Below are 576,716 nucleotides of genomic sequence, written 5' to 3' on the forward strand. Positions count from 1 at the left end.
CAGTCACTAATTCTTCTGGGATTCCTTCTCTACAAAAAACCTCATCTAAGAACTCTACTACATTTCTAGTTGTTATCTCCCTAACCATTTTTACCTCTGGCCATTTTGAGAAATAATCTATCAAAACCATGCCAAATTTCTCATGTTCAGGTAAGACAGAAAATGGGCCAATGAAGTCAAGACCTAACTTCCGCCAAGGACCGAAAGGACATTCCACAGGACAAGGTTCAGGACGTAAAGGGACAGCAGACTTATCACTGTTGGCGCATTCTGAAGATTTTTGGACATAGTGTTCCACACAACCGTCCACTCCTGGCCACTAAAAGAAATCTTTTATACGTCTCCTAGTAAACGAGATTCCTAAATGCCCCTCGTGGGCAATACCAATGATAGTATCTCTCAAGGAAAAGGGAGGAATAAATTTATCACCTCTCATGAGAACCCCATTTTCGATTGCTAACTCATCCTGAACTTTGGCATAACTCATCATCTCGCCTGAAAACTTCCTTTGTTCTGGCCATCCTTGTAAAATGTAATTTTTAACTTGAGTTAATTCAATACTCTTCTCCATTTCTCTTACCCTGGACTCCTTACTCAAATCAAACTTCTCCCCATACACTAACATAATGTCTTGCGAAGTGAAAGCTACTTCACACTCATCATCATCACAAGGGACATCACAAGAAGTGTGCAACCTGGACATGCAATCAGCATGAATGTTAGTTTTCCCTTTTACATACACCATCTCAAAATGAAAGGATTGTAGTCTAGATGCCAATCTGGCAAGGCGAGCCGATAAGGTTCGACCTCCACCTGGTGCCATCATGTAAATAAGAGGCTTATGGTCAGTCTTAATAGTGAATTTTGTTCCCCACAAGAAGGTTTTAAAATGTTCAGCCGCCCAAACTGACGCTAATAACTCTCTTTCAATAACTGAATAATGTTTTTCAGCATCCCTCAACGCCCTTGAAGCATAGGCAATTATCCACTCTTTTCCGCAGTCATTTTGCATGAGCACAGCTCCTAACCCTGTGCTACTTGCGTCAACCATGATGGTACATTTTTTTCCAACAACAAAAGGTCTTAAACAGGGTGCATTCACAACAAAAGCTTTCAGATTCTGAAATGCCTCCGTCATTACATCAGACCATAGAAACCTTGCATTTTTCTTTAAGAGTGGCCTAAAGGAATAAACTTTAGAAGAGAAATTTGGAATAAATTTGGCATAGAATTCCATTAATCCTAAGAAGGCTACCAATTGTTCTTTTGAAACTGGAACCGGGGCTTTAATAATGCTCTCAATGTGTTTTTGCTTAGGTCTAATTCCAGCACCACTTATGGAATGTCCCAGGTATTCCACTTCTTTTTCTCTAATTTTACATTTTTCAAGACGAAGAGTAAGACCTTTAGAGGATAATGCGGATATAACTTTCCTTAAATTATCATCGTGCTCCTCTACATTTTTTCCAAATACAAGAATATCATCTTGAAAGGCGATTGCCCCTGTCAACCCTTCAAGTGTCTCTTTCATTAGCCTTTGAAAAACAGAAGCGGCACTAGCCAATCCAAAAGGCATGCGTTTATATCTGAAGAGACCTTCTAGCGTAATAAAGGCTGTCAGATTTTTGGAATCATCATCCAAAACAACTTGATGATAGGCACTTGCCAAATCTATGCACGAGAAAATCTCAGCACCTCCTAATGTTGAAACCATCTCATGAAGATTTGGCAAGGGATGAGCATCCACCCAAATTGAATTATTTAAACTGCGAAGATCTACACAGAGTCTCAATTCGCCATTGGATTTAACCGAAATCACGATCGGGGAAACCCACGGCGAGGACTCAATGGGTTCAATAATGTCTTTGTCACACAAGTCTTTGAGTAGGACTTTAAGTTTATCCCTGTAGGTAAGAGGGACATTCCTGACTCTGTGCCGAACAGGAATAACACCATCATTGAGTTTAATAGTGTGTTTAAAACCCAAATACTGACCAAGTTTCCCACTAAAAACATTTGAAAATTCAGATTTCAATTTATCAAGCATGAGATTACGATCAGGATCATTGGTGTTAGCAACGGAGTAAACAGGAGGATTGGCTCTTGGATCTATCTTAATGCCCAATTGATCTTGGTGTGGCCATCCTAACAAAGGTTGGCCAGACTTAGCGACATAGATCTTACCATATGTAGATTTTCTGGCAAAAGTGATTTTCCCCCAAAAGTAACCTACCAATTCAATCCTATGTCCAGTATAACCCCCTGGGGAGATGTCAGATTCAAGTAAAATTTTGTTTGGCCAATTTTTTTTTACAACATCTAAACCCAATAATGTATACCATGCACAGGTGTCAACAAAAAATGTTAATTGTCTTTCCATCTATAATCACATCGCAAGACGGAAATTTACTTACACCTTCACTACCACAAATATTGATAACAGTATTGATATCATTTTCATTTGAATCATAGTCATCAAAATCTTGAACAATATTAACTTTCTTGGTAGTGGATTTACAAAACTTTGTTAGATGCCCTTTCTTATTGCATTTCAAACACATTTTATCAAGGGCAGGACAAACTTTAGAGTTTGCTAAATGATTTGAACTTCCGCATCTGAAACAAATCCACTGAGTGTTGCTCTTCTTATCACTTTTAGTGTACTTAAATTTTGAGTCATTCTTATTGTTAGCAAAGTCATTTTTAAAGGTAAACGGTTTCTTAAATTTCTCTCCTTCTTTGGAAACGCTAAAGACATCTCCTTTTTCACTTCCTCTTATTTCCTTTACAAACTTTTCGGAATGTTCAATTGACCTTGCAATGTCAATGGCTGCATTTAGAGACATATCCGAAGTTGTCCAAAGTCTTTCCTGGACCTTTTTGTTATTTGTTCTCATGAGTATTTGATCTCTTAATACCTGTTCATAGGTTATATGTTCAAAATCACAAGTTACGGCAAGAGATCTGAGAGACGATACAAAATCATCAATTGGTTCATCTGCAGATTGTTTGCGGGAATAGAAAATAAATCTCTCCATGACAATGTTCTTTTTCTTTCCGAATCTAATTTTTAATTTTTCTGCTGCACATTCATACACATCTTTTTCACCAGGATTGGTTAAAGCTGGAAGAGTGACGAATTCTTTTAATCCAATCCCCCCAAGACAATGTTTTAAAAGGGATAATTTCCTCTCAGGTTCGCATTCAGTGCCTTCCATCACCTCAATATAGGCTAAGAAAACAGGTTCCCATATTTCCCATTCCATGGGAGGTTCACCTTTATTGGCCAAAAACGAAGGAGGAGGAACAATTCCACTCATGTCAAAATGTTTAATGTTAAAAGATTACTTTGATGTGTAAGAAAATAAATATTCAAAACAATACCTTTAAACAGAATTGGATTGATGAACAATTGTGTAGAATCCAAAATAATACCTTTAAATGAGGTCGAGTTGAGAAGCAATCGTGTAGAATAGATTCAGGAAGAAAAACGGACTTCAAAAGAAAAAAAAACGATGAAAAGAAACGCCACTCGATTGAAGTTTACCAATCAAAGATGGCCGCCATGGAAATTGTTTTTTTTTTAGAGGAGATGGCCTTGTTTTGAAAGCGTATGACGTAGTGTTCAATTCCACGTAGTTCGCGCGTGCGCACGTGCAGGCTGAAGCTCGAGCAGGCAGGGACTCGCGCTGAAGACAAACCCTTCGAAAACTTCGAGGTAATTGAAAATTGATTTAAATACCTCAGAAAACGGGAGCGAGTGTCGCTGGAGTCGCTGTAGGAATCCGCCTGAGTCGCTGTGGAAATCAGCTGGTACCAGTAGGTCAGAAATAAATTTGAAGTCAAAATTATCTTTTTCTTTAAAAAAAAATAATTGATGAAATCTTCTTAGAACAAAAGATAAAGTCTTTTTCCCTCGTCGCCAGTGTAGGAAAGACTGGAGGACACAGGAAGCTTGATGAAGTGAGAGTTTAATAGAAACACGTCTGGAGTAAGTCCAGTCTAACAGTTAATGCCACATCATTCTAAACTCATGCAAAGCATACATATTTGAAAGATGCAGTAGCATGTGCATGTGCACAACAGAAAGCGACTGACACGAGATGTCACGGGTAAAGCCACGTGCCATCTCGTGTCGGAGATAATATACAGTATACAACACCCGCGATCACAACGCCGACGACAGACGAGGAGCCACAGACAACGCCTATCGACGCGCAGGGGTACTACTGACAAAAAACTTTCCAGATCCAGTCTGATGCCTGGGGGTTATTCTACGGTAAGGAATCTAACTAACGTGTTTCTTTCAGATGTATACAATAATCTGTGTATCTTCAGCATATGAAAGGGCTTGGAAGCAAACAAGAATATCAATTGGGTGAGAGGGGCAACATTCAGGTTAAAGAGAGTGGGACAAAGAGATGAGCCCTTGGGGACTTCTCATTGAAGACTAAATGCCTCAGCTTTAAAGCCAACACAGCTAACAATGTGTACCCTGTTGGTGAGAAAGGAATGACAAAGGTTGGGGTCTTCCTGCCCACTGCAGCCTAATGGAGGCACTGCACAAAGCACGAGGGTGAGACGGTGTCAAAAGCTGCTGACAGATCCAACAGCCCCAGGACAGCCACCCCAGCATGATCAACCTGGCGCATGATGCTATCAGTAGCGACACTAAGTGCCATATCTGTGCTATGGCCACTTCTAAATCCATTCTGTGAAAAGTAAAGAATGTTGCAAGTGTCAATCAGCTTCACTAATTCTTGATTGAGATATTTCTTTAAAATATTTTCAGGTGTAGGCAAAAGTGAAATAAGCCGAACGTTTTTCAAGTCATCAGGGTCAACATTGTTTGTTTTTAAGGGGAATAACTATAGCTTTCTTCCAAGGCTGCTGAAAAATCCTGTGTCTAGGATATGGTTGAGCAGTCCCTCTAGAATCTCAGCAAGGCAATCATGGCCTAACTGTAGGATTTTATGTGGACTAAAGATTCATAAGGAGCTCCTTAGCTTTCTGCACCAAAATATGAGGAAAAAGATAGAGCCAAGGGTGAAAAGAGGAGATGACCATTACTTCCACCGGTAGATTGTGTTCAGCAGAGGGAGCCAGGCTTTTCCTCTTTCAATCTGTGCTGTAGAATGCAGCACGCATTGAAAGAGGAACAAACAAGGAGAAATGAAAACATTTCTTCTTGTTGCGCCTCGCTACGCCACCTCTAGGGTGGCGAAGCATTCACACGCATCTCCAGATTTATGATTTCTAGTAAATCTGGAGATGTGCTTGTTCCATGGGTGTTGCGTGGGAACCCCCAGAGCAACACCCATGGAACGCCCCTTCCACGCACAGTGCTGCATGTGAAGGGGCCATATTTACAAGGAGAGGAAAAGTCACGCAGGGTGGCTTTTCCTCTCCTTGTAAATATGGAGGAGCCCCCTGCGCCACCAGTACATCACGAAAAGTGATGTAGTGGTGGCGCAGGGGGCTTGTAAATTTGCCCCTTAATATTTGCTCTAAATTTCCTCCCTCTGCTGAACACAATCTACCGGTGAAAGTAATGTACCTTCCTGCACAAAAACAATCTCCCCACGACGCAGGCATCCTTGCACCATAGTGCAAGGGTGCCTGCGCCGGCGCATGGCTGCAGTTTGTGCGCCAGCGCAGGGGAGAGCACAGAGATGCAACATATTCTTGTAAATATGTTGCATCTCTGTGCTTCCCAAAGTAAGCAGCAGGGCGCAGCAAAATGACTTGCTACATCGTGCTGCGTTACTTTGTTGTAAATCTGCCCCTACGGATTTTGTCTCTGAAGTAGATGTCTAATCTATTGAATAACTCTTGTGAGGAATCAATCAGGCCAAGAATTAAGGGCTGAAATAGATTTTTAACTACTTTGAAGAGTTCCTTAGAGACATTTCCAACCAGTCTTGTTTTTTCTGTGTAAAAAGTCGATTTAGCTGGGCCATAGCAAGTTTGTATTGCTGTTACAGAGCTTTATGACCCGCTTTATCAGTGGGATTGCGGTGCAATTGCCATTTCTACTCTTGTCTATGACAAATCTGGCAAAGATTTTTAAGATCAGCTGTGAACCAGGGTGGGAAATATTTGATCTGGTGCAGGGCTTGGGTGTCAACAGTGCCACAATATGAAGGGCTCCTCCAATCCAATTCTGGAAGCCTTCCGTGTGATCAGGCGGTGTTAGGTGCCTGTTCAAAGCCTCTTGAAGTGATTTTGCTCCAATTCCTACCAAGAATGTCCTTAGGTTTAGATGGTACCCTTAAGGGGCAGCTAACTTTGAAAATCACATGGTGATCCACCCAACTAAGTGAGTGGCTTCATTAAACATAAGGGAGAGTGAATTGGAAAAGGTGCCATCAAGGGTGAGCCCCGCTATATGAGTGGGGGCTTTCACCACTTCGTTAAAGCCCAAGTTCAACATAGATTCTATTAAGGAAGAGGAATTCCTATTGGAGAAGTCTTCTAAATGAAAATTTAAATCGCCAAGAACGGCGAAGTTTTGATGGACCAAGAACGATTCTAGAACTGGGAACCCAGCTTCAAGAAAGTTAGAGCACGGGCCAGGTGGGCAATAGACTAAAAATCAGGTGAATACAGGATTAGTCACGAGTTTCAGTCTATAAAAGGTCGCCTCAGTAGCCTCTAAAATGTGCAACATAACTGATTCTAATGTGCAAATGAATGAATCTTTAAAAATAATCGCCAGGCAACCAAGACTGTTGTGCCACAAAATGACATAGCCCGGGGGGATTACTGCTACCGGGTTAGAGCCTGAATTGTCCGATGCCCAGGTTTCAGTGACAAAGAGGCAGCCAATTCAATTGAATAATTCTTTATTCAGCCAATATAGACCATAAAAGCACATTAATATTATTTAAAAAATTAATAAATAGTTCCCCAAGAGAGCCATTAATACAAGTTTATCTCCATTTAGCGTAAATAGCAACAATCTCTAAAACTGCTTGTGCATGCTACAAATTAATACGTAGGGACGTAGGGTAGGCTAGACCATATACAATTTTTTGGAAAACAAATGCCACCCCCACCAATTTTCAATGCTCTTTACTACGAGCAAACAAATCAAAAAATGAACTACAGATTTGTTTGGTATATTTATTTTTACCTTTTACTTTAGAATTTGCGATACAGACAGCACGCGGGATGGGTTCTTCGTGCATCAAGGTAAAGCGGGTTAGGGTAAAGCCACACTTTTTCCCATGCCTCGGCCTGCAGCCTGTCAAACAAAGGCGAAAGACTCATGAGTTGTCGTCTCCGTAACAGTGCCCAAACTGGATTGAACAGTATGTCTGAAGTATCGAGGCTTTAATCCTGTTACTTCGTAATCTGTGCAACTTTCTTCAAACTACATGTCCCAGAATTCCATGCGCCAAATAAAGGTTTAAATCTCCGCCCCAAACATGGCAGTACTGTTTCTGAATCGAACCTGGGAGTTTGACGACGGAGCGCCTACCGAACTGGTGAGTGCTCCGCATAATAATCAGCGGCTACCTTCATATGCGCAAACGGAGACGACAACTCATGAGTCTTTCGCCTTTGTTTGACAGTGCGGCTTTACCCTAACCCGCTTTACCTTGATGCACGAAGGATCAGTAATCTTATCGCGATCCCAAGACGCGCAAGTTAAGGTAAATTTGAACATGAACCCATCCCGCGTGCTGTCTGTATCGCAAATAGTATGACTTGCAGCAGGCTCTTAAACAATGCTACGCTCTCTCGCCCCCTTACCAGAACGATCAGCACGCCTGAATACCTGAGACCATTGAGAAAACGCTGTGTCTCCAGGTAGGCGGTTTAAAATCTAAAACCTTGGGTGTTGAATATCTTTGCGCATTTTAAGTGTGTGAGTCGGTGCAACAGTCTAATGCGGCGACTTTGGTTCGCACTTTACAGGTATAAAGAAGGAACGACAGGACAATGAAATGAGAAAGGGACAGGGAGAAAACTTGGTACTGTCCTAGGTATGAATCTGATTTCTTCTTTGATGTTTCGCGGGCTCGCCCGCGTGTGTACTAACTGAATATGCATTGCTTGACAGCATTCTAAGCTTGATGTTATCTTACAGATAACAAGGTCCCGCTACAAGTATTGGTGCTAACAGATCCCCGAGATCAGGCCTCCGGAGTCACTTTCAGGTACTAAAAGGGCCTAGAGGGGCATTGGGGGCAGTCACCCTGGTAATGAAAACATTTGGTGACATGTCGCTCTCTTTTTTGTTTTTGTTTTTAACACACACCTTTAGAACTACATTGAATGAGCCCTGATGAGAGTCCGTCAACCTGTCTTACGGTCTCGAAACGCGTCGGCATCATTGGAGGAATTTGTAAAGGATACAGAATTTATTTCTGAGTCTCACTGACTATTGATTAATTTGTCTATATTCTTCCAATGTTTTTCCAGAACGTGTCTCTTTCACTGAGTTGATATATTGTTTTTGGTTGAGTAAATGTTCCAATCAATTTAATGAATGTTTCAACACGACCATTCACTATGAAAGGTGTATCATATTAATTGTGTGTTTTTTTGAAACTTTTTTTGAAACTTGGTTTGTGATGTATATTCCTTTTTGTTGCATTATTGTCTAGTAGTTGTCACATGTTGAGTGTCTTTCTCAGACAACTCGTCTGAGTATATATGTTGAAATTTCTAAAGTAAAAGGTAAAAATAAATATACCAAACAAATCTGTAATTCATTTTTTGATTTGTTTGCTCGTAGTAAAGAGCATTGAAAATTGGTGGGGGTGGCATTTGTTTTCCAAAAAAAAAAAAAAAATTAATACTAAGCATTGAGAAGACTTTATCAAATTACATAGGAGCAAACATCTCAGCGCGGGGATCACAACAGTTCATCGGATTCAATCCTTCACTAAAATATCACAGTTTGATGTGAGCAGCTGAAGACCCATATGCACAGTCTCAATGGGTAGCCCTCTATTCCTTAAAGATTTTTTCCCGAGTCTGAGGGCGCCTGTGAGAAAACTTGTGACTCCAAAACAAACCATGGGAAAGGGTAACATTTGCAAAGACAACAGCACTGGCCTTGCTTGTACAAATTGATTGTTTTTTTTTACCAACGGAATAATACTTTTTTTTGCCTCAAAATACGAAAAAAGTCCCCCAAAAATATAAAGTGCATGGTATCTTGCTCTGAAAAGTTATCACAGGAACAGGGCCTTAAAACTCTTGACTTTGAGAATCCTTTAGGGACAGCTAAAAATCAAAGTATAAGATTGAGTATGAATCCATTCAATAAAAATCGATGGTGAGCATTGTTAAAATAGAACAAATAAGGCTCCCCCTATGGACATGTTCTCAATGTTATATATTGTCTCACGGTGAGCTTGGTAAGTTCTGTATCTTCCCTTGCCCCAGACCATCTGCCCAAAATCATGTTTTTAGTATCCCTCAGATGGCTGGGGCTTAAAGGCCTTGAATGGCTAAACAGGGACAGACAGCATATCCTGTTTAGCTGTCCTTAACATACCGCAGCCACTGGATAGGAGAATCCCCCTCTAGAGCAATGCAATCATCTAGTATGAGTTGATTCAGAATGGAGACAGAGCTTGACCAAATTTTCAGCCAGCGCATTAAGGGCTCTACTGCAAGAGGTCCGATATGTAGCCATTCCAAGTTCTTTGTGAATCATAAGAAAGGGGGTGCTAGTGGGAACAGCAAGAAGTCGACGCAAAAATGTCTTCTCGACCACATGCAGTTCGCTTACATCTATGTACCCCCACACATCACACCCATAGTGGCCATAGAAATGCATTTTTCCTTGAAGAGCATAGTAGGACAGGGACGGGTTTGGACCCCAATCTCTTTGTGAAATCCATGGTAGCGCATGCAGCCCTCGCAAGAATGTTCTCTTTGAGGAGTCTTTATGCAACCCATGATCCTCTATCGTCAAATAACACCCCCAAAAAGGGTAAAGTAGAAACTCTGGGGCGTTCGGCCCCTTACAAAAGAGCTTGCGTGCAGTAGTCCTCCGACTAGACAATTATCATTGTATGAGATTTACTAAAATTTGTAGTAAGATCTCAAAAATCCATGAAACTAATAAAAGCATTTAAAAGATTTTTAAGTCCCACAGTGGTCTGTGCTAACACCGCGTCAGCTGCATATATTAAGGTAGGAATGAGTCTAGTACCCACCCTTGGTATGTCTTTGCTGATAATATATCCCCCAAACTAATTAACATAGAGGGTAAACAGCAGGGGGGCCATAACACATCCCTCCCTTACCCCTCTCTCAACCCCCCATGAGGCGGACAAACTGCCGTCATTGTTATACCTTGCCGAAGCTGTGAGGTTAAAAGGAGAGCTATGCAAAAAAGCCACTGGATCGGCATCCATGCCCAAATCCAAGAGGATGGGCCAGAGCTTTGATCTGCTAACACTGTCAAACGCAGAGGTTAGATCAATAAAAGCCACGTAAAGGCATCCCCTCTTAGCTAGGGTGTATTTCCCCACTATTAAATGCATATTAATACATTGGTCCACTGTCCCTCTGCCATGCCTAAGGCAGAATTGGAGTTCAGAAAGACGTTGGATTTGTCAAGCCAAGAAGTAAGGCTCTTCAATACAACCTTTCCCATGATCTTAGCAGCAGAGTCTAAAAGAGAGATAGGGCAACAGCATGCTGGATAGTCCATCGCCCTTTTTTAAAAAAATTGGCAAAATGACAGACTTGGACCTAGAAAGGGAGAAACCACACGTACAGAGAGACAATCAAGATGGAGAGAAGGATCAACTTGTGAATTTCAATATTGTGTTGACTGAGGGAGCGCGCATTTACTTATGCACATGAAATTTAAGAACGAATGGTGGAGTTAATGTCCATGCCTTGGATGACCCCATTGTAAGAAAGGGGGTGTAGGCAACTACCAGCTGATTCAACTTGAAATTGCAGCAGGGGCAGTGAAAGTGTATTTTATTAGTTAGGTCAGACTTAGTGCATCCCATATCCTTACCTCTATGGTGGAGTGTGAGAAGCTGCGACTGAGAGTAACACGGTATAGTGAAGGTGGCATGTTTTGTGTGAGAACCAGTAACCTCCCTGGCCCATGGCGTCATCCAGGCGTGGACGGGTGCAGACAGGCTTGCCTTAGGTGTGCCAGCAGCAAGGACGCCCCGGCATGTGAACTATAAAGGCCAGCCTCAGAAGGCGCGTGGCAGAGGTGGTAGCACAGCAAAAGGGAGGCAACAGAAATATGGAACTGGATTCCAGGCACTGCTACCTTCGCGTGTAGGCCCCCCTTCACCACAGGAATAATGGAAAATAAAAACAAAATAATAGAGTGAAAAACAAAACATAAAATGATGTTCTGCCCAAGAGAGGCCCTTGCAGGTAAGAGCGGTGGGGCGGGGTGGGGGAGGGGGACTCCACAGACAACGAGAGGGAAAAATACATAAATATGACAGTTTTCCCTCCTCATCGTCTGTCGAGTCCCCTGCCCTCCCCACTCCGCCCACCGCTCTTACCTGCACGGGCCGCTCCAAGACTTTCTGCCAGCTTTACTTCAGTAAAAGATTTTTTAATAAAAGTATTCAGAAGTGGGTTAATATGAGAGTACAGGGGTTACGGTTCTTAACCCCTTCGCTGCGGCGGCAATTCCGCTGTATCGCTAGGGGGTAGGGGAGGCCGCGCGGCGCTCTCCTGGTGGTGACGGAACCGCTCCATCATCAGCCTCGGTAGTGCTGTGCTTATGACGGAGCGGTTCCGTCATGGCCCCGCCCGCTCAATAGAACGCCCAGCGCAGGTGCGGAATCCGTGCCGCGCAGGCGCGGCGAGCGGGCCATGACGGAACTGCTCCGTCAGCAGCACAGCACTACAGAGGCTGATGACGGAGCGGTTCCGTCATCAGCGCAGAACGGGTTAACCAGTTTCCGGAAGTGTTCAGATGAAAGAAGGATGGCAGCTGGGTGGGCAGGGAATTGCGATACATTTCTCAACATATTTGTCCACCTATCCTCAGGGGCCCCACTGTCAACTAGATCGTTTTAATAAATAGAAAAAGTTCAGATTAACGTGACTACCCCAGGGTCAGTTCAAGGGTAAACTACATTAAGTTAAACTTAGTCTCATATTCACAGTTTAGCCGCATACAGGCTAGCATTCAAATTAAGTCATCTGGTGGTACCACAATTTCAAAGGCCCATATGTCAAAGATGGCCAGTCGTGTTCAAAATTTGATTTGGAAGGGGCACATACTGGACCACAGGCTGACAAGGTGAAACTAGACAACTGGGATATATGATTATAGTCCAACCACAACTTGTGGCTAACAAGTGTTATCCTCTCTGGAAATGAAAGGCCTGGAAAGGGAGTTCCAACCATTCCAACTAGCCTAAGGCCTCGGAAGAAGAGGAAAACCTGTGGCATCCTCGAATGATGCAGAGGCTTACAAGATGTGCAACATAGAATGGTTTAGGAAACTCTTTAGTCACACAGATGTTTCTTGGATATATTCTGGTTGGCTGAGCTACAAGGTCGTCGTGATTGCTGAACGCTCACTAAAATGACGTACATGAACTCTTCAGTCACCTACACCATGTACTGAGTGCTCCCGTGAATGGCATTCTCCTCACCACACCCCAGGCAGTAAAACTCTCTGTTCCAGATTGCAGCAGCAGGGCTTCTACAATTCTTATGTCTGGTCCTGGACTTGAGGGGGAAAGACAAAAAAAAGAATTCTGTGCCTTTTACATATCTCTTTGGTTTGATCCATAGGGGGCTCTTCAGTTCAGATGAAATACAAATACTGTTTGGTTGGTGTAAGAAGCTGGCTCTCTGTATAATGTACCAAAACGAGATACACTGTGCAGAAAGTCTAGGCAACCCCTATTAGTTTACAGAGGCAAAAATAACACTAAATGCTCTCTTTTGTGGTAGTGTGGGCAAGCAGTTTAGGTTGATCAGACGGTAGTGCTAAGCATTTGTTGTACTCATAGAGGCAATAAATGAGACACACACTCAAAGAATAAACCTGAGACCGATTTAGAAAAATTAAACAGACTTTTATATCAATTTTGATACCAAGAACTTGGTAAGCAAGTAGGTACTTTTTAAAATATCGACTTTCAGAGGTAAGTAAAATATTCACTTAAATGCGTCTTTATGTGCAACGCTTTCCGATGAGATAAAGGCATAAACGGTACATAGGTACTTGCAGTAGGTTTCCGGGGGTCCCTTTCAGAACTTAAGTTAGTAGAGGCGTAAGGTCCAAAGTACTAGAAGCAGTTAGAGTTTACCTGCCCTGGGATGTCCAGGTGCAGAGATCCCTGTTAGTAGCCTTAGGCAATACACCAAATGAGAGAGGGGGTCCACCTACACACAAGCTGCAGAGGAGGACTTGGGGACAATTCCGGGAGCTCCCAACAGAGGGCTTGGTTCCCAAGGGTCCTGGGAGCAAGCATCTAAGTCAGTTCTCAAGGACCCAGGCCGGGGCACTTGGGTACTGAGTGGTTAGGTGGACTGGGCTTCAGTGTCGCAAGTCCTTGAGGTTGTCAGTCTCACCGGTTGAGGGTGGAAAAATCAGGACAGCTGGGTCACTCTGGAAGTGGGTCTCTGCTGAGTGGGTGTCCCTCGATGGCTGCTTGGTGTCGTTGGAGTCCAGATTGGAATCAAGTAGGCTTTGGGTGCTGCAAAGGGTTCAGTCCCCTAGATATTGGTGCTCTGCAGTTCCGGTTGGTCCTGGAATCTTCTCACTTGGTGGAGAGACCGATCTGACCTTTAAGAGCATGGTGAACTCTTTCTGGGCAGCTGCTACGTTAGTACAACTAGGTAGAGACAGCATGGTAAACTGAATTCTGTTTTATTGGTGCCTGCAGACTGCAGGGGAGTAGCTCCTCTACTCCAAGGGAGAGAACTGCCAATTTGCAAAGGGATCGCAGTCTACCAGGGTTCTCAGCAGCGGTTCAGCTGCAGGATAAGTCCGTTTCTTCACAATTGTCGAGACTGGTGTAGACAGACGGGGATTGCTGCCAAATAGTCTTCTTTGTCTGCAATCTGCCCCGCACTCCGCTTTACTAACAAAAGAGCACAGTAAGTTTAAGAACACAGCGTGTACTTTCAGAAGGTACACGCTGGGTTTTTTAACTTGCTGTGATCTTGTTAGTAAAGCGTGGCTGCGAGAGAGAGAGATTGTATGTTTTTGTTAAAGTGTTCATGTTAATCACAGCTCGTGAAGGGGCATGAATACTTAAACAAAAGCCCACAATCTACCCCGCATTGGAGAGATAGCCAGGTCCGGCTCTAGGGCGGGGGTAGGGGGCGTCATTTTAGAATGTATTTTGCTTTTTTAAAAGCTCCTGCTGCGGCGGAATTCCTGGCCTCCAGCAATTATCAGGGATCAATTCAAATGGCAAGATAACTCCGGTGATTAATGTCTTCCTGGAAAGAGACAGAGTTTTGACTCATCCAAAGGTAGCGCAAGGGGTTAAAATGACTGCTGCAAAGATTTGAGCCAGTAACTGTCAAATAGCTGCGTTTAAACTGAAAGTATTATGTTAGAGCTATATGTTTTTTTTCATCATCCTAATCTTGCCAAAAGGGCAATTTTGGTAGAAAACAGTTCTTGTTATTAAAGAGAACCCCTAACACTGGTGTTACATTTTAAATTCTGAATTTATATAAGGACTCAAACTATGTTGCCTACCAGTATCGATGACGTTACTCCTGCACTACACCTTGTAGTCCTGTCTAATGTAACATTTCCCATACACTGATTTACATACCTATGATTGTCTCTGTCCAATGTGTGTGTGTGATGTAAAGTGCTCTGACACCTTACAATGGTATGAGTGGCGCTACTAAACTAAATGAATCAGAGAGACAGTAATTCTGGAGACTTGAGGGGCACTTTTAAAGGGTGGTGGTGAGGGAATCTGTGGCAGAGGTGGTCATTGGGGGGGGGGGTCCTTAACAAACATTGTTGCAAGGGCGCCACCAGTGGTAAAGCCGGCCCTGGAAATAGCTGACCTGTTATTCCTCTTTTTGGTCTCTCTCTTCAACTCTTTACTGACTTCGGTCCTCTTTTTAGGTTTTGCCTGGCGAAAGCTGCGCTTTCTGCGCAGCTTTTTCGCGCAGGCGAAAACCTGATGAGAACAGTAGTGTGCTTTGGTTCGGCCCTCGTCATTCATTGGCTGGCTCCGTAAATGGAGCCTTGCCATTGGACGAGGGGCCTGTCCGTCAATGCCGGACCAGACACGGGGGCGTTCCCGACATTCTTTGGCTTTTGCTGACGTCACGCGACGCCGGGAACACCCCCGAGTCTGGTCCGGCATTGCCGGCACTTCTGCGTCTCTCCTGCCCCGTGACTGGCCGGCCGGCCAATCCTAGCGCGGCCGGCCGGAAGTGCCCGCCCCCGGCAGCCCGGGGGAAGAAGGAAGACGGCAAAAAGTATGGCGGCGCCCGCGGGGCTCCCGTGGCCTGGAGGGAACCCCGGGAGATGCGGAGGACGTTGCCTCAGATCCCTCTGATGTGCCGTTCCAGTCTTTCTGTTCTACACTGGTGGGGGCTGCTCTTTACTCCTTGTCTTTTGTATGTATGCACACTAGTGAAAACGTGCGTGTTAAAGAAAAACATAAGGCAGACCGGTGCTAGGTGAACTTGGCTCTTTCTCGAGTTTCTTATAAGTAGTGGCGCCCATGAAAGTGACGCTTGCAAGTAAGTTTGTGTTAAAGCAGAAATAAACGAATAAAGGCCGGGCCTCGTGCGAACGTGGTCCTTTCTCGATTTCCTCGTATGTACGCAGGCATATGAAGTTACACTGTGAAATCTTGTGTGTGAAAAAGAACAGGGTGTAGGCGCCGCGTGAACGTGGCCTATTTCCCGAGCGCGTGTGTGTGTGTGTGCGTGCTAAGGATCTGTATGCACACTGCTGCCTGACGCACCTCCGTGTCCCATCCTGTCTGCGGAGCGCACAGGGTGGCTTCTAATCTCCTGATAGTATGTTTATGTCCATATGTAAATTCATACACACATGCCTTGGGTCCCTGTGCGCAGCATGCACCTGCTGCAGACCCACCCCAATAGTTGCTGCATACTTCTGAGTTCCTAAATAAGCATTGGGCAATCTCTGTCCAAAATGTACACGTCAGTCACGTGCTCATCCCTCTGTACAACGTGTCCGCGTGACCCTTATATACATGCACGTGAATTCTAGAATGGCGCGGCGTGCACAAGGTACATGTGGCCCTCTGTACAATTAGTATACGCGCATTACCGAACAAGTACCAGGTGACCCCCTGTGCAATGTATGCATGTGTATTCATGTGCGTTGTTTGGTGGCCCACGTACGATGCTTGCTTGTGCATTCATGAACACGGCCCAGGTAAACCCATGTGGAAGGCGTGCGACCAGGGCGGTCTCTCTGTATCACTTGCCCGAGCGGCCCATGTACATATATACATATTCGTATATGGAGCGCGCATTATGCGCACACGTAGATTTCTGCACACGCCTGGGCGAACAATGTGTGCACGTGAATTCCTACACAGGGCCCCTGCAAGCCTCTAAACACCTCCTGAGGGTGCAGCCCGGGTGGTTCCGGGGCCGCTGCCGGCTCCGCAGGCCTCGCGCTAATGACTCCTGAGTGTATATGGTGCAGGGCGTCCAAATTGACACCATATGTTCCCCTATTAGGGAGCAGCAACAGAGCACACTGCGCATAATCACCGCGCGGATAGAGCCGGCCCCTCTCCGGGGACCGCGGCCATGATTGAGGCTTAACCTCCTAAGTGAAACTTCCAGGCGGGGCCCGGCCTGTCGCTTTTATGTTGACAAATGTGCTTGTAAAGCGGGGCCTCGCCTCACTGCGCTCTATAGGTATGCGGGAGGTGATTGGTGGAAAGGGAGAGAGTAGGAAACGGAAAGAGAGACACGCGGGGTAGGGGGGGCTGGAGGATTGGGGGGGGGGGGTGAAGAGAGTACTATCATTGAGGCATGAAGGTAAATGGGCACCGAGAAGGGACAAACAGGGCGCGATGGAAGGAGGGAGGGGGCGAGAGGCAGGTAGGGGGGGGGGGGGGTAGAGAGGAATGTGGAAGCAGAAAGACCCAGGTAGATAATCAGAGCAGGCGCCAGAACATACAAGGAAGGGAAAGAGAACAGGTGAGGGGGGGGGGGGGGCGTTTACACGGGCAAACATGAAATTAGTGAGTGTTGTGTAAATGTGTGGAGGCAGGAGGAGAAAGGGGCGAGAGGAGAAGACAGGCCTTGGGTGGAGGGCTGGAAGCGGAAGAATTCACAGAGAACTTAAAACCAAGTGAGTGTGGAGAACGCAGCAGACTGGGGCCGCACAGAAGGAAGAGAAGGTGGGAGAGGTAAAGAAAACGAGAGGGTGCGCAGGAGAGAACGACAGACAGGGGTGGAAACAGAAAGAACGATAATGGGTTACAGAGGAAGGGATGAAGAAAGAATGAGGAGAGAGCTACAGAGAGAGACAAATGACTAGAGAGCGAAAGCGAAAGAAAGAAATGAGTGAGAGGTGGGGAGAGACAGGGAGAGAGAAGGCAAGGCGTGGAGAAGAAGGACAAATGTGGAATGAAGGTGAGCCACCTGGTGAGGATGAGGGGGAGAAAGAAACAGAGAAATGAGGGGAGGTCGGTATGGAGGGGGCTATTGAGATAGACGCGAGAGACAGCCCATTCTGAGAGGAGGAGAGTGGGGAAAAAAAAGCAGGCGAAAACCTGATGAGAACTGTAGTGTGCTTTGGGTCGGCCCTCCTCATTCATTGGCTGGCTCCGTAAATGGAGCCTTGCCATTGGACGAGGGGCCTGTCCGTCAATGCCGGACCAGACACGGGGGCGTTCCCGACATTCTTTGGCTTTTGCCGACGTCACGCGACGCCGGGAACGCCCCCGAGTCTGGTCCGGCATTGCCGGCACTTCTGCGTCTCTCCTCCCCCGTTTCCCGCCCCGTGACTGGCCGGCCGGCCAATCCTAGCGCGGCCGGCCGGAAGTGCCTGCCCCCGGCAGCCCGGGGGAAGAAGGAAGACGGCAAAAAGTATGGCGGCGCCCGCGGGGCTCCCGTGGCCTGGAGGGAACCCCGGGAGATGCGGAGGACGTTGCCTCAGATCCCTCTGATGTGCCGTTCCAGTCTTTCTGTTCTACACTGGTGGGGGCTGCTCTTTACTCCTTGTCTGTGTCTGGATCAGCCCATGCGACTAGGGCCTAAATGAACCCGAAGCTTATCCACCGCCCTAGGTAAGTACAGAATGGGGGGTGGGGCAGCAGTAGTCTGGCACCCTTCCCAACCCCCAGAGCGATCCGTGACCCCATGGAAGCACTCCCAACCCCCACCTCTCTAGAGCGGGCAGGGCTGAGCTAATAATCCCCAGGCTGTCTCCTGCCTGCAGCCAGCGCACTGTATTTTTCAGCCAGACCTCTCTTGGGCAAATGTCTCCCCTTGAAGCCAGACACATCTGCCCAGCCTCGCCTCCATTTTAATTAGAGACTGGAATGGGGGCGCTGACCCAGCAGGTCTCTTACTGTGCTCAGTCTGTGAATCCTCCCTTTCCATTCCGTGTGCAGAGAGCATCGCCCCTCCCCACCTGCCGTGGAGCCCCGGCTTGGTTACTGTGCAGCTGGAAAGGTGTGTGTGGCTGGCATTCCCTTTGTCTGTGGTCGCTGACATGGCAACTTCCTTAGCACTACCGCAAATGTCTGATAGCTAAATTTAAAATGTAAAATCTGCCAACTCCGCTAGCTGTCTTCTTAGGGTTTTACAGTTTTTGAAAGGTATATATACTGGAAGTTTGTTTTAGATGTAATGTATGACGTGACCTGTGTGCATATCCGACCGAGTTTGCAGTTTGTGCAGACGTGTCTGACTTTTGAAGGAAACGGTATCCCGTTATTCAGTTGTTTTGGGTTACAGAAGATATCACACGTGCAAATACCATTGGGTGTGATGATTATTTTTTTTACTTTCACGATAACGTTCCAATTATTTGTTAGTCTGTGTACGTACTTGTAGATATCTATATGTCTGTGACTCATTACATCCTTTGGATCTGGATTTTTGCTCTGGCGTTTTCTTACGATCCTTCATCATATATATAATTGTACTAAATGGAGTTTGCTCCTTTTGGAGAAGGGCTGTCACCTTACAGCATTTATTTATGTTATGGTCTACCCAGCCCTCTTGTGTTTGGTTTACTAACATTTGCGCTGACATGGCAACTTCCTTAGCACTACCGCAAATGTCTGATAGCTAAATTTAAAATGTAAAATCTGCCAACTCCGCTAGCTGTCTTCTTAGGGTTTTACAGTTTTTGAAAGGCATATATACTGGAAGTTTGTTTTAGATGTAATGTACGACGTGACCTGTGTGCATATCCGACCGAGTTTGCAGTTTGTGCAGACGTGTCTGACTTTTGAAGGAAACGGTATCCCGTTATTCAGTTGTTTTGGGTTACAGAAGATATCACACGTGCAAATACCATTGGGTGTGATGATTATTTTTTTTACTTTCACGATAACGTTCCAATTATTTGTTAGTCTGTGTACGTACTTGTAGATATCTATATGTCTGTGACTCATTACATCCTTTGGATCTGGATTTTTGCTCTGGCGTTTTCTTACGATCCTTCATCATATATATAATTGTACTAAATGGAGTTTGCTCCTTTTGGAGAAGGGCTGTCACCTTACAGCATTTATTTATGTTATGGTCTACCCAGCCCCCTTGTGTTTGGTTTACTAACATTTGTTGAAACCACAAAAACAATTTAAAAGTGATCCCCTTGAATCTGGATTTATGATTATTCTTTGCCCTCTTCTTGTTGCCTGCAATGGGTATTTTGTTAGGGTTACCAAAGTTCCTATTTGCAGAATTCTAATCTTTTATTATATAGGCGTAATCTTGCGTGTTTCCTTATTATATGCCCTTCACATACTAGACAGTTTTCAAATTTACTATGCATGCCACGCATTTGACTGGTTTCAATGTGAAACTGGAAATGCTACCTCATGAGTGCATGTTCTTTGAGAGTACAAGTTGGTGCTGACCATGGGCGTGCTCTTTTCTTGAGTTAATTTTAACTCTGCTTTCCTCTAAAGTTTGCAGTCCAGTTGGGGGATGTTGGCGAGTCCTCCCGCCTCCGAAATTTAAGTCCGACAAAGGTTCAGCTTTCAACATGAAAAATACAGGAAGTTTGCGAGGGAAACTTCGCAGAGTCCTACATTTCAATTGCATTTTTCATAGTTATGTGTAGGAAGCTCTGTTTCCTTCTAAACTTGGTGTGTTGATTTAGATCTTCAGTAGAGGAGATTAGCAGATAAATATGGTGTGCTGATTTAGGTATTCAGTGGTGGGGATTAGCAGAGTCCTTTTTAAAAATTATTTTCTCAAGGAATCGTTAAAGGAGTAAAGTGAACGTGTTTTTATTGAAGTTTAGAAAAGAAGTTACAGGTGCCTCAAGATATAGGACTCACAGATAAGGTTGATGTTAGAAATGCACTTGAACGTTAAGAGCTAATGTACCATGTTATTCAAGCGCAGCTTTTACATGTGTTAAGCACTGGTGAATTGTAGATACATGAAGATGACCTTGCTTTTGCCGACAATTTTAGTAAATAGAGAACAATGTTTAAAGAGTCGTTCTCAAAGCTTCTTGGCATTGTAAATGACAATGCCATTTATTTATGTTAAAAAAAACAAATAAAAATAATGTCAAGAGCAATGCCAATAGCTCTAACTTTAACAAAGGCAAAACCATTGCATTGTAAATGCTTGTTTTCTACCTTCAAATCAGCTGTTCTTCTTCGTTAACATAAGCAGCCTTCTTTAGCTCCTAATGACATCTCTAATTTCCGGCCTATCTGCTTCCTTAAACAATTCAGAAAATCGATTGTGTTTTCTCAACTTCCCTTCTCTTCAAGGTAATGCCCTTCTCTACCCAGTTCAGAAGGGCTTTCATCGTGGTCATTCATAAAAATACACTATACGTTCAGTTTCTAACTCAAAGCTTCGTGCTTGTCATCACAAACACTCTTCGCTTATTATTCTTCCTGACCTTTCTGCTGCTTTGACACAGCGGATCACTCTTTCCTTATCTACATGTCGGGTCTCTAGAACTTCTTTTAACTGGTTTCATACTTCTCCTGCTTAGTTTCCTGGAGAAAAAAACAGCATCCTCAGCAGGCCAGTAGCTCACCCTGTTTTCTGAGTTGTACTTTTTAAAAACGCAATCGTAAAAAAAAAAGATACTCTTATTCCCAGCTTTAGCTGCTATTACCACCCATTGTCCTATCGTTTTATATATATCATTATTCCTTCTTTCTCCTCAGTTAAAAATCATTGTGTTATGTTTAATTATTCTCTGACTTTCTCAGAACAGTTGTGTGCTATGGTCACGTCTTGCTGTTTACATCCCCATAATATCCAGAAAGTCAAGTCTTTTCTCCCCATCCCTCTATCCTCCTCCTGATCCAGTGTCTGGCCCTTTCTCGAATCAACTACTTTCCTTCTTTATATGTTGACGTCCCTTAATCGCTGCTTTCCCTACTCCAAAGCTACTTAAAACATTTGTGTTTGCCTCCTCATTTCTCTTAACTATTTTACTCCAACTTCTTATTTAGCTCAGATTCTTTGTTCACTGCTTTCCTTCCAGCTTAGATTTTGTTATCTTCATGTCATCTTCAAGGGTCTTCACTCTCTTGCCCCAGCTAACTTACTTGATGTCTCGATGTACTCCAATTCTTTCAACTAGTTTTGATTTCACATTTATGTAGTTTCTATTCTAGTGGTTTCTTCACGCTTTCACCTCTTCACATTGCCGCGTCCTAATCTGTTAAATAATCTTCCACTTTCTATTCTCTCTGCTTCTACGTTTTCTGGTTCTAGTGCAGTTTCCAGTCCTTTTAGCTACCGCCTGGCCCTCCAACATTGTAGCTCTGAGCATCTTCAGGACCTGCAGGCTTGCCAGCGTACCCACTCTCTACTGGGCCTTTTCTGGACCCATAGTAAAAGGCAGCTCTCGGTGAACATTTTATGCACATGCAGCAGTGGCGCACAAACCCTCTGATGACAGTCAATGGACGATGCACAGGGGGGCCAGTTAGTGTTCATCATAGCCGACTGGGTCAAAGGAAGTCTTCAAAGTGCTGCATTTTAGTACATGGCTCACAATTGTGTGTTCTTTTCAGATTTATTTTGTTGAGGCAGTATTTTTGGAGCCCAGAGACACATTCACAGTATTTCAGTGTATTCTGGGTAAACAATATATATTATATGTGATCCACTCCTTAATTCCTTTTACCATCTTCTTAAAAAATAGTGTGCATAGCTTTTATTATGGAGCTAAGCCTCATCAGATACCAGGTCTTGGCCTACTCGTCGGTCACAGGAATTCTAATTTTTATAACCTTTACATTTTAGTAAAACTATACACAAAATAATACTTGCTTTAAGATACTTTCAGCCAGCCTTCTTCAACCATTAGTCTCTTGTTGCATCAGTCACATTTTTCTCCCGCCCACAGTAGCATACAACATGAGCCAATGGATCAGCCCCCTGCAGCCATTGGATAACTTCAGTGTGAGTGACAGCATTCTACTCTTTCACATGAGCACATTTACTCCCACAGTAGTAACCTTCAGTACCAGGTACTAGTATAGCAATGTGCGCTTTTTGGGACAAAAAAATTGTCTCTGCTCTTAGCTATTTTTTTTTTTTTTTTAATTTAATCCAGTGCCCAGCAGCTCTACCAACAATTAAGTCATAGCTGCCAAGGTTTTAGATTGCTATGTGTGACATTTTCATAAATTAAGTTTTATTATGAGTAACATTTCAACCACTATAAGTGACACTTGTGAGCTAGTATACTTAGACTGAATGAATGTTACAAATAACCAAGTGTTGACTGCATACAATACCGGTGTGGAGCGCATTTACACCCAGTCTGTACTGTGCAAAGCATGCAAATAGCCTAGAGTTTAGGGTCTCTGTCTGGTGCCTGCACTCAGCAATGCTACATAGTAAAGTGTGCTGATGTCCTATTCAATAAAACTGGGTCTTCGATATGCAAATGACCCATGACTCTACCTGAAAGAATCCACCTCACAATATCAATTTAGGAAAAGTTTGTCTTACCATCATCCGGGTATGCATGTCTAGTGCCTGCTGCTGAGATCCTGGACACCTTCAGATGCAGCATATTGGGCTCATACAACCCTCTTAACTAATTCTGGCATCGCGCTTTTTGCGCTCTATTGTAGGCAGCGACTCTTGTGCTTTTCTAAACCTGAAGTGTACTTGCCTGTGTAGCCAATTCATGTAATGGCTTGTGTATCCAAATTGCAAATCTGCCTTTAGCCCCTTAACATGGGTTGTATGTGTGGAAATGCACCGTCTTTTCCATTTTTTGAAAGCAAAAGATTGGAGTGATATTTGGCACTGCGCACACGCGCGATCTGGTTCCTGGCGCACATAGCCATGGCTGCAGTGTACAGAGAGCCTACACTGCTGCAAACAGAGGAAACAAATTAGAGGGAGCATTGCTACTGAATAGCTAATTTTCCTGCTTGTCCTAGTGCCAAATGGGCCCGGGCAAGGGGGTGTCATTTCCATAGCCTCGAAGAAGCCTGAGTTGCATAGCAAAGGTGGCCGCGGCTTTTGAAGCCTCGTGCCTTGATATGCTGATGATTAGCCATCCTGCTTGGAGGAGGTAAAAACAGCTCTCGCTGGAGCAGGCATTGTTTGTGCCTTCCTAGAGCATGGTCACGTACCTGCAGGAGGGGGGGGGGTTAAGAAATATATCTGTAGTGGCAGGCTGGTTACACCATTCAGCCAGCACACTAGAGGTTGGTAGGTTTTCAGGTTGTACCTCTAAGGTACCCCCTGGGTGCATGTATTATTAAATCAATCACTAGAATCAATATGGACTTATTAATACGAGATGTTTGACACACAACATCTTTGATTTCAGTGAAGCCAGCGTGTGACTGGGGTATTCGTAATCACCAGTGCCTAGTACATACACTCAAGATGACTTCCCTGTTCACTGACAATGTCCAAGAATTGACTTTGAAATTGCAGGGGCATATCTGCTAATGCAGATAGGTCCTCACATGTAATATAATGTACCCTGACTTCAGAGAACATGGCAACTGGATAGGAACGCCGATCGGGAGCTCCCTGCAGACCTGGGTAGACCTTTAATATAATATAAGTCAAGTTATGTGTTAGTGGAAATTGAAAATCTACCTTTGAAGGCTACGCGGCCTGATATGCCCCACACTGTCTTGCTGTCTGAACCGCCGATTCAGCCACTCATTCAGCCGGCGCCTGTGCCTTCCAGGATTCTCCTCGTGACTCGGCGCGGGGTGAGCCTCTAGCGTCTCTGGTGTTCTCGGCATCGTACTTTCCAGGAGAGACGGAGCAGAGTCCTGCTCATGTCCCCGATCGGAGCCCTGCTGTGGCCCCCGTGAAGTTCGGGGACTGACTCAGTGTGGTCAGAGGCGGGGGTGGTACTTCGGCAGAGCAGGAAAGCAGCAGCAAGAGTTTCCTTTCGTTGAAAGGTTGCTCTCAGCCCCAGCAGCAAAAAGGCCGTTGGAGGGGAGAAAGAAGTGGCAGACAAAGGAGAACAAACGAAAGGCAGCAGGGCTGCCAATTTCTCTAAAAAGGGTCAGAGTAAGATCCTTAAAAGAGCAGAGAGAAGTCCAACGGATACCTACGTAAGTGGGAATTTGGATATAAAATCTGTGGGTAAAACAGCAAAAGCTCAGGAATTGGCTTTGAACAAAGGTTTGGGGGAGTTTAAAAGCACAGTTATTGATAGTGTAGATATTGATTGTACAGTCAATGACAAATTACCTAAGAAAGGGATAAGATATTGCCTAAGAAGCAGGATTCTCTCAGAAAACCCACTAAATACTGTGACACTACAAAGTGAAACAGAAAGAAATCAAAGAAAAAATGAAAGTAGTGTCTCCACCACAAATCCTGGAGTCTAATATAGTCTCCATACGGCCCAAGGCTGCAACAAAAAAGGTTAAAATCACCCCCTCTCTTCGTACATACTTTAAGGTAAAATATACCCTCCCCAAAGAACTAAAAGAGCTGAGCCCAGAGAAGGAGGGCACGATTATTTACCCAGAGGAAAGCTCATCACGAATTACAATGGCAGAGAAGAACCTAACAGCAGGTATCCCACATAGCCCCAATCGTTTTAATGAGCTGGCAACCCTAGAGCAGGATAAGGAAGGGGATCATGATGAATGTATACCCCCAGGACTTTAATTGGAAAGGATCCTGGGTACAAAACCAAAAGAGGGGGTTAAAGCAGTGGACCAGTTAATGGAGATGAGATCGAGCGTTGCCACATCCGAAAAGAATCAACTCTATTCAAGGGATCTGTGAGACACTTGAGACGATGATAAATACATTAATGGAAAGAGTCACTACTTAAGAGACCAACATGGGCTTACCTCTAATGAAAAAACCACGGGTCTTGCAATCTAGCGAAAAGGAACTAAGGGAAAATTGAGTCTCTAGAAAATCAGGCTAGACAGAATAATCTAAGACTCCTGAATATTCCAAAAGGTCAAGAGGCAGGTGACATAAAACATTTAGTGATACACCTTCTGAAAGAATTCTTCCCTAGGATCAAAACAGACGACCTCTCTGATGACATACAAAGGGTTCATAGAGATCCTTTTGCGGAAAATAAAAATAGGGTGAACCCCACGAACATCTTACTTAATTTTAAGACTTACGCATTGAAAGAAAGAATTCTAAAAGAGGCGATAAGTGCGAGATCTCATAAAAAGGATGAGTGGTCATTCTGAATAAGGTCAGATATATAAAAGACGACACAAGACTGCCAATGTTAGTTAGGCCAATACATGCAGGAATTAAAATCCTTAGGAGCAAATGTACAAATTAAATTCCCAGCACTGCTGAGGATCATGTGGGATAACATGCGAAAAACAAGGACCCCCTGGGTAGTAACTCCAACAGACTCCTAGGGCAGGGTAGACAAAATGTATGCAAAAAATTCCAAGGCAATCTAAACAGTAGATAAACAAGTAACTAGACCCAAATGCAGAAGGAACAGTCAAGGAGAAAAAACTAATTATTTGTATAAAATAAACATGTTTTTAATACACATAGTAAAAATCATATAGATAACTGAAACTAATCAGGCTATATTACAATTCAAATTAAAAATATATACAATTAATACACATAATAACACAATTTACAACACTTTATATAAAAAGACACCATGAAATACTGAAAAGTGTCCACGAACATTGTGACGATAAAGTACTCGACGCGCGTTTCGGCGAAAACGCTTTCTTCAGGAGGCACAAATAACAATAAAGGGAGACAGGAAAAACACACAGTTGGTATCTTTGTGTAAATAACAGGCAAACGATGTACCTGTGAATTCGGTATGTCGTATCCTTGCTAAAAACTTTATATCAGTCAAACGGTGGAAATAACCAGGTATGCAGTGAAAGTTATGAAGAGTCTTAGGGAATAATGTACCACATATAAAGGCAAACTCTGGTATAATCTGAAGATGTAGATATCGTTATACAGTTATTTCTTAGGCATCGTAACTACCTGAAAATAATAAAACATTCCGCTTGGAGTAAATGGCACAAAACTAGAGAACGCAGCCGGTAGATGCTGACTCGCTGTTTCCCAGCTGGTAGCTTGACTCGTTTTTCTAGAGCCCCAGTGGATAATATTTGAGATGTGTGTTTCACTTAAAAAGTCGCAGGGTCAATGATGTACTTTAAATAATCTGCCTGAGCAAAGGAAAAACCTATACTGCCATTTATCAATGTCACAAAACTTGCCGGCGTGTGGACGGGCGATGTTCTATCTTTGTAATTCACAAAGTAGATAGCTGATAGAGGAAACAGTCTAAGCCGGATAAAGCTCAGGAAGTTACTGCGGTGCGGCGTGCCGTCAGCCGAAATTAGAATCATTCTAGGATAACCACATGTATAAGTTGAAGGAACCGCAGGAGGTAGAGGCACTGTTAAATACGATAAATGCACATAAAGTTTGAATGTAAAATGCCCATAGAGTAGGAATCTCGAATAGGCAGGATAGACCTGCCAATGACTAAAGGGAGGGTTCTCTATGGGAGGGGTGAGACTGGGGGTGGGGGGGGCACGGGTTCTGTATAAAATATTGCACTTATGGTGTTGGGAGCATTACGGGGGGGGGGGGGGGGGGGAACAAACAAAAAACCTGGTCCGAATCACATAAGTTAAAGGAAAAAGTCAATTCACAATTTTAAATTATGGGAAATAAAATTCTCTCATGGAATGTGAACGGCTTGAGAGTCAGAGCAAGAAGGCAAAGGATTCTAGACTATCATAAATGTAAGGACTGGGACATAATAATCCTTCAAGAAACACGTCTCTTTAAACCAAAATGGGAGGATATAATGAAAACCCAATGCTGGGTAGATTTTTATATCTGTACCGAACAAACATGTTGTGTTAAGGGGGTAATTATTACCTTTAAAAATCAGCAATAGTAACTATAGATTCCTACAAAACTGACATAAAAGGGAGATGGGCTGTTGGAAATATCCGCTTAAGTGGCAGATCAGTAGTGATTGCAGGGTATTATGGGCCTAATGACTATGATTCCTCAGCTCTACAGGCACTCTATGCACACCTTTTAGATACGTCAGGGCCCATTATCTTTTGTGGTGATTTTAACATACTACTTGACCCCGTACTAGAGAGGAGCCCTCCTAAAAAATATCCACCCTGCCAAAAATGAGGACTTGGCTTAAGATTTACCTAGAGGACTTCGGTCTAATAGATGTATGGAGAGGTAAGGGTGAAATATTCATTTCTTTTTGTTCTAAAACAAAAAACTGGGACACTCCTCTAGAATCGACTACTTTTTAATTGACAATTCAGTATTAGGGAAAGTAAAGGAGGTCATCTATCGGATCACCTGCAGTATTAATGGAGATTGAAGCTCATAATCACCATATCCAGTCAAGGTGGACTCTAGATAAGACATTACTTCTAGACAATAAAATATTAGAGGATCTTAGAGAGGAAACTACATTGTATTCCCACTTAAATCTGGCACAGACCTCCAGTCAGGTTAGATGGGAGGCATATAAGGCGGTACTTAGGGGAAAGCTGATGAGCTTAGCGGCCTATGGAAACAAACTAAACAAGGAGTAAATAGAGAGTTTAGAGGGTGAAATTCACAAATTGGGATAGAACGTCAGTGAGGAAACATCAGCTGAAAAGGGGGAAACATATAGGAGGGAACTAATTAAGGCAAATAATAACTGAGTAAACATATTAGATACCCGAATCAAGAAGAAATGGGAGGCCAGTAAACTGGTTCATTATCAATATGGGGAAGAGTGTGGTAAGCTTTCAGCTTGGAAAACAAAAACTGACCTAAATAGGAATAAGATCTCATGCATCCAAGAGGTGAATAATAGTCATCCTCTTACAGAAGAAGCTGACATTAAAAAAGCATTTTTTGATTTCTTCTCAGATCTATAGAAAGATGATACGAATAACAGCGAGGCCTTAACCCAAGAATATCTCAATCAATGGGTTAAGCAAATTCTATTAGAAGAGCAAAAGGAAGAAATACATGCAGAAATTTACTGAATTTGAAGTCAACGAGGTAGTTAAAACTCTAAAAAGCGAAAGGCTGCCGGGTCTGATGCTTTGCCTAATTAAATTTATAAGGTCCTGAGAGGAGAACTTGTACCGGAACTTACTAAAATGCTTAATGATATATTTATAAGATTACAAGTACCCCCTAAATCATGGAGTGAGGCTACTATCTGTATTATATTAAAACCAGGGAAAGATCCTAAACACTGTAAATCTTACAGGCCTATCTCTATGTTAACTTGAGATTACAAGATCTTTAAGCAGTTGCTAGCAAATAAGCATGGGCGAATTTTGCGAATCTCGCGTTCGCGAATTTTGCGGATTTGCGAACTCGCAATCCGCAAAATCCGCGAATTCTCGCGAATTTTTTTTTTGTGTTCGCGCGGGTTTCTGGCAGTTCGCGAGGGTTTTGTACAATTTCGCAAACGCGAACTTACCTGTCGGGTCGCAAGTTTTGCGAACTTGTTGTTTCTACGTGTCCAGCCTGTTTGGGACACTCTTCTTCATCACTGCCACTCTCTGTCACCACTGCCACTCTCTGACTACTCATGCCACCCTCTGGCCCACCCATGCCACCCTCTGTTTCATCACAGCACCCTCTGGTTGTCCAGTGTACATTATTGTGGCAAAGCAAAGCACACCTTCCCTGCCTCAAGTGACCTGAATTAATTTGGGGCTGATTAATGTGTCACAGAATATTTTTTTAGCTGGCACCTGCTTCCTTAGTGCTTCCTGAATAGTGATCTTTTGCACTTGCTAAGTGCTTTAATTGTTGCAAAATTAGTTACAACACCTGCCCTGCCCCAACTGACAATAATGAATTAGGGGCTGATTAATGTGTCACTGGATTTGAACTTCCAGCCTGGCTCCTGCTTGTCTGCCTTAGCTGTAATTCAGGACCTTTGTGTAACTATTCTGAGGGTCAGAGCAGGGTCACATAATAGTTGCAAGTAGGCAACTGAACTCTGGAGGGGCCCCTCAGGAAGCACTACAGGAAATGGCTACTAATGATGAGCTTGAACTTTTGAACCTGGTAAGTAGTTTCAGTTTTGCTAAGATCGTATTTCTGCAATTTAGCGCTTATTCGCGGGGCGCGAAGTTGAACTGGGAAGCCGCGAACTCACGCGAACAGTGCGAGCAAGCCATAAAATCCGCTGCTCGCGGATTTGCGGATTTTACGGGAAATTCGCGAATCTCGCGGATTGCGAATTTACCGAAAATCCGCAAAATCCGCGAGCGTAACGGATTTTCCGCCCATGCTTACTAGCAAAGAGACTGGGTCTAATTCATGTAGACCAGAAAGGATTTATAAAGGGTAAACAGATTCAGGAACTCACTCATGAATTGATAGGATCTATAGATCTGGCAAATGAGGAAAATCTTCCCCTATCGGTTATTACTTTTGATACAGCCAAGGCGTTTGATAGGGTTTATTGGAGTTTTTTACATAACACATTGGAGGTATATAAATTAGGCAGCAATTTTACAAGAGCAGTAAGAGCTATATATAGCTCCCCAACCTCATGTGTGTTGATTAATGGCTCCCTGACGGAGAAAATACACATAGAAAGAGGTACCAGACAGGGTTGGTACCTCCTATATTGTTTAACCTTTATATAGAGGCCCTGGCCTGTGCTTCAAGATCCAATCTATCTATACTTCCTTTCAGTTGTAGGAATTGAGGGAAAAAAGTTGCACTCTATGCGGACGATTTAATGATATTTACAAATAATTTGGTAGGTTCCCTCCCTGAAATAACAGCAACACTGCAGCAGTTTGGAAACCTATCAGGTTCCCAAATCAATCAACAAAAGACCGAGATAATGTGCTGGAACGCACAGAGTAAAGACCCCTTGGTAAAACACCAAATACAATACTTAGGGATCCTAATTGTGGGTGAGATCAAGAAGATTGCTTAAATAAGCTTTAATAAAATCCAATCAGAGGCCCACAAAATGCTTAATGCATGGAGATGTCTTCCTTTATCATTTATAGGCCGCTCTAATCTGGTCAAGATGATGATCTTGCCCAAATTCACATACTTGTTTAACTCGATACCATTAGAGTTATAAAAGATTTCATTGCAAAAACCCAAGGTGAAATCAACAGCTTTATTTGGGCCTCCAAGGGAGCCAGCATCTCATGGAAGAAGCCAAGAAGGAACCAGGAACATGGAGGGATAGCCAGCACGGACTTATTCCAGTACTACAGGGCATTCCACTTTAAGAACATTAGAGTACTTTTCAAAACATTTAGCTCTTTCCCAATCTTTATGCAAGCAATGACAGGTCCGGAAGGCGACAGCTTTTATATAAATTTGGCCAAACGAAATTCTTCAAGAAGATTAAATTAAAAATCTTGGGAGCGGCCATTAGATTGTGGGCCCAGAGAAGACATCTGTGGAAGATTCCCTACTATTGTCATTATGCCCCCATTTGGGATTCGCCTGGTATGCCTGAATGTTTAAAGGATGTGGTATCAGTCTCTCTTGGAGAAAACGGAAAAGTGGAATGGGGACAAATATTAATTGGACCTAATATTGTTGACTGGGACCGACTGGTAGAACTAACAAATGGGGGTTTGTCTAAGTTCAAGTACTATTAGTTAATAAGCTGGGCCCAATCCCTAGAAAAATATGGGACGGGAAATACAGAGTTAGAGGCAAAGCTCCTAGGGAAATTTGAGAAGGAAGAAGTAGCTTATTGGTATTGGGCGCTTATCGATGGACGAGAGGAATTCACATTACCCAACGAGATCTGGAGGAAGGCGCTGCAGTCGCTGGATGTATCAACACTATAACAAGTATCTGCAGCTTCATGTGGGGATGTTATCAAATCCGCACCTTTGAACAAGAACTTCTTATTTACTCTGCACAGAGCATATTGGACACCCAAGAGGTTGTCGAAAATGAATAAAGGGAGAGTTAGGAGTTGCTCTAAATGTGGAGAAGAGAGAACTGATTACATCCACAAGTTTTCGCAGTGCCCGCACCTCCAGACCTACTGGAAGAATGTAGGTAAGATCCTTTCAAATGTCCTTGTGGGAGCGCAGGTTTGATATACAAGCGAGGTGGCTGGATGTATGTTTTTTATAATCAGAAGTAACAGGGGTTTGTGTGTCAAGTGCGTGTTCTCCCGTTTCCCTTTATGGCCGGGATGCCCGCCACCCCCTCCCAACACCAATTCCCCAAGGGGAGGAGACAGACACTGGTTTGAGCTTTTGGAAGGCGGGGGGGAGTTACCCCCCCCGGCCGTATTTATTAAAATATGAAACAAAATTTAAAACATTAAATTAAAAACGTTTCATGAATTATGAACAATTTTACTTTCGTTACATTTTTGATGAAGACATGTTCTTTGGCTAACCTTAACAGCTCTCTAATACAAAGGTTTCCTAGCTGAGTCTAGCATCCTGAAAATGTATACATTCTAAATTAAAATTGTACATCCTAGCATTAAGGGCCAACGGCAAGGTCTTAACCAGTGTCAGATCCCTACTACCGAACTCCCGCCCTCACGGTGTGAGTGGCGCATGCGCAGAGGACTTTACCCTCGTTGCCAACTGTAAATTCCATTGTCGTGGGGGCCCCCTCTCACTCGACGCCATCTTAAAGGTCGTCCGAGTCCCCGTGTGAGGTATCTGTAAGAAGGACAGCGTGGACTCCCCCCCTTCCCCACACTCTTCTGCCTTCGCGGATATCCAGCCCCCAGGAAATTCGTAGGAGGGGCATCTAGCCGTCTCCCCCCTGGGAGGGGCCTATGGCCGTCTCCCCCTAGGCGACCCATCCGTAGTGGGTGCCGCCTACCCGTGGGAGGGGCCAATGGCCGCCTCCCCCCGTGCGCTCCCATCCATTCTGGGTGGCGCCCCCACTAGGGACCTTGAAATTACTGCTCACCGATCATGACCTTACCGCCCGACCAAAAAATAAATACGACAGTTGTTTTACCTACTAAGGGAAGAAAATTCACCTAACGTGAAACAGCTTGATGATTCATCAACTTTTCATTTCTACAAAGGGAAAAAAGGTCCTAAAGCACAAGACAATTACCTTACTTGATACATTCCTTTACTTTTCTACAAAGGAAGAAAGGCCTATACACATTTATTCAATGCTGAAACAACTTGACTGCATCTCTTTAATACAATCTGAAATCAACTAATCACTTTATTCAAAAACATTGCAATAGGGGCTGGTGGGTGGGTCAAAATTGCCGCTTGTTCCGTCGAGGGCTCACGAGCAACGAGTGGTGCAGCCTTCAGAGCACTGGAACAAGAGGACGCTTCTTTGGATTCCCGCTCTTTTATCCGTCTGCGGGAGGGCGGGGACCCTCCTCAGGTACGCCCACGGGGCGCGGTCTTCCAGGTGGGTGTCTAGGACAACCCCTTCTGGGTGGGAAGGGCGTGCTCCGGCTACGCCGCTTTGGGCATAGCAGCCGAACCACGCCCCCCGCCCAAAATGGTTTCCCGGGGGGATCGGGGCACCCATCCATACGTTCGGGGGGACCGAGTGGTCTTCCCTTTCCATCTGTTGGGTTCTTTGGTGAGCCAGATGAAGATGACGAGGGCGATGTTCCGTGTTCTTCGTCTTCTGGGTCAAAGGTGTCTCCCCGGAGGCTCATAGGAGAGGGAAAGAAGGAGCCGTCAACATACAAGTATTTTGGGTTACTTCTGTATGGACGACCCGTCACCACACCTCAAAGTGCTCAGACTTGGTTTATGTCAGGGTAAATTTGTGCAGTGGGGAAGACTTTAGGGAGTGCCTAGGGATTGGGGTGATGTGCGTGGGGGGGGGGGGGTTAAACTAGTGAACCGTTCATCTAATGGACCGTTTCGCCAAACAGGCAAAAAATAATACAACTGAAGGAGGCCACACGCCCCAGCTAATGATGCCACACGGTAAAAACGTGTCCGTTCTGTGGCCCACAATCAAAATTGAAAAATACCACACTTATGGATAGTTTCTCCATTCCTGGGGTCTCCTTCGGGCGTGTCTCTGCAGGGTCCGTCCTCTTCAGGCTGTTCCTCCAACGTCCTTCCTCTGATTTCTGTGCCCCCGGTCTGACCGCCTTCCTTCCCGTAATCCTCTTTTCATTGGAAGATCAAAAGAACTTCTGGGGTAACCTCCGCCTGATTCCTGGTTCACGCCGCCGGCTCTCTGTGGAGAGACAGGATAGCGGCATGGATTTCGTCCTTTTGCAGATCCTGCGGGCGTCAATAGGAGAGGGGCACATGTGTCTGAAGGGGAGGTTCCGCCCATGGTGCTACACCGTTAAGTTCTTCCTCACATCCCTCCATCAAGAAATACAGGTAAGCGCCCAATTGATATTTTTTGGGGTAAAACTAGACGATAGTGGGAGACCTAGTCTTATCAAAAAACAAAGGAATCTATTATTCTTGTTGGTATTAGCTGCCAGATGTGAGATTTGCATAAAGTGGGTCAATTCCCTTCACCCTACGGTAGAAGAATGGCTGAACTCAGTCCTTAGAATAAATTTATTGGATAGAGCTGGGCCACATAGCAAAACATTGGAGTTTTGGAATAACTGGGAACAGTACTGGGCAGAGAAATTGTAACAAACCATGGTTCGGTGACCTGTTGAAGTCCAATGATTAAGCGCAGTAATAGTTTTGGGTGTCGGTTACAGAGATTCGCCCTATGAAATGAGTGGGCAAGCCACACAAGGGATGCTTCATAGGCCGTTGGGATACCCATACGTAGGATATAGAATGATTCAAGTGCCGGGGAAGGGCCATGGAAGATACAGACCAACAAGAAAAGCTCTCTTTAAATGGTTACTTTTGCTGTAAACAGTATTTCTCGAAACTCTGCGTGATGAGGACTAAAAAAATATATATATTGTACCCTATCTTATGGCTTCAATCAGCCTGTAAATGCAGTTTACATGAGTGTGGTGAGGAGGTCCCTTAGGGTGGCACAAGACATGCTGCGGTCCTTAGGGACCCTCTTTAGCATCCTGCCCTAGGTATCAGGGGTACCATTTATTAGAGACTTACAGGGGTGCTAAAGGTATTGCCGACTGGGCGAACAATTTTACAGTTTTAGGGAAAGAGATATGACACTGGGAACCTGGATAGCTGGACCCAATGCACTTCTGTCAAAATTGCATCATTTTCTACCCAAGTGTACTGCTCCTCCAGAGGCCTCACCCTTGGAGGACAGAGTTGTAGATGGTCTTCTACCAGAAAAAAACTATCTCCTTAATATACAAGAAATTAATCAACAACATGACAGATCCCCTCCAATTGTTGCGTGAGAAATGGATGCGAGATGGGATTGAGAGGGATGATGAGGACTGGCAGGAGGCAGTGTCCTCCCCCAGAGTGGTCGCTATTCCAGCGCACCTTAGGTTAGTACAGCTTAAAATCCTCCATAGAATATATATCACCAGGCCCCATTTGATACATATGGGGATGTCCGACAGTGGGGAATGCAAACGGCGTTGCGGCCATATGGGGACATTCATACACATCATTTGGGAGTGTAAATATGTCAGCTCCTTCTGGCACAAGGTCCATAATACAATCAACCCGGTGCTGCATGTTGTCTCCACCCAGAGGAGCGTAGGTGACTCCTGAATATATAGGGACCTGAACACTCACCAGACACAGTGGGCTACAGTAGGGTTCATGCTTGCTAAATGAAATATTGTACAATTATGGGGCGCAACTCGCTCACCCACACTAGACGCCTGGGAAAAGGACCTTGATTGGTGCATGTATAGAGAGAAGACGGTGTACTTGGCCAGGGGATGCCCCCAAAAAGTGGTCCTGTATTTGGAGCCCTTGGAATACATACCGTGGAGAGATTTGTGTACCGCCGCGTTGTAATATGACCTCCTCACCCCGTAACATTTTCCTCCTATGTAATGGTATAACACTTTTTCTCCCGTGCGTCTTTACAGTGTATAAACTGGCTGATACCTCTGTATTGTTTATTTGAACCAAAGTATGTTTCATAAAAAGATTTATTTTAAAAAATTACAAAGGCGAGCCCGTCTTCGCCCGTCCGCGCCCGCCCGGGCCCAGGGGCCAGGACCCCTGGCCAACTTATCATCTACTCTGCACCTGCACTCAGGGAACTGCAATTCCCCACCCCTCCGGTCCCACCAGATGCGGCTGAACACACAGCGTTCCTCGGGATTTCTAAACATCCCTCCCGTCCCCACACCCGACCTGACCATAGTACCGGTCACCCCCATCCAGGGCCGGACTGGGAACTGAAAGCAGCCCTGGCAAATTTTCCCAGACCAGCCCCCGTACGGCACGTAGCGAGCGAGCTTAGGGAGCGAGCGCAGCGAGCCCGACCGCTACTAGGGGGGTTTGGGAAAAAGACAGACAAAAATGGTGAATTTTACAGCACATTTTTCGTTACATATTCAATTGTATCAACTTTCAAAGCGCAGTAAATAGTAGATGATGACCTTAAAGAGCACCTGGTTACCCACCCATTCATATGTACCCATAGACATTTTTTACGAGAGCACCAAAAACAGACACAAGTACTGACTTGTATCTTATTTTCTGTTTGCATTTTAATAAATACACTGGGGGTGGCATCTAGTGTCTCACTGAGGAGCACCAGGTAGAACAAGACCACTATCTCCCTAAAATGCAACTGCAAGATATAATAGTATGTTCTGACTGCACTACTTTGGCTATTAAACAAATTTCCTATGAGATGTCCCTGGCTTCTTCACATTCACTCCTGTTCAAGTACTTTCAGTCAGATTCAATAATCTTCATCAAGCTGTTTATTATGCTTTTTTTTTTAAACGTGTTCTTTCCCAGAAAGAAGGGCATTCTCTCAGTTACCTTTCTTTCCCTGGCTACTCTTTTTCCTAATCCTGCCTTATACGCTTTTTACTCAGATATCAAATTCTCCATTCTTAAACCTTTTTTGCCATTTGATTTTCCTCTCTTTTTCCTCTGCTCTCTTATCCTTTCAGTTCTTATCCTCATGCTCTCTCCTTTTTTTATAACCCATGTTCTAAATATAATCTCCCCTCTCATTCCATTGTGTTCCTTTCTTTTCCCTTTCACTCTTCCCTACCACTCTTCCCTACCATCTCTCCATGATCACCAAAGACTCTTTGCTTAATTTCTATCCTGGTTAACTCTCTCTCATTTCTCCATCCCTTACCCTTGTTCCTCCTTCCTTTCATCCCATTACTTTATTCCATTCCTTCTCTCACTTCTTCCTCTTGTCTCTGCCTTCGACTCTCTTTCCCATCCTAGCTTCTCTTTCACTTTCTTCTCCCCTTTGTATCCCTTTCTTTTTTCGCTATTGATTTTTTTTTCTCTTCTTTATTTTCCTTTGAAAGGCACAAGCAAATGACATTAGATATACTGTAGTTGTGTAAGAAGGATGAAGTTGTTGACCATGAGGAGCATGAGAATAATGAGTCTGAGAGAAATGAAAAGACTGGAAAGGGACTGGGTACACTCAATGACCCACTGTTGTAGGGTAGACTGCGGCTCGTGGGTTTGGGATTTGAACCTGCAGCTGGCTGCAGCATGAGTGAAAACGCGTCAGATGAGGAATCGAGCCTGCTGACTGCGGGTTATGCACGCATATGGACAACAGACGCATTTACTTAGTGTACTATGTACATACCGAGTGCTTCAAGTAGGATAAAAACAGCAAGGGTCTCTAGAAGGGATGTGGTAAAAGAAGTAGAATTAGAATTATTTTCCAAGAGTCGTGGTCTACGTAAGGAAGGGCATGGCTGAAAACACAGGAACTAACATTCTGTTCTTCACGTAGTAGCAAAACAGTGTCATCTCTTTCCTCTTCTGCGCCATTCCTTTCACTCTTGCCTTCTGCACATACCTGTTTTTATCTTCTCCACTCTACCCTCCCTGCCACACTCAACGCACACACCTGGAAGCATTTCATTTCTATTCCTTTGGCACGGTCTATATTTTGACAGCTGTGTACTTCCTTCACACACTTCCCAACAGTTATCATTGCAACATATGAGACCATCGCTCTGTGCGCTCTGCGGAGAGGCCAAGGATGGGATGTGCATTCAGTCTGAATACCTGTATAACCTACTGACAGGAACTGAAAGAAACTCACTCTTCTTCAACCTCAGCTGCAGAGTTATCAATCGTGTTCCTTCGTAAACACCCACCAACAACCTGAACTCACTCATAAGCCTAGAGTCAGATCAGTTCACAATATACACTGTACAAGAGTCATACCCTGTATAAAAACTACAGAAACACATATGGAGAAAGCAAACACTCATAAGGAATGCAATAAGTAAAATGTGAAATGTAAGCGGGCTGCACGGGTGACCTAGATCACCCTGATTGAGTATTTTTACAGTCATTCTTGTGAAACTGACCAGTGATTTTGCTTGTAAAGTTAGGGACCTTAGAATCGGAGGGCCAGCTAAGGACTGTCCACTTAAAATCTTTGATATATGCTGACTTAAAGTCTGTTCCCTGCTGGTACTCTGCAGCAGGTGCACTAACCTCTATGCTATTTTACCGGATTGGAACCTGGAGGTTAGTGAGCTTCAAAACAGCTACATTAACCCTCAGAAATGTCTTAATCTGTCCCCCTACATAGCGATCTGCTCACCAGCACATGCATTAACCCACTAAGCCGTGTTTACCACAATGTCCCCTGTGCTCAGCAGCTCAGATGAAAAGCTGTGCAGTCAGTGCTTAAAGGCGTCTGCCAGGATGCAACATGTGCACGGGCTGAGGGGGAAGGGTTGGAACATGTGTAGAGTTCTGCACAGTACACTGGATTGTACACATACGCGCATTACACATGTGCACTGATTTGCAATTGTAGGCACAGAGAGGGAAGGAATTATTTGAACTGCGTCATACGTTTGGTGTTGATTTCAAAGCTCAGCAACTTATCATCTGACCAATGGTCTTCAAACTTTTTAATTCTGTGCCCTACCCCCGTGTCCAATAATTTATTCGAGCACCATTAGCCAAAGTACCAAATACATTTTCTCACAAGTATTATTTAACATTTTAAATATTTCAAGCAAGTGAAACCACATTGGCTGGGTTGAGGGGACCCCTGACCATGTTGGCTGGCTAAAGACTGAATTCAGGCAGAACGTGCAAAGGTTCACAGGCTTGAAGGGCGGCAGCGCAAACTTAGCCATCACCCCTTCCCCCAGCCCAGAGTGTCAGGGTGCGGGCCCTCTGCAGACAGGAGTCCAGTGCAAATGTGCACCCTACTCTCAGCCAAGCCTGTGAGTGACGGGCTCAGCCCTGACTGGGTGAGGTCAGTGAGGGAAAGACAGACAGCCATGGGCACAGACTGCAGCAGCTCGCAGCCACTGAGACCAGGCAGAGGGCATGTGTTGCACTGGCCGTGGGAGGCCGCTAGGGAGACGGGAAGGGGGCCGTAAGGAAGGGTGCCAATGGGCGGGGAGGAAAGACAAGCAGGGCGAAGAAAAGGGAGTCAGAGAAAGGAGGTTCGGAGGAGATGAGCACACACACAGCCAGACAGAGAGGATGAGGAGGAAAGGCGAGGGAGGGGAGAGAGAAAAGGGCAGTGGAGAGAGAGAGAGTGTGATTAGGCAGGGAAGGGGAAGGGAAGGGGTGAGTTAGAGGGAGTGAAACAGGCACAGGAAAATGGAGCGAGAGAAGAGAGGGCAGGTGAGGGGTGAGATGGAAACGAGGCAGGAAGCACCTGTGGGAAAATGGAGTGAGGGATAGGACTGGAAAGGAAGTGAGAGAAGGAATGAGGTATGAAGAAAGGAAGGGGGTGTGGAGTGAAAGAGGGGTGTGAGAGAAATAAGACTAGAGAGGAGATGGACGTAAGGGGTGGGACGAAGGAAATGCACTTATGAGAAAAGAAAGTGTTTACATTGATGGGAGAAGAGATGCGGCGGAGGAGGGAGAAGACGATAACGGTGGAGAGAACCAGAGGGGTGGAGGCGGAGGATAGAGGTGGACGGTACAGGCAAGAAGGAAATGAAGAGTGAAAAAGCAAGACAGAAAGGGATGTGGTGAAAGGGAACGAGAGAATGGAGGAAGAGAAGTAGAGACAGACAGGGACGAAAAGCAACAGTTTACAAGTGGGAGCGAAGGAGAAGCGATGTAGGAAGGAGAGGGAGGAAAAGAAAGGAAGGAAAAGCAAAAACATAATGAGAATGAAGACAAAGAGAGGTGTGTGCGCGAGAGACGAGAAGAGGGTCAATGTAAATTGATGGAGGATGCTGGAGACAAGAGAAGAAGTCCGACACGGAGGCAAAGATGAACTGGACAGAGGTGGGGTTAGGGGTGGTGGATGGAGTAGGCAGTGATGAGGGAAGGCTGTGTGGCTCCTCGGTGACGGATGGAGGGGTCTTTGAGAGTACATAAGTAATCGCAGTCATCAACAACCGTCACTGGATTTACCACTAACCCTGGGTTCCGGGGTACAGTCAGAGGAGCGAATACATGGAGGCGTCGTGTGAGAGCAGTGGCTTCCTCGTCAGAGGAAAGTCATAAATCGTTTCAATAGATTAGAGCGCTTTGAAAATGAAACCTAATACGAATTGCAGTTTGCTCCCACTGATGCTCTTTCAGTTTCCCTGCAATTATTTGAATTGTTTTTCTGTCTAAATTGGGCAATGGTATACTTCCGCTGTGTATTGCCCTGGACTTGTTTTTAAGCATTGCTCGTTAATTGTTGTTTTTTACACATGCAAGAGTTTAAAGGTCTGACCAGGGTAAGGGCCCCTTGTTTTGTTTGCTTGGACAGAATGATCCTTTTCGGTAGCGCCTCTGAAAATAGTCATCAGCACTTCATCCAAGCGCTGGACAGAGCGCTCTCACTCTTTACTGGAACGGGCCTATTTTGAGGAGAGGACAGGGTTAACGACCTTGGGATTTATTTTCACCCATAGCCCTCCCTCCTTGGGCTGTGGGTATCTGCGAGTAGGTAATTGTGTGAAGTGGGGTTTGGCGGGCAGGGGATGTCTTGCATTAGACGAGTGTACGTCACTCGGTGTTGTGGCACTGACTGGGCAGGCGATTCATACACTTTTTGGAGACGGCCGTTTCATTTCAGAACCTGCCTGGTATCAGGCACACGTTTGGATCAGAGGTCCGGGACCGGACCGAGTCCGATTCCGAGGTCTTCCCCTGGTCCAGTCGTAAATAGACTCACCTGTGGCTGCGGGGGGCAGACAGGGGGGTTAAATGATGTGGTCTGTCTGGCCTCTGAGAGCGAGCGATGCCTGCCTCCTCCTTGACCTTGCTTCAGAGTCACGCGCCCTTTTACTTTTAATTGCGCATGAGCATTACCAGGCAGCAGACCCCACCCTAAGGCTGAACTACACTAAAACCGCTGTGCGCAGACGCGGAGGGGGTGACATCAGTGAGCAGCTAGGTCATCATGATCACATGGTCAGGTGGGGTTTAAATTATAACGAACGAGTCGGGCCTAAATGAAATGAAATCGGCTGGCGGGTCAGATCACTGCTCACGTCACAGCACCAGCATTTTATGCAGAGAATCATTATGTTCAGGGCAGGCGGCAGTGAGCAGGAAAGGACGTTATGCTATGTTTGTTTGCAGGGTCGGTTCGACACGGCCAAATCGGCCCCCAGCAACAGAACCGGCCCCCCTGTCACAAAACCGGCCCCCAACCCATCCAGCCTACCGGGGGATTTCCCGGTGCCCGAAATTGCCAGTCCGGGCCTGCCCCCATCCCTCATTGCCCCCACGGGTGCTCAGCTCTAACACCCACCTCCGAGTACTCTATCTAAATACTCGCTCCATGGTGAAACATCAGCTCGACTTATTCCTTCTGCTTACCACGGATAGACCTGATGTATTACTACTCACCGAAACTTGGCTTACCCCAGACTCCCATCCTGACATCTTAGCTGCCCTCCCTCCAGACTACTATATTCTTAACGTCAACCGCCCTTTGAATCGCCCTGGAGGCGGAGTAGCGTCTATTATCCGCAAAGAGTTCAGATTTCTCACTTCTGCATCACTCACTCTACCTGGGACTGACAACATAGTCATTACACTGGAAACCACTGGTGGGGCACTTGCACTAGTACTACTCTATCGTCCCCCTCTGTCGATGCCATCTTTTCCTCTATCTCTGAGTGAACAGGTAGCTGACCTGCTCACGCATAATTCCAGAATCGCCATATTTGGGGATTTTAACTATTGGTACGACAGTGATCTTGCGGGGCCTCATGCTATGGAGCTGTTTGAAACCCTGACCAGCCTGAACCTTACCCAGCACATCACCTCACCGACGCACTCCAAAGGCCATATTCTAGACCATGTATGGACCCATAACCTTACCTTGTCCTGCCCCAACATTTCCCCCTGTCTCTGGTCAGATCACTATCTGATAGAGGTTACCATCACAATCAAAGGGAGCATTAAGGCCCCTACCCTCCCTGGAGGACAATGCCGCAAATGGAATGCCTATGACGCCCAGGGCTTCCTCGACTTTGCATCCAACACCCGCCCTACCATCGACCCAACATCCGGCACAGACTCTATGGAGGGCGTAATCTCCACCTGGTTGCGAGCGGCCAGCGACAAATTCGCCCCTCTCACCAGCTTCGCTCACACGAGGTGTGGCAACTCCCACCGCTGGTTTTCTGAGGAACTAAAAACCCTTAAATCAAAGCTGCGCCTCCTCGAACGCAAATGGAGACGGGGTTACTCCACAGAGAACCGCGCAGAGTATGTGATAGCCCGTAACGAATACAAAAGTGCTATCATAAAAGCTAAGGCCTCACATATCTCCGAAAGAACCAACTCAGCCTCTAACAAATCTAAAGAAATCTTTAAAATCATGAATGACTTCTCCTCTGACCAAAGAATTCTTCCCTCTCAGGCTCCCACCTTAGATACTTGTAATGCGCTTAACACCTATTTCGTTCAGAAAATCGCTGACATTAAGAACGCCATCTCCTCGTCCATCCCCCCTAGTTGCCCCGACCCCTCCCCTCTTAACCCTTCTATCTTCACCCAGTTCCCAGCTATCACTCCCAACACTCTCACTGAGCTCACAACCCGCATCAAATCTGGCTCTCCCGAGGACTGTTGTCCCCCCTCGGTACTCAGGGCAGTCTTCTCAGCTCTACCAGACAGTATCCTCCCTCTCTTAAACACCTCCCTCAGCACTGGCACGGTCCCCTCTGCGTTCAAACAGGCCATATTGGTTCCTCTTCTAAAAAAAGCTGGAGCTGACCCTGCCAACCCAGCCAATTATAGGCCTATCTCCCTTCTACCCTATTCTTCTAAACTACTGGAGGCCCATGTCACAACCTGTCTGTCAGCGTTTATTGAGAGCTCCGGCTTCCTGGAACCTAACCAGGCAGGTTTCAGACCAGCCCATTCTACCGAGGCAGTCATTGTAAAAGTCTTCGATACCCTTCGGGAGAATGCCGATAGAGGGTCCCCCCAGGCATTAATCCTTCTGGACCTCTCGGCCGCGTTCGACACGGTGGATCATGACATCTTACTCCACCGTGTCGGACAAGCAGGCATCCAGGGCCCTGCACAGGATTGGATTAAGTCCTTCCTTTCTGGCAGAGTGCAAACAGTCCACCTAGGCCCCTTCACTGCAACCCAGGTACCCACCACCTGCGGAGTCCCTCAGGGATCCTCCCTTTCACCTCTACTCTTCAATCTGTATCTTCGCCCGCTAATTCAGTCACTAAGCAACTGGAACTGCACTGTCCTCAACTATGCAGATGATATGCAGATCATCTTTCCCCTAGACACCCCGGATGCGACATCCAATTTCCAGGCTGTAATGCTGCACTACAGCGGTGATTGAAGAGACGCCACGAGAATTAGCACCGGGAAAGCCAGCCGTGTGCACACACTAGCCACGTGCATTATTTTACCCGGTTGCTGGACAAGAACCCCATTCAGGGAACGAGACCGACGTATCTCGGCCACGTGTATTATTTTACCCAGTTGCCGGACAAGAACCCCATTCAGGGAACAAGACCTACGTATCTCGGTTAAGAACAGCACCTGAAATAACTGTGAGACCCAAAATTTCAAACAAACATCGCACTGAGCGAGTTATAAGGACCGCTCAAAGCCTACTACCGATGAAAAATACTTTTATTGAAACAGACGAGTGTCGTGATAAAAACATCTTTCCACACATTAAGGTAGGAGAGGAAAGAAAAGCCAGGTGACTGTTACGGATGCGAAACAGAGGATCACTATACATTTGGTGGCCTCTTTACGGAAATAGCAATAATTACGGTTTTCTATCAACTTGTGGAGAATACGTATACAAACTGTCCTGAGGAAGGAAGCCATTATCATTTTTTAAGCTTCCGAAACGCGTCGACGCCAACTTCAAAGTCATATTCGGCATTGCCAACATTCTAACTGAACCAAAGGAATATTTTTCCTCGTAGTGTTGACAAATGAGGGTCCGAAATGACAGACTAAAGACAGATATAAGTGTCTCTTTAGACTAATTTTCTCCACGTCCACATTAGGTGGCTTTTAACTGTGCATTCCATTGTGTTTTTTATGTTTTTTTAACTTTCACTTATTGATCAGTGTTGTATATTTTAGAATAAAGTGTATATTTTTTACAGTACTATTAGACTGGGTGGTTTTCCTTTCTGGCGAGTGTTTCCCCGTTCCACAAAGATGAATGGTATGAATGGTGTTTGATAGTTGAGCCCTGACTTATGAGCAGGAAACAGTATCTCCCATTGGGAAATCTCTTGTTTTACTTTTCAAGTATATTGGTGCTCTATTTCCCTTTGGGTCATTAAGAGCCCCTCTCTTTCCTTTTTACCTGTAATGCTGCACATCCAACAATGGATGATGTCTAATCAGCTTAAACTAAATCCGGAAAAAACAGAACTCCTCCTGCCTTGATCTAGCTCTGCCCACTGGGGACCCCAATTCTGGCCAGCTGAACTGGGCATTGCCCCTACTCCATCGAGTTCAGTAAAAAGTCTGGGTGTCACCATTGATAAAGATCTCTCCTTGAAAACTCATGTTGGAGCCATTATCTCTGCTAGTATGTTCCAGCTACGCAAAATCCGGAAAATTACTCATCTGCTCTCTCACGAGGCCTTGGTGCAAATTGTCATCTCCCTCGTTCTCTCCCGTCTTGACTTTTCCAATGCCCTTTACTGGGGCCTTTCCAGGTCCCTGCTCCACCGTCTCCAGATGGTGCAGAACCAGGCAGCAAGGCTCATATGCAAAGTCCCCAAATGGCAATCTGCTAGACCTCTCCTGGCCAAGCTGCACTGGCTTCCCATTGAGCAAAGGGCCGCCTTCAAAATCGGATGCATAACCTACAAAGCACAGCACACCAACTGCCCGACCTTCCTGAAATCCCTCATCAACCCTCATCGTCCGACCCGCAACCTCCGCTCTGCCCACCTTCATCTTCTCACCTCCCCAGTGTTCAAGTTAAAAAAATTGGGCGGCCGGAGATTCAGCTTCCTGGCACCCAAGCTGTGGAACTCCATCCCCCTACACATTAAAACCTCTGTCACCTTGCTGAGCTTCAGAAAAGGCTTAAAGACCTGGCTCTTCTCAAACTCTCACTTGCCCTTTTCTCCTGCCCCAATTTCAATCTCAGCGCCAGGAAACCTCCGGTGTCAGTGCGCTTTACAAATGCAGCCTAACATTATTAACCAGTGGAAAAGTGGGGGTGACCATGTCAAATAGGGGTACTTTCCTACAGTTGGGGCCATCATCTACTTGCAATGGTAGGAGGTCAGGCTAACTAAATCACAATTTTTCTTAATTCTGGAAACACTTTTGCAATAAGGAGAGAATTCACCTTCTCACACTTTCTGGAAAGTTTTGAATAGGGGCTGGAACAACTGGTCAAGTTATGCAACTTAAATTATGACCAAAATCAGACTGTTTTGCTGTAACAAAATGCTCAAAGTGATGCTAACCTCGCTTCGAATATAAAAGCCAGTTGGGTTATCCAGGTCAGCCAATTATGCAATATTATTATGGATAAGTACTCTTCCAGATCATGGGAAGGAAGTTAGACTTTTAAGGCCACATAAAACTCTTCGCCGCTCCCTAAATTACTACCACCCTCCCCCACCCCAAATATATGAACTCTAATGTATCCTGTTGGATAGGGCCACACCCTACTCTGTATGCACGTTTTAAAATAACTAGGGTTTCATGTTTTCATAGTTAATTGTTTATTAAGTTCTGAACATACTTTCCAGGTCTTTTTTAGTTTAAAAAACTCACTGTTTACAACACATTTCAGTGCAAAAGAAATTAAGGCAGGCAGATGTCTCCAAAATATTTGTGGCAAGGAAATGCATTTTTATGGAAATCTTGTTTACAATTTTAAATCCAAAATTACAAGAAATGAAATGTCATAATGCATCTAAAACCCAATAACAGTCGTCCTCAAGAACTAGTATTAAATGCTAGGCTTGATTCTGCCAGTCACAATGCTTAAGAATGGCTAACTTCTGTTTGTTTGCATAATACGTTCGGTGGCAGCAGGAAGCAGGGAGACAGAACCAACACGGACCACTGATGTATTAGTGCCCCAGTCTAGGGTGAGATTAGGGAGGCAAATCTTTACTGCATCTGTTAAATTAACTTCTGTTCAGGTAGCCTTACCTTCGGTTCATTCAGATAATTGTGTGGTGGCCCAAAAATTGCAGACAACACTGGTCATTGTAAGTGCAGTGGGCAATCCCAATCGGAATGCATTGCTGGTACCAACTACATGGGCGTCGATTAACACAAAATGCCTGGGGTAGCGGAAGGGATTTCACATTCCCTATGGCCTTAATGATATCACAATTAGTGATATCATGTGACCCTTATTTTTTCCAGGAAGGCACGGCGCATGACCCTAACATCACAACACGTGAAATCACTGAACTACCACAATAACTGTATGATTAGTATAATAGATTAGCACAGAAACAAATTTATTTTTCTCGGTATCACCTCTATTATGGTGCTGACTTGACCTTTAAACGATCTGCGGAATAATGCATGCTTTATATTATAGCGAGTAAGCCAGACCTCTTCAAGGGGGACTGTGCCCCTGCAAAAAAAATTGAAAATAGGTGAAATCGTGCATTTTATAGCACAATTTTGACATATATTGGCTAACATGCCATAGACGCTGAAAGGGCCCTCGTTAAATAGTCAAATCCTTTCATGGTATTCCAGGCAATAAAATATGACGTATACCAGGTGTGGACCCCATTTTTTTCAAAATGTATTATAGCTGCACCCATATGTCAAAAATAATCTCCAATGTGTTTGGGCCAGCATTTTGTCATGGGTGCCCCCTTATATCAAACATTACATAAACTAGGCCAGTGCCAGTATTTTGAAATTTATGCCACCCATATACCATGGATGAACTTTTGCCAAAATTAGCTGTTTGTCAGGCCTAGCATTTTGTCATGGTTGTCACCGTTCTATATGGCAGATTGTTAGCCTTCATGCCATAATTGCCTTCATTGTTCTAGTACCAGCATTCTGCCAATGCTCTCCCTATGCTAAGAATGTCCTCAAGTATGCCAGTATTTTCAATAGGTGCCCTATATGTCATGAATTATCTCTAGTATGCCAGTACAAATAATTTACCATTGTAGCCCTTTAATCCAAAAATGACCCCAGTGTGCCAGTATTTCGTCACAAGTGTTTGCCATGCTAAGAATTGCTGCAAGTGTGTCACTATAAGAATAATTACCTTCAGTATGTCAGGGCCAACAACAAACTTGCAAGCATCACATGACATTGTTGCTCTTACTCTCTCATTAATACTCACTCCCTCAATCACACAAAATCATTCTCACTAACACTTACATCCCCTTACACTCATTCTTTTTCATTCTCACTCACTTGCATTCACTCTTAATCTCACTCATTTATACATACTGACACTTAGGGCCAGGTTTACAAAAGTTTTGCTCTGGGATTGTGTCACTTCTGCGATGCACACACAGCGCTAAATGCTGGGGGGATTTACCATCCAACACAAATTGGGATTTGTTTTGGGTAGTATCCCAAAGTTGTGCTGTGTGCTGCTTTGCATTATTTTGCATCAAGGGTGCATTCCCTGGTAGCAAGTATATCATTACCAAAGCTAGGTTTACTCCGCAAACCCCGATCTACAAACATTAGTAGACTGGAATTTGCACCAAAATCGTCTGCTTCCTCGAGGTAGGCATAACAAGGAGAAATATTTAATTTTCCTTATTTTATCACCTTTGCATGTGTGCTGCATTGCACAGCATTAATATAAAGTGGGAACCGTCTTAAAGCATAGTTTTGGTACTGGAAGGGACATGTCCTAGTATAAAACCTATGTTGCAGAGAGCACACACTCTTGTACTATGGCACAAGGGTGTGTGCAGTGGCGCATGCCCGCCAAAAGTGCACCAGCTAAAGTGGAGAAAATGCACCATATCCTAATAGATGTGACACATTTTCTCTCTCTCTCTTGGATGCAAGGCAGTACAGCAACGTTGGTGCAGAGTTGCCTTGTGTCAAAGAATAGTACATCTCAGTCTCACACTATCTCACTTCACTCTTCACTAACCCTTGCTGACCCACATTCATTTTCGCTCACAAACCCATTTACACATGCAGATGTACTTAATCATACATACACATGGTCTCACTCGCAAGCATACACACAACATACATTCAAAGCCATTTTCACTTAACACAGCTGCCACAAAAGCGCCTTAGTGTGCTCCATTTTTTATCTCAAACTATTAGTGAATAACAAAGTATTATTCACTATCAGAATAATGAAAAACGGGCAGGAAATATGGAATGCAAGAATTATTGGGAGTGCCTTTGCCATCTCTGAGGCCAGGGGTCTCAAAGAGAGCACCAGGGGTTGCAAATGGAAAGCCAGCAGTCACAGCTTCAATCCACTTTGATGCTGTGCAGCATGGCTATAAAATATGTTGTACAACATCAAAGCTGCTGTGCAACGTGGCAAAAGAAATTGCAATTTTTAAGTTTTTATTTATCTATTTATAAAGTTTTATATAGCGTGAACTTGATCCAGGGCGAGTACCTCGCCAAAATATTCTTAATAAATGGCTGTGCGGCGGAAAAGTGGCTTCAAAGCCAGCACATGGACAGGAGCTGCCGGATTCTGTTGCACGGCTGTCTCTTTTATGATGACTTTGGCGATGTGCTTGCCTGCCTCCCATGCTTTTGCTGGGGGACCAAAGGATTATTGGCACCTTTATAGCCGCTTTTCTGCCACACAGCCATTTATTAAGATTATTTTGGCAAAGTACTCGCCGACTTACCTGACTTTTGCTGGGAGCTTAGCGAATATTGATCAGCAGCATTTTTGAAGCCATTTAGGGAGCCACATTTCTCCACATCATTGCGGTGACCGCCTACTCACCGTGACTTGTGCACTGTTCTGGTCCATACCCATGTAAATGATCACCCATTCATTGGGAGCTGGGGACTGACCTAGCCTTTTCAGGCATTAACTAATGTTGTCTTTTGAGTGTCCTGATGAAGACCTGCATACGGAGGTTTCTAGTTACCCTCTATGCCTAAATCGGTTGTAAACGTCAACACCCCTTATTTCACGGCCTGGAATACACTGTGCTGGTCCTTCCTGAAATTGTATGGTGCATTCTAAAGCAAGCAGCATCATTCTGTAAAATAGACATTTAATAATATATCGAAACGGTGTTAAAAACAGGCCTAAAACCATTGGTTAGCTTTTCTTAGAATTATTGCAACCAGTGCTGTGTCTGTATAATTATGATACATTGATTTTCAATTGTTTCTTTTCTGACTTTCCTTTGCTGTATTCACCTTTCACATAAGCACTTATTTCTTCACTTTCTATCTAGACAAACGTCTATTGTCATATGTTTTATTGATTATGCTCATTCTTTAATTACTATATAAAGAAGATTTTGTCTTCAGAATTCTGTTATTGTTTGCCTTTCTCTCGTCTAGTGTATTGTTTTACGCCTTTGTTCAGTGATTATGAGAAAATATTTTCGGTGACTCATTGATTTGATAGCAAGGGTCTTTTGCCTCTTTGGGTTCTTAAAGAGGTATGTCAGGACCAATTGTTGTTCTTGGAGTAGTCAGGTCACAGTGCTCGAGTCTAAAAAAAGGAGGCAACACAGGATGCAACTTTTACACAGGTTGTAACCATGATGGAACACATCTGCTAACCATCCTTTAATTATTTGAAAAGCGAAATTTGTTGAAAGACTCCAGGCTGACGTTAACCATGGCGAAGACCTTCGGTGCAGCTAAGATGTTGTGATATCATGGCACATTTATAGAGGAAATAAAACACATAACACACTGTGTGGCAGGGTAGCTCTGTATTGCATATCTGCAAATACTTTGACTAGAGGGATAGACAATTTTTGCAGAGCAGATGTGGCTAATTATAGGGCTAGTATGTTTTCCTGGCAAGTAGGCCATGTTGATTATATGGTAGACAAACAGTCAAAAACCAAACAGCTCTTCCCTTTTTAAGATAAATAAATAAAAATGCACAGATACTTTATTAGGAGTTACTGGGAGCTTTCAGACTTGTTTGCTATCCATAATCACCAAACTCACCCAAGGCGACATAACATTGTTCAATTAAATAAAGCATTTGGTAGAGACAATCAATAGACAATTCTTGAAAAATAAATACAGTAGGTATCGACATCAAGAGCAAGTGACTGGAATAAAAATAAGGATAGTCTATATTTTTTTTAAAAAAAGAACGTTTTGAGAAGTTCGGTTTCAAAGGGCAAAGCAATACATATGATCTTGGTAACAAGTCAACCAATTGGTCAGGCAAGTGAAGACTCCCGACTTGTGCTGAAGATTCAGATTTACCAGGTTCACTTTGTTATAAAGAAAGTAGGTAACGTTAAATGATACAAATATGTTCAGTTTTAAGTTCAAGGCCCAGTCTATATTATCTGGGAAGCACAAATAGTTCCGGCCAGCACCAGTGCCGACTAAAGTGTCTGAATAGGCTTCTGAAAGTAATTTGCGTGCTCTCCGGTGATCACCGGCGCCGGAAAGCGCGGGATATTCTCCAGGCATTGGGCTCCTCATAGCGGTTGTACAGGGGCTCCAGTCTTTGTTGTTTCTTCTGCTTGCTGAGCTTGGTTGGGTCTGAGACTTTAAAAAACGCTGGTGAAAATTCAACCAGCCAGCGGGGATCGATGGTTGTAACCTCTCGCATGTACTCCTTGGTGGTCAGCACCAACTCGTGATACACAACCCTTCGATACAAAGACAATAAAGTCAAGTAAATGAAACACATCCTTTTCAGCAAGTAGAACAGTGGGAATTATATATAATAGGCAGCATTAATCAAGGTATAGGAAATACAAGGATGGAAATATCACCATTGTCCTTTTTTACCGACAGACACAGACCCCTGTGTGAACACATTCAATTGATTCTCACTGATAGTGAATGGTCAGTGCTAGGCTACTATCGAAATTAATGATTCTGGAGACTTGTCAGGCAGTCCCAAAGGGCCTCACAAACACAGCATGGTTTAAGAGTCTCACTGTGCAGGACTGAACGAGCTCTAGAGGGGCAGAACAACGTAATGAGAACTCTACAACTTATAACAAGAATAGCTACATACAAGTGTGAAATATTCACAATGTAACCCACTCCAAACATTGAGAAAGCAAACAAAAAGAATTTCTATGAGCGCAAAAGAGCGGCAGGGACTTTTTACAGTGAGTTTTTAAAAAGAGGAAAAACTAAAGTAAAAGTACAAACTCTTTCCGAACTGATGCCAAACCCGCGTCAGTAGAAATCAATCAAGATTTCAATATTTAGATGAGCAATCACCACATGCCACCACAGACACTCTAGCATAAGAGTTTATAAAAGAGGTGCTGATACTATCTGCGAAGATTGGATTTCCACGAATGCACCTTCAACAGCTGAAGTTGTTTTGCATGGCTTCTTCCACTAGTCTTTGCACACAATTACCATAATGATGATGACATCATGACATGCTTATAGAGTGCAAACCATTAAAGTGTCCCAGCGCTAACTACATCATCACAGCTCGCATAGCACCGGAGGCTAGGCATTACCTTCTCACCCATGACAGGCAGCTTCAGATACTTGCACAGACATCAGAGGCCAGGCATTACCTCTCACCCCGACAGGCAGCTTCAGATACTTGCACAGACACCAGAGGCCAGGCATTACCTTCCCACCCATGACAGGCAGCTTCAGATACTTGAACGGACACCAGAAGTCAGGTATTACCTTTTCCCCCATGGCAGGCAGCTTCAGACACTTGCGGCCAGGCATTACCTTCTCACCCATGACAGGAAGCTTCAGACACTTGCACAGACAGCAGAGGCCAGGCATTACCTCACAACCCCAACAGGCCGCTTCAGACACTTGCACAAACAGCAGAGGCCAGGCAAGTTCAAGTTCAAGTTCTGGAATTTATATAGCGCACTACTCACCCAGAGGGTCTCAAGGCGCTTGAGGAGGCGGGAGTATTTACTTATCGAATATCCAGGTTTTTAGTTGCTTTCTGAAGGAGAGGTGGTTTTGAGTCAGGCGTAGATGGGTGAGGAGAGAATTCCAGGTCTTGGCCGCTAAGTAGGAGAAGGATCTTCCTCCCATGGTGGATTTGTGGATGCGTGGAATGGCGGCGAGGGCTTGGTTGGATGATCGTAGTTGGCGAGTGGGGGTGTAGAAGGACAGTCTCGAGTTGAGGCATTCGGGTCCTAGGTCATAGAGGGCTTTGTATGCGTGGGTGAGGAGACGGAACGTTATTCTCTTGTTGACTGGAAGCCAGTGGAGATCTCTCAGGTGACCGGAAATGTGAGCTTGACGAGGGATGTCCAATATGAGTCTGGCTGATGCGTTTTGGATGCGTTGAAGTTTTTTCTGTAGTTTGGCTGTGGTTCCGGCGTAAAGGGTGTTTCCGTAATCCAGTCGGCTGGTGACAAGTGCGTGGGTGACCGTCTTTCTTGTTTCAGTGGGGATCCATCGGAAGACTTTTTTGAGCATGCGTAGGATGTTTAAGCAGGATGATGAGACGGCATTGGCTTGTCTGGTCATCGAGAGGGAGGAGTCCAGGATGAAGCCCAGGTTCCGTGCGTGATCCGTAGGTATGGGTGCGGTCCCAGGGCTGGTGGCCACCAGGAGTCATCCCAGGCCGAGGGGGATGATCCTAAGATGAGGACATCCGTTTTGTCCGAGTTCAGTTTTAACCGGCTGTTTTTCATCCACTCGGCTACTTCCTTCATTCCTTCGTGGAGGTTTGTTTTGGCAGTGTTCGGGTCTTTGGTGAGGGAGAGGATCAGCTGGGTGTCGTCTGCGTAGGAGATGATGTTAAGGTTGTGTTTGCGTGCGATGGATGCGAGGGGGCTCATGTATACGTTGAAGAGGGTGGGATTGAGTGATGATCCTTGTGGTACGCCGCAAGTGACTTTGTTGGCCTCTGATTTGAAGGGGGGGAGGCGGACTCTCTGGGTTCTTCCGGCGAGGAATGAGATGATCCAGTCCAATGCTTTTCCTTGTATTCCGATGTTGCTGAGGCGTTGTATTAGGGTGTTATGACAGATTGTGTCGAAGGTTGCGGAGAGGTCAAGTAAGATGAGGGCAACTGTTTCTCCGTTGTCCAGTAGTGTTCGGATGTCGTCTGTTGCTGCTATGAGGGCGGTTTTGGTGCTGTGTTTGGCTCGGAAGCCGGATTGTGAAGGGTCGAGGGATTTGTTGGATTCGAGGAAGGCGGCGAGCTGACTATTGACTGCTTTCTCAATTACTTTGGCGGAAAATGGGAGGAGCGAGATGGGGCGGTAGTTCTTAAGTTCGGTGGGGTCTGCTGTGGGTTTCTTCAGAAGGGCGCTGAGTTCGGCATGTTTCCAGGTTTCCGGGAAGGCAGCGGAGTTGAGGGAACAGTTGATGACGTCGCGGAGGTGGGGGGCGATGATGGAGTCTGCTTTGTTGAAGATGTGGAGAGGAAATGGGTCGGTTGGCGATCCTGAGTGGATGGAGTTCATCAGGCGGATGGTGTCTTCGGTGGTGATTGGGTTCCAGGCGTAAAGGATGTTGGAGGGCGGTGTTGGATCGGAAATGGGTGGAGTGGACATGTCTTCGGGCTGGTTGTCAAAGCGGTTATGTATATCGGCGATTTTGTTGTGGAAGAATGAGGATAGAGAGTCGCAGAGGTCTTGGGAGGGAGAGATGCCGTTAGTGCCGGCTTTGACGATGTTGAATAGTTCCTTGCTGTTTTGGGCATTGTTGTCGAGTCTAATCTTGAATGCTGATTTCCTGGTGGATCGGATTAGTTGGTGGTGATTGCGGATGGCGTTCTTGAAGGTGGCTAGGCTATCAGTGGTTGGGTTTTTTCTCCAGGTTTTCTCGAGTACGACAGAGCTTCTTAGATTTCTTGAGGTCCTCGTTGAACCAGGGGGCCTTTTTGCTATGTTGCTTGATTAGATGGTTTTTGAAGGGAGCAAGTTCGTCGGCGCTATGGGTGATCCATTGGGTGAGGTTAGTGGCTGCTTGGTTTGGGTCCGATGATATGGTGGTGGGATTTTGTTGAAGCGATGTGAAGAGTTGTTCGGTGGTGATTTTGTTCCAATTTCTTCGAGGAATAGGTAGTGGAGGCTTGTGGGTCGTGGATTTTTTGTAGTTGAAGTGAACGCAACAGTGGTCCGTCCAATGGAGAGCTGTGGTGTGATCGAAGGAGATGTGCTTGCTGGAGGTGAAGATAGGGTCGAGTGTGCGTCCGGCGTAGTGGGTGGGGGTGTCTACCAGTTGTTTGAGTCCTAGATTGGTCAGGTTATCCAGAAGGGTGGTGGTGTTGTTGTCGTTTTTCTTTTCCAGGTGGAAGTTGAGGTCTCCCAGTAGAATGTAATTTTCGGAGGGGAGGGCATGTGGGCTGATGAAGTCTGCGATGTCTTCGCTAAATTGTGTGAGGGGTCCTGGTGGTCTGTAGATGAGGGTGCCTCGGAGTGTGGTTTTGTGGTCGGTGTGAATATGGAAGTGAAGGTGTTCGGCGGAAGCGAGGTTATCATCGGAACTGGTCGTGATGCGGATGGCGTTCTTGTGGACGATGGCGATGCCTCCTCCTATTTGGTTGGTGCAATCCTTTCGGATGATCTTGTAGGCTTCTGGGATAGCTATGGCGATGTCGGGTGCTGATGAGGCGTTCATCCATGTTTCTGTGAGGAAGGCGACGTCCGGCGATGTAGTGTTGAGTAGATTCCAGAGTTCAATGGAGTGTCTGTGGACTGAGCGGGTGTTGATTAGGATGCACGTTAGGTGGTTAGTGTCGGAGCTTTGTTTGGAGTTTGTGGATTTGGTGTGGGTTCTGATGTAGTCGAACTTGCAGGAGTGGCAGGCGAAGGGTCCATGGGTATGTCCTGGGGCGGCTTGGTAGCAATTTGGGAGTCGGCCGGGGTTGAGAGCGGAGAGGGATGCGGCATCGTACGTTATGCGGGTGGAGAGGAGTTTGTGGGGGCCAGGGGGTCTGGCGCTGGGCGCGGTCCAGGCGCGGACGGGCGTAGACGGGCTTAACTTTTTGGCGCACCTTCGGCGCGTATGGGGCGCGACCGCTGCGCGGAAAGGCATCTGTCATATGTGGATAGTGGGAGGGGCGAGGGAGGATCAGCTGGGAGGCGGGGACCGGGGCAGAGAGCCGTGCTGGGGGTCACAACAACAACAAAAAAATGGCTGCAAGCCAAAAGGCGACCAGGACGAGCTTGGGGCACAGGTAAAGGTAATGGCGGTCAAAAAACCAGTGAAATCGGCACAATCAGGCACGAATCGGCAAGCAGGCACAGACGGCAATGTGAAATGAATAAATAACCAATGAGCAGTCTAGCGGCACAGCGGGGCAATGAAATCGAAGGCAGAGGCAGCAATGTCCAATTAATCAAGAAACAATACGCAGTCTGCAATTAGGCAATGGCAGAGCAGCTTAACCCAAACGAGTGCAGCAGAAGCAGTGCGAGCAGCGCTACGATACCAGGTTAGGGCTGGGAGCAGCGTGGGGAGCAACCGCCTTCGAGGATCTCAGGACGGTCACCTTCCTTCTCACCCATGACAGGCAGCTTCAGACACTTGCACAGAAAGCAGAGGCCAGGCATTACCTTTCTCACCCATGACAGGCAGCCTCAGACACTTGCACAGACAGCAGAGGCCAGGCATTACCTCACAACCCCAACAGGCCGCTTCAGACACTTGCACAAACAGCAGAGGCCAGGCACTACCTTCTCACCCATGACAGGCAGCTTTAGACACTTGCACTGACACCGGAGGCCCAGCATTACCTCACAACCCCAACAGGCAGCTTCAGACACTTGCACAGACAGCAGAGACCAGGCATTACCCCTCACCCATGACAGGATGCCTCAGATACTTGCAAAGACAGCAGAGGCCAGGCATTACCTCTTATCCCAAACAGGCAGCTTCAGACACTTACACAAACAGCAGAGGCCAGGCATTACCTTCTCCTCCATGACAGGCAGCTTCAGATACTTGCACAGACACCAGTGGACAGGCATTACCTTCCCACCCATGGCAGGCAGCTTCAGATACTTGCACGGACACAAGAGGCCAGGCATAACCTTCCCGCCCATGACAGCCAGCCTCAGATACTTGTACAGACACAGGAAGTCAGGCATTACCTTCTCACCCATGACAGGCAGCCACAGACACGTGCATGGACACCAGCGGCCAGGCGTTACCTTCTCACCCATGAGAGGCAGCCCAGGCACGGGCACCAGAGGCCAGACGTTAGCTTCTCACCCATGACAGGCAGCCTCAGACACGTGCACGGGGACCAGAGGCCAGGAGTTACCTTCTCATCCATGACAGGCAGCTATAGACACAAGAGGCCAGGCATTACCTGCTCACCAGTGACAGGTAGCTTCTACCAAATGACTAGCAGTGTTTCAAGTCGCAATGGAAACAATAATATAAATACATGTCTAAGGCCACTTACACTTAATACATTATTTGCTCTTCACCCAAACACCCAAACAATTTAGAAACCTTACATGAAAGATATTCTTGCAGGTCAGAGTTACTTAAAAGATGTGGAATGATGAGCAAGGATATCTGAATAAGTAGTACACCAAAGTTGAACATTATGGACTATATTTTTTGTTTTCATCAGCAGGCTCCTAGTACAGAAGAACAAGTTACTTGCCTTCGGTAACGCTTTTTCTGGTAGATACAGTATCTGCCTGTGGATTCCTCACCTTGTGAATATCCCCCTTGCGTCAGCAACATTCGGAAATTCATTTGTAGCTTCGCGCCAATGTGGACGACGCACGCGACTCCGCTGACGTCACCGACACTACAATAGGCCCATGCCGGCGTGATGACATCAGTTCCGCCCTTATTTCCGTGCCTTTGAGGCACACGGAAGGACCAACGACAGTAGACATATACACAGTATACGCAATACAAATATCAAGGTAACACACACAGTGTGAAGCAAATGCAATAAAACATTTGAAATAAACAACTCCTTGACAATAAAGTAAATGCATTACAGTAACTCTGGTATAGAATAGTGGACAACGGGGAGGCGGGTGGGTCAGTGAGGAATCCACAGGCAGATACTGTATCTACCAGAAAAAGTGTTACCGAAGGTAAGTAACTTGTTCTTCTGATAGATACATCGGTCAGTGGATTCCTCACCTTGTGAATAGAGTCCCACAGCAGTCCCCACTCCCGGAAGAGGGTATCCACTCCTCTACACCAGAAAATCCTGGAGGACAGAGCGCGCAAAGTGGTTGTTCCTTCCTCAACTCAATGTCAAAGCAATATTGCCTTGCGAAAGTGCGGAGGGAGGACCAAGTCGCCGCTCTACAAATGTCCTCAACCGGCACACCTCTTGAAAGTGCAGAAGTCGAAGACTTAGCTCTAGTAGAGTGAGCTCTTAGAACCCTCTGGAGGATCCTTACCGGCCAAAGAGTAGCAGATCCTTATACAGGGGATGATCCATCTTGAAAGAGTCCTTTAATGTACCGCTCTTCCTTTTTTGCAGTCAGTAAACCCAACGAAGAGCTGGTCATCCATTCAATAGTTTTTAGTTCTATCAAGATAAAAACTCACCGCCCTCTTGGGGTCCAGACGGTGTAGTCTCTCCTCCTCCTTGGAAGGGTGAGGGGGAGCACAAAGGTAGGAAGGGTAATAGATTGACCTAGGTGGAAGGGAGACACCACCTTAGGGAGAAAAGAACCATTCGATCAGCATGAATGGTCAAGAACGGGGGCTTGCAACTAAGAGCTTGAAGCTCACTTACCCTCCTTGCCGAGGTGATCGCAACCAGGAAGACAGTCTTAAAAGACAAAAGCCTCACTGGCCACTTGTGCAAGGGTTCGAAGGGAGAACCCATCAAGTAGGTTAAGAAAAGATTTAAATCCCACTGAGGTACAATAAATGGAGTAGGAGGGAACTTATTTGTGAGGCCCTTCAGAAACCTCAAAACCACAGGAGATTTGAAAAGAGACAGCTGGTCCGGCAAACAGAGAAATGCCGAAAGATAACCCTTTACCGTAGTAACAGCAAACCCTTGCTGCGCCAAAGAAAGAGCAAACTGTAGTATATCAGATAAATGGGCTTCCAAAGGGTCAACAGACTTCTCCCTACACCAAGAGACAAATTTAGACCATCTGTAAGAATAAATGGATTTAGTGGAGTTACGCCTAGCTGATAATATAACATCCACCACATCGTGTGGGAGAGAAAAGGAATTCAGGTTGCCTCGTTCAATCTCCAGGCATGAAGGTGTATTGTCTGGAGGTGGGGGTGTAGAACCTGCCCCTACATTTGAGAGAGGAGATCTGCCCCGAACCGGAGACGGAGCGGCGGGCGAGAGGAGAGTTGGAGAAGATCCGTGTACCACACCCTTCTTGACCAATCCGTGGCGACCAATATAACTTGGGCCCGGTCTTGGCGAATCTTCCTCAAAACCAGAGGAATCAAAGGTATGTGAGGAAACGCGAGTCCCAACTCAACTGAAACGCGTCCCCCCCAAGGCTCCCTGCTTCGGAAACTGGAGGCTGCAGGATGACGGGCAGTGAGCATTCTCGCGAGTGGCGAACAGGTCCACCTGAGGTGTGACAAACCACCTCCAGGTGAAGCCTCCACTCATGGTCGGCCGAGAACTGCCGACTGAGACTGTCTGCTCACACGTTCAGAAATCCGGCCAGATGATTTGCCATCAGACAAATCTGGTGGTCCTGAACCCAGGACCAGAGGCGCAGAGCCTCCCTGCAGAGACACTGCGACCCCACTCACAGACGGACCGCAAAGGGAAGGGAGGAAGGCCTTGAGCGCCAAACGTATCGCCCGCAATTCCAGAAGGTTGATGTGAAGCAACCTTTCCTCTGGAGACCAAAGACCCTTGACTTCCAGATCCCCCAGATGAGCACCCCACACAAGAGTGGATGCATCTGTTATCACTTTGGCCACCGGAGGAGGTAGATGAAAAGGCTTTCCCTGAGACAGATTGCCTTCCACACTCCACCAAGACAGATCCCCCGCAGTTTCTCTGGAGATCCTCACCGACTCCCTGAGATCTCCGTTGTGTTGATACCACTGCCTGCGGAGGCACCACTGGAGCGCCCTCATGTGCCAGCGTGCATGGTTGACCAACAGAATGCAGGAAGCCATCAGACCAAGCAGGCGAAGGACCTTCAGGACTGGAACGACCGCTCCATTGTAGAATAAAGGAATCATTTCCTGTATGTCACGAATCCTTTGAGGTGGAGGGAATGCACGACATGCAGTTGTGTCCAGTACAGCACCTATGAACAGGTTGGGCTGGGAGGGCACCAGGTGAGACTTGGGTACATTTATCGAAAAACCCAACCGATACAACAACTGAGTTGTCTCCTGCAGATGCTGGAGCACCTTCTCTGACGACTCTGCCTTGATCAGCCAGTTGTCCAAATAGGGGAATACTGGAATTCCCGACCTTCTGAGATGTGCTGCCACCACCGCCATCACCTTGGTGAAGACTCGAGGCGCAGTAGTAATTCCAAAAGGAAGGACCGCAAACTGATAGTGTTGCGATCCCACCGTAAAACAGAGATACTTCCTGTGCGACTTCAGGATTGGGATGTGGAAATACGCATCCTGCAAGTCGAGCGACACCATCCAGTCTTCTTCCAGCAGTGCTTGAAGAACCTGTGCAAGGGTGAGCATCTTCAATTTCTCTTGTTTCAGATAGAGATTCAAGATCCTGAGATCCAGGATTGGACGAAGCCTGCAATCCTTTTTGGGTATCAGAAAATACCGGGAGTAGCATCCCTGACCCCTTTCCTGCTCTGGGACCACCTCTATCGCACCCTTTCTTAACAGTGTCTCCACTTCCTCCTGTAGAAGTAACAGATGTTCCTCCGTGCAAAAACCTTGGCAAGGAGGTAATTGGGAGGGAATTCCCGAAAGGGAAGGGCATACCCATTTTTTACGAGATTGAGAACCCAAAGATCTGATGTAACCGATTCCCAATCCCGTAGAAATTAGGTAAGCCGACCCCCCACCGCACCCACATGATCCTGAATGGCGGATCTAGGGCTGCTTTTCTGAGGCTGGGGGGTTGGAGGAGGTAGAGGAGATAGAGGCTTGACGACCTCGACGCCGAGCCCTTTGTTTTACCCTATATGGCCTGTACTAGGGATTCTGCTGCTGCTGCTGCCCTTGACGATAGTTGCGAAAGGAAGAGCGTCCAAAACCGCTGAACCTCTTGGCTGTAGAACCTCTGATTTGAAGCCTTAAAGATTTGGCAGTAGCCCTACTGTCATTAAATCTTTCTAAGGCTGTATCAGCCTTTTTGCCAAAGAGACCAGAACCATCGAACTGCAGATCCAGAAAGCAGCTTGAACATCTGCTGGAAAGTCTGAAGTTTTCAGCCAAGCCGATCTCCTTGTGGCAACCGCAGTGCCCATGATACGTGCCACAGGGTCTGCAGTGTCCAGTCCACTTTGTATCACTTGACGTGCCGCTGCCTGTGCGTCTGATAACACCTCCTCAAAATCCTTCCTGCTGTCATCAGGGATCTTAGGAGCCAAAGAACATTTTGTATCCATAAGGGTATGTACATACCTCCCCATAAGGCAAGTGGCATTAGTTGACTTCAACGCCATACTCACAGAGGAGAAGGTCTTTTTAGCCACCTGATCTTGTTTCTTGGCATCCTTATCACCAGGTACCTGAGGAAACGCACACAGTCTTTTTGGAACAGGCTGCTTGTATGACCAGACTCTCAGGAGAAGGATGAGACGGCAGAAAAGCAGGGTCTTCAGGCGCAACCATGTACCTTCTCGCCACACTCTTGGAAACAGCTGGTGCTGTTAGAGGCTTTTTCCATACCTCCATAATAGGCTCCGTTAAGGCCTCATTAAACGGAAGCAATGGTTCCACCACAGAGCTGGGCGAAAGTAAAACTTCTGTAAGAAGATTGGACTTAAACTCCACTGTAGGTAAAGTCAATTGCAGAAGTTCCGCTGCCTTCCTCATCACCACATGATAAGGCAGGAAGTCCTTTGAAGACGCATCAGAACCGGATGGTAACTCCCACTCTGGAGAAAAATCCAGGCTACTAGCATCAGCTAGATCCTCAAAACAGTCATCCTCCAGTTCACCTTTCTCCATATCAGGACCCCATACATCTACGCTCCTCCATAAGGCGCTGTGCCTCCCTCCTGGACCTCTCCTTAACACGCCTCGCCGCCACATCCATCAAAGACTCCGACGGAGCCGGAACCGGCGTCGGTATCGAATCCGATGGTCCAGTGGGTTGCCCTAGAGGTCGATCTGGAGCGGGCAACGCCGGGTATTGCCATGACTGCATCGGAGCCGGCATGAACGGCATGAATGGAGCCGGAACATAGGAGTGAGGGACTCCTAAATTGAAGGCCAGAGTACCCATGGGACCCGAAGGTGCGCCAGAGGGGTACCACGCCCTTGAAAAGACACCATACATAGCGTTTAAAAACGCTGATGGGTCCTGGCCTGGGGCTGGGAAAGGTGGCTGTAGACCCTCAGGCTGGTCTTGTGGAGGGATCGGATTCGGCTCTTCGACAGGCGCAGAATCCTCATCCACATGAACTTCTTCCTCCTCTCGGGCCGGGGACGGCGCCGGAGACGGATTCGAAGCCCGAGTCGGCGACTGAGCTTGCGGCTCTGAAGGCGAAGCCTCACCTTCCTGATCCGAGACATCCAGCGTGACCACCTTGGAACGTACCTTCTTCGGTGACCTCGAGACGGACTCCTTACCGGAATGACGCCGGGACTCATGTCTCTTCTTCTTATGTCTCCTCCTCGACTTCGAGGCATGGTCTCAAGCAGACTTGGAAGACGACTCCTCCCGAGATCTGGATCTTGACTTCGACCTCGACCTCCTCGAACGAGATCTCGAAGATTTTCTTCCCTTGTCACCCTTCAGCTTCGCCACCAGAAGTTTGGTCTCTCTTTCCCGCAGGGCCTTCGGGTTCATCTTCCGACAAGATGAACATCCATCCACATCATGGTCAGACCTTAAACACCATATGCAGTCCTCGTGCGGGTCCGTGATGGACATCATTTTCCTGCATTCCCTGCAGGGCTTGAACGGTCTTCTTTGTCGTCATCATGTTGGAACAAAGAAGCAGAAAAGCGAAGATAAAGGCAACAAAGTCACTAGATAGCTACTGAGATTCCCCGAAACCGTTAGCGTCGACGACGTGGAAAAAAGGGAACTGATGTCATCACGCCGGCGTGGGTCTATTGTAGTGTCGGTGACATCAGCGGAGTTGCGTGCGATGCCGTGCCTCTATGACGTCGTCCACGTCGGCGCGAAGCTACAAAAGAATTACCGAATGTTGCTGACGCAAGGGGGATATTCACAAGGTGAGGAATCCGCTGGCAGATGTAACTATAATAAAGACTGTTCTCTTCTCAACAATGGCTTTAGATGCGAGCAAATTTTCATACCATTCTGGCTGCCTGTTAAACAGTGCACTTGAAGGGTGGATGTACACCACCTGCTGGTCGATAAGAGTGCGATATCCTTCCTGGGGATCCTTCTTGGCTGCATTTCGGAAAAACCCACTGCAGATTGCTTTCTGTACGCGAACTGTTGCCTTTGCACATGATACGACATCCAGCTTATGCCTGCAATAAAAAATGAAAAGGAAGATTTCTTGAGAACAAAATCCTCGCCATCTGGTAACAGCATTATTGGTGCTAATACTAAGATTTTTTTAAATAGCCACCTCATAATAGTGTTCTATATCCTGAGAAAGTTGGAAACCTTCAGCAATGTTCGTATAAGCAGAGCAATGTTCGTATAAGGCAAGCAGTGCTATAGGGACACACCTCAAGAAATAATATGTTAGGCTGCGATTGTAAGCACAATCTCTTGCTTGCACCTCTTACCTGTCCATTATACCCAGCATCTGCTTGCGGATGTCTTGTGCCCTACGCAACGAGCGCGCTTGGATAAAATTCTCATAGCACCAGGGATTTGAAAATTTGTTGTTCTTCCAAGAGTTGTATACTGCAAGCAAAGTGAGGTGATCACCTTCAGTCTGATGGAATTTGGCCTTTTTCTGGTCAGCAAGAGCTTGCTTGTCCTACGGTAAAAATAAAATGTTTACATCAAATACTAAAAATATCAGTTTAGATTTTGAAGAAATCAGAACATCAGTAATAAGCAAGGTATTAATGCAGGGTTCTCCAAACCGGTCCTGGAGGGCCGGATCCATGCCAGATTTTTTGGATATCCCCATTGAGATACATGTAGTAATTTTAAAAATCTGGCATGGATCCGGCCCTCCAGGACCGGTTTGGGGACCCCTGTATTAATGTATACAACCTTCCAACCCTTTTCATACATCAGACAAACTGAAGTATAGGCCAAAGGTCTTCAGCAGATGCAAGTTAGAGTCTTGCCAGCAGACCGTGGATTTTAATACTAAAGGTAGGAGAGATCCAACAAGCGATGAATTAAGGAACAACTCCTTTCCTAATTAGGATTAATGTCAATAGCTTGTGCAGGTCTTTTCAGACACTAAAATCTAGAGCAAACAGATACAAAGCTGCAACACTGCACATTGTGGCAATCTGATTATGAAATGACTGATACAAAGAGAACATTGCCCCATTCCCTTGTGCGGAATACACTGACTGATTATGGTTTACTATACAGAAGGAGATAATGCGTTAAGGGGTGGGTACGGGCAGAAGTCATGTCCCTGACAACCTAGACCTGTCTGTCGCTGGTGAAAAGTGCCCGTCGACCAGGCTCACCTAGACATGAAACCATAAGCGAATTGTTGAGTTCCGGCTAACTCACACAATTTCAGTGAATAGACCTCTACTGTGATCCAGGAGGCTACTCATCAGTATTTGAACCATCTCCTATAGGACAAGGGAGTAGCAGGCCAGCAAGCATGTTGCAATAGAGCAATACAACGGCAAACCTTCACCACAACAAGGGTTTTGTTTTGAGGAAGATACCCAAATCACCAAACTTTCGGGCAAAGCATGGACAGACACAAATTTTGGAAAACTTATCATGCCAATGACACACAGATCACTGTGTCCATCTCAAAAGACACGGAGGCCAACTTCAACAACTGTATGAAGACAGTGGCCACATGGATGGTGAAGAACTTTCAAAAGCTGAACAGCGAGAAGAGTGAGGTGTTGATGTTTGGGAGTCAATCATCGGTATGGAACCAGAACTGGTGGCCAGCCAGCCTGGGGACACTTCTCACCTCAATGAACTCAGCAAAAAAAACTCTAGGACTGGATAGTGATTTGTCTCTGGTCTTCCAGGTCAATCGTACTGTGGTGACCGGTTTCTGGAATTTCAGAACTCTGTGGAAGATTTTTGCAATTTACCCCTTTTCCTGCATGGAAACAGGTAGCCTTAGCACTAATCTATTCCAGGATTGACTACTGCAACACATTCTGTCTTGGTGTTAAAAGACAACTCCTAACAAGCTGCAACTTGTACAAAATGCAGCAGCAAGGTTGACATTAGATAGCCTCAAGCACCTATCAGTCTTGAGAGAATAGTTTGAACTTCACTGGCTTCCTGTATAGAATCATGTCACTTTTAAAGTGATGTGCATTGTTTATAAAGCATTGCACAGTGCCAGCCCAGGTGGAAAAAAAAAAAATTTCCAATGGTATTCCGCTAGTAGACCTCTTCGCTCGGCAGTTCACAATTTAGTTGCTATTCCCAGAGTTTGGAGAAAGAGATAGAGAGGCAGAGCCTTTTCGGTTGCAGCTGCCAGGCTCTGGAATTCCCTCCCTCTCCATTTGACCTTCATGAAGCTGAACACCCCTTTCACAAAAGGCCTAAAAACCTGGCGCTTCTCTCTGTAAGAAAGTTAAATACTTTGCTATAGGCTCTCTCCTTAGGCTGAGTCAGGATCAGCGATTAGCGTCTTGACGCCTTTGAGCATTTGTAGCTCTATATAAATTTACATCATTTCATGTTGACTAGCCACCTGACAATTACCATCTGGGGCAGATTTGGATTTAGACCCCACTGCAAGGATTACAGCTCTATTAAAAGGAGGTGGAGACTAAGAGAAAGATTGCAGCTGAAATATTTCCATCAACATGTTAGCCTTCGCTTCCTTCTATGGATCACAACCATAACAGAAAACACATCCTCAGAGGCAAGGCAATAAGGACAATCCAATTTCACCTCAGAAATACACAACACTAGCATTTTGTAAAAGCAAACAAGGGTTGTCATGACAAATATAAGCAGGAATGACGTTGTTTCACTGTTTCAAGAAGTTCAGGCGGGGGTCGGCTGTGAAATCATTGCAAGACAACCAGTTGGTGACGATTAAGCAGGCCGACAAAGGCGGTGTAGTCGTCCTCAACACATGTGATTACAAAGCTGAGGTGTTGAGACTTCTGGGGGTACGCACCAACTATCATCCGTTGATGCGGGACCCCACGCCTGAACATCTTGACATGATCATGAGGATGGTGGTGGGCGCTGTAGAAAAAAAGTGGATAACATCTAAGGAGGCGGATTTCCATGTCAACAAGAAACCGCGCGTGTCGGCATTTTACAACCTGCCGAAAATCCACAAGTCTCAGCGTCCACCCCCCGGGCGCCCGATTGTCTCGGGCATTTAATCTGTGTTAGAGCCTCTGTCTCGATTCGCAGACTTCTATTTGAGGGAGGCAGTCATTACACAAGACTCTTATGTACAGGATACCACTGACATTTTGAATATTCTTAAGGACCTTGAGTTTGATCCTGAATCCCAGCTGCTGGTGACTATTGACATTGAATCACTTTACACCAGCATTCCCCAGGATGCCACGCTGGTGGCAGCAGCACGGGCACTGGGGGATCTAGAATGGTTTTATAACACCCCTCCGTTCCTTGTCATGCAATGTATCGAACTAGCACTGATAAAAAACTTCTTTGAATATAAAAATCAGTTGTATCTACAAGTGTCTGGAACTTCTATGGGGGCAACATACGCCCCAAGTCTGGCCTGAATTTATGTGGGCCAGTTTGAGGTGAATGTGGTCAACCACTCCGGGAATCCTTTCAGGGAGAATATCTCCCTGTGGCGGAGATATATTGATGATGTCCTCTGTATCTGGACAGGTACAGAGGACTATCTCCTGAGCTTTCTGACATGGCTGAATCAGGCTGATGATTGCCTCCGCTTTACGTGGTCTATTAGCAATACATTGGCCGTATACCTTGATGTGGACATTACGGCAGTGGAATGGAGGTTGGCTACAAATGTCCACCACAAAACAACGGACAGGAAATCCCTACTCCACTATCGGTCGTTCCATCCTAGAGCTTTAAGGGATAACCTCCCCGTGGGCCACTTTTTGCGCTATCGGCGCAACTGCTCCACTACTGAAACTTTTATGGAACAGTCTGAGGAATTGGTGAATAAACTTACAGTTTGGGAATACCCTATGAGAATAGTCAAGCAGGCTCGTAAGCGAGCTTGGAATATCTCACAAGAAGCACTCCTGGAAAGGAATGAAGGAGAAGCAAGAATGTATACCAGTTGTTACGACTTTTGATCCCCTTTCTACCAAGATGAGACAAATTGTGAGGAAACACTGGTCCATTCTTGATACTGCTACTAATAAGATGCCACCTCCATAATTTGCTTTTAAAAGAGCTCCCAATCTTAAGGATAAGCTGGTCCACACCCGCATTCCCACTGCTCCATATGTTAGCTCCCTCCCACACTGGACATTACCCGTGTGGGAGTTGCTCTGTATGTAACCTGACTCAGACAACAAAAGAGGTAACTCTACGTGATGGGAGGACTTGGTTCCTTATGAAATACAGTCAATGCAATACATCTCATGACTAACCTGCGGCTGCAGGCTTCATCATATCGGTTTGACATCACGTAAGGTGAAGGCGTGAATACAGGAACATATCAGCACCATCAAAGCCAAAAAACTGTCTACACGTTTGGTACAACACTTTAGCGAAAAAGGACACACACCCAGGGATCTCAGGTGGATGGTCCTAGAGAGGGTGCTGGGAGAAACACATAACATTGAGAACATACTGGCTAGGAAGGAGGCCAGATGGATCTTTTCAGAACGAGCAGATAGGGAGGGTTTGAATGACTCCATTGAATGGAATAAGATCAGCAAACATTGATTCTGCTAGACAGACAAGTATACCCTGTATGCAAGATGGAAATTATGACAGTACATTTACTTTAGAGTGCATTGGTGAGGTGGTTGAGTATATTCTGGCCGATTTATACCATTCCCCCCTTGCAATGGATAGCATCACCCATCATGGGAGTAATGCATGGGTAGTTTCCCCTTATGGAGCGATGATAAGACAATAGCCTCCCCTTTAATAAAGTTCAGGACGACTAACATGGCCTCTAATGTCTGGTGTCAGTGTTTGTCCCTTTAAGATTGGATGAAAATCATTGATCCAGGTAGCACTTTTCTGAACTAATGGAAGATTGTTTTATAGGCAGCAGTATAACACTGTGACATGCTGCTAAATGTATTGTTTTAATCCAAGGCGGGACGATGTGGAAAGCTGGAGGTGGTTATTTGAATATGGAAAACTTTACACAGTGCACATCCCTCTCTAAGATGGCCGACATGGCGAATCAGTAATAGTGGGGCTTGGAAACCACTAGGCATTCCCGTGGAGTATAGAGGTACACAAGCGCACATGAGTGGCTGGGGATGACGGTATTACCGCTCCTTTGTTGGCTGAAACTCTGATATGAGACTTAGTGGTTGGATGCAATGTTTATCCATATGTGAAAACAGTATACTCTATTCCGCTTTAGTGCCTTGGGATTAAGAATGAGCTCTGAAAGAAATAGGCACGTTTTGTATATGACACTCGCAATACGAAATTCAGCCTGAGTGAACAGCAAAAGTCCCCTTCTGCTACATTTAAAGATGGCCTCCATGATTGTTTCCATTGCCCGTCACGTGGTACTTTAGACACACTGGCTGGGTGGGATCACAGTACGAGTTAAATCACATGGCGTCGGTTGCTCAGAGTCGGAGCTCTAGAAAACGTCGGTGGGACGCGGCACTGGTAGGAGGGTCTGTCCCGGTCGGTGAGATGCCAGTTTATATAAAGCGTGGTAGCCAGTAGTTGCGAGTTTGGGAATTGGTGATGATAGCGCGAGCAACTCGTTTGTTGTTTTCCCTTCCAGCCACGTAAACTGTTGCAAGATGAACTGAGAGCATACCTATTGGGTTGAGACAATTTTTAATGAGAATGGACTAAAAAACTATGATAGGAGTATACAACAAGAGGGTATGGTTTGGGCAATATGTAAACCATGCATTTTTGATATTGTTGCGTGTAAACTGTGTTTACATACAATTACAGAGGACCAGATTGTGGATGGTTTTCTTAGGGACACGTGATCGATTGACACGTTTGACCAGATGAGGAGGGTTGTGGGTATGCTGTAACTTCGCAACCTCCAGGTAATTATGCTCTAAATGATCTAAGTGCCACTATCATTTTTGAAATTCACAATGCCTGTGCAGGAGGCATGTGTTTTTTTTACAACTGGCTCAAGCATTTTATATGTTATCATCTACCATCACAGGTGTCTCTATAAATATGAAGTGAAAGATCGAGATGGTGAACCCCTTTTTAGCCCTAATGAAGTGGCGCAAGAATAAAGCAACAAAACATGTTGGCAATAAAGAATTAGATTTGGTTTGATAGGAACCACTTTTTAATTTAGAGGGCTTGCTGCTTGGAATAAAAGTCGGGTGGCCAGCAAGCCTTACCATTTTTAATGGTGAGAATCACATTTATTTTTCTCACTGGGGTTTCTTTGGACATATGTACAAAATAGTAAGCACTGTCTATTTTGTCTTACAATCACGTGTTTTATCACAATTGCTTGTGGTTCCCGAAAAGGAGAACAAGCACTGTTTTTTACTTTCTTTTCTTCTTTCACTGAAGAGAGAGAGTCACCGATGATGAGAAGTGGGTAAACTGGTGATTGTTAGCCAGCAACCCCGTTTGCGGTTCTACCGGGAGGTACTCTCACTCTCTCTCCTCCCACATATTTTTTCATTGGATGTAAGGTGGGGAGTGTGGATGGTAGTAGACATTATTGTTTTTAGTGAGACTCCGTGATAAACAAGAGTAGTTGGATTGCACACACTCAAGGGAATTGAGAACCCTGACTTTGTCACTTTTGATGGGAATAAGTGTCTGTCGGGTGGTACAATCATTGACGTAGTTGGTCAATATGGTCAGCGTAATATCTAACCTAGGTCCGATGCAGATGTTTAACTTATGTTCAGACAAGGACTGGTCTTTTGTGTAGAACTTGAGATACAGCTCGGAGCCTATCATCTCTTTGACCTAGCGAGTATGGTTGGGGTTGAAGTCCTGATAAGGATTGGTCTTCGACTTCAAGCTGAGTTTCTGTTCAAGGCTGTGTGTGTGGACTTGAGCCTAAACCTCCATACAAGGTTTCTGTAACACTCTTTACAAATAATAGTTCTGAAAAATGTATTTGCCTAGAGGCCAGAGGCATTGATTTGGCTTATGGTTGTACGGCAGACATATCTATGGTGAAGTCATAGGTTTGTGAATCTTTGGTTGGCATCTACGTTCCACTATAGTTTTCCGATAATGCTTTAAAGCTCAAATATCACTCATAACCGCTCCTTTCAATTTCCCCTCAAAACATAATTACACAATTTTTTTTCTCCAAAAAGCTTTCCAGTGCTTGCGTGAAGCAGAAATACTTTAATAATGGCAATAGATGCAGAAATACTTTAATAATGGCAATAGATGCAGAAATACTTTAATAATGGCAATAGATGCAGAAATACTTTAATAATGGCAATAGATGCAGAAGTGTATGCAAACCTTTCACACACCAGTACAGAAGAAGTCACTTTCACTTGATTGTTGTCTACATTTAACAAATGTTACTGTTCCTTATGAGACAGGATATAAATTAGGTAAATGCTAGCGACATAAACAAAAACAGCACAAATAAGCTTAACGTCCTACAATTTAGTTTCGAGTTTCATACCTTTGGTCGGTAAAAAACATTCTGTACAGAAAGCATGGAGACAATGGTTAACATTTCTTCACTGCAAGCCAGGTGCACAGACATGATCAACATTTTACACAGCATGGGCTCCAGGGGAAACTCTGCCATCTGAAGACGATACAAAGGACAAAAAGATTAGCTCGCTACATTAACAATGTTTACTTCTAAATGTCAAAAAGAAAAGACGCATATTGAGCACCCGAATTAAATAAATACATTGTTCTACTGCTTTTCAGCTAAGCAAAAGAAACCATGCTAATTAAACAGAGTCACTGTAAACGGAACACCCTAAAACGCACCCTACGCCCAAGTCGGGTTAGAAGTCCTTCATCGTCCAGAGCTCCAAGTGTGTACAGCTGCTCCATGGCCGTGATGAGGGTTTCCATTGGAGGAGCGTCCATGAAGTCAAAAGACAGCAAATCATTGATTCCCATGGCCTGAAAAAAAAATTAAAAATTGCAGAAACCACAAAAAGAAGATCACAATTTAAATGACTTATTATCAAGCTACTGAAGCATAATTTAGAAAAACACTGTATTCAAATTTCAGAACGCTGAAAATTAAGATGGAGTAGTTTCTGTCCTGTAACTCCAGTTCTGTAGTAGGGGTATCTCTGTTATAGTCATAATCTAGTGAATAGTCCAGCCCATGTGCACGGACCCCGGAGCAATCAAAAATAATCTCAAGTTGTCAAAAAACTGCAGAACTGCACAGACACTTAAGAGAGAATTTAAAGACAGATAATGCAGCCTATATCCACAGGCTACACTGTACAGTACTTCAACTAGAAATTCCACCAAAAATCCACAAACAGCACAGCCTGTCCAGGTTTTTCCACATAGAAAAACTTGCTTTTACCAGCAAAACCCTCAGGAATGATAGAGAGGAAGAAGTGGACAGACAAGCTCCATAGGCTGCCATTATGTGGCTCAGAACAGGATACTGTGCCTTTAAGAGAACCTTCCAGAACTCTTTCAGTATCCCAGAATGCACTGAAGGTCCCTTTTACTTTCAGTTCTTTTTGAAGGCGTAACACGCCAGACCTGTAGCATTCCTCACATGAATATCTCTCTCCACCGGGGAGGAGGGAGGGCGCTTATGACTATAACAGAGATACCCCTACTACAGAACTTGAGTTACAGGACAGAAACTACTCCTTCTGTAGTAGGGTATCTCTGTGTATAGTCATAATCTAGTGAATAGAATGGCAAGCCCATCCCCACACCAAAGCGGCGGTGGAGAAAAGAGAAATAACACCACTACTGTGCGAACAGATTTCGCAGCGAAGCCTGCCCAACCTGAGCGTATGTCCTGGTATCAGTGTCCAGACAGTAATGATTAGCAAAGGTATGAACCGACTTCCAAGTGGCCGCCTTGCAGATCTCTGCAATAGGAACATTACGAAGCAAAGCCTTCGTGGCAGCTTTGCCCCTGGTGGAATGAGCCTTAGGCTTACCCCCCCTAAGGTCTTATTAGCCTTTTTGTAACACAATTGTATACAGGACACGATCCACCTGGAGATGGACTGTTTCGAGGTAGCAAGACCGGTCCTTACTGATCCATAATTGATAAACAATTGGTCTGACCTACGAATAACTTTGGTTTAATCCAGATAAAATTTCAACACCCTCCTAACATCCAGGGAATGCAGAGAGCTTTCCGCTGGAGATGAAGGATTCTGAAAAAACGTAGGCAACGTTATGGTCTGGTTCACATGGAAATCAGAGATAACCTTTGGAAGAAATTTAGGGTGATTACGCATAACAACCTTAGCAGCATGAAATACAGTATAAGGTTCTTGGCAACATAACGCCTGAATTTCACTCACCCTGCGGGCCGATGTAATGGCCACGAGGAACGCCGCCTTCCAGGACAGGTGCTGCAACGAAGCCTTATGAATAGGTTCAAAAGGCTCCTTCATCAATCTGGAAAGCACCACGTTCAATTCCCATGAAGGCGGAAGAAGCCGGACAGGAGGAAACACTTTCTTCAAGCCTTCCAAGAAATCTTTGATCACAGGGATCTGGAAGAAGGAAGTCTTTGAAGGGCACTTCCTGTAGGCAGTCAGCGCAGCGAGATGAACCTTAATGGAATGGACATTAAGGCCAGACTGCGCCAAATGTAGAAGAAACGGAAGGATAACATCTTCCTTACATGTCGTTGGGTCATAGTTCTTGGACTTGCACCAGATGCAAAATCGCTTCCACTTGTAAGCATAGGAAGTCCGAGTGGAAGGTCGCTTAGCCTTCTTCAGTATGTCCATACAATCTTCTGGGAGATTCAAATGGCCATATTGCACTATCTCAGGAGCCATGCAGCCAAACTCAAAGAAGAGAGGTTGGGGTGTACCATCTGCCCCCCGAACTTCGTGAGAAGGTCCGGCCGGCACGGCAGCCGTATGTGAGGAAGGAGAGACCGGTGAAGCAGGTCCGTGAAACACCACTGTCTGGGCCAGTCCGGGGCAATCAGGATCATCCGTGCCCTGGACTGGGACAGCTTGATGAGCAGCGCCGGAATCAGGGGAATGGGTGGAAAAGCGTACAGAAAGCGGTTCGACCAGTTGATCCATAACGCATTCCCCAGTGTCCCCTGCCGGTAGTACCTGGAGGCGAAGTCTCGGCATTTGCTGTTTTCGGCGGTGGCGAACAGATCTACGTCTGGAGTCCCCCACCTTGCGAAGACTTCTCCTAGTACTTTGCCGTTTATGACCCATTCGTGGTTTTCCTGAACCAGTCTGCTCAGTGCGTCTGCCTGAACATTCTGCACACCTGGTAGATGAGTAGCCGTTATCGTCAGTCCTCTGGCAAGAAGCCAGTGCCAGATCGCCTGCGCCTCCTGCGACAGGGTGAGCGATCTTGAGCCCCCCTGCTTATTGAGGTAATAAATTGAGGTCGTATTGTCCGTCTGCACAAGCAGAGAGTTGGTCTGGAAGGACGGATGAAAGGCCTTCAATGCCAAGTGAACAGCTCTGAGTTCCAGGAAATTGATGTGATATGTGGACTCCGTCGGGGACCACGTTCCTTGTATCTGTAAGTCTCCGGAGTGCGCTCCCCAGCCGCGGAGAGACGCATCCGTCACAATAGTCTGTGTGGGAATGTCCTTGTGGAAGGGAATCCCTCTGAGGCGATTCTCCGCCGCACACCACCACTTCAGAGACTGAAGAGCATGCAGAGACAGTCGTATCCTGTCGTCCCAAGATCCTTTCCTCTGATCCCACTGATCCTCCAAGGGCCTCTGGAACTGCTGCTGCTGTTGATGCTGTCCTGAAGTCTGCCCACGCCCTCTGCCCTGCGCCCCAAACCGTTTCTGGAATGTGCGGTAGGTGGTCTTCTCCTTGGGCTTCTCAAACCCGACAGCCGTCAGGGTCTCGGCCTCCGCCTTAATGCAGGCCATTTCGTCACCCGCATGCTTTCCAAACAGGGTTTCCCCTGAGAAAGGCAGATTGGCCACCCTCTGCTGAGCCTCCGGCTTGAGCGATGTAAGTGGAAGCCAAGCGTGGCGCCACTGGTTAACACCATGACAGTACCCAAGTGCCGCCAGAAGAGACACATCAGCAGCCTCGCTGATGAGCTGGTTCGACACCAGCATCCCCTCCTTCAGAATCTCTTGAAAGTCCTCTTTCTTCTCTTGAGGAAGGGACTCAGCGAATTGCTGGAGGGACTCCCATAGGGCACAATCGTATCGCCCTAGCAAAGCCGCAGAACTAGCCGCCTTCATTGCAGTAGATGCCGTCTCACAGACCTTTCTGCCTGTCGAGTCTATCCATCGGCTCTCCTTATCAGGAGGTACGGTAGAAGACGGGGAGGTGGCATGCTGCTTCCTAGCCGCCGTCACTATGACAGAGTCCGGTGTCGGATCCATCAGAAGAAAAGCTGGGTCGGGGCCCGGTACTTCTTAAGGAGCCTGGAAGGAGCAGCCTTCGTCACCGCGGGAGTGAGGAACAACTCCTCGGCGGGCTCTACCAATCCTGGTACTAGAGGCAGTAATGGTCGAGACAGGTGCTTTTTATGAAGCGCCTCGAAAATCACGGACGTCGTGGGAGTAGGCACTGTCACCGTGATGCCCAACTTAGCTGCACCCCTCAGTAGAACATCCTGGAACGGGCAGATGTCGTCCACCGGCGACACCCTCGTCCCAGGGGATTCCGACCAAGTCGGTGAGTAGGTTCTGGTCCCAGAAGTCGTGTGGGACCGTGATCTGCGCCTCCTGTGGCGTCGTCTTGATCTCGTTGACGACCTGTGACGGCTCCGCGATCTCCCCCTCCGACCGGAACGAGAGCGCGGTTTCCTGGACTTCGGACGCTCCACCGGCCTCACTGGAGCAGGCGACCGTGGCCTGACTGGCAGCACATGCGCCGGCTAGAATGACTCCTGCGCCAGAACTCCATCTGCGCCTCTTTGGCGCCGAAGAACGTCGCCCCGACGGCGACCGTCGGTCCCTCGACGTCGACTGCCTCCTTCTCGACGGCGAACACCTCCGTCTCGACGGCGAGCGTCCCTTTCTCGACGGCGAACGCCTTCACCTCGACGGCGATCGCCTTTGGCTCGACGGCAACCGCCTTTGCCTCGGCGGCGACTGCCTTTGCCTCGAAGGCGAACGCCTTCGCCTCGACGACGAACGGCTCTTCGAAGCCGAACATCTGCGAGACTTCGACGTCATCCTCGACGTCATGGATCCCCTTGACGTGCGGTGAACGGTACTATGAAAGGTAGGGTTAGGAGTGTCTATCACAAATGTCCACAGGAGATTTTAATCACGTGTTTATCCTTTCACTAGCCACAGCATCTTCTCGTGAAGACTCAACCTAAGGTAAAACATTTTGAGTCTATATTTGCGCATTACTCCTAACCCCACCTTTCATAGTACCGTTCACCGCACAATCGTTTTCGTTTACACAGGCACTACTGGATTACCGGTTTGTCATAGCAATGCAAATGGGGTAAAACTAAAATACTTTTGGTATAGCATTTATTGAAAGTCTTAATTTTCATTGAAACTCAGTTTTAAATGACACTCACAGTTGTCACAGTTCACAATGTACATAGCTCACAGTGTAAATACACAGGCACCATCTGGTATAGTGCTAGCAAACGTTGGTAAATGGTGGTACTTAACAACATAACAATGTTACATACATGGTTCATGTACAAATCTTGTATTACATATGTGTTTCTTTGCACTGAAACCCTAGAATGATCTCCCTGATGAAGAGCAGCCATTGCTCGAAATGCATTGGAGGATTATAACTTTAAAGGAAGCGTCTTTGATGTAAATTGATGAAATAAAGGATTCAAAGAACTGAAACCTAAGAAAAATGAAAAATGAATAAAATAATTTTCTTTTGAACATAAAAACGTTTGGGATTCACTTATTTTTGTTGGAAATCAATAATGATACCACCATCGGAGTGCCCTAAGGGGGATGCAACTAAGCTCGCTTAGAAGCACACAATACTCATTGATATAGAGACGAATACCTCGGACGGAATCGTCACCCTTACGAGTAACCACAAACTGTAAAACAAATTCACAAATTAGCAAGAAACTGGAGTTTTTTCTATCATTTTCTATCATCTTCTATAAAACAATCAAGGTTGTGCATTAGCCCTATCATTTCAATATTTACCACACATATGCCTTTTTCATTCATTCTTTTACCACAAAATACGTGATAAAGGCATGTGTGCTAAAGGCATGCATGGTAAAGGCATAAGCGTTGTTAAGGCATATGCATGGTAACGGTTACGCGTGGTTATGACCACATTGTAATGGCTGTTTCCCATTTTCTATGCATCTATTTAAATAATTACAAAGGATCAGCTGTCAAATGTTTTTTAAATATGTACTGCTTAAAAGCAGAAGCACTCGGCCATAGTTCAGAGGAACCACCCGAAGCACCCAACCAGAGTTCTTTAAATCATGGATCTGTGGTCTCTCTCAACTGTGAAGAAATTCACACTTGCAAATGTAACACCTCACTACAAATCTTTAAAACAAACATCAGTGGGTCTGGCAAGTCGAGTCATAACCTTACAAGTGACCTGCAATTATAGTCACATGCTAGTTAATTGTAAGCATTTCACATCTAGTTACAACAAAAAATAACACATCGGCTCAAAGAATTACTTCCCAGCCATTTTTGTCATATAAATAGCACCGATTCAGATGGTTAGGAAAATAGACTTGATATTTGCTACAGTGGCAAAACAATAATAATATCATAGGAATTGGGCAAATTCTAATATAGTAACTGCTCTTAAGCCAACAGTTATTGACAATAGATACTATTTAGAGAAGAATCGTCACCAGAATTATTAGTTCTGATTCATACATATCACAAAATCAACATGGGCAAGAGTGAAATGAAACAGTACTTTAGTGTAAAGCATTCGACATGTGTCGGACCTTATTCACGTAATACAGTGGCAGCACTCACTTTCAGAGAAAGCACTGTACTAGCTAAGTTGGTTCTTTGTATTTCAGGCACGTTCGTTGTTAACATTTCATCTCTGTAAGCTCTCTCTGTGTAAAGTCGATAGGTCTTTCCAGGTCCCGTTCTTCCAGCTCTTCCTGCACGCTGCTTTGCCTGGGCCTAAAAGAATAAAGACCATTGTCACAAGTAAAAATACCAAAAGCTCAGAATTAGCAGACATCTTTATCCTGGCATGAGGTAGAATTCGCTCCTTGGCTAGACTGGAATTTAATTTTCTTTTGTGAAACAAGTAATCACCTTACTGAAATTATGAAAACTATGCAAGCAAACTTACAGGTAAGGAAAAGTAACTTGTATTACTCCATCATGAGAAACTTTGGGGTCCGAGGATCTTATAGAAACACAGAATGAGACCAAGAAAGAGACAAAGACAAGCAGGCACTTTTCTCCTAAGAACATAACCAATTCTAAAGTACCTAAGAAAAACTGTTCACATTCTCTTACTGCACAAAACATCAAAGAAAGCGAGCAGATAGACAGCACAACTTCACAGTGAGAAAACCCAGTCCTACCAATATAAACTCAAGCAGGCTTATCTACTGTCAAGCATGCACTGCTGTATCAGTTTAAGTACAGTGCATTGCGAGTTTTAGATTGCTTACTTGGTTTCTATGCACCAGACGTCGATAAAGGCAGATGGGTTGTTTGTGAATTAAAGAGATATACTTGGTGGAGATAGATAAAGTTATCTTTATGGTAGCAGTATTACTTTAAGTCTATATGCTCTCTCCCATTATCTACCTGTGGGTATCCTTGCCAGGTTATAGCAAATGGAAATTAATTTCACAGTGCTTTTTTTTTTTTAACACAATGTATGCATTGTTAGGACTTGCACAGCACATTTTCATCCCTATGTCTTTTCCTGTGTTCGGCAATTTAAGTCTGATTTCTGACAAATGGGAGATGAATCAGAGAAAGGATGTTAACAGTGAGACAAAGCCCAGCCGCGGCAGGCATGACTAGCGGGTGGGGCGGACGAGGTTCACGCAGGGGTGGGGTAGGGTTGGGAGGCGGGGGGATTAAATAATATAAAAAAATTAACTTACATTTACGGATGCCGCAATGTTACGGCTCCTGGCCGGGTACCATTTTCCTGCTCTCCTGCTGAACAGGAAGCAGGCAGCCCCCCTTCCCTCCCCTCCCCATAGCCAATCACAATGCTGTAAAGGCAGCATTGTGATTGGTGGGGACGGCGCCCAGTCGGACGCCTGTGGGGAGAACATTTTCTCCATGTAGGCTGCTAAATGGAGAAAAAGGCAGAAAGCACATGACTAGTTGGGGCCGACCAAACATTCAGGGCCCGCAACACTTGGCAAGCCATTCCTCCCCGACTCACTCACCCGCCTGCCGCCAACCAGGCATGTACTTTTGCTTTCTCGAAGTGCGAGAAACAAAAACATATTAGTAGTTTTACCATTTTATGTTTCTGCTTCTCGCACTGCGAGAAAGCAGTGGGGCAACATGTCTCCGCCCTAATGGAGGAGCAGCCCCCGAAAACGTCTACGGAATAAAAGTAACAGTGTCACCATTAATGTAACTCTATCCTACTCTTAAAATGTCAACACTTTTGCAAGAATTCAAATTGTATTTTTCTAGAAGGAACACAAACAGCATTTTCTGAATGAAGGACGGATGAGTGCAGAGAATTACTCAGTCACAATGGAAGATTGTGGAGAGTTCAGAGGCACAAAGGGCTTAACTGTCACTTATGCACTTGGCGACTTTTGTCGTCACGAAGACCATCTTCCAGTATAGAAGGAAAAATTACTTACCTGTAATCCTAATTCTCTGTCATAGGCCTCCCCTCTGAATCAAACCACAGATTTTAGCCTTTTCAACAACCGAAATGCCTAGGAGGCAACGCTTTCAAGTGTTATATATTTTGTGCTTTAAAAGGCAAATTCCATTATGCAAATTAGAAGTACTAAAGGTTTTTACGAATATACAATTATTCTGAAACCCTTTTAAAAACATAACTAGGGGCAGAGCGAAGAGGACTGGAGAGTAGAACATTTCTGCTGCTTCCTCCTCTCGGCCGAGAAATTACATGCAAATGGAGCAATGGCTGCACCATGCTGGCCACGGGGTCTCACTATAGCGGCATGAAGAGTGCACTGGCCCGAAAAAGAACAGACTGATTTGGATGCGGGCAAACTTGAGGGTCCCAGCAACACTAGATCTCTGCAATTTGATCAAGATGGCGGCGACCAGGATTTGTGAGCAGTGGCAATAACCCTGTGAGGCTGAGCTTGGAAATCCTTTCTGCAAGGCTGCAGGACTGCACCGTTATAACCTTAAGTCGGCACTGTTTGGGGAGGTGTTGCTGCGACGGCGCTTCACTGCAGTGTCAGGTGGAGTAAACTAATTACAAAGACACAGGAGAGGAGGGCTTGTTGCAGCTGATCCTGTCTGCCGCCACGGTGAAGGTAAACGTAGCAGACAAACTGTCGGGAGTGAGCGGGTGCACTAGCAGGGATGTTAGCAGCACCGCACCGCAGAGACGCAGAAGTGCAACGACCAATACAGCATGGCTGGAGGATCAGGCCCGGACTGGTGGTGCCGGGCACCAGGCAATCCCCCGGTAGGCTGGAAGGAATGGGGCCCGGTTTTGTCACAGAGTGCAGATTTTATTTTTAGCAAAATCGGCCCCAGTAACAGCCTCAGAAGGCCACGGTGACAGTCCCTGTAGTGCACTCTGACCTCTATTTAGTATGTGCGGTGCGCGTAATTGCATACCACCTTATTGTATCAGTGCATGCAACACCAAAAGCCATACGGAAGCGCTATCATTGGTTCGATTCGCCCATCGCACCCTAAACTCTCACGTTCATTGCCAATGACAGAGAGAGTTTAGGGCATGATGCGCGAGTCGGACCAATCATCTGCGTTCCCTTTCCAAGTTCGTCCGTCTGCAGCATAGTACACAGCGCCCCGCCCTCTTAGTCAGTTAGGGAGTAACACGCACCGGAGAAACAATCGGCAGACAGCACAGCATTGTGTAGGCCTGAGGCCTCCAGACGTTTAAGTAAGTGTCATTTCTTCTGCTTTACATAAGAATTTAAAAAAGGCGTCTCTCTGCTCTAGATAGAGCAATCTGAGAGTAGAAGTAGAAAATGGCATTACCAATGGTGAGAGTGCTCAGGGAGGTGAATATCTCCTGGACTAGCACTTTATGGCGAGCACTGGGTCACTGATCCAAATCTCGACGTGAAATGAGTGCACTCAAGTTTTTTTATTGTAAGATCCTTCTTCCAATATTACCCAGAAGGTGCTCCTAGAAGTGACAGAAGGAACTGTAACAGTGGGAGAGTCATCTCCATGTCACTCAGATCTTCCAGATAAACAAGTTTCTTCCCTTCAGTGAATATCTTTCTGGTGGGTACTCCATACAGCTGCAGGTTTCTTACTTTTAGAATATTCCAGGAACCAAACTGCATCCAGGGAACTCTTCAGTCATATTGCCTTGTCCCTGGTTGAATTCACCCCAAGGGCTTTGTAGGCTTACCTGTCTTTACTCCAGAGCACCCCGCCAAGAGGTGATCATCCCCCTGAGGGTCTTTTGCGTGATCTATGTAGAAACTGAGTCCTTTTAAAGTCAAGCTTCTCCTCCTCTTTAGAAGGATGAGACTGCCCAAAAAGAAGTAGGAAGGGTAATGGATTGTCTGATGTGGACCTGCACTAGCATCCACTTAATTGACGGACTAAAGGCCTTTAAAGCTAGATGGATCACTCAAGGCTTCAAAGTATTTATGTGAAACTGGCTCTGTGCTGGGGATCCCAGACTTTTGATATCCACCTCTCTCGGGTACCTCGCCACAGTAGCCTCCAGAGGTGCATTTGTCACAATGATCAAATCAGACTGCTGCTCATTAGTCACAACTGAAGATCATAGAGAGACCTGAATAGTTGGTGAGGCTATCCTGAGGCTGTTCCCATTGGAATCTGTGGTTCGACCGCAAGGCTGCATATGCCAGTTGGCATTCAGGTTAAAAAGCCATCAAGAGGCTAAGGGCCCCAGAAGCATGCTCACTGAGACCCATAAAGGTCTAACCCCAAAGACACTGGGGCGGTGTCCAGGATAGCAACCATAAAGGGAATCCTCTGTGTGGCTCTCTGGTAGAACTTCGACTAGTTGATGGCTGTCAAAAATATCAGGTGTTTGACCGTTATCCTGAGGTGGTCCATGACCGGCTCTGGCAAACCTGCCTTGAGCAGTCAGTCCTCAAGGTACGGGAATAGATGCATCCCAGATCTCTTAAAATGGGCAGCAACCACTACCAACAATTTCAAGAACACACAAGTGGCCAACAAAAGGCTGTAGGAGAGCAAGACAAACTTGAAGTGTTCTGACCCTCAGATAGACATACAATGGAAAGAGGTCGAGTATAGGCTTGAGGCTCCAGTCCTCCTCCAGTACGTGAAAATAGCTTGAGTTACACCCCTTTCCTCACTCAGAGAGCTCCACCCACTCAAAGGCACCCTATGGGGTAGAGTCCCACTTGGCTTTCTTGCACTTGTGGTGCATTTTTTACTTCAAAGTCTTTCAGTAGTTCGAACAGGAGTAAGCCCTTGTGTTGAACACTCTAGAGATGGGGTGTACAACTTCCAGACGAACAAGAAATCAGGTGCACTTCTTCAGAAATATCTACCTCAAAATATCTTTTTAACTGATACGGAGGCAATAAGGGTGCAATTATGGTTTCACACTAGGCTTCTGAATGTTGAATAATTGTTTTGTTACTAAGTTATGAAAATGTGAAATTTTTATACATTATTTGTCTCATGAAGTTAGATCAATCGATTACTTCTTCTTGGGGTGGACTAAATGAATATCATAAATATATGTGAATATGAAAACTACGCAATGGTAAGGTGGTGTACTTTCATTTTGCATCGCACTCTGTATTCTTGATGTAATCTGAGTAAATGGAAATAAAACTCCAGAGACTTAGACTTGGATATAACACTTCAATTTTCCATACTGTTAAGCATCTCAACTTCTTGCTCCCGAAGAAAACAGACAAAAACCTATTAAATGTCATCACTGGATTTCTCACATGTATGGTACTCATCTCTCAATTGATTTTAAGATGTGTGCAAAGCTAAAAAATGTCAGTACCTGCGATATAGGTGTCACAACAAGTTGGTCGATCCCAGTTTTTGAGTTGTATACTTTTTGCTTCACAAAGCCAGGGTCCACAACATAATAAATTCCATCAATGGTCAGAGAGGTCTCAGCAATGTTTGTTGCAATGACAACCTGCAAGAAAAGTATTTTTCTATTTACTGTCCTTTAAAATGCATTCCAAGGTCTTAGAAAACAGTAAAATGTTATTCTACCACCAATTAACCACTTTAGATATATTAAGAAAACAGCATAAAGGATAGGAATTCCGCACACAAAGATTATAGATACACTCAGAATCAGTTAAACAAAAGTTTTTATTGACGATCTGAAGACATTTTTCAATTCAGTATAATCTTGTTTTCTTTTGAAAATTATTCTTTATTGAAAAAGACGAATACATCAAGCTGATAAAATCCAAGATTCAAAATCCATTAGCCGACGCGTTTCGTCCCAACAGGGAAGTCCTCAAGGCTCTAATATCAGTTCAGAGTGTACATTCACATTCAAAGTTAGTATGTCAACAATTAGTTGTTGTGACATAAGAGTAACATGTCTGTATAGTCACCCTTTATCGCCCCTGTTTCAAATTCATTCTCCTTTGGGTATCAGTGCAGCACTGCGCTGAACTAATGTCACAAGAACTAATTGTTGAAATACTAACTTTGAATGTGAATGTACACCCTGAACTGATATTAGAGCCTTAAAGAAGTCCCTAATGGGACGAAACACGTCGGCTTATGGATTTTGTATCTTGGATCTTGTCAGCTTGATGTACTCGTTTTTTTTTAATAAAGAATACGTTTCAAAAGAAAACAAGATTATACAGACTTGAAACATTTCTTTAAATCGTCAATAACAACTTTTGTTCAACTGATTCTGTGTGTATCTATAATCTTTGTGTGGGGAATTCCTATCCTTTATGCTGTTTTAACTTTGGGTTTCCCAAATAGGGAGTGGAGAGGGGTGTATTCCCTGGTTATCCTGCACCAACATTACTTGCCTGAATTTCTGTTGACAGGTGCAGTCTCTGTGTTTTTGCCTCAGCCCTCAGTTCACCTTTTTTCATATATTAAGAAAAGGATGATGCACAATATGCTTTTATTATTCTTTGCCTACCTCCACTGAAAGATTCAGAAAGCGAGGAGGGGAATTTCGAAATAGAACTGGCGGTATCACCTGAACCTCTAATTGCAGCAAGGAAATTGCATCTTGGCTATTACATCACAGCTATTTTCCTGCCCTGATAACCCTCCATAGCAATCAATCTGCATCTACCTTCAGAAACACGTTTGAAGAATAAAATACAATTTAAAAAAACAGTCAATAAAATTAAAATTTCATCTACAAATGTTCAAAATAATTGGTTAGGAATAATCTAGGATTTTTTTTATGTTAGCTTTTTTTATGTAGGGCAGACTTAGTTCTCGAAAATAGCAACATGTATTGCAGACAAAATATTTATTGTTCCAGGACATTTTAATCGTGTGGTCCTGTGCATAGGATAGTATGGTGTACAGAGTCCAGTTGAGATAGGATTACAAAAATAAGAGGAGCATTGCAAGAGCAGTTAGGTTGTGCACACTGTACATTTTTTCATATTTAAGATCAACATATGTACACTATAAGGAAGACACAGGGAAATGGAAGATTACTGGAACTGCTCGAAATTAAAAGACTGATGGTGACGTGTGAAAGACAGGATTTGAATCCATTTTTTCTTGATCAAGGTTAGAAACTAAGCCTCCTAGATCACATCACACCTCATCCCAGACATTCCTTAGCTGCTGAAACCTTGACACGTAAGCTTCTGCCCAGAACACGCTACAGAAACTGACTCCATCACGTTCATGGACTAAGGGCCAGATGTATCAAAGGGTTTTACCCATTCTGTGTCTATGGGAAAATGTGTTCATACATATGGCCCTAAGTTTTATGTTGTACTGGATAAGCCAAACTGGTCTAAGTCACACTTGAACCCTTTGCCATCTTTGACATGATGCATCACAGCCTCTTCAATAAAAGTCAAGATGTGTGGACCGAAATAAAAGGCATTTGAGCACAAGTGCCTAATTGATGTGGTTAAAGATAATAAACTCACTCCGGTACTAATACATTAATGACAAAAACAACCTGTTCAAAGGAATCTTCTTTGTACATGAGTAACTTAATTCTATCCCAGCACTATCATCAGAACACAAACTTATACAGGCACTTGGTAGCACAGAGCATTGGGTGTTCTACGTGTAGTATGTCAGTTGCAATACACCTGAAGATCTGTTGCAAGCAGCTACACCACTAGATACTGCGGTACTTCCTAGTGCCTCTCATACTCTAACAGCTGAATGACTAGCAATACCAACAGAACAGTCAGTGCCCAAAAATAGGTTGTGATCTAAAAGACATTTAATTTGCTTCACCTACCTTTCTACTGCCAGGAGGAGCAGGATCAAAAATTCTAGTCTGCATTTCACTGGGCAAAGCAGAATACACAGGCAGGATGATTAACTCAGGCACATCTGGCCCAAGGGACTTCATTCTCTCATACAAGATCTCGCAAGCAGTGTCGATTTCCTCTTGACCAGTCAAGAAGACAAGTATGTCACCTGATCAAATAGAAAATTGAATTTTAAACACAGATTACATGTTTAAAGGCAAAATATTTGTATAGTGAAAATGCAAGGACAATTATATCAATGTGTTTTTAGAAACAAGTTAAAACGACTGCATGATTCTAAATGACTGCTGATTGCACTAAAAAATAATGAAAGACTTGGAATAAAGCATGTAAGTTAAACGTGAGCAAGAGTCAAACATTTTTGGATTACATCAGCTTTGTTTACTATCTGTAGTTACTGCTAGGAGTAAAAAGTGTTAGATTGAAGTATGATGGTAATGAAAATAATTCTGACATCAATTTCCCCATTAAATGTTTAAACAAACCGGCCTCCTAGAGAACTCGTTTGTTCATTCAACAGGCTTTATTAGGTCATAACACTTACCATAAAACACATCTTTAAAAGTACATTTTAACATCATATAGTTTTTCAGGAACAGAATTATGAAAGGACATCACCCATCACTTAGCACAAGTTTAAAAACAGCATAACAATATAAATTATATAGTAAGAGATTATGGCATAACATGGAGAATATGCAGACCCAAATAACATGTTATAGCTATATAGTTTCGATTTTGAAAGTTAGAATTTAGTAACCAGGAAATTATTTATGTTCAAATAAAACAAAAGAAATAAAAACTATTTATCATATGGCATAAAATTGCTTCATAGGCACCAATAAAGGCGAACATTCTTTTACATACAGTTAACAATCCCATCAAGGGTTAAATTAAATGTTCTTGTAAAGCGTACCTCCTCCTCAATTTTATTACAGACGTAAAAAGTGTGCTCTCAGGCTGCTATATAAAGTGCAAAAAAGCATAAAGTGCAATGTTGTTTGTGGCGAGGAATTATTACATGGGCAGCCTGGAAGAGATTCAAACCAAGAGCCAGAATTGGGGAAAGCAACTAAATAGTGAATTGAATGTAACCTGATCCTCTTAAGGTAAAACCTATGTTCTGGTTTGTCCACCCACATTAGATACTGCTCTATCCCAGGCATTGTGGAACTTGGCAAAGAGTTAAGAAATTAGGTTAAATTACTTGATCTTGCAATTCTAATCTCCTTGGTGAGCATGAGGAATTTTCCTTTAACTATAGCCTAAGTTTGGGGCCCAAGACTATCTGGAGAGTTGAAAAAGTTATCAGGTCCATGTCATTAAAGGTTTTCCTAACATATGCTAGCCAAGGGATAGAGCTTGTTCTGTAAATGGTATTACCACTACATGATTATACCGTGCACAGAATACAGGGGTTCCCCAAAAGTGCACAGGGCTCAATGTATAACCCAAGGTGCTCTATTAGCAGTAGTGTGGGATAGCAGCCTTAGGCCTAACCCAAAGGAGCGTAAGACATTTATTGCTAAACAGTGATCGATAACTAACACACGGCTAAAAGAGGAGGTCCAGACCAATTTTTGAAAATTATACTTTGTATTTTATTTTAAGACAAAGATCTTCACAATAAGGTAAGTATGTTTTCAATAAAAAAGTTTCTAACTTTGAAAAATCGACACTTAGAAACTTTTTATCACAGTTCAATGTTATCTTATGAAGAGAATAATATTGTGGTTAAACAGGTAAGTAATGTGTCATGTCTTTTAGGATAGTCCCATCGTGTATACCTAGCTTTACATACATTATTCCATCCACACAACTATAACAATTCTAAACAGGTGACCTTTTACCTAATAGCTTGCTCTTGTCTCTTCGAAACCAGGCTCCTAGTCTTCTGTAAGAATCCCTGCACCTGACGTAAATAAACATGTCCCCAGGCACGGCAGATTTGTTCTGTTAAGGGTTACCACTTTTTTTCATCCTTGGCCAACAGCCAGCTGTGCATGATCACGCTTGATTAGAAAAGCACTGATTGTTTTCAAAACATTTATGATTGTTTTCAAAACATATAGATTCTAGAAAAAACCCTGAAATGACCACTTTAGTATAAAAGACTCTCACTCCCCCCTACAAATTAGAGGAGAATTCCTTTCAAGCTGAGACGGGGGTCCTGCATGCTGAATCTTCGACACGCAGCAGTCCGACATCCCTTGAGGGTTTTCATCCTAGATGCAGAGCTGGGGTCCTTCATTCCCAACCATCAGGTGAGGGGTCTGGTTCATCCCTAGGGATTTCTTGGTCACAGATACTTATTGCTATACCCACATCCACCTTAGGCAAGGTACATTTTAGGCAAATGACTTAGGGCGCGCATTTTAGAAATATATGCAAGTGTTATTGTTTTTATCTGAGCTGCTTATGTTCATCTTATTAGCACTACGGTGGAAATGTATCTACTATTTACTATATTGGCACCAGCAATGTCTTTCGTATGCTTCTGACTCCTAATTGTCTTAGCAGATATGTTTTACACTAGACTGTTGCTCGACCAATAAATTAATATTGAAACGTCCTAATCGCCATCCTGTGTATTTTCTGAGAGAAAGCAAGCACAAGTGTCCCTGAGGAATAAGGGTTGTCATGTTCTGTGGTTGCCACAGACTACCTACACCACTGTGGGAGTGGCACTGTAGAGCTAGCTGGTCTAACCGCTGACGTTTCCTGTGGGGGTGTCCGGAAGCGATTGATACACCTAGCCCTCAGTTCAGTTCATCCAAAATGCGCAGGTCCTGGGGTCCACTAGGAACTACATAGCGCCACCAACGTTTGTTTGATACTTATATTAACAGTTAAATCTGAGTAGTTCAGTCATGCTTTCTCAGAAAGCCCTAATCACACTTTTCAGAGACGTCTGAAGTGGGGAGGGGAATCCGCCTCAGCTGAGCAGATATTCTCTGTGGATTGACTGAAGGTTTAGCAAGCTTGTAAGAATAAAACATTCCTCACATTGCGCAAAATCCTACCTCTTATCTTTAAAAAATAAAAAAAAATGACTGACCCCACGAGTAGCCCGGGGAAGACTAACATGCAGAAGCTCTTAAAATTACAGAAAATTGCAGACATGCAGTAATTATAAAGCTGTTAGAACATGGCGTACCAGCAACAGATGGCTGTGTTAACTTTATGATTGAGGCACACAAGGTGTTCAGATTAGAGGTATTCTATTCTTGGGTTCAGTTCCCACCTGCAGATCCGGTGACTACCGAACGAGTTAAGTACCTTCGTAACGATATATCCGATAGAGACTACGTCTAGCCGAAGATTCCTTAACTTAGAATATTCCCAGGCATCAGACTGGATCCGGAAAACTTTCTACAGCAGCAACTCTGCAAGCCAGGTGGCAGCATTGCACGACTCCGTCCTGACGTCGTCCACGGACATGACGTCAGCGGAGCCATATATGCCCCTCCCGGCGCGCTGACGTCAGTTTTCTTTGGAGAAACCTTTTTTTTTTTTTTTTGAAAAGGTCTTTATTGACAGCAAAGCCATTGACAACACCAGCATTAACACATGTGCATGAATTAACTCCGGGGTCGGCGCCAAGTTCTTAGAAGCTGCTTGATGTAAGTCGTACACAGCCTTAATGCCAGCATCCCGGAGGCCTGGCGGCGAGGTAGCAAAGCAGCAGCACAACATTCCAATCGAGGGCTCCCAACACCGGTATTGTACTGTAGTGGTGTGACAACTGGCAATCAACCTGTCTATATGATAATCAGCGAGCCAACGTCGTGTCTACTATAAGAAATTAAACAATGCCCAACAAACTGCCCCCCCACCCGTTTGTGTGTGTCTGTGTGTCTGCCTAACCCGTCCCGACTATACCACCGCCCAGGTGTCCCTACCTCGTGTCCCCACCCCGTCCCCCCTATAGACCTGCCCTTAGTCTACTATCCTCCAGCAGTCCATCCCCGGGTTCTCACATCCACCCTCAGTCAACCAGAGGCCCCCCCATTCCCGCCTCCCCCGCGCCACCGTGTCCAGTGCCGGCCTCAATCTCTTCTACTCTATCTTGCAGTTCCACCGCCTCAGCGGTGTCAGAGCCGTCCTCCTCACTCCTCTGTGTGTACTCTTTTTAAAGGTCCCAAAAATTCTTGGGCCTGCTTCTGGGCGGGAGAAGGTCACTATACAGTTCTGTCTGGGTACAGCAGTACTGCAGGTCCCTCCTCCATTTAGCTGTTGTGGGGAGGGGCCCCCTCATCCAGCAGGACGCTACCACCCGCCGTGCTAGGAGCAACGCCATGTCCACCAGACGACGCAGTCCGGGGGCTAGTGGTTTCGAATAACCGAGTAGCGCCAAAGCCGGGGCACGCGGTAAAGGCTCCCCCAGTATTTGATCGAGTTCAGCAAAGACCTCCCCCCAGAATGCCTGCACTCCTGGGCACTGCCATGCCAAATGGTAGAAATTAGCCGTCGGAGTCCGGCAGCGTTCGCATTCGGCCGAGGCGCGGAGGCCATAGCGATGGAGGCGAGCAGGGGTGTAATACACTCGTTGTAAATACTTGAAATGCACCAAGCGGTGCCGTCCGTTTAGAGATATCTTGCGCGTGCTTGTGCAGCAGTAGCGCCACATTCCATCATCTATGGGGGATTGTAGGTCTGCCTGCCAGGCCTCTCTGGCCTTCGACGGTTGCAGACGCTGCTGTGTCACACCCAGCTTGTTAAGCTGTGTAATGAGTTTCGCCGCCGAGGTGGACTTCAGTACATACGTTAGTTCCGGGATCTCCTCAGGTTCCTCCAAATCCGGGCCCAGTAGTTCACGAAAGGCCGAGCGGAGCCTGTGGTATTGGAATTTGTGTAACAGAGTGTGGCCTGCCCCGGCTACTATTAGCTGGTCCCAGGTTTTGAGTACACCTCCCTCAAACAGGCCCTCCATTTTCGTCACACTTAGAGAGCTCAGCGCCTTGACCACCCCCTTCTCACCGAGCGGGTCGAGCCATAGAGCCCACTCCACCGGTAACAGCGGGGAGTAAAGCAGAGTGCAGCCCCGAGAGCGCACTAGGCAATTCCAGGCGTGGTTGGTCGCCTTCAGCGAGACCATCCGGCCAGTTGCGCGGTCTGTGGGCAGGCAGACAGTAGCAGGCAGAGGGAGCGGGTCTGCAAACAACCGCTCCAGTATAAGGTGCGGGGTCCGAGGGTCACCGTGCACCCATGAGTGTAAGTGCGACGCCTGTGTGACTCTATAATACCGTTCCAGGTCCGGCGCTCCCAGCCCCCCCATTTCGCAAGGCAGAATCAAAGTCTTCCAACTAACCCTGGGCTGTTTCCCCCCCCAAGCTAGCCTCACCAACACCGAGGTGAGCTGCCTAAAGAAGGTCTTAGATAAAACCACGGGTAGATTCAGGAAGAGGAACAGAAATCGGGGGAGTACCACCATTTTCATTAGCGCGATCCTACCCGAGAGGGAGAGCGGGAGACGGATCCACTTGTCCACGTCGTCCACTAGGTTGTTATAGGCTACTCCGTAGTTATCTCGAACAAGGACTTCCGGGTCCGAGTGGAGTTGAATGCCCAGATAACGAACTGAGTCGGCGGACCAGTGCAATGGGTAGTCCATGTCGAACTGTCGTGTCGCCGGAGTGAGCGGGAACGCAATCGATTTGTCCCAGTTCACTTTCAGGCACGATAACGAGCCGAAGCGGACCACTTCGCGGAGCACCGCAGGCAAATTAACTTCCGGTTCTCTGACGTACAACAGCGTGTCGTCAGCATACGTTGATATCCCTATCTTATATGTAGGGAAGCTAACCCCCTCTAGGCTGTGGTACTCCCGCATGGCGCACGCCAGGGGTTCCGCCACCAGAGCGTAAAGCAACGGCGACAATGGGCAGCCCTGTCGAGTGCCTCTGCTTATGTCAATCGGGTCCGTTACCCTGTCACCCAGGCGGAGCCTGGCGAAGGGTCGATGGTACAGCGCGCCGACCTGTTGAAGGAACTGTTCGCCCAATCCCAACTTGCGCAACACCCGAACCATAAAGGGCCATTCAACCGAGTCGAACGCCTTCTCCATATCAAGGAATATGGCCAATGCGCTATTCTCCTGCTTGATATGTTGCATCGCGCCTAACACTGTTCTGATATTGTAGGTTAAATTCCTGCACGGGACAAACCCGGACTGCTCTGGGGCGACCAGCCCAGGCACTAACAGGGCCAGGCGGGTGGCCAGGACCTTGGCATAGATTTTGGCGTCCACATTAAGTAGGCTAAGGGGTCTATACGAGCCGCAAAGATCTGGGGGTTTACCCGGCTTGGGTATGGTGATGAGTAGCGCCTCCCGCATGGTGGTCGGCATTTCACCGTTCTCGCAGATGGCGTCAAACAGGGTGATTAGGTGTGGCAGCAGCAGGTCCTTGAATGCCTTATAAAAGCCAACCGTGAGGCCATCTGAGCCCGGCGCACTCCCCGAGCGCATGCCCGCCAGTGCCTCTAATATTTCGTCTTGGTGGAAGGGGGCCATTAAGAATTCCCTGTCCGAGTTCTTGAGGAACGGCATGGCTATATGGTCTAAGTAGTCCTCCATCTCGCCCTCCACTCCCTGTGTTTTAGCTCGGTATAGCTCCGCATAATAGTTCCTGAACGTCTGAAGTACCTGCTCCTCGTCCGTCACTGTGTCTCCCTCCGGAGTTCTCAGTTCCACTATGACCAGCGGTCGTCTGGTGTTGCGAGCCATGCGTGCAAGAAGCGCCCCAGGCCTCTCACCCTCCCCATATTGTCTCGCTGTGGCGTACTTGCCCATGTAAAGGACCTCTCTGTCCGCCAGTGCCTGAAACTCGGACAGGAGTTGGGACAGCGCCCCGTCTTCCGCCTCGCCGCCCAGCCGCAGCTGCTCTGCCTCAAGATCCGCCATCTTCGTTTCCAGAGTTGTTAGGTCCCGCCTAATGGATCGTAACACACTAGAATGTTTCGACATCGCCACCCCCCTGATGTACACCTTAAATGCCTCCCACACCGTAAAGAAGTCATCCACTGTGCCCACGTTTGTAGTAAAGAACTGCTCTATTTCCTCTGCCAGTTCCCCCCTGAAGGCCTCGTCAAGCAGTGCAAAAGGCGGAAACCGCCAGGTGAAGGCTGGGATCCCTCTCCTGGGCGCTGCGAGGCGGAGAAGAATGGGGGAGTGATCTGAAAGCGTGCGTGGGAGGACTGTGCATGTGCGAATGTTGTTAAGTACCAGGGGGGGTGCCAACCAGTAGTCTATCCTGGTGTGTACATCGTGAAATGCAGAATAGTGTGTAAACCCACCCGCCCTCGGATGCTTTTCCCTCCAGACATCCAGCAAGTCAGATTTGATCATTTCAGCCGCCATGTACGTGGCCGAGGCCACAGGTCTCCGGGAAGGGCCCGCAGAGCGGTCCATTGACGGGTCAAACACAAAGTTAAAGTCCCCGCCCCACAGCATCCAGGGCTGTGCATGTGTTCGTACAATAGCTGACAGGGTCCTATAGAAATCAGGGTGGTCATAGTTTGGGCCATAGACGTTCACTAGTAGTATGTCCATCCCCTGACCCACACATCTCGCCAGGACATATCTACCGTCTGGGTCTGTGTGCACCGGAATGAGCCGCAACCGTGACTTTGGATTAGCCCAAATTAACACCCCTCTGGCATGAGTGGTGTAACCCGCCGCCACCGTGTTCCCCGACAAACCCCTGGCTTTGAGCATTCTGCTGGAGAGTGGAAGGTGTGTCTCCTGCAGCAGAGCTATGTCTACATTATGTCTGCTAAGATAGTTAAGGACTTTCCTTACTTTGCGGAAGTCGTTCAGGCCCCGCACATTCCAAGTCAGTAACTGCAGCTCATTCCGGGCATGTGCGTGCAAAGTCGGTGTTGTATCAGCCATTTCTAAGTGGGTTCAGAGCTTGGACCGTAAGGTTGGACAGTGCAGGACACAGTAGGACACCCCAACTCATAATCGCCCTCCGGCGCTCGCGAACAGGGACAGCAGAACACTTCAATTCACACACTTCACAGGCAAACCCCACCAACAACCCCAACCAGACACCCCCCCCTCCCCTCCCCGAGCCTAGCTCCCACCCCAAATGCAGCAACCCACCCACAGCCGACCTCCCCCAACCTGGTCAGACAGACCCCACTCTCCCCCCCCATGTACCCCCTACAGGTGTAGCGTCAAATAGTCCGACACCAACCCCTCAGTGAGTAAAAACAACCAAAAGCTCAAGGGCAGAGCGCACCAATGCAGTACACCCCTAACTGTTCCAAGTGATGGCTAGCACCGCTCCCCTCTCAGCTCCATTCAAGAGTCAATTCTCAAGGCATTTTGAAAGTGTTACTCAGACTCACTCTGACTGGCTCCCCGGGCTCAGTATATACTGCCGCGAAGCACACATCCCCTTACCAGCACCATAGTGTCACCAAGTTGTCCATCCCCAACTCGTGGATCAGATGCCATTGCAAGGCTGGGTCGCCCATATTGTCCGTGTCCATGATCCGACCAGTGTGTAGAGGAGCAACCCTTTCTCCAGCCGCCATTTAGTCCTGTTCCTCCATAGAGACCTCCTCCTCGTCCTCCCGGCCACTCCGGTTCTCCTGCCTTTCCCGTGTCCAGGTCTTAAGGGACTTATGCAGTTCTTTCGGGTCCGTGAAGTAGTACGATTTCCCACCTGTATTGATCCGAAGTTTGGCTGGATACAGCATGGCATAGTCCAGGCCTAGTGTTCTAAGCTGCTTCTTATATGGCGCAAACTGCCGCCGTTCCTCCTGCACCTTGGATGTGAAGTCCGGGTAGAGGGAGATGTTCATGCCCTCATGCTGGAGTTTGCCCTTCTCTCTCGCCACTCTCAGGGCAGTGTCCCGGTCGCGATAGTTGAGCAGTTTCGCGATTATGGGGCGAGGTGGCAAGCCAGGCTGGGGCTTCGGGCCCAGCGTGCGGTGGGCGCGTTCCACGATGAACATGGGGGAAAAGACTCCCTCTCCCAGGAGTGTTTGCAGGAGTTTCTCCACATATAGTTCCATTTTCCCCGTTTGCGTGGATTCCGCCACTCCTGTGATGCGGAGGTTGGATCTGCGAGAACGTGCCTCCAGGTCCTCTGTCTTGTCCCTGATGACTGTCAGGAGTCTGTCCAATTGCTTGCGTTCCTTGTCCCACTCCATCTGGGCCTCTTCGGCCTCAGTGAGCCGGCGCTCCGCCATGTCAAGGCGCTCCGCGTGTTTGTCCACACGCTCTGCCATACGGTCCATGCGGTACGACAGAGCGTCTATCTTGGTGCCCACCACCGCAATACTCTCCTGAATGCCTTTTTCCATGGCTGCCAACATGTCCCGGAGCTCCGTCGGAGCCTGGGTCGGCGCCGCTGCCGCTCCCTTCGGCGACGTGTCCGGTGCCGGAACCTCCGATCCTTTCAGACGGCGCCGTTCAAAGGAGATCTTCCCCTGGGTCGCATCGTTCTTCCCCATGGTATTTACGGTGCGTAGCAGCACCGAGCAGAGAGGCTCGCCGCCCCGGCCGATCAGGTGTCCGCTCCGGTCCTCGATACCTCGTCACCAGTGGTCAGGAAGCCGATGCGTATAAAATGGCGGCGGCAACGGCGGGCAGTACCTCTTTGTCCGCAGGTTCCAGAACAACCCAGTGCCAGATAGGGTCCGGTCCTACTCAGCTGTCCCAGATAAGCAGTCCCTCAACAGAATACGGGGAGACGGCAGAGCCTCATGCGAGCTGTGCAAATGAGCCCGGTTGCAACGCCGGGTTCGATGTCGCCCCACCACGTGGCGCGGCTCCTCAGTTTGTGTGCTCCACCGCTCCGCTGCGTCTCCAGTCCCCTGTCCCACCGGGGCTGTGTAGGGTAGGAGGTGTAGGACTTTGCAATCCAGGGTCCGTTCCAAACTCGCCTCGGCTTGCACGGTGTACGGCAGCCGCCGGAGTTGTGGCCGCACGCACAGTGACGTCGCCCGGCCTCTTTTCCAGGATAGCCCGCTGCTTCCGGCCTAGTCCGCCACAGGCGCGCCACCAGGCATAATGCCCCGGAATGTACAGGAATTCACGTCCTGCAGCCGGCCAAACAGATCTTCGATCACTGCCCGGGGTGCCAGCAGATGTTTCCAGGCAAGCTATCGCCAATTCGAGCACTTCAAGGATAGTCAAGCAGGATAATTCTGGAGCTTTGCGAGGAGCCGAGGGCTCACGCGTCCGCCATCGACGCCGGCTAGCTCCGCCCCCCTTCTTTGGAGAAACCTTTCCGCGGCACAACGCGGAGCCACCCCCAAACAATGTGAGAATATGGGAACAGTGTGCAAAAATGATGAAAAAGGAATTGAAAGGTGAAAAAAAACCAGCACCATAAAGGACAGTGCCAGGCACTGGATGTTGAAAGTAGAACAAGCATTTACAATGCAATAGGTCTCGCATTATTAAAGTTTGAGCTATTGGCATTGTAAATGACAATGCCTTTTATTCATTTGTTTTTAAAACCTGCAATCGGTGCATAAACACGCACTTTGAACGTATAGTCCTTGCTTACAATGAGCAAGGCTGGCAGTAAAAGAGACTGCCAGCCTTGCTTCTCATAAGCATGGACTATAAGTACAAAGTGCTTGTTTACGCACTGATGCAAATTAATAAAAGGCATTGTCATTTACAATGCCAATAGCTCACACTTTAATAATGCGGGACCTATTGAATTATAAATGCTTGTTATTTTAGCTTGTGTTTTACGCCACGCCCTGAGAGGACCACCCCCCTGTTTTCATCCCACTTAAAGCGCTGCTTGTAGTGATCGATCAATGCAAGGACCTTCGTATAAAGCAGCATATATCACCTATCCCTCACAACCTCATACTTTGCATACAGGGACCTGGCCTGGCAGTTCCGGCTGCACTGCTACCATCGGGCGCAGGGTCAAGACTGATTTTCCGCCGCCTGGGTCCAAACTGGAATGTCATGGTGAGCATAAAAACGATGGATTTAGGCCCAGATCTCTGTACTGGGGTGAATGTATGACACTGTTCTGCATTCTGTCCATTGTTATTTTTGCATTTGTGCATAAAGTCACTGGCAAATATATGTAAAATAACCCAATTATATATATCATGGTAAAACAGTAATACCCTGTACAGTAGTGCCAGATCCCAACCCTTAAGAGAAACAGGTTTAAGATTATATTCCAATATTCATCCACTCGTCAAGGTGACCTAATATCAATTGTCAAATTAGGACTGCACAAATGTCATAAAATCACTTTTATCCGACTGGAAAGGCTATCTACCACCCAGCCCCTAAATGCCAATTACATTTGCTAAGCCCCTCCACCAAAAGAACAGGGAAAATGTGGAGGCAGGGAGTGCGGAGGCAGGGGCACAGGGGAGTGTGTAGGTATGGGGCACAGGGGGCTTTGGAGGTACGGGCAACACTGGGAAGTGCGGAGCTACGGGGCTGGGAAGAGTGCGGAGGTAGGGGCACAGGGAAGTGCAGAGATACGGGGCACAGAGGAGTGTGGAGGTACGGGGCACAGAGGAGTGCGGGGGTTGGGGTAGTATGGAGGTATGGGTGCAGAGGTATGAGGCAGGGTGCGTAGGTACGGGTGAGCACGGAGGTATGAGGCACAGGGAAAATATGGAGGAACGGGTCACGGAGGATTGCGGATGTAGATACACAGTGAAAATGTAGAGGTACAGGGCACAGAGGAATACGGAGGTATGAGACACAGGGGGATGCGGAGGTATTTGACAGAGGGGCAGGGAGGTATGGGGCACAGGGAAGTGAGGCGGTATAGACACAGGGAAGTGAGGCGGTATAGACACAGGGGAGTGCGGAGGTATGGAGCACATGGGAGTACGGATGCATGGAATACAATGAAGTTCCGAGGTAGGGGTTCAGAGGGTGCATAGGTATGGGGCACAGGGGAATGCGGAGGTATGGGGCAAAGGGAAGTGCAGAGGTATGGGACAGAGGGGAGTGCGGAGGAATTGGGCACAGGGAGGGCGGAGCTACGGGGCACAGGGGGTCCATAGATATGGGGCACAGGGGGTGCATAGATATGGGGCACAGGGGGTGCATAGATATGGGGCACAGGGGGTGCATAGATATGGGGCACAGGGGGTGCATAGATATGGGGCACGGGGAGGGCGCAGGTATAAGATACAGCGGGTCCATAGGTACAAGACACAAGGATGACACACGGGGCACAGGTAGGCGATACAAGGGTGCACGGAGGTATGGGGCACAGGGGGTGCGTGACACGGGCGTGCTGAGGTATGGTTCAAAGCTTGGGGGAGTACGGGGTGCAGAGGTACGGGGATAACTAGGTACACAGGGTGTGCAGGCGGAGTACTGGGCGAGTAAAAGGCAGCGCATGTGAATCGTTACAGACAGAGGCCGTGTATAGGGGTGCTTTCAGGCGAACTGGGGAGAAAAGCGGGGTACAACAGAATGCTGAGAGAGTACTCGGTGCAGGGCGAGTCTTGTGGAAGGAGGTTTTGGGCAGTACGGAGGGGTGGCTGGGAAAGAAAAACCAGGAAGTCAGGGATCTTTGCCAGTGACATGGGCAGGGCCTGTGACGCGGCCGGAAGAGGCCGGTGTGGCTCGTTGATGCGGGGCTCCTATGAGGAAGGGAGAGCCCCGCAGTAGCGATCAAAGTCCCGGGTCACAGGAGGGGGCCCGAGTTAAGTGGAGAGGCGGGGTCTGTTTTGCAGGGAGTCGAATGAGAACCCCGCGGAGAAGAGAGGAATGGAGTCTATGCACAGCAGCCCGGTGAATGGGGCTGCTGGCAGTGTGATAGTGAAAGCGTGAAACACTGTCTGTCTCACTGTTGTCAGGGACCGCGTGTTGTAGTACAGCGGCGTGTGTAATAGTGAAAGCGTGAGGCGCTGTCCGCCTCGCCGTTGTCACGGACCATGTGCATGCTGGCAGTAGCGAGAAGGGAGACAGGAGATGGGCACAGCGCGTAACTGGACGTGGTGAATGCACGCATCCCGATCCGATCCGGCCTGCAGCGTGCCCCTCTCCTGTCTCCCTTTAAGCCCTTAAAAGCATAGCCAACATCTATAGGTCTCGCAGGCGACAACGCTTCGCGCTGCGTTGCAAGGTGAAAAACCTAAAAAGGAAGAGCAGAGCACAGCTCTGAAAAACAATCCCACAAAGTGAAGGCCAAATCGCCTTTGGAGGGAGATGAGGATATGAAAAAACAGTCTGACAGACGACAGAAAGTCCACATCCATAATGTACAACTGTGAAGGACAATAAGTCCGAAACACAGGATTAAGGATAACTCACCAAAAAACATCACCAGTGAGAGACGCAGTAACCCCAATAAGAGACCAATAGAATGTGGAAGAGCCAATAGACTTGAACCAATTGGTTGCCAGGGTGGTAAAAGACCCCAAGGCGTTGGGGAAGGGGAGAGCGGGGTGGAGGGAAAAAACATGAAAGATTTCACACCGCACACCAGGCCAAAGGCTGGAAAGAACACATGACATGAGCATACTGCCCAATCCTGATAATGGGCGGAGTAGCAATGAAAATAGATGAAGCATTCTGTGTCGGAATGAAAATAAAATGTCACCCCGCTGAAGGGCAAGCCATCCAGAGGGAGACTAGTATAGAGAGCCCAACCTGAAAAGGTCCTCGCAGAACGGGGAGGACGGGCAGGCGTTAAGGAATCGGAGGCTAGACTATGTCTTTACCAGATACATTGTTACCGAAGGTAAGTAACTCGTTCATCGGATAGAGAAGTCTAGCCACAGATTCCCTAACTTAGAAAGCCATACCCGTAGAGAAGGCGGGTCTGCGACTGAACCCCACCAAGTTCCAGAGAGAACTTAGCCGCCAATAATGTGACTAAAACAGTGCCGTCAATCATGTGACGAAGCACAGTGGGGACAGTAATGTCAGCACAGCTAACCCCTAGACCATGAAGCTCTGAAGAGAGCGGATAATAATGGAAGGCAAAGGTAGCACAAGCCGACAAGAACAGCACGAAAACCCCTTTTGTGTATATTGGGTTGATGGAGAGAAAGCCCGTGCTGGAGCAAGAGTCCACAACTTCGAAAAAAGGAAGATGAACCAAGCCTAGGGCCTGAGGGATCATTAGGATCTGAGGTGTTGACAGAAAGCAACAAGTGTTTACGGTTGACTATGCAAAACAGTGGAAAAAACACTGTTTAACTTGCACCTGTAAAGATACATGGGGCAACGGAGGTTAGAGGCTGACTCCTGTGCAGGAAGTGCCAGTATGGAACAAGAAAACGCATACTAGATATGCTGGAATTAAAAGGAATCTAATGAAACCGCCAGAAGTGGAACTGGACCTAGGGTTTGAGAGATCCACAAGAGCATCAGCTAGACACATGTGACAACATTGACAGGCGACCAATCCATGGGCAGAAGTCCGGTAGTAAAATACAAGACACGCCAAGACATAGGCGGTCTGTTACAACCAGCGAAAGGGCCAATGCAACACAGCCTAGCGTCAAAGTAGGAGCGGCACTGGAAGATTTCAGAAGCATTCCACTGAGTCAGTCATTACTGCAGTGATGGACACCCTACGGGAGAAAGCTGGCAAGAGCATTCTGCAGGCCCTGGTGTTGTTAGATCTATCTGCAAATTTTGACACAGTCGACCATGGTATTCTGGTGGACCGTGTCAAGGAAGCAGGTATCCAGGGGCCAACCTTAAGCTGGATATGCTCTTTTTGGAGGATCGCTTTAAGGCAGTTCGCCTGGCCACGTTCATGGCCCGAAGCAAAGAACTACGTGTGGGGTGCCACAGGGTTCTTCACTTTCCCTTCTTTTATGTAATCTATACCTCCTCCCATTGATCAGGTCACCAAAGGAAAAAAAAATGGTCGCTTTCAACTACGCTGATGACTTGCAGCTGCTCTTCACCGTCGATAATTCACCTCTCAGTCTCGATTTTTCAGTCAACCATGCGGTTTATCAGTCACTGGATGGACAGAAATCATCTAAAACTAAACCCAGGAAAGACTGAATTTATCCGGAAAGGTGGCAGCCTGAAATTCTGGGGCCCCCACTATTGGCCAGGAGAATTGGGACCCCCTCCTAACCCCTCGCCATCGGCCAAGAGCCTCGGAATTACAATATCTAATGACTTGTCTCTAAAAACACAGGTGGGATTCGTTATCTCTTCTTGTGCCCACCAGCTGCGAAAAATCAGAAAGCTAAGTAGATTGTTAAATCAAGCCGCGCTGATACAGGTGGTAATGGCTATGGTTTTATCACGCCAAGATTACTCCAATGCAATGTACCTTGGACTACCAGCTGGTCTTATGAAACGGCTGCAGATAGTTCAAAAACAGGCAGCTAAGACTGATCTACCGGCAACCTAGGTGGCAGCATGTCTCCCCTCTCCTGAGGGAATTGCACTGGCTCCCCATGCCCCAACGCTGTGTATTTGAGATCGGCTGCTTAGTATTCAAGTCAATGCACGGTCAGGGCCCCGGATTTACAGAAAGTCTTATCTTCAGATATATGGCTTCACTGAACCTTCGCTCGGCCCACCTCCAGCTATTGTCAATACCTACTTTCAAGTTCAAGCTACAAGTAGGAGCCAGGTTTGCAATCCTGGCCCCTAAACAACGGAATTCGATTCCTTTGGAAATCAGGTCCACAACTGATCTACTGAAATTTAAAAATCAAGACTTGGCTGTACATTCAGGCTTACAACTGAACTGTTAAATTCTCCGGCACTCCCGAGATTCAGCGGCAAGAAACCAACCGCTGTACGACTGCTTTACAAAATCAATCAATCAATCAATCATAGCATTTATATAGCGCACTACTCACCCGGAGGGTCTCAAGGCGCTTGGGGAGGGTGGGGGTCCGCTACTGCTCGAACAGCCAGGTCTTGAGCTGCTTCCTGAAGGCGCGGTGGTCTTGGGTCAGGCGGAGGTGGGTCGGGAGGGAGTTCCAAGTCTTGGCGGCCAGGTGGGAGAAGGATCTTCCTCCTGGTGTGGCTCTTCGGATGCGGGGGACGGCGGCGAGGGCGTGGCTGGTCGATCGAAGGTGGCGTGTGGGAGCGTAGAAGTTGAGGCGGCTGTTGAGGTAACTCGGGCCTTGGTTGTGCAGGGCTTTGTGTGCGTGGGTGAGGAGGTGGAAGGTGATTCTCTTGTTGACCGGGAGCCAGTGCAGGTCTCTCAGGTGTCTGGAGATGTGGCTGTGTCTGGGGATGTCGAGGATGAGTCTCCCTGAGGCGTTCTGGATAGGCTGGAGTCTCTTCTGGAGCTTGGCGGTGGCGTTGCCGTAGTCCAGACGGCTGGTGACGAGGGCCTGGGTGACCGTCTTCCTGGTCTCGGTGGGCATCCACCGGAAGATCTTACGTAGCATGCGCAGGATGTTGAAACAGGACGAGGAGACGGCGTTGACTTGCCTGGTCATGGAGAGAGAGGAGTCCAGGATGAAGCCCAGGTTGCGTGCGTGGTCTGTAGGTTTGGGTGCGGCGCCCAGGGCGGGCGGCCACCAGGAGTCGTCCCAGGCGGAGGGCGAGGAGCCCAGGATGAGAACTTCCGTCTTGTCTGAGTTCAGTTTCAGGCGGCTGGTCATCATCCACTCGGCTACGTGTTTCATCCCTTCGTGAAGGTCGGCTCTGGCGGTGGCGGGGTCGTTGGTCAGGGAGAAGATCAGCTGTGTGTCGTCAGCGTAGGAGATGATGTTGAGGTTGTGTTGGCGTGCGATGGCCGCAAGGGGGCTCATGTAGACATTGAAGAGGGTGGGGCTGAGCGAGGAGCCCTGAGGGACGCCGCAGATGACTTCGGTGGCCTCTGACCTGAACGGGGGTAGGCGGACTCTCTGTGTTCTTCCAGCGAGTAAGGAGATGATCCACTCCTAAGCCTTCTCCTGGATTCCGACGTTTCTGAGGCGCTGCACTAGGGTGCGGTGGCAGACAGTGTCGAATGCCGCGGAGAGGTCTAGGAGGATGAGGGCCGCTGTTTCTCCGTTGTCAAGCAGGGCACGGATGTCATCGCTGGCAGCGATGAGGGCGGTCTCGGTGCTGTGGTTGGCCCTGAAGCCCGACTGTGAGGGGTCGAGGGATCCGTTCGTCTCGAGGAAGGCGGCCAGCTGCTTGTTGACTGTCTTCTCGATGACTTTGGCTGGAAACGGGAGGAGCGAGATGGGGCGGTAGTTCTTGAGTTCGGTGGGGTCCGCTGTTGGTTTCTTTAGTAGAGCGCTGAGTTCGGCACTACTAACATAACAAGATATCTAAGCATTCCGAAAGGCACATAAGCACATTGTGTGGACATTGGAACCACAAGAAGAAAGGAAAGACCTCCTGCAGGAGGGAACGGCCTAAAAGGCACAACAGGCAATTAAAAGGGACAACAGGCAGCCAGGCACCACATAGAGGTGGTGGCACAAGCAGACCAGGCCAGTGACCACGGACGCCGCGGGAAGCAAAAAGCCTGCATGCATCCTCTGTGCGTGACAGAGCAGATACAGAAGATAGAGAAACAAAATGGATAAGGTAATGAGCAACATCATCCCCTTGCCCGGAAGGAACAGCGGTCCCCAACAAGCCAGGTGGGAGAGAACCGGGCACAACAGTGGAAACAGTCATGATCAATGTAAGTGCCCCGGATCATGTGGAAAAAACTGCGGTAGGAGAAGCGATCAGAAAAAGAGGCCACATACAGCAGAGATATAAATGCTAATCTAGTACCTTGGAAGACAAGCCCAATAAGGGCTGCATGTCCAAGTCTGTACTAATAGTACTAAGCATTGCCGCACAGCGGCGGCGAAGGCGTGAGATGTAAAAGCAGGGTGAGAAGCACTACAGACAAGCGGGACCAAATGCACCCTAAGTGCGATAGAACGATGCTAACAGTATGATCGCAGGAGAAAAGACCGAGAGGAACTCAACGAAGGATGTCCACGAGGAATACTCCATAGGAGCGTACTAAGTCAAAGGCAGTCGCCACAATACCAGCATATACCACACATAGGGTAAGTGTCAACCCTTGATAAGGGAATCCCCTTTGGCAAAACACACACAGAGGACTGAAAAGAAGATCAAACCAGCCATACGGCAGAATTTTAACAAAACACAGATGGCTTAACAGCTGCGGACATCAACCGGGCAACCTACTTTACCCGTGTGTTATATAGGTTTAGTAAAATAAGGCAGAGAATCATGCCAGATTTATTGCAACCCAGACAGAAGCCGAGAGACTGCAGAATCCGCGTAGTGATCAAAAAGGTCTACACCATTGAACGGTAGATCTCTGAGGGCATCCTGAACATTATGCGGGAAACGACTGTCGCGCAGCCATGCATGGTGGCGCAAAGCCACAGATCGAGCAAGAGCTAGTCCCACAGAGTCAGTGGCATCAAGGGAAGAACGGAGCGAAAAGTGCGCCATTCCCCTGCCATCAAGCAGAAGTCAAAGCAACTGTGACCACGGCTCCTCTGGAACACAAGGGAGAAGGTTCTCGACCAAGTCCCCAAAGGGTCGAGAATGCCCGTGCTAACACACACGCAGTATTCAATGCGCGGATACTAGCACTTGTAGAGGCAAAAAGCTGGCAAGCACACGCGTCCAGCCACCTAGACTCCTTAGTGGGAGGTATTAATGGCAAAGCGGATGAAGACAAAGTCAAAGGCTGCCTGAACAACGAGTCCCTGAGCTGCAGGGTGACTGGACAGGCAGAGTGGACCACCTGGAACAGGACGGTGCCTACGAGCAATAGTCCGATCAACAAGGTCACCAGAAGAGGGCCTTGCCCATGTGCCACACAAAATGTCAAATAAAGAGCCACCAAGTGCAGCAAAGGCTCCAACTCAATAGGCTCCATATGGAGCAGATCCATTGAAGGATCAGAAAAGAGAGGGGACTACAGGAGGCAGAAATCCAAGAATAGCAGCTGCTCTGTGAATAGCACGTGCATAAGCAGCACTAGTTTCAGTTGCCATCCAGTTAGGCGATAATAAACTGTCGGTAGGGAACGGTTAGAGACCAAGCCGTCCACTTAACAACAAAACTGGAGGAGCCGGAGACTGACCCGAAGGCCAGGCAACACATGGCACTTGCACCATGGGCCCTTGACCCAGGGAATTCAGAGAAATGTCAACCTCTTGACAAGAAGGAGGCGTTGTTGCCAGCACCGGCGCCGATCGACACCGTGTGGAGGTCGCAGCAACGTCCGAGGAATCGGGGGAGCAGAAACCTCTTGAGGAAGCTTGGACATTGGCACCGGTGTCGATGGACACTGGGTTGGAGTCGTCTGGACATTGACGACCGCCAGAGGGGACTAGACCTGGATGCCATCCGACGTTGATCCCACCGCAAAATGTGCACGTTTGGGCAAGCCGGACATTGAGCTTGGCGTCGGGGCCGGCGCCGCCTCCGTCAGTACAGGAAGCGGCTCAGGGCTATGCAATGACTGACGGGGTGGGCTGGATGGGTTACTGGGAGGACCCACTGGACCGTGTCCCGTAGGCGTCGTATCGGCTCCGGAACCGGAGTCGATGCACACAGCCGGTGCCGATGAAGAATCCGCCGGCGAGGACCCGACATGAGAGCCTACCACCTCCTTGGGACCAGAAGGCGCTCCAGGGAGAGCAGGTGATCCAAAGTAAGACTGGAGTGCCATAGAATAAGCCTCCATTTGGCACGCATCGCTCCAACCCCCAGAAAGGAAGGGTATGGAGGAAGTGACTGTCGGGCGCCCTTACCTGGCATGGAGAGAGAGTAGTGGGTGCCAGCAGTACGCGCATGGGAGGAAGAATTCTGTGCTTGACGCTTGTGCTTACCTGCCTTTGAACAATGTTTGCGGGAACGATCGCTGGAACAAGCCCGATCCTGAGAGGGAGAACGGCGGCGCGAAGGTGCCGGACCAGACAGCCGTGCAGCCAGCAGTTTCATACAACGCTCTCTCAGGGACTTGGGCTTAATCCTCTGACAGGCATCACCATGCTTGGAGTGGTGGTGCATACCGAGGAACCACATACAGATGAGGTGCGGGTCAGTGCCAGACATCTGCCGCACACAGGCTTCACAAGCATTAAAGCCTGAAGGCATAGCACACTGTTCTGGCGACACCGAAGGTGTAGAGAAGGCCTAAACTCAGGCCAAGGAACTGCTGGTTTTCCAGGATATGCGTTGGGAAGCAGAAAAGGAGAAAACTGACGTCAGCGCACCAGGAAGAGCATATATGGCTCCGCTGACATGTCTGTGGTCGATATCAGGGCGGAGTCATGCGGCGCACCCCACCCTCCCCCCGGCTCGCAGAGGTGCTGCTGCAGAAAGTTTTCCGGTTCCACTCTGACACCTAAGGATATTGTAAGTTAAGGAATCTGCGGCTAGACGTCTCTATCAGATTTGTTCCACACATAGATTATAGTTGAACCACCGGAAGAATACATTCCATACAAAGACATTGAAGTATCGTTAACTTGCCAGCAGTATAAAAACTGGTTTAAAGGCGCCCTCCCACACATAACATCTGTTGTGAGACTCGGTCCACTCAGAATAGGAGGAGCGACCTGAACGGTCTTAGCGACATACACTCCACATCCCAAGATGGATGAAGTTTGTAAGATATACAAAGACATTATCAGGCTATATAGACACATTGTCCAGTTTTCATGCGAACATTAACAGTCCAACCTGCGAGACATGCTCCAGCCGGTCCACAATACCTACAATTAACCCACAGACACTAAAATCAGTGATAGGGACAATCCTTCCAAACGGGAGCAAACTCCATTCTGGATAGCACAAAAAATTACCCAGATGGAAGCAGGGTTTTCCCATACGGGTCCGCAGGAAAAACACAGAATTCAAACCATTTGCTTGCCAATGGGAATGGTTCCCTCGATTGAAAATTGTACCACTCGGGGAACAATCTTAGCTGCTGTTTATGTCAGAGTACACTGTACCCCTTACTTAGCAGTCGTTCCTGATGTTTTGAAACCGGTACGAGTACAGGGCGGGAACTGCCCTGGACTTAGGTATGAAACTGATGGTTAATTTTGCCCAAGTCTCTGCAATCATGCAGAACAATTTTAAGGGGGAGGCAGCAGCAGTCGCCTAAGTGAAACAGCTCCTGTCAAGAGGGAGCAAAAATGAAACATTATTGAAGAAACCTATGGTGCATTATGTGGAGCTAATTTGGGAACCAAACTCGGGAAGACACAAATGGCGGGTGGTCCCGACAAGGACAACTCGAAGCAAGCACCCGCTTCTTCTAAAAAGAAATGGGAAAACAAAAATTCTAATTCAGAAAAGAATTCACGATCAAGGGGTGGGTCTCCCCAACGGGAGGACTCTGAAAAGAGGTACAACATTAGGAATCATGATAACATTAAGAAACCGGATATGTATCAGGACACTGATACATGTTCCTTCCAGGGTTCATCAGAAAATTCGGAGAAGGACGGGTGATCAGAACAAAAGCCTAAAGATCGACCAAAGAGAAAAAGGGAAACGCATCGCTCTTCAGATTATATTATCAAACAGGAAGAGCAACCTTCAAAAAGAAGAAAGTAGCTGGCTTAAAGATTAGACAAGCCCAGGTAACTGAGGACTCAGCTTCTGAAAGGGGAATGGGCTTTGACGATGCAAGACAGAGCGGCAGAAGAAACAATAGCTCGCCAGAACCTGAAGGATTTTCTGGTGACAGCAGTATTGAATGAGAACATCACTGTTGGCTCATTGAAAACTAGAGTTAATGTCCCGCATAGACTATACGAAATTACATCACAAATAGATTGGGGCATCTCAAGAAAGGTTAAAGGTCTCTTTTGGGAGAACTCAACATATGTATAAGACATACTGCTAACAGAAAGAGACTGGGTGCTTAAGGGGGAATGAGTCATTTGAACCTCGTTCCAGAATCTTTAAAACATTTATACATGCAGAAATGGGCGCTAGCGCTAGCTTCGGCATTATTCGCAACCATGTAGGGTGGGACGTGGAGTCTACCCAGCACGAAATCCCATTAAAATCCACTCCAAATCCTCAGAGACAGTACCCTATAAAAAACGATGTAAAAGACAGGTCAAAGAAATCTTAGACCAACTTGAATACCAAGGTGTAATTGAACGGTTTCCAGTAATGAAACCCGACAATTCATATTGTCTTGTTTTAGATTACTGATATTTAAACACATGCACGTGAACATGAACATTTGCCGTACAGAATGCACACAGTGCCGCACTAATGAATAACATTGTGCGGAAGAAATACAAAAAAACATTAAGACCTCTCAAATGGATTCTTCTACCAGAATATAGCTCCGGAAAGCAGATATTTGGCAGCATATCTAGTGCTCAGCACTTAGGGCAATTTTTGTTGTTTGCCTGAAGGGTATAAGAACAGCCCGGGCCTATTCTCTGCAAGAGTGTCAGTATCTTACAAACATGCGATGAGGAGGCTGTGTCCTATGTGGATGATATCTATCTGACGGATGATGAATTACTTGAACACTTGAGCAGGGTGAACAACAATTGTGGGAGTCGCCAACTTGGGCTACAAATGTAATTTCAAGAAATCTAAAATTGCCCATCTCAATGTCCTGTTTTTGGGATATGAACTCTCAAGTGAAGGCGAGAACCTGGCAGACAACTTTTTAGAAAAGTGCGCGCTGCTCCAACTTCCAAAGACTCTAAAAGGTTTGCAATCCATATTAGGATTTCCAAATTTTGGCAGAACATACATTCTAGATCACGCAGAAAAAGTACGACTTAATCAGACCTGATTTCACACTACATCAGTGGATGCAACAACACACAGACAATCTCCGTTCAGTTCAGGCTGACATGATAGAATCCAAAAATTTGCACACACGTGAATATCACAAACTTGGCTATCTGGGTCGTGCCGGGTTTATCAGGGTATACCCACATCACTTTCAACGAAGGGGAAACAGTTCTAATTGCATACAAATCACATTTACACAAATGCTGAAATACGACTTGCGGCCACAGAAAAAATATTGACCGTAGTAGAGACCGCTGCAGTGAGAGAAAGAGCACTAGCACAGGGGAAATGCACTGTCACCGTAACCCCGGTACCAACTTTAGAAGCTGTTACCAAAGCGAGCATTCCGAATGCAAAAGCAGTACATCCGCGATGGATACAATGGGCTAATTCTCTCACTGCAACAGATTTAGATTAAAAATACAATTCTACATTAAAAACACAAGCGTTTCTGCAGTACAAACAAGAATACCTCTCCCAAATGAAATCTTGCCTCTTGAAAAATATGAATACATTATTTACACTGATGGGTCTGCTCAGCCTGCCATAGGAATTAAACAGCAATATAGCGTTGCGTGTGCTATAGTGAAGGGACGTATGCGGTAAATTCCATCCCAGCTATAAGACTACACAATCTCTAAGAGATTGTACTGCGCAGTTGGCAGAGCTGAAAACCCTAATATTGGCACTACAGTATATGGATCAGGAATTCCCCACACGGATAGTGTGCGATTCGTTTTACTTTGTGCAGTCTTACAATGAATATCTTCATTACTGGGGCCAGAATGGGTTCACAGATTCCAAGGGTTGCACACTTAAGCATAAATGGTTATGGGAACAAGTGGCAAAGCTGAAAGCATGCCTGCCACGGGCTCATGTTATTCACACCTTGAGTCACCAGCGTGTTGGCATACACGTTGAAGGGAATCCACTGGCTGATGAAGCCGCCAAGCCGACAGTGCAAATTGCTGCCATTGCTGCAATCACTTGTTCTAGCGCGAGGATAAACAGAGACATACTGATAGCGGTCAATGCCTCAAAGAACGGCTATGCCATTCCAAAGGGCTTTCCACTCAAATATTCCTATAAATTCGATGTGCAAAACACATCATATGTTCAAATTCCAGGAGTGGGGGATAGAGTTATGCCAAACACAGATCGAAGATTAGGTTTAATACTATCTGCACATGAGGGTCTGGGCTCTACACACACAGGAGTCACGGCTACATTTTCCTTACTGAAGTAGCGGTTCTGGTGGCTAAGTTTGTCTAAACAATCTAAGGCTTATGTCTTAAAGTGCGACATCTGCCAGCAGATTAATGGTTCCACCGTAGCACGGCCACAGCAAACACCATTACTCATTTCAGACAGATCTCTCGCATGTGTCTAATTGTATTACTGCAGCCCATTAAGTTCAGACGGGGCTTACAAATACATCTTGGTGGCAGTGGATTCATGCTCTAGATTTCTATGGGTTTGGCCTCAGCGTTCGGCTGACGCTCGAGCGGTTATAAAGGATTTGAAAATCTTTATCAGGACATACGAAATTGGCACTTAACATTCAGACCGTGGCCCTACGTTTAGCTCTCGGGCTTACAAGGAAACCATAGAAAGTATGGGCGTGGCCTTGTGGTACTCCTCCCCCTACCATCCACAGGGAAATTCAGTGGTGGAGAGGAAAAACCGGGATCCAAAACAATCCTTAACAGCAAGGGTATTAGGTGCGTCGTAGTTGGGTCAATCCACAGAGCACTGAATAATATGCCAAGAAAATTCTTGGAAGGACATACCCCCTATAAGATCCTGTTTGAGACAAGAATGTGGGTACCTGACCTCGATTGTGCCATCACTGTGGCGGATATAAAACCATTTGAGCTGAATGATCATTTGGCTGTTCTACAGGAACTCACTGAATTCGGGGCATTACAAAGCAATGTCCAAGTAAAACGCACTGCCACTAGGTAAGTGAAACCGGTTCCGGCAAGACCTGTCTGGGTCCCGAAAGATGGGGACCTGATCAAGAGAAAAGATTGTGGACAAGAAGGACTTTGGGCCATCCTAAAGAACACCTGTACCTGTCCTGGGGTTTCAAGGAACAAGAACTGTACTTCTTTCGCCTCTTGCCGGTCTACGAGAAACAAGATTTGTCTCCATTGATCTGATTAAACAGAACTATGTGTCCGATTCTCAACAGCAGGCCACGTGGAATCCTAAGTAGGCGCAGATTTCCTCTCGCTTCTAAACAGGAAGTTCAGATGGAAAGACTAATATAGTTTCAAGACTCCTCTGCGCAAGATACCAGAGTAGCCAATAAAGGAGTGCAAATCACACTTGTTGAATCAGAACAACATTCAAATGAAACTGAAAAGCAAATTGGAATTCGGCCCAACAATGAAAACACTGCTGAGCCCTCAAAGATAGATCAAACTGAATATTGAATATTGGAGGGACACAATAGACACAAAATCCATCTTGGGGACAAAAGATTGGCAGGTTCAGGGAACTGGGGCTTCATTTACAGCTTGCCTCATACCATTACAGATAATTTCCTGAACAGTGTATCAAACTACCTGCTACAGGTTTGCAAAAATTAAAGACCTGAAAACACCACACATCCCCTTACCTACACCTATTGAACACCTATTGGCCCGCCCCATCACCTACGATATTTCACCTACTAGTTCTCCTAATTCCCCTCAACGCCTGGGGCCTACCACTCTCCTTTGCAGGTGGGCACAAAGGTCTTACCGTGCTCACTGCAGTCTCAGCGCAATACACCACAATCGACAATTCAGCTAAGGATAATACCTGCCCTCTTTCTTGCAAGCTCGTTTACTGCCGATCTGCAGCACTACATGCTACGGAGATCGCTGAAATCATCCTCAGTGAGGATATTGGCATTGCTTTCCTCAAAGAAACCTGGCTCAACACCACTCGATGGCCAGTCTTGACCTACTTACACCGCCCAGGTACTCCATCATTAGACATGATAGAACTGACAGAGCTGGTGGAGATCTAGCCATTATCCACAAACCTGAAATAAAACTCTCCCTTCTAAATAATGCTAAATACTCGACCTTTGAATTCCTTGGTGTTGAACTCAATGTCAAAGGCTCTCCATCTATCAAATTGCACAACATCTACCACCCGCCCAGTGAGCTCCCTCTCTTCGCTGAAGAGCTTTCTGACCTTCTTACTCATTTCTCCCTTTCTGACTCGAAGAATGTATTTTTAGGCGATTATAACATTCATTGGAATAATGCAGAAGATCCCACAATCAGGCGCCTCGAAAATCTTCTTGAGATAAATGACCTAAAACAGCTCTGCAACAAACCTACCCACATCAAAGGCGCTACTCTGGACATCATCAACAATGAACTTGTCTCCCTCAATGAAAACGTTCCCATTGACTGGTCTGACCACTATCTCATTCTTTTCAACATCTTGACCATCGTCAACTCTCTCAGAGTCTTAATTAACAAACCAAAGATTTGGACCAGAAACCTCAAACAAGCAACTCCAATTGAGCTTGACTCCCCAACACCAACGTCTCCCGCACTCTCAAAATGCAAATGAGCTCACTGACCACTTCAACAAGGCAATAACTGAAGTTCTGGACCACGTTCCGCCGCTCAAACTAAAACAACGAAGAGCGATCTAAATCTTGGTTTAACCTTCACCTAAACAATAAAAGACAACTTATACTAGTTGAAAGGACTTGGAGACAAAACCTGTCATCATTAAATTTTGCTCTCCTTAGAACTGCTAGGTTAGCTTAAAAGAAGCACATTTTCTGAGAAAAAGCCTCTTTCTTCCGTACCCAACTTGACCATGCGAAATATACACCCAGAGAACTATTTAACATGGTCATAAGACAACCCTCATATGCCCCTCATGATCTAACTGCCTCCAAAGAAAGATGTGAGGAATTTGCCAGCTTCTTCACAGATACAATTGCTAAAAATTGATCAATCCTTCCTTTAAGTTTTGGCCAGTCCTACTCGGTAAATCTCTCTTAATGTCTCCCCCTCTCCTTGACAAACTGACTGTAAGAAAGTGGCCCTGCATGTACTTGACCAAAGTGAGGTACAGTGTGCCCAGATTCCATAGTCCCCAGAGGTTTGGCAGAGGCTAAAGTTAGATATAACCTTACTCTCTAAAGCGGTAGCTTAGTCCAGTAGTAAGGCAGTATCAGAGGACAGTGTAAAGCATTTGTTGTACACACTCAGTCAGCAAATGGTCTCACACACTTAAGAACTGAACTCTTGGCCAATGGTTTGTATAACAATATATAGTTGTTTTATTTTAGAACCAACAATATGCTTCCTCAGAATAAGTTACTTCAGTTAAATACTTTTCAACTAGGCAATAGACTTTTTAGTGCAATAGTTACAGTTGTTGCAATAGGCAACACAATTTCAAACACATTGTGACATTGAGCTCAGTGGGAATTTCTAGTTAAATGCAATAGATTACTTTATGGATTACTTTTCTAACCACAGGACTGGAGCCTAGATTCAGTCCTGGGACATCTCCTGTAAACAGTTGAGTAAAAGCGTTTTGGTTACAGTAGTGATTTTTAAGGAATATTATTGTACTTTAAAAGTTGAAACTTTTTCACATAGAATCACCAATGTTATCCTATGGGAGGAAATTCATTTGGCAGGTAAGTAGTGTTATCGTTACTTTTTCTTACTCTGTGTTGGATCCTGGATCCAGCACTGGTGCATCTCCTGTAAACAATTGAAAGAATACGTTTATGTTATACAGGTGATTTGTAAACAATATTTGTAAGTTTCAAAAATCGACACTTGGAAACTTTTTCAGCAAAAACCAGGCAATGTTATACTATGGAAGGAAATTCAAGTTACTGGTAAGTACGGTTAGAGTTACTTTCCAGGGTCAGTGCTGGGCACCAAGATCCAGCACTGGGATCTCTCCTGATAACAGGCGAGTATTTTCGTTTTCATGATTTGGTTGATTTTAGATGAAGATTTTAAAGTTTCAAAACTCCACCCTTTGAAGAATTTCCAAGTGTAACCAGTCAATGTTACCCTATGGAAGAAAAGTGAGTTATCGGCTTTTGGGTAAGTAATCGACTGGCAGAGTTAAGGTTCTGGGCATAGACTAAGGGGTCTCCCATGGTCGGGTAGGTACAGTTGTTGCACCCTCAATGGCACAGGGGCAGCCGGGTGCAGAGAGAGAAGGCACAATGTTATCCTATGGAGGATAGGGGGCCTTTGGTTGGTGGCTGCTAGCAGGCAGGCCAAGCGGCTGTGGGAGCTGAGTAGAGTCACAAGGCAGTCAGGTCCTCCGTTTTTGTTTAGGTTGCTGACCACTGAAGGCGCCGTACTTTAGCAGGTTCAAGGATCAACAGGCCGGTAGGGCTGGTGACAAGTCAGTTGGTGATGTCCTCTAGTTAGCCTCTGCAAGGCAGGTCTTCTTGTTTCTTGATCTTCTTGCTTGTTTAAAATCGGGAACTGAGGCAGGAAGGTTCAGGGTGCCCCTAAAAAACTAATTTAGGGGTGTTACAGGTAGGTTAAGGGCAGGGACAAATGGGTGCCTGTCCTGGGGTGAGTAAAGCCCCTATCATGCTCCTCTCCTGTGGGAGGGGGGCAGGAGCTTATCTCTGATTGGGCAGGGCTCCCTATCCTCAAGATGGCCGGAGCCCGGAGTTGTGCTTCACCTCGCCTCTCCCACCCGAGGGGTGGGGTTAGCAAAGGCTGGCCCACCCCTTTTCCTCACTTAGGGTTTCCCGCCTGTCTCCAGCCAGAGTGGGGGTCAGAACCAGTGGGACCAGTTGCTGAATACAGCAATTGACATGGGGAAGCTCACAAAAGGCAGCATGCCTTTGATACCTCCCCTGTCCATCCTGGGGGAGGAGGCTTGGCACCTTGTCCCAGGATGTGCATTGTTTCAGCCCCTGAGAGCGACAAGCTCTTAACCCAGGGGTCCAGAAACATGTCTGGTGGTGGCAGCCTTGGTAGCCACGCAGTCAGGACACTGGGAGTTGGTTAGGCTCGGGGGGCATCTCTAAGATGCCCTCTGTAGTGCATTTGCCATTAAATCCCACACTGATCAGTGTGGGTTTAATATGCTGAGAAGTTTGATACCAAACTTCTCAGTCTTCAGTGTAGCCATTATGGTGCTGTGAAGTTCGTAATGACAACCTCCCAGCACCATGGCATCACTGCACTTACAGTGCCCAGGAATGGCACTGGGTACTGTAGGGGCACAGGGCTCATGCACCTGTGCCCACACCAGTGGCATAGTGCACCCAGCTAGAAGGGTGACTGATGTATGCCAGGGCATTGTGTTTGTAGGCATGGCACACAGGGATGTGTGCCATGTCGACTCTCTGTTTAGTTCTGCACCAAGACACTCAGCCTGCAAAGGCAATGTGTGTGTGTCAGGGTACAGGGCCCCTAAGGGTGGCACAATAAGTGTTGCAGCCCTTAGGGGTCTTCTCTGGTCACAGTGCCATGGGCACCTAGGGTACCATTTAACAGGGGCTGACCTGTGGCCAGAGATGCAAATTGGGTTTAGGTATCAACACAGTTTTAGGGAAGGAACACAGGCCCTGGGTACCTGATTGGCAGGAACCCAGGGTACACTCAGTCCAAGCATCTCAGCAATAAGTGGAGGCATACCATGCAAGAAAGATGGCACTTTCTCGCACCGACCTCCTGATCCTTTTTCAATCAATCAACTCAAATTGAAACCGAAGACAACCGTTTCAATACCCAATTGAAAAATGACACCAATATGCTCAAACTTCAAACCGACGACCGAGCTAGAAGACTTTAATATCTTATCAAAGCCAACCTCACACACCAAAGACCCCTCCCGACAAAAATCGTACACAATCTAAACCGCATCATTACCCCATGTTGGACAAAATCATTAACTCCTCCTTTACCTTTGGATGTGTACCCGATTCCCTTCAACTTGGGCAAATCCCTCCCATACTTAAAAACAACACGGCTGACCCAAACGATCTTAACAACCTCTGTCCCATCCCCAACTTCTGGCTCCTAGCCAAAACCATGGAGAAATGTGTCCTACAACAACTTGACAGACACATAGGCGAATTCAAGCAACTGGACTCCTGCCAATCTGGTTTCAGAAAAGGCTGCAGCACAGAAACCGCCATGCTTGACATTGGCAACGACATACATCGCTCCTTAGAGAACGGAGACGCCTGCCTTCTTATTCTATTGGACCTCTCAGCGGCTTTCGAAACAGTCAACCACTCATCCTGACTAAAATCTAAGAAGTCTGGCTCTGGCCTCAATGGCACAGTCCTTAAATGTTTCACTTCTTACCTCCAACACCGAACACAACAAATTAAAATCAATTCCTGCCTCTCAAATCCTACTCTTGTCTCTCTTGGTGTCCCACAGGGCTCAATAATCTCCCCCTCTCTCTTCAACCTCTTCATGGAACCCCTTACTATCATCCTGAAACAAGCTGGGATCAAGTATCACCTTTATGCTGATGACACGCAACTCTACTATAAAATCAAATCTCAAAGCGACATCCTTCATTTTATTATCACACTAAGCAAGATTCAATCTTGGTTTTATACTCTAACCATCTAAAACTAAACCCTAACAAAACGAAAATCATTCTATTCTCCCCAAAAAGTAACCACATCCCTATCCAAAGCTTGATCACTGACCTCAAAGCCCTCAAATGTCCGCTCACTCTATCCAACACGGCTAAATCCTTAGGTTTCACCCTGGACAAAGATCTGTCTTTTAAGGACCATATCAAAACATCAGCCAAAGGTGCGCTTTTCACACTTAAACACCTCAACAACAACAAAAAAATCAAACCTTTCATCCCTTCTGACGACTTCAAATGGGTTGTTCAATCGCTAGTGCTATCCAACCTTGACTATGGGAACGCCATTCTCACTGGGACCCTGGAAATTCACCTTGCTCCCTTTAGATCAGTACCCAACATGGCTGCTCGTCTCATAACTGACTGCAAATGGTATGAACACATCACACCCGCCCTCAAGTCCCTCAACTGGCTCCCCATCAAAGGGAGGCGCATCTATAAGACTGCCTGTGTCACCCACAAAGCACTTCACTCTCAATCCCCTGACTACTTAAACGACAAGCTCACAAGAGCAGGATGTGCCAGACCAATGAAAACCTCCAAAGGTCTTCTTCTTGTACACCAGTTACTAAAAAATAATCCTACCCAGACTCGCGCTTTCTCAGGCAATGCTCCTTGGATATGGAATGCCCTCCCGAGGGATCTTCGCTGCAACCCTTCCTACCCAGGCATCAAAAGAGACCTGAAACGCCATCTCCTCAATAAATACTGGAGCCCCTGAATCCAACCCCATTTATTTTTGTTCTAACCTCATTTCTGTAATATGTTTGTCCATCGCTCTGTTTCAGCTGACTCTTGCTGAGCCAACACTTTGTCCCCTAAATTGATAATTGTTTGGACCTCATTTTCAGCAACTTCATCCCTCATGTCCCTGCAAACCGTTCTTTTTATAGATTTTATTTGTGTTCCTTCTCGGTTAGACTTCCCTTATTTTTAAGCGTATGTAACCATTGATCTTAAGATTATTGCCTTGCTCCAAAATCTGTGCTGATCTTTCACTTACTTTGGCATTTTGTATGTAACCTGTTCCATTAATGTTTGCCTTGCTCTTAATTATGTAAAGCGCTCTGCTACCCCTGGGTCAAGCTAGCGCTATATAAAAGCTCTAAAATAAAATATTGAAGGTGTATTGAATGACAAATTGAGAAGTGAGGAGATGTTGGGTGCAATGGTACAGAATGGGACATACAATTCCTCAACTTCCAATTGGAAGGGATAGTTGGTTTGGCCTATGGAAAAAAATAAGTGTCAAGCAAGAGTCGAGGGTACCACCAGAGGTTTTAGTATCCATAGGCCTGACCCACGCTACGTGTTGGGAAGTTGTGCCTAGAATGGCTAAAAACCTCAACACTACAACAGGTGAAACAACACTTGTCTCTACTAGCCTTCAACATGGTTCTTAAGGATTTCTAGCTGGGTCCCAAGAAACCGCGTAATAAATGCTTCTTATATGCAATCTATAATGAACTGTGGAAAGTCTCCCAACAGGATGCTGCTGAGAGATTACGTGAAATTGACAGACTTAACTTAGAAAAGGCCCTTGCTGTGGTAGACAATGGTATGACCACACTTTCTTCACATATTTATCCACTGGGCACATTGTGTCCTCTGCAATTGACATAATGGAACAAGATTTGTCGATTCTACAACATGGGCGTTCTCAATTGAGCTCCATTATGCTTTTAAGCTGGACGCTGCAATCACTGTGTTCAGGATACGTGCCATGGCGATAACTTAACAGTACAAGTTTGTTCTCGGTTTACAATCTGACCGACAGAAAGTTGACAATGGCACACAGAGATGCAAAGTACACCATGCTGCTCACTAAAAAATTTCAGAAATTACCTTTCACTGTAGCAGAGTCGAAGTCTACAGAATGGTTAATTCATGGCTATATCACACTGCCAATCACAACATTTCAGTTCCAATACTGCCTTAGATACATCCAAGCAGGCAGGTATGAAGCGTTGGGTGATGGGTACATACAGGAAACCTGGGAGTTCCCGTATAGATATAGGTGCAAGAATAAGAACACTGAAGTGGTAAAGACTGCGGGAAGGCTTTAAGTGCGTCTTTAGTGTGCAAAGAAGCGTTGTTTCATGGAACGTGTAATGCATCAAAAGTGAACTTTTCTTGCTACTTAAAGGGCCCCCCCCAGCTGCTGTGATTCATGCAGTTTTTGAATGACTTTCGAATGGAAGATATTTGGTGCTGAATGATCAAGGCTGTTGTGAAATGGCGCCAGGCATCGCATATCTAGTCACAGTAAAGTTCTGGGCAATTTGCTGTAAGCAAGTATTATTTCCCCAACCTTGCACAGTTAGGGAGGCACCACTGTGGCCTTCATTGAATCTTACCAATATTAAGCTTGACTCGCTGAGCAGACTAAAAGTCATGTTGTTTCAATAAAATGTGGCCTTAACTTCAGCCCGAGAGACTTTTGATCTCCAGGTTGCAAGGTCTTCAGCAGAGATACAGGTCGTGGGCCATACGAATGTCTTCATCCATTTCAGAGAAATGGTTTCTCGTATCTTTAACATGTCTGATACGAGTGGGATTGTACCCCTATTGAAGCGACTTGGACAGGTCTCTTAACCACCTTTCAGACCATCTTTGATCTGGAAGCATTTTTGGGGGGCTTCCTTTGGTCCTGCTTTTGGTAGCCGGCATCATGATTTTAATTTGCTTGCTTCGCAATGGGCGCTGCAATCCCTCAAGAAATAGAGAGAACACTGCTGGAACAACGTTGTCATGAGAGCACGGTGTTCTACCCGACTACGTCTCGGCTTCGAGAGCTGAGTGAGCATTCAGACAGGTCTGGCTAGACTGTGTCCTGCCTGTGTTCCGTTGCCTCGTCTGCGGATTTGGCTGCATGTTGGACCTGTGTCTGACACTTCCTTTGGTTGCGACCCCAGACATAGAAGCACTACCAGTGCCTTTGCAGGCCCACACGTGCAATTGTTCACAGCGTATTCCCATGTTGATGACAGCATTTCTAGAGCATCCAAGGGAAGCTTCCGCTCCTGTTGGAAGGGATATCGGCCCTACTCCGGAGGTACAGGATTCCGTATCAGGGGTGCGAGCATCTAACTCTTACCCGGCGGCTGCATGGGAACCAGAGATGCCCATCTTTGCTCATTGGATATGATACAGGAAGTTCTTGAGGGGCTGCCATCTGCAGATCCGATGTTGATTCTTCAGCGCAGAATTCATAAACGATGTGGCCTCTCCTGTGCTGGGAACTATTTGGCAACTTTTTAACCATTCACTAAATTGAAGGTCAAAACTGACTTTTATTTTTCATTTTCTGCTCTAACTGAGCATAATGGCTTTCTAGGTGCTCAGTTTAATAACAGCATATACAAGTTTAGTGGACATTTGTAAAGCTTTTTAGGAAAAAATTACTTTCTTTCATGGACATTTTTTCAGGCTTTTAAAGTGCTTTTTAGTATGTTTTCTTATAAGTGATGTTATGCCTTTTAATAGTGTTAGCTTTATCATTACTTAGCAGACATTGCTGAAGAGGAGTGGGTGTCATGTCTTCTAGGATAGTCCCATTATGCATATCCCGTTTTACATACATTATCTCATCCACACGACTATAACAATTGTAAACATATGATCTTTTACCTAATAGCTCGGTCCTGTCTCTTCGACACCAGGCTCTTAGTCTTATCAGAATCTGTGTACCTGACACACATAAACATGTCCCCAGGCACAGCAGATTTATTCTGTATAAGGGTCACCACTTTTTTTCATTCTTGGCCAACAGACAGCTGTGCAAGATTGTACTTGATTAGAAAAGCTTGGGTGATTGTTTTCAAAACATCCATGATTGTTTCTTTTTTTTTCTTTTTCCCAAAAAACCTTTATTGTACCTTCAAAGTTACACAGCGGAATGCCTACAACCCCAGGGGCTGGCCGCTATATCAATTTGTTAATCATATTGCAGCATTTGAACTTCTGTGCAGACATAGCCGGCACATGAAATAGAATCGGAACTGCCGCAGTAAAGAGGTACAGTGTACGCATGATAGTCCCAAACTGTACTGGTTTTTGTTTTTCTATTTTTTCAAAAACCAACAACAAAACAAAACAAACCAAACTTCAGGAATCACAATGCAGTCATATACTGATTGGTATCGGTCGAGTACGGCTCCCTCGTGAAATGCAACCCCTCAGCGCCCCCCCCCCCTACGCCTACTGTCCCGCCTAAGGTGAGTGTCCAGGTATGTGAGTATATTCTGCCTGACCGTGTTCCCTTGCACTCTCCCTACCACGCCTCTGCGCAATAACGCCACTTATTAGTTGCTCCCGCGTCCAATGTCCTCCCCCTCAGCACTGTCCGCTAGTAATACTAGCCCTCCTCCTCTTCCTCATCCGACACCTCCTGTTCCTCCTCTGGCAAGGGATCGCAGATCTCCCCTCTGTAAATATTCCACTTAGTCCAGATTTTGTTCCACTTCCCCAGGCAGGCCCGGTTGGAATAGACCGCCCTTTCTGTTATCATCACCCTGTCCATATTCAAGCACCATTGTGTCTTGGTTGGTACTTCTGCCACCCCCCAACGCTGCGCAATATCCCTTTTGGCTACCATCAATCCTGCCGTGACCCAGAGTTGACCGTGTCTAGAGAGATCAGTAGGTTCCCATATATTCAGTTGGCACCGCTTCGGCTCAGGTAGTAATGATATCTCCAGTGTCTGCGAGATTGTGCGTAGTATTTGTTTCCAATATTCCTGAATCTGGGGGCATTCCCATATGGTGTGAAAAAATGTGCCCTCCTCCCCACATCCGCGAAGACAATAAGGGTGTTGTGACCTGTGGATGCGATGTACACCCTGTGTAGTATTTTCAGCTGCACAAGTCGCATCCGTGCCGAGATGCCCACCTCCTTAGGTGACGCTATCGCCTCATTCCACTCATGTTCGTCCAGCTCACAGGTGTCCCCCTCCCATTTCTCCTTTAAAGGTGTCATTGGGTCTGGCAAATTGTTGAGTAGTTTACGGTATGTGAGGGACGTTGCACGTTCAGTCATGTAATCAGTGAGTAGGCGGTCTTCCAGTGGGGAAGATTCCGGTAGATCTGTGTGTGGGGGCAGAACAGCGAGTAATGCATGTTGTATCTGAATGTATCTGTAGAGCTCTCTTTCACTCAGGCTGTACAGTTCTCTCAGTCTTATGAAAGGTATCACCTCTCCCCTCTGCCAAAGGTCTCCCACCGTGGATATCCCTATAGTGTCCCAATGGGAAAATCCCTGGCTATTCCTCATGTTACCTAAGGCTCGAGTATCCCACAGTGGGGTGAGCTTCGTTATTCTCCCCTTCCAGCCCAGAGCCGTTGTCGCTGTATGCCATAGCATCACTGTTAGTCTGGTGAGGCCCACCACTTTGTGCATTCTGCGTTGGTCATACAACGGAGCTAAAATACTGTTAGTACCCAGTTGTGCCCTACCGGCCTGAAAGGCTGGCTCAGTCTGTGGAGTATGGAGTCACTGGTTGATGGGTTTAAGATGTGCAGCCCAATAATACAGTTTCAGATTAGGCAACGCAATACCTCCGTCGTACCATCCTCTATGTAATTTAGGCTGTGCAATGCGTGCCGGTAAATATGGAGATTGGAGATCAATGCTGCAACTTTTTGAAAGAATCTTGGGGCCACCTGGTAAGGTGTGTTCTCAAGAACATACAAAAATCGGGGCAGCGTCATCATTTTATATAATGCGGCCCTTCCCAAAAGCGTTAGTGTTATTCCTGACCAGAACTTGACGTCCTGTTTGAGTCTTTCCAGATGGGGATTCAGATTCTTGTCCATAAATTCTGTGGGGTCTCTAGTTATCTGGATGCCTAAGTATTTAAAAGAGGAACCTGCTACCTTCAGAGGGCAGTCTGCAGCGAGCGCCGGGAACCGTCCCTTCAAAACATACATTTCCGACTTGTTCCAATTTATCGTATATCCAGATATCCTCCCATGATTATTGCAGAGATGTAATAGGGCCGGCACCCCACTTTCTGGCTCCGTGAGATATACCAGTATATCGTCTGCATAGAGCGACAACCGGTCCTCCCAGCCCTCCTTCCAATGTATGCCCTTCAGCAAGGGTGAGGTTCTAATAAGAGTGGCAAGGGGTTCTAAGGAGATCGCAAACAACAACGGCGAGAGGGGACACCCTTGTCTCGTGCCCCTCCCTAATGAGAATGTTCGCGAGATATGCCCATTCGCCACCACCTGGGCAACAGGATCAGTGTATAACAATCTAACCCATGCGATGAAGTGGGGGCCAAATCCCAAACGCGACAGCGCCTCAAACAAGTAGTTCCATTCCACAAGGTCAAATGCCATCTTGGCATCAAGGGCCAATATCACTGCTTGGGTTGCGATCGAGTCCGCCCTGGCCAATACTCCGTGCAATCTACGCAGGTTCAATGCCGTATTTCTGTGGGGCATAAATCCGGACTTTTCCGGATGTATAAGGGACGGCAGATGCAGCAAGAGCCTGGTTGCAAGGAGTTTGGCGAGGATTTTGGCTTCTGCATTAAGCAGTGAGATGGGGCGGTAGGAGGAGCATTCCTCAGGCGGTTTCCCTGGCTTGGAAATGGCCACTATCGTTGCCATCCTCTGGTCTGTCGGAAGAGTACCTTTTTCTAGACAGTCCCTAAACATCCCTAGTAGATGTGTACTGAGGGTTTCAGGTGTTGCTTGGTACCATTCTATAGGTATGCCGTTGGGTCCTAGCGCCTTGCCCGGGTTTAAGGCTTCAATTGCCAGTTGGATTTCGTCAGCGGTAACGTCCGCCTCTAACTCTTCGGACATGTCCGGGGATAACGTTCGGACCTCTATTGGTGCCAATGCTTTTCTGGCCATCTCAGGGGTAATCACATTTTCAGGGGTGTAAACCCCCTCAAAGTGGGTTGCGAGCTGGTCCACTATGTGCGCTGGGTTCGTGTATACCCTCCCTTGACTGTCTCTTAATCGTTGGATTCCCCTGGAACTTCCTTCCCGTTTGTCCAGCCAAGCAAGCATTCTCCCCACCTTGTCGCCCACCTCATAAATCCGATCCTGAGTGTCGGTTATTTGCCCCCTCACTTGGAAGCGCAAATGATCGTTGTACAACCGCTGCTGAATGTCAAGTGCGTGTAAGGTGGCCGGAGTTGGGTGTTGTTCGTGTGCAACCATCAAATTTCTCAACGTTAATTCCAGTTTAACTAACTCCTGAGTTTGTTCCTTTTTGTGTCTCATAATTGAGCTTATGGCTTGCCCCCTCAAGACCGCCTTATAGGCTTCCCAAAGTACCTCGGGGGAGCGCACCGAATTAACATTCTCATTGAAGTAGTGTGTCGTTGCTCTTTTAAGAGCCTTGCGAACTTGGGGAATCTTTAGATAGGTGGCGTGTATAGGGTATATGCGTTTACGGGACCTTTCTTGGGTGGAGAGTGTGAGAGTGATTGGGGAGTGGTCTGAAATTCCCCGGGGGTGTATTTCTACTATGTCTATAAGTTGGAGTGCAACTACCAGGGTCAGGAAGTGGTCGATTCTCGTCATACTGCCGTGTACTGCGGAATGAAATGTGTATTGTTTCAAATTGGGGTGGAGGAGCCTCCACACATGAGTAAGGCCCATGGCTGTCAAGAAACGCTGGAGGAGGGGGATCCCTGTCGTGGGGGCCAGTGTCGGGAACCTATCAAGTTGTGTATCCAAAATAGCATTGAAGTCTCCCCCAAGGATAACCTCTCCCTCAGGATGAGTCAGCAGAAAGTCGCCCAGCTTCGGGAGTTGCACCGAATGTAGTGCCGGTGGGATATATACTGACACTATGTTAAGAAGCCTACCTTCCCATTGCCCCTGTAGAGCAGCGAAGCAGCCCTGATCATCTACCTTGGTCTGTAGAGGGATGAACAGTGAGGCCCTCTGGATCAGAATACCTGTCCCCCTAGATCCTGACGTGAAGCCCGAGTGGACTATCATCTTGTAGCCTCTTCTATCCATGGCTTTGGTAGCCCCCCCCCCCCCGTCAGGTGTGTTTCCTGCAATTGTGCTATGGTGGGTTTCTGTCTCTTGAGGGCGGTCAGTACCAGGCCTTGTTTCACCTTATCCCCCAGTCCCTTTACGTTCCAAGCCAGCAACCGCAGGGATGAACCCTGTGTCTCCGAGTCTATTCCCCCTGCCCCAGGGATCGGGTTCTCAGCCATTTGGGATTATGGGGTCCATGGTGTGATAGGGAGGAGGTGAGTCTTGGGCGTGTGGTACGAACTTGTTCAGTGAAACGCCGAGGGGTCTAACCAAGGAAGTAAACCGTTGTCCTCCCCACCAATCATCTGGAAACTCCAGTGAAAACATAACATTCTTCGTTGACCGCACATGTGTATTCCTAACTGCGTTAAAACAATCCCTTCCCTGTTCCCCCCTCCCTGCATCCCTGCCTAACGGACTTTCAACTGCCCGCCCCCCCAACTGAGCAGAGGGCTTAACCCATCCCACAACCAGAGTACTTGCGTGTGGGGGGAGAGCGTCTCCCCGAGCAGGCGGCATCCCTGCATGCTTCCCGGGCTTGTTCATGCCAGTGTCCATTTGCAGCTATCACACAGTATTACAATGTTCAGCGAGTACAGTCATTTTAGGTCCTGGAGGTCGAGTCATTCTTCTCCACCAGCTCCCGCAGATCCGAGGGGAGGGGAGCCCTCCGCTCCCCCTCGACCTGATGTTTGGGAACCTGCCCTGCTATCTATCTTCTCTGTGACTGTAGTTGGACCTATGTGTTCTCCGCGAGTGATCCGCAGTGCGCCATCCTTCAAGCCAGTCTCGTGCCATTTCCGGGGAGTCAAAAAACCACACTTTTTTGTCTGCTACTACTCGCAGCCGGGCCGGGAAGAGCATCGAATAGGGCAGCTCCTTCTCCCTCAGTGTCTTTTTCACCTCCAGAAACGTCCTTCTTTTCCTTGACACCTCAGCCGTGTAGTCCGGGAAGAAGGCAATCCGTGAGTTCTGAATCTGGATGGCAGGTGCTACTCGTGCCGCTTGTAAGATGGAGTCACGGTCTCTGAAGTTGAATAACCTTGCTAGTATTGGTCTTGGCGGACCTCCTGTCTTAGGTTTTCCCCCCGGCACCCTATGTGCCCGTTCTACCGAGAAGAAATTCGAGAGTCCCTTCGGTTGGAGCCTGGTTTTGATCAGGTCCTCCACATAGAGGTCCATAGCACCTGTGTCTTCCGATTCCGGCACGCCTAAGATTCGGACGTTGTTGCGTCATGAGCGCCCTTCTTGGTCATCCAGTTTGTCCCTGAGTAGTTTGTTATCCGCTTGCAGTCTTTCCACTGCCGTTTGCAGTTCGGACACATCCTCTACCAAGGATTTGGTAACCACCTCAACCTGCTTGACCCTCTCGTTAATCTTCTGGAGGTCCGCCCGTATCAAAGTCACTTCCGTGGCGCCCACCGTCGCCTGTACCTGGGCCAGCGCTGCCAATACGTCCTCAAGTGTGGCCTTCTTTGTTCCCTCCGCTTCCATCGTCTTCCCGGTGGGCTTGCGTTGTTCTTGGGGAGGAGTCTGTCTTTCATAAGCAAATTTGTCTAATTTTGCCTGTGTCGTTCCGTGTTTGGGGCCTCTGTTAGACATGATTCTCTTCTTACCAGCGTTTCTGTCCCCCGCAGTTACTAATATATCAATGCCAATAGAGGGCTAATCATGCGTCCACCTGCAGCTTTCCGCGTGGTGATTGCGACGAGTTCGCCACAACAGCCGGAGCCAGTGTCCCCCAGTGGGTTTTTGTTGTCCGAGCCTGTTTCAGGTGTCAGCAGGGGCTCGTGCAGTAAATTACCCCAGCTGAAGGCAGTCGGGGTGGTCTCCCTTCTCCCGCTCGAGTGCAATGTGCTCCGCACTCTCTGATCTCTGTGCTGGCCAATATGACTACTAAGGCGGCAGGCCGAGTCCCCACAGCTGTAGTGTGCCGTGTTCAGACCATTCAGGGTGCACTGCAGTCTGCTCTGCACCGGGTGGCAATGGCTCTCAGACTCGGCGCCTCCCCTCCCTTTCGTTGCGTTTCACACTCTCCTTGCACGCCGCTATTCGTGTCTCTTCTGTAGAGGGGCGGGGGAGGGGGGGTGTTCCACGACTCACCACTGAGGTCGGCCGCCGCTCGACCGGATGCTTCCGTTACCCCCGCTGCAGCTGCCGCTGACCTCCGTGTACTCTCCGGTGCGTTTCTCCGCCTGCAGCGCGGAAGATGGAACTGCTCCGGCCCTGTACGCTCAGGAACCCAATGGTCGGGACGGGTCCGGCACTCAAGATGGCGGAGCCGTCCCCCTGGATCCGGTCGTCTTGTTTTCCCCTACCGTGCCGAATCTGTTGACGCGCCGACCTCCGCTGAGCACCGCAGGTCACCACCCCGTCTTCCGGGGCTCAGGATAATGGTCCGGTTGCGGACAAGCAGGTCATCCGCGAGGCCGGCACTTCTGGTCGGTCTTGCCCACCAAGGCGCCACTTCCGGTCGGGTCCTAACCGCACGCCACACCGCCGCTTTCTGGGGGACAACAGGCCCCTCCTCTCCCTTGTCCTGCGGGCTGAATCCGGGCTGATTGCTGGCCGCCTCCGCCTCTGAAACGCTCCACTGGGCGCTACAAGGACTCCGGGCACGGTCCGCCCCTTCAGGCACCGATAATTTACGGATGGAGATCACAGATTAATGGGGGAAGCCGCCTTTCTACGGGAGCCTCCCTAAGCTGCGGCCGCCATCGTTGGCTGCTAGCCACGCCCCCCATCCATGATTGTTTTAAAAACATTTTGATTCTAGAAAAAACCCTGTAGTGACCACTTTAGTGTAAAAGGCCCTCACTCCCCCCTACAAATTAGAGGAGAATTCTTTCAAAGCTGAGACGGGGGTCCTGCATGCTGAATCTTCGACACTAGCGGTCTGACATCCCTTGCGGGTTCTCATACTCGACACAGACAGGGTCCTTCATTCCCAACCATCAGGTGAGGGGGCTGGTTCATCCCTAGGGTTTCTTGGCTGAAGATACACACAGCTATAGATACATCCACCTACACATCCAGGTTAGGCTAGGTAGATTTTAGGTAAATGACTTAGGGCGCACATTTTAGGAATATGCAAGTGCTATTTTTACCGGAGCTGCTTATGGTCATCTTATTTGCACTAAGGTAGAAATGTATCTACTATTTAGTATATTGGTACTAGCAATCCCTTTCGTATGCTTCTGTCTCCTAGTTGTGGCAGCACATATGTTTTACACGAGGCTGTCGCTGGACCAATAAATTCTTATTGAAACGTCCTAATCACCATCCTGTGTATTTTCTGACAGAAAGCAAGCACGAGTGCCGGGGCGAAACGTACTGCACTATTTTCCGCGATCCCCAAGGAACATCCAAAATGTGCAGGCCCTGGGGGACTCTTAGGAACTATGCGACCAAATGCACTTACAATCCCGGTCTTCGGAACAAAAGTCAGCCCTGATGGGAAGGGACCCCCATCTTTAGGATGGTGGGGACTGAGAGTTGTGCTTCATCTCGCCTCCCCCACCTTAATGGTGGGGTTGCAAGAAGTGGGCACACATTCAATACTTTTAAGTTTTCCTGTCCTTTTTCCTGCCCAAAGTGGGGGTGTACACCAGGGGCTGCCCTTTGCTGCTAGCAGCAGAAGCTGGGGAGGGGGGGTCGCATTACAAAGCCTCAAGCACTGGCCCATTCTGCGGGAGAGAGTGTGACACCTTTGCCCAGGATGTGCATTGTTTCTGGTCCTAGAGAGCAGGGGCTCTCTACCCAGGTGTCTGGCTGCCTAAAGCCGGTCAGAGACCACACCACGGTTGGAATTTATTGAAAGGAGTTGTTTGGTACAAAACTCTCCTGTTTTCAGTGAAGCAATCATGGTGCTGTGGAACTTGAGAGGTTGAGTTCCCAGCCCATGTACTCTCTATGGCTTCCCCGGCATTTACAGTATTAAGGAATGGACCCCAATAATGTAGGGACTCATCTGCTCATGCAGATATGCCCTCACCTGTGGTATAGTGCACCCTGCCTTAGGTCTGATACTTGCTAGAGCGGAGAATTACCTATGCCTTCAGGCAGTGCTGGCAGGCATGGCACCCAGGCAGGGTGCCATTTCGACTGTCATTTTCTCCCTCACAAGGGCTGCAATGGCAGTGGCATGGTCCCAGTGAGGGGGGTCCCAGTAGACACTCTTCAGTTCCCAGGCCCTAGGTACCCAGGCTAACATTTACTAGGGGCTTACAGAGGGTCGAAGTACGAATTGGGGGTTTATTTTTAGGTAAAGAGCCTTGGCAGAGGGGACTTGGTAGGCAGGAACCCTGTGTTCTGCAATCAAAACCACATCAAAACCAGGCACAAAAGTGCATGCTAACCATACCAAAAGAGGCCATTTCTCACAGTAACTATTGTCAAAATTCAAATAATTACTCAGAATATTTCTCAACAAACCTGCGTGTGGGGTACACCAAGTTTTAACCCAGAGTAAAGAGAGGACCATTATAACTTGATCTTCCAAATAGCCCATGCCCAATTCGCTGTGGGAGATCCGACTTGGGGTCGATTTAAGGATGGACAATATCTGGCAAAGGAACTTATTTTTAAAGACATGTATTCTAGCTGGTGCTTCATAGCCCCCACACCTGCTACATATGTTCCTACGTCCAGACATTTGGATTGATATAACTGGGCCATCTTTTTTTGGAAAATCTAAAAATAGAATAACATACTACTCTTATTTTCTGTATTCTCTGGTTGGTCATGCCACCCCATGACAAATTAGCTTCAAAGAGGATGCCTAAATAATGAAAATGAGAAAACTTAGCGATTGGGGTCTCACCAATGAAAAAGGACCGCAGGTTAGGATAAATGATTTCTGGTGGTTTACTTTTAGCCTTCAACTTATCATAAAATGATTAAAGCCATTTAGAAGTTCTGGAGGCCAACTGCTGTTTGTAAAATAAACACCGGGAGGCATTTCTGGCTGTATCATTACTACATACGCCAAGGGCTTGTTCGAGGGAATTAATATAGAATAAAAACAAGAAAGGTGCCATTATGCAGCCCTGGCTGACCCCTCTGACTCCCTTTGTAGGTTGTGTTCTATCGCTTTGTTGAGTATAGTGGACTTTAGTGGTATCCAAGTGTAAACGCCTACTAAACTTAAACAATGGTAGGAGAAATCATTTTTCCTAATTTGCAATGAGCAAGTGTCCTAGACAACAGATGGTGGCAATTGTGTTGATATTTGCATCCTGGAAGTCAAGGCATCAGATACCCTTTTTTAAATTTTGTAAGTCTATTGATGCACATGATGGCTTCATCCACACTGCACAGATATACCTACACTTTAAGAACCTGGGTAGGCCTTTGGCCATCAAAAATGTTTATTTTTACATAGCTAAAATACCAAAAGAGGCGAATATATTCAACCTATAGTGAACACTAAAAGTAAAGTACCAGCGCCTCAATATAAAAAGCACAGGCCAAGAACAAAGCCAGTTTACCTTTGGACCCAGCTAATGCCTAAATGGGTCGAAGCATCGGATCCTCTGCTCCGCACACACCCTGCAAACTCTTAAGGGTCTAATTCCAGTAGTCCCATGCATAATAGCTATGACACACATCTACCTGCAGTTACATCCCACACCAGACCAATACTATACAACCTCATCTACATCTTTACCACCACCACAAAAAAAACACACCAAGAGCCATCTCAGGAAAACATCATGCAGCTAAGGGTATCACAGAGATTAGGCAGGATTACAAGTTTGATATTTTAATAAAGCACTAATACTTTAGGTGGGTTTCTTGACCTAAAACAAAAGAATAATAAGCTGATCCTTGGCAAATAAGCTGTGCAGGAGCAGCATTAGACATTGTTAAAGACCAATTATGCTTTTCCTAACATAAAGAGGATCATTTATGACTTTTTATATGGAGAGCGAGCATATTCCTCAGTTTAGCGACCAGAAAAAAGAATGACTTTCTTGACAACGCATCACAAATATCCTCATTCTCACTATTAAACTCCTAATTTCAATATAATGGCAAATTATTATATCATAATCAGTGTAGGAGTAACCATTAATGATTCTTTTCCAATAGTTCCTTTTTTTATTCATTCCTCATTTCCTGGCAAATTTTAAGGATGCGGCCAACAGTAGTATGAAAGAAAGACAGCTAGAATTTCCTGTTTCCAGTTGCTATTTGCTGTGAATTTCAGTGGGTGTTTTGTCAGGGTTTTCAAATCTCGTGCAAAAACACAATAGTTAGTAATCTTTATGCCTTTTTGTGCGTATTTTTTCAAGAGTCTAAATAGAATTTAAAATGCATATTACTTTCTCTATGCACCAATAGTGTGTGACAGTGTGTGTGTGGTTGAACATAATTGAGAGATGTCAGCCTTTAGTTCGAAAAGTCACAGCGATGTTGTGTTTACCTCACTATTCTTTGCTTTTGATTTATAAAACAAAGACTAAGGTTTGTCCGTAAGAATTGGTGCCTGATCAATGAGGGGCAGAGAGAGTGTTTGTACTGCACCAAGACTACTTCATCATCAATTTTGTACTGCACTCAATTTATCCCACAAAAATGTGTACTACAGGTCACTCGAAAGGAATCCATCGTGGACATCGCGGCTTATCGTGCATTGTCACGCCGCCGAATACTTGGTCTTAATTTCTGAATCCATAGAATTTTGATTGGAAACCTCTGACTCAACCGATTCATGATTTCAAATTGGTTATTAAGATTCACAATTTGGTTTGTGCACCCCTGGGCTCCTCCATAGTTAGGAATCTGAGGCAATTTCTTACAAATTAGGCTTGCACTATTCATTGTCCTGATGATGATCCTACTATCTCGTTGAAAGGATCGAAACGTCGTCGACCCATATGAAACAGCATGCACATTAATCCACTGTGTAAAAAAGTGCATTGAATGTTCGTACTAAGCTTGATAGAATTCACATTGAACAAGCTACACTTGTCTTGCCTGAAATGTCCTTGTGTGTTTTGTACATGCCATGTTCCTTGTAGGATACAGGACTGTGTCCCACTATATTGTTGTTCACAATTATGTCTTTGGATTTATCACATTATTAAATTGATTGTGCAGCTGGACACTCTGAATATAGTATTGATTCCAGTCTATATTTATCCTGTTGATATCTCACTTGTTTAAGGACCATTGTTTGTATATATAACTTTTACCCAAGGTCCTTAACTGCCTTGAGGGTTCCCTTGTTTTTCTTTAGAACGAAAAAAAACCAAAAAACTGACAGCATGTAAACATACTGCAGTTTTGTTGTCTATACATTTGTAGCAGAAACGCTGTAGGTGGCATTTTTTAAAAACATTAAATGCATATAATTCTTTAGGCTCCCTCAATGCTATAGAGTGCACTGAATAAAGAGATGGCACTATTAGTAGAATAAGCTATAGCATTTTCTTTCTTCAGCGTTTCTCATCAAACTGAATCATTTTGGACTGATTAGGGTTGTTTCCCAGACACTCATTTTGTTTTTAACTTCTTTTGAATAAAAGGTGAATGATGTAGAGTTAAGTATAAGCATGACCCTAGAATCAGGAGTGGGTTGGGGCTTAGCCACATGTAGTAGCATATAGGTATTTCTCAGGCAAATCAAGGCTTTTAGAGCCCACAGTCACCTGTATGTTTACACTGAGGAAATGGGGATGCAATTATAAAAGTCAATCAGTTGCCTTTACTGGGCAATTAAGGTTAGCAGACTACGTAAACGTTAGGCAAAAACATAATAAAAAAAAAAAAAAAAAAAAATATATATATATATACACACACACACACACACACACACACACACACACACACACACACACACTAACATAAACACATACACATACACATACATAAACATATATATATATATATACATGCCCCATACCAATACCGTTGCTTTCTGCCTGCTGTTTTTTACCCAGTGGCTACCAACAACGCATACAGGCTGTTTTTTGCCCCTTCCACCAATAACAAAGGAAGCAAACAGCAAACCAACAGCACCAAACATTTAAGAAGCACAAGAAAAAGTGCCAGACAAAAGAAAACATAGGACAAACGAGAGATCAGCTATGCAATAGAAATAACTTTAGGTAACATCTGTGAGCCCTTCCATGTAGCCATGAAGAAGGTGATAGAAGGCTCATTTTACAGTGGATGCTTTAAGACTGAACAAGCATTGGCAAAGCTAATGGGTTTCGCCTTGGTTATGACGTTGACCGTGTAATCGCACTTTTTTTTTTTACTTGAAGCCATGTTGCACAGTGTTGAGGGAAGCATCCCAAGGGAGGAGGGATGGAGATTCAACCACAGAACGCATTAGGAGAGTGGCGGAGCATGTTAAAGAAACAATGGACAGCTGGAGATTTTAAGAAAGAATCGTGGACAGTGGGAGGAGGGTCAATAAGAAACATAGGTGAGTTATAGATTCCTTACCTTAGAATTACCCCTAGGCTTCAGATTTGATCCGGAAAGTTTTTCGTCAGCAGTACCTCTGTGCGTCAAAAGATGGTGTCGGTCAGTTCACTTTCGTCATTTGCGTCGTGGTCGGCGGGATGACATTGCGGTAGCTAATTGGACGTTGCCCTTACGCGCTGATGTCAGTTCTGTACACGACATTCCACTCCAGAAGCGCAGAGCCATACTAGACACTGACCACTGGTGCACAAAAATAGGACCCTGAAAGGAAGTACTTAACCCTAGAAGTCAGTACGAAGAATGGGAAGGATGGGTGGGGCGGTGTACGTTTCTTACAGATATATTGTTATCGAAGGTAAGTAACTTGTTCATCTGAAAGAAACTGTTAGTTATAGATTCTTTACTTTAGAATAGATACCCCAGCAATACCAACCCCGGAGGGGAGTCTGCAAACCAAGTTCACACCAAGAAGTCCTAGAGAACAGAACGGCAAAAGAAGCGGTCTCTCCGGACTTGCTTGTCCAGGCAGAAGTGTCTTTTGAACGTGTGAAACTCTGTAGCTGCTGGCCTGATTGAACATGAGGAGATATCTAAACAAATGGGCCTACTCTAAGTTGATACCATCTGGGGCTTTTTGTTTTTTGTTTTTGTTTTGTAGACAGCACAGGTTGAGACACACATTTACATGATGCAGTTTGTCAATAGCGGTCACGTAATTTGTACTAACCACCAAATGTGATATCTTAATCTGTACAATGACAGACACCACTGTGCCATACTGTGTTTCATATGTGTGCTGTAAACTTGTTCTTTCCTCCGAAACTTTGGTTCCCACACATGTGAATCTTTCTCTGTATCCGTACAATCTGGCAATCTTTGAATTCTCACATTGATATTATCCTTAGTTTTCGCATACTCATGGCTGCCTTTATAGTCCTCCTGTTGACGCTGCCTCAGTACGGAAGTGGTTAATTTCCTGAACACGCAGGTTGCGTGGCACAGTCATCGCCCGACGCGGTCGCTTAGCAACAAGCGTGCTTAGCGTACACGCGTGTCCATTAACTGCCTTATTCCGCCTCTGCGAAGGCTCGCCTTACACTACTCGCAGTCGCTTTGGACCAAGTGTTATCTGATCGTCTCCACGACGGGTGAGTTCACAGATGGGTGCGTTGCCGTACTCAAGTTGCGTGGCACACAGTTAGCGGGTCCGGATCGTGACGATTTTTAATGGCCACATTTTTTAACGTTACCTTTAGCTTTTTTTTTTAATAAAAGTCAGCACTGGTTTTTAAATGGGCACTTTGATCACCACCACTGACGGTTACCCCATGTTATCTGGCATGGCTCGAGTGACTGCGTGGTCTACCTAATAACACCGTACCCTTAATACACGTTTGTTAATGGGCACCTTCGTACCCAACAAGCCGGGCCCTTTTTTAACTCCTGATCAACACTGCTGACAACTCACCCTTTTCACTGTAAGGCAACCTAACTCCATCAGACCTCCAGTGCATCACTGCATCACGGCATCCCCCAGTCAGCCAGTTCCATCACGGGGTTCACTGAATCTCTAACTAGTATCCAAGTCGCTATTGGAACCATAATTAACCTCCTTCCCCTATCAACAGATATGACCAGCAAATGAGTGGCAGTACATCAGGCAAATCGTTATTCCTGATCCATGTGAGTACCTACTGACTCACCCCTAACTCTGGTGCAATTTCAAACTGCACGATACTCTCTCTGATACTTAGCCTTTACATTGCAGACTGTCACCGACCGCATCTTGTCTTGATAAAGACCCGCAGCAACCACCAACTGGGGCGCACTAGGGTCAAAACGTTGACGCTCAAATTAGGTCCAGGACACTCCATGACTCCTCTACAATGCACCAGGATTCATTGGAGATCAATTAATTGTTGGCCTATCACCCGTGTACATAATTGTATTTATTCATTTTCTCTGTACATATATCTCAGCACTTGAGCACTTTTTTCACCAACTGTCAAAGAACTGTATCTATGTGTGATGGTCGTACTTTGTATTGATTGTTTTGTCACTGAATGAAGTAATTCAGCATAAACAAAATAGAATTCTAAATATAAACACTTTTGAATTCATTTGTTTTGTGTTTTCAGCTTGAGCATTGATTTCTCAGTTGCATATGTGTATCAGAGAGTTCTTATTGTTGTTTCATTTGCATATATTAGCATTTTTCAAAGCAATTTGTCCTCCCCAACAGAACCATTTGTTTAACCACTAATACCCAGGTTCTGAGGGACACAGGGTTACCCCTTTTTTGTTAAGCCACATAGCTGCCTGACATATGTCATTAAGGGAGACCCCACGTCCCAAAGCAGTGGTAGCTGCCGCCGCCCTGGTGGAATGGGTGCGCAACCCCACTGGAGGCTCCTTCTTCTTTGCCAAGGAATAACAAGTTCTGATGCACAAAACGACCCATCTAGAAATGGTCCATTTGTGCACGGCCCAACCTTTTTTGGTGCCAACAAAAAGCTGGTCTTCCACCAGATCCAAGTTAAAGTAAAGCGCACGCTTTGGATCCAGACGATGGTGCCTCTTCTTCTTTGAAAGGATGCGGTGGCAGAAAGGTGGGCAAAGTGATGGTCTGTCCAATATGGATAGGAGTAACTACTTTGGGAAGGAAGGAAGAGTTAGAAGGGCAACCTTGTCCGGATGAACAGTCAGAAAAGGAGGCTTAGAAGAAAGTGCTTGGAGCTCATTCACCCTGCGAGGAGAGGTGATGGCCACCAGAAAGGTCGACTTGAGAATAGAAGGCTGATCAGGAAGCCCAAGAAAGGCTGAAATGGCCGAGAATTAGCCCTTTAGAGTGCCCAGAGCAGAGCCCTGCTGGGCCAAAGAAAGGAAGAACAAGAGAACCTCAGAAAGAGGGACGGAAAGGGGATCCACAGCCTTTGCTGTGCACCATGGCACACATTTGTTCCATCTGCAGACGTATACCGTCTTAGTGGAGGGATGCCTGGCTGCCAAGATAACATCACAGACTTCGGGAGGAAGGTTGAAAGCTGTCAACTGTCGCCGCTCAATCTCCACGCAAGGAGGTGGAGGCTGGACAGGTTCGGATGGAGGACCGTCCCCTGCTGCTGCAACAGAAGATCCTCCCGAAGAGGCAGTCGGATCGGAGAATCAATGGCCATGTGTAATAGCTCGGGTTACCAGACTCTTCGCCCCCAATACGAAGCCACAAGAATGACATGGGTCCGGTCGCGCCTGACCTTCAGCACTCTGGACAGAAGTGGTATAGGCGAAAAGGAGTATAGAAGACCGCAACTCCACTCACGATGAAATGCGCCGCCAAGTGAGTGCTGCCTTGGAAATTCCAACGCGCAGAATTGCTGACATTGCGCGTTCTCTTCGGTGGCTTATAGATCTAACCAAGGCTATTCCCACCGTTGAAAGAGACCTTGCACCACCTCCAAGTGAAGGCGCCATTCGTGATCCGTCATGCACCTGCGGCTGAGTATGTCCGCCCTGGCGTTCAGCGAACCTGCCAGGTGTTGAACCACCAGGGATATGCCCTGATGTTCCTGCCATGTCCAGAGATGTAGAACCTCCTGACATAGGGTCCACAACACCACCCCGCCCTGTTTGTCGCAGTACCACAAGGCGCTGGTATTGTACGTGAACATCTGCACTACTCATCCTCTGACAGAGGGAAGGAATGCTTTGAATGCAAGGTGAATCGTCTGACGCTCCAGAAGGTTGATATGGAGCCCGACTGCACCGGAGACCAGAGGCTTCTGATCTCCACCTCCCCCATATGGTCGCCTCATCCCAGAAGTGAGGCATCGGTCACCACTGTGAACTCTGGTTGGAGGAGGGAGAGGCATCTGCCGTCCACCCAATCCTGGTTCATTAGGTACCAATGCAATTGGTATGCAGTGTCCTGCGAGATCTGGAAGCAAACAGACAGGTTACTTGATGGTATGCCCACTGGAACTTCAGGCCCTACTGCAGAGCCCGCATATGCCATCTGGCATGGTCCACCAGCAGGATGCAGGAGGCCATCAGGCCCAGTAGCCGGAGGGTCATCCTGATCGAAACCCGGGATAAGATTGGAATCATATCCCGCTGTTTGGGAGTAAAGACCCAAAACATGGTCGTGTCCAGACTACAGAAGGGACACGACCGCTCTGATGAATAGGAGCTTTTGAGAGGGAATCAGGTGCGACTTCACCACATTGGAGAACCCCAGCGAATGCAAGAGGTTGGCCGTAGTCTGGAGGTGGGAGACGGCAGCTTGGGGCGAGCTCGCCTTCAACAGCCAGTCGTCGAGATAGGGGAAGACTGGAACCCCTGATCTGGGCAGATGAGCTGCGAACACCGCCACCACTTTCAGAAACACCAGAGGGGCACTTGTAAGGCCAAAGGGAAGCACAGTAAACTGAAAATGCTCGTGGCCTACCGAGAACTGCAAATAGCACCGGTGAGCCGGCAGGACGAGGATGTGAAAATAGGCGTCCTACAAGTCCAACGCTACCATCCAGTCTGCAGGGTCAAGGGCAGACAGGACCTGAGCTAGCGTCAACATTTTGGACTTTTCCTTCCAGAGAAAGAGGTTGATATTCCTGAGATCCAAGATAGGACGCAGGCCTTGGTCCTTCTTGGGCACCAGGAAGTAGTGGGAGTAGCAACTACCACCTACTTCTGGGCCAGGAACTCGCTCAATGGCTCCCTTGGCCAAGAGAGCCATAACTTCCTGTTGGAGAAGGGCCAGATGATCCTCCGTTATGCAATGGCACTGAGGTGGCATGGCTGGAGGAGGGGGGAGGGGTAGTCTTGAAGAGGAGGGAGTAGCCCCCTTGGACTATTTGTAAAACCCACCTGTCCGACGTGATTGTGCGCCAGTGGGGGGAGGTGATGGCAAATCCTGTCGCCCACTAGCGATTGGTGGCCCTTAAAGCTCGGACTTGGAGGGTGTGGAGGCTGCAGCAGAGGGAGAGGTGGTGGACTGGCCTGCTCGCTGGCCCCCAGAACCACAACAGTGGTTCTTACATACCCAGCCGCGCAGGGGCCGAACAGCTTGCGCTGGCCTGTGGCCCTGGGTTGGACGTGGTGGAGCTATCCTTCCATAGCCACGAAAGCAGTGAAAAGCAGACTGCACAGGGCGAGTGGTGGAGAGGCCCAAGGACTTGGCCGTAGCTCGCGAGTCCTTCATGCGCTCTAGTGTGCTGTCTGCCTGGTCGCTGAACAGGCAACGGCCATCAAAGGGCATGTCCATAAGGGTTGCTTGGACATCCCTAGAAAAGCCAGTTGATCTCAGCCAGGAGTAGCGTCAAAGGGCTACCGACGTTGAAATAGTCCTACCTAGCGAGTTACGTAGATCAAAGTTTTTCGTTGATGTTGGCGTCGAAACGCGTCGAAATGTAAATGAAATCGCGTTCGATAACAATACCGGCGAATTGGAAATGGAATACGCGCCGAAAATTCACTTCTTTCCGAAGTTGATCTGGAGTGCTTCAATCCTCATCCGAACCCGATGGCGGAAAAAAACAATCTAAGGATGGAGCCGATGCCCATGCGCACTACCAACCAGAGGAGGAGCCACCAAGCTACAAAAGACTCTCCAAGAGAAAAACAAAGTGCAGTCATCCGAGCCCAACACCAGATGGCGATCTATTCATAATGTACCTTCTGCAGCCCATATGCCTCGAACACTTCGTTGCGTCTGTCCCCTCGGCAACTGCACGGGAGAGTACGGCCCGGGCGTCATCCGGGCACTGTGGCAGCACCTGCGCCACCGTACCCCACACAGAGTGGGTATAACAGCCCAACAGATATACGGTGTTTACCGACTTTAGTACCAAGCTGGAGGAAGAAAATATCTTCTTCCCAGTATGGTCCAGTTTTTTGGATTCCCTATCAGGTGGTGAGTTAGGGAATGTGCCTTTGGATGTGAAGGCTTGGTCCACCAAGCTCTCAGGGGTGGGGTGTTGGGAGAAGAAAGTGGGGTCACCCGGGGCCGGGCAGTGACGTCGGGCAATCATCCTAACCACAGGAGCCCCTGTATCGGGCCTGGACCAGGTGCCCGAAAGGATGTTGGTTAGGGCTTCATTGAACGGCAGCAGGGGCTACGAAGAGCTCGCTGCCGGCTGAAGCATCTCTGTCAGGGGGTTAGTCCTAACTGCCACTGTAGGTAGGTTGAGAGCCTCTGCCGCCCGACACAACACCACTGCGTAAGAAGCTCCTTTCTCCGTAGCCATGGTAGGAGGAGACAACATTCCAAAATCTGGAGAAATATCCAGACCACTGGCTTTTCCCAGTTCCTCTCTCCAGTCTGGGTCATACTCTAACTGGTCTACTAGAGGGTCTCCAGACCACTCCCAGTCCTCCTCACCTTCCTCTGGTTGCCAATCTGGCCTGATTAGAGCACCAAGGTAGAACAAGGGCACGAAGGTACCCATCGGCGCCGGATCCGGCGTTGGTCGACGTCGATCCGGCTCTGTGTCCAAGTCATGGTGGAGGGTCGACGTCGGCTGGGGACACAACTGGTGTCGGGTGCGGACGTAGTGCCAGTGGAATCGGCGCCGGGGGAGGTTTTATAAGGTTGACCGGCACCGATCCGGATCCAGGCCTGGATCCAAGGGGAACCTGCGGTGCCGGGGCCGCCAGCGTTGAAAGCCCAGGGCCCCCAGCCGAGTCCACGGGTCTCAAAGGCACACCAGCGGAGTCGGGCTGTCCAAAGATGGCATGCATCGCTTCGTAAGAGGTGTGAAGCTGGGCAGGGGCCACTCCGGGTCCCGGGAAGGGAGGGAAACTCTGAGGCGACCCTTCGGGCTACACACGCGGAGCCGCGGGAGGTGCACCACCCGTATCCCTCGTCGCATTGGCCGACTGACGAGAAGTCGAAGGTCGATAATGCTTCGTCGACGTCTTCTTTGAGGAAGACTGGTGGTGGCGGTGGCTCTGCGACCGGTCCCTCGACCTCCCATTCTACTTGGAACGGCACAGAGCCGACTGCCAGGCCTCGAGAAACTTTCGGGACTACTGCCGCAAAGACTTTGGATTTATGATTGTGGTCGGGCTCCAAGCAAAACAGGCACAAGCGGTGCGGATTCGTCACCTACATCAGCCAACTACAGAAGCCGCAAGCCTTGAAACAGGGCATCCCCAACGTGCATCAGGATACGAGGACTCAAAAACGATGTCAACAAATGTCATCAAAAAGTCAGTCAAAACATGAGTGGAGGAACCTCTCTCTCCGGATCTGCGCTTCCTGGTGCAGAAAAAGAAAGAACTGACATCAGCATGCGGGGGCGGCGTCTAAGTAGCTACTGCAATGTCATCCCGGCGACCACGACACCAGTGACAAATGCGGAGAGACCAACGCCACCTTTCGACGCCCAGGGATACTGCTAATGAAAAACTTTCCACATCCAGTCTGACTCCTGGTGGTAATTCTAAGGTAAGGAATCTATTACCAACTGTTTCTTTCAGATACAACAGACAGCCGGAGGTAGAAGAAGTAACACACACAAGGGAAGAAACAAAAGATAGCAGGGGGGGTACAAGGGACAGCAGGAGGAAAAGCAACACGAGGAAGAGAGAAACAACAGCAGGAGGGGTTGAGGGAGAGGGACTGCTGACACATACACTCATATGAAAAAGTACCCGAAGTAGAGTGCGGTCAGTGGAAAGACAATGGCCATAGACCAGAAGCTGTACTTCGTCCATGCTCCATGGCAGAAAAGAAAACAAAGCCCCAGGAAGAAGCCAGAGGCTAAAAGGAGGTGCTGATCAGTAAGAAGCAAGAAAATGAGTGACATCAATGCCAACCAATGGTAACTAATAGGGCTGCTACTAAGCCAGTTTTAAGATTTATTTTTAGTTAACAACCTATTTTGCAGACAGCGCATAAAGCTGTAGAGCGAAACCTAAAAACAGCCATTTCAGGTTGGCCAGAACTACAAAAATGGTCTACATGGCATAGTTTGAAGGTTTAGTAAAACATTTTTTGAAAACTAGACATCCCAAAAACAAGCTAGAAAACAAATTAATTTTTAAAAAAAGGGTGGTTTAGTGTGACGTCACAAAAAACGAAAACAGAGAATGTGGAGCTATACAAAAACACAATAGAATGTCAAAGCACAATAATATTACATTTGAAGCTCTGCCAGTTTTCAGGACTGTGACTGAGAGCAAGTTGGAGGTTCTGCTGCCAATAAGTCCTGGATCTGATCTTTGAAATTAGTTGTCAATTGGATGAGGTTTCAGAAAGAAGGGCACAAAACTAACACTATATCACCCTTTGACACCACCACTTAAGCAGTGGTAGGGAAGTCAGCAGGTGCACTTTGTTAGATTACTTTATTAAGGACAGTCTAGTCTGAGCTGCTAGACCAAGTCCCATTTACAAAAAAACACAAACAATCACAGATATGTTGTACATTTTCCATCAGCACCTACAGATGCTATCAATTCAAAATGATTCCCCAGTTATCCTGCCCATTATCTCGAAGACAATCTCAGTAAGCTTATTTCTCTCCACAAACATCATTGGACTCTTAACTATGAGTAGGTAGTGGTTAGGAAAGATTATCATCTATGTCTCCTTAAATAGTCTGTGGGTGAGAATATCAAATGAAACTTTTGCTTTTTGGACTGCCCGATTTATGGACTTCAATAAGATTTGATATTTGCATTCGGAGTGCTTACCACCAGCGTCCCCCTTTTATGAAAAGGCCTTCTACTGCATAGCAATGTTAAACGGCTTTGGGCTGGAGCAGGCAGAACATGTGATACTATCATCTAAATCAGGTCGGATTCAGGACACATTTAGTCCACAGCAGAAAGTATCAGAGTTAGACAAGCATTTGCAATGCAATAGGTTTCGCAAGTTTGAGCTATTGACTTTGCAAATAATTATGCCTTTTATTTTTCTTTTTGTTTTAAAAACATAAATCAAAGGCATTGTTATTTACAATGCCAATAGCTGAAACTTGTGTAACTGCGAGACCTATTGCATTGCAAATGGTTGTTATCAATGTATCTAATCGGACATTGGCTTGGACATAGGGAAAAAAGAACATTCCAGTGTGAGATGGAAATAAATGTGTGGAGGGCGTTGACTCAACCATGGCCACTACATCGGACTTATTTTGCGTCGGAATAACTTAAATCAGAAAGAGTAGTCAACTGATCTGGGCAGACAGAGGTTTGAGCAACGTTTCCTCACCAGTATAAACACCAGACATGAAAGCAGCGAGCCTCTTTCAGACCAGGTGAAAGAAGCACATTCCATTCTGGGCTTCCTCTGGTTTCTTCTGATCCGTGTAGTTCAGGGGTCTCCAAACCGGTCCTGGAGGGCAGGATCCATGCCAGATTTTTGGGATATCCCAATTGAGATACATGTAGTTATTTTAAAAATCTGGCATGGATCCGGCCCTCCAGGACCGGTTTGGAGACCCCTGGTGTTGTTTATACTTGCCAACAATTTGGAACAAGAAAGTGGGAGCTTTTAGAGAAAAAAAATATCGGGGTAAGGATTCACCATTGGCTTCGATTGAAGCTGGAGCTATTTCAGACGGGAGACAGCTAAAATCAAGACATTTTTGACGTAAGAAATTGTGAGTCTCCTGCTGGTATTCAGTCTATTTGTATGTGTGGCAGTTGACAGTTGTCTTTAATCTCACTAATAAACTGTTACTACAAGTACCACAATGCAGCGTTAAGCCATGCCTAGGTGAACTGCTTACACTTACTAATTAATGGGGGATACAGAGCATTACATCTCGTTGGTGCCACGTTCCATGCTGTTCGTGGCATGAAGCCAATTGTCGCAGAGAATAATTGGAACCGATTCATGCGAGTTTAAACTGGAACGCTTCATTCATGCGCCCGAATCACACAGAGCGACGTCCAGAATTCGGTTCAACTTTCACTGTGGAACGTTCCAGAACCAAAATATAGGAACGGGCAGAAGAGAACAGGACCATCTAGTATGCTTAATATAGATAATACAGCACCTGCAGTGGCACGTGTGGACATATACACACAGTGAACTTGTTTAGCTAATAGAAAGTGTCAAAGGTAAAAGTACGAATTTTTGCAGCCTGCTGTTGGCTAAATATCTGAGCTGGCGGTACGGCAGAGGACACTGGGCTGGTCTGGTTCTAAGCCCACAGTCCAACCCCGCATCTTCCTATCTTGCGGAGTTGCTTATGTTTGCACATCGCTCACAAATAAAGACCGCTTCTTTGTGTTTTCTGAAGGAGGTGTGTGTGTCTGTGTGTGTCTACACAGCGAGTAGAAGGGGTTGTGTTCATCCCAGAGATGGAACCCCCTCCTTTCCTCTTGGCTCCTCCTCCCGCTCTCCCTTCCAGGGATGAACAAAGGCTTCCGGGGTTAGAGGGGCTTGAAGGCGCGCGCTGGGGTCGGAGAGAAAGAAGGGGCTTGTAGAGTGTCCACAGCCCTTACAATCTTCCCGAGCCCTCGATATGCGGCTGCCACAGTCTGCACCTTCAGAAAGCACGCTGTGTACCCTTACTGCCCAGCACACCCCAGTGATGACTTCACAGGTAGCAAGGACGCGTCGGCTCTTTTGCACGTTCCGGGGTTGGGGGTCAGACGGGCGGAGGGTTACCTCCTAAAGCAGGCCAATCCAGGCGAGAAGAACACAGGCAGGTCGAGGGTGCATTTGAACACTTATTTATACAGCACTGAAATTACCTCGTATCCATGTGTCACAATAGTGTGTGTGTGTGTGTGTGTGTGTGTGTGTGTGTGTGTGTGTGTGTGTGTGTGTGTGTGTGTGTGTGTGTGTGTGTGTGTGTGTGTGTGTGTGTGTGTGTGTGTGTGTGTGTGTGTGTGTGTGTGTGTGTGTGTGTGTGTGTGTGTGTGTGTGTGTGTGTGTGTGTGTGTGTGTGTGTGTGTGTGTGTGTGTGTGTGTGTGTGTGTGTGTGTGTGTGTGTGTGTGTGTGTGTGTGTGTGTGTGTGTGTGTGTGTGTGTGTGTGTGTGTGTGTGTGTGTGTGTGTGTGTGTATATATATATATATATATATATATATATGTGCACGGCGGCGGGGGGAGGTGGGGGTCTGTCTGTGTGTGCGTGCGTGCGTGCTTCCAAGGAGCCATGGCAGACAGGAAACGCGCATGACCTGATCCGTTTACGGGTGAGTGCACATCACTTGTCTCCTGTCTCCCTTGACTCCTTGAAAGCAGAAACGATTACAATAGAGTTTCGCAGTAACGATCGCTTCGCAGTGCGTAACCTAAACAAACAGGGGGCAGCAGATCTTCACGAAGTGCGCTCACCTTGTTGCTGAAACCCTAACGAACCCACAAAAAGAAAACTGGAGCTACAGCATTCTCAGCGGTCGCTCCCAGGATATGGAACTCTTCACCGCCGGACCTTTGCCTTATCTCCTCTACCTACGTCTTCAAAAGAGAAGCCAAATCATATCTACTGACTAAGTTCTTACCCTAATTCAACATTTAAATGATACTGAATTGATTCAGATAGCATACTTTTATGTAGTCTATCCTGTCTTGGATGTGCCTTATTTTACTCCAATCACTGTTCGCCTATTCTTAATTGTTGATTTGTTTGTATCCCGCATATGTTTGCCTGTTGACCAGACCAAATGCTAATCGTGTTATCCCCAAGTAAAGCGCTCTGATACCTTCGAGGGTCACGGTTACGCTATACAATACTTTCTAAATAAATAAAACATTTAAAAAATCCTTTGTAGAATGATAGGGACCTTTACATGGCCTAAGAGTGGGTATTATTAGTGTGAGTATGTACATATGGGCTTCCTCACTGAAGTATATGCTTACTATATTGTATACTATGGGTTATATCAGCACCAAAATACAGTTTGCCAAAGATGGGCCTAGAGACAAGCGTGACACACTATGCCTGCAGTATATCAGGATACCAAATGCAGATAAGATATTAATTTCCACATATCTGCACTCCTCAGAGTACTTCAAGATTCATCACTTTTCTCTGACTCTGCTCCTAAAGAGGCCTTTAAATCACCATACTGGGCAAGGAAAACTACTTGGCTTGCCAGGTGGAGGATCAAAGGCCTCTCCACACAATAGGGCCATTAGCAAGAAATTCTGCTTGCTCCTCGGATAGAAGGGCAATGAAATACCTGCTCAGGGTAATCACTTTTCAAAGCACACTTGGCCTGGGTAGGCTCAGGCTGACAGAAACAAAGGAAGGTAGCCAGACTTCTGGAGACAGTTACAGGAGGGGATGTCCTTCGAAGATTTGGAGGGAAGGGGACTGGCAGCCAGTGGCAAAGTTTCAGCTCTCAAAAAAGTTCTTTCAAAAGGTCACTTGACTGCGACATCCTAGAAATTTGCACAATGGCTGTGCAGGAGGGTTGGGGCAAGAGTGGATCGATGATGCATCACTCTAGGTTTCGGCAACAGTTCCTAGCTTCTGGGACTTTCCACAGCCACTTAAAAAGTCCTGCACAAAGGAGAGACTTGAGAACAGTTTAGATCTGGGGGAAGCGTTGCTGAAGTAATGTCTAGAAGGCCCAGACCACTGAAGATATGGATTCCAGAGATATGGACTTTACGTCTTCAGCTCATACCCAGGGACTAGGATCGGATTCTCCAGGGCCAGTACTGCTGGTCCTCCTACTCACTCTGTAAGACAGAAGGATGGGCCTGTTGGGGTCGGTGGGGACCCCTGAAGTGTTCCTGTGGATCTTCTGTGGACTGGTCCTGCAGGACTGTGACCTCAAGAAAGAGGAGGGGTGCCCCGAGGTCTGCAGACCTGTGTGCTCTGCAAGTGGCCAAAGGAGGCCGTGGCACCTGGAGGGTGCAGAAGGGAGGACAATCTGCCTTGGGTTCCTGGGTATGATGCTGAGGAAGGCCCGGGCCCAGGAGAAGTGCCACATATCCAGATAGGTCCTTTGTGAGAAGGGAGACCAGTATAGATCATGCTCCCCCAAAAGTGCTAAATTTAATGGCCAAAGAGGCCTGAAGAAACCATTCCTGGTGTCTGGAGTATGTTACCAGGAGAAAAACACAATTTTCCCAGTGAGGAGAATGTTCACAGATATTAATGTCACTGTAGAATGGTAGATCCCATTGTACTGTATTTTGTATATGTGGGGTGTTGGACCTGGGGTTACCAGTCTACATAGGGGAGCTTGGCACAAAGTAGGTAGGCTTATCCCAAAGGTACATGTGTTAAGTTTGCGTCACACCCTTTAGTAACATACCGTCCATCCACTCAAAAATAAGGACACTACACCAGTTTTAGAAAAATACGGGCTGTTTTATAAAAATATTCAGTTGATGGGTTCTCTTTCAATTAGGTTCTCAATTGCTTCTCAAGTCATTAAATTAACATTTTAAGCGTTACTATTGGATCACTTGTAATTATAACAGCATATCATGTCATTTGATTTCCTTACTTAAGCAGACCTCGTTTTGACATAGCATTAATATGTGAGGTAACTTTGAAAATCCATTTCCATCAGAGACTCATTCCCATACAAAAATGAGAGCCATAGTCCGTATAAGCTGTACTGTAACACTTCACACATTAGAAAACCAAGCAGCTATATGCGTTAAATAACAAGCAGAAGAATGCCTAGGAGAATTAGCATGTAGTTATCAGTGCAATACACTCACTAAATGAGGGCAGTTCAAGGATTAACTTGACAGTGTATTATGATTCACACGGTTAGATGAGCCTAGCTCCTCCCTTCCTCAAACCAACCATCATGCCAGTTCTAGACAGCAGCAGTCAGCCAGTGTCAGTTCCTCGGCGCTCAGATCTTGCGTAGCCAGGAAATCTCCACGGTGTACCCCTGTTAGTCTCCTTTCCCTGGGCCCACCATTCACCCCTTCCTTCCGGGGCCAGGGAGTCTGTCCAGTTCGAGTTCGGTCGAGGCTATGAGTGCTATGCCTCCCCTCCCGCTAAGCCCAGCACCCTGCTTACTTTAAGCATGAAGCTCGGTCAGGCTTTGTCAGGCACAGAAGGGATCAGAGCTCCTCGATGTCTGCCGTCACTTGAATCACTGAAGGCAGGTCGCGCTCTGATTTCCGCCTTCCCAGCGGTTTCCGTGCAATTTCCCCACACGCCCACACTGAGGGTCAACTCCCCCCTCGGCTCCTCCGGCCCCGCTTCACACCTTCCGGCGCTCTTCTCTTCAATGCCAGCCGGGCACTCCGCTCAAGCCTCTGCGAACGGAAAGCCAGTCCTGAGGCGGCGCTCCCCCCTCTGTCAACACCGGCCCCGAGAAACCTCACGACAGGGGGACTAGCGCTCACACGGCACCCACGGCATGTCCTCCTCAGAGACTCGACCCGGGCTGGCTGCGATGAGGCTTCGGGGACGCCGAGAGCGCGGGACAGCCCAGGGGCGATGAACCCACACAATGCCCAATACGGAGGTAAGCTCTGGTGAGAGGGGTTAAGACAGATGAGTGGCTGGATGCGCCAGAGCTCAAGGCGTCAACAAGAGTGAGGGGAAATACGGAAGAAGTCCCAGTCGCTGAGGGAACCCCACTGCTCTGCCACTATAGTCTAACTTCTTGGTAATACTCCCCGATATTAGACAGTTCCTGCGACTCTTACTTGTGAGCTTCACTGGGTTCTGGTCCAGCGCTACTTGCTGGAGGATAGGACACCCTTCACAGGTACCTCACGAAGGTTGTAAGGTGTCAGCTCCGCCAGGTCAGATCTATGGTCAAGGGGGGGCGTCAGGCAGTGAAGGAAAAGCAGCCCCCAGAGGCTGTCAGGTCCTCTCTCACGCGCCCACCTCCTCAGACCTCAGCCTGGACTCTAGCATGGTCTCGCCCGGTGTGTTTTCTGACTCCCCTTACTCTGCACAAAATGGCCGCACAACGTTCCAATATTTATAGCCCAGCTCCAGAGGGTCTAGAGTGGACCAGAAAGTTCTGGAACTCCTCATTATACCCAATGGCACCAGGTTCTGAGGTAACAGTTGTGGCAGTTGGAATCCACCATTTTGTGGGTCTTTTAGATTTAGTCAGAAAGGCACCTAGGATAGAAAAAACTATAAGGTCAAGGAGTGCCTAATCCCTAGGTCAACACCCAAAAATTCCAGTGGACATAAAAATAAAAGGATATGAGGGGCAAAAAGGGGACAAAAATTAAATAAATAATTAGGAGGGACCACCCAAAGGGCTGACAGGTCTAACACGCGTCCCCCCAGTTGAAAGTGGGGAGAGCTACCCAACCCCTTGGGAGTCCTCATCACTAAGGCGGAAATACCTAGAGAGACCGTCTGCATTGGCGTGGTCCATTTCAGGCCGATGTTCCACCCGGAAGTCCATTCCCTGTAGGGAGATGGACCATCTCAACAACTTGGGATTCTCCCCCTTCATTTGCATCAGCCAACGAAGGGGACGGTGGTCAGTCTGAACCAGGAAGTGCGAGCCAAACAGGTATGGCCGCAACTTCTTCAGAGCCCATACCACTGCAAAGGCTTCCCGCTCAATTGCACTCCACTTCTGTTCCCGGGGAAGCAGTCTCCTGGACAGGAAGACAACAGGCTGATCCAGACCCTCTTCATTGAGTTGCGATAACACTGCCCCAATGCCATGCTCTGATGCGTCTGTCTGGACAATGAACTCCTTGGAGAAGTCCGGAGCCCTCAGGACCGGTGCTGCACACATTGCTTGTTTCAGCTTCTCAAAGGCTTACTGACAAGCCTCCGTCCAGACTACCCGTCGAGGTTGTTTCTTGGATGTGGATGTGAGCTCAGTGAGGGGCGCTACAATAGTGCCATACCCCTTCACAGAGCGACGGTAGTAACCTGTGAGGCCCAGGAAAGCTCGGACCTCAGTTTGGGTCTTGGGGGGCTCCCAGGCCAGTATTGCCTCAATCTTTGCCTGGAGGGGCTGCACTGTTACCCTACCCACCAAGTGGCCTAGGTACACAACCGACCCCCGCCTGATCTGACATTTACTGGCCTTGATTGTCAAGCCAGCCTGTTTCAGGGCCTGGAGAACAGCTTGCAAGTGACACAAATGGTCCTCCCAACTGCTGCTGAAGACGGCAAAGTCATCCAGATAAGCAGCGGAGAAAGCCTCCATTCCAGAGAGGACCTGGTTCACCAGCCGCTGAAAAGTGGCAAGGGCGTTCTTGAGCCCACAGGGCATCACACAGAACTGGTAGTGGCCCTCAGGCGTGGAGAAGGCTGACCCTTCCTTCGCTCCATCTGCAAGGGAGATCTGCAAGTACCCTGAAGTAAGGTCAAAGGTACTCAGATATTGGGCAGCTCCCGTCCGGTCAATAAGTTCATCTGCCTTAGGGATCGGATGGGCATCAGTCTTGGTCACTGAGTTCAGTCCCCGGTAATACCCACAGAACCTCAGTTCTGGAGTGGTGCCCGGTGGGGCAGCTTTTGGTACTAGAACCACCGGACTGGACCAGGGGCTACTGGAAGGTTCAATGACTCCTAGCTCCAGCATCTTGGTAACCTCACCGTGGATGCTAGCCTTCACCTTGTCTGACAGCCGGTAGGTCTTAGACTTCACTGGTGGGCTGTCTCCTGTGTCCACATCATGGGTACACAGGTGGGTCCTTCCCGGGACAAGGGAGAACAACAAGGAGTACTGCTCCAAGACCTGGCGGTAGTCCTCTCGTTGCTCAGGAGTTAGGGATGGGGAAAGAATCACTCCCTCCACCGACCCATCCTTTTCCTGAGACGAAAAAAGAGCAGGGAGAGGCTCGCTTTCCACTTCCTCTGCACCATCAGTCACCATCATCAAGATGACCTCGGGCCTCTCATGGTGGGGTTTGAGGCGATTGGCATGTAGTACCCGTAGGGGCTGTCGAGGGGTCTTAAGGTCCACTAGATAGGTGGCCTTACCCTTCTTCTCCAACACCTCAAAGGGGCCTGTCCAGCGATCCTGGAGGGCACTTAGCTCCCCAGGTTCCATCACCCATACTTTCTGGCCAGGCTCCAACTCCACCAGGTGAGCGTTGTGGTCATACCACTCTTTCATTACTGCTTGGCTGGCTTCCAAGTTGTCAGAAGCTTGCTTCCACAACTTTGCCATTTGGCTCCGGAAAGCCAGAATGTAGATCACCACATCCTGGGGAAGCTTCCTGGGAGACTTTTCCCATCCGTCCTTCACCAGGCTGAGAGGTCCACATACAGGGTGCCCATACAGAAGCTCGAAGGGGCTGAAGCCCACTCCTTTCTGTGGCACTTCCCTATAGGAAAACAGCAAACAGGGTAGGAGGACGTCCCATTTCCTCCGCAGGCTCTCAGGCAGACTTCTTATCATGCCTTTCAAGGTCTTGTTGAACCTTTCCACCAGACCATTGGTCTGTGGGTGATAAGGAGTGGTAAACTGGTAGGTAACTCCACACTCCATCCACATAGCCCGCATGTACGCTGACAAAGTTGGTCCCCCTTTCGGACACAACTTCCTTGGGGAAACCCACTCGGGTAAAGATCCCCATCAGGGCCCTAGCCACTACAGGTGCAGTGACAGTCCTCAGTGGAATTGCCTCTGGGTACCGCGTGGCGTGATCCACCAGAACCAGGATAAACCTGTGACCAGCTATAGTTGGTGGATCCATGGCCTCACAATGTCGATGCCCACCCTTTCAAAGGGGGTGCTAACGACAGGAAGTGGTTCCAGGGGAGCCTTCCGCTTCACCCCTGTCTTCCCACTGGCTTGACAAGATACACACGTCCGACAGTATGTGTCGGACGCCACTTTCATCTGAGGCCAGTAAAAGTGGGGGACAAGCCGGGCAAAGGTTTTGTCCTGTCCTAAGTGTCCTACCAACAGAATTTCATGAGCCAATTCTAGAAGAAAGGCTCGGTATAGTTGAGGGACTACCAAGGCCCGAGATGAACCGGGCAAAGGTACCTTTGGTTCACTGTAGAGGAGTCCGTCCTCCCAGTAAATATGGTAGTGCCCTGCAACGTTCCCTGCTGCCTGGGCTTCGGCCTGTCACCTCAGTCCCTCAAGGGTAGGGCACTCCTTCTGACCCTTACACAACTCCTCCCTGGTAGGCCCTCCTTCCACATGCCACTCAGCAGGGATAGGTAAGTCCTCCAGGGAGACTACTTCCCCCTCCACGGACTCCTGGCCCACCACCGCAGGTGGCCGATCTGTCTCATGGGGCGTGGAAGCCGAAGCAGGCTTCTCCTGTCTTCGGTTCTTCCCTTTTTTTGCAGCGGGCTGGGCCATTGTTCCAGGCTCCAGCCCAGGCGAACTCCCTCTCCGGGTAGTCGCAGACCTTGTGCTTGCACAGGCCCAGTTCAGGTGTACCCAGCAGCTCCGAACGAATATGCTACTTACCAGTATGCATCTGTTCTTGGCATGTAGGGCTGCTGACATTCATATCTGTGCATAGATCGCCGCCTAGTGTTGGGTCCGGATGATTGCACATTGTTGTCCTGGAAGAGTCTTCGAAGTATCATGAGATAGGTGGCTCCTCCCCTGGACTACAAGGCGCATGGGCATCGACTCCATCCCCAGATTGTTTTTAGCCATTGTGGCCAAGATGGAGTGAAACTCAGTGAATGATGACCATGCTATGAGTATGTATGTGAATACTGCAGCTGCTACAGGCGCCGGGGAGGAGGGCGGGCGATATGAATGTCAGCAGCCCTACATGCCAAGAACAGATGCATACTGGTAAGTAGCATATTCGGTTCGAGGCATGTGGGCTTCTGAATTCATATCTGTGCATAGAATACATAGCAGTCCCTCCATTAGCGGCGGCCGCCCGTGCCAGCTGCAGCAGTTTGGAAAAGTGTCTTGAGAACAGCCTGCCCTACAGCTGCCTGCTGTTTGGAGTGCACATCAACACAGTAATGCTTAGTAAATGTGTGTGTGGTAGACCATGTGGCTGCTCTACATATGTTCTCTAAAGGAATGTTTCCAAGGAATGCCATAGAGGCCCCCAACTTTCTGGTGGAGTGGGCTCTTGGTGGAATGGTAAGAGTGCGTTTTAATAATTATAATAGGGACATTTATAAATCGCTGAGTTACGCGCACCGGCGTGTCCACGCGCTGAAAAGTGGGAGAGGCGGCAAACAGGGAACACAGCTGCCGAGCAGGCAGTTATTTAGCATAGAGGTGGGTTTTTAATTTCGCTCGAAACCTCGCTTCTTCAGGTTCCAGGCGCAAGTCCACTGGGAGTTTATTCCAGTAGTTTGCCGCTAGACACCTAAAGGATCTGCCTCCCATGCGCGCTTTCTTCACCCTGGGGATCCTCAGCAGACCCCCACCAGCGGATCGGAGCGCTCGAGCAGGTTTGTAGACTTCAATCAGTCTCCTCAATGGTCGAGGTGCCCTGCCATTCAGGATCCGGTGACAAGTGCAGAGGGCTTTATATTAGACTCTGCTCCTCACAGGGAGCCAGTGTAACTTCTGCAGGGCCACCTTCGAAGGCGCCCTTTTGGGCAGCCTGAGGATCAGACGAGCTGCCGCATTTTGCAGCACTTGAAGGCGGGCCATGCTTTTCTCTGGTACCCCCAGGTACAGCAGGTTCCCGTAATCCATCCTGGCGGTCACCAAAGCATGTACCAGGGTTTGACGAGCTTCCATCGGCAGTAGGTCCAAGACTTTCCTCAATCTTTTCAATACCCCAAAGCACACTCCGACCACCCGGTTGATCTGGGGCCCGAAAGTAAGACCCGCATCAAACCATACCCCTAGGTTTTTTGCCTTCTGGCAGAGGGTGGGAGTTAGTCCTAAACAGGATGGCCACCATGCCGACGACCAAGCAGACTGGGCTCTCCCTACCACCAACACCTCTGTCTTGTTGCCATTAAGTTTCAAACAATTGATGGCCATCCAATCGGCAAGTTCTTTCATGCACGACCGGAAGCCATCTGCAGCAAGCCAGGGCGCGTGCGACAGGGAGATGACCAGTTGCGTATCATCGGCATACGATACCAATTGGAGGCCATGGCTCTCCACAATGGAGGCTACAGGCGCTACATACAAATTAAAAAGGGTCGGGCTCAGGGACGAGCCCTGAGGCACGCCTTGGCCCAAAAGTACCCCCTTAGAATAGCAGTCGCCTTGCCTCACTTGAAAGCTTCTCCCCGTAAGGAAGGCCTGGATCCACCTCAGCGCAGTGTTAGCGATGCCACCTCTGTTCAGACACTGTAGCAAGGTGGTATGTGCTACAGTGTCGAACGCCGCGCTGAGGTCTAGCAGGATCAGGGCCATAGTTTGCCCTTCATCTACGCCCTGTTTCAGATGTTCTGTTGCCATAAGAAGGGCGGACTCAGTAGAGTGGCGCGGTCTAAAGCCAAACTGCGTGGCGTGGAGCAATCCCGCCTCCTCCACATGTTTCATAATTTGGGTGTTTACCACCTTCTCCGCCACTTTGGACAGAAAAGGCAGGAGTGAGATGGGCCTCAGATTTTCTAACACCTCAAAGCCAATGTGGGATTTCTTCCGGAGAGGGAGCACCACTGCCTGTTTTGCTTTAACATAGCAGATCTGGATACATTTAACGATCCATCGAGCAATACCAGCCTTGGAAATGGGGTTACCTTTGTGGTGTGGCGCAAAGGCGACAAAGAGTTGCTTAGTTTTCCTAAAATCCTTGGTCCTATCAATGTAATACATTAGGGCCCGTTTAACATCAAGGGTGTGGAGCATGCGCTCCGCCAGTGACTCAGGATTTTGGAAGAAAACAGGTAATTTGATTGTTTGGTTGATGTGAAACTGAGACACAACCTTGGGTAGAAACTTAGGGTTAGTGCGGAGCGCCACCCTGTTGGAATGAATTTGGATAAATGGCTCTTGGATTGTGGGGGCCTGCAATTCACTAACCCTCCGTAGCGATGTAATTGCTACGAGGAAAGCCACTTTCCATGCCAAGAACTGAATCTCGCAGGAATGCAGTGGTTCAAAGGGAGGACCCATCAGCCTGGTAAGGACCACATTGAGGTTCCACTCAGGAGCTGGTGGAGTCCGTGGCGGAATGACTCGTTTGAGGCCTTCCAGAAAAGCCTTGATGGCAGGCACCCTGAAGAGGGAGAGGTGCTGCCTATTTTGGAGATAAGCGGCCATTGCAGACAGATGAATACGAATGGAAGCATAGGCTAGATTACACTTGTACAGATGGAAAAGGTAACAGATGATGTTCTGAATAGAAGCATCCAGCGGGTTAATGTTGTGCTCTGCACAATGCATGACAAACCGCTTCCATTTTGCCGCATAGAGGCTCTAGTAGTGGGCTTCCTCGCCTCCCGAATGATGTCCATACAGTCGGGAGGTAAGTGCAGGTAGCCAAACTCTAGGACTTCAGGAGCCAGATCGCCAGGTTGAACTGTTGCGGATCTGGGTGCTGAATGTCGCAATGGCTCTGCGTTAGAAGGCTGGGTGTGAGATGTAGCCTCGGATGCGGTACCACGGACAGTTCTAGAAACGTGGTGTACCATGGTTGGCGAGCCCACGTTGGAGCAACCAGGATGAGAGTCATCGAGTGCTGCCTGAGTTTGCGTGCCACCAGCGGAATCAGAGGTGCTGGGGGAAAAGCGTACGCAAATTTGCCTCACCAGTTCATCCATATCGCATTGCCCTGCGACTGTGGGTGTGGGAACCTGGCGGCGAAGCTTTGGCATTTTGCGTTCTCTTCCGTGGCGAACAGGTCTATCTCTGGATGACCCCACCTTTGGAAGTACGGCCGGAGTACTGATGGATGTATCTCCCATTCATGCATCTGGTGGCTGTGCCAGCTGAGCAGGTCCACCATCTGATTGTCTTTGCCCGGGAGATGCTCTGCCATGAGGAAGATGTTCCTCTGAATGGCCCACTTCCACATGCTCTGAGCCAGATGAGACAGCTGCGGAGAGTGTGTGCCTCCCTGCTTTTGAATGTAGTACATTGCCGTCATGTTGTCCGTCCGAATCAACACGACTTTGTTGCATAGATGTACTTTGAATGCTTTCAATGCCATGAAGATCGCCATCAGTTCTAGAACATTGATGTGCATCTTCCCCTGTTGCTGCGTCGATAGTCCCTGCACAGTGTATTGGCGTACATGCGCTCCCCATCCCTGGAGAGAAGCGTCCGTTGTTAGGATAATCTGTGGCACAGGCTCCTGGAACGGTCGGCCCTTGCAAAGGTTTCGTGGATTCCACCAATGCAGAGAGTTGTATGCCCGACCGCTCACCAACACTAGGTCTTTCAACTGGTTGTGATCCTGAGTCCACTGACGTGCTAAGCAGTCCTGAAGCGGACGCATATGTAGTCTGGCGTGCGGGACAATGGAGATGCAGGAGGCCATCATGCCTATCAACTGCATGAACACTCTTGCTGGAAGCGAGTGTTGAGGTCTGAATTTTTGGATCAGCGACTGAATGCTGCTGACTCTCACTGAATTAGGCTGGGCTGTGGCCGCCAGAGTGTCTATGGTCGCACCCAGATACTGCCGTATATGGGCGGGCTGGAGGTGGGACTTTGGGTAATTCAGTGAGAATCCCAGATCGTGCAGGAGGTGAATGGCGTGGGACACGTGGTCGGCACACTGCTGGGCTGACTTCGCTTGGATGAGCCAGTCGTCCAGATAGGGATAGACGTGGATGTTGTGACGTCGTAGATGTGCCGCCACCGTCGCCAGGCACTTCGTGAATACCCTGGGTGCCGTGGTGACCCCAAAAGGCAAAACCTTGAACTGGTAGTGCTGGTTTTGGATGGTGAACCAGAGGTATTTTCTGTGTGAAGGATGTAGCGGAATGTGGAAGTACGCATCCTTCAGGTCCAAAGTTGCCAGAAAGTCCCCCTGTCGTAGCAGTGGGAGAACTTGCTGCAGTGTTAGCATGTGGAAATGCTCGGACAGGATGTAAAAGTTGAGGGGCCTGAGATCCAGGATGGGCCTGAGGGATCCGTCCTTTTTTGGAATCAGGAAGTAGAGGGAGTAAACTCCCGTGCCTCTTTCCTGCATGGGCACGAGCTCTATTGCCCCCTTTTGCAGCATGACTGTGACCTCCTGCTGCAGTAAGTGCAAGTGCTCGCCTGACATAGGACGGTTCCTTGGGGGTATGTTGGGTGGAGTGGATGTGAGCTCCAGACAATAACCAAATTGGATAAGCTTTCAGACCCACCTGTCCGTGGTGATGGACTTCCACACGGGCAGGAACTGCTGGAGTCTCCCCCCGACCGGTGTTGTGTGGTCGGGGGGCAGTGACAATGCGTCACTGTTTGTTGGCGGTAGAGGACCTGGAGCTGTTGTTGCCACGTCCTCTGCCCTTGGCGCTGTTGCCGGGGTATCCCCCTCGACTCTTGTTGGCATAAGTAGTCTGGGTGTTGCCTTTGTAGAACTGCGCGGACTGCGAAAGTTGACCCCTTGAGGTGCCTCTGGTATTGGAGCGACGAAAGGACCCACTCCGAAACTGCTGGGACTGCAAGGCACCCATGGATTTTGCAGTGTCGGTGTCCTTCTTCATTTTCTCAAGGGTGGTATCAACCTCAGGGCCAAACAGGTGATCTGGGTTGACCGTTTGGTTCAAGATGGTGGTTTGAATGTCCGGCTTGAACCCAGATATTCTTAGCCAGGCATGTCTGCGAAGCATAACACTAGTGTTAATGGCGCGTGCGGCGGTGTCAGCCGCGTCTAGAGCGCACTTTATAGAAGCGTTGGAGATCAGCTTCCCCTCCTGTATTAGCATCTCAGGCCCTTCCTTATATTGATCGGGCAGGTGTTGCAAAAGGGTCTCTAGGGTATCGTAGTGTTATGTTATGTTAATAATTTATTTAGCACAAAACAGCTGCCCCAGCAACGAGGCGTCCCGGCGCTGAACCATAACAGATACCTGAGGGGGGGGGAGTGAAACAGCAGGGAGATTAAGTCAGTGAAAACAGATATGTTTTGCCCTGTCATAGCGCGCCAGGAGCGCCTGTGTGTTTCAGATGCGCCATATGTTGGCTGCCTGCGCTGCTACCCTCTTCCCTGAAGCTTCAAAGACCTTCGATTCTTTGTCTGGGGGAGGAGCATCACCCGCAGTCTGCGAGTTGGCCCTCTCCGGGCATTGGAGACAACCAGGGAGTCCAGAGGCAACTGTCCCCTAATATAAGTTGGATCAGTGGGCGCTGCCTTATACTTCTTGTCGATCCTCGGGTTGATGACTCTCGCCCTGGTGGGTTCTTTGAAGACCTCAGCAGCGTGCTTTAAAACACCCTTCAGCATTGGCAGAGTTTTTACAGTCTTTTCAGAGACAGAAAAGGTGTCAAAGAGGAAGTCGACGTCCACAGGGTCAGCATGCAGCTAGACGTTGTGATTGGCTGCTGCCCGCTCAATGAGGGCATTGAAAGCCGCAGAGTCTTCAGTGGGGGAAGTTTTAGCGGAGAAGAGCTGAGGGTCCTGCCCAGAATGCGGGTCCCCAGGCTCACCACCAGCAGACCAGGGCTCTGCCACATCCTCTGGGTCTGTGTAGACGGGATAGCTATATTCATCCCAGTCATCGCCCTCACCAGCGTCCACATCGGAGTGAGTGGGCGAGACTTCATGAGCTTGTGGTGAAATGGGCTCCACCAAGGCTGGAGTACCAGCAGAGTCCATCTTCCGCTTTAGTGGGATCTTGTACGACTCCAATTGGGGCTCCGGGGTGATTTTCCTCTTCAGGAGGGAAAGCCTGCCCGTTTCGGCGTTGATGAAATGTTCTTGACGCTCCTCCTCTGAAAGTTGTCGAGGCCGTGGGCCAAGGACCACCAACGATGCCTTCGGCGTCGAAGATACCTTCTCGGGCACGCCGGCCCCCGGTTTAGCAGCGAAAGCCTTCGGCGCCGTCTTAGGCGGCAAGGTGAAAAGGATTGGCGTGGGCGCCTTCGCCGGTTTCTCCAGAGGCCTGGCCGGCGGAGGGTCCTTCGGCTCGACTGCTGCGGCGCCGTCCCTTATGCGCTGTAGGGACTCCGTGACTTTCTTCGTGAACGCGGCAGATGGACGTGCCGGTTCGACAGAGTCCTTAGAGGTAGGTTTCAGAGTGGAGTCCTTCGAGGTCCCTCTCTGAGTCAACACACTTGGCGCAGCCCCCTTGGCCTTGTCGTGTGGAAGAGGGGCAGAGAGGGCCTTCGGGTCGTCGGGCCGCTTCTTCGGGTCGGTAAGAGACCTTTTGGGGTCTTCGACCGTCTTCTTGTGATCGAGTCGACCCTTGCCGGCGTCGACTGTCTTCGGCGCCGATGCGGCCATGTCCGACCCCTTCACTTTCGGCTTCGACGCAGTAGCCTTCGGGTCGGCCATTTTGACGTGGCCCTTCGGCTCGACGGCCATCTTAGGTTTCTTCGGCGCCGAGGCCTCCGAAGTCTTTGATCCGACCAATGCGATGCGCACTTTCGGTTTCGATATCTCTGGCGTCGAGACCGTAGATTTCACTTTCGGTTTCTGCGTCACCGGGAGTGAAGCGGTACCAATGTCCGTGGCCGGGCCAGCAGGCGGGGCCGAGGAACTCGTATAAAGGTTTCGGGTAAGGCCCGAAGGCGATCCCTCGACCTGGGCCTTATTGATTGGAACGGCCCCAGAGTCAGTTTGAGGATGCTCTTCGTCCGAGCTATCCTCCATGGCCCCAAAGGCCCCGTCGTCGTCCCCTACCTCCTCGACTACTTCACCGAAATCTTTGGCCTCTGCGTCGTAGTCGTCCTCGACCTCCGATGCGGGGTTAGATTCTGAGATGTCCTGGATATCTTCATCCTCGACCTCCCCTAGCATCGAAAATGTCCGTAGGCGCCGGTGCAGATTGCTGGGCCTCCAGGCGCGCAGCTCGACGGAGCTTGAGTGTCTTCTTGGACCGGAATCTCGAACAGGCCAAACACTTGGCCTCGTCGTGGTCCGGCAACAGGCACTTGTTGCACACCGGGTGGACGTCGATGTGTGGGTACTTCGAGTTACACACCGGACATCTTTTGAATGGACTTCGGTTTTCCATGATGGTCGATGAGTCTGGAGCGTCGACTAGGCCCTCTGCGCCGAAAGCACGCGGAGTACAAAGCTCGGCTTGGAGTCGAGGAAAGTTGCGAAGCCGAACGCAAGACAATACCGACGCAAGTCCTAAAGATCTTTTGGTCTCAAAGTTAAGTTAAGTTAAGTTAATTATCGATTCCGACAAGAGGGAACCAAAGACATCCGAACCCAATGGCGGAAAAAACAATCTGGGGATGGAGTCGATTCCCATGCGCACTGTAGTCCAGGGGAGGAGCCACCTATCTTGTGATACTTCGAAGACTCTTCCAGGACAACAATGTGCAATCATACGGACCCAACACTAGGCGGCGATCTATGCACAGATATGAATTCAGCAGCCCACATGCCTCGAACTGAGTCCGGTATTCCACCTCCTTCCAAGCATTGTGCTCCATGTCATTTCCCGACTGGCACGGCAGGGCTTACGGCAACTCGAAGTGAATCTGCAACCCCTTTCCACTCAAAGGGAACCTCAGCCACAGGGTAGTGGCCCAATCTGCCGTCAGCCATTGCGGGGGGTGGAGTACATGTGGAATCACTTGCTCCGGAGACACCATTTGACTCTTTACCATAGTCATACTGGCTCCTGTGTCTCTTAGAGCCTCCCCTCTCTGGCCATTGATGGTGACCCATTGCCCATACTTTGTGGTATTTGAGGGCACCTGGATCTTAGGAACCATCTCCCAATCTCCCAGGGACACTAAGGTGACACCCGCCCACTCACCCCCCTTATCTAAGGGCAACTCCTCCCAGAGCACTACACTAGCTACTCCTGGGGCTTTTCCTCCAGTGGGAGGGGGTGGTCTCTTTGGGCACTTGACATCTCCCTTATAATGTCCAACACCACCACACTCAAAGCAGTGGACAACCCTTGGCTGATGACTTTAGCCAGGATGAGGGTTTCTGGGCAGGTTAGCCTTAGTGGTGAATCCTGTTCCCTTTCCCTGGAAACTGTTTTGGGGGCCTTTTGAGAACTCCCGCTTTTTATCTCCCCCTCCTTCTTCTGGGGGGCGCCCTGTCCGGCCCTTTGGGAATCCCCTCCAGTCCCCTTTGAGGACACCCGGGTACTTGCCCAGATGTCCGCCTCCTCTGCAAGCTTCCGAGGGTTGGTCAGCTTGCTGTCCACCAGGTGTTGACCCAGCTCGGGAAAACATTTCTCGAGTAGGTGCTACTTGAGTATAAGGTCATACAACCCCTCATAGTCCCCTACCTCGCTGCCTTGCACCCATCCCTCTAATGCCTTCTTTGCGTAGTCCAGGAAATCCACCCAATTCTGTGTGCCTAGTTTGTGACTACCCCTAAACTTTTGACGGTATTTCTCTGGAGTCAATCCAAACTTTCTGATTTGCGCCACTTTCATGGTGGGGTAGTGGGTTTGCTCCCCCTGCTCCAGGGCTAAGAGTGTGTCCCTCCCTGCAGGAGGCATGTACTTATACAAGCCACCCCCCCAGTGTTTCTCCAGAATCCCATGGGCTCTTAAGGAGACCTCATAGGCAGCTAGCCACTTAGCAATATCATCACCTGCGCTGTAGCTAGCGACTACATCCTTGGGTAAATAGGGTCTGGGTTCCCTGGTTATCTCTTTGGTTTAGCTGCCACCATTATTAGGATTGGGAGTCCCTATTTGCAGGGCCTTGAGATCCAGCTCTTTAAGAGTTACTTCATGAGCTAGTCTCCTTTCCTCCTTTTCCAACTCCAATCTAGCTAACTCCCACCTTAGCTTCCTCTCTTCCCTCCTGTCCGTCAGTTCAGCTTCGCTCAGACTCTTCCCCGAGACACTGCTGCCCTCCCTTGAAAGTGTCCTGGGACCTGTCAGTAGGTTCCCCCCTTCAGTTCCCCCCTTCGCCTGGACCGCGCCCAGCGCCAGACCCCCTGGCCCTCGGAAAATCCTCTCCACCCGCATTATTTGCGACTCCGCTACCCTCTCAGCACTTAACCCCGGCCGACTCCCATACTGCTACCAAGCCGCCCCAGGACACACCCATGGACCCTTCACCTGCCACTCCTGCAAGTTCGACTGCATCAGGACCCACACCAAACCCAAAGACTCCAAACAGAGCTCCAACACCAACCACCTGAAGTGCATCCTACTCAACACCCGCTCGGTCCACAGACACGCCATTGAACTCTGGAACCTGCTCGACACCACATCGCCGGACGTCGCCTTTCTTACATAAACGTGGATGAACGCCTCTTCAGCGCCCGACATCGCCATAGCCATCCCGGACGGTTACAAGATCATCCAAAAGGACCGCATCAACCAAACAGGAGGAGGCATCGCCATCGTCCATAAGAACACCATCTGCATCACGACCAGTTCCGATGACAACCTCACATCCGCCTGAGGTAATTGAAATTTTTATGGTCAAGTATGTCCCCTAACGTGTACCCCAACGTCTCCATGTACGTGCTTAAAGTGCATGTAATTTCCCTCCATGACCGAATATGAAGACGCAAATACATTTGCGTCCAACGTTAACATGTCCTCTTTCAGATCCACCATGAATGGATCGATAATTCAGTTCCTAACCATACCATGCCAACGTCTTTACATGGTACACTTTTACGTTTTTCCTGGCTCTGCCGAGCTAGGCCCTGATTTCTGTCTCCGAGCCCTTTCTGCTTTCTGCCTCCTGCCTCTGAAAGCTGCAGCATGGACACGTATCCCTGATCTCTGCCTTACTTCCTGCCAAGCGAAGCGGTGCCTGGCTCAACCTGGCCTGCCTGCCAAAACCGTATTTTGCCTTCAAGTTATCTGTTCAGCCTCCTCGAAAATACATTCCTGTCTAGTGATTTAGGTAAACATCTCCCCGGCTGCAGAGCAAAGAGCAAGCCTTCCTGTCTCCATGCAAGTAATTTACAGTTCCCGTTGCCATAGTAGGCCCATGGCCCTGCACGTACACGTAGACACATATGCACACACTAGCATTCAGTATAGAATAGCCTCTGCCCGAGAGACCTTTTACTCCAGATAATACATCCTCCAAACATAAGATACCAGATATGTTATAGGTCCAGGTCGTTCTGACATCCCAGACTTCTGTCTCCTCTACTAGTGTTAAAGTTCTCCCCAGTTACCACATCTATGTCACGTCATGCAAGCTGCGTGCGCGTCCGCACTTTCTGCTGATTCTGCAACTTTCTCCATGCACCCACCCACGTGACGATTCTTGTGACGTTCCTCTGACATGTATAGTGCACGCCTTCGTATACGCCTATTTTCACGCCTCTTATTATGCACATGTGTTCTTATCTCGCTCTTTTTCACCTGTTACGCCTACTGTATTGGATTCAATTATGTTACTTTACTATATATAATGTGTAATGTTAATAAATCGTTGACCGTCCCTTACCGAACCCTAGTGGTGACGGAACATGATCTCCAACCTCGAGGTTTTCCATTAAAACCCGTAAGACTCAGATACCACGGACTCTGCCTCTCATTTTTATGAGCTGTCTTGTAATGATAATTATACGGAAAAACTGACCAGGTAATTTTATTTACCACATAATTTGGCGCCCGAATAGGGACCCCTCCCCCACCCCACGCGCCGGCGATGAGTTGCAGGCCTTGCCCCCTGCCACAGCCGTGACGGACACCTATGCGCATCTGCAGGTTTTCCTGTATCTCCCTCAGGCCTACGGAGGTGACTGAGACTGCGGTCGACATCCAGACGAGGCGGTGAGGAGTGCGGAGGATCCCGACCAGAGCCCAGCCGAGAGTAGCAGTGTCCGAGGTATCCAGAGGCCCACCTGTTCCGATGTGACGAGGCGCATGCGTAGTAGCAGTACCAGTAGAAGTCCAGTCCAGTCCGAGGCCTTCAAGTTCAAGTATTGCTCCCGGTGAGTACCGTTGCTAGGGACGCATCTAGACGGGTGCATTAGTTTGTGTCCGGTCAAGACAGGTCTGGGTACACAGTCCTGGTCCGTACGTGTTCACGTGTACGTGAGCGCGGTATGACGTGTCTCTTTATGGGACCGGTCTGTACTGTTTAGCAGTGCATCTAGTAATTCAGTGATTCAGTATTCAAGCCTTCTAGCATTATTCTCACGTGATTCTAAGTATTGTGTTTTATGTACTAGACAGTATCTATTCGAGATGTTTTAATGTGTTTTATGTCGTGGTATGAATGACTGTTTGCTTTTCATTGCCGTGTTTATTGTGTTCGAGTCAAAGTAAAAATGCTGTTATTTTCAAAGTTACGTCAGATAGGAACTAGGAAAGGGATACTCGAAGAAGCAGTGCCTGTCCCGCCTAGGGACACTCCAGGATATTTTATGTACCACAAGCAAAGCTTAGACGCTGTGTTGTATTTAGATTTGTGGGTGGACTATACCAAGCATTTAGAAGAGAAGTTTAGATGGCCTGTCTCAGGGACATGGGATGCCGAGTGCATCATGAGAGTAGAAGAAGCATTATGGAAAAAGAAAGCCAGACAGTCTCAGAAAGATGCCATAGAATTGTGGCGTAAAGAATCGCATAGAAGAACAGAAAAAGAATTCAGAAAATCAGAGAGAAGTAGAGAAGAATCCGAGAAAGCCAAAGAAAAAGAGTTACTAGAAGAAGGAGAACAGGTCAGATCAGAACAATTAGACCGTAAAAGAAATGCACTCATTACAGGCATGTATCCAGTTCTTGCCGAGGGCCTGCCTAAGGCCAACCCGGAAGTATCCAGTAACTTGCCACCACCATTGATTCCGACTAAAGTACGTCACCATAAGACCGCAGCAGATATTTTCCTCTCTTCCTATTTAGATGATGTAGCTCCCGCATATACCAACGTACCCGTACAACCTGCTAATAATAATCTGCCACAGCCTATTCCTGCTGATCAATTACCACAAGCCACGACCCCTCCACGTCAGCATTTTCCCGCACCTGGTATCACTTCCCCTACTGTTCCCCCTACTAATCCTTTTACGACAGATGGAGCACAAGATTCAGTCCCGCTACAGCCAGGTTATGCCCATGCTTCCGCCTCAGGAGGTGCCACAGGAGGTCCCTATCACACCCCGCCACAAGTACAGCGACTGACAATGAGAGAATTAGCTACACTGCGTACCCCGAAAGCGACCCCTTCTGAAACGCTTAAACAATATCTTACAGATTGTAGATATGATTCAGTATCTGGCAAGACAGGATCCATGATGTTAGCCTCGTTACGTTTAAGGCGTGTTGCAGATTACCTGATTACACTACCAGGAATGCCCGAACAATTAGACAGGATATATCATTTTATTCAAACAGGAGAAGGCCCTGAATGTGTTCGTGAAGCCATGGCATATCAGAAAGTTGATACACAAGCGTTAATATTACGGTTCTTGATTAATTGTTTGATAAGAGAACGAGATCGACCGGGTTTTGATCAAGAAGAGATGAATGTATTGACTAAATGGAGTCAGAATATTGCAGATTGTAAGCATGACAGAGAGAAATGTATAGATGCCATGTCTAGAAAAATCCGTAAAGAAATAGTAGCCATACATACCCGACAGAATGCCGAAAGGACAGCCGAGTCAGATAAGAATGAATTCTCAGAAGAAGAAGAATTAGAAAGTCCGGAAGTGCAGCAAGATACGATAGCGTATGTAGGTAGAGCGAAACCTCCTAAACAGTACCCTTTAGGTAATCCTTTTGACAGACCCATTCGTCTAGAAAGCAAGAAACGATACCTTTCCCCGATACCAGAGCAATGTTCTCTTGAACATATATTCCAAGTTACTGATAAAATACTGAAAGAAAGAGTAGGTTATCATGAACTCACTACCTTACGTGATCAGGAACTAGCCCGGTCAGCAGTTCAATGGGCCGGGGATGACAATATATATAAAGATGATCTAGTAGTGCAAACGTTTTTAAGTCTTACTCCAGAAGAACAGCGACTAGCTGGTATATACATGACCCAACATCTCATTACCCAGTATGAAAACCAACAGTGTGATCCAGGTCCGCTGTATAATCTATTACAAGACTTACTCCTGAGAAGGTGGAGAGGCCTAGGTACCGATTTAATTGATATCATTTTAGAACAACGTCACAAATATAGTACGTTCCTGACTCCACGTCTTGTTTCAGTTCCACCCCCAGTTAGACAGCCATATCACCTAGATAGACAGAATCCTTTACGAGAAGTACATCCAATCCGGAAGCCAGATAATACGCTTGAACGTGTATTTGTATACACTCCTTTGACTAAAATGGAATTATTGGAAATGAAGAAAATTGTACCTTGTCACGATAAAGACCCTGCAGGATTCCACCGTGAATTGAAAGATATGTTACTTATGGGCAATTACACATATTCAGACATTCTTAAAATGTTAAAAGTATTATTGCCAGCAGGGATTTACGAAAAACTGAAAGAGAAGGATTGGGAGGTGGGAGATAAAAAGATTAATTGGACCGAATTAGAAGATGAAGAAAAAGGACGTACCCCAGGTTTAGGTCTTGGGGACAAAACCAAAGCATTACCAGGATTGTTAGTACAGGTTTTGCCTAGATTATTGACAGTCAAAAAGGAAGATTGGGATGCAATTTCAGCCTGTAAACAGAAACCAGATGAAGACACTAGTGATTTTTATTCTAGATTCGAGAAATGTTTTATTATTAATAGTGGCCTAAAAACAAGTAGCGAGTCATTCCCACATCTTTTCGTAACCAAATTAGTTGAGAATTCCTTACCCCAGGTTAAGAACAGAGTATTGAAAGTCGAAAGTACATGGCAAGCAAATACGCCTTCCCAAATGTTACAAATGTTACAGTACCACCAGAATAGAATCAGAGAGGAACACGATCATGAACAGAGACGCATGAAAGACACTAAAATGAAAGTATTAGTTGCCCAGTCTGTTCCAGCAGATGGCCAGAAGAGGGGTAACATGCAGAACACACAGACTAGTCGTCCTACAGGTCCCGTTAGAGGAAATTGCAATTATTGCAAACAGCCAGGTCATTTTATTAGTGATTGTGCCGTTCTGAAACATAATATTGCTACAGGCAAAACGAAAGAAAGACCACGTCAACCCAGGCCAGACTATGTTCAACAGAATATTCAACAGAATCCGCAACCTGCTCCACAACATGTTCAGCAACAAACCGTAGCGGTACCACAGCCCCAACCCATTGCCGCAACACAACACGTTACACAGCAGATGTACCAGTATGCACAGTCAGAGTATCCAGATTACCAACAGTATTCATGAAACAGCCTAGAGAGGGAAGTGGGTTTGCCTCTCATCGAGATTCCTGTAGATCAAGACGGTCCTTATGTACATAGTCAGGTATTAGGAAAAGACAGAAAATTTTTGATTGACACAGGGGCAAGCAGAACTACCATTAGTCATGACGAGGTTCCAGGGGCACCCCTCTCAGGCTCACAGAATGTTTCCCTTGGATTTTCAGGAAAGCCTATTGTTAATGAAGTATCGAAACCAGTTCCCCTTACAGTTGGTCCATTGTCCCGTACTACAGATTTATTGCTTACGAAGTCATGTCCAGAAAACCTGTTAGGTATTAAAACGCTGAAAGCTCTAGGAGCTGTAACATGTTGTTCTCCGGAAGGAGTGAGATTGTTTTTACGTGACTTCAAGGGTCACTATGTGTTGAGAGATTTTGATCCCCGATTACAGAATGTACCACAGCATTTATGGGCACAAGGTCCGACTGATGTAGGTTGTATGCATATCACACCATATCGTGTCACACTCAAGACAGGTGTTGTTCTGCCCAGAATCCGACAATACAAATTCTAGTTTAGGTAGCGCTTTTTCAGCGGATCTAACCCTTTTAACCTGAATACTTAAAAAAAAAAAAAAAAAAAAGGGGGAACACTTTATAACTGATAACGCTTATTTATTTATTGTTTATTCTGACATCCCTTGTTGCATTATGTCACAGGGAGACTCCTCTGTTAATGACCCCCCCATTACCCAAGCCTCCCTTATAGGTCTCTTTGAGAGCCATTTAAAATCTTCCCTTAATGAAGCTATCGAAGCTGCTCTTAAGAGGAAAAGGGACATTCCTATTGAGCCAACGCTCTTTTCATCGGATGATGATGAGGTGGACCCGCTCCCCTCTAAAGGCGGTAAGGCTGTTAAAAAATCTAAACACATTGAACCTCAAAATCTTCCAGGGGGAACATCTGATAAAGTTTTATCTGTGGGTAGCCTTTGCGCTACAAGTGATACGGGTGTCCCGAGCGGCACAAAAAGATCGAGCGGCCTTAATGGCGCAAAGAGCACAGGTGTCCCTTGCGGCACGCAGAGATTGGGTGTCCATCGCGGCACAATTGACCTCGTCAATGATGATGACGATTATTTATCCCCATTGGATTTGGAAGAGGAGGCTGATGAGTACGTATTTGATCCTCTAGAAAAGCTTGAGGACGACCTCCTTGACGAGGACCTGACTCTAACCTCTACTAATCTCAACACCATTAAAGACCCATCGGGGAATGAAATGTTTAATCCTTCCAAGATCACCCATCCTAGAGGTTCAGATTGGTGGCCTTTGGACCACGTCTCCCAATTTATTAAAACCTGGATTGGCAAACCTCTTGAAAAGGATTCGCGTAACCTTATGAAGTCTGAGTGTCCCAAACCCTTTTTGGATAACAAAGCAGGGTCAACCCCTAATCTTGATCCTGAACTTTTAACCTTTTTATTTAAAACTGGGAGAGATCCCCGCAAAGGCCTGGAACGCTGCCTTAAGCAGTGCCAGGATAAACTTTTGGATACCCTCGGTCCTTTGGCTAGGATCCTTGACATGGCTGAAGAGGCCTCCTTGAATGGCACTCCAGTTGACACTGAACTCCTTAGAGGCTGGAGCCAGCGTGCCATTTGTCTTTTGGGTAACGCTAACGCTAACCTTACCTCGGAGAGAAGGAGAGCTATCCTAATGCGTATGAATCCAAAGTTAGGGGATTTGGCCAATAAAGATGTGCAAGGGGATCCCAATGGTCTTCTATTCGGAGAATCCTTTATTAAGTCCCTTGGCAAATATGTATCCACCTTTGCAGCTTTTAACAAAGCACAGACAAATATGAGACGAATGTTTGGCGGACGATTTTTTGGAAGGGTCGGCAGGGGAGGATCGGCTGTCGGCCGTGGTTACAACAGATCCTACTACCAACAGAATCAGCGTGGCTACTCAAGGAACTACCGGGGATACGGTAACTTCTTTCCCCAAAGAGGCCGAAACTATCGTAACAGAGGTGGTACCGGTCGTGGAAGATTCCAGTCCCAAGGACAAGGACAAGGTAAGACTCCCTCTTCTTGGTTCTTCCCTTCCAAGGGTAGGGGGAAGACTCTCCCTTTTCAGTCACGTTTGGCCTTCCATAACAAACGATGCTTGGATCTTGGAGACGGTAAGGGGATTCAAGATAGATTTCATATCGATTCCCTTTCAGGCCAAACAACCCAGGGAGCTTTCTATAGACCAAGAACAGTCAGTTTTGGTAGATGCAGAAGTGAATCAAATGCTAGAGAAAGGTGCGATACGCACCGTCCAAAATTCTGGTCAGGGTTTCGTGAGCACAATCTTCTTGGTGAAGAAAAAAGAAAAGGGTTGTTGGCGCCCTGTAATAAACCTGAAGGAACTGAATTCTTTTCTGGTCTACCGCCATTTCAAAATGGAGGGTATTCACCTCCTGAGAGATCTCCTTCAAAGAGGAGATTGGCTCATAAAATTGGATCTCAAGGACGCTTACTTTACAATCCCTATGGATCCTTTCTCTCAAAAGTTCCTGAGGTTCGTTTGGAGGAATGTAACTTACCAGTTCCAATGTCTCCCTTTCGGCCTATCTTCCGCCCCTTGGTGTTTCACCAAGGTGCTCAGGCCTGTAGTCGCCTCTTTAAGAAGAAGAGGGGTTCGCCTTATTATCTATCTAGACGACATCTTACTGATGTCCCAGAGCAAAGAAGAACTCCTATCCCATATGGATTGGACAGTAAGTCTCTTGGAGAGTCTTGGCTTTATTATCAATATAGAAAAGTCTATTATGACACCTTCTCAAAATCTGGAATTTTTAGGTTTTCAGGTGGACACAACCTTAACCCAGTTACAACTTCCCAAGAAGAAGCTAACCAAAATAAAGAAGGAAGTTTCTTATGTTTTATCCAAGGACCAAGTGAGTTTGAGAGAATTAGCGAGAATAGTGGGTCTCTTATCTTCTTCCATCCAGGCTATTTCTCCAGGTCCCCTTCACTACAGGGCCTTACAGAGACTCAAAGCTTCAGGTCTGAGGAGGGGTCTTTGGTACTCAGACATAGTTCCCCTCTCCCAAGATGCTCGGGAGGATCTTATATGGTGGCGAAACAACTTAGACAGTTGGAATGGAAAGGCAATTTTCGGAAATTCACAGAATTTTTGTCTTGGAATCCGACGCGAGCAATCTTGGTTGGGGTGCCAGACTTGGAGAGGTGGAAACTGGGGGGAAATGGTCGAGAGAAGAACTAACCCTTCACATAAACTCTCTAGAGATGTTGGCGTGCTTGAATGCCCTGATGAGCTTCAAGTCTATCCTCCAAAACAATGTGGTCCTGGTCAAGCTAGACAATTTCTCAGCCGTTACTTATATCAATCGGCTAGGGGGAGCAAAGTCGAAATCCCTAGCGGATCTTGCGGAAAAGATCTGGTATTTCTGCTGGGATCACAAGATTTCTCTGAGAGCCGAGTTTATTCCGGGTCTCCTAAACACAAGGGCGGACTGGAATTCGAGATTCCTAAAGGATTCCAGCGACTGGAAACTGGCCTCTTCAGTATTCCAGAAAATCTCAATGCTGTGGGGTCCTTTCGAAGTAGACCTTTTTGCAAGCAGACTTACCTTTCAGATAGATCGCTTCTTCAGTTGGAGGCCAGACCCCTTAGCCTTAGCAGTGGACGGTCTTCTCCAACCCTGGAAGTCCCTGCTGTCCTATGCCTTCCCCCCCTTTGCCCTAATCCAAAGAGTTCTTTTGAAAGTTCGAAGAGAGCTTTGCCAAACTGTTCTAATTACTCCCTTTTGGAGTTCTCAGATTTGGTTCCCAGGGGTGATGGAATTAACAATAGACTTCCCTCGCCTTATCCCCGGGAGTTTAGATCTTCTTCGGGGTCCCGACGGAGAATTTCATCCTCTTCTCTTAGAAGACAAAATGGACCTTCTTGTCTGGAAGATTTCAGGGGTTCGGGAAGATACTCGGGCCTTTCAGGAGAGGCTAAAGACCTTTTGGATGAATCATGGGCTCCGGGAACGAGGAGAAGATATATTGGTTCCTGGAAAAAGTGGTGTAGTTGGTGCTTGGAACGGGATTTGGATCCCGTGGCTGCCCCTCCTGTAGAAGTGGCAAATTTCCTTGCAGATCTTTTTAGGTCTGGACTTTCTTACAGAACAGTTAACTGCTACAGATCTGCAATTTCTGCAGGTCACTCTCTATCAAATGATTTCTCTATTGGTACTGACCCTCTAGTTCGTAGAGTTATGAAAGGTATAAGACTCAAACGTCCTCCTAAGGCTAAGTATAATTCTTTATGGAATGTTAATCTTGTTTTTGATCTTTTTACCTCATGGCCTGATAACCTTTCTCTTTCCAGGAAGCAGCTGTCTACTAAGTTAGCTACTCTCCTTTGTCTAATTTCTTTTAGACGTGTTTCTGATGTTAAGGCTTTAGAAATCTGTAATAAAATGTATTCTCCTGATGGTGTACTGTTTGAAATTTGGAAAAGAACTAAAACTATGTCTGAAAATATTTTTTATCCTTACTTTTTGGATTGCCCCAAACTCTGTGTTGTTAATTGTATCAAAGCTTATGAGCAAAAGATGAGTGTTTTAAGACCTTTAAATGAAAATCAGTTACTGATTTCATATGTTAAACCCTTTCGGGCAGTCTCTTCTGCTACAATTTCGAGATGGGTGAGAACTGTTATGCTTGAAGCTGGCATAGATCTATCCAAATTTGGTGCTCACTCTTCTCGAGGTGCTATGGCCAGCAAGGTTTTTTGGAGTGGTGGCTCTATTTCAGATATCCTCAAAGCAGCAGATTGGTCTAATGCCTCCACTTTTGTTAATTTTTATCTTAAACCTGTCGAACATGTGAGTAACGTTGCTTTACAGAGCTTTAAACGTGCATAATGTAGCCTCCGGTCTTGTAATGAAATGTCGATTCTCCAATTATCATGCTGAGAGAATCTTGATTTCATTAAAGACAACGGAGGCTGACATTATCCCCCCCACCACTCCCTGGTGGTTGATTTGTTTATTCTATGTTTTTTAACATTTGCAGGATGTCACATCTTTAATCCTTGCCTGCTTTTTATGTCTCTATTTTTTGTGCGTTTTTTACCATAAATTTCTTTCTTCCTTTTCAGAATCTTCATAATTATAAAAGAATCTATGGAGCATGTTTTTTTGGAAGAAGTTGTTTTATTCGTTTGCAGCTCTAAGAGGAAGATGGCTGGTCGTCATGGTGCTTTGTTGTTGCTATGGAATGTTTCTTTATGATGTTTTGTTACACTTTAAAGGGCTGCATGTCCTGGGAGCAATAAAAGGTTATTGCATAATGTCAGCCTCCGTTGTCTTTAATGAAATCAAGATTCTCTCAGCATGATAATTGGAGAATCGACATTGCCACCCGAGGCTGTAGCAGCCTTATTGAAAATCATTGACGAGCTCATTGCTCAAGGAGTAGTTGTAGAAACTGACTCCAATATTTGTAATTCTCCAATCATTCCGATTCTCAAACGTACTGATCCAAATGAACCTCCTGTATATCGTCTAGTGATTGACCTTAGAGAGCTTAACAAATGTATCATACCCCAGTTCCCAGTGGTCCCAGATATTTCATCCCTATTGACTGCTATTGATTCCGAAGCGGTGTTCTTTACTGTAATCGATCTTAAGAAGGCCTTCTTTAGTGTTTCCATTGATCCGGAAAGCCAGTACCTTTTCGGATTCAGTTTAAATGGGCGAAGCTTTAAATTTGCACGTGCACCTCAAGGGTTCACGGAAAGTCCGAGTATCTATAGCCAAGCACTGAAAAGACAACTTGACAGTATCCACATGCCTGCTAACACTGCCCTACTCCAGTATGTCGATGATCTATTGATCACCGCTCGAAGTGAACAAGAATGTGAACAAGCATCACTGACAGTTTTGTATTTCCTGGCAGACAAGGGACACAAGGTGTCTCCTTCGAAGCTACAATTCTGTGCCCAGCAAGTGGTGTACCTTGGGCACTTGCTGTCCAAGTGGGGTAGACAGTTGACACCTGATCGAATTCAGTTAATTGCACATCTTCCGCAACCCAAGACACAAAAGGAAGTACGGGCCTTTATAGGCCTCACCTCTTACTGTAGACAATGGATCCCTCAGTACGCATATCTAGCCAAGCCCCTTATACAGTTGACAACCCAGGAGGCAGCGACATCGACTGTCCTCCCTTGGACTCAGGAACATACACAAGCTTTTGACGACTTGAAGAAAGCCTTATGTCAAGCACCCGTCTTAGCAACACCATGTTACAGCAAACCTTTTACACTCTTTGTCACAGAGCGCAAAGGTACTGCATTGTCAGTACTCACCCAAGATCAAGCAGGTTCACACAAGCCATGTGCTTATTTTTCTAGTACATTAGACCCAGTAGCCCAGGCTCTGCCTGCGTGCTTGAAATCTGTAGCAGCAACAGCTCTAGCAATTAGACAAAGTGATTCCATAGTATTGGGACACCAATTGACAGTACAGGTTCCACATTCCGTGGAAGTTCTTTTAAACCGAACACAGACTCAGCACTTGACTATAGCACGACTGACAGGTTATGAATTGACGTTATTCCAGCCACACATAGAAATCAGACGCTGCAACACACTGAATCCTGCTACACTTTTACCATTAAGTACAATAGACCCTTTGGCACATGACTGTGTGGAAGTCATTAACACTATGACGAAGCCCAGACAAGATCTGACAGATATCGCATTACCAGATCCGGACCTGACACTTTATGTGGATGGTTCATGTATGAGAACCAGTACAGGAGAGTTGGTGGCCGCATATGCAGTGACCACTGAAACCGAAGTCATAGAAACACATCGTATTGACACCCTGTCTGCCCAAGCAGCAGAGCTCATCGCTCTGACCCAAGCCTGTATTCGAGCCAAGAACAAGAAAGTTAACATATACACAGATTCCCGTTATGCATTCGGAGTTGTACACGACTTCGGAGTCCTGTGGCAAGAGAGAGGTTTTTAACTTCCCACGGTGCCAAGATACAGCACGGTCCCCTCATTCAAGCTCTGTTAGAAGCAATACATTTGCCTACAGCCATAGCCATCATGAAGTGTAAGGCACATACGAAAGTCACAGATACCATTTCCCAGGGTAACGACCTGGCAGACCGAACAGCCAAACATACAGCACAGACTCATACTCATACGACTGATATGACCAAGACAGTAGTTCCAACACATTGCATGACAGTTAGGGATCCCGCACTAGATGTAATTGACATACAGACACATGCTACCCCAGACGAAATCAAGAAATGGACAGAACTAGGAGGGATCCAGACAGAACAGGGATGGATGACGAAGGGAAAAGCCACTTGGTTTCTCCCCGACTCTATGGTTCAAGTTATCATTAACACAGCACATAGTCCTGCACATTTAGGAGAAAAAGCTATGTTAGACAGTATTCAAAACCTTTGGTTCAATAAGCATTTACGAGCAGCAGCAAAACAGAAAGTGCGTACTTGCATGATCTGTTGTCAGTTCAACCCAGGTAAAGGCATTCCCGTAGAGCAAGGTGGATTTCATCCTCCTGATCACCCTTTTGAAGTCCTTCAGATGGATTATATCCAGATGGACCGTTGTCGAGGATTCAAGTATGTCCTCGTAGTTGTATGTGCACTTTCCCGATGGACAGAAGCATATCCAGTTCCAGATTACACTGCCGTGACCACTGCCAAGCAGTTGGTTCGCGAATTTTTCCCGAGGTTTGGTTTGCCTCGTGTCGTGTATTCAGATAACGGACAGCCATTCTCGTCCGAGCTCATGAAGCAGGTTTCCCTTTTGTTAGGATACCAATGGAAGTTCCACTGTGTTCGGCATCCCGAAGCAGCTGGATTAGTTGAGAGACACAATCAGACTCTGAAAACACGTCTTGCCAAGGTCTGTGCAGAAAAAGGAGTAGACTGGATAGTAGCCCTTCCAGTTGCCCTCTTCTATATGCGAATGGTAGCCCATTCTAGGACAGGGCTATCCCCGTATGAGGTGGTTTTTGGCCGGCCACCGAATATGTGGGGGACGCCTCTGCCTCGTAAATTAACCGATGTTGACAGTAATATGCTGACAGATTACCTTGCTTCCTTGATGTCTGCACTACAATCATGTCGTTCACAGGTCGCAGCAGCCTTTCCAGACAACACCGAGGTGAAGCCACACAAGATCGTCCCTGGTGATTATGTATACGTTCGCAACTTTGAAAGGTCAAGCCCTCTGGAGCCCCGTTGGAAGGAACCCAAGATCGTTTTAATGACAACGAGGACTGCTGTAAAACTCGAAGGAAGAAAAAACTGGCTCCACTCGAGCCACGTCAAGAAGTGTTATGGACTTCCGCCAAAAACTGATTCCCAGGACTTTCGCATTCCAGACACTGATACTAAACTCCCCCTGGTAGAGAAAACTCCGTCCCAGGAGTACAAATTAAAGTTGAGGTCTAGTAAGTCAGACAGTTTAATTGTTTAAGTCCCCCCTGGGTGAAGCGGTTAGACAGGTTCCTGACATGTACAAGCTAGACCCACATAGTGAGAGAGATAGACAGGAGATCAAGAAACAGAAATATTGCAAGAATCTCCGAAGCAGATGTATCGTTACTTTACTTATCATGTTCTTTTTGAGTCTTACGATTATATGCCTAAGCTATATGTTACATGTATATTTTCCTATACAAGCACATTCTTCTTTCAATGACACTGCAGACCACACCTTTAGTGATCTGCCCCCGCACGAACTTTCTTACCGACTTGCACTGCGTAACAATTCTTTCATCCGTATGTTACATCATTCTCACCAGACCAGCAATGCTACTAATTGCTGGGTATGTGGCCGACTCCCTCCCTACCAGAAAATGATGGGAGCCTTGCCTCTTTTTCCTTATCCGTTTACACATAATGGTTCATGTGGTGCATGGTTTACATTAATGTCCTCGTTAGACAGTAAGTCCAAAGTTTCCCAAGGTAATTGGATATGGGGAGACCTGAACACAGTTATGAATAAGGCATGTTTCCCTGACAAGGAGGGTCTTCCCCAAATGACAGGTACCGATCTAGAAAACGAAGTACATGGATTTTGAATGTCCAGTCAGAAACTAGTTCGAACTCACCTTCAATTACAGTTTTGCCAGTGAAAGGTGACCTATGCGTTAGAAAGAATGGTTCAGTACATTTAGGACACTGCGATTGTAATACAGTTATTGAATTCAGTGATAAAGGCAAGTCTACATTCAAAGCTTCCCGACATTCCTATTTCATTTGTGGCCATACAGCTTATATACCTTTACCTCCAGACTGGGATGGTACTTGTTATATTGCATTCCTATTGCCACCTGTTTTTCTAGCCCCACCTGATTACCATAGAAATTCTCATCTCATTCATGTTAGACCCAAGAGAGAACTCCCAATTGTCGATTACACTGAAACAACATGGGAACAATACACAGATTTCAATAAAAGATTCTTTCCGTATTTAGGAACTGTTTCAAACAGTAAACTGATACGTAAATTGACCAGAACCCTTAAAGCAGTAGTGAATGAAACTACTTTTGCCCTAGGTAACGTAACAGAAGAGCAGTCTGCTATGAGACTTGTCGTTCTTCAAAATCGTCTCGTCCTTGACGTCATCCTGGCAGATAGGGGCGGGGCTTGTAGAGTCATCGGATCCAGTTGTTGTGTTTTCATTCCAAATAATGCACCGTCAGTATACAGAGCCATAACTCGGCTCCACAAGATTGCTAGTCAGATACACCAGAATCCAGGCACCTGGACCTGGTCCGGTTGGCTCTGGAGCGTGTTATCCGCCTGGGGATGGAAAGTCCTATCCTTCCTTGGAATAGCCCTACTCATAGTATTCAGTTGTTGCCTATGTCTACAATGTGGGCCAGCGATTTGCAGCTTGTGCGCCACATCATGTATTCCCCATCCAAGTCCACGTTCTCGTGCCCGAATGAAAAAAGATGAGCAAATGATGTTATATGAACAGATAGATGGACTCATGAAGATTGATATATCCTGAAGGGTACGTAGGGGACAAGGAGGGAATGAGGTAATTGAAATTTTTATGGTCAAGTATGTCCCCTAACGTGTACCCCAACGTCTCCATGTACGTGCTTAAGTGCATGTAATTTCCCTCCATGACCGAATATGAAGACGCAAATACATTTGCGTCCAACGTTAACATGTCCTCTTTCAGATCCACCATGAATGGATCGATAATTCAGTTCCTAACCATACCATGCCAACGTCTTTACATGGTACACTTTTACGTTTTTCCTGGCTCTGCCGAGCTAGGCCCGGATTTCTGTCTCCGAGCCCTTTCTGCTTTCTGCCTCCTGCCTCTGAAAGCTGCAGCATGGACACGTATCCCTGACCTCTGCCTTACTTCCTGCCAAGCGAAGCGGTGCCTGGCTCAACCTGGCCTGCCTGCCAAAACCGTATTTTGCCTTCAAGTTATCTGTTCAGCCTCCTCGAAAATACATTCCTGTCTAGTGATTTAGGTAAACATCTCCCCGGCTGCAGAGCAAAGAGCAAGCCTTCCTGTCTCCATGCAAGTAATTTACAGTTCCCGTTGCCATAGTAGGCCCATGGCCCTGCACGTACACGTAGACACATATGCACGCACTAGCATTCAGTATAGAATAGCCTCTGCCCGAGAGACCTTTTACTCCAGATAATACATCCTCCAAACATAAGATACCAGATATGTTATAGGTCCAGGTCGTTCTGACATCCCAGACTTCTGTCTCCTCTACTAGTGTTAAAGTTCTCCCCAGTTACCACATCTATGTCACGTCATGCAAGCTGCGTGCGCGTCCGCACTTTCTGCTGATTCTGCAACTTTCTCCATGCACCCACCCACATGTGACGATTCTTGTGACGTTCCTCTGAAATGTATAGTGCAGGCCTTCGTGTACGCCTATTTTCACGCCTCTTATTACGCACATGTGTTCTTATCTCGCTCTTTTTCACCTGTTACGCCTACTGTATTGGATTCAATTATGTTACTTTACTATATATAATGTGTAATGTTAATAAAACGTTGACCGTCCCTTCCCGAACCCTAGTGGTGACGGAACATGATCTCCAACCTCGAGGTTCTCCATTAAAACCCGTAAGACTCAGATACCACGGACTCTGCCTCTCATTTTTATGAGCTGTCTTGTAATGATAATTATACGGAAAAACTGACCAGGTAATTTTATTTACCACACGCCGAACACCTTCACTTCCAGATTCCCACCGACCCTAAGACCACACTCAGAGGCACGCTCATCTATAGACCACCCGGAACCCGCACACAATTCAGCGAAGACATCACTGACTTCATCACCCCTCACGCCCTCCCCTCCGAGGACTACATCTTACTGGGAGACCTCAACTTCCACCTGGAAAAGAACAACGACAGCAACACCACCACACTTCTAGATAACCTCGCCAATCTCGGTCTCAAACAACTTGTCGACACCCCCACCCACCTTGCCGGGCACACGCTCGACCCAATCTTCACCTCCAGCAAGCACATCTCCTTTAATCACACCACAGCCCTCCACTGGACGGACCACAGCTGCGTTCACTTAAACTACAAAAAGACCACGACCCACAACCACCCACAACCTATTCCCCGGAGAAACTGGAATAAAATTACCACCGAACAGCTTTTCACATCGCTTCACCAAAACCCTCCTACAAAATCAGCGAACCCAAACCAAGCAGCCACCAACCTCACACAATGGATCACCCACAGCGCTGACGAATTAGCACCCCTGAAAAACCATCAAATCAAACAAGGCAGCAAAAAAGCCCCCTGGTTTAATGATGCCCTTAAGATATCCAAGAAGATCTGTCGCACCCTCGAGAAAGCCTGGCGTAAAAACCCAACCACTGACAACCTGGCCACCTTCAAGAACGCCACCCGCAAACACCACCAACTGATCCGATCCACCAAGAAATCAGCGTTCAAGAATCGACTCGACAACAACGCCCACAACAGCAAAGAACTATTCAACATCGTCAAAGAGTTCACCAACCCCTCAGCCGGCACCAACGACATCACTCCATCCCAAGACCTCTGCGACTCTCTTGCCACGTTCTTCCACAACAAAATCGCCGACATACATAACAGCTTTGGAGACCAGCCCACCCCTCCTATCTCTGAACCAAAACCCCCCCTCCAACAACCTTTATGCCTGGAACCCAATCACCACTGATGACACCATCCGCCTGATGAACACCATTCACTCAGGATCGCCAACCGACCCATGTCCCCACCACATTTTCAACAAAGCAGACTCCATTATCGCACCCCATCTCTGAGACGTCATCAACTGATCCGCCAGTGTCTTGACAACATCAGTGTCTGGATGACTAACAACCATCTTAGACTCAATGCAGATAAGACTGAGGTGCTGTTTTTCAACCAGAAAAATCCCATCCCTTCCTCACGGTGGTGGCCCACGGCACTTGATCCCGCTCCCTCTCCCGTTCACTCTGCTCGTAACCTGGGATTTCAGTTCGACAATTCCCTCTCATGCAAAACTCAGCTTAATAAAGTTACATCTGCCTGTTTCCTGAAGCTACGCATGATCAAAAAGATACTTCCCTATCTCCCTCTGGACTCCCGCCGAACGGTTACCCATGCTCTCATTACGTCTCACCTGGACTATGCTATCAGCCTCTATGCTGGTGCCCCTCAATATCTGATCGACCGGCTTCAGATTGTCCAGAACGCGGCTGCCAGACTGATTGGTAACATCCCCTATCGTCAGTCAGTCACCGCTTATCGTAAGGAGCTTCACTGGCTTCCCGTTGCCAGTCGCATCCAGTTCAAGATCCTTACCCTTGCTTACCGAGCTATCAATGACCTCGGACCCAATTACCTGAAAAAACGAGTTTCAATATCTCACTACATCAGATCCCTGAGATCCAACGACCTCCGCCTTCTGATCTCTCCCCGTTTTAGACTCACCAGAATGGGCGGCAGAGGGTTCAGTGTTATCGCGGCCAAATTGTGGAACGCTCTGCCAATTGATCTTAGATTCTGCCCTTCTGAATCCATCTTTCGGGCTAGACTTAAAACTTGGCTATTTTCTGGACTCTGATATTCACATTGCTGACTTCCTCCCTGTTTTTTTCCCCCTGAGGTTCAGGTTCTAGCGCCGGGACACCCCCTCGGGGGTAGCTGCGCGCTCTACAAACTACATAAATAAAATAAATAAATAAATAACTCCGCCACCTTCCCGGAAAGCTGGAAACACGCCGAACTCAGCGCCCTCCTGAAGAAACCTACAGCGGACCCCACCGAACTTAAAAACTACCGCCCCATTTCGCTCCTCCCTTTCCCTGCCAAAGTCATTGAAAAAGCCGTCAACAGTCAACTCGCTGCCTTCCTCGAATCCAACAAATCCCTCGACCCTTCTTAGTCCGGCTTCTGAGCCAAACACAGCACCGAGACCGCCCTCATCGCAGCAACAGATGACATTCGAACTCTACTGGACAACGGAGAAACAGCTGCCCTCATCCTACTCGACCTCTCCGCAGCCTTCGACATGGTCTGTCATAGCACCCTCATACAGCGCCTCAGCAACGTCGGAATACAAGGAAAAGCATTAGACTGGATTATCTCGTTCCTCGCCGGAAGAACCCAGAGAGTCCGCCTCCCCCCTTTCAGATCAGAGGCCACCGAAGTCATCTGCGGTGTACCCCAAGGATCCTCACTCAGTCCCACCCTCTTCAACATATAGATGAGTCCCCTCGCATCCATCGCGCGCCAACATAACCTCAACATTATCTCCTACGCAGACGACACTCAGCTGATCCTATCCCTCACCAAAGACCCAAACACCGCCAAAACCAACTTACACGAAGGGATGAAAGAAGTAGCCGAGTGGATGAAGAACAGCCGTCTAAAACTTAACTCAGACAAAACGGAAGTCCTCATCTTAGGATCATCCACCTCCGCCTGGGACGACTCATGGTGGCCACCGGCCCTGGGAACCGCACCCATACCAACAGACCACGCACGTAACCTGGGCTTCATCCTAGACTCCTCCCTCTCGATGACCAGACAAGTCAACGCCGTCTCATCATCATGCTTCAACATCCTACGAATGCTCAACAAAATCTTCCGTTGGATCCCCACCGAAACAAGAAAGACGGTCATCCATGCACTAGTTACAAGCCGACTAGACTACGGAAACACCCTTTACGCCGGAACCACAGCCAAACTACAGAAAAAACTCCAACGCATCCAAAACGCCTCAGCCAGACTCATCCTAGACATCCCCCGCCAAGCTCACATTTCCGGTCACCTGAGAGACCTCCACTGGCTCCCCGTCAACAAGAGAATTACTTTTCCCCTCCTCACCCACGCACACAGAGCCCTCTGCGACCGAGGACCCGAATACCTCAACACGCGCCTGTCCTACACCCCCTCCCGCCAACTTCGATCTTCCAATCAAGCCCTCGCCGCAATTCCACGCATCCAAAGATCCACCATGGGAGGAAGGTCCTTCTCCTACTTAGCGGCCAAGACCTGGAACTCCCTCCCCACCCACCTCCGCCTCACACAGAACCACCTCTCCTTCAGAAAACAACTTAAAACTTGGATATTTGACAAGTAAAGCTCCCCCACTCCCTCATGCGCCTTGAGACCCTCTGGGTGAGTAGTGCGCTATATAAATTCAAACTTGACTTGACTAGACTATCAACTTCTTCCTTTTCCAGTTCCTCCTCCAAATGAGCTTCCGCCCATGCCCTCAAGCTTGTTTGCAGCTCGCTTATCTTGGCACCATTTTTGTAGAATACCCCATTCCTCTGACAGAAATCTCTGAGTTGGGCCGCAGAATAGGTCTCCATCTCCTCAAGTTTCAATTCCATCATGTGATAGGGTATTAAATGGTACTCAGGAGAGAACAAGTTAGTATATAATGTAAGGATAACCTCCACCCACCACCAGGAGTAAATTTGGAAAAGCTAAAATAAAATTAGGGAGTCCGCAAGGAGAAAACTCCAGGTGTAGGCCTGTGGATTACACTAGGTTACTATAGAGTGGACGCAAGCACAGTTCTCATCCTACCGCTAGACACCAATTATGTTGGACCTGGGGTTACCTGTCTACATAGGGTAGCTTGGCACAAAGTAGGTAGGCTTATCCCAAAGGTACATGTGTTAAGTTTGCGTCACACCCTTTAGTAACATACCGTCCATCCACTCAAAAATAAGGACACTACACCAGTTTTAGAAAAATACGGGCTGTTTTATAAAAATATTCAGTTGATGTCAACAATAAAAACAGGCTCGGCCTTAGATCCCTGCCCTTTTTCAATTCTACCGCCTGTAATGGAGTCCATTATTCCAGCACTTACCCAAGTCTGTAACTCAATTATGCTCTCAGGCACTTATCCAGACTCGTTGAAAAACACTTTATTGAGACCCCTACTAAAAAAACCCTCCCTTGATAAACAAGAGTTAAAAAACTACAGACCCATTGCGAGTCTACCTTTTGTGGCCAAAGTAGTAGAAAAAGCCATGAACGCCCAGCTATCCGAATACATTGAAAAACATCATATACTGGATGATACACAATTCGGTTTTCGGAAGCACCATGGGACAGAAACAGCCTTGATAAAGGCTGCTGATGACATACGGGCAATTAGGGATCAGGGGGGTACAGCGATCCTGGTAATGCTGGATTTGTCTGCAGCTTTCGACACGGTCGACCATACCATCTTGGTCGACCGTGTCGAAAAGATCGGCCTTTGTCACTCTGCCAAAGACCTGCTGGCATCTTTTCTAGCCAATAGAACCCAAGCAGTGACTTTAGGACCCTATCAATCAACACCACAATCGTCACCATGTGGAGTTCCTCAAGGCTCATCCCTCAGTCCGACACTTTTTAATATCTATGCGTCGGACCTTGCTAATGTCATCAAAGCACACGGGATGAGCCTAACCTCCTATGCTGACGACACTCAGTTGGTCCTAGCTATTAAAGGCGATGGACCTGAAATGGCAACAAAATTTAATAAAGGACTGCTGGATATAGGAGAATGGATGGCCAGCAATTGCTTAAGACTGAACTCAGATAAAACTGAGGTGGTCATCTTTGGACCTCTTTCCCCAGGTTGGCCATTAAACTGGTGGCCAGAAACTTTTGGCATTCCCCCAATCCCAACAGCCAAGGTGAGGAATTTGGGCATCACTTTCGATGATGGACTAAATTTTATGGACCATGCTAATAAAACAGCATCCACAGCCCATTTTAAATTGAAGATGATTAGGAAGATCCGGCCTTATCTCCCAGAAACAGCCATCAAAACTCTGGTTAGTTCATTAGTCCTGTCTACTTTGGACTATTGTAACGGATTATTCCTTAACGCACAATCAAGAGTCATAGGGAAACTTCAATCCATTCAAAATGCGGCAGCTCGCCTACTTGCGAGAAAAACAAAGTTTGAGCCCACATCAAAAGTCATAAAGGAATATCACTGGCTTACAATTAGGAACAGAATACATTTTAAATCCTTATGCATAGTTTATAAGGCTCTGAACGATCAAGGTCCATACTTCCTAAAAGAGCAACTCCAACTCTATAAACCAGGCAGACCGCTCCGATCAGCCACTCTCCAGCAGTTAACCGTTCCTCGGGCCAGAACAGTTTCTTGGGGCGATCGCCGTTTTCTGGTGGCTGCCCCGAAACTGTGGAATACTCTCCCCCGACATATTAGGCAAAGCCCTTCCCTCATCCAGTTTCGCAAACAACTAAAGACTTGGCTCTTTGAGCAGTAGCCTTCCCTACAACGTTGCCCAGCTATCCCAATGACAAAATCTGCAGTTTAGCGCCAAGACGCCCAAGGGTAAATGTTGCGCTTTAGAAATGTCAACAAATAAATAAATAAATAAATAAATAAATAATTTCTCTTTCAATTAGGTTCTCAATTGCTTCTCAAGTCATTAAATTAACATTTTAAGCGTTACTATTGGATCACTTGTAATTATAACAGCATATCATGTCATTTGGTTTCCTTACTTAAGCAGACCTCGTTTTGACATAGCATTAATTTGTGAGGTAACTTTGAAAATCCATTTCCATCAGAGACTCATTCCCATACAAAAATGAGAGCCATAGTCCGTATAAGCTGTACTGTAACACTTCACACATTAGAAAACCAAGCAGCTATATGCGTTAAATAACAAGCAGAAGAATGCCTAGGAGAATTAGCATGTAGTTATCAGTGCAATACACTCACTAAATGAGGGCAGTTCAAGGATTAACTTGACAGTGTATTTTGATTCACACGGTTAGATGAGCCTAGCTCCTCCCTTGCTCAAACCAACCATCATGCCAGTTCTAGACAGCAGCAGTCAGCCAGTGTCAGTTCCTCGGCGCTCAGATCCTGTGTAGCCAGGAAATCTCCACGGTGTACCCCTGTTGGTCTCCTTTGCCTGGGCCCACCATTCACCCCTTCCTTCCGGGGCAAGGGAGTCTGTCCAGTTCGAGTTCGGTCGATGCTATGAGTGCTATGCCTCCCCTCCCGCTAAGCCCAGCACCCTGCTTACTTTAAGCGTGAAGCTCGGTCAGGCTTTGTCAGGCATACAAAGGATCAGAGCTCCTCGATGTCTGCCGTCACTTGAATCACTGAAGGCAGGTCGCGCTCTGATTTCCGCCTTCCCAGCGGTTTCCGTGCAATTTCCCCACACGCCCACACTGAGGGTCAACTGCCCCATCGGCTCCTCCGGCCCGCCTCACACCTACCGGCGCTCTTCTCTGTAACGCCAGCCGGGCGCTCCGCTCAAGCCTCTGCGAACGGAAAGCCAGTCGTGAGGCGGCGCTCCCCCCTCTGTCAACACCGGCCCAGAGAAACCTCACGACAGGGGGACTAGTGCACCCACGGCACGTCCTCCTCAGAGACTCGGCCCGGGCTGACTGTGATGAGTCTTCGGGGACGCCGAGAGCACGCGACAGCCCAGGGGCGATGAACCCACACAATGCCCAATACGGAGGTAAGCTCTGGTGAGAGGGGTTAAGACAGCTGAGTGGCTGGATGCGCCAGAGCTCCAGGCGTCAACAAGAGTGAGGGGAAATACGGAAGAAATCCCAGTCGCTGAGGGAACCCCACTGCTCTGCCACTACAGTCTAACAGTTAGGGGGGGGGGGTTGTCTCCTCGGAAGGGCCTGACTTCTTGGTAATACTCCCCGATATTAGACAGTTCCTGTCACTCTTACTTGTGAGCTTCACTGGGTTCTGGTCCAGCGCTACTTGCTGGAGGATAGGACACCCTTCACAGGTACCTCACGAAGGATGTAAGGTGTCAGCTCCGCCAGGTCAGATCTATGGTCAAGGGGGGGCGTCAGGCAGTGAAGGAAAAGCAGCCCCCAGAGGCTGTCAGGTCCTCTCTCACGCGCCCACCTCCTCAGACCTCAGCCTGGACTCTAGCTTGCTCTCGCCCGGTGTGTTCTCCGACTCCCCTTACTCCACACAAAATGGCCGCACAACGTTCCAATATTTATAGCCCAGGTCCAGAGGGTCTAGAGTGGACCAGAAAGTTCTGGAACTCCTCATTATACCCAATGGCACCAGGTTCTGAGGTAACAGTTGTGGCAGTTGGAAGCCACCATTTTGTGGGTCTTTTAGATTTAGTCAGAAAGGCACCTAGGATAGAAAAAACTATAAGGTCAAGGAGTGCCTAACCCCTAGGTCAACAACCAAAAATTCCGGTGGACATAAAAATAAAAGGATATGAGGGGCAAAAAGGGGACAAAAATTAAATAAATAATTAGGAGGGACCACCCAAAGGGCTGACAGGTCTAACATGGGGGTATTGTGGTTATAGGTTACAGGGTTCACTAAGGGTGCTAAGAGTCACGTGCCATCACCTACATATTTGTAAAGTAATGTGAGGTATTATATAGTGTATGCATAATAAACTATTTTCCCATTTTTTGTGTAAGATTTACTAGCCCATGCCACCTCCACTGAGTAGGCCGTGGACTGCTCTGCCTCCGAGTGAGTCAGAGGTTGTTGAATACTTGTGAAGGATCCATATTCTTCATGACTAATAAGAATCTTTCTTATACACAGTAAGACCAGGAAAACCCTAAAAAGGTGGTTGAATGAATGAATGAATGAATGAATGAATGAATGAACGCTTATTTGTATCGCGCAAAAGAACTTAGCCCCAAGGGACATCAAGGCGCTATCAGATGGAAACGACAGAGACATAACCTGAGGCAGAATATCAAAAAGAGTGGAAACGCTGAAAAGTATCAGGATTAATAAGCTAGGGAGAACAGCCATGTTTTTATAAGTTTGCGAAAAATTGTCAAGGATGGTTGTCTGGCAATTTCCGGCGGGAGCGAATGCCATAGTTTAGGGGCCAACAAGGAAAATGCTCTACCGCCCCATCTCGCCTTGATAACCCTTGGAACTATGAGGAGATTTGTCGAGGCATATCTAAGGCATCTGCTGGGAGTGTAAGGTGTCAATAGGGATTTAACCCCTTTCGGGCCTGATCCAAAGAACACACTGTGGGCAAAACAAAGAATCTTAAATGATATTCTCGCCTGAATAGGCAACCAATGCAGTTGTCTTCTAGCCGCCGTCGCTGACGATCGCCTAGGCAGATTCAGAACTAGCCTGGCGGCCGCATTCTGGATTACCTGAAGTCTTTGGATCGCTTTCTTATTTATACCACCATAGAGAGCGTTACAATAGTCGATCCTGGCAGGGCGACCGTAGATTGTTTACGCGCCTCAGGGGACAGGAAAGGGGCTATCTTCTTTAAGGTCCGAATGATGGTACAGCAAGTACCAACCGTTTTGTTGACCTGTAGGTCAAATGAAAGGGTAGGGTAGGGTACTGCTGGTCCTCCTACTCACTCTGTAAGACAGAAGGATGGGCCTGTTGGGGTCGGTGGCGAATGCCCTCGTCCGGATTTGGCCGGACGAGGGCATTCGCCCAAGGAGGTAGGCCACCATTCCTCACTCCACGGATCTTGATTTCCACCAAAGACCAGGACCTCAGTCTTCTCACCGTTGTGCTTGAGAAAGTTCCTTACTTATCCATGATGATACTGCTTCCATGCAGGTCTTGAATTTTACAGCACAGTCTTGCCCCGACTGAATTGTCGAGACAATGATCTGCGTATCGTCGGCGTAGGATAACACCTGGTATCCAAAGGCTCTTATAATTTTTGCAAGGGGGGTCACGTAAACGTTAAACAGAACCGGGCTAAGTGCAGAGCCCTGTGGGACTCCACATTGCACCGCCTGGGTAGGGGACATATAGTGGCCAAGTTTCACTCTTTGCGGTCTCTGGTGCAAAAAAGAGGACAGGAGACTCAGGGCGCTACCTTCGACCCCTATCCCCCTCAGTCTGTCCACCAGAATAGAGGGGGATAGGGTATCAAAGGCTGCTGTTAGATCCAGCAAGACCAACAGAGTGGTCTGGCCTTTATCCACCTCAGATCTAATATTATTTACCACGAACGTAAGGGCAGTCTCCGTGCTACGGGCCGCGCGAAATCCATGTTGGGAGGAGTCCAAATGATTCTCCCTCTCTAAAAATGCTGTCAGATGTCGATTTAATTGGGCTTCAAGAATTTTTGCAGGAGCTGGTAATAAGGAAATCGGCCGGAAGTTTTTCAGCACCTCAGGGTTCAGGGAAGCCTTCTTCAAAAGGGGTTTGACCACAGCGAGTTTCCACACTTGAGGGAAAATTCCCTCCGTGATAGCGCTATTTAGCATCTCAAGAAAAGACGGTGGTAGGGTACTTCTGCAGGCCTTTAGGATTTTCAGAGGACAAGAGTCCAAGGGGGACAGGATTTGGTGGCATCTAAGATTTGATTTAGCTCTTCCCAAGATAACTCGGGAAATTTCAAAAAGAGGGAAGTAGAGCTGGGTCCCCCATCTATATTCATGTCGGCCGACTGCACTGTAGGAGCCTGGGAATGAGCTTCACTATTCAATTTTTGGTTAAGAATTTCCAATGAAGAGTGAATATCAGCTATTTTGGTTAGGAAAAAGTCAGCAATGTTGTTACATAACATCTGTGACTCAGTAACAGAGTTAGCTGACTTAGGGACAGAAAGGGAGTTAATGGTTTTAAAAAGCTCCCTAGAAGATCTCAGCCCAGAGGTGATCTTAATAAAGTAGTTCCTTTTTTCCTCCATTATAGCTTTTTTGTATTCCTTAAGCGCTAATTTATGTTGTATTTTCTTCGAGACATTGGGCATTGCCAGACAGGCACTCTCCTTTTGTCTGCAAATCTGCCGCAACGCTCTAAGTCGCTCGGAATACCAAGGGGCCGACGGGCTCTTTCTGGCAACATAGTGCCTTTTCAGGGGTGCTAAGGTGTTCAAAGCTCTCCCCAGCCCATTAGACCAGTTCCGAGCAGCCACATCTGGGTCTGATCTCGAACAGATGGTGGCCGGTTGAAACAAAGGAGCTAAAGTATCATTGTTTACCTCTCCAAAATTTCTTCTAATCTTCCAGGCATATTCAGATTAAAAGGAACGGCCAAGTGGTCTGACCACGTAAGAGGAATGGGGGTCTCTATGGTAAGCCTATCATCATTCGTAAAGATACCATCTACGTATGACCCGCCAGATGGGTCGGGCCAGTAACCAGTTGGTTAAACCCCTATGCCTTCAGACCTTCCACCAGAGAAGTTGTGTCGGTGTATCAGCCTTCTCAAGGTGAACAATAAAGTCACCTAAGAGAGTGAAACACGCTCTATTCATAAAGGGCTCTAATATAAGAAGAATGTCATTGGTGAATGCGGATCGAGGACCAGGCGGCCTGTAACACAAACTGCCCGAGAAAGATGTAGTGGAATTCGGCTGTATGGAGAAGTACAAGTCCTCCAACTTATCCGAGGGGGATGATAGCGGGTCAATACGGCAGATAAAATCCTCTTTGCAGAGAATCCCGAGACCACCCCCTCTCCGCAGCTCACGGTCCATTCTGGACATAACATAGCCTTCTGGGATTGCATCCACCAGGTCAGGACCAGCAGCTTCAGAGCCCCAAGTCTCCGTAATGAAGACCCAAGGGGGGTCTCTAGAGAGAACAAACTCCCTAAAGGCTACGTTGTTTTTAGCGAGGGACCTTGCATTAATGAGAAAGCCCGTGGTTAATTTTTTTCAACTACAGACCCAGTGAGGAATGTTTGTTTTTTATCCAATGTTTGCTATGTGAGGGTCATTTTGGGTAAAGAAATGCGGTGCAATCTAAGCGAGAAGAACCTCCCTGAGTTTTTACTTCACATGGTGGGGGCTCCCTTAGGAAAAATACTTGGTTAGTTAAAACAATGTACGTAAACAACAAGCCTCAAAAGAGCTGCTTTCTGCTGGGAATTTAAAGAATATTGAGCACTGTGATGTATTTTGTGAAACTGTGAGCAATGCTACTAAAAAGATTTAATTAAAAAAAAAGCTGCTTTCATACCCACGTTTTCTACATTTCCTCTGGTGGGCAGTTTGTATACCTACTGATGCCGGTTATCAGTTTTATATGGAGAAGTGAGGGAATGAATTATGGTATCCCTAGATAGTCAAAATTAAAGCACTGCTCGTCATCGAGACATGAGTTAATGTTGACTCCTGGCATTTGCTGTCGAAGACAACCTTGAAGCACCATTCAACATTAAAGACATTGATGTTGAGCAGATCAATCCACCCATCTGCTGACTGGGTAAGTTAACTGAAAAGGATGAGGCTACTAGGCAACTTCACTATGGAGAACAGTATTGCCTTATTTCTCCAACACTATGTCTTCCAATATGGGACATTGACTCAAATGGATTGCCCCTCCTCTTATCACAGCTCTTGATAACGGCTACCTCCAGCTTTGGTTCGTTCTTTTCAATTAGGTAGCCTCCAGTAAAGCACCATGGCGGGTCTCATTATTACCTCCCCTTCTACTGCCTAAAAGGCTGCAGATGTTTTATGGCCCCTATAAACCAGCTCATTAATATCTTCCTGATGCCTTCAACTTCTGATTCGAATTGGCTATCATTTAAGCAACTGGGTTTCAACAGCTGCTTCAGGACAACTTGTGACTGTATTCAGACAAGAATGTCATGGACCATCTCAAGAGACAAGTCCTAACAGGGTTTGGACATCATTTACCACATACAATCTCAAATCAGTCATGGCAACAGCACCGAAAACCCCTCTTCTCTTTCCACAGGTGACATGACTGTGAATGTGTGTCATATTAAATGTGGTAGCCAAGTGAAAGCAGTATCATTTAAATAATGCAAAGCATGCATTGTTACCGCAGACAGCCAATTATTATGTACATCTATAAATGAGGCTAATACAACTTCATTTTTCAAAATGACAATATTTTGAAGCAAGAAACCTGAAAAATATTTGCCCTGTCTCCATAAAATCCACATTTAATAAACCAAAACTAAAGAGGCACTCCGCACAGATATACATCGCTAGTAGCTGACTAGCAAATCACTTCCAACAATACTTGCCAATACAAATTCAAAATAGTAATACAAACATCCAACAGATAAAATAGACTACTCACATATCCAACACATCTCAAATATGCTATAAGGCCTGCTATCAAGGTTGTACAAAGTAAGAAGATTTCAACCAACCCATCCAACACAGACTCTGCACCTTACATTTTATAGAACTTAAGTAGGTTATTTCTGTAATGTTTTGCAAAAAAAAAGTTCAAAAGATTAGGAAAGACTTTTCAATGTAGGAAAATATTTTCCTATAAACATGAAGAACTGCTTTGTGATTCATGCTTTTCTTGAATATGAGGCGCTTAAATTAAAAAGAAAATTGCCTGGTTCTCCTATGGACATCTGTACTGATATAATTTTGAAAGATACAAGGAAAATGACTGTCACCATAGACAGGCCCATTATTAATACTTTATTAAGCACTGGTAATGTACGGGATGATTTTAAATCTGCAATCATCCGGTGGCTGCTGAAAAAACGTTTAATTACTGATAATCCCTTTAATTGAGACCAATCTCTTGCCTCCTTTAGAACACAGTTTTCAGGGAAGATGGTTACATCTCAACTTCAAACATTTGTAGAGGTAGAGGTAAATAGTCTGGTACATAATACCCACTCAGGTGGAGTGCTCTGGTGCCATATATGTAAAGGAGAGACAATATCGTGCCTATAAGGACACAAACCACCCAAGCAAGGGGACACACTGTAATGGACTAAACGCTGTAAAGTGCTTCAATATCTGCAACAAGACCCAGTAGATCTGAATACAGCTCTCTTTTTCAAAATCTTACAGAACAAAAAAAAATACAAAATGAAATCATTTATTGTTAAATATATGTACGGCTGCGGTATTATGGTATTTCTTTTTTGGCATTTCCATCAGTATTTATCCATATTTATTATTTGCTTATTTTATCTGTATTTATTCATATTTATTTTGTGCTTATTGTATAAAAAGTAAGCTGCAACAGGTATGTTTCCAGGTTTATTTAATCAACAAATGTTTACTCATGATAGAATGTCCTAGGAGTTTTAGCCATTTACAGAATAATAAAATCAACTGAAATCATTTGCATTGTAGAGCACCTTAAACATATTTATTCCTGTAGCTATTTAAGCTTCTTTAGTAAGGAATATGCTACTTACCAGTATGCATCTGTTCTTGGCATGTAGGGCTGCTGACATTCATATCTGTGCATAGATCGCCGCTTAGTGTTGGGTCCGGATGATTGCACTTTGTTGTCTTGGAAGAGTCTTCGAAGTTTCATGAGATAGGTGACTCCTCCCCAGGACTACAGTGCGCATGGGCATCTTCTCCATCCTCAGATTGTTTTTCGCCATTGTGGCAGAGATGGAGATATGAAAGTAAGAGATGGCCATGCCAGAGTGAATGCTGCAGCTGCTACAGGCACCGGGGAGGAGGGCGGGCGATATGAATGTCAGCAGCCCTACATGCCAAGAACAGATGCAAACTGGTAATAAGCATATTCCGTTCAAGGCATGTGGGCTGCTGGATTCATATCTGTGCATAGACTGAATAGCAGTATCTCCTCTAGCGGTGGCCACCTGTGCCAGCTGCAGCAGTTTGGAAAAGAGTTTTGAGGACAGCCTGTCCTACAGCAGCTTGCTGATTTGCTTGCACATCCACACAGTAGTGTTTAGGGAAGGTGTGTATGGTGGACCATGTGGCTGCCTTACAGATGTCTTCGAGAGGAATATTCCCTAGGAAAGCCATGGATGCCCCATTTTGCGTGTAGAGTGCGCTCTAGGGGGGACAGTTAAAGTGCGTTTAGCTTTTAGATAACATATTTGAATGCATCTAACTATCCATCTGGCTATTCCTGACTTTTTTGGATTTCCTTTGTGTTGTGGTGCAAAAGCAACAAAGAGTTGTTTTGTTTTCCTAAATGATTTAGTTCTGTCGACATAGTAGAGTAGAGCTCTTCTTACATCTAGTGTGTGCAGGGCTCTCTCCGCTACGGACTGTGGATTTTGAAAGAATACTGGCAGTTCAATTGCTTGATTGATTTGGAAATTGGATACTACTTTGGGCATGAATTTAGGGTTTGTCCGAAGGACTACCCTGTTAGCATGGACCTGCATAAAAGGTTCCTGAATTGTTAATGCTTGGAGTTCGCTCACTCTTCTGAGTTAGGTAATGCAATTAAGAATGCAACTTTCCATGTTAAGAATTGTAATTCGCATGAATGTAGAGGTTCGAAAGGAGGTCCCATGAGTCTGGTGAGCACTACATTGAGTTTCCAGACTGGGGAAGGGGGGTGTCTCGGAGGGATCACCCTCTCTAAGCCTTCCATGAAGGCTTTGATCGCTGGCACTTTAAACAGTGAAAGGTGCTGCCTGTTTTGAAGGTATGCTGCTATAGCGGCAAGGTGTAGTCGTATAGAAGAGTATGCTAAGTTACATTTTTGTAAATGCAGCAGGTAACATATAATGTTCTGTATGGAAGCATCGAATGGGTTGATTTGGTTATTGTTGCAGTAAATAACAAATCTCTTCCATTCAGCTGCATAGCACGCGCGTGGTTGGTTTTCTTGCCTCCCTAATGATGTTCCTGCAGTCTGGGGGCAAATTAAGGTATCTGAACTCTAGGACCTCAGGAACCAGATCGCTAGGTTCAGCTGATTGGGTTCTGGGTGTCTTATTTCTCCATGGTTCTGAGTTAGAAGATGGGGAGCAAGGCACAGTCTTTGATGAGGAACTACTGAAAGTTCCAGGAAGGTTGTGTACCATGGTTTGTCTGGCCCACGTGGGAGCAACTAGTATTAGGGTGAGCGAGTGTTGCCGCAGTTTGCTTGCCACCAGCGGGATCAGCGGTGCTGGGGGAAAAGCGTACGCAAATCTGCCTGACCAGTTCATCCATATCGCATTGCCCAGTGACTGTGGATGTGGGAACCTGGCGACAAAGTACTGGCATTTGGAGTTTTCTTTTGTGGCAAACAGGTCTACCTCTGGGTGACCCCATTCCTCGAAGAACGGCAGGAGAACCTGGGGGTGAATCTCCCATTCGTATATTTGTTGGCTGTGCCTGCTGAGCAGGTCGGCAATCTGATTGTCCTTCCCTGGAAGGTGTTCTGCTAGGAGAAAGATGTTCTTATGGATCACCCACTTCCATATGTTCTGCGCCAGATGGGACAGCTGTGGAGAGTGCGCCCCCCCCTGTTTTTGGATATAGTACATTGCGGTCATGTTGTCCGTCCGGATCAACACCGTCTTTTTGTACACGTATTTTTGAAAGGCTTTTAGGGCTAGGAATATCGCTAGCAACTCTAATTGGTTGATATGCAGGTTTTTCTGTTTGGTTGTCCAGAGCCCTTGTACTGTGTATTGAACGAGATGGGCTCCCCAGCCAGTCAGTGATGCGTCCGCTGTTAGTACTAGTTGTGGAACCGGCTCTTGGAACAGTCGCCCTTTGGAAAGGTTTTGTGGGTTCCACCACTGCCGAGAGTTGTGAGCGCGACTGTCCACCAATACTAGGTCTTTTAGTTGTCCACGAGCCTTGTTCCATTGCCTTGCTAGGCATTCCTGTAATGGGCGCATCTGAAGTCTGGCATGGGGGACAATAAATATGCAGGAGGCCATCATGCCTATGAGCTGCATGAAGACTTGAGCTGGCAGGGAGTGGTGTGGCTGGAATTTGCGAATGAGTATCTGCATGCTGGCTATCCTTGCTGTGTTTGTCTATGCCTTTGCCACTGAGGTATTTATAGTGGCTCCCAGGTATTGCTGTACGTGGGAAGGTTGCAGATGCGATTTTGCGTAGTTGATTGAAAAGCCTAGGCTGTGTAGCAACTGGATTGTTTTGGATGTGTGTGCTGCACATTGTTGGTACGATTTCGCTTGTATTAGCCAATCGTCCAGGTAAGGGTACACATGGATGTGTTGCCTCCTGAGATGTGCTGCCACGGTCGCTAAGCATTTTGTAAACACTGTTGTAGCCGTGGTAACCCCGAAGGGAAAAACCTTGAATTGGTAGTATTGACCTTCTATTGTGAACCGGAGGTATTTTCTGTGTGCTGGATGGATGGGTATGTGAAAGTACACATCTTTGAGGTCTAGAGTTGCAAGGATGTCTGCTTGCTGTAGCAACGGGAGCACTTGTAGTGTGATCATATGGAAGTGCTCCGATAGTATATATTGATTCAGGGGCCTGAGGCCCAATATTGGTCTGAGAGACCCATCCTTCTTTGGAATAAGGAAGTATAGGGAGTATACTCCTTTCCCTTGTTGGTGGAAAGGGACTTGCTCTATGGCCCCCTTTTCCAGCATGCATTCTACCTCTTGTTGTAGAAGGGTGATGTGCTCTGCGGACATCGGACGATGTCTGGGTGGTATGATTGGTGGTGTAGAAGTCCGATCTAGGCAATAACCAGACTGGATAATTTCTCTCACCCACCTGTCCGTGGTAATTGCGTGCCAGACAGGTAGGAACTGTTGTAGTCTGCCTCCGACTGGTGTTAAGTGGTCTGGAGGCAGCGTAATGAAGTCACTGCTTTGTGGCAGTGGAGGCCCTGGTCTTATTGCCTCTACGTCCTCTTCCCTTATTGCTGTTACCTCTGTAACCACACCTGGCTGTGTTCTTTGTGAATGAGCCTTGTGTGTTACCCTTGTATGAGGCAGATGTTTGTGAAGCATTCACTCGTGTATTTGCTCTGTATGAGGAGCGACGAAAGGAGCCCCTATGTTGCAGAAATTGCAATGCACCCATAGATTTTGCGGTTTCTGTGTCCTTTTTTATTTTGACCAAGATGGTGTCTACCGCAGGGCCAAATAGGAAGTCTTGATTGACAGGTTGGTTAAGAATGGTGGACTGCACCTCATTCTTAAAACCGGAAATACGCAGCCATGCATGTCTGCGTGGCAGGACACTAGTATTAATAGACCTAGCTGCAGTGTCTGCAGCGTCAGGCGCACATTTGATGGAGGCGTTTGAAAGGAATGTACCCTCCTGAATGAGATCATTGGCCTGTGCTTTGAAAGGCACGGGCAAGTGTTGCATAAGGCTCTCGAGCTGATCATAGTGCGCCCTGTCGTAACGAGCCAGTAGGGCTTGTGTGTTAGCAATCCTCTAGGAGTTGGATGCTTGTGCAGCTACCCTTTTGCCTGATGCTTCTAGGATTTTTGACTCTTTGTCAGGTGGAGGTGCTTCCCCTGTTGTCTGGGAGTTGGCTCGTTTTCGTGCGATGGCAACTACCAGTGAGTCTAGAGGCTACTGTCCCGTGATGTTAGTAGGGTCTGTAGGAGCCGGCCTATATTTTTTTTCTATTCTGGGATTGATTACCCGTGCCCTGACTGTGTCCTTAAATATATCAGGTGCGTGTTTCAGAACTCCCTTTAACATGGGAAGAGTTTTGACACTTTTTTCTGCAGTAGTAAATGTGTCAAACAGAAAGTCTTCTTCTACAGGGTCGCTGTGCATGTCCACGTTGTGGAATTGTGCTGCCCTGTCAATAAGCTGCTTGAAAACTACTGTGTCATCAGTGGGTGATGGCCTAGTAGGATAAGTGGGCACATCAGGGATGGGATGTGTATCATAAGGGTCTGTTGGTTCTTCCCAAGGTTCCTCCTGAGGAGGATCTTTTGGGAAATCATATGAAGTTTGTTGTTCAAACCCTGCGTCTCCCTCACCGTCCCCGTGGTAAGAAGGTGATGTAGGTGCAAAAGGTGTGGCAGGCATAATAGGTTGAAAAGGGCTGATGGGTCGTGATGGAGAAGTCCCAAAGTCCTTTCTCTTTAGTGGAATAGGTGAATCAGGTTGAAAGTCCAAAGGCCTCTTTTTCCTATGCAGGACGGTAACTTTGCCAGTCTCTGGGTTAATATATATTTTGGCTTGGTCGTCTGATGGGTCTGGGTGGAATAGTTCTTCCTCTACAGTCCTGGTTTTAGTGTTTGACTTTTGTGGTCGACAACACTAGTTTTTTCAACGACTTTTGGAGTTTTGTTGGACTTTTTAGGCTTAGGGCCAGATTTCGGGTCGACAAGTTTTTTCGGTTCGACCGGAACTTCGGGTCGACGCGTTTTTTGTGCTCCATAGGCTTCTTCGGAGGGGTGTCTTTCACCGGGTCGATGGTCTTCTTTGGATCGACTGGTGTTTTTGGAGCCGTTGGCTTCGGGTCGACAGGTTTGTCCGGCTTCGATGGTTTCGGTACGGCACCGGATGCCGGGTCGACGGATTTTGGAACAGCAGGATTGTTTGGGTCGACGACCTTCTTCGGTTCGGCGCCCTTCCGCTGCGTGCTTTTGTTCGGGTCGACTGATTTTTTGGTGTCGACGGCTTTTAGTTGAACGGCCTTTGTGGGGTCAACAGTCTTTTTTGGCTCAACGCTTTTTGGCTGTGCGGCCTTTTTTGGATCAACGCCCTTTGGGTCGGTGACCTTTTTTAGCTCTGGAACCTTCTTCAGGGCAATGGTACTGGGCCCTGGGGTTTCTGAAGGTTTCGGTTTTGTTTTCGGAGCCGAGCCGGAAGGCGGGGCTGACGAAAGTCTTTTATGATCTTGGCTAAGGCCTGTTGGCGATGCCTCGACCGGAGCCTTTGGTAACGGGACAGTTGGTGTCGGGGGTGTTGTACTCCCGATTTGCCCCAACGGGACTTCGTCGTCGGAGTCAGAGTAGTCCTCGACGGTGACGATTTCTAGGTCCGAGTCCTGAGCGTCCGGTAGTTCCTGGTCATCATCGAAGATGTTGTCCGGTTCCGGTGCCTGTCGCTGCATTTCTTGCCTAGCGGCCCATAGGATTCTTATAGTTTTCTTTGACCGAAACTGGGCGCAGGCTTCTTCCCTATGGTTTGGGGAAAGGCACTTGTTGCACACTGAATGTTTATCAGTATGTGGGAACTTGGAGTGGCATTGTGGGCACTTTTTGAAAGGGCTTCTTTCCATCGATGGTCGGCTCACGTGGCGTCGAAAAGGCCCAACGGTCCGCGTCGACGACCGGATCGAGATGGAAGTTTGGATCGAGTAGAGAGGTACCGAATGAGAACAATACCGTCGGGGCCTAAGGCCTTTTGACCTTTAGAAAAGTTTAGTTTTCGATTCAGAGTTGGAGTATAGGAGTTTGCATCCAAACCCAATGGCGGAAAAAACCAATCTGACGATGGAGAAGATGCCCATGCACACTGTAGTCCAGGGGAGGAGTCACCTATCTCGTGATATTTCGAAGACTCTTCCAACACAACAAAGTGCAATCATCCGGACCCAACACTGGGCGGCGATCTATGCACAGATATGAATTCAGCAGCCCACATGCCTCAAACACATTTTTGTCTGTATTTAACTCCCATACCTGCCGGTGTGCATAGCTATTGACCTAGCATGAGTGAATAATGTTAGTGTGGAATGGGCCAAAAGGAAAACTATTTTCTGTATTTTTACATATTTAAAAATAAATGCATACAGGAAAACCAATTGCTTTCTATCTGTATATAACAGCAAAACACGGTACTAATGGAAAACTAGGAGCGATAAACATATGCAACATTTCATTGTTTTCCTGTATGTATTAATGACATATGTTTTCCTTTGTATTAGCCAAGAGACTTGGCCTGTATACTGAAATGTGGCGATTGAAGTAGTGAAATCTAACATAATGGAAAAGATCAGCATGCTACTAAATGAAGTAAATAACTAATCCATGGAACGCAAGGGTTTTTCTCTTTAGTTTCCATGAACAGAAGTACCCCATCCCTAATTTTTAGGTTTTGCCTAGCGATGCGCACGAAGTGGGCATGCGCTAAAAAACCTTATGAGTTAGAGTGTGGAACAGGGACCCGCCCCACTCTCCCATTGGCTAGCTCCATAAATGGAGGCTAGCCATTGGGAGACGGCTCTGTCCGTCAATCCCGGACCAGATTCGGGGGCGTTCCCGAGAATTTTTCGCTTTTGGCGACGTCACGCTACGTCAGCCAAAAGCCCTCGGGAACGCCCCCGAATCTGGTCCGGCATTGAGCCGGCACCCGCCTTCCTGCTCGGGGCCGGGGAGTTTCCTGAAAAACACCCCGAGCGCCTTATAGCGCTTTTCTGCCATAGCGAGTGCTCACCTCGCTTTTTTGTAATTAAATTGTCCCCTGACAGGCGCCCAGGTACCTTACCGCTATTGTTTATTTTCACCTCGAGGGAGCTCACCCCTCGGTGAATTCACTCCCCGCCTACAGTAGCTGAGACGGGCCGCCGCGCTGCCCGCGACGACCCGGAAGCTGAGGGGGCGACCCAGAAGTCCCGCCCTCCCCAGCGCGGACAAGGAGAAGCAGCTGCACCCACCGGCAGGGCTCCATGGTGGAAGAGGAGCCCCGCCGCCGCCCGTGAGAGCACCTGGCCCAAAGAAGCGGGACCGGGTGAGGAAGAGCTGCAGCGTCCAAGTACCGGTGAGTGCGTCCGCAGAGAAGGGAGGGGCGCCGGGACACGTCCATTACGCGGAACTCGCTACATGGACGCGCGGACCGGATGCGTCTTCTGACCTTCTGACTCAGGTGAGAGCCATCCCGTCCACCCGATGCTGACCGCAGTAGCCCCTTAATATCTCTCTCTGACCTAATTCTTATTTTCCCTCCCAGGTCGCCTCGAATAGTTCTGGACGCACCCGTCCAGTACAGTACTCCCACCTTTGGCACGGGGTGCCCTGGTCGTTTACTGTAATTTTTACCACGTTGCCGACTTTGTATCCAGTAGTCGCCACCACGGTAAGACCCCCTGCCACTGTCAGTCATCACGCCGCTCGCACTCTAGTCCTCTGATAATCACCCCATACTTTTTTCTTTTCTTTAGTCTTCCGAAGAGCACCTGGACATCCACAGAGCGCAGCAGGTGAAACGTGCATCATTTTACATTCCTTCCGACTAACGGTTCTTCCATGATTTCCTCCCTCCCCCCCCCCCCCCCCCGCCCTCCTCTGTGACTTGTATACCTTTGTGGGGTTCTTCTTGTGTTATTGACACACGATATTAATATCCTCTTTCTATGTAGACTCGACTAAGGTCTCTCCCAGAGACTGTTTTTAGACCATGCACTACTTGAGCTTCTTACATGTCACTATATGACACTATATTACCTTCTCCTACCACTCTCCAGTGTCACCTGCGTAACTGCCTTTATTCATTCTCCAGTGCGTTTGTGTGCTTAATACACGTATCATTACGAACTCTCGTCCTTTTCATTTACGTGACCCCCTTCTATTTGCCTGTAACTACGCTTGGGCTCGGGCTTGCAGTGTGTGTGGGGGCTTGCAGTGTGTGTGGGGGCTTGCAGTGTGTGGGGGGGCTCGCAGTGTGTGGGGGGGCTCGCAGTGTGTGGGGGGGCTCGCAGTGTGTGTGGGGGGGCTCGCAGTGTGTGTGGGGGGGCTCACAGTGTGTGGGGGGCTTGCCGGTGTGGGGGGGCTCGCAGTGTCTGGGGGGGCTCGCAGTGTGTGGGGGGGCTCGCAGTGTGTGGGGGGCTCGCAGTGTGTGGGGGGGCTCGCAGTGTGTGTGGGGGCTCGCAGTGTGTGTGGGGGGGCTCGCAGTGTGTGTGTGGGGGGGGCTTGCAGTGTGTGGGGGGGGCTCGCAGTGTGTGGGGGGGCTCGCAGTGTGTGGGGGGCTCGCAGTGTGTGGGGGGCTCGCAGTGTGTAGGGAGGCTCTGTGGGTGTGTGGGGGGGGGCTTTGTGTGTGGGGGGCTCTGTGTGGGTGTGTGTGTGGCGGGCCCTGTGTGGGTGTGTGTGTGGGGAGGCATCTGTGTGGGTGTGTGTGTGGGGAGGCCTCTGAGTGTGTGTTGGGGGGGCTCTGTGGGTGTTTGTGTGTGTCATTTGCGAGAGATAAAGTTAGTGGCATTGTAATTGACAATGCCATTTATTTATGTTAAAAAAACAAATAAAAATATTGTCAAGAGCAATGCCAATAGCTCAAACTTTAACAAAGGCAAAACAATTGCATTGTAAATGCTTGTTTCTGAATATGGTCAAACCCATAGAAGAAGAGCTTTGGAATGGAAGCATACCCTGCAGTCATCACTCTAAGTTGGCTTTTGAAACCATTCTCTCCATTCGAATGCAAGCAGACGCACGTAAGAACTAGTATGGGATAAAATGGTGTGCCAACCCCCCCCCCCTCCTTATTCCACCCCAATTTCTGAATTCTGTTCACTTCATAGTTGTCGCACATTAGTTCAAATCAAAAATTATTTCTATACGTGGTTGCACAAGGGAATGCAATCATCCATTACATAACTCCTAATGTCTAAAAATGATCAGATAGTCAAGACCCAAAAGCAAATAAGACAAGCATAGACTGATAAACCCCAAGGAGTATATATCATAGTAGAGACTTTAGAACGTAATAAAATTTACATTTCCACATTTAACAATATAGCAATAATCACTAAATAAGAAACCAGTTTATATACATTATTCTCAAGTTATTACTCACCTGGAGGTTCAGTTAAATGGATCTGCATGACTGTGATCAAGCTGGCATCCAGGTAGTCAGTCTCTGGTTCCTTTGTATAGAGGATCTCCACTGGGTATGTTCGACCTGGTATTGTGAAGATTGGAGCTTCGTAAAAATACTGTGAAAACTTCACAGCATCTAATGTTGCAGATGTTACAATCAATTTCATATCCTTGCGTTTTTGGACAGTCTGTAAGAGAGGAACTGTGTTAAAGATAAAATGGAATTGAGACTTCAAGACAAAAAAGTAAGATCACAATACTTATAGGGTTTTACTGACTGCAACATTCCCAAGGTAATCAAAATATGAAGGATTTATAAATTGCTGAATTGATTAGTCCCAAAAAATAATGTCATGGTAAAAAGCAGCCATATATATAGGAACCACCCAGGACTGCTGATGTCAGTGTCTTTGTGGACATTGTCCGTGGCTTCGGCGGACACAGAGCCCAAAAGTAAACAATTGTGCTAGCCTGTTGATCCCCAAATTGGAACCTTTTTAGATGGAAAAGAGTCTACTCATCAGAACGAGGAAGTGGGAGGGCAGTAAGCAGTTCATGGTTAGAACGGGTATCCACTAGAAAGAGCGTAACCGAAGGTAAGTAACGTATTCATCTGAAGGATACGTCTAACCACAGATTCCTTACTTGAGAATAGATACCAAAACAGTATCTCCTCAAGTAGTGCAGATTCCTGCAGGGCCAAAAGGCCAAAATGACCTTCCCATTGGACCAGATTGACAAGCAGTAGTGCTTTATGAACATGTGCCCTGATGCCCAAGTTGCGGCCTGACACATATCCAGGAGAGGCACTCCTCAGGTCAATGTGGAGGTAGCAGCGTTGGCCCTGGTGGAATGGGTTCTCCCCTCTTCTGGAGGCTGTTTCTTGCCATTACATAGCACATTTTAATAAATAGGACGACCCCCTCTGGACAAATACCCCTTCTGCACCACATTGCGTTTCTGTCCCTAAGTCAATCTCACAAATATCTGATCGTCCACCCGACAGTCTTTGATATGATTAATATAAAAACTGAGTGCTCATTTGGGATCCAAACAATGGAGTCTTTCCTCTACTTTCGAGGGATGAGAAGGGGCCAAGAACACCTGAAGAGTGCTTGACTAGAAGACAAGAAAAGAGGTCTGAAACTTTGGGAGAAAACACGTTTTGGTCCTCAGCACCAGCTTGTCTGATGAATGTGGTGTAGAGAGGCTGAAAAAGAAGAGATTGGAGCTCATTCATCTGGCATGTTGAGGTTAGCACAAAGAAAACAAGTATCTGCAATGCCAAATGGTCTCGCATTCGCCAGAGTTAGAGCTATAGGCGTTGTAAATGACCATGTCTTTTACCCATGTGTTTTGGTTTGGAGTGGATGTATGTGGTGTGGAATTATGAGGGTTGGGTTCAATTGCAATTGATAGCTGTCGAATTGTGTAGGGTGGAATTGTGTGCCGAGGAGATTTGTGTAGTGGAATTATGTGGCATGGTGGGTAGATGGAGTGATAGCTGCACAGAATAGATAGACAGGAAGACCGAGAGGGATAGAGGTGTAGAGTGATTCTACATCAAAGGATACCAGCCTACCTGTACCCCAGATTGCAGTGAGCAGAGTCCAGGAAGTGGTAAGGAGACAGACTAGTGCTGTCTTTTCCCAAGACAAAAAGTTGTTTAAAAAACGATTTTCACTTTCTGTTTTTACTGTCTTTGCCTGTGGTTGTTACAGTTAAAATTTGCAGTTTTAGCCTGCCTGTGTTGTGTTTTAAACTTGTGGCTTTCCCTGCTCATTATTGCCTCCATTTAGTGTGTTGAATTGTGGGATTTGCAGTCCAACCTCTGTAGTTTGTCCCTCTCATTCCTTGGTGACAATTCTGTTTTCCCTCCAAATTTCTCCTTTGCTCTGTGTGAAGACCTGTATGTTAAAACAGTGCACTCCCAGCCACCATTTTGTGTTCACAAGCCAGTGAGACCAGCCCCCCTGCCTCCCCCCTCCAGCAACAGGGATTTTCTACATCAGAGGGTGCTTCCGTGAGCGGTTTAAACTGTATTTACTAGGGCCTGTGCACTTCGTTTTTTGGCCAGCAGAGGGAGTAAAGGTTTATTCAAACAGTATTGCTAGATTTCAAGTTAGTGAGGCCCTTACCTGCTGAAGTCCAAAGTGTGGATTGAGCCTGTCTGTCTCCTAGGCGATTCTGAACAGGAGAAGCAGCTTCCACTACAAACCTTAGGTATTTCCTGTGGGCTTTGTGAATTGGAATATGGAAGTAAGCGTCTTTTAGATCCAGTGTAGAAAGAAAGTCCCCTTTCTTCAGTAAAGGAAGTATCTGTTGGAGCGTGACCATGTAGAAATGTTCTGAATTTATGTATGCATTGAGAGGTCTTAGGTCTAAGATTGGTCTTAGAGACCCGTCTTTTTTGGGGATTAGGAAGTATAGAGAGTATACTCCTGTCCCTTGTTGATGTTTTGGAACCTTCTCTATGGCATGCTTTTGTAGCAGTGATAGTACTTCTTCTTTTAACAATGTTAGATGATCTTGACTCATTGGACGCTGTTTGGTGGGGATGTTTGGTGGGGTAGCTGTGAGTTCTAGGCAATAACCATGTTGGATAATTTGTCTCACCCACTTGTCTGATGCAGGGGTGGGGAATTCCTATCTCCCGACGCCCGAGACATCTAGATTTCTTAGGAGGGCAAGAGGTTTTAATTTGTATTTTGTCCAAAGGGCAAGTAGACAGTTTTAGGGTAATCCGATACACAGCTGTTCAACCCTGTAGGTCACAGCCAGTTAATAAGATGCTCTGAGCAGTTTATTGGCAGTGAAAGGGTGAATGCAAAAGCTGGGGCCTGCACTTTAATTTCCCCAGAACAGAACAACAAAATGATAAAGCAGAGCTCGAAGTTGGAAATAGCTCGTGCTCGTGTAGCTTCCAGGCCCCATGTAAGAGGCTGCCTTATCTGCCTTTTGGCCCCTTGCTCTGACTTGAACTGTATGACCCCTGCCTTGTGTTCTCTGCTCCACTCCTGGGCCTCATCTTTAACTCACTTTGCTTTCCCTTCTCATGCACCCCCTCCTTTGCACTTTGCCTTTCCTGTACACCTTATGTTACACCCGGTGCCTGAACCTGCTCACCCCACCCCACCCCCCTTAGCCGCCCTCTCTGACATCTCTGACCCGCTCCCCTTGGCCTCTCATATCTTACACATCGAGGGCTTACATTAAAGCTCATTAGTTTCCCCCTGGGCGTTCATGCAGGCCTAAGGCCACCCCCAATTCTGTCCTTACACTAGGCCTCTCATGTCACTTTGTGCCTGCACCAGAGACATTGTGAACACACTGCTGTAGAAACTACAGCAGCTGTGAACTTTTTGATGGGCCTCTTCAGTCTGCTGGTCCGCAGACAAAGGCCCATAATGGACTTGAAAGGGTGGGCGGGTGAGTGAAAGGGTGGATGAATAGATGCATATATGAATGAGTGAAAGGGTGGATATACAGATGCATGGATGAATACGTGCAAGAGTGGATGATAGATGCATAAATTAACGAGTGAAAGGGTGAATGGATAGATGCATGTATGAATAACTGAAAGGGTGGATGTATAAATGCATGGATGAATACGTGCAAAAGTGGATGATAGATGCATACATTAATGAGTGAATGGGTGAATGGATAGCTGCATGGATGAATGAGTGAAAGGGTGGATATACAGATGCATGGATGAATACGTGCAAGAGTGGATGATAGATGCATACATTAATGAGTGAATGGGTGAATGGATAGATGCATGAATGAGTGAAAGGATGGATGGATGAATGAGTGGAGCGTAAGGGTAGATTTTTAGATCCATAAATGAATGAGTGAAAGGGTGGATGGATAGGTGCATGGATGAATGGGTGGATGGATAGGTGCATGTATGAATACGTGAAAGGGTAGATGTATAGATGCATGGATGAATACGTGCAAGAGTGGATAGATGCATACATTAATGAGTGAAAGGGTGAATCGATGGATGCATGGATGAATGAGTGAAAGGGTGGATATACAGATGCATGGATGAATACGTGCAAGAGTGGATGATAGATGCATAAATTAATGAGTGAATGGGTGAATGGATAGATGCATGGATGGATGAATGAGTGAAAGGATGGATGGATGAATGAGTGGAGCGTAAGGGTGGACTTTTAAATACATAAATGGATGAATGAGTGACAGGGTGGATGGATAGGTGCATGGATGAATGAGTGGATGGATAGGTGCATGTATGAATACGTGAAAGGGTAGATGTATAGATGCATGGATGAATACGTGCAAGAGTGGATAGATGCATACATTAATGAGTGAAAGGGTGAATCGATGGATGCATGGATGAATGAGTGAAAGGCTGGATGGATAGATGGATGAATGAGTGGAGTGAAAGGGTGAATGGATAGATGGATGAATGAGTGGATGGATGTGCGAGAATGGGAGGAAAAGAGCAAGGGTGAATGAAGGGATGGGTGAGTGGATGGATAGGTTGAAAGTGGATTGATGAGTGAAAGGATGGATGACTTACTGAAAGGGTGGATTCATGGGTGAGAGAGTAGATGAATAGATAGCTGACTGGGTGAGGGATGGATGGGTGGGTGGCTGGGTGGAAGGGTAGACAGATGGCTTGGTGGGTGGAGAGTGGAGTGTAAAGGTGGATGGAGGGATTAGTGAAAGGGTGGATGGATATGAGCGAAACGGAAGATGGATGGGTGAAAGGGTGGATGGATGAGCGAAAGCATAAATGGATGAAGTGAAAGGGTAGGTGGATAGATGAGTGAAAAGGAGGATGGATGGGGTGGATGGATGGAGGGATGAGTGAAAGGATGGATGAATAGGAGTGAAAAGGAGGATGTGTGGGGTGAAAGGATGGATGGATGAGTGAAAGGAAGGCGGGATGGATCAGTTGGATCGATAGGTTTGGAGATGGCAGGATAGGCTTTAGCAGCTACAGTAGAGGTGGTGGAGCTCTTGAGGGGCCTCTTCTGTCTGCAGCTCGGCAGACAAAGACTTGTAATTAATTTGAAAGGATGAATGGATGTGTGGGTGAAAGGATGAGTGAGTAGAAGTGTGGCTGGCTAGATGGATGGATGAATGAATGATTGACCGGGATGGTGGATGGACAAAGGATGTTATAATGAATTAAAGGGTGAATGAGTGGATGTGTTACAGGGTGTAAGGATTAGAGAGCGAAAGGATGGATGGATGTAAAGGATAAAAGGATGGATTGATGGATGGGTCGAAGGGTGGGTGGAAGGATGAGTGAAAGGGAGGGTGGATATATGAAGTGAATGGAAGTGTATATAGATGGAGTGAAAGGGAGGGTGTATGGATGAGCGAAAGGATGGATGGATGGATGGATGGATGGATGGTTGAAATGGATAGGTTTGGAGATGAATGGGTAGGTTTGGATATGGATGAGTGTATCGAGAGACAGATGAACAGATGGATGAACAGATTGGTGAAAGGTAATGGATAAAAGAATGAATGGGTGCCAATGTAAAGGTGAAATGCTAGATATCAGTGGGTGAAAGGACGAATGAATAAATGCTTAGATGGAAGAGGCAAGAGAGCTATTGTGGAGAGGATTCCAATTACTTTTTTTCGCTTCCTTGGTGTCATAAGAACTTTGAATCAACGTGGGGGGTATTTAAATGTTCTGGTTACTCATTTGGCCTACATTGTGCTCCTTTCTCTACCTTCGGATTATCAGGTAGGCGTGGTGCTGTTTGCCAGCGAGTTCTTACTAGACAGCTAGTATTTGGTCTCAAAGGCCACATTGCCATAGAAATTCCCGGCACTGAACAAAACTACTTTGTAAAAAGAGCAGAATGCTGTCACACACAATGAAGCCAGCTCACAGATAGGAAGAGATCGCATTTTCAATAAAAACGAAAGGTCTTGGTTAACTCAAATTTCATTAGGGGCTCAAATGTTAAAGTCACGAAAGTGCACCCATGATATATGTCCTTGTATTAAAGGAGATTTACGTTTTTCATGAATTCACATGAATTTCCTTAAGTAGGCCAGAAAACCATAGTCCTAGAAAATATTTGTGAATTGCATCTTAGCATGAGCAAATATGAATATGCCCCAGCGGAAATCTGTTGAGTGTTTACAAGTTCACTTTTTCTCCAACCACATTTTTCCCAGCCCTGGAAGAAACTTTACTTCTGCCGTTGTCAGGGGTAAATTTCCGACCTTTCTCAGTATGGGAAAAGATTAGAGAAGAGCTGGTGAAAACCTCCAAAATTCAAATCTTCTACAGTATTAGCCTGACATAACCAGAGAGGCTATTATCAGAGCTCTTCTACAAAGAGATTGCAGCCATTAATTGACGGTGCACTACATGGCACCAAAGGGACAAGTGGATTTTGTTACAGGACAAGTAGATTTATGAAGCTACTTGTCCCATGGACAAGTACATATTTCAATAAATTCCACACCCCTGCTGATGTGATGTTTTCCCAGACAGGTAGGAACTGTGATAGACGTCCCACGACCGGTTTTTATGTGGTCTGGGGGAAGTTGTATTAAGTCACTGTTTTGGGGTTGGGGAGTTGCGGTTGTTATTATTTCCGCGGCCTCTACCCTTGTTGTTGTTACCTCTGTAACTACCTCTTGAATTACCCTTGGGTGACGTAGGTGTAAAAGAAGTGGATTGCTGATTTGTTCCTGTATTTTTTGAGCCTCCTCTATAGGTGGATCTACGAAAGGAACCCCTTTGTGTTGGCTGTTGTAATGCTCCCATTGACTTAGCCGTTTCTGTATCCTTCTTCATCTTTTCTAAGGTCTCATCTGTGCTTGGCCAAAAAGTGTTTTCTGATCAAAGGGTTGGTTCAATAAAGATGTTTGTACTTCTTGTTTGAACCCTGAGACTCTAAGCCATGCATGTCTCCTTAACATGACACTGGTGTTGATGGATCTTGCTGCAGTGTCTGCCGCGTCTAGGGCGCACTTAATGGAAGTGTTAGTTATTATCTTTCCTTCCTGTATTAGCTGATCTGCTCTCTTCTGATGTTCTTTGGGGAGATGTGTGATGAGTTTTTCTAACTCATCATAATGTGCCCTGTCATAACGTGCAAGTAGCGCTTGTGTATTGGCTATACGCCAGCTATTTGCTGCTTGTGATGCTACTCTTTTGCCTGATGCATCTATTAATTTTGACTCTTTATCTGGTGGAGGGGCCTCTCCTGTCGATAATGAGTTCGCTTTCTTACGAGCGTTTGAAACTACAAGCGAGTCCAGAGGTACCTGCCCTTTGATAAATATTGGATCCTTTCGAGCCGCCTTATATTTTTTATCAATTCTTGGGTTTAACACCCTAGCCCTCACTGGGTCTTTGAATATTTCTGCTGTGTGACTGAGAAGACCCTTCAGCATAGGTAGAGTACCTGATGTTCTTTGTGCAGTAGGTAGTGTCTCTAATAGGAAATCCTCTACCTGAGGTTCTGTATGTAGATCTACCTTATGGTATTTTGCTGCCCTATTAATGAGCTGTACGAAACCTGTGTTATCATCAGGTGGTGAAGGCTTTGAGGGATATAACTCTGGGTCGTTGTCATCATCTGACCCTGCGTCATAATTTTCCCATGGGTCATCCTCATCTGGGATAGTGTCATCATCCCCTTGAGGTTCTCCCTCCCCTGTGTCACTGTCTACATCTGACTGAGGTGTAGATGGTCTTGGTGTAGAAGGTGGAGGAATATTTGGCATAGTGTGAGGAATAGGAGAAGAGGGTGTGACTTTAGGTCGAGGAGAAGTAGGAGGAGTTGTATTTGCCCCCAGTGTTCTCTTTTTAGAAGGAAGAGTTTTGTCTTCTAACTGTTCATTCTTCCTCTTCTTCGTCACTACTTTGCCAGTTTGTGGATCTATAAACAAAATCTTTTGTTTGGGATCTGTTTGCTGCTCCTGTGTCGGTACCGAAGACTTTGGTTCCGAAAGGTGCCTTTGTTTTCGATCGTCAATGTTCGGTGTTTTCGGCACCAAGTGTTTGCTCGACTCCGATTTTTTCGAGTGAGTCTTCGACGTCGAATCATGTTTTTGTTTCGACATGGAGTGTTTCGATGCCGAGCTTTCCCTTGCATGAAGCTTCGGTGTCGAAGTCGATGTCGACCGCTTCTCGGATCCGACATGGTGGGAGACGAGAGTTTCGGTTTCAGTTTCGGTTTCGTTGCCGGGCCCGAAGGCGGGGCGTCGGAAACTTTTTTCTGCGGTTTGACCGGGCTCGAAGGCGGGGTCGTTACCACACGGGGTCGGTTTTTTGGTAAGGGGACGTCGTCACTCACGGTTTGTTGCACGTCGAGTTCTTCGACATCAGACTCGTCCCCTTCCGACCCCGACTGATCTTAATGATCTTCTTCTTCATCGAGGTGCTGGTCTTCGAACAGCTCCGGGATCGCCTCCGACTGCATTCTGGAAACCTTGTGTCTTCGAGCTCGACGGTTTCTAATCGTCGACTTGGAGGAGAATGCTGCGCAGGCTTCGCAGTCCCTGGATTCGTGTTCACGCGATAGTCAGAGGTTGCACACCTCGTGTAGGTCCTTGTGTAGGAACTTAGCACCACACGTTGGACATTTTTTAAATGGAGTCCTTTCCATGGACTCCGGGCTTGACGACGTCGAGAAAGGTCTCCTGTTCATCGACGTAGATCAAAGTTTTTCTTCGATGTTGGAGTCGAAACGCGTCGGAATGGAAATTAAATCGCGTTCGATAACAATACCGTTGAATTGGAAAGGAAATACGCGCCGATAAATCACTTCTTTCCGAAGTCGATCTGGAGCGTCTCAATCCTCATCCGAACCCAATGGCGGAAAAAAACAATCTAAGGATGGAGCCGATGCCCATGCGCACTACCAACCAAAGGAGGAGTCACCAAGCTACAAAAGACTCTCCAAGAGAAAAACAAAGTACAATCATCCGAGCCCAACACCAGATGGCGATCTATTCATAATGTACCATCTGCAGCCCATATGCCTCGAACATTAGTTTCACTTCTTGTATAAGCATCTCTGCTGCCTCCTTGTACTCATCTGGCAAGTGTTGTAACAGGGTTTCAAGTGTATCATAATGAGCCCTGTCGTATTTGGCTAAGAGTGCCTGTGTGTTGGAGATTCGCCAGATATTGGCCGCTTGAGCTGCCACCCTTTTCCCTGAGGCTTCTAGCACCTTAGATTCCTTGTCGGGGGGAGGAGCATCACCCGTGGTTTGCGAGTTCGCTCTTTTACGAGCATTTGAAACAACTAGCGAGTCCAAAGGAAACTGTCCCTTGATATACGTAGGGTCCACAGGTGCTGGTCTGTATTTTTTTTCAATCCTGCGGTTTACCACTCTTGCCCTTGTCGTCTCCTTAAAGATGTCTCCAGCGTGCTTCAGGACACATTTTAGCATGGGGAGAGTTTTGACAGTTCTCTCTGAGGTTGAGAAGGTGTCAAATAAAAAATCCTCTTCAATAGGGACATCGTGATGTTTTGCTGCCCTCTCAATAAGTGCGTTGAACGCAGCCGTGTCTTCTGTAGGTGAGGTCTTGACAGCATAGATATTGCTGTCGGGGGCATTTTGTGGCTCACTTGGGTCAACAGCGTCTGTCCATGGTTCTTCTGGATCAGTGTCGACAGGATCATTGTATTCCTCATTGTCAGCACCCCCTACATCCACATCTGAATGTGTCGGTGAAGTAGGAGCAGGCTCTTGTCCATAGTGGTGTAGAGGTTCAAAAAGAAGAGGTGATGTTGCAGAATCCCTTTTTTTCTTCAATGGAATTTTATATGACTCCATCGGCTGTTCTGGGACGATCCTCCGCTTGTGGATGGAAAGTTTACCTGTGTCAGCGTCGATGAATTGCTTCGGTTCGTCTTCCTGCAGAGGCCGTCGATGCTTTGTGGCCTCTTCAGTAGTTGTAGGCTTCGGCCCCATGGAAACCTTCTTGGCCGCTTCCATGCCCGTGTGCGGGGCGAACGTTTTAGGTTTCACTGGCGGCGGCAGTATAAACTTAATCGGTGCCGACGCCTTCGGAGTCCTACTGACTGTCTTTGGGGGTGGAGCGGCCTTCGGTCCGACAGCTATAGCTTTTTCTTTAATGCGCTGCAGCGAGTCAGACACTTGTTTTGAAAAGGAGGCGGATGGTTGTGTCGACTTGATAGGATCTTTAGAACACTGTGTTTTGTGCTCAGGGTCCTTGCTGACTTTTGCTTTGTCGAGTCGACGCTTAGGATCGGTAACGTTCTGCGTTTCGAGTCCTTTGGTGGTGTCTACGGTCTTCGGCGCCGACTTCTTTGGGTCGATGTCCTTGACCTTTTTCTTCGGTGCCCCGGATTTCGACTCAACCCCCTTTAGCGAGCTCTCTGGGTCGATAGCATTCTTCTGTTTCGTCGGCGCCGATGGTTCAGGAGCCTTCGATCCGATTAAAGTAACTTGTACTTGTGGTTTTGATTTTGTTTCCAGTGCTTTCGGTTTTGTGATCACCGTTGTTTTTGGTTTCGATTTCGATCGATTAACCGATGGCTCTTTAGAAGTGTCTGTAGCCGGGCCTTGAAGCGAGGCTGTAGAACTATGCGCTTGATCTTGGGTAAGGCCTTGTGGCGATCCCTCGACCTGAGCCTTATCGAGTGTTTCAGTTTCAGCCCCCATACCAGCGGGCGGGCCTAGCTCCTCGCTCAAGCTATCTTCTACGGCCCCAAAGGCCTCATCGTCGTCTCCTACCTTCGTCATTATCGACCATATCCTCATCTTCTGCGTCGTAACTGGAGTCAATGTCCGACGCAGGATCCGACTGGTTCTCTCGAACTTCCTGCTCGACCCCCTCATCTTCTTCAGCATCGAAGATGTTCATCGGGTCAGGTGCTGTCTGCTGGGCTTCCTTCCGCGCCGCGCGTCGAAGGCGAAGTGTTTTCTTGGACCAGAACCGAGAACAAGCCATACAGCTGGCTTCATCGTGATCCGGAGACAGGCACTTGTTGCACACCGGGTGGACGTTGATGTGGGGGTACTTAGAGTTGCAAACGGGACATCTCTTGAATGGGCTCCGTTCCATTATCGATCGTCGATAAGGCCTCTGGCGTCGATCGGACCTTTGGAGCTGAATAGCCACGCTGCTTTTTCTTGACGTCCGGCTCGAGAATCGAGCTGGAACGAGTACTCGGCACCGATCGCAAGACAATACTGATGATACCTAGAGGCCTTTTGGCCAAATATAACGTTTTCTATCGATTCCGAACTAGAGTTAACAAATATACATCCGAACCCAATGGCGGAAAAAAACAATCTGAGGATGGAGAGGATGCCCATGCGCACTGTAGTCCAGGGGAGGAGCCACCTATCTCGTGATACTTCGAAGACTCTTCCAGGACAACAATGTGCAATCATCCGGACCCAACACTAGGCGGCGATCTATGCACAGATATGAATTCAGCAGCCCACATGCCTCGAACCATAGATCTTAGGCAGAGCTAGTTGGCATGGCACACAGGCAGTGTGCCATGTCAACAGTCATTTTGTCTGCACCAAGCCATGCATGCTGCATCGGCTGTGCATGGCCAAGGTGACTGGTCCTAAGGGGATCCTCTTCAGTCCCAATACCCTTGGTACCGAGGTACCATATACTAGGGGCTTACACAGGGCCTAAAGGACCAACTATGGGATCGTGTTTAGGGAAGAAACACTGGCCCATGGGACCTGGTTGGCAGGGACCCTGTGCACTGCAATCGAACCCACATAAAAATCAGGCAAATGGTAGCAGCTACCCTTGGCAAAAGAGGCACTTTCTCAGGTGCCTAATATACTTGGATGAAAATATTAAACTGCATGACAAGTGGATGATAAACAGCTTGATAAACTGTAACCATTATGCACAAACTATTCACTAATATTTGGTGCAAATGCAAGAGTGTGCTACACATCCAAAAAAGCAATTCAATGCCTCATCGAAGTAGCCGTACAAAAGGGTGTGGTGATGGACGGAGCATCTGAACCAATCAAACACTCACACCCAGTCAAAAGATCTGGGTTTGATCCATCACCGTTCTTTAGCCCACTCTGCCACCCCAGTTCAGACATGGCTATATGCAAATCAGTCTGACCCTGTGCCTCATGGGAACAGTCCAGCCCGAACTGCCAAGCCATGCCTTCTCTGGACCGGAAACAAGCTTTCGAGGACCGGTTTCTGGCATTACAGCCGTCTTTAGCCCGGCTTGCTTGAATCCAGTGAAAAAGTGAGCAAGGGACTCACGTCTGAGCATACCCTGCCACACTTATGGCGGCCAAAAGCGGTACAAAAGGGGGTGGTGATGGACGGAGCATCTGAACCAATCAAACACTCACACCCAGTCAAAAGATCTGGGTTTGATCCATCACCGTTCTTTAGCCCACTCTGCCACCCCAGTTCAGACATGGCTATATGCAAAACAGTCTGACCCTGTGCCTCATGGGAACAGTCCAGCCCGAACTACCAAGCCATGCCTTCCCTGGACCGGAAACAAGCTTCCGAGGACCGGTTTCTGGCATTACAGTCGTCTTCAGCCTGGCTTGCTTCAATCCAGTGGCAAAGTGAGCAAGGGACTCACGTCTGAGCATACCCTGCCACACTTATGGCGGCCAAAAGCGGTACAAAAGGGGGTGGTGATGGACGGAGCATCTGAACCAATCAAACACTCACACCCAGTCAAAAGATCTGGGTTTGATCCATCACCGTTCTTTAGCCCACTCTGCCACCCCAGTTCAGACATGGCTATATGCAAATCAGTCTGGCCCTGTGCCTCATGGGAACAGTCCAGCCCGAACTACCAAGCCATGCCTTCCCTGGACCGGAAACAAGCTTCAGAGGACCGGTTTCTGGCATTACAGCCGTCTTCAGCCCGGCTTGCTTGAATCCAGTGGCAAAGTGAGCAAGGGAATCACATCTGAGCATACCCTGCCAGAATGGTGATGGATTAAACCCAGATCAGTTGACTGGGGGTGAGTGTTTGATTTGCTCAAACGCTCCGTCCATCATCCCCTTTTGTATCGCTTTGTTCGCCCTAAGTGTGGCAGGGTATGCTCAGACATGAGTCCCTTGCTCACTTGGCCACTGGATTCAAGATAGCCTGGCTGATGAGGATTATGAATCCGAAACCAGTCCCAGGATGCATGTTTCCGGTCCAGGGAAGACATGGCTTGGCAGTTCGGGCTGGACTGTTCCCGTGAGGCACAGGGTCAGACTGATTTGCATATGGCCATGTCTGAACTGGGGTGGCTGAGTGAGCTAAAGAATGGTGATGGATTAAACCCAGATCAGTTGACTAGGGGTGGGTGTTTCATTTACTCAAACGCTCCCTCCACCATTCCCTTTTGTATCGCTTTGTTCGCCCTAAGTGTGGCAGGGTATGCTCAGACGTGAGTCCCTTGCTCACTTGGCCACTGGATTCAATATAGCCTGGCTGATGAGAATTATGAATCAGAAACCGCTCCCAGGATGCTTGTTTCCGGTCCAGGGAAGACATGGCTTGGCAGTTCGGGCTGGACTGTTCCCATGAGGCATAGGGTCAGACTGATTTGCATACGGCCATGTCTGAACTGGGGTGGCTGAGTGAGCTAAAGAATGGTGATGGATTAAACCCAGATCAATTGACTGGGGGTGAGTGTTTGATTTGCTCAAATGCTCCGTCCATCATCCCCTTTTGTATCGCTTTGTTCGCCCTAAGTATGGCAGGGTATGCTCAGACGTGAGTCCCTTGTTCACTTGGCCACTGGATTCAAGATAGCCTGGCTGATGCTTTATGGTGCCAGATTAGTGAAGAGTAAGTAATGGCACGGACATACAGTTATAAACTTGACAACTTATCAGACAGCTTTCTAATAGAGTACTGCATCCTTCCCCTTTCCATTGAACTATACATTGGAGACTTTGTCTTAATGTCTAATACAGGCAACGGAAAACTGAGCTACAAGAAAAGGAATGATCCCTACAAGATGTTGTGTTTTATTTTTTGATGTTTATTTTTGATATCCAGGTTCAGCTAAGGAAGAGAAGAATCTGCCCTTGTCTCCATTCACAAAGCTGAATGATCAAAACAATGCATGGTTTTTTCCCCCAGAGATTTTGGAATGAGAGATAACTGATGAAAAAGTGGGACAGCAGAGATCAAGCAGACGTTAGAAAAATGATGACCGTTTATAATGTGCTTCATGCTACCAAATTGGCAAAGGAATCTATAGACAATCCCCATGAAATCTTTATTGATATTGAGGATATGCTTTTTGATTAATTTATGTAAGCATTAGTTTTTTAAATTTAGCTGCTCTGGATTTAAGCTGGTCCTGTAACATGATATTTTAACACTAAAAATGTTACTGAAAAGAATACTACTACTGAAAAGGCCAACACTATTTCACTTTCTCATTACCTGACACAAGTGTGCGGTTTCTGTTACAAAGCTGTTCAACTTGCTGTAACACAATAGGTTTCTGAATCATGCACAGTAATCACAAATCCACAAACTATTATAACGCAGTTAACCACCCTTCCTTAGAGGGGGCTAATCATCTTCCAGGTTATAACTGGTAGTGGCCATGTCAGGCAAAAGTAACATGTCAATTGACTTTTTAGGACTGTTTATAACTACAAGAAAGTTAGCTTGGCTAAAAGGAGTGATACATAATTGCTGGTAATAATGGTTGGTGATGGTCACAATGTGCCGATCCTAAAGCAGACTTCTGTAAGAAAAGAGTGCTTCCAGAAAATCCCTTTACAGAAAACATAAAATTCAACCGGCATTAAGCTGCTAGCAACCAGAACAGGAGAAGTACTATATTTAAAAGTCACAGGTGTACAATCCCCAAAGGGAAGAATTCTCTGATGAGGAAAATTGCTGTAAACAAATAACTATTGAGTACCTTTTTCAGCAGTCCAAAGAGCACATCAGTGTGAATTGTCCTCTCATGGGCCTCGTCCAGCATAATGATGGCATACTGGGTCAGGTCAGGGTCGATCAGGCACTCTCTCAGTAACATGCCGTCAGTCATGTACTTTATAACTGTCTCAGGGCTTGTGCAGTCTTCGAATCGAATGGTATAACCAACCTTGAAAACAGAAACAAACAGTGAAGGAGACAGGAAATGAGAAAACAGTTTTCAACAGTCATGCCTCAGAGGTATCTGAAGACAGTTTCTAAAGCAAGCAGTGAGGCATGAGAATGAATGTATGGGCTGTAAAAGAAAAATGTTAAATTTTTTCCTATGAACCAAAAAACAATATACTTTGCCCAAGATCACACAATTTTGGTCAAGAAGTGAAGCTAAGGTCAGAGCCCTGGTCCCCAGATTTAAGGCCAGTCATTCAAACATCACAGCAGAGGTGAAGATACTGAAAAGTCCTTGTGCTATTTTTGCCTTGAAAACAATTGTACCTCTTGTCCTAAGCAGCAACCGTACTCTTCAGACACTCTCTTAGCGACGGACATTGCAGCCACTCGTCTAGGCTGGGTGCAGCCTATTTTCCCTCTGGATGTGTAACCTGCTTCAGCCAGGTACTGCGTAATTTGGGTAGTTTTGCCAGATCCCGTCTCACCAATGACGATGAGTATCTGGTTGTCATGAACAGCCTAAAAAAGCAAAAGTAAGAAAATCAACCAGTGGAAATAAGGTCATATTTTAAAGAAACTTGGTACATGTAATATTTTTATTGAAGCATTTGGGATGGAGCACGAAGGTCTTAGTAGGCTACAATATCAGGATAAACACAGTCATTGGGATGCGGATAACATGGATACCTGCTGTTGTGTATTCATGTTCATATATGTTTTGGCCCTGATTGTTAGAAGTGAAGAATTTACAATACCAGGGAAGGAAAATGCTACTTACCAGTATGCATCTGTCCTTGGCATGTAGAGCTGCAGAGTTGTACACTATGCATAGATCGCCAAGTAGTGTTGGGCCCGGATGTTTGCAGTTTGTTGTTGTCCTGAAAATTCTTTGGAAGTCACGAGATAGGGGACTCCTCCATAGGACCACATTGCGCATGGGCATCGGCTCCATCCCCAGATGTTTTTCACCATTAGGGAAATGATGGACCTTTGCAAGTACAGGAAAGATGCCCGTGTAATTTGTATCTAGACGGCAGACCCGGAAGCTGAGATCGGCCCTGGACCAGGGTTCAATTCCCTGCCTCTGCGGGTCTTGGGCCAAAAAATTCCACGGACTCGATAATTCTCGCTCCGGTGCCTTCTCGACTCACGGGTTCACACTCTGTATCTCTGGGCAATAGCTTGCTTAATCTCCACAACGGCCCCTCGCGGCGGGATGCCTGGCTTTCACCTTGTGGATACCCTGCCGGGGTTATCTCACAGGGGAATACCAGGAAGGGTTCCCTAAGCAAGCGCCGGGAAACCCACTGCGGGTAGCTGTGCGCTATATAAGCTCAAATACATTTACATTTAATATAATACTGGAACAGACAAGGGTAGCCGGGGAGGAGGGTGGGCGTGTACAACTGCAGATCTACATGCCAAGAACAGATGCATACTGGTAAAGTAGCATTTTCCGTTCGAGGCATATGCGCTGCAGATTGTACACTATGCGTAGATTATATAGCAGTACCCACTCTTAGCGGCGACCACCCCTATCTGTTGCAGTAGTTTGGAATAATGTTTTGAGAAGGGCCTGGCCCACATTAGCTTGTTGTTTTGTTTGCACATCTACACAATAGTGTTTTGTGAATGTGTGCAGTGTAGCCCATGTGGCTGCTCTGCAGATATCGTCTAGGGGAATGTTCCCTAAAAATGTCATTGAAGCCCCTATCTTTCTGGTAGAGTGGGCTTTAGGAGGAACAGATAGCGTACGTTTAGCTTTGTGGTAGCAAATCTGTATGCATTTGACAATCCATCTAGCTATTCCAGATTTTGAAATGGGATTGCCCTTGTGTGGTGGTGAGAAAGACACAAAAAGTTGTTTTGTCTTACAAAAGGGTTGTGTTCTTTCTATGTAGTATAGCAACACTCTTTTTACATCTAAAGTGTGAAGAGCTCTTTCTGCTACTGACTGTGGTTGCGAGAAGAAAACAGGCAGTTCCACAGATTGATTGAGATGGAATGGAGAAATGACTTTAGGCAGGAATTTTGTATTGGTACGCAGAACAACCTTATTTTGATGCTTTTGCAAAAAGTGTTCTTGAATGGTTAGTGCTTGTAGTTCACTAACTCTGCGCAGGGAGGTAATAGCTACTAGGAACGCAACCTTCCAGGTGAAAAATTGTAATTCACATTTGTGCAGGGGTTCGAAGGGAGGCCCATTAGCCGTGTGAGAACAACGTTTAAATTCCATACAGGTGAAGGTGGTACTCTGGGAGGAATTATTCTTTTAAGGCCTTCCATAAAGGCTTTAATGGCAAGCACTCTGAACAGAGATAGATGTCTGTTTTGAGGATATGCTGCTATTGCAGCAAGATGTAGTCTAATAGACGTATAGGCTAAGTTACATCTTTGAAGATGCAGTAAGTAGCTTATGGTATGTTGAATAGACACATCTAATGGATTAATGCCGTTCTTATGACAATAAATTACAAATCGTTTCCACTTGGCTGCATAACATGCCCTAGTGGTAGGACGTCTAGCTTCTTTAATGACATTCATGCAGTCTGGAGGAAGGTTCAGATATCCAAATTCTAGGACTTCAGGAGCCAGATCGCAAGGTTGAGCTGAGCTGGGTCCGGGTGTCTGATCTCTCCATGGTTCTGCGTTAAGAGGTGTGGAGACAGGTGCAGTTTTTGGTGTGGTACCACAGACAGTTGTAGCAGTGTGGTGTACCACGGTTGCCTGGCCCACGTTGGAACAACTAGGATGAGGGTCAGAGAATGCTGCTGTAGTTTGTGTACTACTAGTGGCATGAGTGGTAGAGGTGGAAAGCGTAGGCAAATCTGTTTGACCAATTCATCCATATCGCATTGCCTTTGGACAGTGGGTGTGGATATCTGGCGGCGAAGCTTGGGCATTTTGCGTTTTCGTGGGTGGCAAAGAGGTCTATCTGAGTTTGTCTCTACATCTGAAAGAATGGCTGAAGAACTTGCGTATGAAGTTCCCACTCGTGGGTCTGTTGTGTTTGACGACTTAACAGATCCGCAATAGAATTATGTACTCCTGGGACATGTTGGGCTACAAGGAATATGTTCTGAGGTATGGCCCACCTCCATATTTCTTGTGCTAGTTGAGGTAGTTGCAGGGAGTGGTTGCCTCCTTGCTTCTGTATGTGAAATGAAATGAAATGAGAATTTATAAAGCGCGAACTGCCACTCCTAACGGAGTCTCCTGGCGCTATCAACGGCCAGTCAGGTGAAGGACATAAGCCTAAATAAGCTTTTGGCAGCAAGCAACTGATAGAACAAAGATCCACGTCTTTAACTGTTTTCTGAACTGCCCCCCATGTTCGATGGCTCTAAGCTCATTGGGCATGATGTTCCAGGTATTGGCTCCCAAGACGGTCGCTGATCTTCCGCCTCTGGTGACTAGCCTAAATGCTGGTACACTGAGCAGGTTGGCCGTGGTTAACCTTAGTGTTCTTATCGTGGTGTACGGCCTAAATCGTGCTGAAAGATATCCTGGGCCTAAATGACGATGGGCTCTAAATGTTGTCAGTAGAAGTTTGAACAGGACCCTCTTACAGACTGGGAGCCAGTGAAGCGTCTTCAGTGCAGCTGAAGCAGACGCCCTGCGTGGTAGTCCTAAGACCAGTCTGGCCGCTGCTTTCTGGACTACCTGGAGTCTCCTCAGGATGATTTTATTGGTTCCTGCAAGAAGACTATTGCAGTAGTCCAGTCTCGATGATATGAGGGCCACAAGGGTAATCAAATTAAAAAACTTTCTCAAAGTTTATATGAACCCAAAACAGGTCCCGGTCAGTTTCAAAACATGGGGCTTGAAGGAAAGGGCAGAATCGAACCACACGCCTAGGTTTTTGGCCACTTCCACTGTTAATGGCGGAGCTGTGGTGTCGTCTGGCCACCAATCCTTTGGATGAAAGGGATTATCTTTCCCAATTGATAAGATTTCTGTCTTGCTGGTATTGCAACAAAGATGGCTTTCCCTCACCCATTGCAACACAGCCGTCAGACAGACTTTAAAGTTTCCCTCTAAATTAGTAGTGGTCTTATCCAGGGAAAGGATCAATTGGGTATCTTCGGCATACAACGTGATCTCGATCCCATAATTAGAGATCAGAGAGACAAGAGGGGCCATATATACATTAAACAACAGAGGACTCAAAGAAGCCCCCTGCGGCACCCCTGTGGTGATGCCTTGTACAAATGACATGAATGGTCCCAGCGCGATTGATTGTGTCCTGTTAGTCAAGAAAGATGTGATCCATGCCAAGGCCTGATCTGATATGCCACACGTTCTTAGTCTAGTAAGCAAGATTTTATGTGAAATCGAATCAAACGCAGCTGACAAGTCTAGAAGGATCAGGACTGCCTTCTTGCCATCATCCAAAATGAATTTGATAGTATCTGATATCTCAAGTAGCGCGGACTCAGTGGAGTATTTTGGTCGGAAGCCAGATTGGCAGGGATCAAGAGCCTGTTTTTCCTCTAGATACTTAGAAAGCTACTTATATACAATTTTCTATGTAATTTTCCCCCAAATGGGTAAGAGATATAGGTCTATAACTTGTAAGATCTGAGGAGTCGACGTTTGATTTCTTCTTTAAAAGTTTTACTATAGCGAATTTCCATTAGTCTGGGACTGTCCCTGTGGCTAAGGAGGAGTTCACAATCTCATTAATCACTGGGCTAATGATGTCGACTACATGATGTAGGAGCATCGGTGGACAAACATCCAGAGGAGAACCTGATTTACAGGCCAGGATTGCTTCCTTAGTCTGGGAGAGAGTGGCCAGTTCAAAGGTTTGGAGGCCTGCACTGCCATCCCTATTCGAGGTTCCCTGTACCTCCAAAGGCTCCAAGTGGTCGTAGGTCACGAAATTCTTTTGAATGGCCTTAATTTTTTCGTCGAAGTAGATTGCAATGTCTTCACATAACTTTTGGGAGGGGGGAATTTCAGCAGGTACCCCTTAGGGTCAGTGCATGAATTTACAAGTGTGAAAATCTCTTTTTGGTTGTGTTTTGCCTGGTGATTTGATCGTAAAAGTAGGACTTTTTTGCTGACTTGATGGCTGCATGGTATTTTTTCCGGAATTTTTTAAAGATCAGACAATTGGATTCCTCATAACCCTTTCTCCATCTGCGTTCCAACTGCTTGGGTTGCAGGTGGAGTTCTTATAGTTCTTTCGAGAACCAGGGGTCTCCATGGGGTTTCCTTTTACTTAGTCCAGCTGGACGACGGGTTGGAAGCAATTCCTCCCCTATAGACGACATCCAATCGTGGAACCTGCTGGTATCCTCCCCAGGAACCCCTGTGAGAGTAGAAACCTTGTCTTGTGCCACTGTTTGTAGTGAGTTGTTTGTGAGCAAGCGCTGCCACTCTTTCCTGGGAGGCACTGCCACTAACTTCCCTTCTTTATGCTCCTTCCCCGGAATCGGGATATATAGTGGAATGAAGCTGTGGTCGGACCAGATCTGTGGGGATGGCTTTCCAATTTGGAGAGTGCTGAGGTTGGTGCAAACTACATCCAGCGTGTGCCCTGCCCTGTGGGTTGGCCCCTGGACCATTTGTTCCATACCCAACAGCTGCATAGTCTCCACAAAGGGTGAAACCCCATGGCTATCGCTGAGTTCGAAGTGAAAATTGACATCACTGAGGAGTGTAAAGTTGGCATACCTAAGCATAGCCTCACTGAGCGCATCACCGAGGGAATCCAAGAAGGCCTTGCTGTTACCTTGAGGGCAATACACCAGTACCCCAGAGAAGGAGAAGGTGTGAGCAATGCTACAGCAGAAACCCATACGTTCAGCTCCGCTGATACCTGGGAGCGAAAAAACTTTCCAAGGCAAGGTCTTCTTATGCAGTATCGCTACCCCTCCCCCTCTCCCACTTTTCCTGCCACCCTGCATATTGTAAAGTCTGGCGGCAAAGCGACTGCGATATCAGGGTTTGAGTCCTCTTTTAGCCAGGATTCAGTTATACCCAAGAAATCCAGATCATTGTCCACAATCAACTCCCTGACCTTTAGGACACGAAGGCCTAATGAACGTGCATTTATCAGACCACCCTTAATGAGGCTCTGAGGGCCCTCTCCCTTGGCTTCCTCGACTCCCTTCTCCTTAGCCCAGAAGAAAAACTGGGTCTTACATTTAAGGAATGTCAATGGACCTATGATTCTGTCCACATCAAGGGGGTGATCACACTCGTTTTTGGGTTTTAAATCAAGTAGGTGTCTAGCTGAATACCTCCTACCTGGTTCCAAATGTGCAGGGTGGCTGGCGCTGATCGCGTCATGAGCGCGGACGGGCGCAGACGGGCTTGCCGCCAGCGAGCCCGCTGCGCGCGTCCGCTGCGCTTCGACGAGTAGAGCTAGAGACTAGACCATCTCTTACTCAAAGATGGCGCCAAGACTGTCCCATCGGAAGTGAGTGAACAATAGCGTGGCGCTCCCTCCACTCAATCAGCAAACGCTGTGGTGGACCGGGGAGCATATGCTGGAGGCCCTAAAACATTTTGTGAAGCCCCGCTAATGATGGTACCAAACGACCGCCCCTTGTGCCCAACAGAGGAGGAAGATACGTCACAAAGTATGGTAGCAAATTATAAGCCCCCCAAATCAGCCCCAAACAGTTTTAAAATTTGGCTGCAGTGCAAAAAATATAGATAAAACAAACAAGTGCGTTTTTAAAAGTTGAGAGATATGGTTAGCTTGTGCTGGCAGCTGACCTTGTTAAACGCGCGTCCGCTCAGACCCCGCCTTTATATCAGAGACTAGACCGTCTCTGTTGGAAATGGGATCCCCGGCTGGCCAGGGCTTTCGCCAAAGTCAGCCAGAGACCACCACACCCAAGTCAGGGCAAGGGAGTTACACGCCAAGATAACCCCTACTCGCCCTCTAGGTAACGTGGCGCGAGCAGCAAGGCTAAACTTGGAGGCGATGTAAGTTAAGTATTTGCGCACGCACCCCAGCAACAACAACCAAAGGCCCACCACAAAGGAAAACTCCACACAAGGTTATATAAAAATAGCCTTTGTATTATAATAAATATACATCAGATAAAACACACATCTTGTTACACTGTGCCAACAGGCACGGGCGGAATTTACAAGTGATATTTGTACAGGACAGGGCCACTTGGACCACTGTCAAGGGTATCAGCACTTTTAGAAGCAATACTTTCAGAAATAGCACTTTAGAAAGTAAAATCAGTGTAGCACACAATATAAACATAGAGCACACAACCAGTAATCACTGGTAACAGGACCTCACTAGCACCACCTGTACTAGGGAGAAAACAACCACCTACACATCACAATACCTGTAGGGGTGTAGAAACTTAAACACATGATGCACTAACATTCAGAGGTGTAGCAATAACATTGCGCAAAACTTAAATCAGTCACCACCTGTGACAGTCCCTGTGTCCCAATGTCAGGGCCTAAACGTAGCAGTTACGATGAGGCCGGGTCTGAGCCTCGCAGGCTCAAAGAACAAAGGACCTGGCCCCTCGAGTCTCTCGGGACTCGTCAGCCCAAGGGCAGGCACGTTGGAGCGGCCCTCTCCCAACGGGGCCGCTCGAGAAATCAAAAAGAACCCGCCCCCGCACTCACCGGGACTTCACTGGTGCTGCGGGGGGCGGGAAACACTGCCGGCTTCTCCTCTCCGGCAACGCGGGGCTCCTCTCCACTTCGGGGAGCCTCGGGGACGGCCGGCTGCTCCCCTGCGGGGGCGGGACTTCCGGTTCGCCTTTCCCGGCCGCGCTGTGATTGGCCGGGCACACCAACACTTCCGGGTCGCCGCGGGCAGCGCGGCGGCTCGCTTCAGGCAGGCAGGCGGGGTCCCATTATCCGAGGAGTGGGCTCCCTCGTGATAAATTCCAAATATGAAGCGAGGTAGGCACTCGCTATGCGCCGCAATTTCGGGCAGATGCCGGGTGGGCACCGGCTGGGCACACAAAGCGCTAGCAGCGCTAACACGAAGGAAAGGGCGCTCCCAAGCGCCACGGGACTAAAATACAGCGCTCACAGCGCTAGGGGCAAAATCAAGCGCTTCCAAGCGCTAGACAGGCGATTCCAGCGCTCCCCAGCGCTGAAGGGCAGAGAGCAGCGCTCTCAGGCTGCAGGCAAGGAGTCCTCAGTGCTCCCCAGCACTGGAGGACAGGACAAGGCTCCAGCAGGGGCTGGAGGCAGGCAGGGGGGCAAGGCTGGGCCAGAGCCAGCACACTGGGTCTCCAGGCAGGGAGACACCCCAAGTGGCGGTCCTCCTGGCCCCAGCAGCAGCAATAGCCCCCTCTGGCAGGATCCAAAAGCAGAACAACTTCAGTGGGGACACAGCCCCTTCTTATACAGTAAATGTTTTGTCTAAGGGTGCAGGGTGGGGGGGAAACCAGTTGCAGCTGGTTCTGGAGCACTCTTGATGGCCCAACCACCCATTTCATTCACTGGGGAGGCTAGGGTCGTTAGACACACCACAGGGGGGCGGAGCCAGCATTGTGTGGGGAAAACCCAGCCCATCCAGGACACAGGTACACTCCTCCCACACATCACTCATGCTAATCTCCCACTCACCACCGGGCAGACCCATCCAGACTTCCTGGAGCCTGGCATGCCAGCCAGCTCCAGCCAATCACGCTCCAGCACCCTCACTGCACACATATCTCAATGTCCAGAAGTAGCACTTCCCTTCTAGACACATACATGCCGCAGACACCATCTCGCAGCATTCACTCTCACGAGTTTACACATACTAAACTCGAGCCTGCACTCCCCACGCATCAGGAACTACCAGGGTCACACACATTCCCCATGCATTCCTATGGGAGGACAGGCCAGCCATACTACACGCACGCACTTTCACTCTGGGACTCAGGGGAAAGTGCGCAGAGACCCAAAAATCACGGACACAGGGTCACACATAAGCAAAAAGTCTAGGGGTGAACCTGCCCTAAGGGCCAAGTCCAACAGTCTCTTACTCAAAGATGGCGGAAGTGGGTGAAGGAGTAGTTTCTGTCCTGTAACTCCAGTTCTGTAGTAGGGGTATCTCTGTTATAGCCTAATCTAGTGAATAGTCCCGCCCATGTGCGTGGACCCCGGAGCAATCAAAAATAATCTCTTAAGCTGTCAAAACATGCAGAACTGCATTAACACTTAAGAGAGAATTTAAAGACAGATAATGCAGCCTATATCCACAGGCTACACTGTCTAGTACTTCAACTAGAAATTCCACCAAAATCCACAAACAGCACAGCCTATCCGGGGTTTTCTAAGAGAAAAACCTTGCCTATAACAGCAAAACCCTCTGGAATGAGGAAGAAGTGGACAGATAAGCCCCATAGGCTGCCATTATGTGGCTCAGAACAGGATACTGTGCCTTTAAGAGAACTTTCCAGCAGTCTCACAGTATCCCAGAATGCACTGCAGGTCCCTTTTACATTCAGTTCTTTTTGAAGGCGTAACACGCCAGACCTGTAGCATTTCTTACATGAATATCTCTCTCCACCGGGGAGGAGGGCGGGCGCTTATGACTATAACAGAGATACCCCTACTACAGAACTGGAGTTACAGGACAGAAACTACTCCTTCTGTAGTAGGGGATCTCTGTGTATAGTCATAATCTAGTGAATAGAATGGCAAGCCCATCCCCACACCAAAGCGGCGGTGGAGAAAAGAGAAATAACACCACTTCTGTGCGAACAGATTTTGCAGCGAAGACTGCCCAACCTGAGCGTCTGCCCTGGCATCAGTGTCCAGGCAGTAATGTTTAGCAAAGGTACGGACCGACTTCCAAGTGGCCGCCTTGCAGCTTTGCCCCTGGTGGAATGAGCCTTAGGTCTACCCCCCAAGGTCTTATTAGCCTTTCGGTAACACATTTGTATACAGGACACAATCCACCACGAGATGGACTGTTTAGTGGTAGCAAGACACGTCCTGACTGATCCATAATTGATTAACAATTGGTCTGACCTACGAATATCCTTGGTTTTATCCAGATAAAATTTCAACATCCTCCTAACATCCAGGGAATGCAGGGACCTTTCCGCTGGAGAGGAAGGATTCTGAAAAAACGTAGGTAAAGTTATGGTCTGGTTAACATGAAAATCAGATATAATCTTTGGAAGAAATTTAGGGTGAGTACGCATAAAACCTTAGCAGCATGAAATACAGTATAAGGTTCTTGGCAACACAACGCCTGAATTTCACTCACCCTGTGGGCCGATGTAATGGCCAAAAGGAACGCGGCCTTCCAGGACAGGTGCTGCAACGAAGCCTTACGAATAGGTTCAAAAGGCTCCTTCATCAATCTGGACAGCACCACATTCAATTCCCATGAAGGCGAAGGAAGCCGGACAGGAGGGAACACTTTCTTCAAGCCTTCCAAAAAATCTTTGATCACAGGGATCTGAAAGAAGGAAGTCTGTGAAGGGCATTTCCTGTAGGCAGTCAGTGCAGCAAGATGAACCTTAATGGAATGGACATTAAGGCCAGACTGCGCCAGATGTAGAAGATACGGAAGGATGACATCCTCCTTACACGTCGTTGGGTCATAGTTCTTGGACTTGCACCAGATGCAAAACCTCTTCCACTTGTAAGCATAAGAAGTCCTAGTGGAAGGCCTCCTTCAGTATGTCCATGCAATCTTCAGGTAAATTCAAATGGCCATATTGCACTATCTCAGGAGCCATGCCGCCAAACTCAAAGACTAGAGGTTGGGGTGCAACATCTGCCCCCCGAACTTCGTGAAAAGGTCCGGCCTGCACGGCAGCCGTATGTGAGGAAGGAGAGACCGGTGAAGCAGGTCCATGAACCACCACTGCCTGGGCCATTCCGGGGCAATCAGGATCATCCGCGTCCTGGAATGGGACAGCTTGATGAGCACCGTCGGAATCAGGGGAATAGGTGGAAAAGCGTACAGAAAGCTGTTCGACCAGTTGATCCATAACGCATTCCCCAGTTTCCCCGGCTGGTAGTACCTGGAGGCGAAGTCTCGGCATTTGCTGTTTTCGGCAGTGGCGAACAGATCTACGTCTGAAGTCACCCACCTTGCGAAGAATTCTCCTAGTACTTCGACGTTTATGACCCATTCGTGGTTTTCCTGAATCAGTCTGCTCAGTGCGTCTGCCTGAACATTCTGCACACCTAGTAGATGGGTAGCCGTTATCGTCAGTCCTCTGGCCAGAAGCCAGTGCCAGATCGCCTGAGCCTCCTGCGACAGAGTGCGTGATCTCGACCCCCCCTGCTTGTTGAGGTAATATATCGTGGTCGTATGGTCCGTCTGAACAAGCAGAGAGTTGGTCCGGAAGGACGGATGAAAGGCCTTCAGTGCCAAGTGAACAGCTCTGAGCTCCAGGAAATTGATGTGGTACGTGGACTCCGTCGGGGACCACGTCCCTTGAATCTGTAAGTCTTCGGAGTGCGCCCCCCAGCCGTGGAGAGACGCATCCGTCACGATAGTCTGCGTGGGAATGTCCTTGTGGAAGGGAACCCCTCTTAGGAGATTCTCCACGAACACCACCACTTCAGAGACTGAAGAGCATGCAGAGACAGTTGTTTCCTGTCGTCCCAAGATCCTCTCCTCTGATCCCACTGATCCTCCCAGCACTTCTGCAATGGTCTCATGTGCAGCCGTGCGTGTGGTGTGAAGAAGATACAAGAGGCCATCGATCCCAGTAGAGAAGACACTGTCCTCACTGTTGTAGATGGACCGGTCATAAGAGCCTGAGCCTTCCGAAGGAGTGATAATCGTCTCTTCTCCGAAGGAGACACGCTTGCTGACAGCGTATTGATGGAGGCTCCCAAGTACTGTATGCACTGGACCGGAGTCGGGACAGACTTGGACATGTTGGTGTGCAACCCTAACTTGTTCAAGAGAACACATGTCTTCTGGAAGTGCTTTTGAGCTTCTGAGGAGGAGGAGGCCTTGATCAACCAATCGTCCAGGTACGGGTAGACAAACACCTTGCTCTTCCTCAGGTGTGCCGCTACCACCGCCATGCACTTCGAAAATGTTCTGGGCGCAGACTTCAGCCCGAATGGTAATACTGTGTATTGATAATGATTGGCGCCAACTTGGAATCGCAGGAACTTCCTGTGTTTTTGTGCAATGGGCACATGGAAGTACGCATCCTGTAGGTCTATAGCACATAGCCAGTTTCCCTGTTGCAGCTGAGGATAAATCTGATGCAACAACAGCATGCAAAACCTCTCTCTGCGAATCCACTAGTTTGCTTGGGCCTGAACTCGTTCTTGTCTTTCTTGCGAACCAGAAAGAACCGGGAGTACAGACCTCTTCCTCTTTGAGACAGAGGTACGTCTTCTATCGCCCTTTTCCTTAACAGGATATCGGCCTCCGCCTGGAGCTCGCGCAGTTGAAACCGCGAGCTGACCGGTGGAATTGATGGAGGCGGGCTGGTGAACCGAAGACTGTATCCATTGCAAACAATATTCAGCACCCACGTGTCCTGAGTAATTTTTCTCCACTCTTCCAAAAAAAAATTGAACGCTTCACCCCACCGGAGCGAGTAACGGATGTAGGGGAAGTAAATGCTCAGGGTCGAGACCCAGCTGGGCCTTTGTTCGCTGCTGCGGACTGCTGGCCGCCTCTACCCTTCTGGCGCTTCACAAAGGGCTTCCGGAACTGCTGCTGCTGTTGTTGCTGCTGTCCCGAAGTCTGTCCTCGCCCTCGGCCTTGAGCCCCGAACCGTCTCTGGAACGGGCGGTAGGCCTTCTTCTCTTTGGGCTTTTCCAATTCGACCGCCGTCAGGGTCTCGGCCACCGCCTTCATGCGGGCCATTTCGTCATCCGCATGTTTGCCAAACAGGGTTTCACCCGAGAAAGGCAGATTGGCCACCCGCTGCTGAGCTTCCGGCTTGAGTGACGTAAGCCGAAGCCACGCGTGGCGCCGCTGGTTGATACCATGACAGTACGCAGCCGCGCTGATGAGCTAATTCGACACCAGCATCCCCTCCTTCAGGATCTCTTGAAAGTCCTCTTTCTTCTCCCGGGGAAGGAACTCAGCGAATTGCTGTAGGGACTCCCATAGGGCACGATCGTACCGCCCTAGCAAAACCGCAGCACTGGCCGCCTTCAAAGCAGTAGAGGCCGTCCCACAGACCTTTCTGCCTGTCGAATCGATCCATCGGCTCTCCTTATCCGGAGGTACAGTAGAGGACGGGGAGGTGGCATGTTGCTTCCTAGCCGCCGTCACTATGACAGAATCGGGAGTAGGATCCATCCGAAGAAAGGCAGGGTCAGAATCCGGGGCCCTGTACTTCTTAAGGAGCTGCGAGGGAGCGGCCTTCGTCACAGCAGGGGTGAGAAACAACTCCTCTGCAGGCTCTACCAGCCCCGGCACTAGGGATAGTAAAGGTCGAGGCAGGTGTTTTTTATGCAGTGTCTCGAAAATCACGGATGTCGTTGGAGTAGGCACGGTCACCGTGATACCCAATTTAGTTGCACCCCTCAGGAGAACATCCTGGAATGTGCTGATGTCGTCCACCGGCGATACTCTCGTCCCTCGGGGATTCCGACAAGGTCGGTGAGTAGGTTCTGGTCTTGGAGGAATAGGTGCGGGACCGTGACCGTCGCCTCTTGTGACGCCGTTGAGGACCTGTGACGACTCCGCGATCTCCCCCTCCGACCGGAGCGAGATCGAGATCTCCTTGGCTTCGGGCGCTCGGCCGGCTTCACCGGCGTGGGCGACTTTGGCCCGGCAGGGGCCCTCGGCCGAGAGGTACCCTTAGGGGGCGTCGGGAATCGAGGCAGCGAAGCCGTCCTCGGAGGAACCGGAGGAGGCCTGTCAGCCGGAAGCTGAGGTTGAGATGAGGTGGAAGTGGAGGCGGGGTGGGAGCCCACGGCGGTGGCCCCCTGGGCAATGGAGGAGGGGGCATAACCGACTTCGGCCTAGAAGGCGTAAACACTTCAGAATACACCGAGCCAGGTGATCCGCCTTCTTTCCTAGGCTGGGGCGTTGGAGAATCCCCCATCGGCACCTGCCGCCTGCTCGACTGACTCCTGGAGCCAGAACTCCTTCTGCGCCTCTTTGGCGTCTAAGAACGTCGACCCTGTAGGAGAGTGGGGTCTGCAATCCTATGGTCACCCCCGATTTTTGCTTTTTGCTTCACTGGTTTACGACTTTCCCTGGCTGTGGGCCTGCTAATCAGACCCACAGCCCAGCTGTCTCTCTCTAAATTGACATCCATGTACATTAGGTGCCTAACTAATTGGATACTGGGTCACCTTATCAGTCCCGGTACAGTGTACCTTAGGTACCCAGGGTATAGGTGCACTCAGGGCCTACCAGGGGCTGCAGCATGTATTATGCCACTACTGGCTGGCCATCCAAATCTGACAACTGGCTGATCAATCAGCTGGGGCAAGGTGGTGTAATCACCCTTTGCTTTAGATATATTATACCTATATCCAACCCTAAAATGGACACATATCCTCCTTATCAGTCACTCCTATGGCAGGCCTTATCAATCCTGAAGGCAGAGTGCTTGGAATTGTGTGAGATGGTGCATGAGCTGAGCCTGTCTGCAGCTTTCGGAACCAAGTCCTTTAGCTGTTTCCATGATAACGCTATACCATATACTAAGTGCATTATAATCCTCGCGGTAATTGCTAACTTTAGTATAGCATTATCAAAACATGTCGAGTAAGGTGTCATACGAATTGGAATACTACCCCCTCGCCAATTCTGGCGACGGGGATAGCATTCCACCCTTCTAGAGGGACACGACATGTAGGTAACTGTGAACCCCGGTTAAAGTTAACTCGAGCCTCAGCATCACAAAATGGATGCTGCCACCACAGACACAAGTCTGACCTCCTGCTGCTGGGAGTCGTTCCAGCGAGGGAGGCTTGGACAAAGGGTTTCCTGCCTTGGGAGGTGCTAGCACCACCCCAGACAGGATTTTGTGTATTGGGTAGGACAGGGCTGAAAGGAATGAGACATGCCTGGGGCACACAAGGTGTCCCTGTACATACACCGGTCTAAACCAGCTCCTGGGGCTCTCCAGCCCCAGCTCTGGCGGAAGACCGGACAAAGGATAGGGGGTGTAACCACCCCCCTTCCTGGTCCCACCTATAGGAGGGACCTAGTCGTAGTACAGCCCCCTTTAGCAGGATAAAGGTAGGAGCCGGTCCCAGTCCAAATTAGATTAATCCTGAACTGAAACTCTACAAGAAACTCTGGACTTTGACTTTCTGAACAGAAGACTGAAGAAATCTCCCTTGTGGGCAAGGAGTGTCCACCCTGCGCAAGCAGGCACCATGAGCGTCCAGCGGCTTCCCTTTGTCGTCTTCCCTCGAGGATCCAGACTTCAGAGCAGGACGAGACCCTGATTCCCAGACCTCGGCGACCTCTACCTACATCTGCAGCACAGCTGAGACCCGTGGGTGCGACGAGACACGTGGGACCGGCCATCTTGGAACAGCAGCACTTCGCCCCAGCACGACTTTTGAGGTAACCTCGACCAAGTGCTTTGGGGACTGAGAAGCCCCAGCCCCAAGCAGCTCCTGCACTGAAGACCAGCCCTCCAGCATCCACGAGATCTGCGTGGGGCCCTTCTGCCTGTTTGCTGCTCGACGCGTTGTCTGGTCACTTGCTGGCTGGCTGGCTAGTGACCTCTTAGACGACGAACCTTGAAATCCAATCTGCTGGTCTGGTTGCTCCAGACTGGCCCTTGCTTCCCTGCAAAGGAGAAGCACCCCGGACCCTCCTGGTCCGCACCAGACGCCGTTTCCACTCACCGCGTGGTTTGCCTTTGCCAAGGCCTGTTGACTCCAAATCCGGATCAGACACCGCCGACAGCGAGAGCCTGCGTGGGACAGCTCGTGCCTCCATCCTGGTCGTCGAAGACACCTCCTGGTCCACGTGGCTGCAGAGACAAGCGTCCACTCTTTACCTGATCGCGACAATAACATCTGGTTCCTTCCTGGTTCCACTCCAGTCACTGGCTAGTGACTTTGAACATTGTCCCCTCTGCTTTCAGGTCTTCAGCATCTTCGATCCACCCTTGGATCACACCGGACAATATTACTCCTGGTCGCTTGCAGCATCTTTCTTCAAGGCTCCATAGACTTCGACGCGGAAACCCGACACACTTTGACACCTATGCACCCGCAGCCCATGGGTGAGGTAACACGAGCATTCCGGTGCTCAAGGGTAGCTTGACTATCCTAGTGTCCAGTTTCATTGTCGTTTTAGTCCTAACTAGTCAGGATTGACCTTTTTCTTAAACTGTACTGCCCATAGACGTTGTTACGCATCTCGCATGTGAGTTCACACTCTGCACACGCGTCCCGTGTGCCTCCTATTACTTACCTAAAGTTAGGGTAGCGTGGTCCCAGCGATCCTACAGCCTCTGGACAGCTCCATTCCTTCTATCGACTTTCACATTCCACTTACTTAGTATATGGTTTGTTGTGCCCCTAGGGCAACATTGTAATTGTGCAACTTAAACATATTTTTCCTAAGAGATTGTCATGTGATTAGCCCTCTGATCTCATAAAGAGTTCAGAGGTGTATGTTAGTTAATAAATATCTTGTTTATTTTCATAACTACCTGTGTGGTGTCCTTTCATTTGGTATTCAAGGGGTTATATGTGGTAAAACAGCTGGCTTCACATGCCAAAAGAGTTTAGCCTAAGACTGCTTTGTCCATGCTACCATTAGGATAGCTGGTCTATAAGGTTGACTTTACAACCAATCACCATAAGGGTTGTTTGGACTGATACAAGGTGATCACTAGAACTAGTGAGCATCATATATCAGGCCAACTTCTCACAGACCCGACGGCAAGCGTCGGCCCCTCGACAACGAGCGTCTCCTCCTCGACGCCGAACGCCTCTTCCATGACGTCGAACGCCTTTGCCTCGACGGTGACCTTCGCCTCGACGGCGATCTCAGTCTTGACGGCGAGCTTCTCCTCCTCGACTTCTCTTTGCCGATGGCGAACGGCGGTGTCGCCTCGACGGCGAGCGCCTACGCCGGTCCACCTCTCGACGTCGATTACTCGGCGCCGACGAAATCGTCACCGGTGATTTTGACGGTGGTCTATTCAGTTCCCTCGACGCCGATAGTCGACGCCGCTTTAACCCAGAGCCCTGGGGAGACGGGGAACAGACTGCAGTCATCCCTCTCGACGCCTTAGTCGGCGCAATCGACGCCAATGGAGAATGGGGATGCTTGCTGGTCTTCCTGCCCCTGGGGAGCCCCCCAGAGGCCTCAGCATGGGCAGAGGAAGCCCTTCCAGACCCACCTTGTGCCTTCAGTCTTCTGTCTTCCAGGCCTTGGAGCCTGATCTTCGATCTGTCCCTCAGGGTTCTGCTAGAGAAGCCCTTGCAGATGTCACACTCCTCTGGGACATGAGATGAGGGAAGGCAGATGATGCACACCTCGTGTGGGTCCAACTTGGCCTTCTTCCTCGAGCACTCAGGGCATTTGTCAAATAATGCAGGCATATTGGCAAATAAAGAGTGCACCAAGACAAACACAAGGAAGAAACACCAAAGTACTCCAAGAAAAGCACTCAAAAAACTTGAAAAAAGGGAAAAATCACAAATTAAACCCTTGAAAAGGGAGAGCTCAATGCTCCAGGGTCTTGATTGCAGGAGCCGGAAAAAAGAACTGGAAGTAAAAGGGACCTGCAGTGCATTCTGGGATACTGTGAGACTTCTGGAAAGTTCTCTTAAAGGCACAGTATCCTGTTCTGAGCCACATAATGCAGCCTATGGGGCCTGTCTGTCCACTTCTTCCTCTCTATCATTCCAGAGGGTTTTGCTGTTAAAGGCAAGGTTTTTCTCTTAGAAAACCCTGGACAGGCTGTGCTGTTTGTGGATTTTGGTGGAATTTCTAGTTGAAGTACTGGACAGTGTAGCCTGTGGATATAGGCTGCATTATCTGTCTTTAAATTCTCTCTTAAGTGTTGATGCAGTTCTGCATGTTTTGACAGTTTAAGAGATTATTTTTGATTGCTCCGGGTTCCACGCAAATGGGCGGGACTATTCACTAGATTATGACTATACACAGAGATCCCCTATAGGCATAGGTCTCACATGCCCCCCCCCCTACGCCCGTGCCGCCATTGCTATTCAAACATTCGGATCGCGCTTAAACCCTTGCCGGTTCCTTGCCATAACAGGGGCTTACATTAATAGGCATGTACCCCATGTCCTGATGATGATCCGCTTACCCTCGAGCTGGATCGAAACGCCGTCGACACTTTAAAGCACCTTATACAAGTAAAACGTGTGTTCATTGAAACTGTAAAGGTGTATTCTGCGATTTGTTCTCCTTTTCTTTGTCATTGTGTACTCCCTGTGTGTAACAAATCGTTAAGCTGTGCCTGAACCCCCTGTTAGTTCCCTTCCTCCCTGTTTCTGTATTGCTAAGTAGGACACAGGCTTGTGTCCCATTTTATGTACTGTTTTGTTGGAAACAAAATTCTATTGCTGATTAAGTATAAATTAGACCTCTGTCCGGCTGGACATGTCCTTCGGATATAGTAACTATTGAGTCTATATTTATTTAATACCTATTCCCCGTTCTAGGGACCGTTGTTGTTTAAAAGAATTAATTCCAAAGGTCCCTTGTCAACCTTTTTGGGTTCCCTTGTTGCCTTAAAACTTACTCACTATTCTGACATCTGAGGAAACTCTGGTTTCACAAAAGGGATAGGAATTTTCCCCAGTACGCGTAGTCAGGGCTTTACCAGAATAGTCACAAGGTGGACAGAACTACACTGTGTGGATACTATGCTTAGACACAGTGGTCTACTCATCAACATTTTCAATCTAAATTCAGCATGTGTATGCCTGGTATTCATGAACCCTGCTCACAACAGCTCATTTACCTAACCTAATGAATGTACACTGTACATGTACACCTAAGCTCGGATATCTGTGATGACGGGATTATCATAAGGACTCTTGACATGACCATTCAGAAAAAGGGGGTGGTGATGGACAGAGCATCTGAATTAAGCAGAATACTCGTGACATGACCAAGCAAGAGAACAAGAAGTGGATATAGGTCTTTTCAGAAACTCTGGAAAGTTATCTACATAGAATCTGAGCATACTGTAGTAAGTGTCTTGGGGCAAGATACCTGGACGTTGAAGTCCCCAGCTGGGGTAATGAGCCTGAATTCTCAAGGATAGACCCCCCAATACTATTTCTAAACTTTCAACACACATGTGGATATGCTCAAGGCATTTTTTCAAACTATTGCTGCTGTTAGCTGGTGCAGCAGTCCTCCAAATATGAGGTGGTGAAGAGCATTCTCCATTGAGGAAAAAACTTTAAATCATGAGAGCTTAAGCGCACCTTCAATCGACTCGAAGAACAAGTTACTTACCTTCGGTAACAAAATATCTGTAAGAAACATTAGTTAGTGTTATATTCCTTACCTTAGAATATCCCCAGGCGTTAGACTGGACACGGAAAGTTTTCGCTAGCAGTACCTCTGCGTGTCAGTAGGTGACGTGCGGCTCCGCTTCCATCGCTGGCATTGTATGCGACGAGATGATGCCACAGAGACTACTTAGGCTCCACCCATGCGCACTGACGTCAGTTCTGTACACGACTTTCCGCGCCAGGAACGCAGAGCCATGCAAGACACTGACCACTGGTCCATAAAACTAAAGGCCTAAAAGGGATGACGTTAACCCTAGAAATCAGTTCACAGAAAGGGGAGGATGGGTGGGGCGGTAAGGAATCTAACACTAACTAATGTTTCTTACAGATCCATTGTTACCAAAGGTAAGCAACTTGTTCATCTGAAAGAAGCACGTTAGTGTTAGATTCCTTACCTTAGAATAGATACCCCAGCAATACCAACCCCGGTGGTGGGTCTGCGAACTAAGATCACTCCAGAAAATCCCGGAGAACAGAACGGCCAAAGAAACCGTCTCTTCGGACTTGGCTGTCCAGGCAATAATGCTTGTAAAGGTATGCAGCGAGGACCGCATAGCTGCCAGACAGATATCCTGCAAAGGGACTCCCCGTCCTAGAGCAGTAGTGGCTGCTGTCGGCTGAGTAGAATGGGCACGCAGACCCACGGGAGGCTCTATTTTAGCCAAGGAGTAACAGGCTTTAATACACAGAACGACCTTTCTTGGTGTTCGCAAGATGGTTCGTTTGCGCACAGCCGACCTTTCTTGGCGCCCACGTAGCCAAAAAAGAGTTGATCATCCACCCGGAACTGTTGTGTGCGCTTCAGATAGAGCAAGAGCACACGTTTCGGGTCTAGACGGTGGAGCCTCTCATCCTCTTTCGAAGGATGCAGAGGCGGAAAGAAAGTGGGCAAAGTGATGGTCTGCCCGATGTGGAAGGGCATGACAACCTTGGGCAGAAAAGAATGATGGGTCCTTAACACCACCTTGTCCGGATGAACAGAAAGGAAAGGAGGTTAGGAAGAAAGGGCCTGGAGCTCACTCACTCTTCTGGCAGAGGTTATAGCTCCAGGAAAGCCGTCTTGAGAGTGAGAAGATGCAGAGGACAGTTATGAAGGGGCTCGATGGAAGTGCACATCAGATATGCCAAGACAAGGTTTAAGTCCCATTGAGGCATAATTAACAGCACAGAAGGAAACGTGTGCGTAATGCCTTTCAGGAAACGATTAACAACCGGAGACTTAAAAAGAGAAGGCTGATCTGGAAGCCGTAGAAAGGTGGAGATGTCTGAAAGATAACCTTTGATAGTGCCCAGAGCAGAGCCCTGCTGGGCCAAGGATAGCAGGAACAGAAGAACCTCAGAAAGAGGGGCAGAAAGGGGATCCGCAGCCTTTGCTGTGCACCATGCCACAAACTTGTTCCACCTGCAGGCGTATACCATCTTAGTGGAGGGACGTTTGGCTGCCAGAATGACATCAAAGACTTCGGGAGTAAGATCGAAAGCAGTCAACTGTTGCCGCTCAATCTCCACGCATGGAGGTAAAGTCGGGACAGGTTCAGGTGGAGGACCGTTCTCTGCTGCTGCGACAGAAGATCCTCCCGAAGAGGCAGTCGGATCGGGGGATCGATCGCCATGTTGAGTAGCTCGGGATACCTGTATCTTCGTGCCCTATCCGGAGCCACAAGAATTACTTGGGCCCGGTCGTACCGCATCTTCTTCAGCACTCTGGGCAGAAGTGGTATAGGCGGAAAGGCATACAATAGACTGCAACTCCACTTGCGACGAAAAGCGTCGCCGAGTGAGATCCGCCTTGTAAATTCCAATGAGCAAACTGATGACATTGTGCGTTCTCTTCGGTGGCGAATAGATCTAACCAAGGCTCTCCCCACTGCTGAAAGAGACCTTGCGGCTGACTTCATTCGCCCTGGCGTTCAGAGAACCTGCCAGGTGATGAACCACCAAGGTAATGCCTTGATGTTCCAGCCAGGTCCAGAGGCGTAGAGCTTCCCGACATAGGGTACAGGACCCCACCCCGCCCTGTTTGTTGCAATACCACAAGGCAGTGGTGTTGTCCATGAACACTTGCACCACACTTCCCCGGACAGAGGGAAGGAATGCCTTCAGTGCAAGTCGAATCGCTCAAAGCTCCAAAAGTTTGATATGGAGTCGGGACTCCGTCAGAGACCAGAGGCCTCTGATCTCCGACTCACCCTAGTGGCCTCCCCATCCCAGGAGGGACACATCCGTCACCACTGTATGCTCCGGTTGGGGAAGGGAGAGGGTTCTGCCATGGACCCAATCGCGATTTGTGAGCCACCACTGCAACTGTTGTGCATACCAGCAAATGCAGGAGGTCGGCCGTAGTCTGAAGGTGGGTCACAACTGACTGGGGAGAGCCCGCCTTCAACATCCAGTCGTCGAGGTAGGGGAAGACTGATACCCCTGGCCTGCGCAGGTGAGCTGCGGCCACCGCCATCACTTTCATGAACACACAAGGGGCGCTAGTAAGGCCGAAGTGGAGCACGGCAAACTGAAAATGCTCCTGGCCTACCGTGAACCGCAGGTAACGCCGGTGGGCCGGCAGGACCGGGATTTGAAAATAGGAGTCCTGCAAGTCCAACGCTATCATCCGGTTTCCAGGGTCGAGGGCAGCCAAGACCTGAGCCAGAGTCAACATCTTGAATTTCTCCTTCCGGAGGAAGCGATTGACGTTCCGGAGGTCCAAGCTAGGACGCAGACCCCCTTTGTCATTCTTGGGGACCAGAAAGAAGTGAGAATAACAACCACGCCCTACATCTGGCCCAGGAACGCACTCGATGGCCCCCTTGGCGAAGAGGGCCATGACTTTCTGCTGGAGAAGTGTCAAGTGTTCCCCCGAAATACAGTGGTACTGAGGGGGCATGGCTGGAGGGGTGGACTGAAAGGGAAGGGAGTAACCCCTGCGGATGATCTGCAACACCCACTATTCCGATGTGATAGTGTGCCAGTGGGTGAGGTGATGGCGGATCCTGCCACCCACTGGCGTGGGGTGCCCCCCCCAAGCTCGGATTAGGAAGGTTTGAAGGTAGAAGTAGCGGGGCGGAGGTGGACTGACCCCCACGCTGATTCCCAGACGCGGACCTGCGGAAACTACGTCCACGCTTGCTGAAGGAACGTGCCTTTGGACCCCTTCCGTGGCCACGAAAGGAACGAAAACCAGGAGTGGCTGGGCTTATCGTGGAAAGACCCAAGGACTTGGGCGTTGCCCGCGAGTCCTTAAAACGCTCCAGCGCACTATCAAAGGGCATGTCCATGAGTGAGCTTTGGACATCTGGCGAGAATCCAGTAGATTTCAACCAGGCGTGGCGACGAAGCGCCACAGTCGTAGTAATTGCCTTACCTAGTGAGTCTGTAGTGTCCAAACCACACAGATTGGCAAACTTAGCCGCATCTTTACCCTTGGCAACAGCTTGGGCCAGCACAGCTTGGATCTCTTCAGGACACTGAAGCAACACCTGTGCAACTGTATCCCCCACCACGTAGAAATAGTGGTCCAATAGGAATGCAGTGTTCACCGACGGCAGCCCTAAGTTGGGCGAAGAGAACAACCGCTTGCCGATCTGCTCCAGCTTCTTAGAGTCCTTATACGGCGGAGCAGTGGGAAAGGCACTTTGAGATGTCGAAGGTTGGATGATCAGGCTCTCGGGCGTAGGATGAGTGGTCAGAAAAGCAGGTTCACATGATGTGGCGGACCGCGACCAAGTGCCCAGTAAGACGTCAGTGAGGGCGTCATTAAATGGCAGTAGGGGCTCCGACGAAGTGGACGTCATCTGGAGCACCTCGGTGAGGAGATTAGTTTTTAGGGCCACCGTAGGGAGATCAAGGTTGAGGACCTCAGCAGCCCGACAGAGCACCACTGTGTAATAAGCGCCCTCCTCCATGGTAGGCAGGGGAGAGGCAAATCCCGGGTCAGAGAAGACATCAAGGCCGCAGGCCTCCTCCAACTCATCCGCATAGTCCTGCTCAGTCACACTGCCGAGCAAGAGGGTCCTCTGACCACTCCTAGTCATCCTCCACCTCCGCCGTATGAGGTACAAACCGCAGCGGCAGGGCAGGGACCAGGGAAGGAACAAACGGCGTCGGTAACGGTGACGGACGGGTCCGTATCTGCGCCGTGTCCCAATGCGGATCTCAAGTAGGGACAAAATTGTCCTGGAACCGGGGCAGGAGCAGAACAAATGGTATCCATTGCGGTGCCGGAGGCGGAGTAGAGGGTGGGGCTGGGGCAGGAGCCGGCAGCCTGGGACCTTGTGGTGCTGTGGCCGGAGCCAGCGGCGCAGGATCCTGCGGCGCCGGAGCAGACGGCTCGACAGGATCCTGACATGGGACCGTGGGGACCAAGGGTGAGCGGCGGGAGCCCGAGGCCTGAACAGGAGGTTCATGGTAACAAGAAATTTGTGCACCTGTGCGGGAGTCGCCACTGCCACATTCCCTGAAAAAGCGCTTTGACGCCTCGTCAGGGGTAGTAGGCTCTATACAAATGGAATTACAACACAGTAAGCAAAACATGGTATCCAGACTCTACTTCAAATTGCCACAGAATTTCTCAATAAAACTACACAAAGGTACTTTTGATATCTGATTCTAGATTACGGTAGGCGCAATCTGATCCAAACCTGTTTCGTAATATTCCAAAACTCACCCGAAAGTACAAGTTACTTAATTTCGGTAACGGTGTATCTGGTAGAGACTATTCTAGTCGCAGATTCCGTAAAGTAGAATTATTCCAGGGCGTGAGACTGGATCCGGAAAACATTTTGCCACAGCATTCCTGCGCGCCGGGGGGATGGCACCACGTGACTCTGCCCTGACGTCGTCCGCGTTCATGACATCAGTTAGGATACATAAGTCCCACCCCGGCGTACCTACGTCAGTTTTCTGCAGAGAATGTTTCCGCTCCACAACGCGGAGCCATCTCAAACAAAAACTGTGAGAATACTGGAACAGTGTGCGAAACAGCTAACAGAAAGGGAAGAAACAAATGGTGTGAAACAGCACTATCCAGAATAGTGCCCGGCACTATGGCACCGAAAGTCATGGAAGGAAAGAACAGAGCACAGCTATTGCAAGCAAGCCTTCAAACAAATACGACAGCCTCCCAGGGGGCAGAAAGCATGTGAAAAAATTGCACAGCAGACGAAGAAGTCTGCATCCACAGCCTAGAACAGAGAAGGGCATCAAGGTCAGAACAGAAGAGGAACGACAATTCACCCCCAGACAACACCAGCAGGGAGAGACCTCTCCTAAAAGAGCCAAGGATCGAGACCCGGCCAAGGGACCTAAACTCTGAGGACTGCGAAGGAGCCAAAAGTGCAAGCAATGAAAGGAAGAAGAGAACGAGCAGACCCCACACTGGACACCAGTGTTCAGGGGCGCAGAAGCACCCATGAAATCATCAACCAATCAACAGAAGGGAAGAAATGGAGCAAACAACAAGACTAGCATCCCCCTAGGGAGGGAGTAAGAAAAGGCACTCGCAGAAAACAACCACCCGGGGAACGGGCAGACCGAGAAGGCAGGGCGGGTCTGCGGCTAGAATCGGCTCTACCAGATACACCGTTACCAAAGGTAAGTAACTCATACATCTTGATAGAGACTACTAGCCGCAGATGCCTGAACGTAGAATAGATACCCTAGCCATACCCAAGGGGAAGGAGGGTCTGCAAGAGAACCTCTCCAGCTTGGGCGAATACAAGACCCCAACAGGGAACAAGCACAGGGACAGGGAAAAAACAGCCCAGTTCTCCGCAAAAGGGGATGAGTTACAGGGACAGGGGAAAGAGTCCAGTCCCACCCCATACCCAACAACAAGGGAAGTTGCAAAACGACAAAGCCCAGCCCTCACCAAGCAGGAGAAAGCGAAGGCAATATGAAAGGAGGCCAGTACACCCGAAGGCCAGCCAATGTACGAGGGACCTCCACCGGAAGCCCTAGCAGTACAGGTAACGCAGAGTACTGAGGAAGAAGAGCAATCCAGAGACTCCAAGGAGAAAGGGTAGAAATGAAGATAAGAGCCCTCCACCGGAACACACCCAGGGGAGAGGGCAGCCGAATTCATCACAGCTGGAAGCCAACAGGCCAGACAGAAAAGCGCCTCAGCACCAAGGCAGGCGGGAGAAGAAAAACATAGTCTCACATGGCTCCCGCGAAACAAGAAGCAGGGATGCCAGGTTCCACACCAAGGCCCCTGACCGTGGACCAGAAGAGCAAGCGCGACACAGCTGGACGCTGACAAGCGCCACGAAACTAAACGTCTAGACCACACCTGTCAGGCGGTGCAGCTGGACGCTAACAAGCACCACGAAACTGAACGCCCAGACCACATCGGCCTTCAAGAAAGGCGAGGCCAGAAAAAATCCGGAACAACCCCATTAGGGGGCCGCTCCGGACAGAACTGATCCTCGAAGAAGAGCGACCAGCCGGAAGATAAGAGGAGAAACAAGTACGGCGAACTAAGCCGTCAACACAGGAAATAATCCTCCTGTAACACCAGACAGAGGACCAGGCCGTACGGCAGACAAAGGGCAAAAACACTGCAGCACAATGCTGCAGCTGGCCAAGAAACCGCACCAGCGGCATACAGCGACACCAGGAAAGGCGAGGTACCCGCAAGGAGGAGTCCACATCTTCCCAGTGCAAGACAGGGCTATACGATAGCTACAAGTACCCCACGTAGGGTAGGACATGTCCCAAATAGTATGGGAACCAATCTTAGGGAAGAAAATCCTGCATTAGAGATCAAAACTATAAAACCTGCGGCAGAAACCACAGAAGGCCAAAAAGTACACTCTTGCCAAAAATGGGCTGAACCAGCAGCCAACTGAAGAGGTGGGCCAACCAAAGGACCCCGAGGGCACAGCAAACCTCACAGAAAGTGTAACAGTCACTCCACCAGATTCCAGGAGCAAGTGGGAAGACCTATTTGCATATAGCCAAGTTCTGAGCTGGGATGGTGCAGTGAGCTAAAAAACGGTGATGGATCAAGCCCTGATCTTTGGACTGGGTAAGAGTGGTCTGCTTAATTCAGACACTCTGTTCATCACCACCCCCTTTTCTGAATCATTTTTGTCCACCATAAGCGTGGAAGGGTATACTCAGATGTGAGTCCCTAGCTCATTGCACCATCAGGATTCAAGCAAGCCGGGCCGAAGACGGCTGAAATGCCAGAAACCGGTCCCCGGTAGCTTGTTTCCTTCCCAGTATAAGAATTGGCTTGGTAGTTTGGTCTGCCCTGTTCCCATGATGCACTGGGCCAGGGTCAGACTAATTTGCATATAGCCAAGTTCTGAGCTGGGATGGTGCAGTGAGCTAAAAAACGGTGATGGATCAAGCCCTGATCTTTGGACTGGGTAAGAGTGGTCTGCTTAATTCAGACACTCTGTTCATCACCACCCCCTTTTCTGAGGTAGGGGACGCACGCTGGGATGACACCGACCTGGACAAGCGCGCCAACAGCAACTTTATCCGGCGCTCCTGCCGTGATTTAGGCGTAAGGTGCTGGCAGGCGTAGCAACTTTCCGAGTCGTGGTGCTCACCCAGGCACCACATGCAAATCAGGTGAGGGTCCGTCGCCGACATGGGACATGCACAGGAGGTACACATCTTGAAGCCAAAAGGCATTCGCAAACTATTATAAATTTTACACAGGCATGGATCTCATAAGTAGAGAAACAGTTAAGATTGTCTTTCACAAAATTGTCTTTCACAAAAAGAGAACATTCAAGAAATCCAGTATGTACCTTGTTTGATCTAATATATACTGAAAAGTATTTTAGATACCACGTAACATTGAGAACCAGCTGGCAAAACAAAAAGTGTTTACAAAGAGTACATGATAAATAATTATATTGAACGCATTGAGCACTATAGACAAAATGTGGCATCCAAGTGGGGGGTCCTAATCCTAGGGCCTTCCCGGTCTTGATAGTTGGAGGAAGCCGATGATAGCCGATGATATAGTGCTCAATGCGTTCAATATAATGATTTATCATGTACTCATTGTAAAAACTTTTTGTTTTGCCACCTGGTTCTCAATGTTACGTGGTATCTAAAATACTTTTCAGTATATATTTAATCAAACACGATACATACTGGATTTCTTGGAAGTTCTCTTTTTGTGAAAGACAATTTTGTGAAAGGCAATCTTAACTGTTTCTCTACACATGCCTGTGTAAAACTTATAATAGTGACTTTTTCATGTTTTGACCAATTTTGCAAATTGCTTGAGTTTAAATATTAGAGTGCCGAGGTACGATTATTTTTCAAAACATTTGATCACAGGTATTTTAAACTTGTGGGTTAAGCATCCGTGGTAGTGGGATGCTTGCATTACCTTGAATGGCACCGTGATCTCTTTTTCTTATACCTACTAAACTATTTTGGACTATTGAAAGAGTCTGATGTGCGACTGTTCTAGCCATCACTACCGTTCTATGCACTTTATGGCATTCGCAAACTATTCCACTTAACGCCAAAGCGTGAAAAGAATCGAAGGCCAGGACACACACCGGATCCTCGTTGCAGGCGGAAAAAAGAAACAAGCACCACACAGCATCCGCACCACACAGCATCCACACCAAGCCCTGCCTGCACACCTCACCCGGCGCACACCCTCTTCTAGCGGCTACTGACCTGCTGCAGCATCGAAGCGCTGGCAGCCCCAGCCGGTTCATTGTTGAGTGGAGGGTGGTGTGTGTGTGTTTGTGCGTGTGTGGTTCCAGCGCAGACTGCTGAGCGCAAAAGAGGTATGTGGATATGCGAGGTCTGTGCTGCTCAGCACTTTATGTGTGTGTGTGGGGGGGGGGGCGGTAGCAGGGAGGCAGGGCGCTGTCTCGTTGAATCAATGAGAGAGTGGCGCTAGAGTAGTGGATGGGAGGAGAAATGTATGCTCTGGTTGGGATTCAGGGACTCTCTGAGCCGGTTCTTGAAAGAGATTTCCACCACGCGACAAGGACAGCCACCTCGCCCCCTCCCAGTGTCTGGAATGCCAATGATTGGGTGGGGGCGGACAGTGTAGCATCTGGAATGTCCCAGGATGAGGGGGTAGTGTAGGTTATGAAATGCCAAGGATGGTGGGTCCGGTCAGTGTTGAATCTGATACGACACAACCCAGGGGCAATGCAGTGCACTGAATGCCAGGATTTGGTGGCGTAAGTATGGTCTGGACCACACAAAGCCAAGCCTGTGTCTTTGATACCAGGGCCGGGGGGGCTAGGGGTCTTCAGTGTTCAGATCCGAGGGCGTGGTGTGGATCTGGGGTCACGGGTTCTAAAAAGATTTGTGTTAACACGCATGCCATTCTCGGCCTGGGAACGACGAACAGAAAGAAAGACACAGGGAAATAAGTGGAAACAAACACTTTGCGTGCCTTCAGTCTCCGTGGAGAAATGTGTAGCGTGGAGCCTGCGTGTTGAGGGCTGCGGGGACTCTCTGGCATCACTAATGAGCCCACGCCGGCAAGAATCACGGAAGGCTGTGCAATTATGTCCCATCTGCTGCCTGCTCCTTCCACCCTATGAGCTCAAACGCGCCTTTAATTGTGGAGTCACAATTCCAAAATGCAATCAATCAGTCCTGCCCCGAGCCTTCACGCTAAAGCTGCATGCTACATACCTGCACCCCCGGCAGCAGCCGGTCGCCTCAGGAGGGGGACTTTAGAGAGTCCTCTTCATAGAGACCTGGGCCGCCCCCGCGGGCTCCCAGCTGCACTGGTTTGAGCTGGGCGAAAACGGGAGGCTCCTCCTGGTGCATTCCCGGGTAGAGACGTTGCGGGCTCAGCCGGGAGGACATGCTCAGCACGGCGCTGGTGGCCATGGGGATTGCAGGCTGTGCGAGCTGCAGGACGGCGTGTAGTGGGGCTGCTGCTTGTGCGCTCTGGCTCCCGCTCCGTACCTGCGATCCTGTGCGTGTCTTCTGTCTGGGCCGGGCTGCCTCCGCCTAACTTCCCGGCCATTGTGAGCTCTGTTGCAGTAATGCAGCAGCAGGGGCGAGGACTCGGCGACTTCTTGGTGCGGCGGTCGTCGCAAAATGGCATAAAGAAAAGTGCCGCCATTTTCAGATTCGGGGGCGTGTTTTGCTGTCCTGAGTGACGGACGACGTCACGAGCTAAAGAACAGCTAAACTTACGCCCCCGAAAGAGACGGGGCTTGTTTGGAGTGACTCCCTTCTCTTCCAATGGCTGGCCTCCGTTTAGGAAGCCAGCCAATGGAAGTGAATGGAGCAGAGAGGCGGGTTTAAATTGCCCTACTCCAAAACATAAGATCTCCGGACCGGAAGCTGCGCTTTGCGCAGCTTATAGGTCGCTCGACCTAAAAAACTGAAGTAGGTGCGCCGGCATGGGACTTGTGTATCCTCGCTGATGTCACGAACGCGGACGACATCAGGGCGGAGTCACGTGGTGTGGTCCCCACGTCGCGCAGGGATGCTGTGGCAAAAAGTTTTCCAGATCCAGTCTCACACCTGGGAATAATTCTACGTTAAGGAATCTGCGGCTAGTATTCTCTATCAGATGCGAATTATTGGAAATAATAGTGACCACTGATGGGAAAAGATAACTTTGAGATTGAACATTGGAAAGTAAGGTTCTGTCCCATAATTTATCATTTCAATTACAAAGCATTGCACACTAGGGTTTTGAGGTGTGGCCCTTTACAACAAACTTGTGTTTCTTTGTCTTTCAATTTTAAAAACTTAAAACAAATGTTAAAGTCCTCAACAATAGAATTTCATCTTTATAGGAGGTTAAGTAGGCACCACGGTGTGATTGATATCTGCATTACATACAGCAAGATCGAGACTGCTTTCCAGTTTGCTAAAGTTAAGATGTACACATCATGCATTGTAAAAACAAACGTCTGACCTTTGGGACCTACTGTCTTTGCCAATGCCTTTTGGCAATGCTGTTCAGCATCGGCAAGATGTTGTGTGGGCTTCCCCAAAAGATTTTTTTTTAGGTGCCATGATGCAACAGCAGCATCATGATGTAGGCATATGCATGCGTCATTATGAAAAAGAAATAGTGCGAAACAAGTTTTTTTAAATTTGCAGTCTGCTTCCCGCCTCATAAAAAAAGATGTTGGGGTGAAACAGATTAGCGGGTGAAATGTAACAGAGGGGTGGGTGGGGGCAGCAAATGGGAATATGTGGCTAGAGGAAGCATGGGGTAGCAGATGTAGAGGAGAAAGCAGCACACCTGAGTTAGCACGGGACAGGGGAACAGCGCACAAGTTAAAAAGAAACATGGAGTGTGGGCAAGGCAGGGAGTTTGGGGTGGGAGGAGCACATGAGAAAGATCTTGCAACATGCGGGACAGAACAGTGATTGGGGGCTGAAGCACATAAGGAGGAGAGTTGGAAACATATACACTCTCAGGGAGTGATTAACTTGTCCCCACAAAGTAATCAGTGGAAAGATAGAAGTCAGTGAGACAGACAGATGGTAGTATAGACTCCCAACAAAATCAGAATCAGAGTGTGATGATCTGTTTTGGCATTCTCACTGTAGAAATTTAAAAGGTCTGTTGTGACTGAGTCCATGTCAATGTCTTTGTTGAACTACCTGGCATGTGAGCAGTTGTGAAACAAACTCAAGTTGGACCACAAACTCTGAACATAGCTTGAGTTGACCATGTGCACCTCACAAAACATTTTAAAAATACATTATACCTAAATTTGCGAAAGGGAAGTGATTGCGTTCTCATAAATAATTAAACAAATGGCTAATATATTAAGGTGAAGATTGAACAAGGAATCTTGAAGCACTTCTGTTTTTAACTCAAGGACCAAAAACATCACCACCTGTGTGATGGATTGGAAGGCACTTCTTCCAATAAGATCACGGCTGTGCTGCAGGCTTAGAGACACTGTTTATAAAGTATCTGAGCAATGTGAATCCAAAAAACACAAACTAAGTTGTTGTACATAACTGGTAGTTCTGAAATAACTTCTTATGTTCAGCAACTCTTTCATAGATTTGAAATAGTATGTCAAAGAGATCCTACATTGACAGGACAAAGGAGATTAGAAAGTCAAATTTTTCTCTACCACGTAAGCTAGTACAACAGTAAAAAATATATACAAATTTGGAAAAAGTGTGCATCCCTTATTCTGTACAATTCCTAATAGTTAAGAAAAAGTTTACAGATCACTCCCTATGCTTCACAAATGTCTACATTAAGAAAGAAAATGAAATTACGGACAAGTTGCAGACCATTTTGGGCGAACCCAAGGTGGGCTTTGTCTTTGGAGGGTAGGGGGGCCATGCTGGCACTATTGGCCTACTACAAATCGGGCTAGGGGTCATGGGTGCGGTGGTGGTTTCCGATGTCTAGTTTGCGGCAGTTCGGAGTCCTCACAGTTGTTTTGGAGTGCCTGCAGGATACAGAAAGCCGCTCTGCTACTCCACAGTAGTTTCTGGGTCTTTGTTGAAGGCAGCCAGTCCTCCCAGGCTTTTAGAGGCTCAACAGCAGCAGGACAAGACGTCCTTAGCTCAATCTGGCAGTAACAGCAGAAAAGCCGGCACGGTTGGTGCCAAGTCGTTACTTCTTCACAATCCGTGCTGCTCACGGCTCTTAGGTGTCTTTCTTGTTCTTAGGTCGGCAGGAATAAGATTTCCAGCTGACTGTGCTGTATCCCTTAAATACTAGATTTAGGGGTGTTAGGGAAGTATAGGTAAGTAGCCAACCCTGGGGTCACTAAGCCCCCTATATGACCATTTCCTGTGGGGGGTGGGCATAAACCCGTCTCAGAATTCCTAATTCTGCTATCACCAAGATGGCAGACTTTTACATTTCTTATCCACATCAGTTATTCCATCTTAGGGATGGAACTAGCCTGAAGGTGGTCATGCCTCTCTGACTACTAATTGTCCCGCTTGTTTTGGCGCTAAACTGGCGCTGGCCAGGGGGGTTGGCATCCCCGCACCTCTGAGTGAAGCCAGATTTGCATAACAAAGGCGGTGGGCTCTTTAAAACTCCCTGCCTTGGAATGCTAATTTGCTAGCCTTCCAGCAGATGGTGTAAAACACCTCCATCCAGAGAAGGCATGGTTCCTGACCTCCTGAGAATGTGTACTCTTACCCCTGTGGGTCAGAAACTAGTCTGTGGTGGAAGGCTTGACTGGACCAGTCAGCCAGCACACTAGAGGGCTGGTAGGATTCAGGGGTGGGTAAAGGTTGTATAGAATGATACTTTTGTGTGTCGTGTGTGCGCGTGCGTGCGTGGGTGGGAGAGGGACAGCGAAAGATTATGTAAGGAAGGAGAGCCCTTATATTTGTGACCCATGCCTCACTCATTAGTGACAATAGCCCTGTCTTGCTTCTTCCAGTTACTGATGTGATGTGTACACCAGCAGCTGTGTTTGTGTGTCTGCTGTTTCCATGGTAACCAGGTAGTGATGCTACAGGGAGGGCCCAGCAGCAGGTGACTCAGTATTTCACCTGCGTTGTCTGGTAGGCTGCGACCTAAAAGGGAGTTAAGGAGAATAAATATTGAAGTATGGAGTAAAGCAGATCAGGAAGTCAAAGGTATTGTGTTGAAAGACAAGGACACAAATGTGTCTACCACTGGATTCAGTATATCTTAGGAGGTCTTAAGTCCAAGATTGGAAATCTCTACATATGGATATTTGGTGCATTATAAATCCCAGATGCACAGGCTGTTACTAAACCTGATGCCACTGATGGTCTCACAATAGTTTCCTTAATTGCTTTGCTTTACTCCAGATGCATTTTTTGGAATATGGCTATTATGTCTACTTTAGCATGGTCAAAAACCCGAGGGGGAGGCGTTGCCCATTGACACTTTTAGGTCTCTAAAACGTGTGCGCTCTAAATGACCTGATCACTTTCTTTTCTCACCTGAATCAGCTGCTCCTTTAACCTGTAGATGGGTAGACTCTCTCTCTGCTCCAAGATGGACATCTGTGTCTTCTTACCATAAGATGCTTTATTGCCACCAAACGCATGTTTCTTCCATTCTGGAATATCATTGGGCATCATCCCGATACCCCTCATATTCGCTGCAATCTGCCTCCCATCCACTGAAAAACAAGATAGTACCTCACAATTTTATAGTTTATTGCTTAAATATTTATAGATTAACTTGAGCATATCATGTGATCCAGCGGTTGAATTGGAAAGGCCAGTTCTTTCCGAAAGGTTTTAAAATTGTGGACATCTGGTGTTAGGCACCACCTTTATATTGTGGTTTATATATCTTCTTTGAGGCACCTACCATAAACGTTTATTTGAGAGATACAGGTGAGAGCTGTATAACTGCATGGAGAGGTAGATGGGCCACATATGAATCTAGAACGATTCAAGGTGAGCAATTCTTGTTAGTAATAATTTGCAGCATGAGAACTTTATAGATCACCATATCGTGTTTACCAAGGTGATACATCTGTATTTTACATAAAACCTATGTTTAATACATTTTGTACACTGGACACAGCACCTGTGAATCCATTTTTGTGCTTGTGCAAATGCAGCGCCTTGTAACTATATGTGCTGAACTCCAAAGTAGCTCCCATAGTTGCATATAACAACGTAAAATTCCTTTTCTACAACTGCACACTGTACAATGCAGCTAGTCAATCTAGTCTTGTTAACAGCCAATGCCTTGCTAGAGCTACTGAAGGAGGCAAATATCAGTGTGGCATTTAAGATTCAAGTTGTGTTTGGACGATACATCAATACTGAATAAAACATTTTCTCTTGACTGGATTGTAAATATTTGAAAAAGAGAGTAAGATAACTGTAGTTAACATTAAAAGACAAATGTACTTTAGGTATATGGATCAAGTGTGTCTACAAAGTTCTCTCTGAAACTATGAGATTGATTTGCAGTTAAAGCATGTACTAGAAACCCATACTATATGGAATGGTCCATACTGCTTAAGCATTCAACATTAGAACATTAGAATATGAGTTGTAGGACAAGGTTTCACTGCAAAGTAAAGATCTAATATAAGTTTGTAGCCTAATGTGGCTTTTATGCTAAAGACCAATGTACTGATATGGAAAGTTTAACAGAAGCATTTGAATAGCCACGGCCTAGGTGAAAGACGCGAAAACAGAATCCCTCTTTGTACATCTAAGAAATGTCATCAAGGCCGGTCAGAGTCCTGGATCATACAGCATGCTTATGTATTTTCACAAATTTCAAACCAAAATACTAAGACTCTGCCATGAATATAAAAAATTTCTGAAATTGAAGATTCACATGAATAATGTCCTTTTCAATATCAGTCCAAATTGTTTGACCATTTGGACTGTCAGGATGGACTGAAGTAAGGTAAACAGCTCTATCAAAATATAAATTCCTATCCATCTCAGCAAAGCCGATGCTACTGTGTGCCCTGGCCTAACATGAGAGAACTGACAGAGGCAAAACTTAAGATCCAGCAGGTAATTACATAGACGAAGCACTACAAATCAACTGGTCAAGCTTTTTGCTACTGTCACATATGTTATGTGACTGTAGCAAAAAGCTTGCATCCATTAAAAATCACTCAAATGTTCTTCAGTGCCTCAATGAAGAGGACTATGAATGAGTCTGCTGCAACATATTACCCAAAGTATCGATCATTAAAATTAATGAATAATAATGTTCATAATTATGGATTAGCCTGCAACTCAAAAATCACTAATTTGTAGGAGAATTTTAAACAACCATTTTAGTTTTGAAGATAATTTTTTTTTTCTTCCAAGTTACACTGAGTTAACAGGATTAGCTACATCACTTGGATATGAACCACATTATGGCATGCCAACAGTCAAAATTGATTTCTGAAAAAAACTAAGAATTATGTGTTGATACTAGGGCTAGTTTACCAAGTTTATGTAATCATCAGTTGGCTTCAGAAATTCTAACTTCCTGTCCAGATAAAATTACTATTGGTGAGACAAAGAGGACCTGGGTTCTATGTCAGGACCTTAGGCGAGGATTACACTCCACTTTTATTAACAGCAGCCATTAGAAAATCACAATAACAGACTTACTTTCCCACAAACCATGGGGAAAAAGTTATAGTTCAAACTTTAACATTGTCCAAACACTTGGCTCCACAGTATCTCCATAGTCCCTGGTCGCAGATGCTGCTGCCTCCTCTTTCTTCGCTGCTCTAGCAGCCTAGTTAAGTGCTCTGTCCTGTTTCTTTCCTGCAGTTTGATAAACACTAAATGGGTTTGTGAATAATGTTTACTGGGGTATTTATGTTCATTTGGTTTCGCTGGTCGCTCCTCCACTGCCGCTTTGTTCCTCCAACCACTAGAGGAAGCCTGCCGCGTCTCGCTACCCCAAGCCGTCCCGTTTGAGGGAAATCACAGTGCAGCTGGCCGGATGCTCAGCTCATCAGTTTCCAAACAGCCCCGTTTGCCTGGAGCGAGACACCCTGATTAAGTCTGTAATATTAAGCGTCTACTGCGCTTGTCTCATCAGCAGACACTGGTCCAGGCAAATCCATTAGCACAACAGTGTGGAAGGGGTGTGATGTATACCTGGGTTTCTATCTCTGTCTGGTAGATCCTCACCCTTTAAAAACCCTCTAACACTAGCTGGGACCCCCAGCATTGGTACCACTACCTACCTGTGCCTTTTTCTTTGCCTAGGATTAGAATGAGTGATGTGGAAGAGACATATGCGAAGGAGGATAGCATAACCTACCTCCCCATAGAGGACCACGTCTGTGAGGTCATATATGTCTCAATTTTAAGTTGGTTTTGCAGGTGGTGACATTAGTTTTTAATAAAGAATGTCTTGTCTGTGAAGTTGTGGACTCGTGACAGCTCTACTCTTTCGTTGTAAGCATGTACAGATGGCTGTAACCTTCGATTGTAAGCATATTCCAGATATAGTTTCATACATCTCTGTTCCTTTTCCCCTAGGATCTGATGGGTCGAAACAAGATAAAAAGAAATTGCTATCCATCTGTAGTTGCAGTAAGAAAGGGGAGGTGATAGGAACAGCAACAAGTGACTATGGAAATGCTGTGGAGCCTAGTGAATGGACAATGACTTTTTCCCCAAAGGTTGTGGGAAATGGAGTTTGTTATTGTAGCTTTCTAAGGGCTGTTAATAAAAGTGGCGAAAGAACAGCGTAATCCTTGCCTCCGTGTCCTTAAAATTAAATGTTTCCGTTACAATAGCAATCAAATTTTACATTACCTTTGTGTTATTGGTGGGATAGCTTGGCTATTATGGGAAGGTCGTAGGGCTTGAACATAGCCTTATTATGAAAGTGGGAATGTGCGATTATTTGAAGATAAGAGTCAAGAATTTTGATCAATGGCAAAATGTATTTACTACTGCAGAATCTCTGATCATCATAATTCAAGGGAGACTGCAGGAGGTAAGGTTAAGCTTCTTTTAACCGAAAAGCTGTAAAAGCTGTTTAGGCCTCTAGTAAGAACATGTCCTTAGGGACATTCATTTAAGCCAATGAGGAAGGCACTTTTTTGCTTGCTTCAACCCCTCCCATGCCTTGGACAAAGTAGCAGTCTGTTGGGGAAAACGGTTTGCATGCTGAGGAACTAGACTCCTACAAGCCTTGGTGCTTTAGGTGAGATGATCCTGTGCCACAGGAAGCTACTGATCAGTTAAAAGTATAGCACGCTAACTGGTGTGCTGAAAGGTTGACAAAAGCTTTATCAGTTAGGTGGTCTGCGGCCATCTTCTGATGGATCCAGTGACCCAAGGACTTCGGTGCTTAGAATCTAAACAGTGGACAACAAACATGAAGAAATCCAAGTTAATTGCAGTACTGCAGGGACCTTTTGGCCTTGGTATCAATGGAGCTAAACCCCACCCCGGCCCCCAATTCCCTTCGAGCAAAGAAAGGTCTCTGAGACTGCCCCTGCCGAAACTAGTAGCAAAATCAATACCAAAAAGAAAATGCTGCAGCCAAATTAAATGAGTTCATGAAAGTCACACTGGCTACTAAGGGAGCATTGGTGACTTTACTTCTAGTGCACTTCTGCTCTCCAACTGCCAATTTTTATCCTTTATGGTGCAGGATTTTTTTTTCTTCTTACCAGATAAGAAAATGGTCAGGGAATATTCACCACGACATGGCTTTTAGTGTGCTTTTAGGCATTTTTATTTTATATTGAAACTCTTTGAAGTTAAACAGTGTACTGGAACAATTTTCCTTCAGTTAAATACATTTTAATATTAATTCCATGAACTTTTGAGGGTCATTTAAACCATGACCTACTTCAACTGAACTGCTGTTTTGCCTTATTTAAAAAATATGACACCATATGCACTCCTTCTCAAGATTACCTTCCTGCCCAGGCTAATGCATCATAAGGCGAATCAAGGTAACCCTTTTTAAAACGTGTTTACCATTGTGAGACCTTTTGCCGGCATTGTGCAAACTCAGTCAGCTCAAGTCAAGACTTTGACCCATCAAGTGTACTTCTAAAAACATCTACAGGTCAACCAGAAATTACAGGGGAATTATCTACTAATACATACCGTCGGGAAGAGGGTCCACCCAGTGCTTATTTAGGCCCATCGGAATAGAATCCATTTCAGCCTCTCGCTGGGCTTGTTTAAGCTCCCGTCTTTCTTTAGCTAATGCACTCTGCATCATAGCAGCTTGGGACAGCGATCCGTCTGGATTCTGACAAAAGAATGGAATCGTGTGAAATGCTACATAACTGCAATTCCAATTTTGCTGCTCAGGAGACAGCATGCTATTTTGATCACCTCTAGAGAGAGATGTGTCAAGGCATGATATCCAATGAAATGGGACCCATTTAGCAAGCCAGCTTATTCATATGGAACATAAAAGCAAACCAGTAAAAACGGGCCAGATTTTTCAAGTGTGAAATGCAATCTGTCGAAGATAAGATGCAGTACATGAAAGGTTTTCTTTTACAAAAATAGTTGGATTGCCAGCAAAATTGGAAAATGTTTTACATTATACTCCACTTAGGAAGACCAACATTGGCTATCATTCAGGCTTTTCAGAAAGAATGGACAAAAGGAGGTCGCAAATATTTATATGGAGGGATGGAACACATTCCAATGATTTAAAAAAAATTCTAAATCAAACAGAGAAGCTATTAAAAATATCAACCTTGGTTTGAGATACCCATTACTACCTCAGTTGAATTCCATGACCAGCACAGTGAAGAATCAGAGTGGTGATATGCTTACTCTCTATTTTGTCTCTTACTCTATTCCACTTTGCCCAAGTCTGCTGCCAACATATTCTGATAGTATACAGTTGGTTGTGGATTCAATGAAGTTTGGATGAGTTAATTTCTCCGGCTGAATCCAAATTCAGATTAGTGAATTGAGGCAATAGCAAAATAGCCCATGCATTTCTAAAATCGCTTCTTTTTGTCACTCAAGCTCACAAGTTGACATGGCATTTACACAACTCTAATACAGAGTTAAAAGCCATCCTTCGCACATGCTTAAGCTGTTAAGTAAAACAAATACAGGACTGGGGGTCAGCATTCCATCACTTATGTTTTTGCACTCACGGACCGTTCGGCAGGCACAGGAAAAAATGAGTTCACTTCCTGACAATACATATCAGTACTGCTGTTCTACATATATCAGGGTATGAAAGCGGGTGAAATGGAAAGCTTACCTTTACTATTTTGATGGGACTCATATCCATGCTCTGCTTGGTGTGTCCTCTAAGGAAAGGAGGCTCCTCTTCTACCAGTTCTATTTCTAGGTCCTCATCTGAAAAAAAAAAAAGAAAAATACATGCGCATGATCAGGAGAACTTTTCCTTTAACGCAAAGTTAGTAACAATCACTACATGTGATTATTCGTTCATTGCAACTATCCCTTTACTGGAATTCTAATACTTTCGGTGGCAAAGCACTAATCTGTCACCATACTACATAGCTTCTAAGAGGATTCTGTTCATCTTCCTTGGTTAGCCACCGCTTTACATACTCTATGAATTAGCGGATTATAGAACTGCTATGTTCCTAAAAGATATATTATTTGAGCACAATAAATACTGCAGAGATAGCCTGCGTATGTCTCAATTACATCTATATTATACCTAAAGCATTCTGTAAAGTGCCTTCCCAATAATCATATTTCTAAAGAATCAATTAATATTTTAACTTTAAATCTAGGTGATCATTTTCACAGTCTTACTGAGCTATCCCAATAACACACTAATTAATGAGCATAGTGCATTTCACAACAAATGCCAACCATTCTTACAAGGCAGGTCTTTAATAATTCTGGGCAGTGAACTCCGCTTGCGGAGTTGGGGGTGTTTTCTGCAAGCTCCAACTCTGCTCCGCATGGCCTTGCAAGTGTTCATCAACATCAAGTTGGCAAGCGCGAGCGAGGAGAATCCACCTCCTGGCGAGACTTTACCTCTTTTGTGATGGTCAACATCAAGTTGGCAAGCGCAAGCGTGGAAAATCTACCTCCCGCGAGATTTCTTAACACGGGTGGTCAGATTTCTCATTGAGAGTGGTCGCGTATGCTCGTGACGCTCTGGTTGAGAAACCGCCCGCTCGTGCTGAGAAAGCTACTGCTCAAGTAAAAATCTACTCGAGTGGCAGAAAGGAAGCAGCGCCCGCTTGCGCTGTGCATGATGCAGTTCGCGATCATTGCACAGTGCAGACAAGTACCTGGCACTCAAAATCACAGCGAACTGCATGTATCAAAAGAAACTCCGCATGCTTGCGGAGCTCCGTGTAGTGCAGTTTTTTTGCACCAAGCGAACTCCGCCCAGGCTTAGTCTTGAAATAAATTAACATGAGTAATAAACATCTCTCATGTTACCAATTAAGGTTGTACTCTCTGAGTGTCACATAATTTAGAGAATGGCCATCTGTTGCATCAAATAAAATATTAAGGACATTTCAATCTAAGAAGTGTACAGTGAATATATATATATATATATATATATATATATATATATATATATATATATATATATATATATATATATATATATATATATATTCGGCAGAAGATCGTCACGCAGCAGTCACGCAGCATCAAAGGACGAGGCAAACCCAGGAATAGTGCTCAGTGATTTATTTCGCTCTTCACCACACCGCCGCTACGCGTTTCGGTCAAACAAGACCTTGATCACATGACAGCGTTATGGGGCGGGAATACTCCTTTTAAAGTGACAAGTGCCAATAGTGGGTTGTGTTTCACCATAGACATGAAAGACATACTGCCTAAACACACTAACTGCATAAATGCAAATAAGCACAAAGGCAAGCGTTGCTTAGTATTCAATATGGGTGCATAATGCAATAATGACATGTAGATATATAAATACATAAATATTAATATAAATATATAAATAAATACCAATACACATAGCATAAATATAGCAGCAAGAGGAAGAGTAAAATACAAAACATATAAATAAATACATCAATAGATATGTTTTAAAATTATTAGTACTATCCACATGTGCAGCAGGAACATGATAGTGTACGACTGACGCCCCTAATTCAGACTGAACCTAGAATTTGCGCACCAGCTTAACGGTGGGCCCAAAAGACTTACTCTTTACAAATGTGCAAAAAAAGCTTAGGTAAAACCACAACAAAATTAAATATTGGCAAAAGTTAAAAGTGAGTGCTACCCTGTATAAATGTGTAATAGATAAAAGTGAATTTAAAAATAGCTATAAACATTATTTTAAGTTGAGACAGCTACTGTATTCCTGTATGGACTGTTACCAATATCATAGATGGTATTTATAGATAAGTATGGCAGTCCTCCCCCGCATTTAGACCATTAGGTGTCTTGGTGTCTAAAAGAATTATATGTCGGGTTTCCAATCTCCGTAACAGCAGTTCACGGTCGCCTCCTCGACTCTGAGGAGGAAATGTGTTGATTACATAATACCGTAAATCTGTCGGATTTTTGTTGTGTGCCTCCTCAAAGTGTCTCGCAACCGGGTACGCAGTGTCGCCGTTGGTAATGGCCCTGAGGCGTTGGAGAATACTTTTATGTACCTGTGGTCTTGTGCTGCCCACATAGCGTAGACCACAGGGACACTCCAGCACATACACTGCGTACTCGGTGCAACACGTCAATCTGTATTTGATGGAGGTTGGAATCCCACTGAAAGTAGTAGAATATTCTGTTCGACTCACTCCGTTTCTGCATGCTTTACAAGATGAGCATTTAAGGAAACCCTTGCTAGAATCTAACCACAAGCCTGTGGTCCAGATCTCAGGGCTACTAGACACCAGGTAGTTACCCATAGTACGGGCTAGCTTGTAGACTATACTGGGCACAGTAGTGACCTGCTTGCCCAGAACCGGGTCACTTGTGATAAGTGCCCAGTTGAGCTTGACTATATTTCTGATGGTCCGATGTTGATTGCTAAATGTGAAAATGAGCCTAGTTTCACTATGGGCAATACTACCGGTGCCTTCCTTGCTCTGTCCTGTACCAGAAAATAGAGTTCCTGTATTGTGGATAATGCTTGGCAATAGGGATACTCTGTCATATGAGTTAGCTCTTGTCATGGCCTTCTCAATTATCTCATTAGAGTAACCTCTTTCCATGAATCTACCTTTACAAAGACGTTGTGCCTCTTTGCAGTCAAACTCTGAACTACAAATCAGTTTAATGCGGAGCATTTCACCATAAGGAATGCTCCTTATGAGATGCGCTGGATGGTGACTGCCCGCATGGAGGATACTGTTACCAGCAGTTGGTTTTCGGTACAGTTTGGTTTCAAGCTTCCCCTCTCCGATATAGATTTGCACATCCAAGAAACAAACTGATTTGTCACTGATATTGCTGGTAAACCGATGATTAAGTGTGTTAGTGTTCAGTTTATCAATAAATTCAATGGCCTCATTTTCCAAGCCATCCCATATGATAAAGAGGTCATCTATGTACCTTAACTATTTTACAATTTTGGTATTCATAGTGTCAGCAAAGTAAGGCAAAAGGACCTGCTCCTCCCAGTATCCCATGTGTAAGCAGACATAACTGGGAGAGAAGCAGGCCCCCATTGCCACTCCCCTTATCTGTTGGAATAGCTGTTTCCCAAACATGAAAAAGTTGTTTTCAAGACATAACTCAATCATATCAACTATCATGCGTGTGTGGTCATTGAACAACATAGGTCTAGACCCCAGAAAATGTTGGACTGCTCCCAGCGCGTCTTTGTGAAATATGCTAGTGTATAATGAGGAAACATCAAGAGATATTAAACAAATAACTAGCTTTCCACGCCACATCATACACCTTTTTAAGAAAATCGCCAGTGTTGAGCACGAAAGAGGGAAGTGCCCTGACGAACTCTTGGAGGAAGAAGTCCACCTATTTACTGATATTCTAAAGTATACTGTTACAGGCAGATATAATGGGACGCCCTGGTGGTAACTGCAAATTTTTGTGGATCTTCGGTATGAAGTAGATTACAGGTGTTACAGGATTGTCATTTTTCATGAATTTAAACTCATCCATGGTTATAACACCATGCCATAAGTTTAGAATAAATGTTGTTTTTGGCCAGTTGTACCTCCTTGGCATCAGTCTGTCGATAGCAGGCACGGTCATTTAATTGTCCAAGTGCTTCATCCATATATATCTGGCGGGGCCAGAGCACCACATTTCCTCCCTTATGGGATTCTCTCACGATAATGTTAGTATTGCTTTTCAATTTTTTAATTAGTTGGTGGTATTTAAAAATCACAATAGTGATGTTTCTTCGAGATTTTGCCATGCTTGAGAAATAGTTCTCTTAATTCCAGGGAAACTTTGTAATTAAATTGGTCAATGTTGTCTTTGATCATCAAAGGGCAACACTTAGACTTGGGCTTGGGCTTGAAGTTAGTGACTGTAGATAAATTCATTATTGGCATCGTGCCCGAGCCCGGGGTAGATGCTGGCACTGTCGATTCATTTTGCATTTCCAACAAATCCAATAATAAATTAGATTTAGGTGAAACCATTGTAGGAGATTGAGAACCAGGAACAGCAATAGTAGTGGGTTGTGAGTTCAGGCAGGCAGTGGTATTTTCGCAGCTTGAGTTTCCGCACATATTTATAAAAATCAATTTTTGTGCCGGCATAGTAAAAATTGCTTTTGGGACTATAGGAGAGGCCAAGAGCAAGCAATGAGTTTTCTTTGTCTGTGAGTGGCACATCAGTAAGATTGATAACTGTGGGTGGTTCTCTTGCTACTGGGTTTATCTGCGATTGCACTGTTTGCGTTGTTTTTTGATTGGTTTGTTTGTTGCGCCTGCATTGTCTGTTGCAGCACCTCCTTGTTGCCCGTTTGGCGTTGGCACTTTGCTTGTGGCTGCACCCTTGGCACCTGAACGTAGAGTCTGCTTGCGGTCCTGCTGCACTACCTCCAATTCTTGTACTAAAGTGAGCTTGCGAAACCCCACTCTCTGTGATCTGGCCAGCTCGTTGTCAGATTCACCATCGATGTTGGAACTCCCTCCCGAGAAAGAGGAGGTCTCGCCTGGCGCCGCCGTTAATGTGAGATTGGGCGTAGTAGAGCTTGCCGGTTTGGTGGCATGAGAAGCTTTAATATGTAATATATGTATAAAAATATATATACACACACAGACATATATATATATATGTATATCTATATATCTATATCTATATCTATATCTATATCTATATATATATTTTCTCCAATCCTGTCGTTTACATTAGTAAACAGGCGCTGACTCCGTGGGGTCTTGTTCAGAAACAAGTTTATTTTCTTAAGTGCTCAGATTGACGCGTTTCGACGGATACAACCGTCTTGCTCACAACAAAGAATATCATTACGTGAGTGCATTTAAACATGTCAAGTGCTCATTGGTTCGTGTGGCGGCTTCCTTGTAGTCATAGCAACCAGTTTTCCGTAATCACTGGGAAGTTACAACCATTCATTTTTACAAAAACACGCTGTCTATTGCTTTGCTTATATGCTAATTAATCCAAAAGCACATTTACCTTAAGCTACATTTATAAGACAATTATAATAGCATTGTCACAATATTTTACCATTGAATCTGCCAATTCAGTATTAACAATCATTTGTAGCTACCACCTTTAAATTCAAGATGGCTCAGCGCGAAATTTAGATCATCATTGCTAAAATTATTTTGCTGAATATTTACGCATTTATACTTGTGTCTAGTTCTTGTACATGGATACTTCTTAGAACATAGGATTTACACAATTGTTACTGCAATACATTTAGTGTTTTGTTCTTAAGTTGGATATTGGCTTGAGGGTCTAGTGCCCGTTTAACCACATTTAATAATATTAAAAGATCCTCCTTATCGTGGGATTTTCTTCAATAAAGCCCATGTGGCCAAATAAATAAATATCCAAATGCAGTATTAGACCCAACAGAGTTAGTTTGCCCAATGTACAGTTGCTCTACTAGATATCTCTACATTATTGCAATGATTAGTCGGCTTTGACTTTACGAAACCACCAATAAAACATTGTGAACGTGTTTTGGATTTTTATATGTTACATGACATGTATCAAATTGAGTGATACTGATTTTTACTATTCTCTTGCGAAAGAATGGGTTGGGATTGCTCAGAAGTCTCTTTACATTGTTTGACCTGTGCTTATTATAAGTGTACACTTAGTGCTTCATCGGCATTCAAACCTTGTGGGGCCTTAGTGTCCAGGAGAATGATATATCGTGATTCAAGTCTCCGGAGGGCTAATTGTCTATTTCCCCCTCTAATGTTCTTCTTCACATGGTCGATAACGAAGTACTTGATGTTCTCCGCTTTTCCCTCGTGTTTGGAATTAATGTGCCTCGCCACTGGATATGAGGGGTCATTATTTTTTATAGCCCTGAGATGTTGTAGCACCCTCACGTGGGCAGGGTGTATTGTGCTGCCTACGTATCTTTTCTTGCAGCTACATTGCAGGACGTAGACTGCAAAGTCTGTCTTGCATGTGTAGTTTGCACGTATTTCCAGTGGTTTTTTCCTATATGGAACGTCAACTGTGGTGACATTTACTCCATACTGGCATGCCTTGCACTTTGTGCATTTATAAAAGCCATTCTTTGTTTTCAGCCATGGTGACTTTTTTCTTTAACACTGGGGCATTCTCTACTAGTTCTTCCTTCATACTTTTAGATTTCCTAAAAGTAAGTTGGGGGATTTTATTGCAACTTATTCCTATCACTGGGTCATTTCGGACTATGGGCCAATGCCTATAAATGATGCTTCTTAGTTGTTTGTGATAGGCATTGTACCCTGTGATTAGGCGTGGGGTTCCTGTATTTTGTTTAGACCTTGGAGTTTGTGTTTTGGGGGAGAATAGTAAGTCCTTTCTATCCCTAAGATCACATTTTTGTTCCGCTGTTTTTAATGTGTGTTCGGGATAGCCTCTAAGCCGCAGTCTGCTAAACAGATTTGCCTTAGAATTCCTGTAGCTTGTGTTTGTGCTGCAGTTTCTTCTCATTCTCAGGCATAGGGGATGCTTTCAATTAAATTTGGGGGATGGAAACTGGAGGCATGTAGGATGGTGTTTCCTGCGGTATGTGTATGTGTGTATATATATATATGTGTGTATATATATATATATATATATATATATATATATATATATATATATATATATATATATATATATATATATATATATATATATATATATATATATATATATATATATATATATATATATATATATATATATATATATATATATATATATATATATTCTTCTCCAATCCTGCTTAATTCAAAGACAGGTCTGACACATGCTCAGGTTTCCCAAAGTGATTTAATTCAACCGGTGCACATATTCAAGCTTTGTGATGTCCACAATATCAGCGTCCGGCAGACGCGTTTCGGCGTGTGCCTCATCAGTGCCGGTTAGGTAGCTGTATGTGCCAAGGTGAGTTTTACCACGCAGCTGCAGTTTAAAATACAATCCAAGTGTTTTCATTGGCTGGGGGTCGTTCTGGCAAACAGCGGACAGGGAAAGTTCCTTTGCTGGTAAATGCCGCTGTACCTCCCGCCGGGAAACCACGGACATAGTGCACCACTCCCGCAATGAGGAACCAACGAATAAACAAACAGTCAGATTTAAGCTACAGTGACCCAATCTTGCACATGATAATGCTTTTGTTGCTCTTTCTGGGTCTTTTAGTTGCGGGAAACACAGTTCGGCTTTCATCACTACCCGGAAATCCTTTCAGCAAACTCACTGTTCGCTCCCTCTCCCCAATACCTACGAGACACTCCAGGTTGGGGGGGGGGGGGCATTGTGCCTTCTAAGCACTTCAAGCCAGGAAAGTTTGTCGGTTGTTATGCAGAGCTCCAAACCGAGGGGCATGTCAGATGCGGTAGAGCCGACCTCCACCTTAACATTCTCCGCCAATCCTGCTTAATTCAAAGACAGGTCTGACACATGCTCAGGTTTCCCAAAGTGATTTAATTCAACCGGTGCACATATTCAAGCTTTGTGATGTCCACAATATCAGCGTCCGGCAGACGCGTTTCGGCGTGTGCCTCATCAGTGCCGGTTAGGTAGCTGTATGTGCCAAGGCGAGTTTTACCACGCAGCTGCAGTTTAAAATACAATCCAAGTGTTTTCATTGGCTGGGAGTCGTTCTCACAAACATATATGTTTTACACCAAATAATTGAATAAAGTGATATGTTTTAACAAAGTAAGGAGAAAGTATATGTTTGTACGGATATGAGCACTCAACCTAACCAATTGTATCTCAGTAATCGGATTACTAGAAGAGTTATTGGCTAAGTGGGTGAGTGCTGCATAGTTGTTGGGTTATGTGTATTTGTAGAGCGCATGACTCACCCTGGAGGGTATCCTGGCGCTGAAAGGAGGTGTAGCCTGGGCAAAGCAAGTGTCTTGCCTAGAAAAAGAGTCAGGTCTTCACTTTCCTGAGGAATTTAGGAATAGAGATGGCAGCTCTGATGTGAAGGGGCAGGTTTTTTCAGGCTTTAGGAGCAAGGTAGGAGAAGGTACAACCACTGACTCCGGCCCTGGGTTGGGGAGAGGGAGAGTAAGTAGGAGTCCGGCTGAGTGGTGGTGTCTGGTAGGTTTGTGGAAGTTTTTGCGATTGTTGATGTATACAGGGCCAATGATGTGTAAGACTTCGTATGTATGTGTGAGGAATTTGAAGAGTGCTCCTGTATGGACTGGGAGTCAGAGGCGTTGTTTGAGTTGTGAGGTAATGTGGGTGCTTGAGGTAGGCTGAGTGCACGTATGGCCGATGTGTTTTGTACGAACTTGATTATTCTGGTATATGGTATTCTGGGTATTGATTCTGGCATAGAGTGCGTTGCCGTAGGAGACCGTGTTTAATTTCCCTTGCATAATTAGATGCTTGACAATTATTATTCAAAGCTGATTCACATGAGTTGCCGGGTGGGGAGTGGGTCTGACTTCAGCAGGCCATCAAGCAGAGTTCCAGAGTGAGGTGCCTTTGCCAAAGATAACTACTTGATAACAACCCGAGTATCGTGCGTGTTGAGCTTGAGACAGTTGATTTTAATCCATCTGACGACTTGGGTCATGCAGAGGGAGAATAAGAGCTGGGTGTCATATACGTGGTATAGGATTTCAGAATCTGTGGGCAAGGATAATGCCAGCAAGAGGGGCCATGTAGGTGTTGAACTGGGTATGGATGAGTGATGTTTCTTGTGGAACTCCAAGGATGAGGTTGGTGGTGTTTGAGGTGAAAGGAGACAGGCTGACCCACTGGAAGCAGCCTCTAAGGAAAGAGGAAATGCAGTGATGCACGAGTCCTTGGATGCGGTTTCGTGCAATCGTCGGATAAGGAGGTGGTGGGAGACTGTGTTGAAGCTGAAGAAAGGTCCAATAGGATGTGGGAGGTGGGGTCTCCTCCGTCCATGATCAGCCTGATGTTTTCAGTGGCAGCGATAAGGGGTTCAGTTAACCATAAAATGTAAGTCTTCGCAGTCTTGTTAGCCAGACCGAGTCTAGTAGACTCCAATGTTTAAAAAACTCAGTGGTGCCAACCTGCACCATTACCTAAGCCAGGAGATTCTAAAAAGGTATGACATCATTCCCCAAGAATGTGAGTGTCCTAATGTTCCACACTAGTGCTCAACATTTTTTTCAGTTTGCTCTTTTTCCTGGTAATCACCATGAACTCCAGTTTCTTAGAGGAAATATTCTGATGTGCAAATATTTGTTTCTTTGAACTGAAAGTATCCAGGGGGCTGAGATGAGCCTGGCTCTCTATATAGTGTACCAAAACAGGGTACACTGAGCAGAGACCAGGAAACCCTTACAATCCTAAATGCTTTCTATTTTAGTAGTGTGGGCAAATAGTTTATGCTTCTCAGACGGTAGTGATAAGTATTTGCTGTACTCACAGAGGCAATACACTCAGCATAACATAATGTGTATTTGAAAAGCGATCATTCACCAAAGGGTGTCTGGGAGCTGAAAAACAGATGTTTATTGTTACCCAAATCAACGGTACTCATTTTAACGACCTCAGAAGATGAAAGGCTGAAGGGAACCACCGGGATCGAACCTGTGATCGTGAGGTTGACCACAGGCCCTTACAGTGGACGCAATGGTCTACTAAGCCACAAGACTCGGCTTAAGGTGGTAGGGGGCCCAAGGTCCAAAGAACTACCAGAAGTTAGTCTTTACCTGGCCTGGAGCATCCAGTGCTGAGAAGCTGGTTTGGTTGATAGCTTTGAGCGATAGACCAAAGGAGAGGGGGGGGGGGCACCTAGAAATATGCTGTAGAGGGAGACTTTGGGACACGTTAGGGAGCTCCCAATGGGGGCTCAGTTCGTGAGGGCCCTGGGAGCACGAAAGCATTGTTGGTTCTCAGGAACCTGGGCTGGGTGCAGAGTGGGTATGTCGGATGGGCTTGTGTGTCAAGGGCACACATGGTTGTCTGTCTTGCCGGTTGAGGGGACCAAAAATCAGGGCAGCTGGGCTACTCTCAAAATGAGTCTCTGTGGTGCTGACAAACCAAGACAACTGCTCAGTCTTGGCATCATAGGAGTCCGGATTGGGCTCAAACAGGCTGTGGTTTCTGTAAGGGGTCTGTTACCCCAGGTATTGGTGCTGAGCGGGTCCGGTTGGTCCTGGCATCTTCTCACTTGGTGGGGAAACAGATCTGACCTCCTGGAGCGCAACTACCTATGGTAAACAAGACTTTGCGGTTTGGTGCCTTCAGGATGCAAGGGAGTAGCTCCTCTACTTCAAGGGAGATTGCTAGCAGCCCACAGAGGTTCTTGCCTGATGCACTGGGGCAGGATAAGTTGCGTCAGAGTTCCTGGTGTCAGGGGTGCCACCTAATACTCAATTTAGGAGCGTGAGGGGAGTGTAAGGTAGTAGTCAATGGGCAACTGACCTTTTTCGTGCCTACACCCCCTATATGACCACATCTTGTGCCCTGACCTAGTGTATCCAATTTCATCAAAAACCAAGATGGTGGAATTCTATTTTTTGTGTTTACTTCAGATAGCCCATCCTAGGGGCGTAACTAGCCTGCTAGTGACCATGCCTCCTAACTAGCTAATTTTCCCACTTGTCCTGGTGACAAATGGGCCCTTGGCAGAGGGGAGTACTTTTCCTGCCTGGGGGAAGCTAGGGTTGCATAGAAAAGGCAGCCGAAGCCTTTTGCTGGGGGGGGGGGGGGGGGGGGAGGGAAGAGAAATTCCCCTGCCTGGGGGAAGCTGGGGTCGTATATCAAAAGGCGGCAGAAGCCTTTGAAGGCTCCTGCCTTGATATGCTGATTACTTAGCCATCCTGCTTGGAAGAGGGGACAACACCTCCAACCGGACCAGGCATTGTTTCTGACATCAGAGAACGTGGGCTCTCACCTGCAGGGGGCCAGAAACCTGTCTGCGTTACCTGGCTGGTTTACACCAATCAGTCAGTACACTTGACGTTGGCAGGTTTTCAGCGGGCACCTCTAAAGTGCCCTCTGGGTGCATGTTTTAATAAATCCACTACTGGCACCAGTACGGATTTATTAGGACAAGGTGTTTGACACTAAACACCATAGCGTTCAGTGAAGCCCTCATGTAGCTGGAGATCTCATATGTATGAACATATGTGAGTATGAATGGGATAAATGTGTACAGGTGGCTGAGAGCCTAAGCTGTATGTACTTGTGGCACTGGAATACCTTTCGTCATATGTGGCACTGTTACATGTATAATACAAACATATAATCAATTTTTAAATGAGAGACATTTAAAGTGTAGACAACATTCTGCAAAAATGTTCACAATATGGAACATTTTTCTGCAGTTTACATTTCTCCCACTTAAATAGCTGTATTTTTCAGTTACAAAAATGGCACAGGGTCTACCAGCCACTCTGAACAAGATGCCTGCTGTGTGTAAAGGTGAGAGTATTGGCAAGGATTAGTTATTAAAATCTAGTTCTATTTACATGCTGTGTTGCCTTGCCTTGAATGCACCACGGGGGGCCTGACTACTCAGTATTTGATATTTTAATGCAACCAGGTGGCTTCTGTTGGATCTGTGCATCTGGTAATGTGTGGCTTCTGAAGAGTCCGTCTTCTCTTTTGTGTTTTTCCTTTTGTGTCACCACACGGACCCAGCTGCCCCTACAACAGCATATGGAGCCCACTCACCATACATAGCCTAAACAGGGATGGGTACGTAAACCAGCGGGTGCACACCTATCCCTTGTTCTACCAAGCATACGTTTAATAAACACACAATGTTGTCATCAATGTAAACACATCCAGAAATGGCTCCGACATGAGTTTTCGATTGTTAAAGTATCTCTTTCGGCAAAGGTAGATCAAGACCCCCTTGTATATGTGCAATATAACTGCCAGATTGCTGTTTTTTTTAAAACTTGACTTTCTACACTAACCTTCTTCATCATCTACTTTCGGCAGAATTCCAGTTTCTTCATCAAAATCTGGAAACTCTTCTTTGGACAGAACATTGGCTGCAATCATCTGAAGTAACATAGGAAAGCAGTGTTAAAAATGATATGCCTGAGCTTCTAAAACAATCCTTCAAGCATAATCCAAATACCACTAAATAGTTCCCTTACTGAAAAAAACTTACTGACAATTTAGGTAACAGTATCAAAACAAAAATTACTTTAAATGAAAACATAGACAAAATGAAACAAGAAAAGATTACCAGACTTGTTAAGCAGTGTCTCCAATAAAAAAAAACAACAAGCATAGACTGTTATGTGTGCCCGTAGGAACATTGTCGACATTGCTAAGTTAGCATGAGCTTCGATGCCATGATGCTGCTTTTGCGCACGTTACTACATGACTTTGTTTTACTTTATTTTTAAAGTTTTATATAGCGCGAACCAGACCCTTGCGGGTATCAGAGCGCTTCACAAGTTAGGTGGCATAGTTAACAATACAAAGAAAATATCATAGGGTTCAGTCCTTGAAGTTGAAGAGCATACTATCATAGAAAGATACATGGGAATAAGGTGCATAAGAAAGCATTCAATGCATAGCAAGCGGAATATAAATACAGTATCCAGGAGACACGGCTGGCCAATATACAACATAAAGATCTGTGAGGAGAATACGTAATGTAGCAAAATAACCGTAGTCCATACTCAAGTGAATTTGGCCATGAGAAGCGATTTCACTTCTTTTTTTAAAGATACCGTATACGGATTAAGTCTAGTTTCTGGGGGTAGTGTGTTCCATATCCTGGACGCCATCCCTGAAAAGGTTAGGGTATAGGTTTTCTTCTTGTTGAATTTTTGCGGTTTCAGAAAAAGGGTTTTAGCACTTCTTGAAGCTCTAGCCCCATATGAGGACGCTAGTTTCTGTGCCAAATAGCTAGGTGCATTATGGTGAATGAATTTATGAGTCATGCATGCTATTTTCAGATGTATTCTAGCTTCAAAAGGTAGCCAATTAAGGGATTTTAGGTCAGGACATATGTGTCAGCTTCTTTTGGAGCCTGTGATAAGTCTTGCTGCAGCGTTGACGGAGGCTCTTAGAAAGGGGTGTTGCAGCCCTGGGCAGGCCACAGAGAGAGATACTCCTGTAGTCAATTCTTGGGACGACTAGAGCTTCTACTGCCAATTTGAAGTCCTTTTCCAGCAGGAAGGGTTTCAGTTTTCTCAGAGTATGTAACTGAAAATATGCTCCTTTTGTTGCGTTGCTACTGTGTTTTTGCATATTGAGGTTTCTGTCCAGTGTAATTCCCAGCGATTTTGCTGAGTCAACGATGAGAGGTTGGCAATTGAGTGCAGTAAGGTGTTTGATCAATTCTTGCATTCTGGGTACCTGGGCGGGAGGTGCGATTAAGAGGAATTCGGTCTTGAGGGCATTCAGTTTTAAGTGGTTTTCAGCCAGCCAGAGTTTTTGCGAGATTTGTGTTGAGAACTTTGATGTCTTCTAGGGTATGAATCTTAAGGTATAGTGACCGGGACGGGCTTGGACAGTGAGAGGTTGACCTTACATAGTTGCGATCTATTTTGGAGGAACGAAGTGAACCAATTTAGAACTGATCCAGATAGTCCCATTCTGTGTTTCAGAAGATCGATCAGGTTTTCATGTTTGATGCTATCAGAGGCAGAGGAAAGGTCTAGCAAGATGAGGAAGTAGGCTACATTCTGATCTAGGATTTGTAGAGCATCATCAATTATATGAGTCATGGCTGATTCAGTGCTGTGACCTGCACGGAAACCTGATTGGTATTTGTTGAGTAGGTTAAAATGTTCCAGTTGGTAAAACATATTGAGGTGTACACATTTTTCTAGGAGTTTGGCCAAGGTAGGGGTGTTGGATATAGGGCGGTAATTGTTTAAGTTTGCAGGGTCCGCGGTAGGTTTCTTTAGGATGGGAGATACCTGCCCGGCATTGAGAGTGTCAGGAATGAAGGCTTGGCGCAGGTTCCGGGCCTAGGGCCACCCCCCCTATCCCCGCAGTCAGCCAAGATGATATACCATCTTTAATTTACACTTCCGATCAGCTGAGAGGGATGAACCCAGGGTTAGGCAGTTTTTGTCAGACGCTACCACCTTCTAAAGACCTATTTCATATAGCGCCATCATGTCCGAGCTGTCACTATACCCTCCCGCTGCCATTACCTGCAGCTAATCACACCTCCTACTCTCCCCCAATCACCAATACTCAATCTCGAATTAGACAGTATTTTAGAGCAGCATTGATCAACTCTCGCTCTCTTCCCAAACACAGCTTATCTATTAGGGAATGTATTATCAACCAGGAATTGGATATTCTTTTTATTACCGAATCCTGGGGAGACGAGGCATCAGGCCCTGACTTTGTCTTGGCTACCCCTGAAGGCTATTGTGTCGTTAGACAAGATAGAACATCTGGCCGAGGTGGTGGCTTAGCCATCATCCATAAAGATGCTTATCGGACAAAATTTGAGCATATCCCAACCCTAAACTGCGAAGCTATTGCGTTCACTATCAATCTCACACAGAGACAAGCTTTCAAAGGGACATTGGTTTATAGACCACCAGGGCCTCGCACAAAATTTTTAGCTGCACTTACAGAAATCACGGAAGCAGTTATAGGATCCATGGATTATACAATCCTTGGGGATTTTAATTTTCCGTTGGAAGATATGGAAAGCAAGGATACAGCCCAACTTATCACTGACATGCAAGCAATAGGAATGCAACAGTTGGTGAGAGGTCCCACGCATGAAGCCGGGCATACTCTGGATGGCCTATTTACAAACAACACGGGCATCGACCTGGTAGCAGTACTACCATTGGTATGGTCTGACCATCAGGCCATTATTTTCAGAATTCAAGCAGTACAACTGAATCCCTCCCAGACTAAAATCCGGCCGTCACTGGGCATACGAGCTTGGAAAAATGCCGATATCCTACATCTTTCAAACTTTCTAAAGATTTCGATCCCGGAGAGTTCTAGTGATCCTGAAATATTGTCCACCAACTTTCAGGGATGGCTACTAAAGGCAGCCAATCAAGTGGCACCTGAGAAATCTTATCGCCCAAATAGAGCTAAACCATCGGCCCAGTGGTTTACAGAGGAGTTGCGACTCCAGCGTCAGTATTGTAGAAATCTAGAAAGACGCTGGAGAAAGAATTACAGTCCCTCCGCTAAGCAAACTTATAAAGATGCTTTAGCGATCTATAAGAAAGCCATCACCAACCAAAAAAATATATTTTTTACTGGTCAAATTGAACAGGCCCATAATTCAGCGAGGATGTTATTCCAGGTGGTGAATTCTCTTTCTACTCCTCCCACTGGATCGGTAATAGAGCATTCTCAGGAACTCTGCAATTCATTGGCAACTTTTTTTACCACTAAGGTAATGGACATTTACACAATTTTTCCACAGCAACCTGCAGTAGTCAAGACTGATCTTTCCTCTCACTTGGCGGTGTCCCTCCCTTCGTTCTCTGGCTTCAAGCTAGTGACAGAAGATCAGGTTAACACGCTAGCTGCCAAGATTAAATCAGGTTCTCCGCTTGATCCATGTCCTCCAGATATAATGAATCAACTGCATAACATCATTTCTCAGCCACTTGCCATCATTTGTAATGCCATCTTCAAGACAGGCGTCTACCCAGGGATCTGGAAGAAGGCTATCGTAAAACCTTTGCTCAAAAAGCCTTCCTTAGACCCTACTATTGCGGCCAACTACAGACCCATTGCTTGCCTTCCCTTTCCCGCTAAAATCGTTGAGGCCATTATGAACCAGCAGCTTTCAGAGTTCATTGAACAACACGAACTCTTGGATGACACGCAGTTCGGTTTCCGGAGGGGACACGGAACCGAAACAGCGCTGATAAAGGCCTCCGATGAAATTAGAGAAATCTTGGATTCGGGAGGAGCAGCAGTGCTTATTCTGTTGGATCTCTCGGCGGCTTTCGACACGGTCGACCATGCTATCTTGGTCGACCGTGTCGTAGCCCTGGGGATCAACCATCGGGCCAAAGATCTTATAGCTTCTTTTTTAGCTAACCGCAAACAGACAGTTAAATTGGGCAATTATTATTCACCAACTTCCAAACTGCCTTGCGGGGTCCCCCAAGGATCTTCGCTAAGCCCTGCGCTTTTTAACATTTATGTCGCAGACTTGGCAAGGGTCATAAAATCTCATGGGATGCGTTTAACTACTTACGCTGATGACACCCAACTTGTGTTGGCGGTGCATAAGAACGGACCTACGGTGGCAGCTAAGTTTCAGGAGGGGATACTAGAGATACAAACATGGATGCATAGTAATTGCCTAAAACTGAACGCGGAGAAAACGGAGGTTATGACCTTCGGCAACATCCTTCCAGAATGGTCTCCGACTTGGTGGCCGACTCAGATGGGTCCTCCTCCAGTTCCAGTCGCTAAGGTCAGGAACCTTGGAGTGATCTTTGATAAACAACTATCATTTAAACATCATGTATATAAGGTTGTCTCAGCCGCCTTTTTCATGCTGAAAAAGATAAAAAAACTGCTACCGTATTTACCAGCATCAGCTGGAAAAACCCTAATTACCACCTTGGTGTTTTCCAAGCTTGATTACGGAAATGCCCTCTTTTTCAACACCCATAAATATATTTTGAACAAGCTTCAATCGGTTCAAAATATGGCAGCCAGAATCCTTCTCAACATTCCTAGGCGCCAGTCCACCTCGGCAGCTATACGCCATCTTCATTGGCTAAGAGTGGAGAGCAGGATCAAATTTAAGGCCTTATGCATTGCCTACAAGGCCATTCACCACACTGGCCCGAAGTTTCTAAAGGAGGCATTTCAGGTATTTACCCCTATAAGGAACTTAAGATCAGCAGCTAGTTGCCTACTATCTGTTCCCCGAACAAGAACTGCTACCTGGGGAGACAGACGATTCCTGGTAGCTACCCCCAGATTGTGGAACTCCCTCCCTCCTAGCATCAAAATTGCCCCTACTCTCATCTGTTTTCGTAGGGCCTTGAAGACCTGGCTCTTCAACCAATAAGTTTGTGCGCTGATCATCGTATCCTAGAGTATCTTCTGCGCCTAGACACCCTTGGGTATTAGCTGCGCATTAAAAATCATATAAATAAATAAATAAATAAATAAATATAATCTTGGCCCCTAGAGGCAACAACAATGGGATGAAGTCTTTTACGAGGTTTAGAGGGAGAGTGTCGGTGAAGTGATTCGCCGGGTTCAGTGCAGTAAGCATTTTAAGAATAGATTCTTCATTGCAGGTATTAAAAGACGACCAAGATGCATTATTTTTTAGATCGAACTTGGTTTTTGCAAGACGCTGTTTGTGCCTTTCACATGAGGACGGGCTGCTTTTGCATTCCCTGCCTTTCCTGGAGTTTAGTCTGAACACGATGTGCAAGGTTGATCAACAATACCCCTTGTCATTTGGTTCTGGTCAGTCCCTAGCATCTAGACATAACATGCTACACACAGCTGCAGTACTTAAGACTCATGCTTTGATATTACGTTGCTGCATGTTGTTTTAACACACTTTGAGAAAGCCGTTCCATGAAGAAGAGCTCTGCTGTTACTATGATGTAAAACTTACATCCAGGCTTTAATGTATGGGTCTGCTGTCAAAACGCAGAGCTCGTCCTTTTTATAAAATAAACTTCTTCTAGTCAAGGGGAGGGTGGTCTGGCCTAAAGGTCATTATTTCCACAGTCTCTGTAAAATTACTTCTCCCTTTGTATTCTATGGAATTGTAACAATGCTAACTGTGCTGAGTTTATGCATTTTGCTGCTAGTAGTGGCACGTATACTGTATTGTAAAGCACAATAGTTACAATAAACATTTTGAACTATTTCAGTGACTCTGCCTATTCTCATTGTGGGCAAGTACGAGTGAGTGAGTGAGTGAAAGAGTACATCTTGCTCCCGCGATTCCTGAGAGAGTCTGGATTGTTGCGTTCCAGGTTGTCTAATCATTTGTGGCTCCATGATATTTGGAGGAGAACGAATGAGACACTATAGCTAGTCGGTTTGGTATTTTGGGTACTGATGTGGTAGGTTGGTACACCCCAATTCACTGAGGTCCGGTTTTCCTGCGCATAGTTCTGCCTATGTGCAGAATCCCTGCAACATGGCACCGCCAACGTTTGGTCTGGTTCTTATCTGCAAACTCTTGAGTAGTGCTTGTGCAAGTCCACAATACCCTCACTTCCGTTTACGGAGACAGCTGTGACGGTGTAACCTCCCATTTTGACTTTTTTGGGGTTTTTTCAAGCTTGACGTTTTAAAAGGTTTCCTTCTATTTCTTGACCCGTTATTGCACTGCTGTGCTCAATGTTGTTTTTCTTTATTGTTCATTATGGCAGTCGCAATTCCGGGCCCTAATCAGGAAGCACTCACCGCATATTTGAGTAAAAATGGAGTCCCTAATGAGGGTGTTTGCGCTGATTTTTGTAGTAGAAGCGGATGCTGCTTACCTCTTCAAAGTGTTTTATTCTTGGGTCACCTTTCCGGCGGGGGATGGAGCAGATAATTTGTTTCATGAATATACGCCTACGGTCCTATCGGACTCTTGAGATTCCGCTTACAGTTTGGCAACACCAAATTTGGTTTAATGGCGCCCTTCCTCACTTAATCACGCAGGTCCGTTTAGGTCCTTTATATATAGATGGGGCCATGTGGCCCGTTTTGGATGGTTATACCACTCACCTGCATCAGCTGACAACAGAAACGCTTACAGAACTCTGCGTGTTACATACGTCTTTAGTGCGCGTGCATGGAGCAGTTATACAGTTCATGTCGCTCAACTTCCAGGTGGGACCACCTGGCGTTGCTGCACAACCTGCGGGACCTGGTGGTGTAATTATCAGTCCCGTTATGGTTAATTCAGTAATGGACAAGAAACCACAGAATAAGGATGAGTTACCTTATTGGCTTGCTGAAAAATTTGGACAACTCCAAATACCTCTCCTGTGGAAAAACACAGGATTTTGACTATAAGTTTGCCTAAAGACTTACTTCCCGAGTTAGCTGATTGTAACACCTGGGGCAAGGTGATTGCAGCGGTATATTCGAAGGTTTCAGCACTCCCTCCATTACCGTACTCCCCTCCGTGATTAAACGTGTTCAAGATGAATACAGAGCCAAAGCGGCTGTGAAGCTGGGGATGTGATTGGTGGGGGTGTGCGACGTGGTTGCCGATATGATCCTTGGCCGATGCAGTAAGCTTTCAAGTGGCAAACTGCTTGGTGGTTGTCCCTGATGCAGACAAACCAAGCGAATTGCCATCAATTATTGCAAAGGCTTATAAGACCATAGGCCGCAATAGTTTGGGAGTTAAACCTTTTACTCAAACTCAATCTCAAATTCAACAAAAAGCCCAGACTGATCAATTTGGGTTTCCAGTCTTTCCTAAAAAGAACGGGAAGAATAAAAAAACGGGCCAGTAACAACAGACGCAAGGTTTGGGTGCTGGTTCACCGACACCAGAGTCTTCTGAGCGAACTTCTGACTTACGCGACAGAGCGAAAATTAAGGCTCCTGATAGATTTCAAGACCCTGATCAGTGTTCTCCTTGGTATTCACAGGACACATCTGCTCTCAAGTCAAAGCAGTGGCAAGCCAAGATCGTGGCAAAAGTCAACCTGCGCCACAGGGACATGATCAACCAAGACAGTTTGAAGCCAAAGGAAAACAAGAGGTTATTATTTGCCAGAACGTTCAGATTTAAAATATTATGCTGCTTTTGATGCTGAAGATTTGTATTCAAATTGAGCCAATTATGGGGATTTATTTTGTTATCAACATTATGGGCATCATTTTTTCCATAGAACAAACACAATGAAACCTGTTTTAATTTTACACAAAGGGAGCATTGTCCTACTCCCATAGAGGGGAGTTCTAAAACTCTTAGGGATAAGTTCACTTTTTTTTTTACAGATTATGACGTATCTAATCCAGAATCCTATTACTTTAAACTTCGTCCATCTTCACAATCCAAATTTATGTTGATCCACACTAAGGAATATGCTACTTACCAGTATGCATCTGTTCTTGGCATGTAGGGCTGCTGACATTCATATCTGTGCATAGATCGCTGCCTAGTGTTGGGTCCGGATGATTGCACATTGTTGTCCTGGAAGAGTCTTCGAAGTATCACGAGATAGGTGGCTCCTCCTCTGGACTACAGTGAGCTTGGGCATCCTCTCCATCCTCAGATTGTTTTTCGCCACTGTGGCAGAGATGGAGTGTGATACAGTAAGAGATGTCCATGCAAGAAAGTAAGAGTAAGAATGAATGAATGAGTGCTACAGCTGCAACAGGCACCGGGGAGGAAGGCGGGCAATATGAATGTCAGCAGCCCTACATGCCAAGAACAGATGCATACTGGTAAGTAGCATATTCCATTCGAGGCATGTGGGCTGCTGAATTCATATCTGTGCATAGAATGTATAGCAGTCTCTCCCCTAGCGGTGGCTGCCTGTGCCATCTGCAGCAGTCTGAAAAAGAGTTTTGAGAACTGCCTGTCCTACAGCTGCTTGGAGGGTACATCTACGCAGTAGTGTTTGGTAAATGTATGTATGGTTGTCCATGTGGCTGCTCTACATATTCCCTATAGAGGGATGTTCCCTAGGAAAGCCATAGACGCCCCCATTTTGCGTGTGGAATGCGCTTTTTGGGGCACTGTTAAAGTACGTTTAGCTTTAATGTAACATATTTGGATGCATTTGACTATCCAGCTAGCTAAGCCATTCTTTGAAATAGGGTTACCTTTGTGCTGTGGTGAAAAGGCAACAAACAACTGTTTTGTCTTCCTGAAATCTTTTGTTCTGTCTATGTAATACATAGAGCTCTTTTAACATCCAGTGTGTGCAGGGCTCTTTCAGGTACTGACTGTGGATTTGGGAAGAACACTGGCAGTTCTATTGTTTGATTTATGTGGAATTGTGATACCACTTTGGGCATGAATTTAGGGTTTGTCCAAAGCACGACCCTATTTGCGTGAATTTGAATGAATGGCTCTTGAATAGTTAGAGCCTGCAGCTCGCTAACTCTTCGAAGCGAAGTAATGGCTACGAGAAAATCCACCTTCCATGTTAAAAATTGTATCTCACAGGAGTGTAATGGCTCAAAAGGAGGTCCCATTAGTCTGGTTAAAACGACGTTTGGGTTCCAGACAGGGGAAGGTGGGTGTCTTGGTGGAATCACTCGTTTGAGGCCCTCCATGAATGCCTTAATTGCAGGCACCCTGAACAGCGAAAGATGCTGTCTGTTCCGAAGGTAAGCAGCTATGGCTGCTAAGTGTATCCGTATGGACGTATAGGCTAAATTGCAGCGGTGTAAGTGCAAAAGATAGCATATGATATTTTGAATAGACGCGTCTAGTGGGTTTATGTCGTTGTTGTTACAATAAATGACAAAACGCTTCCACTTTGACGCATAGCAAGCTCTTGTGATAGGCTTTGCCTCCTTGATAATGTTCATGCAGTCAGGAGGTAAGTTGAGGTAGCCGAACTCTAAGACCTCAGGAGCCAGATAGCAAGGTTCAGCTGCTGAGGATCTGGGTGCTGAATGTCTCCATGGCTCTGCGTTAAGGGGCTGGGTGTTAGGCGTAGCATTTAATGGGGCACCACGGAAAGTTCTAGGAACGTGGTGTACCACAGTTGCCTCGCCCACGTGGGAGCAACTAGGATTAGCGTCATGGAATGCTGGCACAGTTTGCGTGCCATTAGCGGTTATCAGCGGTGCTGATGGAAAAGCGTATGCAAATTTGCCTGACCAGTTCATCCATATCGCATTCCCCCGAGACTGCGGGTGTGGGAACCTTGCGGCGAAGGACCGGCTGAGCAGATCCGCTATCTGATTGTCCTTGCGTGGGAGGTGTTCCGCCAGGAGAAAAATGTTTCTCTGGATGGCCCACTTCCACACTTTTTGTGCCAGATGCGACAGCTGTGGAGAGTGTGTTCCTCCCTGTTTCTGTAGGTAGTACATCGCAGTCATGTTGTCCGTCCGGATCAACACGGTCTTGTTGCGGAGATGTACCTTGAAAGCGTTCATTGCCATGAAAATTGCCATCAGTTCTAGCAGGTTGATGTGCAATTGTTTCTGCTGCGTGGTCCATGGGCCCTTTATTGTGTGGTGGAGAACATGTGCTCCCCACCCTATCAGGGATGCGTCCGTTGTGAGCACAATTTGTGGTACAGGCTCCTGGAACAGTCGTCCCTTGCAAAGGTTTTGTGGTTTCCCCCAATGCAGAGAGTTGTATGCGCGACTGGTCACCAACACTAGGTCGTTTAATTGGCCCTGAGCCTGGTTCCACTGCCGTGCTAGGCACTCTTGCAGAGGACGCATGTGAAGTCCGGCATGAGGGACTATGAAGATGCATGAGGCCATCATGCCAATCAGTTGCATAAACACTTGGGCTGGGAGAGAGTGTTGTGGCCTGAACTTCTGGATGAGCATTTGGATGCTGTTTATTCTGGCAGGATTTGGTTGTGCTTTTGCTGCCAGAGTGTCTATTGTTGCTCCCAGATACTGCTGGACGTGGGCAGGCTGGAGACGGGATTTGTTGTAGTTCAGCGAGAAACCTAGGTCGTGCAGGAGGTGAATTGTGCGCGACATGTGGCTGGCACACTGCTGGGCTGACTGTGCTTGTATCAGCCAGTCGTCCAAATATGGATAGACATGTATGTGCTGTCTTCTGAGGTGTGCAGCTACTGTTGCTAAGCACTTGGGAACACCCTTGGGGCTGTTGTGACCCCAAAGGGGAGGACCTTGAATTGGTAGTGCTGGTTCTGAATTGTGAACCTGAGGTATTTCCTGTGTGTCGGTGTATAGGTATATGGAAATATGCGTCTTTGAGGTCTAATCTTGCGAGGAAGTCTCCTTGACGCAACAGTGGCAACACCTGCTGCAGAGTGATCATGTGGAAATGCTCTGACAAGATGTATTGGTTTAGGGGTCTGAGATCTAAAATTGGCCTGAGAGACCCGTCCTTTTGGGGGATTAGAAAATACAGAGAGTACACCCCTGTACCTTGGTGTTCTAAGGGTACTAGTTCTATGGCCCCTTTTTGTAGCATGCTGATTACCTTCTGCTGCAATAAGTGTAGGTGTTCTGCGAACATAGGACGTTGTTTTGGGGGTATCTTAGGCGGTGTTGACATTAATTCTAGGCAATACCCATGCTGTATAATTTGCCTCACCCACCTGTCTGTAGTTATGACTTCCCAGACTGGCAGGAACTGCTGTAGTCTTCCCCCCGACCGGTGTTGCATGGTCTGGGGGTAGTGACAAGAAGTCACTGTTTGGTGTTGGTGGAGGACCTGGAGGTGTTATTTCCTCATCCTCTACCCTTGGTGCTATTGCCACGGTATCCACCTCTACTGTTCTTGTTGTAGGTGTTTTGCGTGTTGCTTTTATTATAAGAGGTTTGCTGTGTTGAGGCTCCTCTAAGAGCTCCTCTGTTGCTGGAGCGACGAAAGGAACCGCCTCTATCCGCCTCTATATTGCTGTGACTGCAGGGCACCCATAGACTTGGCTGTCTCGGTGTCCTTTTTCATTTTGTCCAGTATGGTGTCCACATCAGGACCAAATAAAAAGTCAGGGTTAACGGGTTGATTAAGTAAAGTGGTTTGAACTTCATTTTTAAACCTGGAGATGCGTAGCCACGCATGTTGTCTAAGCATGACGCTGGTGTTCATAGCCCTGGCTGCTGTATCTGCTGCATCTAAGGCACATTTTATGGATGCATTAGATATGAGCTTGCCCTCCTGTATCAGGAATTCTGCCTGTTCTTTATAAAGGTCAGGTAGGTGTTGAAATAGTTGTTCCAGTGTGTCGTAGTGCACCCTGTCATATCTAGCTAACAGGGCTTGCATGTTTGCAATTCTCCAGATGTTAGCTGCTTAAGCAGCCACCCTTTTTCCTGATGCCTCCAGAATTTTGGACTCTTTGTCTGGAGGTGGAGCTTCGCCATATGTTTGAGAATTAGCATGTTTACATGCATTGGAGACAACTAGAGTCCAAAGGCAGATGTCCCCTAATGTATGTATGGTCAACTGGGGCTGGTCTATATTTTTCTCTATCCTAGGGTTAATGACCCGTGCCCTAGTGGTGTCTTTGACTATGTCCCCTGCATGTTTAAGCATCCCTTTTAGCATTGGTAATGTTTTGACGTTTTTCTCAGAGGCGCTAAAAGTGTCAAAGAGGAAGTCCTCATCAATGGGATCTGCGTGCATCTCCACATGGTGATTATATGCAGCCCATTCTAGCAGCGCGTTAAAGGCAGCTGTGTCCTCTGTAGGCAATGTTTTTACAGTGTATGCAGTATTATCAGGAATTGTTTGAGAATCTCCAGGATCCACAGGGTCAGTCCATGGCTGAGTTTGTGTGTCCTGGTCAGCATCTGTTGGATAATTGTATTGGTCATTGTCCTCATACTCCCCATAGTCATCTGTGCGTGTGGGCGAGTACATATATGTGTCCTGCACATATGGTGTGATAGGTTCAAAGAGCACTGGAGATGTTGAAGTGTCTCTTTTCCTTTTTTGAGGGATTTTGTAGGACTCAACATTAGGTTCTGGCCTGATTTTCAGTTTTAACAGGGTAACCTTCCCAGTGCCGGGGTCGACATACAGTTTAGATTGTTCTTCAGCTGAGGGTTCCTGTTCCTCTGCTACTGTAGCTTTTTCCCCCAATCTTGGCCTCTTTTGCTGGGACGGTTAGAATCCGCTATGTTTTTCGAGCACCCTTGGCTTTATATGCGGAGGGAGTCCGAATTTGTTCGGTCCGAGAGGTTTCGGTTGTTGTACCGTTTTTGTAGCCTCTATGATCTGTTTTGGAGCTGTGGTTATCGATCCGACAGTTTTTGGTTGTTCGATAACCATTTTGTGGCCCGGCGCCGACTTTGGAGCATGTTGCTTCGAAGCGATGCTTCGGTCCCTTGATTCGACGGGGGTCTTCGGCTCGAGACTTGACTTTGGCTTAAGTGTCTTTGCGTGCTTCGGTTGTTCCACGCGTAACTTCAGATCGAAAACCGTTGTCCGTTCGAGTCCTCTTTTAGTGTTGCCAGGCGTCGACGCCGTTGTGGTCGGGTCGACTGCCTTCCGCTTAACCGCGAACGTGGAGTAGTGGCTCTGGCCTCGACAACCTTTGCAAGCGACCTTGATGGGTCGACAACCTGCTTTTGCTTGGTCGGCTTCGACGGATCCGCCATTTTCGGTCCGAAGAATGGGATGTCGATAAGTTTCGGTTTCTGTTTGGTAGCTATCACTTTTGGTTTTGATTTCTCCAGAATTTTGGAATGTCGTACCGATGGCTCTTGTATTATATTCGTAGCCGGGCTTAACTGCGGGGCTATTGAATCATCGTGCTGATCTTGGCTAAGGCCTTCCGGCGATGCCTCGACCTGAGCCTCTGGATCTGAACCTGCGAATTTATCGGGCTCCGTACGCACGCCCGGCCCAGTGTCTTCGCCGGAGTCGTCCTCGACGGCTCCCATGCCTGGTTCGCCGTCTCCTACCCCGATGATGTATTCCTCGTCATCGACGCAGTAGTTGGAGTTGTGTTCAGACGCCTGCTCCGACTGCTGATCCGAGTCCTCAGGCTCGACGACTTCTTCTTCGTCTTCAAAGATGTTGTCTGGCTCGGGCGCTGACTTCTGCATCGTCTGTCGCGCCGCACGTCGAACTCGAAGAGTCTTTTTTGACCTAAATTGAGCACAGGCTAAGCAGTCGGCTTCGTTGCTTTCAGGCGATAAACACTTATTACAGACTGGGTGTTTATCGATGTGCAGGTATTTAGAGTTACAGTAGGGGCATCACTTGAAAGGACTTCGTTCCATTGACAATTGGCCCTGGTGTCGAAGGCCACGCAGCCCGATTCGACGTCCCGAGTAGAAAGAACAGGAATAAGGTGTGGGTACTGATCGAAGATACAATACCGACGCCCCGAAGGCCTTTTGGCCTTTCGAAAGTTACAAATATATATTTCCGAACTCAGAGTAAGAAAGTACATCCAAACCCAATGGCGGAAGAAAATAATCTGAGGATGGAGAGGATGCCCATGCGCACTGTAGTCCAAAGGAGGAGCCACCTATCTCGTGATACTTCGAAGGCTCTTCCAGGACAACAATGTGCAATCATCCGGACCCAACACTAGGCGGCAATCTATGCACAGATATGAATTCAGCAGCCCATATGCCTCGAACATGGATTTACACCAACTTGTTCAGAAATAAATTGGCTATGCAGGGTTATGATCATTGGAAAGAGACTATTGATTTAAAATCCATCTGGGGCACGAAGCATTTGCAGGTTCAGTGAACTGAAGCTTTACATCATGCCTGCCTGATCCCAGCTCAAATTTTGTTTCTAAATGATACAGTGTACCAAACAATGTGTTTTGGCCTGGCAACTGTAAAAAATTTAAATACCCCATCTATTCCGTCCTTGGTGGAATAGGATGATTGGCGTACTCGCACAAATTATACAATCAAGGCATTACAAGCTTTATTTCTAAATAACACTTTCAATGTCTCTGAAGTTGATTCTTCTGGGTGGCTAGTGTGGCAAACTAATACAAATGCATGTGAAATGTGTTTATATAATTTTACATCCGGTTTCATTCATACTAGACCTGATCCTCTGTATACCGTTACACATTCGGTCACTACATATTCGGTGGGTAAGTTATGCCGACAATGGTTGAACATTCCACGTTGACATCAGTGAAGCAACATCTTTCTCTGCTGTTACATGACATCAATTTGGCTTATTTCATCTTAGGGCCAAGAGCGAAACGATTTATTTATGCTGCTTACAATGAAATTTGGAAACTTTCGCAGATTGAAGCTGCTTTTCGTCTGCGCCAAATTGATAAAGCCAATTTAGAAAAAGAGCTTGCCGTAGTAGACAACAGAATTAACACACTTTCCTCACGCATTTATACGTCAGACAATATTGTTTAATCTGTTATTGATACTGTTCAAAGTAATATTTCTGTCCATGAACGATGCTACATATACACTATTGCATATTGAACAATTAGAGCCCTTGCCGTTCTCGGTGGCGGAAATGGACTCTGCTGTTTGGTTAATTCATGGGGTTATCTCTCTCCCTTTTGCATGCATGATTTATTTTCGCTATTTCAATTGAAATCATGCATGCAACAATTTCCATTTGGCAGTTTGAACCATACGGTAGTGCTTTTCTACATGAGTTGCGGTCCCTACCTTTCAATTACAGATGTCAGAGGGAGGATAAAGAAGTGTTTCTTACAGGGGAGAACTGAGATTCCACAATAGAACATTCCCTGGTATGCAAACACATTAAGTTGCACGGCATGTGTAATGTGTCAGCACCCAATCTTGCTTGTTTTTTAAAGGGACCCCAGTTCTGTCAATAATTACTGCTTTTACATTGCTAACAAATGGGAGTTATCTTATTTTGAACAACCAAGACTGCTGTGGTTTAAGGACAGGAGTCCCGTATTTAGTAACGGTTTCCCATGCTGTAACTTGTTGTAGCAATGTGCTTTTCCACTCCCACATGGGAGTCTAGATAGTTCAATTTGGCCTTCCATTTCGACTTTGAAAACAGATTTCAACAAGTTGAGCAGGCTCTAATCGCTTTTATCCCAACAAGAGGCGTCTCTCACTTTGGCCCAAGAGACATTCAAATTACAGGTGGCTAGGACTTTTAGTGAGATACAGTCCCTTCTGAACACCCGCCTCCGACAACATTTTGGGGAGCTAATGCACCAAATATTTAATGTGTCTGACACGAAAGGCCTTGCACATTTTGGAGGCTTTCCCTTAGTATTGGCGTTAGGTGCTGGAATCCTGCTTCTCCTGTTCCTGCTGCGTAATGGTTGCTCCTCTTGTGGTACTGCACAGACCAAGCCAATTGCAGCTGTACCGTGATCGCATTCAACACGTTTTTGGATGCTTGCCATTATCAACGCTTGGCGTCCGTTATGGATTAACTTTTCGCTTTGCTTACTTTACTTGCGTGCAACCAGTATTTTCATGTCCAGTCCCGGATTTTATCCAGTTGATGGGCCCCTTAGAGGCTCATGACCAGGCTTGTTCTGGGGATGGCCGTATGGCGAGTGCGGCTGCACTTGGAGTATTGGCTGTATGGGATGTCTGTGTGGCTACGCAGAACGTCCTGCAACAAAGTTTATTCTAATATAACGCAAACTGCCCACTTATGCTTTTAGATGCCTCTGATTATGGGGAGTACATTTGTGCCTTTGACTTCCTTAATTGGATACCATCCCTTTTTTGTACCAACGATAGGGATGATCTGTTGGAGGGAATTGCATTCCTCGGTTCACACACCTTGATGGACTTCCCACATCCTTCATAGGATCTCCTTCATAACAACTTTGTTATTCCAGGAGGCCCTCTATTTTAATATGAACTATTGACAATATTGTTTCTTTTTTATTTCGATTCTCGCCAATTTGGTTTTTTCAAAAGCTTTGAACTCTGCTTGACTTTTGAACTCTGTTTTGGTCCTTTGTCTATGTCCTATGACCATACCAAGTGGAGGTTGTTATATGGGCCCTTAGGGACATTGTCCACCTTGCTAAGTTAGCATCAGCTTCGCTGCCATGATGTTGTTTTTGTGCATGTTACTATATGACTTTATTCTTGCAAGACTTTGTGCCTTTCACAGAGAACAGGCTGCTTTCTCGTCCCCTGCCTTTCCTGGAGTAGTCTGAACATTGTGTGCAAGGTCTATCAACGATGCCCCTTGCTATTCTGTTCTGGCCAGTCCCTAGCACCTAGTAATAACATGCTACACACAGCTGCAGTAAATAAGACTTGTGCTTTGATATTACGTTGTTGCATGTTGTTTTACCACACATGGAGAAAGCCGTTCCATGGAGAAGAGCTCTGCTGTTCCTTTGATGTAAACCTTACATCCAGGCTTCAAGGTATGGGTCTGCTGGCAAAGCCCAGAGATCGTCCTTTTTATAAAATAAACTTCTTCTAGTCAAGGGGAGAGTAGTCAGGCCTAAATGTCCTTATTTCCACAGTCTTTATAAAATGACTTTTTCCTTTCTATTTTATGTAAATGTAACAATGCTAACTGTACTGAGTTTATGCATTTCAGCCCTCATCAGCCAGGATAGCTTGACTCCAACGGGACCCACGTCTGGGCATACCCGTCCCACTCGGGTGACAAATGCAAAAAGTAGAGTTGATGGACAGAATGCAGAACAATGTCATACATTCACCCCAGTACAGAGATCTGGGCCTAAATCCACTGCTCACTGTGCCACTGGATTCAAGCTAGCCTGGCTGAAGAAGGGTGACATACCCTAAAACAGGTTCCAGGATGCTTGTTTCCGGTCCAGGGAGGACCTGGCCTGGCAGTTCGGTCTGGACTGTTCCCAGGGGGCACAGGGTCAAGACTGATTTGCATATGGCTGGGTCCAAACTGGGGTGGCATAGTGGGCAAAAGAACAATGGATTTAACCCAGATCTTTTGACTGGGGGAAAATGTTTGCACTGTCAGCATTCCGTCCATCATTTGTTTGCTGTAACACTTTTTGCCCTAAGTGGTATGGGTATGCCCAGACATGGGTCCCTTGCTCACTGAGCCAATGGATTCAAGCTAGCCTGGCTGAAGAAGGGTGACATATCCTGAAACCAGTCCCAGGATGCTTGTTTTGGGTCAGGGAGGATCTGGCCTGGCTGTTCGGTCTGGACTGTTCCCATGGGGCACAGAGTCAAGACTGATTTGCACGTGGCTGGGTCCAAGCTGGGGTGGCGTAGTGGGCAAAAGAACGATGGACTTAACCCAGATCTTTTGACAGAGGGAGAATGTTTGCATTGTCAGCATTCCGTCCATCATTTGTTTGTTGTAACACATATCACAAATGAAGCAGTTAAAGTAACTGACAGTCATCCTGGCTGTATTTCTGATGACAACCACAAACCTACAGAAACAACACAGTGTGAGTATGGAACAGTAAAATCATTTGCAGAAGTAACTATACCCAAGATTGTCTTCAAAGGAAATGCAGAGAATTCAATGCTTCATCGGTGAAGACACAATATTGTCCCCTGCGTAGCATCCCATCCTCATCATCATTGAAAAAAGTGTCTCATAGGCAGGATGTGTAAAAGGTACGACACTTTACTCAACATACATCGGTGAGAGATCCAGTTTCTTCAGTCTTACCTCACAGGGATGCTCTCATTACCAATGCCAACATTCTAAGTGCCCTTCAATAGAGGGTTCCAAATGGACAGGAAAAGCAGTAGGGGAAAAAGACGGAAAAAGAACAGATAGGTAGAAAAGTGGTAAGGATAGGGGGAAAAAGTTATAAAAGCCTACCCATGGAAAAGAGCTCCACTTGTGCCAGGATGGAGGAAGTGACACAAATGAATAGGTGGCTAGCCACCCTAAAGAAGCGTGCTCCTGTCGAAAGCCCAGCTGCTCTGAACACTGGACGACTAGGTGCCTGCTGGGCAACCAAGACCAAATCTTCTTGAGGAAGTGTCCTGAGGTTGAAGTGGACTCTGGTCCATCAAATAAAAGGATCAGCTTAGCTGGTAGCAACTGCTGTTAACCAGGACCTAACTGCTTGCAACAATATATTGCATCTGAAAGATTAAAGTTAGAGTATTTTACTTACCTTTGAAAAATCCCTTAAATAGGATTTTTGCCATTGCAATATAAGCTAAAAAACCCTTTCAATTTTTAAAGATTGTTGTTGATCTCATAACCACCCCACATAATAATCCACTTTCCTACAGCGATCAGTAGAGAATGAGCAACCTATATTTAGGACACAAAAACCTTCCAACTTGTAACTTTGCTACAGCTGCTTTACATTAATTTTGCTTATCATGTAAAAAAAATATTACTTTTGCCAAAGCACTTTTAAGTTGCTGCAAACAGTGCAGATACAAGGGTTCACAGTCCTTGTATGTGCACTGTTTGCATCTACTTGAAAATGGTTTTGCAAAAGTAATAATTTTTCCCTTATTTTATGCAGCGTACAACTTACATGGCCATCATTTGGTGCCATACTTTTTATATAGGAAGAACAGTTAATACCTGTTTAATTTCCCATTTCTCTGGATCAGATATTTTTGTAAGACGTTTTCTCTCTAATGTATCGTCCTCCACCTCTGGTGCATTAACGAGTGAAATATGACTCGGTCTGTCAGGGTTCCTCATTGAAGCTTCTTCGTTGGTCTCACCTACAAGGTTGCGACGTCTGTTAGGATTCAGGTCTTCTCCAGTCTCCTGATCAACATCCTACAGAAATAATAAAGCCTTTAAGGTACAAGATTGTTATCTCACATATAGACCTAAAACACATTTAGGAAGGAATTTCATTTAATAGGTGAAATTAATAAATGTGCTTAAAATAATTCAATAAACATATATCAACACTCAAATAAAGGGATAATCATATTTATTTTTATATAAATCTGACTTGGGCAAAATGTACATTTTAAAATGAAAACAATGACCAGGGCTCAGATTGCAAGTAATACTTTAATGAATTTAACAAGGCCAGGGCAGGTTTTTCTTTAAACCAAAGGATTTAGACAGAAACCCTTGAAATCTCAGTAGGGAAAGCGACTCTCTGGGAAAACAGTAATTAAACCATAAAAAAGTATCCACTGCCTTTGAATCTGTGACACAATAACTATACCTCCATACGGTGTACACGCGTTCTTAAAAGAAAGTGTGTGGCTTTGCTCAGTTGCTTGGAGTTTAACTAGATGCCCAACCCATCAAGAGCAGGTTAGCTCAGCTGCATTTTGTACAAGAAAGTCTACTATGAAAATGAGTTTAGGAAAGTGGCTTTTTTATGAAACCGTCACCTTCACTTCTTGCCTGTTATCTGATGCAATTTTGACTGAAGTGCACTGGGTTCCTGCTATCCAGTGACAGATCTCTTTACCTAAAACTGCACAATTGTTCCCCCAACTGGCAATACCTTTAGCACCCCCTAGCAAATTATGCTGCCAGTACCTAGGGCAAGGAGGCTAAAGAGAGGCTGGGAAGAGGAGGTGGCCAAACGGCTAGGGCGGTCGAAATCGAATCGAGGGAACTGGGTTCGAGTCTCAGCAATGACGCTGAACATCCTGTGATTCTGGGCAAATCAAATCACTTAAATCTCCCAGTGCCTAACAAAAATGAATGTGTCTTAATGTAACGCGCTCTGAAACCCGATACCTTCGGGTCAAGTTTGTGCTATATAAAACTCCGTAAAATAAAGAGGTTTCGTAAGGGCTGTAGCATTTATTGTGCCACCCAAAAGGACCCTTCAGCACCAACATGCAAACATCCATAGTAGGATCCGTGCCATGGTGCAGAGAAAAGTGAAGACACAAAGGATTCCCTTTTTATTACTACTCTATAGGAATTCATGTTACTCTATGATATTATTATATTTTGTATGTACTCATGGTTTTCATGCATATTACATTTATTGTCAATAAATATGATGAAACAAAGACATGACTTAGCACACTTCCTGTGGCCTTAAAGCCCTAAGGCAGGGTGCACTATACTACATGTGTGGACATATTTGCATGAGCAGATCTGCCCCTGTGATGTCCAAGTCGATTCTTCAATATTACAGGTGAACTGGGAAGCCATTTTGAGTACATGTGCTGGACACTGGTATTTACGAGTTCTCCAGCTGTATGTTGGCTACACTGAAACTAGTGATGTTTGGTATCAAACATCTAATATTAATAAACCCACAGATTCCGGTGATGGATTTATTTATACAAGCACCCAGAGGGCACCTTGGAGGTGCTCCCTGAAAACCACGAGTGTGCTGGATGGTGTGGACCAGTCTGCCACCACAGACATGTTTCTGAACCCCAGGTGAGAGCCAACGCTCGAGGAGGGCAAAATCAATGCCTGCTGCAGCCGGAGGTACTGTCACCTCCTCCAAGCAGGATGGCTAAGTAATATCAAGACAGGAGGCTTCAAAGACCTCTACCGCTTTTGATATGCGACCCACGGCTTTCCCATACAGGAGAAATGCTACCCCCGGCCCCAGGGCCCATTTGGCACCAGGATAGGTGGAAGAATTAGTGAGTCAGGAGGCGTATTACCCTCTCAGGCTAGTACCACCCCGAAGGTGGGATACATGATGTGAACACGACTTTTAGAATTCCACCATATCAGTTTTGGCAGAATTAGCATTGTGGGTCAGGGTTTTGCTTACTGCCCACAGGAAGTGGCTAAAAAGAGGGTGTAGACACCCTAAAGGTAGCCAGCCCTTTGCAAATTGACAGCAATCTCCCTTGGAGTAGAGGAGCTACTTTCCTGGAGTCTGTAGGTACCAAAAATGCAAAGTACAGCTTGCCAAACTGTCGTTCCCCAGCCAACCCGATGCAACAGTCTCCCAGGAAGAGGATTTTGTGCTTCCGATCTGTCCCCCACCAAGTATGAGGACACTAGGACCAACTAGAGCCGCACAGGACCAATATTCGGGGTACCGGAAAAGTGGCAGCAAACAAAGCCTGTGAGAGTCCAATTCGGACCGAGCTGCCTTTGAGGGACATCAGTAGTGCAGAGACCCAATCCAAAGTGGCCCAGCTGTCCTGATGTTGCGCCCTTACCGTCAAGGCCGACAACCCCAAGCCCCTAGGATGCACAGAGCCCAGCCAACCTCGTCACTCTGCACTAGAGAAGCCCAGCCCGTGTAACGAAGAACTAGCTGTACCTCCTTGTCCCCATGACCCTTGTGACCCGGGCCTTCCACTGGGAGCTCCAAGTGCCACTCTGCACCGTATTTGTAGGTGCCCCCCTTTCCTTTCACCAGGGTAGAGCGAACAGCTACCAACCTAACCAGCATCTCCACAACCGGAAGCCCCCAGGGCAGGTAACCAGTAGCTGCTGTTGGTAGTTGCACTGCATACATTATATGTAAGTTAGCCCTACAGAAGGCATTATAGCCATAAGGCAGGGTGCATTATACTCTATGTGTGGACATATCAGCATGAGCAGATATTCCATTGTATTGGCCAGTTCAGTTACTGCCAGCAAAAGTGACCAGTGAAGCCATTTTAAGTATATGTGCTGAACAATGGTGAAAAAGAGTTCCCCAGCAAAAGGATGGTTTCACTGAAACGTTGTTGGTACCAAACACATTATCTTGATAAACCCACACTGATGTCAGTGGTGGATTGAATAATATATGCACCCAACGGGCACCTTAGAGGTGCACCCTGAAAACCTACTGACCCTAGTGTGTTCACGGATGAGTCTCGACCAGCCAGCTACCATAGACAAGTGCCTGACCCCCCCCCCCCCCAACCCCCTCCCACCCACCCCCTGGGGTGAGTGCCTTCACTCTTGGAGGTCAGGAACAAAGGCAGCTCTGAGTGGTGGTGTCCATAACTCCTCCAAGCAGGAACTGCATTCCACCGCGGAAGCTTTAAAGGTCCTGCTGTCTATGCTATGAAACCCAGGTCGCTCCAGACACTGGAGAGGCCCACCCCCCTATCTTGACCGCACTTTTTGGCAGCAAAACAGGCAGAACAATTATGAAGATCAGGAGGTGTGCCCACATCAAGCCAGCACCACCCCTAAGGTGGATTAGCTGATGTGGACCCCAGCTTTCAGCTTCCTCCATCTTGTTTTGGGCAGCATGAGCATTGTAGGGTCAGGGTTTTGCCCACTTCCCGCAGGAATGGCCATATAAAGGGTATAGACATCCTAAAGGTATGCAGCCCATTGGCTACTACCGGTCACTCCCCTTAACACCCTAAATTGAGTTTTTAGGTGGCACCCATGAACCCAACAACACAGATTCAATGGATCAAAGAAGGACAAAGAAAAGGCATTGCCAATCGAAAATATCAGAAGAGCAGAGAACTTTTGGCGAAAACCCCTGCCTGCTCGCAACTCTCTCGACAATAGCATCAGAGTGACTCGTCCTGCAAGATGGAGAACCACCAAAGCCTTGGGTAGCCTGCCAGATCTCCAAATATTGCCGTCAGTCTCCCTTGGAGTGCAGGTGCTACTTCCCTGCAAATTCGGAGACCCCAACAAGCAGAGTCCGGTCCATGCCTTGCAGCCCCACAGCCCGACCGACACAGCAGATCAGGAGAAGGTGCTCATACTTTGGAAGGTCAGATCCGTCTCCCCACTGAGTGTGATGACACTAGGATCAACCGGAGCCATGCAGCACCAACCCCTGGGGTACAGGGCGCCCTACACCAAACACCCTAAGTGACAGTCCGTCCAGATTCCCACAGCACCACAACAGACCAGCTGTCGAGGGACGGCAGCATCACTGAGACCCACTTCATCAGTGGCCCAGCTGTCTTGATTTTGACCTTGCAGGCTGTTTGACTCGAACCGCAAGGAGCATCTCTGCGCACCAACCCAGCCGCCCTAGCCACTCTGCACCCGAGCTGCCTGGCCCGTGTAACGAAGAACCAGCTGTGCCCCCTTACTTCAAGACCCGTGGTGACCTAAACCCCAATGGGGATCTCTCAGACTTGCCCCCAAGTCCCCCTGTGCAGCCTATTTCCAGGTGCCCCCTTCACAGTAACGCGCCCAGCTACAACCTCAAGAGTACCCTGCTTCCTGTAAAAACCAGAACATTCCTGAAAAATTGCTGGCAGTACTTTGGACCTTGGCCCACTCCAACCCTGAAGGTGAACCCCCTAAAACTGACTGTACCTATCTTTATTCATCTCTGGCTTTTCCTTCCAAAGGATTGTATTGTGCATAAAAGCACACAGGTTGGAATGTTGTACTTACCTGTTAAAATTTCTCCAACAAAAACAATACTTGGTTTTAGAAAATATGTAAAAGGTGGTATTTTCTCAATTTTGGTCTCTGATTTATTCTTTTTTATTCTGCGAGTGTGTCTCTCATTTATTGCCTCAGGGAGTACAAAAAATGCTTAGTACTACCCTCTGATAAGTCTAACTGCTGGCCCACACAACCGCAAAAGAGAGTTAGTATCATCATTTTCATTTGAAACTTATTTGATTTTATGTAAAATCACAAAGTATACAGCACATAAAACATGACTTGCAGCATAAAGTAGTAGCATTTAATCACAAAGATATATATATATATATATATTTATATATGTATATATATATATATATATGTATATATATATATATATATATATGTAGATAGATAGATATATACACAACAATTTACTTACAAGTACGTAATACATTGATTGCTGTATAGCTGTACCTAGTGACATACAGAAAACACTCCCACAAGGAAATGGGATACAATTGAAACACATTCTGGGTGTCGCAAACAGCTAAAAATAGAGAAATGCAGGTCTAATCTGTTTACAAAATCCTAATACAGTTATGCTGGCACAGGCAAATTTGACAGTTTAAACCATACGCTTTTGGAAAATAGCAGTTGATGTAATGTGTCCAATCTAAAAAGTATCAAAAAACGATGATGCCGATTGGGCAAGTTCAGAAGGGGATAAGGTTCAATCCCAGGAATGATTTTGACCATATTGTGTTTCCATACAGACTGCTTTTTTATAGCACGTTTTTCCCTGTCAGCTATCACCTTTTGGATAAATGCTTGTTTAACTCATTGATAATCCCTTTTTCCAACGACCATGGGGGGTTAGTGAATACATCTGGTCGCCCTTTTTCATCAAAGGATTTTTTAATGTCCTTTGATACCCATGGTATTTGAATGGCATAATGAAGGAGTAGACGAAACTGTACAATGAGCCTGTTAAGATGTAACTTCTCCTTGAGCCATACAGAACACCATAGTGGTGAAGGGTGGACGTGAATAAATTCTGCAGTAATTAGTTACTCATTTATGGTTTCTGCAGAGATGACCTGGGACACAACCAATAGGTTTCTCAAGAATTTCTTTTCTTGCACCTGCAGATGTTCAATATTACTATACCCCCAGACTTCACAACCAAAAGTGGCCATTGGTACATATTTGGCTTTGTAAACATCTAATAAAAATGTAGGCGGCTTATGCCCAATATGGTTGGTAAAGTCATGGATGCCTGAAATAGTCTTTTGCATACGCCCTCAATTTCTTGAAAGAAGAGGGTTCCAGGTAAGCCAAGACTTAAGTAACATCCCAAGATAAGGAACAGTATCCATTTTAGAAAGGGCTTGACTCGGTATTCTAGAATTATGATATTTGGTTTTCTTTGGAACTAAAACCATAAAATGCTATTTTTAAAATTGGTGCTTGCGTCCAAACTGTTCACCAAATGTATAAAAACATCTAAAAGATATTGAAGGCTCCTAGCCATAGGAGCAATTAAAACCACATTGTCTGCGTATAAGATTGAAGAGATGGGTCTTCCTCCAGCTTTGGGGGTGCATCTGCACCAGTATCCAGTAGCGCTTTCTCTAACCAATTTATGTATTTGATAAAATTAAAAGGGCAAGAATGCAACCCTTCCGGACACCTCTTCTCAACTCAGTCTCAGCGCATTCACCATTAGTCCGATATCCGACCATTCGAGTTAGGCTGCAACGAAGATCTATCATAAATGATCAAAGGGCTTACTCCATCCCCAAGGAACCAAGCTCAGCGCAGAGTTTATCTGTGTTGATACAATCAAAAGCTGACTGTAGGAAGCTGGCTCTATATATACTATACTAAAGTAAGGTATGGTGTGTACAGAGTACAGTGGATTCCCAAAGGCTTACAAAGACTCAAGTAGATAATATTAAAAGCTATATTTATTGTAGTGTGGTCGAGCAGTTAGGCTTATCAGAAGGCAGTGTGAATGCATTTGAAGTAAATACTCATACAAGGCAGGAACACACACTCAATGACTAACTTCAGGCCAATGTTTGGTAAAAATATTATTTTAGGTACTTTAATTTTTAGGAACCAAGCTGAACTCCATTACAAGTAAGAAAACAAGTTACTTACCTGTAACTTTGGTTCTCCAGTATTGGAAACTTTCAAAGATTCCCATGCTTGTATCAGTCCACGTCGACGGAACGGGAGTCCCCGGTATACATAAAATAGTGATAGAAACCATTACTAAAACAGAACCTAGGCCTATTCTTGTTTTGCAACCTATCCAACTCTTTTTGTAAAAGAGACCAAAAAAATGAACAACCAATCAGATTAGCCTCACTCCTTAGAACCCTCCTGTGAGAAGCTTAGATCCTCAGATTTTCGTAGCCGTTGTGTAACCAAACCACTGAAAATGGAAGAGGCTGAGCTTTCCCAGGGGAGGAGGGTGGGTCGCATGGGAATCTATGAAAGTTTCCAATACTGGAGAACCAAAGTTACAGGTAAGTAACTTGTTTTCTTACTCCAGTATTGGAACTTTCATAGATTCCCATGCTTGTATCAGAGTAGCTAGCAGTTATCAGCACATTTTTGGGAACCATGACCAATATGAAACTAGGAACAAAGCCATAGTATATACATCATAAAGACATTTTCAATGGTCAATAACATACTTAGAAACTTCAAACAACAAACACATGAGGTTCAAAAATGTGCAAGCGCTGATAAAACAGTAACATGGAAGGAGGGATGAAAGTGAAAGCTCACCACTACTGGTAGAGGCTCCTCAGGACTGCTGTGTCACTCTGCGTTGCAGAAACCAGGCAGTAATGCCTTGTAAACATATGGGTACTGCTCCCGGTCGCTGCACGGTAGATCTCCCGGATAGGAACTCCAGCAAAGAGGGCTGGAGAAGACGAAATTGCCCTCGTAGAATGAGCATGGACTCGACCTTCTAGGGGCTTGCCCCCCTGCTCTGTGACAATACTGGATAGCGCTGGTAATCCAACAAGAGATCCCTTGCTTGGAAAGGGGAAAACCCATACGAGGATCACCAAAAGACAAAAACATTTGAGAAGACTTTCTGAAGTCTTTAGTTAGTTGAATATAGAATTATAAGCACCTCTGAATGTCCAGAGAGTGAAGTGCTTTCTCTGGCGGAGTAGCCGGTTGAGGGAAAAAACGCTTTAGGTATGAATTTTGGGTTAGTATTAGAATCACTGTTCCTTTTTTGAACTGGAGAAAGAGTTCCTACCTAAAGAGTGAGATCCTGCAATTCCCCCACCCGCCTAGCTGAAGTCAAAGCTAGAAGAAGCGCTACCTGCCAGGAGAGGAATTTCAACTCTGTCTTGTGAATAGGTTTGAAAGGAGGCTTCATACGCTGGGACAGAACCAAGTTCAGATGCCAAAGAGGAGGAGGAGGCTTGACTGGAGGGAAAATTCTGAAAAGTCCCTTGAGAAACTGTTCAATGATTCTTGCCAACCAGAGGGAAGGGCCTGAAGACGTGCATCTGAAGCGAGAGATTGCCGCAATAGATGCACCTTGATAGAAGAGGGATCCAGTCCTGCTTTCGCTAATGATAGAATATATGGAAGAACTTCATGCGGCTCAGACTTAAAGGATGGAAGCCATTCTGCTGGCACCAAATACAGAAACGTTTCCACTTCAACCTGTACGTTTTGTTTGTACTTGAGGCTCTTGCCTGAGAGAGCACCTCTTTACATTCTGCTGAGAGATTCAGATCAAAAAATTCTCGCTTCTCAGGAGCCATGCCGAGAGCTGTAGAGACTGAGGATCTAGATGCCAGACTGGGTCCTGGGACATTGTCAGCAGCAAAGGAATCGGCTGCAAAGGAATTTGAATGTCCAGGGAGAGAAGGTGTACTTCTGTGAACCAAAAAGGTCTGGGCCACGCTGGAGCTATCAGAATCATCCTGCACGGTTCTGCTTTGAGCTTCCTGAAAAGCCAGGGGATCAGCAGAATTCGGGGGAAAGCGTTAACAAATGCATCTGACCAGGCCATCGAAAGCGCATTCCCCAACGATCTCGGATCGTGAAGCCTGCTTGCATAGAACTGGCATTTCTTGTTCTCCAGAGTGGCAAAGAGATCTATGGAAAGTGTGCCCCATCTGTGAAAATCCTTCTGTAGAGTTGAGTTGTCCAGTTCCCACTCGAGGCTGACAGACATCAGTCTGCTGAGTGTGTCAGCTGCTTTGTTGAGGACACCAGGAAGATGTCCCCCTCGGAGTGATATCTCCTGCTGAATTGCCCACTCCCAGATTGCTTGGGCTTCTCGTGACAACTGTTGAGATCTCGTGCCTCCTTCTTTGTTTATATAATGCATGTCTGTCGTGTTGTCTGTACGTAGAAGGACGGCCGACTGTTGTATTCGAGGAAGAAAGGCCTCCAAGGCTAGGTGCATCGCTCTGAGTTCCAGCAGATTGATATGCAACAGACGATGCTGGGGCTGGGGCCGCCCCCAGCTGCTTACATGAAGGTCTTGTAACATTGCTCCCCAGCCTTCGAGAGAGGCTTCTGTAGTGATTATGTGTGGAGCAGGGGCGAACCTGAAAGAAAGGCCCCGAGAAATGTTTCCTTTGGTCATCCACCATGATGCGGCGTCTCTCATGGCCTTGGTAACTGAGATTTTCATTGCCCACGGATCCGTCGACTTGGCACCACTGCAAGTCTAACTCTTCCCGGAATGGACACATCCGTAACCTGCAGTGAGGAATCAGGGGTATGCAGGAGGAAATGGACCCCAGCAGGGACTTGTAGAGGCAAACTGAAGGGGACTGTCTTTTTAATAATCAAGAGGCCATGGACATCAGCTCCTCTTGCCTCTCCAAGGTCGGGAAAGCTTTGTTTATGGACGTGTTTAGAATGGCTCCCAGAAATCTGGCTGTTCTTGATGGATGGAGAGAAGACTTCAGTTCGTTGAACGTTAGCCCGAGATTGGCAAATAGGCGTGTACATGCTATGACTGTTTCTTGTGCTGCCTGCCTGGTAGGAGCTTTCAGTAACCAGTTGTCCAGGTAAGGGAAGACCTGAAGCTTTTGTTTTCGAAGAAAGGCTGCAACCGGAGCGAATATCTTTGTGAAGATCTGTGGAGCAGATCTAAGTCCAAAGGGAAGAACCCTGAACTGAAAATGGCTCTTGGCTATTGTGAAGCGAAGAAACCTATGTGAGCTGGGTGTATGGGTACGTGAATATAAGCATCCTCTAGATCCAGAGTGGCCATGAAATCCCCTGAGTTGAGAAGTCGAAGGATGTCTTGTAGAGAAACCATCCGAAAGGATTGTTTGATGAGATAGGTTGTTGAGCTCCCTCAGACCTAGGATAGGGCGCCACTTTTCTAACGACTTCCGGATCAGGAAGAACTGCGAGTAAAACTCCTTTCCCCTTTGAGAGATAGGGACCAGTTATATAGTTCCTTTGAGGAGCATTTGATGGACCTGCGACCGTAGAAGACGGAGATGTTTTCATACAGTGGTGCGGGGGGGCTTGGATGGTGGTGGTTGGACAAACTCCAGATTATGGCTGTAATGAATGATTTTCAATACCCAACGGTCCGATGTTATCTGCTGCCAATTGCGGAGGAAATATAAAATTCTGTCTCCCACTGATGTCACAGGCAGAGAAGGGGAAGTAGTCAGAGCTGCAAGCCGCTATTGGCGCTTAGAGTTATCTCTGCCCTGACGTCCTTGTCTTCCTCTGTTGTTTGAGCGTGTGAAAGAAGAAGACTGATTCTGCCGCCGATTGTAGAAGTAATGCAGCTGTTGATAACCTCTCCTGTGTGTAGAGTTACCTCTTTTCGTCACTCCTCGGAATGGCAAATTGCGGTACTGCAGAGCCTCTAAGGATTTTGTGGTTTCCATATCCTTAATATCCTGAAGCGCATCATCTATATGCTTTCCAAAAAGCGCCTCCCCATTAAGAAGGCAGATCCAAGATTTTATTTTGGACTTCCGAGCAGAACCAAGTAGCCCACAACCAGCCCTGTTAACGAAGGACAAATGCACCAGCCAGCGAGCGGAAAGCAGTCGTTGCAATATCCATTGCACAATCAATGATTTCTGCTGATGTTATTTGGCCCTCCTGGAGAATCCTTTTAGCTTCTTTCTTTCCTTCATCCAGCAACTGATCAAGATAGGGGGGAGAGGCCGCACCACATTTGGCGATCGTATCGTCCAAGTATAGCCAAAGAATTGGCTGCTCTCACTAGCATGCCGGACATAGACGAAAACTGTTTGCCTACATTATCAAGATGCATGCCCTCTTTATCTGGAGGAGTGGTAAGGGGAGATGAAGGATTTCTAGATTTCCTCTGGTAGGCTTGCGATATGACTGAGTCCGGTTTAGGCTGGCTGGTCAAACAGTATGGCCTATCCTCAGGATCCTTATATTTTTTTTCTCCAGCCAAGGTAGAACTGGAATCTCTGTGGCTGGATTTTGCATTACATTTAAGCCTTCATCCCAGACATGGCCCACAATTGGAATTGAACTGACTGATCTCTTATGAGGTTCATTAAAGTCTTAAAGGAAGCACTCAGATTCCACCTTGGTCATTGGCAGGTCAAACCAATTGGCGGCTCTCTCCATTAAGTTATAGAAACCCCCTATATCTACAGGGGGTAATTAACAGGTGCCGGAGGAGGAGAAGCTGGATCTGGAATACGTAGTCATCCCACTCCACGTCTGGATCTGGAATTGTGACGTTGCCTTGGTCGTCATCAGAGGTATCGACCTGGAAGGGGAGGGGCGCAACAGTCACAACATCCTGCGCTTCCAGTATTGGCTAAGGCTCTGGTAATTGCGGGGCAAAAGGACGAGCAAGAGGAACAGTAATAACAGGCACCCCAACTGGAACCGAAGGCTGTGTTGCGAACCTTTTTCTGTAATCCAACAGCATAGCTTGCAAGGCTGTCAGTAAGGAGGAGGCCATTTGGACCATCTCCTGTTTGTAGTCTTGTTGATATTGTGAGGAGGACTGTACCGCTCAAAATCCTCATATTCCCCTTCAGAATCTGTGTCCTGGCATTTAACATGTAGCTGATACCGGCTATCAGCATATCCAAAAGGTCCATCCTCCTCTTCGGATTCCTCTTCTTCGAGGAGGAGTGCAGGAGGTAAAGGAGTCACCGTCCTGTGGGCAGTCATCTCCTGTGAAATTTGCTTTTTCTGAGCAAAATAGAAATTTTTTCCACATCTCTCTAAATACACAGTGTACCAGACACCAGTTTGTAAGCACCTCCCATACCCCTTGCACTGGTTTTGCAGCACCTTGATTTTGTTACTCAATCAGCACCACCCCAGCATCACCCAGCGCCACCCCATTATCACTCAGCGCCACTCCAGCGCCACCCCATTATCACTCAGCGCCACCCCAGCACCACCCCATTATCACTCAGCACCACCCCAGCACCACCCCATTATCACTCAGCACCACCACTCTGCACCACCACTCTGCACCACCACTCTGCACCACCACTCTGCACCACCACTCTGCACCACCACTCTGCACCACCACTCTGCACCACCACTCTGCACCACCACTCTGCACCACCACTCAGCAGCACCACCACAGCACCACCACATTAGCACTCGGCACCACCACAGCATCACTCAGCACCACCACAGCATCACTCAGCACCACCACAGCACCACTCAGCGCCACCACAGCACCACTCAGCGCCACCACAGCACCACCACAGCACCACCACAGCACCACTCAGCACCACCAAATTATCACTCACCACCACCACCACAGCACCACTCAGCACCACCACTGCAACACTCAGCAGCACCACTCAGCACCACCACAGCACCATTCAGCACCACCACATTATCACTCAGTGCCACCACAGCATCAATCTGTGCAACCATTCAACAACAACAACTGCTTCAAATATATTCTCTCAATGTTTCAAGCGTTATTAGAAATGTCACAAAGATGTTAATATTTCACTTCTGTTCTTGGATTTTCGTCACAATAAAATACACTGAACATAATCTTCACAAAAGTTATTTACAAAAGTTTAAGCTATTGCCATTATAAATTACAATAACTTTTATTTAAGTATTAATTATTTAAAAAAATTAAAAGCAATTGTTATTTGTAATATCAATACATCTAAGTCACGTAAATACAACACATATTGCATTACAAAGGCTATAGGTGTCACATTTGCGAAAGTTAAAAGTATTGGCATTGTAAATGACAAAGCTATTAATTTCGCTATTTTCAAAACCAACACATAAATAAAAAAATTGTCGTCATTTACAATACCAATAGCTCAAACTTTCCTAATGCGAGACCTATTGCATTGCAAATGCTTGTTTAGATTATTTTGTTTTGCTTTTAAAGTCTACATGGGTGGTAACAAAACAACGGTTTTAAAAGAGGACTATGGCACTTGCTGTTTAATGAATACATTTAGGAATCGTTTTCCAAGGAATTCTTACCTTCATGCTCAAGCTGGTTTTAGAGCCAGTGAAGGACAACACTTTAACTTTCACTCTTTGCCCTTTACTCACAACATCAGCAACATTAGCTACACGGCCTTCCCTTCTGAGCTCAGAGATATGCACCAAACCTTCCCAACGCTTTCTGAAGAGGAGAAAATTAAAAACTGAGCACATGAAAGCACATTGAAGCACTACTCTATTTTACACTGAAAACACAATTGATCATTTTAATGTTAAGAATTTAGGTCCACATTGTTTAAGTTTTGATCTCGTCATTGCCGAGGGCTAGTACACATAAAACACAATATAGTAATTACTATGCCCTTGTAAGTTGTCATACACTTCAAAAAGTAATAACCAGCCAGTAAAAAAGTTTTTTTATACATACGGAGGTAGTTTTGTTTGGCAAAGCTAGTATATTTGGCTTACATTTGAGTGTCAACTAAAACATTAAAAACAGCTTGCGAGAGTGAATAATAAAAAAATATTCTTTACAGTATAGAATCTAAAATATAACAAACTTACATTTTGAATAACTGAGCACTTTCAAAATGCAAAATAGTCTTGTAGAGTAAGCAATCCGTAAGAGGTAAAATAATAAGCATTGCAGCCAACAACATGAGTTGAGAGGGTAATAATCAACTGGGCGGAGCTAAAGCCCACTATATGTATGTTTTAAAATAATTTGTAACATCTGCCCTACCCATTCAAGTCAGACCTAAAAAAGTTTGATTGGGACACCAAAAGACTTAGGTGGTGGACGGCTTAGAAAGCTTACATAAAAGTGTCAAGAAATTATTACATAATTAGCTTATAATTTTGAGCAGACTGCCCCCTGACACAGAGCTTCTAGCACTTTAAATTCCAAATCTGAGGAACTGACAACAAGGTAAGGCTATAGCACCCAGGGCAATTTCGCAGAGCAAGTCAGTGGGAGCCAAAAACTGCCCAAATTAATCTCAGCCACGGGAAATTTACTCTGTGCCACATTACAGTCAGACTTTGCTTTACTGTCAGGGACCAACTATATGCAAACTAGTCTTACAACTGCCCCACAAGTTGAGCACAGCTGAAACATCAAGGTCATATATCCTAGGTACTGGAACACAAGTGTGTTTTGGCCCTTAAGGTCCTTGCCTGTTATATTATCAATATGTTTAAACTTTAGGGGTTGTCAGTTACTCTGCTTAAAGTTTGTCAGCCAGTACAGATGATACAGGTATACCAGACGTGTGGTCCATGGGTCACTGCTACATAAAATATGAGCTCAACCTCACTAATGATCTCTAGCAAAGGCTAAAACCTGAGAATTGTTTTCTTCTTGGGCATGCATAGCAGAGACTGCTTAAATTATGTAGCGGTAGGCTGATAATTGCAGGTGAGATGGGTGACCACAGAAGTGATTGTGTAAACAGATAGGAGGACCCCACTCTAAATCATAGAGGACGGTGGGGAAAGCAATTTTAAAAGAAAACAGAGGTCCGGAGTCGGTGGACAGTGAGGATGGCGTCTTATTTTAGTGTTGGACAGATGGGCATCACCATTCTAGACTGAAATGATTATCAATAAACGAGGGGCATGAATTCCATGGAAAAGGCAAAAAGTACACACTTATATAATTGTTTATCCCTATGGGGAAAATTACGTATTTCTAGTTTGTAGAGTTGACAACGGGAAAATGACAGATTCTTAACCGCATCGCTGCTGTGGTCATTTTTGCGCTGTGCTGCAAATGATCATTTTGCTGTTTACATGACGAGCTCAGCTCGTCATCAGCACACGCCACCCGTGGGTGATGACGAGCTGAGCTCGTCATCAGCAGCGAAAGGGTTAAAAAGCTGATTCAGTTATCTTCAACCAATACAGTGCATCTAATTATAACACTACGACAAGTATTAAACAAGTTTTTTTGATTAAAAGCATATAACCACATGTGTTTGGTAACAGTATATAAATTTTATTACACTTTATCCATTTACAAAATATCTTAAAAAACACTTTAAAAACATTTAGCAATAAACATGATCATCACAATGTCTAGGATAAAATATCAATGTGAACACAGAATCAAAAGGTCGACGCGGCGTTTCGGCTTTCTCTAGTACACCTTCATCAGGACTGATTCTAGACAATTAAAATAATAAAACACAAAGTTACCAAACAGATAATAGTGGCTGCTACATTTTTCATCTGTCTGTTGTTGCATTTCATCTTCCCGATTTACATTACTCTACTCTTATCTTGATCTACACACATTTTTATTCATTCCACTGCACATTTTCTGTCTCTGTTTATTCAATTCACATGTTCTTATTCTTGACAGTTATTATTTGCACATCTATACATCCCTCTATTTTGCCTTCCCCTTGGACATGTGTACATACATCGTGGGATCCCCATACTTCCATCACTAAAAATAGTACCTCCTGTATTGAATGCGTACCTTGTTATTCCAAATGGATTTATTATCCACGTGGATGGAACTAGTTGGTTCCACGGGGAGTCCTTTTTTAGAAATTTGGACCTCTGGTGGATCTCGCTTTGCTAGTAGTTATGCGCAAAGTTGCTCTGTCTCTAAATAAAGACATACAGATACCAAAGATTTATACATGATTATGTTCATGTTTGAGCTGCATTGAGTCATAGATCTCTTTAGTACATACCTAATCAAGGGTTAATTCAATTTCCACTGATTAGAGATCGTCTTATTTTTGAATATGATAGGGGACTTGATACCCTCCTTCTGTGCCTGTAGATATAAAAGCACAAATGTGCAGGCTTGTTTTTAATTGTTCCTACCCTATTTGTGCTAGTAGACAACATACCTTGATTAGGCTATATTCCTGCCGTGTTTAACTGCCAGGAGGAGCCACCGTTTTGTATGATAGATAGTCCGGCACTGTTCTCCCTACAAAATTAATATTAATGTTTTTGGATATATCGCCCAACTTCCTTGTTGCGCTCTCTTAATTTCATTAAAAATTTCACTATAGTTGCACTCACCATGGGAGCCGGAGTGCTGGTTGCAAAAATCCAAACCCCCTTCAATTAGGTAAGGATGTGTACCGCACACGATCAATGTTTCGTGATTCTCCTCCTCTGGTTGATGATCTCTGTAGGGGATTGGGTGCCAATAAATATCTCCTAGTTTTAGATACACTTGCTATTGTATATATTCAAATCTTAATATATTTTCTTTTCTTTACGTTGGTGTAATGTGGGCATATAATTCTTTTACACGTAGCTCTAGTTTTGGACCTCATCTAACTTAATTTTTAGTTAGTTACTGTAAGGGGCCAACAATGCCCAAGCTGTTTAAATAGGCATTGGGTCTCTATATCTACTCTAGTCTCTACCGGAGAGGTCTACGCTATGGCCGTTTCACTCACCAATATTGTTGCAATCGGCCTCTCTGCTCCTTCCTTCCTGGCAGCCCGTCCTTGTTCTCACCGCACGGCGTTCTCTGGTAATGAACGAACCGTGACGTCTGGCAGCCTAAATAGTAAATGCCAGTTGATTGGGCGCCCAAGAGCTGTAGCCTTAGGGAGAGAGAGCGGCAACGTCGCCATAGTAACGCGTCCATCCGTTCTAAACCAATAGGCTTGGCCTGAAACAAGAGATTTAGCCAATCGGAGCGAGCTCGCAAAATCGGCGGTCGCCATAGCTACCTCTACAACATTGAGACATCGCAGCCAACAAAAACTGTGGTAATTGGGCGCCCAATCAACTGGCATTTACTATTTAGGCTGCTAGACGTCACGGTTCGTTCATTACCAGAGACCGCCGTGCGGTGAGAACAAGGACGGGCTGCCAGGAAGGAAGGAGCAGGGAGGCCGATTGCAACAATATTGGTGAGTGAAACGGCTATAGCGTAGACCTCTCCGGTAGAGACTAGAGTAGATATAGAGACCCAATGCCTATTTAAACAGCTTGTGCATGGTTGGCCCCTTACAGTAACTAACTAAAAATTAAGTTAGATGAGGTCCTAAACTAGAGCTACGTGTAAAAGAATTATATGCCCACATTACACCAACGTAAAGAAAAGAAAATATATTAAGATTTGAATATTTACAATAGCAAGTGTATCTAAAACTAGGAGATAATTATTGGCACCCAATCCCCTACAGAGATCATCAACCAGAGGAGGAGAATCACGAAACATTGATCGTGTGCGGTACACATCCTTACCTAATTGAAGGGGGTTTGGATTTTTGCAACCAGCATTCCTGCTCCCATTTTGAGTGCAACTATAGTGAAATTTTTAATGAAATTAAGAGAGCGCAACAAGGAAGTTGGGCGATATATCCAACAACATTAATATTAATTTTGTAGGGAGAACAGTGCCGGACTATCTATCATACAAAACGGTGGCTCCTCCTGGCAGCTAAACACGGCAGGAATATAGCCTAATCAAGGTATGTTGTCTACTAGCACAAATAGGGTAGGAACAATTAAAAACAAGCCTGCACATTTGTGCTTTTATATCTACAGGCACAGAAGGAGGGTATCAAGTCCCCTATCATATTCAAAAATAAGACGATCTCTAATCAGTGGAAATTGAATTAACCCTTGATTAGGTATGTACTAAAGAGATCTATGACTCAATGCAGCTCAAACATGAACATAATCATGTATAAATCTTTGGTATCTGTATGTCTTTATTTAGAGACAGAGCAACTTTGCGCATAACTACTAGCAAAGCGAGATCCACCAGAGGTCCAAATTTCTAAAAAAGGACTCCCCGTGGAACCAACTAGTTCCATCCACGTGGATAATAAATCCATTTGGAATAACAAGGTACGCATTCAATACAGGAGGTACTATTTTTAGTGATGGAAGTATGGGGATCCCGCGATGTATGTACACATGTCCAAGGGGAAGGCAAAATAGAGGGATGTATAGATGTGCAAATAATAACTGTCAAGAATAAGAACATGTGAATTGAATAAACAGAGACAGAAAATGTGCAGTGGAATGAATAAAAATGTGTGTAGATCAAGATAAGAGTAGAGTAATTTAAATCGGGAAGATGAAACGCAATAACAGACAGATGAAAAATGTAGCAGCCACTATTATCTGTTTGGTAACTTTGTGTTTTATTATTTTAATTGTCTAGAATCAGTCCTGATGAAGGTGTACTAGAGAAAGCCGAAACGCCGCGTCGACCTTTTGATTCTGTGTTCACATTGATATTTTATCCTAGACATTGTGATGATCAGGTTTATTGCTAAATGTTTTTAAAGTGTTTAAGATATTTTGTAAATGGATAAAGTGTAATAAAATTGATATACTGTTACCAAACACACGTGGTTATATGCTTTTAATCAAAAAAACTTGTTTAATACTTGTCGTAGTGTTATAATTAGATGCACTGTATTGGTTGAAGATAACTGAATCAACTTTTTAAGAATCTGTAATTTTCCCGTTGTCAACTCTACAAACTAGAAATACATAATTTTCCCCATAGGGATAAACAATTATATAAGTGTGTACTTTTTGCCTTTTCCATGGAATTCATGCCCCTCGTTTATTGATAATCATTTCAGTCTAGAATGGTGATGCCCATCTGTCCAACACTAAAATAAGACACCATCCTCACTGTCCACCGACTCCGGACGTCTGTTTTCTTTTAAAATCACAGAAGTGATTGTGCACCAATATTTTTGGAACAGCCAGCATTATAGAGTCAAAACAACACTGAGAATGAAGCATTTAACTTGCCAGTTTTGAAGAGTTCTACACTTCGGAGAAGTTTGGGGCAAAGCAAATGACTGAAAATAAGAGTGAAATATATCCTCCTTTATATTGTTTTTAATATTAAAAGAATGTATCATCTGTCCTATATTCTTTGTATAGGGTCTCCTCAATTCCACTAAAAAGTTAGGCCTAATGCAGTCAAATACAAACGCTACACTAGGTATAAGCTACATACACAAATAATCAATTTCAGAATTTCACATTCACAAATTTCATTCATTGTAAGCGAAGATAATTGGCTCAATCGTTACGGGAAAATATAGGGTTTGTGGAGGTTTGCTGTATTGGCACTGTGGTGAATAAGTCAACTGCCCAGGAACCCCAGTCACAGACTGTTGCCACAAAACGAAATAAAAATAAACTTTTGCAATACCAATATAAGGCTCAAATCTCCTTAAATTGAAGAGAATATAAGACATAGATAAAATACTTCTAGCACACTGTAAATCTCACTTCAGTAGACCTCAATCTTCAAAGCAACAGAGGCATTCTCAAGAGGACTGCAGCAAGAAGTAACATAATTATCTTCAGTGCTAGCACAGACCTCAAATTTTCATACTATACTGCGTTGAAGCTGCCCTTCAAACCCATACCATATTGCGTGCATAACTGATATGTGCTGACTGACTATAATAATGTTGTACAAGGTAAAAGTGGTACCCACAGACAACAGATATACATGGAACATACTTTTGTTTTATATGGCATTCTCCTAAATAGTGCTTACCTCAGCCCTTCTAGCTGAACAAAGCATCCAAACTGCATTATACTAGTAACTTTGCCATTGTACATGTCCCCAATGGAAGGTTCCTCTGGTGGAGGCCGATCCACATGCTTTTCACGCCACCGTTCATTAGTCTTATCTGTGTGTCGCTCACGATCGCGTGATTCCTTGATAGGGCTAGCGCTCCTGGAACGATGCCTGAGTTTCTCCTTCTTTCGATCTCTTGATTTCGAACGAGACCGAGATGAGCGACGCCGCTTTCGGTCTCGGTCTCGGTCTCTGTCTCGGCTACGACTTCGACTCCTTTTTCTTTTCTTATCCCTGTTAAGAAGAAAAAAAACTTTAGCTAGCGATTCTGGTGACATTTAAAGGGAATTCATTTATGTGTTAACTAAATGTCCTATAATGAACAGTTTCAAATGGTAAGACATATGCTTTTCTTTTCTCCCTTTAGTCTTCAGAACTTAACCAAGAGTGTTTGTAACTTTTGAAAGCAATAAGGATTCATTAACCACTTTCTCTCTCATACCGAGAAGTATAAATACACCACTGTGAATGCAACCAATTTTTTGCAGACAAAATGCCGACTTGCATCACTATAGACCTCTTCAAATCTCAGCAACACTTCACATTGAGCAATTCAGGTATGTTGTCTGCCATTTGTTATCCCACCCAAATAGATATTTCCCTTCAGCCACAGTCACCAGGAAGGGCACTACAATATAACTCATAATTAATATCTCATTGGCAGAGAAAGCTTTGCATGAAGACAAACATCCTTTTTGGTACTTTACTGTTACGCTTTCTGGAATCTAATGAGCTGCTACGGAGCTCTCAAACAGGCTTCCGCCCAGGCCAAGGAACAGCTACATCTCTTATATCAGTCATCTAGGAGGCTAGGTGCATCTTGGATTCGGGAGGATCAGTGGTAGTGATCCTTCTGGATCTAAGTGCAGCCTTTGACACGGTTAACCACTGTGTCTTAATTCAGCGCCTATCTAATATGGGTGTTTCAGGTACTGCCCTGGCCTGGTTAACATAGTTTCTAAACAATCGGACGTTCCAAGTTTGGGAAGGCAATTCACGATCCAATCTAATCCCCCCTCCAGTGTGGCGTACCGCAGGGCTCTTCATTGAGCCCCACACTGTTTAACGTGTACATGTCCCCCCTGGAGGATGTGGTCGCTCCTTTCGGGATCAAAATAGTTAGTTATGCAGACGACACCCAACTTGCCGTATCACTTTCCCAATCGGACCAGTGTACCGAAAACCTTCGCCTCTGCCTGACGAAAATATATGCCTGGATGAGCGAGTCCTCTCTCAAATTAAATGGCTCCAAAACGGAACTTATGCGGTTGGGGCCTAAGTCGACATCATTGATTGATTGATTGATTGTGGGTTTCTAAAGCGCTAGAATCGACTCCCGAAGGAGTATCTCTGCGCTGTAGACCGCTGGGGAACCGGTCCTGGCTTTCCCTGTAAGATGGTCCCTTTTGGGTATCTCCAAGGTGAAACCAGGCATCCCCGGCGTATGTGGGGGGCCGTTGTGGAGATGAGGCAAGCTAATGCCCAGAGTTGCCGAGTGTGATCCCTAGTTAGAGTTTGCACTGAGGCGAGAATTATCGAGTCCGTTGACCCTGGTCCAAGACCCTGCCGCGTCTGGAATTGAACCCTGGTCCCGGGCCGTCCTCTGCTCCGGGGTCTGCCACCTCTAACCAGTGAGCCACACCACTCCACACCACTCATTATCCAATGCCATCTGGCCCACTTGTTTGGGTGTTCTCTCCCCCCCCCCCAAAAGGAAATCAAAAGTTTAGGAGTACGGCTTGAACAGGATCTTTCCTTCAAAACTCAAGCTAAAAAAACGGCTGGAGTCTGCTTTGGTCTACTCCGTTCGGCTCGGAGAGTCCTCCCACCTTCTCCCTCCTTCCTCAAGGAAGCTGTTAATTCAAGGTTTGATCTTGTCCAGGCTGGACTATAGCAACGCCCTTTTCTTAAGCGCCCCTGAAGCTACAATTAATAAATTACAACAGATCCAGAACTCCGTAGCCAGGCTGCTCACGGGTACCTCGGCTAGGGCCTCAGCGAAACCGGCCCTTAGATCACTCCATTGGTTGACAATTCGGGAAAGGATAGAGTTTAAATCCCTGTGCATTGCTCACAAGTCTCTGCAAGGTAAGGGACCCCCCATCTTGAAGAGCTTAGTCTCACCGTATAAGGCCACCAGGTCCCTCCGCTCTGATCATGAATGTTTGGCCAGAATTCCGAGAGTAAAGAAGGCGCGTACAGGAGGTCGGCGATTCTCTGTGAACGCAGCGATTCTGTGGAATTCTCTTCCCCTGAAGCTTCGAGCAGAATCATGCCATTTGCGGTTCCGGAAGCTCCTCAAAACTTGCCTCTTCCCCCAGTGATCCTACCTACGCTACTCTCCGTCTTGAGCTTGGCTCTTATGAGCGCTGGGACGCTCCCGGGTAACCATGCGCTCTATAAATCCGTTTACATTACATTACATTACACGTTATTATTGGTCCAGATCTTTCAATGTAGAAAAAGCACGGTATTAAAAGTATTGGCCTAATCATTTTCTTACCTTAAATCACCAGGCAAACTTTATGACAAAATATGTAACAACTATACATGCACTTACAGTCCACCACTACTTTGCATTCAGTAATCCAGATTCCATTCGCTGTGCAGATGACCATGATAATTAAAGCCACAATGCCATCTGCATTCTGAATACTGTGGTGGCTATTGGTTCATATGGTCAACTTTGGGACCCTTATTTTCAATCATGGAAAAATTAGTTGCATCCAAGAGTAATTTATGGCTTTCCTATTCCACAAAATTCTAAACACTTTACTTCTCAAGAGATTCCAAATGTTAGCAGGTACAATTACAGTCTGCTACCCAATTGCCTATTCTTTTGAAGGGCCTTGAAAAATACACTTTCATTACGGATTCCTTTTCAAGTAAAATAGGACCACTTTGAATTCCCAATCGACTTTTATGCTGCTCATTCTTTTTTTCTTTATTTTGAATTTGTAGATCTTAATTTATGTATAGGTGTTTTATTGAGCATTACTTACATCTTTTATTTTCTCCATTTATATGTGATTTTTACTTACACTTTGTACAGTGTAACAGCAGCATTTCGCAGCAGGAGTCTATGTTAAATGAGAAAATACAAGTAAAATAACACTGTCCTCTCCCTAAATTAATTGATGGTGAGTACTTTCTGGAGTCCCTCTTTATTAACTAGAGAACTAGTTTGTAGTTTGTCCTGTTTAATGGCCTTATATGGCCTGGCAATCTGCAATCCAGAACTGTATACACAATTTAAATAATACATCTAAATTGAGTTGTTCAGGTGTAAGAATGTTTAAACAGTTCATTGCACCTAATCCTATATGCTTAGTGCACACAATCACGGTTCTCTCTTCTCCTACAAATATACATATACACAAAAGGCAACTGTACATCTTTGAGTTCTAAATTTTTCACAATGACAACTGTTACAAACTGGCACATGTTTGTTAACCCCATAGTCAGCACTATATCAGAGATAGATAGATAGATAGATAGATAGATAGATAGATAGATAGATAGATAGATAGATAGATAGATAGATAGATAGATAGATAGATAGATAGATAGATAGATAGATAGATAGATAGATAGAAAAATAGAGTGAGAGAGGGCGGGTCTCGGTGCTGCTCTGTACATAGAAGCAGTGCTTACAGAGGACAGGGGCGGTCTGTGGAGCGTGACAGCAGTGCAATAAAACTGAGGTCCTTAGGCTGCCGGCGAGTGCATGGCTGCCATGCACGGAGGAGCATGGGGGGGGGGGGGGGGGGGGGGGGGGGGGCGGGGGGGAGTCTATATGCTGTTTAGTACGTAGAAGCAGTGCTCACAGAGCGGCTGTCTGTGGAGCGTGACAGCCGTGCAATCAAACCGAGGCCCTTGGGGTGCTGTGAATGCTCACAGGGCGTGGGTGTCTCTGCTGCTCTGTGCATAAAAGCCATGCATACATAGTTTGGGGGGTTGTAAGATGACACCTCAGAGGGCTTTACGATGCCAGTGGAAGCACTTATGCCATCCACTGAGGGCAGGGTGTGGCATGTGTGTGATAGAGACCATCGCGCAGCAGCAGAACCCAGGTGGTCTGTACAGGGTGGCAGCCATGCATAAAATACGAATACCCTGGTATTGTGCTCAGGGGCAATGGGTACCCTGGAGATGGTGTTGGTCATAGAGCAGAGGGCAGGGAATGAGCGGTTGGTGCGTGGTGGCACCATACACAAACTCTGAGGGCCTTGGGTGAGGGCAGGGATGCCACGGACCGATTGCTGGAATTGCCATGCGCAAGAATGCTGGCATGCCCAGTGGTAGAGCAGGAAGGTAAGTGGGTGGTGCCAGCCATGCAGAAGATGATAGTGGAGGCAAAGGCGTCTGGCGCAGAGCATCGAGGGCAAGGCCGACGCCGTGGACAGGGTGCAGGCGTGCCGGGAAATTCAGGCGGCGGTCCATGGAGGCAGTGTCCGTGGACTCCCTCCTGGCTGCCGTGACCAAACCTGCTTTAATGAATGGCCGTCCTCATGGTGCTGGGGGGAGAGGCACAGCAAAACCCAGAGATCTGCGAGGGCAACCCTGCCAGGCACACACATGGCAAGAGGCACCCCGTGAAAGATTGCCGCCGGGCAAAGAGTGCAGCCCTGTCGTAGCAGCATACACTTGGAGGGGGGAGGTGGTTGGTTCTAGTCCGAGGGCACGGGAGGACAGGGCAGCGAGTGCACGGAACATTTAAATCATAAGCACACCTAGCCTGAGGTCAGGCCAGGCACTTTCGCAGAGAGGGGATCAGCAGCATTTTCACACAAAGCTGCCCCGGCGCCTGTTTTTAACCGAGGACTCAGGACTGTCCACCCGACTCTTGATAGTGAACCCTCTCAAGAAAGTGGCAGCGCATGGGCAGGAAACGTGCAGAGGGCAGATAAGAGCCAGCTTGGAAATCCAGTCTTCAGGGTCTGTGGTCAACATCAGGCAAGGTTCAAATCAGTACCAAGCATGCACAACCAGCAGCACAGGGGTGGCTGGGTGCAGAGGTCAAATTCCGGGTTGGCACCCAATGCTAATCAACAAATTGAAGAGGTGCTGCTCACAGGTGATTAAAGTGGTGTCAGGGGTCGATCTCCTGAGGTTAAGGTAAGTACAGGGGGCACAAGGCAGTCCCAAACTTACACCCTCAATGGCACAGGGGCGGCTGGGTGCAGAGTGCCAACATAGCGTTGGGTGCCCAATGGGGGAGATCGGTTTTGAAGAAAGGCTATAGGTTCAGGCCGTACGAAGAAAACCCACAGCTGCCCAGGTAATTAGTGATGCTCGGGGACATATGGGACAACATTGTTCAACCTCCCCAAGTCCTTGGGGTATGCGGTTCAGGGGTGTCCTTTGGCGTTAGGAACAGCTTACTGGGCAGGACGCAGTCAGGGGAAGGGGGTCTTCAGAGTCAGGCTGCAGGCATCAAGGTGGAAGGGGTGGGAGCACACTGCTGACCTCCCAGCACAGTTCGCCCCTTAGCATTATGGTAAATGCAGTTTGTAGTGCATGCTTACTTGGTATTTTGCTGGAGTGTTCCACCAAAGTTGGTGCAGGTTAGTGCAGTACAACTCTAGACACATGTGTTCTGGATTATATCCTTCATCAGTAGAGATAAACAAAAAAACGATTTTCATCTGGGGTGGCTGAGTAGGCTGCCACAATTCTTACAGGTCTCAGTACCTCTCACAGGCGCACAGGTGCATCTCCACAAGCTCGTCAGCTCAAGGTAGCCTGGCAGGGTTCCGCCCATGGTAGATTTTGACTCGGAATCACTGGAGAACCTTTGTAGGACTGGCGGGCCACTTGGACTCAGGCTATGGGCGTCAGGTGCAGAGGTGAGTCCGGAGGCAGTTTCGTGGTTCCTCAGGACAGAGTTCTTTTTCTTTTAAAGTTGTTTTCTTCTTGAACAGCTCCACTGTTCTCAGGAGATCTTGATCTTTGTCGAAGGCAGGCTGTCCTCCGAAGGATTTGGAGGTCGCTGGGCTGCAGGACGGGTGCAGTATCGTCGAGATCTGCAGACAGGCCAGTAGAGCTAGGGCCAAGTCAGTTGGTTTCTGCAGTCTTCTCTACTGGTGCAGTCTCCAGCACTTCATAGGTCATCGGAAATCCTATTCCAGGGTCTGGGGTTCCACCTAAATAATAGATTTAGGGGAGTGACCAGTAGGGACCAATGTGTTCCTTACCTGGGGTGTCTAAACCCCCTATTATGCCACCCTCTCGTGGGAGGGGGGCATAGCTCTAGTTCTGAATGGCTCAGCCCCACCATCCTCAAGATGGTGGGCACTTGAAAATGTGCTTCACTTTGCCTCCAGTATCTGAGGGGTGGAGTTGGCGAAGGGAGGGGGGACACACCTTTTATTCTCAATAGGTTTTCCAGCCGGTTCGCCCGCCAAACCTGGGGGTTTGAACCGGGGGCTGCTATCTTCTGCTGGCAGCAGAGGCTGTGGCTGCATTACAAAGGCGGAATGGCCTTTGAAACTTCGCCCGCGAGCACTGTACTCATTCTGGGGGAGGGGTTGTGACACCTCCGCCCACAATGGGGTTAGTTTCTGGCCTCAGAGAACAGGGGCTCTCGACCTAGTGGTCCAGACACATTTATGGCAGTGGCAAGCTGCCTACAGCCAGTCAGAGCCCACACCAGAGTAGGTAGGTTTTCACGGGGCACCCGAGGTGCGCCTTAGATATATGTTTTAATAAATCTAACACTGGTATCAGTGTTGGTTTATTAAGAGGAGTTGTTTGGTACCAAATACTCATGTGTTCAGTGGAGCTTTCGTGGTGATGGGGAACTCAAGTTGTCAATTTTCCAGCCCATGAATTCTCTATGACTTCCCTGGCACTTACAATATTAATGACAGACTTAAATATTGTAGGGGAATATCTGCTCGAGCAGATATGCCCACGCCGGAGCTATAGTGCACCCTGCCTTAGGGCTTGTAAGGCCTGCTAGAGAGTTGACTTGCCTATACCTTAGGTAACGTTCCTTTGACATGGCAGACAGGCAGGGGGCCATGTTGTCGTTTTTGTCTGCACCAAGGCATGCAGGCTGCGGCGGCAGTTTGCATGGCCTTGGTGAGGGGCACATAGGGCACCCTCTTCAGTCCCAATGCCCTTGGTACCAAGGGTACTATTTACTAGGGACTTACAGGTGGTGCCAATCATGGTGCAGTTTTAGAAAGAATACTGGTACTGGGAACCTGATTAGCATGGCCCCAGTACTCTACAGTCAAAGGCGCATCAAAAGCCAGGCAGAAAGTGGAAAAGTACTGCAACGGAAATCCACTTAAATACATGCACCAAATAGATTTCAACATGTACAGCCACACTTTTCTCTAGGGCTTCCGCTTTGACCATAATATACAGTCAAATGTGTACATGCAGTACCTTGTGCAATATATAAATATGGTGTCATCAATTATGTTATTAATTATGTTATTTGAGGTGCCCTACCTTCGTTGCGCACTACCTGTGGCAGTGTGCATCGGGCGTTGGCTGCAAGGACTGGCCTCTTCTAGCAAGGCCCTACACTGAAACCTGTGGGTGACCAACATCCATTCAGCAGAGCCGTCCAGGCCCTGCACATAATCCTTCGCAAGTGACCAACTCCACAGCTCCAACCCCCACCCGTGACTAAATCCCTTAATGGCCTATTCAATTTCAAGTCTCCGAGTCCTTTAATGGAGGCCGTAACATTTTCTTCAGAGTTGTAGCCAGCCAATCACATCATTCGGTGCTGCGATACCAGTAGCGCAGTACCTTATGGCAAAATCAACCGAAAACATATAGCTAGCTTTTGCTTGCTCATTCAGCCCTTCATGCCCAACGTAAGCCCCTCTTTAAAAGCTCAGCTTATCTTGACAGAAAGGCTTTTTCGAGCCTTCCCAATAAAAAAACAAATCTATGTCTTTGGCAGTAAACGGATATTTATAGAAGAATCTATGCCACAGATTTAATATCCCTCACATCCTGGTTTTCGGAAATTTTGCTCATGATATTTATTCCACTAATGGGCAAATTCCAAACTGTAGGTGGTATGCCAACTTTTACAGGAGGACACATCCCTCTACTTAAAATTTTTTATAAGTTCATATGATGTCCAAAAATTAGGCTAAGTATTTACAGATCAGTGTTATTCAGGGGGTTCCCAGCCAACAGAATAAGATTGACTTCTAGTCCTCTCACAGATTCATTTTCCTCCATCTCTCATAAGGGCACGATTGGCCGGATCTATTCAATGAAACTAGATGGATATCTGGAAATCTGTCATTACCTGGCTATCAACTGGTCAGACAAGCTTAATGCATAGAACACCATAAGGGATGTGTAGAGGAGCCTCTGCTACTGAACATTTAAAAAAAATCTGAATTAATCGGTATCAAGTTATTCAAATATAAAATATAACAAAGCTGTTACATTCATGGGGATGCTGCCAGAGTTCGGTTTAAAACTCCCAAATGCAGGCGAACACAGCTCATACCTTTGTCAGTAGCACCAAAATTCAGGATTTCAGCTTAAAGAGAAGTCAGTATGTTGGGATTGTGCATTTTGTTATTATCAAAATAGTCTCTGCACTGCAAGGGCATTGTTAAACACAAATTTCTCATGTGTTCTGTAATAATGAGCACACAATCATATATAACAATGATGGGCAACAAATCCAAAGCAACAACAATTCCAACTAATATGGTCGACAATACTACAATTGGTGAAAACCTTGATAGCCTCGGATTCTTTGATTTAGTGAAGTGATAATTTTATGGGACAATGCTTTGGGGCATTAGACCCAATATATTTATTTACGCTATAAGTCAACTGTTGCATAGCATATATTTTTTCATGTTTTGAAGACGAGTAACACACAATTATTATTATTATTATTATTATTATTGCATTTATTGAGCGCACAGCTACCCGGAGGTTTCCCGGCGCTTGCCTTGGGAACCCGTCCTGGCTTTTCCCTGTGAGATAGCCCCTACAGGGCATCCCCAAGGTGAAAGCCAGGCATCCCGCCGCAGGGGGCCGTTGTGGAGATTAAGCAAGCTTAATGCCCAGAGTTGCAGAGTGAGAACCCATGATTAGAGCAGGCACCGAAGCGAGAATTATCGAGTCCGTGGACATTTGAGCTCAAGACCCTGCCGCGTCGGGAATTGAACCCTGGTCCCGGGTCTGACCTCAGCTTCCGGGTCTGCCTGCTCTACACCGTGAGCCACACTTCTCCACAATCAGCACCACAGCATTGCAAATAAAAGATGAAGCACGAGCCACTGTTCTACTTTCAGAAATGAATTCAGGCATAAACAGCCCCCCCCCATACACTAACAGGCAAGGAAAGAATAACATACAAATCTAATCAAGGGATGAAGAATAAGGAGCAACAAGTCAACACCACAGGGACCAGATGTATAAAGATTTCGGCTTCACAGGCTCCTTGAAATGAAACCAAAGCATGGACATTTAATAACGACATTTAATAATAACGAAATGTAACCAAAGCAAAACCCTATGAAGCTCAAAGCTGTGGAAGTTGCACCATATTTTACATTTCTGTATAATTCTTAAAGTCCAATAACAATTAAGAGTGGTGTTAGAATGTAATGAAGGAAATAACTTACTTGTGTCTGCTGCTCTTTTTTTTATCGTCACCAATTGCGCCTGGCATTAAAGCTTCAAGTTCTTTTAATGCATCAGCTGCTACTTTAACATCATCTTCATCGAGCATCATCTGTTGAGATGAAGATATTTTACATCAATAACAGTAATAATCAAGCAATATTTTAAGGTTTTACAGAACTGGATCATTGGACCACGAGTCAAGGTAAAGTTAAAAGGTGACCTCCAAGAAGTATCAAGCAACGCATGATAAGTCACACAAAGTGTTCCAAGAAACTGCAGCGACTCAGGAGTCAGGAATCATGAGATAGATACAGGACGAGCTTTTGGAGTAAGCAGTGCCTACCATAAGGCAAGTAGCCCCTGCACATAATAAACTTATTGTATTGCTCCTTTGCGGTAAGAGAACATTTTAAACCAATGGACCTATGCCTGTTGAATATTCTGGTATGGGAAATATAGTGCACATATGAATTGTTTGGAATTCAAAAACACGTTATAAAGATAACTTAACAAACATCATGCATGCCATTCTGCAACAGAACATGGTCAAAAAATGGTGCATGTAGAAGAGATCCAGTTAAAACAAAATGTGGGTGTGTACTGTTCTGCACATAAAACGCAGCCACACTGGAGACCGATGAACTGATTTGTGGTACACAGATAAGAAAAATTAACAGATGTATGAAGAAGCGTAAGTAAAAGATCACTTTACAATCTACCAGTATACTCACCAGACCACTTTACATTATTTTAGCAGGCTATCTGAGAAACCAGACTATCTAAAGAACACATTCAACCCAATTCAAAAGCCATTCTGCACTTCAACATTGTAGAAGTTCAAAAACTGACTGTCACATTTGCACCACATATCAACAGACATGACTGTCAGATATGAACATTAGAGGACCATGTAACCAGATTAATTTGTAATTATTAAAGAACTGTTGCCATTTGTCATGATTTGGTTAGCCTGTTGTCTAACAGAAATATTAATTTCCACTCTATCTGCACCTTTTAAACAAGTTCTCATTCGTAACATCTCTGGTTAAATCAACAAAAAAACTTTATTAATTTTGAAATTACACAAAAGAATCACTAAATTGCAGAGAAATCTAACTAATTATTTATTTATTCCCAAATGGAAGCATACATTGTCCACCTTGTTCTAGAGAACCTCGTAATAAAAAGAGTGCAAATTACATTGTATAAAATGATGTGCAAAAGAGGTGCACATGTGTTAACTGCCATTCATTTGGGTCACAGTGTTACGGAATCAATACTGTTCAATCCATAACTGTTTAATCTAGTATCTCAACCTTTGTGTTTCCAGTAATCTTTTAGTAACAACTAAAATGAATGTCTCAGCATTGCTCATCTTGCCGGGAGTACATATGCCTTTTTTGGAGAAACCCTTTGATTGGTGCCCTAGGGACAGAAACAATCTACCTCTTTGAATGTGATGGTGACAGTTGTACTCACTTTAACTTTCACAGCTGGAATGTCAGGCCTGCAAAGTGCTGGAAAGAGCTCCTTCAACTTTTCTTTTTCGGATTTTGGTTTAAGAAGGCCTTCTGGTTTGAAATGAAAGTAAGAAATACATCTGTAAATATCAGAAATGATTTATAACAGTGATGCAAGAAGAACATTTTTCTTATATAGTATATGCTACAGCACAATTTGGAGTCCAGAAGCCCAGTAGCCAATATTACTCAACTGTACATATTTTATCAAGTCTGAAAGTATGATAGTTTTAGTCAGTTCTGTTGAAATTGTTGCATGTTTCTGTATCTGTCTAAGAGTCATGCTGTCATTTCAGACCATAATAGATGAAACCGGAAGAAAGTAATAAATAAATACATAAACAAAAGGATTTAATCTAAGATCGCACGTGCGGCGTATTTCTCTGGGGAAATTAGGAGCAGTGGCAACCCCTCTAAAAATATCTTTTCTATATTGAAAAGTCTAAAATGGCAAGGGGTCCGGCTGTGCCCCTATTTCCTCTAATGAGCAATGTGAGGCTCTGGCTACTTTCTTTGTTGAAACAGTGGAGAACATCTACCTATCCTTCATGCACACTGCTATGAGCTCCGATCCTGTCTCGGGTCCACCCCTGCTCATACTTTGGATTCATTCCCACAGGTTTCCTTGGAGGAGCTACGGTTAATATGTTCCAAGATCAAATCAGGCTCCCCTTCCAACCCTCTCAAACCTGACCAGTTAATGAGATGGTTGCCTTTGCTATGGTCACCTCTAAGACAGGTGATTAACAACTCTCTGACCAGTGCGACAGTTCCCAATTCTAGGAAGCAAGCAAAGGTGACTCCTTTGCTTAAGAAGCCTACCCTGGGCGCTGCCAACCTGGATACTTATCATTGGATCTCTATCCTCCCATGGATTGCCAAGATCACCGAGACCTATGTCTATTCCATTCTTGCCAGATTTCTGGAAGAAAACAACTGTTTGGACATCTATCAGAATGGTCTCCGCTCAGGTCAGTACGGAGTCTGCTCTCCTGGCGGTCACCGAACATCTCAGGCTCACGTTAGATGAGTCGGCGCTGATTCTGGTAGACCTCAGCACCTCATTCGACGCGGTCTCTCACCAGATCTTGTTACGCAGGTTAAAAGAAGCAGTTGTGGGCCCAGCTTTGACCTGGTGTGCTTCCTTTCTCTCAAATAGGACCTTCCAGGTTATAGCCCCCCCCTTTAACCCCTACGTACCATGCCAATAAGCAAGGGGTTCCGCAAGGCTCCCTTCTGAGCCCTCTGCTTTTCAATCTCTACGTTCAACCCCTTGCAGTCTTAGCAAGGAGCAGAGAGCTTACCATCGTATAATATGCTGATGAAACACAGCTAGTGGTAGCCCTCTCCGACTACTCTGGGAGTGCAGCATCTAAGTTTCGGGACAATCTCACGGCTGTTGCCGAGTGGATGACTGATAATTGTCTCCACTTTAACTCCAGCAAGTCAGAGGTCCGGCTGGTGGGTAACCATCGAGAGCTATGGGGGGACTGGTTGTGGCCAACTATACTGGGATGTGCACCTACTCCTAAGCAGGTGGTGAAAGATCTCGGAGTCTGGGTAGATTTGGGTCTTAATTTTCAGCTCCAAAACAAAAAAGTCACCAGGACCTGCTTTGGTATACTTAGGGGGCTTAAACTGTCGTTTGGGTTCTTTGACCCATCAGTCAGGCAAATAATCATCCAGGCCTCCATTCTATCAAGCCTGGACTATGCCAATGCACTGTACCTAAGGGTGAATAAGATTGAAACCCTGAGATTACAGCAAGTCCAAAACGTGGCGGCTAGAACCCTGCTGGGCCTCCCCAGAACCTGTCCCATCTCTACGGCCATCTGCCAGTTGCACTGGCTTCCTGTCACCAACCGAGTCGAATTTAAGGTCCTCTGTACTGCATTTAAAATCCTGAAACTCTCCTCTCTGGCCATCTTGACCAATCTGTTTGTCATCTTACCACCCTACGCGCCAGCTTCGCTCCGCTGGACAACATATGGCTATTGTGCCTCGTACAAGGAAGGTACGGTCAGGCGGACGCTCCTTCCGTCTTTTGGCTGCCAAGCTGTGAAATGCTCTACCATACTCTATTTGTGCCATGGAAAATTACTTGGCCTGTCGCAGAGCAATTAAAACTCATCTTTTCTCCACAGTCTAGTGTTTTTTTAGGTCTCGCCTTTGCAGCGCGCATGCGCTCCATAGGAGGGCCTTTAGCCGTCGTTCTTCACTTTTTCAAGCACTGCACTCGTGCTTGTGGGGAGGCATCCACCTTGCGGGAGCACACAGCGGCACGCCACAAGCACGAGTGCAGTGCTTGAAAAAGTGAAGACTGCTCACACGGCTGCGCGTCTTGTTTTACTTTGCACGCACTTTATGGCCACTCTGAGTGCCTTTTCCTTGCTCCAACTCTCCTCCCCCTCCCCATCACAGAGCGCGTCTACGGAAGATGCAACTTGTTTTGTATTTGAAATTACGTTTTTTCCAATACAATTTTCTCAAAAAAATGCTGCTCTCTGAATGATGTTGGTTTAATGCTAGGTCGAGTCAGTAATCGCAACAAAGTCGTCCAGCAAGAGGTAATATATGTGAACAAATATCGATGTGAACACGTGTGAATTCTGATAGGAAAGCTTCATTGCAGATCAGGAGCACTCTGCATTTGGAAAACTAAGTCACGATCTCAGTAATATGTGACTCGGGATGTAGGGCGCATTTTGCACATTCCAGAGAGAATTAATGGTGGCATAGTTAATGAGCTTTCGTGAAAATAATAACCAGCGTCTACTAAGCACACCTTTGTGTCGCCACCACTCATCACGTCCGTGTCACTTTTCATGAAGACATTAAGCTTCAACATGTCTTGTACAGGATTTCTTCTGTCTCAGAAGGGTTCAGGCAGTGAGAATACATCCAAGGGCCAAAGGCAGGGGAGTGGGGGAGGGTGGACGTGGGGGGGTGAGCCCTCTTGGTTCTGAGTTTTTTTTTTTATTTCTGCTAGTGATTAGAAGTCAGTCAGCTGCTTGCCATTATGCTTGCATTATGTAACGAGGGAGCAAAAACCGACATTAAGCAGCATTCGTGTACTGGCACAGGAGCTCTGTGTCCCACAGTTCACTATTATGTAAATTTAGAGGTCTGCCAGTAAAGCCATTGCTATAACCAGACCACTGCTTGGGTCAAGAGATGATGTAAACTTACATTTCACTGTGTGTTTTTCTTTACACAAACTGGAACTTTAATTCCAAAGTATATGGGCCTCGATATGGAATACACATATTGTTTTCAGCTTTGTAGCTTAACAGTCTGCTGTTTAGCGGAAATGTTTGGGCATCCTCATAGCAGGAGTGCCTTAAGTGCCATTTTTGGATTCCACCTACAGTGCGCATGCGCTGCCAGCAAAAGCTAATGCTAATAAAAAAGCTTCAAAGTGGATGCCCATAGTGCTTTGGAAATAGGTGTTTCAGAGCACTAAAGAGCGCGGTATTGACATAGTAGGCACTTCAGCAAAGTAAGTAGAAACAAAACATAGTTCACTGGCATTGACTGAGTTTCATCATGTGTTGCTGTGCAAGACGTTGAAAATAAATTCCTGACAAAACCAGTAGGTGTCACAAAGGTGAAACCGGTTGGCTTTGCAAATGCTTGGTTAAAGAGAGGATGGAGACATGAACCATGCCTAAAAAAGGACTAGACCACATGCTTTCAAGTAGAGCCAAATATACAAGGTCTTTGTTCCGAGAAATCTCAGCTCGGTAAGTCAAGGCATCAATGAATTTGGGGCAATGGTGTTGATGAATTCACAAGTGAGCTGGTGACATATTGTATCTAGCCATGAGCTTGCACTAGGCTCTTACTTCACCAAGCCATTTTTCCATTGAGGTCCTTTATTAAACCCCATTGAACTCTGGCAAACCCCAAGCAGTGCTTTATTAAAAAATGTACATTTTGCTTCCAAAATACTTTTTGAATATTTTTAAAAAAAATATTTTTGTCAGTGCCTTTATTTCATCATATACCACATTGTCACCCTTTATGTTACTGGTCTGTTTATATTTTGCAACTATTTGGCACTTCTTAGTTATCTCTTTGGGGAATGTTGCATAAAACACTATTGAGTAAACAATGTGAACTTAATATTGCATACCACTATATCACCATGGTAAGTATAAAGTTAAGTATATATTTACTGTTCTAAACTCAATCAATCAAAAACCTTTATTAGGTCTTGAGAACAATAGACCATAAAAGTACATACAAATATTGCACATAACTGTAAACACACATAGAAGTTTAGAATGATTATAAGGAAGGAATATTTAAAATGCTATAGGAGACTTTTGACAAAACACGATTGCTAGTACGTCAAATAACCATGCTGGCTGAACAATTTGACCATAGAATTACATAGAAATATTGCACGTAGCTAAGAGCGCTCATAGTTCTTAACTCAACATCTAATTTCTGCAATGATAGCATGGTAGTCAAAATAGGGGATGCAATATTATTTTCATGCAATATATTACACAAGATATAGTGAACCCTCATTAGGGTTTGAAGAATGTAGGACTGGTTGATTTCACTCATGCAATGAGACAAACATGTAATATATTTTCAGAGAACTGTTTAGTACTCTGATTGATTATGTTACGCTGAAGTTTTATGAATATATTGTGAAAAATACAAAAAACAAACTCTATTGATTCAATTCTCAGTCCAGACAAAACAAACCAGAAGTCAGCATGGTGGCAACAAGCAGAAAAAAAACATGTCACCCACATCAAAGGCGAAAGCTACCAATTCTTCTGGAAATAAAGTTTTCACTTTTTCAACTATAAAGTCCGGTTTTGTTGCTTTGTCTTTCAAAAATTAAAACACTGTTGGCAGGTACGTGATGCCATCTCAGCCGGGCTGGCCGGCATTGCACAATTTCACTGAATGTGCTCCATCTATGCCACCAAAGGTACTTTTTGGCAAGAAAAAAACACTGTATGGGTGAGGAACCTCGAATATAGTGAAGGAGTTGCATCTGGGTGGAAGAAGTGGTGCAGAAGAGCGGGCTTAGGTGGTCTCTCACATGGATATAGCTTCAAAGCTAAACAAGCATTTGCAAAGCAATCTGTCTCGCATTATTGAAAGTTTGAGCTATTGGTGTTGCTAATAATAATGCAATTCTCAATAGTGACACACAATAGATTCCAGGAGCTGTCACAGTTAGATGGAGTGGATTGACTGCCCTCGCCACTCATACAGAAAAGCCCACCCAAGGAGAAGGGAGAAGAAGTAGGGTCTAATTCTAAAACCCCGAAACTATAAACAGCAACAGGGAAGAAATTTGTTGTAAAGGTTGCGGAGATGTCGCATCCATAAAAGCTTTGGTTTCTAATCCAAGTGGGATTAATGGACCACGAGATCAATTAAAAGATAGTGTAAGTCTAAAAATAATTTCATGGAACATCGCAGGCTTGACAAAGAACACAAAAGACCCGGGGTGGAACGAATATGTGGAAAAAAGCGACATATGTTTATTACAGGAAACTTGGGCCACCAAAATGATCCATCGAGCAGGATATAAAACCTTTTGTATTGGTGCAATTCCGTCTAAAAAAAGGCAGGCCATCAGGGGGCCTACTGATTTAGACAAAAGTCACCATTAATGGTATTATAAAACAGGTAGAGACAAATTCCCCTGATATATTGGGCATACAAATAGTGAGCAACAATAACAGGGTTCTGAATATTTTGGGTTCTGAATATTTTTAATTTATATAATTGCCCTGGTCTGGTATCTAAGGAATCACAGGTATTTGCCCAACTGGAGCAGGTTTTAAGTAAAACACAAATAGGTACAGGCATAATTTTAGGGGGAGATTTCAACTGCGAGTACGAACCAATAAAAGGGCTGGACTGCATTCACGAGGACGAGGATATGGTGAATGAGATCCCCGAGCTATCTAGCGCGAAGCAGGTTGGATGTACATCCTTAGCGCTTCAAATAACAAGTCTATTGACCACTCATGGACTAAGAGCATGCAATGGTCGACACACTTCTGATGTACTTGGTTCAGACAAGCAACGGGGATTGAGGCTATTATGCCCGCACCGGTGACCAAGTTCCTAATGTATTCATATGTGTGGGTGCAGATGGTCTGGGATACAGTCCCCTAGATCCCAAAATCATAAAACAAAAAATCCTTTTTGTTTTACACATCAAATTGCACAAGTTGACCCTGCACACCCGAACAATTAGTTAACACAATATAAATGCTTAATATGCATATGTTCACAAAGAGATCCAATTGTTCTCCCAAGAATATCCAAAGTCAAGTTTCTTCTTTAAGCAATCCTTTTATTCACAATTGTAGATAAAAACCAATAGCCAACGCGTTTCGTCCGAAACCGAACTTCTTCAGGGCTTGATTTAAATGTATCTGTATGGCACAGCTTCAGGTTGGTCTTTAAACTTTTGTTTTCAGAAATAGTTTTCAATAAAGAAGAAAAGATCATATATTCAAGATGTGCCAAAGGTCCAATATTTTCAATCAAAGTAAAGAGATGAAGTAAGTGCTGTATGTGTGGTCCCGGCGTCTCGTAGTTCGTGCGGTCGTTCTGATGTACCGATGGTTCCCACATTCTTTAACCCCTTTCATGCTCATGACAAGGTCAGCTCGTCATGGGTTTTACCTGCGCTGTGCGTTTGACGAGTTGACCTTGTCATGAACAACTCCCACCGGGAGATTGGTACTTTGTGTTTATCTCAACGCTGACTTGTCCAGACAGCGAAGCCCTGGTTTGCACGCAACAATCCTTCATCTTTTCAATTTCTGGTTTACTGAAGGGTGCCTGTCTTATCCTACACTTGTATTATTGTTTCTGACTCAAAGACGCTGCACGCCAATCAAAATGAATTTTGACAATATAACCAATTTAACGGACTCAAAAGCCGATACTTTTGCTTTCACTACTGTTGATGCCACAAAAATCTACGGACTGATCAGAGAAGATACTACTCCTTTTTCTAACAAAAAGAGTAAAGAAAATAATATTAAACAATTACTGTACCTACTCAAAAAAGAAGCCAACCAGAGACTTCACGCGAGTACCCTGGTGAGTTACCACCGTGCTCAACGTATCCCCAGGGGCTTGCGAGTCCCACTGAAACCCTTATTATGTAAAAACAACACCCGATTCGTTGAAAGGTGGTTTACGATCCTTAATAAATGCTCGCTCGATCTTATTTTATTGATTGTGGAGGAGCTCTCAAAAACGCAAGAGGAACTGAATGAAGAGATCATCAACACCAAAAAGGATTTATCGGAGATGATGGAAACATCTGATTATACTAAAATGTTGGAGGACTTGAACACTCAACTGGACAAATACACCCAAGACATTCAGGAAAGGAAAATACGCAAATATAAAAGGGGCACAATAGATTATAAGCTCCGCGAGGTGTACACTTGGGCAGAAGTGTATGCCCGCCGACGCCAACCCAAAGCGTATAATCCTTACTCTGCCACAGAGACTTCTTCATCTGACAGTGATGTACAACCAAATAAACAACCTTCTAGACCCACCACCACATCGGAGAATGTCACCACTTCTGAACCTGTGGTTCCTTTTTTAGAAGGGGGCTGAGAGGCACAGGAAGAACCCGGAGGGGAAAAAACTGTTGAAAAAACAAAAGAACCAGAGAAAAAGAAAGGCAAGAGGAAATGACTGAATTTAACAACTTAGTCATCAATATCTCCTCACAGACACTCACTGGACTGGAAATGAAGACATTACAAAAGGGTCAATCATTTGTACCTACCCCCAACTCCAACACTCTTGAAATAGAAGGGAGTTTCTTTAAATTGATGAGAAATATCAGACTTCGTCACTACTTTGAAAACATAATCACAGTTGAACCTCAACCTGATAGTACCTTGTTGGACCTACGTCCACGTAGCACTTTCATGGCTCCTATCAGTCACAAACTGATTGACACTTTCGAGAACTTGGTGAAACTAGACATAACAACTTTACAGTTTCAAACCAAACTAAAACACAGTAATTTGACTGTTAAGGAAAGAACCTTGTTGAAGAAGATGGCTGAGAACACAGACATAATCTGCCAAAATGCTGACAAATGTGGCGCCTTAGTTATAATGGACAGTGAATTTTATTACCAACAAGTACACCTTCATGTAATGGATCTCACCACCTACGCACCATTAGACAGAAACCCCACTGATGAATTCAAACAAACACTTGAAACCATTCTGTTAAAGGCCTTGGAAGATAACATCATCACAGAGATAACTAAACGGTTCTTGACCCAGGAAGATCCTAAAACCCCTTCACTATACATGCTTCAGAAGGTCCACAAGGACCTAAAGAGACCTCCATTCAGACCAATTGTCTCCGCAAGGGGCAGTATCCACGAACCAGTTGGGAAACTGTTGGATAAGCATCTACAACCTTTGGTGGTGAGAACACCTACATACATACGGGACACCACTCAATTCCTGAACAAACTTGAAAATCTGGAGTTATCAGCCTGTGAAGAATATTGGCTATGTACGGTTGATGTTAAGGCGTTATACACGTCTATCCCACACAACTTGGGGATTGAAGCCATAGAAAATACCATTTTGAATTCTGACATCAGCCCGAAACTTCAACCTTTTTTGATGGAACTATTAGGATTCACATTGTATCAAAGTTATTTCACCTGGAGAGACACATGCTACCTACAACTTAACGGGACTTCGATGGGCAATTGTGCCGCCCCAGTCTATGCGAATTTATTCATGCACTATTTTGAACAGAACAACATCCTCAACCTACCAGATTGGGTCCAATCTGGGAGGCTATATATTCGTTATAATGACGATATTTTCTTACTATGGTCTGGATCGGAAAGGAAACTGGTACACTTTTTGGAAAATTTGAATACAAGTTACATTGTCTTATGATCGGAATAGTGTAAATTACCTTGATGTACAGGTAACAATGGAGAACTTGAAATTTCGAACTACTGTATACAGGAAAGAAACGGACCGCAATAGCACTCTTCACTACACGAGTTTTCACAGGCAGAACCTTAGGAACAATCTTCCTTTGTCTCAACTTATGAGAATCAAACGTATTGTCAAACGTATTGTCTCCAACGACACTGATGGCGAACAACAAATGGATATCATGTGTCAAAGATTTAGGGATCGAGGATATCCTGATGAAATTGTGAACAATGCCAGATCTAGGTGTGAGCTTATGAAGAGAGAAGATCTGCTCACATCAAAATCTAAAATGGAACAAAAACGTATGACAGTGGTTTCCAAATATTCCACCATGAGCAATACATATCGAAACATCATTTTAAGACATTGGTCCTTACTGAGCAAGGAACCTGATTTCAGAGGATTGTTTGACAACAAACCCATTTTTGCCTACACCCGTGGTCCTAATATCAAAAAACTGTTAACCAATCCTAAGACCGAAAGCCCAACTTCTAGGTATAAAGGACTCCAACCATGTTATAATTGCAGTAACTGCAATAATGTCATTAAGGGTAACATCTTACATCACCCCATGAAAGGTCACAAAATCAAACTTAAGGTGAATGCGACGTGTAACACGTCAAATGTGATCTACCTACTGAAGTGCCCATGTGGCTTGTGCTATGTTGGACACACGGAAAGGAAGATAAGAATCCGAATTTTAGAGCACAAGAGCAATATAAGAACTGCTAATACGAAATCATCTGTAGCTATGCACTTTCTTGAACGCAGGCACAATGTAGCTCAGCTACAATTCATGATCTTGGAGAATGTTGTTAATCAGGAGGGCATGAATCCTAAGAACAAATTGTTACAAAGGGAAAACTTTTGGATACGTTACTTGAGCACGATGCAGCCCAAAGGGCTGAATGATCGAATGGAATTTCTTTGTTATCTTTGACTTATGATGTTTCCAACTTATGACCGTTAGATTTATCCAGTATTAATTTGCTTCTTACTGCATATGAATGTATATACATTTTATTTTTTATTTATATTTTTCTTCACTTTCTGAAATGCACTGACATTTCTCACGACTGGGTTTTCTTTCTTTTGCTTTATGCGAATTGGTTATCTATACCACCATAATATGGCCCTTACACGCTTCATTGTTTATCAGTTCCGCAACCATTCCTTTACTGTTTCATAATGGCCCCCGCACGCTTCACTGCTATTCATTCTCACAACCGTTCCTTTACTGTTTCAATATGGCCCCCACACTTCGGACTGCTTAACAGTCCATCGTTGATGTTTACCTGAATGCACCGGGCGTGCTGCATTAAGTAAGAACATCAGTTAGATCGAAATGCACACGCGAGTAGAAACTTGTGATACTCAGCGCGTTAACATCGCGTCTTTAGTGAGTATTTGTTTTGGGCGTTATTTTAAACTTTATTGGCACCTTAAATTTGGTATTTTCGATCACCTTGATGTTTACTTCTCCAGACTACACTCTTTACATAATGGCACCATTTCAGTTTCAATTCACCTTGGTTACGGTTTTCCCTCTTATTGTTCGCACTAATCGTAGTTCACTGTAATACTCAAACCCGACGATTACCGAACTGCTGGCACATATCACGATTGTTATTTATTGCACATCACGCTCCTTAAAATCACGGAGATCGTCTGATCTGTATTGGAAACATTTTTGTTTATACTTTAATTGTGTACAGGATATATCATCCCTGTAAACAGTCCGTTTTTATTTGTTTACAGACTATTCCCCTGACGAAGGACTGAACAAGCCCGAAATGCATAGGGATGTAGAAAGAAAAATTGTGGATGTATTTACTGACGTTTAAGCAATACTTGTACCACATGGAAGAGAAAATGAATTTGCAATGAAAAAATGAATACTACAATTACAAATTAATTTGGAATTAACTTGGTGTTTGTTTGAACCTTATCATACCTACGGGTATCACATAATGCGGTGCACTAGGGGACAACTCCCACCGGGAGATTGCTACTTTGTGTTTATCTCAACACTGATTTGTCCAGACAGCGAAGCCCTGGTTTGCACGCAACAATCCTTCATCTTTTCAATTTCTGGTTTACTGAACGGTGCGTGTCTTATCCTACAGCTTCCCTAAGACCCCAATCAGTCACAAATAAACCTTCTAGTGAACGGTCTTATACCCGGACTCCTAGCCAACCCTATACCCAACACCACTGCCCAAAGTACTACACCCAACGGCAGTCGTAGCCAGACAATCTACACAGCTTCTCTTTAACTCCAAACAGGCCCTTCTGCAATCAGCCCTCTCACACCAAGAAGGAACTACCCAATAACAGAAAATGGGTCAGTACCCAAGAAACACCTCCTAGGCAAAGAGCAGGAATGGAATCAAAACCACAGACTGGGCACAAAAATGATCAAACACTCACAAAGTAAGATAATGTAGCATGCCCACAAACTTCACATAAACCAAATCAACAACGACTTACAACTACTCAGGGAAGACATATATTGGGTCAAAAAGAAAGTCTGCGCACTTCTACTCACACTAGAGAAGATATACATACCCACTGTCAAGGGCACAAACTAGCCGTCTAGCATAAAACGTATTTACAGCAGCAGACTCACTACTTCCAGAGACAACAAGCTTCACCAGCCAATAAGAATGAACAATCACCACTCAGAAAAAGAGATAAGAACTCTGCTAATTTACTATCAGAGCACAGAAAACAACCTCCCTCTACACTACATCTAACATCCCCATCGACAAGATCTCCAACCACAAAAACCGAGGACATAACCCACAAGTCAACCACAACAACCTGATGCCAATAGCTACGAATACAACGTCCACCACAACAACTCACAAAACAGTGGCAACACTGAAATGCATGCTGCACAATTGCAAATCAGTTGCAAAACAGGTAACTGATATAGCAGATCTGATCTTAGCATATGATCTGGATATTGAATTCTCTCATCTTTGGATCCTCTCTGTTCTACTTTACCCACACCTACCTTGTTGACCCTCCCAGGAGACCACCCTATCAGGACCCCAAAAGGGCCCTTTCCCTGCCCAATAGTCTCTGTTAAACTCATAGCACTCATAACTATACAAACGCAATCCAAATCAATGGTAATAACTTGTCATCACCCTCGCATCTTGGCCTTACAAAGTTCGGCAACACTATATTGGTCACAGCTCACTCTTATTCTAGTTTGTGTTCTGTTCAGCTGCCTAATTACCTACCTATGCCAGATGGAAATGAAAGGTTTTCGCCCCACTCTGAAACATATGCTCTGATTAGTCTGAAGTCCTACCTCACCTTTAGGAATTATAATTCACAATTCAGCCGCGGTCAGTGCAGGTAAGAGCAGTGGGGATTTCGACAGACAACCATGAGGGAAGATTAAATAAATAACTAATTTTCCCTCATCATCATCTGTTAAAATACCCCACCCCACCCCCACTTGGCCTTACTGCCAACCGCTCTTGCCTGCATGGGCTGCTGCGGCTGCTACCTGACAAAAAAAAGGAGGGGTGGGATTATTTAAAAAAAACAAAAATACTTGTCTAAAGGACTAAATTCTCCAGTAATCACTTGCCCTGCAAAGAAAACCACCGGCCTAAATCACCCAGCCGGGCCTACAAAGACTGTACTTGTGGTTTTAAATAGTATAGACAGCTTTCCAATCATCATTGCACTTTACTCAGAAGTTTACAACTGGTAAAATTTATTTTTATGAATCATTTTATTTATAGTGTTTTTTAAAGTGCGAACATGACCATAACGGTATCAGAGCATTGTAGAAAGAGAGATTTGAAAAAGTAGTTGCAGTACAGTAAAACGCTTTACACTTCTGATCCGCTGTACATAGTTTTCAGAGAGCATTTTCCAAAACAATAGAATACAATATATGATAGTTTGAGTTACAGTTTACAAGGAGTTCTCTTAAGACACTTTTTTTAGTAGAAAGGCTTTAACTTCTTTCTTGAAGATCATATTGATTGTGGCAGGGAATTCCACATTTTTAGGGCAGATAGCACGAAAGTGTGGCTGCATATTTACCTTTTTTTGAAGCTGGGTGGTTCTAGTAGGATGGATTTTGCACTTCTAGAGACCCTTTCACCACCTGATAGCTGATTGTATTCGCCAAGTATTTAGGACCAGAATTGTTGTGAGCTTTGTGTGTTATGCAAGCAACCTTTAGTTGCATTCTAGCTTCAACTGGGAGCAAGTTGAGGGCTCTGGGTGATATGGAAAAGCGATCCTAGTGACGTGTGCTTGTTAAGAGTGCTGCTATTGCATTTATTGTCAATTTCATTGAGATTAGGCTTGCTTTAGGTAGACCTAAGAGTGTGACATTCCCATAATCCTGTTTTAAGAGCACTAGAGATTGAACTGCTGTTTTGAGATCTTCTGGCGGTAGAAATGGTTTTCGTTTAATTAGAAGATGCAGATGTAGGTTAGCGCTTCTGGTTGCAGCCTGTATGTGTGCTTGCATGTTTAGATTTGAGTCTATTGTAATGCCTAGGGATTTTATGAAGTAGCTGAGGGTTGGGGTGCAGTTCAGCTATTTGATATTAAGGGACTGTTAGACCTGTCTGCTTCTGGGGAGACTCTAACCATTATTATTTATTTTTGTCCCCCTTAGCCTCCCAGAGTTTCTATTTTTATTTTTACACATGTCCATCAGGAATTTTTAATGCTGTCAGGGGGCTAGGTGTTCCTTGGCGATGACGCCATTTTTCCCTCATAACCTGTGAGGCCTAGTCAGCCCCCTTGAAAATCTAGGGATCTCCAGAGACCTAAAATGGTGTCCACCAACTGCCATAACGGACACTACTGGAGGACAGGTCCATAGGATAACATTAGGGAACTTTCTGGAATTAACTAGAGACTTCTGCAGGTCTCAGGCCACCCTATATAAGGCCAGTGACCAGCAGCCATTTTGTGCTGACCCAAGAGTGGAGGAGTGAGGCAGTGGTGAGAGGAGGTGGACACACTGAGAGCAGCTAGTTTGTCTCTGAGGCTGACAGTTTCTTCAGAGGGTTGTTCCCCCTTTAACCTTTGACCAATCCCTCTCAAAACATCAGTTGCTGTCAAGGAAATTAAGCTACTGGAGAAGGAAGACCCTTCTAAATCTGAACTCTGGTGAACCCCCTCAGAACATTCTTTACAGAGGGGATCCCTGACTTCCCATACTCAGCGCTGCGCTTACCGGTGTTGTGGAGCAGCTGTGGTGAAGGCGGGTGTCTGTGGCACCATAGCGACCTGAAGAGCGAGGGCGCCGTGTGTGCACATCCTTCCTGAGAAGCCGGAGTGGGAAGTGACTGAGGAGGAGCAGCGGCGCTGCTACAATCGGCTGTGGGACCCCGGGGGCACCGGCCGCGTCAATCGAGAAGGAAGCGCTTCCGCGCATGTCTTAAGCGCGTCCGCTATTGTGAGCAGGAGGGGCCTAGGTTCGGGCAGGCCAAGGAGAACAGCGTTTATCCGGAGAGGCGAGGTTCGCGCAGGCGCCGAGGAGCAGCGCGTCTTGAGAGGCGGAGTGCAGAAGAGCATCGCGCATGCCCGGTGGGGTGTTGACGCTTCTCAGAGGAAGCTGAGGAGAACCGGCGGGAGGCGGGACAGCCTTTCACCAGTGGAGCGAGGAGTGAATGCGCCGATCGTCGGCGAGGCCCCCCCTTCGCCCAGCACTGGAAAGCGGAAGCGCACCTGAAGATAGAAAGCGCACACAGCCCCCTCACGCCCCAGTTACCGGAGCCAGTGCAACGCGCTAATCATCAACCCGGCCCCCTCGGCCCAGCGCTGCACAGTGGAAGCGCGCCTGGAACAAATAGTTCAACACGCCCCACAAGTAAGCTGGGTAGTGGGGGAGCGGGAGGCGGCAGTGCTGAGTGCCGAGGAAGCAAGACAGTGGGGCTACGTCCCCAGCAATTAACTGAACAGCCCAGGAAAGCCTAATTCAAAGAAGCGAGCTAGTGAACTGCCTAATGTAGAATAAAAATTATCCAATAACTGGCTTAGAGGAGAGAGGAGGAAGCTGTGCAGGGAACCACAGGGTTCCTGGGTAAAAGCCTTACAGAATTTTGGTAACTGAGGGAGTAGATCCTCTACCAGATAGGGGTGCCTGTAAATTAGCGTGAGGGGAACCTTGCTAATACTATTGTGTCTTCCCTTTTAGTTACATAACTGGTGGGTTATGCAGTGAAGATCTACAACCAGGTCATTCTGTTGAGTTGAGCAGGTGCTTAAGAGCTGTGGGGTAATGTACCTGCTAATGAGTCTTTAAAAACGTATTGCACTGTCAGACTGCATTTTCCTTTCTGTAAATTTATTAGTGAAGTGTATTGTGACCTGAATAACCACAGACCTTAAATGTACCCTTGATTCTCAAAATCTGACCAGGAAAAATATTGAAGTGTGATCTGAATTTCATGTACAAGGTGTAACTTGATTGTCTTTTATCCCTGACTAAAAAGTATAACAAGAAAAGCATATTATTTTTATAAAAGGTAACGGTATTTTTCCAAACAGTGGTGTTGTGTCTTTATTTTAGTGGTTCATCACTGAGTTACTGTGAGTGAGACTTGTAAGTACTTAACCAACGCCTTGAGTTAGCTGTAGCCACTACTGTGCCAAGCTACCTTATGTAGACTTGGGTAATCTAGGTCCAACATAATTGGTGTTTCAGCGGTGGGATCTCGGATTTGTACTTACACTCACTTATTAGTAACGCAGTGCCAACCACGAGACCTCACCTGGAGTTTTCTCCCTGCGGCCCTCCTAATTTAAATTTTGATTTTTCTAAATTGACTTCTGGCGGTGGGTGGAGGTTGACCCCAGGTCACTTTGTGGATTTCTCCTGTGTAGCAGTTTATACTCCAAATAGAAATGGAGATAAATGTGGAAGAGCTGGAAAATTATACTGTGACCCAATTGAAGGAATGGTGTCAGCAGCAGGGGGTGTTTTTCAAGAAAGGCGCCAGGAAAGTTGAGCTGCTGACCAGTATCCGGGCATGGGTAGAGGCTCATTCCGGGGAGGAGGTAGATCCTGAGGGGAGTGACAAGGACACTGTCCTGGAGACCGCAACACTGTACCAGGCGGGAGGGGAGAACCTTGTAACAGGTCCTAGAACACCTTTCAGAGTGGGCAGTAGTGTTTCAGAGAGGGGCCTGACCGACGCCGAGTTAGAAGATAGGAGGGAGGAGAGGAGGATGAGAATAGAACTAGCCAGGATGGACATGGTGAGGGAGGAAAAGAGGTTGGAGCATGAGCGGACCATCAAAGAGATGGATTTGCAAGCCCTAAATCTACGAACCCCCAAACCAGAGAATGGTGGCAGCGATATCCAGACCAACACCAGGGAACCCAGACCGTACCTACCAAAAGATATTATGGCCTGCTATGTACCCAGTGATGACATTGCCAAATGGCTAGCCGCCTACGAGGTCTCACTGAGGGCCCATGGGATTCTGGAAGTCCACTGGGGAGGTGGGTTATATAAATACATGCCCCCCACTGGCAGGGATACTTTGTTGGCCCTTGATCAGAGTGAACAGACCTACTACCCGGCTATGAAGTCAGCGCTGCTCAGGAAGTTTGGGTTGACCCCTGAGAAATATAGGCAAAGGTTCCGGGGCAGCTACAAGCTGGGCACGCAAAACTGGGTAGATTTTTTGGACTACTCCAGGAAGGCCCTGGAGGGTTGGGTAAGAGGCAGCGAAGTAGGAGACTATGAGGGACTATATGACCTCCTACTCAAGGAACACCTACTCGAGAAGTGTCTTCCCGAACTAAGACAGCATCTGGTGGACAGCAAGCTGACCAGCCCCAGGAAGCTTGCTGAGGAGGCGGACATCTGGGTTAGTACCCGGGTGTCGACTAAGGGGACTGGAGGGAATTCCCAGAAGCAGGGACAGGGCGCCCCCCAGAAGAAAGAGGGAGGGGAAACTAAGAGGGAGTTCTCAAAAGGGCCACAAAATACTTCGCAAGGAAGGGGCAGAGGATTCATCCCTAAGAGTAACCCCCCTCGCAACCCTACCCCTGGCCAAAGTCAGCAGCCAAGGGTTGTTCATTGCTTTGAGTGTGGTGGTGTGGGACACTATAAAGGAGATGTGAGATGCCCAAAAAGACCACCCCCTCCCACTGGAGGAAAAGCCCCGGGAATCACTAGTGTAGTGCTCGGGGAGGAGATGCCTTTGGTTAATGGAGGGGAGCGGGCGGGTGTCACTTTAGTGTCCCTGGGAGATAAGGAGATGGTTCCAAAGACCCAACTGCCCTCTAATACTACTAAGTATGAGCAGTGGGTCACCATCAATGGCCGTAGAGGGGAGGCTCTGAGAGACACAGGAGCCAGCATGACTATGGTAAGGAGTCAGCTGGTGTCTCCAGAGCAGGTCATCCCAGATGTACTCCATCCCGCCGTAATGGCTGACGGCAGATTGGGCCACTACCCTGTGGCTGAGGTTCCCTTTGAGTGGGGAGGGGTTGCAGGTCCACTTCGAGTTGCCGTAAGCCCTGCCGTGCCTGTTGACTGCCTGTTAGGGAATGATATGGAGCACAATGCTTGGAGGAGGGTGGAGTACCAGACTCACTCTGAGATGCTGGGACCCCCTGACTGGACTTGTGTCAGCACAAGGTCCGCGACTGCCCGAAGGGGGAGTTCACTTACGCTGGAGCCTGGAACAATGGCCCAGCCGGCTGCCAGAGAGGAGAAGGACAGGAGGCCGGAGGACCCTGCCTCGACATCTCCACCTCGTGAGACAGATGGACCACCTGCGGAGGTGGATCTGGAGTCCACAGGGGAGAATGTTGCTTCCCTGGAAAACCTACCCATCCCTACTGAATGGCATGTGGAGGGAGGTCCTTCCCGGGAAGAATTCTGTGAAGCTCAGAAAGAGTGTCCTACTCTCGAGGGGCTGCGGAAACAGGCCAATGCCCAGGCAGCAGGAAACATTGAAGGGAGCTACCGGATTTACTGGGAGGATGGACTCCTCTACAGTGAGCCCAAGGCACCTGGCCATGGTTCAGCCAGAGCCTTGGTGGTCCCTCAATGCTTTAGAGCCTTTCTACTGGAACTGGCTCATGAGATACCATTGGCAGGACATCTAGGACAGGACAAGACCTTTGCCCGGCTTGTCCCCCACTTCTACTGGCCTCGAATGAAAGTGGCGTCTGATACATATTGTCGGACGTGTGTGTCTTGCCAAGCCAGTGGGAAAACAGGGGTGAAGCTAAAAGCTCCCCTGGAACCACTACCTGTCGTTAGCACCCCCTTTGAAAGGGTGGGCATCAACATTGTGGGGCCATTGGATCCACCAACTTCAGCTGGTCACCGGTTCATACTGGTTTTGGTGGATCATGCCACACGGTACCCAGAGGCAATACCTCTGAGGACCATCACTGCGCCTGTGGTGGCAAGGGCCCTGATGGGGATCTTCACCCGAGTGGGTTTCCCCAAGGAGGTTGTGTCCGACAGGGGGACTAACTTCCTTTCAGCATACATGCGGGCTATGTGGAAGGAGTGCGGAGTTACCTATCGGTTTACCACTCCCTATCACCCACAAACCAATGGTCTTGTGGAAAGGTTTAACAAAACCTTGAAAGGTATGATACGGAGTCTACCTGAGAGCCTGCGGAGGAAATGGGACGTCCTCCTACCCTGTCTCTTGTTTTCCTACAGGGAAGTGCCACAAAAGGGAGTGGGCTTCATCCCCTTCGAACTTTTGTACGGGCACCCTGTACGGGGACCTCTCAGCCTGGTGAAAGACGGATGGGAACGGACTCCCAGGAAGCTTCCCCAGGACGTGGTGAGCTACATGCTGGCCTTCCGGAGCCAAATGGCTAAGTTGTGGAAGCAAGCTTCAGACAACTTGGAGGCCAGCCAAGCAGTTATGAAAGAGTGGTATGACCACAACGCTCACCCGGTGGAACTGGAGCCTGGACAGAAAGTGTGGGTGATGGAACCTGGAGAGCTAAATGCCCTCCAGGACCGTTGGACAGGCCCCTTTGAGGTTTTGGAGAAAAAGGGGAAGTCCACATACTTGGTGGATCTTAAGACCCCGAGGCAGCCCCACAGGGTGCTGCATGCCAATCGCCTCAAGCCACATCATGAGAGGCCCGAGGTTGTCTTAATGATGGTAACCGATGGAGCAGAGGAAGAAGAAAGTGAACCTCTCCCTGATCTTCTCTCGTCCCAAGAAAAGGATGGGTCGGTGGAGGGAGTAATTCTCTCGCCATCCCTAACTCCTGAACAGCAGAGTGATTGCCGCCAGATCCTGGAGCAATTTTCTTCTCTGTTCTCCCTTGTCCCGGGTAGGACCCACCTGTGTACCCATGACGTGGACACAGGAGACAGCCCACCTGTGAAGTCTAAAATCTACCGGCTGTCGGACAAGGTGAAGGCCAGCATCAAGAGTGAAGTTGCCAAGATGCTGGAGCTGGGAGTAATTGAACCTTCTGGAAGCCCTTGGTCTAGCCCGGTGGTTCTGGTACCAAAAGCTGCCCCACCAGGCACCACACCTGAATTGAGATTCTGTGTGGATTACCGAGGCTTGAACTCAGTAACCAAAACTGATGCACATCCCATCCCACGGGCGGATGAGCTTATTGACCGGCTGGGAGCTGCTCAATACTTAAGTACCTTTGACCTAACTTCAGGGTACTGGCAGATTTCCCTTACCGAGGAGGCGAAGGAATGGTCAGCCTTCTCTACACCTCAGGGACACTACCAATTTCGTGTGATGCCCTTTGGGCTCAAGAATGCCCCTGCCACTTTTCAGCGGCTGGTGAACAGGGTCCTTTCTGGAATGGAAGCTTTCTCTGCTGCATACCTGGATGACATTGCTGTCTTCAGTAGCAGCTGGGAGGACCATTTGCAGCATCTGCAAGCTGTTCTTCATGCCCTGCAACAGGCTGGCTTGACAGTCAAGGCCAGCAAGTGTCAGATCGGACAGGGGTCGGTGGTGTACCTAGGTCACTTGGTGGGCAGAGGGACGGTGCAGCCCCTCCAGGCAAAGATTGAGGCTATCATCGCCTGGGAGCCCCCCAAGACTCAAACAGAGGTCCGAGCCTTCCTGGGCCTCACTGGATACTACCGTCGCTTCGTGAAGGGGTATGGCACTATCGTGGCTCCCCTCACTGAACTTACTTCCAAGAAGCAACCCCGACGGGTAGTCTGGACGGAGGCTTGCCAGCGAGCCTTCATGACCTTGAAACAAGCATTGTGTTCCGCTCCCATTCTCAAGGCCCCTGACTTTGCTAGAGAATTCATTGTCCAAACAGATGCGTCAGAACATGGCATTGGGGCAGTGTTATCGCAGCTAAATGATGAGGGCTTGGATCAACCAGTGGTCTTCCTGTCCAGGAGGCTACTCCCCAGGGAAAGGAGGTGGAGTACAATTGAGAGAGAAGCCTTTGCGGTGGTTTGGGCTCTGAAGAAGCTGCGGCCATACTTGTTTGGCTCGCACTTCCTAGTTCAGACTGACCATCGCCCCCTTCGTTGGCTGATGCAAATGAAGGGGGAGAATCCCAAGTTGCTGAGGTGGTCCATCTCCCTACAGGGAATGGACTTTAGGGTGGAACACCGACCTGGGACGGACCATGCCAATGCAGACGGTCTATCCAGGTAATTCCGCCTTAGTGATGAGGACTCCCAAGGGGTTGGGTAGTTCTCCCCACTTTCAGCTGGGGGGGACGCGTGTTAGACCTGTCTGCTTCTGGGGAGACTCTAACCTTTAGTTGCATTCTAGCTTCAACTGGGAGCAATTTGAGGGCTCTGGGTGATATGGAAATGCGATCCTAGTGACGTGTGCTTGTTAAGAGTGCTGCTATTGCATTTATTGTCAATTTCATTGAGATTAGGCTTGCTTTAGGTAGACCTAAGAGTGTGACATTCCCATAATCCTGTTTTAAGAGCACTAGAGATTGAACTGCTGTTTTGAGATCTTCTGGCGGTAGAAATGGTTTTCGTTTAATTAGAAGATGCAGATGTAGGTTAGCGCTTCTGGTTGCAGCCTGTATGTGTGCTTGCATGTTTAGATTTGAGTCTATTGTAATGCCTAGGGATTTTATGAAGTAGCTGAGGGTTGGGGTGCAGTTCAGCTATTTGATATTAAGGGACTGTTAGACCTGTCTGCTTCTGGGGAGACTCTAACCATTATTATTTATTTTTGTCCCCCTTAGCCTCCCAGAGTTTCTATTTTTATTTTTACACATGTCCATCAGGAATTTTTAATGCTGTCAGGGGGCTAGGTGTTCCTTGGCGATGACGCCATTTTTCCCTCATAACCTGTGAGGCCTAGTCAGCCCCCTTGAAAATCTAGGGATCTCCAGAGACCTAAAATGGTGTCCACCAACTGCCATAACGGACACTACTGGAGGACAGGTCCATAGGATAACATTAGGGAACTTTCTGGAATTAACTAGAGACTTCTGCAGGTCTCAGGCCACCCTATATAAGGCCAGTGACCAGCAGCCATTTTGTGCTGACCCAAGAGTGGAGGAGTGAGGCAGTGGTGAGAGGAGGTGGACACACTGAGAGCAGCTAGTTTGTCTCTGAGGCTGACAGTTTCTTCAGAGGGTTGTTCCCCCTTTAACCTTTGACCAATCCCTCTCAAAACATCAGTTGCTGTCAAGGAAATTAAGCTACTGGAGAAGGAAGACCCTTCTAAATCTGAACTCTGGTGAACCCCCTCAGAACATTCTTTACAGAGGGGATCCCCGACTTCCCATACTCAGCGCTGCGCTTACCGGTGTTGTGGAGCAGCTGTGGTGAAGGCGGGTGTCTGTGGCACCATAGCGACCTGAAGAGCGAGGGCGCCGTGTGTGCACATCCTTCCTGAGAAGCCGGAGTGGGAAGTGACTGAGGAGGAGCAGCGGCGCTGCTACAATCGGCTGTGGGACCCCGGGGGCACCGGCCGCGTCAATCGAGAAGGAAGCGCTTCCGCGCATGTCTTAAGCGCGTCCGCTATTGTGAGCAGGAGGGGCCTAGGTTCGGGCAGGCCCAGGAGAACAGCGTTTATCCGGAGAGGCGAGGTTCGCGCAGGCGCCGAGGAGCAGCACGTCTTGAGAGGCGGAGTGCAGAAGAGCATCGCGCATGCCCGGTGGGGTGTTGACGCTTCTCAGAGGAAGCTGAGGAGAACCGGCGGGAGGCGGGACAGCCTTTCACCAGTGGAGCGAGGAGTGAATGCGCCGATCGTCGGCGAGGCCCCCCCTTCGCCCAGCACTGGAAAGCGGAAGCGCACCTGAAGATAGAAAGCGCACACAGCCCCCTCACGCCCCAGTTACCGGAGCCAGTGCAACGCGCTAATCATCAACCCGGCCCCCTCGGCCCAGCGCTGCACAGTGGAAGCGCGCCTGGAACAAATAGTTCAACACGCCCCACAAGTAAGCTGGGTAGTGGGGGAGCGGGAGGCGGCAGTGCTGAGTGCTGAGGAAGCAAGACAGTGTGGCTACGTCCCCAGCAATTAACTGAACAGCCCAGGAAAGCCTAATTCAAAGAAGCGAGCTAGTGAACTGCCTAATGTAGAATAAAAAATATCCAATAACTGGCTTAGAGGAGAGAGGAGGAAGCTGTGCAGGGAACCACAGGGTTCCTGGGTAAAAGCCTTACAGAATTTTGGTAACTGAGGGAGTAGACCCTCTACCAGATAGGGGTGCCTGTAAATTAGCGTGAGGGTGTCAGGGGCTACCAAACTTACTTTTGATCTTTCCAATACGGCACGGGAACAGAGATGTTAGAAACCTTGCTCCTCTTCTACATGTGTGACTGGCTCTCCTCTATTATAGTTGTCACTAGTAAGAGAAAAAGAAATATACATTGATTTCTTACTCTTCTAGTGGATTCCTAATTTATACTGCCTCTATTATAATTTCTCTTAAAATTCTATTGGTCACTTACTTCACTATAGTGGTGATGTGTCTCTAAGTGGGTTTCTGTGTTTCTTGCTTCTTTAAGTGTCTTTCACTCTGGTAGTTGGAAGAGCCTCCTATATTACACTGTTTCTATTCTCTTCACACATTGCCTTGTTGGAGTGCCAGATGTGGTTTCTGCTTATTTACAGGTATGTACATTTATTTTCCATTGACTATGCTGATCCTGACTTTCAATACTTAATTCTTTCTTTTTACTTTTATTCCCAGGAGTTATAATTGCCACTGAACTCCTTCTTCTCAACTTACAGTATGTCTTGCTTTCAATGTCTTTGCTTTCAAGTCTTTACCTTCAAAGACTTTACCTTCAAAGTCTTTACTTCAAATATCTTCACTTTCGATGTTTTTTCCTTCAATGTCTAACCCTTCAATGACTTTACTTCCAATGTCTTACTTAGAATATCTTTACCTTCAGTATGTACACATATATATATATATATCTTATTTTGAGTGTCACTTAGCTGCTCTCGGTTTCTACAGCCACTCCTCCTCTTCTCTACAGGAATACTCGATAATTCACACTTCTCTCCCTCCTCCGCTGCGTTCTCCGCTAGGCGCTCTCTGGGAACCTTGACGTGCGCACACAGCCGCCTGCTGTGTCGTTCCTAGCCTCTAAACAACCCGCGCTTGAATTATGCGCCGGGTGTGGAAAGACGGAATACCTCTTCTAGGTTCCGACAATAGCGGGGAAATTCTTCTCAGGAATTAAGCGCCTCTTGACAGGATTCTCTTGACGACGGAATTCTCGGACCTCTCAGGTTGCTATCTCGGTGAAGTGCGAAGCTCTCCTCACGCTCGCGCTTCACATTGGTTCCAGAGGATCAAAGAGACTAGAACGCCTGTCGAGCCTCGAGCAAGGCAACAGCGGCGGCCATCTTGAGTCTCCACTTTCGCACTCTCTCTGACCAACCCTGCTGCCCAGCTGGACAGTGCATGACGGTATTCAAGCCTTGGGTCCTGACAGTGGGGAACCTTGCTAATACTATTGTGTCTTCACTTTTAGTTACATAACTGGTGGGTTATGCAGTGAAGATCTACAACCAGGTCATTCTGTTGAGTTGAGCAGGTGCTTAAGAGCTGTGGGGTAATGTACCTGCTAATGAGTCTTTAAAAACGTATTGCACTGTCAGACTGCATTTTCCTTTCTGTAAATTTATTAGTGAAGTGTATTGTGACCTGAATAACCACAGACCTTAAATGTACCCTTGATTCTCAAAATCTGACCAGGAAAAATATTGAAGTGTGATCTGAATTTCATGTACAAGGTGTAACTTGATTGTCTTTTATCCCTGACTAAAAAGTATAACAAGAAAAGCATATTATTTTTATAAAAGGTAACGGTATTTTTCCAAACAGTGGTGTTGTGTCTTTATTTTAGTGGTTCATCACTGAGTTACTGTGAGTGAGACTTGTAAGTACTTAACCAACGCCTTGAGTTAGCTGTAGCCACTACTGTGCCAAGCTACCTTATGTAGACTTGGGTAATCTAGGTCCAACAGGGACCATGATTGAGGTTGTTGGGGGTCTATCGTGGAGGGGTGGGGAGGGGGAAAAAAAGTAATTCCGTTTTCAGCAGATTTAGTTTTAGATGGTTGTGTGCCAGCCAGTCCTGTGTTTTTCACAGTGTATCATCCCGCCTCCGGATATCATCTTGAGAAGACAGTTTGATGTTGAGTTGTGCTTTGTTCACATACATTTGGTTTGAGATTTTTGATTGTTTAAGGATTTTAGTTAGGGGTTCCATATATAGATTTAGGGTTTCACCACGTACTCAGAGGCCACTACTTCTAGCTTCAATTAAGGTCCCTTGCCAGGACTTACACTTCTAAGAATACCTACTTTCCTGCACCAGCCGGGACGGAAGTATAACCAGCAGAGAGATTGCCATCTCTTCCTGTTTGCCTGGAGAAGTCGTGGGGTAACGCCCCAGATGAAACCCGTGTTGTCTGGGCAACCGTCCAAGAATAAAAGAAAGCAAATCCAACTTATGATTATTCGTCTTTTTTGACACTGGATTCATGTGGTGTTGTACATTTACTCTGTGACCAGACATGATATAGAGAATTCAATTACAGATACTGTTCATGTGTGCACAGGCTTGTTGCTAGCATGCTTGAATCATGTTAATGTCCTTGAGCAGGTTGAGGAGTGCAGCCACTATGCGGTCTTTGTCCTTTTTCCAATGCAGGTTAAAGTCTCCTAATAATAATGTGTTACAGAGAAAAGTGGCATTGATTGTGATTGTTTCCATAAGTTGCTCCAGAAAGACAGTGTTGTCACCCGGAGGGTGCTATAAAAGGAATTTTTTCGCTAGCAGTTTCTTCTTGATTTCAGCTCCCATGAGTTAAAACGATAATGTCTCTTCCAGAGAGAGAGGGTTTAAGGTTAGGGAGTTTACGTAAATTATAGCAAGTCCTCCTCCTTGCTTTTGTTTTTGATTATGACGCAGCATGGCAAAATCTAGGGGGTGAGGAGGTCCAGTATTGGGGCTGCTGTTGGGCTTAGCCAGATTTCAGTTAGGAAGAGAATGTCCACAGCATTACATAATTGAGAGTTCATCTGGTTGAAAAATATTAAAACTAAGACAGTTGTGAATAGCAAGAGTGAACAATTGAGTTTTCAAAGAAGAAAAATTCATGAAGATAATTTAAAGAGAGGAAACATTTGTTTTAATGTTAATGGTGTATTGACCTATATTTTTTGTCACCTCTGGGATTTCTTAGGTCATCCTGGATACCAACATATAATTTTACTCATTAAATCAAGGTAGAGAGCCCACTTTGATCCTAAAGTGCCCCTTGTAAACAGCTGACTGGTACGATGGCTGATAGCTGGAAGATCGTTCCTTTTAAAGGGCCCGTGGTGGGCATGTTTTTCTCACTCTACCTGCCACCTAATCCGGATATTGTCAGCAAGTTAGAAAATACGGATTGATGGTGGTTGGAATAGTGCTACACCCTTTTTTCAGGAGTGTTATCCGATGACTCCCCTGAGTCCAAATCCGCTGCTGATCCAAACTAATGGAGGGCGGTCCGGGCTTTCGCTCAGAGGGAAGGGTGTGTCTTCTCTTCCTACGTGTGAAGCACTGGTTGCTAGTGCATCTCTTTATGACGGATTTCCGATTCTTTGGCCTTTACAGCTCTGTGCTCACACATACGTCTGGAGGATCCTGGGACTCGTGGGACCTTGTTCATCATTATGTGGCCATTCTGGGGAATGTGACACTGGAAAATAGTAAACAGGTATGCAACCTCAAAATGGTATGTTCTACCATCGACTCTCGGTGCCTACAAGGAGGGTGTCATTCCTTTTATTATAAAAGAACTAAAATAGTGCAATATCAAAGAATGTATATTTAAATCAGTGTGGTACTGATAGTTCCCGCACCAGGCCCTGTTCCGGGGATGATGCAAATGAAGCCCCACACTTGGGTCTTTATTAAAAATGTTATCACCTATGTAACAACGGTGTAATCACTCACTGTAATTAGTCCATCAATTGTATATTATGTGTATAGCTTCAAGCCATCCCATTACTAGGGCCATAGGCAGAGAAAGATATTTTACCGCCTTAGTTATGTCGTATTTAATGTTTTTTATATGGTAATTTCTAGCATGGTCATTTTACTCTTTTTTTTGCCTTGACATGGCTCAGTTTATCTGCTCTATGCTCTTCAGGTTATATCACCATTCAACCCTTATGAATCAGTATATAAGCGGAACACCCAACACTGTTCAAACGCTAGCAATGCTTTGGTTAGGTCTGTCCTTTTCTGTTGTAGTTTCTCAATTATGAGCCACTCCATGTCATCTGCAGTATGTTATTCAGTCTAGTTACGTGTCAATATAGTTTTGTCTTTTTTGCACCCGACTGTGCTTCTGCGATACTTATCCGTATTTTCTGCAAGGTCATCCCAATGTAGAGCAATCAACACAGGCATTTTAAAGCATAAACCACAGTGCTAGTATTGTAATTAGTAAAGTGTTTTAATCGTCATGGTGAGGTTAAGCCCAACTTGATAGAGGTAAATTTTCTGGTAAACCTGCATACCCCACATGGTTGAGGACCGGTGTGGGGTAGTGAGGGAGCGGGAAGATCCAGAGCCTCTGTTGTGACTCCACTGGTATCTTTGTTTTTAGGCGTGTGCGAACACAAACCACAGAACGAAAACTGCCCTCCTCGCCGCAACAGACGACATCCGCACCCTACTGGACAAAGGAGAAACGGTAGCCCTCATCCTCCTCGACATCTCAGATGAATTTGACAGTGTCCCACCGCACCCTGATACGCAGACTTCACAAGTCGGGGATCCACAAGGCCCTCGACTGGATCAGCTCTTTCCTCTCTGGCAGAACGCAGCGGGTCATACTCCCTCCCCCTTCCTCTCATACCCTACACCAGAGGTCTTCAAACTTTTTTAGGTTGAGCCCCCCCAGCTGAATTTATTTAGATGTCGGGCCCCCCCACCACTTGACAAAAAATTCTGGAACCTGGTATTCTACATAATCGACCGTCATCCTCATTTCGCAGTCCATATCTGGCTAATAATGTTAAACACAGTAAGAGTGTTTAGAAAACTGCAGGTTTGCGAGTTGGTGCGGTGAAATGACAGAGGCTTACTACACAGTCTAAAACTACATTTTTCAAGATAAAATGTGTGCAAATTGTAACGGGTTCTCCACTTAATTCTTGCAAAGCCTCCTCAAAGAAACTTCTGTGGTCAATAAAATGAGTACCATTCAAAGACTATGCTCTCCACTGAGAAGCACTGTAGAGTTACATTTATTTCACCAAATTTTTTATTTCACCACATTTATTCAGGCCGTACTTGCATGTTTCCAAAGCCTCGTGCTTGTGTTTGGCATCGCAGGAACCTCAGGAACAAAGCCTTGTGCTTGTGTTTGGTTTTTCATGCCGTACTTGCATGTTTTCAAAGCCTTGTGCTTGTGTTTGACATTGCAGCATCCATGCATCCATCCACCCACCCATCCATCCATCGATCCACCCATCCATCATGCATCCATCCATCCATCATTCACCCATCCACCCATCATGCACCCATCCATCCATCATCATGCATCCATCCATCATTCACCCATCCACCCATCATTCACCCATCCACCCGCCACACATCATGCATCCATGCACCCATACATCCACCCATCCATTATCCATCCTTGCATCCATCATGCACCCACCCATCCATCCATCCATCATGCATCCATCCATATATTCCATCATTCATCCATCCATCCCCCCATACACCATACACCCATCCATCATCCATCCATCCATCATGCACCCACCCATCCATCCATTATGCCCCCATCCATCCATCCATCCATCATGCATCCATCCATCATTCACCCATCCACCCATCATGCATCCATCATTCACCCATGCATCCATCATTCACCCATCCACCCATAATGCACCCATCCATCCATCCCCCATACATCCACCACCCACACATCATGCATGCATCCATGCACCCATACATCCACCCATCCATTATCCATCCATGCATCCATCATGCACCCACCCATCCATCCACCCATCATGCATCCATCCATCATGCATCCATCCATCCATATATTCCTTCATTCATCCATCCATCCCCCCATACACCATCCACCCATCATGCATCCATCCATCATGCATCCATCCATCCATCCATCCATATATTCCTTCATTCATCCATCCATCCATCCCCCCATACACCATCCACCCATCCATGCATCCATCCATCATGCACCCATCCATCCATCAGGCATCCATCCATCCATCAGGCATCCATCCATCCCATTACCCATACATCCACCACCAACCTCTTGGCACACAATAATGTAATGCAGAAATATACTTATTTCATGCATAATTATAGTTATTTCACAAAGCCTCGTGCTTGTGTTTTCTTTTTAATGCCGTACTTGCATGTTTCCAAAGTCTCGACCAGAGCAGGAACCTCTTGTGCATTACAATAAGTTGACACTGCAGGAACCTAGCCTCGTGCTTGTGTTGGGCATTTGACACTGCATTACAATAAGTTACCGCATTACAATAAGTTCAAAGTAGCGGTAAGCGTTGTAATCGCATGCGATGTTAACGGCATCGCGCCGTTGTCGCATGCATAGTGAATGCATGCGATTCAAACGATACTGCGATGTAAAAGTCGTGGTGTGATGGCACCGCGATTTTTATTATTTTTATGCAGAAAACAATCGCAACAGTTGTTACAGGGTTTGAAAAGGTTGTCTTGTTCCTTTTTTTATGCTTATTGCTGTATTCTGGAATAAAGCAGGTGCTAATGAAGTGAAACCTTTGCCCAGATAGCATTAACCAGTGCACATGATTTGCCTTTTCTTGCTGCGCGGAGTGGGCAGAGCAGACAGTCTACTTCGCAGAGTTGTAGGCATCATTGGTGCTGCAGGTACTGGACACCAGGGCCCAGTGGCATGAGACAGCTAAACCTCAGTTAACGCTGTCGTACTATCCTTCCTTGCTTGCTTGCTTGCATTAGGGCACAATACACACTTGCTGTACCAGTGTTTCAAACTGGCTAGAATCGCAACCCGGAAAGCTGCTTGCTTTGGTGCTCCATATTGATACAGGAGCGTCAGCCCCGATAGACTTGGCACCAGCAATAAAGGAAAACGAGTTGCAGTCTGACAAAACTGCGCTGGAATACATACTTCTCTACTGGTATAGTTGATGCCTTCACTTGAAAAGTGATTTGGGTTGCCATAACTGTAGATGTTTAGGTCACTGAAGAAAACGTTCAGCGGTGTCGGGGATGGGGGGGTGAAGGGAAAGGGGCCGCTCGCAGCGAGGTGGGGGAAGAGAAGTCTCCATGCAGGGCAGTGGTCACAGTGCCGCCCGGGCTTCGCCGTCCTACTGGAGCCTGTTTCCCGTCTTTTAAAGACATGTGAATGAGGTGTTGATAGTCTTCACCCCTTCTTAGGGCCCCTGCAGCTCCACTCTGCCTCGCCACCTTGGGGAACAATGAAAGGAGAAATTTTATGGTGCTGGTGGAGTGGCGCCCCCTCTGAGATGGCGTCGCGCCCCCCCAGGGGGGCGCGCCCCACAGTTTGAATAACTCTGCCCTACACCAACCACCTGCGGAGTCCCCCAGGGCTCCTCCTTCAGCCTGACGCTCTTCAAAGTCTACATGGCTCCGCTCGACCCCATTGTCAGAACATACAGACTCAACATCGTGTCATACGCAGACAACACCCAACTCATCCTCTCCAACAAACCCAACACCGCCAGACACAACTTTCGAGAAGGCATGGAAGCAGTCGCCAAATGGATGTTGAAAAGCTGCCTACAACTGAACACCAACAAGACAGAAGTACTCATCATGAACCCAAAGCCCGACGCCTAGAATGACACCTGGTGGCCTCCCGCCCTCGGAAACCAGCGCACCCCCACGGACCACGCACGCAACCTGGGAATCATCCTGGACTCCGAGCTAAAAATGGACCAGCAGATCAACTCATTCTCGGCCTCCTGCTTCCACAACCTCCACCTCCTACGTAAGACCTTCAAATGGATCCCCTTGAACACAGAAAGACCGTCACTCACGCCCTGGTCACCAGCAGACTCGACAACGGCAACGCACTCTACGCCGGAATAAACAAAAACCTCACCCACAAGCTACAGAACATCCAGAACGCCGCCGCAAGACTGCTCCTCAACCTGCCAAAACACTGCCACATCTCCCAGCACCTGAGCACACTCCACTGGCTCCCCATCGAGGCAAGAGTCACCTTCAAGATGCACACCCAACAAAGTCCTCCACGACACCAGACCAGCTCACCTGAACAGCCGACTCAAATTCCACACACCCCAAAGGACCTTTCGATCAACCCAGCTCTCCTACGCCATGGTCCCACACACCTGAAAAAGCCTGGAACACCTTCCGTTTCACTTCAAATAGACAACATTGCTTCCTATCTTCATAAAAAACCTAAAAACCTGGCTCTTTGACGGACACCCTCCCTGATGGACTGGAACCTGCACCACCCCCACCCCCAGCGCCTTGAGACTCTTACGGGTGAGTAGTCATGCTTAATAAACACCTGATTGATTGTGTGTACGACCACATCCCATATAATCTGACTTCGTTTGTATGCGAACATAGGGGATGTCATTCTCAAAACTCCCTGTATTCCAAATGTTCCAGTATTTTCTGACCATTTATTTCACTGCGTTTGATATAGGTGAAAGTCATCAGGCAGATAGGTCAGGGGTCACATGTTTTTTGTTGTTGTACTTCTCAAGTAGGGCTGGGTGTCAGCATGTGCCATGTAGTAAACTAGGTTACTGAGGAATAAAGATGATCCGAGAATATTTCTGAGGTGTGAGCTGGTGTGTCCTGGAGGATGGAATGGAATTTGTAAGAGAGAGCGAAGGCATATTGTGTTTCATACGATGGGTGGAGGATCAAGCCTATCACTATATGCGGAATAAAGAGGGAAGTCATCCATTTCTTTGTACAATCTTTACTGAGGTCCCCATAAATGACTGAAACAAGAGTGATGGTCAAAAGACTGATCACATGACCTGTTAACTGGTGGCTAAATAGAATTTGCCATTTGCAGATTTAAGCTCAAGCGGAAAATTTGCAACGCAGGAGAATGCGCAAGAAGTGTGGGGGGGTTAAGGGGGGGGGAAGGCTTCTGTAAAGAAGTGAAGGGGCATCGGAAACTTAAGGACAAGGAGGATTGAAAATCAGAAGCTCATTCTTGATGTACCTGTCATATGTACATCCAGTGCAGAGGCTGAGAGCGGAGATGGTGCTACGGAGGTGATCTTTTATTAGGAGCGAGAACGAATGACATGTTCTGTTGACTGAATGTGAAAAAAGGATACTTTGGTGTTGCCCTTTACATATCCGCAGAACAATTAGAGCAGGCTATTGTACAAGAAAAAATTGCTGCTCCTTGAAGAAGCTGTGACACAATTTGTTTCCAACACAAAAGAAGAGGGAAAGCTCCCTTGTTGCGGAAGTTCCCAAATGATGGCTCGAGCTACAGAGACCTACTTTCAACCAGGTATTCAACTACAATGTATAAGCTACTTTCTACTCTGGTTCCTTGGAGATTCTAAATGAAGAAATGTAAAACTGCATTTCCAATTAATTGAGAGTAATTCAGAATTTATGATTGTTGAGAAAGCACGAGAGAAGCAGGATTCAAATACATAGTGGAAAACTATATGTATATGGTACTTGTAATTTAAAATAAAAGGTAAGACAGGGCTCGAGAACATCACTGTAAGGCTAGTGCGACAGACCAAAGGCAGCATTGTGATATTTATATTTGTTCCTGGTTAAAAGAAAACATTAATCATAAACTAGGGGATCCAATCCTACACCTGGTTGGGTGTAGTTATGTTTACATGAAATGGGGCATAAGTGGCAAGAGACGTAGAGACCTCCTCACAACAAGCAGCGCCCTGCTAGTTTATAATTCATGCTGGTCTAGATGCCATTTCTAAATTCACAGAATAGCAAAAAACAGAAAGAGACTAATTTGGGATTGGAGAGCCCACAAATAGCAAATGAATAATACAGTGATCATTTTGGAGAGAAAGTGAAGTGGTACAATGATTCTTTACTGAACACTGCTTTGAAAATAACTAATTTGTCAGTTTTGCATATAATACTCTCAGATGGTATGCTGCCATATTTGGTCATATTTAAATGTTGAACAATTACCAAAAAATAATTCATATGTAGAAGCAGAGGCCTCACCAAATTAATCAAGCCAGGACTTCCAGACATTAAGAATTTTAGTGACCAACAAAAAATTTTATTTTGTCGCACAAAGACAACAGATAAAATAAAAGTAATGCTACGACTAGCGGACATGATTTATATTTTAAATGACAAAAGTAACATCATTATCAACTTAACGTAACAAATCAGACATTACCAACAGCGTGAAAAAGGAGCAACACAGAGAATTAGTAAGCAATTATTTTTCAGAAAAATACATACCTTTGACAGAGGGTTGTTTCGTTGGAGGTCGCATTGTTTGGATAAGACGCAATAAATTACTAATAAGAGAATCCTACAACAAAAAAGTTGGAAAAATTAGTAATTCTGTACACTTGGGTGAAGGTCAAAAGTAAAAGAAGAAGTGTTGATTGAAAAAATCAGCTACCATAGCTAGGGAAGGTGTATGAAGTAACACAAACTCTGCATACATTTCAAATTAAAAGAGAGAGACCAGGCAACATCAAGACACAAAACTTACTGTGAATTCAGCACCATTCTTCATCAGTACTGATTTGAAAGAATCAAATGTTGTGTTTTTCTCAGCAAGGCTAATAACAAATTCGGCTGTTTAAGAAAAAAATGGAGAAATTAGCTGTATTATATAATTCACTAATTTAGAATTCAGTGTTCATAAAGCTTTCAAACTTAGAGCCAATAATGCTATTTAGAGAATGAAACTAAAGAATAGCTGTAACTCATATCATACACAGAATTATATCTTGGCAGTTAAATAGGCACTCCACAACAAAATGGCACTCCTTTAACCAAACCAAGAGATTTTGAGGAACCAAAACCTATTTGCTTTGCCAATGCTTGTTTTCTACAGTGTATTTCATTGATTTCTAACATTCTATTTGTAACTAGCATAAGTATCAACATCTTCACAATTTCCTCAGGAGTGAAATACAATTAAAAATGCACACCATCTTCCATGCGGCATGGAAAAGGAGATTGGACTTTTAAATATGATATTTATAAGCAGGACCATTGGAATTACATATTTCTGCTGCAGTGGCATCTTAACACCACTTACCACATATTTCAAGGTTATAGTCAATTATCAAAAGTTAACTGTAACCTTTCATCTCTTATCTTTGTATTCCCGGATTTATAAAATGAGAACTTGGTTTATATATGATGTAAAATGGTTTCTGTCTGCAGAAGGAAACAAAGGCCATACTTGGGGTTTCATTATGATGATCGGACTTTCGTCCGACCGCCATCCTTCTGGCAATGTGATAGCCCAACTGGCTGTCGGTGATCCCACCATAGGGATTATGATGCAACCACCTTCAAGGCAGTCGCAATGTGTATTCTTTGTATTACGGCATGAGCTGCGGGCAGCAGCACATGCAGCAATACAAACAAAACACAGCTGACATATCCCTGCACTATGCAGCAGGCACCATGACCCATTTTGGAGGGGCAGGGGGGTCCACTACAGGCACCCCTTGCCCCCACCCCCCAAAGTCCCTTTCAACCTGCCTTTTCATGGTGGTTAACACCCATGAAACAGCCTTCGGAAACGAACATTGTAAGCCCTACTGTAGGGATTACTGTCTCTCTGACGCCTGTCGGCTCCATGGCAGTCGATCTCTTCGACCACCCTCCATCCGCCCGCCATCATAATGCGGCAGGCAGGCAAGCAAGATCCGATGGCGGTGAGACTGCCACCCAGGGCCCAACGGTGGCGGCCCACGTAATGAGGTCCTTAAGTGACATATGTTTACAGAAATCATGTTCGAAAGAAGTCTCTCCTACTTAATCTAAAAAGATTTTGTTTCACGGTTACCAAATTTTATATTTAAATCCCAGTATTCTTTTAAGAGCACAAAGTTTGAAAGTATCCTCAACACTTTGTCTCTATTTTTAAATACATTATATGTTTTTGTACTATGGACAGATTTATTTTCTGATTTATGCTATAGGTTTTATGAGCAGATTGATATCTGCAGTTGTGGGTTTAGGCAATCGAGAATATCTGTGGGAATGGGTGAGCTATTCCTCTTTTCCTCAAGTTATGTTAGTATGAGCAAGGATATTTTCAGAAAGTTTGTGAACAAGTATTTATAAGATGTCTGTTTTTCTCTGTGGTGTATTATTTCTGATCAAGTTTATAATGACTCCATATCTTCAAGTATTCAGAAGAGATCTGCCATCTTCTTGGCTAATGAGCCTAACACCTATTGTCTGTGTCCTTATGTTGTATTTCCCTGCTAAAAGTCACACAGTAAGACAGTATCTCAGCCCATATATCTACTCTATTTGTGTCTCCCATGCCATTTGTCATACCTGTCCCACCAGAATAGACATGGATCGGTTCACTTTCTTCAAGGGTACATATTCCCTTTTTAGTAAAATGTAACAGTCTTGGCTAGCACCAATCCTAAATACAAAGACCAGAAGCTGCCAGTTTCAAGACGTAGGGCCACAAAGACACCTAGTGGTACCTGATGTTTTTCTAAACAATCTTTTCAGTAACACAAGAAGGGTACAAAGTTCCCTGGGAGAAAAGATAAGAAAACCGTGTGAGTGTACTAGGGAAGAGTGAGAAGGGGGGAATTCCCTTGTTGGAACTAAAACCCTCACACACCCAGTAAACTAGGTGTCATGTTTCATCATATGGGTTCTGCTCCTCGTCAGACTGGCGCTGCAATGTCTGACGGGCTCCCGAAACCGGGGCTCTTTATCGGAGATCTTTTGTTCCAGCCAAATGATGCATGCGTGTGAGAGGGCAGGGGAAGTGTAGTCGTGAGGTGAAGGTGAATTAAAAAAGGTGAGTCAGTCCACAATGTACTTTTTTAGCGTGGTTGGCTCCCTTAATTAAAAGGGTGGGAGGGGAGCTATATGCTAGGAAAAGTTAAAGCAAAATATCTACAACCCTCAAGTCAGGTCAACATGTTTCTTGCCTTAATGGCAATTCTTCAGGACCTAAGTGTTCAGTACTACACAAAAAAAAAGAGAAAAAATTACACAATGTGATATACAACCTTACTTTGTAGGTCTGTGGATATGCAGGACAAAGGGTCCTGCTTAGTAATGCGACCTAGAGGAATAAAAAACACATCGTAGAGCATACTCACAGCATGTCCACCCTGCTGACAGTATCACATGGCTGGTATTAGAATCCCACCTGGCAATTACTAAACAGGCACTGTTCAGGATCGAACAGAGATGGGTACACCGTCTGAAGCTTGGCTTCGTGGGGTTGAATGATTCAGTCCCCTGGGCATCGTTGGGACGATAAGACATCCTCTACAGTACATCAGTACACTGTCTAACTCCACCTTTGGAATCCCCCACAGTGGTTACATCCATATACTCTGCTGATGCACGACTTCACTATGTGGGCCACCTGCCTAGTTATATACCACACTTCCATTGGTAGCTTACCACGTTTTCAGCCTGTCAGTACTGCTATTCTGTTTGTACATCACTAGCCACTGATTGATTTACCATTAATGATAACTCTGAGTGCTGATTATGCCCTAAATACTTAATCTCTCTGATTTCATATTATGCCTTTAATCATTAATTGTCTACAGTCTGATCTATCAGACTTATTGTCCACCTTTGCTGGGACCCTACACGACTGCTATACTCGTGTGAGGCATCCCTGGGCAAACTTTGTATTCCCTCAACATTGTGGCCCCTCGTCCAGTTTAGACGGGTTTATATTATCATTCCCGATCATCCTTAATCTATCGCCCAGCCGATCAGTTGGCTCCCCTTCTGTGGGCTGCTTTGCCTTTGCCCATTGATACAGAGCTACTTCCCTTTAACAATATTCACCACCAAGATGGCCGCCGCTATTACCCCTATGGCGCATTGTCATAACGCGGTGTAGACTCCACACCATGTTGCCACCGCGGTCGGCGACGGGAGGAGCGGCTCCCGCGGCGGTCCTGGCACGGCGGGATAGCGATGGCATTTAAACCAGGGCCCCCCGGTGCTCGCCACCAGCTGCTAATCGGACTGTCTTGGCGCTACTCGTGGGGGTAGGTTCACACGGCTTGGACCGCGCGCCGCCGTAGGTAAGTGAGTTAGGAGCCTCCATCGTGAGCGACGCCTAGTGCTCTTTGCCCGACACTCGGTAAGTTGGTTGGGCTCTGCTTCGTGTAAATCCTTGGTGTCCGTTGCTGTGGAGGACATTGCTTCCGGGATACAGCACTTTATGTGAGGCCTGACTTGGTTTCCCTGTTGGTTGCTACCGATCGCTGTGCTGGGCATTGCCACGGTCACGTCCTCGCACAGGTCTTCTAGCAGGGGCGGGATACGGGCAGTGCACGGCTCACTGGTGTGGTGGTTCCCCATGGAATCAAATAGCTTCGAGTGTTGCATTTTGTCCAAAAAGCCACTGATTCTTACGCAACTTTTACTCCGGGCTCGGGGAGAGTTCACAACTTGCATGAGTTGTCCGTGATGAGTACCATGGGTTCCATCTTCACGGTTCTACAAAGGTTGCCCCTTTTTATCTAAGTTTGGTAAAATATGCCCTACCTGACGTTCTTTACCATACCTATTTTTGCCGGTCCCACGGGAGCAGTCGGCGGGGCACCTTAGGGAAATCCCCAGGGTAAGCACAGAGCCCTCAATCCTTCATTCACATGATTTCGGCTTTCTTCGTGCTCAATTGTGCTTGTCTCTGCATAACATGGGTAGTTATTCTGCACAAATACCCACTTTGTTTGTTTATGCTTTATTTCACTTATGTGTGTGTACAACATAGAGCACCTGCGTACTAGTACACAACAGAGTATTGCACTCACCACGATGCTCTATGATGTGTTTTTTATTCCTCTAGGTTGCATTACCTAAGCAGGACCCTTTGGCCTGCATATCCACAGACCAACAAAGTAAGGTTGTATATCACATTGTGTAATATTTTCTCTTTTTTTGTGTAGTACTGAACACTTAGGTCCTGAAGAATTGCCATTAAGGCAAGAAACATGTTGACCTGACTTGAGGTTTGTAGATATTTTGCTTTAACTTTTCCTAGCATATAGCTCCCCTCCCACCCTTTTAATTAAGGGAGCCAACCATGCTAATAAAGTACATTGTGGACTGACTCACCTTTTTTAATTCACCTGCACCTCACGACTACACTTCCCCTGCCCTCTCACATGCATGCATCATATGGCTGGAACAAAAGATCTCCGATAAAGAGCCCCGGTTTCGGGAGCCCGTCAGACATTGCAGCGCCAGTCTGACAAGGAACAGAACCCATATGATGAAGCATGACACCTAGTTTACTGGGTGAGTGAGGGTTTTAGTTCCAACAAGGGAATTCCCCCCTTCTCGCTCTTCCCTAGTACACTCACACGATTTTCTTATCTTTTCTCCCGGGGAACTTTGTACCCTTCTTGTGTTACTAGTTGTCGGTCTTGTACACTGGACCCCGTTAAACATAGTCCTGCTCCGGTTCCCCCCTTTGTTCAAAAAAACAATCTTTTCACACAAAATGTGGATGATATTGTGCTACGTTTAGAAAGTGGTTCACAGGACAGGGTAGTAGTAGTAAATATTTTATTACGCCGAGGCCATTAAAGTAACATAAATCAATAAAATATATATATATATATATATATATATATATATATATATATATATATATATATAAAAAATACATTGTTTTTGGGCAATACAGTACGCATACATGGGACCCAGCCCACATGCAAGACGTGAGGAGCAGACACGTTTATTTGCAGAGATGCGCACATACAAGTATAACCACACACATAAAGAAAACCTACTTTAGCTTTCTGAAGTGGGGTGAGGCGCAGTTCATGCACAAAGCGGTTCCTGACGGGGGCGCCAGCTCCTGGTCAATGAGACCCCCCAGGTCCGAAGAGCACCTCCGGGTCCAGCTTAGCCTCATGAGAAACGAGGGTAAGGAGAATCCGAGAACACAATGTTCAATGTATAAAAAAAAGCAGGAGGTACTAAAAGCAAAATGGGGGCAAAACAAATCCACAATTGTAAGAAAAAAAGAAGAAAAGAAGGCACGCAGGGTGGTCTACCGGGATAATAACTGAATACACAAGCATGAAAACACTTGCTCCAATGAGCACAATCAAAGATGGACGACTCTTTTTTCAATATTTGATGCTTTTAGTAAGCAGTGCAGCATGCCGTGCTGCTTATTAAAAGCATCAAATATTGAAAAGTACAGTTTGCCGAGCACAAAAAAAATTTCCTCAGAGTGTCAAACCGCCAGTGAAGCATCCAATCCCCACGTGCACATCTTCTGTCCGTCCGCGTGCAGGCTTAGAATCTCCGTATCCGAGAGTTCAAGTTCGAAAATTTGTATAGCGCACTACTCACCCAGAGGGTCTCAAGGCGCTTGGGGAGGGGGGGTACTTTACTTATCGAATATCCAAGTTTTTAGTTGCTTTCTGAAGGAGAGGTGGTTCTGTGTAAGACGGAGGTGGGTGGCGAGAGAATTCCAGGTTTTGGCCGCCAAGTAGGAGAAGGATCTTCCCCCCATGGTGGATCTATGGATGCGCGGAATAGCGGCGAGGGCTTGATTGGACGATCGTAGTTGGCGGGAGGGGGTGTAGAAGGACAGTTGCGTGTTTAGGCATTCGGGTCCTAGGTCGTAGAGGGCTTTGTGTGCGTGGGTGAGGAGACGGAACGTTATTCTCTTGTTGACGGGGAGCCAGTGGAGGTCTTTCAGGTGACCGGAAATGTGAGCTTGACGGGGAATGTCCAGTATGAGTCTGGCTGAGGCGTTTTGGATGCGTTGGAGTTTTTTCTGTAGTTTGGCTGTGGTTCCGGCGTAAAGGGTGTTTCCGTAATCCAGTCGGCTTGTGACCAGTGCGTGGGTGACCGTCTTTCTTGTTTCGGTGGGGATCCAGCGGAAGATTTTTTTGAGCATGCGTAGAATGTTGAAGCATGATGATGAGACGGCGTTAACTTGTCTGGTCATCAAGAGGGAGGAGTCCAGGATGAAACCCAGGTTAGTGCGTGGTCTACACGACGACGCCTTGGCACCGCAGAGGGCACCGCCGCACCACGACCCTGGTCTCACCGATGATGCCTGTTGACGACTCCACTGAGCCGTTGCACGCAACGCGACCTGTGTGCACCGCACTCCCCACCGCATCGCTTCACGACAACGCCCTGGTATCCCCGACGACGACTCTCAACGCCGACATAGACACCGCTGCTTACACTCTGGTTCAAGGGCACCGCTCATAAAGTTACACAACACATCACCCTCATCCCGCACCCGCACCGCAGCCTTGGCCTACCGACGCCAGCTACATCGACTCCAGTTCTTCAGCCGACGACAACGCTTCAGCAATGACGCTGCTTCTTGCAGCATGACCTGCCAGCACCGTGACGAGCACCGCCATCATCTCGCACCGCACCGCGGCCCTGTTCTCACTGACGCCGCCATCTGACGCCGCCACCGAGCCGCTGCTTGCACCGTGACCTAAAGGCACCGCACCGCAGCACATGACGCCAGCGCTCCTGACTCCATCAGAGAGGAGATCGACCTGCAACAAGTGTGACTTCGAGGGCCTCCAACAACTCATGCACCAACCTCAGGAGAAGATGCCTGTGGCCACCGTGTTTTCGGAAGCTCAACGAGAGGTCATCAGCACCCTGCATTTCTAAAAGGTACTGTTTGCGGGTCTTCCCGACACCTTAGCTGGCTCGTGACGCCGCGGTCAGCCAGAACTGTTTGGATTTGTTTGCTCATGACGTCGTGATAGCCCCGGACGGAGCTATTGACATCAAGGAACCATTTTAAAGCATATTTTGATAAGTGAATTTTTTGAGTTTTTGGTCTTGTCTTAAGTATATAAAAATATTGGATATTTTTCTAAACTAGTGTGGTGTTCTTTTGTACTGCTTACACTGCATTACTGTTGGTTATGTGCAAATTTTATACACACTGCCTCTAAGATAAGCCTGACTGCTCGTGCCAAGCTACCAAGGGGGTGAGCAGGGGTTATTTTAGGAGTATAACTCAGTTATCCTGACTAGGAAGAAGGGTCCCTATTTGGACAAAGGTGCAAACCCTTGCCAACTAGAAACCCCCATTTCTAACAGTGTCAATTTGCAACTGATAGTGTGCAAATACACTGTAGCCAAGAAAGGTTGCCTACATACGGCATTCATTGACCTAACCTCAGCATTTGACAGAGTCAACCAACCCAACTATACCACATTCTTTTGGACTTGGGTTTGGAGGTCGAGCTTGTAGCATTTTTACAGATTTGTCATTCTAACCTTTCAGCCTCGGCCAAGTATGACAAGAAATGCAGCTTGACCACCCCCTGGGTGGTTCAGAGAGGAGTAAGGCAGGGGTGCCGTTAGGCCCCCTTGCTTTTTACCCTATATTTTAACAATCACAGGATGCCTTGACAGTGCCTATTGGGATATTCCAACCATGGGGTCTAAATTAATCCCCACCCTGTCATATGCAGCTTATGCATTCTGGTTTGCATGGACTGCCCTGGATCTCCAACAGTTGTTAAATGTTTTTAATGATTTTATGGACTTCCTAGACTTGTCTACCAATTTCACGAAATCCAATACCATGACGATTGGCTGTCGGAAGGCTGGTGGTCAAATGTTTTTTGGCAACAGGGTCGAACTTACTAAGGTTCCGACCTTCCCTGATCTGGGGAGTCTTATTTGATAATAAAGACTCAAGGGTTCCTCATCCTTGAAAAAGAACCCATTAATGAGTGTGGTGGGTCCCACCATGGACATTGCAGGTAGACTAAGGCCAAACATGCTTTATTGAAGGTATGTCGAGAGAAGTGTGTCCCAATGGTGACTTATAGGAGTTATGTGTGGGGGTATACAGACGGTGGAGAACTCCAAATGGTCGAAACTAATTTTTTGCGGCTTCTGCTTGCTGTACCCACCAGTACTCCTTCATTCCTGCTACATCAGGAGGTTGGTTTGGAATAGATCTCTGAACTCATTGCACTGGAACCCATTACTCATTGGTTGAGAACTTGGTCTAGCCCTGCCTTTGTTCTACATCAGTTAGTGATTGGATTGTAGAGTACTTGAGCGGGATTTATATATCCAGTGGTTAAGATATGCTAAAGAAACATTGTTGAGTGTGCACTGTATGGATCGATTAATCAACCCTCGACCTCTACGATCCAGAGAAATAGAGGTTATAAAAAATCTGCTCTTGGATAAGTGGCAAAAAGAAAGAGAGGGGATAGAACTTGCCAAACCAACCGCAAAACATTATATTTTATTGAACACCCGTCTAAAGGGGCAAACTTACCTGTAGATTGTTAGCAACACCTTTCATCGTTCCCTATTGACAAGGTTTAGGTTTAATACCATTCATTGGTTTTTAGTTGCTCCCAAGGGGGTGTTGTAAACAAGAAGACCATAAACCTGTGTCAAATTTTCTGATCAGAACATGATGCACTTTATATTCTATTGGTACTTTTACTGTACCTTGAGGAACAAATTTAAACTCCCTTTAGTAAGAAATAATCACTTTGCCCAAGTACGACCTGCCATGTTGTTTTTACTACTACTTGCTTCGGCATTGGCGTGTTCTGGGTTCGCAAACTTTCTCTGCAGAGCCATTAGACTTAGGTAGAAGGTTTAAACTGACTATATTTTGGATAAAACTGTTAAAAAAAACCCTAAAGTGTTTAGATGGCCCCGTTTATTTTATGATAGCATAACAGACTATGTTTAACGTTTTTGATGTCAGTTATTTGTCGGTTGGGTTTATTTTATATTGCCTCTCTCATTTCTGTTCTTACCTGAATATTATCATGCGTTCGCACATAATTTAAATGGTATGCTGGTATTTCTATAAGAAATTTGTATAAACATTTTAAATATCATTAATATATGCACTCTGTAATCTTATCTTGGCGCTTTTATAGTCAATATTGACCGAATAAAATAGTTATTACATTGAAATTGAATTGACACCTAGTATACAGATGTACAAATATGGCATTGCTCACCTCGTGGCAAAAGGCTAACAAGATTCTTCGATGTCTGAGCTTTACAATGGACACACTGCCCAAATTAGCACAACATTGTGTATTGCAACTCATTATAACATACACCTCACAAAATTTGGTGGTGTACACTTTAGCTTTAAAAGGCTCATGGAGTTTCCCTCCCAAGAGCATCCTGTGATGAATACATCCCCCAAAGGAAAATCTGCTCACAATATATCACCAACCACAGTTGGATCGAGTGAATCCTGCAAGCGTGGAAGTTGTACCTCCCTAAACATCAGCAGCTAATGCCTAACAGTTTGAGGTTTAAGCTTGTGTGGTACATCCTCCACTCCCTTTTCTAACCATTCATTGTGCAACACAGCCGTCAAGCAGTCTTATGAGTGGTGTTGACACTTCAATTGCAAAGGTTGTCGCATAGGATCAGGACTATCTGGGTGTTGGTAAAACCTAGTATATCTTCATAAGACGAAGTCTTGGTGTCAATTAAGTAAAACCTTTAAAATCTTCACAACATAAGAATTCAAGTCAAAACCATACATGTTTATTCAAAATTAGGTTGCCTACAGAAGTAATCAGTCAAATCAGTGTGAAATTAGCATTTATAAGAATTACAAATAAGAAAAGGCAAGAGGCTCAAAATATGGTATACCTCCAAAGTAGGCAGATAGAGAGATTCAACAGCAAAGTTTAGCAAAAAGACGGAAATAAAGTCTGCATCCAAACAATGTACAAAAAAGTTAAATATTAATCAAATGATAGGCTAGAACAGACTTGAGCAAGTGGAAAAAGCTATAGGTATAAATCAAATGACAGGCCAACGCGGAGTCTGCACAATTAGAAAGACATTAAAAGTCGGGTACATATCCCAAAAACAAGGCTTTTTTTTGGGCATACAAGCCACACACATAACATATTTTGAATTGACACAATAGGGTTTGGCTAACAAAGATACATGTAAATTAACCAATGACTACTCGAGTACAGAAGATGCATCAAATAAGTTACTTCTAGTGAATAACTACTTAGCTGCATATTCATGTCTTTGCATGCGTAAGAAGCAAGCATTCGAAATGCAAATGGACTCGCATTTGCTTGTGTTAGAGCTATGGACATTGTATATGGAAATGACTTTTACCTATGTGGTATGGAGTGTATGTACTGTGTAATGGAATTATGTGGGTTGTATTGGACTACTTAGTTGTGTAAGTGTGTGGCATGGATGTGTGTGACATGGATTTGTGTGGTGTGGAGTGATTTGAGTAGTGGAATTATATGGCATGGTGTGCTATGGTATTGTGAGGCTAGTAAATATGTGGTATTCAGGGTACTGGAATTATGTGGAGTGGTATTGTGCGTTATGGCGTGTAATTATGTGGAATTGTATTTTGTGTTGTGGAGTGGTATGTAGTGGAGTTTAATTATGTGGTGTGCTGAAATATGTAGCACAGTATCGAATTGAGTATGGAATTGTGTGGTGTGGATTGGTTGTATGTGCTGTTTTGACTAATTGTGTTGTTGAGTTGTATAATGTGGTTTGGTGTCGAATTATGTGGTTTGGATTAGAAATATGTGGAGTTGAATTGCGTGGCATGGAACTATGTGGATAGCTTTTTCTTTTTGGTGACAAAAAAGAATAGGTAGGAGCTAAGCTCCAAATGTGTATGTTTGGGGGTAAAAAAAAATGAAAGAGTTAGAGCTATTGGCATACCTTATCTTGCCTATGTGTTATGGATTGGAGTGGATGTATGTGGTGTGTAGTGGAATTATGTGGGTTATTTCTAAATTGTTAGTTGTTGAATTGTGCCATGCAAATAACATGGCAGTAGGATCTTCCACTTGCAGTAGCAAAAGCCCTCTGAGAAAACCCTGTAAGGGTTTTGTTCCTATTGGCAACTATTGCAGTGAGGTTGCTATCAAAAACTCAATTTAGTCTGGCTCTGGGAGGCATAGCATTACGTTACCATTCTGCTAAAGAGACTGGTGCCCGAGAATATGAATGTCAGATGCACCACATACAAAGCAGTCTCCACTGAAGACATCACAAATAAGATATGAAAGGCTACCATTTGGGCATAATTGCATATTTCCACCAAGCACTATAGAGTGGCGATTGACACGAGGACTGAAGCGATCCTCGAAAAGCCATCCCATAGCATGTTTTATGTTTATTCCTTCTCAACTCACAATGGCAGAGATGCTATGCTGCTTTAAGATAGGATTTGATGAAGGAGCAACCTACACACAACATATGGTAAAAAGCTACTTAGCCGTAGATGTCAAACCCAATCTTTTGATATTCACATATGACCACTTGGCCATGGAGGACCAACGTGCAGTCTTAGAGTCTTCACGCTAATAGATTATCTTTTACTATAGGAACAGACCATTCATTAACAATCGCTTCAAATAGCCTAAAGATTCAATGAGTCAAACTACATATTCCAGTAGGTTTTGTACACACAGCTGCAAGTGAGAAACATGGGTTGGATCAGAGATCAGTATCATCTCCCCTACATTTTTCTACTGGCCCTCAAAGGTATACCGGCCTCTGGCAACGCGATGTACTAGATGAGGAAAGGTACGAGAAAGAAAGTGAATTGCACATAAGCTAATCAGCAATTGTTCCAGTACAGCATAAAGGGCTTTTGTTATGCTACCCTTGCACAGCTGGCAAAAGACCACCATCTGAGGAGACACGTGTCTCAAAGCCTGTGAATGTGTTGCCAGTACCATCATGGAATCGAGCAAACCAGGAATTATCTTCAACCATGTCTCATGCGTGCTCGAATTTCTTCAAGTATTAGAGAATTCCAGCCCCTCCAAAGAACCGTCGCAGTGGATTGAGACAGATCCCTTTCACCACATCTTCAGGACATGAAACTTGGTACACAATAAGGAAACGTACGCATTACAGTTTAGTGACTGAGAAGGGTGAGCGATTCCTTACGCATGCTGCAAAATCTTCACTGTCCCAACACATGGTGTACTGAAAACAAAGCAGGGTGGGTTGTGATCCTCTGACAAACGAACACAGAGAATACAAAACCACAAGTGCAAAGTGTCAGGAGTTCGGTTCAAAAAACATTTTGGCCAAGAAACAACATTAAACCGTATTTTAAAGCTTGTGAGTCGGTCAACAAGGGGCTTTCCGTGAAGTAAAAAAGAAACTATGTTTAGTCAACGCTGGGAACGAGACAAGCAAACTACAATGGAAGATAAACAAGCATCCTGTGATTGTGCAAAAAAAAAAATAGCCTCTCTCTGCCTGAAAATTTAATGTGTCAATCTGTAATGCAATGTGTCAGGTGTGGGCCAAATAACAACAAGCATTGGCAAATCATGAACCTAGGCGTGTGAACCTAGGCATGGTAGGTGTGTGAAGAGTAAAGTCCCTCTACGACAACTTCAAGAAACAGAAACAAGACAATGACACCACACCCATCTCCAGCAACGCCAGCCAGCCTACCATCACCGCCTGGACCCCAGTCACCACAGAAGACACTGCCAAGACCATAAAAGCATTTACTCAGGAGCCATCACAAACCCCTGCCCGCTGAGGATCTTCCACAGAGCCGCCGTTGCCATAGCACACAAACTACAATGAACCATCATCTCCACCTTCAAAACCGGCACATTCCCAGAATACTGGAAACACCTAGAAGTCAAGCCCCTCCTCAAGAAGCCCTCAGCCGACCTGGCGGACCTCAAGAACTACAGACCCATCTCTCGCCTCCCCTTCTCAGCCAAAGTCACTGAGAAGATCGTCAACAACCAGCTCACAACCTTCATAACTCAATACCAGACTCCTGCCAATCCAGATTGCGCAGCAACCACAGCACCAAGACCACGCTCCTTGCCACCACAGACTACATCCGCACTCTCCTTGACCAGGGCCACGCGGTGGCCCTCATCCTACTAGACTTCTCTGCAACCTTCGACACCGTCTCTCACCCCAGACTCCACGACGCCGGCATACAGGGGAACTGCCCAAGACTGGATCCGCTCATTCCACACCGGCCGAACCCAAAGAATAAGACAACCGCCCTACCTCTCCGAACCCACAGAGATCAGCTGCTGAGTACCCCAAGGATCATTGCTCAGCCCCACGTTCAACATCTACATGGCCCCCCTCGCCTCCATTCTCAGAAATCATGGACTGACATAGTATCCTAGGCCGATGACACCCAACTCATCCTCTCCCTCGCCAAGGAAACCCAACACCACCAGAAATAGCTTCCAGGAAGGAACGAAAGGTGTTGCTTCCTGGATGAGCAGCAGCTGCCTGAAACTCAACTCGGAGAAAACAGAAGTCCTCGTCCTTAGATCCACCCCCTCAGCATGGGACAACACCTGATGGCCTACCGCCCTCGGCAAACCCCTCACATCAACGGGCCACATCTGCTCCCTCCATCATACTCGACTCCTCCCTCACCATGACCCGACAGATCAACGCTGTCTCCGCCACGTGCTTCAACACCCTCTGTAAGACCTTCAAATAGATAACCCCCCCAAAATCCAGAAAGACCATCACCAGTGCACTCATAACCAGCAGACCAGACTACGGAAACACCCTCTACGCCAGAATCAACAAATCCCTACTCCACAAACTCCAGATCATCCAGAACCCCGCCACCAGACTTGTCCTCTGCATTACATGACAAGACCACATCACCCAGCACCTACGAGACCTTTATTGGCTCCACGTCGAAAAGAGTGACCTTTAAGCTGCTTACTCAAACCTACAAATCCCTCCACAACACCGGACCCCAATACCTCAATGAAAGAGTCTCCTTCTACGCAACCAAGAGAAGCCTCTGCTCCGCCGACCTAGCCCTGGCCGAAACCCCACGCATCCGCAGAGCCAGATCGGGAGGAAGAGCCTACTACTACATCGCGGCCAAGACCTGGAACGAACTCCCCCTCAGCATCAGACAATCCTCCACTCTGCAAGCATTCAGGAAGAGCCTCAAGACCTGGCTCTTCGGATGATACAGAGTTGCAAAATCTCCCCCCCATTTTCCCCGAGCACTTTGACACCCTCACAGGTGAGTAGTACGCTTCACAAACTGATTGATTGAGGAAGTGGCCCACCGTGAAGCTGGGGAGCCAGGTTCAAGTCTCAGCGTCTGTTCAAGCATCCTGTAATTATGAAGCGGAGATACCATAAGGAGCAGGCTCCTCATTGTTTGCAGATACATGAATTGTCGACTGTTGGATTGAAAAATAATAAGGAATTAAGTACCGAGATATAGGTGCCTGCGAAAATCTATATTTTACTACTGGGACTGAATATGATTATGACATATTAGCCCTGATGGAGTTTGTGGAAATTATCCACAAGACGATACACGTGTTGGCTGCATTCTGATCAGACTGGCTGTGACATTATCTATCTGGAATTCTGCCGTTTGGAATGAAACAAAGAAATTACCATAACTACGGCCTGCTGGATTTACTTTGGAATGGACATTTGCTCAGAATAATATTTTGTTTATCATGTGACTGTGCGCATATTATTTAATCCCCTCTCCCCGTGTCTGACAAACGAACGTGTCTGTCATGTAACTGGTGGTCATGTAAAGTGCTCAGATCCCTTCGGGTGGAGTTCATGCTATATAACACAGCAAAGAAACAACATTTTTAAAAGCAGTGTTGTGGGAGGGGGCAGCACAGGGAGAATAATTGGCGGCGGTGCAAAAAAAAAAGCAGTGTTGGGTGAGGTGGAGGAGGGTGAGGGGGTCAGCACGAGGAGATTAAGTGGTAGCAGAAGCTTAATAAACACCTAAGCAAACAGCACTTTAAGTGAAGTGACAGCTGTGAGAATTTCATGGAGCCTAGGCAGGAAGTAAACAGAACACGGAGCAGCAGGCGTCATTGTCAGAGTGGTCTACCTTCAAGCTTGGGAACCAGGTTAGACTCTCGGCATAGGCTCAAGCATCATGTGATTGTGCGCGAATCATTTAATCTCCCCGTGCCTGAAAATTGAATGTAACCGTCTGTAATGCTGGCTATGTAAAGCGATCTGATCCCTTTGGGTCGAGTCTGCGATATATATAACAGAGCAAAAATTTTAATTAAAAAAAATAGAAGCAGTGTTGTGGGAGGGATGAGATGTCAGCAAGGGGGATTAAGTGGCAGCAGAAGCTTAATAAACACAAAAGCAAACAGCACAGCAAATGAAGCTGCAGCAAGTGTTTCATGAAGCCTGTGCACAAAGTAAACAGAACAATTAACAAGAGCAGAGGCAGACCAAAGTGCTTTTGAAGTTTCGGTAGTAACTGTAGAATACGAGCACGTAACAGTGTCAGCCATCATAGGAGGATACAAAAGTCTAAAAGGAGGGACTACTCAGTCTATTCACCAATCAAAAGCCGGCATTCACAAAGGACACTAAGAGAATCCAATTAAAAAGATGGGCGGTGCTTAAAGCCCATATTCTAATAACATATTTACAAAAAGGGGTGGTGAGGGACAGAGTCTCTGAATTAAACAGAATACTCTCACCCAGTCAAGAGATCAGGGCTAGATCCAACACCGTTTTTTAGCTCACTGCACCATCCCAGTTTCAGAACCTGGCTGTATGCAAATTAGTCTGTTCCTGTCCCAGTGCATGATGGGAACAGGGCAAACCAAACTACAAAAGCCAATTCTTACACTGGGAAGGAAACAAGCTACCGGGGACCGGTTTCTGGCATTTCAGCCTCTTCGGCCCGGCTTGCTTGAATCCTGATGGTGCAATGAGCAAGGGACTCACATCTGAGCATACCCTTCCACGCTTAGGGTGGACAAAAATATTTACAAAAAGGGGTGGTGAGGGACAGAGTCTCTGAATTAAACAGAATACTCTCACCCAGTCAAGAGATCAGGGCTAGATCCAACACCGTTTTTTAGCTCACTGCACCATCCCAGTTTCAGAACCTGGCTGTATGCAAATTAGTCTGTTCCTGTCCCAGTGCATGATGGGAACAGGGCAAACCAAACTACAAAAGCCAATTCTTACACTGGGAAGGAAACAAGCTACCGGGGACCGGTTTCTGGCATTTCAGCCTCTTCGGCCCGGCTTGCTTGAATCCTGATGGTGCAATGAGCAAGGGACTCACATCTGAGCATACCCTTCCACGCTTAGGGTGGACAAAAATATTTACAAAAAGGGGTGGTGAGGGACAGAGTCTCTGAATTAAACAGAATACTCTCACCCAGTCAAGAGATCAGGGCTAGATCCAACACCGTTTTTTAGCTCACTGCACCATCCCAGTTTCAGAACCTGGCTGTATGCAAATTAGTCTGTTCCTGTCCCAGTGCATGATGGGAACAGGGCAAACCAAACTACAAAAGCCAATTCTTACACTGGGAAGGAAACAAGCTACCGGGGACCGGTTTCTGGCATTTCAGCCTCTTCGGCCCGGCTTGCTTGAATCCTGATGGTGCAATGAGCAAGGGACTCACATCTGAGCATACCCTTCCACGCTTAGGGTGGACAAAAATATTTACAAAAAGGAGTGGTGAGGGACAGAGTCTCTGAATTAAACAGAATACTCTCACCCAGTCAAGAGATCAGGGCTAGATCCAACACCGTTTTTTAGCTCACTGCACCATCCCAGTTTCAGAACCTGGCTGTATGCAAATTAGTCTGTTCCTGTCCCAGTGCATGATGGGAACAGGGCAAACCAAACTACAAAAGCCAATTCTTACACTGGGAAGGAAACAAGCTACCGGGGACCGGTTTCTGGCATTTCAGCCTCTTCGGCCCGGCTTGCTTGAATCCTGATGGTGCAATGAGCAAGGGACTCACATCTGAGCATACCCTTCCACGCTTAGGGTGGACAAAAATATTTACAAAAAGGGGTGGTGAGGGACAGAGTCTCTGAATTAAACAGAATACTCTCACCCAGTCAAGAGATCAGGGCTAGATCCAACACCGTTTTTTAGCTCACTGCACCATCCCAGTTTCAGAACCTGGCTGTATGCAAATTAGTCTGTTCCTGTCCCAGTGCATGATGGGAACAGGGCAAACCAAACTACAAAAGCCAATTCTTACACTGGGAAGGAAACAAGCTACCGGGGACCGGTTTCTGGCATTTCAGCCTCTTCGGCCCGGCTTGCTTGAATCCTGATGGTGCAATGAGCAAGGGACTCACATCTGAGCATACCCTTCCACGCTTAGGGTGGACAAAAATATTTACAAAAAGGGGTGGTGAGGGACAGAGTCTCTGAATTAAACAGAATACTCTCACCCAGTCAAGAGATCAGGGCTAGATCCAACACCGTTTTTTAGCTCACTGCACCATCCCAGTTTCAGAACCTGGCTGTATGCAAATTAGTCTGTTCCTGTCCCAGTGCATGATGGGAACAGGGCAAACCAAACTACAAAAGCCAATTCTTACACTGGGAAGGAAACAAGCTACCGGGGACCGGTTTCTGGCATTTCAGCCTCTTCGGCCCGGCTTGCTTGAATCCTGATGGTGCAATGAGCAAGGGACTCACATCTGAGCATACCCTTCCACGCTTAGGGTGGACAAAAATATTTACAAAAAGGGGTGGTGAGGGACAGAGTCTCTGAATTAAACAGAATACTCTCACCCAGTCAAGAGATCAGGGCTAGATCCAACACCGTTTTTTAGCTCACTGCACCATCCCAGTTTCAGAACCTGGCTGTATGCAAATTAGTCTGTTCCTGTCCCAGTGCATGATGGGAACAGGGCAAACCAAACTACAAAAGCCAATTCTTACACTGGGAAGGAAACAAGCTACCGGGGACCGGTTTCTGGCATTTCAGCCTCTTCGGCCCGGCTTGCTTGAATCCTGATGGTGCAATGAGCAAGGGACTCACATCTGAGCATACCCTTCCACGCTTAGGGTGGACAAAAATATTTACAAAAAGGGGTGGTGAGGGACAGAGTCTCTGAATTAAACAGAATACTCTCACCCAGTCAAGAGATCAGGGCTAGATCCAACACCGTTTTTTAGCTCACTGCACCATCCCAGTTTCAGAACCTGGCTGTATGCAAATTAGTCTGTTCCTGTCCCAGTGCATGATGGGAACAGGGCAAACCAAACTACAAAAGCCAATTCTTACACTGGGAAGGAAACAAGCTACCGGGGACCGGTTTCTGGCATTTCAGCCTCTTCGGCCCGGCTTGCTTGAATCCTGATGGTGCAATGAGCAAGGGACTCACATCTGAGCATACCCTTCCACGCTTAGGGTGGACAAAAATATTTACAAAAAGGGGTGGTGAGGGACAGAGTCTCTGAATTAAACAGAATACTCTCACCCAGTCAAGAGATCAGGGCTAGATCCAACACCGTTTTTTAGCTCACTGCACCATCCCAGTTTCAGAACCTGGCTGTATGCAAATTAGTCTGTTCCTGTCCCAGTGCATGATGGGAACAGGGCAAACCAAACTACAAAAGCCAATTCTTACACTGGGAAGGAAACAAGCTACCGGGGACCGGTTTCTGGCATTTCAGCCTCTTCGGCCCGGCTTGCTTGAATCCTGATGGTGCAATGAGCAAGGGACTCACATCTGAGCATACCCTTCCACGCTTAGGGTGGACAAAAATATTTACAAAAAGGGGTGGTGAGGGACAGAGTCTCTGAATTAAACAGAATACTCTCACCCAGTCAAGAGATCAGGGCTAGATCCAACACCGTTTTTTAGCTCACTGCACCATCCCAGTTTCAGAACCTGGCTGTATGCAAATTAGTCACTCTCAGACACTCTGTTCATCACCACCCCCTTTTCTAAATCGTTTTTGGCCACTATAGGTGTGGCAGGGTATACTCAGACATGAGTCCCTTTCTCACTGCTCCATCAGGATTCAAGCAAGCCGGGCCGAAGAAGGCTGAAATGCCAGAAACCGGTCCCCGGTAGCTTGTCTCCTTTCTGGTGAAGAATTGGCTTGGTAGTTTAGTCTGCCCTGTTCCCATGATGCACTGGGCCAGGGACAGACTGATTTGCATATAGCCAGGTTCTGAGCTGGGATGGGGCAGTGAGATAAATAACGGTGATGGATCAAGCCCTGATCTTTGGACTGGGTAAGAGTGGTCTGTTTAACTCAGACACTCTGTTCATCACCACCCCCTTTTCTAAATCATATTCTAATAACATCGTGTCTCGAAAAGCCAGCACATGGGCTACCTAGGTGAAACCTAATAATGGATGCCAGTGCATTTATATAAATTAACAAGAAGTTCAGAGCATGAAAGCTGTAGCATCTCTCGTTTGAGCCTAGGCAAAGTGCCTTAAATATTGCAGCAACAGGTTCACCCTGGACATGGCTTCCTCATAAGTTAGAAAATTAATAAATTTGCAATTTTGTCAACAGACACCACGAAGAGAGATTTTATTTTGCTTATTTTTCTGAATGTAAAATCACACAGAGACATGTATGTAGAAAAAGGCTTATTCGTGTCAAATAAAAGTGCACATTTCTTTCTGCAAATATAAACAGGTATCAGGCAAGCTGGCCTTGTCATGTTACCTACTGCCTCATCATGCTATCTAGAACACATCTGAATTACGTTTTAATCTAATCTTATTTTTTTTTTAAAGCTTCTAGAGTGGCAAAGATGAAAACTACTTTTGGCTAACCTTAACTTTCCAGTGAAGAAGACTTTGCCGAGACTAGTAAGCCATGCCTTCATTGGGAAATCTATTGAAGACAAAAGAAAGTAAAGTTTGGCAGAGGTGGTCTCGGTGCACTGGAAGGTGCAGCGCACCCCTACTTTACTTCCCAGTGACGTGCTATTTCTCCCCACACATTCTCAGTGTATTTCTGTTTTTTCTGCCAACTTGCTTCATATCCCGTACTGGACTTCTGCTAAACTAACTAAAAGGTTTGGAAAGCCATACTCACTGGTTTCTTCCAAATACTCATGTAGACCGAAACCATCGGACTACGATGGGTACCAATAAATACCTTGACTGCAAACATAGATTCCTGTCCAGCAGTTAGGTGGCAATTCCAACCATTCTTTTCAGTATAGTGCAAGTAAGCGCGTCCATCAACAGAATAACTTCCATCTAATTTGTGTCGTGCATTAAGGGTGAATATCGCACAGTTCAGGTTTTACAGACAACGATAAAATAGATACTAGACCTCTCAAGCCACCTGCCAGCGATGGAACAGCCCATAGACTATTCTTAACCGGCAGTTCACGATACCATTAGCCCCTCGTATGATTAGTTCACTGAGCCCCCACTACCCCAAACACACAGCATATGAGCACCGTACCGTACCCCATTACTTACCCAGGTCCTTGTCATTGATCCCAAGATGATTGTCCAGCTCCGTACAGACCTTGGACACCAGAGACAGATGCTCGAGTTTTCGTAGTTCTTCCTGTGCAATATCCGCCATTTTTCTGACTAAGTCTCACTCTACACTGAGAGGAAAAGTCCTATGCGTACAAAGAAAAGTAGGAGAATCTGGGGCTGTCAAAAAGACACATAACATTAGACAGCGTAGTCAGCCACTGAAACTGTTACAGCAGCAGGGCCGTTCGGCCACCGTAGGAAGAAAGATTTACATTACGTAAACAAACGAGTAGTCGTGAGAGTCAACGTGCGTTACACGCAACCGAAGGCATGGAAGAGAGACTGCAATTGAACGAAAACATAGTGGGATAACGATGCCGCCATCTTAGCAGTGTAAATTGTATGGTGAAAGTCGAGGTAAAGTTGTGTGAACTTTGCGGAGCGACTAGATCATTTTCTATAGTAGCGGCTCAATACGAATACTGTGTGTATGTTTACTCAATATTTGAAATTAAAAAATATGCTCTGAACATTTCCTTTTTTGGATCACTTTAAATAGAGTAACGTGCCTACACATTAATGTTTTCAAATATTTTTTTCGGCCTTTTATTTCATATTATGATCGACAAATTCTCAATGAGTGGCACAGGGAGTGGAAACCGAGAGAGGGTGTGCCCTTACGGTCACAACTGCCGACTATGGAACTGTTGGACCTGGCCCGGTGTTGCGTAATATTTGGTATCCCCTCGGAGTTTTGTTCCTCTGCGCTCTGGCAGTCAGGTTTCGCAGAACTGTCTCATTGTACAGCTCGAACGCTGCACAACAGAAGAAGAAGGAAACATAGGAGGCTGCCGCAGGCAGAAGCGGAACATAGCTGCCAAGGTTTCAGATTGCCATGTGTGACATTTTCATAATTTCAGAGTATTTATGAGTGACATTTTAACGACTATGAGTGACACTTTCTTGTGAGCAAAATTAAGCAATGAAGACGAGGCAAACATATAACTATCAGAAATTGCATTCATTTGAGCAACGAGAAAGTCTAAGAAGATCTTAAAACTGCAGAGAAAGTCTAAGAAGATCTTAAAACTGCAGCAAAGCTCCAGAAATGGAACAGCACTAACCTATTAAAAGCAGTAACTCACAGCTAATCCTCTAAAATAGTTTTGCGAATATACATGGTTCATGTTCTATAGCAGAAACTGTCACAAGACAAAACTCTGATCTCGCTCCAGCACTCTATTATTCACCAAAGTTACCTTGATCTTTTTTCTTGTTGCATGAAAACTCCTGGACACACATAGAATTCAGCCCCATTGCCAACTTGTTTTAACCCCAGGTTATTTTTCTGGGCCTTTGCAGAGTCTTAAAATACGATTCACTGGGAGAGGTCGCCCCTACTGGCCTATCCCTGTCCATTATAACCCCATTCATAATTTACTTAGGGTGTCTTCATCGGCCAAGGAGGAGCAGGGGTTGAATAATTATTCCTAATATGATGGTCATGTAGTCAGGGTGCTAGCTATTCATTTGTTAAAACGTAATCATGAAGATACTTCTTTAATGCCGACAAATGGTACTACAATAAACTTATACGCAGAGAACACCTTATAGTCCACCAAGAGGAAAGACAAGCAAATTACCATACGCAAAGGTGAGCTCTCAAGGGAATCTGTGTCAGTACGATGCCTAGCTGGTAGCAATCATGCAAGAAGTGCAGTGTGAATCACACAGGTATGAGCAAAGTGAGCAAGGAGCCCGCAGAAATGGGATAAAAATCTGGAGGAATAAAAGAACAAATACAATTCAAACAGCACTTCCAATACCCAGATTTAATTATGGAGGGGGGCCCGCTTTCAGCATGAAGCAGATCAAACAACTTAGCCTGTAAGTGATCGTCTGTAACTTAAGCGATCTAAGGCATTGTGATATTTTGTGGTTACAAATAGAGTCAGCTAGGCCTTTCTTTACATATTGTTAACCAATGACACTAGCTCATACGATAATAAGCCAGCAGTGAGTGACAAAACTACAAGCAATCACCGCAGAGGTATATGAGAAAACTCAACAAGTATATAACACTTAACGAATATGTTGGTATGTGCTCAAATTGAAATGAAACAGAACAAACACAAGTACCCCAAGCTGTCGGATTACTCCAAACAGCAAAGGTGCAGCAAAGAAGCAGCTCCCAAACAAACAGATTAAACATTCCTATAAAGTTACAAATACCAAACAAGTGAGCTAAAAACACATTAAGTGATTCTGGAGATGTACCCCCCCTGTGTCAGAATCCAGGTACGGGAAACGTTAGGTCCGGCAAAAATGCGAGAAAGAATGTGTGCTCAGGACGCGCTGTTTACTTATGCTCTTAATTGTTTGTCTGTAAGCGATCTTAGAAAAGGCATTGTGATATTTCGTAGTTACAAATAGAGACGACCATCAGTTATTGTGAGCATTTCAGCATTTCTACACATTTTTTTTTTAGCTAATAACAATACGGTATAAACCAGCAATGACAAAACTACACGCCACAAAGGGATATGAGAAAGCTCAAACAGTATGTAATACTAAAACGATAAATTGGTATGTGCACAAATTGACACCCAACTGTACACAAAGCACCCAAAGCTGTCAAATTACTCCAAACAGCGAAGGAGCAAAAAATAAGCCGCTCCCAAACAGATTAAACATTCAGCTAAAGTGCGGGATACTAAACAAGTGAGCTAAAATCACATTAAGTGATTCTGGAGATGTTACTCACTGACTCGTCCTCCGCCCAGCCGCATTGTGCGCCCGCGATCATCACCACAATGTCGATGCCTCTGATCCGCGGCGGCTCAGTGTCCTGTCATTGAGTGACAGAAATTAATTAAATTAGTCACTCGATCTGGCTTAACGCCGGGGGTTAAAAGCTCACCGAGGAGGACTCGACTCTCAGATTGAGTCCCCCGCCGCTTAAATTCTGAATCTGACTTTACCTCTTCCTCCACTGGTACGGTCACATCCGGATTATTATCCCGGGCCCCCACAGCCAGTAGCAACCACTGCTGAGGGAGGGCAGGCCCCGCTCCCGGTCACGTGGTGCTTGCCTGAGAAAGTCGCGCGGCGCCAGCGCGGGCCTCTGGAAATATAATGCTCCCAGGTACGACAGGCTGCCGGGCAGATTTTTAACATTGTAGCAGCACTCTCAGAAACTCCAGGGCTGAGAGCAGGCATCTTTAACTATTAATTTACTGAGCCGAGGCTGGCAGCACGTCTTTGGGGAGCAGCACGCACAGCGCCAGCGGTGCAACCTGCTGGCAGTGGCACCCTGGTATCCAGAGTTTTAAAGTGGCATTAAATGCGTGACAACGCATTTCAGTGCGGTGTTGCGGAGCACCACACTGAAATGCGTGAGTGTCACACCAGAAGCGTGATACTTGGCAGGCCTGCTGACAGTGAGGGGGCCCCTGGAGGAGCGTGGGGGGCTGGAGTGCGGGGGCCTGCGGGGCCCTGTGTTACGCCTCTGACGGCAATAGCTCTGCTTTGGTTTCTCCAGCCATGGTCCCACAAGGCATTGATTCTTGCAGCGGCACTGCAAGGTCTATGTCGGAATCAGTGCAATCTCGGACTTCAGAGATCGGTGCACGGGATTCGGCATCCGGCGATTTCTCGAACCGCGGGAAGGAGCTGCAGCAAATTTCTCTGCAATGTGTTGAAAACAGGTGCGGCTGCGTCATGCTTTTCTTAGTTGCGTCGCTTTTCCAGCTCCCAACAGCAGGAACAACTTCCAGAGGCCCAGAACAGCAGCAGGCACCTCTTGGCAGGTCAGAACTCCCAGCAAGGAACTTTAGGAGAGCTGTGGGTGAAGTCTTTGTGTTCCTGAGACTTCAGAACAGGAGGCAAGCTCTACTTCGAGTCCTTGGAGAAGCAGTGGACCAGCAGACAGCAAAGTCCTTGTTCTTTCCTTGCCAGAGACAGCATACAGCAAAGCGACAGTACATCTCCTCAGTTTCCCAAGCTTCTCTCCTTGGCAAAGGTTCCTCTTGATTCCCAGATGTAATCCGAATTTCTGGGGTCTGGGCCCCAACATTTATGCAGCTAAGATATTTGTTCTCTGGTGGCATAGAAGCCCTATGCTCAGTCAAAACCAGTTCTGTCCTCTCTGGTGCTGCTTCCCAACATGAGGTGGAGACAGCATTGTCCAAACCAGACCAGGCACATTCAGGTGTAAAGGAAATCTCCTCCCCCTACTCTAAATTCGTCCCAGGTCTGTTCAGCCCAGCCTTGAAGCATTCAAGAAAGGAGGACACACCTCAACCCCCCAGTAGCTGCCTACAGTGAATACAGTTCTTCAGCCCCTTTCAATCCACAAACCAGCAGGGGCACACAGGATGGCTATGCAAGAAAACACCTACTTTCTAAAAAGGGGTATTTTCAAACACAGAATGTAAAAAACGTCCTTACTAAAAGATGCATCATTAGATTCTGAGTTTAGACATACTAACCTTTATCTTCCTATCTGTTCCCAATGTGAAGGTATATTTTTAAGATGCTGTAAATAAACTCCCACTCTATACTATGAGAGAGATAGTCTTTCCGTGGTGAAAAACTAATTGCACTGTAATTCACTACCAGGACATGCCACACACACCAGTACATGTCTTACCGTTATCATACACAGTACCCTGCCCGCTGGGGTACCTTGGGCCTACCTTAGGGGTGACTTATATGTAAGAAGAGGGATGATTAGGGACTGGCAAGTGGTTGCACCTGCCAAGTTGACATTGCAGTCACAACTGTGCACAGACACTGCAGTGACAGGTCTGAGTTACTTTTGAAACGCTGCTTGTGTGGGTGGCACAATCAGTGCTATAGGCGCACTAGCAGCATTTGATTTACAGGCCCTTGGCACACGCAGTGCACTGTACTTGGGATTTAGAAGTAACTCAGATAACCAATCATGGAAACACAAATCCGTCATAACAATTGACAGGGAAAGCATATGCACTTTAGCACTGATCAGCAGTGGTAAAGTGCCTAGAGTCAAAAGACCAACAAAAAAAGGTCAGAAATGGAAGGTCAAGTCTGGGGATAATCTGCTGGAAAAACCAGGTCTAACATCTTGCTATTGTGAAATGAGATGAGTGGTTTCATGCCCTTGTTTCAGCTACTGCAATCTCTGTGCTCAGTTACGGACTGTGCAAGACCAATTACGGGAGCCGGGCTACTGATGGCGTTCGATTTCCTTCATGGGAAATGTAGTTGCATATGTAAGCGGCTGTTCATATTGATAACACTGTCAAAATAAGTCTCATGCGTGATTGCAGCACGCTCTTTACACATGCGAGAAGCAGAGACATTTTAAGGCATGGGCAAAGTGGACTCTGGCCCAGGGCTCCAGCCTTTCAGGGGGTGCATTGATAGAGCCAGCTCTGTTTTGCAGAAAGTCTTGCCGTGATGACCTTTAATAATTCTTAAATAGATTAAATACCATTATCCTTTAATTTATATTTCACGTGGGTGATGTGCGTGAAAGTCTATTATAGACATTTTCCCGCGAAAATGTGTTTATGTTTTGTGCAACATCTGTAACAATATTTTACATCGAAACAGGATCGCGAATGTGAGAAATGGGATGGTTATCACAGAGATTATTTGCAGTAATATTAGTGAGCTGTTGCTGTTACAATATTGAAAACACACATCACTATCCCTGAATATTAGATGCAAACACATTTAGAATTTAGACCAGTGTGCCTGTGCACTGTCAGAGACCTGGCCAAAGAGGTCATGAAAGAGCAAAAATTCAAAGCTGTACAGAACAGGGCCCCCCAAAATTCATTTTGCCCGGGCCCCCAAAATTCATTTTGTCCGGGCCCCCAAAATCCTTAAGATGTCCCTGGCAAAAAGCAGTAAAAAGGTGAGAATATGATCCAAATGGCGGGTCATGCCTTGAATGAGCGATGATTTCTGAGTCCTGGTGGGATCGTGCTGCCTTGGGTTAAGTTCCTCTGAGGCAGCAGCGTGAAGTGCTATGCTGCCCCAAGAAGCACTGCAGTCACGGTGAGAATGTGCAGGGTCCAAGTCTGCACCGAACATTCGAGGTCCTGGAAAAGAAGCCACGGCATCCTCAGTGATCGGTCACCCACTTTGAAAAAAAGTAGTCCCTAAACAATGGATTAAAATGACTGCTGCATATCTGTGCCAGTAGTTGGTCTCTACTCTCACGGGACGGCCAAAGTCGGGAAGAGGCATGATGCATGTATGCTTGACCAATGAGGAAAAGGAATAACGCAGCGACTTGGGAGACAGCAAATGGCAAGCCTATGGACAGGCTGAAGTCAACTACAGCAAATACGAATAGGACATGTTACAAAGCAAACTTTTACAACGCACACCTTTACAACGTGGTTTTAACATCACAACATCCATTACAATGCATGATTTTACAACGCATGGCATCACATCTCATTTTTAGAAACTACACTTACAACGCATTCCATTACAACGCATACCATTAAAATACATAATCATTTTTGTTCCAACATTAGTGTAAGTGTTGGATAGTGTAGCAGTAAAAAATACTATTCCCAATCCAATGAGTGCAACAGTAGGGTAAGTGTTGAATAGTGTAGGGGTAAAAATGACTACTCCCACTCCAGTGAGTGCAACAGTAGGGTAAGTGTTGGATAGTGTAGTGGTAAACATTAATATTTCCCCTTTACTTACCTTATAATGCGTTGTAATGGCATGCGTTGTAGTGGCATGCGTTGTAATGGCATGCGTTGTAGTGACATGCATTTTAATGGATGCTTTGTAATGGGATGCAATGTAAAGGATGTTGCGTTGTAATGACTGCGTTGTAAAGGTAGTGTGTTGTACTGACTGTGTTGTAAAAGTAGTGTGTTGAAATGACTGTGTTGTAATGGTTATTTCCCAGCAGATACAGCCAGTGGTGGAACACAGGACTCCACAGCCCCGCGGCCGGGGGCCCCCTGAGCTGCCGGGGAACCTTTCAGCACAGTACTTTGGCCTGAAAGCTCCTGATTAAAACTGGAGTCGGGCTCCTCCATGTATCTTGCAGGGGGGCCCCCTCAAGTTTCATTACGTCATTGGGTACAGCATGTCTCGGCTTTGGACAGCACATGAGCCTCGTCTAAAGCCGAGACCTTATTAGAAAAATGAATCCAACCTTGTGTAACGTAATCCGGTGCTCATGTAAAGCGCTGCCGTGCTCTTGGGTCAAATTTGTACTATATAAAACTGCAAACTAAAATCTACATGCTGATCTCCTAAACACCAAAACTACCTTTCTTTGTACTCCCGCTAGCCATTCTGCTTTCATCACCGCAACCAATTTCTCTTTAAAAACATCACAATCATCAGAAATACTCTAATAATACTACTGAAGGCTCCATCACATCAACCTAGGCTGGCTCTGGTTCTTCCCATGCCCACCGCACAAATTACTGTCAAAGATATCGACCTACAGGAATATCGATGCAGAAATATCGAAGACAAGTATATCGACATCCTATCTACAACATGGTAAGTACAAAAATATCGAAAAAAAATATAGATGTTAAAAATATTGTTTTTCTTTCTGTAAAAATATACATGTAAAATAAAGTAAATAACACTAATAAATAAAATAAACATAATTAAAAATGTCTAATAATGTTTAAAATTAATAAATAATACATATATAATAATACATTAATTAAACATATACATAAAATATATAATATATACATACCTAATATGTTGTAATAATTATTTTATTAATTTATAAATTAATTAAAAATATTATAAATTACAAAAACATTTACAAACATAAAACAAAAACATAAATAAAAATAAAGAATTACGTTTAATAAATTAAGAAAATTAAATATACCTTTAATATTTTCCAAATTAATTATATACTACATTATCTAAATTTATACAAAAAAAATTAAATAACTAAATAAATAAAAATACTATTCAAAATCCATGAGTAAAAAAAGTACAGTAATAAAAATGTTGGATAGCATAGAACTTAAAATTACCATTCCCACTCCAGAGAGCGCAACGGTTGAGAAACCGTTGTGTAGCGTAGAGGTAAAAATTACTATTCCACCTCCAGAGAGTGCAACAGTAGGGAAAACATTGGATAGCGTAGGGGTAAAAACTTACTATTCCAACTTCAAAAAGTGCAACAGTAGGGAAAGCGTTGGATAGCGTAGGGGTAAAAATTACTATTCCAACTCCAAAAACTGCAACAGTAGTGAAAGCGTTGGATAGCGTAGGGGTAAAAATTACTATTCCAACTCCAGAGAGTGCAACAGTAGGGAAAGCGTTGGATAGTGTAGGGGTAAAAATTACTATTCCAACTCCAGAGAGTGCAACAGTAGGAAAAGCATTGGGTAGCATAGGGATAAAAAATACTATTCCAACTCCAGAGAGTGCAACAGTAGGGAAAGCGTTGGAAAGCGTAGGGGTAAAAATTACTATTCCAACTCCAGAGAGTGCAACAGTAGGGAAAGCGTTGGATAGCCTAGGGGTAAAAATTACTATTCCTACTCCAGAGAGTCCAACAGTAGGGAAGCGTTGGATAGCGTAGGGGTGAAAATTACTATTCCAACTCCAGAGAGTGCAACAGTAGGGAAAGCGTTGGATAGCGTAGGGGTACAAATTACTATTCCCACTCCAGAGAGTGCAACATTAGGGAAAGCGTTGGATAGCGTGGGGTAAAATTTACTATTCCAACTCCAGAGAGTGCAACAGTAGGGAAAGCGTTGGATAGCGTAGGGGTAAAAATTACTATTCCCACTCCAGAGAGTACAACAGTAGGGAAAGCATTGGATAGCGTAGAAGTTAAATATAACATACTTATAAATAATTGTAAAATAAAATATTTAAAAATGTAATTTTTAAATAACTCTACATCATTTGCAAATACCCATTAATAATTACTAAAAACATATTTAAAATTGAATAATTAATTAACACTAAATTAACAATAAATACCAATAAATATGAATTAATAAATATAAATTACTAAATAATAAATATTGAACACTAACATATTTGTCAAAACAAAAAACATATTGATAATTAAAAATTGATTAACAATTAAAAAATGGTAAACAATAAATTTATGTTTAAATAAAAAACATTTTTATGAAACAAATTAATTACCAATTAATAAAATAAATTTCCAATTAATAAAAAGTAATTAACAATTAAAAATATCAATTACTAATTGTAAAAAATTATTTACCAATTAAAAACATTATTTGCCAATTAAAAAATGTAATTATTAATTAAAAATCTTAATTACCAATTAAAAAAATAATTGCCAAATAAAAAATGTAATTTCCAATTAAAAACCTTAATTACCAATTAAAAAAATTAATTGCCAATTACAAAATGTAAATATCATTTACAAACCTTAATTACCAATTAAAAAAATTAATTAGGAATGAAAATAATTATTTACCAATTAATAATTATTAGAAATAAAAAATTATCAATACCAATAAAAAAAGACTTAATTACAATTAAATTACTTCCCACCCAATTCCCCTATAAACCCACAACCCGCTACAGAACTTAAACGCAAAAATTAATTAAAATTAAATTACAATTACTAAAAATGATTAATTGATTTACTATAATTAAATTACTTCCCACACTATTCCCCTATAAACCCACAACCCACTCCAGTACTAAAACATAAAATTAATTTAAAAAGAAAAATTTTAATATACAAAAATAATACACATATACTTTAAAACAAATAAAATACTTAAAAAAACATATAACTCATACATATAAAATACATAACAACAAACAAATATCGATATTAGTAACATCGAAATTAATAACATCAATATAATTGATATCGATATTACTAACTTCGATATTACTTACATCGATATAAAAAAAATCGATATTCTGTCCAACGATAATCTTGACCTCGATATTCTTCACCTTCAATATTTTAAACTCAATATTAATGTCAGTCGATAATTTGGAATCTATATTTTGACTGTGCACCCTACCACACAACTGGCAGCTTTCCCTACTAGTTTCCAGCTAAGCTAATTCCTGGTATTATTTTCTAGAGGTGGACAGCCAACAAATTGACAGGGAGAGCACTACCAAGGGTCTGGCACAGATCTTAGAGCCAGCACACAGGCTGAGCCCCAAAAATATTTGCTGTGCAAATCATACAACAAACACTACATAAAATATGGTAATGTTTCTTCAAAATTCAAAGAAGTATATTTCTTTAATATGGAAGCTTTGAGATTAATAAGGCACCTTATAGCATTGCACTGAGAAGTACTTAATAAATGTAATAGCTTTCTACAACTGGTAGTCTCAACCCACATATTAGAAAGTGCTTTCATATGCGATAATGAAGAAAACAGAGTTTTGGAGAATTAAAGAATTTTCTTAAGATCACACAATTTAAGGGGAAAAGCCACAATATATCAAGGTTATCTGATTTCATCTTGTACAGATCAGCCAGGAAATAGATCTAACTGTCTTTCCTCATATTAAGGATTTGGTTTTACCTCTTAGTTCATTTTCTGCAGTTTTCAAATGCACGTAACCTCGACGGGAAGGATTAGCGCTTTACATGAGCACCAGTTATATCACCAAAGGTCACAAGCATTGTTCATAGGTACGGGAAAATGAAATGATGTGCCCAAAATCACAGCATGTTGAGCCCATGCTGAGACTCAAACTTGGTTTCCCAGTTCACAGTCAGCAGCTCTGACAGTAACAATACAACCTGGCCAGAGAGAGGGAGGCAGGCAGATGTCACATGAAAGCTTGGTTCGTTATTGGCTAGCTGAGCCGAATCAGGCCACTCGTTGGAGCCTGACTCGAGTTTTCAGTAGGTGGCTCACCTTTATTATTTAGTGCATTAAACTCTTGTGGTATTCTGTGTTATGGTAATATGGTAATATTTGAATGTATCATGTCATCTCTGCATTCCTTATTCTGCATTCTGTAAATACGTTCTATGTGGGGCAGTTGGGAGTAGCTTTTTTTTTGTTGTATTCCTCATATACCATGATGGGCATTCTAGCTGGGAAATCCCAACCTCTCTCCGCTGGTCAACCTGTTCCGGCCCTGATGTTTGAAACCCGCGGAGAGAGAGAAGAGTATAATCCTCAAGCGGCTACTGTTTTCTTAATCCACTCCATTTCACACTATCTTGATGACCCTGTGTTACTTTGAAGGAAAAGAACCAACAGTGCCCAGGTGAAATCATTGGAATACCGTCATCTGTTCCGCCAAGCCACGAGGGACGACCAAACCTTACCATAACTAGTACTGTTGCATGCCATATCGGTACTGTTGCATGCCATATCGGATTCACTTGTAAAAATGATATGTTTCAGGCACTCTGTGAAAGTGGGGGCATTTACATCTTTCCAAGACCTGCATATCTCTCGTCTTGCTAAGTTGATAACATAAAAAATGAATTTGGACGGCATGTCATTAAGGTGATAATCTGTACCCAACCCAAAAAGGATAATTCCCGGAGAGAGCACAAGTTGTATATGTAATACATCAACCAGGAATTCCTGTACTTTGGTCCAATAGCTTATTATCATCGGACAGTCCACAAACATATGGAAGCCGTCGGCTGCCAGTTGTTTACACCTAGGGTAGTGGTGCTCTAAGCCGGTAATCCTGGCTAATTTTTTCGGTGATATATATACTCTGTACATGGTATAGAGATGGTTTCTTTTAAGTGGAGCTGATTTGACCACTGCCTGCAACATGCTAAAGGAGTCCCCCCACATGTCCTTCATGTTGTTAGGATTTAGACTAGTAACGTTACCCCACAGTTTTTGAAGTTCGGGTTCTGTCACTCCCTCTGTCTCAACCATGGCCCAGTACCAAAAGGACACCTCCCTCTTCCATCTACCCTTCCTTGATACTGAGTCAAACTTTGGATTAGATGCATCAAAATCCCAGAATATAGTTGCCCACCATCCTGACAGCTGATAGTATTTAAACCTTGTAGGAGTGCCACCTGTCATACTAGACAGAGACTCCCAGTCCAAGAGCTGTGAGTCTTTCTGCAAATCATGCCAGCACACTAATCCTGCCGTTTTGAGGGGGCGGAATAGCTGATCATTGAGACAGTCTGGCGTGCCTGGAGAATCCCAAATCGGGGCCTGGGGTGCATAGTATGGAATTCTTAGCCTCTTTGTAATATATAGCCAGTTTTTCAAGGCAGCACCCAGGATCTTAAGCCTCACCTTCTTGTAAAACTTTGGCTCACCATATTTAAAAAGGAAATATTCTTGGCCTTGAGGAATGCCGTGCAGTAGGGCTTGAAACAGAAGACCCAGGGAAGATGCATCTGCCTTATCGGCCAACAATCTGACATTTTTAAAATGAAAGGAATGACAGTAGATGAGTAAGTCTGGCAGAGCTAACCCTCCTGTTCTTAAGCTTCTCCTTAGTTTTTTTCCAGGAGATTCTTGATGTCCTGGTGTTCCAGATAAAGGAACCAATTTTTCCCTGCAATTTGGCGATGTCTGATGCCTTAAAGGTTAGGGGAATTGAATTAAAAAGAAAGGTTATTTTTGGTAGAATGATAATTTTAATTAAATTCACCCTCCCAAAGATGATTAAAGGGAGGCCCGACCACCGTTGTAAGAGACCACAAACATCAATCAATCACAACATTTGTAAAGCGCGCTACTCACCCGTAAGGGTCTCTAGGCGCAGAGGGGGGGGGGGGGGTAGGGGGGGGCTTGGTCACTACTGCTCGAACAGCCAGGTCTTGAGTTGTTTCCTGAAGGAGAGGTGATCCTGGGTCAGCCGTAGGTGAGTGGGGAGGGAGTTCCATGTCTAGGTTGCCAGGTAGGAGAAGGATCTTCCTCCGACGGTGGAATTCCGAATTCTTGGGACGGAGACGAGGGCGAGGCTGGCGGATCGGAGCTGGCGGGTGGGTGTGTAGAAAATGAGGCGGCTGTTGAGGTACTTCAGGCCCATGTCGTGGAGAGCCTTGTGTGCGTGGGTGAGGAGTCTGAACATGATCCTCTTGTTGATGGGGAGCCAGTGCAGGTCTTTCAGGTGGGCAGAGATGTGGCTGCGGCGTGGGATGTCCAGGATGAGTTGTGCTGAGGCGTTCTGGATGCGCTGGAGTCTTTTCTGGAGTTTGGCTGTGGTTCCAGCGTAGAGGGTGTTCCCCTAGTCCAGGCGGCTGGTGACAAGGGCCTGGGTGACCGTCTTCCTGGTTTCGGTGGGGATCCATCGGAAGATCTTTTGGAGCATGCGCAGGGCATTGAAGCAGGATGATGAGACTGCGTTCACTTGCTTGGTCATCGTGAGGGAGGAGTCCAGGGTGACGCCCAGGTTGCGTGCATGGTCCGTTGGTTTGGGTGCGCTGCCCAGGGCAGGGTGCCACCAGGAGTTGTCCCAGGCGGAGGGAGATGGTCCGAGGATGAGGACTTCCGTTTTGTCTGAGTTCAGTTTTAGACGGCTGATCTTCATCCATTCCGCGACGTCTTTTATTCCTTCCTGGAGTTTGGCTTTGGCGGTGGTGGGGTCTTTGGTGAGGGAGAGGATCAGCTGGGTGTCATCGGTGTAGGAGATGATGTTGAGGTTGTGTTGGCGGGTGATGGCTGCGAGGGGGCTAATGTAGACTTTGAAGAGGGTGGGGCTGAGTGAGGATCCTTGCGGTACGCTGCAGATGACTTCGGTGGCCGTGGATCGGAACGGGGGGAGGCGGACTCTCTGGGTTCTTCCGGCAAGGAACGAGATGATCCACTCCAGGGCCGCTCCTTGGATTCCGGTGTTGCTGAGGCGCTGTATCAGGGTGCGGTGGCAGACGGTGTCGAAGGCTGCTGAGAGGTCCAGGAGGATGAGGGCAGCAGTTTTCCCGTTGTCGAGCAGGGACCTGATGTTGTCGGTGGCTGTGATGAGGGCGATCTCGGTGCTGTGGTTTGCTCGGAAGCCGGACTGTGAGGGGTCGAGGGATCCGCTGGTCTCAAGGAAGGCGGAGAGTTGTCTGTTGACGGTCTTCTCGATGACTTTGGCTGGAAAGGGGAGGAGCGAGATGGGGCTGAAGTTCTTCAGGTCCGTGGGGTCATCGGTGGGTTTCTTGAGGAGGGCACTCAGCTCGGCATGTTTCCAGCTCTCAGGGATGCAAAGGAGCTGTTGATGATGTTCCGGAGCTGGGGTGCGATGGTGGAGTCGGCTTTGTTGAAGATATGGTGTGGGCAGGCGTCGGTGGGGGAGCCGGAGTGGAGGGTGTTCATCATGCGGGCAGTGTCTTCGGTGCTGACAGGTGTCTAGGTGCATAGGGTGGTGGTAGGGGGCGCTGGTTCGGCGGTTGGGTGCGTGGTTTGTGCGCCAAAGCTGTTGTGTATGTCGGTGATCTTGCGGTGGAAGAACGAGGTGAGTGAGTCGCAGAGGTCTTGCGAGGGTGTGATGTCATTGTTTCAGGCGCTGGGGTTGGAGAGCTCTTTGACGACGTTGAAGAGCTCCTTGCTGTTGTGGGTGTTGTTGTCCAGTCTTTCTTTGAATGCTGTCTTCTTGGTGTTTCGGATCAGCTGTTGGTGTTTGCGGGTGGCGTTCTTGAGGGCGGTCATGTGTTCTGTTGTCTGGTCATGGCGCCAGCCTTTCTCGAGCGTGCGGCAGGTTTTCTTGGAGTTTGTGAGTTCGATGGTAAACCATGAGGCTTTCCTGCTGACGGGTCTGCTGGGAGGGTTCTTCAGCGGTGCGAGTTCGTGGGCGCAGTCGGTCAGCCACTATGTGAGGTTACAGGCAGCTTCGTTGGGGTCCGTTGTGTTGGTGGGCGGGTTCTGGCTGAGGCCGGTGGCGAGCTGGTCTGCGGTGATCTTGCTCCAGCTTCTGCAGGGAACCTGTTGCGGTTGGTGGTGGGTCGTAGTTCTCCGGAAGTTGAAGTGGACGCAGCAGTGGTTTGTCCAGTGTAGTCCGATGGAGTGGCTGAAGGAGATGTGCTTGCTGGAGGAGAAGACGGGGTCAAGCGTGTGTCCGGCGTAGTGGGTGGGGGTGTTCACCAGTTGCTTGAGTCCGAGGTTGGCGAGGTTGTCCAGCAGGGCGGTGGTGTTGCAGTCCTTGTTGTTCTCCAGGTGAAAGTTGAGGTCCCCTAGGAGGATGTAGTCTGTGGCGGTGAGGGCGTGTGGACTGACGAAGTCTGCGATGGCTTCGCTGAATTGTGTGCGCAGTCCCGGGGGTCTGTAGATGAGAGTGCCTCTGAGGGTGGTCTTGGGGTCGGTGTGTATCTGGAAGTGAAGGTGCTCAGCGGCGGTGAAGGTGTCGTCGGAGTTGGTTGTGATGCGGATGGTATTCCTGTGGACGATGGCGATGCCTCCTCCGGTCTGGTAGACGCGGTCCCTCCGGATGATCTTGTAGCCCTCCGGGATGGCTATGGGGATGTCGGGGGCTGGGGAGGCGTTCATCCAGGTTTCCGTGAGGAAGGCGACGTCTGGTGAGGTTGTGTCAAGGAGGTTCCAGAGTTCCATGGCGTGCCTGTAGACGGAGCGGGTGTTGAGCAGGATGCACTTGAGGTGGTTGTTGCTGGTGTTTGGCTTGGTGGGTGCGGTGTAGGTCCGGAGGCAGGTGAATCGGCAGGCTTGGCAGGTGAAGGGTCCGTGGGTGCGTTTCGGGGTGGCTCGGTAGCAGGCGGGGTTCCGGCCGTCATTGAGTGCATGGAGGGTGGCGGCGTCGTAGGTCCGTCGGGTGCGCTGGCATCATCGGGGACCAGGGGTCCTGGCGCTGGGCACGGTCCAGTCGCAGATGCGCGTAGAGCGGCTTGCTTTTGGCGTGCCTTCGGCGCACAATCGGCGCACCCGCTGCGCGCGTCCGCTGCGTGTTCGCTGTGCGGCCTCCATATGAGGGGCTGAGGGAGGGAGGAGCAGCTGGGAGGTGGGAGCAGGGTGGCGAATGGGAACGGCCGGGCGCGGGGCCGCAGGGAGCAGCAGCGGGAAGCAGAGGGCGGGGCGGGTAGCGGGGGGGCACAGAAGGCAAATGGGGGAGTGAGGTGGACACAATCACGGGTACACAAGGCAAAAAGGGGAAACAATCACAGGGTACAGAGGTGAAGGGGAAAACAATTACAGTTAGACAGAAGGCTAAAGGTGAAAAATGAAAAACGATAAAACATGGCACAGGTTACCACGGAGAAACTTAGGAAACAGCGGTCAGAGCGTAGCACAGCGCACAGCACGGGGAGGACCACGCAGTGGCTAGGGGGCGACCTACCTGGTGACAGGGTCATGGGTCGCTCCCTTTACCACCGGGCGGCCTCCATATGAGGGGCTGAGGGAGGGAGGAGCAGCTGGGAGGCGAGAGCGGGGTGGCGAATGGAAATGGCGGGGGCGGGGCTGCAGGGAGCAGCGGCGGGATGCAGAGGGTCAGGCGGGGAGCGGGGGCGCACAGAAGGCAAAAGGGGGAGCAAGGGGGACACACTCACAGGTACAGAAGGCAAAAAGGGGAAACAATCACAGGGTACGGAGGAGAAGGGGAATACAATTACAGTTAAACAGAAGGCTAAAGGTGAAAAATTTAAATCGCTAAAACACGGCACAGGTTACCGCTGAGAAACTCAGGAAACAGCGGTCAGAGCGTAGCACAGCGCACAGCACGGGGAGGACTACGCGGAGGCTAGGGGGGCGACCTACCTGGTGACAAGGGTCGCATCCTTATAAACTCTAGTTACATTTAAATTAGGTATCTCTGAGATGTTTTGGGCCAGATATATACCTAAATACCTCATTCGTCACTTAGCCCCTGGGGTCACCACCTCCTGGATCCATTGCATAATCTCGGTTTTCTATTTATTTATTTTATATCCCGAAATTTCCCCAAAGGACTCTGCCTGATCAAATAATCTGGGCAAATTTTAATGCTAGATTTGCGATTTTAAAAGGTTTAATCGTAGGGTCAGACCTTAAGTGACAGACAAACGGTTCGATACATAGATTGAACAGAAGGGGTGACAGGGGACACCCTTGCCTGGTTCCACGCGAGATTGTGATCCAATCTGTAAGTAGTCCATTTACTAAGATTTTTGCTCGGGGGCTAGAATAAAAGGATCTGATTGATGACACAAAATTCTCAGGAAATCCGAAGCCAGTTAAAGCCATCCATAGATACGACCAGTTGACTTGGTCGAAAGCCTTAGCGGCATTGATGGCTACCAGGGTCAATGGGAGCTTCTTATCTGTTGTCACGTCTATTGCTGCAATGGCTTGGAAAGTTAGCTCATTTAACTGCCTGCCAGGGATAAAGCCTCTCTGATCCTGATGTACTATGGTTTTGATGACTCTTGCCATTCTTGCTGCCATGACCCCTGCAAAGATTTTATAGTCAGAGTTTAGCAGAGAAATTGGCCTGTAAGACTACATTTTTAAGGGGTCTTTATTAGGTTTCAGGATCAGAGTGACTGTGGCCTCTGACCATGTTTTTGGGGTGGTCTCACCTGAAAGGTATATTCTGTTAAATATGGTCGTTAGAACTGGGACCACTTTATCTAACCCTATCAGATATTTCTCTATTGGGAGCCCATCTGGGCTGGCTGCCTTACCCTTGGTCATTTTTTTAATCTGATTTCGGACTTCACCCTCTTTTATAGTTGAGCACAAAAATGCTCTATCCGACTCTACTAGCTGAGGCAGCCCTAGCTGATTTAACCAATCTTCTGCTCTTTGAGATGAGAAAGAGTTCTCTTCTTTATAAAGATTTTGCATAAATAATTTGGCCTCCTCACGTATCTGATCATCGTCGTAAGTGATGACTCCTGTGCTGTGGAGGGATAGATTATTAATCTGATTTCTGACCCTATCTGTCCTAGCTTTCCAGGCAAGAGGTCGGCCACTCTTTTCCCCATAGGAAAAGTTTTGCAATTTACTTGCATCCCATCTATCTTTAAGTATCTTGTCTAGGTTTGCCTGATATTCTGCCCGTAGAGAATCTAGCTCACTTTGTATATGTAGTAGATTATTCTGCTGATCTACAAATGCCCTCTTGAGCTGCTGTTCTTTTTGCTTGATCTTGAAGAGGCATTCTTCTTCCACCCTCCTTCTAGATTTATTTCTCCATATCATTAGTGCGCTCAGGGATCCTCTCATAAAGGCCTTAAAGGCCCCCCATACAACTTGATCAGTTGTAGTACCGCAGTTCAGTCTAAAAAAATCCTCTACCTGGATCTCCAAGTCGTCTATGACCTCCTCTTTTAAAAGTATAGACCTTCCAAAGTCCACCTTCTTTGTTGTTTCATCTATCTGAACTTGATTGTTAGTTCCACCATAGAATGGTCAGAAAGCAGGTCTGGAATGTATAATATGTTATCGACTGCAGGAAAAAGGACCTGATCTAGTAAAAAGAAATCGATTCTAGAGTGGTGCCTATATCTGCGGCTATGGAAAGAAAAGTCACTTTTATTACCGTTTTTCACCCTCCAGATATCTAGTAGGTTAAAATCTTTAATAATATTTTTGAGCTTGGTTTGTGATTTATGAAGGGAGGTATATTTAGCCCTAGAAGTGCGATCCAAAGTTTCATCGAAGATCAGGTTGAAATCCCCTCCTATAATAATTGGTATCGCTAAAGCTGAGAGACTAGCTTTTAGGCTCAGCAAGGCCCCTGGAGAGTCTTGATTGGGCCCATAATACACTGCGCATACTAATGGTGAGCTTTCTACTACTAATGATGCAGCCAACCATCTACCCGAGTGATCAGTCTCAGACTTCTCTACCTTAATCCCGGCATTGGCACAGATTACAATTGCCACTCCCCTTGTGTTTCCACTCTGATCAGAGCAGAGAAGGTCCTGGTCCCACCCATGCTTGCCAAATGCTGCCCTGCACTCTTGCGCCTCTAATTGGGTTTCCTCAAGCAAGCAGATATGGGCCCCTGATTTATTAAAAAATTCACAGACTCTAGAGATTTTCCTGCTGTCCCTTAACCCATTCACATTCCAGCTAACAATTTTTATTCTATTACATGTACTGGTCATGTAGACTTACTGGAGTAAGCTAAGTTCTGCTTCCATTCTTTTCCCACTCGGGAATTGCACCTTATCTTTATTTTCATGGCTATATGAGGAGTGATTTTCCCCATTTTTAACCCCATCACCCCCTGCACCCACCCACCTCCCTTGAGGAACCCTCCCCTGGTGTCCTTTGGCGATCTTATCGCCTATAGGGAACTCTCTTGTTCCAACTTAGGATCTGCCTCTATAAATAGAAGACTAAACAAGCACTGGCGTTGCCAATAGGTCTCGCAGTAGGAAAGTTGGATCTATTGGTTTTGTAAATGACATAGCCCTTTATGTTTTTAAAATGAAAACAAAAATAAAAGGCATTGTTATTTGCAATTGTAAAAGCTCAAACTCTTGTGAATGCGAGACCTATTGCATTGCAAATGCTTGTTTGTTTTTTGTTTTAATGCCTGCTTTGTTTGTCCTGTGCACCATAGCATTAGTGAGTACTTAAAAGATAATGAATATTATTGTTATCACAATATATTTCAGCATGCCATACCACTACAAAATACCTATGTAAAATCTAGGGTATAACAAGCCTTTCCTGTAGTGTCGGGGAGCACATCACTTGACGCTTGATGGTGCTATAGGAGTTAATGTCTATGATGGCAGAGGCAACCAATGAAACGGGGGTAAAAAGTTCCTTAGAATAAAATCACTGGTTATAGGCAAAGAAATGTGACGAAGCGTCATTACCATATAGTTGCATATTGAGATGCCGAACTAAAATTAGATGGTGCTATCAGGCAGGCTTGCAAGCTGGAAATGGGTTCCACCAAAAAAAACAAGCACTGTAAAAACAAACAAGCATTGCTCATTTAACGCTATAGTCCGGAAGCAACATGGAAGCTTTGAAGGGCGGGACTGGGTGGTATGGAGACGGCCGCTATTGTTAAAAGTGAAAGCGTTTAAAATGTTATCTGCTTATATTCACTGCTTATGTACTGACAAGAGGAAATAATATCAGCTTTATATGATTTCCCTCGTTTTGTACCGGCCAGGATATATACTGGTCATGCTGGTAAAAAAAACAAGCAATGTCCTGAGCAAATGGTGGGGGCCTGAAGCAGTGGAGTGGGAGAGGTGAGGGGGGAGTCACGGGGAGATTAAGGGACAGAAGGCAAGCAGATTTGCAGACCTGATGAGCGAGGAGGAGGTGCGAGGGATGAGTGAGGATGGGGTAGCAGGGGAGGGAACACGGCCTGGGGGAAGCTGGCTGGGGAGGGGGAGGAGCACTCTCCCAGCTGGCCACTTGAAGTACAAACAAAGAGAGGGAGAAGCGACACTTTGAACTGAAGCACACTGCTCTCCAGTATACACACGAACTGTAAACAAACAAAATCCTTAACCCCTTCCATGCTGATGACGGAATCGCTCCGTCATCAGCTACAGTTGAGCTGTGCTGATGACGGAGCGGTTCCGTCATGGCCCGGCCGCCGCGCCTGCGCGGCGCTGATTTCGCGCCTGCGCGGGCGTTCTAAAGAGCGGGGCGGGTCATGACGGAACCGCTCCGTCACCAGCACAGCTCAACTGTAGCTGGTGACGGAGCGGTTCTGTCACCAGCATGCGGCGGCCGCGCGGCCGCCCCGCCCCTTTAGCGCTGCGGCGGAATAGCCGCCGCAGCGAAGGGGTTAAACAGAATACCGCCATACAGTGGAAAACACACACACAAAATGCTCACAGCGTCTGCAGACAAAAAACGCATAGACACAGAAACTGAAGTTTTCACAAACTGTCACAAACAGTATGCACATAAATACATTTGTGAACAAATATACACAGAATCGGTAACACTCACAGAAAGGAACAGCCACAAGGGTCATGAGGTACCAGAAGCCGAAGGCCAAGTTCTACAAAAAGACAAAGAGCTTGGCACACGGCGTGAAACTTCAGCAGGCAGACTGCAAGGAAGTGATCGAGTCCGTGAAGGTTTGGAGGGCGGGACCGGGCAGGATGGAAAATGCTACGATTGTTAAGAGTAAAATCGCACTGTAATGCGCTGAAACTAAAAAAAAAACCAAGCACTGTAAAAACAAACAAGCATTGCTCATTTAACACTATAATCCATGAACGCACCTACAGCGTGCGTGTGAAGTTTTCTCTTTTTTTCATTTACTGATTCAAGTTGTACTCATAAATAAAGAAAAATAAAGCAGTGGCAAAGCTTTTTTTTTTAAGGCGGGAGGAGGGAAATAACGAAAGCTGAGCTCAGAAGTAACACGGAAAGTACTGGTGCGGGAAAGATCATAGAGGATGGCGGCTGGACAAGCAGGGCAAGAGAGAGCAACGTGGAGCACGTGAGAACAGAAGCACACAGGAGAAAGAGAGCAACGCGGAACGGGTAGAAGCACACGGGGAAAAAAGCAATGTGTGGGAGGTGAAGCACACAAGGGCAAGCACAACACTGAGGGAGTGGCGGAGCAACATGGAGCGCGGTGGAGTGGCGATAGATAAAGAGGCAACCCCCCCCATTAAAAAAAAAAACAAGAGCGGCCGGGAAACTGAAAGTACGGCCGGCCAGCCATGAATAATTAGGGGAGGAGAAGCCGCAGAGCGCACACTGGGAGAAGCCCTTTGATGTGGTGGCGGCCGTGAAAAAATGCAATTAGGAGGGAGGGAGGGAGGCTGATGCGCGTGCTTGTTTGCTCACGTGATTCACATGAACTCGAAGAAAACCGCACAGAAAAAGCCATAGTTTGACGAGTATTTTGACCACTAGAAATCTCTCCTTTTCCATTCCTGCGGAATGGGAAAAGGCGAGACCTAAAAAGAAAACTGTGCCCTTCCTTAGTGTGAAATGAAATCATTATTTATATGTTTTTTTTAAACGTTTTTATTTCCCCTTATACCTTATATCGCCCCTTTTTTTAAACATTTTTATTCCCCTTATACCTTTTATCGCCCTAGCACCCCATGTCCCCAACCCCCCTTTTATTTTTTATTTTTTGTAGACTGCATGCAAGGGGATTCTATTCTACTAATGTGTATCAGAATCTAATTCAGATTAGAATCTAACTTCTCAGTCATAGAGCATAAAACATTTAAGGGAGAGGTGAGGAAATCATACTAGTGTTGGGTTTCTTTCATGTTAATAAGAAATGTATCAACTTCTTGCGAAGAGGTGAAATTATAGGTTTTGTTTCTCCACACCACCTTCAGTACAGCTGGGAATTTCATCTGCACCTGTGCACCCAGGCTCCTTAGGTCTGACATTCGTGACCCTAGCCCCCACTGCCTTTGCGCTGTGACTTTACCTACATCAGAACGAATAAGGTATTTTGTTGCATTCGTCTGAAGAGACGAGTCAGTGAGTGCCCTGCCTAATATCAGCTCCATAACCGCGTATGTATGGAAATTCACTAAAATTTTCCTTGAGGCTTTTCTATCAGGATGCTGCCTGAAAGAATCCCTGTGTGCCCTCTGTATTTTGTTCTCAAGATCAATGTCTGGGTTATCTTTTAACACCCCTTCCCTGAGGAGTTTACACACCAGAGACTTAACATTCCCATTTTCTGCCCCCTCAGGTATCTTGAGAAATGTAAGATTATTTCTTCTAGCATGGATCTCCAGTCGCTCCATGTCCATTTGCAGAGATCTTTTCTGTGCTTTTAGCTCAGCTATATCTTTCGAATGGGCTTGAGTCACTCTGGAGAGGATGGCAACCTCTCCTTCCAGCACCTCCGTCCGGTTGCAGATATCATCTAATTTTGTCTCCAGGCTGGTGCATTTCCCATTTATTTCCTTCTGATTGCTCTCAGAGATTTCAAACTTAGAATGTAAGTCCTCCCGAAGAGATTGAAGGAGTAGTTCAAGCTGACCATGTCCACTACCCAGCTCTCCCGGCCGGGTTTCCATGGGACCTATTCCAGAGTTGTCCCTTAGTGATCCAGCTGAGGACAGGGGACAGGGCTCCGAGGGTATCTGGGAAGCAGAAACTTCCATCGCAGCAGAGGAAGAAGTAGATTGACCAATTTCTAAGTCTGTCTCTGGCTCAGACAATAGTGGAGTACACCTATTTTCAACCGCAATATGAGGATACACGGTAGGGGGGAAGCTACCTGCTTGGTTGCTTTTATAGTACCAGCGTTGCCTGCACCGGCAGTGGACGGGGCCCCTCGGCCCTTGGAAGCGGTCACCTGCTCCATTATTTTAAAAAAGGGTTTCAGTGAAGGGGTTGGTTTTAGTGAGGGGGACAGTTTTTACGTTTCTTGGCTTCCCCTGTCTTACTTTTTTCTCTCCTTTCTTTTTTTTTCTGTTGTGGGTTAAGAGGGACCACCACTCCTGTACAGCCAATATGAGGTAGCAGCAGCTCTCTATCAAGCTGAGAGCTCAACTGATACCTGTTCTTTACCCTGGCCGGGGCAGGCTGTGCAGATACCACAGGTAGAGCTTTCTGGGTCCTCCCTCCTTCTTTACTCTCTGTGCCCTCCCCGCCCTCCTTCACCCCCCATAGCTCTTCCTTGCCTATAGTGCACTCTTTGAGCACTGCACAAAGTGTAACGGAGGAGCTAGATGTCAGTGGTTGTTAAGCTGTCCTCTTGTATTTTGGAATAAACTCACTTCATGATTCAATCTAAAGGATACTGTGATACTTACTTCAACTCTAAAACCCCTGCCATTTATCTACCTCTGTCCACATCCTTTGCTTTAGTCAGGCACCGATTTTCAATTATTTAAATCCATGTTTAGCCCACCTTTTCTAAAAACAGCACTACTACCCATCACTCCCACTATCAATCAATCAGGGTTTTCTAAAGCGCGCTACTCACCTGTGAGGGTACCAAGGCGCTGGGGGTCGGAGGGTGGAGGGGAGGTGAAGCTCCAGATCAGTTGAAGAGCCAAATCCTGAGGCTCTTCCTGAAGGTGTGCAGAGTGGGGGAGCGTCTGATGTTGATTGGGAGCTTATTCCAGGCCTTTGCTGCGAAGTAGAAGAAGGCTCTTCCACCTGTTCTGGTTCTGCGGTTGTGTGGGGTCTCTGCCAGGGCGAGGTCGGCGGAGCAGAGGTTCCTTTTGGGTACGTGGAAGGAGCCTCTTTCATTGAGGTATTTGGGTCTGATGTTGTGGAGGGATTTGTAGGCGTTGGTGAGTAGCTTGAAGGTTACTGTTAAAATGAAGAATGTCTCATAGTCAGGTTGTGTAGTGATCCAGCGCCCCTATAGAAAATCTGTCTCAATAATACTACCCAACATCTGATACTCACCATTAATCACAAATCACTCACAAGGCCTATAAACTAACGAGACAGTTTTTGAGCAACTGAATCATGTGACCTAATTAATTTGAACCTATTCACAAAATATTTACACATTTATATACATCTTCAGTGTATTATTTCTTACCATGATTTTTAAGCATATATCATTATAATTAAGTCACTAAGGTAAATGGATCAACTAATGATAACTAGACATGAATAAACAAGACCAGCTTGTTGTTTCACAATCTAATTTATTAACTCTTTATTAAAAGAATGAGCATTCTTAGTTAATCTTTATTTTATTAACAAAATATCAGCAGCTTTTAATTGAAGGAAAGGCACATTAGTCTGGCATTGTTAAAGGAAAATCAGATGACATGAAATAAAGCGAATAAAGGTTTCTATTCCCTAAATCCTAATTTCCCCGTCTAAATCTCTCTTGACCTAAAGGAAAAGTCAATTAAGTCTAAGATCCTTACGTGCCCCAAAAGTCCATCAGCACGTCAGACTCTTCAGGAATCAGAAAACAAGCAAGCAGCCCTACTTGTCCACAGGGCAATTTTTATACCTTTCTGTCTAACTAATCTCACTAAAAGTATATTTTTCTCTGTCATCCAGTGTTTTCATTGGCTGACTGATGTCAGCTCATATGGTGTCATCAACTCTCTCGAAGCCTAGATTTGACTTTTCTTAGAGTCCATTTTCTCTTATTCACAAGTCACGCAGCTTCCTCAAATTGAAACATTTGCAAATCACAGACTGTGACTTCCTCAGCTTGGCAATCTTTGCCAGTTCCTGTCCTTGATTTGGTCCTTCCAAGAGCACGTATAATACAATTTTCATTTGAGCTTGCAAATATTTTCAACGTGATAAAAGTTTCCATGCAGGGCTCTTGCTTTCTCTAGACAGGACTCGAGACACCATCTTTTAAAACGCTAGGCCTTAAGCCTCTCCAATTCGAAACTAGTATTCAAACAAAGACAAAACAATAATTAATTAAAGAATTAAGTTTTGTTCTGTTACCCACCCTCTTTGCTAAATATGAACCCATTAATCAATGTTACCTAGCATTTAGCACAAAGAAAGCAGCATTTTATATTTACTTTTTCTTTTTCAGCCGCAGAATCCTCCACGAACTTTGCCACACAAAAGACGTAAAGACATCACATAAGCACATAAAATAAGCACATGCCATTATTTATTCAGCCGCATTTAATACTGACAAAGACAATAGACAAGGTTAATTTATTATTTTCCACGTACTTGCAGTTGCAACATAAAGCACAAATATTAGTCCCATGTGTCGTATAATGTATTTTAATCTAGGTTGGTTAATATTTTCACTCCATACTGTTAGTACTGTTATTTAGTTATGGAAGTATAACTTTGGGAGTCAGAACAAAATGTTATTCTGAACCTCGCTCCATCAACTCCCTCATCTGGTGATTTCAAAATCACCAAACTACACCCAAAAATTTGGAAATTTTTTAATCCTAAAAACATGTTTTGATCACTCAGTATTAGTAATTCTAAACCTTTGATTCTGCTGTCTGTTTGCAACTCTCATATTGTGTTCTACGAAACTCTTCTAGTTCAATTTCTTTTTCCTGTTCTTTTCTGAGTTTATAGATCCTTTTCTTTTCCTTCTGATATTTCTTTCTCTTGTGTAACATGCAACTAATTTTCAACAGAAGTATCACAAAGACTATGACTAGTAAAGGTGTCAGTATTTTGCCTAAAATTGAACTACCAATCTTTTGAAACCAGGTTTTGATTGCTGCAAATCTTTTGCTCAGACGTTCTGAAAAATATTCATCTTCTAAAGGTTCAATTTCAGAGTGTAACTCAGTGATGTTTTTAATGTACATCTCAATATTCTGGCTCTTGTCTGGAATGTATGTACAGCAATGCTGGACATGTAAAATTCCACAAACTCCTCCCTCTTTTCCTAGCAGGATATCAAGGGCAAGACGGTTCTGCATAACCATGGATCTCACAGAAATAAGTTCGGTATCCACTAACTGAAAACCACTGGCAGTATCAGTAGACAATCTGTCAACAATTGTTGATAATTTTCTGATTTTAACTGCATTCAGGGTAATACCCACCAAAGGTATTATTGCACCAAATATGTCACCCAAAATTTCTGAAAAACTTTCCCTCTTGTATCTGTTCAGGTGATTGCCAATTTCGAATGAACCTTCTGCATTTCTGTCAACATGAAAAATGTTTGGAAAAACTAATCCAACAAAACAAGTCCCATACCAGTGATCAGGGAGATTGTAATAGGCTTTGTCCCTACACACAAAATAAATTCCGTGAAAAATTGGATCTTTGCGACTTTTGAATCCCCAACCACCCAGGATTTGATAAGTATCCTCACACTGACTTGCACCCACAAAATAGTTGTCAAAAAGCGTATTGTCTCTTCTAATACAAAGTTTGCCACTAACAGATTTATCTATGTGAATTGCTACATTTTCTACTCTACCGTTGAGCTCTTCATCTTCGATTTGCCAAAACTTTGATTTGGTTTGTTTCAGCATTTCATTCCTCTTATAAATTGCCCTTCTCTCTTCAACTAGGTTTAAGAGAGATTTCTCCTCAGTTCTCAGCTTGCATGTTAAATTGTTTCTGAAAGCATAGTCATAAGTGAGTTCATTTGTTACAATGAAAAATTCCCTCATCTGCTTAGCATGTTTATGTTTATTCAGGTTATTGTCAACTTTTAAGATTGCAAAAATCTCATCAAAGTTTGAGTAATAGTACTCTAAACGACCTGTCTGATAAAACAGACTAGCTATCACACTACAAGTAATACCATAAGAGGAAGCATATTGTACGTCACCCCCTCAGAAAAAGAAGCAGGTAGTTTCACACATATATAACAATCCTTAACTTCCATCACTTTGACATATTCAGAAAGAAGTCTTGAGAAGGTATTACTAGAAAAATCACCAACAGATGTATCTTGGTAGATCTCTGGTTTGTGATCAATAACTCTGTTAGTTTTGCCTGACGCACCACGGTTATCTTGTTTAGCCATAGCTTTGCTTGTCATGTTAGCCTTATACGTATCCTTGTCAATTCCAAACGGGAAAATGACAGCTAAAACCAACCAGACCAAGATTAGTAAAACCACACAAATAGAAGACACTTTACAACATTTCTTTAAAATCGAACATCTCGAATTGATATTAGTATAAGGCATTTTTACTTTGTAACAGAAGTATTACAATTTTTTTTAAATTACTAAATATAATACCCCCCTATTTTACTTTTTAAATTTTTTTAAGAAAAGAAAACCCTACTTTCTAACAGCTTTTCTTCGACCTTACGTCTTGCATCAATGTGTTTTTCCAGCTAACACAATTTCTTCAACCTTGTGTCACCTAACACAATTTCTTCAGCCTTATGCCAAATTCAGATTTCAACTTTAAATGAAAACAAAGTCAGTCATTTTCGCTTGTGTCGTCTATATCTTCCTGACTACTGCTGTTGATTTCCACTACTGGTGGAATTATGATATACGTCCACTCAGGGGACTTGTATTTTTGATTAGGCTTAACAACTCTTTTTGCTCTATTGCTAATCACTTCTATTTTCTTTCCTGCCTCAATTTTCTTATCTGTATCTTCTTTTTGACTTGGTATTTCATTAATTTGCTCCTTTGATCTTTTGACTAATTTGAATTTCAGACCTCCATTCTCATTAGGCCAGTTATCCCCTTTTCTTGATAACTTTTTCTTTGGCTCAGGCGCATTGCATTCTGTTCTCCAAGCTCTTTTTCTAAATTTTCTTATTTCTGAATCTTCATCACTTTCTTCTGAATCTGTATCAGAGATCTCAAATCTAAATCTGGGTTCTTCTTTACTTGGCAGTTTCACTCCGTTAGGAACGTCATCCTTATAGCTGGTACTTGGTAATTCGTCTTCTTCTTCTTCTTCAATTACCTTTAACTTCCCAGTTTCAGAATTCTTGTTCCTGCTTTCAGAGCTTCCAATCTGCTTTTCAATACTCCCCTGATTTTGAATCACTTCTTGATCAGACTCTTTTTCTGTTTCTTTTTCTAGCAGATCTTCATCATTTTCAGAGTCTAATATGCCAATTTCTGATTCTTTTTCATCCAATGCCTCATTCACATGTGAATCTTTATCCAGATGTTGACTTTCTTGTCGATCTTCAGGATCTGGATTTCTTTCAGGTTCTTCTTCAGAGTCTGAATCAGTTGTAGTATCACCTTCATCGTCAGAATTTTCAGGTGGTGGCACTCGAATGGTGTGACTTGCATGAATCCACCTCTTCAAACCCTTACACTTTACAGCATTTGTTGTGACAAGTATCACCTGCCTTGCCTTTTGCCACCTTGGTACTAGGCAGTTTCTTCTTTGGTGAACTTTTGTCCTTACCCAGTCTCCTGGTAACAGATCATGAGCTTGTTCCTTTTCTCTCGTGATCACTTCAGTTCCCACCTGATTGAACACAGAAGTCACGACCTCAGAAAGGTTTCTGCAATGTTCCAAAATTACGCTATCATTTATGCTCATTAATTTTCCAACAGGTACAAATGCTTGTCTCATGACCCTACCCATGACAATATCATGAGGAATCAGACCTGTCTTTTTATCTGGAGTGCTTCTCAAAGACATCAAAACAAGAGGAAGTGCATCGGTCCACTTAATTCCAGTAGCTAGACACATCTTAGCTATTCTATTCTTGATTGTACCATTTATTTGTTCAACAACACCTGATGCTTCTGGTCTGTAGGCACAGTGCAGCTTTTGTTTTATATTCAATGCTTCACAAATCATTTGTATTAGTCTGTTTTCAAAATGTGTGCCACGATCACTTTCAACTGTCACTGGAAAACCGTACCTAGGTATGATCTCCCTTGAGAGCAATTTTGCAACTGCAACTGAATCATTGTGACGAGTTGGGAACGCTTCCACCCATCTTGAAAATAGACAGACTATCACAAGTACATATCTTAACTTATTATGAGGTGGCATGTCAATGAAATCCATTTGCAACCTGGTAAAAGGACCACCCTCCCGTCCTATGGTTCCCATGCTCACAACTGTTTTTCTGTTTGGATTGATTTGTTGACAGATCAGGCACCTCTGACAAAAAGATTCAGCAATCAGTCTGAATTTTGGATTAAACCATGTTTGCCTAAATAACCTAATCATAGAATCTCTTCCAATGTGTCCTGGACCATGGTACATTCTTGCCATGTCAGAAATCATGCTATTTGGCATAACTGGTCTGTCATCTTTGTAAACCCAAACCTCATCTTCTTCTCGCTGTCTGCAACCTGCTTTTAACCAAGTGTCTTTTTCCTCATCATCTGCCTCATCTTGTAAATCCTTTACTCCTTGCCATGTCTCAACTACAGATGTTAGCATGAATGAATTCAAAACATGTTCATTGTTTCTTTCCTGATTAATTGAAAAATTGTTTTCCGCACAATATTTTGCAATCTCATCAGCATAGGAATTACCCTTGGTAATATAATCCTTGCCCTTTTTGTGTGCTTGCACATTTCACAACAGCAATTTTCTCTGGTAACTGAATGCCATCAATCAATCTTTTGATCAATTTTGCATTTCTGATTGGTGTTCCCGCAGAAGTCAAATAACCTCTCTGAGACCAGAGCTGGCCATAGTCATGAACTACGCCATATCCATACTGACTATCAGTCACTATGGTAATTCTTAATTCTTTTACTCTTTCACATGCACGTATTAAAGCAATTCATTCTGCCACTTGAGCTGAACGAATTCCTTCAAGACAGGAAGCTTCAACTACATCTGCAACTGTACAGACAGAATATGCTGCTCTCAGAAACACCTTCATCTGTTCTCAAGCATGAGCCATCAACAAAATAAAAAAAATCTGATTCAGTTAGCGGGACATCCTTAATGTCCTGCCTTTGTTTGGTGCAGTATTCTAAAACATCCAAGCATTTGTGATCAATGTCATTCTCATTTCTGATTTCTGTTACTGTACCATCAGGCAATAATGTGGAAGGATTTAAATTCACACATCTTGCTATTGAGACGTTATCTGATCCCAGAATAACTTTCTCATATTTTGTCAACCTGTTACTTGTTAAATGCTGTGTTTTGCTTCTGGTAAGAAGAATTTCAACTGAATGAGGTACATATACTTTTACAGGAAACCCCATTATGATTCCTTCACTCTGCTCAAGGCTTACACTTGTTGCAGCTACTGCTTTTAAGCAGCCTGGTAATGTTTTCGCAACAGGATCAAGAACTGCTGAGAAATAGGCAATTGGCTTTCTCAGTTTGCCATGTCTCTGAATCAAAACTGACAATGCACATCCTTCCCTTTCACTGCAGTACAGCTCAAATTCCTTCTCATAGTCTGGCATGCCTAAAGCTGGTGCTTCACACAGACTTCTTTTAGCTGTTCAAAAGCTTCTAACTCAGTTTCTGTTAAGGTAATCGGGTCTTTTATGTCTGCTTTTGTTAATCTCTGCAATGGCTTTGCAATTACTGAAAAACCACTAATCCATTGGCGACAATAACCAACCATTCCTAGAAACATTCTGACCTGTCTCTGTGTTCTTGGAGGTTGCATTCCCTGAATCATTTTAATTTTCTCAATTGTCACTTGCCTGATTCCCTTTGCAATTCTGTGACCAAGGTATTTCACTTCTTGTTTGCAAAACTGTAATTTTGCAGGAGACACTTTATGTCCCTCATCTGCCAAATGATTCAAAAGAGTAATGGTGTCTGTTACACAGTTATCTCATGTTTTTGCAGCCACAAGGAGATCATCTATGTACTGGACTAATGTTGACTTTCCAGGCAAATCTAGATTCTCCAAGGATTTCTTTAACAACTGATTAAAGATAGATGGACTCTCTGTATACCCTTGAGGAATACGACACCATGCTAGGATACGATCCTGGAACCTGAACGCAAAAATCTGCTGGCTATCTAGATGCAAGGGAACAGTAAAGAATGCATTGCAAAGGTCTATAACTGTGTACCATTCTGCATCATGCAGAATCTGATAAAGAATTACCGCCGGGTTTGGAACAACGGGGCAACATGGAACAACTATCTGATTAACCTTTCTCAGGTCGTGAACAATCCTGAACGTTCCGTTTGGCTTTTTGATCCCCATAATCGGTGAATTACATGGACTGCTTTCAATTTCTTTTAAAACACCTTGTTTTATGAACTTGTCAAGTACAGGTATGACACCTTCAATAGTTTCGGCTTTCATTTTATACTGAGGAATGTTTGGAAAATCTACTCCTTGCTTTACTGTGATTTTCACTGGATCAACATTTTTCACCAAGCCCATTTCACTTCCTGTCAAATCCCAAATTTTAGCATTGACTGTTTCTTTTAATTCTTCTGGAAGATTATCTTTCTCAAATACAGGAAATAATTTATTTTCCTCTGCTTCAACCATTAACATTGTTAACTTGTAAAGCCCATCTTCCTCCTGAGTTTGCAGCTCAATACCATCTGGTGAGCAGTACATTTTGCAATTCATCTTGCACAGTATGACCCTCCCTAACAGGTTTACAGGACTGCTGTTAAAAACTACAAATCTGTGTTTGTCTTTAAATTTGCCAATTACAACTTTGACAGGTTCTGTTAGATCTGTTTTGATTTGCTGATTAGCTACGCCAACTACTTGGATGGTGTCACCAGAGAGAGGCAGGTTTTCTATTTCCACTGATCTATCAGTAGAACGGGTAGCACCAGTGTCCACAAGAAAAGTGATTTCTACATCATTCACTTCACCATTTACAAATGGACCGGACTGATCTACCTCAGGAGTGGCTCCAAGCACACACTCTTCCTCCTCTCTCAGGCACCGTCATAAGTAATCTTCTGAATCACTACCTCCATTTTCTTTTAGCCAATATTGTTGAGAAACATTTGACACATTCACTCTTTGTGGTCTGTTTACCTGATCACCTCCGCAGAATCCTGTTTCTGAATTGTATCTCTGCTCATGCATACAGTTTGGAAGTGGCGGTTGTGGAATCTGACTCTGCTGATTCACTACCTGTCGCTGTAGCTGTTGCTGCTGATTTATTTCATTTATCTGTCGCTGTAGCTGTTGCTGCAGATTTACCCCATTCTGCACCTGTGGATTTAATGATGCATTTTTTAAATTTCTGGGCGGATTTTTACATTCGTGCTTCCAGTGTCAAATTTCGCCGCAATTAAAGCATGGTAATTTCTGTTTCAATTCCTCAATGTTCACATTCAATTTTGGCTTATTGTAATTACCCTTAAATTTACCTTGATTCGAATGAACATTTTTATTCTCCTGGGTTGCAATTTGTTGTTCAGCTACCTTCACTTGTGCCCACATAGCTTTTTCTTTAAGCTTTTTCTGCTTGGCATCTATCTCATCACTGCAGTATTTTGCTTTTCTCAGAATGTCGTCAACTGTAAGTGATTGCCAGCCGACAATTCCATTTCTGATCATTTCACCAATTTCAGGTCTTAAGCCATATACAAATCTGTATATGAAGTGGCTCATGTCTTTCTCACTTAATTTTTCATAGCCACTGTATTGTTTAAATACCAGTAGTAACCTTTCATAAAATGAATGAACTGATTCTTTTGGCTCTTAATTTGTTCTATCAATTTTAACCCAATCAACTTCTTTTGGGGCAATCTTGTTTTTCAACCAAACAATTACTTTGTCATATAAATCCATGACATTTGGTGAAGGAGCACCTGTTACTCTATCTCGCTCGGGTTCTTCTTTGGGCCAACTTACAGAAATTTTGCATTCTGTCCAAAGATCTGATGGGACAACAATGTCAAAGAATCCATCGAGATCAACCCACAGAACTTTTGAAACTTTAATGAATCTATCCACCTGTCGATACCATTCTACTGGCTTTTCTCTCAGCCGAGGAAAATCATTTTTGAACAGCAAAATGTTCTGTCTTGTCCAAGGAACATGCACATACCCACCTCCTGCAATTTCTCTCATTGGAAACTGATTTGCTAACTCTCCCCTTTCTTTTCTTTCTTCCTCTCTTTTCTTTGTCCATTTTACTCTCCACTTACTCAATTCACCCAATCTTTTTAAAAACACAATCAATTCTTTTATATGAGTAATTCTTCCATTGGAATTCAAATTTTCAATGTCTTTTGCAGAGAAATCCACTCTGTAATGTTTTCCCAAATGTTTCTGTCGACTCAAATCAACCTCTAGCTCAACAGATAATTCTTCCAATTGATCATATTTATTTTTTGTTTTCCACTGAATGCTTTTACAGATAAACAATAATTCATCATCCTGATACAGCTTTAAATTGTCAGGTCCAATTGTGCCAATAATCAATTCCTCCAAATCTGCTTTCAATTTTGCAACATCAAGTAATTTAACTTCTGGAGTCTTTGGGATATGCGTTAAATCTATTTTACTTATGCTCTTTTCTGGAGACATTTCAGTATCAGATTCTGCACCAGTTGGTGTTCTGCATGTTGGACTTTGATTAAAAGTTAAATCACGCATCTTTGTTTTCTCTCGGTGAATTTCTGATAAATCTAAGTAAAATCTTTCAGCCACTTTCTGAATTTCTGCATTTAATGGAACAGTCAGAGCTGAGAGTCTAACTTCTCTTTGATCAAAAACTGGAAGAACTGGTCCAATCGTTACTGGAACCATTACTGCTTCCGTGCTTTTAGTTAACTGTTGTATTAATTCATCTTTGATCGAAAATATTCTAATGAATTTGGTATTTTTCCACATCCTTCTGTTCCCATTTCATTTCTTGGAATTCTATTTCCCAAAACTGGAGTTTCAGTATAATTTCTATTTTCTCCAGACGTACTTGAATTAGTTCTTGTTTCTACTCTTTCATGAGTTTTTGCATTATTCGGGTATAATCTGGGAGATGCCTCATCAATTATTTCCATAGGAGGAGCACTTGGGGTAGTTCTTTGAGGAACCATCGGGGAAGACCATGTACAGGCGGGTTGATAAGGGGTCTGTTTCTGTTTTGAAATATACATTTCTTTTAAAACTGGGTCTTCTGAATCATTTTCTTCATTAATATTATTTTTCTTTTGGGTATTCTTTTGACCTGGTACCTAAGTAACCATCACTCTTACTGGGTACAATCCATCACACATGTCTGCACGCCTCCATCGACGCATTCTATCTTCATGAGTTTCCCTGTTAATGTCTAATTTTGGACCTCTTGTTATACCTCTGTTTTCTCGCTCAAGATCAAAAATCTCATCTTCCCATTCAGCTAGAGCCTCAAATTGAGTAGGTCTAGGCTTTGGCACAAGACTCATCATTTTTTCGCTTAGGTTTTTCATAACCTTCATGTTAAATGACTCATCTTCCGGCCATGCTAAAACACCATCATCTTTGGTATATTGCATCCAATTTTCCATCCAAAGACAAGTATGATAACCAAATTCACCTTGCATATATGCTGCGGGTGTTTTGTATTTATGAAGTAATCTTCCTCCACGCGTTTCAATTTTCTTGTCAGGATTAAATACATTTTTCAATTTCTGAAGCCATGAAAGCTTCTTTTCTTCTTTCTGGTAGTAATAACTCATGTTTCTAAACAAATCCGCTTGTTTTGAAATGTTCGTAAGTATTTCTTAGTTGTTCCGCAAAACCAACCAATCCGTGCGCGAAACTCACCAACAAGCCAATCAGGTTAAGCCATGTCACTATTTTGCTAAACCAATAAAATAGCTGTTTTCAGAATAAGCCAATCAGCTGCAAGCCTGTCTAGTCACATGAGCCAATCAGTGCGCCAATACTGTGACGTATGCTAGCCAATCACAGCGCGACACTAGTGACGTACACTGCCGCTGCAGCTTCGGACAGAGAAATTCTACTCCGTAAACTCACCCCTCCTTTACAACATTTTTTCACAGTGCCATTTTTACAATATCTTTCAATGGAATCCAATTAATAACAACAGAAAAACAAACCATTTGTCTGTTTCGCTAAAATAAAGTGATAGCTTTTACAGTCATTCAAGTATTCTTTTGTGTGGAATAGACGACTCTATTCTCACAGAATATCCAATCGTTGATAAAGCAAGTAGCCTTACTCTACCCTTCTAACAAGTAATATCAAACTTGTTTCACTCTGAACGCACATATGATGCCAATTCAAAGTTTAACTCGATCAAAATTACAAACTCATTTTCGCACATACAAATGGAAGAAATCCTAACCATACATACATGAAATCTTTTAGCAGGACTCTAACCCACCAATAGAAATCCTCACTCGTCAGTAAGAATAGACGAAGCTACCTTACCCTTCACTCAAACTTGGATAAATTCTACTACTCTTTTCGCAGTGACTTTTAAAACAGGCTCCAAGTCCCTATACCCGAAAGCTACAATTTCATAGACAATCCTCACTAAGCATTTTACCTCACACACCTTAAATCCCTAAACTTGTGTTGTACGTCCACAACACTAGTGATATATGACAATACCACTATTTTGAAACAGAACAAATGCACTGTGCAACTTTACCTGTTACACTACACTTTTGCCGGCAAGCTAGGATTTTTCACACTGCTGGAAAAAACCTTTCGACAACATATAACAACTGGACAAACTTAACATGTTTTAGTCATCAATCCTATGTAATTACCATGTAACATGTCAGTTACCATAGTAACCGGAATCTGCTACCAAGAAATTGATCCAGCGCCCCTATAGAAAATCTGTCTCAATAACACTACCCAACATCTGATACTCACCATTAATCACAAATCACAAGGCCCATAAACTAACAAGACAGTTTTTGAGCAACTGAATCATGTGACCTAATTAATCTGAACCTATTCACAAAATATTTACACATTTATATACATCTGCAGTTTATTATTTCTTACCATGATTTTTAATCATATATCATTATAATTAAGTCACTAAGGTAAATGGATCAAACAATGATAACTAGACATGAATAAACAAGACCAGCTTGTTGTTTCACAATCTAATTTATTAACTCTTTATTAAAAGAATGAGCATTCTTAGTTAATATTTATGTTATTAACAAAATATCAGCAGCTTTTAATTGAAGGAAAGGCACATTAGTCTGGCATTGTTAAAGGAAAATCAGATGACATGAAATAAAGCGAATAAAGGTTTCCATTCCCTAAATCCTGATTTCCCTGTCTAAATCTCTCTTCACCTAAAGGAAAAGTCAATTAAGTCTAAGATCCTTACGTGCGCCAAAAGTCCATCAGCACATCAGACTCTTCAGGAATCAGAAAACGAGCAAGCAGCCCCCACTTGTCCACGGGGCAATTTTTATACCTTTCTGTCTAACTAATCTCACTGAAAGTATATTTTTCTCTGTCATCCAGTGTTTTCATTGGCTGACTGATGTCAGCTCATATGGTGTCATCAATTCCCGAAGCCTAGACTTGACTTTTCTTAGAGTCCATTGTCTCTTATTCACAAGTCACACAGCTTCCTCAAATTGAAACATTTGTAAATCACAGACTGTGTCTTCCTCAGCTTGGCAATCTTTGCCAGTTCCTGTCCTTGATTTGGTCCTTCCAAGAGCAAGTATAATACAATTTTCATTTGAGCTTGCAAATATTTTCAACGTGATAAAAGTTTCCATGCAGGGCTCTTGCTTTCTCTGGACAGGACTTGAGACACCATCTTTTAAAACGCTAGGCCTTAAGCCTCTCCAATTCGAAACTAGTATTTAAACAAACACAAAACAATAATTAATTAAAGAATTAAGATTCGTTCTGTTACCCACCATCTTTGCTAAATATTAACCCATTAATCAATGTTACCTAGCATTTAGCACAAAGAAAGCAGCATTTTATATTTACTTTTTCTTTTTCGGCCGCAGAATCCTCCACGAGCTTTCCCACACAAAATAAAGATATGACATAAGCACATAAAAAAAGCACATGCCATTATTTATTCAGCCGCATTTATTACTGACAAAGACAATAGACAAGGTTAATTTATTATTTTCCACGTACTTGCAGTTGCAACATAAAGCACAAATATTAGTCCCATGTGTCGTGTAATGCATTTTAATCTATGTTGGTTAATATTTTCACTCCATACTGTTAGTACTGTTATTTAGTTATGGAAGTATATTTTGCGAGTCAGAACAAAATGTTATTCTGAACCTCGCTCCATCAGTAGAAATAGGTAACAGGTTTATTCATTAAGATGCTTCTTCAATTACAGCTTTCAGGATGATAGTAAGATTCATAATATATGCCCCACCAGGAGCAGCCTCCTTGCTGCTCAACCCTCTCACACCAACTGATCTCACTCAAGCACAAACATTCTCAGCATTCCAAATGACATCACCAATGGCTGAGCATCAAGGCAGAGAACAACAATGGGGAGGATGCATAAACCAGACAAGTAGGTTATAACACATCTTCCCCCTTATAATGATTAGAAAGACAAATGAGTGCAAGATGATAAAACATATATGTATATATATATATATATATATATATATATATATATATATATATATATATATATATATATATATATATATATATATATATATATATATATCTCCAACCCACAGTTCAATCCACGAACTGTTCTGCAAATAAGGACACTCCAGACAAATTTCTCGGTCTCTGCGCTTAGTTTATTTTCAGCGCATACACTTCAATCAACAAACAAACGCGTTTCGGCGTTGCCGCCTTCGTCAGTGCTGGCTAACAGAGTCGTTTTTTTCATTTAAATAAAGTTTCAATCAAAACATCACATGTTAAAAATAAACATAAAAGAGGCACATAAGTTCATTCACTTTGGCAGCCATCTTGGAGTGTTCAACATCGGCTTTTTTAACACTCTTATTTCAATTCTAACTTTACCTCATTGCGTAGGCATTTCCTTAATCTATATGCGGTATATTTAATTCATATCCATTTACCTCATATTCACCCATATTTTGGTATTTTCCGCATTAAGCAATTTCTGACTATTTTTACATATCTATTGCCTAACAATGAGACATCATATATTCAGCCCTGAATGGGCTTTTTCAACGGACTCTTTCATCAGAGTACATTGGACTCAATTTACAAGCATGGAACGTGCCTCCGGGTATCCTATCAGTGACAATTATTGCGCCCTGAATGGGCTTACTCATCATCATTCTCCAGTGAAAAGGATACACAATCATGGGAAAGGGGGAAGCAGCATTAGTACAGGTGGATGTGAGTTGTGAAAATATATATATATATATATATATATATATATATATATATATATATATATATATATATATATACATGTCCCAAAAATTCATCACAAATTACAAAAACTATCAAACTAGGAAAAAAAAACATGGCAGGACTAGGGATACAAAACCCCCCTACTGCACTTACATAACATATGGCAGGGCTAGGGATTAAACCCCCCACCGTCTGCATATATACAACACATGGTAGTACTTGGGATTCCAAACTCCCCCCTAAAGCGTAATAGGGGAAACTACCTCCCTATAGAGGAATACACCTCCCTTTAAAATTGAAAATGCGTAATAGGGGAAACCACCTCCATGTAGGGGAATAGACCTCCCTTTGAAACTGAACAAAATGTAATAGGGGAAGCTATCTCCCTATAGGGGAACATTCCTCCCTGAGAAACTGAACAAAATGTAATAGGGGAAACTAGCTCCTTATAGGGGAACACTCATCCCTGAGAAACAGAATAAGACCGTAATGTAGGAAAAAAGTAATAGGGGAACACACCTCCCTATAGGGCATGGGTACTCACAAACTTTCTCTCGGGGGCCAAATTTACAGTTTGGTTTGTGTCCGAGGGCCGCATCGGTGGGGGGGCAGGGTCAGTGGGGGAGGGAGAGGGGCTAGAGCAACAACATAAAACTGACCATGAGGTTGATCATAGGTCCCTGCAGCGGACGCCTTCGTCCACTGAGCCGTCCCGGCATACACACATCTCTCTCGGTCCCCCTCCCTCACTCTAGCTCTCTCTCCCTCTCATCCTCCCTCTCTCCTGTCTTCCTCTGTCTCACTCAGACTGTCTCACTCCCTCTCTCTCACTCCCTCTCTCTCATTCCCTCTCCGTCCCCCTCCCTTTCCCTCCCTCTCACTCACTCTCTGTCTCACCCCCTTTCCCTCCCTCTCCGTCTCCTTCCCTTTCCCTCCCTCTCACTCCCTCCCTTTCCCTCCCTCTCTGTCTCCATCTCACTTCCTCTCCCTCCCTGTCCGTCTCACTCCCTCTCCCTCTCACTCACTCCCTCTCCCTCCCTCTCCCACTCATTCACTCACTCTCTCCCTCTCTCTCACTCGCTCACTCCCTCCCTCTCACTCCCTCCCATTCACTCCCTCCCTCTCACTCTCACTCACTCTCACTCACTCCCTCCCTCTCACTCACTCCCACTCACTCCCTCCCTCTCACTCCCTCCCTCCCTCTCACTCACTCCATCCCTCTCACTCACTCCATCCCTCTCACTCACTCCATCCCTCACTCCATCCCTCCCGCCAAACTACATTCTCTACTTATTGACAAGGAGATCTTTTCCCATCGTTCTCATTCTTGGGTTGCAATTAACAGCTATAAACTTCTTACTCCGGCGCCCTACTTGGACTCTACATACTCTGTTTTTACTAAAAAAAAAGGTTGATGGCTCTAAGATTCGGAAAATATCCAACGCTGGCTGATGCACCAGCCTGGAAACACACGGGATCCATCGCCTGTCGGCTCTGTGATTATAAAAAAGAGGATATAATCCACATTATTTGTCATTGTACAAAGCTGAATCAAGAGCGATCTCTTCTTTTAAAGAATCACTTTCTGACTAAAGGATTACGTACCTGTAGGACAGCCATTATAGGCTGCTTGGACTCTACAGATACACAAATCAATTGTAAGATTGTAAAGTTTTTGCTTGCCTTTGAAAAACGCTTGACGACTGAGTAATACCTCTAATACTGTAGTGTGATTTTCTGAAACCTCATTCTTTTGTCCTTTAACGAGTATTTGAATTTTATCTTGATGTAAATTTTGAACAAGTATTCTTAACTAATTTAAAAGATTTTAACATTACGACACAAGTGTAAAGAAAATTTGTTATGGTTTTAATTAACTGAACAATAAAGTTTTACTTACTTACTTACTCACTCCCTCCCTTTCCCTCCCTCTCTGTCTCCATCTCACTTCCTCTCCCTCCCTGTCCGTCTCACTCCCTCTCCCTCTCACTCACTCCCTCTCCCTCCCTCTCCCACTCATTCACTCACTCTCTCCCTCTCTCTCACTCGCTCACTCCCTCCCTCTCACTCCCTCCCATTCACTCCCTCCCTCTCACTCTCACTCACTCTCACTCACTCCCTCCCTCTCACTCACTCCCACTCACTCCCTCCCTCTCACTCCCTCCCTCCCTCTCACTCACTCCATCCCTCTCACTCACTCCATCCCTCTCACTCACTCCATCCCTCTCACTCACTCCATCCCTCTCACTCCCTCCCTCTCACTCACTCCCTCCCTCTCACTCACTCACTCCCACTCATTTACTCATTCTCTCTCGCTCACTCCCTCTCACTCACTCCCTCTCACTCTCACTCACTCCCTCTCACTCACTCACTCCATCTCACTCACTCACTCACTCCCTCTCACTCATTCTCACTCACTCTCACTCTCTCAGTCACTCTCTCACTCCCTCCCTCTCCCTCCCTCCCTCTCTCTCTCTCCCTCCCTCCCTCTCACTCCCTCCCTCTCACTCACTCACTCCCTCTCATTCACTCCCTCCCTCTCACTCACTCCCTCTCTCTCTCTCCCTCCCTCCCTCCCTCTCACTCACTCACTCCCTCCCTCTCACTCACTCCTTCTCATTCACCCCCTCCCTCTCACTCACTCACTCTCTCTCATTCACTCCCTCCCTCTCACTCACTCCCTCCCACTCACTCCCTCTCACTCACTCACTCCCTCTCACTCATTCTCACTCACTCTCACTCTCTCAGTCACTCTCTCACTCCCTCCCTCCCTCCCTCTCTCTCTCCCTCCCTCTCTCCCTCCCTCCCACTCCCTCCCTCTCACTCACTCACTCCCTCCCTCTCACTCCCTCTCACTCACTCACTCACTCTCATTCACTCCCTCCCTCTCACTCACTCCCTCCCACTCACTCCCTCTCACTCACTCACTCCCTCTCACTCATTCTCACTCACTCTCACTCTCTCAGTCACTCTCTCACTCCCTCCCTCTCCCTCCCTCCCTCTCTCTCCCTCTCACTCACTCCCTCTCATTCACTCACTCCCTCTCTCTCTCTCTCTCTCCCTCCCTCTCTCCCTCCCTCCCTCCCACTCCCTCCCTCTCACTCACTCACTCCCTCCCACTCACTCCCTCCCACTCACTCCCTCCCTCACTCCCTCCCTCCCACTCACTCCATCCCTCTCACTCACTTCATCCCTCTCACTCACTCCCGCTCACTCACTCCCTCTCACTCACTCAACTCATTTACTCACTCACTCCCACTAACTCCCTCTCCCTCATTCACTCCTTCTCCCTCACTCACTCCCTCTCCCTCACTCACTCCCTCTCCCTCACTAACTCCCTCTCCCTCACTCACTCCCTCTCAACCCCTGTCTCTCTCCCTCTCACACTCTCCCCCCCACACACTCCCACTCACTCCCACTCACTCACTCACTCCCACTCACTCACTCCCACTCATTTACTCATTCTCTCTCACTCCCTCTCAGTCACTCACTCCCTCTCAGTCACTCACTCCCTCTCCCTCACTCCCTCTCCCTCACTCCCTCTCCCTCACTCGCTCTCACTCTTACTCCCTCTCACTCACTCCCTCCCTCCCTCCCTCTCACTCACTCACTCCCTCTCACTCTCCCTCTCCCTCTCCGACCCCCTCCCCCTCCCTTTCCCTCCCACTCCCTCTGTCACCTCACCCTGCCTGTGCGCCAGCCGGGGCACACACACACAGCCGCACCCGAGCACTTCACAGGTCATTAAAAGACCATTTGCATGTTAAGGATGCCTTTGTATTTCACATCTCCTTAGGCCCCTGCAGCTTTACTCTGGCCATTCCTAGGATCGCCCGGCCGGCAGCCCCCACAAAGCAGCAAGAGTCTCTCTCGCTGCTGCAGACACTTTAAAAAAAAACTCGATGTCTCGGGGGTCCGCGGGCCGCCAGGGAAGGCTTGCCGGGCCGCCACTGGCTGTAGCGGGCTGTACTATGAGTACCCCTGCTATAGGGGAATACCCCTCCCTTTGAAACTGCTGAAGACATAATAGGGGAACTCACTTCCCTATAATCCAAGATTGGGGCACTCCCTACTACAGAAAACTGTAAAAAGAAAACATTCACAACCCCACAAAACAGTATAAGAGTACTCACCACCCACAAACTCAAGGACCTCTAATGTGTAAAGAAACATATCCTGTGGAATCATGAAACTTACCTAGGAACAAAGTAGACACTAAGACAATGCAAACTCTGACCCCCAAAACAGTAGTACTTTTTTTTTTAAACCAGAAAATACTCGCCTGTGAGCGACCTCTCACCCGAGATACAGATCCTTAGTAACATTTTAGTAAAATGCGCCTGAGTTTCCAGTTAGCTGACACACCAATAGATGTGAAAAATATATCACAGTCCAAGGTCTCAAAGACTTAATGTCATGGAGTTGGATGAACTTCCAAACAATTTGTTGTAAGTGCACTATGGCCAAAGAAGAGCTGGTTCCCAGATAAGAAAAAGAAAAAAACTACTGTTTTGTTTTCCACTTTAATCGTGTGCACAAGAAAAATGGAACAAATCGGGAATGAGTGACTCACCCACAACGATGCCAGACTTTACCAGAATAAACACCAGTTCCTCGGGATGCTTGACATTTCCAAAATCAACCGGCAGATCCTGCAATAACATCAACACCTTGGCTGCTTGAGCTATCCCTCTGCTGTGGTGGGCCATAATGGAAATGGGTGTGGTCATGACGAGCTGAGCTCGTCATGAGCACCCGAAAGGTATACCTGTAACGACCGGATTTTCGGACCAGATGGAATCAGCTCCTAGGAGCCCCTCTAACCCAGTCGGAACGTAATCACCTCCCTCCTTAGAACATATTTACAATGGGTATAGATATACGTATATACATTTCGTACCTAAGAATGGGGCAAATAGCAATAAACATGCATAGATTTTCTACAATATCCTATTCATACCAGCTAGTCTCGCGGCCACTTAGGCCCAGACTAATCTACCCTCGGGCAGGTCTGATTATGTACCATTACACACTGATCTCTCTCAGTGCTCACTCGACACGCAATCTGGCGTGCCTACACACGGGCCTGCAGTCCCAGTGCTCTCATTTACTTATCCGGTCCACAATCCGGCGGACCTCCACACCGTATCCCCCCGGTGCTCTCATTCACTTACAACACGATCCACAATCCGGCGGATCTCCACACCGTGTCCCCCCGGTGCTCTCATTAACGCCGCGTACCAACGACGATCACTTTCCTATGAACACCTATGGAAGAAATCTCTCATTGTCTACTCAGGATAAAACTACGATAATAGAAATTAGTATGGCTTTCCAAATTGAAATATGTACCTTCTGCTCTTGGCCTCAAACGTTCCCTCTCTCCCTCATTGCTCGGTCATTTCTTACCTGATCGGGATTCGCATCCGTTCATGCAAACAATGTCTGACTAGAAGACCAGGTTACCCTGATTGAACAAGAATACAAGGCACATGTCGGTTCACTAAGAACTGGGGTATTTTTATTACAATAATTATAAACACAATACTATACGATCACATATATTCTGCAAACAAAAGTAAAAGGTTAGAATGTGCACTCTATAAGGGAAGGGGCGGAGGTCACCTTGTTAAGGTGAAGTCGGGGTTCGGCAGTCATCTAGGTTCCCTTCTCGTCTGTGTCTTGGCTCGTCTCGGAATCACACCTTAGCAGTCACGAGTACACGTCTGCACCGTTATGCTCGATCTCCTCTGCTTCCCTCCAAGTCACTGGAACCTCTCTCGTTATTAGCTGCTGTCTCTCTCTGTCTCTGATCGCTCTGCGCTACTTCTCCTTCTCCTTCAGTCTTTCTCAGAAAGTCTCAGTTTCATGATCTTTCTCGGACTTCAAAATGGCGACTGTCTGCCTGGAAATAATTAATGGCATAGATGCTAACGGCTAGCTGCCGCATACGGACTGACTGACTCATTGCCTAACACTTTCGCTAATATCGAAGCCTGTCCCTTCATGGAAAGTTACGGCCAGTAACCTGCCGCCCACCAAATTCTTGTACCTCCCCGTACCAAGGACACGTTCCCAGCCGGCCGGCCTGAAGTTGTGTCTTCGGAGTGGAGAAAAATACAGTCTTTCGATAAGGGCCAGCCTGAGCCGGTTCTCTCCAAGCGAACAACACCTCGAAACTAAAACATTACACTTGACCTAGAAAGCCTCTCAAGCTGCCGGGCAGAAAGCAAAATGGAGTCTGTCCCGTTTGAGGCCTACAAGGCCCGAAATAAGCATAACTCCATAGAAGGTATACTAACACTCTTGCAAAAGGACGGATCATCACTAATACTAATGATTCTGTCCCCTAACTTAAATCTATAAGCCCTGATCTAAGGAAAAGGGTACGAAAATGCACTACTGTGCCTTATGGATAAGTCCTGTTTATAGTTCTAATCCCTGTACTAAAAGGGTAATAGGCTGGAGTCATCTTCCATCATTCTCCCTCCAAAGAGGGCCGAAAAAGTCGGTCATTACAATACCTCATGGAGAGCTGAGCTCGTCATGAGCATCGAAAGGGTTAAGTGGAGAGAGAGGATTCTTGTGGATCTCCAGTGCTGAACGAAACCCTCCAGCAAAAGGTGAATCTTATCAGGACAGAGCAACGTTACTCTTCTCATGTCAGAGTTCACAATTAACTTTATTGCATGGTTGGCAAAACGAGAAACGTACAGGCTGGAGTCTGCAGGAACCACGTGACACACTATCAGTGCAGCCCCAACCACAAAATGGCAGCACACACCAGTGAACGCCGCGCCAAGTGGCTCACGGCATCACCGTGCCTCAAAAAGTCCATAACAGCCATGAGCCTTGACAAAGGAGAAGACATCATAATAGTAGCACAGGGACGCTGCAGAAAAACTGGAAACCGATAAGGCTGCGCGCGATGAGTGTGTGCGCGCTGAGCAGGGCTCGTGAGGAGTTTGAAATTCCGGCAGCGGCTCAACTGCCATAGTGTAGAAGTGAACATAACAGTGAAAGAAAATTGTCAAAAGTACTCACAATTACTCGGCCAGCAGTCTGCATTTTAATGATGTATATCGGCTAAAAAAAAAAGTCACGATTTTCACCTGACAAATCGCTCTTGAAAATTCCTCAGGAGTAACGAAGAGTCAACAACAAAACTCAGTCCCAAAGTAGTAGAACAGGGAAAGCTCTTCCAAAGCAGCATGGTGAACACTCAGGCAGATAAATCCATCTGCTGTCGAGAGCCAGTAGAGTGCTCACACCCCAGCCACACGTCAGACTGAAAAAAGGCACTGAACAATAGTGAAACACAAAGTGTATACAGCTGGGTTATATCAGGCACAGCACACACGCAGGAACAGCAGGTCTTCTCCATACAATGATCACAGAAGAAAGTAAATCTCTAGGTACTTGGCAGCAATGATAGGTAAATCTCTGGGTTCTTAGCAGTAAAGTTAAATAACGTTAGGGCAGGAATAAACAAACCTTGGTTCAAGACAACAAGACAGGGAAAACTCCTCCAAGGCGGAAGGACCGGGAGGCAGCAGTACAGGCAGGAAACTAGACAGCAGGCAGGCAGCAGGAACTGGCAGGCAACAGGAACTGGCACTTATGTGGTAGGGCGACCGATGGAGTGGTCACTGGTGGGGCTCTGTGGTGCCAGCTTCCTTAAATGCACAGCTAGTAAGTTCTCTTGAAGTTCCTTTTTGTTGAGGTTTCAGTAAATATGTAGCAATCTCTTTAGTAGTGTCCATGGTTTTATTAGCAAGGTAATCGCAGTCTTCCCTCCCCAACGCGTAGGTTCTTTCAGATCTTTGCCAGTGTTAAAATGAAGAATGTTTCTTAGTCAGGTTGTGTAGAAATAGGTAACAGGTTTATTCATTAAGATGCTTTTTCAATTACAGCTTTCAGAATGATGGTAAGATCCATAATATATGCCCCACCAGGAGAAGCCTCCTAGCTGCTCAGCCCTCACACCAACTGATCTCACTCAAGCACAAACATTCTCAGCTTTCCAAATGACATCACCAATGGCTGAGCAGCAAGGAATAGCACAACAATGGGGAGGATGCATAAAACAGACAAGCAGGTTATAACTCTTGATGGGGAGCCAGTGGAGGTCTCGTAGGTGCTGGGTCATGTGTATGTGTCATAGGGTTTCGAGGACAAGTTTGGCTGTGGTGTTCTGGATGGTTTGGAGCTTGTGTAGCAGGGATTTGTTGATGCCGGCATATAGGGCATTACCATAGTCCAGTATGCTGGTTATGAGTGCGTGGGTGACGGTGTTTCTGCTTTCGGGGTGATCCACTTGAAGGTCTTGCGGAGGATGCAGAGGGAGTTGAAGCAGGTGGAGGCGACAGCGTTGATCTGTCGGTTCATGGTGAGGGAGGAGTCTTGAATGATGCCGAAGTTTTGGGCGTGGTCTGTGAGAGTGGGTGGGTTTCCGAGGGCGGAGGGCCACCAGGTGTTGTCCCATGCGGTGGAGGATGGTCCAAAGACGATGACCTCCGTCTTCTCTGCCTGTGAACCCCTTTCTCATGCAATTACCTGCCCCACACTTATTCTGATCACCAGTATTTAATGTGTGTAGCTGTTTTCTTGACTCGTGTCAGGTACCTTTAGTGACCACACTCACCTATTTCTGGTGAAAAATCATTGAGTGGCTTACAGCTGTAGATAGTTTTCTGTCATTAAGTGGCCAAGATAGAGTGCTGGTGCACTTCTCTTGTTATTTAATGCTCGTATTTCTTACCAGTAATCTTCATTACTTCGATTCTTCCTTGCTCGTCCCATTACTTACTATTTGAGTGAATGTAATTGCAATTTAGGATGTATGTAGAAAATCGCTATTTTTTTTGCGATTTCTTAAAATTTCTTAATTGCGATTAGCAAATTGCTAATCGCAATTAAGGAATAATTTCCCATTCATTTCTATGGGCCAGGAGGCCCATAGGAAGGAATGGGAAGTTATTCTCAATTTGCGATTCGAAATTTGCTAATCGCAAATTGAGAATAATTTCAAGGGTGCAAGGGTGTCTTAAGGACACCCTGTTGCACCCCTGAAATTTACATGTGTGCGCATATAGCGCACATACATGTCCTAAGGGCATGTATGAGTGCCACATGGCACCTTTACAAATGCCAGAAAGTGCATTTGTAAAAGAATTCACAAATTACCACCAACTACAAGTTGGTGGTAATTTGTGATTTCTTAGTGTGAAATCACAAAACATTATTGTTTCTTACATAGCATTTAAGGAATCGCTTTTTGCGTTCCTTAAATGCTTGCGATTCCTTAATTTTGCGATGCGATTTTTTCCTACATCGCATTTGCCGATTTTTTTCCGCAAACACTGCTTTTTTGCGAATCGCAGTGTTTGCGACAAAAAAAACGGATGATACATCTTCCCCTTGGCTATTAGGGCTTGATCAAGATGTGTCCCAATGAATCAGGTGCAAATTATCCACGCATAAAACAGACAAGTAGGTTATAACTCTTGATGGGGAGCCAGTGGAGGTCTCGTAGGTTCTGGGTCATGTGTATGTGTCATAGGGTTTCGAGGACGAGTTTGGCTGTGGTGTTCTGGATGGTTTGGAGCTTGTGTAGCAGGGATTTGTTGATGCCGGCATATAGGGCATTACCATAGTCCAGTATGATGGTTATGAGTGCGTGGGTGACGGTGTTTCTGCTTTCGGGGTGATCCACTTGAAGGTCTTGAGGAGGATGCATAGGGAGTTGAAGCAGGTGGAGGCGACAGCGTTGATCTGTCGGTTCATGGTGAGGGAGGAGTCTTGAATGATGCCGAAGTTTTGGGCGTGGTCTGTGAGAGTGGGTGGGTTTCCGAGGGCGGAGGGCCACCAGGTGTTGTCCCATGCGGTGGAGGATGGTCCAAAGATGATGACCTCCGTCTTCTCTGCCTGTGAACCCCTTTCTCATGCATTTACCTGCCCCACACTTATTCTGATCACCAGTATTTAATGTGTGCAGCTGTTTTCTTGACTCGTGTCAGGTACGTTTAGTGACCACACTCACCTATTTCTGGTGAAAAATCGTTGAGTGGCTTACAGCTGTAGATAGTTTTCTGTCATTAAGTGGCCAAGATAGAGTGCTGGTGCACTTCTCTTGTTATTTAATGCTCGTTTTTCTTACCAGTAATCTTCATTACTTCGATTCTTCCTTGCTCGTCCCATTACTTACTATTTGAGTGAATGTGTTTGCCTTCATAATCACAGTTGCAAAGCTGATTTCCCTTTTCATGAAAGGTTAAAGAACCTCCATTTAATTCCTCTCATTCTCCAATCCCTCCTTGTTTTAAATTGTGCCCAGAGTGAGGGCAGATGAATGAATAGAGTGAAATGGTAGGGTCGTAATTAATGGGACTAGTAAGGAAGAATCAGAGTAATGATGATTACTGGTAAGTCATCCAAGCATTACCTTCTATTGTTATGTCTTCATTTCATTCCTTACTGTTTGAAATTTGCAAAAACAATAATCCTATCATCCAGGGGCGTAGGAGACACTAAAATTCTGGGAGGGACAGGGACAACATTGTGGACTTTCCATTGACCCTATACAAATCACCGCCCGTTAAACAAATACAGTTGCATAGTTTTGAAGTGAAATATTGAGAAAAGCAGACATGTAGTCACTATTTGCATGTATGCTTTATTGTTATTTACATTCACATTGTAATCAGACCAAATGTTAAAAAAACATGTATATGAATCTTGCATCTACATGCACCAAGCAAAAAAGGTCGCTGACTACGGGTGAGGGTGTCATGTTTGTAGGTGCATTATGGTTTGAAAAGTACCTTCTGCTGCATTCCTGGTCTCCAGCAATTTTCAGGCAACAATAAAAATGTGAAGATAACTTCGGTGATTAATGATCTTTATTGAGAGAGATCAGAGGTCTGACTACTGGAAGTTTTGACTCATGGTAAGGTAGCCACAATGTGTTAATATGCCTGCTGCAAAGAACGTGTACCACGCAGATCACAAAATGCATATAATGTAAATAGGTCAGTGAGTTACTGCTTTTGTCTGAGAGATTCTTTTGCTATTTGCAGTTTATAAATTAAAATCCTGACATTGAACAGTGAGCTATTAACCGTCATCAAAGAGCTCCAATAAAACTGCAAGGTATAGATTAGAACGTTATGATTTTTACCCAGTCTTTCGTTATCTTAAGGTTGGAAAATGGGTTCATTAGGATGGAAATCAATTCCGATTATTAAAGAGAACCCCCAACCATGGTGTTATGTTTTAAATTCTGGGTTTGCGCTTCTCTAGTGTTGCAAAGCCATCTGTGCCCTGAGCAATCCCCAACTTTTTTCTGACTGGTACTGGTGGTACCTCACTCTGACTCTGGCCTCTGCCTGAACAGGCACAGGGCCAGTGCTATGTTGAAAGAAACACTTAAAAATACAGTAAAAACACCTGCATACACTAGGGTGCACTATGGGTTAGAGTACCTCCATGATTGACATGACCTCTCCTATACGGCCCTAGTACATAATAGGGCATGGGGATTGAAACTACCTTGAAGTCCCTAGTATATATTAGGGCATAGTGGTTTAGAGGCCAGCAGCCCTTCCTGCACTTGCATATGTGCACTGCTGTAGCCTGAGGTCAGTTTAAAAGCAGGCCCGTGTTGGAGGACTGCTTTTGAAATGCAAATTGTGCCCAATCTTGACTTCGGGTTTGGGGCACTTACAAATTGATAAACTACAATGTATCTCCAGGGGTTCCCCTAGGTGTCCCAGGGGGGAGAGGTCAGGTATCTACAAGGAGGACCCTTATAAAAGGAGTGTTTTATGCCCTGAGTTTAGCATAATTGCACATTTCACTGCCTACATTGTAGTAAAGTGCTTCCCAAAATCGGCTTTTCTGCTAGGAGCACTGTGAAGTGAGGATCTGCAATATATTGATTTAATCAGAACCCCTAAAGTCTTTCCTATGTATTCTATGGGTGGGGGTCCTGTAGGTATAAGGAGGGTCCTTATATAGGCCCTGGTATTGGAGAAATTGGCCAGTTAATTTTTCCATTGAAGATCCCCAGCCCATAGTTTAACATTGCAAGAGGTTATTAATTAATAACTGGAGAAAGGAAAGCCATTCAACTAGGATTAAAGGACTCAGAAGAATGTTAATGATAAATGCAACAATGTGGTATTAATGAATTTATTCTAAAATGTACAGACAAGAAGTTATACGACTTTCCTAACTACAAGCCACAATTCAACCCTCTAGTGCTCTGCCTTGATTGGTCAGAGGTAAGTGGATTGGACTGGCTGTTTGAAGAGGTGATAAATGACCCCTGGAGTTAGGAGGCCTGTCTGGGAGTAGAGGTTGCTGGGCATAGGAATGCCAGAGCCAGGGGGAGGGGTAGTAAACAATGCTCTTCAAGAGAAGGAGACAAGCTGGAAAAATCACTTTCATTTAAACCTCTCGGACAGCCAGATGGGGAGATTAAGGAGGAATTCCCAGATGTAAGGGGAGTGGAACCAGGTAGATGAAGCCATCCTGTAGGCTGGCTTAGTTAGTTCTGCTCCCTCTGCTGAAAAATCAGCCATGATGCGTTTTGGAGAAATTGTGCTCTCTTTGGGAAAATAATGCCACACTTTAGAGGATGTGGTCATACCCTGGAGCATTGCCTTGCACCTCATTGGACAGAAGTGTCCTCCGTCTTGACCCAGAGAACTTCTAATAACTGAAAGGGACAACGCCTCTCAGATGATGCTGCTTCAAACTTGGGAGACGAAGGGTCCCTGCTGGGGAGTTTGATTTTAACCAACCAGGCCCTGGACTGAAGATTGTGCCTATTGCAAAATCTGGAATTACATTCCTATGGACTACCTTGCTTCAAAAGGACTAAAGAGTGGACTCCCTGCAAGCTGAAGGTTAACAGAGCACACCTGGACCACCACCACCAAGAGTCCCCAGCCTTGAAAACCACCAGTGAATTTGAAAGGGTTTTGTCCAAGTGGATTGTGGGAACTGAAGTCCATTTCAAGGACCATCTTGGAGATTCCAGACCCTTGGAGTAAGTTTTAGACACTTTGAGACCCTTTGGAAAACTTCAGGAAGAAGTTCCAGAAGTTTGGAGAAGTTTGGAGCAACTTTGGTAAAAATCTCCATAAGTGGACCGACTCACTCTGGCCAGCCAAGCCGACAACCATCAACCATGAGTTGTGTGCCATCCAGGTTCCTGCCGCTGAAAAGCTCCAGCGGTCCGACTTCCAGAGTTTGATCGGGCGTAGGCGGAAACCCAAGCTGGCGAACCCTCACCGAATCCGGCCTAGTGAAAAGCATTGAGAGACCCTGCAAGAAAAAGCTCAGCAAACATTTCTAATTCCGAACGTAGAAAAGGTGACCAGGACCAACCATGAGAGGCAAACCACCCACCATCAACTGTGTGCCAGCCTGAAACCCTAGCTCGTACAGCTGGAAAGCTCCGGAGGTTGGACTTCCATAAGTTTGACCGGGTGATCGTTGCAAGGCAAGCAGGCGAACCCTCACCGAATCAGGGCTGACTGAGAGCTTCGACGGACCCCGTGAAGAAAAGCTCCAGAAAAGTTTCAAAGTCAGAAGGTAAACACTTTGACCGAGACCTAATGCAAGGAGTAGCCCTGCAGGGCTTCATCGTGGTCAGCCTGAAACTTTGACTTTGAGCAGGTCTAGCGTGACCAGATGTACCAAAAGGGGATATACGTTTCTATGTGCTATATCGTGCTAACTTTTTAAAAAGTCATATCCCGGTTCCCTACATTGGATTTTTTTCATTTTAAATAGAAAAATATTTCGTATTTTTATAAATTGGTGTTGGATTTTTATTGTGTGTTGTCTTAATAATTTACTGAATTTGTGTTTTTAAATGCTTTACATACCTGCTCACAGCCAAGCTACCAAGGGTTGAGCATGAGAATAATTTTCGAAGACCAGTACAGAGCTATATATTGACGTAGTGTCCTTATTGCCGGGGACAGATATACATTTGCCCCTACTATTAACCCACTTTCCAACATCCAGGCCAAGCACTCTTAAACAATACTGTCTACAAGTATGGATGACATGTGACTCCTACACCCTGTAGTTTTAGTTAACATTTCCTATACACAGCTTTACACACCTATGGTTGACTGCCTCTGTGTAGTGTGAATGATGTAAAGTGCTGACACCCTGCACTGGTATGAGTGGCGCTATATAACTAATTAAATGCATCTGAGGGAGTGGTTATGGAGACTTGAGCAGCACCATTAAAGGGTTGTAATGAGGGAATCCATGGCGGAGCCGGGTTGTTGAATACTAAGGCTGTCTATCTGATTTATTCTCCTGCCTCCTTTATCCACCAACATACTCCCCCTCCACATTATCTCACTCAGGTTCTTTCTCATCTTTGCTTTCTCCTTTTTCTCTGTTTTCCATATTTCTCTTCCTCCTTCTGCCAACAACTCTTGATGCCTTTCTCTTGTTCGGTTTTACAGTCTGATGGTATAAATAATGTACCGGTCTCTAACAAAGAATATAGTTATGCCTCACTTGCAGACACCAACTTAAATTAAGAATCATTAGCTTGCAGCCCACAAAGGAAATGTCAGAGTGGCTATTCTGGCCCTTTCTGCATTGTATATCCTTCCTGAAGAGCAGATACAGCCTTTTCTCTCCTTTCTGCAAGACAAAAGGATCCCAGCCTTCTCCCTTCCCTATGGAAGGGAGAAGGGTGCGTGGCAATCGATCTCTCCGACTGCCAGGGAACCGCCCGCCATTGTAATATGGCGGGCAGTGATGCAGTCATCAATGGTGGTGGGACTGTCAACGACGCAGTGATGTGGCAATCCCACCACCATTATAATCACCCCCTAAGTTTCATGTGCATGCAAATCCAACATTACCAACCCCTGGTAAGTTGTGCTACTAGTGCTGAAAAAGTCCAATGGAGGTACCAATGGGCGAGGTGGACTGGCCTCAAGGGTCTTGTGACCTCAGTGACAGAGTCACTGTCACTCTAGTGTGTGCTTCTTCATCTGCCTGCCCGCAAGACTGGAGGTGAACTGCATGAATTGTGGTGGACATGCCTTCAAGGTTAACTCGCACTTGCCACCGTTAGGGTCCAATTGCTGGTGCTAAGACACCAGGGCTTCTAAGGTCTATGGGTCTTCTAAGGTGTAGCATTGGAATGAGCTCTGTCAGGAGTGTGGTCTGGTGGACTGGTCATGAAGGCTGAAAATGGTGCTCCAGGTCCAAATTTGGCAGCTCTGGCCAGAGTGCCACATCATCTCCCACACTGAACACCATACTGCCCAACTGGGAGAAACCGGCACTGCCTTCTGCTACAACCCAACTGTGCTGAGATTCAATTCAAAGGATGCATTGGACAAGAGTAAAATGCTGCCTGAAAAAAAGTAACAACACCCTGTAAAAAGCAAACACTGAATGCAAGGATGAGCAACGCATGTGAAATGTAAGCAGGAACAACATGGTTACCTTAACGGTTTTAAACTCATTATTCAGAAATCAGTAAGTGTTTTTACCTGAAAAGTTCAGGACATGACTACAGGACCAGGAAGGGACCTGTTTCAATGTCCATTGCTTATATCCTTACAAAATGTAAGCAGTTTGGTTTAAAAAAGACCAAATCCCTCAACACAGAGCTGTGGTACACATTTTATAGACTAAAATAATTAAAACAGTTGAAAATGATCATATTAAATGTTTTCCACTCCACCCCTCAACCAGGTATTGCAGTCCCTTTATGAATGGGGCACTTCCCCACCCTGGGAAAACAATGTTGTTCAAAGAAAGAAGATAAAAAGAAAGCAGCACTTCACTGGAAAACTCTGTTAAGCAGCGGTAAGGTGCATGGGTGTAAATAACAATCTGGCCTGTCTGCTGACCACTCTATATTGCTTTATTTGGTTATTTAATTATTTTTCTCTCCGTCCCGAGGTTGTACTTTGGAATAGAACCCTGTCAGAAAATGAGGACATTTCCAGCCACAGTGTTCTGCTCGTTTTTGGATCCATTTCACGGGGGAACACATAAAGAAAAGGAGAGGCAAGAAAGAGTATGTAACAGCTGTCTTTTGAAATCAGCACTTAAGAATAAGTGAGACAGAGACAGAAGAGATGGAGGAATATATAGAGAGAGAGGGGATGAGGGCTGCTGCCAGAGGCAGAGCAGGAGAAGCGGACACTGTCCTTGCCTTCTCTGGGCATGACGGAAAACAGACGAGTTGTTTTCCTTCTCTGCCCGTCCCAGACTGGCCAAGCCTTATTGCAGAATAACAAAGGGCAGAGGGCAGGTGGCCTCTTTTACTGCTGGCAGGTGAGGTCACAGGTCAAGTACAGGGCCATTAGGTAGTGCATTCGCGCGCTAATGGCCCTGTGAATAACCGAAGGGAGAGGGGAAATTCATGTGTCCCCTCGTCCCCCCCACCCTTGTCCCCCCGTGTCCCCCACTCAAAAATCTGGGGGGATATATCTCCCGCGTCCCCCATACTTCCTACACCCATGCTTTCATCTCCACTAGAAAGAGTACACCAGACCATAATCATAAGGGAGGGATGTATTCTCATTCAACCCCTTTTAGCTCTCACAAGGAATGTTGAGCCCCTTACAGTTCTTGAATAAAGAAACAGAAGAGACCAGTGAAGGACCGTTCCCAGAATGTCTACTGTATGCCTTTGACAGCTTCTTCAACATCTCCTGAAGACGCAATTCTGACACAGGAGGGGAACAATGTCTATGATTCACCTCCTGAGATCCACGTAGGAACCTGTCAGGAGATCCATGAAGAGTCTTATGAGAGTGCTTCCCTATGATTCACAAACATGTCTCGACTAAGGAAAAGGAAGGAGGATGGCACTAAATACTCTGAGGGTTCTCAGCCTCGAAGGTCTAATGACTGCCTGATAAAAGCAATGATTTGCAATACAATCCGTCTCCCATTTGTGGGCCTTATGGGGAATTTTAACGTTCACGCACCTCCACTCCACTCACGCATCACGCATTTCTGGACTCCCGGGGGACATCCGAGGCCGCCATGTTGTTCAGGGCACGCTCTAGTTGTTGGGGGGCAGTGTGCCAGAAAACAGGCGTGCTGTGCGTGTGCGCAGCGGGCGCCCCGCTGGCATGCCAAAGGCACGCCTAAGGCAAGCCCGTCTGCGCCCGTCAGCGTCCCGGAAGCGGCCAGCACCAGTTATGCTACCCGTCGCCCTCCAGGTTCATTTGGCGATGAGTCGCACCAAAATTATGGCAATTGGGGAACACATGGATGGGTGTGGCCAAGATTGGAGGGTCCTCCAATCTTGGCCAGGACCTGCCAGGTTTGCAACTTCAGATTCAACCTCACCCTGGGTGCTACTTCCCACTCCAATCACAACCCGGGTCCACCTCGGGACTCCCGGCACATTCAGGCTGCCCTAATTAATGCTCAGTCCCTGGTTAAGCATGCTCCAGATATATTCAAGCTACTGGCTGATAGTCAGTTAAACCTGTTATTTATATCGGAGACATGGCTCAATGAGCCTTTGGCCCCAGTCATCACATTGGCCATCCCTGCCGGAAAGCAGGCAGAAGGAGCAGGGTGTGGTTAGTATTTAGGGATAACTGGACTTTTACGCAGGCAGAATCTCATAACATTAAGAATGAGGAAGCATTGGACTTCACCCTCACCATCTCACCGCACTTTCTTCTAGGGGCTACACTAATATACCGTCCTCCCGGTCCCGCAAGCTCCTTCTTAAAAACTCTGGACGAAATCATCGTACCTGGGGCCTTGCACTATGCTAACTTTCTGCTGCTCGGTGATCTCAATATCCATCTGGATTGTAAGGAGGCTGCTGAAACTAGTGAACTGATCGACTCCTTAGACCTTGCCCATCTGACGCAATGGGTTAATTCCCCGTCACACTGCGGGGGGCATACACTAGACGTGGCCTGTTCCAACTTTCCCATAGTGGTTCAGGATCCCCTTCTGCTTACCTGGTCTGATCACTTTTTAATTCAATTCTCCTGGTCCATTAAATCCTCTGATCCGTATTCGCAGTCATTCGAAGGCAGACCACCCCCACTCCTGGAGCCGGCAGCTTTCGGCAGTGTTCTGACTGAAACACGCACAGTAGTTTCTGGGGGATAGTCGGATGCAGTAGGAGGTTTTCATATTTGGATCTTGAGAGCAGTGGAACAGCTGTCCACACCTTTGGGCCACAAGAGAGCAAGAATGACCCCGTCCAAACCTTGGTTCTCTAACAAATTAAAAGAACTTAAAAAAGCATGTAAAAGACTTGAACATAGCTGGCGACAAGTTTATTGCCCGCTGGCTAAATTAGCACTCAGGAAATGTCAGAATAACTACTATGTCCTGGTGAAGAGCGCCATGGGTTTGTTTTATGCGGAGCGTATTTCACAATCTAGGAATAACTCTAAGGAAATCTTTTCGATTGTCCAGAGCTTTCTGAAGCCATGTGTGGAATGCAAGGCTTTTCCTGCCTCCTCTTCCTGGTGTGAGTAGCTTTCTCATTTTTTTATAGATAAAATACAAGGAATCCAGGATGGCTTTGGGCCGGCTTGTCGCTTCAGACAGGCTAGGAGCCTGATCCTGTCCATACTTCTCCGACAGTGTTTACGCCCATTTCTCTGCTTGATACTCTGGCTATTCTTTATTAACTTTGTACACCATTGCATATTTAATTGTCACACAACTCTTATAGCCTACAACCCTGAGGCTGGCAGCAGTCCGAATCATCACAGCACGTCTGTCTAGATATATCTTACACAGCCTTCAATCCAGCATCCCTGGGGCCTGGCGGCAAAAAGAGTAATAGAAGAACAAATAATAATGCAATGCATGTGGCAGGACCCCAACAATCGTTCACTGCTGCTCAACTGTGCTTCCGGGAGGTACAGACTACCCCCAACCAGTCTGCTGTATGTATTATAGTACGTCGGAACCCCCAGGGCTATAGGCCATAAACAGTGCCCATTCTGTAACTGTTCCGAATGCCTACCCCTTAAACTACCCCTCCCATCCCAACAAACATCCCCCAACCCAAAGTGTGCCTGCCTTCCCAGTGTGCGCTGCAATTATATGTACTGCCTCTGTGCGTATTGTGTCGGTCCCTACGTTCCACCCACCAGTAGATATTCAGAGTTGGAACCGAACCCCCGAGTGCCACCGTCTCCCTCCCACCATGTACATCTCATGTCACATCAATGTAAGCCTCCCTCTGTGTACTACCAGGCCCCATGAGGGCTGGACCTTCACAACTAGCCTGGAATATACTTAAGTGCATGGGCTATCGCACCCCTGGTGCCCCACGGCCTCGTCCTGAGCATCTCCTCCCCCCGCATCTTCCAGGTCAGACCCTGTGTCTGCGCTGTCTCTAGTATCTAGATAGGCCCTGTACAGCCCCCAGAAATTCTTGGGACGACTCTTGGGAGGTAGTAATTCACTGTATGTCTCCGACTGTGTACAGCAGTATAGCAGATCAGCCACCCACCTTTTTTTTGTCGGTAGTGGCCCCCTCATCCAGCACATGGCTACCGTTCGTTTGGCAGTCAGCAAGGCTATATCTGCCAGTCGCCGCAGCGCTACCGGGAGGGTTTTAGAATAACCCAGCAGCGCCAGGGCCGGGCTGGGCGGGATGTCTACTCCTAGTATCAGCCCCAGGTCTGAGAAGACCTCCTTCCAAAATCTGTAAATTCCGGGGCAAGACCATGCCATGTGCATGAAGTCTGCACTCGGGAGATGGCAGCGTTCACATTCCGCGGAACCTCTCAGACCATATCTATGCAGCCTCTCCGGAGTGTAGTAGACATGCTGCAAGTACTTGAAATGAATCGGCCTGTGTCTATTATTCAGAGATATTTTCCTGGTATTGGTACAACAATAACTCCACATCTCATCAGTGATCTGCATCTGAAGATCACTCTCGGCACCTCCGGAGGCTCAGCCAGCTCCGGACCAAGAAGTTCCTGTAGTGCACTACGTACCCTGTGGTATTGAAAACTGTGTAGTAGCGACTTCCCTGTCTGCGAGTGAAGAACCTGTTGGAGAGTTTTCAAAGTCCCATCAAGGAAAAGATCCCCCATCTTGGTGATACCTAGTTCCTGTAGTGCCTTCGTCACCCCTTTCTCCGCGAGAGGAGGTATCCATACAGCCTACTCCACTTGCATAAGTGGAGAGTACAGTCTATCACCGTCCTGTGTTCTTAGCAACTCATGCCATGCGTGATTCGTGGCCTTAATGGAATCTAGTATCCCCGTCCTGCGATCTACCGGGTGACATATCGTGGCCGGGAGTGGTACCGGTTCCGCAAATAGCCGTTCTAATTTTACATGCGGTATATCGGGATTTCCATGTATCCACGTATGCAGGTGTGCCGCCTGCGGAATTCGGTAATACTGTTCTAGATCCGGTGCTCCCAGACCCCCCTGTTCGTAAGGAAGCATTAATGTCTTCCATTGGACTCTGGGTTGTTTACCTCCCCACGCCAATCTAATAAGAATTTGCGTGAGTCGCCAAAAAAAAGATTTAGACAGGACCACCGGTATATTATTAAATAAAAACAGGAACCGGGGTAACACCACCATTTTCATTATCGCTATCCTCCCCATCAAGGACAGTGGTAGTCTACACCAGACCTCCACATCGTCCACTAGCTTACTGTACGCCCTCCCGTAGTTCTCATGAACCAGTAACTCGGGATCAGTATGCAAACGTATCCCCAGATATCTAATGGGGTCCGAGGTCCATTGCAGCGGGTACTCCAGTTCAAACGGGACAGTCACCGGCGTCAGCGGAAGAGCTAACGATTTGTCCCAATTAACCCACAATCCTGACAGCGCCCCAAATCTCACCACTTCCCGCAGCACTGATGCAAGATTAACCTCCGGCTCTCTGACATATAGCAGGGTATCATCCGCGTACGTGGATATACCGATCTTATACGTAGGGAAGTTGATCCCTTCATGTTCGTGGTATTCTCTGATCGCGCACGCCAGGGGTTCTGCCACTAGCGCATATAACAGAGGGGATAGGGGGCAACCCTTTCTAGTGCCTCGGCTTATTGCAATTGGGTCAGTGACCGTGTCTCCTAGTATCAGCCCCAGCTCTGAGAAGACCTCCTTCCAAAATCTGTAAATTCCGGGGCAAGACCATGCCATGTGCATGAAGTCTGCACTCGGGAGATGGCAGCGTTCACATTCCGCGGAACCTCTCAGACCATATCTATGCAGCCTCTCCGGCGCGTAGTAGACACGCTGCAAGTACTTGAAATGAATCAGCCTGTGTCTATTATTCAGAGATATTTTCCTGGTATTGGTACAACAATAACTCCACATCTCATCAGTGATCTGCATCTGAAGATCACTCTGCCAGGCCGCCCTAGCCGTGGATTGTAGGCGTGACTTATTCCGGTCCCCCATTTTTTTACGTTTGGACACCAGTTTACCAGCTGCAGGGTTTTTAACAACATAGGTGAGTTCCGGCACCTCCGGAGGCTCAGCCAGCTCCGGACCAAGAAGTTCCTGTAGTGCACTGCGTACCCTGTGGTATTGAAAGCTGTGTAGTAGCGACTTCCCTGTCTGCGAGTGAAGAACCTGTTGGAGAGTTTTCATAGTCCCATCAAGGAAAAGATCCCCCATCTTGGCGATACCTAGTTCCTGTAGTGCCTTCGTCACCCCTTTCTCCGCGAGAGGAGGTATCCATGCTGCCTACTCCACTTGCATAAGTGGAGAGTACAGTCTATCACCGTCCTGTGTTCTTAGCAACTCATGCCATGCGTGATTCGTGGCCTTAATGGAATCTAGTATCCCCGTCATGTGATCTACCGGGTGACATATCGTGGCCGGGAGTGGTACCGGTTCCGCAAACAGCCGTTCTAATTTTACATGCGGTATATCGGGATTTCCATGTATCCACGTATGCAGGTGTGCCGCCTGCGCAATTCGGTAATACAGTTCTAGATCCTGTGTTCCCAGACCCCCCTGTTCGTAAGGAAGCATTAATGTCTTCCATTGGACTCTGGGTTGTTTACCTCCCCACGCCAATCTAATAAGAATTTGCGTGAGTCGCCGAAAAAAAGATTTAGACAGGACCACCGGTATATTATTAAATAAAAACAGGATCCGGGGTAACACCACCATTTTCATTATCGCTATCCTCCCCATCAAGGACAGTGGTAGTCTACACCAGACCTCCACATCGTCCACTAGCTTACTGTACGCCCTCCCGTAGTTCTCACGAACCAGTAACTCGGGATCAGTATGCAAACGTATCCCCAGATATCTAATGGGGTCCGAGGTCCATTGCAGCGGGTACTCCAGTTCAAACGGGACAGTCACCGGCGTCAGCGGAAGAGCTACCGATTTGTCCCAATTAACCCACAATCCTGACAGTGCCCCAAATCTCATCACTTCCCGCAGCACTGATGCAAGATTAACTTCCGGCTCTCTGACATATAGCAGGGTATCATCCACGTACGTGGATATACCGATCTTATACGTAGGGAAGTTGATCCCTTCATGTTCGTGGTATTCTCTGATCGCGCACGCCAGGGGTTCTGCCACTAGCGCATATAACAGAGGGGATAGGGGGCAACCCTGTCTAGTGCCTCGGCTTATTGCAATTGGGTCAGTGACCGTGTCTCCTAGTTTCAGGTGGGCCGAGGGTTTGTAATAGAGAGCCCCTAGCATTTGTAGAAAGGGTTCTCCCAGCCCATATTTCCGCAGTACCCTTAGCATGAAGGGCCATTCCACAGAGTCGAAGGCCTTCTCCATGTCTAGAAATATTGCAACTGCCTTATTGTCTTGCTTCACATTTTGTATAGTGCCTAGGACAGTGTGGAGGTTATATGTCAAGTTCCTGGCAGGAACAAACCCCGCTTTCTCCGGAGCTACCATCTCCGGGACAATTATGGCCAACCTCGCAGCTAGTACCTTCGCGTATAACTTGGCGTCCACATTTATCAGAGAGAGCGGCCTGTATGAACCGCATTCCCTGGGGGGCTTCCCTGGTTTAGGAATTGTGATGAGAAGGGCTTCTCTCATAGACTTCGGCATACTACCCTGTTGACATATATCATCGAAGAGGGACATCAAATGTGGTATGAGTTTATCTTTGAAGGCCTTATAGAAGGCTACAGTGAGTCCATCCGCTCCCGGAGCACTGCCTGATCTCATTTCCTCCAGTGCCTCCAGAATCTCGTCTCGCTGTATGGGCATCATCAGAAATTCTCTTTGTAAATTCTCCAGGTAGGGCATTTTAATATAACTAAGGTAGTCATCAATTTCCTCCTCCATATGCCCAGCCCTAGACCTATAGAGCTCAGAATAGTAATCCTGAAATTCTGCGATGATGTCAGCCTCCTCCGTAACCACCTCTCCTGTGGATGTAACCAATTCCTCCACAACCAGTCGGGGTCTACTATTGCGCATCAGTCTGGCTAACAATGAACCTGGGCGGTCCCTTTCCCCGTATGTTTGTGCCGTGGCATACTTCCCCATATGTTTAACCTCTCTATCCGCTTCCTCATTGAATTCTATAATAATTTATTTTTTTTTAAAACCTTTATTTGACATTGTCAACCAGATACAGACACGGGCCTACAACCCCCAGGGGTGGCCGCTAAGCAATTGCAACACAATACTATGATCAAAACTTCAGACCCAGCCTCCCGGGGAGCATATTCGCTTCATCCACAATGCGTACTGGTTGTAAGACATATCAAAGTGGGAACAGGATACAAAAGGTTTCATTTTATAATATAAAATAGAAGGATCAGGTGCCATACAAAATCTCAAGTTGTGAAGAGGGGGCGAGCAAAATAGCAGTGTGTCCACAGTTAATTCGTTTTCATTTAGGTCAGTGGCGTTAAAGCATTCGACATCAGGATCAACAAGCATACTATTATGGTTCGCGGCAACATTAATGCCCGCCCCGTGGCCCCGAAACATCGCGAGAGTTGAGGCACAGATGTGAAAGCAGAGATAGACCGAACAATGAACCCACTACACTGACCCGGAAAAAGAGAAAAGAAAAGGTCAAAGAAAGATAAGAAGAGAAAAAAGGCCATAGAAACAAAAGAAAAACAAAACTCCCATCCCCCAGCCCCCCACCCTGCACCCCTGCAGATGACTTCGGCCTACCCCCCCTCGCAGCGTGCCTGCCGCCCAAGAACCGAAACCCGAAATATAGAAGGAACAGGTAAAAAAGAAAAAGAAATTAAACCCCACCCGAAGAGGGGAAATGGAGGAGGGCTTTATTCTACGCACTCCCGGTCTCTCGCCCCCGTCGTAACCAACCCCGCCCCGGACTCCGTTAATTCAATAAAACAATCCCGTTAACCATAATACCACAATGAACAACCCAGACAACAATCTCAGCCTTGGCCCCGTCGATCAAATTCGCTGAGTCCATCAGAGGAAGAAAGCCCCGTCCTCAAAATGTCAAAAGGTACACAGAAGTTGGCAGAACAGGGGTCCACAGATGAAAGAAGAACGGCAGGTCCCAAATTAGTTGGCTGGTACCAGCGATGCGCCTCCCCGTCTCCGAAGCCAGGCTTTATCCCATCCGTCATCTTGATAGACCGACTGGGAAGGGGGGTCGACACAGTCCAAAACAGTTCACAGTACCAATTAAAAGGATCCGAAGTAGGGACAGCATGTAAATGTTCCGACAGTTGCAAAACCAGGGATTCCAACGGATTAATTGAGTCACCAAGCACAGTACTTCCGGGTAGCTCCACTTCGATAGGGTCAAATACAGCTTCCAGCGCCGGGGTGTCAATCGAAAGGCGAGCTGGCCGCCGGGTCTCGGGCGTCAAGTCAGGATCCGGTCTCAATCCTTTGATTCCATCCGCCGCCAACAACAGGCTGCAGGTCTGGGCTTCAACAGTCTCCTGAAGTGCCACAAGGGCCTCCAGCACCGTCCGCAATGACGGGCCACTTTGAGCCTGCTCCGCCAGACTCCATTTTTCCTCAGGCATGGTGTTCCCCACGAAGAGGCGCCTTCTCCGGGGTAAGATTAGGCGGAGCAGGAATGAGCCATGAGGGACCGACTGTTAGCGTGCAGTGGCGCGCAACGAGATTCCAACCCAAGGGGCACCGGCGATATGAATGCCGGACCCCCGGCCCAGGACCCCCGCAACACAGCACCGTGCGTCACTCGTCACCTCACCTCCTATAGAACACCAGGCAGGAGATGGTAGCAGGGCAATCCCAAAATTCCGAATGTTCCAGAGACCGGACCCATCCGAATTCAACTGTCCGTTGTTGTTCAACTCGGACCCGGCTAGGCCAGCACTCGAGACCCCGGCTTCTCGGCTGGGTTAGGCCTCAAATCGGTCCTCAACGTAATGTCGGAGAAACTCCGGGATCACATCATCGGAGTGCAAATCGGGTCACACACACGGATCCGGGGCAGGAGATCAGGATAGGTGACAGGATAGTAGAGCGTAGGACGGAGGTCAGCGGAGCCGGGAGACTATGCGGCCATCTTGGTTGGTGTCGTAGCTCCTCATCTATAATCAGTTTTTTAATCTGTTCTTCTGTGTCACTGTCTGACGTGCGACCACGCTGCTTTTCTAATTCTGCTAATTGTGATTCAAGGCCTTTGAGTCTGTGCCTAATGGATTTGAGCACCCCAGAATGTTTTGCCATCGTCATTCCTCGGATGTAGACCTTAAAGGTGTCCCATACTGTCTGAAAACTGTCCACCGACCCCAGATTGCTGTCGAAGAATGTTTCTATGTCTTCCGCTATCTCCCCTCTGAAAACCTCGTCTAACAGGGAGTATGGAGGGAACCTCCAGGTGAATGGGGGGATTTTCCTAGTTTATTTATTTATTTAACGATTTATAGAGCGCCTGGTGACCCGGAGGCATCCCCGCGCTGTAAGAACTTGAGTTAGCCGAAAGGGAAGGGGAAAAAAAAGCTTATTTGGGGAACAGCAGAGTTTTAAGTTGTTTGCGGAAGCGTAAGTATACAGGTTCCAACCGTAGGCAACGGGGGAGCGAGTTCCAGCAAGAAGATGCTTTTACTGAGAAGAGGCGGCCTCCGGTACGTACCCTCCTGAACTTGGGGACGTTAGCTAGTCGCTCATTGTCCGAGCGTAGGGATCTCGAGGCTTTGTAAGGAGTGACCATATCTCTCAGAATGGAAGGACCTTGTCCATTGAGGAGTTTGTGTGCGATGCACATTGCCTTGAACTTTATCCTTTCTTGCACTGGCAACCAGTGGAGAGCCTTGAGCGCTGGTCTGGCTGAGGCTCTAGAGGGGAGACTCATTAGCATCCGGGCAGCCGCATTTTGAGTTCGTTGTAGCTTGCCCAGGGTGGATTCGGGGGCTCCTAAGTAGACAGAGTTGCTATAGTCTAATCGGGCAAGGATAAGTCCTTGCACCAGGAGTTTCCTGGAATGGGGAGGGAGCATCGGCAGGATCTTACGAACTGACGCATCAGTCCAAAGCAAGTTCCCGCTGTTTTAGTTGCCTGAGTTTTCATAGACAAGTCAGGTTCGAGCCAAACCCCTAGACTCTTGATTTCCTTCTTGGGGACGGGCACCTCACCCATAACATCGGGCCAAACTGATGATGAAATTGCTGACCATTTCTTGCCCATGAGCATGACTTCAGTTTTGGACCCGTTGAGTTTGAGTGAGGACTCGCACATCCAGAGATGGATTTCCTGGAGGCAATGTAAGAGATTGTCTGGGCGTTGGTCAAGATGTGAGAGCGAGACGACCAGTTGCGTGTCGTCCGCGTAGCTCACAATCTTGATGCCAAAGGGGGCCACTACGTCCTCAAGAGGGGCCATATAGGCGTTAAAAAGAGTCGGACTAAGTGAGGAACCCTGGGGTACCCCACTAGTCAAAGGCATAGAGTCAGAGCGGGAGTTGCCATCCCAGACCTGGAACGAGCGGCCCGATAGGAAGGACTCTAACCATGCCAGTGCTGTGCCCCCAAGTCCCGCCCTGGCCAACCGGTGAATCAGGACACGGTGATTCACTGTGTCAAAGGCTGCACTAAGGTCCAGGAGGATCACTGCCACTGACCCCCCTGAATCCAAGATGCACCTTGCCTCCTCGATGACGGCGAGGAGGGCGGTATCCGTGCCTTGGCCAGGACGAAACCCAGTTTGGGAGCGACGCAGCAGGTTATTGGATTCCAGGAACTGGGAGAGCTGGACGTTGACCAGTTTTTCAGCGATTTTGCTGATGCCCGAAAGGAGTGAGATCTGTCTATAGTTGGCCAAATCAGTGGGGTCCAGTTGTGGTTTTTTAAGAAGGGCTTTGACTACCGCCCCCTTCCAGCTGGGAGGGACGGAGCCTTGGGACAACGAGGTATTGATTAGCTCCAGGATGGGGGGCACTATCACATGGGCGACTTCTTTTAGAAACCTCATAGGAGCAGGATCACACGGAGAGCCACTTTTCATTTTGGCCAGAGTCTTTGTAACCTCATCCGAAGAGACCGCCCTAAAAGCGGTTAGCTGAGGGCGGGGGGTGCCTCCTAGGCAAGCATCAGGCGCAGCCTTGTCCCAGTGAGATGGCTGGCCGGGTAGCTGAAGAAGTGAGGCTAGGATGTGGGAGACTTTGGAGACGAAGAATTTTGCGAGATCATTGCTCCTGTCCGGTGGGGTCCTGGTTAGTAAAGGGGGTTGTGGTATTTTTAGAAGTTCTTTGGCAATAAGATAGGATTCTCTTGCGGAGTTAGTGGAGTTTTTAATCCTGTCATCATAATAGGAGGTTTTAGTGAGTTTCAGAGCAGATTTATATGCTCGTACCGTCCTCCGGTAGGAATCCTTACTAGAGTGAAGCCAGTCCTTCCTCCACAATCGCTCCGTTTTTTTGCATTCCTTGCGGAGGGTTCTAAGTTCCGGGCTAAACCAGGGGGCTGACCCTGTCTTTCCGCTTTTGTCTTCGCGGGTTTTTATAGGGAGTATAGAATCAAGTGAGTTGGAAATCCACTTCCTAAAATTACTATCTGCTACGACAGGGTCCCCTGAGGGAGCGGGGGTCGTTGATTCCAGGGCTCTGGCCCAGTCTTCTGTAGAGAGTCTGGACCATGTCCTGTCCCGAGTATAAGTGGTGGGCTTACGTGGTTTCTTGAATTCTCCTGGCAAAAAAAGAGGAACTAAAAAGTGGTCCGTCCAGGGGAGGGGGCAGGAGGGGCTGGCATGGAGGGAATGGACATTTGTGAAAACTGGGTCTAACAGGTGGCCCTTGATATGAGTGGCTCCAGTGTTAACCAGTTGAAGATCATAGGCGGCCAACTCTAGAATGAGGTCAGCAGCCCCTGTGTCTGAGGGATCATCAAAATGAAAATTGATGTCCCCTAGCACAGTGAAGTTGGGTGTGGAGTGGGCCAGGGTTGCTATAGATTCTAGTAGGGCGCTAGCAAAGGGACCAAAGTGTCCGGGGGGGCGATAAACCAGGAGGCCTGCCAGAGAGGTGGCCGGGGCCAGCTGAATGGTAAAAAGGCAGCTCTCTGAATCCATGATGTGGGCATCGCTGATTCTGCATGAGAAGTGATCTCTATGCAGAATGGCCAGTCCTCCCCCTCTGCCGGAGGGACGAGGTTGGGACTGTATGAGGAAACCCGGAGCCAGGGCCGAGACCACGTCCGAGTCTGAGTGTGTCGTGAGCCAAGTTTCCGTGAGGAACAGGATGTCAAGCTCATGGTCCCCGAATAGGTGGTTGATAAGCAAGGCGTGCATGGGGAGCGACCTACAGTTCAATACTGCTAGCTTCAGGCCCGAGTGTGGAGTATGTACCTGGGTGAGTTGTAAGTGAGCTGGAAGGCAGAGATTGCAATTGGTAAATGGCCCATCTGAATCGTGTACGTAGTTACACTGTATGTTTTTTGTTGGTCTAAGGCTAAGTAGGGCGCGACGTGCGTAACTCACCCTCTTGGTGTCTGAGGCCGGCATGGATTCTGGCCCTAGGCCCGTTCGTGCGCGGACGGGCGCAGACGGGCTTGCCTTAAGCGCGCCTTCGGCGCGCAATCGTCGCGCCCGCTGCGCTCGTCCGCTGTGCTTCCGGTGGGGGCACATGTTTTGTAGCAGAAGGGGGAGGGGTCCAAGGGGGCATGGCTACGCTGGTGGGCGTGTCCTGGCGACGGCCAATCCCGCCGTGGCAGGTTGGAAATCCTTGCCTACGTCAGCAAGCAATCTGCTGAGTGGCGAGGAGGGTGCAGAAACGGCGAATTAAAAACAAACAAAGTAATTCTGTGCAGATATTTAAGATTAAAGCTGTCTGTCCCTGCTCCCGGCTGTGCCTCAAGAGCTTTGATCTAACAAACGCTGCGCTCGTGATCAGCGCACGTTAAATGTCAAAGGGGGCGTGGCTACGCTGGTGGGAGCAGCAAGGAGCAGAAGCAGTGGTGAGTGGTCTGACAGCGTGCGGGGTAGGATTGTACAACCCTTCACAGAGTTCAGGAGCGGGGCAGATATGAACCAATAATCAATCCTCGTATGTATGTCATGGTAGGCTGAGTAATGTGTGAACCCTCCCTTCCCTGGGTGTCTGTGTCTCCATATGTCCACCATATCTAACTTAATCAATGCCGTGTGCATAAGAACGGCTGCCGCCGCAGGGCTGCGGGCCGTCCCAGCTGACCTATCCAGGTCCGGGTTCATTACAAAATTGAAATCACCCCCCCACACCATTCTGGAACCAACATATAGTCTGCACATATCTGCTAGGGCAGAGTAGAAAGCAGGGTTGTCGTAATTGGGGCCTTAAACATTCACCACCATCAAGTCATGACCTTTACCTGTACATCGTGCAATGAGGTATCGTCCCTCCGGGTCAGTAGACAGAGGTGTCAACATCAGTTGCGAGCGGGGATTTACCCACGTCACCACCCCCATAGAGTGGGTAGTGAAACCAGCCGCCACACAGTTACCTCCCAGTCCCCTTGCAGACAACATTTTACTCGTAAGTGGGAGGTGTGTTTCCTGCAGGAGGGCCGCATCAATACGGTGTCTGTGCAGATAGCTCATTACCTTTCTAAGCTTGCGGTAGTCATTCAACCCCCTTACGTTCCAGGTCATCACCCTTACATGATCGGGACCATTGTCCATTCTTAGGGCATCATTTTCTTCAATCTAAACTCAATACGTGTGGGCAGTCACGTGCAGGAGATCCTAAACATCTAGAATCAATAGGTCGAACCACAGTTGCAGCATCGACACGCACCAGACACGGCATAGCACTTCTCTGAAACCAAATTCTCCAACTTCCCCAGACGACCAACCCCAACCTGGTCAGATAGGAATCGCCATCCCCCCACCCACAGCCGACCACCCCCAACCTGGTCAGACAGTGCCTGTTACCACCCCCCATCCCCCTTGAGAAACCAACTTAGGCAGTCCCTTAAAGGGCTCTATCCAGAGCCTGAAGGCCGAAAGCGCAGGGGCAGACGTTGCCAGCTAAAAGCAGTTATCTACCAGTCCGAAACTGCAATGCTGAAGTGCTCCAGTGCCACGCCCCTGCCGAACATTCGGTGCCTACATAAGTCCCAATCCAATTTCTGTATAGTTAAACTCCCCTCCCCATCTTGTAGTCCAACTCTCCCCTGTGTTCCACCAGCATCCAGCTCCACAAACCAAATAACCAAACCCTTGGCGTGACGCTGCAACCTCGGTGGTAGAGCCCCCAGGGCTCCCCATGATACAGTTATAAACCAGTAAGATCTCACCCGGCAGGGACTCCTCAGAGTGCATCCGTGGCTCCACCGAATGGGAGCAGTCTCTGCGCAGCGTCCTTTCAGCAAACATCCCAACTTGGAGCACTATCATCTCAGGGGGCATGGACCACCCCTAGCAACACAATGTCCGGATCAAACAAATACTGAGTACTCAGTCCTGTTCCTCCAGTTGCGAAGAGGCATTGAGATCATCCCGGTCACCCCTTGGGCTATTCCTGCGCTCTCTGGACCATTCCTTCAGTGATTTTTGCAGCTCCCTGGGGTCAGTAAAGAAATGTGAATGCCCTTGTCTGTTTATCCGGAGCTTCGCTGGGTACATCATCGCATAGTCTAACCCAAGGTTGTGCAGTTGTTTTTTGTACGGAGCAAATTGCCTCCTTTCCTCTTGTACTTTAGCGGTGAAGTCCGGGTAGAGTGAAACATCCATCCCTTCATATTGTAACTTGCCCTTGTCCCTGGCTAAACGAAGCGCTGTGTCTCTATCCCGGTAATTCAGCAATTTCGCTATTATGGGACGCGGATTTGCACCAGGCTTTGGTCTTGGTCCCAGCGTGCGATGGGCCCTTTCCACTATAAACATAGGGAAAAAAACCTCGTCCCCAAGTAGCGCCTTCAAGAGTTTCTCCACAAAGAGCTCCATCTTGCCAGTTTGTGTAGTCTCCGCCACTCCCGTAATACGGATGTTCGATCTCCTCGACCTCGCCTCCAAATCCTCCGACTTGTCTTGGATCACTTGCAGAAGTCTTCCAAATTGCTTACGATCTTTGTCCCATTCCGACTGTGCCTCCTCCGCTTCTGTCAGTCGTCTTTCCGCCATGTCAAGACGTTCAGCGTACTTGTCTACCCGTTCCGACATGCGGTCCATTCGATATGTCAGGGCATCGATTTTAGTGCCGATGGACGCTATGCTGTCTTGTAGCCCCTTTTCCATCGATACCAGCATTTCGCGGATGTCCGCACCCATAGAGTTGTCAGGGGCACTCTTCTGTTGTTTATAACTATTACCTGGGGGACTGAGAGAGTCTCTTCCCTCTCTCTCTAGTTATTGTTATTGTTCTATCATTCTTCCCCATAGCGTTCCTGCTGGTCATCAGTGCACGCTATGTCGCAGGCGTCTGTGCCTAGCAGGAATAGACCAGTGTTTTTCCGCGTTCTGCCGTGGACTTCAAGCCCCAAGCGTCGGAGCACGATCCTCATGTGCGTGTCCCCAAGATTGCGTACAGCTACTCCAGTGACCCGCTCACCTCGTTAGCACCAAGTAGCTGCCAACTGTATGGTCCCCCAGCCGATTGCGCGGTGTCTAGCTTGCATCGTATCCCTTCAGCAACCTCCACCATTAGCCGAGATCACAGTCCGCCTCCGGGACAATCCGTTCCCAGGGCCTCCACAGCACTTCACAACCCCATCAATAGGGTTCTCACGCCGGGGCTCTCTGCAGCCGCCAGTGCGGTCCTGGGCTCTCCTTCACTGTTCACTTGTGCCCCAGTCGCTGCGCCGCACCGCAATCCCAAGCCGTATACGCTGCAGCAAATGGCCACCACCGTAGCAGACCGATCTTCAAAATGGCGGCTGCTAGTGGGTCGGGTGTGCGATAGCAGGCCTCCCTCAAGTGTCGCACTGCAGCACTCTCTCTAGCGCTTCCACCCCTCTCCACCTCACTGTGGGAAGAGCGCAGTGACAGTTCCGTCAGCGGGGACGAGTTAGATCTCCCACGCGCCGCAGCAACCCGGGCCCCAAGGGTACTCACTATTGCTGCTCCGGCCTGCGGTCAGCTCACCGTCGGTCCCCCGTGGCCTGTGGGTGCGCCGCTATGCCCAAAGTCCAGCGCGAACAGCGGCTCCACGCCGGCAGTGTAGGGCCCTCTCGCAGCCTGTCCGGCAGGCAGTGGTGCATCGGACGGGGAACCTCAAGAAGAACCAGTCGCCAGAAGCGGTCCCGAGTTCCCAGCGCCACTGCCTGTAGGGCCGTCCTCCAAAGTCTTGTTGCGCTTCAATAAGAAACAAAATCCCGCGCACACAGATTTAGTACAAACAAGTAGAGTGTTACTATATGTGATTCACAGAAACAAATGTCCAATGTTGGTTCTTTGAATTTTGATGTATATCTCCTTTTATTAGATCGTCACACCAATGGTAATTGACAGCCAGCCGACACGTGTTTCGTTATAGGTCTATACAATCACAGACGCTAGAACTCTTCAGGGCTCAATAGCTGGATCTTTATCTGTAAGGGTCCTAGTCCAGTGATAATTCCAACCCAGCAGGGTAACCTATTAGTTAGAGGATGACGATATATTGGTTCCGTTAATTTCCAATCACAATGTAAATGGAAGGCGCCAGAATTCAGCACATCTGTGCCATCAAAAAATCAATGATCCAAAACGTAGAATTAGAGAAATTCTTCACGGTTCACCACATGGTTACGTGTGGTGTCCAAGTTCTGGGTAGAATCACCCTCGTTGCAACTGGCGTCCCCGACCTGGAAGTGTTGCGCTTCAATGCAGTGTTTCCGAGGCGCTACTCTCACCGCATGATGGTAGGGTAGCTGCGACAACGGGGCGTCTCAGTTCAACCCCAGGTCCGCAGTACCGGTCCGCCTCAGACCTCTCTCGCCGCACGTAGAGTGACGCGCCCGGGCAGCGTTTCAGGGCAGGCCGTGGATACAGGCCTGGTCCGCCACTGCCGACTCCGCTCTCCCGGGACATCTCGTTAACCTGCCGTTCGGAGCAAGGAGACTCCACCGCCCACACCTGAGAGCGGATGGGGAGCAATCACCAGTCGCTAGGTCCAGTAAGGCACCACCAGGATAATTTTGCTGGATTTTTACGGGGCTAAGGCGAGGAGCTCAGCGCTCACACGTCTACCATGGACGCCGGCAAGCTCCGCCCCCTCTACTCTGGCTATTCTTAAATCGCTTAAAAATCAGGGTCCCCACCTGACCCCTATCTTGCCAGGCAGTTGGCAGCTGTGGCGGAGATAGTCAACCGCGAAGTTAATAATATCATCAATCTGTCTTTGCAATCTGCCACGGTTCCTAAAGAATGGAAACAGGCTAAACTACTTCCCTTCTTAACAAAAACCTTCATCTAAGCCCAACTTTTGACTAGCTACTGACCAATCTCACTCCTCCCGGCTGTGGCAAAGGTATGTGAGAAGGCAGTCCACAAACAGCTGTCTGCGTTTGTCGAATCGTCTGGCGCTCTCCACCCGGCTCAGTCCGGTTTTAGGGCCTCATACAGTACAGAGACAGCATTGGTCAAGATGACGGAGGCTATTAGGGAATGCCTTGATTGAAGCGGCAGAGCGGCTCTGGTTTTACTGGACCTCTCTACCGCATTTGACACGGTACCGCATCGTCTGCTACTTGCCCGCTTGTCATCAACATCGGAATTTCAGGCCAGGTGTGGGACTGGATCAAATCCTTTTTGGCTAATAGAACACCGCAAGTGTGGCTGCGCCTTTTTCGTCCACACCGAGAAGTAATACTACGAGTGTTCCACAGGGCTCAACGCTGAGCCCATTACTTTTTAATGTTTATGTGACACCTCAGATTTATCTGGCGGAAGGGCTTGGCACCAAAATCATAGCTTACGCTGATGATACCCAGCTGTTTTTTAAATGGAAAAAAGATGAGGTATCCATGGACTCAGCTAAAAACTGACTGACGGACGTTTTTAAATGGTTAGTGCGGGCCCAACTTAAATGTAACGAGGTTAAGTCTGAGGTTTTCCTCTAGGTGTCCTTCCCACAGAATTTTAGAGATGACCTGTGGCCCTGTGGTAACTATATATCACAAAGGAGGGAGGGAGAGAAACAATGGATTCAGTCTCCCTGGGCTATTACAAATAAACAAATTGGAATCCACTTGGGGGTTAGTGGTGGTCCCTACTGTGGTGGGGAGCACACTGTGTTGTTTGAATACCCCTCACACACCAACAGGCCCCTTGGTGTCATGCTTCATCATTGGAGTCTTCGCACCCCTCTACGGGATGCGGCGTGCTGCGACCTACGGCTACGTGAGAGCACTTCCTGTGAACTATGTGTTAAGTGTGTGGTGTATTATATGTGAGTGGTGGAGTGGTGATGGTGATAGTTAAAAAATACCTGGCTCGTGGGGAGAAAAAAACTTTTAATTAGGCCCCGGCTGGTATTGTTAAAAGGGGTGCAGTGTGAGGTTAATGTTGTAGTATTAGGTACAATAACCTCTAAAGTGCGCCAATCTATGGAAACAAGCATCCTGGGACCGGTTTCGTCCATCATCTCCTTTTGTATCGCTTTATTCGCCATAAGTTGGCAGGGTATGCTCAGGCGTGAGTCCCTTGCTCACTTTGCCACTGGATTCAAGATAGCCTGGCTGATGAGGATTATGAATCCGAAACCGGTTCCAGGATGCTTGTTTCCGGTCCAGGGAAGATATGGCTTGGCAGTTCGGGCTGGACTGTTCCCATGAGGCACAGGGTCAGACTGATTTGCATATGGCCATGTTTGAACTGGGGTGGCGGAGTGGGCTAAAGAATGGTGATGGATTAAACCCAGATCAGTTGACTGGGGGTGAGTGTTTGATTTGCTCAAACGCTCCGTCCATCATCCCATTTTGTATCTCTTTGTTCGCCATAAGTTGGCAGGGTATGCTCAGAAGTGAGTCCCTTGCTCACTTTGCCACTGGATTCAAGATAGCCTGGCTGATGAGAATTAAGAATCCGAAACTGGTCCCACGATGCTTGTTTCCGGTCCAGGGAAGATATGGCTTGGCAGTTCGGGCTGGACTGTTCCCATGAGGCACAGGGTCAGACTGATTTGCATATGCCCATTTTTGAACTGGGGGGGGGCGAGTGAGCTAAAGAATGGTGATGGATTAAACCCAGATCAGTTGACTGGGGGTGAGTGTTTCATTTGCTCAAACGCTCCGTCCATCATCCCCTTTTTTATCTCTTTGTTCGCCATAAGTTGGCGGGGTATGCTCAGACGTGAGTCCCTTCCTCACTTTGCCACTGGATTCAAGATAGCCTGGCTGATGAGGATTATGAATCCAAAACCGGTTCCAGGATGCTTGTTTCCGGTCCAGGGAAGATATGGCTTGGCAGTTCGGGCTGGACTGTTCTCATGAGGCACGGGGTCAGACTGATTTGCATATGGCCAAGTTTGAACTGGGGTGGCGGAGTGAGCTAAATAATGGTGATGGATTAAACCCAGATCAGTTCACTGGGGGTGAGTGTTTGATCTGCTCAAATGCTCCGTCCATCATCCCCTTTTGTATCTCTTTGTTTACCATAAATTGGCAGGGTATGCTCAGACGTGAGTCCCTTGCTCACTTTGCCACTGGATTCAAGATAGCCTGGCTGATGAGGATTATGAATCCGAATCCGGTCCCAGGATGCATGTTTCCGGTCCAGGAAAGATATGGCTTGGCAGTTCGGGCTGGACTGTTCCCATGAGGCACAGGGTCAGACTGATTTGCATATGGCCATGTTTGAACTGGGGTGGCGGAGTGAGCTAAAGAATGGTGATGGATTAAACCCAGATCAGTTGACTGGGGGTGAGTGTTTGATTTGCTCAAAAGCTCCGTCTATCATTCCCTTTTGTATTCCAAGACACAGTGGGCACTAAACAAAGGAGAAGGCAACAGTAGGGTGATGTTTACATATTATTTAAGAACAAACACATAACTGCCAAGAGTGTGCCATGTTTTGGAAATGTTCTGTTTTAATTAAAGTTGATTCAGATCTACAAGACATACATACGATGCAGTGGGAGCGAAAACCGGAATGATACCGTAGTCGGGAACTGCAGGACTTTCTTGACCACAGGGATATGATAGTCACAATGTTTTAAAATGTAATATATTCTTGTATGACAAATTGCTGTTCTTTTCAGGTGCATGGAGTGGTTACACTGGTGGTTTCCATCTTTGGGATTCTGAGGAAGATATTTGCTCCGAACATTTCAACACTCAATATTTAAAATGAAAAACAGACAAAATGTTGTGCCCCCAACCCATTTGTGTAAATCCCAAGTTTCCTCTTCCTTTGCCCTGCAAGCTGCCTTCAGAACATAAGAGCTGCGGATTAACAACTAAAGATATCTTCGGGGCATATTTATTAGGACGGCGATATATAAAAAAATTAAAAAAGGAGCACTCTTAGCGATTGTTTATTTATTGCAGGAATTTATCACCCTGGTAACGTGTTATTAACAACGCGTTATTCCAGGGCGATAATATTCCAGGGAAATGGGCCAACATCGCTGGAAAACCAGCAATGTTGCACCTAAAACAGAGATAACCTTGGTGATACGACCCTGTGGTCGCATCACCATAATCCACCTCCCATGTTAGCTATGCCTTAGTCAGGAATGTAACAGACGTTAAATTCCTGTGTTAAGGCATAGTTAACGGGATTTAAAATATCGCTATGGTGTTTTGTTAGGCACGCTACCTTTGCATCTCATTAGAGATGCAAAGCGAGGCGTGAACAAAACGGGAGCTGAATCAAGGAAACACGCGCTAGCGTGTCCTCGCAAAAAATGCGATGTTATTATCGCAGTTTTTCGCCCGAAAACGGGCGCTAAAGCGGTGATAATTATATCTTCAGCCCTTGATGATATGCCCCTACGTTTGTCATCACCTTTCTCACTATCTTTAATCAGGCTTTAGCTGAGATTCGCGCAACTTGTTTATTTGATTGTTAAAATATAAATTGTTAGTGTGTTGTACATCCACTGCAAGAGACCAGATGTGGTCAGTTGTGGGTTCATATGCATTGTCTGTCAGTTCCCTGATAAGGCCAGGCATCAAGTTGGTGTATCCGCGGCATTCTGGCGATTGATTTATTGTTTGCAAAACAGAAATAAATATATCAAAGGAGTGCATGGGCAAGGGTGAAACGGCTCACTGAGTGATGATCAAAGTGCGGATGCCTGCAAGCCTGTGAGCATTAGGGGGGGTAGATGTTAGACCTTTGAGTGTTTCTCTAAATTCCTTTCCTCTCCAGTCTTATTGCTACAGAAATAGCCAGTGACCAGAAAAAAACAGACTTCGTCATTTCTCCTTAAGTAAATCCTTAATCAGCATAGTCTCAACGGTGGAAACAGCAATAGCCTTTGTTGATTTCAGCTCTGCCTCCATTACGACATTGCTGGAAGCCTTTACAATAGGGAATGTTAGTATGCCACTTAAAAGGTCTGAAATGTCAATCATTTTAACTTTGTGGTATTACATGTGTTCCAGGCACACCTACATTAATTGAAGAGTTAATAAATGCCCCAATATCGAATTTGCAGTAGACTGTACACCGTCATAAGGAGATCTTCATCCATAGGTGGCAGCAGTCACCCCTCACCCCGCCCTCACTTTTTCACAAGAAGAGAAGCAATGTGTAACCGATCTGCGCCCCATGCAGCCTGCAGGCTGCGATGTTGTCACAATCTTGGAACCAGTGAAAGTTAGGATAAAAATAATTAAGACATTTATAGTGAGCGTCTCACTTATAGCAATACATAATTTTTTCTCCTAACATTCACTGGTTCCATGATCATGACAACATCGCCCGTCAATTTAGAATCCGTCTCTCCGCACATTTTGCGATTCGAAAAAAAGTCATGTTTAGGTGACATGTTCACCAACATGAAGTCTTAAAAAAAGTAAAATTTTCAGATCAGGCACTAGTCATTTTAGGCATAAAATTTTTTTAAGGTAAGTTCAAATCATATGGCACGTATGATCTCGAACAGCTTGCAAAAATAAATAAATACAATAGATCGCATCACCATTCCCTTGCACTTGGTAATTATAATAAAGAACTCTCCGGTTTGTTGTGTAGTTCCTATATACCCTATACAGGATCTGTGCGTTCGGATAACATAAACTGTGGGTTTGGGGTAAACTGGTTCCGAGTACCCCCAACGGATATGTTAGCCTGTTTGCATAAGCTAGCTCACAGTGCCACTAGAATCTCCTGTTATCGGGGAGAGAATAGTTTCTGGCAACCTCAAAACATGACAAGCCTGATTCCCCAGGGTCGTGGAAACAATGCACTACTTTTCGCTCAGTCACTTGTGCTCACTTAGTTTGTCTCAGGGATAAACAGTCAGGGCGTTTCAATAAGGATTTATTAAACAGTTCTAGTGTAGAATAGATTCTCTGTAACAACCATTATACAGTAGCAGTGATATACGATTAGTAGTACTACGAAAGTAAAGGGATGGTACAGTTCTACCATTTTGCAGTAATCATGAATATACACAAGTTCATAAAACACATGATAAGAAAGTGTGTACTCCTACGATGCCTCCCTAACTAGATGTACTTAAGTGTACTTAGCATCTGTGTAGGTGTTATGCCAAGAATCTCTCTAAGGTCTAGTCAACCCAATTACCTGAGAAAGGAAAGAATATAGGACTATGTCCTGGTCTCGAGATTGACATCCCACGAGAGATGTTAGATCAATGTTAGCTGGAGCGTCTGCATGCAGGAACCTCAGCATCTCTGGTCAGTGTGTCAGCCGGGAAGTCACGGTCTCCTCTGTCTGTCTTAGCAAGACATGATGTATATATACCCACAGGTCCTACTGTACAGGTGTTATTGTGTCGGCCTAAAGGATGACGTCCGGCTTGAACTTTATACATAGGTATTATACAGGAGATGTTCCTCCTGCTGTCAGTCCTGCCATGCTTCCAAGAAGCCTTGTGCATAATGTATGAGTTTCAAACTAGCGAAAAACCTGCGTTCTGAATGCAGGGTCGTATCTAGGTAAAAGGTCAGTCCCTATGAATCGTTATGTATGAAATGTAGGGAAGGATATAGGTGAAAGGTTGCAGTGTTACCTGTGCCTATATAGGGTACCTTCATGGAACTTAACAAGATTCTGTAAACATTTAGCCCTGCAGGGCACTTCAGAAACAGTAAATAATCACATGCGTCCTGCTTGGTGGAGGGAGAGAGCAAGATGAAAGGGTTGGGGAGCAAGAAGAGGCAGTGATGGGTACACTGCAAGACTTAACAAGCAGCAACGGGAGGTGGTGGTGGGCAGAGGGCGGCACAAGACACAAGCTGGGCTTAGTGCATAGAAGGGCAGCAGCGGAAAAAGAGATCTCCCAAACAACACATAAACCCTTTGCGGGGAATGAGATTTTAATATCTTTTATGATCAATTTGATATCTTATCTCATTCGTCAATTTGGATCAGTTGTTATCTGTCATTGAGTAAAAGACAACCCCCGCATAGGTTAGATAAACCCCATAAACTGACGCAACTCTGAAGAACCACTTACAACTGATAAAGTTTAAAAGTTTTTATATAAAGTTAAAAGTGGCAAATACAATCCTCTCTGGATAAAATTCAACCTCAATCTCATAGATGTGCTGTGGTTCCGTTGCGTCATCTACAGAAAGAAAAAAAATAATCAAGTTAAATCTGTCCCTACTCTATGCTAAGTGACATCCCTACTTCGCAAGTTCCTAGTACCCTAAAAAAAAGGTGTCAGCAGTTTGACTTCCAAAAAAGATCAAACTTTCTTAGCCTCTAATAAGGTAACCTATGTCGAGAAGCAGTTCCCTCTCTGCCTACCCATCCGCTCTCTAAGGGTCCTCGGCCTACTGCTCTCTCTCGCTCTGATCTCTCTCAGCGCTCGCTCCTCACTCTCAGGCCATCTGCGCCTTCGCTTCTCCTTTCCCCCAGGGTGCTGTCCCTAAAATACACAATCACAGTGTGGGTGGAACGCCCCTTCGACGCCCACCACGGACTTTCCCCATGATGTCATTTTCTAGCTCTTTCCATGGCTTCGTCTCTTTGCGTCGTCCGTTAAGTTGACCCTTCTTCTTAGACGCCATCTTCATCTTCTTGCTGGTGACTCCATTTGACACTTTCGGAGCAAAAGTTATCACCTTATCAGAACTTTACTCTTTATGGCTATGTACGTAACCTTTCTTGGTCCTGTGAATGGTCAATTCAAAACAAGACTCAAATTCCAAGCGACTCCTCTCACGTTTATGCAATAAACTTCGTCCGGCATTGTCACCTTAAATCTAACAAGAACTAGACTCTTCGGCTCGCACATTCACATCAAGGCTTATTCACGACTCTTGTGAGCCCACTAAATTACATACAGCGGACTACACTCCTGCGAACCCTTGGTCAGTCAGGTTATAATCACAAATGACCTAAACTCTACCACATTCTTAGAAACTCTTCTACACAGTATAACCTTTAACACACATTTATATATGTAATCGTCTTTAGCTAATCCTTGGTTATAAGTGAATACATCTTACATAGAATATAAAGTACATAGGATACAACTTTATTCTCATTTGTTACATCGCTATGTATGCTCTCTGCACATTCCACGTTACATTTCTCGCCGCTTCTGCATTTAAAGTTACACACATACATGAATTCTACTTTGCACGTTCTTCAGTTCTTAAGCATTTCTATACATTCTTACATTAGCCCACTATGCATACGGGCCTTCTAAATTATGGCATTTCTAATGTAAATACAAATACATTTCCTATTATTCATGTTACATCTGTTAACTTTATGCTATAAGTGTCAACTTCACGCTACGGTATACATTTCATTCCTACGTTTATACGATATGCCTCTAAATATGGCTCGGATGTACATTTTATTCAAATTGCGCTCTCTCAGTTCCCCCCTTTGATGACTTTTAGGAGTCATCACTAAATGCAATTTGAATAACACCTTTACACAGAACTAGTTACATCATTCCCTCTTTTCATCACTTCAAGTGCTCTTAAACTTTTATACTGTTGATCTTGTATAGCAGCTAATCTCCTTTCTTGTTCTCTCATCGACCTTTGTAACTGGTTCGACCTATACCATTTATATAGTTTCACAAACCCTAATAATGTGATTATACAAATTAATACTATTAATACAGGTTTTAATATATACCATACTATACTTTTACCAAGGTTGGCAAACCAACTCCCAACCTTTCCTACTCCATGACCTACTTTTTCCCAAACATTTATTTTTGTCAAATCTTCGATTTCTTGATGAATTTGTGTAATGTTTCTTATGACCTTCTCAAGTGGTTTTGAATTATCAGGAATATAAGTACAACATTCCTGAACCTTCAAAGACTTGCAAACTCCGCCTTCTTTTGCTAATATTACATCAAGAGCAAGTCGATTCTGAAGAACCATTGCTCTAACCGATTGCATCTCACCTTCTATTAACATTAATGACCTTGCAGTACTTGCAGACAATCTATCTACGACTGTAGCTAGTCTCCTGATCTTAACATCGTTAAGTATTAAACCTAACATAGGAAACATTGCTCCAAATACGTCTCCTACTATTTCAGCATCTCCTACTTCCCTTTTCGTTCTTGTCGAAACCTTTCCTTCTATGATCGCTAAATCCTTTGCATGATATATTTTGGGGAAGACAATTGTCAAGTAACACGAACCATACCAATTGTCAGGCAGTTTTACATAGGCATTTCTTCCGCAAACAAAATATACATTAGGAATAGCTTGCATCCCTTTCATAAAATCCTTCGTATAGTACTCTAATCGAAAAGCATGTTCGCAATTTACTTCACCTACAAATACACTCTCATAATATGTCTTGCTTCGAGTTAAACATAACTTTCCCTTCTGCGTTCTATCCAATGCTATTGGACCATTACTACCTTTCCTTTTATGTGCCTTCTCTTCTTCCGTCCAATCAGTTTTCCACTGTCCTGACATTTTTAGAATCTTCTGCCTTCTGTATCGGTCATCTACCTGTCCTATGAATTTCGTCTCTACCTCTGACACTTTGCAAGTCAGATTATTTCTGCGTGCGTATGATGTATCTAATGTATCCCAAGGAAGAAAGAATTTGGCAAGTCTATCCTCCTTTTTATAATAGTCCCACTTATTCATTTGCTTATAATTCGGGACTTCAGGCAGTACCGAATCATAATTTGAAAAGTAGTACTCAAATCCTTCTCTACCATAAAATATACTAAGAAGTAAACTACATGTTATCCCATAAGTCAGTGGAAGATGATGATATCTGATGCCTTCATCTACAGAAGCCGGCAATTGCATACAAACGTAGCAATCTTTGGCCTCCATGGCATCGATATATTCGTACAATAGTTTGGCATATGCATTTGACCTAAAGTTTCCCTGTGACTCGTCTACGTGTAACCTACGAGCTTCATCTGCCAGTAACGCCTTTTCACGAATTACATTGCTCTCCTCCTTCTTCCCAACTAGAGCAGGTTTCAAAGTCGTTACAGGCTTTACATCTGTTATTTCTTTATCAGTTTCATTTCCTACTATGTATGATATGGTCACTACTGTAATTATAAGAAAAATTACTACTGCTATAAGTGTACCTACTATACATTTAGCTTTTCGGTTTGGGTTGCCGTTCTCCATGTTGTCAAACAGCGCAACTCCTTCCCTTGTGAAAAAGTTTTTCTTTCCTTTTCCAGTCTTTGCTTTATTTGCTTTATTTTCCTTCTCAGTTTGTAAAGTGCTCTTTATCAACAAAAGTCTCTTTTTCGCAACAATGTCTCTTTATCTTTAACAACGGACAACCCTAACCCTTCTCCGTCCTCTAAATGTAATCCCTAATTTTCTTCTTCTTTCCACTCGGCGCTAGGTTATCTTCTTCTTTCTAGCTTTAACAAAAGTCTTTATGCATCAACAATTATTCTCGTACCTGCAGCTTTCACAACAAGTTCCAATAATTCAAAACGAACAACTTTTTCTTCTTCTTCTGGAATTTGATGACCAAAAGTCGGAAACTGTAATCTATTTAGCACTAGGTCTTTGATCCGACTTAGGTATGGGGGTATGGGAAGTGTGAAAGTCAGTAATCCTTCAATCTCGAGTCCAGGCGTCAACATCCATATCTCCACTGCCACAAATGGATCGAGGTCGATTACTTTCACTTCTCTCACTCTCCCAGATTTCTGTCCCCAAGACATCTGCTAGATAAGTCCACTCTGGGGTGGCGTACCTTCGGCAGGGCACACGTTCCCTTCTCGATCTTCTTGGACTCTCAGTGCCTGAGTCTGTAGTTTCTTCTTCCTGATCCGATTCTTCAGCGATCGGGACAAGAGTTTTCTCCTGTTGTGCTTTTAAGCTTGGCCTTCTCCTTCTCTCCGGCCAACTAGCTTCGTCACTCCTTGTCCTCCTGCTCCTTGTCCTTGGACTTGTCTCTTGGTCACTCTCAGCTTGATCAATATACGATTCCGAAGAGAAGCGATGTGTAACCGATCTGCGCCCCATGCAGCCTGCAGGCTGCGATGTTGTCACAATCTTGGAACCAGTGAAAGTTAGGATAAAAATAATTAAGACATTTATAGTGAGCGTCTCACTTATAGCAATACATAATTTTTTCTCCTAACATTCACTGGTTCCATGATCATGACAACATCGCCCGTCAATTTAGAATCCGTCTCTCCGCACATTTTGCGATTCGAAAAAAAGTCATGTTTAGGTGACATGTTCACCAACATGAAGTCTTAAAAAAAGTAAAATTTTCAGGTCAGGCACTAGTCATTTTAGGCATAAAAAAAATTTAAGGTAAGTTCAAATCATATGGCACGTATGATCTCGAACAGCTTGCAAAAATAAATAAATAACTACAATAGATCGCATCACCATTCCCTTGCACTTGGTAATTATAATAAAGAACTCTCCGGTTTGTTGTGTAGTTCCTATATACCCTATACAGGATCTGTGCGTTCAGATAACATAAACTGTGGGTTTGGGGGTAAACTGGTTCCGAGTACCCCCAACGGATATGTTAGCCTGTTTGCATAAGCTAGCTCACAGTGCCACTAGAATCTCCTGTTATCGGGGAGAGAATAGTTTCTGGCAACCTCAAAACATGACAAGCCTGATTCCCCAGGGTCGTGGAAACAATGCACTACTTTTCGCTCAGTCACTTGTGCTCACTTAGTTTGTCTCAGGGATAAACAGTCAGGGCGTTTCAATAAGGATTTATTAAACAGTTCTAGTGTAGAATAGATTCTCTGTAACAACCATTATACAGTAGCAGTGATATACGATTAGTAGTACTACGAAAGTAAAGGGATGGTACAGTTCTACCATTTTGCAGTAATCATGAATATACACAAGTTCATAAAACACATGATAAGAAAGTGTGTACTCCTACGATGCCTCCCTAACTAGATGTACTTAAGTGTACTTAGCATCTGTGTAGGTGTTATGCCAAGAATCTCTCTAAGGTCTAGTCAACCCAATTACCTGAGAAAGGAAAGAATATAGGACTATGTCCTGGTCTCGAGATTGACATCCCACGAGAGATGTTAGATCAATGTTAGCTGGAGCGTCTGCATGCAGGAACCTCAGCATCTCTGGTCAGTGTGTCAGCCGGGAAGTCACGGTCTCCTCTGTCTGTCTTAGCAAGACATGATGTATATATACCCACAGGTCCTACTGTACAGGTGTTACTGTGTCGGCCTAAAGGATGACGTCCGGCTTGAACTTTATACATAGGTATTATACAGGAGATGTTCCTCCTGCTGTCAGTCCTGCCATGCTTCCAAGAAGCCTTGTGCATAATGTATGAGTTTCAAACTAGCGAAAAACCTGCGTTCTGAATGCAGGGTCGTATCTAGGTAAAAGGTCAGTCCCTATGAATCGTTATGTATGAAATGTAGGGAAGGATATAGGTGAAAGGTTGCAGTGTTACCTGTGCCTATATAGGGTACCTTTATGGAACTTAACAAGATTCTGTAAACATTTAGCCCTGCAGGGCACTTCAGAAACAGTAAATAATCACATGCGTCCTGCTTGGTGGAGGGAGAGAGCAAGATGAAAGGGTTGGGGAGCAAGAAGAGGCAGTGATGGGTACACTGCAAGACTTAACAAGCAGCAACGGGAGGTGGTGGTGGGCAGAGGGCGGCACAAGACACAAGCTGGGCTTAGTGCATAGAAGGGCAGCAGCGGAAAAAGAGATCTCCCAAACAACACATAAACCCTTTGTGGGGAATGAGATTTTAATATCTTTTATGATCAATTTGATATCTTATCTCATTCGTCAATTTGGATCGGTTGTTATCTGTCATTGAGTAAAAGACAACCCCCGCATAGGTTAGATAAACCCCATAAACTGACGCAACTCTGAAGAACCACTTACAACTGATAAAGTTTAAAAGTTTTTATATAAAGTTAAAAGTGGCAAATACAATCCTCTCGGGATAAAATTCAACCTCAATCTCATAGATGTGCTGTGGTTCCGTTGCGTCATCTACAGAAAGAAAAAAAATAATCAAGTTAAATCTGTCCCTACTCTATGCTAAGTGACATCCCTACTTCGCAAGTTCCTAGTACCCTAAAAAAAAGGTGTCAGCAGTTTGACTTCCAAAAAAGATCAAACTTTCTTAGCCTCTAATAAGGTAACCTATGTCGAGAAGCAGTTCCCTCTCTGCCTACCCATCCGCTCTCTACGGGTCCTCGGCCTACTGCTCTCTCTCGCTCTGATCTCTCTCAGCGCTCGCTCCTCACTCTCAGGCCATCTGCGCCTTCGCTTCTCCTTTCCCCCAGGGTGCTGTCCCTAAAATACACAATCACAGTGTGGGTGGAACGCCCCTTCGACGCCCACCACGGACTTTCCCCATGATGTCATTTTCTAGCTCTTTCCATGGCTTCGTCTCTTTGCGTCGTCCGTTAAGTTGACCCTTCTTCTTAGACGCCATCTTCATCTTCTTGCTGGTGACTCCATTTGACACTTTCGGAGCAAAAGTTATCACCTTATCAGAACTTTACTCTTTATGGCTATGTACGTAACCTTTCTTGGTCCTGTGAATGGTCAATTCAAAACAAGACTCAAATTCCAAGCGACTCCTCTCACGTTTATGCAATAAACTTCGTCCGGCATTGTCACCTTAAATCTAACAAGAACTAGACTCTTCGGCTCGCACATTCACATCAAGGCTTATTCACGACTCTTGTGAGCCCACTAAATTACATACAGCGGACTACACTCCTGCGAACCCTTGGTCAGTCAGGTTATAATCACAAATGACCTAAACTCTACCACATTCTTAGAAACTCTTCTACACAGTATAACCTTTAACACACATTTATATATGTAATCGTCTTTAGCTAATCCTTGGTTATAAGTGAATACATCTTACATAGAATATAAAGTACATAGGATACAACTTTATTCTCATTTGTTACATCGCTATGTATGCTCTCTGCACATTCCACGTTACATTTCTCGCCGCTTCTGCATTTAAAGTTACACACATACATGAATTCTACTTTGCACGTTCTTCAGTTCTTAAGCATTTCTATACATTCTTACATTAGCCCACTATGCATACGGGCCTTCTAAATTATGGCATTTCTAACGTAAATACAAATACATTTCCTATTATTCATGTTACATCTGTTAACTTTATGCTATAAGTGTCAACTTCACGCTACGGTATACATTTCATTCCTACGTTTATACGATATGCCTCTAAATATGGCTCGGATGTACATTTTATTCAAATTGCGCTCTCTCAGTTCCCCCCTTTGATGACTTTTAGGAGTCATCACTAAATGCAATTTGAATAACACCTTTACACAGAACTAGTTACATCATTCCCTCTTTTCATCACTTCAAGTGCTCTTAAACTTTTATACTGTTGATCTTGTATGGCAGCTAATCTCCTTTCTTGTTCTCTCATCGACCTTTGTAACTGGTTCGACCTATACCATTTATATAGTTTCACAAACCCTAATAATGTGATTATACAAATTAATACTATTAATACAGGTTTTAATATATACCATACTATACTTTTACCAAGGTTGGCAAACCAACTCCCAACCTTTCCTACTCCATGACCTACTTTTTCCCAAATATTTATTTTTGTCAAATCTTCGATTTCTTGATGAATTTGTGTAATGTTTCTTATGACCTTCTCAAGTGGTTTTGAATTATCAGGAATATAAGTACAACATTCCTGAACCTTCAAAGACTTGCAAACTCCGCCTTCTTTTGCTAATATTACATCAAGAGCAAGTCGATTCTGAAGAACCATTGCTCTAACCGATTGCATCTCACCTTCTATTAACATTAATGACCTTGCAGTACTTGCAGACAATCTATCTACGACTGTAGCTAGTCTCCTGATCTTAACATCGTTAAGTATTAAACCTAACATAGGAAACATTGCTCCAAATACGTCTCCTACTATTTCAGCATCTCCTACTTCCCTTTTCGTTCTTGTCGAAACCTTTCCTTCTATGATCGCTAAATCCTTTGCATGATATATTTTGGGGAAGACAATTGCCAAGTAACACGAACCATACCAATTGTCAGGCAGTTTTACATAGGCATTTCTTCCGCAAACAAAATATACATTAGGAATAGCTTGCATCCCTTTCATAAAATCCTTCGTATAGTACTCTAATCGAAAAGCATGTTCGCAATTTACTTCACCTACAAATACACTCTCATAATATGTCTTGCTTCGAGTTAAACATAACTTTCCCTTCTGCGTTCTATCCAATGCTATTGGACCATTACTACCTTTCCTTTTATGTGCCTTCTCTTCTTCCGTCCAATCAGTTTTCCACTGTCCTGACATTTTTAGAATCTTCTGCCTTCTGTATCGGTCATCTACCTGTCCTATGAATTTCTTCTCTACCTCTGACACTTTGCAAGTCAGATTATTTCTGCGTGCGTATGATGTATCTAATGTATCCCAAGGAAGAAAGAATTTGGCAAGTCTATCCTCCTTTTTATAATAGTCCCACTTATTCATTTGCTTATAATTCGGGACTTCAGGCAGTACCGAATCATAATTTGAAAAGTAGTACTCAAATCCTTCTCTACCATAAAATATACTAAGAAGTAAACTACATGTTATCCCATAAGTCAGTGGAAGATGATGATATCTGATGCCTTCATCTACAGAAGCCGGCAATTGCATACAAACGTAGCAATCTTTGGCCTCCATGGCATCGATATATTCGTACAATAGTTTGGCATATGCATTTGACCTAAAGTTTCCCTGTGCAAAAACAACAAGTGCCCCTGCTCTAGGAAAGTATCACAAAGGCTCGGTAAGTCCTGGTTATGGTGCAGTAGTAAATTGCGCACATCAATAGTGTTTCAGAATCAAATAGCAAAAAAGTTCAAAGAGGTAGAATCCTTGTTATGGAATACAAATTTATTGTTCCTCTTGTTCTGGCCAACACGTGTTTCATCGCAGGGAAACAGACTGCGAATCTTCAGGGCTGGGTATAGATACAAAAGATGCATTTGTATGGTTGATTTAACATGAGTGAAAAAGTGATTGGTGATCCTTGGTGACATAAGGCGGGCATGCCATTAGGTGACATTGTGTCATAAAATTGTGACTTGATATCTATGTTGTATTGTGACTGTGAGAGGTGGTGAATTTTTATCGTGGCTATACAGATTGTGTTGATGTGACTTTTAAAAGTTCTAAGGTTGTTAATGTCCTTAAAGGCAAACACATAAACCAGTATGCGTGGATAATATTTCAAAAGAGAAGAAGGCGGGAGAGAAAACACGGAAATGTGACAAGTAGTGAAAAACGAGTGAAATGGTGTCCTTGCTTGTTGGCGGGTACATGCCTCATTGTGACTTATAGTGACTTTTTAGTGTTTTAATTACATCAATTATATTATATTCAAGAAGGAAGGCTTAACAGCTGAAATTATTGACAATTCCATGTAATACTATGCTAAGCAAGAGCTAGTAGTGAAATTATATGTGCAGTAAAATATGTTGTGGCCTTTTTTTAATCTTAGTTAATGGATTTATTTTTTTGGATTTGCAAAATGAAAATACAGAACAAAGGAGCCCTATTGCTCATTCCCATGTGATTGCTAAATCCAGTGTTAATTACAGAGTTGTACTCAAAAACGCTCGTATGAGACGCCACTGGTTAATGTGAACGCCAGACCCAGAAAAAGGGAGGGTATCTATTGCGGAGAGTGTGTTTAGTAAAAGCACTTGTGTAGTTAGACTCAGAACACCAATACAAGGTACCTCGTGTTCGTTCAGTACACGCAATTAAGTCGTTGCAGAAATTAGAGTATGCTAATTTTGGGGTTGAATATAAATCTATTCATAAGCAGTATCTAAACATCGATACGTGACTCACCCTTTGGAAAGAAAAGCCGGAAGTAGTGATGTGGCCTCGAGTATTATTATTGCGTTATAAAGCGTAGTCGGGTGACTCCTACAGGTAAACATAGTTTAAAGCAGTGTCGATAAAAAATGAGATGGTAAATTATGCCATGTCACGTAAATTCATTATCGGAGCTATTACTACATAGAAACAAACCATTGCTAAATATTCGTACCTTAAAGAGTTTTATAGGAAAAACCTTATCCGGGAGGAGAAGAGTTTAAAGCTGTTACGCTAGACATCAGACACTCAGGCGGGTACACCTATAAAGTGAATAGTAAACAAACACGAGTGGTGTTATCCTTTCTCATTATAATGTGGTTTGTTTCAAGGGAAGGGAAAGTTGGTATGCCAGACGAGTTGTTTTACCTGAAAATGTTCGTTCTCCCTCCTGTAGTTCCCGGTGCCGTTGTTCCAAAAACGGTCACCTGACGGGAAGTGAGGGTCTCTATTTAAGCTTACTTCCGGGATTTGCTCTGTCAGTCCTAGAAACACTAGAACGGTAACGCATCGTTTAGTTGCACTAAACGTTGGCCGACTTTGGAAAAAATACTGCAAAAAACAACAAAATACATATTTAAAATTATAAGACGAAGTGATCCAGTGATTATAACAGTTGCATAATTTCTGACAAACAACAAAAAGGAGAACGACGTCTGAGAACCCAAGTTAAGCACACATGTTGGGGTGTAGTTATGGACATAGGTCTCATTTAGACAAGAAAACATGCCCCTATTGTAATGTGGAAATGGGTTTCGGGAGATCATCTGATCCTTTGTAAGAACTTGTTCGATTTGAATTAATTCCCTAAGAAATATTGCATCTCAGGGTCGTAGTTGTGCAACTGTTATAATCACTGGATCACTTCGTCTTATAATTTTAAATATGTATTTTGTTGTTCAAATCGTCTGCTCTTTATCACTGTCAGAAATTATGCAACTCTTATAATCACTGGATCACTCCGTCTTATAATTTTAAATATGTATTTTGTTGTTCTAATCGTCTGCTCTTTATCACTTTGTACAACACCAAAACACTACCATTATCAGGACCAAGAATCAGTATAACTAATGCAATTTTCGCTCCCAAATACTTTATTCCGAACTGATTCTTGGGTTCTTATATATTTTTCACTCCAACTATCAGAACGCCAATTCTTAGATTTCCATTTTTATCCTCCTTTTGACTCACCCAATCTGAACCTAGCTTGCAGTATTTTTTCCAAAGTCGGCCAACGTTTAGTGCAACTAAACGATGCGTTACCGTTCTAGTGTTTCTAGGACTGACAGAGCAAATCCCGGAAGTAAGCTTAAATAGAGACCCTCACTTCCCGTCAGGTGACCGTTTTTCGAACAACGGCACCGGGAACTACAGGAGGGAGAACGAACATTTTCAGGTAAAACAACTCGTCTGGCATACCAACTTTCCCTTCCCTTGAAACAAACCACATTATAATGAGAAAGGATAACACCACTCGTGTTTGTTTACTATTCACTTTATAGGTGTACCCGCCTGAGTGTCTGATGTCTAGCGTAACAGCTTTAAACTCTTCTCCTCCCGGATAAGGTTTTTCCTATAAAACTCTTTAAGGTACGAATATTTAGCAATGGTTTGTTTCTATGTAGTAATAGCTCCGATAATGAATTTACGTGACATGGCATAATTTACCATCTCATTTTTTATCGACACTGCTTTAAACTATGTTTACCTGTAGGAGTCACCCGACTACGCTTTATAACGCAATAATAATACTCGAGGCCACATCACTACTTCCGGCTTTTCTTTCCAAAGGGTGAGTCACGTATCGATGTTTAGATACTGCTTATGAATAGATTTATATTCAACCCCAAAATTAGCATACTCTAATTTCTGCAACAACTTAATTGCGTGTACTGAACGAACACGAGGTACCTTGTATTGGTGTTCTGAGTCTAACTACACAAGTGCTTTTACTAAACACACTCTCCGCAATAGATACCCTCCCTTTTTCTGGGTCTGGCGTTCACATTAACCAGTGGCGTCTCATACGAGCGTTTTTGAGTACAACTCTGTAATTAACACTGGATTTAGCAATCACATGGGAATGAGCAATAGGGCTCCTTTGTTCTGTATTTTCATTTTGCAAATCCAAAAAAATAAATCCATTAACTAAGATTAAAAAAAGGCCACAACATATTTTACTGCACATATAATTTCACTACTAGCTCTTGCTTAGCATAGTATTACATGGAATTGTCAATAATTTCAGCTGTTAAGCCTTCCTTCTTGAATATAATATAATTGATGTAATTAAAACACTAAAAAGTCACTATAAGTCACAATGAGGCATGTACCCGCCAACAAGCAAGGACACCATTTCACTCGTTTTTCACTACTTGTCACATTTCCGTGTTTTCTCTCCCGCCTTCTTCTCTTTTGAAATATTATCCACGCATACTGGTTTATGTGTTTGCCTTTAAGGACATTAACAACCTTAGAACTTTTAAAAGTCACATCAACACAATCTGTATAGCCACGATAAAAATTCACCACCTCTCACAGTCACAATACAACATAGATATCAAGTCACAATTTTATGACACAATGTCACCTAATGGCATGCCCGCCTTATGTCACCAAGGATCACCAATCACTTTTTCACTCATGTTAAATCAACCATACAAATGCATCTTTTGTATCTATACCCAGCCCTGAAGATTCGCAGTCTGTTTCCCTGCGATGAAACACGTGTTGGCCAGAACAAGAGGAACAATAAATTTGTATTCCATAACAAGGATTCTACCTCTTTGAACTTTTTTGCTATTTGATTCTGAAACACTATTGATGTGCGCAATTTACTACTGCACCATAACCAGGACTTACCGAGCCTTTGTGATACTTTCCTAGAGCAGGGGCACTTGTTGTTTTTGTACAATTTAGTGTGGATCTGTTATCCACATTTTTGAGCGGTTACGAGGGATTGCCGCCCGCCCCCTTGCCTGGATTTGACACTCTGTGACACGATACTGTGCGGTTATTAGGGAGTGCACCTATCCTAATTCTGGAAAACCTCAAACCCTCCCAGTGTATCAATAAAGTTTCCCTGTGACTCGTCTACGTGTAACCTACGAGCTTCATCTGCCAGTAACGCCATTTCACGAATTACATTGCTCTCCTCCTTCTTCCCAACTAGAGCAGGTTTCAAAGTCGTTACAGGCTTTACATCTGTTATTTCTTTATCAGTTTCATTTCCTACTATGTATGATATGGTCACTACTGTAATTATAAGAAAAATTACTACTGCTATAAGTGTACCTACTATACATTTAGCTTTTCGGTTTGGGTTGCCGTTCTCCATGTTGTCAAACAGCGCAACTCCTTCCCTTGTGAAAAAGTTTTTCTTTCCTTTTCCAGTCTTTGCTTTATTTGCTTTATTTTCCTTCTCAGTTTGTAAAGTGCTCTTTATCAACAAAAGTCTCTTTTTCGCAACAATGTCTCTTTATCTTTAACAACGGACAACCCTAACCCTTCTCCGTCCTCTAAATGTAATCCCTAATTTTCTTCTTCTTTCCACTCGGCGCTAGGTTATCTTCTTCTTTCTAGCTTTAACAAAAGTCTTTATGCATCAACAATTATTCTCGTACCTGCAGCTTTCACAACAAGTTCCAATAATTCAAAACGAACAACTTTTTCTTCTTCTTCTGGAATTTGATGACCAAAAGTCGGAAACTGTAATCTATTTAGCACTAGGTCTTTGATCCGACTTAGGTATGGGGGTATGGGAAGTGTGAAAGTCAGTAATCCTTCAGTCTCGAGTCCAGGCGTCAACATCCATATCTCCACTGCCACAAATGGATCGAGGTCGATTACTTTCACTTCTCTCACTCTCCCAGATTTCTGTCCCCAAGACATCTGCTAGATAAGTCCACTCTGGGGTGGCGTACCTTCGGCAGGGCACACGTTCCCTTCTCGATCTTCTTGGACTCTCAGTGCCTGAGTCTGTAGTTTCTTCTTCCTGATCCGATTCTTCAGCGATCGGGACAAGAGTTTTCTCCTGTTGTGCTTTTAAGCTTGGCCTTCTCCTTCTCTCCGGCCAACTAGCTTCGTCACTCCTTGTCCTCCTGCTCCTTGTCCTTGGACTTGTCTCTTGGTCACTCTCAGCTTGATCAATATCCGATTCCGAAGAGAAGCGATGTGTAACCGATCTGCGCCCCATGCAGCCTGCAGGCTGCGATGTTGTCACAATCTTGGAACCAGTGAAAGTTAGGATAAAAATAATTAAGACATTTATAGTGAGCGTCTCACTTATAGCAATACATAATTTTTTCTCCTAACATTCACTGGTTCCATGATCATGACAACATCGCCCGTCAATTTAGAATCCGTCTCTCCGCACATTTTGCGATTCGAAAAAAAGTCATGTTTAGGTGACATGTTCACCAACATGAAGTCTTAAAAAAAGTAAAATTTTCAGATCAGGCACTAGTCATTTTAGGCATAAAAAAAATTTAAGGTAAGTTCAAATCATATGGCACGTATGATCTCGAACAGCTTGCAAAAATAAATAAATACAATAGATCGCATCACCATTCCCTTGCACTTGGTAATTATAATAAAGAACTCTCCGGTTTGTTGTGTAGTTCCTATATACCCTATACAGGATCTGTGCGTTCAGATAACATAAACTGTGGGTTTGGGGGTAAACTGGTTCCGAGTACCCCCAACGGATATGTTAGCCTGTTTGCATAAGCTAGCTCACAGTGCCACTAGAATCTCCTGTTATCGGGGAGAGAATAGTTTCTGGCAACCTCAAAACATGACAAGCCTGATTCCCCAGGGTCGTGGAAACAATGCACTACTTTTCGCTCAGTCACTTGTGCTCACTTAGTTTGTCTCAGGGATAAACAGTCAGGGCGTTTCAATAAGGATTTATTAAACAGTTCTAGTGTAGAATAGATTCTCTGTAACAACCATTATACAGTAGCAGTGATATACGATTAGTAGTACTACGAAAGTAAAGGGATGGTACAGTTCTACCATTTTGCAGTAATCATGAATATACACAAGTTCATAAAACACATGATAAGAAAGTGTGTACTCCTACGATGCCTCCCTAACTAGATGTACTTAAGTGTACTTAGCATCTGTGTAGGTGTTATGCCAAGAATCTCTCTAAGGTCTAGTCAACCCAATTACCTGAGAAAGGAAAGAATATAGGACTATGTCCTGGTCTCGAGATTGACATCCCACGAGAGATGTTAGATCAATGTTAGCTGGAGCGTCTGCATGCAGGAACCTCAGCATCTCTGGTCAGTGTGTCAGCCGGGAAGTCACGGTCTCCTCTGTCTGTCTTAGCAAGACATGATGTATATATACCCACAGGTCCTACTGTACAGGTGTTACTGTGTCGGCCTAAAGGATGACGTCCGGCTTGAACTTTATACATAGGTATTATACAGGAGATGTTCCTCCTGCTGTCAGTCCTGCCATGCTTCCAAGAAGCCTTGTGCATAATGTATGAGTTTCAAACTAGCGAAAAACCTGCGTTCTGAATGCAGGGTCGTATCTAGGTAAAAGGTCAGTCCCTATGAATCGTTATGTATGAAATGTAGGGAAGGATATAGGTGAAAGGTTGCAGTGTTACCTGTGCCTATATAGGGTACCTTTATGGAACTTAACAAGATTCTGTAAACATTTAGCCCTGCAGGGCACTTCAGAAACAGTAAATAATCACATGCGTCCTGCTTGGTGGAGGGAGAGAGCAAGATGAAAGGGTTGGGGAGCAAGAAGAGGCAGTGATGGGTACACTGCAAGACTTAACAAGCAGCAACGGGAGGTGGTGGTGGGCAGAGGGCGGCACAAGACACAAGCTGGGCTTAGTGCATAGAAGGGCAGCAGCGGAAAAAGAGATCTCCCAAACAACACATAAACCCTTTGCGGGGAATGAGATTTTAATATCTTTTATGATCAATTTGATATCTTATCTCATTCGTCAATTTGGATCGGTTGTTATCTGTCATTGAGTAAAAGACAACCCCCGCATAGGTTAGATAAACCCCATAAACTGACGCAACTCTGAAGAACCACTTACAACTGATAAAGTTTAAAAGTTTTTATATAAAGTTAAAAGTGGCAAATACAATCCTCTCGGGATAAAATTCAACCTCAATCTCATAGATGTGCTGTGGTTCCGTTGCGTCATCTACAGAAAGAAAAAAAATAATCAAGTTAAATCTGTCCCTACTCTATGCTAAGTGACATCCCTACTTCGCAAGTTCCTAGTACCCTAAAAAAAAGGTGTCAGCAGTTTGACTTCCAAAAAAGATCAAACTTTCTTAGCCTCTAATAAGGTAACCTATGTCAAGAAGCAGTTCCCTCTCTGCCTACCCATCCGCTCTCTAAGGGTCCTCGGCCTACTGCTCTCTCTCGCTCTGATCTCTCTCAGCGCTCGCTCCTCACTCTCAGGCCATCTGCGCCTTCGCTTCTCCTTTCCCCCAGGGTGCTGTCCCTAAAATACACAATCACAGTGTGGGTGGAACGCCCCTTCGACGCCCACCACGGACTTTCCCCATGATGTCATTTTCTAGCTCTTTCCATGGCTTCGTCTCTTTGCGTCGTCCGTTAAGTTGACCCTTCTTCTTAGACGCCATCTTCATCTTCTTGCTGGTGACTCCATTTGACACTTTCGGAGCAAAAGTTATCACCTTATCAGAACTTTACTCTTTATGGCTATGTACGTAACCTTTCTTGGTCCTGTGAATGGTCAATTCAAAACAAGACTCAAATTCCAAGCGACTCCTCTCACGTTTATGCAATAAACTTCGTCCGGCATTGTCACCTTAAATCTAACAAGAACTAGACTCTTCGGCTCGCACATTCACATCAAGGCTTATTCACGACTCTTGTGAGCCCACTAAATTACATACAGCGGACTACACTCCTGCGAACCCTTGGTCAGTCAGGTTATAATCACAAATGACCTAAACTCTACCACATTCTTAGAAACTCTTCTACACAGTATAACCTTTAACACACATTTATATATGTGATCGTCTTTAGCTAATCCTTGGTTATAAGTGAATACATCTTACATAGAATATAAAGTACATAGGATACAACTTTATTCTCATTTGTTACATCGCTATGTATGCTCTCTGCACATTCCACGTTACATTTCTCGCCGCTTCTGCATTTAAAGTTACACACATACATGAATTCTACTTTGCACGTTCTTCAGTTCTTAAGCATTTCTATACATTCTTACATTAGCCCACTATGCATACGGGCCTTCTAAATTATGGCATTTCTAACGTAAATACAAATACATTTCCTATTATTCATGTTACATCTGTTAACTTTATGCTATAAGTGTCAACTTCACGCTACGGTATACATTTCATTCCTACGTTTATACGATATGCCTCTAAATATGGCTCGGATGTACATTTTATTCAAATTGCGCTCTCTCAGTTCCCCCCTTTGATGACTTTTAGGAGTCATCACTAAATGCAATTTGAATAACACCTTTACACAGAACTAGTTACATCATTCCCTCTTTTCATCACTTCAAGTGCTCTTAAACTTTTATACTGTTGATCTTGTATAGCAGCTAATCTCCTTTCTTGTTCTCTCATCGACCTTTGTAACTGGTTCGACCTATACCATTTATATAGTTTCACAAACCCTAATAATGTGATTATACAAATTAATACTATTAATACAGGTTTTAATATATACCATACTATACTTTTACCAAGGTTGGCAAACCAACTCCCAACCTTTCCTACTCCATGACCTACTTTTTCCCAAATATTTATTTTTGTCAAATCTTCGATTTCTTGATGAATTTGTGTAATGTTTCTTATGACCTTCTCAAGTGGTTTTGAATTATCAGGAATATAAGTACAACATTCCTGAACCTTCAAAGACTTGCAAACTCCGCCTTCTTTTGCTAATATTACATCAAGAGCAAGTCGATTCTGAAGAACCATTGCTCTAACCGATTGCATCTCACCTTCTATTAACATTAATGACCTTGCAGTACTTGCAGACAATCTATCTACGACTGTAGCTAGTCTCCTGATCTTAACATCGTTAAGTATTAAACCTAACATAGGAAACATTGCTCCAAATACGTCTCCTACTATTTCAGCATCTCCTACTTCCCTTTTTGTTCTTGTCGAAACCTTTCCTTCTATGATCGCTAAATCCTTTGCATGATATATTTTGGGGAAGACAATTGCCAAGTAACACGAACCATACCAATTGTCAGGCAGTTTTACATAGGCATTTCTTCCGCAAACAAAATATACATTAGGAATAGCTTGCATCCCTTTCATAAAATCCTTCGTATAGTACTCTAATCGAAAAGCATGTTCGCAATTTACTTCACCTACAAATACACTCTCATAATATGTCTTGCTTCGAGTTAAACATAACTTTCCCTTCTGCGTTCTATCCAATGCTATTGGACCATTACTACCTTTCCTTTTATGTGCCTTCTCTTCTTCCGTCCAATCAGTTTTCCACTGTCCTGACATTTTTAGAATCTTCTGCCTTCTGTATCGGTCATCTACCTGTCCTATGAATTTCTTCTCTACCTCTGACACTTTGCAAGTCAGATTATTTCTGCGTGCGTATGATGTATCTAATGTATCCCAAGGAAGAAAGAATTTGGCAAGTCTATCCTCCTTTTTATAATAGTCCCACTTATTCATTTGCTTATAATTCGGGACTTCAGGCAGTACCGAATCATAATTTGAAAAGTAGTACTCAAATCCTTCTCTACCATAAAATATACTAAGAAGTAAACTACATGTTATCCCATAAGTCAGTGGAAGATGATGATATCTGATGCCTTCATCTACAGAAGCCGGCAATTGCATACAAACGTAGCAATCTTTGGCCTCCATGGCATCGATATATTCGTACAATAGTTTGGCATATGCATTTGACCTACAGTTTCCCTGTGACTCGTCTACGTGTAACCTACGAGCTTCATCTGCCAGTAACGCCTTTTCACGAATTACATTGCTCTCCTCCTTCTTCCCAACTAGAGCAGGTTTCAAAGTCGTTACAGGCTTTACATCTGTTATTTCTTTATCAGTTTCATTTCCTACTATGTATGATATGGTCACTACTGTAATTATAAGAAAAATTACTACTGCTATAAGTGTACCTACTATACATTTAGCTTTTCGGTTTGGGTTGCCGTTCTCCATGTTGTCAAACAGCGCAACTCCTTCCCTTGTGAAAAAGTTTTTCTTTCCTTTTCCAGTCTTTGCTTTATTTGCTTTATTTTCCTTCTCAGTTTGTAAAGTGCTCTTTATCAACAAAAGTCTCTTTTTCGCAACAATGTCTCTTTATCTTTAACAACGGACAACCCTAACCCTTCTCCGTCCTCTAAATGTAATCCCTAATTTTCTTCTTCTTTCCACTCGGCGCTAGGTTATCTTCTTCTTTCTAGCTTTAACAAAAGTCTTTATGCATCAACAATTATTCTCGTACCTGCAGCTTTCACAACAAGTTCCAATAATTCAAAACGAACAACTTTTTCTTCTTCTTCTGGAATTTGATGACCAAAAGTCGGAAACTGTAATCTATTTAGCACTAGGTCTTTGATCCGACTTAGGTATGGGGGTATGGGAAGTGTGAAAGTCAGTAATCCTTCAGTCTCGAGTCCAGGCGTCAACATCCATATCTCCACTGCCACAAATGGATCGAGGTCGATTACTTTCACTTCTCTCACTCTCCCAGATTTCTGTCCCCAAGACATCTGCTAGATAAGTCCACTCTGGGGTGGCGTACCTTCGGCAGGGCACACGTTCCCTTCTCGATCTTCTTGGACTCTCAGTGCCTGAGTCTGTAGTTTCTTCTTCCTGATCCGATTCTTCAGCGATCGGGACAAGAGTTTTCTCCTGTTGTGCTTTTAAGCTTGGCCTTCTCCTTCTCTCCGGCCAACTAGCTTCGTCACTCCTTGTCCTCCTGCTCCTTGTCCTTGGACTTGTCTCTTGGTCACTCTCAGCTTGATCAATATCCGATTCGATCTCCCAGTTACTTTCTTCTCCTGAGGCGACTTCGGTCTCACTGGTGTCTTGGCCTTCGTCGACCTGTTCCGACACAGGCTCAGCCTCTTCAATCACCTCTATAGCTTGACTTTCCCCCTCTATGGCTTCTCCGCTTTCCGCTGGACTCTCATCCGAGAAAGGAGCTGTTTCTTCTAGAGGTGTTGGCACTCTTCGAGTGTGTGAAGCATGTATCCAGTTTGGCAGGCTCCCACACTTTACTGCAGTGTTTGTGACAAGTATGACTTGAAATGGTCCTCTCCAGCGCACGTCTAAGCAGTTCTTCCTGACTTGTTTTTTCACCAAAACCCAGTCCCCCGGACTCAGGTCATGGCACAAGTCTTGTGCTGATGGAACCTCTGCAGCCTGGACCTGGAGGGACACAGAATTAATGGCATCAGATAGTCCCTTGCAGTAGTCCAAGATCAAATCGTCTGTGATGTTCAATAACGCTGCAGTCGGAACCGATGGCAATCTCATAGCTCTCCCCATTAGCACTTCATGTGGAGAGAGACCTGTTTTTCTATCTGGTGTGCTACGTATGCTCATAAGAACCACTGGAAGTGCGTCTGGCCAATTCAGGGACGTTGATGAACAAACTTTGGCAAGTCTGGACTTGATTGTGCTGTTGATCTGCTCTACAATCCCTGAAGCTTCTGGTCGATAGCTGCAATGGAGCTTCTGATCGATACTCAAAGCTGAACATAGCATCTTCACTATTTCACTGTTGAAATGAGTTCCTCTGTCCGATTCCAAAGAGGATGGCACCCCAAACCTCGGTATCAACTCTCTAAGTAACAGTTTTGCTACTGTAAGTGTATCGCACCTACGTGTAGGGTAAGCTTCAACCCATCTAGAAAATATACAGACAATCACTAAAACGTATCTGAGTTTGTTGCACCTTGGCATTTCAATAAAATCCACCTGCATTCTATTGAAAGGCCCCCCAGACCTTCCTATGTGACTCAAAGTAACTGGTGTTCTCTTTCCCACGTTTAGTTGCTGACAGATTGCACATCTCTGACATACTGCTTCTGCCGCCACTCTAAACTTAGGATTAAACCACGTTTGTCTGAATACTCTCACCATAGCATCTCTACCTATGTGTGCTGCTCCATGCAATTTCCTTGCCATTGGACTAACAAGTTCATTTGGTAAAACTGCTCTCCCATCAGCAGATATCCAGAAATTCATTTCACCTTTAGTACATCCGGCTGTTTCCCAGCCCTTTTTCTCATCATCTGGTGCATTTTCCTGTACACTCTTTAGCTCATCCCATGTATCTACAGTGTCTAACAACATTGTCAATTCAGTTCTTTCCTGTATTCCCCCCACTTCTACATTGGTGTGAGAATAACCTTGCTCTGCGCAGTAACGCGCTACCTCATCAGCATAACGGTTGCCTTGCGACACAAAGTCTACATTCTTAGTGTGCGCGGCACACTTGACAACGGCTATGGCTGACGGGCCTTGCAATGCCTCTAACAATAGTCTCACGAATTCTCCATTCCTAATTGGAGAACCCGAGGAGGTCATGTAACCTCTTTGAGACCACAACTGCCCGTAATCATGAACTACCCCGAAACCATATTGGCTATCGGTGTATATGGTGACTCGAAGTTTGTTACCTGCTAAACAGGCACGCGTCAAAGCAATAATTTCAGCTACCTGAGCGGAATGTACTCCTTCCAGGCAAGCGGCTTCTACAACTCTGGTAATTGTACAAACTGCATAAGCTGCTCTCAGCTGACCAATATCGTCTCTTACACATGAACCATCAACAAAGAAAATTTCATCGGGTCAGTCAATGGCTCATCTACGATATCTGGTCTCGGTTTGGTGCATAGTTCAGTTACATCAAGGCAGTCGTGATCTGTACAAATTTCATCATCCACTTCATTTGGAAGTGGCATCAAAGTTGCAGGATTCAAGACGGAGCATCTCTTTAGGGTCACATTCTCGGCAGCCAATATGACCTGCTCGTAGCGTGTGAGCCTGCTATTCGTCAGATGCTGAGTCTTAGTCCTGGTCATTAACAATTCCACAGAATGCGGTACATACTCCACTAACTGATGTCCCATCACCACGCCCTCAGAACGTTCAATGCTGACACCCGTTGCAGCTACGGACTTAAGACATCCGGGCAACGCTGCGGCTACTGGATCTAATGTAGCCGAAAAATACGCTACTGGCCTACGCGCATCGCCGTGTATCTGGGCCAAAACTGCTAAAGCGCATCCCTCTCTTTCGCAGCAGTAAAGCAAGAATGATTTTGTGTAATCCGGCATTCCTAAAGCCGGGGCACGACACAAGTCCTCCCTCAGCTGCAAAAACGCCATCAAACAATCTTTGTCCCATGGTACCGGATCACTCACTCCCTTGTGCGTCAGTTGTAATAACGGCTTTGCCTTCAGTGAGAAGTTAGCTCTCCACTGTCGACAATAACCGACCATGCCTAAAAACATCCTGACTTCTCTTTGTGTTTTAGGCGCGTTCATTTTCATAATCGCCTCTATTCTGTCTGGAGACACCTTCCGTTTTCCTTTTTCAATCCTATGGCCCAAGTATTGCACTTCAGTAAGACAATATTGCAATTTACTTGGAGACACCTTGTGTCCGTTCTCGGCCAAGTGATTTAGCAAGGTGATGGTGTCTACTCTGCAAGCTTCCTCAGTTTCTGACGCAACTAGGAGGTCGTCTACGTACTGGACCAGAACCGAGTTCATAGGCAGTACTAGACTTTCAAGATTTTTCTTCAATAGCTGGTTAAAGATCGATGGGCTTTCTGTATACCCCTGAGGGATACGACACCATGTTAAAACGCGATCTTCCAGCTTAAAAGCGAAAAGATACTGGCTGTCTTCATCTAAAGGAATCGAAAAGAAAGCCTGGCATAGATCTATCACGGTAAACCATTCAGCTTGGAACGGTATCTGAAACAATATCACTGATGGATTCGGTACCACTGGACAACATGAGACAACAATTTTATTAATCTTTCGAAGATCCTGCACTATCCTGTATTTTCCACTAGGCTTCTGCAAACCCATAATCGGGGAGTTACATGGACTACCCACGATCTCCTTCAGTATTCCCTGTTTAATCATGGATTCGATCACAGGCTTTATTCCTGCAATTGTCTCCGGCGTCAACTTATATTGTGGTGTTCTTGGATACTCAGCATTAAGTCTTACCAGGATTTTTACTGGTTCTACTCCTTTGATCAATCCTATTTCTTCTCCAGTAAAATCCCACACCTCAGCTGATACCTTCTCCCTCAAATCCTGTGGAAGCTCCTCCACTGTTAAGGTAGGATATAGTTCCACGCATTCCTGCGACTTTACAACCTCAAAATCAGCATCCTTATCGTTGGTCTGTACTTCTACTCCTTCAGGTGTGCAATGTATTGTGCAATTCAGTTTACACAACAAATCTCTTCCTAGTAAACACACCGGGCTAGAATCACAGATCACAAACTGATGTTCGTCACTGTAATTCCCTATCTTCACTGACACAGGTTCTGTCAGAGGATTCGTCATCCTCTTGTTTGCGACTCCTACCACCTGAATCATCTCTCCCGATATTGGCAGACCTGGGACTACCGCTGATCTCAACGTGGATCTAGTGGCCCCTGTATCCACCAAAAAGGTCGTAGGACATCCAGCTACTTCAGCTTCTACGTATGGTCCTCTCTGATCTACCTCCAGGGCTGCTCCTAGAGTACAGTCTTCCTCCCTATTCACTCGTTGCCCTGTAAGAGGATCAACGTAGTAGCATTCTTCTCCTCCTACGAACAATGGCATTTGTCTATAGGTTTTCCCTCCATTTGTAATGCGAGGCGGTTGAGGAAACGGGGCTCGAGGAGTCTGAGTCCCCCCTTTGATAAACCTTCCCTTCGGGACTGTTGCTCCCTTAACCACGTTGTTCTGTACCTCTTCCTCCTCCTGTTCTGTTTCCCCTATTTCAACGTTGTATGGACACTCGCGTCTCCAATGTCCCACCTCGTTACACTGATGGCACCTCGTTGTCTTTTTCAGTGTCGCAATATCTAATCTCGGTCTCGGTCTTTCTTCCTCATCTCTGCTCTGGTTATTCTGTCTCTTTGCTGGCGTTCCTGTTCCCTGTAGCCGCTGTCCACCCTTTCCAGCTGCTTGCATTTGTACCAGCATCAGTTTTTCCTTGAGCTTCTTTGCTTTCGAATCTATCTCATCGCTACAGTACCTTGCATACCTCAGAATCTCATCTAAAGGTTTGTTCTGCCAACAGATCAAATGCTGTTGAATCATCAAGCTTATGTCTGGTCTCAATCCGAGAACAAACTTCGACACAAACTGTCCTATGTCTTTAGGATCCATTACGTCTAACCCACTGTACTGTTTGAATGCTTTCAGTAATCTCTCATAGAACTCATGAACTGTCTCTTTGGGCTCCTGAGTTGTTCGATCTATCTTAACCCAGTCTATGTCTTGCACCGGTACTTTCTCTTTTAGCCATGTTATTACCCTTTCGTACTTTTCCATAACTCTATCTGATGGACCATTTGTCTGGGTATCTCTCGGCGGCTCACAAGTGGGCCATTCGACACTAAGCTTGCATGCCGTCCACAAATCTCCGGGTACTACGATATCAAACAGTGTGTTCAAATCGATCCACAGTACCTTAGAGATTTTCACGAATCTCTCTACCTGCTTGTACCACTCTACGGGATTCTCTCTAAGCTTCGGGAAGGAATTAGTGAATGCCGCTAAATCCCCCCTACTCCAGGGTACATGGACGTAATTTCCATTCGCGATTTCTCGCAAAGGGAAAGCTTCCATTCGCATTAGGTCTGTATCCTGGGACTTCACAAGTGCACTCCTTCTGACAGATCCCCTCTTGGACCATTTTTCCTCCCATCTATCCAGATCTCTCCATACTCTAATACACATGATTAGTTCCCTTATGTGTACTCTTAGCCCAATCGTCCTACGCTCATCTAGATCTCGATCCGTGCAATTCAGCCTATGGTTGGCCTGTAAAGCTTTAGTTCGTGACATGTCTATCATATATTTATCTGCTAATTCAGATAACTTTTCATGAGCTGCCCTTGCCTTTCGAGTAACATCCTTGGATAAAAACAGTATTTCATCCGGTTCGTACAGCTCTAACCTTTCTATTGCCACTGTGCCGTCTATGATTTCATCCAAGTCTGATTTTAAACTCATTACATCTATCCGTCTTGCTTTTATTTCAGCTCTCAATACGTCAGTCCTAGGTTGTTCGCTCACATCCCTCTCACCTCCACTATGCGCCCTACGCCTAAGCACAGGTGAGTTATGAGAAGTTCTCGTTGCATCTCTTTGTTCCCACCTCTCTAGATCCCAAGCTTTTCCATCTTCCCTTGGGGTGTGGTAGAACATTGCTCCATTCCCCATCACTACATTCCGTCTTTTCGGCTCGGTTTCTCCAGATACGAGGTAAGATCCTCCATGTTGTTCTAAACCACCGTAATTCGCTTGCTGTCTAGTGTCGCTTAACAAACGATAAGGTCCTTCACGGCTCTCCATGCTCCCGCGATCTCTTTCGTGATCACCGGATGTATGGCGAGACGTTTCGCGACTCCCTATATTCTCCTGACTTCGTTCTTGATCACCGGATGTATGGCGAGACGTTTCACGACTCTCCACGTTCCCGTGATTCCAATGTTGCACATTTTCATCCGGGGTATGGTGAGTGCATCTGAAAGTATTTCGGTACTCCTGCGTCCTTCGTTCCCCCTCACTAAAGGTGACGCGAGGCACTTCCCCACACCCTGCACTTCTGTCGTTGCACATTTGCCTATTGCCACTAGTAGTAGGACAAGTATCTCCTCTGCTTCCTTGACTCCCTCTCTCCCATTCCGGGCTGCTTTCGCCAGCTCCACAATGAGAGAGGATCCTGTTATCCTGATCTCTCCACTCTGCTCCTGTTTCTAAACTTTTATTCCGAATCTCTTCGGCAGTATCCCATTCTTTCAGGTATTCCCTTAATTCCTTATAGGATTTCGGTTTCGGTCCCCTCAAATCCATTGATCCTCTTCGATCCCCTTGCTCTATCCTGGGACCCGTTGCGGAATCTAATGGGGTGCTCCGACTCACTGGTGCTAGTATCTGCCTCTGAGGATTCATCGTGTTGTTCCTATTCTCCATCTCTGCCCTTTCTCTGCCCCATCTTCCCTGTTCCTCCTGCTGGACCCCCTCTGGGTTGTAGATTGACACTATAGGGCCTATGGTAACAGGTACTTGTAGAGCATCTGGCATTTGGTACGACCCTGCATACTGCGTTTCTGGCACCTTCTGGACCACGAATCTTCCTACTACTCTCTGTTCGGAACTAGATTGAAGTACTTCCTCACCTTTCTTGGTATCCCACTCTGTTACTGGGATCGATTTATATTCCCCCCATCTAGCTCCGTCCCCTTGCTGTAATACGGGACTTGCGATTTCGCTGTTGTACGGAGGTGGTCTATCTGTTAATAGCCTCTCTATTAAATCCTCCTCTGTCTCGCTATCCTCGTCTTCTTCTAGAAGTTTCTTTTCTCCCGTATCTTCTATCATGGTGAACAGTTTGTCTGCTTCTATCTTTTGCACTCTCCACTTCTTAGCTTCCTCATCCCATTTCGCATCCTGCACTGCTTTTACTGATCGTCTCACTCTTTCTTGGCGCCTCTTTAAGCTTTTTTCGTGTGCTGCTCTAAACCATGCACTAAGTGCTTCGAACTGTGTTGGCCTCGGTAGAGGTCTTGTTGCTAGCATTACTGCTTTCAGTTGGTTCAACACTTCTAGCTTAAACGTTCCGAATCTCGGAAACGTCAATTCCTTATTCCCTTCTGTTAGCTTATTCCACTCGGAGATCCATATTATCGAGTGTAAGCCTACATTCACTGCCATATGGTAAGCTGGTGTGCCTTCTGGTGGAGCTTCTTCTCCAGCATATAAGTTTCTTCTATTTCTCCTAAAGATTGCCCTTAAACTCTTAAAGCACTTCATTTTCGATAATCTACGATTTTCCTTTATTAATTCTCTTCCTTACTTACGTCCCGATGACAACCACCAATCTCTGTGCGACTCTCGCTAATCAGCCTATCCCAGCGCGGGTCTACACTAACCGACCAATCTCAGCGCGGCTCTACGCTGACGTCACTTATCCCCTCTGCAGCAGTTCCCCTCCTTTCTCAACTCGTCTCGCGGTCTTGCATGCGTCTCATTCATACACCGAAAAATGACTACTTCCGTCCAAGCGATCACTTTTCTCTGACTGTACGGCCACAGTCTAACTGTAATTGTCACCTCAACTGGCGAAACGTCTTCCCTCTGACGGTCAGACGCTTGCCTCAACTGATAGGTTACTTACACACAGTAAACGTACGACCAGCGTGCGTTACTCATACACTCACTCAAACGCTCCCCCTATCATCGGTCTGCGGGCGATCAATGGTACCTCATGACCCCCTTTAAATGGTAGACAAATTACTCTGGGTGTTCGATACACCCGAACCACTTAAGCCCTCTGGACATAAGATTTTATCCGGTTGCGCGCGCTCACAACCTTCCCTCAATCACACTACAGGCATTCAACTCCGCTTGACATTACAACACAGGAACAACATAAAACACCGCAATCTTACAACGCATGACCCTTATACTCACTCTCGACCGACTCTGCTGCTCTTCTCTCGACGCACCGTCAGCACCTTCTTCGACAGGAATTCTTCTTCTGGTTGTCGATGACTAGGGACCTTGGGGGTAATCTAAACCTGACCTAGGTTGCCTTCCTCAAGAAGATAACCATCTTTCTCTGCTACCAACTGCGGGGAATGAGATTTTAATATCTTTTATGATCAATTTGATATCTTATCTCATTCGTCAATTTGGATCGGTTGTTATCTGTCATTGAGTAAAAGACAACCCCCGCATAGGTTAGATAAACCCCATAAACTGACGCAACTCTGAAGAACCACTTACAACTGATAAAGTTTAAAAGTTTTTATATAAAGTTAAAAGTGGCAAATACAATCCTCTCGGGATAAAATTCAACCTCAATCTCATAGATGTGCTGTGGTTCCGTTGCGTCATCTACAGAAAGAAAAAAAATAATCAAGTTAAATCTGTCCCTACTCTATGCTAAGTGACATCCCTACTTCGCAAGTTCCTAGTACCCTAAAAAAAAGGTGTCAGCAGTTTGACTTCCAAAAAAGATCAAACTTTCTTAGCCTCTAATAAGGTAACCTATGTCGAGAAGCAGTTCCCTCTCTGCCTACCCATCCGCTCTCTAAGGGTCCTCGGCCTACTGCTCTCTCTCGCTCTGATCTCTCTCAGCGCTCGCTCCTCACTCTCAGGCCATCTGCGCCTTCGCTTCTCCTTTCCCCCAGGGTGCTGTCCCTAAAATACACAATCACAGTGTGGGTGGAACGCCCCTTCGACGCCCACCACGGACTTTCCCCATGATGTCATTTTCTAGCTCTTTCCATGGCTTCGTCTCTTTGCGTCGTCCGTTAAGTTGACCCTTCTTCTTAGACGCCATCTTCATCTTCTTGCTGGTGACTCCATTTGACCACTTTCGGAGCAAAAGTTATCACCTTATCAGAACTTTACTCTTTATGGCTATGTACGTAACCTTTCTTGGTCCTGTGAATGGTCAATTCAAAACAAGACTCAAATTCCAAGCGACTCCTCTCACGTTTAGGCAATAAACTTCGTCCGGCATTGTCACCTTAAATCTAACAAGAACTAGACTCTTCGGCTCGCACATTCACATCAAGGCTTATTCACGACTCTTGTGAGCCCACTAAATTACATACAGCGGACTACACTCCTGCGAACCCTTGGTCAGTCAGGTTATAATCACAAATGACCTAAACTCTACCACATTCTTAGAAACTCTTCTACACAGTATAACCTTTAACACACATTTATATATGTAATCGTCTTTAGCTAATCCTTGGTTATAAGTGAATATATCTTACATAGAATATAAAGTACATAGGATACAACTTTATTCTCATTTGTTACATCGCTATGTATGCTCTCTGCACATTCCACGTTACATTTCTCGCCGCTTCTGCATTTAAAGTTACACACATACATGAATTCTACTTTGCACGTTCTTCAGTTCTTAAGCATTTCTATACATTCTTACATTAGCCCACTATGCATACGGGCCTTCTAAATTATGGCATTTCTAACGTAAATACAAATACATTTCCTATTATTCATGTTACATCTGTTAACTTTATGCTATAAGTGTCAACTTCACGCTACGGTATACATTTCATTCCTACGTTTATACGATATGCCTCTAAATATGGCTCGGATGTACATTTTATTCAAATTGCGCTCTCTCACCTTAATGCATGAAAAAATTTAATTGTCTGGTGCTCCTTAGCCTTCAACGGAAGTGACATGTAGGCTTTGCCAACCAGTTAGGAGGCAGCAAGGAGCCAGCAAAAAGAGTCCAGTGGACTCAACCTATTGTACGCAGGTGGTAGGCAGAAGGAAGGGCAAAGTAATTATTTTCTTTCAACAGGTCTTGCAGACAGCGCACAATAATAATAACATATATATCCTCTACACCAATAGAGAGAGTAGAAAATCTCTTTCCCCGTCAAACCAAAAGGAGGAAACTTGCAGGCAGTCATAGGACACCCCACACAAGCCTAATAGGAGCATGTGGGAGTACCTCTGTAACACTGACTAGACATAGCTAGACTGCAGAAAGCAGGTAAGTCCTCCATATTTCTTCATCTACCTGGCAACTCAAATTAGGGCACCTGCTGCAGCCCCTTTTGAATGTTAGAACTGGTCAGAAAATGAGAGAGGGGACAGAGGCAGTTAATCACAGCCTAGTTCTTAAACTGTTGAAACAAGGCACCTGAGAAGTCGTCTGTGTAACATGAATTCTTTCCCGATCCACAGCTAGTGTAAGTCTGCATGTGGTGCCCGAGGAGTGTAGTGTGGAAGGATGGACAGCCACCAAGAGAGGATTAATAATAGATTTATTAATATATACCAAAGGCCCACTGGGCATAGGAAAGAGAACAGCGTCCACCGTGAGAGTCAGGTGACAACTCGCAGACTGTCACGGTGACGTCACATTTATAGATAGCGAACATTCCATGATGACACCGGGTGATGTCAGGTCATGGAAATGGAAAACATACTATGCACAACAACCCACAACCGCATAGTGTAAATAACAGCAGGTAGAACAAGGAGCCTCTTGTATAACTTTGAATGTGTTGCCTGACCCACTACTTGTATAATTTTGTATGCAGCGCCCAAGCAGCCATTTGTATTGGTTTGTTAGTAATACCCGAGATGCCAGCTAATTAACCAAATACACGGGGCCTGAGCAGCCGCTTGCTCAATTATTTATGCGGCACCCGAGCAGCCGTTTGCTTCTATCCTATATGTGGCGTCTGAGCCGCACCTGTTAAATTTTAGACTCAGCTGGCCAGTGAGAAATGCTATGAACCCAAGAGACGTCACAAATAGAAACCATGCAAATTTAGGGCGTAAAGTGTCTTCAGGCCATGTGCACAGAGAATAAATCAAATATATAGGTAGAAAAAAGAACATGCCTGAATCAGTACCTTCACAAGGAGTCGCCCCAGCCAGCAACCACCAACAAAAAAAATGAAACAGAAAGGGATTGGAGAATGGCAAGGATTTATGATAGGTTCTTTGACCTTTTATGAAAAGGGAAAACAGCTTTTCAGTGGTGACTATTAAAGAGTGAAGGGGTATACTCACTCAAAGAGTAAGGAGTGTGACAAGGAGGATGGAAGTAGAAGAAGAGGAGGAGAATTGACTTTGCACTGGGACAGCATGCTCGCCCCCTTAACTCTACCTTTGATGGTCATTGTTTTTCTTTTATTTGCATAGGTAGGCATACTAACAGTGACATTTTACTGAAAGTTAAAGTAATTTCAATCAGGTTCACAAATTATTCACTGAACTTGCTGAGGGAAAACCACGCGTCAGACCATTGTGTCGATCTTCCAAGGAGTTTAGCACTTTAATGATGCAGTAGACAAACGTAAAGAAACACCCTGGCTGCAGCCCCAGGACGGGTCATGTACCACACTCCCCATTCTATGTACATCTTGGATAAACCAACACCTCTGAGACAGCTAGTCATTTACCTTATCACATACCCAAACGCATGGAAACACGTGGCTAACACGCTTTGTTTACAACACGACCCCACAAACGAGTCAGAGCTTCATCTCATGATTGTAAAACGATGCATAACATTCCCTTTCTGGTGCTACGGTCGTTCTTTATGGATTTTTTGCACTTTGACACCCACAATTTCACCGCAACCAGTAAAAGCACTTCACAAAAATACTTTTAATCTCACTGCCCTCCCCAGCACTGCACAAACAAAGCAGTAGTCTAACAGGAATAATAATAATAATAATAATAATAATAATAATAATACTGACATTTCTAAAGCGCGATCAGCTACCTCACAAGGAGGTGTCCCGGCGCTAAGTGGGCAACTCTTGTTAGGCAGGAAAACAAAAAGGGGGGAGAGTGCTTATCTTTTCTGGGCAAATAGCCAGGTCTTTAGTAGCTTCTTGAAACAGGATTCAGTCGTGGCAGCTTGGATGGCGACCGGCAGGGTATTCCAAAGTATTGTCGTGTTAGCAGAAAAGGACCTGCCACCGAGTCTGGCTTTTTTTGGCGTGAGGGACGAGGAGATGAAGCCGAGCGTTAGAACGTAGGTGCCTCTCCTGGTGATACCTGGGGAGTCTAAGTTTTAAGTAATCAGGACAGGACCCCTTAAGTGCTCTGAACGCCAAGGTTAGAGCTTTGAACTTTATTCTACTAGACACAGGGAGCCAATGCAGGTCGTGTAGATGCGGAGAGACATGCTGTCTAAAAGGGATGTGTTTTAGCAGTCTCGCAGCCGCATTCTGCACGATCTGCAGGCGATGTACCAAATATTTGGGTAGGCCAAGATATAGGTCATTCGCATAGTCCAATCTGGATGTAACTGTTGCATAGACTACCATTTTTCGGCAGTCTGCTGGCAAAAGCGCAAGGAACTTCCGAAGGTTCCTAAGTTTGAAAAGACAGCCAGTTGTGACTTGTTGTATGTGTGACGAAAAGGAAAGACCCTCGTACCATCTGATACCTAAGTTCTTCGCATAGGTGCTAGGAGGAGGGGGGGGACCCATTTCAGGAGGCCACCACAGGTCAGAGGGAGGGCGATTATGTTTGCCAAAAAAGACAACCTCCGTTTTACCAGCATTCAGTTTTAATTTGTTAGTATTCATCCAGCTGGAAATATCCCGAAGACATCCCCTCAATTTGCTGAAGGCTGCCTCAGATACGTCAGAGAAAGAGAAGACTAACTGCGTATCATCTGCATACGAAATTGCCTTCACTCCCCATTTTGAGATCAAAGTAAAGAGTGGGGCTAAGTAAACATTAAAAAGTAATGGGCTGAGAGCCGACCCCTGAGGGACGCCACACTTGAGGTGTTTTGGTTTTGAGGTGAAGGTGCCCAGCGCTACTTTCTGGGAACGATCTGTAAGATAGGATTGTAGCCAGCTCAATGCTTTGTCTTTCAGACCTATATCCTTCAGCCGTGAGATCAATCTGTCGTGATTCAGCCGTGAGATCAATCTGTCGTGATCCACCGTATGAAATGCGGCTGATAGATCCAGGAGTACCAGCATGGCTGATGCTCCTGAATCTAAAGACCATCTAATCGACTCAGCCACCTCAATGAGGGCAGTCTCGGTGCTAAATCCCGATCTGAAGCCTGACTGAGTTTCATGCAGAATCTCGTTGTCCTCGATAAATCTGTTCAATTGACTTGCATCAATTTTTCGAGCATTTTGCCCGGGGCTGCTAGAAGGGAGATTGGGCGGAGATTACTTAGATCATCCGGAGCGCCATTTGGCTTCTTTTTCAGGGGAAGGAGAGTGGCGTGTTTCCAACAATCCGGAAATATGCCTGATGCAATGGATGTATTCCATATGTGTAAGAGCGCTAAAGCGATCGCCTCCGACATCATTGACCAAAGCTTAGGCGGGCAGGGGTCGTCAGGGGCCCCTGCTTTACATTTTTTTATTTCCATCAGGGCCTCGGCCAAGGGAATGGGGTAAAAATGGGCTAGGGAGAGGGAGGGCAGCACTATGTCGGTCATATTCGTCAATACTGTGGGCTCGGGGCTAATGAAAGAGGCATAAACCTCAATTTTTTTATCAAAAAAATCTGAGATATCCTCGCAGAGTTTCTCCGACGGAGTGACTTCAGTCTCAATAGATGAGGGCTTAAAAAAAGATTGAACAATCTTGAAGACTTCTTTGCTGGATTGCTCCGCTCGCTGAATGGAAGACGCAAAAAATATCTTTTTTGCTTTCCTTATGGCTTGGTGGAGACCATGGAGGGCTTCTTTATAGCAAGTTTTTGCTGAGTTGCAGTAGTTTGCCCGCCACAGTCGCTCAAGCCTTTTACAGTCGCTTTTTTTCCCTCAGCTCAGTAGAGAACCAAGGGGCGGAGGGGGATTCCATCCGTGATATAGCGACTGTTGCCGGGGCTATGATATCCACCGTATTTCCTATCCAGGAATTCAACGCTGCCGCATCAGTGTTCACGTCCGAAGACAAGACCGGGGGGGGTAGCTGCAAGAGCGGGGCAAAGGGAGTCTGCTGATATATTGTCCCATTTTCTACGTACATGTGAACGTCTCCCATTTGTTCGGTGCTGATGAGAGAAAGAGAATGAAAAAGGGATAAAAAAGTGATCTGTCCATAGCAGTGGCTGTGGGGGATTGGCGGTTATGTCCCTGATGTTGGAAAAAATCAGGTCCAGCATATGGCCTGCCTTATGCGTAGGTTCCAGAATAATTTGAAAAAACACCAAGTTCAAGTACTCAGCAACCTTATTGAGAATCACATTTTCAGAATTATTAGCAATGCTTGCTGTGGCTGACTTTGCTGACCAGTTATCGCAATCTACAGTGGAGCAAGACTTCTTGTTGGCAATTTCCCCTTTTCTTTGTAGCTGCGATCACCTCACGCCCAGCACAAAACAGCCCTGGAAATGTGCTTCCTTCTCGCTTATGTTGCATCAGTTCTCAAGCGTGTGCGCTGCCTTTGAAAGGCGCACACTAGCACTCACCATAGGATTGTAAGAGCTTTTTAAAATAATCTGCATATGCTACTTTATAGTGCTTTGATTCAAACCTGGAACTTGTAATCTGTAGATTATATGATGACATTGGAAACATTTATGTTGGCACATTGGAGCTTTGAAGTAATCACCATAGAACAAGTAAGTGTGGGAACAGCAGGGCATATTATCAAGGGGGTTTATCTCCACTTTTTTGGCTTTAAAAGCCATGAAAGCGGAGATAAAATTATCTCCCTATTACCTAGCTGTCGCTAACACCAGTTAGCGACAGCTAGTAGGAGATAGCGACCATCTTGGGCCCCACTTTGCATGTCAGTGATATTTATCACTAATGACATGCAAAGTGGGCATGCCAAGAAGTTAGCGACTGAAAACAGTAGTTAACATCGCTATCTCCTATTACCAACTTTTGGAGATATTCGCGCTAAGCGCGAATATCTCCAAAAGCTAACACCTGCCCTGAGCAGTTCTTAGCCATGTTATCCAATGGGAGGTGGATAACATGGCTAAGAGCATTAGCTCAGTAATGCATGAATATCGCTGACTTTTCAGCGATATTCATGCATTGCGGCGATTTTTATCGCATTTGCGATAAACCTTGGTAATACCAAGGTTTATTTGCGGTAAAAATCGCCGCAGCTCAGCGGTAAATTTTTGTCTCTTACCAAGCAATAGCAATAATTATCGCTATTGCTTGGTAATATGCCCCAGCATGTTTAATGACCGTCTCCTCAGCTCCCACGGAACTGTCACAGCAGCCCCTGGATTGAAGCAGTACATTCCAAACTCTATATATGACATCACAGTTTAGTCAAGCAGGTAACAGTTCAGCAGATTACTACAACATCTTCCTTCGTTAATAAAAGGTAGCAGAAGTAATACGAAAAAGAAGGGAAGAGAAGAAAGACAGAAAACAATGCAACGAGCACTTGGTACCAGATGAGAAGAACACTCAAAATTTCATATTATAGCAAACATGCACCTATATGGGACTCGTCGGGAACACCTGAATGCCTACAGGATAAGTTAGCAAGTGTTTTAAAAGAAGGTAACATTACAAAATGGGGTGAGCTAATAACCTTAAACTCTGTAATAGACTGGGGAACGCTGAATGGAAAAACCAATGGAAAAATCTCAAGATTTAAGTACTATCAGTTAAGCAGTTGGATTAAAAACCTTAAGGATATAAAAGAGGGCCACGGGACAGCAGAGGATTTAATGCAGGAACACAAAAATATTAAAAAAGAAGTAGCATGTTGGTACTGGGCTCTAATCAAGGAAGGAGAAGAGTACTATGATATCCCCCCAAAAATCTGGGGAGAAGTATTCCCGGACCTCGACATAATGAATGAATGGCAAACCTCAATGAACACTTGCTGGGAGATAGAAAAATCAGCACCCTGGAGAAAAAAACATATCTTCACAGCACATAGAGTTTATTGGACCTCAAAGAAGCTGTCAAAATTCAAAGGTCAAGGCGAAAGAAGCTGCCCCAAATGCGGGGAACAGGGTGCAGATGATCTCCACATGTTTTACCAATGCCCCCACCTGGAAGAATTCTGGAGAGAGAGAGGTAAAACCGTATCCAAGGTATTGGGAGTACAAGTGGACGTGAGTATGGATTTAATTATTTTTGGGGAAAGTTGGAAACTGGCCACTAAAATCTAAATAAGTAAAGATAAACAAATAATCATGCTTGTGTTAATATTGCTAGCGAGAAGGGAGATCTGCATTAACTGGGTAAAGAACTCACCCCCAATAGTCAAAGAGTGGATGGCCTCTGTCCAAAGAATAAATAAACTTGACAGGAGTGGGAATAGGGGAGCACACAAGCTTTTGGGAGGCAAGTTGGCCGCCGACAGTCCGTAGGGGGTAGCAGCCCTCAAGCCACTCTCCTATGCTGACTACTTGATGACTACTTGATGTAATGGTTGCTGGTCTTCTTCACGATTGATCTTTTTTTTTTTTTGCTACGTTGGATACAGAGATGTTCGAGGGCCTTCACAGGCTAGTGATTACCCTTGTTTGGTTGCCTGCAGAGGTGCAGTTTAAGAGAAGGCAGAGAAAGCAGAGTGGTGTTTGGGAGACGGCGTCATCTACGGTTAAGGAGAGGATCGCTTATCTCTTGGAGAGCTGGGAGGCTGTGAAGCGGGTCATGGCCCCGAAAGTGCTGAGGGCTGTGAAGGGCATTCAGGAGCGAGAGGAAGAGGAGTTTGGATCGTTAAGCGAGCCCGACATTCCTGCAGCGAACCTTAGGGCTAAGGCACGGCAGAGAGCTCAGGCTCGGAAGGAGGCAGCAAAAAAGCGTGAGGAAGAGCGCTTAATAGCAAGCCAGAAGCGGAGAGAAGGGCAGCACAAGGAATTACCTGCGGGGGGTGCCGTGGATCTTGCTGCTGAGTCCCTGAGAGAGGCGATCTTGCGGCAGCCTCTAATCTTCGAGTCCTTCCAGCCGCGCGGAATACAAGCGTCGCCGGCGGTGATAGACTTGCCGAAGAAAGCGATGGAGGCGGGGATTGCACCCGTAGTCACAGAGGGTGTTGAACCAGAGCCAGAGCCAGAGTTTGCAGGGTGCGCGGCGGCGACCACAGGATCCGTGAGGAGCGCTGACGCAGCTGAGGCATCAGAAGTGGATGTGGGAACGGTGTCTGCAGTGAGCGCAGCACGCCCTGCTCCAGTCGAAGTTACAGAGTGTATGACCTGAGCCTCTTTAGTAGGCGGGGGCAGCGGCGGGGGCGGAGTCAATGGAGTCAATGGTGTGGGAGATGAGACCTACGATGGAGACGGAGGAGACGGAGGAGGGGCTGAACTTGTGAAAGAAGCTGTGAAAGAAGTCATTAACGTTGGGTTGGATGCAGTACAACGCGATGATGTACAACTTTTGCAACTTGCTGTAGAAACCAGTGTGCTGGCGAATGGAGAGTTTCAAGAAGGAGCAGATAATGTGGCTAATGAAAATGAATATGAAAAGGATTTACATGTGAAAGTGAGCGATCTCGCTATAACAGCTATAACAGCGTCTGAATTTGTGAATGAGCAGCAAGGCGATCTACAAGGGGAAAGGCTGGCTGTAACTATAGGACATGCTGAGCAGTTAAACATGCAGGTGGATCTCACAGAGGGGGGGGGGAAACACCTTCTATGCAAGCAGGAGTCCCAGCAGGAGTCCCATATACAAGTGCAAGTGTATATGTAAGCGAGCAGGAAGCAGAACACAACGGTCAGCAAAGTGCAGCCACTGATGTTATTATAAACACAGAAAGTGCGTTAACTACAATAACTACAGTAACAGTAGTAGCTAACCCAAGCAGTGGAGCTATTCCTAAGGAAAATGTTAAAATGAAGTCTAAACCGAGTAGTTTTGTCTCATTACCAGATCCAAGGAGGACAAAACAGGAAAGAAATATAAATATCACCAGACAATCATCTCCCACAGGGCCGCTTAGCAATGATGATGGTGATGGTGATGGTGATGGTGAGGACATGGAGGAAGATGAGGATGATGAAAAGGATCTAAGTACCACCTCATCTGCAGAGTCAGAGCATTCTTCATTGAGTGATTCCGAAGAATCAGACATCTATTCCCCACGATTAGAGACGGAGCAGATCACTGCTTTAAAAAAAAGAAACCCGAAAACCAAAACGTATAAATCTAGGGGAAGATCCCGCATGCGAAATAATAGAGTAGGAAGTATGCTACAAAGAAGAGTAGCTAAAAAGCTGGATTGGGATAAGACAGGTACAGCTACATCGCAGAGTCTACAAGATGAGATTAGAGGTGGTAGTCTGCAGGAGGTGAATGAACAGGTGAATGAACAGGAGCAGATTAAGGACCAACACCAAAACTTTGTAGAGTCGCATAAAGATAAATTTGACCTTCTACTCTCCACAATGCAACAGATACAAGGGGAAGCCCGGTTGGAGAGTCAAAGAGCCAAGCGTGCTAACAAGAAAATACAGAGATCTCTCCACAAAGTACATGAAATGTATGCTGAAGTTACCGGTAGATTGACGGAGGTTGAACAGAGGACTGGTAAAATGGAAGATGAGATGGTAAAGCTGCAGGAATCTAGACAGGGGCAGGAGAAAACAGAGTCTGACATACTCTGGAAACTGGAAGACTTTGAAAATCGGCAGAGGAGAAACAACATAAGACTGCTCGGAGTGAAGGAAGGGAAGGAAGGAGGAGATATAAGAGCCTTTGTTGTGGATTTGCTGAAAGGTGCCTTCCCAGAGATGGATAAATGGGACTGGGATAAGGAGGTGCAACGAGCGCATCGATTTCCCCTCACGCAGAAAAAGGGCAATGTGGGCTCAAGAGCAAGAGCTATTCTCGTGTATGTGGGAAAATATTTATTAAGAGAAGAAGTAATTATGAAGGCTAAACCTATGAAGAAACGTACATATAAGGATATAACTTTTTTTGCTCGCCCAGATTTTTGCCACACAACAGTGGAAAGAAGATGGCGTATGAGGCAACTTATAATACCATTTCAAAATGTAGGGTGTGAAGTGTATCTGCTGTTTCCTTCTCGCCTTAAAGTAGGACTTAATGGTCAGTTCAGAGTATTTTTTTCTGAAATAGTTGCGCAGGAGTATCTGACTTTTCTTCGAGAAGAGAGAACACATAGAGAACGGAATATACAATCTGATCGGATTGAAGGCATAAGACAAGTAGCTTCCATAACAAAGAAATAAAGAAGATGGGATCGAGTTCTTTAATACCTTGAATAAAGGTTCAAAGAGATGGACCATGGGGGAGTGGCTGGGGGAAACTCCCCTGGGGGGGGGGCTCGGCTGTCACACATAGGTCAGGATTGACCTATTTGCCAGTAAGGGAGGGGGGAGGGGGAAGAGGGAGCTGGGGGGGAGTTAGGGGGGCACAGGGCACAGCAGGACACATAAGAGAGAGATGTAGCTTAGAAAGGGCACTTGCAAAAATGGGGGAACAGATAGGGCGGCGAAAATTCAAAGGAGGTAATATAAGAAATAATGACACTGGAGAATTGCTAAGATGTTGGACAAAAATATGGTTAGAGTGCATACAAGACTGTAGGTGGGAAAAGTAATATGATAAGTTAAATTATGGGTGTTAGATGTGTAAAATGGAATGTATGTGGTTTAAATGATGCTCCAAAAAGAGCAAATATTTTGGTAGCCTTGAAACAAATGAATGTGGATTTTGTATTTATCCAAGAAACACATATTATGGTAACACAAACACACTTTCTTAGTCATTTAGGATTTCATTTATTAGTACATTCAAGTCAAGGGGTTAAAAAAAGAGGGGTAGCTATCCTAGCTAGAAATAATAATACCTTGACTAGGAAGAAAGCACAGGATAAATGGGGAAGATGGGCCATGGTTGAGTGTTTTATAGATGGGGAGTGGATAACGCTTGGAACTGTTTATGGCTCAACGGAGGATGACCCCGAGATTTTTCAATTTTTAGTTGTGGAGTCAGCTACCTGGGCGCCGAAAATTATACTGGCAGGTGACCTTAATATAAATGGAGCAGATGGATTAGGATTGGGTTCTTTTGGAAAATATAAAGGTCGGAAAAAGAGAGTTAATCAGGCACTACATAGTTTAGTCTTAAATAATGCTCTCTCAGATGTATGGGGGAAAAAGAGACTGGATAACAAAGGTTTTACATATTACTCAGCCCCACACCGAACATGTGCAAGATTGGATTATTTTTTTGTTTCAAGTACTACTATATCGAACTCCAAGATTGAAAGGCTGCCACGGATCCTTAGCGATCATAACCCCTTAGTACTTACAATGGTAACAAAAACAAGTGCTAGACAATATACAAATTGGACCTTCGAAAGAGGGCTGTTAAAAGAGGATAAATATATAGAACATATGAATAAATGGATTAGTGATTTTTTTTTCTTTAATAGGGATACTGCGGAATTGGGGGTGGTCTGGGATACCTTTAAAGCAAGAGTACGGGGGAAAACAAAGAGTTATAATTCTTATAAAAGGAAACAGATGCAGCTGAGGAATTTAGAGCTATCCGAGATGGTACTCAAGGCAGAGGAGAATTTAGAAAAATGTGTTTTGACTGGGAGTCAAATGGATAAGGCTCTGATAGAACTAGTGAAAGCAAAAGGCGAGGCAGAGAGCGATATAGCTAGCAAAGCAGCGAAAATGTACAATACTAAAAGGGAGAAGTGTTACGAATTGAGTGAGTCAGTAGGTAGAATCTTGGCTAACGGGACAAGGCAACAAGAAGCGGTGGGAACAGTGAGAGAAATTAGGGATACATTAGGCAGGGTGCACTCAGAGTCGAATGAAATAAGGGAAGTATTTAGGACTTTTTATGAGAAGTTATATGATGATGAATTAGCGGGGCGAGATATCCGAAGAGATAAAGAGGATATGAAGGAGTATCTTCAAGAGATCCCGGTAGATATAGTGGAGGAGGATGATGCAGATGGTCTAGAGGGGGTCTTGCAGACAGAAGAAATTAAGGAGGCAGTATGGAAACTTCCCTCAGGTAAAGCAGCGGGCCCTGACCAAATACCTATAGAGTTTTATAAAGTGTTTTGGGATATGCTGGGAGAAGAGCTAATAAAAGTCATGCAACTGGCACAGTTGGGTAAATCAGCACCCAAGACATGGGGAAGTGCAGAGGTGGTAGTAATATTAAAAAAAGGGAAAAATCCGGAGGAACCAGGATCTTACAGACCCATCACCTTAATGAATGCAGACGTGAAAGTGTTCTCCAAGGCATTGGCATCAAGACTTGCCAGAGTAATCCACAAAATAGTTAGTAGTTCTCAACATGGTTTTATACCGGGGAGAGGGACCACTCACCACATACGTAAAGTAATAACTTTATTTGATGTTACATCAGTCACAGGAGACCCAATGGCAGTAATGTTACTCGATGCAGAAAAAGCATTTGATCGGGTCTCCTGGGACTATCTTTGGTATGCTCTAGAAAGAATAGGCATTAAACAAGGATATCTTAAATCATTACAGACTTTATATTTAAATCCAGTAGCAACTTTACGTGTGAATGGTGGGAATACGGGGCAATTTCGAATAAAAAGAGGTACTAGACAGGGGTGCCCTTGCTCACCGCTTTTGTTTGCTATATATATGGACCCACTAATCCGTAGAATAGCGGCATCTGAGATGATTATACCTCTAACAACACTTATCGGGCATTGTAAAATCTTAGCCTATGCAGACGATATTGCTGTAATCACTCCAAATCCTACTGAATCTATAGAATATCTGGAAGCTGAGGCGATGAAATTTGGAAAGATATTGGGTTATAAATTAAATACATCCAAAACGCAGATAATTAAAAACTCTTTTACTCCCTGTATAGATAATCGAGTGACGCAGGTAGGTACATATTTAGGGGTTATTATCTTGGCAGATTTGGACGTGTTAGTAGAAAAGAATATTATCCCCTTAATTAAGAAAGTAGAGAAAGATCTGGACAGGTGGGACAACTTGCACATGTCAATTGTGGGGCGGACAAATATAATAAAAATGCTGGTCCTCCCAAAATTTTTATATTTATTTAGAGCTATACCTTTGTTATTTGAAGTCAAAATATTAAAAAAAATTAGAGTGCATAATTAATAGATTCATCTGGGCAAAGGGGAAAACGAGAAGAGCCCTCAGATTTATGACACTCCCGAGAGAGAGGGGAGGCTAGGGAGTACCAGAATTAAAACTCTATTATTGGGCAGCAGCTCTCCAAAATATGATTGGCTTGCTGGGAGGGGCAGAGTCAGAAGGTTGGAGTAAATTTGGAACACTGGCAATTTATGGACTAACTTTGGGAATAGAAGTGCAGAATGTGTTATTGAAGTTTACAGAGGCTAGTTACTACAAGAGGACAAAGTTTAAGACGCTCATAGCAGCATGTACAATTTGGAAAAGTTTTGTTAAAAGAATAGGTTTGGGGAAATATAATGTGTATACCAGATTCTCACATAACCCAAATCTTTCACAAGAGATTTTCTCGGGTTCCACATTTATTGAGTGGGAAAACAAGGGAATTAGAAGCATAGGGGATGTAATGGGGGATCAGGGGGTTTTTAAATTCTCAGAATTACAGGCTAGATTTAAGTTAGATAACAGGCAATTTTTTAAATACCTACAAATTAGGAGTTTCCTTTTGAATAAAAAGGGAGGTGCTTTGGGTTTTAGGCACGATCCTATTAGGGAAGTAGTTCAAAGAGGGGAAGATTGTACTATTAAGAGGTTTTATGCTAAATTGATAAAATCAAAACAGGATGATTACGAAAAATGGAACGGAAAATGGAATGACAATTTCAATATAAGCAGGGAAAGCTTTGGTATCTCTTTAGAAAAGGGATACTCTTTGTTATGCTCAGCACCTTTGCAGGCGCAACATTATAAAACGTTGTATCATTTATACTATACCCCTGCAAAAATAGCACAATGGGGAGGTACTGTGGGTATTAAGTGTTATAGGTGTGGAAGTCTGGAAGCTGATTTAAAACATGTATTTGCAACGTGCCCTCATCTATATGCACTAAAAAAAGATATTGAAGGTTTCATAAATAATATTTTAGGAACCGAAATTGTGTTAACTCCCGGAACTATATTATTAGGAGTAAATCTAGAGGACGAACAGTTATCAAGTGGGAGGGAATTTTTATTTGTAGCATTATCAGTTATGAGATTATGTATAGCCTCGGCATGGATTGACCCTATACCACCCACCTTTCATAATTGGTTGGCCAAATTAATAACAACATATAATGTGGAGAAAGAGATTTATGCACGGAAAGGAAAAAGGGGAAAGAAGCTGGGTAAGCTAATATGGGATCCCATTACGCGATGGAAGGAGGGTGCAATAGAATAAAAGCTAGATGTGAGTAAAACTCGGGTGATTTAGGACAATATATAAGGTATTAATTGCTATGATGGTAATATTCTGAGAGATACAAGTGACTTTATGGAAATATTATAGAATGGAAACTTTGCTTGGTTAGTTTTATGTTTTAGAACTTGGATTGATATTTTTGATCATTCTTTTTCTTCAATTGGATGTTGCTCCTTTTATTATTATTGTTGTTGCTTTATTTGCTTTTTCTCTCAATGTGATGTATTTTGTTAGTAATATTGCAGTGCCCTGTATGTAATAGTAAAAACTTTCAATAAAAAGATTTAAAAAAAAAAAAAAAGGGAATAGGGGAGCACACAAAATGTTGGGATAATTTGGGGGGACTATATAAAAAATAGTCAAACTACATCGATAAACAACGCAATTGTCCAATGATTTAAAGCAATGCAATAGAACACTTCAAGTGGGAACTTGAAGGAGTAGTCAAAGTGACTAGCTCTCCCCAGAACCACTACTAAAGCGGAATGGACACAAAAGGAGCCTGACAATACTTAAGAAACAGGGAAAATGAGTATTCTCCACGCATCTGTTGCGCTTATCCAGGGGAAATCCCAGATGGTCGGCAATTATAAGTAAAGTGGGCACCTGATACCTCTTATTCCCAGCTATTGCTTTATGATGGACAAAAAAACAATGCAACGAGCAAAAGTAAACCAAGGAAAAGAACAAGAAAAGAGAACAGGGTGGAATGACTCGAGAAAGAGAACACAAAGTGCAGACCAAGGAAACGAAGAAAACAAAATGAAAGCAAAAGGGGAACTACAAATCCAGGCATTTAGGAGGAACATTTCTCTTAAGACTACTTAGCACAGCAGGAGAATTGTGAATAGGTTGGCCTTGAGAACAACCTAGATCTTGAGATTGACCCAAATCATTATTCTTCTCCGAACCACTCTCAAGTCTCAATTTGAGGACCACATTTTTGGGAATTTTGTAAACCCTAGAACAGTTCCACCAATTCTTCCCATTGACCCTCACAGCAAAACGTGAGATGGCATCCACCTTAACAGGGGGACTGAACTTGGACAACCCACTTGGCATTTTAACAAGTAGCTCCCAGCCTCCGGATTTGGTATCGTTATTGCAGAGTTCTCACCTGATTAAGCCTGCACAGCTCTTGAAGTGTTAGAAGCGCCTAGCTTGTGTGTAGCGCTAGCAGAGTTGATTAAGCCTGCACAGCTCTTGAAGTGTTAGAAGCGCCTAGCTTGTGTGTAGCGCTAGCAGAGTTGATTAAGCCTGCACAGCTTTTTTTAGAAGCGCCTAGCTTGTGTGTAGCGCTAGACTGCCGCGACCTTCCAGCATTTGTTTAGAATCCCGCCGAGGCCATTAACATATTGAAGCCCCCAAAGTGCGCTTGTGTGACAGCAGCTCCTGCACCGTGCTGCCTGAATAGATAAGATTGCCTGCTATTGCACTGTGTATTAGCGCCGCCGCCTCTGACATCGCGCTCGCCTCATTGTGCCCCAGTGTTGTTGTAAGTTTGCCTGTTTTGCTGCTGCCATTTTGTTTATTGTTGCCCTGCCTCCTTCCCCTGATCTCCACCCCGCCTCCCTGCTGACCCTCCCTCCCACTGATACTGACCTCGCTGCCCCTCCACGATCGCGCTGTGACCGTCCTGCTTTCAGCAGAAGCGGCCGCTCCACGCTCCCAGCCTCCGGATTTGGTATTGTTATTGCAGAGTTCTCACCTGATTAAGCCTGCACAGCTCTTGAAGTGTTAGAAGCGCCTAGCTTGTGTGTAGCGCTAGCAGAGTTGATTAAGCCTGCACAGCTCTTGAAGTGTTAGAAGCGCCTAGCTTGTGTGTAGCGCTAGCAGAGTTGATTAAGCCTGCACAGCTTTTTTTAGAAGCGCCTAGCTTGTGTGTAGCGCTAGACTGCCGCGACCTTCCAGCATTTGTTTAGAATCCCGCCGAGGCCATTAACATATTGAAGCCCCCAAAGTGCGCTTGTGTGACAGCAGCTCCTGCACCGTGCTGCCTGAATAGATAAGATTACCTGCTATTGCACTGTGTATTAGCGCCGCCGCCTCTGACATCGCGCTCGCCTCCATTGTGCCCCAGTGTTGTTGTAAGTTTGCCTGTTTTGCTGCTGCCATTTTGTTTATTGTTGCCCTGCCTCCTTCCCCTGATCTCCACCCCGCCTCCCTGCTGACCCTCCCTCGCCCCTCCCCTCCACTATCCGCATATGATAGATGAACTCTAGCGCAGCGGTCTCGCCGAAGGTGCGCCAAAGGTAAGCCCGTCTACGCCCGTCCGCGCCTGGACCGCGCCCAGTGCCAGACCCCCTGGCCCCCGTAATGCCCAGCCCACTTGCATCACTTACGATGCCACCACCCTCCTAGCCCTTAACCCCGGCCGCTCCCCCAACTGCGTCCAAGCCGCTCCTGGACACACCCATGGACCTTTCTCTTGCTACTCCTGCAAATTCATCGGCACCGTCACCAACTCCGCAACGATCACACCTCAGATTCCCGACCCCAACCACCTACAATGCATCTTGCTCAACACCCGATCGGTCCACAGGCACGCCATTGACCTATGGAACCTACTAGACACCATCTCTCCGGACGTCGCCTTCCTAACAGAAACATGGATGAACGCCTCCTCCGCCCCAGACATCACCATTGCCATCCCAGAAGATTATAAGATCATACGCAAGGACCGTACCGGCCACACAGGAGGAGGAATCGCTATCGTCCATAAAAAATCCATCCACATCTCAACCAGCTCTGACGTCAATCTCGCCAACTCCGAACACCTTCACTTCCAGATCCACATCGACCCCAAGACCACACTCAGAGGCACCCTCCTCTACAGACCACCAGGACCACGCGCAAAATTCAGTGAAGACATCACGGACTTCATCACCCCTCACGCGCTCCCCTCCAAAGATTACATCCTTCTGGGAGACCTCAACTTCCACCTTGAAAAGATCAACGACCGCAACACCGCCACCCTCTTGGACAACCTCGCCAACCTCGGACTTAAACAACTGGTCACTTCCCCCACCCACACTCTCGACCCCATCTTCACCTCCAGCAACCATGTCTCCTTCAGCCACACTACGGATCTCCTCCGGACTGACCACAGCTGCGTTCACTTCACCTACAACAAGCCGAAACCCATCCTCCACCTCCAACCAACTCTACAAAGAAACTGGAACAAAATCACCACAGATCAGATCTCCACATCGCTCCTTCTAACCTCCACAGCCCTCTCTTCTAACGCCAACGAAGCCGCCTCCAACCTCACCCTTTGGTTATCCAACACCGCCGACACCTTAGCACCACTGAAAAAACGTCAACACAAACTTGGCATCAAGAAGGCCTCATGGTTCAACGACGACCTCAAGAAGTCCAAAAAACTGTGCCGCTCCCTTGAAAAGGCCTGGAAAAAAGACCCATCCACCAGCAACAAGGACGCCTTCAAAAGCGCCATCCGCACTCACCACCAACTGATCCGAAAAGCCAAGAAAACAGCATTCAAAGATCGACTTGACAACAACGCCCACAACAGCAAGGAACTTTTCAACATCGTCAAGGAATTTTCCAACCCCTCGGCCAACTCCAACGACATCACCCCCTCTCAAACCCTCTGCGATTCCCTAGCCTCTTTTTTCCACAACAAGATTGCTGACATCCACAACAGCTTTGACAACCAACCCGGAAGCCAACCCACCCTACCATCAGCTGACCATCTTCCCCCCGTTAACACCCTTAACGCCTGGAACCCAATCTCCACTGAGGACACCATCCGCCTGATGAATTCCATCCACTCTGGATCCCCCACAGACCCATGCCCTCACCACATCTTCAACAAAGCAGACTCCGTCATAGCTCCGCACCTCCGAGACGTCATCAACTGCTCCTTCAACTCCGCTACCTTCCCAGAAGACTGGAAACACGCTGAACTCACCGCCCTTCTGAAAAAACCAACAGCAGACCCCACCGAACTCAAAAACTACCGCCCCATCTCGCTTCTTCCATTCCCGGCCAAAGTCATCGAGAAAGCTGTCAACAACCAACTCGCCGCCTTCCTCGAAGCCAACAAATCACTCGACCCCTCACAATCTGGCTTCCGAGCCAAACACAGCACTGAGACCGCCCTCATCGCAGCAACAGACGACATTCGAACTCTACTGGACAATGGAGACACAGTCGCCCTCATCCTCCTCGACCTCTCTGCAGCCTTCGACACAGTCTGCCACAGCACCCTTTTACAACGCCTCAGAAACATCGGAATCCAAGGAAAGGCACTGGAATGGATCACCTCGTTCCTCTCCGGAAGAACCCAGAGAGTCCGCCTTCCTCCATCCAAGTCCGAGGCCTCTGAAATCATCTGCGGCGTACCACAAGGATCCTCACTCAGTCCCACCCTCTTCAACGTATACATGAGCCCCCTCGCGGCCATAGCCCGCCAACACAACCTCAACATCATCTCTTACGCGGATGACACTCAACCGATCCTATCTCTCACCAAGGACCCCAGCACCGCCAAAACTAACCTACACGAAGGAATGAAAGAAGTCGCCGAATGGATGAAACAAAGCCGTCTGAAACTGAACTCAGACAAAACAGAAGTCCTCATCTTAGGTAAATCCCCCTCTGCATGGGACGACTCCTGGTGGCCGGAAGCCCTCGGAAATGCACCCATCCCGACAGACCACGCACGGAACCTTGGCGTCATCCTGGATTCTTCACTCTCAATGAACAGACAAGTCAGCGCCGTATCCTCTTCCTGCTTTAACATTCTTCGCATGCTCAGAAAAACATTTCGCTGGATCCCCTCCGAAACAAGGAAAACAGTCACCCACGCTCTAGTCACGAGCCGACTGGACTACGGAAACACCCTCTACGCAGGTACCACCGCTAAACTCCAGAAGAAACTACAACGAATCCAAAACGCCTCAGCCAGGCTCATATTAGACATCCCACGCAACGAACACATCTCTGGTCACCTTAAAGACCTCCACTGGCTACCCGTCAATAAGAGGATTACTTTCCGACTGCTTACCCACGCACACAAATCACTCTACGACATCGGACCAGATTGCCTCAACTCTCGACTGTCCTTCTACACCCCCGCCCGCCAACTTCGCTCTTCCAGCCAAGCCTTCGCCACTGTACCTCGCATCAACAAGACCACCATGGGAGGCAGATCCTTCTCATACCTGGCTGCCAAAACATGGAACTCACTCCCCGCTTACCTTCGCCTCACCCAGAATCACCTAGCGTTCAGAAAGCAGCTTAAAACGTGGATATTTGACAAATAATCCTCTTCCCCTTCCTAAGCGCCTTGAAACCCTCCGGGTATGTAGTGCGCTATATAAATGTTATGACTTGACTTGACTTGACTTGATTTTGACCCAATCACCAACAGAAATCTTTGAATCAAACAAATATTTGATCACATTACTGGAAGCATGACACATGGTTTTGTCTGCACCCAACTCAGAATCATGGGAACCAACCAAGGTACTGTTCAATGTTCCCACCTTTGAGCACAAACCCCACTTTCTGATCCACGCAGGACACATGTGAAAAGTAGCAATTGTTCCACGCAACAGTTCAAATGGACTTTTACCCGTGGCTTTGATGGAAGTTGTGCGGTAGGCCCATAACATGCTATGGACAGCTTCCTTGATGTCAAGACCATTCGATAAAGCCCACTGCACGCACTCAACCAGGATGCGATTCATGCGCTCAATGAAACCCTTAGCCTGGGGATGATAAAGGGCCACACGGCGGTGCAATATGCCAGACTGGGAGAGAAACTCCGATATTTCATTAGAAGTAAATTGCACCCCATTATCTGAGACAATCTCCTTGGGAAAATCTTCCATAGCAAACAAAATTTGTAAAAAACTAATGACCTCCCTACTGTTGGGATCAACCATAAAATGGACTTCCCACCACTTGCTATGATAGTCAGCTACAACCAAGGCAAACCTGTATCTATGAGGAAGAGCATTAAAAGGCCCTATAAAGTCTACTGCTAACTTCATCCATGGTTCAATAGGTGGTGCAACAACTTGCACAGGAGGAGTGGCAATCTTGATAACCTTATCACTCGAGCAGCAAAAGACACACTCCTTAACAACCTCGTCAATCTGCCTGTCGATTGAAGACCAGCAATAAACAGAAGGAATTCTTCTCTTGGTGCTGGTTTGACCCAAGTGACCTTCGCGGCCCTGAGTGATGATGCGTGACCTCAAGGGTTCTGGTGGTAAAAACTTGTCACCCTGCAAAATTAACTCACCACCCTCCAATGTAAGCTCAATGGAAATCTTAGAAGAGGGTTGAAGTTCGGTATCAAGATAATTCTCTTTGGGCCAGCCTAAGACGATGTGTTCTTTCACTCTCCTTAAAACAGAATCTGATTGCATAGCATCAAACCACTCCTTCTCTGAGAATCCTTCCACACCACAAACAACGACTGCGGCAATCAAACATTCCTCATCATCATCACCAAACAAATCCTCTTGGGCCAGAGGAAGAGGCGATCTTGAAAGAAAATCATCTGCCACAATACCGGCCTACGAGACAAGGCCGACCTGCCCCGTTCCCTGCCCAACCTTCCAACATCCTCCTTCCCAATTCTTCTGCAGAAGGGGCATAGCCCCACAACAGCTTACCCATAAAAGATATGCCTGCCAGCTTCACAGCAATTGTGACTTTTGAAAGGCCCTTATCCATCAGACCAAGCAAAAACTGAATCACATCCTCAGAGCGTTTCCACAACTCCACCCTCCTACAGGCACCTGATGCTAAGAATTCTTCCCATGCCAAAGCATACGCCTCGCGGGTAGAAACAGACAAATAACCTACTACCAGTTATACAACCCTACGTTGACTACATACCACAGCTGTTCAGGCATTGGTGTCGGTGTTCTGTCCGCCTCCTTGGCCAGCCCACGGAATCTCTCCCACTGCGAACGAGACAAAGCATCCGCAATGTCATTGTCCACACCAGGAATATGCAGGGCCTTAAAAGCAATGTCATGCCTCAAGCAACCAAGAACAAACACCCGCAACAGCTTCAAAACCTGTTCATCCCTGGCCGACTGTCTGTTGATGACTTGCACCACCGCCATGTTATCAATCCTGAACAACACTCTCTTATGCGCCAGTTCCTTGCCCCACAAAGTCAAATCCACCACAACCGGAAAAAGCTCCAAAAAGGCCATGCTCCATCCCCCATTCTTCCACCGATCAGGCCAGCTCTCCGCACACCACCTTCCCTGCCAGTAAACACCAAAACCATTGCTGCCAGCCGCATCTGAGAAGATCTGAACATCCCATTGAAAATCTTCCTCCCTGACCAGTGGAATACCATTGAAAGAATGCAGGAAAACGCTCCACATCCGAATGTCCTCCTTCACACCTGCCGATAAACGCACATGATGGTGAGGCAAATAGTGACCTGACAATGCCCGCCCCAGCCTTCTGCAAAAGGTCCTCCCACCTCTAACCACCCTGGAGGCAAAATTAAGATGTCCAAGCAAAACCTGTATGTCCCTCACAGTCACCTTGACTTTTGCAAGCGTATCTTCCAGCAAAACCAACATGGCCTCCTTCTTCTCCGGCGGCAATCGCGCCTGCATCCTGACAGAATCAATTTCAATGCCCAAAAAGGACATCGTTGTACATGGACCCATGGTTTTCTCTGGAGCTAAAGGTACCCCCAACTCCTCCATCAACTCCTGAAATGTGTCCAATGCCCACTGACATTCCGCAGTGCCCGGGGAGCCCACAAAAAAGTAGTCGTCTAAGTAATGTGTAATCAGCCCCAGACCAATCTGATGTGTAAAATGCCACTGCAAAAAGGTACTGAAACACTCAAAGAGAGCACAAGACATCGAACAGCCCATCGGTAACGCCTTATCCACGTACCATTGTCCATCGAACTGGATTCCCAAAAGACACCAATCGTCCGGATGTACAGGAAGCAAACGAAATGCAGATTTTATGTCGCATTTCGCCATCCCTGCAGTTGCGCCCGCGGTCACCACCAGTGACATTGCAACGTCAACTGAGGAATATGACACTGAGGCTGCTTCCCCCTCAATAAAATCATTGAAAGAAAGCCCCTCCGGCCACAATAGGTGTTGAATGAGCCTGTACTGCCCGACTTCCTTCTTGGGAACCACCCCAATTGGAGAAACAATCAAGTCTTGCAATGCCCAGTCATGAAACGGACCCGCCATCCTGTCTTCACGCACCTCTTAGTCTAACTTGTCCTGCACCACTGTCATATGTTCAAATGCTGACTTCAAATTTTTTGCCCATCGCCTCTGACGAGGTCCTTCATACCCCAAACGGAAACCCTCTGCAAAACCCTCCAACAGTACCTGCTTTGCCCTGAGATCGTCATAGTCACGCAAAGCAGCCCTCAGGGACGCCAGTTTAACTGGCGTAGGAGCCCTTGGGCCCAGACCCTTGAGGTCACTTACCTCCTCTATTCCCTTGTGACTGCTGTGACGGCCCTGCTGCATTTCCCTCTGTCTGAAGCCACTGCTGGCCTCCCTGCAGCTTGAGTCCCCAACATCTAACCAAAGGGTGCTTTCTCCCGCACTGAGAGCATTCATGCCTAAATTTACAATACTCTTGTGTGCACATGCCCTTATTCAACTCCCAGCATGCTCCTGACCCCCCTGAAGTGGCAGCTGCAGACCCCACCCCTCCCCGGGTGGACTTCCCTGGAAAGGGCCGGTAGACTAGGGGTAAACCACTGGCTGTGAATATCGTTTCCCCCCAGCAGACGCTCCCATTGTGTGCTGCCACAAATCGGAATCCAACTCACCCCACTTCGCCTCAGAGTCCCAAGCCATCCTGGCCCTAAACTCCTCATCATACTGTGCCAAGGCATACCCACTCCCCATAATCTGAGCCTTCCGAATCATGTCCATATATTTAAAGATGGCCACACAACGCTCAGAAAACTTCTCACAATAGACACTAGCATATATTAAAAATGTTGCCGTCCAGTTTTCAATCGTAAGCGGCACGTTTGGTCTTTTGGCCAACTCATACTCTTCCTCCTTAGACCCTTCTTTAGACCGCACCTCCCTATGCAGGAGCTTTAAAATCTCAACATATTCACCTTTCCAGATCCTCTCTTTTGTGGCCAGCATCAGATGAGCCCCCAGAGGCTTAGTCACGCCTATATAAGGCAACTTCTTAAACTTCAATTCTTTACTTGGCACTGGGCCTTTACCTGACACTTCATGTTCCATACTCATCCCTGTCTCCACTTTCGACTCAGGCAACACATTCACCACTGTCCCCACAGCTTGATTCTTGACATATTTTCCCTTGTTGAGCTTACCACCCGGCTCCTCCCCAACACCGTCTCCTCCAGTCCCCACCCACACCATCTTTGGTCTGGCCCGGAGCCTACCACTGGCTCCTCACAAACACTTTCCCCTCCAGTCCCCACCGACGCCATCTTTGGTCTAGCCCGTGGGACAACATGCTCACCTGGCTCAAGCAAAGGCGCTCGTCCCGGCGCTACTCTCCAAGCCACATGTCCGACTGGATCAACCGTTCGAGGAGCCCTTGCTGCGGGGCCGTACTCTCTCCTGGAGCCCAACGACGTCGCCGGCTGCCCTACATGCTTCGCCTGTAAAACACTAGAAGACATATGAGAAGGCATCCCCCCTCCTCATCATCCCTCAATTCCCCTTCCTTGGGGCTGTCATCATCATAATCCAAAACCATTACCTCCTCCATCTCTAGAGGCTCATTCACAAAACTAACATTACGGGCGTACTCGACCCCACATTGCGAAAACCAGCCCTAGTGGCTCCATTTCCCAACAGGGGAGCCGGCTGTACCCGCCGATACTCCCCTTCACGCTGAGTGAATTGAAGAGGTCCATCCACGTTGCTAGCGGACCGTCTGCCCTTGCTGGTTGTTGGGGCTAGTGAAGTCACGCCGGACTTTCGTGCACCTGCCGCGTCGGGATCCCCCGCCGGTACGGGACGTGACGTGCAAGGCTCCACCCTCCCTTCTCCTCAGCGCCGCTGGGCCGTACAACGCCCTACCGAGTCCGCTGACGCACCACAACCCCTACCCTGCAAAGAAAAACATTGGACTGGAGTGCAAAACTAGCTGACCTGCTGCCCCTAGTGCCCCTAAAAAGGCCCCCTCCCATGACCCACCCACCTTCACCTGCCCCCCCAACCTATTCTTACTCACCTGGGCCTGAACCGGAGGGGAAAGGGCCCCTCCCAGCTCAACCTCACTCCCCTCCTGCTCATCCTGCACCCCGGGCGCAGAATAAGACCCCCGCTACTCCCAGTCTCCCCCCCGCCGCCAACCCTCCCCTCTCCGGCCCCACCACCACGCGGCACGATGCCCCCCGTTCCCCCCACTCAGATCCTGGCTGTGCGAAACTGCCACCTGCCCTCCCAGCCCCTTCTCCACTTGCTCCTGCACCCCCTCCGCCCAAGCCGTAAAAAACATCCAGGCCCTCCCATACCTGCCTTCCCCTGCCGATTTCAGATCCTCGTCAGACAAAGCGCGCATACTAGCACCCCCCTCCCCGACCCTCAAAACCAGCCCTTCCAACCTGACCAGGGACTGTCACCCCCCCACCCTCCCACCTGCGCCCACTCCCCCTCCCCCAAAGAACTGCCCCCAATAGAGAACACCTGCTGCCTTGGCGACGAAGGGGAAGAGAAAAGAAGAGGACTAACGGACACCCTCCCACTCATGCCGACCCCACCCAGCCCAAAAGCCCCCTCCGCCCCAGCCAACTCCCCACCCAGCCCCCCACCCAACAATAACCCATGCTCATTCGCCCATTCCCCACCCCCACTCCTCACCAGCGACCCCTCCCTCCGCTGAGTCATCATAACCGAGGGGGCCCGCGACCCAGGGGCTCCCCCGTGCCACTCTGGCCATGCATCGAATTGCCTCCAAATCCTCCGCTGTCACACCGGAGCGAGGGGGCTCCCCCCCGCACTCCCTCTCGATACACACCAGGCAACTCCGGGGCCTCCAACTGCAGAGCAGGCCCCCCTTCCTGCCGCTCGAAACACGCGCCCAACCCTACCGCCGCCGTTGCAGAAGCTGAGCGCTTCCCCCCCGGGCCCCGCCCCGCTTCCTCAGCTCCCCCGGCGCAGACGGGGCTCGACGCTCTGCCACCAGCACGAACGCCGGATCCTGCACCCACCCGCCCTCCTAACCACCATCGCTCAACACCCGCCCCCCAGCCCGTGCCCCGACACTCACCTCCTCCACTACCACCTGCCTCGCCAATGCGCCGCGATGCATTGGGGCCGTCTTCCACCCACGCGGGCGGCCCGCTCACCTGCCGCAACCAACTTCGGGCGTTTCGGCGAGGTACACGCTGCCACTGCCGCAGCGACCCCGGCCGACGCTTGGCGTGACGGGCGCAAAGGTCCCGGCAAGTCACCCAAAACAAGGTCCAGCCTGCTAGCCTCACTCAAGAGGCGAATCACCTCCAAAACACGGACATCCTCTGCCGACATGACGCAGAAATACGTACTATCCAATCCACTAAACTAGAAAAACTCCTGCCAAAAATTTCCTACGCTACACTCCCAGCCACCAGGTCACCAATAACAAAATGGTGGCCGGGAGAGGCAGCCCAACGCATTTATACGTTGGGCTGCATTTGGGCTATGCAAAAACCAGCCCAATACACAAAATGGACGCTGTTGGTCCAATAACCTCCAAAAACAGCCCAGGGGGGGGAGCCTCCCGGTGGTCGGCCGCCCCACCCAGCCCCCCTTCTTATCCAGTGCGCGGCGCACGTCACCATATGACACGTCAGACATCCAACATTTGACACGTCATCATTTGGAGCTGGTTCCCGATGGGGAAAGTCAGAAATCACGCAGCATCACTCAGGACACCAACAGACAAGAGTACCTTAGTAGTGTGATCCTCTGCTCCTCCAACGATGCTCAGGGGATGCACTTGAGGTGCCAAAAAAAACCAACAACAGCGACTCTTTTCAGATACACAGGAGAAGCTGGTTTGGCACGAATTTCCAGGAGAGTCGCAGAAGAAATGGTTCACCCCACACCAGGACCGACGTCTCACTGATGTCAAAACAGACTTGAATCATCGCCAGAGGATAGCTTGAGAAAACAAATCCATCAGCCGTCACTCCTCAGCTGACCTGACAGCTGCTTCATGTAGTAACAATAAATTAAGAATCCAGCTGGTTAAAGTAGTAGATTTATTCCAAGTTAAAAGGGCACGTCAATACACAACAGCTGACTCCAGAAACTGACTTGTGGAAACATCACGAGTCATATGGAATGTGGAACATACAGTTCAAAGGAATACAGCATGCTTAAAGGGAAACTTACCATAACATTTATACAATACTACATATCTTCCCCTTTAAAAAAAACAAAAAAACAACAAAAAAACTACAAAAAAAAAGTTATTTGTAAACCATAAATTCTTTAAATTTTATAGGTTTCTTCACTGTTCTGCCAAACGAAGATTTCTGACTACTAGCAACAATTTGTTCATTACTTTTGTTAGTGTCATTACTCTCCTCAATTACACCCCAATCTGAAGAAGTATTTATTTATTTATTTATTTGACTTGTATAGCGCGTTATAACCACCGGGGTCTCTAAGCGCTGTTTGTCCAGATTGCGTAGTGGGGTTTAGCATATACTTGATCTTAACAGTGCACCTAGAGGCTGCTCCATGCTTGCTTGAACAATACAGTTTTTAGCTTTTTTCTAAAGGATAACAGATTGCATTTCTTCCTTAATTCTGGGGCCAGTTTGTTCCACAAAGCAGGGAGTGTGTTGGAAAAAGCACGTCCCCCCACCGTGGCCAATTTGAAACGGGATTGGGACAAGAGGGTGGCGTCCGACGAGCGCAAAGTCCTGCTCGGTGTATATGGGGATAGGCGGGATTTCAAGTATCTCGGTGCATTACCATACAGCGCCTTGTGTACGATACACAATCCTTTAAAAACAGCCCTCTGCCGAATCGGGAGCCAATGTAGCTCCTGCATCAGAGGGGAAGAGTGGGCAGTCCTGGGTTTCTTATAAATCAGCCTGGCTGCATCATTCATAACCCCCTGTAGCTTATACAGCAGCAGCTGGGGTAGGCCTATATACAGGGAGTTTCCGTAGTCCAGCCTAGCCAGGATTGTGGCTGAGACCACGTGTCTCAAGGTGGAAAATGAGAGTAATGCAGAGATCTTCCTCAGTTGTCGCATCAGGCCTATACAGGTACCCACTACCGTAGTGACTTGTTTTTTCATGGAGAGTTTATCATCCACATACAGGCCCAGACTTTTGACTGCTGTCGCCGGTTTCGGTGGCACACCCAGCTCCACAGGCCAGAATTTCTCGCTCCAGGGGTTGCCCGTGATGGAAATGGGCAACACTTCCGTCTTGTCCGGGTTAATTTTTAAGGAATTCTCGGACATCCAATTAACCGTGGCTTTAAGTATGTCCTGCAGCCTGGTAGACGCTCCTGGGCCATCATCCAGCCGGATGATTATCTGGGTGTCATCGGCGTAGTTGTATACTAGGCAGTCCATCTTATTCAAGAGTGCAATTAATGGCTGCAGGTAAATATTAAAGAGTAGGGGTGACAGGGCAGAGCCCTGTGGAACCCCGCAAGTGATGGGAGCAGAGGTGGAGAGTAAGTCCCCCAACTGTACTCTTTGTGTCCTGCCCTGCAGGAATGATGTAAGCCATGCATGTGCTGTACCCCTGATACCAAAAGACCTCAACCGCGACAAAAGTTGTTCATGACAAAGTAGATGGTAAAACTTCATCAAAATGGGTCTCACAGTCATCTACATTTTTTTTATCATGTTCATGGTCATCAAAACACCAAAAGTGTCCAAAAGACTTTTCTACAGTGGCTGAATCACCAGGATTACTAGCAACAAATGTTTGAGATAATGCTAAACGACTGAGATGCCATTTTTCCCCATTATCCAAAGTAACTGAATTCTGATGAATCTTAACAATTTCTTTAGGAGAACTAAACTTGCTTTGACCCTTACAAACCAACCTAGGATTTTTGATAGAAACCCATTGTCCAACTTGCAATTAGACTGGTTTAGAACCATGTTTTCCATCATGATAAATCCTGTTTTTAGTCTGTGACAAGGCAAGGTTGGATTTAACCTCATTAATATCATAAAAATACATATCATTCTTCTTCATCCAACTAGGATTGGTTTTGGATAACGGTTTCCTGCATCTCATAAGTGAAAATGGACTCATACCCAAAGATGGATGAGGCATCACACGATAGGCCCATAACATTTTTAACAATTCACTGCTCCACTCAAGTCTAGACTTGATGCATAATTGTAAAGTGCTCTTAATAATGCTGTTAAGTCTCTCCACAACTCCATTACAAGAAGGATGATATAATGGAGATAACTTATGCCTAATCCCCTTGGACAAAAAAAAACATTGCATTTCTTTGGACTTAAATTGTGCACCATTGTCAGTGAGAATAGAAGAAGGACAACCATCCTGAACAAAAACATTTTCTAAAAACTCAATTATGTTTGCAGCATTGGTTTTGTTAACTACCTTTAACTCAAACCATCTAGAAAACAAATCCACCAACACAATAATAAATTGCATCGTTTGATCAAACCAGTTGATAGGACCCTTAATATCCATAGCCAAATCCTCCCAAGGAAGATTTGAGGAAGTCACTTCACCCAAAGGTGGATTAAAAGTCTTCTTAGATTTATCCGAAATTTCACAACTGACACACTTTCTCACAAGTTTCCCAATTTTACAATCCATTCCAGGCCACCAATACTGGTCCCTTACTCTAGACTTAGTTCTTGAAATTCCAGGATGACCCTCGTGAGACAATTGTATAATTCTATCCCTTAAAGATTCTGGAGGAATAATTTTATCACCTCTGATAAGAAAATTATCTAAAACAGAGAGTTTGTCCCTGAACTCCCAGCAACCTCTAAGGGCATCATCTAAATTCTTTTTTGAAAAATCGTTCCAACCATTTACAACTTTGGATTTGACCATACTCAAAATACTATCACTAGAATCAGCTGCAAGCCATTGCTCAGAAGAAATAGAATCAAAAACTTTGTCATGCGAAACAACACTAGCTACAGAAAAATCATTCCAAGAATTCCTATCAGCTTCAACAATAGGTAAAGAAAATCTACTCAAGAAATCTGCAATTACATTTTTCGCCCCTGGAACATATCTAACTTCAAACAGGAAATCTTGCAAACGCATCGATAGTCTAGCAATTCTAGCAGTAGCTCTCAAAAGACCCTCAGTAGTTAGTAACTTTGTAAGTGGCTTGTGATCAGATCTAACGTAGAAAAATTTACCCCAAACAAATTTCCTAAAATGTTCGAGCCCCCAAACAACAGCTAAGGTCTCCCTCTCAATCACGGAGTACTTTTCTTCCGTGGGCGTCAAAGATCTGGAAGCAAACACAATTACTACTTCCTGATTGTACTCAGAATCTTGACTCAAAACAGCACCTAATCCCTTGGAACTGGCATCTGTAGTAATATATGTAGTGGCAACTGGATCAAAACCTTGAAGATTAGGAGCACAACACACAGCTTTTTTGATCATGTCAAAGGTTTGTTGACATTCTTGAGACCATACAAAAGGAACTTTGTTCTTAAGCAAACTCCTCATGTGATAAGTTTTTTCAGAAAAATTAGAAACAAACTTAGAGTAAAATTCAGCCAAGCCCAAAAATGACCTCAAATCATCCTTGGACTTGGGAGAAGGAGCATCTAAAATGGCCCTTATTAGTTTAGTTTTTGGTCTAATGCCCTGATCTCCTATTTCATGACCTAAGTACACTACTTTGTTTTCAGAAAAATTGCACTTTGAAATTTCAGCAGTAAGGCACCTTTCATTGAGAATACATAAAACATTCCTCAATCTAGAATCATGTTGAAAAGAATTTTTACCCGTGATGAATATATTGTCTTGGAAAAATATAACACCATGCAGATCCCCAAAAAGTTGTGTCATGAGTCTTTGAAATACCGCGGCGGCAGAAGCCAAACCGAACAGCATTCTACGAAAGCGAAAACAACCAAAAGGAGTGCAAAATGCTGTCAAATCTCTGCAAGAATGATGCAAGGACATTTGGTGGTACGCTGAGGACAAATCTAGTGTAGAAAAATATTTAGCACCACGGGTTAATGATAACATTTCATCAATCCTGGGTAAAGGATACTGATCAACAACTATATTTTTGTTCAAATAGCGGAGATCAACGCACAAGCGAATTTTCCCATTGGCACATCTCGCGACAACCAATGGAGAAATCCACTCAGCAGATTCGATAGGTTGAATAATGCCATTGTCTTGTAATTTCAACAATTCTTTTCTGACTTCATCCTTCACTATCAAAGGAATATTACGAACCTTGTGTACTTTAGGCATTGCATTACATTTTAATTTGATGAGGTGTGAAAAACCTTTAAATTTTCCAATCTTACCTGAAAACACCTCAGGAAATTCTTTTAAAACCCACTTTTTTTGTGTCCACACCTTCACCCGTAACCAGAACTTGTTCAGGGCTGTTGGGATCAAGAATAATATGTAACGATTTCTGATCCCTCCAACCGAGAACAGAAGGACCATAAACAGCAATATACAGTGTACAAAAAGCGGTACGACCTTTAAATTAAAAAATTTAAGATCGAAACCCCAACATTTCAATTTTGTTACCGGTAAAGCTGTCAGGTGGCACATCAGTAGACTCAAGATTAGGACTTAAACCATTGACCAATTCTTTATCCCAAACCTCTGTTAACAATCGTGAATGGTGAACCAGAATCTACTTCAACTTGAACTGGAATTACCCCAAACTTAACAATACACAAAGGTTTGCTTTTAGGATTTTCATCCACACACAAAACTATATTACATTGAAGTTTTCCAGAATCATGAAACGAAGAATTATTAAAGTCAGAGTCATAATCAGAAGATTCAGTGTCATTGATGCAAGACACTTTAGGTCGTTGAGAAGAACTTCTGTTGCATACTTTAGCATATGTCCTAAAACACCACAATTAGAACATTTCACAGATCTAGCAGGACATTTATCAAGTCCTGCGTTGTGGTTCTTATCTCCACAACGATAGCAAGCAAAAGACGAAGACTCGTTCATGTTGGAGGTTTGTCGAAAAAATGGTTTCCGATTAAAAGATCCTTTTTTGAAATTTTTATTTGTTTGAAAACCCTTGTTGTCTTTCTTTTTAAAAACGTCTTTACTGCTTTTGTTGGAAGAGACCTTGCTAACAACAGAGGTAGAAGCAATAGAAGATTCAGATTGTTCCAACAGAGCTTTGGAGCTCCTGTCTGAAAGTTCAGCCTTTTTCAATAATGTAATTACATCTTTGAGACTGGATTCACCTTCAATCCAGAGTCTATCCTGAATACTTTTGTTCCTAGAACATACAACAACTTGGTCACGAATTAGTTCGTCATGCAAAGTCACAAATTTGCAATGCGTAGCTAGTATTTTTAGTTGTGATATATACTCCTCAACGGATTCTTTTTCCAATTGCTTCCTCATAAAAAACGCTCATCTTGTGACACCAATACACACAGTAGGGGAATAATGTTCTGTTAGGTCAGAAAGAGCTGCAGTTAAAATGTCTATGTCACCAGATCTTTCAGGTTTCTGCATTTGGTTGAAGACTCTTAACCCTTCAGGACCCAAACTATGTAAAAGCATTCTCATTTTGCGCTCAGGTGTCAAAATTCCCACATTATCCTCTAACATGGTGATATAATTGAGGAAATAATCCTTCCATTCAGACCATTTAATAATTGGATCTCCAGGAGATGTCAAAAATTCTTTAGGAGTGCTAATATTAATGTTAATGCATGAAGAAGAAACTTAACTGTTTGAATTAGTATTTGTAGAAGTAGAATCTCCAGTAGAATTATTATTACTCATGTTACTTGAAGTATATAGGAGAATGAAATATAATAAGAAACGAAAAATAATTTTAAAAAAATGAACTTACAATGCTGGATGAGCTGTGAACCAAAACAGCATAACCTTGTGAGAAAATTGAAGAAAAACGATGTATCAGCGTGCCCAAACACTTAAATATGAAGAACGTTCGTTAAATGCAAAATCATCGGTGAAAATGAATTAAAGATGGAGGTACGCACGTACGTGCATAACGTACATGACCTCAAACGTAATTGTTCATGCGCCGGTTCTCTTTGTTTTGATATGTCACCTAGCAACGTTACATGTTGTAGCGGACGTAGAGAATGACGTGGATAACCAAACGCTCGCGCTCCGTGTAAAACACAGTTCGGAGGAGCGCGCAATAACGAAGAATGACTTCAAATGAACATAAAAGGTATGAAAATCGATAGAAATTGAAAAAATCAATCGATTTACTCAAAATTAACCCAGCAGACGGATGTTCGGCAATTGTAGCTCATCAGCAATGAAGTAGATAAAATAAAAGTTTCTATTTTGAAAGTGACGAGGAAAAGAGAAAAAAAAATGTTTTTAAGGCAAATCCAACGTAGGTTCTTTCTGTTGTTTTCATGAAATCCCGATCGTCGCCAGTTGTAGTAACAATAAATTAAGAATCCAGCTGGTTAAAGTAGTAGATTTATTCCAAGTTAAAAGGGCACGTCAATACACAACAGCTGACTCCAGAAACTGACTTGTGGAAACATCACGAGTCATATGGAATGTGGAACATACAGTTCAAAGGAATACAGCATGCTTAAAGGGAAACTTACCATAACATTTATACAATACTACACTTCACCATCAACAGAAAATGGATATGTCAGCTGTCACTTCTCAGCTGACTAGACAGCAGCTGCACACTGGAACCAGGCGAGACTGCTGCACATGGGTGATGTCGAACGGTCAGGCCAACTCGTTGCCAAATTTGAGTTATCACCACAGAACAAGTAAGTATCGGAACACAATGTTTAATGTCCGTTCATCTACACAGCTTCCAGGGAACTGTCACAGCAGCCCCTGGATTGAAACCGTAACATTCCAAAGCTCTATATATGACATCACAGCTTAGTCAAGCAGGTAACAGTTCAGCAGATTACTACGAGCTTCTCTACTAGTTCTATCTTTGTTACTCGTGATATAATGAGGGCTCCAATACCTGTTACCTGTCATGTGATTGTACTATTCAGTATTATAAATGAAAAGCAAGATATTGCCTCAACAAATCTGTAAATGGGGAATCCTCCTGAGCACATCTAAAGATCAAAAAAAAAAATAAGGTGAGCTCCACACCAATTTTAGCAATTTGGTTTAGAGGATAAGTCTGGTTGGAGCCTGTATATCTTGTATACACAGGTTAGCAACTTAATAACATTTATCCTCCCCCAAAAGTATTCATCCAGTAATTATCAAGCGTAAACCAGACCAGTTCAGACGTTGATGAGATGTACATGGAGTGCAGAGCTCGCTCCTTTTGTATTCAATAGTTGCTGCAGTACATACGACTATATACAATGTTTTAACTTATTCTGTCAAGATCTACATTGTTTTTTCACGTAAAGCTCTTTTTCTTGCCAGGCGAGACCATGAAGGACACAAATTGGACATGACCATCACAGACTCATGACTCAGTAGGGGTGCCTATCACAAAGCTTGTTTACTTTAAACATTTCTTGCTGGATCATTGGTTGGCTGCACCAACTCTGAAACACAGATGTTTGATGATGGCCATACAGCTGTCCGAGCACAATGGAACCGCTGTCCGTGATGTGACTGTCACCATACTGGAATTTTTATGAAGTTGAAATCAGAATCAACTAGAATCAGAAATAGGTTTGTGACAATGGAAGACATTAGTGCCATGAGTATACTAACAGGCTGTCACTGAGGCCTCTCTCATTTATTGAATGATAAGACACCCATCAGCTATGTGGTACAAAACAGCAGACACCATTTTATTACATGTAACGTGAGATGCGCACATTTTTAGTTCTAACTAAGACTGTAGAAGAAAGACACTTGAAGACAAGAAAAGTCCATCTAGGTATTATTAGATATAAAATAAGCCATGATAAATTCAGAGATTGTCTTGAGTATAGTCAAATAACCAACATATGTACAAAACGGTAGGCGGATTTCACGCCATGTTTTTAATGCCAGCGGTCATTTTGCCGCCTGCACTGTAGCGCTGCAGCTGAAGGTGGCAAAATGACCGTGGGTAGAGAGCGGGGTAATGTTGAGTGCCCTTCATTAAAAAAGCGACAAACATTGGCGCTGAAAGGGTGTGTGGGTTTGTCCTGTGGTGAAATGTCCTGATATCATGCAAAACACTTTTGGTAGACCTAGAATATGCTAAATTGAAGTTTATGTACACTCATACGTAATAGAAACATATCCAAGGGTTATTTATATTCCTAGGATCTACAGTAAATGGTGGTCTGTGATAAAAAGTGATCATACAGTGCAGGTGAGTGAAACAGTCCGGCAATATGATTAATAAACAGAGCTAGAGGTGCGCGGATGGCCAAATAAACTAATACGTCAAATGACTAAACTGAGCCTGGGACAATTATTAAACCAGAAACATTATAGCCTTATAGCCCGCCACAGCGGGCTATACCGGCCATTAAAGGCCCGCTCCTGCGTTAAAGGCCCGAGCCGAAGGTGAGGAACTTTAACAAGGGAGTGGGACTTCAATAGCCGGTATATCCCAGATACGAAGGGATATAAGGCTATAAAGACATTCTGCCACTAGAGGGCAGAACGTTCTAACAAATAAAACAAAGGCCTCTGCATTCAAGGGGGTTTAAATCACCTAGGGCTCCGAGAGGCCTTTGTGAAAACAACATTGGAATGTTGCTTTGCGGGCCTTTACTGGCCCCTAGAAGCACGGAGCACTCCATTGTATTCAATGGAGTGCTCCACATTCCAATATTCTAATAGTTGTTAAAGCTCCTGGGCAGGTGGTCTTGGATTCCCTGGTTGTCATCCCCTCATCCAGCAGGGAGACTAGCAGGCCTTTGCCCCCAGTCATGGTCACAGGCAGAAGTCTTGTTGAGCTTCTCCTAACACAGCCCGCCTGGCTGCTTGACAGTTGACAATCTTTGGGGTCTCATGCTTCCCTTAATATAGACCATTATAGACCATTTCCAGGCACCAAATATGATTTAGAGTCTGAATCTTTGAAGCTTATATTAAGGGTCTGCCCACTCACTTGCTCTTTCTTCCACTTGGAAGCAGTCTATCACACCAAGGGCAGCTCCAAAGCTAATAGCCCCACAACACAGGCCATGTGAGACTAGGGAATAAATCTGAATGTCAGTCCCAGTGATATGTGATTCAAAAGGTTAGCTCAGGGTCCCAGCACTACTCTTTATAATTTTCCTGTCCGCCACATCTCCTTCCTGAGATGTGCCCAGCACCCTTTCTTGTGACCTCTCTCGGAATCAAAAAGCACTATTTGAAGTGTACGAGGGAGGCGTGGCTCTCTCTTCTCCAGTGTTTGCCACCCAGCTTACAGGAATGCAGCAATACTCAAATCTGACTGAAGAATTCCTCTTCCTCCTCTCCTCATGTTTCCCCATGCAGGCATGGGTGCCCCAAAATGGAAACTATAGTCTACCATGTATTGTACCACATATACTCAGCATATGCATTTAATATACATGCACTGCCCTGCACTGTTTCCTTCAGGTGCTATACCCTTCATAGGCACACATACATTTACCATGCATGCATAGAATTATATTCTCCATTTGTTGCATTAATCACAGACACACACCCCCAGCATTTACTATGCACACTGCACAGCACAACACCCTTCATGTACTATACCACTCAAAGGCACACATACACCTAGCACATCCATTTAACATACAAGAACTGTACAGCTCTACATGCTTCATGTATTGTACACTCACATGCACACATACACACAGCATATACATTCAACATGCATGCACTGCACAGTATTGTATTATCCATGCCTAGTACCCTCCCAGGCATAAATGCACCCAGCGCAGAAGCATGACCCTTGCACTGTGCAGCACTCCAAACCAAACCAATGTAGGCCAATGGGTGAGTTAAGCACACAGCAGCAGAACTTTGAATGAGTGTGCCTGTAGGTCTCACTCCAATGACCAACGTTAAAGAGGATCTGTTCACTCGTAATATGAAGATAGCTCTTTGGGCGTCCCTCCCGGCCCAACAAGACCGAAATCCTTGAGACAGTCCCATGTCATGGCATACAAAAATGATCTACATTTCCAATTATAACAAACTCAGCATTAAGGACCTAGACATCAGTACAGTTGGGGTTTTGAGGGCAGGGGTGCAAATCCATTACCCCGCGGAACACTTTTCCGACCTGTCTGGACATCATTTTTTGTAAACAGTCTTTACACCCTTTAATGTTGATGAGGTTTCAACCCAAAAACAATACGTGCAGAGCCATCACCAGTACATAGGAATGATTACAGTAGATCCTATAGATAGCCAACCAAGTTAGTTAAATTGGTATGTGGAAAGGTGGTATTTAATTACCACCAAAGAGATTGCTTATTCACAAGAAAAAAGGTCTCCTAAATAGTAGTATTTACCTAAACATTCTGCGTGGAAAATTCATACAAGGAAATGAAAAGGGCGTTTGTAAAAATATTAGCAATATGCATGCAAAATAAGTAATAAGTGCAGTGGTCAAAAGTGCAAACTCCCATGCATCTTACAACAAACTTGGTTGCAGAGGAATTGGCCTAGAATCGCTGAAAAAAGGGATGACATACCCTGTCCTTCTCAGGGTTAAGAACAGCTCACAACAAGTAACAGAAAGATTAGTATGAACACTTGACCAGTTCACATGTAGCAATTACTAGCAATGGGAAAATTATCTCTGGCTGTGCTTCTTGGTAAGGTATGTGATTCTGGGCAAATCATTTTATTTTCTTGGGCAATGTTGTAAATATGCAAAAACCAGTACTCTACTGTTTGTTTTCTAGTTATGTTTCATTTAAGTGTTCTCAACTCCTGCTCGCTTTCCCATCGCAGTCTGCTACCTGTAATCCAGTCTCAACCAGATACCCAACACACAATATCTTTCTATGGTACGGTGCTTCATGTTCAAGATACTCCAGCTACAAAATACGGGGCATATTAACAAGGGCTTTATCTCCTTTAAAAGCCAAAAAAGCGGAGATAAAGCTATTGCCCTACTAACAAGAGCGTGCTAACATGCATAATCGCATGTTAGCACCCTTTTTCCCTACGCCTCCCTTTGCATCTCTAATGGGATGCAAAGTAGGCGTTTCAAACCTAAATAACGTGAGAAATGTCGCTAACCGACATTTCTCTAATTAACAAGCTGCACGCTAAACAGCATAGCGATAAGAAAAGTAACGCTAACCGTGGTTATCGCTACGTTCCTTACGCCTGCTTTCAGTCTCACTTAGCCATTATATCCAATGGAAGGTGGATATAATGGCTAAGTGTGCCCTGCCCTATCATCAAGCTATCGCCAAACGTTGTGCGATTATCACTAGATTTCCAGCGATAATCGCACGTTTGGCAGCTTGCGGTTGGAATTGTATCGCTTTTGAGATAGGCGTTGCTGATAGCACGCTATCTCAGAGATACAATCCAGCATTAGCCGGCGATAATTATCCTTGCGCTAAGAACGCTGAGCGATAATTATCGCCGGCCCTTGCTGATATGCCCCTTTGTTCTCTGGAAAGCTCTCAGCTGCTCATTGGAGCTAGGCCTGTGCATGAACAATTCCCAAAACCATCTTACCATAAAGTAACTTTGCTCAGTCTTGTTCAGTGACATTTTAAAAAGCAATTTCATAATTAGTTGACCATTACTTTTATTTATGTATTTATTTACCATTTATAACGCGCCTGGTTTCACCCACCTGTGTGTCCCTGCACTAGAATTCTAACCCCATAAAAAGAAGAGAGAGATGGGAGAGGGAAAGAGGGAGATAAACCTGAAACGAAAGTGAGCAAGACAATAGAGTGAGGCAGGCTAAAAAGACCCTGTCTGAGTACAAAAAAGCCAGGTTTTAAGTCCCTTACAGAAAGTCCTTTCCGTAGGTTATGATCTCAAATTAGGCTGCAAGGCATTCCACGTTTTGTCTGGTAGATAGCTAAAGGTCTGGGCTCCCATCCTGGCCCTCCGCACTCTTTGCACCGTTACAAGGTGAGCGAGCCCCTGTGAATCTTAGATTATGTGAAGGTATGTAGGGTGTTATCATGGATCGTAAGTAGCTCAGACCTTTTTTCATGGAGAAGTGTGGCTCAGGGGTTAGAGGCGGCAGACCCAGAAGCTGAGATTGGCCCTGGACCAGGGTTCAATTCCCCGCCTCGTCAGGTCTTGGGCTAAAAAATTCCACGGACTCGATAATTCTTGCTCCGGTGCCTTCTCGACTCACCGGTTCACACTCTGTGACTCTGGGCAATAGCTTGCTTAATCTCCACAACGGCCCCTCGCGGCGGGATGCCTGGCTTTCACCTTGTGGATACCCTGCCGGGGTTATCTCACAGGGGAATACCAGGACGGGTTCCCTAAGCAAGCACTTAGATACCGACCTCGGTCAGTGATTTGCTCTATATATAAATACATGTACATTCATCATCATTCTATGGCAGTATCATGAGGCTTTATAGGTAATGCTCTTCTCCACTGGCAGCCAGTGAAGAGTAGTCAGAGCTTTTGAGATAGATGTTCCTTTCAGCAGATTAAGGACCAAGCGCGCACTGAAATAAAATAAAGTACACCCTTGACCGAGGGTCAGAGCCTTTAACGGCCGCCTCGTAATCGGCCCTGTAGTAGTCAGTCATATTTGATAGTGGCCTAGGAGTTTAGAATAGACTTGTATATAGTTTAAGAATGGATAGTTTTTAGCCCACTATTGATTTGTGTGGAGCATTATGGGCATGGATCGGTGTATATATGGGCATTCCCATTGGTTCATTGTTCTGAGGTGTATGATTGTTGTTTGTTTTCAGACACTTCCTGTCCTAATTAGAGAATCTGAATTTCTCAGTGGAGAATATGAATGAAATTACACTGAGGGCCTTATAACCAGGGTACGTCCCAGATTTAGTCTGAGATACAAAAGAGAAATTGCTTGTAATGCTAAATGGATACTTCTTCCTGCAGATTCCTCACCTTTAAATATCTACGGCATCACCCTGGATCCGGACACTTCAGACATGGCTTTTGGGCACTGTAGGGTGGGCATTGGGCCAGTCTCAATGCCAGAAGTGGATGTATGATGATGTACCTGGAGCCATACAGCACTAACCTCGGTGCCACAACGTTTGAAACTTTTTTTTCCATTTCTTTCAACGTGGGTCCAGAGTTTCACTCTGAGGTCAAGAGATTTTTGCTCTCAAAAGTTTTTTTGATGGAATGCTACAGACATGCCCCTACCAAGAAGTCAGGCTTCAGAACCCTGCTGCAGGCGTGATTGACAGATGCCCATTACAGATCCACATGGTGTTTGTCTTTAAAGGTCTTGGTTTGAGGTGAGACTTGTCATTGTGTGACCTCTGCCTCCAAATAAATTTGAAGGACATAAAGTGGTGGAAGGCAAAGCCCCTTATTGCTTTAGGCCCTGGCCTAGCACAATGATTAATGGCATCCTTCCATGATGCACTTAAGAAGGTGGCTTGAGCTTTTCTCCCCTCATTCGAACACAGGCCTAATATCCTGACCCATGTGCTACAGCGGACCACCTCTACTGTAGAATGTCTCCTCTCCTTTAGTGAGACTCTTGTGAAAACTGTCAAAGAGTGTTGTCAATGCTCACCTTGGGCCCAACTGTGAACTGAATTTTAGCAAGTTACAGACTAGCTCCTGGAGATCAAACGTTATTGTTTCTTCATCCTTCCCCAGAAACCTTAGTGGTGCAAGCGTTGTCTGCAACAATTTTGGACCCAAGAGCCTTGGCTACCCACCTTCCCAGACAGTTGAAAAGCTGAAGGGAATGGGCAAGAAGGCTTTTGCTCAGGCAGTTTGGCGCTGTGTTCCTTTAATGAAGCTTGTTGATTGTGGTGCTTCTCCCAAGCCCTTTGGCATATGACAGCAATGGTGCTCCTCAACTTCCTTGAGTATCTCAGCGGCCAGTTTGTAGAGGTGGTCTATGATGAGTAACATGCTTCCGGACATATAATCAGGACGGAGTTGGATCCAGCCAACTGCGTTTCCAGATGTATGAGTTCTTCTGTGGCATTATGTTGACATGTGTAAACTTGGTTCTCAACAGAAGTTCAAAACACACTCTTAGACATGCGTCATCGGAGGCCCTGTCCCTTTCTCAACCACTCTGCGACGGGGCCTCCTGGCGCACTGCTGGTTGAAGGATGAAGTCCCCTTGGCTGCTGAGGGTCTTTGGGGGCCAAGAGCCCCTCTTGTTGTCACAAGTAAGTGCCCCACACTGGGATTGCTAAAACATCAACTACTCTTCAAAGTGGCCTCCTGGTGAACTACAGGTTGCAGCCACTATCGCTCATGCTTGATCGCGTTTGCCCGCGTTACAAAAGAAGTTCTGGAAAGTCAATGGTGTGGCCCAAAGCGGCGTTAACGGGTGCTCGTGGGTGGCTAGCAAATCTTGTGGGTGCTCTCGAGTGCCCATCACGTCACGTCACGCATTCAAAATGAGTTATGACATGACAAGTGACCCAACGGAAAAATAAATCAGCTTGTTGAGAAGTGCAGAGTTTATCAGTAAGGCTGCATTACTCGTGGAATGCGGAGCTGCCGAATTCGGCAAATTCCGTGAAGGACGGGGCTCTCTTGGGCCCGCGGTTTATATTTTTTCCACAAAGCAGCGAGGTCCTTCCGGGATCCCAACTCCCCAGTCAGGTGGCGTCTTAGGTTCGGCGGACCGCGCCGACCGAAATTAATTATAATCAACAATTTGCTTGAGAGCAAGAAGACGCACTCGAGAATACTGCAGCATAACGAGTTTATTGCCCAGTTAACATGCTACGCGTTTCGACAATGAATCTTGTCTTGATCACACGTGATTCACCCCTGTGAGCCAAACCATAATATACACAACACCATGAGGGTCATAAACATAGATGATGTGTCACCACTACTGTTAATTACACAGTACAAAGGAGCCGCCATCTTAGGCTAGCTACATATAATGACTGAAAGCCTGCAGTTACATCGGGTATTGGACAACAGAGAATTATTTTAACATCTCCTATTGCAGATTGCATATGACTTTATATTTACATTTGGTATATATTTTTATGCATTTTATCTGTGTCTATTTGTGTTTGCTATCGGACTAGTGCCAACATTTACACCCAGCCGAGGCATAGTGAAAGTCACCGATTGAAAAGTACAAACAGTGTCCAGTGCCCGTTTCTATCATGCAGGTTATAGAGATTATTGGAGATTATTACATTCTAGGTAATGTTCTGAGCTGGATTTATAGAATTGCATTCGGTCTAGTGCCCGATTTCTACCCGCATCAAGGAAAGTAGCCGGTACCAAGCGGCAACCCTCCATGCATGGAACCCATAGGTAGACGTGTGATACTTAAGTGCTACAGGGAACGGTGCAAAGAAATAATATAGTGAAAATTCTACTTTCATTCAGGTGCAAAAGTGTCTTTCATCCAGAATTCGAGGAGGTCCTGGGACCGTGATATGGACGTGACAGGAGTGAATAAGGATCTTCCTTCCTCCTACAAAAACACATAAAAACATACAGTTAAAATATATAGAAAATCAGTTGAACATTTTAACTTTTTTCAAACACACAGAATTTAAGGTTACATATCTGGTCTGTTTTACATAATCAGAAATTTTCAGAAATTTGTCACATTTTTAATGAGCCCCCGTGGCCTACATCCTCTGAACCTCATAAATCTAACCTTAATGAAGGTGAGTTGCGAGTTCTTCATCCCAGTTTTGTCCTCCAGGATACTTGGTCTCGAGTTCCATGATCCAGCGTGATTCCTTCTTCCTCAACGCTAGTTCACGGTTCCCCCCTCTTCTCCCAATATTGATCTGTTCAATTACAAAATATCTGAGAAGGGAGTTGTCAGAGTTGTGGTATTCCTGGAAATGTCTAGCAATGGGATAATGGCTATCCACGTGTGTAATGGCCCTGAGGTGTTCTTGTACCCTCTTCTTGGCCATACATGTGGTGCTTCCTACGTATTTCTTTTTGCACGGGCACACTAATACATAGATGACAAACGTGGTAGTACATGTCAGAAACTGTTTGATCATTTTTGGCTCTTGCCTGCCTGGTATATCTATATGTTTGACTATAGTGCTGTTAGTACAGGCTCTACAATGCCCACAGGGGTAAAATCCCTTTAGACCTTGTATATGGCGTTTGTTAACAGTTATGTCACCCTTGATAAGCATGTCCCTGAGGTTCCTTCCTCGTCTATATGTGATAAGAGGTCTATCTCCGAGGTCTGGGCCCACTATATTGTCTGCCTTGAGAATGTTCCAGTTGCTAGCCAGGATTTTGCGAATCTTGTCAGATTGTTGATTAAATGTCGTTATGACATGAGTACTTGTCTTAGCATCCCTGTCCTTAGTACTTGTGGGGTTCAAAGTATCACTACGATTTATAAGTGACACTTTGTGGACTGCCTTGGTAAGAACCCCCTCTGGATACCCTCTTGTTCTAAATCTTTGCAACATGATTTCTTGTTCGGTGACAAAAGTCTCATCACTGCTGCAATTCCTTTTTGCCCTCAGTAACTCTCCAAACGGGATACTCCATTTGATTGAATCCGTATGAGCACTGAGGGCATGAAGTAGGGTATTCCCTGCCGTATCCTTCCTGTGGATTTTCGAGGTGAGATTATTATCAATCACTTCTATGGCCGTATCCAAAAATTCCACGCATTTCTCATTGATGTTGTATGTGAGATGTATGTTAAAGGTATTGATGTTAAGTTTCTCAATGAACAGAATTGCTTCCTCCCGTGTGCCTTGCCATATGACGAACAAGTCGTCAATATATCTGACCCAGGTGGATACTTTGTCAAAGTATTCCGTGAGGTTCCTGTCACATCTGATTTCTTCTTCCCATTTCCCTAGGAACAGATTCGCAAAGCTAGGCGCGAATGCCAAAACCATGGCAGCGCCATGTATCTGTCTATAAACCTCACCATCGAACATGAAGATATTGTTTCTCAAACTGATCTTCATCATTTCGATGAGCATTTGGGTGTGATCAGAGTAGCACACCTCCCTCTGTTTAAGAAAATGATAGCTGGCTTCCATGCCCTGGATATGATCAATGATCGTATACAGGGCACTGACATCCAGCGTGATGAGAAGAGAGCCCTCCACCCATTTTATAGTATCTATTCTCTTAAGGAAATCAGTGGTGTCCCTGATGTAAGCTGATAAACCACTTACATATTCTCTCAAGAAATGATTGATGTACTGCGAGAGGTTTTCGTTAACGCTGCCTATGGAAGAAATAATGGGCCTGTCAGGTGGGACCCTGGCATCCTTATGCACCTTGGGAAGGAGATTGAAAATGGGTAACTTAGGGTAGTCTTTCTTAAGAAAACAGAATTCTTGCCACGTGATTAACCCTTGTTTCACCATTCATTAAGCAATTCCCATGTTTCCAATATACTTTCAATATAGTTCCCCATGGTACATTTGGTGTAAAAGTTACTGCTGGTCAACTGGCGAAGTGCTTCAGTGACATACACGTCGCTGCCCCACAGTACAATATTCCCTCCTTTGTCGGCAGGTCTAAGTATGACGTTGGTGTCTTCTGCCAATGAGAGGATAAATTCTCTCTGGGTTTTTGTGAGGTTGAATTCACTTTTCCCCCGCCCTCCCGGGGTATGTTTCATTTTGGTAAGTTCCTTAGTTACTACTTCTTGAAAAGTGTCAATTGCATCATGGGGCATGATCGGGCAAAAAATAGATTTTGGCTTAAATGAAGAACAAGCTGATCTGTCAGTTCTATTTTCTTCCATGGTCAGATTGATGCTATCCTCTTGACTTTCCCATATGGCCAGGTTTAACATATCATTAGAATATTCATCTTGCCCGTTATCATCCAAAACCACCCCATCATTCGTGCAATTTGCGTCTTGGTTTTGTCTCAGGAAATGCCATTTTTTTAACTTCAATTTCCTGGTAAACTTAAAAAGGTCTACCCTAGTGTCAGAGTAATTGAAAAGTTCAGTGGGACAGAAAGTAAGACCCAAGCATAAAGTTTGTTTCTCAGACTGAGACAGAGTTCTAGAAGAGAGATTAATGATTGTTTTGTTTACCGTTTGTGCATCCATGGTTATTTTCTTTTTCTGTAACCACCTCTTTTGGTTCCCACTGGTTTTTGTTTCTTTTCTTCTCCTCTGCTGGAGCTTGAGTCTTCTTCTGAACGATCTCCCCTTCCTCTTCCTCTGCCCCTCGGACGCCCCCGGTTTGGTTTCTTCTGGAAGGTGGTAGGTGGTGTCGGTTCTTTTTTCCGTCTTGTCTTTAACACCTTGAACTCGTCTAAAAAATTAGCTTGCTTTGTCTATAAATCCCGCTCAGAGTATTACCTAGAATGTAATAATCTCCAATAATCTCTATAACCTGCATGATAGAAACGGGCACTGGACACTGTTTGTACTTTTCAATCGATGACTTTCACTATGCCTCGGCTGGGTGTAAATGTTGGCACTAGTCCGATAGCAAACACAAATAGACACAGATAAAATGCATAAAAATATATACCAAATGTAAATATAAAGTTGAATTGAATTGAAAGGTCACTTGTATAGCGCTATCTACCCGGAGGCCTCGTAGCGCTTATGACAGAAGACTAAATTAGCGTGGGCTCGGGTAGATCAGCAGGAGTTGGCAAACAAGTGAGTTTTCAGGGCTTTCCTGAAGGAAAGATGATTAGTGGTCCCTCTCAAGGTTAGAGGAAGGGTGTTCCAGAGCTTAGCCGCGGTGTGTGAAAAGGAGCGGCCTCCCCAGTGGGCTCTCCTAACTCTGGTAGAGGAGGCCAGCTGGAGGGTCCCGGAACGAAGAGAACGTGACGGAACATAGGGAGTGGCAAAAGGCTGTAGGATTGCAGGGCCCAGATGATGAAAGGCTTTGTGAAGAGTGCACATAGCCTTGAATTGCACTCTGGCCGCTATGGGAAGCCAATGGAGCTCCCTTAGGGCATTCCTTGCTGACTGCCAGCGGGGAAGGTTGTAGAGCAGGCGAGCTGCACTGTTTTGGGTGACTTGGAGCTTCTGGATAACAAAGGAAGGGGCTCCCATATAGAGGACATTCCCGTAGTCCAGGCGAGATAGTATGAGAGCCTGGACTAGGATCCTCCTTGCCTGAAATGGAAGTAGAGGGAGCACCTTCCGCAGCATCCTCATCAGTCCAAAACAGGTGGCTGCAGTCTTTGTGGCTTGAACTGAGAAATTCAGGGCAGTGTCAAGCCAGACTCCCAAGCTTTTTATTTGGTCCTTGGGGGCTGGGGGCGAGCCCAAACATGGTGGCCAGATGGAAGCAAAGACAGAGGGGGAGGGGTTAAAGTCATATGCTATCTGCAATAGGAGATGTTAAAATAATTCTCTGTTGTCCAATACCCGATGTAACTGCAGGCTTTCAGTCATTATATGTAGCTAGCCTAAGATGGCGGCTCCTTAGTACTGTGTAATTAACAGTGGTGGTGATACATCTTCTATGTTTATGACCCTCATGGTGTTGTGTATATTATGGTTTGGCTCACAGGGGTGAATCACGTGTGATCAAGACAAGATTCATTGTCGAAACGCGTAGCGTGTTAACTGGGCAATAAACTCGTTATGCTGCAGTATTCCTGAGTGCGTCTTCTTGCTCTCAAGCAAATTGTTGATTATATATATATATATATATATATATATATATATATATATATACACAGCCACCTACTATGCCCTCCCAACTGAAGAGTTGGTCAGACAGTAGAGAATACAAACAATCGTTTATTACCAATACTCTGCTTAGGAGTCCGTCATGGCCTGCACTCTAAGATGACCAGAGAGGGACTGTCCAGGCATTGGAATAGCAAATATACATTTCAGCAGGAGCACAAGACCCACCCACCCAGTACCTTTCCACAGAAGGCAGCCAGAGATGAAGAGGGGCACACAAGGATGAGTTAAGAGTCTGAGGCCGGGTACACACTATCTTTCCCTGGCAAGGTCATTCTGTTTGTGTCTGCAGCTGTGTCAGTGGGAGCAGGCTTGTCTCATGGGAAGGGTTTCCAGAAGTATAAACAACATATCTATTAGTACAGCGAGGCCCAACCTTAGGAGGAAATGCACCCCAGTAGCTTTCTGCTGAAGCAAGCAATACCTATAATAGAATCTAGTTGAGTCACAGTCTAATATGGATTGCAAAATACAAAATGGAGTCACACGAGCTAACTAAAGCTTCCATGCTGCGAGGATAACTCAGTGGGTTGCATACAAACATGGTAGTGGCTACTGACATCCATATAATGCTAACTAAATATAACACAGTTCAAGAATAACACAGATAGGGGGATTTTCAGGCTAACATCTGCAAGCAGTGTGGAATTTTACCCTCTGGTCTACTTTTTAGGTCTCGCCTACGCAGCGCGCATGAGCTGCTTAGGAAAAAGACCTATAGAAATCGCTTCAGCTTTTCAGCCAAAAACGTGCATGCATTGCATTGCTTTCAATGATAATGCGTGCAGGTTTGGCGATTCCCTTGCGGGAGCGAGCTTTGGCAACATATGGTTGCTCGCTCCCGCAAGGGAATCGCTGTGTGTTCTCTCACACTCCCCCCACCCCTCCCACTTGTTAGCCCAGTACTGTTTCACTTTCACGGCCGCGTGGCCGCGGTTGTTTATTTATTTATTTTATTTTATGGTTTTGTAAAGCGGGTAGTAACTCCGAAGAGCATCCCAGCGCTGATCTGCTTCTCCAGGGGTTTAGCCAACTAGTGGGATGTGTGTCAGCGCTTGAATGTAAGGTTTTTGCTTGATACTTGAGGAACAAGTAAGTGACTTTCCTTATTTAAAATGTGAACAGCTTTACTTGTTCTTCTGTAAAAAGAGTTTTCTTGCATGTGAGGACTGGGGACTGATCGGATAGAATGGAACTTTTCTACTCCACATTACCATAGGCGTGTTTTTCTTTTCTTTTTACCATAACATTGAAAAGGTTTCCAATCGCTCTACAAACAAAAGCATAGCTATTGTGTAGTTTCAACAGTACTTTGATCTTCTGCATGGATTGCGTCTACAAAGTGTAATGCCTCTGAAAGCAGTTCACCCACTTTTTACACTATTGAAAAAATGTAGCCATTTTATTTGTCACTACAAGTCAGTAGTGTGAGGCTACAAAACGGTTGTTCACCATAGTCCCCGGAGCACTCGATGCATGGCAGATATACAGCATAGGCAGATAAGATAAGTTTACATACAGTGAATCTAAATGTCATTAATGTACACGGTCAGTGGATATCCTGAAAAAATGGTTTGGATCCGGCCCTCTGGTCCTACGCTGAACACGCTTGGTGTTCGAGTTTACTTTTATCATTAAAGTTAATTCGCACCCAGTGTCTGATATGTCATATTCTTGACTGAATCCTTTGCTTCTCCCTGACGCGCCCCTCAGACGCCTTTCAGAAGAACCCTGTCACTTCATCACAAGTCTTACAATTACTCTATCTTGCTCTCTCTAGCCTTGACCTTGAGGTGTTAATCCAAAGTAGTAGCATGCTGTATATGTGGGGCAACGGCACAGAATCATTAGCTAGTACCCAACCTGGCAGCACACTTACCTGTATGCGGGACTCTAATCAAAGATGGAGGCCATTCTAGCCTCGGCTCGACATTCTCTTGGGTGTTTTCTGCGGTCCAGTGTACGAATAATGAGATCCTGCTCCGATGGGCGCAGTGAGCAAGCGCCGAAGGTGGCGGTTTCTGGTTATGGTGACTGTTCTCTAAAATGAATACACATGATGTCACCCAGCTTCCTGCGGCCTACTGACAACTGGTGGCAGGCTGCTAGCACGAGAGGCTCCTCCTGCAGCACCAAGAATGCACTGTGATAGTGAGCTTCAGGCCATACGCGTTAGGCCATTCTTCACATTCTACTTCCTAGATAAGCTTTTATGACAAACTAAGGTGGCCTATCATAAAGTGATACCCCCATTTCACCTGGGAGATTGTACTTTAGAATATTGGCTCCAACAATATTGTGGTGCAAGAATATTGAGGACAGAATATCGATGGACAAAATATCGAAAGGTGAGTGATTATAGGGAAGTATAGATTTACTATTCCTAACTCCTATCTGAGGACTGTGAGAGGAAGACCGACGAGGAGGTAAGGACATATCACAAATACATTCATTGCCATTCAAAACATTACATTACATCTTGAGTGACTACCCAAAGCCACAACCTCTCAATAAATCTTTTTAGAGACTCTATTGGACTTGCAAGCATCAAAAAATAAAAAATACTGTCAAAATAAGAAAGAATGTAAGGCTTGAAATAAGTTAATAAGTAAATTCATGTCAGCCAAGTTGTGGCCTGAAAAAGTGGTATGTTAGCATGATGGCGAAATAAGCTTGATTCTAATGTCAGTAAAAGTGTGCATTCAATTTAAACATGATAAAATCAATAATAAGTGACTTACAAATTGAATGCATCCATGTACCCCCATATTTTGCAAACCTGTTTATAAAAAATGACTTAATGCATTCCTTCCCCTCCTCTGTGTTGAATCTGGGATTACACCACTTGTGAAGCAGAAGTTCTGCTTGTACATGAGGACATGCACCCAACTTCTTCTTTTTGTTGATGTACACTAGTCACAGAGTAGCAAATGACCCATGAAACATTCCCAATCCATAGCCCTGCACTTCAGATCAAAATCAAAAACCAAGGTTTGAGCAGTGACTTGCCATCTGTGCATCCATGCTAATCATTGGTCTTCAGAAATGGATACCTCACAAGGCTATGGGCCTTATTACGAGTTTGGTGGTCCTCCTGTCGGCCCGCCACCGCTGTGCCAACAGGAAGACTGCCAAGCCCATAGTGCGCACGCCAGCATGAGTTTTCAAGTGTAATCGATGGTGGGCAGGCAGTGCTGTGATGGACCCACGGCGATGGTCTGTTAGGCTCATAGGAGAGCCTTAGCAGCAGACTGCCACTGTGACAGTGCCTGCAGCATGATTCTGCACGGTATGGCATGCACCATGTTCTGCATGCCATACCATGCAGGAACAGGTGTGCAATTCCAGGGGGGCACAACATGTGCCCCCTTCCATGCACCCTAGGCCAGAAGCGGCCGCCTTATTCCCATGTCCGCCATCCTTTTCATGGCGGGCTCACCGCCATGAAAAGGATGGTGGAAATGAAAGTCGTAATATGCTCAAAGTGCCGGCCTTGGCACAGGCAGTATATTGAGGCCATTTCCAGACTGCTGTCGCAGCGGGATTCCTTGATCCCAGCAGAGCCGGCGGTCTTGTGACGATCGGACCGCCACACTCATAATACAGCGGGTGGACCACTAGTGTTGCAGTGGTCAGACCGCCACCGCAGGTATGACGGTCCTGTGGACCACTGTAGTTATAATAAGTCCCTAAGTGTCATATACTTTGGGATCCTCTATGAGCTAGACCAAGGTCTCAAAAGGATATGCACATGCTCTTGGTATAACTCTCTGGATTCTTATAATATCCTGTTGCTGCTTGCTTGCCCTTCAGTATCTCATTGCTAACTTATTGGATAGCATTGGTTCCTTATTATGGAGCTGAAACTTGACGAACAAGCTCTAAAAAGTAAAAATAAATGGAATATTTGCAAGTGTGGTCTCTATGTATCCATGCATGGGTAGCCTCACTGCACCGTTTGTGGAGTGCTAAAGCACCAAATGGTTTATTGGCACTACAGGGCACACAAAAGCACAATATACCACTTATATAAAGGAAACACAAAAAAAGATTGCCCAGAGTGCCCAACGGAAATCTGTGTGATTGAGGAATTTTGTTGGGCGTGAAATTGCCATCTTGCTCCGTTTTTTTTCTCTGCACTCCAGAAGTTTTGAAAAAACAAAGCTGTAAGAACCGGAATGCAAGAAAAATGAGGACTTGTAGATCTCTTGATAAATATAGAAAGTTCTAGAGATTGAAACATTTTAATTACTGTTCTTGCCAAAATGAACAGGCCTTCCTCAGTGGTGGGAAATGCTCCCTCTTGTCAACAATTCAAATTTTAAATCGTCAGTAATGCCACTGACCCAGCCGAAACAAGAACTCCTACAAATGTATTTGTTTTTTTGGGGGGGAGTTTTATATAGCGCGAACAAGACCCGAAGGTATCAGAGCGCCTTAGTTGAGCACCATTAGCGTTACAGACGGACACATTCAAGGGCTTATTTACTAGCCCTTGTGCCGCTGGTGCGTCACTTTTAATATGGGAAAATGTAACACAAGCAACAAGCTTGTAAATCAGCCCCTAATTTCTTTTGTTAGGCACAGGAAGATTACGTGATTGGCCCAGATTCACAGGATGTTGAACGCCACTGCCGAGACTTGAACATGGTTCCCCAGCTACGAGGTCGACCATTGCTTATTGGACCAATCAAGGTTCTTTAACTATGCATTCCCCCAAATCACTCAAATGTTCCTCCCTGGATGTGAAACTGGCTATTTTATCTCAGAGCAAAAGGAATACCAATTTTTAGGTTTTGCCTGAGCATTGCTTACCACTGATTGTGGTTTTATTCTCATTCTCATTTCATTGCTTCTTTTTCAAAGGCTTTACTTCCTCTTCTTGTGTTTGGCCCTATCATGGGAATCAAGACTACAACTACCAGAATGCATTTTGGTTGTCAAACAAAAGATCTGGACTACATCATTGTCTCCTTGGTGACTATTGAGTCATTTCATAACCTTACCTAACCGAAACGGTGGAAAAGCACACATATATATTAGAAGCCATTTATTTTTTTACTTATATGCAAATGGTATTATTTGGTAATTAAAGGTGGTACACACTTGTTCATCAGAAAACATATCTCAAACTATATAAATAAATGGGCATATGGCCGTTGCAGAGAGGAACTTTCTTTTCATATCTCATCTGAAAAGTGCATATTCAATAGGTAGATTAATGACTTTTCAGCTATTTTTGTCATTAAATCTGAACTAGTTATACTCGAAATTTGTAATAATGAACAAGTTTGTTTACCCCATACATCTATGGGCCAAGTCCGATCCAGTAAAATCACCTACGAATCGCAGTACGGTCCGTTTTTCCCATACGATTCGTACACCTACACCCTCCCTGTATGTTCGATGAAGTACGATCATAACCCAAAGAATTTCAACATACGATTCGTACCAAACACCATACGATCCAAAAATACATACAATACATATCCGGGTTACGCTGTACGTGCCGTCCATACGTAAACAGGCATCAGTTTCCGGCCCAGCACACACGCCATTAATGTTAGGGGACGGTGCGTCACACACTCACGTATGTCACAATTGCAATAGTGATACGAGTCACACACACGCCATTAAAGTTGGGGTACGGTGCGTTACACGCTCGCGTATGTCACCATTGCAATATTGATACGAACCGCACACACGCCATTAATGTTGGGGTACATTGCTCACATCTGAGGGATGTGTGGATATGACTCCCAGCGGTGCCCAGACATTGGAGGGGGGTGTAGATAGGACTCCCAGCAGTGCACAGACATAGGAGGGGTGGCTGGATAGGACTCCCAGCAGAGCCCAGACATAGGAGGGGGTGTAGATAGGACTCCCAGCAGTGCCCAGACATAGGAGTGGGTGTGCACAGGACTCCCAGGAGTGCCCGGACATAGGAGGGGGGTGTAGATATGACTCCCGGCAAGGCCCAGACATAGGAGGGGTGGCTGGATAGGACTCCCAGCAGTGCCCAGACATGGGATGGGTGGCTGGATAGGACTCCCAGCAGTGCCCAGACATAGGAGGGGTTGTAGATTGGACTCCCAGCAGTGCCCAGACATAGGAGGGGTGGCTGTATAGGACTCCCAGCAGTGCCCAGACATAGGAGGGGGGTGTAGTTCGGAATCCCAGCAGTGCCCAAACATAGGACGGGATGTAGATAGGACTCCCAGCAGTGCCCAGACATAGGAGGGGGGTGTAGCTAGGACTCCCAGCAGTGCCAGACATAGGAGGGGTGGCTGGATAGGACTCCCAGCAGTGCCCAGACATAGGAGAGGTTGTAGATTGGACTCCCAGCAGTGCCCAGACATAGGAGGGGTGGCTGGATAGGACTCCCAGCAGTGCCCAGACATAGGAGGGGGGTGTAGTTAGGAATCCCAGCAGTGACCATACATAGGAGGGGGGTGTGCACAGGACTCCCAGCAGTGCCCAAACATAGGAGGGGTGGCTGGATAGGACTCCCAGCAGTGCCCAAACTTAAGAGGGTGGTGTAGATAGGACTTCCAGCAGTGCCCAGACATAGGCGGGGTGTGCACAGGACGCCCAGCAGTGCCCAGACATAGGAGGGGTGGCTGGATAGGACTCCCAGCAGTGCCCGGACAGAGGAGTGGGGTTTAGATAGGACTCCCAGCAGTGCCTAGACATAGGAGGGGTGGCTGGATATGACTCCCAGCAGTGCCCAGACATAGGCGGGGGTTGTAGATATGACTCCCAGCAGTGCCCAGAATTAGGAGGGGGTCTGCACAGGACTCCCAGCAGTGCCCAGACATAGGAAGGATGTGTGCGCAGTACTCCCAGCAGTGCCCAGACATAGGAGGGGTGGCTGGATAGGACTCCCAGCAGTGCCCGGACATAGGGAGGGGGTGTAGATAGGACTCCCAGCAATGCCCAGACATAGGAGGGGGTGTGCACAGGACTCCCAGCAGTGCCCAGACATAGGAGGGGTGGCTGGATAGGACTCCCAGCAGTGCCCAGACATAGGAGGGGGGTGTAGATAGGACTCCCAGCAGTGCCCAGACATAGGAGGGGTGGCTGGATAGGACTCCCAGCAGTGCCCAGACATAGGAGGGGGTGTAGATAGGACTCCCAGCAGTGCCCAAACATAGGAGGGGGTGTATATAGGACTCCCAGCAGTGCCCAGACATAGGAGGGGGTGTAGATGGGACTCCCAGCAGTGCCCAGACATAGGAGGGGTGACTGGATAGGACTCCCAGCAGAGCCCAGACATAGGAGGGGTGGCTGGATAGGACTCCCAGCAGTGCACAGACATAGGAGGGGGGCTTGCACAGGACTCCCAGCAGTGCCCAGACATAGGAGGGGTAGCTGGATAGGACTCCCAGCAGTGCCCAGGTATAGGAGGGGGTGTAGATAGGACTCCCAGCAGTGCCCAGACATAGGAAGTGTTAGACGGACCGGGAGGGTCGGCCGAGGATAAGGGGAGAGGTCTCCGGGAAGAGCCGTCTCCAGCGATCGTACAGACAAGTAACTTCCCCCCCACAGACGGACACCACACAAGGATAAGGTTTAACGATACTTTATAAGCAATTCTTCAAGCACGGTAAAATAGTACAAGGAGGTCTGGACTCAGGGGTCCCCTCGGTTCTAGTCTCTGGATTGGGAAGAGGGTAGCGGGACAGTCTTGTTACCACTTGAATAGATGAAATAGCTCTCAATCCTCGAGCTCGGCGTTCTAGATGATCGGGCCGCGGCGGAGCCAGCAGGTCTCGATCAAGATGGTTGAAGGTAGCGACGGTCCGCGGCGGAGCCAGCAGGTCCCGATGAAGATGGTAGTTACAAACGGTCCGCGGCCACGCCAGCAGGTCCCGACGACGATGAAGGTTACGAAGGTTGCGGCAACGCCAGCAGGCAGGGTGATAGTTCGCAAGGCAGGGCTACGGCAGCGCCAGTAGTCCGTCAAGGATGAGTTCTTCTCTGCGTCTCTCGACTCCAGGATACAACTGCCTTCCTGCTCTGGAGCTGCCCCAGTTATAGGTCTGGTGCCCTTTGATGTCCGGACCCTCGCACTTGGAGGTCGGGAGGTCCGGGATGAGGGAGTCCAGACACCCAGCAGGGGGGTGGAGCCAGCGCCCGGGGAGGCTGGGGGCGATCGGCACCTGGCGGGGGAGAGCCATCGACACCTCTTTCTCCCATTGACCTGCCAAGTAGTCCGCTCACCTCCTGGGTGGATGGTGGTGCCGGGATGTCGGGGGCCTGGCCAGGCCCAGGGTTAGGGTCGATCGGAGGCCATGCGGCCTCGTGGTGCCGTGTCCAAGATGGCGCCCAGGTCGGGCGTGAGGGCCGGTAGGGGATCGGGCCCATGAGGTCGAGATGTTCAGAGGCAGGGGTCCCAGTGGGGACGGAAAACGTGGAGTGGTGGCGTGTAACACTTGAGGGGCCGGGCTCGGGCCTGGTCGTGCAGAGGGGGAGCGGGCCCTTCATGTGGCCTGTCCAACATGCGTCCCCCCCAGCTGAAGGCGGGGAGAGTCACCCATCCTCTTGGGGACTCTCCTCGTCGAGGCGGAAAAAGCGTGACAGGCCATCCGCGTTGGCGTGGTCTTGCCCAGGTCGATGTTCCACAGTGAAGTCCATCCCCTGTAGGGAGATGGACCAACGTAGTAGTTTCGGGTTTTCCCCCCGCATCTGCATCAGCCACTGCAGGGGTCGATGATCGGTCTGTACCCGAAAGTGTGTGCCGAAGAGATAGGGCCGGAGCTTTTTGAGGGCCCATACCACGGCGAAGGCCTCCCTCTCGATGGTGCTCCAGCGTTGTTCTCGGGCCAGGAGTCGCCTGCTGATGAAGGCCACTGGCTGGTCAAGGCCTTCGGGGTTCAATTGAGACAGGACCGCCCCAATGCCATGGTCGGAGGCATCCGTCTGGACGATGAATTCCCGGCTGTAGTCGGGGGCCTGGAGCACAGGGGCGGAGCACAGGGCGGCCTTCAGTTGCTCGAAGGCTGCTTGACAATCTGGGGTCCAGTTGACCTTCTTTGGTTGGTTTTTGGATGTGAGTTCCGTGAGGGGCCCCACTATGCTACCATAGTCTTTCACGAACCGTCGGTAATAGCCTGTGAGTCCCAAAAAGGCGCGTACCTCGGTCTGGGTGATGGGGGGCTGCCAAAACTGGATGGCGGCGATCTTGAGCTGTAGAGGGGCCACCAGACCGCTTCCCACCTGGTGTCCGAGGTAGGTCACGGACCCCTGACCAATTTGGCATTTGCTGGCCTTGATCGTGAGGCCAGCTCGCTGAAGGGCCTGTAGCACCTCTCGGAGGTGGTGGAGGTGGTCGGACCAGTGGTGGCTGTATACAGCGATGTCGTCTAAGTAGGCGGCACTGAATCCTTCACGTCCTGCCAGGACCTGATTAACTAGCCGCTGAAACGTGGCTGGGGCATTCTTCATGCCGAAGGGCATGACCTTGAACTGATAATGGCCATCAGGAGTGGAAAATGCAGATCGTTCTTGGGCCCGGGATGTGAGGCCGATCTGCCAGTAGCCCGCCGTCAGGTCGAAGATGCTGAGGTAGCGGGCAGCTCCCATGCGGTCGATTAGTTCATCCGCCCGGGGGATGGGATGTGCGTCTGTTCTGGTGACCGCATTCAAGCCCCGGTAGTCGACGCAGAACCGGAGTTCCGGTTTGGTGCCGGGGGCAGCCGCTTTGGGGACCAGTACTACTGGGCTGGCCCAGGGGCTGTCTGAGGGCTCAATGACCCCGAGCGTGAGCATTTTGGCCACCTCTTCTTGGATGCAGGCCCGTACCCGATCTGGTACGCGGTAGGCCCGGTGGCGGATAGGGGGACTGTCCCCCGTGTCCACGTCGTGTACACACCAGGAGGTGACCCCTGGGGTGAGGGAGAACAGGCTGGCGAACTGCAGCAGAAGGTTTCGACATTCTTGGCGTTGTTCCAGGGTGAGAGCCTCCGAGAGTCGGACCCCGTCCACGGAGCCGTCTTTCTCCCGAGTCCGTAGGAGGTCAGGGAGGGGTTCGGAGTCTTCCTCGGCCCCATTGTCTGTGGCCATCAGGAGGCTGAGTTCTGAACGCACGAAATGGGGTTTCAGTCTATTAGCGTGGAGAACCCGGAGGGGGTTCCGTGAAGATTCCATATCGATGAGATAGGTGACAGGGCCCTTGCGCTCGATTACCTTGAAGGGCCCCGTCCATTTATCTTGCAGGGCGCATGGTTCGGTGGGGGACATTACCCATACTTGTTGGCCGGGTTCAAATTCGATGGAGGAGGCATTTTGGTCGTACCACCTTTTCATGTCCTCTTGACTGGCCTCCAAGTTTGCTTTTGCCATCTCCCGGAATCGTCGGGTCTGGTTGCGGAGGGTTAGGAGGTATTTGAAGACATCTGGAGGGTTCTTTAGAGGGGGCATTTCCCAGCCTTCTTTGACTAGGCTGAGCGGCCCTCGCACCGGGTGTCCATACAACAGTTCAAACGGGCTGAAGCCGAGGGATTTCTGGGGGACTTCTCGGTAGGCAAAGAGAAGGCACGGTAGTAGCACATCCCACTGGCGACGGAGGGGCTCTTCCAACCCCCCAATCATCCCTTTGAGCGTGCGGTTGAACCGCTCAACGAGTCCGTTTCCTTGAGGGTGATAGGGGGTCGTGAATCGGTAGGTGACCCCACACTGTTGCCAGAGTGACCTCATGTATTTTGAAATAAAGTTTGTGCCCCGGTCACTGACGACTTCCCGGGGGAATCCCACACGAAAGAAGATCCCCATCAGAGCCCGGCCGACTACCGGGGCCGTCACAGTTCGCAGGGGAACAGCCTCAGGGTAGCGGGTGGCGTGGTCCACCAGTACCAGGATGAACCGATGTCCTTGTGCTGTACGGGGGTCGAGGGGCCCCACAATGTCTATCCCCACCCTCTCGAACGGGGTGGTGACCACTGGAAATGGTTGCAGGGGGGCTTTCAGTTTGCGGCCGCTCTTTCCACTGGCTTGGCACGTGGGGCAAGATCGGCAGTGCTGGAGTACATCGTTCCTCATTTTAGGCCAGAAGAAGTGGGTCACCAGGCGGCTGTAGGTTTTATCCTGACCCAGGTGGCCAGCCAGGGGGACATCGTGGGCCAGGTTTAGCAAGAAGTCTCTAAAACGGAGGGGCACTACTAGCACTCGACTGGCCCCTAACTCTGCGATTCTTTGTTCACTGTATAGCAGATCATTGTCCCAGTAGACCCAATGTGTTCCGGAAGTATCCCCTGCGCTCTGAGCGAGGGCTTGTTGGCGGAGTCCCTCAAGGGAGGGACAGATCTTCTGTTCTTGACGAAACTGCTCCTGGGTGGGCCCCCCCTCGTGATGCCACTGATCCAGGCCGGAAAGGTCCGGAGGTTGAGCGAGTCCCTCGGGAGCTTGTTCTGGGGGGACGGCACGGTCGGTGTCTTCTACGGGAGCGACCGGGGGAGGAGGTGCCGGCCATTCAGGTTCTTCGGGTCGGGGATTGGCACGGGCGGCCATGGATCGGGTGGTGACGCACGCCCAGTCCGGGATGCCCAACATCCCCAGGTGTTCTCTTCGTTCTACGGCTGCCCACGGAGAGCTTTCAAGGTCATTCCCCAGGAGGCAGTCTACGGGAGCGTCATCTCGGACCGTCACCTTCAACATGCCAGAGACTCCTCCCCATTCGAAGGGGACGCAGGCCATCCGACACAGACTCTCCGAGTTATCGGCTGAACGGACAGGGCAAAGAATGTTTGGTAGGATCTGTTCTGGGGTCACCAGGTGACAGCGGACGGCTGTTACACTGGCCCCGGTGTCACGTAGGGCTTCGGCCCGGCGTCCATTGATGCTCACCCATTGACTGTACTTCCGGGTGTTAGCGGGTAGGGGGACCCGCGGGACCATGTCCTTCCCCCCTAAGCATGCTAGAGCCATGGCGGCTGGCTCCCATTCTTGGTGTTCTTGCTCATATTCTTCTTGTTCCTCGGAGATCTGTTCTTCCCCCAGGGCAGCAGCAGCCACTTGGCGGGGTCTCGGGCTCTGGTTCTGTGGGCAATTTGGGTCGTTTGCGTAGTGGCCGACTCGCTGGCATCGGTGACACGTGACATTGGCTCTATATCCCGGTCGTGCCGGGGTGCTGCCCCGGTTGGCCGGGGGGGTGGTGCTGGTAGCGGGGGCGGCCGGAGCGTTGTCTCTTCCTCGTCCTTGGCCCCCTCCTCCTCCTCGGGGACGGTGCTGACCGTGGTGGTTCCGGTTCTGTTCATAGGACCCATTTCGGCCCACTCTGGTGATTTCCCACCGGTCAGCCTCGGCTGCGAGCTGCCGTGGATCAGTCAGTTTGCTGTCGAGGAGGTGCTGCCGGAGCTCGATGAAGCAATTATTTGATAGATGCTCCCACACCATGAGATTGAAGAGTTGTTCGTAAGTTGTGACATTGCTTCCTTTGATCCAACCCTCGAAGGCTCGGCTGAAATAGTTCACATATTCCACCCAAGTTGTACCCGGGATGCGGGTGCAGTCTCGGAACCTCTGACGGTACATCTCGGGTGTGAGCCCATAGCGGGTGAGGAGGGCAGCTTTCATGTGGTCATAGGAGGTCATCAGGTGGTCCGGGAGCTGTAGCAGGGCATCGCGGCCCTCATTGAGGAATCTCCCCCATAGACCGGCTCCCCAGTCGCTTCGATCGATCCGGTGGGAGGTCATAGCTATTTCGTAGGCCTTGAACCATTGTTGGATGTCGTCCTCTCGGAAGTATTCTCGAACGACATCCTTGGGGATGTGTACCTTCTTATCTGTTGCCCCTGGGGTGTGGGGTTGCTCGGGCACCCCTGATTCTTTGTTCTGCTTGCGTAAGTCTATCTCAGCTAATTTGCGCTCATGTTCATATGCCAGTCTTTTTTCCTCGAGTTCTCTTTGTCTCTGTTTTTCCTCTCTTTCTTCTCGGAGCCGCAGATGTTCTAAGTTCAGTTTCTGTTCGGCCAATTTGAGTTCACCATCCATTTTGAGCCGGGCCATTTCTAGTTCATGTAGTCGTGTTCTTTCTCGTTCCTGGATCTCGTCCTGCGAGAGACCCGTTCTTCGCTCCTCGGGAGCCGTGGTGTCTTTTTCTACTGCTGCGATATTTTGGTCCGGGGGTCTGACGGCCCCGGTTTCTGCCCAAGACTCCAGGGCATGCTTGAAATCGTCTTTGGTACTTAGACCGGTGGTAGCGATACCTAGTTCGATGCAGAATTGTTTTAATTCACGATGGCTGTATTCTTCCAATTTCTCCATCTGAAATTTCTCGGTGGATCCGCTTTCTTTGGTTGTCATCGTGATTTCGTCGTGGGGTGAGCTACTCTCTGTACGATTATGCGGTGATTCGGATCCCACCGCTGCCACCAATGTTAGACGGACCGGGAGGGTCGGCCGAGGATAAGGGGAGAGGTCTCCGGGAAGAGCCGTCTCCAGCGATCGTACAGACAAGTAACTTCCCCCCCACAGACGGACACCACACAAGGATAAGGTTTAACGATACTTTATAAGCAATTCTTCAAGCACGGTAAAATAGTACAAGGAGGTCTGGACTCAGGGGTCCCCTCGGTTCTAGTCTCTGGATTGGGAAGAGGGTAGCGGGACAGTCTTGTTACCACTTGAATAGATGAAATAGCTCTCAATCCTCGAGCTCGGCGTTCTAGATGATCGGGCCGCGGCGGAGCCAGCAGGTCTCGATCAAGATGGTTGAAGGTAGCGACGGTGGCCTGTCCAACAGGAAGGGTGGCTGGATAGGACTCCCAGCAGTGCCCAGACATAGGATGGGGTTGTGGATAGGACTCCCAGCAGTTCCCAGACATAGGAGGAGGGTGTGCACAGGACTCCCAGCAGTGCCCAGACATAGGAGGGGTAGCTGGATAGGACGCCCAGCAGTGCCCAGACATAGGAGGGGTAGCTGGATAGGACTCCTAGCAGTGCCCAGGCACAGGATGGGGGTGTAGATAGGACTCCCAGCAGTGCCCAAACATAGGAGGGAGGGGATTGTAGATAGGACTCCCAGCAGTAACCAGACATATGAGGGGGTGTAGATAGGATGCCCAGCAGTGCCCAGACATAGGAGGGAAGGCTGGATAGGACTCCCAGCAGTGCCTAGACATAGGTGGGGGGTGTAGATAGGACTCCCAGCAGTGCCCAGACAAAGGAGGGGTGGCTGGATCGGACTCCCAGCAGTACCCAAACATTGGATGGGTAGCTGGATAGGACTCCCATCAGTGCCCAGACATAGGATGGGGGTGTAGATAGGACTCCCAGCAGTTCCCAGACATAGGAGGGGGTGTGCACAGGACTCTCAGCAGTGCCAAAACATAGGAGGGGTGGCTGGATAGGACTCCTAGCAGTGCCCATACATAGGAGGAGTGTGTAGATAGATCTCCCAGCAGTGCCCAGACTTAGAAGGGGGTGTAGATAGGACTCCCAGCAGTGCTCAGTCATAGGGGTGTGGGATGGCATTACTTGGCAGTTCGGGCAGGACTGTTCACATGTTTCACAGGGTCAGACTGATTTGAACATGACCATGTCTGTACTGGGGTGGCAGAGTGGGCAACAGAACAGTGATGGATAACAACCTGATCTGTTGACATAGAGTGGCTCATCATTGTGACTCTCATTCAAGTTGTGGCCTGGTCTGTTACTTGTATCTTTGTATCCAAGGAGCATTGTGTCTATTACAACTGCGCAGTACTCTTCTTAAATATGTGCTGAGTTATGTGTCATGTTACTCATGATGCATGCCATGAATTGAAATGTGTCCAAATGATTTTGTGCTCATGTGTCTGATGTGTACAGGTGACTGATAAATGTATTTCCTTTCTCCTTGCTGACCGCATCATCAACTGAAACGGGAGGAGACACAAGCACAGACCAGGTGGAGGGACCCAGCCGCAGTGCCTCCTGCTTTGAGGAGTCAGAGGGAGGCAGTGGCACAGAGGGTGAGGGGACTCAGACGGTCGACCTATTGAGCAAGACACTTCCTATCATGCGGACGGCTCATCTTCAGACTCCCATGAGGAGGGGGAATACGCAGCAACAGCATCTGCCACCACTATGTCTGTCCCCTCCTCCTCCACACCCATCTCCACCCTCCCAGTTGCTAGGGTCCCTTTGGTCCGTGCTGCCCCCGTGTCTCCTTCGTCCCCGGCACCGCAGCCCCTGCCCCTGTCTCCCCTGCTGCCCTCAGTGCCGACTCTGTGGACCTACTCCGGCAGATTCACGTTGGTCAGATATCCATGCTGACAAACACAAATCTTGACACAGTTGTTGTCATTCATGGAGGGCATGTCATCTGATATGCCTAATCAACGTCAGAGTTTGTCGTCCATAGACTCTTCACTGATGGCAGCACTTGCCCTCCTGCAGAGTCCCACCCCCTCTCCACATCCCCACTCTCCCATACCTGTCCACCATACACGCAGATGCACCAGATCACACACCCCAACAGAGACACCCAGCATACCCACACGGAAGTCAAAGCGCAGAGCTCCAGGCACCCAATCTCAGGGGGATGTAGGCACACCCACAGGGAGAGGGGACAGACATCACGCACGCAGCCACACACATATTTCGCAAGACGCAGAGCCCTCCACCTCCACTCCCATTTCGTCCACGGGTGCAGGTGGTAGTCTGTCGGACCTGGTAGCTCTGTGCAGCAGTTCATATGTTACCACCTTTGGCGCTGCACTCGCCACTGAGGAGGATACCTCCCCCCTGCACCCACAACACCTACCCTTCCCTCTACTGTCCCTGTGGTGCCGGACCCTGTCCCTGATGATGCCCCCTATGGGTCACAAACCCTTTGAATCATCCGTGTGCAGGCAGGTTTGGGGTTGTGATACTCCGCTATGTCCCCAAACAAGATTTATTTTGTGGACTGGCCATTGGCCTTGTTATATCCGGGACTAATTTCCATCATCTTTTTCCTTTGGAGCTGAATAAAGCATTTTATTTTTCTTTCAATAAATTTGCATTTCAGGTACTTGCTTTAGGTGCTGGGTGTCTAGGAGGTGTTGTCATGGTAATGTGTAGGGATTGTGAAAGATGTCTATTTCATGATGGTGATGAGTTGGACCATGGTATCTATGTGCCATCACAATGTTGCAGCAATTACTCTTGTTTGTGTGTGTTCAGTTGACATACAGACACAGTCCCAAAGAGTGTCCCTTCCTCAGTGACACATGAGATCTTCACTACAGACAGTTGCACAATTGTTGTGGTGACTTTTGTGTAGATTTCCTATATATTTGCACATTCCCTTCAGCATTGGCCATGCCTGCTCACAAATGAGTTCTGATCATTGGTCTGTGCCATCCATGCTACCCACTGTGCTTGGGTTTGTAGTATGTAGTAATGCCTTCAGGGAAACAATCATACTTTTTTCACACTATGCATGAAAATGTTAACAGTCTAGACCTTATGTTTCTAATTGTAATGCCGGGAATTTGTGCACACGACTCACATTTAGGTGCTTTGTATCTAAGGGTTTTCAACCCTGTTCCTTCCATGAGAGAGTACATGTTTCACCACCTGGACATTCACATAATGGCCGGGATGTACATGATAATTAGTCCATTTGTGCTTTATTTGTTTGGTGGGCTGTTACATGACTAGACACAATTGAGTCATGATGGAAGGGTGTGTGGGTGCCTGCAACCTCCATGGGTGGATATGCATGTGGGATCTGACAAAACACCCACATGTGGTGTGTCACGCAGTGTGTGACAGGATACCACCCTCCGTGGAGTAGGTCACTGCTGTGAGTGATGTGTTGATATGCAACTATCATGAGTGTAACAGGTTAGGGATGTACACATACAGGCATGTAGTTGTTGGAGGATGGTGGAAATGCACACCCCTATGACTGAGCACTGCTGGGAGTCCTATCTACACCCCCTCCTAAGTCTGGGCACTGCTGGGAGATTTGTGTATTTGTGGAACAGACATGCAATGTGGTTTGGCAATGAGTGTCGGGTGTGTACATTGTGTTATCTCCCATGCAGAGAATGATGTAGTTAAATAGTGTTAACTGCTTACCTGCATTGTGCTAACTGTGACATTCAATGCAATGTGAATCACACATTCTGCTGTGCCACACCTTGCATGTTTTATTGCCATGGTTTACTGAGGTGTAACAGTGTTCCTCCCAGAGTGACAGATGAATGTACTCACTGTTGTTAATTGTTTTTGGTGACCTGTGTGGATGTTGGACAAATGCATGGTTTGAACTCATGGACATTGAAAAGTGTGAATGTTCTTTGTCACCTGGCAAGGTGTGTATGTGATGTCTTGCAACACAGCTGCATGGCGTATGCCACAGCTGTAGCCATCTGATGTGACAAGTATGCAGTGTTGTGTGCATGACTTGGACAGTTAGCATGACGCCTGTGTCACTTTTCAAGTGTGACATGTGCAAAGTGAGGGTTGTATACACTGTTGACACTGACAAGCAAATTATCTGTGCCAGGGTGTGTATGTGTGGTCTGTTGAGGGTTCTTAGGTGTAGTGGGAAATGTAACAGCATGTCACGTGCTGTCCACCACCCTGCAGTTGCATGTCTTGTTCAGTGTGTGCCATGCTCAGTGAGTGATTTGCACCCCTTATGGCATCTGTTGCCTTTCAAAGGCATTTAGAGCATTCGTGTTTGCTCACAGGCTACATTCACATGGACAATGATGCAAGTCCTGTCAGCATCCTATGCCCTGTTATCATTGTCAATGTGGTGCAAGTGTGTGTCTTTAGAACATGGAGCAGGTGTAGTGGTGTTGTTTCACTTTGTCTTCCTGACAGGCTACTGCCTATGAGAAGGGGGAGATCTGGTTGGACATTGCCAGGGCTGTCAGGTCTGTGGGGGCCCTCGGCGAAAGCTGATGAACATCAGGAAGAGGTGGCAGGACATCCGGTGCTGGACCCAGGGTATCGCCTGGGTCCAGCTCAAGCTTGAAGCTCCACGCCGGGACGGTGGCGGCCGTCACCTCACCCCCCACATGCTCCCGGTCCTGGAAGTGGTTTTTCCTGACCTCCACAGGCAGCTGCAGGAGGGACAGCAGCAAGGAGGGGGTAGGTACATGTCTGTTTGTTGTCTTGTGTGTCACATGCTACCTGCGGTGCTCTGAAGCCTGGTAACACTCCCACATTTGGGGGGTCTGGTCAGACAGGCAATTTATGCATTGTAGTTTCGAACCCCATATTCGGCTGATCCTCTTTTACATCCCTTCCCCTCATCAACATGTGTCCCCTGCTTTGTGTATTTTCACTTCGCACATGTACTCCTAGGGTGCAAGGTATGAGTATGCACATTGCTTAGCACATCATCATGTTGGAGGGAGTTCTGTGACACGTGTTGGTACCACTGTTCCACGACCTGTGCACTGTGTTTGGCCTTCATGATTTTTGGCACTGATCATGAGTCTCAACATGGAGTTCAGCATGGGTCTGCCTCAGTGTCATTTGTCCCTGGCATACTTTATATTACTCATGTGTCTGCTACATGTGCACACTGACCATGTATGCAAAATTTGGCTTGTGCATATTCACACTGGGCAGTGCCTGTGTGCCTATTCACAAGAAGATGTTGCTGGTGGTTTGTGACTTATATGGGTGGCCAGCCACACGAGGTGACCTTGGGTTTATTTAAATTCCTGCTCAGTTATTGATAACCTGATTCTGAGTTTACACTTCTTGAGCTGTATCACTGACATTGACGGAGTGATGGGGGTGTTGTGCAGGAGAGGTGTGATGGGCCTGCCTGTTTAGCCTTGACAGTGGTGAGCTGTGTATGTAAATTCTGATGTGAATTCATCACTATGCACTTACCCTGTGATGCTGGACAATGCTGTCATTGGGGGCTTTACAGGCTATGTTGTTTGCTCACAGAGATGTTTGTTCCTGATAGATTTGTGCAACATGTATTCATTGGTGGTGCAACGCTGTTTTGTCTTGGTGTGCACACTACTGTGTTCACATTTCCCATGTGGTTGAGGATGTGTCAACAATGCAGCAATTATTTTTATATTCACAATTGCAGGCACAGTAGCTTAGGCATTGTCAGGATTTTGGACATGTGGGCCATAAAGTTTGCTGTAGTTTGGTAGGAGGGCATCCAGAAGGGCCTGGTTCTCCTGTTCACTGAATGCAGGTGCCCTCTCCATGGCCAGCAAAATCAGAGTCCAGAGAATGCAGAGACAGCAGAAGTGTGGTACACTCCAATGTTGTGCAGGCAAGTGCACTCTCCCAGACACATGCAGCCTTAAATCAGTGCTGCTGAGGGGCTTTCAGTATCATGAGTACAGTGTGATAGGCCAGATTACTTAACATCCTATGTTTCACCCAATCCCACTCCACATAAGGCCCTGACACACATTTGCATGGTTTACAAATTGAGCTTTAGCTCAACAACAAATTTTGCAATATTGTATAGTTTTGCCCAACTGAATTTTGCAGGACACCTGTAGCACACACTCAAATCTAAGTTTCCTTGACAACTAGCCTACATTCTAGGCATTCTATTAGTCCCCTAGGTGTTCCCTATGTATTTTCTGGGATCCCCCCACAAGTACAGTGCGTTTTTCGTCGCGAATGCCACAATTAAATAGTGAAACAATGCACACACACGCACGCACTTTCGGGGTACGCCGCGCTCGCGTATGGCACCATTACAATGGTGAAACGATGCGCACATTTGCACGCACTATCGGGGTACGCCTCGCTCGTGTATGGCACCATTACAATGGTGAAACGTCCCGCACACACGCACGCGCTCTCGGGGCATGCCTCGCTCGCGTATGGCACCATTACAATGGTGAAACATTCCGCATACACGCACGCACTCTCGGGGTACGCCTCGCTCGCGTATGGCACCATTACAATGGTGAAACGATACGCAGATTCGCACGCACTCTCGGGGTACGCCTCGCTCGTGTATGGCACCATTACAATGGTGAAACGTCCTGCACACGCGCACGCGCTCTCGGGGCATGCCTTGCTTGCGTATGGCACCATTACAATGGTGAAACATTCCGCATACACGCACGCACTCTCGGGATACGCCTTGCTCGCGCATGGCACCATTACAATGGTGAAACGTCCCGCACACATGCACGCATTCTCGGGGTTCGCCTCGCTCGCGTATGGCACCATTACAATGGTGAAACGTCCCGCACATGCACACGCACTCTCGGGGTATGCCTCGCTCGCGTATGGCACCATTGCAATGGTGAAACGTCCCACACACACGGACACACTCTCTGGTATGCCTTTCTCGTGTATGGCACCATTACAATTGTGAAACGTCCCACACACACGCACGCACTCTCGGGGTACGCCTCACTCGTGTATGGCACCATTACAATGGTGAAACGTCCCACACACACGCACGCACTCTCGGGGTACACCTCGCTCGCATATGGCACCATTACAATGGTGAAACATCCCGCACACACGCACGCACTCTCGGGGTACGCCTCGCTCGTGTATGGCACCATTACAATGGTGAAACGTCCCATACACACGCACACACTCTCAGGGTACGACTCGCTCTCGTATGGTACCATCACAATGGTGAAACATCCCGCACACACGCATGCACTCTCGAGGTACGCTTCGCTCGCGTATGGCACCATTACAATGGTGCAAACGTCCTGCAAACATGCACGCACTCTCGGGGTACGATGCGCTATACAGAGTGCGTTTCACACGCCCATGTGAATGCAGGTGTACTGTGTGTATTACACAGTGCGTTTCACACACTGGAGTCAAAGCAGGGGGATGGTACATTTCACACGGTCACGTATGGCTAGTGATACGAGGCGCACACATGGCAGAGATGTAGCAGTACGGTTAACACAAGGATGTCTATCAAGTTCTTGTCATTGCATACTGAAATGAGCTAGTCCCTAGGTGTGGCAGGCACTGATGTAGCACAGCATATCATTTCATGTTGAACAATTGATGTGTGATGACCTGGTGACACATGTGATATGTGATGGGGCACTATGTGGTACACATCAACTTTCCACTTGTCCCCTGTGTATCATCATGCATATGTTGTCATGCACATAAGCACTGGGATTGCACAGTCATAACTTCCGGAACCTGTCACATGATGGCAGGGACCGTGGCAATTTCTCAGTTGTCATTTTGACTTTAATCAGGTCCCTATGTAACAATGTACTGTGTGTGTAATTCTTAATGCAGATTTTTCAGTTTGGGGTCCGTATAATGCATCTGCTGCGGGTGCATCTGTAATGGGTCTGTGTTGTGACAGAAATGGTTTTGCATGTACGCACACCATGGCACGTGTGCCTTTTCAAGGTCTTTTTGTGTGTGACGGCATCATACATCAATGATCCACATGCATACATGTCTGCATCTTGACAATTGCTGTGGTCTTGCATTGTCACATACACACCTCATTAGCAGGTTGTATGATATGTCTAATAGATATTCCATGTGACCTGGGTCTGTGCCTTGCAGTCAGCTGTCTGTATGGGATGACAACCTTCTAATGCAGGTCTGGTGATGTGTGTCACTCTAGTGATATCATGCTCTGCTCACCCAGAGCAGCCCTGCACTTTTTTTGTGTGCATGTAAAGTGTATTACTATTACTATAGATGTATCTTGGTAATTTTTAAAGTGCCATGAAGCTGCCACATGTGTCCAGGATGTATTGCTTACACCAGACCCCATAGTACCTTGATGTGTAGTAGCAAGGTTGCATGTGCTTTGGATGACAGTTGTTCTGCATTCTTCCCAAATATGTCCTGCAGGGCACCGCCTCTACCAAGGCCTTTTCCTGACTTGGAGAGCATGAAGGAACGTGATTGCATCCGACGATACAGATTCACTCGAGATTTGATTCAGGACTTGACGAACAGGCTGGAACCACATCTCCAACCGCGACACAGGTATCCACCTGCGCTGACACCAAAGCTAAAGGTGATGGCAGCCCTACATTTTTTTGCCACAGGTACGTTTCAATTTACCATTGCAGATGTGGAGGGTATATCCCAGACCATGTTCAGTCGTGTCCTACTTGATGTCTTAGCTGCCATGTTAGAGCACTTTGATGAATTCATCAAATTTCCATACCCTGAAGAGTTGAGAGATGTCAAGGGTGAATTCTATGCCCTGGGAGGGATGTCTCATGTAATTGGGTCCATTGATGGTACACATGTGGCTTTGGTGCCACCACAGGCTCAGGAGCAGGCTTACCACAATAGGAAGCATTAACACTCAATAAATGCCCTTGTGGTGTGTCTTGCTAACATGCTGATTTCCCATGTTTGTGCACGTTTTTCAGGCTCGTGCCATGATGCATTCATCATGAGGCGTAGCAGGGTACCACACAGATGATGCAGCAGCTGTGCAACAATTGGGCATGTCTTGTTGGTGAGTATAATCTGTTTGTCCTGTATGTTTAACATTTTAAATTGCTCTGACAAAATTGCTTTACAATGCATTTCAACACACTGTATATTTTTACGATATGCAGGATATCCCAACATGCCGTGGCTCATGACACCGCACCGCAACCCAAGGACAGCTGCAGACCATCAGTACAACAATGTACACGGGCAGACCAGGCGTGTGATTGAGCAAATGTTTGGATTCCTGAAGAGCAGATTCTGGTGCCTTGATAAGACCGGCGGATCCCTCCCATACGCCCCGGTCAAGATGTGTCACATCTTCATTGTGTGCTGCATGCTGCACAACATGGCAGTTGAGAAGGCCGTGCCACTCATCCTGGATCCTGTTGAGCTGGAACATCCACCCGTTGAGGATGAAGGGCTTGGGCACGATGCAAGTGATGATGAGGAGGAGGATGATATCCGGAGTCAGCTCATACGCAACTTCTTCTCTTAATGGTGAGTCACTGGGTAGTCGAGTGCAAGCTTGTGGCATGGTGTGGCATGTGTTGCATACTGTGTGTCCAGCTGACTGTATGTGAAAACACTTTGATGTTTGTTGTGATGTGTCACACAAGTGATGATGTAATGACACACGCATATGTGCAATGAGTGATTTTGAAACGTACATAATTATGTACTACATTGTGATGTATTTTCACATGACCATGTCTGTATGCAATTATTATTAATGTGTCCCCTTGTGTGCCTGTCTTTCCCAGGTCGCTCTGCCTGTTGTCTGTTCGTGTCATCTTGGTACTCCTGCTATTGATCATGATGATTGCACCGTGTGTCGATTCACCGTTCCATGCACAGACCTGTGGAAATGTCAGTTTTGGTAAGATATCTTAACATTTTATTTGGGGTTGGAATGCTATGGGAATGTGTGGGAGCTGTTACTGTGCTTGTTGTTGTGTGGTAAATAAATATTTACCGTCGGAATTTCTATGCGGTAAAGTTCAATAAAATAACTCACTCGGAAATGAGAGGCAGAGTCCGTGGTATCTGAGTTATAAGGGTTTTATTCCATAAAATGGAATGGTTTGAACCATGGTATCATGTTCCTTTCACCGCTAAGGTTCAGGAAGGGATAGACAATACTTTATTAACAGAGTACAATATATATAGTCAATGCATATAGTGGTGATGGATACAGAAGGCGTAACAACTGAGAGAAACGAGATAAGAACACATGTGCGTAACAGAAGGCGTGCACGAGGGCGTACACAGAGGTGTGTGCTAGAAACGTCACATGAAAGTGTCACAAGTGGGTGGATACATAGTGGAATCTTGCAATGTCAGCAGAAATCTGTAACAAAGATGCGCGCGCAGCGGCATGACGTGTGACTGACGTGAGGCTGGAGGGTGCAGGGGACTTGACATTTAGCACTAGGGAAAGAGACAGAAGTCTGGCATGTCAGATCGACTCGTTCCTAAATCATATCTGATATCTTGTGTTTGGGGAACTAATTTATCTAGAAGGAAAGGTCTCTTGGGCAGAGGCTACTCTATACTGACTATTAATGCGTGCATATGTGACTACGTGTCTGCGTGTAATGCGAGGGGCCATGGGCCTACCATGGTAACGGGAGCAATGAATTACTTGCATGGAGACAGAAAGGCCGGGCCCTTTGCTCTGCAGCCGGGGGATTGTTTATCTATTCTGCTAGACTGGAATGTGTTTTCGAGGAGCTGAGCTCGGCTATACTGATAACTTGAAGGCAAAATACTGTCTTTGGCAGGCAAGCAGGCCGAGCCGGGCACCGCTCGCCACGCAGGGAGTAGGACAGAGGTCAGGGATGTATCCCACGTTGCAGCTTTCAGGAGGCAGAGAGCAGAAAGGGCTCGATGGCAGAAATCAGGGTCTAGCTCTGCAGGGCTAGGAAAACGTGAAAGTGCACCATGAAAAGACGGTGGCAAGGCATACTTAGGAACTGAATTATCAATCCATTCATGGTGGCTCTGAAAGAGGACATGTTAACGTTGGACGCAAATGTATTTGCGTCTTCATAGCTGGTCGAGGAGGGAAGTTACATGCACTTTAAGCTCGTACATGGAGACGGTGGGGTACACGTTAGGGGACATTTCTTGACCATAAAAATTCAAATTACCTCAGTTGAAGCATACATATATGTGTCATTAACACGAATCAAGATGCCTGTTGCAACACTCCCATTACTGGACACGCATCCTTCTTCTCAGTCATCTGTTGTTGATTGATGACTCTGGGGAATACATTAATGTGTGTAAACCATGGTCCAGAGACATTCCAGATGTGACCGGTTTACATTGTGTGTGACATCACAACCACAGGCTCTGTGTGGATTTGCAAACTCACTGTGTGAAGTAGGATGTGTTTGGCTCATCACATTGATGTTGTTGGCCAGTACAGTTAGGTTTACCTATCGACATGTTGTGAAGGTGTGGACCACTGTAGGTCCCACATGTTCTGACAATTGTCCAGTGAGTGTGATCGTATGGATGCATTGCCCCCTGTGCCAGTATGTAATGTCACTGTCAGGACGCAACATCTGTGCCGGTGGAGATCACTGCTTTGCAAGTCTTCTTGGTAACTTTATGTCAACTTTCTATTCCCATTATTCCAGGAATGTTGCACTGATGACGAAGGGAAGTAGAGGTGTTGGCAATGTAAACACTTCCGTTACACCAGTCGGTTGCCGTTAATTGCAGACAAGTCTTGTGCCGTGCTGTATATCATGGTCACGTTAGGTGACATTACATACTGGCACAGGGGGCAATGCATCCATACGAACACACTCACTGGACAATTGTCAGAACATGTGGGACCTACACTGTAGGGGTGGTTTACTGGGTTTGTTCCTCATTACTCTCTGTAGAGTTTGCTCACACCTACTTCTCATGTTTGGCACTGTAAGACACAGTTTGATGAACCAATGCTTGGCTCTTGCTAGGCTTCTTTGTGTTTAGATAATCCCCTTCCTCGTTGCGTCAGCTAAGTACGGCTCTAGCAGGTGATGCGTATCTTACAATCATGAGCCTCACTGATTCCCATGGCTGACTACAGTCATTTGATTTTTGTGAGTAGCACTGCTACACATTCCATTCACTGTATTTTTTGAGCCACATTCATACACTGTGACTAAGTTTGGGAGCACCTGGTTCTAATTGCATTGAAGCAGGCTGGTGAGCGTTAGACCCCCTTCATTTTGGAGACAAACTCTGCTACATTTTATGTGTCCGTGTTAAAAACTGTGATGTACCATCATTTCTAAACATGTGCAGGCAAATTGGATACCGTGACTGTGGTTAATGTACACAGGTGTAACAGTTACAGAATACGTCATTAGTATAATGTCAATCAATGCCAAGAACAATTGAATTGTAATGCTTGTTTACCTTTGTTTCAGATCTCCCTCCCTGCTGTTCCCATCCTCTCCTTCCCTCGCCTGAACTCCCTTTTGAGTCTGTTATTCATACTCAGACCAAGGGGCTATCTGGAGATGGACCCCTTTGAGCATCAAACAAATCCGAGGATCAAAAGTACCGACAGGCCCTGACAGTCGTGTGGAGATTGTTTCACCAGCATTACAGGTACCCTCATTGCATGACTGTTATTTTCTTCTGAGCAATGCCACGGGCCATATAGATTGCCTGAAGCAGCATGGCCTCACAACAAACTTGCACCATTTATGTATGAAATCTTTTCCAAAGTGTACATTGTGCCCCATTACTGTCACCGCAGATCTCTTGCCAGTCTGCATGCGTCATCTATGGTATACTTTACAATGATTGTGCATATGTGGTTATGTGTACAGGTTTAACATGCATGGTGTTTGTAATAGGTCATGGTCCATATTATGATTGACATACATGGTTGTGTATGTATTCTTTGAGCTTAATACCCACAACGGACATGCAACACTTGCTGACGCTTTTTGTCCTGTGCCCCGCTTGGCCTTTTGGTGCCTGGTCCTGTGGCCGTCATATTTGGTGATTGTTTTCACATTTTCTAGCAGTGACCCATGAGTAACCAGACACTCCTTCCTTTCCATACACATGTAACATGCTTCTATGTAAATATCCTTGTCTTTGTGTGCCACTTTTGCATGGTGTCTCACACCTTCAGCCATCATGTGTTCAGACATTCCTGATGCTGCATCCCCAGTGACACCGCAAAAGCCAGTGGCCAGATTATGGGACATACACTCCTCCAATATGCACCATTCTTGACGCAGACAGCAGATTGTCCGTGCCACAGTTGCACCATATGCATGACAAATGGAGGCCCGTCAGTGCCTGCAACGTGCACAGTGCAAGGCTCAGTGGTCATTGATTGACACAGGTTACACTACCGACTCATGCTCCTGCCACCCTCCACACAGTGAACACCAGACAATCATGCACCTTGTATCAGGCAACCCCTAAGAGCAAACATTACAGCTTCGCAGGCTGTGTGTGCAACTCATACTGCCAACCCTGCACTGCCACACATAACAGTGCATGTCCGTATAAGCAGGTCATGTGCGTTGTTCTGCACACATGATACTTACAACAGCACAACATTGGACTCTGTTACCTCATCAACACAACAGCACAACACAAAACCATCATTATTGTGACCTGGCCGTAAGTAAGACCCAAACACTACTTCTACATTGCCATCACAGATGGATAGTAGACCACCCGCAAGGACGACACAAACTTTCCAGGAGTTTGTGAGGTACACCCCCAGAGTGACATACTACACCAAGTACCAATTGTGGTGATGCTCAAAATGTGCAGCTCTGACTGAATTTTAGTTGATTAGAATCAGAAGATCCTCTGCATATGATATCATTTAGATTCTAGACATGGCAATCGATTCAGCCTGCATGGTAATGGAAATATTGCCAAAGTATGCGTACTCTGAGCAGAGCCCTGCAGCATACTCACTTGTGTGTTTTGACTAAGGAGTCGATGTTGTAGGTGCGGACCTGATGTGTGCAGTCAGATAGTTATGACAATATCCAGTTCAGCACTGAGGAACACACACATATGGTCTTCATGTGGGTCTGAAGATTGTGATGGTCTACGGTATCAAATGCTGTAGACATGTCGGACAGCACCAACGCCATCTTGGAATCTCCATCTACCTCCCAGGGTATGGAGTATGTCATTTGTATGAGGGCCACCTGTGTAGTATGGGTGGGATGGAGGCTGGATAGTGAGTAATGAAGGAGGCTATCACCTTCCAAAAAGGCCATCAGTTGCTTACAAGAAAATTTTACATAAATCTTTGCCAGGACTGATAGATAGATTTTGGTGTATGATTGGAAGTTTAAACAGGATCTGTGTTACCTTAAGTAAAGATGTGCAGGATGAACGTGTGTCTCCACACATCTGGGTTACAGACCAATCTGACCTAAGGGTTCCACATGACGTTTCAGTGTTCATAGTGTATCTTAGCAAGGATGTTGTAGTGGTTTGTGGTCAGGGGGTCAGTAGGGGAAGTGGATTAACATATGCTAATTGAGCTGAGAGGCTTCAACATACATTGAGTTCAAATCATAAACCACTGGGCTGCAACACAACATTCCTCATTGCTCCTCAGACATTGTACTAGTACTTCAGCACGCAGGCCAACAGCTAAACATGAAAAAATGTTTCAGTGGGAGAGCTACTCCTGCCTGGAGAACAGACACACCCCCATCCAGCTTTGCTACATCAATGTTTGCATCTAGTTCACCAAATCCACACCATCGCTAACTCATGATGCAAGTCCCTACACATGCTGGAACCGACCTTCAGATAGATCCACTCTTAGTCAAGACAGACAGCCACCCAGGTCCACAACAGCATCCGCCTAAACTACATCAACAACCTCTACACAGGAAAAAGAGAAAAACTACAGGAGGACATTTGCAAACCACAGGCACATGTGCGCACCTCATCATCAACATCCCCTGCCACAGCTGCATGACCGTCTAAATGAGAAACCTACTAGAGTCAAGAGTGACCCTTGACCCAGCTTGTAGGCGAGCTCGCCCCCCTGCCACCAAACAGCTCCACCTGTTCCCTGCCTGCTACTGCATGTATCGTGACTTTGCAACTGCTGTGCCCAGCCTTCCACTGTGCCCTTGTGGTTCCCTACTGCACTTTCCACAGTGATTTTTAACTTGTATTATCTTCCACCACCGAGGACGCTGTGCCCTGTGTTTGCATTGTAGCCGCTAAGGCGTGCTCATGTAATTTAAAATAAACACCCACTCCCTTGCTTCTATGCCCCCATCCCGCTGCTGCCCCTGCGGCAACGCCTCCTTGCCACCACACTCCAGCCTCTCAGATGCACCTCCCTCCATGCTGTAAAATGTCGGACGCTGTGCGTCCACACAGTGGACGTACACAGCGGGTGCACCACTGGCGCACTAAAGGTGCACCAAAGGCAAGGCCATCTGTGCCCGTCCGTACCTGGACCACGCCCAGTGCAAGAACCCCGGGTCCCCAAAGCCACCACAACACCAGCCTGCTATACTACTCCAGCACCCTCCACGCATGCAACCCCAGACGCAATGACTCCTGCTACGGGGCTACCCCAAAAAACACCCAAGGGACCTTTACCTTCTGGAACTGCAGCTTCTACTGCATCCGGCCCCCCAAACCATCTAACAGAGTACCCACCACCTTTAATGCATCCTCCTCAACACCCACTCTTCTCACAAGGACGCCATCGTACTCTGGGACCTCCTACACCCAACCACCCCTGACGTTGCCTTCCAGACAGAGACCTGGCTGAAAGTCACCTCGGCACAAGACATCGCCATTGCCATCCAAGAGGGCTACCAAATCTCCCACAGAGAGCCCACCAACAGAGTGGGAGGTGGGATCGCCATCATCCACAAGGACTCCCTCAGAGTCACAAACAACACCAATGATACCCTCAGCACCGCCAAGCATATGCACTTCCAGATCCACACCGTCCCCAAAACCAGCCTCAGAGTGACTCTCGTATACAGACCACCCAGACCCCAACCACACTTCGGCAACACCTACCTCATCAACACACACGCCCTCGCATCCACCGACTTCATCCTCCTCAGGGACCTGAACTTCCAACTCAAATACAACAACAATGCCAAATCCACCAGCCAGATCGACAACCTTAGCAACCTCAGACTGAAACAGCTTGTGACAACACCCACACACGCCACTGGACACACACTGGACCCCATGTTGTCCGCAAGTCCCCACGTCTCTGTCAACCACACTACCAAACAATAGTGGATTGACCACAAATGCGTCCACTTCACCTTCAGGAAGCACACCAAACACCATACCACCCAACAGTTACCACGCCACTGGTGGGGCAAGGTCACCAAGGACCAAGGGACCACCACCCTCGCCCTGGGACCACCCACCGCCCCCACCAACCCCAACACCACCACCATCGACATCATACAGTGGATCGACAACTGCGTGCACACCCTTGCCCCACAAAAGACCCCCGCAACCAATCACAACAACAAGAAAGCCACTTGGTTCAACAAAGACCTCCGGCCCTCCAAACACACCTGTTGGAAACTGGAGGAGAACTGGCTCTGCAACTGAACACCAGACAGCTACACAGCCCACAAAAATGCCACCCACAAACAACACCAACTGATCAGGACTACCAAGAGGCCCGCCTAAAGGACCTGCACAACAACACACACAACACCAAAGAGCTCTTGAACATCGGGAAAGACCTCTACAATCCCAGCTCCAACACCAATGACATTCCACCATCACAAGACCTATGCAATCAGTGGCCACCTTCTTTCACTGCAAGATCACCAACATCCACGAGAGCTTCAACAACGATACCCCCTCATCCACCACCACGCCCACCACCTCTGCCACCCCCACATGCACCAGTTGCCTGACCGCCTGGTCCAACGTCAGTTACAAACACACCATCAAGCCCATGAACTCCATCCACTCTGGATCCCCATCTGACCCATGCCACCACCATGTTTTAAACAAATCAAGCACAGCCATCGCACACCATCTCCAAAAAACTATCAACATCTCCTTCAAGACAGCAACCTTTACGGAGAGCTGTCAGCACGCCAAGATCAACACCATACTGAAGTAACACAAGTCAGACCCAAATGACTTAAATAACTTTCCGACCATCTCCTTGCTCTTTTTCCCCGCAAAAGTCACGACGAAGATTGTCAACAGACAGCTGACCCGCTACCTAGTAGACAACGACATCCTGGACCCATCCCAGTCCTGCTTTTGCAGCAACCAAAGCACTGAGACGACCCTCATCACCACCACCAACGACATCTGGATCCTGATGGACAAAGGAGGACCAGCCGCACTCATCCTTCTGACCTATCAGCAGCCTTCAACGCGGTCTGCCACTGCACCCTAACAGCACGCCTCCATGACGCTGTAATACAAGAGATGGCCCTGGCCTGGACCACATCCTTCCTCTACGGCAGTACCCCGAATGTATGCCTCACACACTTCTGGACCAAGACCACCAAGATCTTCTGTGGCATCACAGGGATCATCCCTCAGCTCAGTGCAGTTCTATATCTACATGGCACCACTCGGCCACGTTGCTCAACAACACAGCCTCAACATCATCTACGCCAACAACACCCAAATGATCGTATCACTCACCAGAGACACCCACACCACCAAAGCCAACCTCCACAGGGGAATCAAGGCCTTAGCAGAATGGATTATGGACAGCAGGCTGGAGCAGAATCCAGACAAGACGGAGGTCCTCATCCTCAGCAACACCCCATCAGCCTGGGACGACTCATGTTGGCCAACATCGCTAGGAATAGGCCCAGCACCCACCAACCACGCACACAACCTGGGGTTCATCCTCAAATCCGCCCTCTCCATGACCAAGTAAGTCAACGCTGTCTCCACATCATGCTTCTACACCCTGCAATAGCTCCGCCAGATCTTCAAAAGTATCCCCTCCAACACAAGTAAAATCGTCACCCAGGCCCTCGTCACCAGCAGACTGGACTGCGGGAACACCCTCTATGCAGGAACATCAACCAAGCTCCGGAGACACCTGCAACACATCCTGAATGCCTCGGCACGACTGATCCTCAACGCCCTCCAACACAGTGACATCACACACCACCTGAGAGGCCTGCATGGGCTCCCCGTCAACAAGAGGATCACCTTCAAACTCCACATCCACGCCCAAAAAGCCCTACACAACACCGTACCAACGGTTCTCAAGGACCGACTCAGCTTCTACACCCCTTCCCGCAGCCTCTGGTCTGCTAACCTCGCCCTCGCCACTGTTGAACGTATCCTGAAATCCACCGCCGGAGGATGATCCTTCTCCCACCTCACCACCAAGACCTGGTACACTCTCCCAAACAACATACATCAGACCCATGAGCTGTTGCCTTTCACAAGACTCCTCAATACCTGGCTCTTCCGACCAGTAGCAGCCCCCTCCCCTCCACCCAGCGCCTTCAAACCATCACGGGTATGTAGCGCACCTTAGAAATATCCAGTTTGATTGATTGTTTTAGAGTGTCAACTACGGGCAGACCTTCATACTCCTCAGCCACACTCAGTAGGCACTCCACAACCATAACAAAAAAATACTAATATGGACGTCTCCCATCCAACACCACGTTGCCTGTAGTCCGTCCAGCCACCCTTGCCCTGGACAACATTCATCACTTCCACAGTACAACTGCATGAGGCTGATAGATTTCCCACATCAAGAAAAAGACCTGGTAGTCACTCCCTGGACACCAACACATTACCCATGACCTGTACACTTTTATGTAACTGTCTGTCAGAGCAGTATGGCAACCCCCCCTCAGCAGATAGTAACCATCAAGTGTGAGTATTTACCACAATCGATGTAGTTAATCATACATTGTGACATACGTGTGTCCACAACCAGACTCAGATCCCAGTGTATGTATGGCTTGTGTTTGTTCAACACTCTAGCATACTTTGACATATCCCAACACGTATGTTGTTGACTCTAGGGAAAAAACACTTCAACATCAATACCTATTGTGTTACATTTATTTTATTCTACATCTTGTGAGTGAAATGTGAGTAGGTGTTAGGTGCTGTAAAAATGTGGGGAATCCAAAGTTCACAGAAGGAGATGTGATGCCTTGCAGTTTCAGTCAACAGAGTCCAAAACACAGTGTATGGCATCATGGGTGAGACTGTGACCAGCAAGTCCATGTGGGAGAGTGTGACAGTCAATAGGGTGTTGCTGTTGCACAGAAAGGCAAGATGCCAGACCAGGTGCATGGCCCTCTGCCTCTCAACGTCTTTTCCGTGGACGACCCGCCTTCCTTGGGGGACCCTCATATGCAGGCCTTGACGATGCCTGGGACTCTCCGTTGGATGTATCCACCTCCTCCTCCCTCCCTGTGCCTGTTGCCAGTGTTTGCCTGGATGTTTGTGGCCTAGTGACACAGGGAGGGTGCTGCATGTTGTCAGCAATCCGAAGGAGTGAATGGCTGATGTCCCTCTACACGGCCAAGAGCTCATCCAGTCTTGCCTCCATACGTCCTTGGTGTAGTAGTTGACTGGCGTGTTGCTTGGCCTGCTTGTTTTTCAAAGCAATGAGGGCCCCCACTCCCTGGCTGAACTCCCTGGTATCCCGCCGGTATCCCTGCATGATGTTTCTGAGTTCAGACATAACGGGCCCGTCAGCTGGCTGGTCAGGTTCTCGTCTCTGCCTTGAGCCCCTCCCACCACCCCTGCCCACACGAGCCTGGCCTGCTGTTGTGGGCACATTAGGTCGACGGGACCCCTGAGGGTTGACAGTGGTGGTGTTGTCTGCCTCCTCCTGGGTGTCCGCCGAACCTTGTCCCTCATTGTCAGACTGGCTCAGTTGTGGATTGTGGGTAGGGCTCCGAGCTGTCTGCTGGGATGTGGCAGGAGTGGGTGTGGTGGTTTGCGCGGATGCCCCTGATCCAGAGGTGACAGGTTGGTCTGTGTCATCCATGGAGTGATGAGAGGCATCGCTGTTGGTGGGATCAGGGTCCTGTGGAGCCTGGGACTGTGATACTTCTCCCCCCTGGTTGGGGGTAGATTGTGAACGTTGCCCTGTGTGTGAGAGACAGAAGATGTTAATGGCATTCAATGCAAAGCAAAATGTTTCATATACATTTTCGTTATCACTGTTACACCTGCTTTAGATTTTTCACACTGTTCACTGGTGGTGTCAGATTGATCTGTGTTCAGGACACATTTTAATGTCAGGGTCTATTTACATTGAATGGCACTGGCAGGCATTTCAGCAGTGATGTGACAGTCATTGTGCACCACACCTATGCCAACATGGATGCAACACTTTCACACTGTGGATCCCCATAGTGTGATAACAGTACAGGTGTTTCCCACATATGTGCCATGGAAGTCGCACATTGCTTGAGTTGTGTTGCTAGTGCAACAGCGATCCAGCAATACTCTGTGCAGCCCTATCTGCACAATGCTGTGTCAATCCTTACGTCTGCTTCAGGCATGCACATGTTTTTGAGGCAGAATGCGCAAGAAGGTGGCTGAGTGAAATTGTTACAATTTCATTCAGCCACTTTTGTGAGGTGTTGCTGTGCTGTGACAGGCAGCCAATGCACACCACACCACACCACAACCACACCATGACTAGTCCACATACTTCTGCCGCAGGGCTTTAGAACGTGACACATCTCCCATGTGCATCACCTTGTCAATACCCAACACCATTGCAGTAATATTTGTGCATCCGCTGCATGAGTAACGTGTAGATATGGCATTGTGGTATAAGTGCAAGTGACTTGGGAATCAGGCCTGTGCATGTTTTGGCTTAGATGCTTCATCAAATCTCTATTTGTGATGTTACATGAGGGTGTTGACAGTGGAAAAACTACATTGCCTGTCCCAGCTGGCTATCTTTATGTAAGGGGTGTGTGTGACAGGTTGTGCTGGTAGTTTGAGTGTACGTTGGAACTGTGCCTCACTCATGGTGTGGCTGTCCCCCCATGGACCATGGTGTCATGACCATGTTTGTGAGTTCAGGTTATCTGACCTTGTTGTCCTGATAATACTGTTTGCACTGGTCACAGGATGACCTTTTGCATCATACACCATGGCTCAGTGTCAGCTATGTTGTCAGTACTTTCTCACTCCCTGTACATTGAGCATGGTCGATGGGTGTGTACCTGGTCCATATGGGATGCTTGCAATTGGGCTTGTGGGTACACAGTAGAGGTGATAGGGTTGTCCTAAGTTTAAGCTTCTTCACCATCCCCCTTGCAGCCTTCTGTTCCTGAGCATTGCACCCACCCCCATGCTGTTTACAAGCGGTAGGAGTCATATCCACACCCTCCGCCTATGTCTGGGCACTGCTGGGAGTCGTAACCACACACCCCTCCTATGTCTGGGCACTGCTGGGAGTCATATCCAGCCACACCTCCTATGTCTGGGCACTGGTGGGAGTCCTATGCACACTCCCCTCCTATGTCTGGGCCCTGCTGGGAGTCCTGTGCACTCCCCCCTCCTATGTCTGGGCACTGCTGGGAGTCATATCTACACCACCCTCCTATGTCTGGGCACTGCTGGGAGTCCCATCCAGCCACCCCTCCTATGTCTGGGCACTGCTGGGAGTCCTAAGCACACCCCCTCCTATGTCTGGGCACTGCTGGGAGTCCTATCCAGCCAGCCCTCCTATGTCTGGGCACTGCTGGGAGTCCTATCCAGCCACCCATCCTATGTCTGGGCACTGCTGGGAGTCTTATTCAGCCACCCCTCCTATGTCTGGGCACTGCTAGGAGTCATATCCAGCCACCCCTCCTATGTCTGGGCACTGCTTGGAGTTCTATCCAGCCACCCCTCCTATGTCTGGGCACTGCTGGGAGTCCTATCCAGCCACCCCTCCTATGTCTGGTCACTGCGTGAGTCCTATCTAGCCACCCCTCCTATGTCTGGGCACTGCTGGGAGTTATATCCAGCCACCCCTCCTATGTCTGGGCACTGCTGGGAGTCCTACGCACACCCCCCTCCTATGTCTGGGCACTGCTGGGAGTCCTAAGCACACCCCCCTCCTATGTCTGGGCACTGCTGGGAGTCCTGTGCACACCACCTCCTATGTCTGGGCACTGATGGGAGTCATATCTACACCCCCCTCCTATGTCTGGGCACTGCTGGGAGTCCTATCCAGCCACCCCTCCTATGTCTGGGCACTGCTGGGAGTCCTATCCAGCCACCCCTCCTATGTCTGGGCACTGCTGGGAGTCCTATCCAGCCACCCCTCCTATGTCTGGGCACTACTGGGAATCCTATCCAGCCACCCCTCCTATGTCTGGGTACTGCTGGGAGTCCTACCCACACCCAGCTCCTATGTCTGGGCACTGCTGGGAGTCCTACGCACACCCCCTCCTATGTCTGGGCACTGCTGGGAGTCATATCTACACCCCCCTCCTATGTCTGGGCACTGCTGGGAGTCCTATCCAGCCACCCCTCCTATGTCTGGGCACTGCTGGGAGTCATATCCAGCCACCCCTGCTATGTCTGGGCACTGCTGGGAGTCCTACGCACACCCCTCCTATGTCTGGGCACTGCTGGGAGTCCTACACACACACCCCTCCTATGTCTGGGCACTGCTGGGAGTCCTGTGCACACACCCTCCTATGTCTGGGCACTGCTGGGAGTCATATCTACACCCCCCCTCCTATGTCTGGGCACTGCTGGGAGTCATATACAGTCACACCTCATGTGTCTGGCCAATGCTGGTGGTCCACCCATGTTACATGAGTTGTTTGTACACTCACCAGGCTCCACGACTCCTGGAATTCCATGTTCTCCCACCGGTGGTAGCAGGGCCACAACCTTCTCCTCCCAGTGCTGGAACTGTACTAGTCTGCGGGGACCACCACCTCCGGTGTGATTAGCGTTGGTGTAGTCCTCATCCATCTTGCGCTTGAATATCCTCCGCAGATCGTACCACCTGGCCTGGCAATCCTTCCTGGTGCGCCTGATGGGTGCAACATCATTCACCCTATCGACGATCCTCTCCCACATGCGTGTTTTCTCCGCTATGCTGGTCTGTCCGACCAATGTACCAAACAGCTGTGGCTCAACTCTGATGACTTCACCTGCAAGGATCTCCATCTCCTGGTTAGTGAACTTTGGATTCTTTGGTGTAGTCATGTTGTGGGGCAAATGTAGTTGGGGGGGTGACTGTGTGTATGGATGGGGGGTGTTGGTCAGAATGTGAAGGGGGTGTGTGGGTCTGAATATGATTGTGGGTATGTGTGAAGGTGGATGTGTGCAGTTGTTGGTGTGTTGTCAGTCTCTGTCAGAAAATGGGTATGTTGCAAAGGATGGTGGTTTGTGGTGGGGGCCCTTTTTATTGGTGCATTTGTGGGTGTGGCTTATTTGAAATCTTGGGTGCGAGTGTTATAAAGGGTGGGTCTGAGTTGGGCCCTCTGGTTGCCATTTTTGATCTGACCAGGACATTGCTTTTTACACAGGAGATATGTTTAGTGGTGTTGTGTGACTCTTTTGAACACTCCTTGTGCTTTTTTTGGGGTACTTGTCTGTTTTTTTGAGGAGGGGTTCAATTCATACTTTATTGTGTAGTTCTCTCATACGCGACGTATTTACGGGGTACGCGAGCGCTTCTTTGAGGGGGGTTCTATTCGTACTTTATTGTGCAACTGTCTCATACGCGATGTATTTACGGGGTACGCGTGCGCGTTCGTTGAGGGGGCGTTAGATTCGTACTTTATTGTGTGGCTCTCTCATACGTGACGTATTTGCGGGGTACGCGTGCGCTTCATTGAGGGGGGTTCGATTCATACTCTATTGTGTGGCTCTCTCATACGCAACATATTGGCGGGGTACGCATGCGCTTCGTTGAGGGGGGTTCGATTCGTACTTTATAGTGTGGCTCTCTCATACGCGACGCATTGGCGGGGTACGCTTGTGCTTCGTTGATGGGGGTTAACTTTCTATTTGATTGTGCGGCTCGCTCATACGCAATGTTTTCTGTACAAATCGCAGCTCATACGCGACAGCGTTTTCCCGTACGAATCGCGGTTACAGTCTCCGGTCAGGATCGTACTTGGCGGGTCGTACGCCATGTTTACAAATCGTACAGTTCACTAGCCAAGTCCGTATCGTACGGTTCTTCGCTAGTTTTTCGTACGGTTTGTAAACATTCGGACGGAATCTTTGTAAACGGATCGTACTACGCAATTCGGACGGCATTGTACGAATCGTACGGAAACGGCTACAAATACGAATCGTAGGGCGGTTTCCTTTCCCGAATCGGAATTGACCCCTTAGTGTTTATTATCACAAACAATTTCTTGAATGTATAAAGTTTTTAGTTCAGCACAAATGTGGTAAACATTCAAAATTGGAATCACTATCATAAAAGAAACCTAAAGTAGTTAACCACCTAAGATCTTTCGAAAGAGAGGCTAAAAGTCCAGAGAAGCAGAATTGAACACCTAGCACTAAAGTAAATGGAGCCGGATCAGAAACAGTCACAGGGGTACCTGTTTTATGGGAATGCACTTAAAAAAACATGAATATCTACTGGACAGATTTAAGTGGTTTTCAACTTAGTTTGCAAATATTTTAAAAAACAACCAAACGCATGCCAAAAATACTACCTATTTGCTAGAATTCACGTGCCGTTTGGGTGGATTTCTGGAAAGAGCCACAGTTGGGGTGGCAGTGGGCCGCTCACATCCCGGTGCCCGGTACCACTGCACCTTTGCACTAATAATTTCTCACCCCCTGGCTGCCAAAAGTAGAGCAGCAGGGAGTGAATGAGGTGGTAGGTGATACGGTGCCCTCACCTAACCACTGCCATCAGTCAGCAGTAGATACCATGGGGCATATTTACGTCTTCTGGAGCATCTCTGCAAATCAGCAAGGATGCACCAGAACATGCAAGGAGGGGCAGATGCGTGACACATCTTGAGGCGCACGGGTGGCGTATTGCTGGAGTTGCGTTGCAAGCGCAACGCAACTCCTGCAATGCACAGGGGCCGCCCATTCTCAACATGGTGCCTCACTCCTTACGCCTGCTTCAAGCAGGCGTAAGGATTTGACGAAGCAGCGTCGTAAAACTGACTCAGTGAAATCTTGTAGATTTCACTGCGTCAGTTTTACGTGGCTTTCCTGCGACGGAACTCCCACCCTGCGACAGAACGCCCACATGAAACCGCAGGGCTTTACAACGTGAAGCATCTGCCTAGATGCGTCACTTTGTAAATAAGTTGCAACGTGGCGCATGGTTTAAGCCGCCGCTGCATCACAAAAGTGATGCAACAGCAGCGTAAAAGTGTCGCAAGGGGCTTGTAAATCTGCCCCCACGTCTTGAGCAAGCAGGCAATCCAAACAGCTCCCTGCAAAGCTGTCTTTGGTGGGCAGTGGGTGTGGATGCTGAAGTCTCACAAGTGCTCGCTGTCCACAATAGGAAGTGGAAGCAGGCCACTCAAATCCCCTTGCTTGCCACAGTGTGATATGAAGCTCAGAGTCCGCTAATTCTGGGGACCCACATCAAGCTGTGGATATCAAGACCTGAGGTGAGCAGTGGATGTCAGGGCCTGCACTCACCTTCTTACTGCCACAATGAGCAGTGAATGCTAGGAGCATGAGACACAAAACTTCCTGTTTCCCAGAGTGGACAGTGATTGTCAGGGCCTTCAGAGGCAGGAAACACCACCTTACTGCCCAAAACGAGCAGAAATTACTAGAAAGTAGGAAGTAGAAGCCTTACACCCCTCACTGCCAGTGGTGCTGGGGCCTGCTCGCTTAGGAGACACAGCTCCCACTGCCTACAATCGGTGTGCAGCCTGCGGACAGAGGAGACGCTCGCCGCTGTGGTTCATGCCACTGCTTGGAGGATACAGCTCCTGCATCATTAAGCAAGTCACTGTGCCCCCTCTCACCCACACTCGACATCTAATTTATTATTATGTGCTCATTGGCTGTCTGCTTGTTTAAGAGAGTTTAAGAGAGTACTACCCTGGTTTAAGGCACCTTTGGAGGTGGACGGGGCTCTTTATGGAGCACTCTACGGATTTCTAACTTGAGCCTTTTCCATCCATCCATGACTGTTTCACTCAGAAAGTCTGATATACATTAGTGCACACGCAGCCCTCTGTGTATTGTATGCGGCCCCTGACCCTCCTGGTAGGTCGCTCCCCCTCCACGCAGCTCTGACTGTGTGCCCTTGCTGCCGCTGCTGACTCGCTGGTAATTGTCCTTGGCTTCTGTGCCATTGCTCCCCCTCTCTGTGACCCCACAGAGCACATTTTGTGCTCTGTGCCACTCGTTTGTTTTTCCCCCCTTGTGTCCCTTTTGCTTGTGTGCCTCGTTTTTGTGCTCTGTGCCACTCGTTTCCCCCCTTTGTGCCCCTTTTGCCTGTGTGCCCCGTTTTTGTGCTCTGTGCCACTCGTTTTTCCCCCCTTTTGTGTCCCTTTTGCCTGTGTGCCCCATTTTTGTGCTCTGTGCCACTTGTTCCCCCCTTTGTACCCCTTTTGCCTGTGTGCCCCGTTTTTGTGCTCTGTGCCACTCGTTCTTTTTCCCCTCTGTGCCCTTTTGCCTTCTGTACCACCCTTTTTCCCCTCTTGTGCCCAGTCCCCTCCCACTCGCTGCTCCCGCCTCCCAACTTCTCCTCCCTCCCACCTCCCCATATATGCCGGACGCTGCGTGGCTGCGCCTAAGGCAAGCCTGACTGCGCCCGTCCGCTCCTGGTCCCGCCCAGTGCCAGAACCCCTGGAACCCGTGAACCCCACGACACCAGACTCCGCTACGACGCCAGCACCCTCGACGCACTCAACGCCGGCAGAAACCACACCTGCTTCCAGGCTGCCCCGAAACGGACCCACGGACCCTTCTCCTGCCACACCTGCAGCTTCACATGCAACAGAGCCACCAAACCTCCAAGGACTGGACCCAACCACCTCCGCTGCTTACTCCTCAACACCCGCTTGGCACGCAAACACACCGTCGAGCTCTGGGATCTGCTCGACACCTCCGCCCCAGACGTGGCCTTCCTGACCGAGACCTGGTGGAACGACTTCTCGGCGCCCAACATCACCATAGCCATCCCGGACGGCTACAAGATCACCCGCAGGGATCGCGCCAACTGAATCGGAGGAGGAATAGCCATCGTCCACAAGTCCACCCTCAAGGTTTCCACCCACGCAGACGACACCCTCAACACTGCCAAACACCTGCACTTCCAGATCCACACCGACCCCAACACCACCCTCAGAGGAACACTTGTCTACAGACCCCCGGACCCTGGGCTCATTTCAGCGACTCCTTCGCCGACCTCGCCAGCACTCACGCACTCGTCTCCACGGATGACATCCTCCTCGGGCCCTGAACTTCCACCTCGAGAAAAACAACGACACCAACTCCGCCACCCTGATCGACAACCTCGCCAACCTCTGCCTCAGACAACTCGTCACCGCACCCACCCACGCCGCCAGCCACACACTGGACCCCATCTTCTCCACAAGCACCCGCGTGCCTTCAACCACACCACCGAACTCCACTGGACTGACCACTGCTGCATCCATTTCACCTTCAAAAAACTAACCACGCACCACCACACCCAACAGCTGCCTCGCCGCTGCTGGAGCAAAGTCACCAAAGACCAGCTGATCACCACCCTCGCCCAGAACCCACCCACCGACCCCATCAACCCAGACGCCGCAGCCCACAACCTCAGACAGTGGATCGACGACTGCGCCAACACCCTCGCCCCGCTAAAGAAACCCTCCAACAACCACGCCAGCAAGAGAGCCACCTGGTTCACCAACGAGCTCCAGACCTCCAAACGTGCATGCCGGAAAATGGAGAAGAAATGGCTCAATGAACAAACACCGGACAGACACGTAGCCCACAAGGACGCCACCCGCAGACATCACCACCTCATCAAACTAGCCAAGAGATCCTCCTTCAAAGACCGCTTGGATAACAACGCACATGACAGCAAAGAGCTCTTCAGCATCGTAAAGGAACTCTCCAACCAAAGCGCCAACGCCAACGACATCCCGCCCTCACAAGAACTGTCCGACTCACTGGCCACCTTCTTCCACCGCAAGATCGCTGACATCCATGACAGCTTCAACACCACAACCGCCCCGACTCCACCAGACTCCACCTCCCCTATGAACACCACCAGCACCAACCGCCTGACCTCCTGGTCCAACGTCAATGACGAAGAGACACCCAAGGTCATGAACTCCATCCACTCAGGATCACCATCAGACCCGTGCCCACACCACGTATTCAACAAAGCAGACTCAGCCATCGCACCCCAAATACGGAAGGACATCAACATCTCCTTCGAAACAGCGACATTCCCTGAAAGCTGGAAGCACGGCGAAATCAACGCCCTCCTCTAGAAGCCCAAGGCAGACCCCAATGTCCTCAAGAACTTCCGGCCCATCTCCCTGCTCCCGTTCCCGGCGAAGGTCGTCGAGAAAATAGTCAACATACAATTGCCCGCCACCTCGAAGACAACAACATCTTGGACCTGTCCCAGTCCGGATTCAGACGAAACCACAGCACCGAGACAGCCCTCATTGCCGCCAAAGACGACATCAGGCGCCAACTAGACAACAGCGAAACATCAGCCCTCATCCTCCTGGACCTGTGAGCCCCCTTCAACATGGTCTACCATCGCACCCTAAAGACACGCCTCCAAGAAGCCGGAATCCAAGAGAAGGCCCTCGACTGGACCACGTCCTTCCTCTCCGGCAGAACCCAGAGCGTCCGCCTCCCACCCTTCTGATCCGAAGCCATCAACATCATCTGCGGCGTCCCCCAGGGCTCATCCCTCAGCCCGACACTGTTCAACGTCTACATGGCCCCCCTCGCACAAGTGGCCCACCACCACGACCTCAACATCATCTCCTATGCCAACGACACCCAGCTCATCCTCTCCCTCACCAAGGACCCACACACTGCCAAAACCAACCTCCATGAGGGAATGAAGGCTGTCGCCGACTGGATGAGAAGCAGCCATCTGAAACTGAACTCGGACAAGACGGAGGTCCTCATCCTCGTACCACCCCCTCAGCCTCGGACGACTCCTGGAGGCCGACCAACATGGGACCAGCACCGACACCCATCGACCATGCACACAACCTAGGATTCATCCTCGACTCCTCCCTCTCCATGTCCAAACAGGTCAACGCCGTCTCATCCTCCTGCTACAACACCCTCCGCATGCTGCGCAGGATCTACAAGTGGATCCCGACCGAAACAAGATGAACGGTGACACAGGCCCTCCTCAGCAGCAGACTGGACTACGGCAACGCACTCTACGCAGGAATCCCGGTCAAACACCTATGACGACTACAACACATCCAAAACGCCTCTGCCCAACTGATTCTCAACATCCCCTGCCGCAACCACATCACCCCCCACCTAAGAGACCTACACTGGCTCCCTGTCAACAAGAGGATCACCTTCAAGCTCCTCACCCACGCACACAAAGCACCCCACAACACCGGACCAACCTACCTGAATAGCAGACTCAGCTTCTACACTCCCACCGCCAGCTCCGCTCCACTCCGCCAGCCTCGCCCTCACTGCTGTCCCCCGCATCCAACGAACGACCTCCGGTGGCAGATCTTTCTCCTACCTCGCCGCCAAGACCTGGACCACCCTCCCTGCCCACCTACGGCAGACCCAAGACCTACTCGTCCTTCAGAAGACTCCTCAAGACCAGGCTCTTCGAGCAGTAGCGGCACCCCCCTCCCCACAGCGCCTTGAGATTCTCACGGGTGAGTAGCGCTCTTTACAAGTACTCTGATTGATTGATTGATTGATTGATTGCGCTGCAAGGATCATTTTCTGTTACTGATTACCATTCATGTTGATTCTGTGAGGGAGCATAACTGTTAACAAAAATCGAATAACTTGCAAAATATTGAGGCCCCTTCATGGGCTATTTTGAAATCTGTGAGACAGTAGATGCACTGTGCCTCAGTCCCACATGAAATGGGGAAAAAAAACATGATAGACGGCTTGCTTAAGCCAAGGAACACATTGTTAAACTCACTTCACGGTTTGCCAACTTCACCTACCTTCACATATACGTTGTAGTAGTATCTTGAACTCACACATTGGAAAACACTAACCCACACTCTGGAATACTTGTACACTCACTGACCTTGGACTCACTCATGCACTCATATTGAACTGGCTCGTCTCATTCAGTATAGCGCTCACACACTCATCCTTCATCCTCACCTTAAATATACTTGTGGGTAGTCAGCTCAACCTGCTGCAGACGTGTTATGCAGCACAGAGACTGGAGACCGCTTTTTGACACCTCACAATGAACATTAACTTTAAACAGTTGACACGATATCTCAGAATGGACAACTCAGTGCAGTAACCACCAATGTGGGATTGTGAACACAAGAAATACCATAAAGGGGCCCGCAGAGAGATAAAAACCAAAATAGTATGACTATCTCTCACACCTCTTAATCCATCAGATTGCTAAGCGGTGCCTCACATTACACAATAACTGCATACACCCCAGTCATCAGTCCTCATACACAACATGGAAAAACTTCCCACATAGCAGCAAAACAAAGACAGCACACTTCCAACCACATCCCATAGTGTGGCTTGTTTCTCATGGGTTGCATACAAACGTAACAGTGGCTACTGACTTATCCATATAATGCTAACTAAATATAAGACAGTGCAAGAATAACACAGATAGGGGGATTTTCAGGCTAACATCTGTGGGCAGTGTGGAATTTTACCCTCGGGTCAACTTTTTAGGACTCGCCTACGCAGCACTCATTCGCTGCATAGGAAAAAGATCTATAGAAATCACTTCAGCTTTTCAGCCAAAAACGTGCATGCATTGCATTGCTTTCAATGGTAATGCATGCACGTTTGGCGATTCCCTTGCGGGAGCGAGCTTTGGTAACATATGTTTGCTCGCTCCCGTAAGGGAATCGCTGTGTGTTCTCTCACACTCCCCCCACCCCTCCCACTTGTTAGCCCAGTTCTGTTTCACTTTCACGGCCGCGGGGCCACAGTTGTGTTTCAGCGCTTGAATGTAAGGTTTTTGCTTGATACTTGAGCAACAAGTAAGTGACGTTCCTTATTTAAAATGTGAACAGCTTTACTTGTTCTGTAAAAATATTTTTCTTGCATATGAGCACTGGAGACTGATCGGATAGAACAGAACGTTTCGACTCCACGTTACCATAGGCGTGTTTTTCTTTTCTTTTTACCATAACATTGAAAAGGTTTCCAATCGCTCCCCAAACAAAAGCATAGCTATTGCGTAGTTTCAACAGTACTTTGATCTTCTGCATGAACTTAGCCTACAAAGTGTAATGCCTCTGAAAGCAGTTCACCCACTTTTTACACTATTGAAAAAATGTAGCCTTTTTATTTGTCACTATAAGTCAGTAGTGTGAGGCTACAAAACGGTTGTTCACCGTAGTCCCTGGAGCACTCGATGCATGGCAGATATACAGCATAAGCAGATAAGATAAGGTTACATACAGTGAATCTAAATGTCATTAATGTACACGGTCAGTGGATATCCTGAAAATATGGTTTGGATCCGGCCCCTGGACCTACGCTGAACACTCTTGGTGGTCGAGTTCAATTTTATCATTAAAGTTAATTCGCACACAGTGTCTGATATGTCATATTCTTGACTGAATCCTTTGCTTCTCCCCACCGCGCCCCTCGGACGCCTTCAAAAGAACCCTGTCACTTCATCATGGGTCTTACAATTACTGTATCTTGCTCTCTCTAGCCTTGACCTTGAGGTGTTAATCCAAAGAAGTAGTATGCTGTATATCTGGGGCAGCGGCACAGAATCATTAGCTAGTACCCAACCTGGCAGCACACCTACCTGACTGCGGGACTATAATCAAAGATGGATGCCATTCTAGCCTCGGCTCGACATTCTCTTGGGTGTTTTCTGCGGTCCAGTGTACGAATAATGAGATCCTGCTCCGATGGGTGCAGTGAGCAAGCGCCGAAGGTGGCAGTTTCTGGTTATGGTGACTGTTCTCTAAAATGAATACACATGATGTCACCCAGCTTCCTGCGGCCTACTGACAACTGGAGGCAGGCTGCTGAGCACGAGAGGCTCCTCCTGCAGCACAGAGAATGCACTGTGCTAGTGAGCTTCAATATACGTGTTAGGCCATTCTTCACATTCTGCTTCCTAGATAAGCTTGAATGACAAACTAAGGTGGCCTATCCTAAAGTGATACCCCCATTTCACCTGGGAGATTGTACTTCAGAATATTGGCTCCAACAATATTGTGGTGCAAGAATATTGAGGACAGAATATCGACGGCCAAAATATCGAAAGGTAATTGATTATAGGGAAGTATAGATTTACTATTCCTAACTCCTATGTGAGGACTGTGAGAGGAAGACCGAAGAGGAGGTAAGGACATATCACAAATACATTCGTTGCCATTTAGAACATTACATTACATCTTGAGTGACTACCCAAATCCACAGCCTCTCAATAATTCTTTTTAGAGACTCATCAAAAAATTTAAAAATACTGTCAAAAGAAGAAAGAATGTAGGGCTTGAAATAAGTTGATAAGTAAATTCATGTCGGCCAAGTTGTTCCCTGAAAAAGTGGTATGTTAGCATGATGGCGAGATAAGCTCGATTCTAATGTCAGTAAAGGTGTACATTCAATTTAAAAATGAAAAAATCAATAAAAAGCGACTTACAAATTGAATGCATCCATGTACCCCCATATTTTGCAAACCTGTTTATAAAAAAATGGCTTAATGCATTCCTTCCCCTCCTCTGTGTGGAATCTGGGATTACACCACTTGTGAAGCAGAAGTTCTGCTTGTACATGAGGACATGCACCCAACTTCTTCTTTTTGTTGATGTACACTAGTCACAGAGTAGCAAATGACCCATGAAATGTTCCCAATCCATAGCCCTGCACTTCAGATCAAAATCAAAAACCAAGGTTTGAGCAGTGACTTGCCATCTGTGCATCCATGCTAATCATTGCTCTTCAGAAATGGCTGCCTCACAAGGCTATGGGCCTTATTATGAGTTTGGTGGTCCTCCTGTCGGCCCACCACTGCTGTGCCAACAGGAAGACTAAGGATGGGTGCTAATTTGCGAAAGCGAATTTGCGATCCGCAAAATTTGCGAATTCGTGCGAATTTGCAGATCTTTTTGCGTGTTCGCAGGGTTTTTTGCGTATTCGCGGTCTACTTGCAGCGCACCGACCGCGAAGTTGCCCATACGGTCATACATGGCACGCCCATCGTGTGCGCATTGCGTATTTCTGCTTCCGGGCGGTATTGGCAAGCTTGCGTTGTGTGCGGCGCGCTATTACGAGTTTGCGAGTGTTTTTGCCTGCTCGCGGGGGAAATATCGTGCGAACCTACCCACGCGGTCCTCAATGGGCGTGGCCATCTTGTTTTTCATTCATTGGTATGGTTCTGGGCATGCTTTTCCTATCCTCCCCTAATCTCTGCAATCCTATGTTTCTTTGAACTTAGTTTTGACCTTTTTTACTCATTATCTATCCCTCTGTTTTTCTACATCTATATTTTGTGTTTTTTTAACTTTTCATTACTTTTAAAGCTACTTTTCAAAACTCTTTTCTTTTCTTTACTTTTTCCCTATTCTTGTAATGTAAGTGCTTTGACAATTTCCAACAACAAAATGTCAATGTTTACACCAAGAAAAAGGTAGCAGTTGCCTTTTTGATTTGCTAGGAGCACATACCATACCGCTAGTGTTTCAGGGACTATTCTGCACATAAACAAGTATGGACAAGAGAAATAGGACATTATTGATGATAGGTGCAGTTCGACTTTCCACATACCTCAGTCCGAACAGAAGTTGAACCCCCAATCCCCTGACCGACTATCTAGTGTGTCTGACCAAGGATTTTATGACCCAGAAGAACAAAAGAAGACTACCGCCGAGTCCCAGCCTATCTGAGTCACTGAAACATGACTGCCAAGTGCAGTAGTTCAAACCCTTCCGCTCATTCACTCGTGAACAAAAACCACACAGTGTTTGTTAGTTTTAAAGTTTTATTTTGAATTAAGAAATGGAAAAATCATTTCTTTATTTTTAATAGCGTAGCATTCGGAGCGAGCACTGCTGATAGATGACGTTAAAGTTTAAACAACATTCCCATGAATCAAATTACTTTTTTTTTTTTAAACAGATTTTATTGAGGTCACATATTATGCATAGCTCCGTCACCCGGAGGCTAATGCCACCATCAATGTATTGGCAAAGATCTTCAGGTACATTTAAAACATAAGAAACAATTGAATACCTTCCAGGAAAAATGTCGAACACAGAATGCAGTCAATATGTAAACCTCCTTCCCACCCCCCTCCCGTGCTCTCCCTGCATGCCTGCTCCCCACCTAACGCATAAGATAACAGTATAGTACTACGCCACGTACATTTCGAACCAGCTGCCATTGTTCATAGATCGTGTTCTCATATCGTCGGGAGGGTAACCTCCTCGGGTGGCGGGTCTAGGTCCAGGCCACCGTTTCCACATTTTGAAATGCTTCCGGGGACAGCCCCTTGCTAGAAACACAGGTTGTTCTATGCCCATACAAAAGTCCATGCCATTCTTCCATGCCGTGATTGACTGGGCCTGGGGGGCTTTCCATGTTTTCGCTATATCTCGTTTCACCAGAGTGAATCCTAACAGCATTAAATGGCGCTTATCCCTGTTTCCTCCAACCCCAGCCATGACATGCAGCAACGCAAGTTTAGGGTCCCTCCGTACCTCCCAGGCCAAACCCTCAGCCAGGCAACGATGAACCCCATCCCAAAACCTTCGCAGCGATGCACAGTCCCAAACCGTGTATATCAGTGTGCCCACCTCCAGCCCGCAACGGAGGCAGTCGGGGGACGCTACTAATCCTGCCTTCCACAGCCCCTGTCTGGTGTAGTAGGTGCGATGCAAGTAGCGGAACTGAATTAGTCGCAGGAGCGTGGATATGGCTGCCCCCCTGGGACTCTCGAGTGCCTCAACCCAGTCTTCGTCATCCAGCTCCCCAATGTCCCGCTCCCTGTGGGCTTTAAGGCCACTCAAGTCCGAGGAGCAATGTCGCACCAGCATCTGATAAATACGTGATAGCTTCTTGTCTGGCAACTCTCCCATGAAAATTTTTGCTTCAATGGGGCTGAATTTGGGGATTTGTTCCAGACCGACTAGGGAGGGCGCCAGGGCATGGCGAAATTGGAGGTATTGATAGAACTGGGTGCTGGGCATCCCGAAGTCCTCCTGCAGGTCCATGAAGGATTTAAGGGTATCTCCAGATAGAACGTCGCCCAGGGTCTAGATTCCTATGGCATCCCAGCCCCTGAAGCCCGTCAAGGCATCCAACTGCGGGAGCCTGCCATTGCGCCAGAGGGGGGTCACCTGTGTAAGGACATTCCACCAACAAGTCCGCCTCAGTGCCTGCCTCCATCACCAGAAAGACCACCTGTGTGACTGATGGGAGGGACCTCCGAAGGGGGACCGCATACAACAGCGTGTGCAAGGACGCCGAGCCCATTAAGTGTCTCTCAACGGCGTAGGCCGGGTCCCCCCGGTCGCCATACCACCAGTCATTCAGTACCAGGAGGTGCGCCGCTTGGTAGTATGATAGCACATCCGATGTGGCGAGGCCACCGGTATAAGTCGAAAGAAAGCACGTCCGAAGGGCCACCCGAGCCACTCCTCCCTCCCACAGAAAACCGCTCAGTGCCGAGTTGAGCTGCCAAAACCAGGGGGGGCGGGGGGGGGGAATTACAAATGGATGATTCTGTAGTTGATACACTAGGCATGGGAGCGCCACCATTTTGAAAATTGCAGACCGGCCGAGAATAGATAACGGCATCCGCGCCAAAAATTATTCAAATTACTTTAACGTAATAGTTAACAGACACATGAAATTATTAGAATAACTGTGCGGGAGCCGCCACCATCTTTAAAGTACTTAAAGTACTGCTGTTGATGACTTACTAGTAGTTGGTGAATCGTCCTGTTGGCAGAAGGGCAATGTAATCTTCTTTCTGTAATTAGAAAAATGGTGCACGTTAAGCAAGCATTCATCAGTTATGTTATGTTATGTTATGTTAAAAACCTTTCTACAGCGCACGGTCACCAAAAGGTTTCATGGCGCTCAAGACAAATGCGGGAGAGAGAGTGCTGTGAGGGGCTCAATAGGCTAGTTTGAAAAAGTGGGTTTTGAGTAATTTACGAAAGCAATCATACTGAGGACATAGTCTGAGGCAGGAGGGAAGGAGGTTCCACAAGGTGGGGGCAAAAAAGGAAAAACAGGAGCCACCATGCTTTTTCTTTTGTACCTAGGGATCATCAAAAGGTTGTGGGAAGTAGATCGGAGTGCTCTAGAAGGAGTGTAACGCTGGAGGCTGGAGATAATGAAAGCAGGTGCTTGGCCAATGCGGGCTTTGAACACCAGACAACCAAGTTTGAACTGAGAGTGGTAGGCCACTGGGAGCCAATGCAGACTGTTCAACAGGGGTGTAACGTGTTGGTGTTTCGGGAGATGGAATACCAGTCTAGACGCCTGATTGTGCACCAGCTGTAGCCGGTGAAGATGATAGGCCGGAATACCTACGTAGAGGGAGTTGGCATAATCAATGTGTGAGGTCACCAAGGCCATGATAACCAAAATAAGGGCTTCAGTGGTGAGGAACCTACGAATTTTGCAGATCCTGCGAAGATGGAAAAAGCAGGATGATGTTACCGCATTGATTTGAGGTCTCATAGACAGATCAATTGAAATGATGACCCCAAGGCTCTTAACCGACTTGACAGGGCAAGGTGGAGGGCCAAGGGAGGGGGGCCAGAAGCTAGAATTCCAAGGATTGGCTGGCCCACCCATCAATACCAACTCCGTCTTATTAGGGTTAAGCTTCAGCTGGCTATACTGCATCCACTCTGAGATCTCCAGCATGGTTGATTGAAAGTTGGAACAAGAAGAAGGGGAAGAATCCATGGGGAAGATCAGTTGAAGATCGTCCGCGTAGTTCAGAATAGTGACAGGGGCGTGACGGAGGGAAACCAAGAGGGGTTGCATGTAAAGGTTAAATAAAAGAGGGGACAAAGCAGAACCCTGGGGGACACCACAAACTAAGGGAGTGAGGGGGGCAAAAAAGTTGGACAAGTGAACTGCCTGAGAGTGCTGATGAAGAAAAAATGCCAAACCCTGGATGCCGGCATTATTGACACAGTCGATCAAGATAGCATGGTCGACCGTGTCAAATGCGGCCGACAGATCCAGTAAAACAAGGGCCTGGGCAATGTTCTTATCGGCACCCTGTCTCAGCACATCCATCACCGCTACGATGACAGTTTCGGTCGAGTGAGCTGGACGAAAGCCAGCTTGATGCCCCTCCGAAAAGGAGGAGCTCTCGATGAATGAGCTGAGACAGCGGGTGACGTAGGCCTTCAGGATTTTCCCCAAATAGGGGAGGAGAGAGAGAGGTCGGAAATTACTCATGACAGACGGGTCAGCCCCTGGCTTTTTTAGAATGGGGACAACCACCGCCTGTTTGAAGGATTCAGGGACAAGGCTGGTAGCAAGCGATTTGTTAAGTAACGATAGCGGAGGGTCAGGACACGCTAGGAAAATATCTCTAAGGATTTGGGGGGGACAGGGATCATTGGGAGATCCAGAACTCACCGAATGTAACAAAGAGATAAAATCCGTCCGAGAGATGGGAGGGAGAACCTCTAATCGACAGGGGTTCATAGGAGGCAGGGGTGGGGGAGTGGGTGATGAAAAAGGAGGGATGTTTTTTTTGATGGTAACAATTTTATCCAGAAAGTACGAGTTTAAAGAATCGCACAAACCCTAAGAGGGTAAGGGTTGTGCGGTGACACGGTCTGGCAGGGTAAGTTCCTCAACTATGGGAAAAATGACCTTGGACTTGGACGCAGAATCAAGAATTTTTTGGGAAAAATAGGAGGATTTTGCCGAGAGAATAGATTTTTTTATAATGTTTCAATAGATCCACATATTCAGACTTGGCTTGAGAGTCGTATTTACGCCGCCAGCGGCGCTCAGCTTGGCGAAGGGACAGCTTGTCAAATTTAAGTTGGTCAGTAAACCAGCGCTGAGCGTCGTGAGGATGTTTACTTTTGATGATTTTATGAGGGGCTACTATATCACTTGCGGATGCCAGCCAATGATCAAGGGAACTAACCTGGTTGATCAGCAAGCTCTGTCCCCCAGGGGGAACATTACACTTTGTTTGTAATTTCAGGTACCCTGCACACACTCGCTGAGGGGAGAATAAAACTCTTTCAGATCTGGTCCTGAGGAAGGTGGTCATAACCCACCGAAACGCGCGTAAACCTGGCGTGGAAAACATACAAACAATATCTGTGTTACCTCAACCTTAGAAATTTTTTTTTGGGTTTGGAATAAGTGTAGAGATGAGAGCAGCGTGAGCATCGCGCTGGTGACGAGTGCCTTACTTAATGCTTAGAGAGACTGGTTGATTTTAAGAACTGCTCTTTCCGTGTGTCAGAAGTGCTTTTAAAACTTTTAGAATTTGGTTGAAATGTAATTTACTGTGTGTGCTTGCTAATTTTGCACATCCCCTTACACTTACCCTGATTCTCGTCGATCCCCGGTCCGTCACGGCTACTGGTGCCGGTTGAACGGAGGGACGCGACTCCTCCCCCTCATTAACTGTGAAAAGCTGAGGGAAGCCATGCCTCGCTGGTGAGAGCAGCGTGAGCATCGCGCTGGTGACGAGTGCCTTACTTTATGCTTAGAGAGACTGGTTGATTTTAAGAACTGCTCTTTCCGTGTGTCAGAAGTGCTTTTAAAACTTTTAGAATTTGGTTGAAATGTAATTTACTGTATGTGCTTGCTAATTTTGCACATCCCCTTACACTTACCCTGATTCTTGTCGCTCCCCAGTCCGTCACGGCTACTGGTGCCGGTTGAACGGAGGGACGCGACTCCTCCCCCTCTCTCCCCACCCCTCCCTCCTCCCATAGATAAACATGAGAGCGAGGCTGCGCAGTGGACGAGCGCAGCGGGCGCGCCAATGGCGCGCCGAAGGCGTGCTTAATGCAAGTCCGTCTGCGCTCGTCCGCGACCGGACCGCGTCGAGTGCCAGCCACGCTGCCGGTGAGTGGAGGGATAATAAGAGGATTGTTTGGTCCAGTTCGGAACTATTGGGACTGAACACAGCTCAACCGTGTCAGGCGACCAGGTTTGACCTGGCTAATTATGATCTTCCGCCATCATGCTTGCTTTGTAGCAAAACACTTTGTGATGGTCCGTCTCAAAAAAATTAATATTTAAAAACATAAATCAAACCTACAGTTAATTCCTCTGCTACACTCTTTAGGGCTGGACTACTGAACTGCAGATCCCTCCCAAGGCATGCTGATGATATCTGGCTGCTAATGGCGGATTCTGAGTGGGACGCATTATTTCTCACAGAAACATGGCTGAATGAAGACAATATGGCCCCATTCCTCTGGCTGTCCCGCCGGGCTTCAAAATAAGCTTCTCGAACAGAGAGGAGGATAGAAGGGGTGGCGGGGTGGCTATTATCTTTAAGGACAAATACACACTGGCGTCCTCTACACCTACCACCATCTCTGGTATAGAGGGGCTACACTTTTGCCTTCAAATCAACCCCCAACTATCTTTAGCCGGCCTGATTATTTACAGACCCCCGGATTGCTCCTCAACAAATACCTGTGAACATATGGACTTTATAGTCCAAAGTTCTCTAATACATTCACACTATATAATAGTTGGTGATTTCAATGTCCATGCAGATAGGCCTGACTGCCCCCAGGCCACTCAACTTATTACAACGCTGAAAGCTGCTAACCTAACTCAAATCATTTCGGGACCGACGCACCGGGCAGGCCACATGCTGGACTTAATTTTTTCCAACATATTGGACTCGACAGCTAAACCTCCGCAGCCATTGTTATGGACGGATCACTTTTCAATCTCATTCCCATCCCATTACCAGACAATTGGGAGACGCTCTTACGTGCGCAGAAAATGGGATAACATATCAGCAGGCACCTTATGTCCTGCCCTCGCAGCTGCCCCCCCAGCTCTGACTATAGACGTAAACACTGATGCAGTGGAGCTGAATCGCTGGATAGGCAACACGGTGGAAACCATTGCTCCTGCAAAAGTCGCCACGTCACGCAGAGAATCCCCTTCCGCCCCATGGTTCTCCACAGAGCTAATGGCTGAAAAAAGCAATTGCAAAAGGTTGGAGCGCCTATGGCGGGTAAATTATTGTGAATCAGCAAAAACCTGTTAAAAAAAGCCCTACGTGGTCTTCATCAATCTATAAAAAAAGCCAAAAAAATATTCATTGTGACCTCCATTCAGCAAGCGGAGCAATCAAGCAAAGAAGTTTTTAAGATTGTTCAATCCTTTTTTAAACCTAGGGCTATTGAGATTGAAGTTACTCCGTCGGAGAGACTCTGTGAAGACATCTCGGACTTCTTTGACAAAAAAATTATGAAAGTCTATGATACCTTCACTAGTCCCGAGCCCAGTTATGGCGGACATGGCAAAAAATAAGTGGCCCTCCCTTTCCTTGGCTCAATTCCATCCTATCTCCCTCCCAGAGGCACTGAAGGAAATACAAAAATGCAAATCAGGGGCCCCTGATGACCCCTGCCCGCCCAAGCTTTGGAAAATGATGTTGGACGCAATTGTATTACCACTCTTACATATATGGAATACGTCCAATTGAAACAGGTACGTTCCCTGAGTGTTGGAAACATGCCACACTCCTCCCTCTGAAAAAGAAGCCCAATGGTGCCCCCGATGACCTAAGTAACCTCCGCCTTATATCCCTATTAGCAGCCCCAGGCAAAATGCTCGAAAAGTTGATATAACGACAACTGAACAGCTTTATTGAGAAAAAAGGGATTCTGCATTAAACACAGTCAGGTTTTAGATCAGGTTTCAGCACCGAGACCGCCCTTATCGAGGTGGCTGAGTCGATTAGGTGGTCCTTAGATTCAGGAGCATCAGCTATGCTGATGCTCCTGGATCTATCAGCCGTATTTGATACGGTGGATCATGGCAGATTGCTGTTACGGTTGAAGGACATAGGTCTGGAAGATAAGGCACTGAGCTGGCTCCACTCTTATCTCACAGATCGTTCAAAGAAAGTGGCATTGGGCACCTTCTCCTCTAACCAAAACGCCTCTGGTGTGGCGTTCCTCAGGGGTCGGCACTCAGCCCTCTACTTTTTAATGTTTATCTAGCCCCACTTTTTACCCTGATTGCTAAATGGGGGGTCAAGGCGATTTCGTATGCAGATGATATGCAATTAGTCTTCCCCTATTTGGATGCGTCTGAGGCAGCTTTTAGCAAAATGAGGGGCTGCCTTCGAGATGTGGCCAGCTGGATGATTGCAAATAAATTAAAACTGAATGCAAGCAAAACTGAGGTGTTATTCTTTGGTAAAAA

At 46.2% G+C, this 576,716-nt stretch overlaps 1 protein-coding gene and 1 pseudogene across 1 annotated transcript; both read right to left on the reverse strand.

The window, feature by feature from the left end:
• Positions 1-49,990: 49,990 nt before the first annotated feature.
• On the reverse strand, positions 49,991-368,763 carry DHX8 (DEAH-box helicase 8). The gene is made up of 23 exons (XM_086924012.1): positions 368,471-368,763; positions 347,726-347,811; positions 347,467-347,539; positions 314,491-314,582; positions 313,011-313,120; positions 303,301-303,618; positions 296,814-296,958; positions 283,650-283,853; positions 264,529-264,616; positions 252,300-252,397; positions 251,171-251,318; positions 246,551-246,732; positions 213,581-213,775; positions 213,069-213,254; positions 198,160-198,370; positions 84,273-84,454; positions 81,843-81,983; positions 76,667-76,822; positions 70,531-70,668; positions 70,211-70,339; positions 63,063-63,259; positions 62,619-62,798; positions 49,991-50,911 (listed from the first exon to the last, which is right to left on the reverse strand). The coding sequence occupies exons 1-23, from the start codon at positions 368,577-368,579 to the stop codon at positions 50,692-50,694; spliced, it is 3,588 nt and encodes a 1,195-aa protein (XP_086780138.1). The 5' UTR covers positions 368,580-368,763; the 3' UTR covers positions 49,991-50,691.
• Positions 368,764-396,143: 27,380 nt separating this feature from the next.
• LOC147717105 (uncharacterized) lies at positions 396,144-403,010 on the reverse strand (annotated as a pseudogene).
• Between the last annotated feature and the right edge of the window lie 173,706 nt (positions 403,011-576,716).

This window comes from Lissotriton vulgaris, chromosome 5, assembly GCF_964263255.1.
Source record: "Lissotriton vulgaris chromosome 5, aLisVul1.2, whole genome shotgun sequence".
NCBI lineage: Eukaryota > Metazoa > Chordata > Amphibia > Caudata > Salamandridae > Lissotriton > Lissotriton vulgaris.

Excerpts from the sequence above, each read along its gene's own strand:
- DHX8 (XM_086924012.1), bottom strand. The coding sequence starts at position 368,579 with ATGGCGGATATTGCACAGGAAGAACTACGAAAACTCGAGCATCTGTCT. Across the intron at positions 213,255-213,580 it reads GTTGCTGCTTAGGACAAGAG|GTTGGTTATACCATTCGATT; the intron begins GTACAATTGTTT and ends TCTGTTTTCAAG. Across the intron at positions 70,669-76,666 it reads GTACAGTGCTTTCTCTGAAA|GCCATGGGAATCAATGATTT; the intron begins GTGAGTGCTGCC and ends TTTTTTTTTCAG.